Here is a 576,716-nt window from a genome sequence, read left to right on the forward strand (position 1 = left end):
ATAAGAGTGATAAACAACAGAGGTTTGGTGCAGTCCTTCATACAGTAGGGATATTCCTACCAGAGGCCCACACCATGTGCTCTGAAAATACTAAAAAAGGCAGTGTGTCTCCATAGGTAGTTTAATCCAATGTGATGGCCATCCTTTTTCTACTCTGTTACATGTTAGCTCTAAGGAATCTCATAAGCTGCCAGAACAGCTCTCAACTGGACCTTTCCAATTTTTTCCTTTAGTCAAGTATGCCACCTATTTTTAGATACTTCCCCTCTCCCCAATTCTCACTGAGGATAAGAAAATAAATGCATGAAAATGTGCCCAAATGATAGTCTGCTTCTGATGATATATGTGCATATCCTTTCTATCAGTCTGTTCAGAAAGGGTGACCTCATGAGCCAATATCCTGATGGAAGGTATAATACACCTTTGGGATATCAGAAAATTAAGATGTGGGTGCCACTATCATTTATACTGACCCTCAGTCAACTTATATTTTGCAACTATAAATATAATAATTGTTTGATGTACAGTTTATAATTAGATCACAGCCATCAGTGACATGGTTATTTGTTGTTATAGCAATATTGACAAAATTATGCCTTTGGCAGTCTAATTAGAGGAGCACGTTAGGTGACCCAGCTGGCATTTTCAATATGTTATCTAAAAGGTAAAATAAGAAGACAAATCAGAGCTGACTTAATGAAGTTTCTGATCAGAGGCTGCTCTGAAGACAGTGAGTTACTGACGAGACAAAGAGGAACTGTTGACTCATGCAGGCTTCTAGAAGACAACAAAAGGCAATGGAATACTAGATTCAACCTGATTGTAAGGGATATCAATGAAAGTTTCCTTTCTCTTCAGCAGCAGAATCCCAAAGTCATAGAAGGTTAGCTATAAAAGAAGCCTGAAGATTACCAAGTTTGGTGATATTCAAGTGGGAGTACTTGCAAGTGTTTTTTTTTTTTTTTAAATCTGGTAGACTTTTGCGAATTAATCCCTCCCCAATATTAAAGTATGCCTATGGTCAGGGGACATATCCTTACTCCATTTGAAAATCATGACTATAAGGAGCAGCAAATATAGGGGCCTAGATATTAGATAGACCTCAATTAATGAGGGCTGTGTAACTCACCAGATGTGTAAACTTGCTGAGTTTCTTAAATTCTCTGAGCCAACTTCCTTGTTTCTAAGTCATGGATAATAATAGAATATAGTGTAAAATTATGTGCTGAAGATAAAATCAGGAAAAGTACTTTGCTCAGCATCTGACACATAGTAAGTACTCAATAAGTATTTCATATAACTTGTGATGGCTGATTTTCTGTGTCAACTTGACTAGGCTAAAAGATGCACAGAGAGCTGGTAAAACATTATTTCTGCCTGTGTTTGTGAGGGTGTTTCTGGATGACATTAGCATTTGAATAGATAGGCTGAGTAAAGAAGATGCCCTACTCAATGCAGTGGGCATCATCCAATCTATTGAGGGCCTGAGTAGACCAAAAGGTGGAGGAAGGGTGAATTTGCTCTCTGCTTGAGTTGGGACATCATCCTCTCCTGCCCTTGGACATCAGCACTCCTGGTTTTGGACCTTCATTCTCAGATTGGAATTTATACCACTGGCTCCCCTGGTTCTCAAGCCTTTGGGTTTGAATGGGGACTACACTACCAACTTAAGGATGGCAGATCATGGGACTTCTCAGCCTCCATAATCACATGAGCCAATACCTTGTTGTTGTTTTTGTTTTGTTTTGTTTTAAATATGTTTCTTTATTGATTTCAGAGAGGAAGGGAGAAGGAAGAGAGAGAGAGAAACATCAATGATGAGAGAGAATCATTGATTGGCTGCCTCCTGCACACCCACTACTAGGGAACGAGCCCGCAACCCAGGCATGTGCCCTCGGCTGGAATCGAACCTGGGACCCTTCAGTCTGCAGGCTGACACTCTTCCACTGAGCCAAGCCGGCTAGGGTGAGCCAATACCTTGTGATAAATCTCTTTCTGTGTATCTGTATCTACGCTACTAGCTCTTTTTCTCTGAAGAACCCTGTCAAATACATAACTCTATTGTTATTATTATTGAATGGGCTGGGCAGTAGCTATCCAGAATGTTGAAGCCTGAGATACAGGGGTGGAAATGACTTGCCTAACATTACCCAACTTGAGTCTGGACCAGATTCCAGGGTTCAAGATGGTGGTTCTAGTGTTCTTTAGGCCACACTGAATTTTTGCATTCTGAAAGCTAAAGGATAGCCAGATGCAGAGGAAATGTACTGGTCTAGGGGTCAAAGGCACATTTAATTGTGCCTCTTAACATCTAATGTTCCATAACTATGACAATGCATTGATTAAGGATTAGAAATCTGCAATTATTGCCACCTTACCAAAGCTTCCTTTCCCAGGTCATTCAATCCATGTTCCATTCTTTTTGAAACTTTGACCTTTCTCACACCAGAATTTGTTATGTCAGTCTTCTATTATCTGAGCATTTCATTAGGGATCAGATGCTAATATTATATGATAATGTATGTGTGTGTGTGTGTGTGTGTGTGTGTGTGTGTATATATATATATATATAATTAAATATATATGTATGCATATATATTGGGTGTATGTATACTTATACAAAAGATATAAGAATAGATAAACCTTTTGGTTAATTTCTTTGCCTATGGTCAGTGATATTGTTCTTGTTATTATATATAGTTATAGCTTTAAAAAGTAATAATAATAAGAAGAACACACACATGCTTCTGATAGAACCTCAGATAGTACCTCTAAATATTAAAGTATTTTTTTAAAGTTGAAGAGCTGTAAATACTGGTTAAGTATCTTCTATGAGTTTTAAAGGACAGTGATAACTTATTGCAAAGCCTGTCATTCAAAGGAAAAACAGAATTTGAAAGAAAACATGTATGAATACATTCAAGGTAAAATCTAGTAAACCATTCTTAGCTTGTCTTCCTTCTCACCATCTTTTAAAACAGAGTATTTCTCGTTCCCTATCGCTTTTCCTGTATTTTTGATAAAATGTTTTTATTTCCACCCATATCTCCCTCCCTTTGCTTCTGTCTCTGTGTATCTCTCTTTCCTCCTTCCATCTTAATTTTTTGGGGATGGTATGGCAACCTATGAGGTCACACATACATTCACTTGCCAGATAAAGTCATGTGCACTTGTCTTTCCTCTTTTCTCCTACTCAGTTGCAGCCCAGAAACCTTAGTGTTGACCTTTTCCTATTCTTCCTGATTCCGTTTACTGGTATCTCTCCTGTATTAGATGGGATTCTCCAGAAACAGGACAAATAAACATGGCTAAGAAGTCCCATGTTCTGCCATCTATAAACTGGGGCACAGGAAAGCCAATCGTATAGATTGCAGTCTGAGTCTGAAGGTCAGAGACCCAGGACCATAGAGGACAGGAGACTGATGTACCAGCTCATCAGTCAGGAAGAGAGTAAATTCAACTCCCTCCACCTTTGGTTTCTATTCAGGCCCTCAACAGACTAGATGACACTTACCCACATTGGAGAAGGCCACCTGATTTACTCAGTTCATCTACTCAAATGCTAATCTCTTCCAGAAACGCACGCAGAAATAATATTTAACCATTTACCTGGGCAGGCTGTGGTCCAGTCATGCTGACACATAAAATTAACCATCATGCCTGAGCCCTGGTCCAACTTCCCCTCATGGTTGTTTACCACCTTATCCATTCCCCAAACTTTCCTCCCCAGGTCCCGATTTCTGTTTCCAATTCATGCCAACAACCACCCTTCACCTTCTGATTTTCTCCTTTGTCTGGCTGCTTAAATTTACATATCTTATCCTGGACTGAATATCCACTCTGATTATCTCCTTAGGGTAGCCTCCTAATACACTTTCCCAATTATTCACTACTTCCTCCATTTTTGGTCAAGCTTTTCACAACCCCCATTTTTTTCCCACCACAGAACTAATCATAATATAGAATAAAATTGTATTATAGAATTTATTTGGTATAATGAAGACAATTGATTATGCCTTAGCCCAAATTTCAAACACAGGTGAGTGGAACAAGTTATAATTTGGCTAGAGAAATAACTATAGTTGTTTTTACTCTTTATTTTCTTATAGTAAGTTGAAAAAAAACTCTCCAACCTGAGAAAATATATGAAAAAGGGTTTTAAACTAATTTTCTTCTGTTTATTTGCTGTAATATTCTGCCCCTTTTATGATTTCCAACAAATTAATTTTTTTTTTAATTTCTATGGAGAAATAGGAGGTATTTTGGTTGGCTTTTTTTTTCCAGTTCACTGAAAATTGCTTTCAGAAAAAGCATGTTTTGCAGAAACACTAATCAAAACTCTGTCATCTACAACAATAAAAAGAAAGTCAAAAATAACATGGACAAAATAATTAGACAATAATTTTTGTAAATTACTGATTCAGAGACAGGATAACTTGCATAGCTCCCCCTTCTCTCTCTCTCTCTCTCTCTCTCTCTCTCTCTCTCTCTCTCTCTCTCTCTCTCTTTCTCTCTCTCTAATTAGTTCATAGGTATTGAACTTTCACAATTGTAAAATCAATTCCAATGTATTTATAATTTTTTGAATACTATATTACTGAGCAACCTCAAGAAGACTGAAAAAACTGGAAAGATTCAATTCACTATGAGTCATCTAAAGGGGCCAAAGAATTACGCAGTCTCAGATTCATTTCTCTTTCACTTTATTAAAACAAGCTCAATCACAGACAAATGGAATCTTTAATCAGGAGTGAAATTTCCCCAGCCAAATCTTCTGCTGTCTTTGTTAACTAAATATGCAGAATGTCCTTTAAGGACAAGAAAGACATATGTGGACATGATGAGACTGGGCTACACCAGAACCCTCTCCCCAGCATGTTCTGTAATCCCATCAGTGGGTAAGAATCCGAGTTCCACAAAGCCCTGAAATGTATCTCAATCCCAAACTTCTCAATTCTATGGTTTTTTAAAAAGATCTCTTTCAAGGGCATGCACTGGAAAGGAAGAGACTGTGTCCTCCTCCCAGTCTATGAAAATTAACTATTTTAATCTGCCAAATCTCTCCAACTCCATGGAAATAAGTCCCAAATTGAGTGAGGCAACACTAGCTCTTACTACTATCATCTTGGATTTATCTCATATGGTCATAGATGATTCCTTTACTCATTAATTAAACAGACAGTGAGAGCCTACTATATACCAGGCACCATGCCAACTACTTGGTAATATGTTGGTGTGTAAAACAGGTATGATACTCTTCTGAGGCTCCAGGGAATGGGTTAGAGGCCCACAAAGCTTTTTCCCTCCTGATGATTCCTCTTCTCACTTTTGCAGATGCCAACTTGTTTTCAATCTCTTCAGAGCCATTGCTATGCAGTTTTTCCTTCTTCCTGTTTGAAAGCAAAAATAATTGCAGGAACTTCAGCATTCTGCTGTGAATGTAAGGAAAAAGATCAAGAGAATCACAAAGATGCTGGCCCTGACATTGTTTGAGCCACTGAAACAACACCAGCAACTATACCTCAGGATTTGTTATATGAGAAATACACCCATCTTGTTTGAGCCAATGTAGTTGGATTTTTTTGTAACTTGTAATCAAATGAAATTCTTATTGATATATTGCCATTGCCACTATCACAGCCAAAACTGCCTTTTGCATCTTGGGAGTTTAGAGAATCTTTCAATTCCTACACTGTCCAAGACAAGATTGAAAAACTAACTCCAAAATGTTATTTATTCCTGAGGAAGTTACCAGCACATAAGGACTCTCCTGGTTGTTTGGTTCCCATCCACTTTTACTCTGGTTGTTTGCCTGTGGATATTTATCTAAATCCCTTTGAAGGACTGGGTGTGAGAGGTGAGACCTATAGCATGTGTAGGTACTCAATCTCCAGGCCAGTGGAGTGAGAGAGATGCTAGCTCACTTCAAATAACATAATGGCAACTTACTCTAAAATTCCTTTCTAGAAGAATCAAAAAAACTCAACAGGCCAATAACTAAGGAGGAAATTGAAGCAGTAATCAAAAAACTTCCAGCAAACAAAAGCCTGGGGCCAGATGGCTTCACAGGAGAGTTTTATCAAACATTCAAAGAATAACTGAAACATATCCTTCTCAGACTATTCCAAAAAATTCAAGAGGGAGGCACACTTCCTAGCTTAGCATTACCTTAATCCCAAAACCAAATAAAGACACTATAAAGAAAGAGAATTGCAGGCCAATATCCCTGATGAACATAGATGCTAAAACCCTCAACAAAATCCTAGCAAATCGGATCCAGCATTACAGTAGAAACATCATACACCATGACCAAAAGGGATTTATTCCATGGATAAAAAGATGGTACAATATCCACAAATCAATAAACGTGATGCAACACATAAACAAATTGAGAGACAAAAATCACATAATCATAACAATTGATGCAGAAAAGACATTTAACAAAATCCAACTCTACGCAAAGTGGGAATAGAGGGATCATACCTCAACATAATAAAAGCCTTATATGACAAACCTACCACCAACATCATACTCAATGGGCAAAAACTAAAATCATTTCACCTAAGAACAGGAATGAGACAGGGATGCCCACTTTCACCACACTTGTTTGACATAGTACTAGAAGTGCTAGCCATAGTGATCAGACAAGAAGAAGAAATAAAAGGCATCCAAGTTGGAAAAGAATAGGTAAAATTGTCATTATTCACAGATGACATGAAATTGTACTTAGAAAACTCTAAAGACTCCATCAAAAAACTACTAGACTTAATAAATGAATTCGGCAATGTAGCAGGATACAAAATTAACACCCAGAAATCTATAGCTTTTTTTATACACCAATAATGAACTCACAGAAAGAGAAACTAAATAAAAACAATCCCATTGCAACACAAAAATTAAGGCACCTAGGAATAAATTTAACCAAGGAGGTAAAGGATCTGTACTCAGAAAATTACAGGACACTGAAAAAAGAGATAGAAGAAGGCGTAAACAAATGGAAGAATATACTATGTTCATGGATTGGTCGAATCAACATCATTAAAATGTCCATACTACACAAAACAATCTATAGATTCAATGCAATCCCCATTAAAATACCAAAGGCATACTTCAAGATTTGGAACAAACTCTTCAAAAATGCATCTGGAATAAAAAAAAGACCCCAAATAGCTGCAGCAATCTTGAGAAAGAAGAACAAAGTTGGAGGGTTCACAATACCAGATATCAAGCTATATTATAAAACCACTGTTCTCAAAACTGCCTGGTACTGACACAAAAACAGACATATAGACCAATGGAACAGAACAGAGAACCCAGAAATCAACCCAGTCCATTATTCTTAATTAATATTTGACAAAGGAAGCAAGAGCACACAATGAAGTCAAGACAGCCTCTTCAATAAATATATAGGGGAAATTGGACAGATACATGCAAGAAAATGAAACTAGGCCACTAAATTACACCATACACAAAAATAAACTCAAAATGGATAAAGGACTTAAACGTAAGACGAGAAATCATAAAAACCTTAGAAGAAGCAATCAGCAGCAAAATAGCAGACATTTGTTGTAGCAATGTATTTACCAATACGGCTGCTAGGGCAATGGAAACTAAGGAGAAAATAAATAAATGGGACTGTATCAAAATAAAAAGTTTCTGCACAGCAAAAGAAACCATCAACAAAACAACAAGAAAGTTCACTGCATGGGAGAACATATTTGCCAATGTTATCTCCAATAAGGGTTTAATCTCCAACATTTATAAGGAACTCATACAACTTAATGAAAGGAAGATAAACAATCCAATCAAAAAATGGGGAAAGGACCTAAAAAGACACCTTTTGAAAGAGAACATACAGAAGGCCAGGAGACATATGAAAACATACTCAAGGTCACTAATCATTCAAGAGATGCAAGTCAAAACGGCAATGCGGTATCATCTCACACCTGTCAAAACGGCTATCATCAACAAGTCAACAAACAACAAGTGGAAAGGATGCTGAGAAAAAGGAACCCTTGTGCTCTGCTTGTGGGAATACAGACTGTGGAGAACAGTATGGCATTTCCTCAAAAATTAAAAATGGAACTCCCATTTGACCCTGTAATCCCACTTCTAGGAATATATCCCAAGAAAACAGAAACACCAATCAGAAAGGATATATGCACCCCTATGTTCATAGCAGCACAACTTACAATAGCTACACAGCCTAAGTGCCCATTAGCAGATGAGTGGATTAGAAAACTATGGTACATCTACACAATGGAATACTACACTGCTATAAAAAAGAAGGAATTCTTACTGTTTGCAACATCATGGATGGAACTGGAGAGCATTATGCTAAGTGAAATAAGCCAGTCAGAGAAAGATAAATATCACATGGTCTCACTCATTTGTGGAGTATAATGAACAACATAATCTGATGAACAAAAATAGAACCAGAGTCATAGAAGCATAGAATAGATTTTCAACCTATGAGGGAAGGCAGGTGATGAGAGGGTAAGAGATCAACCAAAGGTCTTGTATGCATGCATATGAGCATAACCAATGGACACAGACGGGGCAGGTAGTGGAGTGAGGGCATGTGCTTGGGGTTTGGGGCAGCCAGGGAGGGGTCAATGGGGGAAAAAGGAGATGTATATAATACATTAAATAATAAAGAATTTAAAATAAATATATAAGTAAAATGCCTTTTCTTTTTTACTAGACCTTTTTCATTATCATTTAAACATACTATTGCCCTCCTATTTTATAAAAAAAAAATCTAAATTTTACTAGAGTACAAATCTCCAACTAAAAGTATATCTATTTTCCCATTTATAAAATATATAGCTATAGCTTCAATTTCTACTTCTTTGTACTATTGACTTCTCAGCCCACTCCAATCTGGCTTCTGTTTCTAATACCTAAACTCTAGCATTAAGTCTCCAATGACCTTCATGTTGCCAAGTCAATGAAAATGTTCATATCTATCCTATTTGAACTCTCAGTTTCCTTTGTACATAGGTTTCCACTCTTGCCTCTAGTAACAATCTCTTGCTTGCCTTCCATGTCCCTGTACTTAATTTGTTTTTCTTCTGATTTATTGTGAGGCTGCTTTGCTGACTTCTCCTTGACTCAGTATTTATGTATAGAACATCCTCAGGGCTCAGTCCTGGGCCCTTTTTAATTCTTTCCCAAAGTGATCTCATCCACTCCCTTATCTTCAAATACTATCCTTACTATTGCAGGAGATTATTTCAAAATTGTACCTTCAGCCCAGAGTTTTTCTGAGATACAGACTCATAGACCCAAATGGGACACTTGAATGAGTATAAGAATCTCAAATATGACATGCCCCCAAATAAACTTATTGTTTATAAAGACCTTGCCCCAAAACTGCTTATCCTCTAGCATTCTGAATCATTGTAAATGGTACCAACATATTCCCAGGTGCTCCAGTCAGAAAGGAACCTGTGAACCATCCTTAATACTTCCCTGTCCTTCAGTGATTCTGGCCCACTCCTACTCCCCAAAATTAATCACAAATCCAGTTGCCCTGCTGTGGAGAGTGGCTACAGCGTTTGCACAGGTTCAAGCCTCGGACTGACTTGTGGCAAAGCCACATACAAGTCCCAGCTTGGAGGGCAAAGCCCTCCCAGCACAGTTATAGCCAAAAGGCTATGGTTGTAAGCTTGACCTTACAGTCCAACCCTGCAGTCCTAGGTTGCTAAGGGATGTGGGCTGCAGGGGGTGCAGCAAGTGCTGCCTAAACAAGGTTTGATAGAGTTCAGAGAATGGCAACAACAGGAAAGAAGCAGATTTGAAATTCAAAAGAACATTGTAAACATCTTGTCCTTGTTTTGCTTTGTGTGATCTGACTATAAAATAAAACTTCGGCTGACAGGTTGTGGCACTATCTCTCCATCCGAGAACAGTGTCCCATCTAGCCTCACCTGTATTCTCTTGTCTGTCTTTAATCCTTCACAGCCCCTCCTCCCTGGCCGTGCTGGACGCAGTTTACCCAGCCTCCTACATCTAAGTGCTTTCCAATTTAAGTAACCATCATCTCTCTCCTGGACTCTTCAAATTACACTCTACTAGTTTCCTCTAACTCGCTTTTCCTTGCCCCAACCATGCCCCAAATCATTCTTCTATTGAAACCATTTGATGGTTTCTCAGTACTGAGTATTAAATCCAAAATCCTTTTTTGTATTACCTAAACAAACAGGCTCTTTTTGCCTCTAGATATTATATATGCCAGAAATGGTGTTTCTTCCAGACTGTGCACAGCCAACGCTTACTCATCTTGCAGGTATGAGCTTAATTGCTGTTTTCTTAAGGAAATATGTCCTGATTAAGTTAGAAATAGATTCCCTATTTATTTTCATAGCACCTTATGATTTCCAATTACAGGACTTGTCACCATAGTAATTAAATACTACTTGTATGATTATCTAGTTGGGAGACCTAACTAAATAATGTACACTTTATGAGAGTTCAGACGATATACATAATTTTCTCACTAATGTATTCTCGATGGCAAGCAAAAGGGAATAGTAGTTGCTCAATAAGCTTTGTGGAATGCATAAAATGAGTTTTATATAGTTCTAGTTTTAAGGCCTCTATTGGCTTACTGTTGTGTTCACAGACATATAAGATTTTAGTTATGGCTAATTACTTATGTTTTAATTATTATAACTATTTAATCATGGTATTTACTTAATTATGATATACTTATATTTCCAAAGTATTTAATTATAAAAATGAATATATTTATATGAACTAAAGGAAGTCCTGGGTTTTCTAAAAAGTTAATTATAAAGTCAGAATTTCATTGTTTTTGAAGACTACTGGCCAAGAAATTGTATTTTTTTTAAAGGGAGGGGTGGAAGTAAAAAATTGACTAATTCAATAAAATTGGTATGTTGGCCATCAACATTCAAAATATATCAGAATAACATCTCTCATTTTTTTGAAACATTTTCTAAGTTGAATGAAATTTTAATTTCAAATCTAGAGTTGTGAGATTAAGAAGTTGGAGAGTGACACTCCAAAAATTTCCTCTAGTAACATCCTATATAATAAAAGCCCAGTGACCATAATGGCAGAAAGACCAGAATGACCACTCAACCAGTCACTATGAGGTGCACTGACCACCTCTCCGTACTTTTCCCCAGCTGGCAGGATCCAATCACCAATGGCAAATGGGGACCCTGGGTGGGTAGCAGGGGATGAGGGTGGTGCCAGGCCAAGTCCCTCACCCCGCCAGTTGACCCACACACAGAGGGCCACCTGTGGCAGGGGTGGGGCCAGGGAGTGGGTGGGAACAGCCAACCTCTAGGTCCCTCCCCTAGCTGTCAGGCTCCCATCACTGGATGATGGAGAATGGGGAACTGGGGGGTGGGGGGTGGGGGTGGGGGGGGCAGGGCTGGCTGCTGGCAGCTGGGGAAGATGGCCCTGATCGCAGGCTAGGCCTAGGGTCCGTACCCGAGCACTATTTCGTGTGCCAGGCCTCTAGTTCTAATGTAAGGACTTAAAGGCCAGTCTGTGTTCCTGAAGTCCATTATAAATATGTATGGGAATAGAATGATTAACATAAAATGAGAGAATATGAGGGAAACTCCTGCCAAAGAGGAAAAATACTGATGAGGATTTAAATTCTGAGAAAGTCCAGATTCTCAAGGGTTCTGCTCTATTGACATAAGAATATTGGGCAGACAGAAGTAAGAGGAAGAAGTAATTAGAGCAGAGTTTTCAACCTTGGCACTATTGACATTTTGCGCTTGATAACTCTTTGTTGCAGGGGCTGTCCTGTGAATTGCAGGATATTCAATAGCATCTATGGTCTCTCCCCAATCAAAGCCAATATAGTTCTCCACCCTGAAATAGTTACACCCAAAAATGTCTCCAGACATTGCCAAATGTCCCCTGGGGAGGAAAAATTGCCACTGAATTAGACAAAAGTGAAAGGGATTTGTCAATTCAAAAAAGTACAAAAGGATACAGTTTTTCTATCATCCACTGGTTTATTTATATATTTACACTTTATTTTTTTTTTATCCTCACCGAGGATATGTTTATTGATTTTAGAGAGAGGGGACGGAAGAGAGAGAAACACTGATATGAGAGAAAAACATCCATCAGTTGCCTCCTATACGTGTCCCAACTGGGGATCGAACCACAACCTAGTTATGTGCCCTCAAGGACTCAAACCCGCAACGTTTTGGTCTATAGGAGGATGCTCCAACCAACTGAGCCACCTGGCCATGGCTCACTGGTTTATTGATTCATATGTTCGTTTATTAGACAAGACACAGTACTAGACATTGTGTCACAAAGATGAGTAGAAAGCCCAGTTTCTGTTAAGAACTGAAAGTCTATTGAAAAACGAAGAGGCTACTGTCTTAGAATATATCATGGATTTGCAGTTATGTGAGACATGCAGTTATGTAGGTTTTAATGCATAGAGAAAGTTACCCAAGAAAGGCCCTAACCATGCTTGAAATGCACAGTACACCTGGTAATGGGACCATAGGGTATTAGCATTTAGCATCCAATTCAGCTTCCTAAAGCATCCTCCTGACTTGCATCAGTTAGAGAACAAAAGCTACTTTGCCCCAAATCTCTTCCTGCCAGGTTTCCTGGTGCAGACCGGCTCCGTCCTTTCATCCTCTGCATGCACCTGAATCCACAAGTGAGGAAGAACCCATCTTCCTGCTGCTTGCTTCTCAGAGGCACAGTCCTTGAGACCCTGGCTTTCCCCCCAGTATTCCAGAGTGCAGCTCAACCAAGCTCTGTGGGGATCTAGAAGTAGGTGCAGTGGCAATAGTGGTAGCTTCCTGCCCCCTGAATGGAAGCTATGACACTGTGTTCTTGAACTCAATAGGTCAGCAATGGACTCCTAATTCCACCATCCTACTCTGAGAGAAGCAGCAGCGTTGCTGGCAGGCCAGGTAGCAGTATTATTCTGGAACTTATTCTGAAATTTTCAATCTGTGCCTCTAACACTCTGATGAATATGTATGGGACTGGTTCCTTGAATTATAACTCTCACACTGCTTAAAACATCTAGAGTTCTGCAAAATGAGGCCTGCAACTCTATACAAAAAAACTGTAATAGATCACTAGATCTATCACGCACTGTGATCACATACCCCAGTACGGAAACAGATCATAGATTCTTCAGCTAAGCACCAGATGAAGAATTTGGCTTCCATTTAGGGGCCATGCTGCATGAAAAATATGTTTGCTTATGTTTATGTGTTATTGAACTGCTCCTTGGAAAAATATAAGATTTCACTATAAGTACAGTGCCAGAGATAAGCATAGAGTGCAATATAGTGATGTTACATAGTCTGGGAAGATTTTCTAGAGAACTGATGTCTGACTTGGCCTTAAAGTATGAGTAGGAGTGTTCCAGAAATATTGCATTTGAACATAGGGAAAAGGCAGAGGATGTATATTAGATCTTAACAGTTAAAAAGCATAGTACATTTACAAAGCTTGGAATTGTTTAGGAAGCTGAATTGTACAATGATAGGAGTGTTGAGCGATCAGTTGGAAAGCAGGGGCAAGATCATGAAGGAGGGGGAGTGACATAACTTCCACATTTTCTTGAGTCTAAGAGGCCACTGATTATTAAGACACACTATTTACTTCATAGGATCTTTCCAGGGATAAAATGGAAACACTACACTAAATGTACTCATTTCCTTTAAAACTAAACTCTCTCTTTTCAATACCTAAATCAGAATTTGAACCTAAACCTTCTTGACAATATTTGCCTATGAGAGTCAAGAGATCCTTCTAAATCACTTTCCACATTTGGCTGTTGGTTATATTTAGCTTTTCACCAGTGCCTGTGGCCTTGACTTCTTTTTAAGATTAACAGTAAATTTCAAGCCATATCAAATTATATTAGGATTTCCTCCTCTGCATTTCTTATTTGGTTAAACTCAGTGTTTTGTTTTTTCCATTATTTTAGGTCAAATAACTTCTCCTAAAAATTAGCCAGAAACTTTTGATAGATTGATATTCCATAACTAAATAACGGCCCTATATGAAAACAAATTAACCACACAAACTCCTCCTGCTTTGAAAATCCTATGATCTGTTCCAGGAGATTTGGCAAGATAAATACCCTTTCATTCCATCACCTGGTGTACTAGTATATGACAGGCAATCTCCCATGTACAGGATTTATTTTCATTTCAGTACTGTAGCATAAAGACATTTTTTTGCAGACACTCTAAGCAAAGAATTAGGGATCCAAATGCAAGAAAGCTTAACTGAGAGACAATAGAATTAGGGATATCATGATGTGTCTCTTAGTTCACTCATGTTTAAGAAATGACAATGGTCACAACTCTACAACTCTCTCCTCTACCCAGAAACTTATAAGACATTTTGACTGTAAGAATTTTCCTGTCTTAAAAGTGGTAAAAGGGAAGGAGGAAAAAAACATATCTCAGGCAAATTAGGGCTGGAACAAGGTCCAGTGTGGGCCTCCTGCATACAACAGGAAACTTCTTTCTCCTTTAGAGCAGGAGATACAGGGTATGTGCAAATACAAGCAAGGAAGATGATTTTTGGATGAGAACTGGAAGTGGAAAAAGAGGAAAAGAAAACAGAAAGAAGTCTTTTGCTTTGGTAGTAACAATTGTTTTATTGAAAGAAAGAGAGAGGAGAGAAAAAGAGAGGAGAGGGAGAGAGAGAGAGAGAGAGAGAGAGAGAGAGAGAGAGAGAGAGAGAGAGAGAGAACCCAGAGGCAGATGACTCTCCACCATAAAGGTAGGACATTCAAATATGCAAATGATCTGTGGTTCCTTTCATCTCTAAAATATGCCCAACCTTCTTTTCAAACTACCATCCTCCTAAGTAGTAGTAGCAATTTATACTTCTTGATTATACAATTTTGATTTTTCTGGTTTATACTATCTCTATTCATTTGAAATGTTTAATCTCCCAGAATTTCATTTCCCTATCTGACTTCTTAAAAAATCTCCTTTGGATGACTCTGTTTTATGTACTTCAGATTTCTGCTCTTCCTCCTTCTCATCCCTAAAGTGATACCTAAAATATAGAATATGGGGAGGTCTGTGGCTCATGTAACCTCCAGATAGCAGGGGGAGAAAATTCCTCTGATCTTTGCTCTACTGCCTCTGTTTCTACAACAAGATCCTTTATCCAACACTTGACCACATAAAATTTACTTTTACATAAAATTATTTTGGTATTGAATGTAGTTTCTGAGACTTCCAAAGATGCCCAAGGAAGCTGCAAAATTGAACTAATGCCTGAAGAAGGCTAGTGATTTGCTCTGATAATGTAATAAATTGAGGTCCAAACAGAGCCTGAAATCCTTAACTCCTAGGCCAACTTGGTGTCTATCAAACCTATCCTCCTTGTCTATCAACCTTTGGCCTCAGAAAGACCACACTAACCTCTAACCTCAGAGTGGTCCTTATAGGACTTGTTAAGATTGAAGGTTTTATCCCAAAGGCTGTGTGGAGAGTAGCATATTTGCATTTTTTTGGAATATTGGAGAATAGAAGCACAAAGTCCTATACAGAGTTGATGGCAGTGATCCATACAAGAAAACGTGAGAATCAGAACTCTACAAATGTAGAAGAATCTGAATTAAAAGGCTAATTAGATATGAGGATGGAGGAGAAGGCCACAGGAAAAAATTGCCAGTTTTTCTAACATGAAAAACTAGGAGAATGGTGGTGACATTCTTTAAGACACAGGAGGAGAAAGTTGGGAGTGGATAAAATAATGATCTCAGTCATGATTGTTCTGAGTTTGAAACTGGCTGTGGTACATCAAAGAGGAGATATTCATTGGGCACCTTTATACCAGTAAGTGGACCTTGAGCTTAAAAAGGAGTCTAGGCTAGTGGAACAGATTTGAGAATCTTTGCAATATTAAAGGTAGTTAATATCATGAGAGTATATAAGGTCATTCTACTCCCAAATTGTGTAAAATAAAAAGAGAAGAGGAGTGAAAGGGTATTTTATGCATAGAAAAAGAAGCAATGATTGAAAAGGAACATCCAAATAAGTAAGGAGGTAGAGGGTGGGGGAAGAAGAATCAAATGCCATTTTATCAAATAAGATAGCTATTTTTATTTTTCAAAAAAAGTAAATAAGTGTATGGGCTTTACATTGTCCCCATTTGTGGAATGTTGGGCACCTTGTGCTAGTTCCATTCAGGCTTTCTATTCCATCAACATGATCTAAGTGTTCAAAGACACACTCTTCTTCTGTGAATGCTGAAAACCAGTGAAAAGAGGGAAATTTATTTATACAGTATAGTTGAACAGAGTCTAGATTTGATTCAAGGCTTGGAAAGGGATGGACAATAATGCTCCTGTTAGACAGTCACCCAATAAGGGAAATCTTCATTAGGCTCAAATGGGAAAGGCATATGGCAGAGTCCCTGGGTAACAAAGAAAACAGACTCCACTCTCAGATGTCCTTGGATGCTTGAAAATACTTCTCATAGTGTTTCTGCTCCAAGACAGCCCTCACTCCTGACTGGATTAGCCTTTTCAGGTCCAGCATCTTCTTCTCATCCTCTTACCCTCTCTGCTATTTTCTTAGCCTCTCTGCATCTTTAATACAGGTTTGGGAGATGCTTTTCCTCTGGGGAGTCTTGAGAAAGAGGTCTTGCTTTCTCTTGTGATTGTTTCCCAAAGTATCATAGGGTTTTTCAGACAAAAAAAAAAAAGAAAAACACAGGATGACACTTTTGGCTTCTCTTTCTCACTTTGTCATATTCTTCCAAGGTGATGAGCTCAAAACACCTAGCTGTTTAAACTGGAGGGTGGAAGGGTGTATTAAAGAAGAAGGAAGAGAGAGAAAATGTTCTATCAATAGGAAAAAGTTATTTACTACATAAAATATTAGGCTGACACACACAAAAAGTTGGTGCTAATGTCTGAATGTTTGTGTCTCCCCCAAAATTCATATGCTAGAATTCTGATGTACATGGTGTTAGAATGTGATTGTGTGAGAAGGTGAGGGGCCTTTAGCAGGTGCTGAGGTCATTCAGGTAGAGCTCTCGTGAATGGTATTAGTATTCTTATAAAAGAAATCCCACAGGGTTTTCTAGCCCTACCCACCATGTGAGGATACAACAATAAATCTGGGACCCATGAGATGGTCCACGCCTGATTATGCTGGCTCCCTGATCTTGGACTTCCAGCCTTAAGAACTGTGAGCAATAAATTTCAGCTGTTTATAAGCTACTCAGTCTGGTATTTTGTTATAGCAGACTGAACAGAGTAAGACAGCTGAATAGTGCTAAAAAGATGTTTTGCGACATAGTACACTAAAACCACTATTTGTCTAAAAGATAAAACAGCAATGGCCAATAGACAGAGATGTTGAAGAAGCAGTCAAGAGAAACAGACAGGGACAATGAGTATTACATTTCTGAAGAAACAGTCAAGAGAAATAGACAGGAACAATGAGTATTACATTCTTCCTGAGGGCCATTTTTCCAAGGTCTAAATCCCCCTTCTACCCTAAGAATAAATTTGCTACTTTGAGTTAAATATAGACGCTCTCTGAACTTCACACCATTTAGAATCCAGGAAATTTATAGGGTAATCAAGAGTAAGGCTGTAGATGTAAATGTTTTATCAGCCATTATTGACCAGTTTCATAACATTAGTTTCAACAAATGTGGCTGTTGGTTAGTCCATTGCACCTTTCTCCCAGCCTCAGGTTCAAGTAGAACATTAGCAAAGCCAAAGGCCCACAATTTTAAAAAGTGAAAGTAATAACTAATACCAATATTTCTAGCTCTGACATCTTCCTCACCGTACTCCAAAGTACTAGACTTCTTATGAGGAAAGATTGGAAAGTGACCCAATGTCTTACACATCACTACCTACATATATTTAAATTCTTGCCTTCCTACTTTAATCATGTGTTTTTAGCCATTGTTTCTTTTTCCTATAGTACTCCTTTATATTTCAAGAAAAAAATCAGCCCTAGCCGGTTTGGCTCAGTGGATAGAGTGTCGGCCTGCAAACTGAAAGGTCCCAGGTTCAATTCCGGTCAAGGGCACATGCCTGGGTTTGTGGGCTCCATCCCCAGTGGGGGACTTGCAGGAGGCAGCCGATCCATGATTCTCTCTCATCATGGATGCTTCTATCTCTCTCTCCCTCTTCCTTCCTCTCTAAAATCAATAAAAAAAAAATTTTTTTTAAATCAGAAATAACAATTTTTATCACAGTGAAAATATTCAAAAATACAGTAAAAGAGAGGGGAATATATCATTTCTTCTACAAGTCTCTTAATTAAAAGCAATTGTGGTGTAATGTTGTAAAGAACATTTCCTCTGGCACCGGCTGCTGGACTATCCCAGTCTCAAAATGTGTGACTTTGGGCATATCCTGTCTGTGCCTCAATTTGAGAAAAATTCAGAAATAATCCCTGACTCGTGCTATTGTTAAAATATTGAAGCTGTTAGGACACTGCCTGCCACATATTAAGTATTCAATAAATGTTATTTATTAACTACTAGAGGCCCGATGCATGAAAATTCATGCACTGGAGGGGGGATCCCTCAGCCCGGCCTGCCCCCTCTCACAGTCCGGGATCCTTCAGAGGTGGTAGGCAACCTGGCCATCAGGGGAAGGCGATGCCCCATCACACCTCTGCTGCTGCCACTGCCGGCAGTGCAAGCCTCAGTCGGCCCTGGTTACCTGACCCTCAGGCAGCGGTGGGCAACTGGGCAGCCACCATATGAGGCTTGCCTGCACCCCGGGCCAGCCCTAGGTGGCTTGGCAGCCACCATCTGAGGCTTGCCTGTGCCTCAGGCCAGCCCTGGATGGCTGGGGGGCTGAGGGAACTGGGAGTCTCCGAAGGCAGGCATGCAGAGCAGCCGGGCCCGCCCCCAGGCTGTGTGCCTGCTGCCCCAGCAGGGCTGAGGGGACTGGGCACTGCCATTGTGTGGCTGTGGGTGCCGCCATCTTTGAGGGCGTGGAAGTCAATTAGCATATTCCCTCCTTATTGGCTGTGGGCGCTGCCATCTTTGCAATGGCATAAGGGTCAATTAGCATATTACCTCTTTATTAGATAGGATTTTTTTACACTCTCCAGTTATGAGCACATTTTCTGCTTATCTTACCTTTTATCTTACCATTTTTTAATGCCCACCACTATGCCAAAGATAATAATTACAGAATGATGATAATGCAAATGTATAAAAATGAAATCACAAGGGATCAAAAGAGAGAACTCAGATTTTTGATGCAGTGTCCTAGACACCTTAGAAAAAATATTATGAGAAAATCTGACCCTGACTATGACAAGTTACTAAAGGAAAAAAATTCAATGTTTGTGAAGAAAAACACCAGCTCTTAACCAACTTGCTTTCATTGTGATCAAATGTCATTGTTTTTTCCCAAAACATTCATTTCACTGACCACAGTAAGATATAATTTGTTACAATATAGATGTATTATGTTAATGCATTTTTCTACTAAGATAGGAAATTTAACCAATGAATCCAACTAATTCAGTAACAAATTCATTACAATAACAAAAAAAGGAATTATTATTAGTCAGGTATCATCAAAGTCTTATTTTTTTTTAAGTTTTTTGACAATGTCAGCTAGGAACAAAAGTGGACTAAACAATTGAGTCCAAGGTTATAAATTATACTCAGTGTGCCACTTTAATGGAATTTTTTATTATAAATTAAAAAGAATATAGGATTTTTAACACAGAGAAATAACCACTCTGACACTTAGATCCAAAAAGGCTTAAGAGAAATATCTCTTAATATTAACCTAACATGGCGACCTCATCATGCCTTAGTCAGTGTAATCATTAGCCATTAGCTGAGATATATATTTCTGTACATAAGGGTATGGTTCTCTCTGTGGAATAAATGCCTTTAGAAACATTTCAAATCATTTATTATAAAAGCTTTCTGGTGATGCCTGGGGTAGTGGTGAGAATGTGGAGGTAGGGAAATGCTATTTTTAAAGATTCTAAAATGACTTTTTGATACTGAGTACAGTATAAAATAACCTGATTTGAACTTGGAATTTCCAGAAGAACTTTTTGTTAAAACAGTACTAACTTATTTCTTGAAGAATTTTGTATTTAAATAAAAAGATCAAGGAAGCTGTTGAGTGAAATCAAGGAACCATGATAAGCAGCAATATAGCTGTATATGTATATGTGTATGTGTCCATGTGTATGCATGTGCATGTCTATATGTATATTGTGTATGTGAAAGTATGTATAAACTAGAGGCCCAGTGCACAGATTTGTGTACTGGAGTGGGGCAGGTGGGATCCCTCAGCCTGGCTTGCACCCTCTCTCAGTCTGGGACCCCTTGGGGGATGTCCACCTGACAGCTTAGGCCTGATCCCCCAGGGCTCTCATAGTCTGGGACTCCTAGCTCCTTACCTCCCACCTGCAGTGGAGGCGAGAGAGGCTCCCACCACCACCACCACTGTGTTTGCCAGCCATGAGCCCGGCTTCTGGCTGAGTGGCGCTCCCCCTGTGAGAGTGCACTGACCACCAGGAAGCAGCTCCTGCGTTGAGCGTTTTTCCCCTGGTGGTCAGTGCACATCATAGCGACTGGTCATGCTGCCATTCAGTCGATTTGCATACTAGGGTTTTATTATATAGGATGTGTGTGCATGGGTGTGCATGGGTGTATGTACATGCTGTGGGAAGCTGTCCAGATCCACCTTTCAGGACTGAGGCATACATTTTATCAGCTCCAAGGTATGGTTGCAAACTGCTCACAGCTCTGACCTGTCTAGCAATTGCCCTCAGGGAAAGGGATATGAGTCAATCAAGTTTACACCCCCTCTCCTGTGGGCATTCCACCTCCGATGACTAATCAATGTGGTACAAAAAGGCTAGGCCTCTTTGCTTCAAATCAGAACAACTCTAAAGAATCATCCCAGCTCCAGAACTTCCTTTGATATTAACTGGAGCCCGTGCTACATCTACTTGCTTCCCTTACTCCCTCAAAGCAGTTGTTCAGGAGAGCACACCCCAGTAAATTTCCTGAGCACAAATCTTCATCTCAGTCTGTTTCCCAGGGAACCCAAATGAAAGCATTAAGCATGTATTATTTAGCATCACTTTTAGCAAAGGGTTGGCTGATTTAAAAATGTTGAAGGGAAATAAAGGTGGAATGAATTCCTGAATTTAGCCAGACTATTTGTTAATATAGAATCAGTAAGAAACTAAGATGGCGGTTTATAATTCTGCTAGCCTAATACCTTGTGTGTTTTATTGCAGTGAAGGTTCCCGGTAAATTGTCTAAATCACCCTAAAAGGCTGGGGAGAGGGATGGGGTGTGCTTTTAGTACAGTTGTGCCCAACATTCCTCCAACCACTTCCTTATTACCACCACTACCTTTCACACAACTGTTGGTGTTGTGTGACCCTTTGACATTAAAAGGGTTTAAATCAAGATCAGGCAGATAACACTGCAAGGAAGGACTGTGGAGATGACAAAACAGTGTACCATTTCAATAGAGTAATGGACAATATGTGGTACGTTAGATAAGCAGTGGCTAACAGAGAAGTCAGCAAGATGTCATCAGAGCACATCAACCACTGAGTCTTGGTTGAGAGAAGGCACAACTTAGAGATCAAAGCAGGTAGGTGACATCAAAGAGATCTAGAAGCAACAAAGTCAAGGAACTGAGGTTCAGAGCTAAGGTTCCAATATAGTTCATATGGAAGGGCCTGGGCGCATGTTTGCTGGGAGAAGAAGTATCTAAAAGAGAGGCCCCAGCCCTGCTGGTGTGGTTCAGTAGTTGAGCATCGACCTATGAACCAGAAGGTCACAGTTTGATTCCCGGTCAGGGAACATAACCGGTTGCAGGCTCAGTGTCCAGGAGGCAGCCCATTAATGATTCTCTCTCATCATTGACGTTTCTCTCTCTCTCTCTCTCTCTCTCTCTCTCTCTCTCTCTCTCTCTCTCTCTCTCCCTTCCTCTCTGAAATCAATAAAAATATTTTAAAAAAATAAAAAAGAGACACCATTTGACTCTCTCCCATATTCCTCAATATTTTGGTTTCCCACTACTTCCGCAATATATTTTCAGCATGTAATAATCACCTTTCAAAAAATGTTGACACTTCATAAATTTGGAGAGTATTCTTATGGGAAGAAACTTGCTTTCATTGCTGGTTGATCTCGGAGCATTGGGTGAGGATGAACCAATGGGCGGAGGTCAAAAAATCCCAGCTACTAGAGAGGAAGCATGTGTGGAGAGCGGCCAAGAAAATTATTGTAATAGAACAGGGATAAGACCTGGAATAGACAAGCAATTGTCAAGTATTAAGGGGAAAGTGGCTATTTGGAGAAAATCACCATTGCAGAACTTTGAAAAACATTCTGGGAAGAAAGTGTAGGTACAGAGGAAATGGTAATGTATGCATTTTATTCAAATTGCTTGTAAAAAATAACGTGGCCCACAAGCATACAGAGAAGGCATATCCTTCCTTCGTAATGTGAACTGCTGGAGGCTTCCCCTAAAGGGTTAGAGTATATACTCTTATTCTCCAGCCTGAGTGGCTCTGACTGTCCTAAATTCTTTCTCTGGTATGTTACAAATACAGCCCACAAAATTTAGAAATATTCCTAAAGATCCAGCTTGATGTTTTACAAAACCTATAAATGGACTCTAATAAGTGACTTTAGTTATGTGAGATATCTAAACTTCCCAAGTAATTCAGTTCCATATACAGACTACCAGTGGTTCTCAACCTTCTGGCCCTTAAATGCAGTTCCTCATGTTGTGACCCTCAACCATAAAATTATTTTCGTTTCTACTTCATAACTGTAATTTTGCTACTGTTATGAATCATAATGTAAATATCTGATATGCAGGATTGTCTTAGGAGAACCCTGTGAAAGAGTCGTTCAACCCCCAAAGGGGTCGCGACCCACAGGTTGAGAACCGCTGGACTAGACTATTTGTCTTCATTAAGAAGCAGGGGTACACTGGGAGTTACTTCACTGGGTCTTCTTCCCTGTGATAGAGTATTGACAATCATGAAATTGGAATCTCTTACCTTTGAAAGAGATTCCTAAATATTGCTGAAAATATGTTTAGGACACATTATGTTGTTTCAGTTTAATTGTTGCTCTTTGTTTCTTTTGATGAAAGTTTGTTCATCCTAATGAAACATTTAATAAGTCAAGGATAAAGATGTTTATTGTAAGGGAATGGTCCTGATTGCATGTTGGATTGTGTTCCTATTTACCAGGAATTAGAATTTCCTTTCAGTTTAGTAATTACTGAATATGTGAGAATGTACCACTCAAACTTATTTTTATGTCATTGTATTTTCATTTGCTTTCTTTGTCTTGATGTAAATTTGTTTTTTAATAATCAGTTATTTTCTTCTTATGACTTGCTCTTTTCCAGCTATCACCTACCATTATTTTATATTATTTTCACAGATTCTGAGATCTAATATTTTTTAATATATTCTTATTGATTTCAGAGAGGAAGGGAGAGGAAGAGATAGATAGAAACATCAATGATGAGAGAGAATCATTGATCAGCTGCACACCCTCATAGGGGATGTAGCCAGAAACAGAGGTATGTGCCCTGACTGGGAATCAAACTATAACCTCCTGGTTCATAGGTTGACACTCAACCACTGAGCCACACTGACCGGGCTAAGATATAATATTCTTAATTCTGAGGTCTTAAATATTTATAAAGAATTTTTATTAAGAATAATACATTAACCAATGTTTAAAATTGTTCTTTTATAAGTTATATATTTTTATTTACTTTAGATGAGAGTTTGCTTATGAATTGCTGCCCTTCTACTTTAATATTTGCTAGTTGGTGTTCCATAATCTAATTTTTATTTGGCTTCTATATAGCTGTCTTGTTTCTTCTATTGACTTTTTCCTATAATTTATCTAATTAATGAACAATGTCTGTAATTTAGAATAGAATAAAACTAAGTGGATGCATGATCAGAACCATAAATACTGTGCTGTGAGAAGTTAACCACATAGCCTTCTTTAGTAGAATAATTATAGTGTGAAGTAGTAGTCTGTCAACATAAAGAATAAAAATAGTTAATTTATAAGTCCAAATGATAATTTTCCTAGAACTCATATTATGAGGTCTTAAAATATAAAAACAAATCTTTTAATATCTTCCTAAAAACTAAAATTAGTATATAATTCAATCACTCATTTATAGGCACTTAAACAAATGTAAAAGCTCAAGAAATAACGAGACAGAAATAGATGGCTTTTATAGTGTCACAAAGATAGAATTATTTTACTGCTTTACAGAGTCACTACTGAAATGAATTTCTCTATTATATCATAAACTGGGCCAAGATACCATTATGCCTCATATAGGAAAGACTTGCCATCTTAAATTAATTCTTCTACAAAGAATACCTCAGAAATTTGTGGGAAATACTTGAAGAGTGAAAACATTTTATAAATATAAAACAATTTACCAGAGATTTGATCCCTCAAGCAATATAGAAGTTATGGAAATTAGTCACAGGAGATTTTTTTTTCTGACTAAAATATTTCAAGAGACTTTTTAATTAGAGAAATCATGGTATTAGCATTACTGCATTTATTTTAAAACTAGAGGCCCAGCGCATGAAATCATGCATGGGTAGGTTCTCTAGGCCTAGCCTGCAATCAGGCCCATCTTCTGCCCACTCACCAGTCCCCGGGTCCCACCCCACCTCCGCCGCCAGCCACCCGGTTCCCCTCGCCAGCCCCCCATCTCATAGCGACTGGTCGAGTGGTCGTTCCGGTTGTTACGCTTATGGTTGCTGGCCTTTTATTATATAGGATAGATATAACTGAGATATTTACTTAGAAGAAAATATCCTTTCCATACAGTTCTGGAAAATGAACTGAGAGATGTTGCTGGGCAAATGAACTTCTTACGAGTTTACATGAATCCAAAAGGCAAATAAATATTCCCAACTGTTCTGGAAATATGATTCTAAAAATGTTTTCCATCATTTCTTTTTTGTCTATGTCAGAGTCCAACAAATAGAACAAGACATGATTGGAGCCAAATTAAGCCTTTGATTAAAGTCCATGGGTATCTGAATGCAGGAAGCTGTTAAAATAAAGGATTCTGTGTACCATCCCATCTCCCCATTTGCATCCTCGGGGGTCTCATCCCATTTACTCTGGTTAGTTGGTAATTCCCCCAATGTTTGTACACATGTAACTCAACACACCCCATACTCTCTGGGTTGATCCCCTTTCAGACCTCCAAAATCTAATCCCTGATAATCAGAGTAGATGGATCTAAATTTTATTTCCTAAAGTTATTTTGACAGAACCATGGATTTGTAAGCTGCTGTGGCCTATGTATAGAATAAGCATATACATAATGTATCACCAAACCCAGTTATTTGTGAGGGAGTAAAGGGGCTCAATATAGTTACTGTATTAATTAACTATCACTGCTACAACAAATCACTACAAGTTTATTGACTTAAAACAATGCAAATATACTATATTACAGTCCCAGAGGTCTGAAGTCCAAAATCAGTCTCATTGGACTATATTCAAGGAGCTGCCAAGGCTGGCTCTTTGTAGACACTCTGAGGCCAGAATCTGTTCCCTTGCTGCTTTAGAAACTGCCTGCATTCCTTGACACAGGGTCCCTTCTCTCAATACTTCAACTACTACTAATTCAGAGGCTCCTGCCTCCTTTCCAAAAGTATGTGTGTGTGTGTGTGTGTGTGTGTGTATATATATATATATATACATATATATATATATATATATATATATATATATATATATATATATATATACACTTGATTTCAGAGTGGAAGGGAGAAGGATGGAGAGATAGAAACATCAATGATGAGAGAGTATCATCAATTGGCTGTGTCCTCCACGCCTCTACCAGGGATTGAGCCTACAACCTGGGCATGTGCCCCTGACTAGAATCAAATCCAGGACCCTTCAGTCTCCAGGCCGACGCTCTAGCCACTGAGCCAAACCAGCTAGGGCCAAAAGTACTCTTGTCATTACATTGGGCCAGTCCAGATCATCCAAAATAATCTCCCCATCTCAAGATCCTTAACCGAATCACATCTCTCCAGTCTCTTTTACCATGCAAGGTGACAAACTCAGGTTCTTGGTATTAGGACATAGACATTTTTAAGGGGCATTATTCAGCCTACCACGGTTATCATATGTCTCAAAGTATAAATTGGAACTATTCCAAGAAAATCGGGGCCCTTCCTAATAAGAGGTCAGGACTGAACATCTATTGTTATCTCTCCTCTGTGCTCTTGCCATTGCCAAGTCTTGGTCTGCTCTTCCTTTGCCCATCCACAATCCCCTATTGTTCAAGGCCCATTTTGAAAGCCAACTCTGCCATGAAAACTATCCAGCTAGGCTAATCTCTCCCTTCCCTACTCCTTTGTCAGGATAGATTTATGTCATTCATACTGCACTTGTCACCACCCACTCAATTTAATATAAATACAGTTGTGAGTGTGTCTTTTCTCTCCTACTAGAAGTAAGCACTTGATGATACAGACCATACTTTAGGCCAAAAGATAGCTGCAAGGATTCAAAATGTGCAACAGAAACATGTCCTCACCCATATGCAGGCCGAGGTTTGTTTGTGCATCCCCTCCAAGCCAAATCCCATCAGCTTATCTAGGCAGCTAACCAAGTGTATGAGTCACATGACACATAGGACAACTGAGGAGTGCTTTCTACACACCACAGAGAATATTTCACCAAAAACTTCTTTTAGACTCCGTGAAAGCCCACATTTTGATGAAACTGGGCCTACTAACCAAACCAACATGATTCTTATCAATAGGATTCTGCACCCAAATATCAGCTTATCCTGGTTTTTCATTGCAGAAACAAAGAACATGTTTGATAGTGTTTAATTACAAACTAATTGCTTTCAGATGTTCACCAACAATCAAAACTCATTAGAGCTAGTTTTTGGTGGGAGTTTTTTTAATGGCAGAAGATGATAATAATGAGATTTTTTAAAATCAAGTATCCTATCTAATAATAGAGAAGCATGGTAATTAACCATAACTTCGCCACCCTTCCCATTGGCCAATCAGCAAGATATGCAAATTAATCACCAGCCAAGATGGCGGTTAACCACCAACAAAGATGGCGGCTAATTTGCATACTGCAGGCAGGGCGGGACAGCGCCATCCCACCTGCCCCGCTGCCACCCGGGCCTGCTATTTGCAACCCGCGTGGCAGGTGGCCCGTATGGGAACAGACCCAGGGCTGGCACCAGAACCCCAGCGATCTGCCACTGGCCACACCCACAAACGGCCCTGGGGGGGATCCCTGGCGGACAGGTGCTGATGCACTGATTTGCCAAAACGCACACCCAGGCAGCCTTTGCCCTGCAGGAACTATGCAGCCGGGAGAGGGGAGTGAGGCCACTGGGAGCAGGGCGGGAACTTCCCGGGGTTGGCGTCAGGCAGCTCAGAGCAGAGTGCGAACTATCCCCACTGGTAGCTGCTTGCTCATTCACTTACTCGCTCATTCATTCACTCATTCACTCACTCATTATTCACTCACTCAGCAAACCCTCTCAGGTCCATGGCACCAGGCCAGGCACTGAAGTTGAAGCAGGATAAGACAGCGCTATGTCTTCAAGATGTTAGTAATTCAGTAGGGCGAAGCAGGCACATGAATGAGGCAGTTGTATGCACAGATGCAGTGTACTGGGTTCTGTGAGGGCTGTAACTAATGCCGACTTTGTTCTCTTAATAAATTGGGGCCTCGGGAGCCAGGCTGCCCAAGCCTGTAGGCCTGTGCCTAGGCCAGGAGTGGCCGGGGTCCCGGAACATGACAGAGGGTGCAGGTCGAGCTGATGGGTCTGGCCCCACTCCTCACCCTCACCCCCGAGTGCACAAATTTTTGTGCACCGGACTACTAGTCCTATATAATAAAAGCCTAATATGCTAAGTGCCTGGTCATCCGGTCTTCTGTTCAACCAATCAAAGCATAAAATGCTAATGATATGCTAAGGCTGCTCAACTGTTAGCTATGATGTGCATTGACCACCAGGGGGCAGATGCTCCAACTGGTAGGTTAGCTTGCTGCTGGGGTCTGGCTGATCAGGACTGAGTGAGATGGGCCAGACACACCCTGGAGCCCTCCTGCGTTCCCTTCCCAGCTGGCCAACTTCCTGCGTCCCAGCCCCGATTGTGCACCAGTGGTGTCCCTCAGCCTGGTTTGCACCTTCTCACAATCCGGGACCCCTCAGGGATGTCAGAGATCTGGTTTTGGCCCAATCCTGCAGGCCAGGCTGAGTGATGCCATTGGTGCACAAATTTGTGCACCGGGCCTCTAGTAAAGATATAAACTGCTAGAATTCCACTTAGTCATTTCTCTAGAAATTATGCATCATGGTAGAGGCAATAAGTGGAATCCACAAAAAGTTATATTATTTGGTGGACCCCAATCAAGAAAATGTATATATTTATATAACCAAAAATAGCCCTTGATACATTTGCTTCATCAGATGCCCCCACCACACAGAATCCCAATCCTTTTAGCCAGATTTTAGTGTATCAGAAAGTGGGAGGGTAATAAGCATTGCAGAATGACTTATTAGGAAAGGACTCTGGAAGTCATTCAGACCACTTTTTTCTTTTCCATTATTAGTCATTCCTAACCTCATTCACAACCAAGGGAATGAAAGGCCAAAAATAGCCACCAAACCAAGCCTATTGTGAAGCAGCTGTCTTTGGTGCGAGAAGGCAAGCAGACAGTTGGAAGTCCAGAGAGTAAACAGAGAGTAAACAGAGGCTAAATTGAAACAGCAATCATGCTAATCATCAATTTGTTAGCAAATGTACTTTGTATTTTCAAAGCCTTGTATCATCATTAATTAATTAATGAGCAACAATTACTATTGCAGTGCTACATAAAATTGCGTGCAAGAATTGAAAAGAAATTGTTTCATATAGGGTGCACTTAAAAAGTTCTTGTTTCTGTTCTTTTTTTTTAGTTTGTTTCCCACTAAACAGTCTGTGCCATGCTCTGCCACTTTTCTGTTTTAAGTTATGTTGCTCCTTGTACCAGGAGCATTCTTCCCCAGATAACTTCTGTCTATCTATTAGATACCAGCGTAAACATCCCTTTCTCCTACAGGTCATTGCCCAGTCTTGCTAAGCTACTTTAGGGATTCCTGTAGACCCCCTTCCCAGAGCCCTTCACCCTCTGTTTAATAGTTCACTTAATTGTCTGAAACCCATTCTGGATTGTGGGTTCTGTGCGGGCAGAGGCCTTGTAGGTCTTATTCACCTAGCACAGTTACCTAACACAGTGATTGGCACAGGGTAGTCACCCCTTTGTAAAAAAAAAAAAAAAAAATATATATATATATATATATATATATATATATATATATATATATATATTGTACTGATTTTTTTAAAGAGAGGAAAAGAGAGGGAGAGGGAGAGAGAGAAACATGGATTGGTTGCCCTGACTGGGAATCAAACTGGTGACCTTTTGGTGCATGGGATGACACTCATCCAATTGAGCCACCCTGGCCAGGGCCAATAACTGTTTCTTAAATGAATAAAAGAATCTCCCATGAGAGAGAGCTAAAAAGAAGCTATTATTGCAACCTGAGTTCTCCCCCTATAAGAATTAATCTGCTCAGCACGCTCGATGCTTTATCTGTTTTAAGGCTCACTATGTTACTGTGAGATAGACAGCAGGTAAGAAAGGAAAGTGACAGAGAGTAAGTCATTTGCCCATGATCACACTGCTGGTTAGTGGTGACACTGAGGTTGAATCACAGGTTCCCTGATTCCAAACCTCCATATCTACAAAAGTAGTGGAGAAGACAGCAGTTGGCCCTGAAATCTAGGCACTGGTCTGACCCTCAGGGTAGGTCTCAGTGGTACCACAGACTGGACTGAACTTAGTGGCTAGCCCAGGCTTTCCTCCTGTGGCACATTCACAGTCTCACAGAGTGGCATCAGAAACAAGGTCACAGTAGAATGAGACAAAACAGGGCCACTTCATAATTTTGTCTAACCACAGACCCAAATATGGGCCCTGGGAAAAACTCCCAAAATACCAAACAGCCCTCTCTCCTGGATTGTATGAGTTTCTACTGCTTCTTTGCCAAGTACAGCTTTATCCTCTTCCCGTCTACAGATAAGGTTCATTCAGATACCCAATCATAGAATTACCCTCACTACCTGACAGCATCCTTGCAGAGTGAATCTCTGCTTCCTTAGACTCTCCTCAGAATCACGCATGGAAGCCCAAGTCCTATAAGAAGCCTTTTTAACATCCTCTTACTGAAACGTGCCACTGTCCCATAGTGTGTGTTCTCCCTTGCTGTGATGAGTAATAAACTCCAAGTTACCTCTTGGTGGTCTCTGGCTGGAGGACACTGACAGTGAGTTATACAAGTCCATCCATTGGACTGGAGATAGAAAATGCTAGAACTTTCATTTATAAATTTTTGTTTAAAAGAAAAAGGCCAGGTCAGAGTAGCTCAGTGGTTGAGCGTTGATCTATGAACCAGGAGGCCACAGTTCGATTCCCAGTCACGGCACATGTCCAGGTTGTGAGATGGATCCCCAGTGTGGGATGTGCAGGAGGCAGCCAATCAATGATTCTCTCTCATCATTGATGTTTCTATGTCTCCCTTTCCCTTCCTCTCTGAAATCAATAAAAATATTTTTAATAAAATAATTAAAAAATAATTGTAATCAATATTTAATAGTTTATAAACAAAGCTCTCTTCCTTCACCCCTCCCTCTCTGAGATGGTCACAAGACAAGCAAGGCCCACATAACTAGTTACTAGAGGCTCACTAAAGATCAAATACTATATGGTTTTATTTAGACAAGATAACCAGAGTAGTCAAAATTATGGAAACGGAAAATAAAATGGTGATTGCCCTGTGCTGGGAGGAAGAGGGAATGAGGAGTTGTTGTTCCATGGGTATAGAGTTTTAGTTTTGCAAGATGAAAAAGTTCTAGAGATCAGTTATACAATAATGTAAATACAGTCAACTCCACTGAACTGCACACTTAAAAATGATTAAGGCAATAAATTCTATGTGCTTTGTTTTTAGCACAATTTAAAAAAAAAAACAACACACTAAAGAGAAGAGTACATGTTTACAAGTTCACCCAAACAGAAGGTTTGACATGGCAGCCATAGTCTTTCTCCTCCTGGATGCTGCAATGTACTGCTATTGACTTGTGTTCATTTAAGTGAATTTATGGATTATATTAGCTTAATTAGAATATGTAAAATATTTTGTCATACAGGGGGTATTCAAGGAAAGTTTTGTCCAAAGCATAACAATGGTTCTCCATCTTGACTGCATGTGAGAATAACCTGGGATGTTTTTGAAAAATACCACCTTCTGTGTCCCTCTGCATAGCAATTAAATCAGACTCCTCTTGGGGTGGGGCCTAGAAACCGGTGGGATGGGGGTTTTGTTTGTTCATTTGTTTCTATTTTGCTTGTTTTTTAAGGCTCCAAGTGATTTTATTATGTAGCCAGCAGTTAAGAGTCATTGAAAATAGAGGTCCTCTAGTAATCTCATGACAAAGCACTTGAGAGTTCTTAAACTGGGCATGTTACACATTGTTCTTTTGCAACTGACAAGTGCTCCTAATTTATTGACCTCTCTTGTAATGAAAAATTGCTATGAATAGCATGCTGCTCAGCAGATTTTTAAAAAATACATTAATGTTATCTTTCCTTTTGAGGAAAAAGTAACACTTCAATAATGAGTGAAATCGTCATTTAATAAAAAACAAAAAATTGTGCTACAGAGAAGGAATTTTGAAAATGTGCGTTTGGAAATGTTTCCATCATTTGGTTGCTGAAAAAGTGATGTCATCATAGCTGTCCAATCAATAGCTTGAAAACAAAGTTTCCTATCCTATTTAAAAAGAGTTTTAGTAAATTTGGGGTCTGTATGTGGACAGCATTAAAAAATTAGTGTCAAGCCCTACCTGGTTTGGCTCAGTGGATAGAGCATTGGCCTGTGGACTAAAGGGTCCCAGATTCAATTCCAGTCAAGGGCACATGATGGGCTGTGGGCTCAACCCCCAATAGGGGCATGCAGGAGGCAGCTAATCAATGATTCTCTCTCACCATTGATGTTTCTCTCTCTCCCTCTCCTCTATGAAATCAATAAAAATATATTGTAAAAAAAAAAAAGAAAATTTGGTGTTACAATTAAAATTTTTTAAGCCATTTATACATTTTTTTCATTTTAATCTGCATATCTTTGTGAGGTTTTTCCTTCCGAAAGACAGAATTAAAACAAAATACAGAACCAGAACTTTGAATTGCTAGATAAGAAAATGCTGAAAAAACATTTTCTAAAACAATAAAGAATGTTTAATAATAATGCTCTTATTAAACATATCAATATATCAGCTAAAATAAAGACTGTGAAGATCCCAATCCTTTAGTCCTGGCCCTGGTAGTCAGAACTATGGGGTGCAACTGAGTGGGCAAGATTGCAGAACCTCTCTGTGAGCCCCTCAGTTGTGCTTGAAAGACACAGATCCCTATGTTCAGAAAACAGCAGTAGTCTGTGTGGCAAAACTCCATTATATCAATGTCCAATCGTGGACCACCAGGGACTTCTGGATTCTCTGCAGGATCTCAGAGCAGATTTAAATCCAATAGTGATGGCTTCTGCTGTAGCTGTGTTACCTGAAATCAGTGAGTCTTACCCAAACAGCAACTTACTTGAACTGAACCCATAGGACATTAATAAGCTGCTGATAGCCCTGAATGAGTGCACTGAATGGGGGACAGATTTTCTTCCTGCACTGCCTGTCCAATTACAATCCGAAAGATGACAGAGAGGCTCAGAGCATCTGTGAGTGGGTAATTGCCGGCTATCTCATCCAACTCAGCAGTGGTGCTTTCAGCAGTAAAAGTCCTAATGAAATTCCTAGAGCTGTTACCCAACAACTCTGCTTATTGCCATCAGAAACACAGGAGCTGGTACAGCAGGTCTTGAGTGTGACAACACAGGTTTCTAGTCATTCTGAGCTTCGAGATATTTATTGGTGGCTTCTCTCAACGAACCCTATCAGAGCCAAAGAAGTAGTCTTATCTGAACTCTGAGGAGACAAATACTGAGCCAACTCTGCTGGGTGAGCGAATCTGCCACAGTGGTTTTTGGTTACTGGGTAATGAAGCATAATAACCTCCATCGTATATAAAAACTGGTGTTTGAAACCTTAACCCTGCTATTCTGGCTTCTGTAAATGCTTGCTTGCTTAAATAATAGGAAAATAAGACTACTCCCATTCCAGAGAGGCCATAAACTATGCCCCAGACAGAGTTGTCAGTGCTGGCACCAGGCCAGGCCTTGAGATATGGTCCCAGAACACAGGCCTCTTTCTCAGAAGGCCTGAAAGTCTCATTCCAAATTTAGGAGACCAAGAACTAGAAAAAGTATAAATAGAGAAAATTCCCTCCATGTTTTTGGTTCAGAATTTTTTTTTTATTGATTTTTTACAGAGAGGAAGGGAGAAAGATAGAGAGTTAGAAACATTGATGAGAGAGAAACACACATCTCCTATTGGGGATGTGCCCGCAACCCAGGTACATGCCCTTGACTGGAATCGAAGCCGGGACTCTTCAGTCCACAGGCCGATGCTCTATCCACTGAGCCAAACCGGTTTTGGCATTTGGTTCAGAATTTGAAAGACATCTTTTTCTCTGAGCCCACCGGTATAATAATAATAAAGTGTAACTCCATTTCTCTGGGCATTGCTTGGTCTTTCTCCAGTCTTCTGTAGCAGTACCACAAGCCTCTCAATGCTTTTGTGAAACGAAGACATGGAATCTGTCGCAAGCACTTGCCAATACATCATGGGAGCACTGATGCAGGTGCAATAGCCCTGTTGGCACCACCACTACCACCAACCTGGAACAGCCTCAGGATATCCTCTCTCAAGGTGACCTTCTGGGTGACCTTTTAAACCTTGACCTTGGTCCCTCAGTCAATGTGCCAAGGTATCCTCCATGTAGGAAGTAGCCGTGGATCTCTTGAGAGAAGAACTAGATATTCTGGTGGCACAATCCTTCATTCCATCACCAGTGCCTAAACCTTTGCTCCTTTACCTACTGCTGCTATGGTCAGCAGTGGTCTGGATGATCTATTGAACTCAACAGGCATAGGCATGCCACCTGCTGGGTATGTGGCTCCTGAGTCTGTCTGGCTGCCTGCAGTAAAGGATAAAGGCTTAGAGATTTCTGGAACATTTACTCATCACCGATGGAACATCTATATGGCCATGAATTACACCAACAAAGCTCTGCTACAGACTTCACAATCCAGTTTAACAAGAATAGCTTTGGTGTCATCCCCAGCACTCCTCTGACCATCCATACCCACTGGTGCCAGACCAGGGCATTGATGTCTCCCTGCCTCTAAACACCTGGGCCCAGTCATGAAGATGGAACCTCTGAATAACCTGCAGGTGGCTGTGAAAGACAATATCAATGCCTTCTACTTCAGTCATCTCATCCCACTCAATGTGCATTTTGTAGATGACGACAAAATGGAGAGCCAAGTCTTCCTCGCAGCATGGAAGGATATTCCCAATGAAAATGAACTTCAGTTTCAGATTAAAGCATGTCATTTAAAAGCTGATGTTATTTCCAGCAAGTTACAAAACAACAACATTTATATTATTGCCAAGGGGAATATGGAAGGGCATGCTGTACTAACGACATTTGGATCTTGGCTGAGCTATGTAACCAGCCAGGAAATCCCTGAAATGTAGAGCTCCTGAAGTCTCTCAGTACATCTATCAGGTCTAAGACAGTATTTTGAAAAGCTAATAGACTTTGGGCCACTTTGTGATTGCTCCAAGCCAAAAACTCTTAACTGGAAGAAATTGTATTACCACGTAGAATCTGAACCCAAATACACTGAGGCCACCCACCAAGGTAGTGACTACTCTAACCTGTGCTAATATTAGGGCACAGCCTACTGGGCAGTTTTGCTTCCTGTGAACATTTGTAACCACTGCTTCACCTCACTTCCCACCTCTTGCCACCTGCTGCTGCTGTCTGTCCTTACTTGTGGGCTTGTTCATACTGGGCCAATGAGTGTAGTTTAATATTTTGTAATTGAGAGCTCATTTCAAAAGCAGAAAAAGCCCTAGCTTATTTGGCTCAGTGGATAAAGTGTCAGCCTGCGGATTGAAAGGTCCCAGGTTCGATTGCGGTCAAGGGCACATGCCCAGGTTGTGGGCTCGATCCTCAGCAGCTGACCAATGATTCTCTCTCATCATTGATGTTGCTATCTCTCTCTTCCTCTCTGAAATCAATAAAAATACATTGTTTTAAAAGACAAAAAATATCAAAGCAGGAAAAAGTGTCACTAAAAAAAAAGGTTAGAGAACACAACACTAACCTATACTTCCTTCTCTCCAAAAGTTTAGTATTCTTAAACAATTATAATACTTTCATAACATTGGCTATTTATTTTTAGCAAATTGGGTTAAATATTATTTATATTGCTTAAGTTTCTAAGTGTGTTGGAAGCAGGATTATATATTATATAATTTAATTATAATTAATTATTATATATTATATATTAATTTATTTATAATTATGTATTAAATTACATATTATGTATTTTGTTATATAATAAATTTAAAGCTGGTGCTTGAGAAAAATATGAGTTGGGTATCAGTAAAGCAAATCAGTTTAAATAGCATTGCTAGTAAGATAACAACAAAAACAATAGCAAGAGATTTGAAATTTAAAAGTCTAAGCATGTAACCAATAACATTTGAAATGTATTTTGTTATTTTAATCATAGGTAAAAATCAAAAAATATCCTTCCTATTCCTGGAGTTCCCAAACAGCTTCTCCTGATCACCTCTGCTGTGCAAAACATTAGTAAATTTTCTTTGTCCTTGTGGTATACAAGATGGGGCAAAACTAGGTTTACAATTCTTTGTATGGAAAATAATATAATCCTATCTAATAAAGATGGAATATGCAAATTGACCATCATGCCATCACAAAGATGGTGGGGCCCACAGCAGAGATGGGGTTTCCATAACACAAGATGGCTGTGCCCACAGTGGAGGCTAAGTTCCCATAACAAGCCTTAAAGAGCAATCAGCAGGGACCTGTGGCTGCATGGTGCTGGGCAGAGGCAGGAGACCTGAGGCTGTGCCCCCCACCCGGCACTGGGCCAGGGGACCTAAGCCTGTGCCCTCCACCCATCAGGGCTTGACGGGGGACCTGAAGCTGTGCCCCCCGCCTGGCACCGGGCCAGGGGACCTGAGGCTGCACCCTCCACCTATCAGGGCTTGACGGGGGATCTGAGGCTGTGCCCCCCACCACGCAGGGCTTGACAGGGGCCCTGAGGCTGCACCCCCCCTCCCAGCACCAGGCCAGGGGACCTGAGGCTGTGCCACTCCCACCCGACGAGGCTTGAAGGGGGATCTCAGACCGTGCCCCCCTGCCCGGCAGGGCTTGATGAGAGATCTCAGGCCATGACCCCCACCCAGCAAGGCTTTACTGGGGACCTCATGGTGCACCCTCTGCCCAGTGGGGCTTGACAGGCCACGCCCCCCACCCTGGCACTGGGCCGGGGACCTGAGGACGCACTGGGGGACCTGAGGCTGCATTCCCTGCCCAGCGCCGGTCTAGGGGACCTGAAGATGTGCCCTGCGCCCAGCAGGGCTTGACAAGGGTGGGGCTGGCCAGGTCTGGATCTTGCCCAATGGGGGTGGGGCCAGTTGGGTCTGGGTCTTGTGCAATTTTGAGGCGCTGCAAGTGGGAGGGACTTGACTCTGGGTCCTGCAGCGCACCCCAGACTCTGACAGGAGGAAGATTTTCACATAACATTTTACTAATTTTCTTTCATCTCTGACACTTCTATTATAAAGAAAGGGCAACTAGCAATATTAAAATATTTCCTCTAATTAATCCCCTTTTAATGTGCACAAATTTCATGCACCAGGCCACTAGTCTATATATAAAAGCCTAATATGCAAATTGTCCCCACGGGCATTCAACCAGGAGACTGATTGCTTATAATGTGCACTGACCACCAGGGGGTGACGCAGAATGAAGGAAGACCCTGGCCAGCAGCCAGAAAGCCCTGATCAGCCCTGATAGCCGGCCAGGCCTAGAGACCCTACCCATGCACAAATTTTGTGCACTAGGCCTTTAGTTAATAAATAAGAATATAAAAACACATTATGTTTCATGTACTCCATGTACTCACAACTGTAAACCTACTTTTGCCCCACCCTGTATAAGTAGTTTTAAAGATAAGATATAAAATATATAGTCTATATCATTTTGTAGTATAACTGTTTTTAATGAGAATTCTTTTAGCTATTAAATAAAATGCAATCTATCTACAGTATATCTCAGAGGAAAGGAGCTATGGTTGGTGACACTTGAAAAACAAAATGTGGCTATTTAAAATATACATCACTATTTCACTCATCCCCAAGTACACTGCCTAAATTTCAATCTTTCAGCTGGTTAAAACACTGGTATCCAACTAGCCTTATAATACCACTAGCATTGCTTACATATGTCTTACCATTGACCTTGGGGAAACCCAACTGAATGTGTCTTTGTCCACTGTATCTGCAAGATTATGCAAGTAAAAATTAAAGACAATAAATTTTCCACCTCCACATGGTAAAACCTTTATTTAAAAAACACTTTTGAATATGCTTTATTAACATTAGGTTCAAAAGAGAAAAGACCTGGGACTTAAAAAAAAAAAATCTTAAAGTGGTAGGAATCTTGCATATGTAGGTTAAGAAGAATTGGTGAGTTGCAGTAGTGCTCTGAGCACTAAGGTTTGCAGGTAGAGGCCCCAGAGGACCCTCTTGAAACCAAATCAAATGGGTCTCCAGTCTCCTCCACTTGCTTTTTCATCAGATTCTTACATGCAGCTTCCAATTCAGAATTCTTTTGAAAAACACATTCTGTTGCCTTATAAAAAAGTATGAACATGACTGGATAAAGCAATTTTATGATATTATCTAATCCTGATATCAGTGGATGATAAATTGTACTGGAAAAGAAAGTCAAAGGAAAGCAAAGAACTGTTTCTTAATGAAGTGCCCACACAGGGAACAGACTGAGTAGGAAGAGCAAGGAGCAACAAAGACTGGCCCACATAGTAAAATTCCAATTTCTGATTTGTTCTAAGAGATGGAAAGAGGCTGAGAAGGTTGAGAATGTGGAGCACTGACCACAAAGAGAATAGATTAGAAAAGGAAGGAGAAGCAACTCCTTCCTTTTTCACATAAGTATAAGAGTACATGCTACCACATGATCTCACTCATTTATGGATAATAAAGAGCATTATAAACTGATGAACAAAAATAGATACAGAGGAAGAGCAGCATTAAACAGACTGTCAAACTACAGCAGGAAGGTTGGGGAGGTTTGAGGGGTAAGAGATCAACCAAAGGACTGTATGCATGCATATAAGCATAACCAATGGACACAAGACACTGGGGTGTAGGGGAGGCTGGGGGAAGGTCAAGGGGGGAAAAAAGGAGACAAATGTACTACTCTTTGTAATATTTTAAGCAATAAAAAACAAACAACAAAAAAAGTACATGCTATGTCCATAGAGTTTTCTGTTTTCCAAAGTGAAGCAATACTGTTTACTTTAAGTGTTTTTCATCGTAGCTTCTTGTCTTACCTTTATATTTTATTAACTTATTTTTTTAATTATAAAGATATTGTAGGATCATAACCAAAGAGATGGGGGTAATTTTTTTAATTAAATACTATAACTATACAGAAATATTAGCATGTTTATGTTGATAATGTTGTATTTAAATTCAGTGTAATGTTTTTGTCAAAACATTAAAAACTTATTCACAGTTATAAACATGTAAAGAAATGAAAAAACTAGCAAAACTAGTATTTACTTAGTACACAATAATTTGAAACATTTAAAAGAGCCTGATTTCCGATGGGGGCTTGCCAGGGGTGGGAATGGCTTAGGGAGGGGGTGTCAATTGGGGGGGAAAGGAGACATATGTAAAACTTTAGACCAGTGGTTCTCAACCTGTGGGTCGCAGCCCCTTTGGGGGTCCAACGACCCTTTCACAGGGGTCACCTAAGACCATTGGAAAACACATATATAATTACATATTGTTTTTGTGATTAATCACTGTGCTTTAATTATGTTCAATTTGTAACAATGAAATTGGGGATCACCACAACATGAGGAATTGTATTAAAGGGTCGAGGCATTAGGAAGGTTGAGAACCACTGCTTTAGACAAGAATAATAATAATAATGATAATAGCCTGATTTCTTTGTCAAAAAAAATTATCAAGATTAGGTTGAAGGGTGCTTTCCTTATTTTCATCACATTAACGTATTAGGTGAAGCAAACATGAACTGTAAGGCTCCTTTCTAAGTTTTTGTCAGTTTCCAACATCTTATCTCTTGCACTTTCAATGTCATGAACTATTTCCCAAAATTCCTTTAATATGAAAATTTTTGCATCATCACTTCCTCTGGGACATCGTCATCCTTTATATTACAGCCAGTGCCTCATATATGTCTATAAGATCACTTCCGGGGGGGGGAGGTTGGGGGTTAATGGGGGGGATGAGGACACATTTGTAATACCTTAACTAATAAAAAAAAAAAAAAAAAAAAAAAAAAAAAAAAAAAAAAAAAAAGATCACTTCCATTATTTTCTTCCAGCTGCACATATAGGTTTTTGAACAACAGTTGTGTCAACATTGCCATGGCCAGCTCTTTTTTCTATAAACTCCGTTTACATTGATTCAAATTTCACTTCCATTCTTACCATTTTTGTTGTTTTGCTGAATGTTCATTTTTCTTGACCAATTCCCTCTTTTGGTTATCCATTTTTGGAAAAAATGTTATGTGGCTTTATCATTGAGAGACAAGGAGGCTACACAACTACATGCTTTGCTGACTATGCACAAACTGAATAACAGATGTAAAGTGATTGATCACCAACCGTCTTGGAAAGCAGTGATGGGCCTGGTCACTGATCACGATGTGCCTCTCCTATTTAGGAAATTATTTCTAACTGAAGGGCAAACAGTAAAGTTTATATCTTATATAAATAGTCACTATAACATACCACATTAACTAAAGCTTAAATCATTTTAGGAGAACAGTATTACATAACTAAATCATGGTAACTGAAATTCCTTCAATGGACTTTGGTTTGTCTTTATTTTTCTTGCAGAATCTGGTAGTATGAACCACATTCAAGAAAAACTAATTTCCTCACTTCAACAATTTAATGGACACCAATAAGATAATTGCATACAGTCTGTAATCTGAGAACATAATGTTCAAAAAATGATGTAAAAGTTCATAGATGAGTGAACTTACCCTTGGTCAAGAGATCAAAAAGAGATAACAAAGCTAATGGAATGGAAGACAAGTATTTTCAAGGTTATTCCAATGGCTGCTTGGGTTTCCACCAAAAGTATAAACTTTTTTTTTCCTATTCCCCTAACATTAGTCATCTTGCTGTTATAAATGATTTTATGAATAGCTTTGTAATTAGAATAACTTTAAAGTGTAATAACTAGACAAAATGGTATCAAGTTTTAAGGCTGTTGGTACATATTGTTGCCTTGAAAGTACAGTATTTGTCTTCAATGCCATTGTTACCTTTGATCTCTGTTTTGATCCCTCAACCAAGGGTAATTTCAGTCACCTATGAATTTTTTTATCATTTTTGAATCTTATGTTCATCTGGTTATATTATTCTTTTCATAAAAGTGTGTAAATCATAGCTACACCATAGAGGGACCCGTTTTTCTGGAGAGCCAAAGTTGAGAACGTAGCAAGTACTGCTTACTGAATGCCAAGATGAATAGTTGTCACAGAAAACAAGAGTCTTCTCAAAAATTATTTTCTAAGCTTTCTGGGATGATAATCGATGTGGAACAATTACTATGCGGGTGAAATATTTAATAGCTTAAGAACATTCTGTAATTTGAAAGCTTTAAAAAATTCTTTGTGACACTTCAAAGAAAGAACATAAAAAATGAAATGTAGTCAACTTCTCCCATCAGGCGGAGTTCCATGCCAACATGAGTGTGCAGGGGGGAATCAGGGTACAGTCAGGGCAAGGGTACATTCTACTTATGTTTGAGATTGTAGCTACATTGACATCTTATAATGTTTTCAAAGCTATTCCTTAATAGTGAATGATTTTTTAAAAAGCCAATTAGATTGGCACAATTTATAAGTTAGGGCAGAAAGGAAAGGAACGTATAATTTCATATAAAAGCATTTACAATTCTACTGAGGTATATTTTGACACTAAATTGATGAAAAGTCTAAAGAAGAAATATTTTCAAGATAATTTTTTAAAATATTGTCAAATGAATAAAACATGCTGCTGCTATTCCACGAATTAGTTTCTATTCCTGAAGACAACTTTCAGAGGACTACATCCCTTGGGACTTTGTAATTTCAAATCACTTTGTAAGAACTCTAATACAAATATTTAAAGTATCAGACAATACTAAAAATCAGCCATTATATTTTCAGTTTAATCAAAGCAAATGATAAATTAAACTCTGAACATCAATCAAGTTAATGTTACTGGTTATTTCAAATATCAAAATAAAATTAAATAATAGTACCAGTTTCACACCCACTTTTTATATCAATATTGACTTTTGTTGATTTATGTGTACTTAATTATCCACATGTTAATTAATACTATAGATATGTACACATTCTCCTCTTAGAATTTGCCACTTAAAATGTATAAAATTCATGTTTTTATTAATATATTTGTTTCAAAATGTGTTAATGCTCTTACTTCTTTTGGCAATATGTTAATTACTGACAAAAATAAAGATGTGTTTATGTAGTCATTATACCAACCAAATACTTGGAAAATTTAGTTTGTCTTTTAAGAAAAATAACAGCATGAATTAAATAGCCACTTGTCCATTAAAGATGGTGTCTGACAATAATAAAACGCATCACTCTGATTCTTGTCTCATTATATTTGCTACTTTGCACTAAATTCTAAATTTAATATCCAGTGCCAACAAAAAATATCCCCGCAATATCTGAGTGACTAAAACTCTACCTTACTCTCCAGAGTCCTCATCCTAAGCAATCATTGGTCAGCAGGCAATTGGCAATATTTGTCCCTACAGAAATATATTTCAAGACAAGAAATAGGAAAGTCTTACTGGAGGAATTTTCGCTTCACAAGATGACATCTTCATGGATCTCTCAGAGCTCTTGGTAGTTATTCAGCTTGTCGGCAGTTTTATTCACCGAAATACTGCCACCTTCAGGAAGAAATGTGGGAATCTGCAATTGCATTCCCAAGTGGAGACCCTTAAATCCAAACTGCACTTCCCTTTCTTTAAACATAATTGTGAAGTATCCTATTAAAATAGATTTCCTGTATATCTACAGGTTAGTAACTATTTCTGCATACTTTATTTCTCTTGTTAGTTATTTTCCAAACAAGTAGACATTAAAAAGTTGCTCAGAAATAATAAGTAGAAGAGAATTCACTATTATCAATCAAATAAAAACTACTACCTCAATAAGGCCAGGGATTTCCAGGTATTGAATGATGAAAAAAAAAAAAAAAAACATGAAGAGCAAGTTCCAGGACATTTTGTGTGCTCAAATAACAAAATGTGTATAGGTAATATAGGTACATGGCTTAAAAATAATTTCAAAAACAATTTATACATTTTATAAGAAAAGTATTTCTTTAAATGTATTAAATTGAGGCTCCTAAAACAGAATATTTTTCCCCTTTACATTATAGTCCCTCCTACATTTATGGGTTAACATAAATATTAAAAGCAACTCTGTGTCAGCTTTCTGGTGTTTAAATTGAGTATTTCCATTTACATAAAAAATTTACACACTCTCTCCTTTCTGCTATTTTTTTCCTCTTTTATTTTTATAACCTGTTCTTGATCTCACTTTATTACTTTTCCTTTTGCTTATTCTTCCCCCTATCTTCTTTCCCATTATCCTCCTCTCTTCATTGATTTACTTTTCCTTTATTTTAAAAATCTATTGTAAGTTGCCATTTTTTATATCTAATAAGCAATGCATACAATGCCCTTTTTCTGCTTTCTCTTTATTCAAAATCCATTCCTTATTATCAGACACTGCCAACTAGCACTTTCAAAAAGTACATTTTAAAGTCCAATTACTATGAAATGTCATAAATATTCTATAAAACACTAATGACATAACCCAATTGGAAAAGCCACATACATAAAACCTCTTATTTTTATCCTCTAAAGTAATTTGACAATTACAAATATGTCAGTTCCCCTCAGATTAATTTACAAATTGTATAATTTAAAATCTCAATGTGAAAAGAACAGATTATGAAGCAGAAACAAACTATAGTATAGAAAAAAGTTGGCATGTGTTAAAGTTATCATTTTTAAAAGTAGGGAAGATTGCTTATTTAATTAATGATGGTAGAACAATTAGTTAACTATTTAAAAAAATAAAATTAGATCTTCTACCTGATAAATATGCCAAAATAAAACCTACATAGAATGACCATTTTTAAAAAATTTATCTTTATTGTTGAAAGTATTACAGATGTCCCCTTTGTTTTTATTCCCATTGACCCCCCTTCCACCCTGCACCCACCCCTCCCATGCCTTCACCACACTATTGTCTGTGTCCATAGAATGAACCATTTTTTTAAAAATAAAGGTCTATTTAAAATACATGTGAATATTTATTGAATTATAATGTAAATAAGAAAAAACAATAAAGAAAAAGTTTAATATGTGGGTTTACATAAAAATTAAAAGACAAATATAAATAATAGTCAAATGGTAACTTGGAAAGATAATTTTCAACATTAATGGAAAGAGAAGGTTTAATATCCTTATATCTGAAGGTACACTACAAATAATAAGAATAAAATAAATACCTATACAGCAAAAAAAAATGAGCAAAGTTTATAGGAAATTCTAAAGAAACATTCCTGTTCAATATATATTTTTATGTTTAATCTCATTAGCTATAAAATGTAAATTAAGCCTGCAAGTTTTGCCTCTAAAATCGATGAATATTTTTAAAATTATAATACCCAGTTTCAGAAAAGGTGTTGCAAAAATGATACATATATAACTTTTTTGGAGGACAATTTAACAATAGATATCTAAAGTCTTATGCTCTTAGCCGTTAGCCAAGCAATTCCTTAGAACACAGTGTTGTATGTTCAAGGGAAATAACGATGCAAAGAAATTTATATACAAGAATAATCACAGTAGGGTTGGTAAAATAAATATTAGTACTTACATATAATGAAATAATATTTGGTTATTTATTCTGTTTCAAAAATAATTACATTGGAAAATGTTCAAGGTTTTATAAAGTGATTAAGTAAGTTATTAAACTATATTATAGAGTAACTAGAGGCCTGGTGCACAAAATCTATGCATGGGTAGGGTCCCTAGGCCTAGCTGGTGACCAGGGCTAATCTGCAGGGCTACCAGAGGGGTGATGGGGGAGCCCCCGCTGACACTCGCCTTGGCTGACCTGGCACTGCCTGCTTGCTGGCCCTGCCCCTGCCACCACCGCTGGTTGCCTCCCTCTGCAGGGCAACTGGCAGGGCTATTGGGGGGACCCCGCTGCCACCCACGTTGGCTGGCCTGGGGCCTGTGGGCTGGGGGTAGCTCCTGCATTGAGCGTCTGCCCCCTGGTGGTCAGTGCGCCGCATAATGACCAGTCATTTTGCTGGTTGTTCCACCGTTCGATCATACTTTTGCATATTAGGCTTTTATTATATAGGATTATAATGTATACTTATATACACAAAGGGAAGAGAATAACAACAAATTGTTAATTGATTTTTTTCTGAATAGCAATACCATTTCTTTTTTTAAAAAATACTTTTCTGGGGAGAAACTAAGATGGCGGCATAGGTAAACACCGGGAAATTGTCGCCTCCCACAACAATTGAAAATTACCGCAAAGGACTGAGCAAACATCATCCAGAACAACAGAAAGGCTGGCTGAGTGTAAATTCTACAACTAGAAGGAAAGAAAAGCACGCTGAGAGCCAGAGGCGCTGCGGAGGTGAAGTGCAGAGGTACGGCGGGGAAAGGGGGTGGCACCTGAGGACGCGGCTGTCTTTTTGAATCACAAACTCCCGACTGCTCTGAACTCCGGTTCCGGGAAGTCTCTGGGGACCCAGGTCTCATACAGGGAGAAGCTGGTCTGTCCGGCAGCGGGCGAACTTGAAGGCGGCTTTCCCTCAGAGGTGCTTGCAGCAATTAGCGGGTCACTGAGACCCGCGACTCCGGGCGGAGAATCAGCCATAGCTCCCTGATCCGCCCTTTGATTCCCTGAGACCCCGCCCCACCCAGGCTGCGGCAGAGGCTTTTGCATGTGAATGTACCTAACTGCAGCCCAGCCAGGCAGACCCGGAACTTCCAAGAGAAGGCCCAAGGCCCCGCAGCGGCTTGCATTGCTTCACAGCTGAGCCTCTTCGTGGCTCCTGCTGTGTGGCCTCAGGCAGAGGCTGAATTAGCACCTCCTTAGATCCAGGAGCCACTGTACCCAGTGGTCAGAGGGGGACCATCCAGACTGCAACTCCTCAGATCCATAAGGGACACACTCAGGGAGCAGACTCAGTGAGCACCAAAGCCCCACTGAAGCAAGTCTTGCCCCAGAAGGGTGTCTTCAGCACAGAAGTTCTCCCACTTTAGACACAGCTGATTCTCACAGCCAATTGGCCTGGAGGTCAATTCCTCCCAGTGATTCTACAACAACCAAGGCACCAAGAGTGCACCAAGAGTGTCCACCCCAGGTAACAGGGGAGGCTGAGCTACTGGGCCCTACAGGACACCTGGCGCGCAGGGCCACTCTATCAACACAGGGAAGCTGCCAAAATGCGGAGACAAAGAAACAGGTCACAAATGGCAGAAATGGAGGAAAGCAAACAATTGGATATAGAGTTCAAGGCCACGTTTATAAGGTTTTTCAAGAATTTTATGGAAACTGCCGATAAATTTAATGAATCCCTCAATAAGTATAGTGAGACCATGGAGGACATGAAAAAGGACCAACTAGAAATTGAGCATACACTGACTGAAATAAAGAATAATTTACAGAGATCCAGCAGCAGACAAGAGGATCCCAAGAATCAAGTCAAAGATTTGAAATACAAAGAAACAAAAAATACCCAACCGAAAAAGAAAAAAGAAAAGAGATTCCAAAAATATGAAGATAGTGTAAGGAACCTCTGGGACAACTTCAAGCGTACCAACATCAGAATTATAGGGGTACCAGAAGGAGAGAGAGGGCAAGATATTGAAAACCTTTTTGAAGAAATAATGACAGAAAACTTCCCCTACCTGGTGAAAGAAATGGACTTACAAGTCCAGGAAGCGCAGAGAACCCCAAACAAAAGGAATCCAAAGAGGACCACACCAAGACACATCATAATTAAAATGCCAAGAGCAAAAGATAAAGAGAGAATCTTAAAAGCAGCAAGAGAAAGACAGTCAGTTACCTACAAGGGCGTACCCATACGACTGTCAGCTGATTTCTCAACAGAAACCATGCAGGCCAGAAGAGAGTGGCAAGAAATATTCAAAGTGATGAATAGCAAGAACCTGCAACCAAGATTACTTGATCCAGCAAAGCTATCATTCAGAATAGAAGGTCAGATAAAGAGCTTCACGGATAAGAAAAAGCTAAAGGAGTTCATCACCACCAAACCAGCATTATATGAAATGCTGAAAGGTATTCTTTAAGAAGAGGAAGAAGAAAAAGGAACTCTTACCATTTGCCACAGCATGGATGGAACTGGAGAGCGGATAAATACCACATGATCTCACTCATTTGTGGAATATAATGAACAACATAAGCTGATGAACAAGGACTGATCCAGAGACGGAGAGGCATTGATTGGACTGTCGGGCCTTGGAGGGAAGGTAGGGGAGGGTGGGGGTAAGGGGGAAAGATCAACCAAAGGACTTATATGCAAGCATATAGGCCTAATCAATGGACATGGACAATGGGGGGGTGAGGGCATGAGCTGGGGGGGGGGGGGGTAGAGGGTAACGTGGGGACAAGGACACATATGTAATATCTTAATCAATAAAAAATATATTAAAAAAAAAAAGAAACCCCCCCCCAAAAAAATACTTTTCTGTATTTTCTAATTTTCTCAATAATATGACATTTTATCAGGAAAAGAGTTGTTTTCTAATCAATAAAAATCCTATTTAAATTTATTTTTTAATCAAGTATACTAATGGAAAAGCACAGATATCATATATAACATATATTTCCAAAAACTATTCCTTTTTCAATTCCCATAGAATGTACAACACCAAGAATGGACTCTAGTGTAAAGGATGGATTTGGTAAAAAGATGTGCCAAAGTAGCTCATCGATTGTAACAAATGTCCAGGTGCAGGATGTTGATAGTGGAGGAGGTGTGCATGTGTGGGGACAAAGGACATATGGCAACTCTCTGTACTTTCTGCTCAATTTTTCCATGAATGTAAAACTTCTCTAAAAAATAAAGTGTAGCAGGGGGGAAAGATTCCCAGATTGTAAATTGGATGTAAAATAGATTGGGCACTATATAATACAGAAATTTAAAAACAATACTGATTTAGTGTAGAAGCCTTTGAAGTATCCTGATCAGCTACATAATAAGTTTTTGAATATCAAATGCTTTGAGAAAATCTATATCTCACATAATGAACATAAAATTAAGACAATATTTTTTCCATTTGCTTTTTATCCCCATAGATAGAAAATAATCTGTAAGAGCTCCACCCATAGAAATATGACATACATATGTAATTTTAAATTATCTGGGATTCACAGTAAAACAAAAAATAGAAAAAGGAAATGGGTAAAATAATATTTAATGATATATATATTTTTTTTTTTTTTTTTTTTTTTTTTTTTTTTTTTTTTTTTTTTTTTTTTTATGTGAAGCAAACTTTATTTTTTTTTTTTTAATATATTTTTATTGATTAAGATATTACATATGTGTCCTTGTCCCCACGTTACCCTCAACCCCCCACCCCCCCCACCCCCGCTCATGCCCTCACCCCCCCGTTGTCCATGTCCATTGGTTAGGCCTATATGCTTGCATATAAGTCCTTTGGTTGATCTTTCCCCCTTACCCCCACCCTGCCCTACCTTCCCTCCAAGTCCCGACAGTCCAATCAATGCCTCTCCGTCTCTGGATCAGTCCTTGTTCATCAGCTTATGTTGTTCATTATATTCCACAAATGAGTGAGATCAAGTGGTATTTATCCGCTCTCAAGTTCCATCCATGCTGTGGCAAATGGTAAGAGTTCCTTTTTCTTCTTCCTCTTCTTAAAGAATACCTTTCAGCATTTCATATAATGCTGGTTTGGTGGTGATGAACTCCTTTAGCTTTTTCTTATCCGTGAAGCTCTTTATCTGACCTTCTATTCTGAATGATAGCTTTGCTGGATAAAGTAATCTTGGTTGCAGGTTCTTGCTATTCATCACTTTGAATATTTCTTGCCACTCTCTTCTGGCCTGCATGGTTTCTGTTGAGAAATCAGCTGACAGTCGTATGGGTACTCCCTTGTAGGTAACTGACTGTCTTTCTCTTGCTGCTTTTAAGATTCTCTCTTTATCTTTTGCTCTTGGCATTTTAATTATGATGTGTCTTGGTGTGGTCCTCCTTGGATTCCTTTTGTTTGGGGTTCTCTGCGCTTCCTGGACTTGTAAGTCCATTTCTTTCACCAGGTAGGGGAAGTTTTCTGTCATTATTTCTTCAAAAAGGTTTTCAATATCTTGCCCTCTCTCTCCTTCTGGTACCCCTATAATTCTGATGTTGGTACGCTTGAAGTTGTCCCAGAGGTTCCTTACACTATCTTCATATTTTTGGAATCTCTTTTCTTTTTTCTTTTTCGGTTGGGTATTTTTTGTTTCTTTGTATTTCACATCTTTGACTTGATTCTTGGGATCCTCTTTTCTGCTGCTGGATCTCTGTAAATTATTCTTTATTTCAGTCAGTGTATGCTTAATTTCTAGTTGGTCCTTTTTCATGTCCTCCATGGTCTCCCTATACTTATTGAGGGATTCATTAAATTTATCGGCGGTTTCCATAAAATTCTTGAAAAACCTTATAACCGTGGCCTTAAACTCTATATCCAATCGTTTGCTTTCCTCCATTTCTGCCATTTGTGACCTGTTTCTTTGTCTCCGCATTTTGGTTGCTTCCCTGTGTTGATAGAGTGGCTTTGTGTGCTAGGTGTCCTGTAGGGCCCAGTAGCTCAGCCTCCCCAGTTACCTGAGGTGGACACTCTTGGTGCACCCCCTCGTGGGCTTTGTGCACAGTCTTGTTGTAGCTATGCCTTGGTTGTTGTAGGATCACTGGGAGGAATTGACCTCCAGGGCAATTGGCAGCGAGAATCAGCTGCCCTGATGATGCTCAGCTGTGTAGCAATGCAAGCCGCTGTGGGGCCTGGGCCTTCTCTTGGAAGCTCTGAGTCTATCTGGCCCGGCTGCGGTTAGGTAATTACAGGTTGCAAATGGCCGGGGCATTCATATGCAAAAGCCTCTGCCGCAGCCTGGGCGGGGAGGGGTCTCAAGGAATCAAAGGGCTGAGAAAGCAGCTATGGCGGAGCCTCAGCCCTGCCCTAAGGAGTCGCGAGTCCCAGTGTCCCGGCGACGGCTGCAAGCGCCTCTGAGGGAAAGCCGCTCTCAAGCTCGCCCGCTGCCAGACAGTCCAGTATTTCCCCGTATGAGCCCTGGGTCCCCAGAGACTTCCCGGAACCGGAGTTCAGAGCCGTCGGGAGCTTGTGTCTCCCTCCGGATTCAAAAAGACAGCCGCGTCCTCAGGTGCCAGACCCTCTCCGCGCGAGCCCCCGTACCTCTGCACGCCACCTCCGCAGCTCCTCCTGCTCGCAGTGTGCTTTTCTTTCCTTCTAGTTGTAGAATTTACACTCAGCCAGCCCTCCTGTAGTTCTGGATGGTGTCCACCTTGTGTTTTTGATGCATTTATCGATTGTTGTGGGAAGCAGAAATTTCCCGGTGTTTATCTATGCCGCCATCTTAGTTTCTCTTAATGATATATTTTATTTAAACAACATATCTAAGTATTATCATCCCAACATGTAATCAATATTGAAAAATTGAGATATTTTATCCTTTTTATTTTATTAACTCACTGAAATTTGATGTGAATTTTAAATTTGCACACAATTCAATTTAGTTGCTAAATGTTCAGTGAAAATATTTGATCGGCAGTTAGATTTCATAAGACTTATTGTTGGAAAACCAAGTTTACATATCCAAGTTTTCCCCAACATAATTAAATTTTCCTATTACTGAATTTGTTTTCAAATTTAAATTTAAGTAAAATAAAATTTAAAATCAGGTCCCTCAGTTGTACTAGCCACATTTCATGTGTGGCTAGAGGCTACCTTATTAGACTATCTTATATCTTCTCCTGGAATATATTACTTTATGGGCGATAGGCCTGAATGCACCTATACTTAACAAGTTCAAATCTAATTCTTAACCATTTTAAAAGAATGCAAATTGTGGACCCTCACCTTCTTTTTGGTTACATTTTAATATCACTAAATCACATGTAAAATGAGTTATTCTCAGCAAATTCACCTACACAGAGAAAATATACCATACTGAAAATGAGGTATCTGCTCCCAGCAATCAGTTGCCTGAACAATTTCACTTACTCTCAGTGGATTTAGGAATAATTTTGCCACTAAACAATTTCTAATAGTAAAGACTGAAGGTGTAAACAATGCAAAATAAAGGTGTTTTGCTATTTATAGTAGATGGATTTGTGACTGCCCAGGCAACAGCACTTCCTCACATATTGAAGAAGTCTTGCATGACCCAAAGGAGTGGAACTAATGAACTGTCCAAAACTCAGCTGTGCTTTTCAGTTTGTCCTTACAAATTGGACAAGCCCTTTACTGTTTGAAGCAATTCCTCTGGTGGTGCTAGTGATTGCAGTATTTTAAATGCATCACCAACTGGACTCAAATCCTTCCACAGTGGTTATGTGACATGGTGTCCTCAGTACTAGCAATAGAATAGCTAAAATAGGACATGCACATGAACATGGCTGCCAATGATGTTAACTGTTTGGAAAAATTATATCATGACAAGTCCTCCTTTCTGAGTTCTTCTGGATAAATATATTTCCCCCCAAACTATCGTTCTCACTTACTAACAAATAAAAAGCCAAACTAACTAGGATGTGGTATATAATTACAGAAGAGTGTACGTGAACCACTAATTCCAGTATGTCAGTCAACGAACTTCGTTTGTTGCCAAAGGGATGGGGGATGAAATAAAATAATTTTTAAAAATTTAAATCTGATCATGGCTTGACATTCAGCACGTTTTGGTGAGTTTACACTTTTTAGGCTTGCAATTCTAGGGTGCGAAAGTAAACAAAGCAAAACATAACAACAACAACAAAAAAAAACACAAACAAGTTTTCATTGTACTGAGTGCCAGGCTCTTCAACAGTTGTGAGGCTACAACTCCATACGTGATACAACTCCTAATCAGGGAGATTAGATATATAAAAGGCAGCAGAAGATTAACAACATACTGCAGCTTGTAGTTAAATTGCAAGTGAATGATCCAAATAACAATTGCTATAGGACTAGAGCAGTGGTTCTGCAGGTGCACTGGAGGTTCCCAGTGGTTCTCACTCTTGGAGGTCCCCAAGACTCTTTCAGGGGTTCTGTGAGGTTAAAACTATTTTTATGATAATTTTAAAACATTATTTACCTTTTTTACTGTCTCTAGGTTTTCACTGATCGTGCTTAGAACTGCATGTGGTTGCTTCCGCACAAAGCAAGCCTGGCATCCCACTGTAGTAGTAGTCACTGCATTCTTAACCACCACACACTTGCAGTAAGAAGAGGAAGAGGAAGAGGAAGAAAGTCACGTTCACTTAAGAATGCCTTTGATAAAGCAGTCAAATTTATTAATTTTATTACATTCTTATCCACCAGGGCATCTCTTTTTAATAGTTTGTGGGATGAAATGGGAAGAAGGATAGAGTGCTTGAGGAAAAGCACTGAGTTTCAAGTGGAATTAGCCACTTTTTTTCATAGAGTAGCTTTTTATTTGAAAGAACAACTGAAAAGCTATGGTTATTCAGACAAATATTTGGCAGATATTTTCTCAGAAATCAACAAAGTGAGCCTGTCACTTCAAGGAAAACAACCAACAGCATTTCTTGCCAATGATAAAATTTGAACTTTCAAGCAAAATTAGCATTTTGAAAAACTTGTATCCTACTATATAAATTTTTTCCTGAAGAAATCAATGATAAAATTAATGAATATGATATTTTTGACATTATATGACAAAATCAGTCAACATTTGAGGATCTGCGTAATTCAGTGAACTAATAGTTTCCAAGTGACCAGTGGATCACATTACAAATCATGCATGGATAAAAGTCCAAATGGGTGTTAGTGTAACAGAGTATGAAAAGTGTATTTTTGTGGATTTTAATTTCACATTGCAGCTAACTTTTAAAAAATTACCACTTGAAGAATTTTGGAATAATATCAAAGAATACTCATAATTATCTAGGAAAGCTATAAAAATACTCCTCCTTTTTCAACTACACATCTTTTTGTTGTCGGATTTTCTTAATATACTTAAAACTACACAATCTATCAAAATATAATGCAGAAGCAAATGTGAGAATACATCTGCTTCGAACCAGCTAGATATAAAATCCAGGTAGATATTAAAGAGATTTACAAATTTTTTTCTCATTTTATTTTGCTTTGAAAAAATCATTAATTTTAATAAAAAATGTTACTTATGTAATGAGTATATCATTATAAATTAAGAAACAAGTACTTTAAATATCTCTCCAATTGTAATTCCCAATACAATGCGTATCCGCAGATGCAATTCACATAAATCTACATAATGAAAGCTTTTTATGGTCCTGGGACCAAAAATATTTGAGACTTGCTAGACTAGAGAAAAAGGAGCAATCAGGAGGAGCTCAGGAAACTTCTGTGGGACCAATGATTGTATAATCTCCAAGCATACCCTTTCCCCTGCAGTCCTTCAAGGCCCCAAATGAATTGTGTTATTTAAATATTACCAATTTACACCAGTGCTTTTCACATAACACTGTATTATACTTGTGGAGATGCAATATACAATCCCTCAGATGCAGCAAAACTCCTATATAATCAGAGCTCTACTATTAAGTGGCAGAACTAATAGCTACACAGAATAGCTAACTGTATCATATGAGCTTTTATGTTGTATCAGTGGTTCCTTTTCACATCCAAAATCTCCTTTTTAACATTTATTGGCATTTACAACTCTCCATAGACCATATGTATATTGCCTAGCAAACAAAGTACTTTGATTAACAGTTAATTCATTTTCCTATTTTAGATTGATCGTACAGCTCTGTATCCATGTAATTACCAGGCAAAGCAAAAACAATGAAATTTTAGTTCATCTATCTGCAGTAATCGTGTAATTTCTGTTTAGATTTTTGAAATTTTAAAATAGGTTGTAGAATCCTCTCTGCCCCATTATTACCTCCATAAATCATTTGGGATACAGAAACTCGAGGTTAAAATCCTCTGTGCATATAGGGTGTGTGTGTGTGTGTGTGTGTGTGTGTGTGTGTGTGTTTTGTTTTAGTCTTGGGGCTTAATTTTTTTTTTAATTTGTGGATAGTTGATATACAGTATTATATTAATTTCAGTATTATCTTAGTACGATATAGTGATGTAACATCTATATACCTTACACTGTCTCAACTGTAATAAAAAATGAGTTTGTGCATTTTTGCTCAGTCACCAGACCTCTGAGAGTGCAGGGTTTGTGTTCCTTATAGGGATACACTGCAGTCTTAAGGTTTGGAGCAAGATAGTGTGTAAAAATCTGGGCTCTAGAATCAGAAACAGCTATTTCCAGTTAATACCCGTGTAAAGTTAGGCAAGTAGCTTAAGCTCTTTGAATCTCAGATTCCTTATATGTGAAATGGAGCCAATGACATCCACCTTGTACAGCTGTATGTGGCACACAAAATGATGGCCATCATTATTAAGCAAATAAGCCAAGTTGTGTCACAACACAATATATTGCTTTAAAAGTTAAAACCTACTGATAGCTCATGTTATTGACAATTTATCTTTCTATAAAAAGAAATCTTTTGTGGTTGATGCTTGGTGCCATTTTTGCCACCTTTAAACCTCGGAATAGACATATCTCTGTGCTCAGTGTGCAACTGCTGAATACACATATTTGGAGGCAAATAGCATTGGTCCCTGGCACACTTACAATTGCTCAGGCTTATCTCTAGGCACAAAGAACTGTGTTCCCAGAACTCATGGTGAGCCAGTGCCCTGGTTCAACAGCTGTGGGACTGACTAGCCACAGAAGCAGCTGGGTTTCTGGTTTCTCTTAGGATTTTGCACTCAATTTGGAAATCCCCCACCCGGATTTATTTGCTATCTTTCTCCCAGCTGCACCAAAAATCTCTCCTTGATTCCTTCTCATCCCTCTCAAGCACAAATTTAACAGTTTCCTACAGATTTTACAGTAGCTTAATTAGTATTCATCATTACTTTGGGAAGATCCTATATTCTTACATCATGATATGGACTTCCTGATCAATTAAGTTGTGCTATTAAAATTCTTTCCGGCCTTTAGTAGTTATGGCTGCATTTCTACAATCTGTTATGGTGTTGAAAAAATACGCTAAAAGTAGAAATTTAATTGTAATGCAATTAAAACATCTTAACGTCGTGTTATGATAAAATACTGTAATTCTTCCCTATATTCCGAAGGTATTTCAGGAATTAATTATAAGGGCTTTTAATTGGGTATGAGATTTGTAGCTGTTGTCAGTCTAAATTTTTACATTTTTGGATTTTTCTTTTCTCCAAAAATAATATATATTCACAAATGTATTTTTTTAATCCTCACCAGACGACATCTTCCCACTGATTTTTAGAGAGAGTGGGAGAGGAAGAGACAGAGAGAGAAACATCTATGTGAATTGGTTGCCTCCCACAGGCACCGGAACAAGGCCCTGTTTAGGAATCAAGGTGACTTGAATCAAACCCGGGACCCTTCAGTCCAACACTCTATCCACTGAGCAAAACCGGCTGGGGCCACAAATTTATTTTTTATTGAGAAAGAAAATGTGCTCAGTTCTGAGGAAATACCAGCTTTGGAGAAGCTATAGAATGCCTCTTGCGTAAATCTGAAAACCCAGGTGCTGGGGCTACCTGGTGGGGTGGGTTTTCAGCAAAATCCGGCCGCTGGCAAATCTCTAGGCGTGAACCAATGCGAGCTGCCCCCCTCCGCGGTCTGGCGCGGCGCTGCACACACACGCCCTGGCCCCACGGCCGGGTCCTCCCAGCTCCCTTTCGTGGGTGCCTGGGAATCTTTTCCACAGAATTGCTGAGGGCTCTATGGATCAGTAGTAGTTCGCAACTCCTAATGAGAAAAGCCGTTTTAAAATTCAAAATTGAACAGACCCCACCACCACCACTCAAACGGCTGTAGTACTGTACTCGTACTTTTAAATTCTCTTCTGATCGAGAAAACGTAAAAACCGATCCAAAGCGTCCATAGATTCTGTCATACTTTCAAATGCTGGCATATTTTATCAATCATAACATTTGCACACATCTGAATTGGTTTACTTAGTCGGTATGCTCGTTAAGTTTACAGGCATCGCTCGATGCACAGAGGGCTTTGCCCGCGCCTGGCAGAGGTAAGTCCGCAGGCGCCCCGGGTCCGAGCCGGATGCCGGGAGCTGCTTGCTGTCTTCTACCCCAAAGGTTGAATGAAGCCGGATTCCCAGGGACAAGACGCGCTTCCTGCCCGTCGCCGGGTCATCGCAGGGCACCTGCTGCCCCCTATCGGCGGTGAGGCGAACAATAACTGGAACTCCTTTAGAATCGACTGGAAGGGGCCTCTTGAAAAAAAAAAAGAGAGAATGTATTCCACCATACGCCGTAGCGAGTGGACTCCCTGCGAGCCCGTTTTCTGCTGACACCCGGTGCCACTGCTGCGCTTTAATACAAGTGTTTGCAAGTGAAAGGAAGTTATAGGGTTGTGAAGAGGAACGTGACGCTGGTTCCGTGAAGGCTGGGGAGAGGGGGAAGGAGGGGCCTGGTCCGGGGCACCCCAAGGGTCAGTTTCTGTTTTCCACCCTCCTGTTCACCAATCCACCTCCTCCTTAAGAAAAGCGTTTGCCCTCCGGCGGGATGGGGACAGTCATTAGAGCACAGCGCGGTGTTTTCCCGAGCCCCTGAGGCGCCTGCCCCTCCGAGTACACCTTGATCCAGTGACCTGGGCTGCAGAAGTGACAAAGAGCACCCTCCCGGCCCCGGCTGGCCCGGGCATGGCCTCCTCACGGCACGCTACTGCCTCCGACCCCTGCGGTGGGAATATGGATGTGCTTCCGAGAAGCGAGGGCAGAGAAGGCAGCTGCCGGGACCCGGGCTGCCACTGATCGCTGCGCACGTGAAATTCTCTCTTGGGGCTGAACGTGTGCAATGTGCCTCCACCTGCACAGAGCCGAGGCCACGAACAGGTTGGGGGCCTGCGTTATTGCCACAAACCGAGATATTTGCGATTGTCTTTTTGTTTTCTCCCACTGCTTCCAACACACACACACACACACACACACACACACACACACACGCGGTGCAGTACCCGAACTTGTTCACTCTTGTCCACATGTGCCCTGGCCCTTTTGGGAAGGCGGCTAGAGATAGACGGCGAAGGGGAGGGGGAGGGGGAGGCGGGGAGAGTCGCCTTCCGCGCTAGACTTCAGCGGGAAGACAGCTCGGGCCAAGGGTCTTCAGGGCGACCCCGGGGAAGTCCCTCTGAACGCCCCCACTTCCAGCACTGGCGCCCCATCAGCCGGCGGGGCAGCAGATCGGGGTCCAGGGGGTCCCTCCGAGGTCCTGTTCCCCCGCCGCCCGCGCCGGGGGTCGGGCCCTGCAGGGTCGCTGCGAGTCTGGGAGGGGAAGGCGGCTCCCCGGGCTCCGTCCCTCCTCCCAGCTCGTCATGGAGGCAGCCCCGGCCCCGCCGCGACCCATCTCCCGGCGGCCGCAGGTGCCCAGGGGCCCATCCCACGCGGGAGTGAAACGACCAACCCGCCCAGCGTCCTGTTCCGAGAGGGTCTCGGGCGCGCGGCGGCCCGGGGGGATGCGACCCGCGAGGGCGCGGGCAGGCGCTGGCGGAAGGCGCGGCGCGGCCACGGTCAGGGCTGCCGCCGGGTCTGCGGCGGAAGCGCGGGCTCCGGGGGGAGGGGCTGCCGCGCCCCGCCGAGGCCCGGGCTCCGACCCCCAGCGGCGCGAGCCGAGGCGGGAGCCGACCCGGGGCAGCCGCGCGCGGGCCGAGCGAGGGCAGCCCCGGGCCCGTTTCAGCCCCGAACGCGCGCGCGGTGGAAGAGGCCAGAGCCCACGCGCGTCCGTCCCGCTGCGCGCCTTTCGTTTGTGCCCACGGAGCCCCCCCGAGGCGCGCAGGCCCAGCTCCGAGGAGGGCCCTTCCCGCGCCTGCCACCCCCAGGACCCGGAGACGCCAACCCCAGCCTCCGGGCGAGAGCCGGGACTTCCCGGATGGGGCCATGCTTTTCTGCAGGACAATCGGGGCTCCTCCCCTCCCGGGCGCTCTTTCCAGGAGGCCACCTCCGGAGACCGCGGCGGTTTCCTCTCTGCTGGTGCTGAGCTGGGAACTCCTCTCGCTGCAAACACCGGGGAAAACCACACGCGGGAAACGGGGCGAGGGACCACCAGACCCGAGAAAACGCAGCCCAGTGTACACAGACGGTTTTGATGAATGGGCTAATGGGGGATCGAAGCTCACTATCTATTTTTGTTAACCCTGATTTTCAAGCTTTTTTAAAGTTGCACTGCCCTGTTTCTGCTCAGTCAACAAACAACGCGGAACATGGAATGTTGCTTTTCTTTGTGATTCAAAAATCAATGGCCATGATAGTGACTTTGAGAATGTCACAGCATCTTGTGAGATAAAATGGAGATGCACACCTAGGTGAGAGTCATTCCATAGTGACAGGCTGGATCCGGCCAAGGAAGTCCCTGAAACTCATTTCCTGTCACTCTCAGCCACTCCCGGGGGACTTTTTATCATTTAATTATTTTTTAAATTATCAGGAGGCTCTCACGAGTCTAAGAGTAAGCATAGGGCTAAGATTGAGCACAACACTTAAAACACTTTCCACAAGCGTTCTTTACCTTTCTGGGGAAGTAAATCCTGGGCTAACAAAGAATTTAAGATCTGAAGACAAAAGAGAAAGTTGCTGAAAGAAAACCTTAAGTTATACTAGTACTTCCCTTATTTATTCAACAGATATTTATGAAGCACTTATACCTGCATATAACATGCACATACCCACACCATATATACATACTGTGGGTTATCCAAATAATAACATAATATTTGTTGAATGCTTAGTATGAGACAATCTACTTGTTGTTTTAAAGGCATTGCGTCATTTTACCCTTCCAGGGAAAATGTGAAGTTGATACTGTTATTGTTATCCATGCTTTCTGAGAAAAATGAGATATTGCAGGCTTGAAATAACTTGTTCAAGGTCACTCAGTAAGTGGCCTGGGAGGGGGTGAAACCCAGACAGTCTAATGCAGTCCACAGACTCCCCCACCACACTGCATCCTCTAGTCACATCTGGGAGTCTGTATATTTTGCAATCACCTAAGAGGAGTCTGATGCAAAATAGAACTTGAGAAGAATTGATATAATCACACTTCCTCTTTCTCCTGGTCAGGAAATAGACCCAAAAGAAGTGATTTGTCCGAAGACACACAGTTAATTAACTGCAGGATGAGACCCAAAACACTACCTCCTGATTCCTTGCCCAATGTCCTTTCTACATCCAAACTACATCCACTCTGTCCAGGAGGAGTCGAAGAATGTAAATAATTCGACGATTAAATAACAATCTAGTCAAATCTTGATTATCCTTAGCTTCCTCTTCTAATTGCTTGCCTTCTGGATATTTGACTGTTGTACCTTCTCTCCCAGAGGAAGAGAGAAATCAAGTAAAACTCAGTTATTTAATTTCCGCTAATGTTAAATGGTAAGAACTCTAATATTAAAAATAAAGGGGGGTGAGGGGAAACCACCTTGAGAAGTTTGATGGCAAAGACTTGTACAAGTTCCTGATATAAGACCTGCAAATGGTCCCTGGAGTTTTTCCCATTGCTAGAGTCTTGACGTGAGGGAAAAAGCAAAATGGAAAAGCTACCATCTAATGCTACCATTCCTCCACTCTTCCTCTTCCTTGTACCCATGCCGACCCCTATTTGAGAAGTAGGAAAATGGAGAAGGAAATAAATGAAGGGAGTATAATGAATTATTCTGGAACATTTTCTACTTTTGTTCTGGAGAGTGGAAGAGTAATAGTGCAAAAAATAACTAGGCCACTGTTCCTCCATCCTCAGCCTCCAGCACTGAGCATGGATAGTCATACATTATCACTAAGTAAATAGATTTAGCCAGCTTAACATCCTGACTTCTACTTCTCTTTTGGTCTTTTCCTTCTTAATCTACTTTTGAATCATAGAGATATTGAGAGGCTGTGCAAGAACCGTGGGGACGGCTGCTTTTCCTCAAAAACTCTGACTAAACTATTTCCTTACTGAAAAGCATTTGCTTTTGGGGGAGGGGAGGTGGAAGGAGGTATTGGCGGGGGTTGGGGGGGTGTAAATGGTGATGGAAGGAGACTTAACTTGGGGTGGTTGAACACAATGCAATACACAGTTAGTGTATTATAGAGTTATATAACTGAAACATACATAACTTTATTTACCAATGTCACCCCCAATAAATTCAATTTTTAAAAAAAGCATTTGCTGATTCCCAGCAACTCTATGGGATAAAATTTGACTCCCAGCTAAGAAAATATTACATGATTAGCCCCTGACTGCTTCTCTCAGTCTACAGCTCTGTCTCTCACTGAAACCTCAGGCAATATTAAACTAGCTGTAATCCTCTGAACATACAATGGTGTCTCCTGCCTCTGTGATCCTGTATTACGCCCATCCTCTCCCTGGAATTTCTTCTTCCCTTGTCTTCATGGTAAATGCCTATGAATTGCCTCAAACCCTGTTCAGACAGCACCACACCTGTGAATTCTTTCCTGATCCTCTGCTACATTCCCCCAAAGCAATAATCCCTTGCTTATGTAGGAGGCCACTTCTGTTCCTTACATTATGGTTCTCAGTCTATGTAATGTTTCTTCCCCCATGTCCTCTTCTGTTAGATTGAAGCTCCTTGGGAATCTGTCTATATAAACTTTGAGAACACAAGATTAATTTACTTTAAATAGAATATTATTTACATTTTGAAATAATATGCTCAGTATGTTTAAAGCAGTAAGTCCATTTGTTCCATAGTACAGAATGTCCAAAAAATCTGGAAACAGGAAAACAGTGTGTTACAGTTTTTTTTTCAAATTACCCCATGACTTTAGATGTAGAGGAACTTAACTCAGAAAGGTTTCTGGAGATTGAAAAACATACTGAGCACATTATTTCAAAATGCAACCAAAGTACTGTTTAAATATAAGTATGTCTTGTTTACTGAATTTCAGGCTCCTTGTAGTCCCAGCACCTAACACTATGCCCAGTGCCAGACACATAGTAAGTATCTGTTGCATTGTTCTAAACTGAATAGAGCACCCGCCTGAGATAGTCATTGGCCCAGGGGCTTCCAGCTCTAGCTCAGGACAGTGCTAACCTCTGCCTCTGCTTTTGGTGAGCTCTCGCCAGCTCCAGTCACTTTGCCAGTCACATTCCTCTATTTGCTCTCAGTTAGGAGCAAGGATTTTAGCTAAATGATAATTACCTACAAGCTTTTGGCATTTATTAGGGAAGGGAGTCCCCAAACTTTTCCCTGTTGATTACAAGTTTTTGAGGGGCAGAGACAATTAATGGAGCAGTAGAGCAAATGAGGCCTCCAAATCAACAGGTGGGCCAATCATTCTTTTATTCCACAAATATTTCCCCAGCAGGTGCTACATGTCAGCCTCAGGGCCAGACAATGGCCTCCCAGACCTGTAGAGGAGCCAACATCTCCAATTGTAATTGTTGCAGAATTTCCTATTGCCAGAAGCTTCCTTAGGAGTGGGCAAGAACCTTCATAGTGGTTCTCAACCTTCCTAATGCCCCGACCCTTTAATACAGTTCCTCATGTTGTGGTGACCCCCAACCATAAAATTATTTTCGTTGCTACATCATAACTGTAATTTTGCTACTGTTATGAATCGTAATGTAAATATCTGATATGCTATATGTGTTTTCCGATGGTCGCAACCCATAGGTTGAGAACCGCTGGAACAGCCACTTAAAGTAAGGACTTTGTGTGGATAAATTTTCCATATCAGGTTAACTCAGTGAATAAGAAACTTTATGGACATTTATGCTAAATTGAGTATATTTATGCAAAATTCAAAAAACAATGGAGATATTTAATAGCACCTCTAGAGCACACACACATACATACACACACATACCTATAGTCCACATTCCTGAAACATGGCCTCACCTTAATATACTGATCTCAAGTGATAAGTGATCTGTACCTCCAAAAGATTCCTTTAGCATTTAATAAACCATGACTATCTTTTATGTTTGTCTATTTAGGTATATTAGTAATGTTCATATACTCACCTCAGATAACTAATAAGGAGAAAGCCTGGGCTATAGTAGGTACAGTTGAACTTTTAACATCATTAAAATACACCTTGTACATCACTAGGGAGGAGAATCTAGAACTTTAGATTCTTTCAGTCCTGGGGAAAGTAGTGTGAAATAGAGCAACACAATGAAGTCTATATTTCCAAAAAGTAATTTAATCTCTAACAAAAACCATTTTTGGGGAAACTCTTGACTCAATAAACATTTCTTAGATTACAGATTTAAGAAATAGGGGGCAAATGTCAGCACCCCTTAATTATAAAGGGTATTTTTAAAAATATCGTTTGTATGTTTTCTTCCTCAGTGACACTCAGGTCATATCTTAATTTGTAAAGCAACCAAAAATATCCAGTCAGTTATCTAAGTAATTTAGGCCACCAGATAAACTAGCTCTGTTTGAATTACCTCAGCGGTATCACCATTACAATCATAGTAGCTTAAAGTAGAAGAGGCAACAGACTATAGTGCAAATATTTGGAGCCAAATGATTTGGATTCACATCCTGATTCCCCCATTTGTCAGCTCTGTGAGTTCTGCCATGCTTAACTTCTTTCCACTTTTGGTTAACTCCTGGGTGACACAAGCATATCTCAACTGCCCTATCATAGAGAGGTATTGTGAAAATCAGATACGGTGCTGGAAATGAACGCTGCACTTTGAACTGCAGAGCATCTCAAATCTAAGTTTCTGATGTAGGTCACACAATTTTCAATTAAAAAAATTTATTGAAATGAATTGAAGAACTGTCCAAATTGATTCTTGGAATCACTCACAGAATAGCATAAATTCTCTAAATTAAATCCCAAGAAACCACATTCTCAAATATTTGTCCATTTTGTTTTGTTTTGTATTTGGTCAGTAAAATGAGTTCTGATACTACCTCAGCTACCAAACAGTTTCTACCCTGACTCCTAAACTAGTGAAGAAAGCACCAATGCAGCGACAAAAAGTATCACTGACTTCTCTTGTCATTTCACATAATGTATTTTACTAGAGTTCACTAGATTCATTACAAGCATCTATGCTGATAGCTTTGAACAAAACATTTATAAATTCTATACCTATTTATTTAATTTTAATTTGTGAGTTTATATGCAAGGAAAATGAAAGAAATTGAGGAACAAAAATATTCTTTTCTGTTGTAGATTCTCATATTTGATTACGAAATCATTTTTTTCCTAAGCAAAAAGATGCTACAAATTCATAATGTTAATTTAAACTAGTGCTGTTCAAACTGGAAGAAGAGACAACATATTAATAAAAATAGCTGTATAAGAATTAAGCAGCAAGCAGCATCATAAGTCAAAACAACACCTATTTTTTCCAGTTAAGTTTTCTTAAATAAGACATGTCTGCTTCATTTCCCACCCCTCCCTTTCTCTCATAGTAATTAATTATTTAATGATTATAATGTATATCATTTTCATAATAATTGTATTAACATGCCCCCCTTTCATCTTACCTCCTAACTACAGAAAATAGAGAAAACAATATTGCAAAATAAAAATAGAAAATAATGCCTAACTCAAACACTTTTTTGTTTAATTTTGAGTATGAAAAGGAAAAATGTGAGCATCACTGCCCTAAGTGAGTGGTCGGCAAACTCATTAGTCAACAGAGCCAAATATCAACAGTACAATGATTGAAATTGCTTTTGAGAGCCAAATTTTTTAAACTTAAACTATATAGGTAGGTACATTGTTATTAACTTAATTAGGGTACTCCTAAGGCTTAGGAAGAGCCACACTCAAGGGGCCAAAGAGCCGCATGTGGCTCGCAAGCCGCAGTTTGCCGACCACAGCCCTAAGTAAATTACATAAGAATTATATGTGTACTTAAATTCCTTACATCTTTTAAATCCTACGAAGTTATAACCATCCTGACTGACTTAGTGAATTGAGCTCCCTTTTAACGGGTAAAGACAGGTTTGAGATGATTCTGGATCTCTCTGCAGTGAAGAGGCAGTGATTGGCAGCTCCCATCTCTTTGCAAATAAGAAGTGATGCTCTCTGGGTGTTTTCTTGGAGACGCCGAGAAGTGAATAATGTTCTGTTACAGGTTGCAAAGGTGTCCAGGGGTTTATAGTGTAAATATCTGTATGTGTGGGCATGTAAAGAGACTCCTCAGAGGCTAATGTTCAAAAACACTGGAAAACACCCACTAAAATGATTCATAATGCCTCTTCAGATTTATGATGATATTTTCCTGATTAACTTGGTAAATTACACTGTTCTTAAGTCACCAGAATAAAAAATATGTCCATGGCTACACCAGAGTGTAAATAATAAAGGAAGGGGTTCCGTGATACTGTCCATTAGTGGATTTCATGAGGAGCATCAACGAAAGTAACACAAGAAAAGAAAATGATGAGTAGAAAAACCCTCTAAGCATCTCCACAGCTACTGTCCATTTTTAACTTTCTCCTATTCCCAATCTTCCTTGAAGAGCAGAGGGGCTGATTACTTGTTTTTCCTTCGTTCCGTTGTCAATGTTGTTTGAGTGAGATGGGTTTGCCAACAGGAATCCTACAGCCCCTATGTTACATTGAATTCAGTAGTGTGACCAGAGCCTGGAGGAGACGGGCTCGACTTGGAACACTGTGCCTCGCCTCAGTGCTTTGGACTTCTCTCTGGACCCAGATTGTAAATCTACACACTGTGTCTTTTTAAAAACCTAAATAGATATTTATTTAGCACTTACTTACAGTAGAAATGTCCTAGACGTTGGGAGTATATGCTCAGAGATGCACCAAATATATCATTCTCTTGTAACAAAGACAAAGTTTGAAATTTCCAAGGATGAACATGGAGAAGGAAGAGTGAGGCCTAATGCAGTTATGGAGGTTAGGCTCAGAATGTCTATTCCACTTTTCCTCTAGTGTGACGTCCCTTTCCTGTGGAGAGCAGAAAAATAAAACAAACATTTATCCAGTTCCTTTCGGCTGGTGATCCAAGTTTGGTTTGGGTTCCACCTCAGGTGAGATCACACGAGACTTGAAAATTGAACTGAGATAAATGAGAAATTGGGTGTGCATTTTATCAATGTAGATGATAGCAAGTGTGTCATGGTTCTGCAGCCAAACACTGTCTCTGTGGTGTGCTTAGTTAGCAGAAATAGCATCTTGATAGTCAAAAAGGCAGCATGACATGGGATCCTGAAGCCATAATGGCAGCTTCTTGATTTTTCGCATGCGGTTTTCCGATTGGAGCACAGTGATGTTGTTCTGGAACCAGTAACTGTAGCTAACTTAGCAGCTTAAACTGAGTCAGTCCTGTATTTTATGTACATAATAAGGGAGGCCTCCTGATTTGACAAGCAGCCTCCTGATCATGGCAGGAGAGTGTATCCTTTGGCAGCCTGGTTCTGCAGTATAAACCTGAGAATAGATTCTGGGATCTCATCCTACAGATCTTTATTCAACCATCTTAATAATTCTGTAAGTCATTCCAATTCTCTAGAGTGGAATCTACTGTGGCCCTCATGTTCTCTGCATCAGAATATTGACCAATACAAAACTCCAAAGAGAATAGACAGAAAGAACACATAAAAAGGTGGTTTTTAAGACTATTTTAAAAAGTAAATCAAGTAATTGAATTGAATAATAATTGACCCTGAACATCGGTGTCCCATTGTGATTTCTCTCTTTTTTATTCCCAGTTGTTTTCTGCTTTCTTCTCTCTATTCCTCATCTGTCACCTTGCCATTGAGAGGAAAGGTAAGAGTAGACAGCATCTGTGAAAAAATGTTCTTTTGAAATGCAGTGTCGTATTTCTAATTAGCATTGTTTGATTCCTCCTCAATATAGTGCAATGATCTTAATTCAAATCAAACTCATTTTCCACTTTATTCTCAAGTGTATACTTTCTTATTTTTGTTTTACCTTAAAAAAATCCTTACTGCTGAACTTCCTTCATTTTTTCCCTCATTCCCTTTCCTTTCTTTTGAAAAATTACATTTAAAAATTTTTATTCAATATACTTTAACTAAAAAAAAATCTTAACCATTTCTCGCACCCCTCTCCCATCGCCTTTTGTAACCACCAATCTGCTCTGTATATCTAAGAGCTTGTTTATTTTTGCTTGTTTGTTTAGATTCCACATGTAAGAGAGATCATATATGGCTTTTGTCTTTCTCTGTCTATCCTATTTCACTTAGCATAATGCCCTCAAATTTTATCCATGTTATGCAAATAGAAAGATTTCATTTTTTCATGACTAAATAATATCCATGTATGTATGCAATTTCTTAATTTATTCATTGATGAAATATACACATATATATATATATTAACAATTTCTTTATCCACTCATCCACCAATGGACACAAGAGGTTGTAAATCCACACAATGTACATATTGGTATATAAGCTTCCAAATAATATAAAAAATTTATATTTCACTAAATCTATATAAAAGTTCTAGAACAAGTCTATAAATAACCACCCACTCTGTTTTGGGAGACTTTCTCTATAACTTATTAGAAATCAAGTTTAATAGTGGTAAAACTTTTTGAGCAGTTAAAACATCAGTAAATATTTGACATTTTTTCTAATTATGAATTCATTTAGCAATTCCTGAGTATTCCCCCCATACTAGTTACTGTTCTAGTCTCTGCAGTTACAGCAAGTGTTATGGACTGAATTGCATTCCCCCCAAAATTCATATCTTGAAGCTCTAAACCCTAATGTGATGGTCTTTGAAGATGCAGCCTTTGAAAAGTAATTAGGGTTAGATAAGACACTAAGGGGCCCTCATGATGCGTTTAGTGCCTTTATAAGAATCGACACCAGAGAGCTTGCTCAGCTCACTCTTTCTCCCCAGGGGCACCTGTACAAAAAAGTCAGGTGAGCACACAATGAGATGACAACCACCTACAAGAGAGGAGAAGGGGCCTCAGAGTGAATCTAACTTGGGGCAACCTTGACCTCAGATTTCCAGCCTCCAGAACTATGAGAAATAAATTTGTGTTGTCTAAGCCACCCCATCTATAGTGCTTTGTTATGGCGGCCCAAGCAGACTAAGACAGCAAGGAACAAAAGTGACAAATAACATAGAAGTAAAAACTACAATGTGTTCTCAGGTGGTTATAAGTAGTGCTATGGACAAAAATAAAACAGGGAAGGGCAACGGGGTGGGTGTTATCATTTGTTAAAGGAAGACTTCACTGAGAGGGTGACCTTTAATTAACAACTTGAAGGAAGTAAAGAGCCAGCTATCTGCAACATGGGGAAAGAACAGGCCAAGTGGGGAGAGATAGCAAGTGCCAAGGCACAGAAGCAAGAGTGTGCCTGGAAAGGAGGAGCAGGCAGGTGAGTGGATGGAGGATGGAGACAAGAGTAGGAAATGGGTTCTGAGGAAAGGAGTAGGTCATATGGATCAGATGCATAGGGCCTTGAGGCCATTGTGATGGCTGGGCTTTATTCTGAGTAATCTAGGAGGGTTCTGAGCAGAGATATGCCATGAGCTGTCTTATGTTTTATAAGGGCACTCTTTCTGCAGAGTTGAAACTAACTACAAGGGACAAGGGTGCAAGCAGAGAGAGAGGAACCACTACAGTGGTCAAGGGAAGAGACGGTGGTGGAAAGTGGCAGTGGCGAAAGAGGTGAAAATGGCATATATGTTGTGAAGGTAGATCCAATGGTATTTGCTAATGGCTTGGACATGGGGTATCAAGAGAGGAGCTATTTTAGTATGCAAACCCAGGACCTAGGGCCTGAGCAACTGAACGGATATGGTTACCATCATCTGAATTGGGGGAGATTGTATGAGGGGCATGTTTGGAGGGGAAAACTGACATTTTAAATTCGAAATACCACTTATATATTCAAGTAGAGAGATTGGATAAGCAATTGGATATACAAGTCTTGGGGTTCAGGAGAAATGGTTTGAGTTGGACATACAAGTTTAGGCATTCACCTAAAGCCCTATAAATGAGAGCAAATGTGATATTAAAAATATTTAACAACCGGTATGGTAATGTTACTAACCAATCAGAAGGTGCTGGAGCAGAGTTCTAAAGGTTCAGGTGTTAACATGTTAGCAGCTAGGTAGGTGTGAGGGTCCCAGAGTGGAGCCAGAGTGGTGAGTGAGAGAAGGCACTGGAGAGTCTGAGAGCAGCTCTTTACTAACTTGAATAGAAGTGTTTCAACATTTCAGCAGGCAGTACAGTGTATTAGTGTGCAAGAGGTGGAATACAGCCCTGAAGGAGTGGAGAAAAGGAGCAGGAGGTCCGAGGATGCCCCAGGCAGTCTGCTATCTAGAGGTCAGGAAGAGGAGGAGAATAGCACAGGAGGCTGAGGAGGAAGACCAGTGCTACAGGAGAAACACAGGAAGTTGTGGTGCCTAGAGGAACAGTGACTATATAGTCCAGTTTGCCTGAGACAGTCCAAGTTAGTTGTCTGTGTCGGTGTAATTAGTAGCAGTGCCCATCTTTCACTCTCAAAATTGTCTTTATTCTGATGATCAATTATGTGATCTCCCTACCAAAAAGCCAAGTGAAGAAAGTAACTTAAGTGGGAGGAATGATCAACTATTTAAAATGCAGCAGCTAAGTGAGGTATGAGGACTGAGAACTGGTGACTGGATTTCGGGTCAAAGAGGCCATTGGGACCTTGTCAGGAAATCAGGTTTAGTGGTGCCACAGGCATGAAAACAAGATGTCAAAGGAGAATGGGAAGAGAGCAGTTGATAAGAGTAAACAGGGACAAATCTCTTGAGAAGTTTTGCTGTTAGAAAAAAAAAAAAGGCAAGAAATTGATGGAGGGGATGGTTAGAAGGGAAGGTGAGTCAAGACAGGGTTTAGGATATGTTATGGACTGAATATTTGTGCCCACCTCGCCCCCCCCAATTCATATCTTGAAGCCTAATTCTTCACTGAGATAGGTGATTCAGTCCCCAGGGTGGAGCCCTCGTGAATAAGATTAGTGCCCTTATACAAAAGACCCCAGAGAGCAAGAGTGAGAGCTCCCTTGCCCATTCCACCATGTGAGGTTATCATAAGAAGACACTGCTTATCAGACACTGAGGCTGCTGGGGTCATGATCTTGGACTTCCAGCCTCCAAAACTGTGAGGAATAAACATTTGTTGATTATAAGCCACTCATTTTATGGTATTTTTTGTCATAGCAGCCCAAAAAGACTAAGACGGGGAAGATGGAGAAAATTGCAGCATGTTTGCTAATGGGGATGACCTAAAATAAAGGGGAAACTAATGCTACAGATGACAGGTAGCAGCAGCGTTATCAGGGCTGCATTATGGCGTACATAGGGCCCTAGCAACTTGTGCCTTCATGGGCCCCTTCCATATACATATGGAACCTTTTCTTTGACCTATAAGTTCATGTTTTTTTTCTGATTTTAAAGGGAATTAAACATTTTCATAGGCCCTAAAAGAAAGGAGCGCCCTAGGCACTGTGCCTGCTGTGCATATAGATCCATGGCCCTGGGTATTGTTCTGTAGGTAAGAAAGGGACAAGGAGAACGAGGTTACTACACAGTAAAGGGCCTGAGGTGGAAGCCCTGGTTGTCCACCCACAGGAACAGAAAAGAAGGCCTAGAACAGGGGAACAGAAGTGGGTAGATACAGTGCAGGGAGTTTATGCAGAATGGGTATATTGCATTTCTTTTCCCTGATTGTTTCTTTTTCTCAATGAAATAGTAAGCACAGTCATATAGCAAGGGTAAGGATGATGTAGGAGGTATGAAGGTTTGAAAAAAAGAAAAATTGTGAAACAGCTACCAAGGAGTGTGGGAGCGTGAATGCACTAGGGAAAATGTAGTAGGATTGCAGGGCAGCACTAAAAGCTCCCCTGAGGTTAGGTGAGGAATTTAAAATGAGACCGGGCAGTATGAGTTGTGGGGTTCTTCTCCAGCCACAATCAGTTATAAGCAGGAGGAGAGTTGGATTCCAGCCGGGATGGTTTACCAAGTAATACAACAAAGTGAGAGGTGGCAGGCTGTTAAGGTGCATACAAAAGAGTGATCATAACAACAGACCATGGGATTTGAGCTGGGGAAGAACAGAAGTGGGGATAGAAGGGACGAAGGACACCGAAAAGACCGGAGGCTTGATTGTGGAAGCTGGTGGGTCAAAATAGCTGAAGTTAAATTCTGGAGGAAGTGAATTGAAAGGTGTCCAAGCCCTAGCCAGTTTGGCTCAGTGGATAGAGCATCGACCTGTGGACTAAAAGGTCCCAGGTTCAATTCCGGTCAAGGGCACATGCCCGGGTTGCAGGCTCAATCCCTAGTGGGGAATGTGGAGGAGGCATCCAATCAACGGTTCTCTCTCATCATTGATGTTTCTATCTCTCTCTTCCTCTTCCTTCCTCTCTGAAATCAATAAAAATATTAAAGAAAAAGAAAGGTGGCCAATGATGTTTTTATAACGGGATGCTTGTCATAGAGATTATGGAGGGATATACAGTTATTATTAATGAGGAGGCCTACATGTAACATACGAGTATTTGTTATGCAAAATTCAAGTAATACCCCACAACCACATACACTCTCCCAATGTAACCACTATTAAGAATTTGATGTACATAAAATGTATATCATTCATACACACACACACACACACACACACACACACACACACACAACACTGCTTTGGTGTTGGGGTTCTTTTTATAAAAATAAAAGCATGTGATATTATTGCATTCCTTATTTTTTCACCTAACAATATATTCTGGAATTTTCTTGATTGTTAGCTAAGATCTATCTCATTTTTTAATGACTTTTTTTTTTAGTTAAATGAACTTCCAATTGAACTAGCTACTGGAATATTCTAGACATGTTTCATGCTTTCAGTGGTGGAAGAATGTTAAACTAAGGAAGCCCAGGCTTGTGGGTTGCTCACTTTCATGGACCCCTAACAGAGGGTTAGCAATGTGTGCACACAGCCATAAGTTTTTGTAAAATTGGAAAGAGTAAGCTATTTCAAAGGTGATTGGTTAAGACCAATCTTTTTTCAAATTTCTTCCATGGCACTTTCCCTGTTGTTTTGGATGGTGTTGTAGAGGCTGTGAGCATTCAAATAAATATTCACTTCCAACTGGATTCACTTGTGAATAAATCTGTGTTTTCATACCTAATTTTGAATTCTTTTTCTTAAAGACAGACTTTATGGTTGAAAAAGCTTTAAGTCCTAGATGGAGCCTAGATCTGCCCCTGCCAGTTTAGCAGTTCTCCTCAACCAGCCTATTTCCTCAGTGATGTCCCCCTTCCTCGCTGCTTCCTCCTGCCCCAAACCTATGTTACTGAATCGAAAAGCAAAAGTTCTCTCCCTTCCCCACCTCCCTACTCCCCCTCACTTTCACACACCCCTTCCAGGGCCATTCTCCCCCTTTTTCTCCCTTTCTGAAACCTAATATTGAGATGGCCAGAGGACTTTCACTTTCCTGAGTCAAGTTACTGACCCTCAAACTGATCTTAGGTAATTATGAAAACATGCAAATAACTCAGATCATCGCAAATGCTCTAATTTGTGGGTATTTGTTCTGTCATTGTTGCTTTAATCTCTGTATAAAAGCTGTTAATCATTAACTGAGAATTTTAGACATACAAGATAATTTAGAAATCATCTAATCCTACCCTCTCATTTTATAGCTTTGAGAGCTAGGGCACAGGATAGAAGGACCTATGACTGTTAATAATTCTACAGTGAAGGCTAATCATTTGTTCAGTAAGGCCCAGTCCTGTGTTAAGTGTGAGGTGAGAAGATCAAGTGAGCCAGGTCCCAGCTCAGAGACAGAAAACTGTTAACCACATACCCTTGTAAAATTTAAGCACATTCTCCCTTGCTAACAGACACTAATGACCATAATAAATTAAGGAGGGTTTAGTTAGGCAATAAACAATTATAGTTGACAACAGGGTGTAAACTTGATGCCTTAATTAATGTATTGACCACTAGCTCTTTCCAGGTTAAGAACCCTGATCCTAATTTAGCCATAGTATCCATGATTTGTTTAGTTTTGTATGTACTAGGACTAAACCATATTCAATATTCAAATAATAGTTGCACAAAGCAAGGTATTAGAAAAACACAGAGACTCAAAATGAGCTGAAGTTTGGCCACACTTTCCTCTAGAGTGATGGTATTTTAACTTACCTCACAGTATTATGAAGATTAACAAGATTATGCCTACAAGTATTCTAAACTCTTTGGATTTAAAAACTGCAGTTGGCTGGCAGCAACATTTTCTTTATGTGTAGTCTGTGTGGTTCATTTGGTAATGAGATATGACTTTAAAGCTAATCTTGGACAAGCATATCCCATCAAGACTCATTCATCCAAACCTGCTTTGTCCTGCCATGTGGTAACCCTGGGAGACTCTGTACTTATTTTGATGAGGCTGCCATTGCTTGAAACGTTTTCTGGACTCCTCTTTAGGAACTATTTTGGAGCCAGCTTCTGAGACATAGGAGAAAAACAGCCTCCTTATGGTTTGGGAAATTGTGGAAATACACAAAGGTCTTTAAAACCAACAACAGCAACAGCTCATTTGGCAGGTAACTCAGTACCCTGCAAAGACAAAGTTCTATATGTTTAGCAAAGAAGCAATTGCATAAGAAGACAAATGAGTTGGTTTAAATGTCCATGGAGTTGTTAAAAGGCTCGTCAAAATAATGTTTAAGCACATGTGTGCTTGGGACATTCTCCTGAAGACAGGAAGAACTTTTTGAATATGAAAAAGTTCAGAGATCTAGTGTTCAGTGATTTGACAGGTCATATGTCGGCTAGTGATTTTAGTAAGAGTGAACATCTGTGTGGTATAATTATTTAAGCATTTTAATGCACATTGGTTCATTTTATCTTCACAACAACCTTAAGATATCAAGAAGATAGATGGCACTATCATCTTCATTTTACTTTTGTAAAAATTCAAGCTCAAAAAGTTAAGAGACGAACCCAAGTTGATACAACTAATATATGAGGTGGACCTCAGACCCACCTCTTGTAAGTTCTTACCCTGAGTTCTTTCAACATCATAACTAATGTTTTCTAAAGTGTGTTATGAAGAATTCTGGACCTTCAATATGGTCCGTAAAGTAATTTTTTAAAATTCCCACAAATTCTTTGACATTGCTCCCTTCCAAAGAAACCTGGAGCCTAAAAAATGAGTAAAACCTAACTCCTCTTCTCTTGAGTGACTCACTGTTAGAAGCGATGGTGTATGACTAGGTCATAAAATATATTAGAGCTTTCTCCTTGCTCTCTCAGAGACCATTCACTCTGGGGAAGCAGGCTGCCATGTCATTCAGCTGCCCTACGGGAAGGTCCACGTGGTGAGCGGCTGAGGCCTCCTCCAATAGCCATGTGAGCGAGCCATCTTGAAAACAGTCCTTTCAGGCCTGCCGACTCAGCCAACAGCTTTACTAAATTCCAAGGACAGACTCTGACCCAGAACCGCATAGCTAAGCCACTTCCTGATTCTCAGAAACTGTATAAGATAATAAATGCTTGTTGTTTTAAGTCCATAAATCTTGGGTAATTTGTTATTCAGCAATAGATAACTAATACAATCCTCAAACAAAGTTTCCTTTGATCAATTAAGTTTGGGAAATCCTCTTAAACCCTCTTAAAGATTCATAAAGTCTGTTAGTGTATAAAAGTTTTTAAAAAGGCCTTCAGAAAACACACACACACACTCAACACACCCTGTTTTTACATTTTTTATAATACAGTTCCAAGGCCACTTTAACAAAATATCTTTTACCCCCAGGGAACTGGTTTGGGATACTTTGAACTGCAACAGTTTAGGTTGCTAGTAACTTCAGTTAGTTATGAATTTCCCAGTGAGCATTTAGACAAATGCTACAAATAGAATATGCTACAAATCCAGTATATGTTTGGGCCCCTGTAAGAATTATATTGTGGTTATGTAAGAAGATGTCCTTTTTCATAGCTGATACATGCTGAAATTTGTAGGGCTAAAGTATAAAAATATCTGTAACTTTCAAATAATTCAGAAAAAAAAGTGGAGTGTGTATTTGTGTGTGCATGCAGGGGAACAGTGCAGAGAGGCACCGGGCGAATGTGAGGGGAAAAATAGCCAGGCCTCCATTCCTCTATCTGGAAATACAACAAACAATTGGTGTGGGATAAGATGCAAAGGCCCTCATCTTCACTGCTGAGTTTCAGAGTCTCTGCTCAGAGCCAGCCCTGAAAAACTGATGAAGGAAGTAAACCATCTGTTCTGGGCTCTTCCAATGACTGAATCCTCCTCAACCTTCCAGTTACAGCATAAATGTTTCTTTGTGATCATCTTATCTGAAAAGGTTCTTCTCAGTTATTCTCTATCAGAATGCACTCTGTAAATCCCATTATGCTTTCTCAGTTTTTTTATTTTGAATGTAGTTATTCTATACATCTTTATTGTTTATCTTGTCCTACTAAACCGTATGTTCCCTGAGGACATGAGTAATGCCTCTTCCATTTACCACTTTCCTTCCAGTGTCTCACCCCAAGCTTGGCCCATAATATGTACTAACAATATTTTTTGGAGTTAATTAATGTCCTTTTCACTCTTTACTTACTACTGCCTTGTAATCCCCAGTTACTTCTCACATTCACTAGGTGACAAGTTAGTTCCTTTATGCTACCAGGTAGAAATACACACACACACGCACGCACACACACACCAGTATCAGAGACCCATATCATATGATGATTATGCTCCACAACTAGATTTTTCCCTAGAGGTGAGCTGAATGTTTAGCCAAAATAGACAGTATGCTGCTTGAGTATTATCCCTCAGAAATTCATGTCCACCTGGACCTCAGGATGCTACCTAATATGAAAACAGGGTATTAACAGATATAATTAGTTAAGTTAATAAGGGGTCATACTGGATTACAGTGTACCCTAATCCAATGACTGATGTCCTTATAAGAATAGAAAACAGAACCAGACAGAGACATGGGAGGAAGAATGTCACATGAAGAAGGGTGTAGAGACTGGATATACAAGGCAAGGAACCCTAGGCTTCCTGATAAGCATCACAAGCAAGAAAGAGGCAAGAAAAGATTCTCCAATAGAGCTTTCAGTGAGAGTATGGCCCTGCTGGCACCCTGATTTTAGACTTCTAGCTTCCAGAACAGAGGGACAATAAAATTCTGTTATTCTAAGCCACCTGGTTTGTGGTAATTTGCTATGGAAGCATAGGAAACGAAAACAGATGCTTTGTATAGATAGTTGTAAAACTGAACCAATGTGCTCAGATATGCCCTCCCCAGGTAAGCCTCCACTCTAGGCCTGTAAAGCTATCACAGTAATGGCCCTGTGAGTCAACTGTACAGAAACTGACCACCTTGGAAAGTTTTGATAAAAAGTCCCCAGCCTACCAACTTATTAAATAAGGGTTGACAATTTATTTGACATCCCTCTCAGACTATTTGCATTTTAATAGGATACTTAGTCATTCAATATTCATGGGTCCATTTTCTCACAAGGGTTTACAGAGTGCACACTGTCAGGCATTGCTATAGGTCAGCCAGAGGTCTATTTCAGGACACAGAAGCAGCTTTCTCAGAATGTTTCAAATCACACCCTAGAGATCTTCACCTACTCATTCAATGAACTCAAAGAACTTACTGGGTATTCTGCGTGGGAAATCCAACAACATGTATATCTTCTATTAAAGAAGAATATGGCTATGGCCCTGGTCAGGTGGCTCAGTTGGTTAAAGCATTGTCCCAACTTGCCAAAGTTTTCGGGTTTGAGCTCCAGTCAGGGCACAAACAAGAAGCAGCCAATGAATATATAAATATCTGGAACAACAAATCAATCTCTCTCTTCCTCTCAAATCAATAAATAAGTTTTTTTAAAGAAGAATATGCTCTGTCTGAAAAAGTTATTCTCTGTGAGCACAGTCTTGGGAGATATAAACACAGAGTGAGGAGGAGGAAAAGTCACCAGTCACATAACCAGTCCAGCAGGGTTAGGCTAATCAGCACTGGAGGATCTCACAAGACATTCTGTCCTGGCTTTGCCCCTAGCTCTCTGGCCTCTTGTTTTCCACCTCCTTAAAGTGCTCATTTTCCTCTGTCCATTTTGTAAAGGTTTATGTTATTTACCACTTTGTCCTGGCCCCTCTTTTCATCTCATTCCACATATTCTCCCTGGATTTTTGCATCCCGTTCCATTGGTCTCAATTACCATGCAACATATACCGACGTCTTCTCCCCAATCTTTACTCTAAACCAGAACTTCTTCCTAAGTCATACACCATTAAATTCAACTGCTTACTAGATAGCTCCCCTTGGATATTCCACAAATATCTCAAACTCACCATTTCTAAAACCCAACCAATTGCTTTCACCACCAAATCTGCTCTTCTAGCACTGTGTTGCTTAAGTGAGAAACTTCCATAATGAGCTTAGTAATGTTTAGCATTGTACTTCCTTTATTTGTCCTAAATTTGGTAGTTTTGATCTTCAAAGACAACCCAAATTCTAGCTTTTTCTAATTTGGTAATACATTTTTGTCTACCCTTTCAATGATCTATCATTTCTCTTTTCAACTATCATCTTAATTTCCAGAGCCCACCTCCACTTTTCGAGGGCTTTAATAATTACCTATGTCTTCTCCAACTCTTATGCAAAAGTTTAGGAATAACCTAAATGTCTTACAGCAGAGTCTGGTTACCCAAATCCTGACACGTTAATAAGATGAAGTATTAAAAATAACGTTATAGATGAATTTTTAATACTATAATAAATGCTTATAATTTAATTTTATAAAAAGCAGGTTTTAAAACTATACAGAGCATGGAGATTAATTTTGTTTGAAAAAATGCATGACCCCAATAGTCAGATAATATTGCAGACTGAACAACATATCGCGTTACTCATTCTCGAAACTAAACTAAAATGACAATTCCATGAAGGAAATAAAGAGGATGGTAAGAGAGTGAGTATAGGTGGCAACCTAAGAAATGAGGCCAGAGAAGACCTCTTGGAGATAGCAATATGAGACCTGTTATCAAATAGGATGAGAATGGGCCCGGTGTGTGAAGAATTGGAGAGAGAGAATTATGCCAGGACTAGCAAACAAGTGCAAAGGCCCAGTCAGAGTTGAGAAAGGGCTTTTGTTTTTGAGAAATAAAAACTAGGAAAAGCCTTTGATGGATTTTATGTTGGTAAGTGGCATGATCAGATCCTTATTTTTAACTCTTGCTGCATAAGAAAATCTATTGGAGCATGGCAAGAAAGGCAGCATGTGACCCGTGAGGAAGCCATTCCCGCTGTCCAAGTGAGAGATGATTTAGTTTGCACTAGTGGGTGGCTATTGAGATGGAGAAATTGGAGACATATTTTAGTGTTATAATTTGGTGATATATGGAGATGGCTGGTGTTTATATTTAAATATATCATGGTGGTATATCCGATTTGGTCAGTAGGACTTGGATTGGGATGTCGACGTAAGAAAATCAAGCTTAAGCAATGTGGTGAAGGCTGTGCCATTTACTGGGATAATATTTGCATACTTAGGATATCTATTATGATTAAACATAAATGACATGCCCTTAGGTAGGGGCAAAGCAGTACTTAGCAATTACATCACTCACTCTTATGTCTAGATGCATAGACTACAAATTACCTGCAATTTTCTAGCTCAGAGAAGACTTGTTTGAAAGGAAATTAATTATGAAAATAAGTATCCATGATTTTAAAAGGAGGGTGTAACAATAACTTTAAAAATCTGTTTTAATACCACATGCCTTACTACTTTATAAAGATAACTTATCTTAGGAAGGTGATGGATCATTTTGCAAAAGGAGCTTAGGCCTTCTGTAGTAAAGGGCTCAACTCGCTGACTTTTGCTCCTTGGGACTAAGTAGATTTAGAAGGGTGGGCAGCGTGGTCCTGCCCAAAGTTCAGGAGCTGAAATGATCAAGGAAGCCCCTGGAATCACCTTGAGGAAAGGACAAGTGGAGGGTGGTATCCCAGGCTGCACTTGTGGAACGGTCTCCATAGCATGTGACTAAGGCTAGCCATGATGACGTAGTGAAGTGACACACAGAAGGCTTTGATGTGATGAACAATGGCAGAATAACTGAGTGCGAACTAAGAGAGCTAAAAGCTCAAAACCCACGTTCAAATCCCCATTGTGAGGCTGACAAGCATCCAGATCAGCAGGAACATCACAGTAAGTAGATAGGCACGTGCTAGACTTTGGGCACAGTGTTCACAGTGACATGAGGCACCAGCCAGAAGCAATGGCAATCCTGAGTTGCTCAGTCATTCCAGATCTCTTTATTGGCAGCACTGGGAGGAAAGGCCCTGCCCATCAACACATCTTCTAGTCTAAGTAAGTGTATCCCTGGTATTCTTGGTAAATTGGCCGGAAGAAAAGAGAGGGAAATTTGGCTTGGTGTGTGGAGAAGGCTCCCAAAGGGTTAAATTCACTTTCAATGACAATAGGCTCCCCAGATAACTCATGTCAAACTGGTTCCAAACCTAATAGACCAGAGACCAGCCTCGCTTCACCTGAGTACAAACACCTCACATTCCTGGAAGAGTCACTATGAAATCCTTACAATATGTGTTCATGTTTCACCAGATAGAAGTATTTTTTAGGATCTTAGTTATACTTTTCTGACAAGTTTTTAATTCACTTTTAATAACCATTTATATTATTAGCAAAAATCTCTTTCTTAAAAGTTTCCAAATTTCTAACCTTTTTCCTAAGAAAAATAGGCCCTTTTTAAGAAGAGCAAAAAAAATTTACTTTTCCATAATACATGACATGAGTCATGGAAAGGGCTTGAATAATTTGTAGACATGTTGCTATTGAGTCATCACAAATGATACAAAAACCACTTGAACACTGATGAAATTAAACTCTTTAAAATCTGTAAGAAATAAAAATAATACTATTTTTGTATTTCACAAAGATCAACTTCAGTTTTACCCTAGAAAAGACACTAAAGCTAAACAGCAACAATTCTCATTCATTGATTAAGAAGCTTGTTCCCTAAGAAACCAAATAAGATCTACAGCAAAGAGAGAGAATCGGCGATATAACATGGACTTAAATAAAAGTGTTATCTCTCCTTGTTCAATATATTCCTTTCCTTTACAATAGGTAAAATACTATATTTTAAAATAATCTGGCCCAAATGTGACTAAAATACTCAAGGACTTGTAATTCTAAAGGCTTTAAGTAATATGACTGATGGGTTTGATGGTACATTGGAATGCTGGTGATTTATTATATAGTTTAAGTGCCCAGCTGCACAAAAACATAGCTGATGAAAATATCAGCTGTCCAGCTGTTTTCTCTATTCAGCAGAGGTCATGAGGATTGCTTCCCTGGCTGCTATCACCACTCCAACAACCTCATGTCTGTCAGAAGGACTCTTCATCTCCATACTCTCCTGAAATAGCAAGGTCAACAACATTGGTCCTTAATTCTGAAGAAGATCCCAGCTACTTTCCAGGCTACTAGCAACTTAATGAGCCTTGACCATGGTTAAAGAAGTCATTCTCTCAAACTTTGTGTCACTGTGCCTCACTCCCCAGCTAGCTAGCCTGGGACAAAGAGGAGCTATGATCTGGCCCTTAAAAGAAAAAATGAATTATACAGTACCCAAATCTGGTTAAACAACATTACTTAGCTACTTTAGCCATTCTCCATGACTCTGAAACCATTGACAAGTTTGGTGACCTTAAGAAGTAGAACATCAAAATTAGAGATAATTTCTAGTGGACCCTGCTTTTGTTTTAACATGATTTACTTGAGCAATATGTACCTCAGCAACCCTACTTTTTATCCTTACGATTAAGATGTTTCACACTAAGTGGCAGGTGTTGAGTAGGTACTCATATTCAGTTATAAACAAGAAAGAGTTGTAGACTGGTAGTAGGACCAGATTAAGGCCTTACAAATGTATAAGGTGTTTATTTACCATGCTATAGACTCAGTGGGCATTCAAACTTTTTATTACATTTATTTATTGCCTTTAATAGTGATTTGGACACATAATGGACAATTGAAGAGCTAAGATCAGGAAGGCAGCCAATTCATAGCTACTGACCCTTTCAAATGCCTTTCATGCCCTAAGTAGCCATTCTGACCTACGTGCAAAGAGTACAACAGTATCCTCAAATCAGTATTGTGGGGAAGAAAAGAGAGAGGGGGGAGGTGTCCTGAAGGCATTAATAGATTTCCCAATCTGATCTTTGATCTCCTACTCCATCATCTCAGATGGCTGCCAAGGGCCAGGGCCCATGGTTAATTTGCCTGGTTGATGCACTCTAGTTTTGAGTTCTGATTATTTACTTTTGTGATAAGAAAAAATAACATAAAACCTACCCTCTTAGTGAATTTTTGTGCTCAATGAAGCATTATTAACTATAATCACAATGCTGTACAGCAGAGCTCTAGAACTTACTCATCTTGCAAACTGAAACTTTATACACATTGAACAGCAACTCTCCATTTTCTCCTCCCCACCCAACGCTTTCACTCTCTGTTTTTAGGAGTTTGACTCAGAGATACCTCATATAAGTGAAATCCCAAAGTATCTGTCCTCTGGGGCTGCCTTATTTCACTCATCACAATGTTTGGGTTCATCCATTTTGTCACACATGGAGGTGGATTCTGACTTTTTACCCTAAAACTGTGAATGACTTGAGGCCAGCCCCTAAATGCTATGCATACTGTAAGCATATGCATAAGGCACTTCATCAACAACAAATTAATTCCTAGTAATCATAGGAATTGTTAAGGCTAAAGGTGCTTTTAGCACAAACATACACACCTGTCATGGGGAGAGTTTACTACATTCAAGCAACAGAGGACAGCTAGATTTACTTTGGAGCATTTTACTCAAGTTTCTCTGAGTCTTTGTTAACTGCTTATTTGGGGAGAATGATACAGTTCTAGAGGCTTCTCTCTAAATTTCTCCCTGGGCCATCACAATAATAAATGAGTAATATTGAGTGGTGCTTCATAATTTGCAAAGGATTTTAACATTCATTTTATCATGCCACCTTCACTGAGAAAGCAGCTGCTGATCAGACAAAGGCTCAGAAAAGCAGTGATTTACCCAAGGTTGCTCTCCAAACCCCAGCCTCTTTCAACTATCTCCTAAAGCCTTTTATGTTCTTCCATTTTAACTTCAGGTATTTCTAATACTTGAAAAGTAAACTCCGATGTGGGCAAAAACGATTCAAAAACTTTATAAGTAATATCAATAAAATTAATTAAAATTAGGTAAGTTCAGAAATACTTATCCTTTCTCCCTTACTGAGTCTTATGCATAAAATTAGAGGCCTGGAGCATGAAAATTTGTGCACTTGAGGGTCCCTCAGCCTGGCCTGCGCCCTCTCGCAGTCCCCAACTGATGGCTTAGGCCCGCTTCTCTGCAGGAGGCAACCAGCGGGCCGATCAGGGGCCAGCACCAGCCAGCAAGCAGTCAGCCCTGCCCCCTGATTGCCCCTCCACCGCCACTGCCGCCCCTCCTCCCCCCATTGCCATCCCCTCCCTCTTCCCACTGGCATGCTCCTTGGCTGGCCTGGTGCTGCATGCTTGCCAGCGCCCCCTCCCACCTACCAGTTGTTCCACAGTTTGGTCAATTTGCATATTATGCTTTTATTATATAGGATTGTCACTCAGAGCAAAATGATTAGCATGACCATAAAACACATGTCTAACCCTAACTAAGTATCTCTTTGCTTTTTTGTTTTCAGTATGTTAAAATTTATATACTGGTACAATCCTGACATATAAGGCAGGTCAATAATGTAGAAAGATAGCTGTTATAGGCTGAATTGTGTCCTCCCCCCACCCCCAAATTCCTATGTCGAAGTACTAATCCCCATGTACCTCAGAATGTGACTTTCTTTGGGGACAAGGTCTTTAAAAAAAGAAATTAAATTAAAATGGGATCATTAGAGTGAGCCCTGATCCAATGTAACTGGTATCCTTATAAGAAGAGGAAATTTGCTCACTGACATACACAGAGGGAAGACCATGTGAAGACACAGGGAGAAGCCAAAGAGGCCTCAGAGGAAAGCACCCTGCAGACACCTTGAACTCTCCAGAACTGTGAGAAAATTATTTCATGTTGTGTAAGCCACCAGTCTGTGATACATTTTATGGCCCTAGCAAGCTAATACAGTAGCTAAGATTTAGTTGCTTACATAGATTAGTAATGTAACTGACTTTTAGTACAATATATTGATATTGAAATGCCATTGCCCTCAATTTAAAAAAAATGAGTATATATGTTAATCATGGTATATGTTTATTATGTTTTGAACAGAAGTATTATTCGTCAGGCAATCATAAATGCATAAATACTCACATCAAGTTAAAGTGACACATACAATAATAATGTTATACACTGAGTCAGCATTCAGATTTTTCAGGAGATCAGTGCTAGATGAGACTGAGAGAAGTTTTCACTGACATGGCATGATTTATGCTGAGTATTAAGAATAAGTTAGGTTTTGATGTAAGTAGCTAAGGAACAGTATAAGAAAGGGGTTATGAAAGTGAAAAATCATAGAGGACACAAAATGGGTCAATTGAGCTGGAGCAAAAGAAGTGAGGAAATTAAGTCAATTTGGCTTCTGGGGAGACAGAATTCAGAAAGATTGCGGGATACTATCATGGTGAAGGAAGGGTGTGAGGATGAGCATAAGCCTCAACTCAGAAGTTAGTCTATTACCCTATCGATAAGAACAACCTGCTGGTGACCTAGTGCTCCATCCTGAGGCTACCTTTTGCATTTATTGGATCCTTTTCCAGAAAAGGATCTGGGAGTCACAGGGAAATAGAAGCTTCTGCCTATACCAGTGACTCCCAGAATCAAATGTGGGGGCTTTATTCATTGACCCCATCCCAGATACAGTCAAACAGTACATCTAGGTCAGTGTTCTCAACCTTGGCTGCACATTATAATCACCTGGAGCTTTAAAAAAAATTCTGGTAGCCAAGCTACAGTCCAGACCAATTCAACCAGATTTACTGGTGGTGGGAGCCAGGCATCAGTACTATGTTTCTTAAGAGCCCCAGGTTAGGTCAGCTGGAGACCCGCTGCTGTAGGTAGTAGGGCCTGGGTATCTGTACTTTTAGTAGGCTTCCCAAGTGATTCTTCCTAGCCAATCAATGAAAAGCATTTGATCCTCAAAACTGAGGCATCCATCTTGTATTCCTCAATTAGCTTTCTTTAATCCCTAGAAAAAAACAAACATGTCACTTTTCATTTCCGTCTCCTTTTTATAAAGAATCTCATACTTTAGCTAAACTTACTTTCCAATTTGGCAAGATAAAAAGGGGGTGTTTTACACAGAACATACAACATAAGGATGGGGTCCCATTAGACTTGACATCAAGGGCCTTCAGTAGCTGTAGTATGTAGCAGTGAAATAGAGTATTGAAGTAGGAAATAGAGTATTAAAAAATAAGATAGATATGGACCAGATTGTGGGGGGACCAGTTTTTCAGCTACTAAGCCAATGGCCTTGAAAAAAATAAGTCAGTGGGAGATTGATAAGTTCAATACTAGATTTTAAGGAAATTATAAAGAAGAGCGCAATGAAACAAAAAAATACAAAAGACAGTGTAAAGGAGGAACAATTGAACTTTTCTGATAGATTAGGTATGTGAGAAGGTTGGGAATTGAAGATGTGATTCTGCAGTTATAAGCCCGAGTAGTAGAAAGAAATTACAGAAATGGGGAAATGAAAAGAAGAAGCTAAATTTCCTTGGGGGGAAAGTAGAGAAGGGAAGAGGGTTAAATTGGGTTTTAGATTTGTCTGAGATAATATGGCATTTAGAAAGTAAGGCTATTCTGTCTTTTTCATCTTTGTGGCCCCAGTACCTAGTATGAAACCTAACACATGGAAGACATTGATTAAATGATGGTTGAGTGAGAAAGCAGAAGTGGAACTGAAGGATTGAGGAACATGCCAGGTTGAAAAAAGTCAGAACCAATTGAAAGTTGAAGGTGGGTATAATATATGCCTCATAATTAAGCTTCTAATATTATGTCAAAATAAGGCCCATGTGCTGTCATCAATTTTATATCTGAGTTAAAAGTGTTAATCTGTTAAGTATAAACCTTTAAAATATCATAATTTGTGCAATCCTGTTTAGCATTTCTTTCTCTTTTTTTAAATGGAAGTGGCCTGAGCCTCTCCTGATACTTGAGAGTCCCCAGGAATAACCATTGTTAAGTGTATGTGTTAGGTAGTAACTTTTAAATTGTGTTGCTAAGCGATGCTTTGAGAGTTCAGTGGAACTCCCTCAGGGACCACTTTAGAAGGGATGGGAAAGAAGGATTTGAGCTGAGCCTATGAACCTGGGGACCTACAACCCCATCTTTACCCCAAGTCCAAGCTTTTATTGGTTTCACTTATTGGCACAAGTAAGGCTTTATTTGGAAAAATAAATAAAGGCAGCATTTTAACTTTTTCCCCTAGAAAGTAAATTGTGAAACCTACATGCTAAGAAATAGAGAAAATGAATAACAAGATTAACCATGAAGACTTAGCTGAAGCCGGATAGTGGAAATTGGCAGCAGGCCAGATCAGCATGGTTCTATTGGCAGGCCATGTGTAAGAGGAGATTAAGGAGAACAGGGAGTCTAGAGAGTGTGGAGGAAGGTGAATGACATACTTCGAGCGTGGAATCCAGATTTCAGTCACTAACTGGCCCTATAGCTTGGGTAGGACATTTAACCTCTTTGAGCCTCAGGTTTCTCTTTTGCAAAATAAGGTCATTGGTCAAAATGTCTCTAATGATCTCTAAAGTCTGAGGTCCTGCTCAAAGATTCTGTGATTCCAGGAAGCTAATGCAGCAGTGTGGGTGACTGACATTGATTTTCCAGGCTACACATATTATTCATTATGATCAGAGAAAGCTCATTGTTTGCAGGGTGTGAAAGCCAGAAGGGAGAGGTGAAATGTTCAGGAGTTTGATTTTGGAGTATAGAGTACTTAGCTTGAATAATGCCTGTTAAATTAATTACCCAAAGAGGCCATTATATAGAGATGGCCCTAATGCTATGGTGCCCTACATAAGTATACAAAAATCTAGGCCTGTAAATGCCTCACGGTTACACAATTGAAACCTAAGAACAGCCAATCACAAACACCCAACAAAGCTTCAAACTATAGCCAATCAATCATTTCCTTATACTTTGCTTCTGCCTTATTCTATAAAAATATCTCCCAGCTGTCCACGGAGAGCTCCTAAATCAGTGATGGCGAACCTATGACACGCGTGTCAGAGTTGACACGCGAACTCATTTTTTTTGGTTGATTTTTCTTTGTTAAATGGCATTTAAATATATAAAATAAATATCAAAAATATAAATCTTTGTTTTACTATGGTTGCAAATATCAAAAAATTCCTATATGTGACACGGCACCAGAGTTAAGTTAGGGTTTTTCAAAATGCTGACACGCCGAGCTCAAAAGGTTCGCCATCACTGTCCTAAATAATTCTGTTTTGGTGAGGCTTCATTTGAATCACTTTTTGCTCAAATAAACTCTTAAAATTATCAATATGCCTCAGTTTATCTTTTAACATAGCTAATATGGTCTGTGCATTAAATACTGATATTTGCTAAGGACTTTGCCCATCATACAGCATTTCATTCTCACACTGCCATCAGGAAAGTACAATTGTTATTCCCATTGCAAACCTGAGGAAGACAGGCACCTAGTGAGTGTTCTTTTGAAAAGATGATGTTAATGGTATTGATAATGTTAGTCCTGATTAAAGAGAATTTACCCTTGAAATGCACATTACTAAACCAAATCTAGTATTTTAACAGTTCTACCTTACTGTTCTTATTTAATTCTATAATTAAAAAGAAGCTATGAAAGAAATAGAAACATTTGAATTCTGCTCTATCAGTTAAGTGGGTGTGTAGGTGGCAGAAATGTCCAAAATACTTCACATTTTCTCTTCTTGATGGCAACTTATAAAATAGTTAGGAAAAAATATAGTGATAATATCTTATACCTATTTGTAAAATATTTAAGACTACAGAGTACCTTCCTTCATAGATATTATCTCAGTTAATCTTATGATTCCACAAATATGATTGTCCCCATTTTAGAGGGACAATTTAACTTTTATAAACCCCACTTGCTGTTTATAAAAGTTCAATTTTTGGCCCAGGGGTGATACGACTAGCAAGTGGAACCAAATTTCAGTCTTCAGACTCCAAGTCCAATGCATTTTCCATTACACTACAATCTACTTTATCAAAATTCACATTTTGTATCACAGTAAAATATAGTGGGTATTACCTGCTAGAATAGAATTGGTTAGTTTTGTCATCTAGAAGAGGAACTCGTGTCCTTTCCAAAGATTTGGTTGCAAGTGGTAACAATTACTATATTAACATTGTGATAATGATTAAAAATATGGCTAACACTTAAAAGAGGCAAATAAAAATAAACCCAAATGTAAGCTATTTTATAAGTTAGTACTGTGAGCACAGTTAGATGCACTTCTTAGATGTAGAATTGGGTCATCTTTGATATTTTAATGTTTTGGGGACTGTAAACTTACTCATTATAAGTCAGCCCAAGAGCATCGTTGGTTTATGGTTAAGCCTCTGGTAGTTATGATATATAAAGAGCTTAATTTTCTCGATCTCAGGGAGAAAGATTATATACAACATGTTCTTTAAACCCATACAGACCTGGGATTTTTCTCTAGTTCTACAGCTAAATACCTGTGTGACCTTGAGGAAATGCATTAACCTCTGATTCTAACTTTCCTCAACTATAAATGAGGTAATCATTCCTATATCACTGAATTGGCTTGAAAGTGTAAACAAAGGAGAAAGCAAAGGATTTTCACTAAAAATAAAAATTAGTTCTTTTCTTTGAGAGATTTGAAGTGTTGCTCTATTGGGCTTCATATATCATAACAAAACAAAACAACACCTTCACCTCTACTGATATCTGACATTAAAGAGAGGGCTATTTACTGATCTTTATTTCTCTCTCACATCGATGTTTCTCTCTTCTTCCCCTCTCTCTAAAATCAATGGCATATCCTCAGATGAGGATTTAAAAAAAAAAGAGAGCGAGGGCTACTTAGTACCTCTCCTATACCTGTTCATAGCCAGGAACTTGGTAGGTGCCCAATAAATGTTAGTTGAATTAAACTGAAATCAAATTACCCCTTCTCCCTGGGTCTCAAATGTTTAATTAGAAGCCTGCCATAGCCCCAATCTCATCGACTAGTATTCAGCCAATATATAAAAGGACATTGTCCTTGCAGCATCCCTCTTTCGTCTCCAGGCCCTGCTTTTTTTGTCATGGTTCATTCCAGCTGAACTAAAATTTCCCCAAACATGACTGGAGCAATGGGCCGAATCTAACAAGATTAAGTTTAATAGGGATAAATGCAAAGACTTATACTTCAGTCCAAAAAGAATCTTGTACAAGTACTATATGGGGAATATGGGGATTAGCAGCAACATGTGTGAAAAAGACTTAAGGTTTTTAGTTGATAGTAAGCTCAATTAGTCAACAGTGTGCTTTTGTTAACAGGAAAGTTGATGTGAACTGAGCCTGCATTAACTCCTGCCCAAGCCTGGTGATGACTCCACTGCTCAAGTTCTTTAGAGTTAGCAGAATCTCCAGGAGGGCTCATTACAATTCAGAGGACAGTCCCATCCTCCAGAGCTTTAGCCTTTCTAGGGTAGGCCTAGAGAATTCACATTTCTAACAAGTTCCCAGGTTGGTGCTAATGTTTGGTCCCTGCATCCCACTTTAGAACCATTGCCTTCCTCCAGTCAGGTAACACTGAGACCACTAGCAACAGTAGAACAAAGAGATTGATAAGAGGAGAGAGAAAAAAGGAAATGAATAGTTGTTAGGTGCTGTAGTAATGTCAGTAAAATTAATATTGTTAACATTTATTGAGGATTTATTATAGGCTAGAAGTTCTACCAAACATGTCACACAGAATTAATAGTAGTAATAATAACAACAGTAATCATAATAATAACCACCAAACAAATAGCACTTACTGTGCGTCAATATTTTTTCCATGGGCTTTACATATTTAACCCTTACAACAATCCTATGAGGCATATATTACTATATATATATTACCTCCTTATCTGAAGTTTCACATTTCCAGGATTTTAGTTATCTGAGGTCAGAAAATGTCAAATTAAAAAAAAGTAAATTCTCAATTTCACACTGTTCTAAGTAGCTCCTCCATCCTGCCTGGGATGTGAATCATCCCTTTTTTCCAGTGTATCCATGCTATACATGTAGTAAAATAAGATATTTTGAGAGAGAACACATTCATGTAAATTTTATTATAGTATCTATAATAATAAAAGCATAATATGCTAATTAGACCAGACAGCCAAAAGACCTTCCGATGTCCTTCTGGACGAAGCCATGGCAGCAGGGGCTGAGGCAGAGGCAGTTAGGGCAATCAGGCAGGGAGGCAGAGAGGTTAGGAGCGATCAGACAGGCAGGCAGGCAGAGTGGTTAGGGGTGATCAGGCAGGCAGGCAGAGTGGTTAGGGGCAATCAGGCAGGCAGGCGAGCCGTTAGGAGCCAGTGGTCCCAGATTGCGAGAGGGTGCAGGCTGGGCTGAGGAATACCCACCCTCCCATGCACGATTTTCATGCACCGAGCCTCTAGTATTATTATAATTTCTCTATTTTCTGATTAGTTACTGTTGTTAATCTCTTACTGTGTCTAATTTATAAATATAACTTTATCACAGGTATGTATGTATGTATGTAAGTATAGGAAAAAAACATAGTATATGTAGAGTTCGGTACTGCCTGCAGTTTGAGGCATCCACAGTGGGTGTTGGAACATATCCCCCACAGTTAGGGGGAAACTACTGTACTCATTTTTTTCAGATGAAGAAAGCTCACAAGCACCATGGCAGAATTTGGATTTCAGGATGCTGACAACAGCTCCTGTGATACCACAAGGCTCCCCTGGAGACATGATGTCAGTAAAGATTGAGTTTAGAGAAGAATTAAGAGAGAAGCATGCAATATTTGATAGTGAATAAATTTAATATGGTATATCTATACTATAGAATAATAGTCAGCAATAAAGATGAACTAAACTATTGAAAACAGCATGCAACAACGTGAATGAATCTCAACATAATTATGGTGGGAGGGAAAATGGCGGCGGTATAAACGGACGTGTCCTGTGCCTTGTCCTGGAGCAGATAAGGGTGAGCAGCTGAAACGGGTAACATACAGCCCGAATAGGCAGAGGATTTTCAGCTGAGAGACTGTCTGCAGCTAGGAAAGACAGAGAACCCCCAGGAAAAAAAGGACGGTTGGAGACTGTGGCTGAAACCTCTCATGGTGCGCCAGCTAAGCAGCGGAGACTGCGCCATCTTGGGTGGTTGTTGCTGGCATCCAGAGACCAGCTACTAACCTGGAAACAAGGGATCGCAAGCAGCGTGACTGCGTGAACTCAGATGAGCACTGCTTCTTCTCACGGAAAGCAGAGAGAGAACTACATAACCAAACACCTTGAGAAGAGAAATCATGGTAAAACAAAGAAACAACCCAAATATAAAAGAAAAACAGGCATCATCAGAAAAGGAAGTAAACGAAATGGAGGCAATGGAGGCAAGCAACCTGTCAGAGAAAGAATTCAGAGAAATGGCCATAAGTTGGATGAAAAGAATGGAAGACCAATTCAACAATATGTGTAGGAACCAAGAGGAAATGAAGAGAAACCAAGAAGAAATGAAAAATGACATCACTGCCATAAAGAACTCAATAGAAAGCATCAACAGTAGACTAGAAGAAGCAGAGGACCGCATCAGCGAGATAGAAGACAAGGTAGAAAAAAATACCCAAACAGAACAGCTTCTAGAAAAAAAAAATTAAAAAGCAGGAGGAGAGCCTAAGAGAACTCTGGGACAATGCTAAACGAAACAACATCCGAATAATAGGGGTGCCAGAAGGAGAGGAAACTGAGCAAGGAATAGAAAACCTGTTTGAAAAAATAGTAACAGAAAACTTCCCTGATATAGGGAGGAAAAAACTCACACATATCCAAGAAGCTCACAGAGTCCCAAACGAAATGAACCCGAAAAGACCGACACCAAGGCACATAATAATTAAATTGACAAACACCAACGACAAAGCAAGAATCTTAAAAGCAGCCAGAGAGAGATAGAAAGTTACCTACAAAGGCTCCCCCATCAGACTAGCGACCGATTTCTCAACAGAAACACATCAGGCAAGAAGGGAATGGAATGAAATATACAAAGTCATGCAAAGGAAGGGTCTGAATCCAAGAATACTGTACCCAGCGAGGCTATCAATCAAAATTGAGGGTCAAATCAGGAGCTTCACAGACAAAAACGGTCTACGGGAGTTTATTACAACCAAACCAGCAATGCAAGAAATGCTAAAGGGTCTGCTGTAAATAGAAAAAACATGAAACAAAGAAGGAACACAGCGGTAAAGAACAAAAATGGTGACTAACAAGTTTCTATCAATAATAACTTTAAATGTAAATGGATTGAATTCCCCAGTCAAAAGGCATAGGGTAAATGAGTGGATAAGAAAACATGACCCATATATCTGCTGTCTACAGGAAACCCACCTCAGAAAAAAAGACGCACACAGACTGATGGTGAAGGGATGGAAAAAGGTTTTTCAGGCCAATGGAAGTGAAAAAAAAGCCGGGGTAGCAATACTTATCTCTGACAAATTAGATCTCAAAGTGAAGGACATAAAAAGAGATCAAGAAGGCCACTTCATAATACTAAAGGGAGCAGTCCAACAAGAAGAAATAACTCTGGTAAATATATATGCACCCAATATAGGAGCACCCAAATACGTAAGAAATCTTCTGGAGGAGATCAAGGGAGAGATTGACAGCAATACAATCATAGTAGGGGACCTTAACACCCCATTATCTCCACTGGACAAATCCTTTAAACAGAAACTCAGCAAAGAAACATCAATCCTAAATGACTCACTAGATCAGATGGAATTAATTGACATCTTCAGAACATTTCACCCCAAAGCCACAGAATATACATTCTCCTCAGGTGCACATTTGTCATCTTCAAAGATAGACCATATATTGGGTCACAGACAAAGTCTCTTCAAATTCAAGAAAATTGAAATCATATCAAGCATCTTCTCAGACCACAAAGGCATAAAACTGGAAATCAACTACAACAAAAACAATCCAAAAAAATCAAACACATGGAGACTAAATAGCATGCTATTAAACAATGACTGGGTTACCAGTGAGATCAAAGAAGAAATAAAAAACATCATGGCAACAAATGACAATGAAAACACAACAATCCAAAACCTATGGGACACAGCAAAAGCAGTCTTGAGAGGGAAGTTCATAGCTCTACAAGCCTACTGCAAGAAACAAGAAACAATGAGAATAAATGACCTAACTCTACAACTCGAAGAGTTAGAAAGAGAGCAACAAAAAAAGCCCACTGTAAGCAGAAGGAAGGAAATAACAAAGATCAGAGTGGAGATAAACGACATAGAGACCAAAAAAACAATACAAAAGATCAACAAAACCAAGAGCTGGTTCTTTGAAAGGATAAACAAGATTGATACACCTCTAGCCAGGCTCACCAAGAAACAAAGAGAGAGGACCCAAATAAACAAAATCAGAAATGAAAGAGGAGAAATAACAACAGACCCCATAGAAATACAAAGGATTGTTAGAAAATACTATGAACAACTCTACTCCAACACACTAGACAACCTGGAGGAAATGGACATATTCCTAGAAAAATACAACCTTCCAAAACTTAACCAGGAAGAATCTAAAAATCTCAATAGGCCAATAACTATGGAGGAAATTGAAGCAGTAATCAAAAAGCTTCCAGCAAACAAAAGCCCAGGGCCAGATGGCTTCACAGGGGAGTTTTACCAAACATTCAAGGAAGACCTAAAACCTATCCTCCTCAGACTATGTCAAAAGATCCAAGAGGAAGGAACACTTCCCAGCTCATTCTATGAAGCCAACATCACCCTAATCCCAAAACCAGATAAAGACAATACAATGAAAGAGAATTATAGGCCAATATCCCTCATGAACATAGATGCCAAAATCCTCAACAAAATCGTAGCAAATCGGATCCAGCAGTACATCAAAAAGATCATACACCATGACCAAGTAGGATTTATCCCAGGGATGCAAGGATGGTACAATATCCGCAAATCAATAAACGTGATACATCACATAAAAAAAAATGAGAGGAAAAAAACCACATAGTCATATCAATTGATGTGGAAAAAGCATTTGACAAAATCCAACACCCTTTCTTGATAAAAACTCTCAGCAAGATAGGAATTGAGGGATCATACCTCAACATAATAAAAGCCATATATGACAAACCCACAGCCAACATCATAATCAATGGGCAAAAACTAAAACCATTCCCCCTAAAAACAGGAACAAGACAGGGATGCCCCCTCTCACCACTCCTGTTCAACATAGTACTGGAAGTACTAGCCGTTGCGATCAGACACGAAGAAGAAATAAAAGGCATCCAGATTGGAAAAGAAGAAGTAAAACTGTCCTTATTTGCAGATGACATGATACTGTACATACAGAACCCTAAAGACTCCATCAAAAAATTATTAGACTTAATAAATGAATTCGGCAATGTAGCAGGATACAAAATTAATGCTAAGAAATCCATGGCATTTCTTTACACCAATAGTGAACTTACAGAAAGTGAAACTACAGAAGCAATCCCATTTACCATTGCACCAAAAAAATTAAAATACCTAGGAATAAACTTAACTAAGGAGGTAAAAGACTTATATGCTGAAAACTACAGGACACTGAAAAAAGAGGTAGAGGAAGACATAAACAGATGGAAGAATATACTGTGTTCATGGATTGGTAGAATCAACATCATCAAAATGTCCATACTACCCAAAGCAATTTATAGATTCAATGCAATCCCCATTAAATTATCAACGGCATACTTCACAAATCTAGAACGAACATTCCAAAAATTCATCTGGAATAAAAAAAGACCCCGAATAGCTGCAGCAATCCTGAGAAAGAACAAAGTAGGTGGGATCTCAATACCAGATATCAAACTGTATTACAAAGCCACTGTTCTTAAAACAGCTTGGTAGTGGCACAAGAACAGACATATAGATCGATGGAATAGAATAGAGACCCCAGAAATCGACCCAAACCACTATGCCCAATTAATATTCGACAAAGGAGGCAAGAGCATACAATGGAGTCAAGACAGTCTCTTCAATAAATGGTGTTGGAAAAATTGGACAGATACATGCAAAAGGATGAAACTAGATCACCAACTCACACCATACACAAAAATAAACTCAAAATGGATAAAAGACTTAAACGTAAGACGGGAAACCATAAAAATACTAGAGGAATCCACAGGCAGCGAAATCGCAAACATATGCCGAAGAAATTTCTTCTCTGATATTGCTCCTAGCGCAATGGAAACTAAAGAGAAAATAAACAAATGGGACTACATCAAAATAAAAAGCTTTTGCACAGCAAAGGAAACCATCAACAAAACAACAAGAAGACCCACTGCATGGGAGAACATATTTGCCAATGATACCACCGATAAGGGTTTAATTTCCAACATTTACAGGGATCTCATGAAACTTAACAAAAGGAAGATCGACAATCCAATAAAAAAATGGGCAACGGACCTAGATAGACACTTTTCGAAAGAGGACATACAGAAGGCCGAAAGACATATGAAAACCTGCTCAAAGTCACTAATTATATGAGAGATGCAAATCAAAACGACAATGCGTTATCATCTCACACCTGTCAGAATGGCTATCATCAACAAATCAACAAACAACAAGTGTTGGAGAGGATGTGGAGAAAAAGGAACCCTTCTGCACTGCTGGTGGGAATGCAGACTGGTGCAGCCACTGTGGAGAACAGTATGGAGCTACCTCAGAAGACTAAAAATGGAACTCCCATTTGACCCAGTGATCCCACTACTAGGAATATATCCCAAGAAACCAGAAACGCCAATCAGAAAGGATATATGCACCCCTATGTTCATAGCAGCACAATTCACCATAGCTAAGATTTGGAAACAGCCTAAGTGCCCATCAGCAGATGAGTGGATTAGAAAACTGTGGTACATATACACAATGGAATACTATGCTGCGGTAAAAAAAAAAAGGGAACTCTTGCCTTTTCAACAGCATGGATGGAACTGGAGAGCATTATTCTAAGTGAAATAAGCCAGTCAGAGAAAGATAAATACCACATGATCTCACTCATTTGTGGATTATAGAGAACAACATAGACTGATGAAAAGGGACAGACCCAAAGACTGAGAAACAGCGATCAGGCTATCAATCCCCAGAAGGAAAGTAGGGGAGGGCGGGGGTATGGGGAAGAGATCAACCGAAGGACTTGTATACATGTATATAAGCCATACCAATGGACATGGACAACAGGGGGATGGGAGCATGAGTGTGTGTGTGTGGGGGGGAGGTTGGGGGTTAATGGGGGGGATGAGGACACATTTGTAATACCTTAACTAATAATAATAATAATAAAAAAAGATAATTATGGTGAGTCAAAGCAGCCAGACCGAAAGAACTTACAAAATGCTAATGAATCTACAGTGACAGAGAGCAGATCAGTGGTTGCCTTGGGTGGTGGGACAGGAACCTTGAGAAGATGTGGGAGAGAAGGATTAAAAATAGACGCAAGGAACTTTTGGGGAGTGATAGGTATGTTCACTCTCTAATAGTGGTGAAGCTTTCAAGGGTGGCTAAATATATTTAAATTTATCAAAATGTACATTTATATGAAGTTTCTTATATTTATTATAGTATAATAAAGCTAAAAAAAAAACAAATTTGGGTTTAAATATGTTAAGTAAAATTCACGAATCCTGTGAAGTAGACCACTATTATTATTTTACTAATAACAGATTGATAATTGTAATTGTGTTCACACCTAAAGAACAGATAATTTAGATAAACCAATACGTTCAGCATATCAAGTGTATTCGCAAATGTCTTACCAACCTCTGAGTAGAAATAGCAGTTAAACAATAACTTAGATTCTATGAAAACCTAACTCAATGGAAAAAATTATTACTAAATTCTAGTTCATTAAAAAAGAAAACAATTGATCCTTAAGAGGTCACAGATTCTAAAAACTAAAATAATACTTAAATATAATTACAACAGTAATAGTGTAGTAGTACTAATAGCTTCTTATTAAATTCTCCATTAAAAGAAAACAATCCAAAAAACTTTGGCACTTTCCTTTCGAAATTAGTAGGATAGATAGGATTATTAACAGGATAGATAGGATTATTCCATTTTATAGACATTAATATTTAAGTTGCCCCAAAATGCCTTTTTTAAACTTTTTTTTTCTTAACTGCTTTTGATAACAAGAATCACAATATGTTTGGAATTTTTTCTTTGCTCAGTGTCATAAGTTGGCTTGAAATTCAGTTAAGTGCCCTGGTTTGTCATAAGAGTTTACTAATAAGCATAACAGCTAATAATTTTTAAAGACATTAATTAAGAAAAATATAACAAAATTAATTCACGCGGCACACGTGTTTTTAGGACTTGGAAGAAATATGACAGGGAACAAAGATTTCTAATCAAATTTGGAAACACTCCTATAGAACTATTCATAATTTTTCAGGGTTACTAATACATGCTGTTCTCAAATTAACTGTGGCTTAGTAGATACACGAAACTCACTTGTCTCAGGAATATAAAACTGCATGTACACTAGAGGTGGGTCACGTACCCACTACATTTTTATATTAATTTCAAGAGAAAATGTAAGTTGTTCAATTCTCCCACTCTGTTCCCAGGGAGAATACAAGTCAAGGATAAACTCAAGGATACAGCTGAGCCTCCAAGATAAGGAGAGGAGAGGAGTGGAGTTTGAGGCAGGAGGAGTGAAGAAGACAAGTTCTCTAACTCATGAAGATCTATTCTCACCCCTCTATTGCTGAGGAAGTGAAATGGGGAAGAGGGGGAAAGTCTAGAAGAGACTACTCAGATTTGCCTGGTGGGTGGTCCCGAAATAAAAGGGGTGCACAATAAGTTCCAGTAACGGAAATCAGGGAAGGACTTGTGGAAAAAGCCATCGCAACATAACGTAGGTGCATTTGCCATTTCTCCTTTATTCCTAAGCACTGTGGGAGTAGATTGCACAAAACCTCAGGATTTCAAGACTGGGGTCTTGGCTTTTTAAAAACGGACTTCTGATATTTCTCACTGTGGTATGGATAGGTATTCTAGGTATATTAAGAAATTACAGAATCATGTTTACATAGCCCTTTCTAGGCTCAATCAGACTCTAGATTTCAAATGTGTGTCCAGGGACACTTTATTTGGTCAAGAACCACTGAGAACGAAGCCTTGTGGAGAAGGCTCTCAATAAACGGAGGGTAACCAGGACCAGCCTGGGTGCAGGACCTATGCAGCCACGCCGGACCTCCTCCCACAATGAGTTTTAAAGATCTGCTGTTGCCGTCCTGACATTCTTAGTGACTTTTGAACAAAGGGCTCTGCAGTTTCATTTTGCATCAGACCTCGGGTTATGTAGCTGCTGGTCCTGAGTGTAACAATTAATATCTGGACCGCAGATCCCTCCCTTTTGGCAAATCTCTTCTGCCTGGGCGCCCTACTCCTCCGGTTTGCAACATTTTCCAAGAGATCATCATTCAAAGCAGCTGCAACTCCCCAAAGAACTGTGCGTTCTATTGTTCTTTAACAATAATTGTTAAATCTTGCAAAGTTCAAATTTATTTCATCCCAACTTTATTTTACATGAAGAAAGAATGCCAGGGCTGTAATCCTGTGAGTACAGTTTCATTCAGAATGCTTTTTCTTTATATACATCTGCATTGTATGTCAAGTCCTTTGTACCAGGTAACTGCTTCTGAACCAGAACTACATCCACAAGCCTTCTGCCCATATCCACATGCACAGTCTACTCCATTCAAAAGTGTTTGACTTTGATCTCCATATGTAAAATCATGCAAATCGGTGGACTGTCCAGGGAACTGAAGTGCGTATTTGTCCCTTCTTGGCTGCAAATGCCACTGGCAGGGGAACCTCTAAAAGCATTTCCTAAGGGACGAGGCCCAAGTGAAATTAACAGGACTTGCTGATCATTAAAGTTGAAATACCAAATACAGAAAGAGTAGCTTTGTAAGAAAGATATGACTGGGTCCAGGCCACAAAACACTGATATTTTCCCGCTATTGTTTTGTGTTATTTTATTTCCTTTAACTAAGCTCACTTTTAAAGGGTTATGTTTACAGCAGCCTAGGGAACACACACAGCTGTGTCTGCTATGGTGAATTAGATTTTCTAGCTGCAAGAAAAGTTAAAGGATCTGTAGGCTGCCTCTTTGGAATGAACAGAGAGAGCTAAATGTGAATAAATGCTGCAATAGAAGGGATAGCAAAAGAAAAGGCTGAAGGATGAAATCTACAATATTGGGATAGTCAGAACCTGACCATTCATTTCACACACTCTTCCTACAGATTCTGATTTCAGTAATTGTGCAAGCAATTTCATAAGTATAACAAAAGCCCATTAATGTTTCAACGTAAAATCTGTATTAGCAATATGATGGAACTCTGCTGGTTTACCTTTCTATCATAGGCATAAACATGACTACTATAAAGATGATGATTGCAAAATAAACTATGTTAAAAACATTTTAAAGCACCCTTAGGGGCTTTATAACTAACTCATAGCTCTGTGAGGAAGTTACTGTCAAGCACTTGAACATTTTAACTTTTTCTTTCTTTTAAAATCTGTAATAGAGATTGTCCTCTTTATTGAAACACTTTCCCTCAATCTTCAGTTGTTGAGCTCCTACTTCACATAAGAGATTGTGCTGGGTGTTGAAAGGAACATATAGAGGAAGCTGCTGTTTCTGACTTCAAGGATTAGGATAGATTCCCAAATGAGTATTTCCCAAGGTAAATGAAGTTAAAAATCAGAGCAACTTAAGCAGCATGCAATGAGAGTATAGACACAGTGTATGGGTTTCCAGGTTCCAGCAAAAGCTGATCTAAAAACTGACCCTGAAAAAAGAATATGTGTGCTTATGGTTTATTTGGGAACATAAAAGCTAAGCAAGAAAGCAAAGTAGCCAGTAATAAGAGGTGAATTATTGAGCAGATTCCTGCTGTGAGCTCCTGGGGCTCATCCTCCTGGGGAACCCTGGGACAGATTACAGAAGATGCCTCAGGTACCCTAACTGAGGGGCGAGGACACCTGGGTTTTTATCCTCCAGTTTGCTTCATTCATTGGTTGAGAGCTACTCTGGAAAATGAGATTAACTCCTCACCAGATGTATCATTGGCAAATATGTTCTCCCATACAGTGGGTTCCCTTTTCATTTTGATGGTGGTTTCTCTTGCTGCACAGAAGCTTTTTGTTTTGATGTAGTCCCATTTATTTATCTTTTCCTTTGCTTCCCTTGCCCTAAGAGATGTATCAGCAAAAATTCTGCTACATGAAATGTCTGAGATTTTACTGCCTATGTTTCGGGAGTTTTCATTTTCCAGAGTACTCATACAACTCAACAAAAGGAAGACAAACAACCCAATTAAAAAATGAGCAGAGGACCTGAATAGACACTTCTCCAAAGAGGACAAACAAATGGCCAAGAAACATATGACAAAATGCTCGAAGTCCCTGATCACCAGAGAAATGCAAATTAAAACCACAATGAGATATCACCTCATACCTGTCAGAATGTTTATCACAAATAAATTAACAAATAAGTGCTGGCCGATTGGAAGAAAGGGAACACCAGTTCACTGCTGGTGGGAATGCACATTGGTGCAGCCACTGTGGAAAAGTGTATGGAGTTTCCTCAAAAAATTAAAAATGGAACTGCCATTTCACCTAGTGATCCCACTTCTAGGAATATATCCTAAAAACTCCGAAATACCAATCAGAAAGAATATATGCACCCCGATGTTCATAGCAGCATTATTTACAATAGCTAAGATTTGGAAACAACCCAAATGCCCACAGTAGATGAATGGATTAAACAGCTGTGGGACATTTACACAATGGAATACTATGCAGCTGTATAAAGGAGGGATCTCTTACCCTTTGTAGCAGCATGGGTGGACCTGGAGACTATTATGCTAAGTGAAGTAAGCCAATCAGAGAAAGACAAAGATCACCTGCTCTCACTTCTTTGTGGAATCTAATGAACAAAATGAATTGACCAACAAAATAAGACCCAAGGCATGGAACAGACTGACTTACCTCCATGTGAGGGTGGGGGAATGAGGAGAGAGAAACAAAAGAACTTATATATCTAAATGTATAGCCCATGGACAGAGACAATAGGGTGGTGAAGACCTGGTGGGGGGGCGGGGGTAGGGGCTTGGCAGAGGGGGGAAAAGGGGAGAAAATGGGAGACATCTGTAATACAGTCAACAATTATACATACATATATATATATATATATATATATATATATATATATACATATATACATATATATATATATTCAAAATAAAAACTCCTGCTCTTGTGACCTACCCAGCTGCTAGGTACAAGGGGCTAGTCCTCAGGCAGCACTCACAGCTGGAAGCCCATTTGGTTGTTGTGCATGAGAATGATATTCCTAGTTGGGAGAGTAGGATCCTAATGGTTAAAATATGATTCCAGATATGCTTATGAAAGAAGGCTGCTGGAAGAAATGGTACTGTAGTAAGGCCATACAAGATGTAGATAGTGAAAGAAGTGTCACCTGCAAGGAGGTTTTTGCCCCCACCCCACCCTCAAGATAGAAATCAGGAGAGGAGGCAAAACAGGTTTAAAAGAAGAGGTTTACTGAAAACAAGGTGGAGGGAAAGAACTAAGGGTGGGAGCTTGATGCACCAAGGGAGCACACAGCAGACTGGAACTGCGGCTGGGGTCTGGCTCACATGGGGCTGGGTTCTTCACGCAGGCCTAGGGGAGATATCTTTGCTTTCCAGGTTCCCCTTGTGAGCCAGAGCAGGCACAGAGGGAGGGCTTTGCTTTCTAGAAGCTCTTTCCTTTCCAGGTTCCCACATTGGCTGGTTTCCACTGGTACAGGGGCAGGGCAGAACTCTTTGGAGAGTGTCTGAAGAGAAACTTTAAATATAAGGGGGCCTTTAAAAAATAATTGAAGAGCATCCCCATCCATTTAAGAGAGGCTCAGCCTGCCTCAGAGAATGACAGCAGTAACTATAAGACTGAAAGGCACAGAGATGGAGAGGGGTATATAGCAGTCACAAAAGACAGCCCTGGGTAGAGGGGTCTGAATTCACAAGGAAGGAGGGATGGTGGGAAATATGACTAAGAAGGGAAACAGTAATCAGAATGAGGAGGTTTCTTTAAACGTCCTGTCTAGTAACTTCCAAATCTCTCCTGTAAGTCGAGAGGAAACGGAATGTATTTGATTACTAGAGTGACATATTAAGTTTTTACTTTAGTGAGATTGCCCCAGAAACTTGGTCGTGATGTTGTGAACGGTGTGGAGGAGGCGGACCAGAGGCTATTGTCATAGCCAACATGCGCCACAATCAGCCATGATCCAAGGAGGCTGACGGTGAGAACAGAGAAGGAGTTTAGGTGTGGGCACTTGGAGAGAAGCTCCCAGGGAAGGACGGAGAGGAGCAGAGGAGCATCCCACAAAGCACCCGGCTGACTCCTGGAGCTGATGTCTTTAACTGAGCTAATAAGTCGCAGCAGGAAGAGGAGGCGCTGCGGCTGGAATGGGGATTTGCTGTTTTCAGGGTGGGCTGTTAACCTGGAAGGTCCAGCAGGGAGTTGGAAATAATACAAAGTCTCAAGAGAGAGCCGGAGCCGGAGGCATACATTTAGGATTCATCCAAACAAAGTCACCACGGAAGAGGATAAAGTGAAACAACTGCAAGTTAGTCACCCCCCCTTCCAAATACTCAGAATTAGTGATGTTTTCCTATAAATATAATTTGGAACAATCATTTCAAGATACCCATTAATTAGGATATAGAATTTCCCTTTCAAATTTATGCTTTAAATATGAGAGTAAAAGGCTTATGGAGCTACAAAATAGAAAACGTTTTCTTCTCTTAATATAATTTATTTCTATGAATCAGAATATAAGAATAACAAACTGAGAATAAACGATAAGTGCACTGTTCGGGTTTTTTGTAATGATGGCTGAAAGTAGCTGAACCACTATATCCTTACAACAGTGATTGACTGATTCCAGAAATACTCCAATTGTGTCCCAGGAGGGAAGCAACTAATTTTAAAGCATAAAATAAAGCAGCCACCCAAACCACATTTGCCATGCTCCTCTAGTATTCTAAATTGGCCACTTGACTTCTTTTTCCAAAGGCTATGTAACTGCTGATCTGCACCTCCAAAGTCTGAAGAATATTTCTTGAGCACCTCTTTGCTCTTTTCCTTACAAAAGCTCAGGAGACAATGATGAAGATGTTGAAGTTTGTGGCGGTCCAGTAAATAATACTACAGCAGTGGTTCTCAACCTGTGGGTCGCAACCCTTTTGGGGGTCGAACGATCCTTTCACTGGGGTCGCCTAAGACCATCGGAAAACACATATATAATTACATATTGTTTTTGTAATTAATCACTATGCTTTAATTATGTTCAATTTGTAACAATGAAAATACATCCTGCATATCAGATATTTACATTACGATTCATAACAGTAGAAAAATTACAGTTATGAAGTAGCAACGAAAATAATTTTATGGTTGGGGGTCACCACAACATAAGGAACTGTATTAAAGGGTCGCGGCATTAGGAAGGTTGAGAACCACTGCACTTCAGCCTTCCTCACTTTGAGTTTTGAATCAAAAGACACCAGGCAAATGAAGAACAATATATAACCTTTATTATCATCGTAATCATCATCATCTTCCCCATAGATAAAGAAAGGCCAGGTTAAAAGATGTGCAAAAATAATGCTGAACCCCTGAATGATTTATTTATCCACCAGATCATATGCAAAAGTGGACAACTACAGGCTTCCCCATGTAGGAACCTATATTGCAAAACAAACTTCAGGCATGGAAAAGCTGACCAAAACTTATGCTCACAACAATTTATTCTCAAAAGTTAAAGAGAGGAAAGGAGCAGAGACATACATGCCCAGTTCCTCGTCCCATACTCACTAACAAGTTACTTATTCTCCAGTCACTTATGTACTTGGATGCCCCATATTCTGAAAACATGAAGCCATCTGAAAGAGATTCCTCTCTTCTTTTTCACCTTCTTTCCTTCTCCACCGCCCACAAATCCATAATCTAAGGAGTTAAGAAGAGTTGGAAAGTAGAACCCAGAGTAAGAAAAGTCCTCTCAGATCACTTACCCTGACCTGTCAGTGAAGAGAGGTGAAGTGACTTGCCCAAAGTCACACAGTTAATTAGTGGATGATCTTAGGCAAGTATCCATTAAGTTTGAAGAAGAGATCTTGAAAGACACACCGTTACTTAATTCCATATTTTTGTGCACCACTCAAGGTGCCTTCAAGAAGAAACATCAGCCAGATGGCGATAACTTTTTTAAAAAATCTCTAAGCCAGAGAGGGAACTTAATGAAGCAGCCGATTTTCACATGGCCCTTATTTATTCCGATCTGAACAATATTCTCCGAGTCCATCGACTCTGTTCTTTCTTCTACTCTTGAAAGACTCAGTCTTCCCTACACAGAAAATGGCAAAAGACTGATTATGCCCATTTGTTTCTGGGGAATCACCTCCCAACTAACACAGAGCCTGGCACATAGGAAGAACTCAATAAATGGCGAAGGCTGATGGAATGAATAAATGGACGAATGAATGAAAGTTTTCCTCTCATTTGAAAGCGGTACAAGATGAAAAAAATCAGTGCTGTTCCAGTTAAGGCAATAAAAAACTCAATGGAGAAATGCATCAATTTACTTTCTAAAAGTTTTTGCCTGAAATGAACCCAAATACTAAAACCTATCATTCAAATGGACTTAAGTAGAGAGAATAGAAAGGAAAACGAAGAGTAAAGAAACAGCAGGAGAAAGATCCAACTTAAAAAAATTGTTAGGTGAGCCACAATACTTATGAAGAACAGTCCTAACAACCCTATGATTGACAAGAAAACAGTGAGTACTAAACCAGCTTCACTCCTGACCCAAATGCTCCCATTTTGAACACTAGTTCTAGAGCATTTGAAGATCATATTTGTGTCAGGAACTTTAATATGGACTCTATTTCAATCTTCAACCAGTCCGTGAGGTAGGCATTATAAACTGTCACAGATTACACAAATCATGGACCTTCACAAATGTTAAATTGAAATAATCTTATGCTATATAAATCTATCTTGAAGCTTATCTGTGTTTCTCTCCTTCGGCCGAAATTTTTTCTCTTGCTCATTCACATGCCAGTCCATTAAAATTCAGTAGTGAAATTAAGAATACAATTCTATTTGAAATAGGATTACAAGGAAATCAATACTTAGGAATAAATTTAACAAAATAAATGTAAGACTTTTCAACTGGAAATTTTAAAACTTTGCAGAAGATGATCAAAATAAATGGAGAGACATTCTGTTTATGAAAAGAAAAACTCAATATTGATAAAGAGACCATTTTCTCCAAATTAATCTAGAGATTCAATGCAATTCTAATCAAAGTTCCAGCAGGGGTTTTTTGTTTGTTTGTTTGTTTGTTTGTTTGCTTGCAGAAATTGACAAGCAGATTCAGAAACTTATGTGGAAACAAAAACATCTAGTATTATCAAAACAATTTTGAAAAAGAACAAGTTGCAGGATTTTCATGTCCTAATTTAAAAACTTACCATCAATGTATAGTTATCAAGACAGTATGGTATTGGCATAAAGCTAGATACAGATCAATGGAACAGAATTAAGAGTCCAGAAATAAATATTATATTTATGGTCAATTGAATATGACAAAGTTACCAAGGCAATTCATTCAGGAAAGAATTCTGTTCAACAAATGATTCTGGGATAACTGAGTATCTCCCCCTTACACCATACACAAAAATTAACTCAAAATGGAACCATAGATGTAAATGTAAGAGCTAAGACAATAAAGTTTTTAGAAGAAAATATAAGAGAAAATCTTCTAGATCTTGAATAGGCAAAGATTTCTTAGATCTGATACCAAAAGCACAGTGCATACAAGAAAAAATAAAAGATTAAATTGGACCTCATTAAAATTTAAAACGTTTGCACTTTAAAGTACATCATTAAGAAACTGAAAAGACAAGCAACAGAATAAGAGAAAATATTTGCAAAAATCATATCAAAGTAAAGATTTGTATCCAGGATATATAAAGTACTCTTATAACTCAATTATAAAATTATTAAAATTTCAATAAAAAAGTGGGCAAAAGAGTCATTGGGGGGATAATGGGGTACATCTGTAATACTTTCAACAATAAAGATAAATTTTTTAAAAGTGGGCAAAGACATGAAAAGAGAGTTGACCAAAGAAGATATAAGAATGGCTAATAGGCACATGAAAAGATGTATAACATCATTATTCATTAGGGAAGTGCAAATTAAAACCACAATGGGATATCACCCACTAGAATGACAGACAATAATAAATGTTGGCAAGGAAGTGAAGAAATAGGATCTTATATCCATTGTTGGTGAGAATATAAATGGTATATCTACTCTGGAAAACAATTTGACAGTTTCTTGAAAGTTAAACATAAAATTCCCATACAACCGAACAATTCTACTTCTAGGCATCTACTTCCACCCAAGACAAAAATATGTCCACACAAATACTTGCACTAGAATGTTCATACCACCAAATAATGTAAACTAATTCAAATGTCCATCAAATGGTGAATGGATACACAAAATGTGGTCCATCCATGGAATATTATTCAAAAATTAAAAGGAACTATGTGATGGATGAACTTCAAAAACATTATGTGTAGTGAAATATAACAGACACAAGAGATCACATATTGTGTCCTTTTACTTACATAAAATTTCCAAAAAAGGGAAAATTTATAAAGTAGAAAAGTGGTTGCCTAGGGTTGGAGCCATGCATTGGAATTAACTGTAAATGGGCATGAGGATGAAAATTCTCAAAAACTGATTCATAGTAATGGTTGCACCACTCGATATAGTTACTAAACATCCTTGGATTGTATACTTGAAATAGGTAAACTTTTATGTAAAATACTAGAGGCCTGCTGCATGAAATTCATGCGGGGGGGGAGGGGGGGTGTCCCTCAGCCCAGCCTGCACCCTCTCCAATTTGGGACATCCCTCTCACAATCCAGGACTGCTCGCTCCCAACTGCTTGACAGCCTGCCTGCCTGATTGCCCCTAACCGCTTCTGCCTGCCAGCCTGATAACCCCCTAACCACTCCCCTGCCAGCCTGATCGATGCCTAACTGCTCCCCTGCCAGCCCAATTGCCCCTAACTGCCCTCCCATGCAGGCCTGGTCACCCCTAACTGCCCTTCCTTGTAGGCCTGGTCCCTTCCAACTGCTCTCCCCTGCTGGCCTGATTGCCCACAACTGCCCTCCCCTGCAGGCCATCTTGTGTCCACATGGGGGTGGCCATCTTGTGTGTTGGAGTGATGGTCAATTTGCATATTACCTCTTTATTATATAGTATACTTCAACAAAGTTGTTAATAAAAATAATATAATTAAGAAATAAATTAGTAAAAGCCAATGTATCATTTGAATCTAGATGCAATACACATCATTGACTCAAGTGCAAACCTTAAAAGTCATTATGGAAACATTCCTCTTCTTCATGGTCATACAGATCAGGTATCAAGGCCTTCCTAGTTCTTCCTATGATCTTTACTGCATGAAGCCATTTCTTTTTCTTTCTCAAGCCATCCTACTAATCCAGATTTTCCTTACTTCCTTACTTAATTTGGTTATAATTAAAGGTGGTTTCCCTAACTCAATTTACGTCCTGTAGGTTAAACAGTATCAATTACTAGATTAATCTTCCAGTAACATTGGTTTTTATCTGGTTGCATTTTTTTATCCCCAGACCTTTAATTGTACTCATTGCAAGCAGTATACAATGCAAACAATGGCTTTTTCCGTTTGGACCAACCCTGTATTTCCAATTTTATTTTTCACTCTTATAACAATCCCTTTACTCTATCAGATTGGTTTCCTCATTGTCCACTTTATTAGTTTTTTTAAGGCTGCTGTAACAAATAGCTACAAACGAGGTGGTTTATAAGACAAAACAGAAATTTGTTCTTTTACAGTCTGGGAGGCCGGAAGTCTGAAATCCAGGTGTCAGCAGGGCCATGTTCCCTCCTAAGAGTGCAGAGGAGAATCCTTTATTCCTTCTTCCTGTTTCTGGTGTTGCCAGCAATCCTTGGTATTCCTTGGTTTATATATATATATACCACCCCAATCTCTGCCTCTGTAGTTATATGGCTTTCTGCTCTGTGTGTGCCCCAGTTCTCTTCTCTTCTAAGGACACTTGTCATTAGGTCAACTTTAAAGCAGGCTGATTTCAAGATCCTTAACTCAATTATATCTGAAAAGATCCTTTATTCAAATAAGGTCACATCCACAGGTTCCTGGTGAGGCACCACCATTCAATCCACTACATCCCCCAAGCACCCTATGTCCTTTTTATACTTTCGCCATGTCATTAGCACATCTGAAATGTCTTTTCCAGACTCTTTTCCAGATCCTGCTCAGAATCTGAGTGTAGCTCAGAACACTCTGTATTAGTTTTTCTGAACCTTTAGAGCACTCACTGCTCCCTTCATTTCTTCGCTGCTTATGTTCATGTTTGTAGGTCTCGTTTGCCAACCTGATTTCAGTCTCTTGTAAGAAGACCTCAAAATCGCCGAAAGCGGTTTGGCTCAGTGGATGGAGTGTCGGCCTGTGGACTGAAAGGTCCCAGGTTCGATTCCGGTCAAGGGCATGTACCTGGGTTGCAGGCACATCCCCAGTAGGAGATGTGCAGGAGGCAGCTGATCGATGTTTCTCTCTCATCAATGTTTCTAACTCTCTATCTCTCTCCCTTCTCTGTAAAAAATCAATAAAATATATTTGAAAAACAAAAAGAAGACCTCAAAATCTAAACCAGTGGACCTCAGCTTTGGTTGAGTATTAGAATCATGTGGGGATCTTTAAAAAGCTGCTGTTACTTTTGTCCACCCCCAGGGGTTCTAATTTAACTGGTTGTGGAGGGGGGTGTTCCAGGTATGGGTATTTTTAAAAATCTTCCTTATTTTATTCTAATGAGCAGCAAGACTGCGAATCCACTTTTTTAAGCATGCATCCTCAGCAAGGAGGGCTAAAATTTGTGTTTGGGGTGGGTGGGGGTACAAAAATCTTTAATATTACAATGGACCAAAGTATATGAATAGATATATAGTAAATATACCTAAGGTACTGAAATTTCATGAAGAGGAGGAAATCAGGGAAAAATGTGTAAAATGACTTCTTAGAGGGGCAATAATTTAAAAAATATATATTGATAATGCTGCTCTAAAATCTATCAAAGTCACCTGTGGAACTTGACAAGCTGCATGTGACTGAGCCCCCAAAGATTCTGACTCAGGAGTTTGGGCTGTGACCCAAAACTCTGTATATTGAATACCAACAACATTTATTGTGTGCTTACAAATACCAAGTACTTTTCTGAGTGCAGTGGGCATCATTTCACTTTATGGATAAAGAAACGGAGGCAAAGAGAGCAATTTACCCAAAGCCACCCAGCTAGTTAAGTAACAAAGGAAAGATTTGAACCCAGGCATTTCTGCTCAGGTACTTAATCCCTAGTCATAAGGTCTCAAGTACCAGAGCTTGAGAACCACTGTGCTGGAGGGTAGGAGACATGCTTCGTAGTTCTCTCCCATTTCCTTCCACAAGGAGCAGAATGCTTTACATAAAGAAGAGGTCAAAGAGCACTTATTAGGTTAATGACCATGATACAAATAAAGAACCAAAGCCAGACAACAGTAGGGCTACGGGGCACCTAGATCAGGATCATCTGTAAGGACCACAAGGGGTTAGATCCCATTGGCTGACTGGGTTAGTTACCTTGAGTTAAATGGGCAAAGATGAAGAAGTCTTTGTCCTTAGTCTGAGAGGATTAGGCGGTACTTGGGAAATCTCCAGTTTATTATGACAATTAACACAGAGTTAAAACAACAAATCTCAAAATGTTCCTTGCAAATTGTTTCAAAAGTATAATGGTTTTGAGATTCCATTAGATCAGGAATTCTTAACTTTTCTTACGGTCCATGGAGTCCTTTGGCGATCACTTGTGAAGTCACATAACATATATTTAGAAAATTATTCTGAGAAAGGTAAAGCCTATGGATCTCTTCTCAGAATAATGTTCCTAATGTATAAAAAGTTATGAGATTACAAAGGAACCAAATAGTACATTAGATTACATTCATCAAAATATTTTTTAACTGTAAGATAGGGTAGTAACTGTGTTTCATTTTTAAAAAGATCTACTCACAAGTCTAAAATCAACTAATTTGAAATTATGATAAGTGTGAATATTTTAAGCTATATGTAACAACTAAATGTGACAGAAATACATATATCTGTGACTTCATTGGTGACAAAGAGTCACAGGTACTGCTAGCACTAATGTGGTTTGTTGCCAAATTCATAGTAGAAAGAAATGCTAATCTTCAGTTAATGAAAATAAAGATGTAAATGTTTTCCCACCCATGGGCCCCTTGGGGGGACCCGTGGATCCCAGGTTAAAGGCTCTGCTGGAGAACTCTAATAGTCTACCCTGATCTGCTAAATCCTGCCCAATTTGGCCTGTCTCGATTGAAGGGAAGTCCATTGCCCAGCTCCATCATTGTGAAAATCTTTTGACCAGGAAAGTTTCTCCAAAAGTTCCAGACGCAGTCTCTTGACAAAGCAGCAGCTTTGGACACAGTGACCCTGACAATGGCAAGAACTGAGCAGTGTTCTGGGGAAGGATTAGTTAGAAAAGTGTTTCTGAAAAATAGCCTTTGTCTTTACTTTGCTTAACAATCAACTGGGAAATCTAGAAAAAATTCAGACTTTTGGACACTCTCAGCTCCTTCCCCCCCAACACCCCACCTCACTATGCACATATACCTCAGAGTTTCTAATTCAGTGGGTTTGGGGTGGGGCCCAGGAATCTGCATTTACAATGATCCTTCCAGGTAATTAAGTTGCTGCTGCTCAGGTGTATTAGCCTATAGCCTCGATAACCAGAAAAATCTTCCAAGAACAATTTGTGTTTCCAAATGGCAGAGAAAGAAGCAAGCAGCCAAGACTTTCAGATCATTTCCCAACAGCTGCCCGGCCAGTCCCCCAGGTGGCTGGTTTAAGGCAGACGTGGCCTAACTCTACGATTCACCATCAGAGCAAAGCAAGTTTATGATTCTCATCATAAATAAAATATTATTACTAAATCTTCATCTTTTGAGAAAGGGAAACATCCTCCCTCCTTTTCTTTTCCACCTCCCCTATTCTTTCCCCAGGACGCTGCAAAGACTATAAGGAATTCCATGAGAGGCTTGAAATCTTAACCAAGGTGTCAAGTAAATACATTGATGTTTCAAGAACCCCATCACTTGGGAGCACACAGGGTAAGGATTTCTGGGACTCAGGAGGCTTGCTGTTCCAAAGTGTATAGGATAACTCCTTTATCGTATCTACAAAACTTTATCTGCAGTCTGGGAGATAACTCCAGATTGTGTTAAGAGAACCATGATATAAACTTCTATCATCCAACCCTCAAGCTTTTTTCTGCAAGAAACACAGGAGGAGGGGGGTGAGGCTTCCTGATCCTTTTATGTCATTAGTCTCAAGACTGTAATAGAAACTTAACTAAAGTCACCTAGCATAGGTGCCAAATTTTTCATTTAGGAATAAATGTATCTAAACTAACAGGTTGGGACTGTAGTATTTTTATGCTAACAAAGAAGCTAAATAACATACTTTCCTAACACGTTAAACGCATCTTGTATGTGTAACACAATGCTAAATTACATGTATTAGCAATTATGATGTGATTTATCTTTTTCTCCTCTTTTTGTAGGACTATTTATACCTCCTGCCAATTAATTTAATTTATCTGTATTTTACATTTTATTTTATTTATTTATTTTTATTTTTTATGTAGAAAGACTTGATTGGATAAATCAGTGGTTCTCAACCTTGGCTGCACATTAGAATCACCTGGGAATCTTTTTAAAATCCTGGTTTTTAAAAGCTTCCTATTTAATAGGTGATTGGTCAGTGACATGTATAGAATTTATGGACTTCTCTCCAGTATTCCATCCATGTCTCACAAACAACATATAGCACTTAGTACTACTTTTGTTGCCCCCACCCCCATACATCACTAGTGCTTACAACAAAGACAATATTTATTGAATAAATTCTGAGCCAGACACTGTATTTACTGCTTTACTACAGTTAATCTCATTTGTTCTAATTAATTAAATATTCTTCATCAAATTCCATGAGGCCAACTAGGATTATTATTACAACCTCATTTTATAAACGAAAAATCATGAGTGTGAAGACCACTGAATGTATTTCTAAGATTTCAGAGAATCGGTGGAAAAACCAGCACTAAAACTTGAAGTTGTTTAGGCCTAGGAGTTTGTAACTGTTTAGTCCATGACTCAGCATATTATGGCTAAAGGTGAAATCTGGTCCACTGCCTGTTTTATTGCAACACAATTTATTTATGACTGTGAAAGATGATCTTAAATAAGAAATATTACAAACTCCAAATCCTTATTTCCTACATCTCAATAAAGACTAAACATGTTGAAAATGTTTGGCATTTTATTATATTAGCAGTACTTTAATAGATAAATTGTGTGCTTATATTTGTCAGATTAATCAATCTTAAAACATATGGACATTGATTAATTTATTTTTTACTCTCTGTCCTGATGTTCACTTACCACTTGGTTATAAGAAACAGAAATACACTGGAAGCTTATACAGACACCAAATCCAAAGGAAATTGCGGAATCCAGGGTAGGACGAATCACTGAATCTCATGGGTGGATTGGGCTAAGAACTAGAAAGCCATTAGAGTCCACAGCCACTTATTTCTCCAGCTCTTGCTCTTTCCAAAACCACATGATCCCTCATCTCAGTGCTTTCTGCCTGTTGATCATATGACCCACAATGAGTGCCCCTAAATGGTGACCTTGCTATGTAGCCATTACATCTAGCTTTGGTGGCCATTAACATAGACTCTGGGTCAAATTCCTTGTTTAAGCATCTAATGCATTATTGGGGGAATATGTGATATAAAGGTAGCTCTCTCTTTCCATGCTATGGAGGGTCAAATTCTCCAAGAAGGCTGTATGGAGGAGAGTAAATGATTGTTATCACTTTACGTGCCCTATTAAAATGATTCTCAACACGATGGGGGAGGGATGTCTATCCTTCAAATTTGCACTGTAACTGACACTGTAGTGAACCACAAAGGAGGATATTGTGTCCTTTAGTTTTGCTTATCTGGATAAAAGATAGAAAATGATTCTCTAATATGATTTATAAAAATATATTATGTTAAGGAGAAAAAGCTTTGTGGAAGTATTATATTTTGAACTAATGCAAACATATGATGCATTGTTTCTTACAATATTTACCTTGGTATATACAGGTATTCTTAAACAACTAATAATTAAATGGAGAAATTGAGATGATTTGCATTACCTCAATGTATTATAAATGTCACTTTTGTTTTGGCTCCTTACTCTGATGTACAAATTTGCTTGCCTTCTCTGCATTTCTTGTAATGTTTATGCTTTGCAAAATAGGAATACCAATACAATTTCATATGCTTATAACAACAGAATGTCTAGTCTATTGGTAGGGTTTAATGGTATTACTATGTCTGTCGCATTACATGTTTTAGCAATTTTCCAGCACATTCTTGGGATCACATTTATAATGTAGCAATAATCCATTTGCAAACTCACATCCAAGGTCATAATGTTGACCTGAAAAATTAACAGTCTACTTTTGCTAGTCATCCAGCAGCTAGTATAACCTCCAATTATTTTATAATTGATATGATGAGTGGTTTCTATTGTGCATGAAAATGATAATTCTCTCCCAGCTGAACTTATACTTGTATTTTTCTCCGTTGTGAAGAAAAAGACTCACATTTAAAAATTAGTTTATCCAAATTAGAAGTGTTTTTTAGACCACAGTACAGTGTCTTCCTCTATAAAGTTCCAGTTTATTCTATGAGTGATAGTGTGGTTTTGAGATTATGAATTATCATGTGTCTTTGCATCACGTAACATTTACTTAGTGCCTAAAATATTCGAAGGATTATGCTAGAAATTTGGAGTAAAAAAAGAAGTAAGATAATCACTGTCTTCAAAGAGCTCCCATTTGTTAGGGAGCAGCCATCAAACATTCTAAACCTGATTGTGACATGCGTTATAATACTAGAAGGATGAACACATTCCATGAGAGAATGGGAAAAGACTATTAATTATTCTGGGAGTGAGACAAAAAAAAAACTGCATATGACATGACCTTTGAATTTGGCATTGAAAGAAGAAAGAAAAATTCAGGCAACAGAGAAAACAACATGAGAAAATATAGAGAGGTGAGGCAAAATAATTCAGTTAGTAAAAGGACTGTGTCTAGGATGGCTGCAAAATATTGAGGAAAGAGGTAAGAAATGAAATAAGATGGGATCATGGTATAAAAAGCCTTGCATGCCACTGTAGAGTATGCGAATGCATCATAAAGAAAACTATTGAAAATTTAAAAAAAATGTTATAAGTTTTTTAATCTGAGGATTTACAAAAGCATATTTATGTTTTAGAAAAATAATGCATGTAGCAACGAAGAGTATAATTAAATTGCAGTGGTTTCTATGAATATTAGAAACCACTTCAATATCAATCTAGTTTCCCTCATAAATAATATTTACCCATTTGTTCACTTAACAATCACATGCCAAGAATCCTATTTTGAGTTATCATGACCAAGTATATACTACCATTGATTAACTAACAGTTAATTCCTTTCAACTTCAGGAAGCCCCAATATTCTTACAGTCCCCTTTGTCCTAAATCTACAGGTGAAACTTCCAGTAGTAATCAAGCCTCATTTATAGCCAAGTTTGCTTTTTGCCATTTATAATTATGCAATAATTATGCAATAATATAATTATGCATTACTCAAGTTATTTTAAAACTTTCAAAAAAAGAAACATAAATTACCAATATCAAGAATGAAAGAGAAAACATCACTACAGATCTTATAAATTTAAAAAGATATAAGGAAAAATTATCAACAATTGCATGCCAATAATTTCAACAATTTATATGAAATCAACATATTCGTTGACAGATACAAATGACCAAAACTAACAAAAGAAAAAAATAGAAAATCAGGCGCATCCTATGTCGATTAGATAACTAAAATTCTATAATTTAAACATATTCTCAAAAGGAAAACTGCAGACCTGGCTGGTGTGGCTCAGTGGTTGAGCCTCTACCTATGAACCAGGAGGTCATGGTTTGATTCCCAGTCAGGGCACTTGTCCAGGTTGCAGGCTTGATCTCCGGTAGGGGACATGCAAGAGGCCCCTGATCAATGATTCTCTCTCATCCTTGATGTTTCTATTTCTCTCTCCTCCCTTCTCTCTAAAATCAACAAAAATATATTTTAAAAAGGAAAGAAAGAAAACTCTAGGTCCAGATGGCTTCACTGATGAATTCTACTGAATATTTAAAAAATAATAACAAATTTAACTAACCCATTAAGAAAATAAAAGGGAGAAGAGAATATTTCCCAATTCATTTTATGAGCACAGCATTACTGTCTTACCAAAACCAAACAGAAACATTACAAATCAATATCCCTACAGACTCAAAGTTCTCAACAAAATATTAGGAAGTTGAAATACAAACATAAACAAAAAGAATATTACATCATGACAAAATGGGATTTATCCTAGAAATGTGAGCTTGTTTTAATATTCAAATTATTTTAAAAGTTTAAAAGGTGAGACTTAGCATGAAAAAAGCTTCAGTGAACATACATGGGGTAAATGACTGATAGAGGGATGCTAATGATATTTTTCTTTAGCTTAATGGACTTGGAGCCAATCAGGTGCATAGAGAGAGCTATACAACCCAGGCCTAAGAGAGTTTGTGCATGACATCCCCCTGGCCACAATAATTGATGTATGGGTCCAATCAGAGTGAGGTCTAAGACTTCTGTTGGTTAGTTGAGCAAAAAGAAGTATTCTTTTACTCTGTAATCTAAGCATGCATATGCAATCTCTAGACTTTCTGCAGCCATTTGGTTATAAAAATGAAGCTGACATACTAAAGTCAGTGAGATAATCATAAGAAGAAACTATAGAGATGTAGCTCAGATAAAACCATTTGCAAAGCCCTTAATACATATGAACTATTACAGAAGTCAATTAATTCCAACCTTGGTTGTGTTGTTTTTTACTAAGTAATAAATAAACATAGGAAAAATCTGAAATTACAGATAAGCCCACTCTATTTCCACTTACTTTTGTATTTACTATAGAAATTTGGCTATAAAATTTAACTTATAAAAAGTAAAGGTAAGCAATATCTGTGTCATCCTCCTGAACAAAAGGAAGTCTCTAGAACACTAACTCTGATAATCCCTTACAATTTGTAACTGTCTATTTTAAATATATCTTTCAGCCCCTTAAATTATTTTTACAGTATTTGCTGAGATTAGCACATAGTTTTACACTTTGTTTTATCATCTCTTCTTTTTTTTACCAAATTAATTTTGAATTTTTATTATAAAATATTTCAAACTTACTGAAAATTATAGAAAAATAGTCTAATATTGGTGTTGCTGCTATATAGTTTTATCAAATCTTAAATTTTGTTCTCTAGGCTTTACATTTTCTTTTATTTTTAATTTATCTTTATTGTTGACAGTATTACAGATGACCCTCTCCATCCTGTAATACCCCACCCCCAGGCTTACCACACTATTGTCTGTGTCCATAGATTATGTATATATGCATATAAATTCTTATCATCTCTTCTTTAACCTCAGACCATTGATTTGGAACCACTTTCTACCATCTGAAGTTCATATTTTAGAATTTTCTTAGGTTAGGGATTGTTGATTGCAAACTCTTAGTTCTTCTTTGTCTGAAATGTCTCCCTTTGGCTCTTGTTTTGAAATATATTTTTTATAGGCATGCAATTCCAGGATGAGAGTTTCATCACATTAAAATTATTTGCTTTCTTTTGCCTTCCACAGTTGTTTTCAGTTTAATTATCATTTTTTTGGTAATCGGCTTTTTGTGGTTTTTCTTCTTCTTAATTTTTGCTTTTCTTCTTTTAAGAGTTTCCTTGCCACTGGTGTTCTACATTTACCTACAGAGTAGCTGGGTGTTTTATTTTTTATTTTATACGGTTTGTGCATTTTGAATAGTTGGATACCTGTTTTCATTAGCTGTGTATAGCTCTCTACCATTAACTCTTCCATGGCTTCATTCTACCTCCCATCTCTTTCTGGAATTCCAGTTTAATATATGTGAAATCTTCTGTCATTTATGTCTCAATGTCTCTTCATATTTCCTCTTATTTATATCTTTGTATTACATTCTGCGTATTTTCATTACTATCTTCCAGTTCACTAATTCTGACTTTAGCAGTCTCTAATCTGCTTTTAAACCAACCTATTAAATTTTTTCAAGTATTATACTTTTAATGTCTAGAAGTTCTATGTGGCTCACTTTCAAATTATTTTAGTCACCGTTTGTATTTTATTTATTTAAACATATTAAACATACCAATTGTATTGATAATTAAAATAGTTGAAGCTTTTTGTGGGTTTATTGATCCTGCAGGTTCTTGCTCATTGTGGCCATACTTCCTGTGTATTTTGTGATTTTTCATGGTGACCTGGGAATTCTTGGGATTTATCTGTAGAACTATTTTGATGCCTGGATTGAAGGCATGTTTCTTCTGTGAAGATTTGTGTTTACTTTTTCCAAATTCTAGAGAACACCACTAATTTAGCATTACTTTAAACTTAATATTCACCTTCAAGTGTTTCAGACCTTGTGGGTGGTGTGAATTTGGGGTTGGCTGTAATTATGAATTTTAAGGAGAGAATTTTCCTCCTTCAACCAGCACCAAAATTTGTTTGCAGGCCCCTTAGGAAATGGGAAGTAGTGTGGGTTCACTTCACTGTCACACTGAATAAATGTACAGAGTTCCCATCCCTATCTAGTTTACTTTCACACAGAATATTCTACATCCTAGTGAAATGAAAGACTCTCAAAATGAAACTCTCCAATTTGAGAGAACCTTGGAATTAATCTTTTGTCCCTTGTACTCCAAAAAGTGAAGTTCAAGTTCAAAGTAGCAATTGTCACTAAAGGACATTTTTGGTGTTCAAGCTTATGCTTTCACTTACTTTTGGCATCTATGTATTCTATACTTTCTTGCCACATTATAGATGCATTTAAACACAAGTTCCTTATTTCTTTAACCTCACATATTTAGGGGTTTTGTTTGTTTGTTTTTGTTTTGTACTGGGACTGTCAGTCCGGGTATCTTAGTCCGTCATGCTACCTGATATGAAAGTCTCTTTACGTATCTTCTCTCATGCTATTCTGTTAGCTGAAGACTCTCCTTCCACATTGTGCCCAGTTACTAATTTATCACCTAGGTTCCAGATTCACTCTTTATTGCCTGCTGTGCAAAAATGCAGCTGGACCTTTTAAATAGTTTTAGTTTGTCAGCTGACATAATGCTACACTTTGGCAATGAGGGTGATGGAGAGACATTGGACGATAAATGGATTTTCCTTCTGGTTCCTGGAGTATTTCTTCCGTAGGCTCCTGCGGCGTGGGCAGCTTCTACAGACTCCTGTGGCACTCACAACGTCCGCAGTGCCTGGCTCCTGTAGTGCACATAGCTTCCCAGCACCCACCTCCAGCAGTGTGGGCGGCTGCCGGGCACCAGGCTCCTGCCCTCGGGCGGCTCCTCCAGAGCAGGGCAGCCCGGAGCAGCCCGCAGCGTTCCTAAGCACTGCTTGGGCTGTTTCCTAGCAGAGTGCCTTTCGTAAGATACCTCCTTGTGAACAGCTTTCCCCTCGCTTCCCCGGGATCTATTGCCAGGACTCCCATCACAGCAACTTCTCTGCCATTCAAGGGATCATGAGTGGAACTTCTTCTGGATCTCAGACCTGGGGTGGAGGGGAGTTCTTCTTTGGGTATTCCATTTCAGTGCTAGGGTTGGGTTTCCGCTGGTCTGTACATCTGCTTTTTCTATGTTCTTCAAAGTTCTCTTTACTTCTTTCTAGTTAGTGCCTCCTTAATCAGATACCCAGATTCTTTATACTAAACTTTCCCTGCTCAATTTACTGCACGGTTTTTGTCTCTGATCGAATCCTGACAATGAACACACTTTCATTTGGTAATCTTCTCCCTCCTCATCAAGACTCAGCTCAAGCCATCATCACCTTTTTGGTTCAGATGTATTAGGATGAATCATATGAAAATGCCATTTTTGTAGATCAAGATAGTTAAATATTGGCAATTTCAAGTGGTTCGAATTAATATATTTTTTCTCCTTAGTTCCTACTGCATATATCTGCTAACACTTATCTAACTAATTGAAAATATCAATTTTTAAAATATAGTATCACCTACTATAAGAATGCACACTCTTGGGAATGATTTTTAATCTTTTATTCTTAATGCTTTAATGCCTAATCCAATTCACAGTAATTACTATATGCTAAAAAAAAATGCTTGTCGAACTAACTGAACACTGGCAAGTCATTTAGTCTCTCTAATCTTCAATTTCTTTCTCTTCTAACTGGGATCATTAACACCTGCTCTATTTAATTCAAAAGTTCTTAAAATGGACTAAGTGAATAGTTGTCCCTACTTCCTTAGTACAATGGAAGGCAGATCATGCTACTAAATGTGTCATTTCATGTGGGAAAATAATTGAAGAATTACACTTTTAATATTAAGATTTTATTTTAAAATGTTATAATTAGTTGTCGAGTAGTTAAAGAGCACAAAAATAAAATAAAATTGATTCAAAATTCTAGTAGCCAGAGATAAAACTGTTAGTATTGTCATGTAGTTATTTCTAGTACCTTTTTCCATGAACATTTTAAAAGTGAAATTAAGGAAAAAAATTATTATGTATAAACTTTTATATTCTGCTTTTTCCATTCAATGTAATGTTGTGAGCATTTTCCTATGTCATTAAATACTATTAAAAACATGCTTTTGTTGGTTGAGTAATATTCTATCTTATGTATAAACCACAAATAATTTATTGAGTTATTGAAACATTTATGATGCTTAAATTTTTTGCAATTAAAATAGTATTAAGATAAACATTCTTATAAATATTTATGCACATCTCTCATTGTTTCCTTAAAAGACATTAGTAGGAGGATATAGTAAATCACAGCACATATACATTTCTATGGTTTTTTGAAACTATTGCCAAATTTCTTTCCAATTTGCACTCTAACATGAAAATGCCATTTCAACGTATACTCAGCAACAAAATGGTTTGAAAACAATACCAATTTAGTTGTTGAAAATACTATTTACTTATATTTATATTTGTTTTATTTTTAGTAGGTTTTCCTGTTTAGTCCTTTTGAAATTAAGTACCTATTTATATGTACCCTATTTTTTAAAAAATTGAGAGTAATGTATTTTCATTGTTCATTTTAAAAAGTTATTTATATATTATAACTATTAACTGATTTTTCATATATTTTTATTTTTTCACTTTAGTTATGATAGGTGTGAAAAAATAAAAATGTTTTATAGTCAAGTATCTTGATTATATATTGAATATGTAATCAATTCTTTCCTTAGTATTTCTTGCATTGGTTTTATGTTTAGAGGGTTCTTCTCCACACTAATATCAGAGTCACCTCTATCCTACCCATCTTTATCCAGGCCTAGCTATTTTATTATTTCTGTTTTAGTGTATCACATGAGGTAGAGTTGACATTGCTTTCTTCTAAAAATATAATAATATATTCATTATTTGGTAAACTGAAAGTTAACCTTAATAGTATTTGCAAAATATGTAGATAATTCTAAGCATTTTTGAAGGTGGGGATTTAAAGGAACTGAGTTATATGCTTTTTAAAAAGCTAATAACTAATATGGTTTTGTTTTACTTGTTTTATGAGTATGTGATAAAGTATATAGTGTCAATAATGGCCTAGCCTTTACAAGTCTTTCATTATTTATAATTTTCATTAACAAAATCATTCTTAACATGTGAAGGAATCTTGTTTTCTGAAGTGATTTTCCCCAGCATATGAATTGAAGGCATGTTAATAATTAGTTGTCATGGGAATGCAGCCTGGTGCAGCCACTGTGGAAAACAGTATGGTTTCTTCAAAAACTTAAAAATGGAACTCCCATTTGACCCAGTAATAACACTTCTAGGAATATATTCCAAGAAATCAGAAACACATATGCACCCCTATGTTCATAGCAACACAATTTACAAGAGCTAAGGTTTGGGAACAGCTTATGTGCAGATGAGTGGATTAAAAAACAGTGGTACATCTACACAATGGAATACTATGCTGCTGTAAAAAAGAAAGAACTCTTACCATTCACAACAGCATGAATGGACATGGAGAGCATTGTGCTAAGTGAAATAAGCCAGTTGGAGAAAGATAAATATCACATGATCTCACTCATTTGTGGAATATGATGAACAACATAAACTGATGAACAAAAATAGATCTAGAGACAGAGACGCATCAAAGAGACTGTCAAACTTCAGAGGGAAGGCAGGGGAGTGGGGGGGGGGATGGGGTGGTAAGAGATCAACCAAAGGACTTGTATGCATGCATCTAAAGCATAACCAATGGACACTAGGGGGGTGAGGGCATGTGCTGGGAGGTTGTGGTGGCCGGGAGAGGTCAATGGGAGGAAAAGGAGACATATGTAATACTTTAAACAATAGAGAATTTATTTATTTTTTTTCTTTTTTTAAATATATTTTTATTGATTTTTTACAGAGAGGAAGGGAGAGAGATAGAGAGTTAGAAACATCTATGAGAGAGAAACATCTATCAGCTGCCTCCTGCACATCTCCTACTGGGGATGTGCCCACAACCCAGGTACATGCCCTTGACCGGAATCGAACCTGGGACCTTTGAGTCCGCAGGCCGATGCTCTATCCACTGAGCCAAACCGGTTTCGGCATAAACAATAGAGAATTTAAAAAATAATAAACTAAAATAAAAATTTTTTAAATCAATTGTCATTTGAAATACTGTCTTTGCAGAAGGCGTGTGGCGCGCGCGTGTGTGTGTGTGTGTGTGTGTGTGTGTGTGTGTGTGTGTGTGTGTGATGTTTGTGAAATGTCTGGCAGCAATTCCAGTGTTGCTAAAGGAAATAAGTGGTAGCTTTCAAAGTGTTCTTTCTACCACGTTATTCTGGCCTCCAATACATTCTGCCTCTTGCTTGCCACAACAGATAACCCTCTTGAAATTTTGTCCTCTCAACAGCATCCAACACCCAGAGTCCTCAGGTTGGGTTGTATGAGGACTAAGGAAGTTTCTGAGGCGTTCTACTTAGGTATAACACATAGTTTCATAGAATGTATTAGAATCCCCCAGGAGATATTTGATCCCCTCCTCCCCCCACCGCTTAGAGTTTATTCTAAAATTCCTAGGTTCCTTGGAAATGCATCAATTGAAGGTCTTATTGAAAACACAAACTGCCATTCTGACTAATTCACTCAGAAAAATAACTTTAAAAATATTCAATAGCTCATGGTATCAAGAAGCCTGGTCAACCAGGATCAGAGGCTACCCTGCCAGTCACAGTGCCCCTAACCATGCTGCAGAATTGGCATTGCAGAGTGGCTGCCACTACCCCATTACCAGGATGGATTCTGAGTAGTCCCTGTTTCCACATCCTGACTTTGACTCAGGTTTCAGAGTAGGTGAATCTGACTGGTGGACTTTATGACATAGCTGCAAGAGAAGATTAGAAAGTGAGTTGCTGGTATTTTCAGTGCCTAAGATAAGGGTTACTCATTTTATTAGGGAGTGGTTCAGATGCTGGAAAAACATAAGGAATGTCAAATATCCATTCCCCAACCCAATGCAGATAAACACCCAGTGTTTTACAAGAATCTGGGCCTGGTGTCACCAGAAATTCTCAAAAAAAAAAAAAAAGAAAAAGAAAGTTGACAGCATCCCCATATACCATCTTGAGCTTCTTATTTAACCAATGTTTACTAACTAGAGGCCCGGTGCACAAAATTCATGCACTGGTAGGGTCCCTAGGCCTGGCGGGTGATCAGGGCCAATCGAGGCCTTCCAGTTGCCAGCCGGGGCCTGCCTTCATTCTGGGCCACCCCCTGGTGGTCAGCACACGTTATAGTGAGTGTTCGAACTCACAGTCTCCTGGTCAAACTCCGGAGGGGACACTTTGCATATTAGTCTTTTATATATATAGATAGAAATGTACCACATACAAGGCATGATACAATATGTAAGAAATTCTTGCTATTCTCAGGAGACTATAATCTACTTGAGGAAGCAAGACTTACATCAATAAGATTTTAAAAGGTTGACAATTAAAACACAGGGGCAATACAAAATAGTGTATAACTGTTGTCTTAGTTTGGGTTTTTCTCAAAGCAGAACCTGGGGTAAGGACTTGGTTCAGGTAGTATATTTTGGACTTGGTCCCAGGAAGCAGGAGTGAGCGAGTAGGGAGAATGAATGAGGAAAAAAAAAGGAAAGGCCAACATAATAGTGTCATTTAGAGGTCATTGTTGTAGACAATGGGGGCTAATTTCTGCCAGGATATCTAAAAAGCATACAGAATAGAAATGTCCACCTAAAAACAGCAGGCAAAAGTATTTATCCACTGGTTCCCACAGCCCATAGCTAAAGGGTTTTCCCTAGGGACAATTTACTCTCCCACACTTCCAGCTGGGCTCACCCACAGCCCAGTTCCCTTCATATCAGAGAAAGCCCAGTGAGCAAGTAAATTTGAGGTGGGTGAGGTGGGATGTCCACCAAGTGAGGTGAGTTTGAGCTTGCATGGGCTGTAGATGCAAGCTACTAGAGCTGTAGATGGTGGGTCAAAGGGCTGTGATAAGGGCAATAGGGGTGTCTGTTTCAACTGTCCACCTATGGAAACACTTAATAGGGGTGATGCATTCAAATGAGCACAAGGTCACTGCAGGCTGGAGTGTTTGGAGAGGCTGCCTTGAGGAGGCTGGACCCCAGCTGAGCCTGAAAAGAACTGACAGAATTTCTCAAGCCAGAAATTTTGCAACACATCAGGATCTGGAGTTTTCCAAAGTCTGGCTGTACTGAAGGGAGCAGTTATATATTCCAGTGTATTGCACCTCCACGATTTAGTCAATATTCTATTTCTTTCCTTGTAATAACATAGCATTAATGGTTATGGCATTTAGGCATCTTTCAAATGCTTGCCTAGGTTTTGACACCAAAATATATTCCCTCAATTGAAGTGATTTTAGAGCACTAGAAATTCTGATAACAGTTATTAGTGGTTATTTTTTAAAGTCCTTATGTACAAAAAATGTAGCCTATAATAACTTAATGATGATTCTTATAAAATAAGCTATAACTACAGAATAAAATAGGTGGTGTAGTTTTACCTCTGAATTTTCATAGCTTTGCTAATGAGGCATCTGTAAAATAAAAATAAAGAAATTTCTTTATATTTTGGAGACAGAAATTATATTAAAGTATATATGTATATTAAAAAGTGTTTATGATCTTATTGTAAAATATGGGTCTATAAAGAGTTATGTTTTTCTTTTACCTCATCTTACTTATTGCTGTCAATAAAATCTGCCCATTGAATTGGAAGAAGTAAAACTCCATTTCTCTAAAAATGTATATGATATAGACTTTGCCTAAACCCATCTGGCGTACCCCCGACTATTTCAAAGCCAAGTGTTTTCAGACTTACCAATGACTGGTCACAGATGCCTCTGGCATGAGGCTACTTGGTTGTCTCCTTCCTTCTCTCACATGCACTCGCTCACACTGAAATGAGCTTCTTTACTCCCCACTCTTCTTTTTCTCCTTCTGTAAACAATCTCTCTATTGACAATGGCCAATATGACTACAGTTGAGGAGTCTATAGAAAGGCATAGAAATGTGCATAAAAATCCCATGTTCCCAGGCCCTATTCACCCCCCTTTTTCTCAGGTCAGTGATGACCCTTTCCTTGTAACTCCTTATATTCTTCTACCCACACCTCCCTCACTCCTTCATAACCTCAAGTGACAGCCATTCCTACCAGAGACAACCACTTGCACTTAAGACAGCCGTGGGCAAACTACGGCCAGTTTGAAATGAATAAAACTAAAAAAAAAAAAAAAGACTGTACCCTTTTATGTAATGATGTTTACTTTGAATTTATATTAGTTCACACAAACACTCCATCCATGCTTTTGTTCCGGCCCTCCGGTCCAGTTTAAGAACCCATTGTGAAAGAGGTAAAAGACCTCTACTCAGAAAACTACAGGACATTGAAAAAAGATATAGAGGAAGACATAAACAGATGGAAGAACATACAGTGTTCATGGATTGGTAGAATCAACAGCATTAAAATGTCCATACTACCCAAAGCAATCTATAAATTCAACGCACTTCCCATTAAAATACCAATGGCATACTTCATAGATCTAGAACAAACTCTCCAAAAATTCATCTGGAATAAAAAAAGACCCCGAATAGCTGCAGCAATCCTGAAAAAGAACAAAGTAGGTGGGATCTCAATACCAGATATCAAGATGTATTACAAAGCCACTGTTCTCAAAACTGCCTGGTACTGGCACAAGAATAGGCATATAGATCAATGGAATAGAATAGAGAGCCCAGAAATCAGCCCGAACCAATATGCTCAATTAATATTTGACAAAGGAGGCAAGAACATACAATGGAGCCAAGATAGTCTCTTCAATAAATGGTGTTGGGAAAATTGGACAGATATATGCAAGAAAATGAAACTAGACCATCAACTTACACCATACACAAAAATAAACTCAAAATGGATAAAGGACTTAAATGTATGACAGGAAACCATAAAAATTCTAGAAGAATCCAAAGGCAACAAAATCTCAGACATATGCCGAAGCAATTTCTTCACTGATACAGCTCCTAGGGCACTTGAAACTAAAGAGAAAATGAACAAATGGGACTACATCAAAATAAAAAGCTTCTGCACAGCAAAAGAAACCATCAACAAAACAACGAGAAAACCCACTGTGTGGGAAAACATATTTGCCAATGTCATATCTGATAAGGGCCTAATCTCCAAAATTTATAGGGAACTCATACAACTTAACAAAAGGAAGATAAACAATCCAATCAAAAAAAGGGCAAAGGACCTAAATAGACACCTTTCAAAAGAGGACATTCAGAAAGCCAAGAGACATATGAAAACATGCTCAAAGTCACTAATCATCCGAGAGATGCAAATCAAAACAACAATGAGGTACCATCTCACACCTGTCAGACTGGCTATCATCAACAAATCAACAAATGGCAAGTGCTGGAGAGGATGTGGAGAAAAAGGAACACTTGTGCACTGCTGGTGGGAATGCAGACTGGTGCAGCCACTATGGAAGACAGTATGGAGTTTCCTCAAAAAACTGAAAATGGAACTCCCATTTGACCCTGTGATCCCACTTCTAGGAATATATCCCAAGAAACCAGAAACACCAATCAGAAAGGATATATGCACCCCTATGTTCATAGCAGCACAATTCACCATAGCTAAGATCTGGAAACAGCCTAAGTGCCCATCAGTAGATGAATGGATTAGAAAACTGTGGTACACCTACACGATGGAATACTATGCTGCTCTAAAAAGGAAGGAACTCTTACCATTCGCAAGGGCATGGATGGAACTGGAGAGCATCATGCTAAGTGAAATAAGCCAGTCAATGAAGAAAAAATACCACATGATCTCACTCATTCATGGATAATAGTGACCATTATAAACTTTTGAACAATAATAGATACAGAGGCAGAGCTGCCTCAAACAGATTGTCAAACTGCAGCGGGAAGGCCGGGGAAGGTTGGGGGACAGGAGGTAGGGGGGTAAGAGATCAACCAAAGGACTTGTATGCATGCATATAAGCATAACCAATGGACATAAGACACTGGGGGATAGGGGAGGCTAGGGGACTGTCAAGGGCGGGGGGGAAAAATGGACACATATGTAATACCCTTTGTATTACTTTAAGCAATAAAAAAAAAAAAAAAAAAAAAGAACCCATTGTGGCCCTCGAGTCAAAAAGTTTGCCCACCCCTGATAGGAGGTCCTTTTTAAAATGCCCTTCTGGCCCTAGCTGGTTTGGCTCAGTGGACAGAGCGTCGGCCTGTGTTCAATCTGGTCAAGGGCACGTGCCACTGAGCTTGATAGCCCAGTGTGGGGCGTGCAAGAGGCAGCCAATCAATGATTCTCTCTCATCATTGATGTTTCTCTCTCTCTCTCTCCCCTCTCCCTTCCTCTCTGAAATAAATAAAAATGTATTTAAAAAATAAAATAAAATGCCCTTCTGCTTTCCTTGGTTTCTCTAACTTTTGACAGTTTCTTAAATAAAATCCCTACCTTTTTGACTGATGAAATAAGATGATTTTCTTAAATGCAATTTGTAAACTATAAAGCAGTGTACAAACGCAGTATATTGTCATCATTTGTGATTTCCCCAAATAACCCAAGTCAGGCCTGACAAGTAGTGCCCATAAAAAGTGTTTCAAAAAAAGAGAAAAGTGCAAAGTTTCATATATAAAATTTCCTTTCTCATTACAAAAGTACACATACTAATTGAGGAATTTAACCTTTCATGAAAATGGAAAAGAACATGTACCCTAAATTTGACTGGATTCTACTAAATTTTTCTTGTGTTTTTATCTATGCAAGTGTGGTCATATATTATTTGCAATTCTGTGGCCTGCCCTTTTCAGTTAACATTATAGTAGAAAAACTTTCAATGTTATTATATACCCCATACCATCCTATAAAAAAGAAATATTTTATTGATATTTAACATAACAAAAATGCCAGCACCATTAACCTCTTAACTTTTGAAAGTATTCAGAAGTCCCCTTTAAAACATCCATAATTTTTTCCAGCTACCCCTCTAATTAAATGTGCCTTTACTTAAATTCACTTAAATACATGCACATTAAATAGGTTAATTGTATAATATATAAATTACATCTCAATAAAGCTGTTATTTGAAAATTTACAATAAAAATATAAATCTATTTCCCCCTAAATGAGATTACATTTTAAATTATTTGATAGTGGGGTAGGATGATTTATTTAAATATTGATTTGTCTTCTCTCCTGTATATTTTTTCTCTGCTCTCAATCCCAGGCGTTAGCCTAAGATTTTGTATTTCATTTCTTCAGAGGTGTTTCTATGGTCAAGTAGAGGCTACATGAGGCAAACTCCCTTTCCAACTTGGATGAGAATCAAAACTCACTGAAGAGTTTATGTTCACTGAAGGTGTTTGCAGAGGGAAGGGAGGAAGGGAAGACCCTTGGAAAGTAGCAACAGGAAAAAGGAGGGCTGTTCTGCGGTCTGGGGAGAGGTCAGGGTAAAGGGACTCTGGGGCAGGTGGCCCTCGATTGGGTACCTGGCAGACACAGACATAACCAGACTCACTCAAACTTGCCTTGCCCCAGCAGTGTTACAGGAGCATCAGAACACCCAAGATAAAAAGGTCCTTTTAGGCAGGAATAGGTCTCAGTGGACACCAGGGCTAACCCGAGGGCAACCAGACCAGTTTCCCAAGAGCTCTAGCTTTTAGTAGAATCCAGCAACTTTGCATGAACCCTTACAGGGATGGGTAGTCCCAGAATCACAGATTGAACCTGTTGCCAGCCCGAGGCAAAAGATGCAGGCTCATGCTTAAACTGGTTCACAGAACAAAAGGAAATGCAATCATTTTCACTAGGAACATTCATATTCCTATACTAGTACTGCAACCATCTGGGTTGCAATTATTTTCTAAATATCACCTCACGTAGATGTCACTAATCAATTTTTTAAAGGAGGATTTTTTCCTCCTCCCTCATAATGGAGTAGTCACTGTTTCATTTTAAACCCCAGAGGGATCTTATGGATTTATTCCATCCCTATCATTTTATGAATTAAAAACTTGAACCTGCAGAAGGCTAGGTAAATCCCCGAGTCACAGAGTTGAACCCGAGCTAGAATCAGGTATCCTCATTCCTAACCAGTGCCCCCTCACTTCTCAGAGAAGGATCTGCCGTGGCCACATTACATTGCTCATAGATTGATGAGCTACCAAGCCTGCCGCGACTTTGCAGTTATTCACTCCATAGATACAGATGCGGCGTTGGATAATAGTCACACATTTACTTGCGATAGAGCCTAGCTTTTGTGTGATTCACTTGAGAATGGTGGGCTTTCAAGTTTGTATGGTTCACCAGAAGAACACCACTTTGCACATTTACAGTAGCCCTTCTCCCAAGGACATCAGTGAGCAATGGTCATCATCAGTATATACGGAGTGAAAAAGAACATTCTCCACTGTATAAGGAAAGCACACCTGTTTCTTTTAAGGTTCCTACAGTCTTTTCTGGAAGACATACTTTGACCTACATTTTTAGTGCTTCTATAATATAACAGTGAAGTAATTCAGAAGAATCTGAAGAAATGACAACATAAAATACAAGGGGTTAGAAGTATTCTGAAACAAAAGAAATAATACACTGTGCAAAAGTTAGTTCTATATAATGATATGTAAGAATGCAGAAGATTAAAATGAAGTAGGTACTTTCACTTGTTGTACACTGGTTAGAAAAAAATCAGTATGGAGTGGTGTACGTGTGCTTGGCTTATTGTGACACTTGCAGAACTATTCTTCTCTTCCCTGTCATCCTTTGCATGCTGGTCAAACATTTGTTATACTTTTCATCACCATTTAAGCATTTCTCCTACTCACTAACTTGGAAAGCAATTTAAGCAATTTTAAATTCCCACTCTGGGAAAATAAAGCTGCCATTAGAAGAAAACACATTTACTTTGATTTATTCCTATCAATCCATTTTAATTCAAAAATATACTCTTCTGATTACATCTTTGTTCAATAATTCCACCTACACAGTATGATTTTTGTTGAAGGAATCAAATGTAATTTTTATCTGGTAACCTTACTAAATTTTGAATCTAAGGTTTGGGCTTTATTTACGAGAGTAGTTTTCTCATTATAAAAATGTAAACATGTCAATAGTTCTCCATGGCAGATTATTTTGTGGTATTACCAGATCACCAATGCTGCAGTTGAAGTTCAGAAATAGGGATATCAGAGGCAGGTAGCCAATCAGCAGCCCTAGCAAGACCTCACAAGGTCAATGATCTTTGAGGAGTTTCTTCACGTCAATATTGGGTTTGGAGTATTGTGGAACTACAAACTTAATTTTTTTCAATGTACCCAGACTTGATCAATTCAAGCAAATATGTCATCCTATAAATAAAAGGCTAATATGCAAATAGACTGAATGGCAGAACAACCAGCCGTTATGATGTGCACTGACCACCAGGGGGCAGATGTTCAATGCAGGAGCTAGCCCCTGGTGGTCAGTGTGCTCCCACAGGGGGAGCACCGCTCAGCCAGAAGTGGGCTCATGGCTTGCGAGTGCAGCAGCAGTGGCAGGAGCCTCTCCTGCCTCCATGGCAGCCCTAAGGATGTCCGACTAACAGCTTAGGCCCGCTCCCTAAGCCATCAGTTGGACATCCTCCAAGGGCTCCCAGACTGTGAGACACCCCCCACCCCAAGTGCACGAGTTTCATGCACCAGGCCTCTAGTATTTAATAAATTCTCAAAGAGGCTCATCTATAAGCCCAGATCACTCCTTTACAAATGCAGATTTACTCCTTTATAATGGTAGGAAGAACTTGGCCTGTGAAGTCAGCAGGACTGGGGTTTGATCTAAGTTCACCAGTACTAACTGTGAGGCAAGTTACTGAATTTCTATGAGACTTGATATTTGCATCTGTAAAATGCAACTGCCATGAGAATTAAAAGAAATGTATGAAGTATTTAGTACAATGCCCAGTCCTCAGTGAATGGTGGCTATTACAATGAGCATAATGATGGTGATGACAACAAAGGGGAAAGGAAGAGAAAGGAAAGGAGGAGTAGGAGGCTGTAGCAATCACAGGTATTAGAAGACTTATGCTGGTTGATTAAAGATAGTCAAGAGTGAAATAGAAGGTACTTGTTTAGTAGAGAATCAGAGCAAAGTGAATTAGATGGAATATTACAAAAGCTTGGGTCTTCCAGCCATGAGGGTCTGGTAGATCCATCTCTACTCCAAGGATATACCTATCTGGCAGACAGGATAAATTGTTTCTATTCCAGCACCTACGTCAGTGCCTAGAAAATGGCACTTCATAAATAGTTAATGAATAAATAGGTAGAATACTCTAACCTATGCACAGTGTTACTCCCTTTATCTTTGGCTCACCTATTCCTAGACTCAATTTCTCTCTCCCATTTCTCCCAAATCCCCACAATATATGAACACAGAATTTTTCCAGTAATATAATCATTTGGTGCAAAGATTTTTCTGTTACATCAATTATGTTTAGACATTGTCTAATTAAACTCAAATAAATCACTTATCATTCACTGCAATCATATTTCCAAGTTCTGTGAGTTCTGCCTTATAATCTAACATATGCTGATGGTACAGATTGGCTGATGTTCCTGAAGCTCATGTCTTCTTTTTCCTGGATACACAGCTAGATTACATTTCTTATGACCAACTTGGTTAGGTGTGTCCATATGATTGGGTTCTCACTACTGGAATGTGTGCACATGTGAAGTACGTTTCTTCCAAGCCTGGCACATAAAATCTACCTATTTGCAACTCAGATATCTATCTTCTTTTGTCCAGATGAACAAAGAAAATAAAGGAGATGATTGAATCAATAAAAAAAAAAATCCTGAGTCCCTGAATAATCACATGGAGCAGAGTCTGCCTCCATTCTCTCCATTACATGGAAATATATCAATCCTTATTAGATTACTAGAGGCCCGGTGCACAACATTTGTGCACTGGGGATGGGGGAGAGGTGTCCTTCAGCCCGGCCTGTGCCCTCTCACAGTCCAGGAGCCCTCAGGGGATGTCCGACTGATGGCTTAGGGAGTGTGCCTAAGCCATCAGTTGGACATCCTTAGCACTGCCACAGAGGCGGGATAGGCTCTCACCACCACTGCTGCACTTGCCAGCCATGAGCCCAGCTTCTGGCTGAGCAGTGCTCCCCCTGTGGGAGCGCACTGACCACCGGGGGCTAGCTCCTGCATTGAACATCTGCCCCCTGGTGGTCAGTGCACATCATAGTGACTGGTTGTTTTGCCGTTCAGTCTATTTGCATATTAGCCTTTTATTATATAGGATGATGTGAATGAGAAATAATCTTTATTGTATTAATTCACTGAGATTTGGGGTTATTTTTATAGCAGTTAGCCTGTACTGAATAATTTAGGACTGTACATATACCACTTTATTGACTTTTAATTTAAAGATGTGTGTGTGTGTGTGTGTGTGTGTGTGTGTGTGTGTGTGTTTGCTTGAGAACTTGGAATGTTTCATTTTTGTCCTGTATTCCACATTTACATGGTTACCCAAGGACTCTTTCTTCGGTCCTCTTAGTCACCCACATCACACCAAATAAATAAATAAATAAATAAATAAATAAATAAATAAATAATTTTGCCCCTACATATCCATTTCCCTTCATCCCATTTCCTATATATTGTTTAAGAGACCTCTGACTTTCCCAGGTGGATCACTGAAATAGCCTCCTATATTTTGTCCTTGCCCTCAGTCTTTCATTCTTTCAATTCATACCCTTGCCAGAGTGGTCTTTCTACATGAAAGTCTAATTTTGTCCTTTTTTGTGTGTGCAGAATTCAGTAATTCTCCATTACCTCTTGGTTAATATCTAAATAATTCACTTTTTACAAGTAAATATAGCAATAAATTTATTTTAGCACTTTATATTGTAAAACATCATCTTATTATGATCAGAGAAAATATTTAAATTCTACAAGCATATGGAAGTAAAAAATGTCTAACATTTGCAGGTAAAATTTATCTCAGTTAATATTTTCATAAAATTATAATTGTTTAAGAATTGCTTATTAAATAAAGATGATGTTCGTGTAGAATTTAAATTAGAGGAACAATAAATTTGTAATTATAAATTCTTTTTTTTTTTAAAGTGAAGCATTGTTTGCTTCAGCCACATTTTTTTTTTAAATATATTTTATTGATTTTGTACAGAGAGGAAGGGAGAGAGATAGAGAGTTAGAAACATCGATGAGAGAGAAACATCGATCAGCTGCCTCCTGCACATCTCCTACTGGGGATATGCCCGCAACCCAGGTACATGCCCTTGACCGGAATCGAACCTGGGACCTTTCAGTCTGCAGGCCGACGCTCTATCCACTGAGCCAAACCGGTTTCGGCTGTAATTATAAATTCTTTTAAAAATATTTTTTATTGTTGATAGTATTACAGATGTCCCCCATTTTCCCTCCCTTTACCCCCCTCCATCCAGCCCACATATGCCCCCCCCCTCCCCACCGCAAGGCACTCACCAACCTATTATCTATGTCCATGGGCTATGTTTATAAGTATATAAGTTCTTTGGTTTATCTCTTCTCATCACCCCATCCCCACACAGAGTTATGTCAGTCTGTTGCATGCCTCCATTTTTGGATCTTATTTTGTTGGTCAATTCATTTTGTTCATTGGAGTCCATAAAGTGAGATCATGTGATATTTGTCTTTCTCTGATTGGTTTATTTTGCTTAGCATAATAGTCTCTAGGTCCATATATACTGTCTCAAAGGGTAAGAGAACCTTGTTTATTTATAACTGCATAGTATTCCATTGTGTAGATGTACCACAGTTTGTTTGGTGTTGTTTTTTTTTTTTTTAGTCATTCATCTACTGATGGGCACTTAGACTGTTTCCAAATCTTAGCTATTATAAATTGTGCTGCTATGAACATAGGGGTGCATATATTCTTTCTAATTGGTGTTTTGGGGGTTTTTAGGATATATTCCTAGAAGTGGGATCACTGGGTAAAATGGCAGTACCACTTTTTTAAAATATATTTTTATTGATTTCAGAGAGGAAGGGAGAGAAAGAAATGTCAATGATGAGAGAGAATCATTGCTTGTCTGCCTCCTGCACACCCCCTACTGGGGATCGAGCCTGCAGCTGCAATCTGGGCATGTGCCCTTGATGGGAATTGAACCTAGGACCCTTCAGTCTGCAGGTCGACTCTCTATCCACTGAGCCAAACCGGCTAGGGCAGCAGTACCATTTTTAATTTTTTTTGAGAAAACTCCGTATTATTTTCACAGTGGCTGCACCAATGTGCACTCCTACCAGCAGTGAACTAGGGTTCCCTTTTCTCCACATCCTTGCCAGAAATTGTTTGTTGATTTATTTATGAAAGCCATTCTGACAGATATGTGGCGATATTTCATCGTGGTTTTAATTTGCATTTCTCTGATGAGCATTTTTTCATATGTCTCTTGGAATTCACTTTCTTTTGTTTTTCTTTTTTTTAAACATATTTTTATTGATTTCAGAGAATAAGGGAGAGGGAGAGACAGAAACATCAATGATGAGAGAGAATCATTGATTGGCTGCCCCCTGCACGCCCCACACTGGAAATCGAGCCCACAATCTGGGCATGGGCTCTGACCAAAATCGAACCTTGACCTTCTGGTTCATAGATCGATGCTCAACCACAGAGCCATGCCGGGGAGCAGAATTTGCTTTCTTTTAGAGCTTCTTTGCTTGATTCTTTCCCATTATCCACTCTAAACTATTACAGCTCAATGATCCCCAAGTGTGAGTCTGAAATACTTATGTTCCTCAGCATTACTGAAAGAGTTCAGGATTCCACAAGTGGTCTAGGCATTATTTGTTGACTGAAAAAAGGATATAACATATATATATATATATATATATATATATATATATATATATATATATATTACTGCTGAATGAGTTAGCATACAAATGCATGCAATATATATATATATGATCTACTGTTATGACCATCATTTTCCAAATGTATGTATTTTTTTCCCATCATGACTAATAAAATAAATTTTTCTTTGAATGTAACTATTTGTAATACATTTCTCAATGGTTGCATACTAAAATATAACTACTGTCAGACACATCGGGGATTCAATATTTTGATGTTAAAAGGGGATCAACACTTGACTATTTGTGAACACTGCTCTAGCCATTCCAAACTATGTGCACTTCTTTGAGTGGACAGACACTGACTCTGTGCAAGTGGTGGTTTCTGTGGCTTGGCTTGCTCTACCTCCTTTCCACCTTACTTCTAGGGGGCCTTCCTGTGCTGCGGAGACTAGACAGCTAAAGGGCTTTATCAACTTCTTTTGCAGCTAGTGTTCTGAACGCACAACATATATATATTCCTCTGAGATTCAGAAATTTAAAATGGGGCTGAGGCTCATCTTCCTGCTCTCCTGGCTCTTTTTCTACTGACAAGTAATTTTGTAGTGATCCCTTTCTCTTGCAGAGTTCCCAGCGAGAGCTGCATTTGGGCTGCCTTCCTGACTCCTCAACAGTGGATGCCGCCCTAACCGGTTTGGCTCAGTGGATAGAGAGTTGGCCTGCGGACTGAAGGGTCCCAGGTTCGATTCCAGTCAAGGGCATGTATCTTGGTTTCGGGCACATCCCCAGTAGGGGGTATGCAGGAGGCAGCTGATCGATGTTTCTAACTCTCTATCCCTCTCCCTTCCTCTCTGTAAAAAATCAATAAAATATATTAAAAATAACAAACAGTGGATGCCAACGTGTTCTTGGACTGCATACTTCCAGTGTTTGCCTCAGTGGCACAGTACTCTAGTTTTTTGGAAATCATTCCTGGTGGGAAAGCCTTCCAGAATTGTCTTAAATACCTATGAATTTTTACCTAAAAGCTTTCCTTCTTATAATGACTCATTGGTTTCGTTTCCTGCACTGAACGCTGACTAATACAAGCCTTGGAAAATATTGCTGTCCAACATGGAACGCATGTCCCCTCCCCACCCTTTGTCCTCAGTTCAAGTATCTTCATTGCTCGGAAGCATTCACCAACCCCTGCAGCTGAGTCAAGTAACTTTCCTTTCTGCCCCAGTCATGGCACTTCTCAGTGCATAATAATAGTCTATATTTGTCTATGAAAGCTAACAAATAAAGCTACTTTTTTATTAGTCATTTGTTCCTAGATAGCTGCACCATAAAGTGTTATGGAGTGAATGAATGTACAAATTGATATTTCCATAAATAATAACCAACAATGAATAACTGGTCCATAAAGGACGAATGTAGTAGCATGGAAGAAAATGTGTAGTTTTTTTTTGCAAAATGGTGCCCCATGTAAGTTCATGTAAAATAAGGCAGGTCTGAAATTCCATGAGTATCTATATGTCCTCCTTAGACCTCTAACAAAGACACCCCTATGGTGCAGACCAGGGATTGGCAGTTGTTTTTTTCTGTAAAGGGACAGACAGCAAATACTTTGGTCTTTGTAAGCCAAACGATCTCTGTCACAACTATTCAACTCTGCCTTTTCGAGAGAAAGCAACCAAATATATAAGCAGATAATATAAAATGGGAGTGATTGTACTCCCATTCATCTATAAACACTGAAATGTAAAAGCAATATAATTTTCACATATCACAAAGTAGTATTCTTTTAATTTTTTTCAACCATTAAAAAGTGTAAAAGCCACATAAAAAGAGGTGAGAGAGACAATGGGGAAGAAAAGGCTTATTTGGCCTGCAGGCAGTAGTTTGCAAATGCCTGGTTTAGAAGATTAAGGAAAGGTCTGAATTCAGAGGATGAAGTGACTGAGTTGGTTTGTTTGTTTGTTTGTTTGTTTGTTTGTTTGTTTGTTTTTTTAGTGGACCTTTATGTGCATTTCAATTTCTTCCCATGTAAAATGAAAATTATAATATGTTATTTATGTGATAACATATTACTAATAGAATTAACTCTGATCCTATATAATAAAGAGGTAATATGCAAATTGATCATCACACCCTTGCACAAGATGGCTGCCCCCATGTGGTCACAAGATGGCCAGCAGGGGAGGGCAGTTGTGGGAGATCAGGGCAGCTGGGGAGGGCAGTTAGGGGCAACTAGGCCTGCAGGGGAGGGAGGGTAGTTAGGGGTGACCAGGCTGGCAGGGGTGGGAGGGCAGTTGGGGGTGACCAGGCCTGCAGGGGAGGGAGGGCAGTTGGGGGTGACCAGGCCTGCAGGGGAGGGCAGTTTGGGGCAAACAGGCTGGCAGGGGAGCAGTTAGGCGTCGATTAGGCTGGCAGGGGAGTGGTTAGGGGGTGATTGATCAGGCAGGCAGGCAGGCAGTCGAGCGGTTGGGAGCCAGCAGCCCTGGATTGTGAGAGGGATGTCTGACTGCTGGTTTCGGACATCCCCCGAGGGGTCCCAGATTGGAGAGGGTGTAGGCTGGGCTGAGGGACACCCCCTGCCCAGTGCATGAATTTCGTGCATGGGGCCTCTAGTATAAAAATAACAGTAATAGAGACCTTGAGGACAAGTCTTCAGCACTTGTAGGTCTCTTTATGTTCATGAATACTGGGATATTTTAAGTGTTTGATAGATAACATCTAATGATAAGGCATTGAAGTGCCAGGCACGCTAGTGAGCAGCATATAGTAAGAATCCAGTTTTGTCTTCATTTATAGCATGGAAGGGAAAGAGGCATAAAAAAATATTACCAACCGACTTTTATTCCTATCCAAAAATGGACAAGTCACTATAACTGAAGTTTTTAATAAAGCAGACATCAAGAAATTATATGCCCACACATTATACTTGCTTTAGTTTCTAGAAGAAATAAATTATTGGGGCTTCTCAGAGACTCACAGGATTAGAGAGGTGGAAGGGACACCTCCCCCACCTCCAGTTCACAGGTGAGAAAGTCTTGGACACAGAGCTGTCAAATGATAGTGGTAGGGCTGCAGGATCACTAGTCTCTGAATCCCAATGCAGTATTCTTCCCACTTTGGCAGGCTTTAAAAGTAATTATGCTGCTATGTTTTACTAAAAAATTCTAAGATTAAATCCAGTAATGGGTGTATAGTTGTTTATATGTTTTTCTGAGTTGCAAAGGAGTTGTTATATAAAACAGAGATATAGCATAAGAAGTTCTAATACCTCATCTTTTATTGATAACATTATCTATCACTGAAGGTCCTGAGACATGAAACCCAGGAGAGCAAGGGATAAAGATTCCATGACCTTAGAGACTAGAGGTGAGTGAAGTTAAAAAGAGAGAATGAAAAACAGTTCTTGCCCTGGCTGGTTTGGCTCAATGGATAGAGCGTCGGCCTTCGGACTGAAGGGTCCCAGATTCGATTCCAGTCAGGAGCACATGCCTGGGTTGTGGGCTTGATCTCCAGTAGGGGGCATGCAGGAGGCAACCAATCAATGATACTCTTTCATCATTGATGTTTCGATCTCTCTCTCCCTCTCCCTTCCTCTCTGAAATCAGTAAAAATAATTTAAAAAAAAAAAAAGAAAAACAGTTCTTGCCACCTGATGGGCAAGCATCACTGTACTTCTTTCTGCTGCGTTTGAGAAATTAAAGAATGGCCTCTACTTCTTTCAGGCATCCCAGGCACCCTCTCTGCCTAGTATTTCCCAGGTATAGTGTGAACTCTGCACAGCTTCGTGGAGAAAGAGGGAAGTTCCCACCCCTCTATGTTTAAACAGCTCATTGAGTTTTATCATAATCATCTCATTGAAAACTGGGACACTTCTACCTCTACACCCAGCCTCCGTTCCCTTGCTCTCTTCTCCTATAACCCTTCTCCCACTTTACATACTATGTAATTAATTCACTCTGTTATTGTCCATTACCTTTCTCCTCTAGATTAGAGTGCAAGCTCCATGACTGCAAGGATTTGAGTCTGTTTTGTTCTCTGATTTAAGTACCTAGAATATTGCCTTGTACACAGTAGGCACTCAGGAAATATTTGTTGAATTAATAAATGAAATTGAAAGAATGAAGAATGGGGAATTACCCTAACCAGTTTGGCTCAGTGGATAGAGCGTTGGCCTGCGGACTGGAGGGTCCCAGGTTCGATTCCGGTCAAGGGCATGTGCCTTGGTTGCGGGCACATCCCCAGTGGGAGGTGTGCAGGAGGTAGCTGATCGATGTTTCTCTCTCATCGGTGTTTCCAACTCTAACCCTGTCCCTTCCTCTCTGTAAAAATCAATAAAATATATTAAAAAAAAAAAAAGAATGGGGAATTAGGTGCATCTTGACAGATTACATGATTAGATTTGAAATAAACCTGAACAAGATGCAAAGGAAAGGTGGGGGTAATCCTATATAATAAAAGCATAATATGCAAATCGACCGAATGGTGGAATGACCAGTCAGTGGGGGGGAGGGGGGATGCAGCGCTAGGCCAGCCAGGGCGCGTGCCAGCGATCCGAGGGAGGGGACAGCAATGGCGGGAGGGGCTGCGATGACCAGTGGCAGGGGAGGGGTGCTGGGGGGGGCGGGGCTGGCCGCTTGCTGGCCCAGTGCCATTCCCTGATCTGCCCACCCAGTTGCCTTCCTCAGAGGGAGGCCAGACTGCAGCTTACACCCGCTCCCCCTGGGGAGCGGGCCTAAACCATCAGTCAGACACTCCTTGAGGGTCCTGGACTGTGAGAGGGCGAAGGCCGGGCTGAGGGACACTCCCCCCTTCGAGTGCACGAATTTTTGTGCACTGGACCTCTAGTAGAATCATAAGAAGAAAAAGCAAAAGGCTACTTACTGAGAGCTACTACAGGCCAAGGACAACATAAAGACCTTTAAAGCCATTACCATATGTTTCTCACCACAGCTACTATTATGCTCATGTTATAGTTCATAAAACGGAGGCTCATTAAGTTGCTCAGGCTCATACAACTGCGAGGGGTGGAGCCAGGACTCAAAAACCCACATGTGACTCTGAGCCCCTGTGCATAGCTACTGCTCTGTAACACACTAGGCAATGCCACCTCTGTGAACCAGAGTGCTGGGGCAGCCATCTCAGCATAGGGGCCTGATTTTATTCAAGTGGCTAGATGGGCAGGTTTCTTTTGTGGGACACTAGCAGAGTCATGTTGAAGAGATTTTGCTTTCCTGAGATGCAATCTCTAAACCTAACACATAAAGAATGTCTATTTTTGTTGAAGCTAGTAGGATTTCCTAAAAACATTTAAAATCAAAAGTAAATTAGCATTGTTCCATGCACCATTCACTCTGCCAAACCATAGGACTTCAAATATCAAAAATTTCTGGAGAAAATGGCTCAGCAAGCTAAGTACTCACAGAGTCAACATACTGGAAGCAGCAAGCATCAGGTCTACCTCCGTAGCTCACCTGTCTCCTAGCCTGTCACCACGTAGGCCAGGCAATAGAAAGACAGAGATTTCTTCCCTGACTTCAGAGGCATCTTTTCTTTCTTTCCCCACACTGCAATGTGTGTTGACACTTTTACACACATATATATACCTTTTCTAGGTACAAACTGGAGCATGGAAATATAAGTTTTACTGCCTTCATGGCTAACACATTTCTAGAAATGGAATCAGATAGCAATCACAGATACCTGGCTGATGTGACCAAAGTAGATCTAGAGTAGTGACCAGACAGAAGGGATGTCTAGGTTGGAGATGTCATGAGGATGTATACCAGGGATATGAGACTAGGAACAGAGGGACTGGGGCAAGAAAGGCCCACTTTAACAGCTTCAACCCTAGAGAGGTTTGCATAAACCAGAAGTTCTCTGTGGATCTCAACATACATCTATTCACTCTGCTCCATCCCCAACCCTATTCTTCAGCAACGAGGATAATGTAACAGTTTAGCAGTTACCATGGCTAGCAGGGAAAGATAATTGCTTCTGAAGACTAGACGAGAAAGTAAGTGATTATTAATCCAGTGAGTTGGAATGGTTGTTAAGGTATAAAGAACAAAGGTTTTATGTCCTGTGAGGGTTTTAGGGTGTGTCCCATAAATGTTTTAGACACGTTACCATTTAAATAATAAGCATAACCTGACTGAGCTTTGGGAGTAAAGCTTGTACGTGGAACATCATTATTTGTGTGGTTGAGTCATTCCTAAGTTCAGGTGCTGATAAAAATCAGCTGGGTTGGGATATTTGTTTAAAATCCCGAGACTTCTTCACAGGTCAAGGCCAGGAATTTGAATCTTTAACAAGTCACCCTGGTGATCCTGATGAATCACATTTTGAAAGATGCTATCATAAGACTGCAGAGTGCTAAAGATATAATGGCGACTTGGAGCTAAAAATGAGTTCTTGTTCTAGTACAGTCACATTCAGAAAACTAAACGAATCATGTCAGAAATGTATAACTACTCTGATATTCTCCAATGGTGTCAAATAATTGTGAGCCCCACTATCTTTTGTAAAGAAGGGAGAAGGAAATATTTAGTTCACTCCATCCATTGTAATTTCTGTTCCACCATATTACGTTTTATTTATTTATTTATTTATTTATTTATTTATTTATTTATTTTAAATATATTTTATTGATTTTTTACAGAGAGGAAGGGAGAGTGATAGAGAGTTAGAAACATCGATGAGAGAAACATCGATCAGCTGCCTCCTGCACATCCCCCACTGGGGAAGTGCCTGCAACCCAGGTACATGCCCTTGACCGGAATTGAACCCAGGACCCTTCAGTCCGCAGGCCGACGCTCTATCCGCTGAGCCAAACCGGCTTTGGCTACCATATTACGTTTTAGCAATCGTCAAAGGATGGGCCACCCAAATCTCTCAAACATTTTAATTATCCTCAGAAGAGAAAATTTCTATTTGTCTTCCAGGGCTCTGTGACATAGGACACAAAACATTACTGGACACACTTAAAAGGGAAGCTACTACTTATTGAGCGCTGGGGACTGTTTTTATATGCAGCATCCAGTTTAATTTTCGCAACAAGCCTTAGAGGTAGGGACCATCATAATCCCTATCTTACGTGTTAGGAAATCGAGGCCTAAGGCTGGGCAGATTTCAGAAGTCAGTCCAAGGTCACACAACTAGTAAACAGCAGGGCCCGTATCTGAATTCAGATCTTTCTGACTCCAGAAGCACTGGTTCTTAAGCTCTAAGCAATTCAGCCTCCCCCGAGAGCCTTAGTTCACACACACCCTATGAACATGCATGGATAAAGCAAATATCAATACAAATTGCATAGCTTGCTGAGGATACACAATCCCAGTAGAGTAACAGGTCTATTCTATAAAAAAAAAATGACATAAAATCAAAATGTAATTATGCCTCTCCAAAATATAAATAAAAACTAAAATCTACATCAATATTCAGTGTTTGTCATTCTGATCAGACATGTTTTATCTTTGGAAATAGTCAAACTTTTGTTTGTTCAGTGTAGCTGCCACCTGAAACCTCATAGTACTTCTTGACATGTCTTCTTATAACCACTAATACATGATTTTTTTATTTTTATTTTTTTTGCTGAATACTCCTAATACATATAGCCTTCTACTGAAATTTCTGAAGCAAACAAAATAATCTCTTCCAACCACTCACTACTACACACAAGCCCATGAGTTTAAAAAGAATAATACTGACCATAGAAATCATAAAAAGGACAAGTCCCAAAATGGCATTTTCTTTTACTTAGAATGTAACACCAACCTAAGAACCAAAAGATATCATAATCCAGCCTTATTTTCTTAGCCAACCAAGGACAATCTCTTTACTCTTTAAAACAGCTGACCCTTGGGCAGCTTCAGATCCTGCATTTACTCCCCCACTTCTAGATTCCTCCAGCATTGCAGGCTGGCTTGCTCTGCCTCCACCCCTGACCCCGAGGCACATTTTGTGCTGTGTGGTATACTGCATCCGTCTCTGCTGCCAGACCATAGCTCCATTCGCACAGGGACCGCATCTGTTTGGTGTCCCTTGCAATAATCGCAGTACCTGGCAGAGAGAAGGCACTTAATAAATGTCGTTTAATGAATTAATGAATGTGTGACCCGTGAAACTTACTGGTTGGCTCCTAGAGCTTGGTTCTTTCTTCTAACCTCACCAGAATAATAGCTTGAGCTTCGTAGGATGCCTCTTTATTCTTTACTTCGTTCAGGAGTGAAAAGTCACTGGTTTCTCGATGACCACCAAGACCAGGGACCAGCTTTTCTCCACTCATCACTCTGAGATACCCTTCCTCTTTCGAAGTGCCAGAGACAACGCCAGCCTGTAAAGGGTGGGAGAGCAGATACAGCCTCCAAATGTGGCAGGGGCCCTGGCTGGTTTTGCTCAGTGGACAGAGCGTTGGCCTGCAGACTGAAGGGTTCCCCCGGGTTCAATTCTGGTCAAGGGCACATGCCCAGGGTTTTTGGCTCCGTCCCTAGTGGGGGCAGGCAGGAGGCAGCCAATCAATGATTCTCTCTCATCATTGATGTTTCTATTTCTCTCTTTCTCTTCCTTCCTCTCTGAAATCAATAAAAATACATATTTAAAAACAAAACAAAACAAAACAAAAAAAACAAAACAAAACAAACCGTGGCAGGGAAGCCTGGAAGGAGCGGAGGAGAATGAAAACGGGAGGGCTTTCTGCGGCCTGCTTTTCTCCTCTGAACAGAAGAAATGCGATGGAGAAAAGGAACTCCGGACTTCACTCAGCAGTTAAGGTTTAACAGGAAGGACACACATTGTCTAAATTAGGACCCCAAAGGAGGCCTCCTCCTTGCTGCAGCCACTGGTTATGTCTGCAGTAGTTTGGGACCTAAAGGGCAGAGAGCCCCTTCTCCCTCTGTCTGGTGTTGGGGACGTAGGTATTGCTCACGAGGCTTTTTTTCTAATGGATAATTATCTTCTTAGGGAGAGGTTTATTTTATCTTATTTCCTCCCCTTCTCCAAGCCCTACTCAGGTCACAGCTCAATGCAAAGTCAGAGCCAAAGGTGGTGACTTCTGAAGTCCTTCCAGCATAATTTCTCTTTGAATACGTCTTCCTTCCCTTCTCTTCCTCTTTCTTTCCTTCCTATCTCTCCCTCCTATATTGTGACAAGCAAAATTACCCATTTCTTTTTCCTTCTCTTGCATAGTGCTAGCCAGAGATCAGCACTTTAACAAACTTTTAACAGTCAATCTGGTCTTTGGAAAGAGAACTTTTGTCATTCAACAGGTCAGAGTTTTATTTTTGAATGAGAAAGAAGATGGTAAGGAAAAGTGTCAAAAGACAGGAAAAGGAAAACATTCCCTTCCAAATAGCTAAATACTCCTGAGACCCGGAGTCAATTCTTCCAGCTTAATTTCAGGTAAGGTATGAAATACACTGTCACATTGCTCTTTTTTAAAGCTGTAATTTCTGACAGGCCAGCCTCGATCTCGATATATTTGCTTGTTGTTAGTAAATCATATATGGTGGGGGTGAGTCTAGAAGCGAATCCATAGGAAAACCATTATTGAAGCCCCCCCCCCCCCCCCGCCCCTCTTTAGTTTCATCTCTTTTACCTCAAACATCATTGTTTTAGTTAAGTTCTCAATTGTATGCCTCTCCGGTTTGTCCCATCCCACTTCAGGAAAAAGCAATCTTTCTGCCAGCTGTACTTCCTGCATTGCAACGGCACCTTCAGAAAATGTCCCTGGCCTATCGCCTATCTCCGATCCCTGATAATCCCACTGTATTTGGGGTTTAAATTATAGCTTTCTGTTGGTTGTTCCTTACTGTAACCTTACCTGTGTAGTGATTCTAATAAATCCTCCCTGTCTTCACCTAGTTCGAGCAGATTGCTGTAGAATGAAATAGGAAGTAAAAAAAAAAAAGTTTCTAAAAAATTTAAGGGACCACCTAGATACTCTAAATGAGTTCAGATTTCCTAGATCTATGGAATAATACCTGAGTCTTGACAAAACATGCAGGAAAGTTGGAACTGTTGAAGGCCAACTGAAATCTTTTCTAGAATGAGTGAAGGAATAGAATAAATAGGTAAACATATAATGAAATAATTTATTTCCAAACATAGGATGTCTCAAAAAATGCGCACACACACTTTGAATAATTATAAAGGCAGTGTTTATTCAAATACACTTCATTTTCAAAATTGAGCTATCAGCTGTTAAAGTGTGTATACTTTTTTTGGGACACCCTGCATATGTGGGTATGAAATCAGACCATAAACATTCTGAGTAATTCTGGCTAAATTTCTTGTGATGGGAAAAAAGGATGGATTCTGCAGATTATAGGCTGGTGAATGAGACATGGAGCCTAGATAAGATTCTAGAAAGTGCTATGTAGTAGAATACCCTTTGTAGCCTCCTATTCATGTGCTCACTTTTTGGCCTACAAACGCCAAAAAAGCAGCTCTCCATAATAGATGAATCCTTGTCCCTCACCTGGTGACACTGGCAGTGAAGGAGGCCATGTGCTTTTGTTTCCAGGCCTGGTTATCCTTACTGCCCTTGACTTCTGGGGGATACCCCTATATTTGTACAATTAACTTCCCTTTTTTCTTAAGCTTATCTGACTGGCTTTACGGTCCTTGAAACGAAATGAAATCTGACTAAGATAGGCAAGTAAAGGAAAGATCTGTATGTACTTAGAAAAAGGACAAAGTAATCCTTAGAAGCCAGCATGGGGTCAGTAAGGCCGGCCTAAACCTATTTTTCTTTTGTAACAGTGTTAATAGCTCAGCTGCACTGTGGCTGCTGGAGGTGTTTTGGACCTCTTGTGTTCACCTGTCCAGTATCTATTTTCATTCTTCTCTTAGTAGTACTACTCCAATTTTACTTTGGGAGCCTGATAACCTTTGTGTGTGTGCAATCTTCTTTTCCCAACTTTTCTTAAGGTTTATTGTTGTTTTCCAAAATTATTTGATACATGCAAAAGAATAACATTACATCTATGTAAGTTACAAAATGAGCTCCTGTGGCTCCACCAAGAACTAGAATGTTACCAATACACGGCACGCACCTAAATGTTTCTGCCCTAACTCAACGCCTGCCTCCCCCATCACCGACCCTTCCTCCCCACACCAGGAAACCCGGTGCTCTAGGTAGGGGGTTCAAGCAAAGTATCCTCTCCTCCTCTGGGCAAAGTGTAAGCATAAAACTTGGGTAAACACAATTGGAGTCTTCCATTGCACTCTCTTTAGTGGCATAAAGAAAGGAAGGAAGGAAAAGAGTTTGAGCAAATTCATCATAATGAAGATATTCTCATCTCAAGTGGTCTCAGTCCCTGGAGTTGACAGTGTCCCTGGGCTTTCTGAGATCTGGTTCTCCAGCTTTTCTTTTATTCTAAGAGCTTTCCCATATCCTTCCATAATTTCCTGTTTTTGTTTTAATTAACCAGAGTTAGTATACCCCACCCACAAAAGGACTCCTTTCTGATAACATTAATGAATGAAAATTTCACGAAGCCTTTTGACTAAGTCACACCAAGTATTTTAATGAGTGGACTGCAAAGAATATGGATAGCATGAGAGTGAAATGACAAAATAATGGTCACTTCTAGAGAGAACTAGAGAGGTATTGGACCAGGGGAGGGGACTTCAAGTGTATATGCAATGTTTAATTTCTTATAAAGAAATATGAGGCAATATAATAATACATTAAGTTGTAATAAAGCTCCTACATGATCACAATATTATATTCCATTTAAGTGATATTAGGTGGTTCTATTGCAGATGCAACAACTGTGGCCCTGGGAGTGCTGATTAACGATCAATGCTAACCCACTGGGAGGTAGGTACTCTAGGTTTTGCCTTAGTCTATGCTTTTAAAAATGACTTGAAAAAAAATGTAAGGAAGGCATCAAATGTGTGAATGAACCAAAGATGGTAAAATCAATAGAAATATGCTGAATGAAATAATCAGCATATAAAAAGATGTGACAAAATGGAATTCTGAGCTGAGCCTCATCAGCTAAAGAAAAAAAAACTTGACCATTTATTGGGTGCTATTATATGACAAGCTCTGTTTTAAATATTTTACATATATTATTTTGTTTAATTTTTAAAATAAACTTACAAGGTATATATTCCCATCCCTTTTATACATGAAGAACTGAAGCAAAGAGAGGTTACATAGTATGTCCAAGTCCACAAAGTTAGTGCTGGGGCTAAGTAACCCATCTATATATATAAAAGGTTAAGTGTCTGTCCGTCTGATCAGTAGCTATGACATACACTGACCACCAGGGGGCAGACACTCAACGCAGGAGCTGCCATGACACGCACTGGCCATTTAAAAATAAATGGCACCACGAACCTGGCACTGACAAACCAACACTTGGCTTCCCCCAAGTGGGACACAGGCCCCACCACCACCCCAGAGTGACAGCCCACCAAATCGCAGCCAATGCTGCCAAGATCCCATAGCACAAAATGTCGCCCACAGCCCAGCCAAGCCCTGAAACAGTCACTGTGGGTGCCAGGTATTGATGTCCCATAGAAACGACCAGCTTCCTCTCCCTAGCGACTAGCCTCCTTAGAGTTTCTTCAGCCTAGGAACCCGGCTTGCTTTATAGCCAGGTGCAAACATTTTACAGTTTAACCAAATGTTTGTGAACGTTTTCACATGCCTCATCTCATTTGATCCTCACAGAACTCCTGGAGTAGGTAGATAGGAGACTCGGTGGAATCTTATTTTCTTTTCATTAGCCGGAAAATGGAGATTTAGAAAGTTTTCAAACTTGACTCGACTGAAAAGAAGTAAGAAATGGTGGACCTTGAAAATGACTTCAGGTTTTCTCACTGAGCAGAATATAGTCAAACACTGTTGCAGTTAAATATTTTACCCTTTGTTCTCCCTGCATGATCTACAATAACAATCCGCTTCATGTTGATATTTACTACTGTGTTGCTGACAATTACCTGAAAGAGAAGTTGGGGTGCTTCACTGGGCTGGAAAAAGTTTAACTAAATCAGAAAGCAGGTCTAATGAAGCAAATGTTGCTTCGCACCATTTGTTGACTCGCACATGTGAGATACATATAAAGCTCTCGCTGGTGCCAATTGCACTCGTGTGTTTCGATCTGTCATTGTCGATTGTGAATTTGGTTGACACTTCTATTATAGAGAAAGGGCAAATAGCAATATTAAAATATTACTTTTAATTAATTTCCTTTCTATGTGCACAAATCCGTGCACCAGGACACTAGTGTTGTTATAACTCTAAAGCCTTGGATCTTAACCACTGTGCAATACCTGGGTCATTAAAGTGTATGCCTCAGTTTCCCAAAATAGGTTATATAGAACATCCCAAAATACATACACAAATTTTGAATAATTATAAAGGCAGTGTTTATTAAAATACATTTAATTTTCAAAATTGAGCTATCAGCTGTTAAAGTATGTATACATTTTGGGGGGATAAAATAAGTTGTTTAACAGCACACATTTAAAAACATTTTTTGGAGAATAACAATATTGGTCAGCAGAGTGTTCCATCTGGGCTGCAGTAATAGAAACTTTGTTTCAAAGACAGGGAGCCTTGGTCATGCTGTATTGCACATAGCCTCAGCCCCCACCTGCTCTGGATATGCCACTTGAAGGAGCATACAAACAAAGATAATAGGCAAAGTTTAAGAGAAGACTAAGAATAGAGAATGGTGCCCTAGGAAGAATGTTTTAAGGAATCGGGACTATTTGCCTGGAAAAGATACAACTCAAGGTAGGCGGTGGTCATGAGCGCTATCTTCACATATTTCAAGTGTCACAGGGAAAAGGGATTTAGATTGTTCTGTGTGGTAACAAGGAAATAGAAAAAGGAACGATGACTAACACAAGAGGAAAGAAATTATGTTAAATCCCAGGAAGAACTCTACTATGCAAAACCATCAGAAGACAAAACAGATTTGGGAAGAAGAGAGTTCCCAGGAGCTCAACGTGTCCTTGTTGGGGATGTTGTTGAAGCTTCTAATGAGAAAGTGGCTAGAAGGACCCTCTAATGCTAGTACTTACTGACTTTATTTTCAAATCCATTAGTGTAAAGCCATCGTCCACTCAGAGACCTATTTTTATGATATGATCCTTAAATGACTCCTTGGTTATTCCTCCTACTTCCAAAGGCAGCTAGCCTGCAGAACTAGGTAGCTAGAACTTTAGTACTAACCCAGCTTTGCTACTAGCAGTACGATATCGAGGGAATCAGTTAGCCTTTCCCTGCTTCTTTTTTTCATCTTTAAAAAGAAGGTCCCTCTATTTGTCTCTCCTACCTCATGTGGATATATTTGTGAGTATGTTAGGCTATCTTACATGTGATTTGGAAAACTGAAACAAAAGAAAGGTGTAATCTATGATGACTAATGTAAGTTATATTCCCCATACCTGGGATCCCTAACTTTCTCTGGCGCTTCTCTCTGTAGATTTTCTCTGGTCCTTCTTAGAATTTATAGTCTTTTTGATTACTTGTTTTGTTCATTTGTTTTTATAAATCTTTGTTAAGTTAACTGTTATATGTTAGGTAATGCGCAAATTATTGTGCTAGCCACTGTCGAATAACAAAATGATTAATGGAACATCATAATTTTTCTTCAAGGTGTTTGCCATCAAATAGAGATCTCTATCAATACAGATATTGTAATACAAGGCCAGGTATTTTAATGCCTTAAGAATAACACAGATAAACTGCTACAGCAGATCACAAGAGAGTGGGAATTATGAGAAGCTTTGCCTAATGTCACTCTAAGAAAGCAAGGTATGAATCCCTAACTCTGCTGGGATCCAGTAGAAGCTGGTTTTCTTTGAGATTACAAATTTTTGCATTGGTGTTGAGAACTGGTCCAATTGTCTGAGTTTCAATTTTTAGTCTCTTTGCATTGGCCTTGAGAAGAGAGGTATTTTTGTTGTTGTTGTTATTAATTTCTCTTACAGAGAAAAAAAAAAGTAAGCTCAGCAAGGTCAAGTACAAGCCAAAAACTTATGCAAGGCAGACCCTCATCAGTGCAACTATCTAGAGTTTCAATGCACAAAACAAGGCTTGTTTCAAAGAGTGATTTATTACAAGTATGCCTTTTTAGGTGTTTAATAATGGCCACCCAATAAGATGTTTGCTTTTTCCTGGGATTAGGCTTAACTCCTTTTTATGCTGAAGTTAGTTGAATGTAGGCTAAAAGGAAATTGTCAACACTGGAAGTAAATTGCAACAAGTTTCATAAACTCCATTTGATAAGAGGGTTAAGTCTTATAACTTTCTGTAAAACAGCTGTCACTGGCTTGTATGTGGGAAGACACATTAAAATAATATTTATTGAATATTTAGTATGTCCTGGCTTAAACATTTTACATAGATTATTGTATTTATGGATACTCTTATTATTCCTATTTTATAAACTAGGAAACAGTCTTAGAGTGATTAAGGAATTTTTCCAAGTTTACATTTAGGAAGTAGTGACATCAGGATTGGAATTAGTATAAAGAAGTAATATATGAATAAAGTAACACAATCTTATTTGTAGACCTACATAAACAACATATGCACTTATACATACACATTTACACATATTTAAATTTACTTTCCAAAAATTATTTCATGTGGTTTACAACAGAAAGCTCATAAATAAAATTAAGAAAATGAAAAATCGAGGCCGTGAGAAGGAAGATTATGCTAACCATCTGAACTTAACCTGTATCATCAAATGTGAAAACAAGAAAGGAAGATCGTAGACCCTTTTAAAAGCCTTTTACCTGTAATGGTTGTTTTTATCTTCATAAAGTTACATTACAAAAATTGAATAAACTTTATGAAAGCTACGATTTTTTCCTGAACATATTTTTAATTTTTGAGCATCACTGGCACTTAAAGTGTCTTGATGTTTATTCTTAAATGAGATAGTTAAAATCCAAAAATATTTTCTAAATGGTAAAGTACTATATTACATTTATTTCTAAGCCTCTTTTCCTTACTTAGTGGTGAGGCCCTGTCTATCACACATGAGACTGGCATTCTATTCTATTCCATCACTTCTAGGAGCAGGCAAATTTCCTTTTCCAGAATCTGGCATGCACAAGTGCCCAACACATAGATCTTTCCCAATAAGTGATTTGCAAACAAATATTAAATGATTGCTCGTACTGCCACATGATGCCTAACATGCCACTGATATATAATGTGTGTGTGTGTGTGTGTTTTAATGTGTCATTCTTTTAATCTAAAGGCCCCATTAGCCCACTAGTTTTCCAATAGCTTTTTCTAAGCACTTTATGCTCTCTTGCATCATCCCTGGCCAGTTATCACCTCTCACTGTCAGAAGTCTCCAAACTTGAATGCAAAACCCTGTGGCCTGTGCTAAGGCTATAGCATAGGACTCTGGGAAGAAAAGGTTTAAACTCTTAATTTCTTTTTATCTCATGCTTTTTCATTTCGTTTTTGTGAGTGTTTGCTTTGTCATAATAAAAATACATGAATACAGTGGTATATTTTACACAGATATTTAGGTGCACGCTCAAACATTTTACTGATAGCAATGAATGATCTAAAAGGTTTGAAACTGTAGCTCTAAATAATTCTGCTGAACTCAGCATAATTCAACCAAAAAAATCCTACGGCCATAAAGAAATAAAGAATGTTTTCCTATGGCTGGGTAGGGAGCAGGGGTGGGGGATGAGCTGGTCTTTTATAGTTTTCATAACATAAATATACTAGCAAATAATTCACAACATTTCACTCAGCAATTAAATATAGCAACTTGTGTTGATTTTTTTTCCCTCTTCTTCAAAAAAGAGCACAGTGAAATCCTAAGAGAGTTTTTCTTTTCTTTTCTTTTTTCTGGTTTTTACTTCATCTGCCTCTGGTCCCCAAAGTTTGTCATTTTGAAGGAACCGTCAAGTTACTCAAAACCTGTGTTGAGTATGAAGAGTCCAGTCCTGGGTTTAAGTTCCTTCTTCACTGGTATATTCTGTGAAATATTGATCAGGTTAGGTAATTTGTCTCTGTCTCATTTCTCTTATTGTCAGAAGTCTTCGAACTTGAATGCAAAACAGAGATAATAACTTAGAAGCGACCTCATAGCCATGCAGTGTGGATAAAGAACACTTTGTTCCTTCTGTCAACTAAATGCAGTGTCATTAAATATAACCTTTAATATTATCAGTTTAAAATGTTGTGTATATAAAACACTTTTACATTTTAAAAGTTATTTTCGTTAAAAAATAAACAAAACATCATGTTTCTAAATATCACTGTTTACTAAACTTCATAAACTTAAGTTTTCTCAGTATCTATTTCTCTCTCTGTCTCTCATTTGATAACTCTAGGGTTATGAGAGGAAAACTGTAAGATAGCATCAAGGAAATAAAAGAGGATTTGAAGTAAGTTCTCTTATCCAGCTTTCCTTTAAGTTTTAAAGTCATGCATTTAGGCCATACAACTGCAGTGTTTATTTAATCTTCAAAATGTTTGTGTTTAAGAGTAACTCACAGACTCTTAAATCAGAAGCACTCTTAAGAAAACATTTAGAGATTGTGATTATGCCCAGTATATAGTAGATGATGAGTAAACATTTAATGAAAAGAAACTGGGGAAAGCTTCTTATTTTAATTTTAAAAGAAAAAATGAAAATAAAACCTAAAACCAATTCTGAGCATTAAAGTAACTAAGTTAGTTGCTCAAAATTGGTTCCACTAGTTTAAGAGTTGGGTCTAAAATTTATTCCTCTTAATTTCCAGCTTTGCTCCCCCCCCCCCCCCCACCAACCTGTTGACCTGTTTACCTGTTTATATAGAACTGTCAAACATAATCTGCGGAAGACACATCATAGAAAAAAAAGTCAGAAAGAACCCCTTGGGTTCACCATCTCCAAAAGTCACCCAACATGTGATGTTCACATATGATGTGAAATATGTAAAGTCAATATCATATATGTAATATGCAAATACAAATCTTGCAATATTGACTCAAAGGTCTATTTTTTAAAGAAAGGGACCATAGACAATCTTCCGTGACTTATTCTACCTTGTAGCACTGTGTATGCCCACGCAGGTGACTTGCAGTCCTCGGACCAGCCGAAAGTAGATTGGCACTTTCAGCAACATGTTTATCTTTGTTTCTGTGTATTTCTGTATTGATTTTTCTGAATTTACCTTGGAATGAAGCATTAACAACCTCGATGTACTATACTCCTAATAAACTTATCTTGCACTATTTTGGCCTATGTGATAGCTAACCCATTGACAAAAGAAATTCAAGCTGATAAAAGCCTTTCTTAGTCACTTATCAGCCAGGCCAGGCTGTAAAATCATAACCTAATGCATGCCTCTTCCATGGGGCACCACACAGCAACGATTTAAAAAACAACAACACACAACCCCTCACTTCCATATCCAGGGGAGTTGTAGTTTATTACTATCACCCTCCCAAGTCAAATGGACACCAGTTTCAAGCCTTGCCACTGGGTGCACCCAGGGTTTTTCGCCCATTCCCCACTCTGCTGGGCCTCCCTACCTGCCCCTCTCCTACTGTCTACAGGTCCCGAACATGAGAAAATAGAAAATGTGATGATCTTTGTGTGTCTCTGTGAAATGTGTGTGTGTGCGCGTGTGTTTGGGTGTAACGGGCCTCCTGTTTGGCCGCGCGGCCTGTCCGTCAGCGCGCGGGCCAATGGCAGGCTGCCTTATATAAAGTGAGTGTTTTCGGGCTCTCCGGGTTGCATGTACTGTATGTGGAGCAGTGTACAGTGAAGCGGAGGCAGAGCGGCTCCGCGAGCTCCTCTCCACTTTCCCATAGAGAACCCCTGACTGGCCGCGGAGGGCGAGCCACACACACGCCCTCGCGGCCGGCGAGCCCGCGAGGTAAGCGCCCCGCAGCCGCAGCCCGTGGCGGGCGCTCTCCCCGCACTTTCTGTTTTCCGACTCACTTGCGAGCCGCCCGGCTGCAGCCCCAAGGACTCCGCGGCAGGAGCAGCGGCGGCGGCGGCGGCAGCCGGTAGGGTGGACTTGAGGAAGACGGAGGGAACCCCGCGCGCCGGGCGCCGCCGCCAGCCGGCCCGCTCCCCGGGCACTTTCCCCCTCCGCCAAAACTTTGGGTCGGGAGAGGTCGGGGGCGAGGGTCGCGGCGGCCGCGCCGGCGGGGGGCGGGGGGCGCGGAGGCAGTGCCCGGCGGGCGGGAGGCTGGGGGCCGGGCTGGGGAGTAGTAGGCCAGCCGGTGCCAGGCTGCGTTTGCAACCAGCACCTCTCGGCGCACAGGCAGCGCCGCCCGAGAGAGGGGCACGGGGGCCGGGGCGCGGGCAGGAGCCGCCCGAGGAAAACAACAACAGCCCTCACGCCGGCGGGCGGCTCGTGGCCGCCCGGGGAGCCCCAAACTTCATCTTGGCGAAAGTACGTGGATCGCAGCCTGGTCGCGGCTGCCGGGGAGGTGGGGCCTGGGGAGCCGGGGCAGGGGAGGAAGGTACGGGGCGCCAGCCCTCGGTGGATCCGTGGAACGTTTCGTGTGCGTCGGTGACCGGGAGCAGCAGCCCAGGGGCTCGTTCATCTGGAGAGTTGGGATTGGGGTGTTCCGGCCCCGCGGATCGCTGCCCTCGCACCCCCCCCCCCCCCCCCAAATGCGCGGCGAGTAGAGAAAGTGCTGTTTTAGTACCGGAGTGGCCAGGAGGAAGAATAGGGGGAGAGGGAAGAGGGCGAGGGAGAAGGGGAGAGAGGAGAGGGAGGGAACGCGGTGGGGGGGGGGGGTGGGAGGACGAGAGAGAGAGAGAGAGAGAGAGAGAGAGAGAGAGAGAGAGAGAGAGAGAACGGGAGGGAAGAGAGGAGGGAGGCTGTGTCAGGATTTTGCTTGAATGTGGGATTATGTTGTGTCAATAAGTTTAAGGTGGAGAGAGCAAGGCTGGGGGTGGTGGTGGCGGGGAGGAGGAAGGCCTTGGCTGTTTAAAGTCTCCTTTCGGAAGGTAAGTTGTGGCATTGCATGGTCGCGATGACAGAAAACTTGCAGATCCTTTCTCCGGGGATGGGGTCGATGCCTCTGGAAGGAGCTCCCCAGCCCTCTCGAGCCACACTCGTGTTACCCTGTTATTTGCCGCGATCCGGGTCGCTGGGAGATTACAGAAATCAGACTCGAGGTTTCTTTTCCTCCTCCACCTCGTCTCGCTCGCTCACCCTCAGAAATGTATTATTATTTTTATTTTTTGTTGGGGGGGGGTGGTATTGTATGAAACTTAACGTAAGAGACCAAACCCGAGTCCAGTCATGTACAGGGACCCCGAATCCAAGAATCTGGAACACGTTAATGTGTGAAATATCCGAGATCATTTCTGCTAAATGAGGAAGGTAAAACGAAACGATGCAAAAAAGCTAAGACACAACATGTACGACAGAGGGGGGGGGGGGGGGAGGCGAGAGGGAGAGACGGAGAGAGAAGCTATTTTTTGCTTTCCTTTCTGTAGAAAGGAAAATAAAGCGTGCATGCCCCTTCCCTCGCGGGGTGTAGGGTCTCGTCGATATTTTAACTGTCTGAGGACACATTAGTCCAGGTGGATCTTGTTGAAAAGTTTCGCGAGGTGGGGGGAGCGGCGGAGGGGAAGGTGGGTGGAGGTGGTGGGGGATGGGGACGAAACGAGCTCTGCCTCGGCTAATGATCCATTGGCCTGGGGCTTTGAAACCATTGCCTGTCCTGCTCATGACACGTCCAGTTCTCCGCGCCCGTCCGCGGCCGCCGGGCTGCCGGGGACGGCGGTACTTTCCCCGCCAGGGGAGGGACGTTCCTCGCCATCCCCTGGGGTGGCCCACTCGCGGCGTGGGGGGCTCTCGCGCGCGCCCCCCTGCGCGCCGCCACCACCTCTGCTCGCGCGACTCGTGTAGCCAGCCCGCGGCGAGGGGGTGCGGGGGTCCCTGGCGCGGACGTCCCCGCGCAGCCACCCGGCGCCCGGCCCCACGCGCACCGTGCGGTCCAAGCCCGGAATGGCAGCGCCGGGCCAGGCGGCGGTACCTCCCCGGGGGGCAGCGGAGGCAGCAGCGGTGGCGGCGGGATCTTCGCCGGGGCCCGCGGGAGGAGGAGGAGGAGGAGGAGGAGGAGAAGGAGGAGGAGGAGAGGGAGGAGGAGGAGGAGGAGGAGGAGGAGGAGGAGGAGGAGGAGGAGGAGGAGGAGGAGGAGGGAAGAAGGAGGAAGAGGAGGAGAGGGAGGCTTTTCTGCTCAGACTGCCGCCAGTTCGAGCGGCCACGGGCACGGGGACACCCCACTCGTTGCTCCTCCGTTATGAAAAGGTGTTTAGCAGACTTTTACGCCCGGAGTGTGGGATTTGCACTTCAATTTTTTTTTCTCTCCCCTCTTCCCCAAAGCAAGATGGACTCTATTCCCTTTCTCTTTCTCCCTCTGCCTCTGTCTTGTCAGCCTTTAAGATCGACATTTTGTACTAAGATGCAAACTTGATGGTGACCAGCAACAAAGCCAGGGTGGGATCTCTGGCTCCCTTCCTCCCTCTCCGTTTCCCAGCTCCCCCAACCCCGAACTGGTGGCCCTGCACTTGCCGCCCTGGGCACTGGTAATGTGTTTCCTCGCTCGGTTCCTATCTCCAATCTCGGGATTGTGACCGGAGCCCGGCGTTTGGGCGACGGCTGTGGGTGGCAGCCCTGATCTGCAGGGCCGAGGGCTGCGCTACCTGGATCCGCTGCCATCGCAGTGCTACCTCCTGCCTGCTCCTGGGCACCTGGGAGGCTCCGGCTGCCGGCTGCCGATCGATTGCTATGATTTGGTTACTTACTGGTGTATTTGTCCTGGGGGTGGCGATCACTTGTGCAAGTTGATGAATGATCGCGGTGTGGGTTTTGGATTTGCAGAATGGATCAACTTTCTGCTTTGCACATACGGGGAGTAGGGAGAGAGGGTGCTTGAAACACCTTGAAATGCCAGCTGGGCTACCCTCACCCTCTGCCCTCTGAATACAGGGAACTTTTTGGCCTTTATTGCTGCACAGTTCCAGCATGGGGGTGGAGGAAGGGGAGGGGTTGGTGGGAGATGGACTTCTAGCTTCCGGATCCTTCATAGATGTTGCAGGAGTTGGGACTCTTGTAAAGCTCTACCATACTGATGATGTGCCTTTATTTGATACTTTATAGGTCACTATCATATGACAAAGGCTTTGCTGCAGTTCATCTTCTTCCAGTGTACTTTCCATTTGCCTTCCTGGGTAAGTATGCAAACTCTTCATACAGGAGACCTGGATGGCTGTCAGTAGTGATATAAGGGTCCTTACTGTGTACAAGAGGATGCTTTATTGGGGTTGCAACACCCCGGAAAGCTTGCTCCACTGAGGTTCCCACAACAGAAGCCAATTTAGGATTCTCAGTATTTAGATTTCAGCTGCTCTTACTAATATTTTAAGATTGTTTAAATGTTCATTTCACGTTTATCTGCAAGTAAGTGTTATTTGAAAACTTATTTTCAAATAGGTATTTTAATGGATAATGTGATTTACAGAATTGGAGGCCTAGGATATTTAATGCTAGATAATCTTGTGGAAAGATTGCAGCTTATGAATGGAGACAATTATTAAAATCCCAAAGAAGCATCGTACAGATTATAGTGAGTGGCATTTGCTTACTCTTTCCTAGGTTTCTTTTGTGTTGTTTGTGACAGTTACTTTTGTGGGGAAGGGTGGACTGGGTAGTGTAGTATATCTAGCATTTAGTGTACCAACCAGCTTGATTCTAAAGGCAAATAACTGACCAAATTGATCCTAATTTTCTTCAAAATTTAAGTATTTGGAGAAATTTGGTACATTTTAACAGCCTATATATACAATAAATAGTGACTTTGAAATTCATTATTAAGTGACTTTTACAGATGAATACCTCCCGTAAGGAAAAATCTGTGAAATAATGTGTGGGATAGCAAGTGTCTAAAAAGTTTGTGAGAAATAATGAATGGTCTAGCTGAAAACTGAGAATTTATAGAGCATTTGAAGGCATCACGGTGAGCCCAAATGTAGAAAACCAACTTGTAATTTTGCCCCTCCATTATAAGGAACTCCTCAGGTACTCTTAAGTTGCTGATATGTTAAGAAAACTGGTTGTACTAAATTGTGTAAATCAGCTACGGTGCTTTGTAATACTACCATAGTGAAGATGGGGTTATATTTTGTGAATGAAAGTGGACTTGGACTCAATTTTTCATAAAAGAAAAAGGAAAAGGGAACTTATCTGTCTTGTTTCTTGGCTTCCTGGGATACTGTGTGCGTTCTTAAAGGTCCTCTTAGTATTAAGAGGAATTGAGTTTGAAGACCAGGCCTTTCTGGTAGTTTCCAGACAGTAGCAAAATATACTTTGACATTGCTGAGAACCTTCGCTGAGATATGATATAAACTATTGCTGAGACTGTTTGCTGAGACATAATTTAAAATATCTAGCATCTTTTATGGAATGTAAATATCACATTACTTCAGGTAGTTTTGAGAACTTCATAATATATCCCATGTAAAAGAGGCTGATTGGAGTGGTCAGGATGAGATGGTTCTGTAAGATGAATTTAGTGCACACCAAAATATGTGGATTTCATGTCTTTGATTTTTTTTTTTAAAAGCTTGTTCGGAAGAGAAGTTTTTTCCATTTTTGAATGTATAGCAAGAGTATTCAAAGTGTATTCCTGATTACTAAAGAACACCACAGTTGCACACTATTTTGTTCACTGGAGCAAACTTTTAATGTTAGTTTTTTCCCCATGGATCTATTCGACCAAGTCAAAATTTAGAATGGGAATCTGCAATTTCCGCAATCAAAGCTATTTCATGGTCTTTTATATTTCTTTGAGATATCAAGTAACTGCTTCATTAAAACACTATTTTCAAGAATAGTCTTGGTCTTTAAAGTCAGAGTAGTTTTTATAGTTCAAAACTTATTGTGGTAATCTAAAAGTCACCCTAATAGTGAATTGCTAGTTATTTGCATTTGAGACTTGATTATCAAAATAAGAATTTAAATAAAGATTTTGCTTCTACATTGCCAAGTTTTTCCAAACTTCACATTTCATTATTCTGCATATCTCTATTAAGTTCTGAAACTGAAGCTTTAATTCGCATTTCATTTTTTAAAAATATATTTTATTGATTTTTTTTTTTTTTTACAGAGAGGAAGGGAGAGGGATAGAGAGTTAGAAACATCGATGAGAGAGAAACATTGATCAGCTGCCTCCTGCACACTCCCTATTGGGGATGTGCCCACAACCAAGGTACATGCCCTTGACTAGAATCGAACCTGAAACCCTTGAGTCCGCAGGCTGATGCTCTATCCACTGAACCAAACCAGTCAGGGCTTGCATTTCATTTTTAATGCTCGCTGTTGAAAAGGAGAATCATCTATGCTGTTTTTCAGTGCTATGTACTTGGAGTTCCTCTGATAGTTTTAGAAAGAATTTTTCACTGGAGACTTAGATATTAACAAAAATTTGCAATTTTCACACTTTTTAAAAAATTTCTTTATTGATTAAGTTATTACATATGTGTCCAGTTTTCACATTTTTAAAAATCCATCTTGATCTTCATAACCAAATTTTAAAAAAAGTCCCAGGTTTAAAAGTTTGTGAGATAGCTCTGCTTTTAGGATACATATAGCTCTGCTAGACAGCTTTAAAAGTGTATACAACTTTGACCTGTAGACCTGATGTTTATACTTAAACCATTGAAACAAAAAATTGTTTTTAGACATTTGAGTGAAAGCTAGGGTGAACATGTAATAATTTATTGTTCATTTGTGCTGTAAGAAACTATATGATTGATAAGGTTTTTTTGTATGAAGTAAAGAAGAAAAAAACAGTCTTAACCTGGTGCAACTCATAAAACCTAACTTGGCAGTTAAAGTTAGCCATATTTTTCAGTAAAATTAAAAGCATAATATTTAATTATTAATCAACAGTTAACATACTTAAAGTTTATGTTTTCCTACATTTCATAAAGAGCATGGGTAAGGCAAGAGCCATGTTTTATGGGATCTTACCATGAATATCAATTACTTTAATATTAGAGAACTTTAATAGAAGTAATAAAGACTTCACATCTTAACCCTATTAAAAAATCTTTTTGAAAATAGACTCATTACAGGCATGCCTGTTTTTGTTGTACTAAAGGAAATCCTGAAATTATTGCTGTCTTACAAAAGTGCAAAAATGTTTAAAATTGTGATATTTAAATGTTCTAAATTAGTAAATTTAGGCAATTAACTGTGGCATATTGCATCACCACCAGGGTGACATACCTGTATTTTAAAATGGTAACTTAAGCAGATGCTTAACTTAAGAAGACGACACTGTTCTTGCACTTGTTTGAAGTCCACCTTGTTTTTTTAACATTTCATTGTGAAGGGTAACTTTTAAAATAGGTCTAAATGGTATCCTATATTTTTAGTCAGTTTTCTTCCTCTCACTGTGAAATGAAAACAATCTAAATTATAAAAGCATTGTAATTTCATGGCTTCGTTTTTTTTTTTTTTTTTTTTTTAATCATATGCCCCAGGTAAATTGGTGCAGGTGGTCCTCAGGCTACACTTTGAGAACAATGTTCTGAGGGAAGTAAAGACTAAGGCTAAAGACTGAATCAAGGTTCTTACAGTTTGAAAATTCTGTGACAGTCATTCAATCAGTAGGTTTGTACTACCTCAAGGGCAGTTATCACATACTGAGCTGAATTGCAGAGATTTCTATATTTTAAGTCATACCTGAGGAAAGCACTTTGTGAGTATAGCTTCACTCAACATTCATATGTGTGCATATTATTCCGTAGAAGGCAATGACAGTTCCTTGAAACGCCAGGACATCATTTTAAAATGATAAAGGTATATACCCAGAAAAATCCTCATGTGTTAATGAGGGTTGTTTTCACTTTTTTCTTTCAAAGAAAAAGATAAGGTGAGAATTAAAATAAGTATCAATTATACAATGGAAATGTAACATAAGGCAAGCTACTAGAGAATTCTATCTAAAAGTATATATAAATAGAGAGAAGGTGGAAGACTAAGGAAATGAGAGACTTACATGATTAAATACTAATATAGACCATGAAGCCTTGACACACCTAACAAAATATAAACTTAAGTTAAAATGTGTGAGTGGGTTCAAGGATATAGATCAGTGGTTCCCAACCTTCCTAATGCCGCAACCCTTTAATACAGTTCCTCATGTTGTGGTGACCCCCAACCATAAAATTGTTTTCGTTGCTACTTCATAACTGTAATTTTGCTACAGTTATGAATCGTAATGTAAATATCTGATATGCTATATGTGTTTTCCGATGGTCGCGACCCACAGGTTGAGGACCGCTGATCTAGATAGTGAAATGACTTCAGGTATGAGGTGGTTGTATAAGATACAGAGTAAAAATATGAATGAGTTGGATTTTATGAAGTCTTAGAAAAAATAAAAATATTGTAAAATACTGATTAAATAATTAAACCAATAGTTAAACATGGCCCTTGGGTAAAAAGATCAGGGAATAAATAAGCTCCTGGAATGGAATAACTGAGATTCTAAAAAGGACATGGAAGGATTTTATTCACGAATTATTCCATACAAGGATATAATGAAATAAAAGATCGATAATTTATTTCAAAGGAGAAATAAGAACAAGGACAAAAAATTCTTTAAAGTAACTATATTTCTTCAGTGTTTTTTAACTGAAATGTATGAAAGGAAATATCTTTTATATCCCAATCCACATATAAAAACTGAAACAAAAGTTTTCTGAAACAGTACTAAGAGCAGTGCCCTCTGATATTTTCTATTCCTATCCAACTCTACAAATCTAATCTGTTCCAAACCATTTTACGGAAAAATAAATATAGAGTGTCATCCACTGAGTTGATTTTTTATGATGTACAGTTTGAGAAACACCAACCTGGAGTGCTTGCTAAAAGTGGAGGTCCTCAGGCCCCACCCCCAGATATTCTGATTCAGTGTGTTTGGTGTAGGGCTCAGGATTCTGCATTTCAAATAGTACTGCAGGGGATACTGAAACAGGTGTGGGGTACTCTGACACACTTTGAGAAACTGGTGTAAGGGACAGATGGCTAAAGATTGAATGGGAGTCATGCACTGAGTGTGGGGTTAGAGTTTACTGACTGCTGAGGTCTCGTGCAGCTTCAAGATTCTAAGGCTATGTCTCAGTCAGCATTTTGCAATACTGAGAAGACCTCCATGGCCCTCTGTAGATAGATATTCCTGCAGTAGCAGGTATGGTGCAAGGAACAGTGCTGCCTCTATAGCTTACTAAGCTGAGCGAGTTTGAGCATGTCACTTCAGAATAAACTTTCAATATCAGATGTGCAAAAGGACATATTAGTATTTACCATGCAACAGAGTGAGAATTACAGACAGTAATGTCAGTAAATGACCTTTATCTATAGTCAGCACTCAAAATATAGTATAAGTTTTCATAGTTATATCTCACTTCACCCTAACTTCCACTAAGATTGAAATTTCTCAAAACTATACCTTTAATTTTCATTTTCCCTAAAGCAGCAAGTTATAACCGGTGTGCTGTAGCACCAGTGTGCTACAAGAATTTTTAAAACGTGGAATTCCTGACTATTTGGTCAGGGGCACTGATCTCTTTCCCTTAGATCAGGGTGGGAACCTTTTTACTGCCAAGGGCCATTTGTATATTTATAACATCACTAGAAGCCTGGTGCATGAAATACGTGCACAGGTAGGGTCCCTATTCCTGGCCAGTGATCAGGGCCGATCTGTGGGGCGACTGGTGGGGCGATTGGGGGGCCCCCACTGGCATCCGCCTTGGCTGGCCTGGCGCTGCTTGCTCACTGGCCCTGCCCCCCATCGCCACCGGTCGGGGCCTGCGGGCTGGGGGCAGCTCCTGTGTTGAGCGTCTGTCCCTGGTTGTCAGTGCACATTATAGTGACCCGTTGTTCCACTGTTCAGTCGATTTGCATATTAGGCTTTTATTATATAGGATTCTGGGCCATACAGAATTACCAACTTAAAAATTAGCCTGCTATATTTGGTCAAACATTTAATTAATTCACCCTTAATGTTGTGGCAGGGCCAGACCAAATGATTTTGAGGGCTTTATATGGTCTGTGGGCCGTTCTTTCCCCACCCCTGCCTTTGATCGTCAAGTAAAAAATTGACAACAGCCAATAAAACAATAGCCATCCAGTGTGAATGAATCAAAATTATACCTAATTTTTTTTGTCATATTGGCAATCTATACTAATAAAAGGGTAATATGTTAATTAGACTGGACATCCTTCCTGACAAAGCCATGGTGGCGGGGCCAAGGCAGAGGCAGTTAGGGGTGATCAGGCCGGCGGGGGAGAGCAGTTAGGGGGATCAGGTCAGCAGGGGAGAGTAGTTAGGGGTATCCAGCCGGCAGGCAGGTGAGTGGTTAGGAGCCTGCAGTCCCAGATTACAAGAGGGATGTCCGACTGTCAGTTTAGGCCTGATCCCACCAGCAGTTGGGCATCCCCTGAGGGGTCCCGGCTTAGAGAGGGTGCAGGGCAGGCTGAGGTACAACCGCTCCCACTCCCCCATCCTGTGCATGAATTTCGTGCACCGGGCTCTATATATTTGGTGTGCTGTAGAATTTTAGTAATCCTATATAATAAAAGCCCAGTGACCGAATGGCAGAACAGCCAGAATGACCAGTCGACCAGTTGCTATGAGGTGTACTAACCACCAGGGGGTAGACGCTCAATGCAGGAGCTGCCCCCGGCGGTCAGTGTGTTCCCACAGTGGGAGCGCAGCTCGACTGACCAGGATGAGTGGGTCCACACATCCTTCCGGATGAGCGGCGCTCCCATGGTGGGCCAATCCCCGCAGGCCATGCCCCCCACCAGTGCACAAATCTTGTGCACCAGGCCTCTAGTTAGTTTATAAGATGCAAAAGGTTGAAAATCGCTGCTTTAAAGTGATTCTCAACCTTAGTATCATGAAACACTAGTGTGTTTTTCACTAGATGTGAGGTGTTGGACAATTAATTTGTTACTGAAGGAAATATGAATAACCAGAAGAAAACAAAAGAATAGTTGAGGCACGCACAGCTAAGTACAGGCTTTTTTTCAGGTTTGGACAAGGATTTTTCCACCTCTCACAAAAGATAAAGTGCAGGACAGGAGAACAACTCTTTTCATATTTCAAAGTGATTAGCTGAGTATTCTCTCTGGTGACTTTGATACTTCTTGGAATGTTTTAGAGCATCACTTCTCCAACTTTCCTCTACCATGATACATGCAGCTGATATTTACACATGGGGCATTGCAATTTCCCTGGTTATAGACATGGATAAATTACTTGGTGGGTTTTATATGTAGTTCACAGTGTGATAAAGCCACTTCTTGCCCTACTAAGAATGTCAGAATACAAGTGAGAATCGTATTATCATAATGAAAATTTTGAATATACCCATACACCTATTTGAAACCCTTTATAAACTGTGGTACTTTAACTGTTTGTAACTAATTACTTAGGGCATTTTTCACAACCAATTAAAACTTATCCTTGTGTCAAAGCATGAAAATTGAGAAGCATTACATCCAGTGTGCGTACTTACATTGCACAAAATAGACACTTAAATAGAAAAGAGGGACAAGTGAAGAAGATGAATGGGAAATACACCAAATTCCTGAAATCTCGAATAATATGAAAACTGAAAGCTAGGGAAAATGCAACATGTGGCCAAATACAAAGAAGTGCAAATGACTGCAAGTAGTATCAGAGTTCTCTAACAATTTATTTTTAAGTAGTCTCAATATTCATTTATTTGAATAAATTAAAAAGAAGTAACTTTGCATTTCTTAACTTTTAAGATTATATTTGTCAGGAACATCTTTCTACTTTGCTAAATTTTAGTTGGGTGTACTTTTTCATCTCCAGTAAATTAATTAGCTGTATATATTTTGATATGTAGTGGTATTGAATATATAGTCACATCCTTTATCTAAAAAAAATCTCCAAAAAATGGAAAGAGTTTTCTTTTTGTTTGCTTCTCCAAAAGTTTGGTGGCAAAAGCAAAACCTGATGCAAACTATTATGGGCTTGTTTAAAATAGTTTTAAAGCTTACTTAGAAAGAATATTCACATACTTTGCTATAGAAATAGTAATATGTTTGATTGTGTGGGCTATCCTAGATTCCTAGATCTAGCTAGCAGTGATACATAATATATGCTATATGCTCCCTCTGACCTTTTAAAGAAAACTTAAATTTTTCAATTACAGTTTACATTTAATATTATTTTTTATTAGTTTTAGGTGAATAGCATAGTGGTTAGGCAATCATATACTTTACAAAGTGGTCCCCCCGATATTTTAAGTACCCACCTGACACTATTCATAGTCATTACAATATCTCTCTGACCTTTTTTCTTTAAATATATATTTTTTTATTGATTTCAGAGAGGAAGGGAGAGGGAGAGATAGAAACATCAGTGATAAGAGAGAATCATCAATTGGCTGCTTTCTACATACCCCCTACTAGGGATCGAGCCCGCAATCCCGGCACGTGCCCTGACCTGGAATTGAACCATGCCCTCTTAATTCATAGGTCGACACTTAACCACTGAGCCATGCCGGCCGGGCTCTCTCTGACCTTTTTAAAAACACAAAAATCTGAAGCATACCTGGACCCAAGGATTTTACATAAGGGATTATGATCCTAGCATATTAATTTCCTTAGTCCACACAGTGAAATTTATCTGCCATTCCTACCCACTTCACTCAATGAAAATTCTTTTGCTAATTTTGGTCGCTGATCATCTGAACATTTTGACTTCATTGCAAGCTGGTGAATCATGAAAGATATCTTAACATTATATTTTAACTCAGTAAAACTGTCTGGCCCTAACCAGGTTGGCTCAGTGGATAGAGCATCGGCCCGTGGACTGAAGGGTCCCAGGTTCAATTCCGATCAAGGGCATGTACCTTGGTTGCGGGCACGTCCCCAGTAAGGGGTGTGCAGGAGGAAGCTGATCGATGTTTCTCTTTCATCGATGTTTCTAACTTTCTATCCCTCCCCCTTCCTCTCTGTAAAAAATCAATAAAATATATTAAAAGAAAACTGTCTGTTGGAACCCTTTGGCTTCTCATATAAGGCTAGAAGGCATTAGAGATTATAAAGTCAGATAAGCAAATTGGTAGTTAATATCATTTGTACCTCCTAAGTTGAGCAGTATAAAAGGCTCCTGTCCTGGGTAAGGAAAGCTTAAACACACGAACACACTTGTTAGTTGAACCTCATATATCCATTTTGATATCGTGAATCCTTTTTTTGTTGTTATAATTGTCAGTTTAATTAAACAAACACACTGATATCTATAAAACATTTGAAATGCTTACTGTGTTGAACATTTCTTATGTATCAGTGAACAGAATTTAGGCTACTTTCATTATGGTTTACTGTAGTGAGATGTTTCATGAAGGGGTTCTATTTCCTTTATTGCTATTTGCACAGTTCTTACATTCTAGCAGAAAAGTAAAAATAGAAAGTTTTCTGCAAATTTAGTCTACTCAGGTGAGAGTATTTTTGTGTTGTATTGCTTCATAGAAGTTCTAGATGCCTTTATTTTCAATAATTAACTATGAAAATCTAAGTTAAGATCTTGCCTTTGTACTTTTAATTTTCTATAGAACCAGAGAAAAATGAAAAGTTTGATGTGAAGAAAACAGTCTGACATTCTCCAGGAATAAAGTAGTAGCTGATGTGATCTATTGTTATGGCTAGACTTAAATCCGTCTTCATTTGGTATAGACTAAAATTGTTGATGGCTTTTATTATTTATTAGAGACCCAGTGCACGAATTTGTGCGTGGGTGGGGTCCAGCTGACCTGCCCCGATGGGTCCATTGGGCTGGGCTGGTGGTGGGGAGGGGCTGCGGGCAGTTGGCCAGCCGGCCCTGCCTCCAATCAGGGTGTTGGGGGCCAATTGGGGGCAGGGCCGGTGGGAGGACTAGGGGGTGGGGGGTGGGGCAATCAGGGCCCGGATCAGGCTGGTTGGCTGCCACAGTGCGTGCATAGCCACCGGTTGTTCTAGTCGCCCCGCCATTCTAGTCGCAGGTCTTTTATATATATAGATTGCTTAACTACCGTAGGAAAGCCACAGATTGAGTAATTCGGAGGGCGTCTTATTAGCAATGCTGATTCTTTTAATATTAAAAAATGCTGAGTTTTTTTCCACTTTTGGTGTGCCTTTGAAAACTCACCCAAGTGTAGAGTTCTCTTTGACTACAAGGGAATGTGGTGGAGCATGGAACAAAATGAGAAAATAATTCTCCACACCCAGCTGACAAGCTTTGAATATCTTTTGAGTTACTGAAGTTAAAAATTTTTTGTCTTTCCCTCATTTCTTCCCCCTTCTTCCCTCTTCTTTCTTCCCCCTTCTTCTGTCCTGTCTATCTGATCACTTTTTGTCTGTCAGCCTTTTATCGTATTCACTAATGTGCATCTGTGATACTGCACAGATCACAAAAAAAAATGTTTAATTTTTTTTTTACTATTATTTGGTTTTAGAGATTTGTTTGTACTGTTTGAGGTGTTTTAGTGATTATCACTATATAATAATAAAGTTGACGATATATGAGTTTGAGCCATCACCCAATTCCCTACGTGAAATGTCAGTTAGGAAGGGATTATGAGGTGCCTGTAGTAGGGCTTTGTGAAGTAAAGTCACTTGTTGTTTTTATGAAATAAATCAAAGTGAATTTTTTATTCAATTTTTTTGTGTTTTAGGGTGATAGGCTGATTACATAGTTTTATTTATATTTAAGGGAAAGTTGAAAGCAGTTTTTAGAAGTTTCCCAAATAGTATTTTATTTTGGGAGGAAGGGATGAAGTTAATTTGTACTGAGGGCCTCTTTGTGCAGTACAAGTTTTATTTTACTACTTTATTTTTCAAAATAACTTTCTGATGAGAGGTAACTATTTATATATTTAGTTATTTATTTTTAAATATATTTTTATTGATTTCAGAGAGGAAGGGAGAGGGAGAGAGAGATAGAAACATCAATGATGAGAGAGAATCATTGTTAAGCTGCCTTCTGCACGTCCCCTACTGGGATCGAGCCCACAACCTGGATATGTGCCGTTGACCGGAATCTAACCAGGGACCCTTCAGTGCTCAGGCTAATGCTCAGTTCACACCCGCTAGGGCAAGGTCACTATTTTAATGATGAGGAAACTGAGTCTGGTTTAGTAACTTCTCTGAGGTCACACAAGAATGCTTGGCTGCAGTGCCACAGTCTTTTGGGGTTTTCTACACAATCTTTTGGGCTTTTACCTGCCTTTTGGGCCACATTTCAAGAGGTTAGAAATGAAAGGTTTGGGGCAACTTCCAGACAATAATTTCCCCAATTTTTCTTTCTCTCCAAAGAACAGTCTTCTTCATTTTGAAGTGATAGGGCTGGAATGCTACTCTCCACTTAAGGGAGATAGATGAGAAAGTCTCTGAGCTGGGGCCAGTTATCAGTGAGGTCGCAAAAAGTAACCAGTACAAATGTAGTTTATAAATTGACATTTAGTGAACTAACTTTCTAGTTGATATATCTAGTATAGAAATGTCTAATCACAGCAAGTATTATTTCTACTACTTAGTAATTCCTCTAATACATCATTAGAAATTCTTTGTTCTTTCATGAGGAGTTGGTTTTTTTCTGGCTGAATATTCTATGATGTTTTTACTCTGGTACGTTTTAATACTTAAATTATTTTACTGGAGGAATTTACCAATATAGCATGGAGAGCTTTATGAAATAGTTTTCTGACATTTGCTTTGAAAAGGAATTCCTAATTATTGGAAAAAATAATAAGCAGATTCATGGACTTCTATTTCAGATGTCTAATGATCAAACGTGAGTTAGACATAGGTCAGTCAAAAGTTGACAACTTTTGAAGTGGTATCTGGGTACTTTTGATTTATTTTACCTAAGCAATTTACTTCTGCTCTGATAAATAGAAGAGATTTTTATAAATTATACATTTCTATACAAGTAGAAAATCATTTAGAAAATACAAAATAATATGTCCTTTTTTTTTTATACCAAGAGTAAATTCAGCAAAGTCCCAGAGTAATTCAGATATGGAAGATCAAAATGTAGTCATTCTTTTTTAAATGGCTTTTCCTTCTTCCCTAATCCATAAAACATGAAAATATGGTATTTTCCTATTTTGGCAAAGTAGCTGCTATGGATGGCAGTCTTATTAAAAGTATGCTCTTGCATTATTTTAGCTCACTGATACTTTACCAAAGGTGGTGGGCTTCCATTTCTTGTGTTTCATCCCCATATAATAAACCACTTCCACATTCAAGTGTGATGGTAAACCAAATCATAAATTTATGGCCTCTGACACCTTTCTTTTTACTTGTTTTATTGGGTCATGTTCAAAGAACACTTTGCATATTAAATACTTTGGTTCAGTGTTGGTGAGATTAAAGTAGCAAAAACTATTATCAATTTAATTCAGCTTAAGTGGATTGAGTGCCTATAACATGGTGATGCTGATTCAGATTTCAAGATGAAAAAGATGAATATAGAACAGCTCTTGTCCTCAAAGTAAATGTGTTCTGCTGGCTGGAAAAAGCCACTAGATGTAAATATCTATGCTATACCTTATTCTGTGCTAATTGTTCTAACAGATATGGCATAAAATAGTACTGAGTAAATGCCACTGAAAAACTGGTTAATTCCAGCATAGGAGCTGGACACTGAAGTGGGGGTGGGGAGGAGTTTCTTGCCGTGACACTGTTTGTACTAATTGTCATTAGGGTTGTAAAACTAATTTGGCCCAGGCACTATAGTAGATTTCTAACCCTAATTTGGCTTTTACTTAAATACTAAAGGCCCAGCTTGCGATTGAAATTGTGCGAGGAGGTGCCCTGCCTCCCACCGTGCGAGGAGGCACCCCGTGGAGGGCTGGGACCTGCGCCTGATTCACACAGAGCCGGCTGCTATGGGAATCAGGCTGGACCAGTGCCGCGGGGGGCCGGACCGGCACCATGGGGGTCCGGAACCTGAGCCTGACTCATGCTCACCTGCCGCCACAGGAGTTAGGCTGGACTGGTGCTGTGAGGGGCTGGGACCCACGCCTGACTCGCGCAGTGCCAGCCGCCGCGGGAGTCAGGCTCGAGCAAGCCCCCCTGACTGTCTCCATCTCTGCTCTGGGCCTCACCTGTGTGCGCAACCTCCTCTTGTCCAGTTGTGACCCGTTACGACGTCCTGGTCCTGGCCTAATTGGCATATTGCCTCTTTTTTATATATACTAGAGGCCTGGTGCATGAAAATTCATGCACTCATGAGGGGGTCCCCTCAGCCCAGCCTGTGTCCTCTTGCAGTTCGGGACTCCTTGGGAGATGTCCACCTGCCAGCTTAAGCTAGCAGACAGACATCCCTCTGGCAGTCCAGGAGCCCTCGGGGGATGTCCGACTGATGGCTTAGGTCGGCTCTCCATGGGGAGTGAGCATAAGCCACAGTCGGACATCCTTAGTGCTGCCGCAGAGGCAGGAGAGGCTCCTGCCACTGATGCTGTGCTCACAGCCGTCAGCCTGGCTTGTGGCTGAGCTGAGCTCCCCCTGTGGGAGTGCACTGACTACCAGGAGGCAGCTCCTGCATTGAATGTCTGCCTCCTGGTGGTTAGTGCTCATTATAGCGACTGGTCGTTCTGCCATTAGGGTCAATTTGCATATTACCATTTTATTATATAGGATATATACATATATATGTGTGTGTGTGTGTGTGTGTGGCAGCCGGGGCTGCAAGGGCCAAGCCCCTTGCACGAATTTCCTGCATTGGGCTCTAGTATTCATAAGATCACAACATTGGTAATGCCCCTAATGATAACTTTAAAGCAGCAGAGAGAAACAGAGACACACAGAATAATAACATGAGAGTCTTCCATTCTCTGTCTTGGGGCTGTTTGGCATCCTGGAAGTACAGGCATTCAGATCTCATTATTTACCAGTCCACACAGTAATAATCTACTTCTTTATAAGTTTTATATATGAGCGTGTGTTCTCATCTCATTTGGTGCAATCCGTTTTTAGTAGTCCCATAGAACATCTTCAGATTTGTTGTAAGGTTCAGGGTTTTGTTGTATTTTAGTAATTTCCTGTATACAGCCTCTGCGTGAATAACACAGATTCATATAAAAGTTTTCTATAGCTTGAAAGGGCTTTAGGAAGTGGGTCAATCACATGTGTACATAGAGTTTTACATATGAAAACCTTGTCTCACACACATAGTGATATGTTTATTGCATGAGGAACTGTGATCATGAATTAATTATTAGGAAGTGGATTTCCTTTTCTTTATTTTTTAAAAATGTGACCGTATATGTAATTTCTGACATATCTCTGAAATACAGCTAAATGACCTTAAGTCTAATATATAGATCTTAAGAATTAGGGTAATTGGTACTTTTCTTCATTATAGATGTTTTCTTGAAAAGTTTTGACTTAACTCGTGTTTCAGAATTATATATTATTATTGATAATTCTAATTTCATTATGCTTCATCTGTATTTCTAAATGACCAATTAGCAATGGCTACTGATTTTATAATTTAAAAATGTACCATTCCCAGTTCCTATATTAAGTAATCAGTATAAAGTACACATAGGGGAGCTACGTAAAGGAACATAATACTCATCTTTTTATGAAGAAGAGCCATCTTTGGTAAAGCAAATGATAATCCTCTATCATGTCTGTTGGGTAAATCTGGGTTCTATATTTTGAATTGTCTTTATTTTATGCAATATATATTTATTGAGTACTCAATATACAGGCAGTCCTTGGGTTACATCAGACTCGATGTATGTCGTTCCGTGGTTATGTCGCCATCTCCCATTTACAGTATTTATAAAAATAAAAAAGTTCCATCATTTCGACATATGTACATATGTGCTTTATGTTTTTTATTACTTATTTACCACAAGTAAAGGTCAGGAATTATTATCTTTCTTTTAAAACTTTTTTACTGTTTCACTTCATTACTGCTGTGTATGTGCTCCATGTGAGTGACGTAGGTGCTTATGTAGGTGAGTTCCGACTTACAGTGAAAATCGTGTTACATCGCGCCATAGGAATGGATCTCCGATGTAACTCGAGGACCTACTGTATATAAAACTGGATTAAGGATTCTGGGGCTTGCAGAATTAAAAAAAATAGTGGTTCTAGTTTCAGCATGTTTCTAGTATAGTTATGACACACATACCACATGTGGAATAGAAAATAAAGACAAAGATTCTATAATATTTATGGGACACAGGGATGATGAGTATAGGGTGATAGCAGACAATTAGGGGTGGGGAAAATGGGACCTGATCTTTGGTTGTATTGTTTAGTATTTAGATATTGTTGCAAAATGCTTCCTTGAATTTATCAGGGAGAAAATGAATCTGGTGGAAAGCCCAAGTTAAAACTACCTGGGCCAAACAGTTCATTCCAAATGTGTCATCTAAGCAAGAGGCATCTCTGGACCTTTTAAATGTGGCCCTATCTTCTTCAGTCAAAGAGTTTGAGCATGTATCTTTGATATGTGTACATTTGTTTATAAATTACATATACTGAGGTATTAATATATAAGGTATGTAATTTCTCTCTCTATAAAAGCCTGACTGACCATTTGACTGTTTCACCAGTAGCTATGACGCACACCGACCACCAGGGGGCATACACTTAATGCACAGGCATGGAAACATGGAACAGACTGATGAATCTCAGAAGGAAGGGGGTGGGGAGAGGGCGGGAAGAGATTAACCAGAGATCTTATATGCATACTTGAGGCCTGGTGTATGTGTGTGCACTGGTGGGGTCCTCCGGCCTGGCCTGCAGGGACCGGGCCGAAACCTGCAGTCTGACATCCCCTGAGGGGCCCTGGATTGTGAGAGGGTGCAGGCCAGGCTGAGGGACCCCACTGGTGCACGAATCCGGGCACTGGGCCTCCAGTAAAATATAAATAGCTTAGAAATAAGAAAGATAAATTGAATATAAATAAAATTCTAATATTTTCTTCTACCTACATCTTACCTACTATGTCTTGTTTATGTTTTGGTGTTTGAGAACCCCACTTTGGAGACTATAGGTCAAAACTGGGCAGTGTTACACCAAGTTTAGGTAAGTTCCATTAGATCAGGGACTTTGTTTTGCTGATTTCTGTATCCTCATCCCTTGCTTAGAACATGGTAGGAGCCCAATAGATACTATTGAATAAATAGGAAGAATTAGACTAGTCAGGAGGGAGGAAGACAGACCCTTCCTCAGCATGAGGGATCTGGTAGGAATAGAGACAATTTTTGTTCATTGCTGTATCTCTGGTAAGCAGAAAATTACAGCCAGTGGTGCTCATGGTGCTGCTGGTGGTGGTGGTGGGGTGAGGGGCACAGTGTTAGTATGAATATCTCAGAGGAATGGCTTTGGCTACCTCAGATCTCAAAAAAAATGTAACCTTCTTAAGCAGTAGGATCTGGATTTTACTCATCTTTGTGCCCACAGTGCCTAGACCTGTGTCTATGATTAATTTTTGTTGGACTGCTCTGTTTTATACTATGTACCTGGATGTAAGAGGCTCTGCGTGTGCAGGAATGGATCAGTGTCAAGATCAGAGGCCTGTAAATGAATCCTGCCCTGATTGAAGCAAAGCCAGTGATTCTGGGATTACCTCATACACAGATATGTTTTTAAGCCTTGGCAGTGTTTCCTGCACAGAGATGTTCTAGTGACCACAACTGCCAAATTACAGTTGTTTATTTAAAGATCATTGTTAACATACTTTTATTGTCGTATTATCAATGAAGAAAATGGAATTCACAATAGAATTATTTCTTGTATGCTATTATACCTTCTTCTCCCACCACTAAAGCTGGGATATGTCATAGATCAGCACAATGTATACTATTACAATTAGAACTGGATTTATTTACACATAAATGAAACAAGGTACTTAGCATTTTTGTTCCTCTTTTTGGAATTTTCTTATTCAGACTTCTTTAAAAGGTACTACAAATTCTAATTTTGTGGTCATAAAATAAACCTGTCATGCATTTTATTGAGTGCTATCAGAGTTGGGGAGAGCAAACATTTCCTCCCTGAGAAGTGAAGGCATTAGCTGTCCTTTACAAGCTGGCCAGATGAAGATATCCATCCTTTTCTGCTCTGTCATAAAGGTCTAGATGGGTACCTCCTTACCCTTCTTATAGCTCAGTCTCATTTAGGACATGTTTATTTAAAGCAGTTTCACTTCTGCACAATTAATAAGTTACTATGCTCTCATTTGCATTTCTGATGCCTTATAGTAAATACAGGAAGTTTCCCTTTGCCCTTACAAAAACAGTTTATTCTGCCCAACCTTCCTAGCCTTGGAAAAAATTTCTTCAAAGAGCCCTCCTCCATCTTTAGCACAGTCTCATCATTAAATCATCAAATCATCAAATCTTTATTATAAGGTTGTCACTGTTAAAGGCACAGTAGTAACATAGCTTATTTCCACTTGTTCTTGCAGTCTAGAGTTTACATTGTGATTTTCACTGACCTTTTACTCTTTAAAATTATTCTGTGAGGTAGATAGATAGTAGGGTATCATTATTTTCATTTTGCAGGTGAGGAAATAGAAATAGGCTCAGGGTTATTGAGTGGCTTGACCCAGGTCACTGAGTTTGCAGTGGCTCTTATGAGACCAGAACCCAGTATTCTGGCCACTCATTTAGTGAGCTGCCCAATGTGCAGAGCAGAATTTATCTAATTTGAACAGATATGTTTTTTTCTTTTACTTATTTCAACCAAGTAAGTTATTGTAAATACCTGTAACAGCAGTGGCATGGACAATATGGTAATTTAATTGTTCATGACCAGTGGGATATAAAATATCAGTGAAATGGGTCTTAACTTTCTGGTGTACTTAAATCTATTTGTGTATTTAAATAAGTGTTCTCAGATCTTGTGGAACGACTGTCCATTTGACTTAACTATTTTGTAGCTTATGATGGAAAATTAAATGCATAGGGACCACACACTAACAAAGAAGTGCTTTGAAGTGTATATTAGGATTCTTACGTGAGATTTAGATTATGTAGTGGGGCCATTTTTTCCCCTCCTATGAGACATTTCTGAAATTATAATGAAAATTAATTGGAAAATATGAAATAATATAGATATTTGAGCTACACCCATTTCTGGAATACATTTATATTATAATCTGATATCAACTGGTGTTTTCAAAGAAATGAAGGCTTGTACATAGTTTTCTTTTTTTAATTTAAAAGACAATTTAACTTGGCACTTTGTAGAAAAGGAACATTTAATAGGCTAGTTAGAGAATTCAATACATCATCTCTGCCAACTATAAAAGAAGATATTTCTATCCAAAAATTACTACAGGATCAATTATTCAATTGATATTCTACATAGTAGAGAAGTTTTATTTGTTAGGATCTTATTTCAAAGTTCCCCAAGAGTAAAGAGGCTAGTAATTATCTTACTGTGAGAGAATGATAACAGATTGATTACATTAGAGCTCCAGAAACTTTTGTTTTTATTTAAAAGATTTACAGTCTGAGGCAAAAGCAATTTATTTAGAATATTTGTTTCTATAGATTCCCTTTATTTCAATTTAATGTTTATAATTTGTATTTGAATGTTACTACTTTGGACATGATATAAGTAATAATGGCCGAAGAAGAAGTTTATTGAAGAATTGCAGTTTGAAGAAAAACTGGTGCATGTTTATTGAAGAAGGCATATAAAGATGGGAGGGATTAGAAACTATAAACTTTCTTTTCTTTAGGTTGGGTTATCATTAAAGATGGGGTATGAAAATAAATGTCATGAGGATAACTTAAAATTCTGTTCTTAAGCAGTTATGCAAACTCTGAATCCAGTGGTCCCTCTCTTTGTACCTGGAAACAGCCCGTGAGGAAGGAATTGTCTCCACTTTCGATGAGGAAACTGTGTCTCAGGCTCAGCACCTCTCCCGGGGTCACCCTTCCCATAAGCGGTGGAGCTGGCATTCCATTCCAGCTCACTCTTACGGAGGCCAAGCTCCCACTCCCTCACTCTCTTATCTGCCTCTTGTGCTTCCCGCGTGGCATTTGTGTCACTCCATAGTCCCATGTACCTGTCTTGACTCCTAATGAATTGTAACACTGAGGGTTTAAAGCACAGCTTTCTCTCTCAGGATAAAAGTACGTTTTCTCTATTTGTGTTTCTACATTGTCATGCAGATTGCCGTATACACAGTTACTTTATTTCTTGAGTCTTTCTAAGTATATGGTAAAGTTCTAAAGCTAAAATTAGTATTATATAGTATCCTAAGAGATGATGATTAAAAGAAATTGTGCCACCACATGAAAAAAAAAAATAGTTTTGGAATTTGCATAACTTACATTCAAGAAAAATAATAGAATTTTAGCTCCAAAAGAGATATTACAGATGATCTTGGAGTAGCATAATCTATTATTTTAAATTTGAAGAAAGGAAGGCCTAGACTAAGAAACTGAGACCCAGGCCATGTGAATGGAAGACCTAGAACTAAGATGTAAGGCTTCTGTGGTTTGGTGTTTTGCTGTAGAAATCTGCTTAGCTCCAAAATAACATAAAAAAGTTTTAGTCAGTTGATGGCACCATTTTCACAGCAGGAATATGTGACTTTTTGTGTAGTCATTTATAAATAGTTATAAAGATAAAAGAATTAAAATGTTATGTATTATTAGAATAAAGCTGTACGTAATACATTATACATATTAACTTTGAAATCATTTTATTGTGTTACTAGTTGACTTCTAATTTACTTAGTAGTATAACATAATTTTTGTAACTAACAGATAATAAACTGAAACATGGCTTTGATGTAGTTCCCTGAATCCTGTGGAAACACAGGAAGAATTTACAAAACAATACCACATTGTTAAATGGCATCCCAGCTTATCAAATGTCATGTTTATTACAGTCTGGTTTTAGGAAAAACCATCCCAGCCTTACAGCAGTTTAACCTAATCTTAAGCAAAAGAGCCTTTCAAGTTTCCAGTGCTGTTAAATTTTGTTTTGTCCATCACAGTATAAACTGCTCATTGCTGTTGAGCAGGAGAAAGGCGTTTGTGAAACCTTAACAGCTTTATTTGTGAGAGTGATTTAACTGATTTGTGTCTGTGACGCCTCATGATGGCCTTATTAAGAGACTACTATAGTGAAACAGTGACCACATACCTTGTAACTGACTGAATCCACTCAGATGTATGTGGACTAAACATTAGTGAGTTAAGACCCTAGATGGTATTTTCAAGGTTGGTGTTTTTATGTCTCATTTGAGAGAAATTAACCTCCACTCTGTAGTTCAGGGAGGAGGTCTGGCATGTCTTATCAGAGGAGTTCACTTGGGAGTGGCCATCCCCCAAACTCCTTACTGGCAGAGGAACAGGAGCCAGGTAGCTCCAGCAGCCGGCTAGTCTGTTTTTCTCCTTTGTGTATATTAGAAAAAGGCACCCTTTCCTTGAGATACTCCAGTTCCAAATGTTGGAAAGTTGTCATAATAGATTGATTTTGTTAGAAAAAGACACTTTACTCCCCGTTGGCAGAAAATTGTCATAATAAATATATAGATCTGTGCTCTCTGATGTGAATGGTGCCCCCTAGTGTTGTGCACAGAACAGCTTGCACGGCTGTACGTGGAGACCCTGTAGGAAATTATATCCAAGGAGCTCATGTCTTTAGATATTAAAACATTACATCTAAAAAACTATAAATACAGTTTTTAAATATGAAATTTAGTTATTTATGAACTCCTTATTTTTAAATTTATAAACATAATAAAAATTAAATTGAAAGAATAGACAATGGAGACATTTCTTTACCTCTGCAGTATACGGACAAGAGGCTCTGTATTCTATTACACATCTCTTGGCCCAACCAATTTAATATATTTTCAAAGTTAGTCTTTTAGAGTTCTGATTAAAGAGGAAAAACTTTAGACCTTTTTATTTTTATTTATTTATTTATTTATTTACTTATTTTTAAATATATTTCTTTATTGACTTCAAAGAGGAAGGGAGAAAGAGAGATAGAAACATCAATGATGAGAGAGAATCATTGATTGGCTGCCTCCTGCACACCCCCTACTGGGGATTGAGCCAGCAACCCAGGCATGTGCCCTTTGCTGGAATCGAACCTGGGACCCTTCAGGCTGCAGGCTGATGCTCCATCCACTGAGCTAAGCCGGCCAGGGCAACTTTGGACCTTTTTAAAGGAGCTTTCCTAAATTAGATAGGTGCAGTAATAGAATGCAGAATGACTTTAAGCATCCACCTCTTTTATTCATCAGTAACAGTTAATTGTCACATCATATAAGTGTAATTTGATGGGATTTTTAACATACCAAAAACTGGCAATCTGTGATGAAGAAATATGCTCAGTGAGGACTTGAGTTATGAGGACAGAAGGAAAAACGAACTTTTTATAAATCTTAAGTGGCAGCTCAATGGAAATAAAAGCCTTTAATATTTGTGTGAAAATGGTGATAGCAGATCAGTACCTTGTGTTTAGTTGGAAGCAGAAGGTTTCAGAATGCAGCTTGTCTGACTTGAGAGCAGTTGTTTGGGCAGCTAGGGATTGTAGAGGTTTAGTTTCCTACACATTTGGAAGGATAATAATCTAGTCAGAATCCTTGTGCTGGTCCATAGATTTATTTTCTTAAAAGGGGCAGTAGTTACCTTTCTCCTTCCTATTTCAGGAGTGGCAGTTGATAGGCTAGTCTAGTGTTGCCCTGGCTGAGTTTGAGTCTCGCCCAATAGGTAGTGATGATGCATTAAGTAATTACAACAACAGTTGTGCTGGGCCTTTCATTCAGCTCAGTGACACGATGTAAAATACAGGGTTCAAAACAAAGATTTTGAAACGGTGATCTGCCAGTTCTCATAGTTTGGGAGAAAGGACAGTAAAATGTTGCTGGTTTGTAAAAAGGAGACTGCTTGTTTACAGTATCTCAAAGGTGCTAATTCTTTCTAGTAGGAATATTACATGTGAAGCCTTAAGGTAATCCCTAATCTTTTACTTTTACTTAGGTCCCACTGGCCAGTGACCAGTTTGCCCTCATTGTAATACCTAACCTCTCCAGAGCCTTCCTGCTGACTTCCTGGCTCATGGCAGACAGATTAGACAATGTTAAGTTTGTGTGAATCAGCACCCTTCACTGTGCCCTCTGAAGATCAGCTCTAAGACCTGGGAGCCACTGATCCTCCAAATTTTGATTTCTTTACTGTATAGGCTTTGCTGAGCTGACAGTCATTCTCTAGTTACTCCTGACCAAGTGTTTAAATTGATCACATTTGTAATTTTACTATTGTCATAATTTTTGGAAATGTTAGTATGAATAACTTAAGGACTATATTTTTAAAAGTCCTTCGTCAGAATACTGGTTATTTGCTTACTTTATTCACTAAATAAAACTCAGAATTTTTAGATATCATGATACACAAGGCCACATGATTAAATAAATCAAGTGCTTTTAGTGATATCATTTTAGGAAAGTGACAAAATCATTTATGGTACATGAGATCATTTTTGCAAGAAATTTATGTCCTCTTTTGGATTAAAAAAATTAAGTATAGTTGATATACAATCTTATATTGGCTATATTAGTTTCAGGTGACTCAACATTTTTAAATTTTACAATGTGATCACCGTGCTGCCATTTCCAGCAGTTATCTGTTACCGTGCAAACTTATCACAATACTAAAGGCCCGATGCATGAAATTCATACAAGAGTAGGCCTTCCTTCCCCCGGCTGCCGGCACCGGCTTCCCTCTGACACCTGGGACGTGGGCTTCCCTCTGGCCATCGGCAGGCACCCGGGATCCAGGCTTCCCTCTGGCCACCAGCAGGCACCCGAGACCCGGGCTTCCCTTGCAGCCCTGGCTTTGTCCGGAAGGTCATCTGGTCTAATTAGCATATTATGCTTTTATTATTATAGATTATTGACTGTATTCCCTTTCTTCTTTTCACTCATCTCCCCACCCCCTCCCTTCTGGTAACTATCTCTTTGGTCTCTGTTTCTATGAGTCTGTTTTTGTTTCATTTTGTTTGGTTTTACTTTTTAGATTCCACACATAAGTGAAACCAAACAGTAATTGTCTTTCTTTGCCTGACTTATTTCACTTAGCATAATACCTAGATGCATCCATGTTATCGAAAATGGCAAGATCTCATTCTTTTTTATTGCTGTGTATTATTCCATTGCATAATACCACATCTTCTTTATGTATTCATCTATAAAGACACCTAGGTTGCTTCCATATCTTGTCTATTGTAACAATGCCACAGTGAGTACAGGGATACATATATCTTTTCAAACTAGTGTTTTTATTTTCTTTGGCCAAATACCAAGAGGTGGAATTAATTAATTAAATTTTTTAAAGTTATGTAATGGGACTTCTGAGTTAACACAAAAACATAATTTATCTTTATAAAAATCCATAATAATCAATGTTAATGCAAGGAAAAAATTAAATATATGCTTTATGAATTTAAAATGTATGAATTAGATATTTGATCATAATATTTAGAAAACTGGTTGTGGTGCTGGGCCTATCATTATTTATTACAACTGTGATATACTTATTATATCTGAAAGTAATGTCCGGCTCCTTAATCCTTTCAACTCCTACTATATTTTCAGAAGGAAAAATAAATTATATTGATTTGCTGAGTAACTTCTTAACCCAACCAGTTTCTCTTATGGTTTGTTAATATGACTTCTCTGCTAGTATGTTTATTCTGACTTAATAGTAATGAGTATTTTAGGTAAATTTCATAATGTACAAGATAGTTTGAAATCCAATCAATACTTATTTTCGTGCTTTATAAGTGTATAAATGCTATACAAGTAACAATTACCTAAAAAAGCTGCTTTATATTATAATGAAATAGTGCTAGAGAAATATTTGCTCTGATAACATGAAATGAAACTCAAAAGTTTTAAAAAAATTTTTGTTTAAGATTTATAGCTTTAAATCTTTGTGATAGGTTAAGATGATGGCATAAATTATAGTTATCTGGCAGAACTTTAAGAAAGTTTGAAGGAACTTATGATGGTTCTAAAACAAAGCATTAGTAAATTAATGGTATTGGTGAGCATTTACTAAATATCTATTCAGTAAATGAAATTACTGAACTTGGTCTTATTTGTATAGTTGATCACTGTGCCTCATAGGCTTGATGGTACCTGCTTCAGTACCTGTCCAGCAAAGAGGCATTGGGAGTTACTTAATGGATGAGTGAAATGTAAGACTGAATTTAGAGTTTTATAGGTTCTTCTGGCATATAATTTTAAGATCTAATTTGATCTTTCCCATATTCTCATGAAGCCTATTGCAGTTGGTTTTCTTTTCTCTCTCTACATATATTTGTTCTACTCTTCATGAAATGAATAAAATAGGACATTAAATATAATCTGTATTTACTACCTATTATCAGTTACTCTTTAAATATATATGTATTTTAAATCCTCACCTGAAGATATGTTGTTACTCATTTTTAGAAGGAGGAAGAGAGAGAAAGAGAGAGAGAGAATTGGTTGCCTCCCATTTGCCCCCTGACTTGGGATTGAACTGCAACTGGAATTGAACCTGCAGCCTTTTGGGGTATGGGACAATGCTCCAACCAACTGAGCCACCTGGCCAGGGCTATATCAGGCACTCTTATATGCCTTTTCAAATATCTCACTTTAAAGATCATAACAAACCTTACTGGTTGATATAATTTATATACCCTCCCCCACTTTTATTTTTCTTCCCTCCTCCCTTTCACTCCCCGCCTAACTATTGAAATTGAGGCTCAAAGAGGATAAGTAACTTGCCTAGCATCACCAGGGAGGAACCACAGGATCTAAGTCCAAAGCCAGTGCCCTTTCCATTGTCCTCACTTACCCAGGGACTCTTATAACTAGACTCTTAATCTCTGATTGCTGGAACAGTTACTTTTTTCTCTTCCTCTCTCATTTGATTGACTTCTTTTTTATGATTAAAACTGCGTTTTTGGGCCCAGCCACACTTCCAGAAACCTAATTAAGTTGGTCTTTTAATATCTACCTGGGAGACATCATGGTTAGAAGTATCATCGTGTGTACGGCAAGCCGCATTTGAATGTCATCTATGTCACCTCTTAACTCAGTGAATTTGGGCCAGGCTTGTTAATGTCTTGGTACTCTGGTTTTCTCATCTATAAAGAAAAAATAATAATTACTATTGAAAGTTATTTTTAAAATTAAAAAATAAAATCTATCTAAAGCAGTCAAGTGCTTTGCACATGGTTACTTAGCATCTATGAATTTATACTACTTTGTATGAATTCTTCTGTCAGATATATTGAGTGTATCTGTGTTGATATGTGCTCACTTGTTTATTTGCAAATGTAACATTTATAATAATAAAAGTATAATATGCGAATCGACCCAACCACCGAACAGCAGACGTCCGGATGACCTTCCGGACGACCATGCTATGATACCCACTGGCGCCAGGCCAGCCAAGGTGTGTGTGATGCAATTGGTTGGGGGCCCCACCATCACCCCATGATTGCCCTGCAGAGGGACGCCCAGGCCACTGGCCAGCGGGGCAATCGATCAGTTGGGGGGCTCCATGATCGCCCCAAAGAGGGAGGCCCAGGCCATTGACCGGTGGGCTGTGGCGGGTGGGCGGGGCCGCCCTCTGCAGGGCGTGATTGATCACCCCAAAGAGGGAAACCCAGGTGGCTGCGATGGGTGGGCAGGGCCTCCCTCTGCCTAGGCCATCCATCATGGAGCCCTGGCCAGTTGGGCGGGGCCTACCTCTTTGGGGTGATCGATCGCGGGGCTCCCAGACTGTGAGAGGCATAGGCCGGACTGAGGGACCCCCCTACCCCCTAGTGCACAAATTTCATGCACCAGACTCTGGTGATATTATATTTATACTCATTTATATATATAAAAAGGGTTTAGAAAACAAGTGGTTTTCTTGGGGTTGGTGGAATCCTGATAATGGGTAATATTATACATTTAAAGTTTAATAATAAAATAATTGTAGCATTCATTCAACAGACATTTATTGAGCTTCTTCTATGGGCTAGGCTCTGTTCCAGTCTTTAGGGCTAGTAATAATAGGATGGTTAAAAACGCTGCCTGTATGGGAGGGTATCTCCTAGTGGGGTAAAAGAGGCTAATAAGTAAGTTCTGTATGTTAAGTGGTAATATATTACAAGAAAAATAAAGCAAAGGAAGGAGAGAGAGTGTAGGGTTTCAGTTTTAAACAGGGTGGTTTGTGATGAGAGGAGTTTTACTCTGTCAGGAATTGGGCAAGTCCAAGAGTGGTTCATACAAAGATGGAGAGTGTGGTGCTGACTTTTGGGGTGCCCTGTCCTCTTCCAACACCTGAGTGTCTTTTTCTCTACCGTTTTTAGAGTGTCTGGCACTCTTGGAGACATTCCTGTTCAGTGTGAAATGTGGTACAGAAGTTCATACCTGGTGGCAGGCTTTGGGGGAAACTACTACGTTGCTTGGAAGAGGATGCATGTAGACCTTTCAGACTGACAAGAAGAGTATGTTCAGCAAGTGTGCTGTTCTTTAATTGCCTTTTTAAAAATAGTGCTGATGCCAGGAGGGCTACATCTAAGTTTTAAAATAATCTACAAAGAATCAAGACAGGGATAGTGTTGAGCTATACTTTCTTTTCAAAAACTTTTCTCCCAAATTTATTTATAGATCTGTTAGTTCAGTCAGCATGTATTTGTTGAGCACCTACTATGCTCTAGGCACTGTGAAAGTTAGTTACCGAGAGGATAAGGGTGGGGAAAGTGGTATTCCTGCTCACAAGGAGTGTGTACAGCAGGGAGAGAAAGTACAGAAATAACCTCCTTATGAGATAGAAATGAGATAACACATGGGAAAGAAGTAGCACATGCCTGGGTACAGTAGACGCTCAACACCTCTGTGTTGATTTTTGGATAAAGTGATTAGTTACTCAGGAGAGTAATACAGTATGCTAAAATGATAGATGACAAATGACATGACAAATGAGGCAGCAGTAACATCTGGCTACATTATTAGGGAAGTCTTCATGGAAACTTGAAATGTGTCTTAAAGATTGAATGGGATTTGGGCACACCCTGTGAGCATGAGGAAATTACCTTATTTGGTTTTGTACTTTTACAGAATCAGCTGTCAGATTTTTGTTGAGTGAGAAAATAGGGGAAAGGACAATCCTGGTGAAGGGAAACGTGAGGGCCAGGGTATGCCAGAGATTGGGAAGCCTGCAGGTGAGTGCAGGGGAAATATTGCTCAAAGTAATAATGGATCAGGTTCTAAAGCAGTGGTTCTCAACCTGTGGGTCGCCACCCCTTTGGCGGTCGAACGACCCTTTCACAGGGGTCGCCTAAGACCATCCTGCATATCAGATATTTACATTACGATTCATAACAGTAGCAACATTACAGTTATGAAGTAGCAACAAAAATAATTTTATGGTTGGGTCACAACATGAGGAACTGTATTTAAAGGGCCAGAAGATTAAGAACCACTGTTCTAAAGGCTCATAATTGCAAGGCCAGGCAGTGGAGGATTTTTGAAGCAGACTTCATACCATGCACAGGTAACACTGAAGAAGCGGAGTGAGTGGCAAGAGCAGGTGATAAAGACTTGCAGCATCAGAGGCTGGAAGTAATTAGGGACTCATCTAGGGTGGCCACGAATGGACCCAAGTGGTATTTTAGAGGCTGAATTGACAGCACACTAAGTTTAGTAAACAGCTTTAACTAGCTCAGTGGAATGATTTTGAATGTTTCCTTTTACTATAGGAATTCTTTTTTGAGAAAATGAAAGCAATAAATCATATTAACTGGAACAGCTTTTCTAAGAGTTTACCACTAAGTCATGCTTGCAAGAGTCCTTATAAACACTATGCAAACAAAAGAATGTTAAGTAAAGTTATTATATCATGTTAGGTAATTTATATCAGAGTTCAATTTTTATATACTATAAATACATTTTTATAGTTCTTTTGAGCCCTTTGTATGTTTTGATTTATAAATACACACACACACACACATACACACACGAGAGAGAGAGAGAGAGAGAGGAAATATAGGAATAACTGCATATCAGTTATTCATTTGATGCTGCATCTTGAATCAGTAATGTAGCCCAATGATAGCACTTTGTTGGTTTTTATGTGAAAATTCTTAATGATCATCAGTTTTATAAAGTGTTTTCCAAGAAACTATTTCAGGGAGGGCATTTTTTAAAATTTATTTAAATAGAATAGTAATGATGTTTACGTTTTATTTAGAACAATGCATTTTTTGTTAGGAAAAGCATTCTTCAGAAAATTCTGATCAACTTTTGCCTTCACATCTAGCATAAATGTATAAGACTACTAGTATATAGAAGAGACAGTATGAAAGTGTAATCTGTATGATCCTTTCTTTCAAAATCACAGACCTTATTAATGTGTTTGTGTGTTAGGGAGTAAATTCTGAAAACAGATAAACCCAGATTCTAGCCCTGGCTTTTACACCACTGAAGTGTGTAACTTGTGCCAGACATTTTATTTCAACATGCCTCAGTTTTCTCATTTATGAAGTAGGGGCTGGCCTGGAATGATCAGGAAGGTCCTTCCCAGGGCAACTCCTTGGGACTCTGACCTGTTAGAGCCACAAGGGGAAGAATCTCCCATAAACATTGACAAATTGTAATATTTCAAAATTCAGATTATTTGGTATTCTTCATAAGTTCCTGACTTGTATCTTTTTTTTTTTTTTCATTTAGGAGGCTGAAAGGCCATGTTTACTTCTGTTACAAAACATTGCCTTTTTCTGAGCAGAGTGCAAGGCCCATGAAAGATGCCCCCAATAAATAATTGCTGGGTTTGTTCAGCTGTGAGAGACATTAGTGTGTTAAGGGATTACTCTGGGCCTTGGTCTGATCCTCTGCTAATGTTAGAAAGCAGTTGAAGCAACTCTTGTTATTTTCAGAAGTAAACTCTTGAATAGGCTATCACAGAAACCATTACATTCACTAAACCAACACTTACTGAGGTCCTGCCATTTGTCTGACAAGCATGGAATTAAGCCTCAGGAATATAGAGTTAACAAATGTAGGTACCCCAACATCAGCTTCCATAGTAATTGAGAAAACAGGCATTATGGACTTGGTATGAGTAGGTATTACTCCAATTAAAGATGAAAAACCGTGAAGTGAGTATACTCTAAATCAGTGTTAAAAGTAAAACTGTTTTTAAAATGTCCAAATCAGTAAAAGTACACACTTGAAAAAATTAAAAAATAATAAGACTCACCCCAACTTCCCCTCCTGCCACTAGTTTCTTTCTCTTGAAGTAAGATGAAGGATTCTCATCTGGGTTTCTTCATATTTCCCTTGTTTAGGTCTGAAGAACCAGGGACGTTTCAGCTAGTCTCAACAACCATGATGGGAGGCAGGGAGATCTGCAATCTCTAAGGACATTACAGCTGCAATTATTTAAGGACTTATAGATAAAAGCCAGTTTTAGTAATTTTTGCTGAGGTAGCAAAGACCTCATTTTACCCACCCTTTAAATGCTGTGCTTCGTTTGACTTCATAAGGGAAGAAATTCTTATCTCAAAAATTTTATTTTGGAGTAACAAAGTGACCTCAGGTTGGTAAGGATCTGCTGAATTTGCTGAGCTTGAACAGACCAGTCAGTAGTGAAAAGCTTGAGCTATTTGGTATTTAGACATCCCATTACATTACAATGAACAGTGAAAATCCCCACTGTGTTATATCTATGGATTTAACCATTTTTATAAATTCTTCTGTATTTATAATACTACTGTGTATTGAGCATTATGTACCAGGCATGTGATAGGTATTTTAAAGCATCTTACCTAATCTTTATAGTTGTACAATGAGGTAGATGTTGTTATTCCCCATTTTACCTACAAAGACAATGTAGCTATTTCTGTGCTTCAGGATTTGAATTGTGGTCATTCTGACTCTAGAGTCCAAGTCCAATTTTTCACTTTTCCCCATGCTCCCAAGTAATTATGACTAATGTCTATGCCTGAGCTTTTTTCTTTTTTCTTAAATTTATTGGGGTGACATTGGTTAATACAATTATATAGGTTTCAAGTGTACAATTCTGTAATACATCATCTGTGCATTGCATTGTGTGCTCACCACCCAAAGTCTGGTCTCCTTCCATCCCCATAAATTTGGTCCCCTTTATTCTTTTCATTCTCCCCCAGCCCCTTGCCTTTCTGGTAACTACCTTCTGTTGTCAGTATCTATGAGTTTTTTTGTTTATTCATTTGTTGCTTTCTGTTTTATATCCCACACATAAATGAAATAACTTAGGTTTGTGCTTTTTAATGCATGGGCTAAAGGACAGGTTAGGTAGGTGAGGGTTGTACCTGTGAGTTCAGCATGAGGGAGGGGAGACTTCAGGGCTTATACAGGAGAGGTGCATTTTAGAAGTTTGCGGTGAAGACAAGGAAACAGTAGCCAGAATTGTTCCAGATAGTAGTTTCCGGGACCCCCGTGGGTATCAAAATCCACCAATGCTCAAGTCCCGTACATAAAACAGCACAGAACAATGTGTACAGTCGGCCCTTCATATTAGTACATGCCCAGCTGTGGGTCAAAAATACTGCTTTCAGTCCCCAACTGGTTGAATCCACAGATGCAAAACCCAGGAATAAGGAGGGCGGACTGTAAATTTATTGAAATAAATCTGCATCTAAATGGCCCTGCACAGGTCAAATCTATATTTTTCAAGGGTCAACTGTAGTATAGTTGGGATACTTTTCTTATGTTTGCCTCTAGGATTAAGGTTTTAGATGTACCGAGCTCACAAATGAATTTATAGGTTTCCAAGGGCACTTTAGCAAAGAAAAAGTAATTTACAAATATCAAAGTAATCTACACAAGTTGAGTTTTTCATTAAAGACTGTGGAAAAAGCTTGGAGAAGGCTTGTTAACCTTTTCAAGAAGACATTGCTATGGTCACATCATACTGTAATAGTAAAAGTCCATTAAAAGTTATTAGAATTATCACAAAGCAAAAAGTGCACCAAAAATACTAACCCACTCAAGTTTAAGAACATGATACTTATCTTCTGGAAATACAATATTCGCATCTCCAGGTTAGAAAGGTTAGCCCGGCTGATGTTGCTCAGTGATTGATCATCAACCCATGAGCCAGGAGGTCACGGTTCAATTCCTGGTCAGGGCACATGCCTGGATTGTGGGCTCGATCCCCAGTGGGGGGCGTGCAGGAGGCAGCCAGTCAATGATTCTCTCTCATCATTGATGTTTCTATCTCTCTCTCTCTCTCTCTCTCTCTCTCTCTCTCTCTCTCTCTGTCTCTCTCTCTCTCTCTCTTCCTCTTTGAATTCAATAAAAATATATATTTTTAAAAAGGGTAAAGAAGCCCCAATAAAGGGCATTTGAAACACCACTGCGATGGAGAGCTGTTCTGAAAGACATCTCTCAGAGCTCTGGCTAAGCCTGTGAAATCATGGATAAAGCCAGCCAAGAATTATTCACACAAATTCTCGTGAATTTGAATGAGCAATAAGTTTATATAGTCTTAAAGTCTCTGTACAAATTCTCCCTCCCACTCCCAAGCATGACCATCCTATATAATAATCCTATATAATAAAAGGGTAATATGCAAATTGACCCTAACAGCAGAACAACTGGGAATAACTGGTCACTATGACACACACTGACCACCAGGGGGCAGATGCTCAATGCAGGAGCTTCCCCCAGTGGTCAGTGTGCTCCCACAGGGAGAGCTCTGCTCAGCCACAAGCCAGGCTGCCGGCTGCCAGTACAGTGGTGGTGGTGGGAGCCTCTCCCGCCTCCTCAGCAGCACTAAGGATGTCCGACTGCAGCTTAGGCCTGCTCCCCACTGGCAAGTGGACTCCCCGAGGGGTCCCAGACTGCGAGAGGGCACAGGCCGGGCTGAGGGACCCCCCGAGTGCATCAATTTTTGTGCACCGGGCCTCTAGTTTTAAATAGTAGGAAAAAAAATGTTATAAACTGTTGTCCCCAGAAGATAAAAACAAAAATTTCTTAAAAATATAACTTGCAATCAATAAAAATATATTTAAAAAAATATATAACTTGCATAAATGCATGATTAAAAAAATAATGGGGCAATATAGCAAGTAGGAGGTTTTGGAGCTTATCCATAGTCTTATAAATTTGATGTCAGGGGAAAAAGCCATGTCCTTTCACAACAGCCCTTCTCTCTACTGTTAGATCGAGTACTGGTCTGGGTGGCTGAGGTTCTGCTCAGCTCTGTTGATCACTTGTTCTGGTATCCTCTTTATTGCTATCCTGCTAAGTTTCTCCAAGATATTATGACTTTGCTTTCCATTTTAGGAAAATATCGGTTAATAGAAACCACTACCTATTCAATTCTGATTCAGTAGATATTTATTGAACATGGTTATTATTTTAAAATGGCTCATATTAGATTATAATTTTGATGTATGTATCTATATTTATTTTATTTTTTTGGATTAGATGCTGTTTTAGATGATGGCCTTGAGCCAGACCATTTTGCTGAGCAAAATGGTGAAGGAGTAATACATTTAAATGCTGGATGTTAAACAGCCGTATAGGTATCTGGTAACTTTCTGTAGCTATTCCTTCAATTAACAGAACCAGTGGGACTGTCCCCCTGGGGCTAATGTGGTTGTGGTGATTTTCTGGTATTTCTTTTGAAGAGGTTGCTTTAGGAAATGTGTTTTAAGGCACAGACCAGTCTTAAGTGATAATTCTACCAGGCCAGCCATTTAAGTGTCCAGAAAAGGCTCAATTTATATAAAATAATTAAATGAAGATGTTGGGAAACTTTAAGGAACCAAGCATTTGGCTAGATTCTGGAACTCTCCCTTAAATAAACCTGGAAGCCAGAATCAGAGGGATCTTTGGTTTTCTTAGTGTTCTGCTTCTCGAATTCTTTTGACTTTCTGAATGCCACAAGAAAGTAAACTTATATTCTTATGAAGTCAGGGGTCATTGGCCAAGTTGTACTACCAGAAGCTCATGCTTTTGAAGTTTCTAGAATGCTTTATGTTTTTTTTTTAGAATGCTTTATTTTATAAAACAGTTTGAATATTACATTCTATTCCATAATACTTTAAAAAATTAAGGTTAAAAATTAAAGACAGAGGTCTTTAATGTTTGGTGAGTGTTGACAAAAGAATACACTGGTATAATCCACATACCTACATGTTTTAGCATAGAAGTAGCATTTAAAGTCATTTTCATCAAGAAAATTGGTATTTACTTTTTAAAATTTTATTTATTTTTAAAATATATTTTTATTGATTTCAGAGAGGAAAGAGAGGGACACACAGAGAGAAACATCAATGATGAGAGAGAATCATTGATCGGCTGCCTCCTGCACGCCCCATACTGGGGATCGAGCCTGTGATGTGCCCTGACTAGGTGACCTCCTGGTTCAGAGGTCGAAGCTCAACCACTGAGCCATGCCAGCTGGGCTTGATATTTACTTTTTAAGTTTTATGGCTTGTTATATCACTCTATAGATTCCCTAGGGATGGTGACAGTGGGCATGGTGTGATTGTTCTATTTTGAGAAGTGTGGACTTAGTTGAGATAGTTGTGCAAAATGATTAGACTTCCTAATGGACTTTTGTTGTTGTTGTTGTTAGCTAAAGCTTAACATTGCTAGAGAAATCTGTTAATGCCCACTATTCATCTAAACATCAAAAAATTTCTACTTTAATTGCAAGTCATGTATCAAGTCAAGTAATAGGTCTGCTCTCAGGAAATTAAAGATTCATTCAGATTCATTGTTTTTATTGGGAATCTATTTTGTAGTAAAGCCTTATTCACGTATGTGACCTACCATTTAACATCCTGTTCAGGATAACATTTGACACTTTGCTCTGCAATAGTCATCTTCCAGGAATCCCTCTGATGACGCATTCCCAGCTTTTTCCCCCCATTTCTTGAATTCTTTTGTGAACATTGCCTGTAACTGCAAGTGTTGTATCCCTGTTTTCCTCAAGGTTTTTTTCAGAGAGCAGATATTAAAGCTTCCTTTTAGTAGAGATAAATTTTAGTTATTGTATATAGTGCAGTGGTTCTCAACCTTCTGGCCCTTTAAATACAGTTCCTCATGTTGTGACCCAACCATAAAATTATTTTTGTTGCTACTTCATAACTGTAATGTTGCTACTGTTATGAATCGTAATGTAAATATCTGATATGCAGGATGGTCTTAGGCGACCCCTGTGAAAGGGTTGTTCGACCGCCAAAGGGTCTTAGGCGACCCACAGGTTGAGAACCGCTGATCTAGTGCAATGCACAATACAGTAAGCTCACTAGATTGATTTCGATTGTAGATACTGGTGTTAGGTAATATAGAAGATACAAAACTGGGTAAGGGATAGACCCTTTGCTCATGAATGTTTAATAGTATTAGGGGAGCTGATGATGGTAATTAATACTTATTAAAAGATTTTTATGTGCTAGGTAATATTCTAAGCTTGTTGCATGTGTTATTTGATTTTGTATTCACAATAATCATTTGAGTTAATAACATGTCAGTTTTATATATTAAGAAGCTGTGTCTTGGTCAGGTTTCCTAGAAGCAGAGCCTGGGATGCAGATTCTTGTGCAAGTGATTTGTGGAGGGAGGTCTCAGGAGGAACCTGAGCAAGGGAGGGAAGCAGGATGGGGGAGGGCATGGTCCCTGGACTAGCGGTGTCAGCATAACATGTTAGAAATACATCCTCTCAGGTCTCACTCAAGTGAGTTGGGCAGCAACTTGTGGTTTAAGTAGTCTTCCAGGTGATTCTGATTGATATTAAAATTTGAGAACCACTCAGGTAGAGGAAGAATCCAGGTAAAGATGTGGGTTTTGGTAAAAATCTAGCCTTAGTGGGTTCCTTAAAGGAGTTTAGGATTTAATACTTTAATCAGTCAGACATTGGTTGGGGACAGGGGGGACTACTGGAGGGACAGTCAGTGAGGGAGGGAATCTCTGGGAAAAGTAGTTCTTGTGCAGCTGTGAGCTGTTAGCATCCAACTCCCAGCATCCACTACACTGACATACAGGGAAGGTAAGTAGCTAGTAGTGGGATTTGAACTTAGGCAGTCTGGTTCCAGCGTCCATCTTCCTAGCCATTAGTTATACTGTCCCCTGTGGCCAGAACAATAATAGCAATAATAGTGGGCATAAGTGAACAAGACAGTTTAGAGGAGAGAGCTCTTCTGATGGAGGAAAACAGGAGCCCTCATGAAAAAGACACGATTTGATTTTGCCTTGAAGTAGGATAAGATCTGCACCATGTACAAATTTATGTGAGAGGTCTTTTAGGTATTAGGGCTGGCCTGAGAAAAGGCACTATGGCATGCAAGTATGAGTTTGTGTGTAGAAAGCTAGTTATTCTGTTTGCCTGAGATTTGGCTTATTAAGGAAATCTGGGAGAAAAGTTGTTCAACATTGGTTTGAGGCCAGGTCATGGATATCATTAGATGCCAGGCAAGTTAAGATTTTTAATCTGGGAGGTGATGTAATCAGAACTTTAAATTAATATGGCAACAGATATTTAGGATGAATTTTAAGAGGAGAAACTCGGAATAACTGGAAGGGAGACAAGCCTGGAAGCAATCGGTGTACACCAGCGATTTTCAACCTTTTTCATCTCATGGAACACATAGACTAATTACTAAAATTCTGTGGCACAACAACAAAAAAATATCTTTTGCTGATCTGACAAAAAAATAGATATAATTGTGATGCATTCATACCAGATGGCTGTTGTGTTGGCTATTGTCATTTTTTTTTTTTTTTTTTTTTTTTTTTTTTTTTTTTTTTTTTTTACAATCTTAAGGAAAAGAGGTTTGTGCCCTGACTAAACAGTCCAGTATTGGATGTTTTAAAAATTCTTGCATCACACCAGTGTGCTTTTTTTTAATTTAAATTTTTAATTTATTGATTGATTTTAGAGAGAGAAACATCGGTTTGTTGTTTCACTTATTTATGCATTCATTGGTTGCTTCTTGTAGGTGCCCTGACCAGTGATTGAACCTGCAACCTTGGCATAGCAGGATGATGCTGTAACCATGAGCTACCCAGCCAGGGCAGCAGTGTGCCTCTTGGGGCACCCCAGTGTGCTGTGGCACACCGGTGAAAATTGTGGGTGTACATGATAAGTTAGGACCTGGTCTTAGCTATGCAGTTAAATTGGAAAGAAGAAACAAAGAAAAGATACTGCAGAAGAAGCGGTATAGGGAGTTGGGGAAATAAAGGATAGCAAGCCATTGAAGAAGCTGCCTGCCTAAGAGGATACTGGTCCTTTCACACAAGGATGGAGCTTCCGCAGTGGAAGGTACTTGAGGGTGTACAGAGAAAGTGCAGTTCAGGTTCAGGAGTGTGGAATTTGGGAAGGGGCATCCCATTTGTAGATGCAAGCAAGTATTTGGAATTGTTGACCTAAAACTCAAGGATGGATAAGACTTCATTGTAGAGGCAATTATTGAAAGTCACAGGTCTGGTCATAAAATTGTCAAGGATGGCAATAATAAGAGAGGATCAGTGTCAAGTTTAAAATTCTTGATCTCTGCTTGTTCAGTTTTTGAAATACATTGACTCACATGGTCTCCAAATGAATTATGAAGTTACATTTTGCATATTAAGTCAAGAGAAAGTTAAACCTCTTACTGCTCTCTGACTCAGGGTAGGGAATATAATGGGGAAAAAGAAAAAAAAAAAAAAGTCCTCAAAAGTCCTATAAGTCAAAAGCAAACATTTTTTTTCCAGCAATTCCTCTGTAGTATCTTGACCTTTATTTTTTTAAATCTCGTCTTTTTTTTTAATAATCCTCACCCGAGGATATTTTTCCATTGAATTTTAGGGAGAATAAAAGAGAGAGGGAAAACCAGAGAGAAACATTGAAGTGAGAGAAACACTGAAGCGAAACACATTGATTGGTTGCCTCCTGCATGAACCCTGACCAGGGCCCCTGGCTGGGGAGGAGCCTGCAACCAAGGTACTTGCCCTTGGCTGGAATCCACCCCAGGACCCTTTGGTCCGCAGGCTGACACTGTCCACTGAACCAAACTGGCTAGGGCAAATCTCTTGTCTCCCCCCCCCCCCCCAAAAAAAAAAAAAAGTAGATAAATAGTTGGGCTTAAAAATCTCTCTCTCTTGCTCTAGCTTAGATTTATAAATAAAATAAAAGGCAAAATTATCAGCCAAGATACTAAATAAAGTCAACTAGGAATTAAGAGTAAGATCTCTTTGTGATAAACCATGACACTCAGATTTAGTTGTATTTCCAGTTTAGATATGTAGTCAGTTGTTTCAGGAAGAGATGTTATACTCCGAATAATGGGGCTATAGGATGTTAATATGTGCTGTAGCTCATATTCTTTATTCTGAGTCCAACTGTTTGTGATTTCAGGAAAAACACTTCCACTTGGTGTCACTGCTCATTATCTAATGAATGATTTTGTAGGCCAAAATTTTTGGAATTTATACTTGGTCAAGGAGTGGAAGTGAATTTATGCCAGAAGAAACCAGGTGGACAGTCTGTTCTTCAAAAGGCAATATGGGGAAAGTGAGAAATCCCTGGCCTCCAACCACTAGATGCTGGTATTATTCCCCCTAGTAATGACAATCAGCATGTCTCTAAGGGGGCAAAAATCACCTCTGGTTGAGAACCACTATACTAACTAACCTACATGGATCAACAAAGAATCTGAAACTCTGAATAGTCTGCATTTAGGTGTCGTAAAGTGCGGGATAAATGAAAATTTTGCCATTTTAGAAACCGATTACTTGAATACTATGCTTGGGACAGATTGTCCTGGTTCTGTAGAACCCATTCCAAATCAAAGAACCGTTTGATACAGCCACTTAGGGGCAGCAATTTGTCAATATTTGGTAAAAGTTGAAAAACACAGCAATTCTATATCTAGTATACCCTAGAGCAGTGGTTGGCAAACTGCAGCTTGCGAGCCACATGCGGCCCTTTGGCCCCTTGAGTGTGGCTCTTCCACAAAATACCGACTTCTGCGCACGAAATTTCAATCACACTGTACGTGCGTGCCCACAAGTGGTATTTTGTGGAAGAGCCACCACACTCAAGGGGCCAAAGAGCCGCATGTGGCTCGCGAGCCGCAGTTTGCCGACCACTGCCCTAGAGAAACTGGCAAACATCTGCACAAGAGCCCAGGTACAAGGACATTCATGGCAGAATTTATTTGTAATGGGGAAAACTGGGAATGCACCATGGACCCACCAGTAAGGAAACATATCTTGAGGTGTATTCAATGCCATGGAAGAAATGTGAACCAGTTAAAATGAATTAAGTGAATTAGTATGGTTCAGTCTCAAAAATGATGTTGTTGAGCAAAAGCCAAATCACTGAATACTTTTTACTTTGTATGATCCATATAAGTTTTAGAAAGCACTCAAAACAATGATATACATAGTTTAGCTGCAGTTCATGTCAGTGTCCACTTCTGAGGACAAAGGGGTGAAGATGACTGGGACAAGGGAGAGAAAAATGGGAGGATGTCAATTTTATTTACGTTGTTTTGTTAATAAAAAAAAAAAAATGCTGAGGTTAGGTGTCTTCCCCCACTTTGTGTAGTTGAAAAATTGGGTTCTAATTTTTACTCTCAAAAACTTAACTAGTAATAGCCTACTGTTGACTGGAAGCCTTACTGGTAATAGTTGATTAACTCATGTTTTATATGTGACATGTATATATACTGTATTTTTACAACAAAGTAAACTAGAGAGAAATATTATTAAGAAAATCTTAAGATAGAGAAAATTCATTTATAGTATTTACTGAAAAAAAAAAAAAATCCACCTGTAAGTGGACCTGCACAGTTCAAATCCATGGTGTTCAAAGGTCAACTGTACTACAGAAATGTTAAATTTCAATTGTAGCTTCATGCATATTTTGTTATTTATCATTCTCTGCATTTTTCTTTATTTTCTTTCAAATGAAATATAAAAGAAATACTTTAATACTTGACAGTATACATTGATATGCTTCAGTGCACTTTGGGAGACACTGAATTATATTTTTTATCTACAGATTTAATTTTCAGTCATGTCTTTGAAGGAAGTGATGCTGCTGTGTGCTATTTCCTAGTCACATTACCCTGCACTAAATCATGGTTTTGTGATTCCTTCTTACACGGACGTGTAGACCTGGATTCTCACGCGTTGAACTAAACGCAGCTGTGTTTATTCCAATGAGATTACATTAAAATAAACACATATGTGATCCCTTATGAGTGTGAACCTGTAAAACACTTGTTGGTTTGGTTCTGAAATTGTGTGTTCAAATAAACACACTTGTTTTAAGGGAAGTTTCGCTTTACTCAAATGTTCATGACTTGAACATATGCTTTATAGTAGGCAGATGTGGACATAGTGTCTTAAAAGAATAATAGTTCTTTAGAGTTTGTCATTGCTTTTAGACAAATACAGGGTTTATTTAATGGTCTATTTTTTTTTAAAATATATTTTATTGATTTTTTACAGAGAGGAAGGGAGAGGGATAGAGAGTTAGAAACATCGATGAGAGAGAAACATCGATCAGCTGCCTCCTGCACGTCTCCTACTGGGGATGTGCCCACAACCAAGGTACATGCCCTTGACCGGAATCGAACCTGGGACCCTTCAGTCCACAGGCCGACGCTCTATCCACTGAGCCAAACCGGCTAGGGCTAATTTTTAAAATATGTTGGTAGTTGTCCTGTGTAATGAATTAAAAATAATCTTTGACTATTACATTTTATATAATTCACTTATTTTTGACAGGTTAACTGATTGGAATATACTTTTTAACAAACTAATATGTAAAATACATATGTATGTTTTAGGAGATATTAATGATAAATTAAAAAGTAGAGGAGCTTTTTTAATTTTGAAAACTGCTTCTTGTTTAACCAGACGTAAAGTCTGTTTTTACATTTCATATTTTAGAATGAAAACAGAGGAAAGTTCCAAACCAGCAAGAGTACTATTCACATTTATAGGTATTTCTGCTGAAAGGACTGTAGGTAACCTGAATGGATTAACATGCTTGCACCTTCTACAAAATAGTTTTATCACATAGAATATATAACTTACAAAGTACCAATATTTGAGGTTATCTCTTTTTAAAAATATATTATTATTTTATTGATTTCAGAGAGGAAGGAGAGGGAGAGAGAGAGATAGACACATCAGTGATGAGAAAGAATCATTGATTAGCTGCCTTCTGCATGCCCCCTACTGGGGATTGAGCCCACAATCAGAGACCCTTCAGTCCTAGAGCAAGGCGAGCTCTTTTTTTTTTTTTTTTTTTTTTACTAAATGAACTACCAGGGGTGGGCAAACTTTTTGACTTGAGGGCCACAATGGGTTCTTAAACTGGACCGGAGGGCCAGAACAAAAGCATGGATGGAGTGTTTGTGTGAACTAATATAAATTCAAGGTAAACATCATTACATAAAAGGGTACGGTCTTTTTTTTCAATAGTTTTATTCATTTCAAACGGGCCGGATCTGGCCCGTGGGCCGTAGTTTGCCCACGGATGTACTAGACTGTAGCAGCCAGAGCTCTTTTCTTTCCCTCCAAAATATGGGGAAATTTTTATGTGGTGGTTGTACAAATATTTAGAAAGCGAAAAACTAACATCTGTTTTTGAATCGAAAGTTATTGTATTGTCCACAGTAAGGTTTTTTGGTTTAGAAATCTTGTCAACCCCACAGCCTTGGGCTCTGCAGCACTCCCCCCTGCCGTATGGAAGGAGCAGGACAGCAGTCTGCGTTTATAGGGGTGTGTGTGGGGGTAGGAGGGAGGGGGGAAATGGCCAGTCGTTAATGGAGGGACATCTTTAGACAGTCTCCTTTGCCCAGTTAGGACCTGAGGATGGCCTCAGGGACCTTTCTCTGCCTTTTTCTCAGGGACCCTTGTCCCTTGCTTACCACTTCTGTGAAGTTCAGTGTGGTTTTGAGCTCCATCTCCGAGGAACAGACACAACGTCCTATCCTCCTAAATGTAAACTATTATATAGAAAACTAGAGGCCCGGTGCACAAAATTCATGCACTTGGGTGGGGGGTGTCCCTCACCCCAACCTGCACCCTCTCCAATCTGGTACCCCCTGGGGGCAGTCGGACACCCCTCTCACAATCCGGGACTGCTGGCTCCCAACTGCTTGCCTGCCTGACCACCCCCTAACCACTCCTCTGCCAGCCTTATTGACGCCTAACTGCTCTCCTGCTGGCCCAAATGCCCCCAACTGCCCTCCCCTGCTGGCCCAATTGCCCCCAACTGCCCTCCCCTGCCGGCCCGGTTGCCCCCAACTGCCCTCCTCTGCCGGCCCAGTCGCCCCTAACTACCCTCCCCTGCAGGCCTGGTCACCCTTAACTACCCTCCCCTGCCGTCCTGGTCGCCCTTAACTACCCTCCCCTGCCAGCCTGGTCGCCCTCCCAACTGCCCTCTCCTGCTGGCCTTGTCGCCCTAACTGCCCTCCCCTGCTGGCCATCTTATGGCTGTGGGTGCCACCATCTTTGAGGGTGTGACAGTCAATTAGCATATTCCTCCTTATTGACTGTGGGTGCCTCCATCTTTGAGGGTGTGGCAGTCAATTAGCATATTCCTTCATTGGCTGTGTGCACCACCATCTTTGAGGGCGGGGCAGACACTTAGCATATATCCTCCTTATTAGCTGTGGGTGCCACCATCTTTGAGGGTGGGGCAGTCAATTAGCATATTCCCTCCTTAATGGCTCTGGGTGCTGCAATCTTTGAGGCCGGGGCAGTCAATTAGCATATTCCCTCCTTATTGGCAATGGGCACTGCCATCTTTGTGACAGTGTGAGGGTCAATTAGCATATTCCCTCTTTATTAGATAGGATAAGCTTTTATAAAGTTTTGAAAATTAATGTTTCTATTTCACAGGTAATAAATGAATACATTATTCTTTGTCAAAGATCAACACCTTCCAGAATGTGTGTGTGTGTGTGTGTGTGTGTGTACTAGAGGCCCGGTGCACGAACTTCATGCATGGGTAGGGTCCCTAGGCCTGACCAGCAATCAGGGCCAACCAGGGCCTTCCTTCATTCTGCGCCACTCCCTGGTGGTCAGTGCATGTCATAGCGAGCAGTTGAACTCCCAGTCGGTCAAACTCCTGAGGGAACAATTTGCATATTAGCCTTTTCTTATATAGGATGGAGATATATATATATATATATATATATATATAATTCTTACTAATTTCTGAAGTTACTTTAATTTAAAATAAAAGTATTTTAATGCTCTGGTTGGGTGGCTCAGGTGGTTGGAGTGTCATCTCTAAAGGTCGCGGGTTTGATTCCAGGTCAGGGCATGTATTGGAGGCAACAGATTGATTTTTCTCTCTCACATTGATGTTTGTTTTCTTTTTTCTCTCTCCCAATCTCTCTCTCTCTCCCCCCCCCCCTTTCTCTTTATCTCTATCTCTCTCTATCTCCTTCTCTCCTTCTCCCTGTCTCTAAAATCAATAAACATACCCTTGGGTGAGGTTTTAAAAATATGAGTAAGTTTAGAATCTGCTTCTTCTCTTTCTAGAAAAGGAAGCTTCAGAGAAACAGGGCTCTGTCTGTTTTATATGTTCCATAAATACAGTGCTATAACAGTGCCTCACATGTATTAAACACTAAATAAATGCTTGTGAATGAATTATGAATGAATAAAAGACACAAAATTCCTTTTAATTTTATTCCTAATCTTAATGTTTTGCCATCCATTCCACAAACCTCTTCCAGCTAGATACTTTATCAGTTAGGTGTTTATTCTTTAGAATCCTTTCAGTGCATTTACTTAGACATATTTTTTTTTTCATTGAAAAAAGCAGAGCATAGTCACTATTTTCCACACCTTTACCAAATGTAATATCAAACATTAATTTTTTTCCAGCCTGATGTATGAAAGTAGCATTTTGCATTAATTTGAATTCTCTACAAAGTAAAACATACTTTCATCTGTTGATTTTAAAAAAAAATTACCTACTAATACAGTTATCTCTTGGAGTCAGTAGGATTGATTACAGTACTCCCGTGGATACTAAAATCAGTACATGCTCAACTCCATTTTATAAAATGGCATTTCACTTACATATAACCTATGCACATCCTTCTATATACTTTACATCATCTCTAGATTACTTACAATACCTAATCCTATGCATATGCTATATAATTAATACTATATTATTTAGGGAATAATGACAAGAAAAAGGGGAAAAAGTCTGTACATGTTCAGTACAGACAACTCTCATAAGCTAACTACACAGTATGCATCAGCAACAATGCAACTTTTATTTATTTTTTTTAATATTTTCAATCTGTGGTTGGTGGAATGTGGAACCTGAGGATATAGAGTGCTGACTATATATCCTTTGCCCATTTCACTATAAGATTTTCTTTTCTTGGTATTGTTTTTGAATGAGCTTTATATATGTAATCTATATATTATTTACTTCTCTAACATATATTAACATATATGGCAAATCTTTCTCAGTTTACTTTTTATTTTGTTTCAGTTCTCATGGGGATATTGCCAGTTTTTATGTAGTCGACGTTATCAGTCTTTTCCTTCTTGTTTTTTCTTTCTGTACCCATAATTATATACATTGATAGATAATGCATTTATTGTTGTGAGGTAGAGATGAATTTTTAAACTCTTCCCAGCTCTTCACTTCTCTACACAAAGTGGAAGCCGGTTGTTCCAGCCCATCTGTGGACTAGTATGTGCTTTTTCTAATAATTTGAAATGATTTTATCATGTACAACAACCATTTTGGGGTTGATTTTGGACTTACACAATGTGTACTATTGATGTCCTTTATCTATTTCTGTGGAAATAATAGATAGAATTATATAGCTTTACAAGAAGCCTGGTGCATAAATTCATGCACAGGTGGGGTCCAGCCGGCTTGCCCAGATGGGGGCCGATCGGGGCCGGGAGGGTTGGGGGGAGGGGATGCCAGAGGTTGGCCGGCTGGCCCTGCCCCAATTGGGGTTGGGGGAGCTGATTGGGGGAGGGGCCGGCTGGGGGGAGGGGCTGTGGGAGGTTGGGGGGTGCCAATTGGGGCTCCGATCGGGCCGCTTGGCCTCTATAGTGCACATCATAGCGAGTGGTCATTCCGGTCACTTGGCTTTTATATATATAGATAATACCTCTCACTAGTTTTGCTACTTTCTCAGTTGATTCTCTTGGGTGCTGGGGTCCAACCCCAGCAGGTCCAGGGGTCCCCAAAGGTGTGGACGGAGTCGGCGAAGAAGGAATGACATGGAGACAGCGTTCAGTTGATCAGCAGCCTAGCCAGGATCTCTAGCCAAGTTCTGGTCAGGATCTCCAGCGAAGTTCTGGTTAGGATCTCCAGCCAGGTTCTGTGTCCATGTTCTCTTGCTAGGTTCTCCAGCCAGGTTCTGTAGCCATATTCCCTCGCTAGGTTCTCCAGCCAGGTTCTGTCCAGGTTCTCCAGCCAGGTTCAGTCACCAGGTTCTAGTCAGGTTCTCTTGCCATGTTCTATCCAGGTTCTGTAGCCAGGTTCTGTCTCTAGGTTCTTCAGCCAGGTTCTCTCGCTAGATTCTGTCTCTAGGTTCTGTGGCCAGTTTCTGTCCAGGATCTTTTGCCATGTTCTCTCGCTAGGTTCTGTCTCTAGGTTCTGTGGCCAGTTTCTGTCCAGGATCTTTTGCCATGTTCTCTCCACCGAAGTTCTTCTGTCTCTAGGTTCTGTGTAGGTTCTGTGTCCTGTTGTCTTACATCTGTATTTATACCAGTTGATTCCAATCCTATCAATCTCTATTCCAAAGGTTAGGGCGTTTCTTATCTCCATTCCAGGGAGTAAAGATTATGTAGCTTAAGCATGATTGTTCGTAGTTAAAGTGATTAATTACCCGCCTGGCACTTAGTTAAGAGGTTTTATTCCCTCCCTAACTTCAGGGGAAAATCCCTACCTGGGGAAACAACCTTTCTCAGAGAGGTGACCTTGGTTAAAACACATAGTGCCAAGAAGGTGAGCAAACATATTAAGAACAGTATGCCATATGTGCCAGGTCCCTTGAAACAGCAAGGATGGACCGGCTCCCGGCACTTGGGTATTACTTTCCCCAGAAAATCAAATCACATGTAACTAATGATAGTTATGTCACCTTGTCCAATCTCTTGCTCTATTTTTCTTTTCTTTTTGGTTTTGGCTAATGCATTGACTGGTACCTCTGGTATAATGTTGATTACTTCTAGTGATAGTGTATATATTTTTACATATTTTAATAATAACATCTAATATTTATTTCACTACTATGAGTGATGTTTTCTATATGCTTCTTCTAGATCCTCTTTATCAGGTTGAGGAAATTCTCTCCTATTCTTAGCAAAGAAATTTTATCATGAATGTGTGCTAATTAGTTTGTTGACTTGATCCATGTCATTTCCTTCTTTTGCCCTATTAATGTAGTGAATTGCATTGATAAATTTAATTTTAAATTTCTGTGATAAGCTCAACTTGATGTTACTTTTTTCATGTTCTGTTTTATTATATTTTAAATTTTTACTTAAGAATTTTATATCTATGTTGAAGTATTATTGGACTAATTTTTTTCTTTGCTATTTTTATGGTGTTAAGTGAGCCTTAGCCTACATAGGTCATAGTTCCTTATACCTTTCTTTACTATGGAACAGTTGCTTGAGGTAAACATTATTTAATCTAGATATTATTAGAATTTCTATAAAACTGCCTCAGGCTAGTGCCTTTTTTGAGGATGTAATCTTTGGCAACTTCTAATTTTTTTTTTAACTTTGGATATTGTGTTGTGGGGTTTTCTGATTGTTCTTCAATAAGTTTGATCATACATATGTAATATCTTAATCAATAAAAAAATATATATATATAAAAAAAATAAAAAAAAAATAAGTTTGATCATTTATGTTTTGTTAGGAAACTGCATTTCCTGTAACCTTTAAAGCTTTTGTCATAAAGTTGTTTTTAGTCTTCTCTTCTAATACTTAATTTTTTCTCTGTCTTTAGTTTTTCTCATATGTTTATTAGATTATATTATCCTAATTCTTTATTTTTGTCTTGTATTTTTTTCTAGTGCTTGTTTTAAAATAATTCATTTATTGTTTTTTAAAATGTCATTTGTTGTGCTATTTCTTTCCTATGCTTACCATTTTGATGACATGTGATAGGTTTTCATAGTTTATTGACAGTTTGGAATATTTCAAAATTACTCTTTGATTACTCTTTAAATTTTTGTTGTTGATTTTTAGAGAGACAGGAAGGGAAAGGGAGAGAGAGAAATATCAATGTGAGGGTAAAACACTGATGGCTGCCTCCTGCATGTCCCTACTGGGGATCAAGCCTGCAAACTGGACAGGTGCCCTGACCGAGAATTGAACTGGGAACCTTTTGGTGCACAGGATGGTGCCCAACCAACTGAGCCACACCAGCCAGGGCTGATTTACTCTTACGTTGCTTAGAAATACAGTGAAACCTCATTTCTCAAACATCTCTCATCTCGAACAATTCAGTTTCATGACCAAGTTGTTCATAGAAAAATGTCTTGGTTGTCAGATCACACTTCAGTTCTCGACCCCACAACCCTTTCATGTTGATACCTGTATGATCAATCGTGGGTCTCTCAGGTAACAAACACAGGAGAGTTTGCCCAAATATGAGTCAGTTTACCGATAAACCTTGCTTTGTTAACATCTCAGGAAATTGTGCTGTGAATATTTTTGTATTTTTTGTTGCTTATTATTATTCAGTATGTACAGTAAATCACCATGGGTCCTAAGAAGGTTAGTGATTGTAGCAAAGTGAAAAGGAAAGTTGTGAGAATGATAAAGCTTAAAAAGGAAATATAGTACTGTATATGAGAAAACGGAATTGTTTGGGGGTCTGGAACAGATTAATTCAACTTATATTATCTCTAATGGGAAAAAATGATTCGGTTTCCAAACAAATTGCTTCTCAAACAGCCTTCTGGAATGAATTAAGTCTGAGAACTCAAGTTCCACTGCATGGTTTAAAATTTTCAGTTAAAATTTTTTGGCTATAATTTGTTATTGCCTTTTTTAATGTTACTGTATTTAGGTTAGTGAATGTGGCCTGTAGGAATGTGTTAATATTTCCTTTGTTATGTGCTATATAATCAATCTCTGAGTATTTCACATCTTTGAAAAGAATGTGATTTCTTTTTATGTGGAGTCCAGAGTTCTGTATATTTTATTTTTTAGGTTAATATTGTATCTAGTAGTTTACTTTGAATGTGTAATTCCTATCCTTCATAGCATTATTTATCTTTTAAATTTCTTATTTTCTGAGAGAGGTATTTTATTTTATTTTTTTTAAATATATTTTATTGATTTTTACAGAGAGGAAGGGAGAGGGATAGAGAGTTAGAAACATTGATGAGAGAGAAACATTGATCAGCTGCCTCCTGCACACTCCTTACTGGGTATGTGCCTGCAACCAAGGTACATGCCCTTGACCGGAATCGAACCTGGGACTCTTGAGTCCGCAGGCTGACACTCTATCCACTGAGCCAAACCAGTTAGGTCATGAGAGAGGTATTTTAGAGTCTACTAATATAAATGTGATTTGTCACTTTCTGTTATTTGAATTTTTTCTTTATATATTTTTAAGCTGTGTTGCTAAATATACAAGAATCAGTGGTTGCTATTCACTCTTGGAAGGTGATTCTTTTTGGAAATGTAAATATTTCTTAATCTCTTTTAATTATTTCCTCCTTGATTTCTTTTTTTGTCTCTTGCCACTGTTGCTATGCCTACTTTCTCTTTCCATTTGCCTGCTATAGTTTCACATCCCTGAATTTTAAACCTTTTTGTGTCATTTTGTTTTAGGTATATCTTTTAAGGGTATGCACAAAACTAGATTTTACTTTTTATTTTTTAATTTAGCCTGAACATATCTCTGAATAGGTGTGTTTATATTTATTGTGATTTAAATTGGCTAATTTTTAAATTACTGTCTTCATTTTAACTTTCCAGACTTTCATTGGAATGATCAAATTTTTCTTTGATTTCAGAAAGGAAGGAAGAGGGAGAGAGAGAGAGAAATGTCAATGATGAGAGAGAATCATTGATTGAGCCTGCAACCTGGCATATGCCTTGACCAGGAATTGAACCATGACCTTTTGGTTAATAGGTCAACACTCAACCACTAAGTCATGCTGGCTGGGCAAATTTGTTTTATTATTTATATGCTCTGCTGCTTTGAATAGCCTTCATTCTTGTCCTATTTTGTGGTTACTTTTATTTATTTATTTTTTTCAATTTTATTGAGATATAATTGACATACAGTGCTGTATATAAATTTAAGGAGTGTGGCATAATGACATATATATTGTGAAATGATTACCATAAGTTTAGTTAACATCCATCATTTCATATGGATACAAAAATATATTTTTCCCTTGTGGAGAGAACTTTTTAGGATTTACTCTCAACAATTTCAAATATACCATAGAGTAATGTTAACTATAGTCATCATGTTATGGTTTACAGCCCCACTATTTATCCTGTGTAATAAAAGTGTAATATGCAAATTGACTGAATGGTGGAACAGCAGAACAACCATCCGGACTACCATCAGGGACCATGGTATGCCACCCATTGGTGCCAGGTCAGCCAAGGTGGGTGCGATGCTATTGGTCGGGGGCCTGCAGAAGGAGGCCCAGGCCACCAACTGGCAGGCTGCGGTGGGTGGGTGAAGCCTCCTCTGCGAGGGAAGCCTGGGTCCTGGGTGCGGGCGGCCAGAGGGAAACCAGTGCCAGCAGCTGGAGAAAGAAAGGCCTACTCTATGAGTTTCGTGCATTGGGCCTCTAGTTTATTTTATAACTAGAAGTTTGTACCTTTTGACCAGTTTCATCCAATTTCCTCACCCCACAAAACATTTAAACATACATATTTGAACATGCTTTTCACTCTAGCTTCTCTCTAAACAGGAGAATAATATGAACATGCTCTTTTTATCCTCCACTATGTCTCTTGAGTCTCTTAGGTTGATAAAGACAGAAATTTCCCCTCACATTATTGTTGAAAGTGTAAGTTTGCTATCTCTTTTATGGATAACCACCCCTCCCTCCCTCCCTCCCTCTCTCCCTCTCTCTCTTGTTCCTTCTTCCCTTCCCTCCTGTTTTCTGTTTTAATCCTCATCCCTGGGGTGAGGAATTTTTCCCATTAACTTTTAGAGACAGTGGAAGGGAGGGGGGAGTGGGAGGAGAAATGGAGGGGGACAGGGAGGAGGAAGAGGGAGACATCAACATGAGAGAGGCACATCGATTGGTTGACTCCTGTTTGCACCCCAACTGGAGATTGAACCTGCAACCAAGGCATGTACTCTTGACTGGGAATCGAGCCCGTAATCCTTTGTTGCAGGGAAGAAATTCCATAATCGTAATAATATTAGCTAACTTATTAGACACAATATGCTGGGAACTATACTGGGTTATTTTACTCACAAAATGTTATGTCATTTAATTAAACAATTCGTTTATAACAACCCTAAGAAAATATTCTTAATAGTTTCCTGGTATGTTATTCTCCTGGAAGCAACTAATCATATTGCTCTAGTTGTTGAAATTCATTGCAGAAACAGCTCTTGATCAATGGCTCTCCTATTGGCTTCCCAAACGTAGCAAGTAAACAGTATTTCTGAGAGAGGTGTGTTTCGCCTATCTTTGACTGCTTGTTATCTGTAGTGATTTCTATTTTGGAAAATAAGGATTTTTCTGCTCAGTGTTTAGTCCCAGTTTACCTGTGCACGCATGTGCATGTGTGTGGGCTCACACACAACATTTAATACACTTGTTGGGATTCATTAGTTGAGCTAGATATCATGGGTGCAGTTTTTTTTGTCATTGACTATGCAGGGCATTTACTCTTTCTGAAAAGATCATGTACTTATTTTGTGAAGAGATTATCAAAGTAATATGAAAGGGTAAATAAAAGTTACAGGAAATTATACTAGACTAAGCTACTGAAGGTATTACCCTGAAAATACACTACTTTCTTTAAGATACTTAGGATGGTAGTTATTCCTGAACAGAACAATTGTGTGCTGATGGCTACTTCAGAAGCTCCATGTCTCCTGAACTTTTTGGAACTGCGATATTCAGGAGATCTTTTTCTTAATTCTCAAAAAAATTTCTAGGGAAAGGATTTGTGACAATCATTTATTTTAAAAAACAAGAGCCAAAAATTAAAACTCATTTAATACATTGTTTTGAGACAATTGGTGCCTAACAAAGGGCTATTTTACCGGGATTGTTCCTCTTCAGACAAGGCAAAATACCTGAAATGCATTGGAGGTTATGCATGTTAATTAAGTAAATTGCATGTTAGTTTGTCTTTATATCTAAATGTTTTATAATTACAAGTAAACTCAATGTGTTACCTCACAACCTTCTGATCATTAGTATGTTTTCAAATTCTTTTTTAAAAAGATTAAAATTACCATCAATATGGTATAATCATTTCAATGTTTAATATACAAATGTGTAAACAGGCTCATTTTAAAAGGTAACATTTTAAATCATCAACCATTCAAATGAAAGATTATTATCGTTATGGACATATGACTAGGAAAGCTAATCTTTTCAGGAAAAATACTCACTTACCTCGGCTATATAAAGAATATATAACAGCACCAAACAAGTTTCATTAGGTGGTGTTTTTAAGTGGACCGCCTTGTTTATCAATTTTGACCTCAAAGACATGGGTGCCTTTAATTTACTATCAGTGTGCTGGCATGTGCTTTCTGGCTTATTTAAACATCTTAAGTAAATTTTAAACTCCTACTAATTTTTAATGTTATCCTGTTAAGTTTAAATAGTAATAACCCAGTAAAAACAATGAAGATAGGATACTCAATTGCCCACCCTTATTATTGGGATAAGATCATATTCACAAGAATTAACATACACTAATGTAACTTTTTCAGTGTTTCACAATTATGTACATAGATTAAATCTAAATAACAACAAAAAGAATCAAATAATTTATGTTTGTTGGAGATTAAAATATTCTTGAAGATTTAATAAAATCATCTGTTATCTCTGTATAAACTCAAAATTTCTTAAGGTACAAATAAGTAAAATGTTTATGAAAATATGTAGGCTTTGAAAATGAAACTTAGATTACACATAGTTATAGTATTGTTAACTGTTTTTAGTAGATTTTAGAGGACACATATTTAAGTACATATATATTTTAAGTTATCTATTAAAGTTTAGGATGCTCTTTGGAAATTATGAAGGATAAAGGATCATTTCACATATATTTTGGTTCTTCTAACACCTAGCACAGTGTTTGCATAATAATCACTCAGTAATTATTTGTTGAAGTGAAATAAAGGAAATTCCTCTTTGGGAGGAATTTAATGAATAAAAATAGGCAAAAGCTATGTAACAACATTTAAAAATCCAACTTTCAAATCTATCATTATTAATGGGATTTACAGATGAAACCAAATGCCCAAGAATATCTCTTGATCCTGTGTTCTATGCTGTTCTTACACATTATAAAAATACAGATCTATTTTTCAGAAGAAATGAGTCAAGGCTGTAGAGGGCAGTGTAAATCAACTTAAGTGGACTTTCTGCTCTAGTAGTTGCTATTGTCCAAATGTCTAGTTATGTTTTGACACCCCAAGTATCTGACCACTGATATTAGAATGGTCTCAGACTTAAAACATAGAGAAAGATGCATGAAAGGTGTATTAGAACCAAAGAATTACCTAAATCCACAAAGGAACTGGCAATTAAATACTGTTTCTACCCTTCTAAACTCTAGGGTCAAACCCAAGACCGTTATCTGGATAATCTAGTTCTAAAAATACTTTTGTTTCAGTGAACTTGATGATAACATTTCTTGTAAAGAATTTCCCTGCCTCTTTTTTTTTTAATATATGTATTTTATTGATTTTTTTACAGAGAGGAAAGGAGAGAGATAGAGAGTTAGAAACATTGATGAGAGAGAAACACTGATCAGCTGCCTCCTGCACACTCCCTGCTGGGTATGTGCCGCGACCAAGGCACATGCCCTTGACCGGAATTGGACCTGGGACCCTTGAGTCCGCAGGCCGACGCTCTATCCACTGAGCCAAACTGGTCAGGGCTCCCCTCCTCTTTAATTGTCTATATAATTTTAATTAAAAACAGCAACCCCAGTTGTCTTTTTTCTCTCCCGTTTCTCATCACTTTATGAAGGAATAGACTACTTAGTTGTGTATCAAATTGTGAGCCACACTAAATTTAGAAAATATTTGATAATATCAATTCAGGTTTATTTGCCATTCTCTCATTGTGTTGCCAATATTCATGGACTGTTTGATTATCCAGGGCTTGCTTGATTATATTAGTTTTCTGGTGCATAAGATATTTTAGGACTATTTTGCATTAAGTGGCATAGGTTTTCATTTAGGAAAAAACAGACAAACAAAAAAATCCTACTATCTTACAACTGTTTTACTTTTAAAATTGCCACCAGTGTTGCCCATACTGACCATCTGATGGGAATGGATATCTGTAGCCGGAAGAAGTAGTATACAGGATTATGCTAGTTATAATACTAAATTTTTTCGAAACACCACATCATCTACTCATTTCTCTTAGTTTTTTTTTTGGTTTTAGCTTTAGATAAATAATAATTTCCATGGCTGAAAAATTTTTTAAAAAAAATATGTTTTCATTGATTTTTAGAGGGAGAGGAAGGGAGAAGGGGGATGGAGAGATAGAAACATCAGTTATGAGAGAGAATCTTCCATTGGCTGTCTACTGCATACTCCTTTCTTGGGATTGAGCCTGCAACCTGGGCATGTGCCCTGAGTTGGAATCAACTGTACCTCCTGGTTAATAGGTTGACAACCATTGAGCCACACCAGCCAGGCAGTGGCTGAAAATTTTATAAGAATCATAATCTTTAATAATTGTTGACTCAGTTATTGTACTAATTCCACTGGGTAATTATGTCTAATTTAAATAATCTTAATATTTAGTCCCTGAGTAACATAGTATCTCCACAAAGTTTTAATAAAAAAGAAAAGTCAAGTTCTCTAAATGTAGACACATGAAGCATGTTTTCCAGAAATTATAGGAGTGCTGACTTCAAGTCTTTCATATTTGACAGTTTACAATATGATGAGAACCAGGGAATATATAGTTCAGAAAAACCTAACTTTAGATTATTCTCATTTGATTTTCAGAACAACCTATTTATAGAGTTAGTGTTGCATTATTATCTTTGCTGATGTGGGGAAACTAAGGCTCAGGCTATCTGAGGGATATACTTAAGTTGAGGTGGCCGGTAAATCATAATGCTACAACTGGAACCCAGTCCTACCTATAGTGTTTGCTTAGAATTAAATGGCTGTTTTATGAGTTTGTTGGCACAAAGAGAGGTGATTTCTTCAACATATTAAGAATCAAAACACCACCTATATTTGTTGAATGGATAACTGACTTTTTTTTTTTTTTTAAATCAGAGAATATGTTAGCTGTAAATTTTCAGTTAACAGTTTATAATTTCAATTTATTGACCTCACCAATTCACAAACTTTGGGGTAGTTTCTATATTTAAGTTTTGCTTTAGAAGTCTATTTTGTTTGATCTAAGGTATATATAGCTAAGCTTGTTTGTATATTTGAAGGCCATAATGTAAGGTGATTTATAGAACTATGAATATAGTTCATGAACTGTGTTCAGGGGTTCATGTTAACAGGAAAAAATTGTAAGCTGAATAAATTTGTGAAAGAAATGTACTATCTGATGTTCAGTATTCTTTAGGTACAAACAACATTCCAAGGATTGACTTATCTATCTGGTTAGTTATTTTTATCTTGTGAATTTTGTTAGGGGATTAAGGTCTTGTGCTTTGGCTAAACGGACTGATCAAAAAGTTTTCTTATGACCTTTTTTTCTCTCTCAGAGCTCTTATAAACATCAAATCACAAGAACAAGTTTACTTTTTACTACGTCTCTGAAAGGCCCATACAATTTTTCCCATAAATCCCATTAGTTAAAATAAGAAAAAGGATTCCTAACAATACCTGTTCCTCTTTAAAGGATTGATGTCGACCAGTGTGTTGAAACTGTTGGTATGAATATGAAACACAGTGTGATTCACCTATCCAAGGAAGTGAATGCACATTTTGGTTTTACATTTATCAAAACAACATTTCCAAAGAAAAAAATTAGTAGGGAATAGAAGGAAGAATTGGAAGACAAAAGATGTTCTGCCTCTGTCTTCCTAGGAGAGGAATTTGAGGCTTACTTTAAGTGTGTATGACTTTGGGCAAATTAAGCATTCTCAATCTCAGTTTCCTTATCTTTAAAGTGGGGTAATAACAGTACCTCTTCACTGACTGTTGACAAGAATAAGATAAAATATGTAAGTGGCTCCTATGCTTCTTGGCTCATGGTATTCTCTAAGTAATTGATAAAAATAGCAGTAGCTCTTGGTGCTTCAATAATCTTAAATGAAAATTAATTTATGTGTAAAGTTTAGTGGTAGCAAAGGAGTGGACAGGAAAGATCAAATAACTGAAGAGTAGATAATTAGTCTCCATAAGGGCTTAGCAACTGGTATGGTGTGGCTGTTGATGTTAAGGGGGCACCAAGGTTAATGTAATGGTTCTGGTATGGGGGCCTGCCTATTAAAGAGATGGTGTTCTCCCTTACCCTAAGTAAGAGTTTTCAAGCAAAAACCAGTGAGGTAGAGTAGCGGGTAAAATAACTCAGGATAATTTTTATTTGACACACTTGTTTTAATAAATTGGTGTTCAACATTCATCATTTTAAGTGCTTTTAGGTAAAGTGTTGTTTTTTTTTTTTGGGGGGGGGGGCATGGTTTTTCTGCCTAAATAATTCAAGTTTCAATACGAATTTGTTTGGCTAATGAATGTTCTTTCTACACAATTGAATGGTAAAATTCCTTCCATTGCTTTGTTTGAAAGAATTGGCTTTTCTTTAAGATAACAGTATCTGGAAGCATGGCCAGGTACATTCACTGCACACTAAGAGGGAGGCAGGGGGAGTAGTCAGGAAGCTTGTAGGTGGGAAGGGTTTCCTGTTTCCAGGCAACAGCGAGGAGCTACCGAAGGAAAGCAACTTGAATATAAATTCATTCAGGAGAGGACATTTTACCACACTGCCTCTAGCCTGTGGGGACGCAGACTTGATTCTGGAAGAGAGGGTGGAGTTTAAACTTCATTTGTCAGTGGGTAAAGTTATTGTAAACCCATTTCTCATCAGGTTTTACGTACACAAAAAAGTCATGTCTTAGGGGCCAGGTTAGAATTTTACAATATTTTGAAAACAGTAGCACCTGCCTGTTTGCCTCCTTTATCATTTTCCAGAAGCACAGGGCTTCCTGTGGCTTCATTTTCCTGTCTGTCTGCTTAGAGAACGGAGGAGCTCTTGGCCTTAGAGCGGGCTCTTTCTCGCCTGCCTCCATCTGCAGGAAGGAGGGAGAAGCACAGCACACTGGGCTCACTGGGAGGTGCTTCCTCCCCCCGTGGAGCCAGCCCAGAGGCTCACCCTGAGCGGATGAAAGAAGAAGCCCTCCTGCTCTGTGGGCCATGGAGAGTGTGTGCCATAACCTGCGTGTGACAGCTTCCCCATCCTGTGAAATGCTGGAGGAGGTTGATTTGGAAGAGTGGAAGGGGCGTTTGCAGGAGGCAGTTAGCTGATGGGGTGGGTTTAATCTTGAGGCTTTTGAGTCACCAAGAAAGGTGGTTGTTTAAATACCCCATTCCCAAGATTTTGTAACTGATACAGTAACTCTATAGACCCTGAAGGACCCTCTCATTTTATACTCCATCCCCTGGTCAAGTTTATGGACTGGTGAGAAACCGGAGAAGGATTGAAGGATTACACATGCTAAGAGGTGTTTGTGTAGAGCGCATGGATTCTCATTTTTCACTTTCACATTGTGTTTCCTCTAGAGCTGTTGAGGTGAGCTACTTTTCTTTTAAAATCTGCTTTTCATTGTTTCATTATACTGCTTATGTGTGAGAATTTCCTTCAAAATCTAAGTGAGATGATAAGTCTTGTAAAGGGGGGAGTGAGCACTCTGATGGATCTTGCGCTGGGATTTGCTCTCTGCTCAGACAAGAAGAGAGGAGCAGGTGCTATTGTTTGAGAATTGACCTGGAAGGGTTGTGTGTTTTGATTGCTAAGTCTGTAGCCTTCTTTAGTAACTTGTCCCAGGACTGTAGTAGGTGCTGTACACCCACTAGTTAGTTACAGGGCCACAGAAAGAACTGCCCAGATGCGTAAGCACAAACAGGCAAGATCCAGGCGTTAGAGTGGATCCCCCTTGCCATGTGTCTGAGGATGAATCACTTCTTGAAGGGTCTAATCTGTCTCCTTATTGTCCTGTCAGGAAAGGGCACATTATTTAAATGTAACTCCCGAGAGCCTGGCAGGTCTTTTCAAACAAATGTTGATGGATGTTCTGCAGTCCCTCCCATCTCAACAGATTTCTTTATGCTTCTTTTTACATAGATACTTAACCTATGTTGAGGGTGCCTCTTTTATGACCAGAGAGAAGAAATTAGAGTTTAATCCTCATGGTTTATATAGTTTGTTCTTCCCCAGATTGTGCAGCCAGCTTTTAGTCAGATGTCAGCCTGTATCTCTCTCTCTTCATCTCTGTCTTTCCTTCTGTACTTATGTTCTCAGTATCCTGTGGGAACATTAAGAAAGTACCTATATGGTGGATTGAGTATATTTTACTATCATTTTTATGTAATTAATTTTTTAATATATTTTATTGATTTCTTAGAGAGAAGAAGGGAGAGGGATAGAGAGTTAGAAACATTGATGAGAGAGAAACATCGATCAGCTGCCTCCTGCACACTCCCCACTGGGGATGTGCCCACAACCAAGGTACATGCCCTTGACCGGAATCGAACCCGGGACCCTTGAGTCCGCAGGCGGATGCTCTATCCACTGTGTCAAACCGGCCAGAGCTATATAATTAATTTTTAAATCTAGTTTTGAGAACATGAGTTGGCAAGTTCTGGGGTATTTTTGTTAATAATATAATATAACTATATATTAATGGCAGTGGATTTTTCTCTCTCATGTAACTTTGGATTGTACTTGAGAAGCTCATTTAAATCAGTACAACAGATTTTTAAAAGCCAATAATCTTTTATGTAAAATTTGTATTACTTGTGGCATTTAGATAGACATTTAATTCTGTCTAGTTCATTTTAACCACTTGATATCAGTTATAGAGTTTAATTTTAGATATAGGAAATTCTGAAATATTAATGTAATAAAAATAGACTCTATACATGTATCATGCCTTCTTTAAATGAAAAAATAAAGAGTTTAGTTTACCAGTAATTTATGTTGTCTGTTTATCTTATTTTTAAAGACATTGCTTCTGTTTTGCTAGCATTTTGGATAGAGGATAAATTTGAAATCCAAAAGTTTTTCGTTGTTCATTTTTTCTTTATTATTCTCATTACTATTTTTCAATATTATCATCCTTGCTATTTCTTTGAATGTTCAATATTGTTATCTTCTACCAGCATGTTCATGTGATAATGTATATTAGCAATTTGTTTTATTTTACTGAAGATTGAAAAGATATCCATGTGAGATTGAATTAATAAAGGAACATTGTCTTTTGCTATCAGTCCCATTAAACTTTAGTTGCATTCTTAATAGGTATTTACCAAAAATGTGACTGATATATAGGTATGCTATCAGGAAAAAAAAATCATTTTTAATTGTTATCCATGAGTGAGTTCTGAATGAGTTTTGCTTAAAGAACAAACTATATTTAAGTAGGGACAAATTTAAATCGAGCTTCTAATTTTCGATAGAAGCTGCTAGGTTTGCCTTAAAGATAGCTTTAATCGTACTTTCACTTATTGAGCTTTTATAGAGTAATCATACTTAAGTCTAAAGTGTGGACTGGATAAAAGAAATGTAAGACCTTTCCCCTACATGCTAGGAAAGGAATAGTCTTTTCCCCATTTCTCTTGAAATTATTTTTAGAGATACAGTCCAATCTCTTTCAGGATTTCCAAACTCAGGAATTCCTTTTCTGTGATCCTTTATTTGTGCCTTGCTCGTACCAAGTTAGAAGTGAACGGGATCATATTTTCTCCACTCTTCTAGCATGCAGGGCCTTCCAGTGCTTTGCCCAACTAGACAGATAATACTTGTGGAATTAAGCCAGGATTTGTAAAAAGTAGCTTGGAAGATGGAATTATATGCCAAATCAGTGTTTTGCTAATTGGTGTCTGTCATGGACCTGAGCTGATGCTATTCAGTTTTTATACATTGCCTATGTCCTCAGTATTTAATATCCTTGAGTTGACTGTTTGCTTTGCAACTAGGAATTTAAGTTAAGAAAACTTAGAGAGAAGACAGTTTATCAGCAACAGGGCAGAATTGATAGAATTTAGAATTTATTAAATCTAATTTATTAAATCTAATTTTCTATCATGTACTATGCCCTCTAAGGAGTAGTTGTATGATAGTTTTTAGAAAAGATTTATGGTATATCACATTATTACTAGTACTAAAAACTTTTAAGTAGAATTTAGACTATCAATTTGTAGGCAGTATTACTCCCATCTATAGTGGCATATCTATAAAAATTTTTAAAAATAATGTTCATTTTAGTACAATATGTGTGTATATATGAACCATTTTTAAAACCCTAACTTTTAAAAGACTGTATTGCAAATATTTAGGCAGAAGTGTGATTTTTTAGCTTGTTGGACATTGGATATTTTGGTAAACTTTTTGTATAATAAAATACACTAACCTAGTAGAAATATTTTTTAGTACATTTTATAAGTAGAAAATATTTTGTAGAATTGTTTTGTGCTTTTGGAAACATTTGGCAAAAGTTTGTGTAGTTTTTACTTTGAGAATTTTTAGCACATATATAGCATATTTAGAAACTTTTTTGTACATCCTCCTCTGTCCCTTCACCCCCCCCCCCACCAAGTTTGTACCTTTTGACCACTTTCTCCCATCTGTTTTGTATCCCAGTATCTAGATAATGTTTATAAAACTAACATTTTTTTTTAGTATTGAAATTGTCTTTGTGGTTGAAAGCGCCTTAGTCTGCCAGGTAAGTAGCCATCTTTGAAAACCCAGAGCCACCCAAATGCCAAACAATTAATACTAATTTTAGGACAGCTTTCAGATGTAAATTTCAATAAAAGTCTGTTCTCAAAGTTTTTTTATTTGTTTTCTTGTTTGTTTTTAATTATAATTGGAGAACAGTTCTTTGCTTACTAGTGTCTTACTATTATTATTAGTATAAGTGCTATCAGTATTTTCTTCCTTAAAGCTATTGGCACATAACTAAGGTAATACTTCCTCTGTGAATGTTATATCTCTGAGACTATAATGTACCAGTTAAAGTATAATGCTTGTGATTTTAAGTTCTAGAACCTTAACCATTTTTTAACTTCCGAGAAATTTAAGTTTAAATTTTTTAATGATAATATATTTTTTCTGACTTGCTAAACAGAATTTAACAAACATAATTTTACTTTTTTTGATAATTCAAAATCATTACTTCGATTAGAATTAATAGAATGATGTAAGTATAGGACAGTGATGGCGAACCTATGACACGCGTGTCAGAGGTGACACGCGAACTCATTTTTTTGGTTGATTTTTCTTTGTTAAATGGCATTTAAATATATAAAATAAATATCAAAAATATAAGTCTTTGTTTTACTATGGTTGCAAATATAAAAAAAATTCTATATGTGACACGGCACCAGAGTTAAGTTAGGGTTTTTCAAAATGCTGACACGCCGAGCTCAAAAGGTTCGCCATCACTGGTATAGGACATAGAGGTATGTTATGCTCTTAGCTTCACTATAAATGCTCTCTGTTAGAGAATGACTTGTGCTCTAATCTTTTTTCTTTTCCCTTTTCTTATCCTTCTCCCCTTTGACTCTCCTCAAGGCTGTTAGCTGCTTAGTTATATGATTTGCTACTACATAATAAAGCAACTGCAACAGTGATCAAAATAAAAGCATGATCAACATGTTGTGAAGCTTAAGATTTGCCTTAAATACTAGTATATGGGACTTGTTAGGTGTTAATAAAAACAAATCTTGGCTATTCGGAAGACTTTTAAAGTTTTTTTTAGGCTTATGCATTTTTTGTATTTTGAGTAGTTAAAAGTCTCAGAAGTGGACTTTTTTGTTAACTGAGATGATACTGTGTCAGGTTCCTTAGTATAACTCTTGAATTTTTCAGTGTTGGGAAGGGGCTCGAAGGTCAGTTACACAACTGCTTGTTTTATAAATTAGGAAATCAAAGTATGAAAGATTTATACCTTGTTACCAACTGCACAGTATACTAAATTTTTGGAGTAATTAATGCTTAATTTATTATTTTCAGATTAAAAGTCACTAAGATAGTTTTAAAATATTAATTCAGGTTTAAGAGATATTTATTCTAATACATTTATGGTTTTTTTCATCATAGGGGGATTTCTTCTGAGCCTGAATCGATTAATGCTTCTGCAAAACCAGTCTTCAGTTTTGATTTCTGAAACTATTTTTTTAATAGGTCTGTTTTGTTGTTGTTGTTTTTTAAAGTGCCAGTCATTTCACTCTTCAGGATAATTGTATTTTAAATTTTACATAGTATCTCTAATATTATTTCTTCTAAACTTCAACTAATTTCACAGTTGGTTTGTTTTTTAACATCTGAATCAAATTATTCATATGATACTATTTTTTCTTTAGTTTTACACTTTAAGAATCAAAGTTAATAGTTATCCATTTAGTTTGTGAGACTCCCTCCCTCCCTCCCTCCCTCCCTCCCTCCCTCCCTCCCTCCCTCCCTCCCTCCCTTCCTTCCTTCCTTCCTTCCTTCCATGTTCATGTAAACCTATGTGCTGGGCACTAGGGATCACAGCCCCTAACCTTACATTCTAATAGGGGCAGTTGACATCAAATAACTACTTATGCAGTCATTTAATTCAAAACATCAGAACTGCTTAAAAGGCAGACAAATAGAGTAGTAAGAGAATTTTAAGTGGGGCACTGACCAAACCTGTAGGAGCAGGGCAGGCTTCTGGGAGAAAGTGATGTTTCAGTTGAAATCTTAATTTGTTGGCCTTTGGGAGACTAAAATGCAAAGTATAGGATGAAGGCCTGGAGGAAGGCAAGTGGAGTGGAATCAGTCAGTACAGGACCTGGATTCTGGCCAGAGAGGCAGGAGTATAATCAAGAGAATATCAAGTCAGTAACTCAAATGGAGGAAACAGTAAGGTGAGGTTGTAAACCCACTACTGCATTTAGCAATATTTAGGCTATTGGTTTTGAGAAACGGAGAGGGTGAGAGCCTACAGAATAGTGGTGTGAGTAGCAAGTAAGAAGGGAGAAGAAGGTGATAGTAGTTGTTGATAACTGTTTTAAATAGTTTCATATGGAAAGGGAGGAGAGAGGATAGTTCCTGGAGATGGAATTGGAAGCTGATTTATGCTGAGATAAATAGGACATATTTTTATGTCCAAGGGGAGAAGAATAGCTTAATTTCTCAAAAGATCAGTACTTAGATATATAAAAATAAAAAGTCTTTATTACATTTTTTATAATTATGGATGTTTAAGGGACCCTTTCTTTTCCAATTATGAAGCTTTTTAGCTAACTCAGTACAGCAAAATACAACCATATTTCTTTTTTTATGGTTCTTTATTTTCTTTGGAAAATGTTTTACCAAAATATATAATTTTTAGTGATGCTAAATTGGCATGAGCCACTTGAAATAATAATAAATATTTCCAGAACAAGAAACCTATTTTGTATGTATATAATTCTCTGGATAACTAAAAAGTAAACTTATTTTAATTATGTTATTGAAACACAGTAGTTGGGTGCAGAAAAACAAGATATTAGGTTATATTATATTTACTTCACAAAGAAGGTCAGGAATCCCTAAACTGAGAGGTTCCAGAATCATCTTTTAATCTGCAGTTACACTTACTGGTTAGGGTCACACTTCATAATTTTTGGACATTTTTGTAGATGAACAATAAAAAAGATCAAGTTTCATATATATTTTCTTGTGTTCTTTAATATAACTTTAATGTTAAACAAATGTTCTCATTTTAAGAAAACCCAATGCAAAATCAGAAGTTAATAACAAATAGAGGATAATTATTTATAATTCATCCACATGGTCCTTTTAAATTTGAGTAATCTGCTGAGTTTATTTATATATTATTAACTATTTGTTCATGAGAGAACTGTGGGTTATAGGCAGAGATATTTAAGATAAAAAAATTTTAAGAATCAACTAGCACTTAAATATTAATTAGGGATGAATAGTGATTAACTAATTCAGTTTGTTATACACACACACACACACACCCACACACATACTAGAAGCCCATTGCACGAAGATTCGCGCAATAGGCCTTCCTTCCCTTGGCTGCTGGCACCGGTTTTCCTCCGGCACCCGGGACCAAGGCCTTTGGTCCGGCCGGAGCGAGGCTTGGTTTCTCTGCTGCAGGTGCAGCGAGAAGCCAAGCCTCTTCAGTCTTCAATCTTCAGTCTTCAGTCTTCACTCTGCACCTGTGCATGCAAATTAACTGCCATCTTAGTTGGGTTAATTTGCATAGTCGCTCTGATTGGCTGGTGGGCGTAGCAGAGTGATACCAATTTGCATGTTTCTCTTAGTGTAGATAGAGACCCGGTGCATGAATTGGGGTCCCTCAGCCTGGCCTGTGGGATCAGGCCGAAACCTGCTCTCCGACATCCTTTGAGTGGTCCTGGATTGCTAGAGGGCTCAGGCCAGGCTGAGGGACCCCACCGGTGCAAGATTGGGGCCAGGGAGGGATGTGGAAGGTTGCCCAGCCAGGAAGGGACTATGGGAGGGTTCCAGGGCATGTCCGGCCCTCTCGCTCAGTCCTGATCAGGTACACCCCAGCAGCAAGCTAACCTACTGGTCGGAGGCATCTGCCCCCCTGGTGGTCAGTGCATGTCATAGCGAGTGGTTGAGCAGCCTTAGCATATCATTAGCATATTACTCTTTGATTGGTTGAACGGACGACCAGATACGTAACATATTAGGCTTTTATTATATAGCATGCTCATACTACAAAAATATATGAATTCATTTCTTGAGAGATACCTTTATTTTGGCTTTTAAGATCTGAATTTCTTCAACTTGAGTCAAGTAATGACATATCCTCAGAGTTTAGGTAGTTCTTAATAAGAACTTTAAATGATTTTTAAAAATTTTTTTTACTGGTAAAAAAAAATGTATTTTCTGGGTGGCCTGATTAGTTAACTTATGACAGAGCATCACTATTGGATTTTTGTCTCAAACTTTGCATTTGTGTTTATGATATTGTTGACAATTAAATGTGTACCTAAACCAAATATTTAACTATAAAGATCATGTTCCTTAGACTGGGGTCCACAGAGTTGTTTGTGGATTTATTTTTGTTGTCAAGGCTAAGTAAGTTTGAGAAATAGTGTCCTTGATTATGATCTTTGATTATTGTGTCCAATGATATAAGTAAATGATTCACATTGTTCAGGGCTTTAACACTTTATCTTGCTTTATTTAAAAATATATTCCAGCAGGGAACAGACTGAGGAATCTCAGAGGGAAGGGGACTGGGTGGTGGGGGGCCAGGAAGAGATTAGCCAAAGAATTTATATGCATGTATGCATAATAGAAACAGACAATAGTGCAGTGAAGGCATGGGGTGGGGGTGATAGAGGGATGGAGGAAGTTAGTGGGGGAACAAAAGGGGACATCTGTATAATACTTTCAACAATATATAAAGATAAATTAAAAAAAAAACACTTAAGGGGATTTAATTAAACATGATAGTTAAATGGGTTAATTGTTTAAGGAAATATTATCTGTTTAATCTAACTGAAGATTAATTAAAGTACAAGTGACAATGATGAAAAAAATATATTTCATCATTGCTTCTGAATATTTTGAAAACTTTTGAACATTTAAAAAATGAAATTAGTTTTGGTAAGATTTAGAGAATTTAGTCAAATATTGTAATGATTTGAATCTTGTAATTATAAATATTATGAGCTAGAAATTGCTATTCTCCCAATTCTTAAATAAGTAGCTAAGAATATGAAGTTTTTCTATTTTTCTTTCTACTGTTATTAAATTTTGGGACCCTGTACTAAAGGAGAACCTGTCTAGGGGCAGATGCTTGTGGGAGCCAGACAGGGAACATGAGTATGGAAACTGAGCATTGGGCAAGAAGATAGGAAATAATGGTGGTCATGCCTTAACTGGAGGTGTCTGCTGTACCTTAAATCACTGGGATTCATTTTTCACCTTTGCTGGGCAGGCCAGATCAACTTAGATTTGTAAACTCTAAGCTGTTGAGCCTCAACTTAGTTGGGGGAACAACCTAGTTGGGGGAAGCAAAATGTAGAGACGAAATGGTTTAGTCATAGTTTTAGGGCAGTTGTTTGTTTAGTTGTTCATTCTTGCATCTATCCATTTATCATTCCATCCATTCATCAATCTTCATTTATATGTATATTAATTTACTGATCACTGAGGTTCCTGTGATGTGCCAGGCTTTAGGCGTACATGGTATCCTTGCCTTTAGTAGTTCGGTTTTACAGCAAATTGTCAGAAAGCCAACCAGAAATAGTACAGAAATCACCTTATTTTCATAATACATATTACGAACAAATTATTTTTGCTCTTTTTAAAACTTGTTTATCTTCTTATGACAGTAGAGTCTTATCTGTTTTGTCCCCCTTTCTATCCCAATGCTAACAGCAGTGTCTCGTACATAGTAGGTGTTAAGTAATTTTTGAATGAATGAATGGAAGTTCTGATAGTTCAGTAAGACTTTATGGAAGGGAGGGGACATGACCCAGATATTAAAAGATGGTCAGGCTTTGAGGAGGTAGAAAACGGAGGAAGTGATTGACAGAGGGAGCTGTATGAAAAACATGTTCACAAAGTAAGAGAAGGGGCCTGGCAGATGGGGTGTAGGGTGGAAAGGTAGAGAGGAGGAGGATCAGTAAGGAAGCCAGCCTGGATTGAGTAGCCATTTTGTGTGGAAAGAAGCCAGGCACAAAAAGGGGTTGAATGACACATAGATGCAAAGGAGCAGAGGGATATGGCATAACATTGCATTCAGAGAAGCAATTTGGTTATTAGCATGGAATCACACATTTTAGGTTCAAATCTGAGTTTGCTACAAGTAAACTGGGTGGTAACCGTGTTCAAGATGCGTAACTTCTCTGCGCCTGAATTTCCCATTTCCTGTAAAAATATTTAATTTGGCTGTTAAGATTATGTTTATTAATATTTTTAATAATAGAAAGAAATGCTTGTGCTATTTTTTCTGAAACTAACATACATGAGCAAAAAAGAATGGGGTAAAAATTGAATATGGCACAGAGCACCTATTGATGTGCCAGGCTTTGGGGTCACAAAGGAAAAAAGACAAGTCAAAAATGTCAATAGTGGTGTGATTATAGGTGATAATCATTTATTTTAATTTAAAAATCACATGTATTATGTACTTATTAGCATTCATGAAGGTGAGGAATTAAATTTCCCAAATTAATTAAGAAATAACATAAGTGATGTTTACAAAGAACATCTGTATTTTCAGAGCTGGAGATGATGTGTGTTACATACGTATTTTCATTTCTACCATTTACCTCCATTTAGCCTTTTGATGTATCTCATTAGAACCATTAGACATCATTTTATGCGATTTCACCTATTTTTAATGCAAACTTGATTTTAGTGGGGAAAAATGAGGAACCATTTTATTTTATTATTTGAGCTCATTAGTTATACTCAGTGAGTTATTATCTTTGAACATCTGCTATTTGACCATTATTTCATTGTGTTCTTATGTACATAGATAAAGAAGTGTACTTGGTGCCTTGCTCTCCAAAAAGTTATGAAAGTTCCAAGAAAACAAAGCTATTAGATAGAAGAGAATAATTAGAGAACGGTTGAAGTCAAAACAGTGTAATCCTAATTCATAGCTGTTCTCCAGTTTTCCTGCCTCGTGATCCAGTGCTTCCAGAGTGCCTTCTTGACCAAGTTACTTGGTCCCCCTGATAATTATTTAAAAACTAAAATATAACCGAGAAATGACCACTGATTCATATACTCCCCCTGCTTCCAACTCATCAGCACTGGTTTAAGTGATCAAATGATTCTTAGCTCAGCTTCGAGAAATTCCACCAGAGGAAGAAGGGAAACCTAACTGTTGACGTGGTTTTGAGCAGTGCCACACAGCAGTACCATTTCAGAGTTTCAGAAGTGGAATTATGCTCATTTTCTCTGGGAAGATATCAAGAGAGGGTAGTTGAACCTGACTATTGTTCAAGTACAGAGATATCTCAGAATTTATCAATACATGTTTTGAGAATCTTGGCCTTCTTAATCTCAGAAAAGGCACACATGAATTTAGAAAATGGGCAAGTTCTAGCAAAACAAAATTTGTTTTAAAAGTGTGATTTTCACAGTTGGCTAGAAATTTTGTATCATGCTCCATGAATTTTGATTACTTCCTTTATGCCTTTGTTTTAGTGCTTTCCATCATTTTGGGGTCTAATATGATCTCTTCATCCTTTGTATAGGTCTTAATCTCCCCTCTCCCCCCAGGAATATATGGCTTCACAAGTACCATATAGAGTTTTGCAGTTTCAAATATAAAGTATTTCCTTAAAGTGCACATTTGTAAACACCTGAAAATATTTTTATAAATAACCATTCAGTGGGACCATTTTGAGATTTTTTTTATAAATCAAATAATTAGTTTTAGAATATGGTTTATAATATGGTTAAACAGAAAATTATTTGTATATGCATATATTTTTTCTTTAATTTTCTAAATCTTTACCAATCTTATTTTACTCATTCCCTCTATTAAATCAGTTTAAAATTTAAGCTTTATCCACAGCACATCCTACCTACACAGATGAATTTTTCCCTTTCGGTGGCCATTTTGGACTGCTTCCCTCTTTGTCCCACATCTGAGAGATTATTTATTTCCTAGAGGTCTGGTGCACGAATTCGTGCATGGGTGGGGTCCCTCCACCTGGCTGGAGATCGGGGCTGATCGGGGCCGGCCTGCTGGGGTAGGGACTGTGGGAGGTTTGCCGGCCATGGGAGGTTGGCTGTGGGAGTGCAGTGACCACCAGGGGGAAGTAAGCTCCTGCATTGAGCGTCTGTCCCCTGATGTTCAGTGTGTGTCATAGCGACCAGTCTACTGGTCTGGTTGACCAATTGTAATGCTTAGGCATAGATAGATAGATAGATAGATAGATAGATAGATAGATAGATAGATAGATAGATGATAGATTCACTCCATCATCAAAAGCCACACCACTTGAGTTTGAGGCAGATAGTGGGAATTAAGCTTTGGAGTGCTAGGTCAGGGGTTTCACTCACCAATAACAGCACAGGTTGTGTGTGGTCCCAACAGAAGTCACAGCTTTGCCTGCCCCAGTAATGCTAGAAAATTCGTCACACTGACCTTTCATGACCTTGCTTCCTTAACACTACACCTAATACCTCCAGTTTCCAGGCCGTATCCACTCTTGAGAAGTAGCCAGTTTCCTAAAGGTTAAATCTATTCCAGATAGATTTTATTCCCATAGTCTTAAGGATGGAATCATAGATTAAATATAGAATCACATCATTAGCTTTCAAGGTATATATCTCCTTCTCATTGTTTTTTCTAAATTCTAAAGCAAGCCTTTAATTTTTATTTTTTAAAACTATAACACCATCCTGGCCATTTAGCTCAGTTGGTTAGAGTGTCATCCCCAAGGTTCTGGGTTTGATCTCCAGTCAGGGCACATACAAAAATCAACCAATGAATGCATAACTAAGTGGAACAACAAATTGATGTTTCTCTCTAATGTCAATTTTAACAAACAAACAAACAAACAAACAAACAAACAAACAACCCTGTAACACCTATCTAAAGAAAAAAAGTGAACTTAGGTAATTTAGACCCATTAATGTTCTTCACTTTTTATAGGATAGTGAAGAAAGTTATAAAAATAATTAGAGGCTTCGTGCACCAGTGGGGTCCCTCGGCCTGGCCTGTGGGATTGGGCTGAAACCAGGTTTCCAACATCCTCCAAGGGGTCCTGGGTTGCCAGAGGGCACAGGCTAGGCCAGCCGTGGGCAAACTACGGCCCGCGGGCCGGATTGGGCCCGTTTGAAATGAATAAAACTAAAAAAGAAAAAGACCGTACCCTTTTATGTAATGATGTTTACTTTGAATTTATATTAGTTCACACAAACACTCCATCCATGCTTTTGTTCCGGCCCTCTGGTCCAGTTTAAGAACCCATTGTGGCCCTCGAGTCATAAAGTTTGCCCACCCCTGGGCTAGGCTGAGGGACCCCACTGGTGCATGATCCGGGCCGGGAGGGACTGCAGGAGGACTCCAGGGCATGTCCAACCCGTCTTGCTCAGTCCTGATCGACCAGACCCTCCAGCAAGCTAACCTACTGGTTGGAGCGTCTACCCCCTGGTGGTCAGTGCACATCATAGTGAGCGGTTGAGTGGCCTTAGCATATCATTAGCATATTACACTTTGATTGGTTGAACAGCTGACTGGTTGACAGGACACTTAGCATATGAGGCTTTTATTATATGGGATGAAAGAGTGAAATGGATGAAAACCATGGTCAGAGAATTCAGGAGAGTAGTGCAAGTCCAATGAAATAGGCTTGAAAACTTTTAAGATGCTGAAATAATCAGTCAGCTGCTCAAAGGGGGTAGGAGGAAAGGGAGGCAATTTTAGAAGCTTGAATCCCCACCAGTTTTCTACTGCATTGATGAATAAAGAGATTTTTAAACTTTTCAGTATGTGCTAAAAACACCTGATTTTAAGTAGGAAAACCCAGTTCAGATCTTGACTTTTCAGTTTAAGTAGGTGAGATGTTTTATCTCTTTCAATCTTTGTGACTTTTTCTGTAAAATATAAATTTTTGTAAGCAAAAATTTTAGTGTAGGATAGACCCATCTTAAATGTCTGTGTAACAAGAAGGGGTTTGCTAAAACATTTGCAAATTATGATTTTCAACTATGAAACGTCTCAGTCTAGAGAGAGAGTACAATAGAAATAAACCTTTTATTTGGGAAATTTATCAGATTGAAAAGAACATGCATATAAACTATATATGTAATCTGATTTGAGAGAATGAATATATTTCTTCCAAATATTACATTTATTTTGTAAGGAACTGTAAAAATCAACAAATATCACATGTGATAGTAATTGTTCACAATTAAAAGGAGCACCCCAATTACTTAATCACATTCTATTTGTTTTAAAGGGTCCTGATAGTAATAGAAATGTTTCCTTGAGGCATAGTTCTTGACTATAGGTAATTGAAATGTCTTAGTAAGATTTCATTAAAGTAAAAGAAAATTCTTTATGTGGTGAAGAGTATCTATAACTTGCTAGTAAATGTATGCCTGTTAGCCTTTATAATGGTTATGGTACAAAAAATGTTACTTTGAATTTCTTTGGCATTGTAGATACAACTTGTAGATGTGATGACCCTGGCTTTATATGAAAGAGATTAACTCCTTCAAGAAGTTAATAATCCAGTGCTAGCCATTCTGTTCAGTGTTTAGAGCGTTGGCCCGCACACTGAAGGGCCTCATGTTTCTGGTCAAGGGCATGTACCTCAGGGCGCTTGTGGGAATCAATCAATTGATGTGTCTTTCTCACATTGATGTTTCTCTCTGTCTCTTCCCCTCCCTTCCACTCTCTAAAAAAAAAAAGTCAATGGAAAAAATATCCTTGGGTGAGGAGGATTAACAAAAAAAAAAAAAAAAAAAAAAGTTAATAATCCCCCAGTTTAGTATGACAGTGACATTTGGGAAAACTTGTAAGCCTATCAGCTTGCAAAATGTAATCTACTTATTGTTGTTGTTGTTGTTGTTCTTTTTTTTCCCCTCTCTCTCTCAATGTTTTGGGTTAAAAAAGTATGTTAAGATCACCAAGTGTTCTTTATGAGATTGCTGATTTTTTAAAATATCTTAAACTGATTTTTTGTGTAATAGCAGCCTAACATTAAAGAATGTTTAATTTTAATATCTCTTAGAGTATAATAATGTAAGGAAACCTTAGGGAAATTTGAAACATTTAAAAATAGAACTTTATTTTAAAACCAGGAGTTTTAAAGTTTATTTATTTTGTGGTGTTTACCAGGACACACAGAGCTCAGGTTTTATTAACAAAGAGGCATATGCAATTTTGGGGACCTCACAGATGCTTTTTCCAATAAGTATGTTTAGATTTATTGTTATAGCAATCAGATTTGCCAAATTTCAGTAATATTGAATGTCATTATGCTCATTCTCCCTCCCTCTACACATACCTGAAGGGCCACCAATTTTTGTTAAATTATGCCATATAACTTATGGAAGAGTTGTTTGTTTGTTTTTTTAGATTAAGTTAAAAAGTTCTCATGGGAATGCCTTTTTCAAAGAATTCCATATAGAAAAAATAGAAGTATGATTTATTTTTAATAGATATTTAATCATAATTTTACATTTCTAAGAAGCAGATTATCTGATCTTAGAGGCTAACTGGTGTTTTGCTAACTTTTTAAACACCTTAGTTGCTAGTTCAAGATCTGCATTTGTCCTGTGGTGGTTCTAATAGCAGCAGTCAATTAATCAAACAATATAAAAGTGTTTATCTGATACTGACCTTGTGCTGGGCACTTCTCTGGGTATTATGGGATAAACAAAGCCCCTTGAGCTAGTCAATAAATTTTAAGTGGTCATGACCCTAAGTCATATCTTTTGTCTGAAAACTGAGTACTGGGCATATGTTCAACAAAGAGGATACTGAAACATCATCCCAAGGGTGTTTTTCTTTTATTTCCCCAACCAGTTGCCAGAGAAGTAATCACTGATCCACTAAATCCTAATCACTTTTGGTGATTGAAGATTATCACTCTCTAAAGAGATAGGCTTCTAGAGTAAGCTCAGTGGCAAAAGAAACCTCAGTCAGAAAACAGGTTTGAAAACTTTCAACTAATCTTTTTCAACATTTATTGAGTACAACACAGTGTACTATGTACTTGGGTTGTGAAGATGAACAAAACATGAATTCTCTCTGTTCTGCCTGATCTTAAACGGTAGTGGAGAAACCAGATTAATAGTCACAAATGAAAGTCCTCAGTGGCGTATGCAGAGCATTTGGGAGCACATAGCATGCAGCCTAACTCTGCCTGAAGGAAATGGACAAACTGTGGTTTCCGCCAATCTCTTTAAGTGAAGAAAACAGACTTGAGATTCAGACAAAAGCCACAGGAAAACCATGTGGATTAAAAGCCCAAAGCATAGTCATCCAAAGGAACTCAGCAATAACATTGAGCATATGATTTAAGATTTGCCAAAGGAATCGAATTTGCAGTTCAGTAGATGACAGGGACATTTTACTGTGCTCTGATACTTTTGAGTCAAATGGTTTTTATTGTGCCTGTATCAGGTCATGAATGAAAGTTGATTAAAGTGATCACATTTCCCCCCCAGAGTCAGATAGTTATTTTGTAGACAGGGAATAAACCCCAAATTATATCACAGGCCAAGTTTTGGCCATTTTTCTTTCTGGTATTTTTTTAGGCACCTGATAAAGTTTCATAAATACAGGTACAAGTTTGTTTTTCTTAGGCTAAGTTTCTTTTCCCCCCCTGTCTAGTAGCTGATTTTTTTTTCATGTTCCCACTTTCAGGCCACCATTTAGTTTTTCCATTCTGCTGCACATTAGTCTCTTCCAGGGAACAGCTTCCTTCTTGACTTCTTCCCTGAAGCCCTTACTCCTGTCAGCCTCACTTAGTCAAATTCTCAACTCTTTGTGTCTCATCACTGGGGTGCATCATAGACCTTAGGCCCTCTAGGCTGACTATCAAGAAGGTTGATGATGGAGATGATGATGATGGTGATGCGGAGAATAAGGGCAGTACTATCGTTATAATCCTTCCCAGAGAGTTAGTCTACAGCTGTTTAGACTGCTTAGGCTCCGTGGCAGCTCCTTTCACTTAGCTCTTTGACCTAGGCAGATTGTGTTTCCTGTCTTGGACAAAGTTTTTCTCATCCATAAAGCAGGAACCATAATAATAATAATATCTATTATGCCATAGGTTTGTTGGGAGAATTAGATGAATTAAGATATGTCACATAATAATAGTGAAAAATTGTTAGTTATTATTTAGTAGACTCAAATTTGTAATTGGTGCAGTGCTAAGGATATTACCTCTTAAGTCCCCACAACAACCTGGTAGGTACTATTATTACCTTTTATAGATGAGGAAATTGAGGCTTAGAAAAGTTAAATAACTTGCCCAGGGTAACATGGTCTGGATTCAAACTCAGATCTGTGTGACTCCAGAATGCCTGCTCTTTGGACTAAAACATAATGCCCTCTGGGAGTCACAGAACAGCAGGAATGCTGCCACAGCTCACTGCAGCTATACCAGCTATTTCCATGGTCCAGGCACATCACTAGGGGACTTGGCAGGACCATCCTTCTGCAGGATTGAGTTCTAGTTCTGGCTTTCACTTTCTGCCTTTTGATCTTGAGCAAGTCACTTAAATACTTTTCAGGCTCAGATTCATAATCAGTAACCTGGAAATCATAGCAGGGTTGCTTTAAAGGGTCAAGCACAACTATAATACTAGTAACTACATAATAATTCATGGGCTAGAATAAAGTACATATGGACATTTTAAATAGACACAATAGGTAATATCAGTTAACTTTTTAAAACCTTATCTTCTCTTTTAGGTTATTTGAATTTTACTTGCTACTTTGGAAAGTGAGAGGTTTATTTTGTATTTCTGGAAATGAAAGATTCTAGGGCACCAGATCTAACTAAATTGGCTTGCCAACTGAAATTTTGGACTACCTAACAGCATAAGTAAAAACATTCAGTGAGCAGATAATAAAAGTGTGTTGACTGTTGGGTCGGGATGGATTTGATACATCTGAAAATGTTAGGCCCCCTCTTTCTGTGAATCTTTTGTTACAGCAGGTTGAGCTTTTGAATAGAACATAATATAGAGTTATGTCTTTCTATACATTACTCAGCCATCCATCTAGCAATGTCAGTGATCCAGAACCCATATGGCTTCTGGAGATAAGTAAAAGACACCCGTCCCTTAAATTATTTTTATGAGAATTAAACAAACATACTGTATCTAGTTAGCTTCTTGACTGATTTCCACACCTATAGCAGTTAGAATGGCGAGGAGAGATTCATGCAGGCAATCAGTGGTGAGAAGTGATAGGAGGAGCCTGACCAAAAGGGGGGGAAAAAACTCTAAAACATAAGTTTTCTTGGTATGGAATCTGTGAGTGCTTGTTCACTTCTGTGAACTCATCTCAGTTTTGTGAGATAGTTTAAGAAGGTGAGATTAACTTCTTTTTATAGGGAAGAAAATTGGAGCTCAGGGAGTTTCATTTCCTACTCAGGGGCTGGCAGCTTGTGATTGGCAGGTCAGGAATTGAACCCACACCCCCCCACTTGCTGGAAGAAATGCATATAGCTAAACAGGAGGAACATCATAGGTCTTGGGAGCATTATATGAATGCTCAGCAGGACTAGTGTTAGTAATAATTGGGAAACACTAATAAATTTTATATTATGTTAGTATGGTGTAAGATGGTGTGAAGGAGTTCCCCATTTTAAGAAGAGTTTCATTTATAAGTTTAAAATTAGGAGACAAAACTACTATGATACTCAAAAGAATATAACCAGAGATAACTGGAAAACTTAGTTGCTCTACGTGGCTCATTTCCTGAGGTTCTAGATTGCTGTTCTTTTCTAAAACTCTATAAGTGACACTTGAAAAAGTGCTTTGGAATGTAAGAAGGGTGAACCAGTGTAGTGGTCTTTAAACATTTGTGCTCCAGTAAAAGAATTTTGAAAACTATGGATTCCCTCATTGACATTTAAACTTTTTGTCATAAGCTTATTTGTATGGTATAATTGTTGTTGATTGTAAATACTACATTTCTTAATAAACTTGCCATACCCTTCTGTAATATTTGAGTCAAACACCACTATCCATTTACAAACTACTTTTTAACAGTCAGAAGTTTTAGTGTTAATTTTTCTCCTGAATTCTTTATTATTAGACTTTTCCCACTAAATTTTATCCTTGTGTATTATTATGTTTAAGAATTTATTTTTAATCACCCTATCATACTTAGGTGATAAAATTTAATTTACTGTGACAAGACTCTGTGATTTTAAAAAAGTTATTACCGTGATTATTAGTATACAGTTGATCATAATAATATGTGTGAATTAATAAATTTTGATAAATAATATTAGAGAAAAATACAATTTTATTGGAAATATATCTCTTAATACATTATTAATGATTTTCTTCTAATTAGGTTGTATATTAGTAGATGAATATTCATTACAAAAAGAGTTCAGCATATTTTTCATTTTAAATATATACACTGTTGAATTTTGTTTACATAAATAAGTTGAAGAGGATGAGAGTGTTAAAGCTGTGTCAATTCTTTGAACTTCTGGCCTCTATTCAAAATCACAATGATCTATCATTTAAAATATTTTTAATGATTTATCAGCTGACAACCAAATTAGGTTCTCCTCTACTTTTATTCCAAGTAAAGAAATAGCAAAGATACCTAAGTTGCAAAAGAAGAGTGATTAGGGCCACTTTTTCATCACCAGTATTTCTCCTGTGTCCTGCCCAGAGGTTCTTTCCTCCCCCAAGCAGTGCCTCTGAGTGACATTTGTGATGGGTGCATTGTGTGCCTGGATTTTATAAAGTGGGAGAAGGGGAATTGGAAAAGGGAAAGTGGGAAAGTTAAACATGTTCTGTAGGGGCATTCTCAGGTAGATTGGTTTCAGGGAAGGGTATTTAGAAAAGTTGATTCTGGAAACTGATTTACTGTCTGCTTACCTGTGTGCTCTTCAGACCCTTTGGAAAGTCCCATGTACTTCTAGGAATTTGCCTACCCTCACTTGAAGACTTTGGGCTAGTAACCACTATATTACTGGGTCTTAATTTAAACTTTTTTTTTTTTTTCTATCCCTGATGCATGTGTATGTGTGTGTGTATGTGTGTCCCCTTTAAACTTAGAACACTAGTAAATAGTTGTCTAGGGCCGTGGTTGGCAAACTGCGGCTCTTTGGCCCCTTGAGTGTGGCTCTTCCTAAGCCTTAGGAGTACCCTAATTAAGTTAATAACAGTGTACCTACCTATATAGTTTAAGTTTATAAAATTTGGCTCTCAAAAGAAATTTCAATCGTTGTACTGTTGATGTTTGGCTCTGTTGACTAATGAGTTTGCAGACCACTGGCTAATGTCATAGGTCTTAATTGCTTCCAAGCAATTAATATAATGTGTCCTTTCCATCTTCACTATCCTAATTCTCTCTAAATTCTCCAGATGAGGAGTAACACTTGAACAGTCTGTGTAACTTTCCCCCTATACATCTTTTGGTAGTCTTACTCACATTTATCAATACTTTGGGAAAGCATATCTTAAATAGCTCAATATAAGGACTTATTGCTGTTTGTAGTAAACAACAAACAGTTGGCCACAGTTAGATTATTTTTTTGGCTTGTGCTTATTTCTTTTGAGTATCAGTTCATGAAAATTGAAAACAGCACAAGAAATCTCAGATATAATCAATATTAACTCTTTCTTTTTACAGAAAGTGAAACTAGAGAGATTAAGCCAGTTGTCCAAGGTCACAGAGTTGGTATTAGAGTAGTAGAGCTGGGGTCTCCTAACTCTCATTATTACACCCTTTGCTACATCACACCTCCTGTTGCCTTTTGCTAAATTGCATTCATTTACCTCAATCCTATTTAATATTAGTTCTTCTGGGGATTGACCGAGCTTTTGTTGACTCAGCATTATTTTTGAAGTAGAGAGACATTTGCTTTTTCATTGAAGACTTTTCTCAAAACAAAAAATAGTCCTTATCCCCTGGCAAATACTTTCTGTGGCACAGTAGGACACAGAAAGCTGGCCTGGGGCCCTGCGGCCCCAAGGCAGTAGCACTGGGGGAGGGGGGATGTTAACAGGTCAGAGTAGAGGTGGATTGGCAGAGCTGGGGCTGGTGGGAGGTGGGAAGCTTACATCATTTCCCTGCACTGGGCTCTGGCGAGGCTGTAAGGCCTTACTTTCCCCTGTGTAATAGTTTACCAGATTGACAGAGATTCGTAAAAGAGAGAAAAGGTACGGCAGGACGGATGCTCACCCCGTTCATAAATCTGTGCTATAAGATGAAACTGTCAATAAGTAACTAGAAGCAGCCAGGACTCTGTGCTTCGCTTCCCCCCCAGCTCAGTTCCTTTCTGCTCCGCCCCATCCCTGCTCTCTCTGCTGCTCAGATCAGCTTCCTGCTTCTCTTGAAAGCGGTTCTCCCATAAAGCTGGTCTGCTTTCACTGAGAGCATTATATTCATAAGTCTGAGTCAGGTTTTGTGGAAGTATTGTTGGTTTGGTTTTCTTTGGGGGATGCAGAGGGAGGGAAGAATTTTTAAAAAAAGAAAGGGGCAGGCTGATGAAAAAGCAAAATCATCATGAATTTTGTTGTCACATCTTGCCGGTGTTACAACCAGCTCTGTAGACTGCTGCACTGAAAACATTTCTGTGAGAGGTATGTGCTTGAAAATGGAAAGGTGACTGTTGGCTGTGGAGCAGACTGTCCGCCCTGCAGCTGCTCAGATGGCTGTAAGGTCGGAATGCTCTCTAGTGTTTTGATATCGCAAGGGCAGTCGTTAATTTGAAACGTGGTACAGTTAACCAGCTCTTGGTGAAATGTTAAATGTGTGCTTAGTCCCCACATCAGGACTCCTGAAATGCTCGTTCAGGCTGAATATGTCTTGTCAAATCCACGGTGTTATTCCAGGCTCTCTTGATGGTGCTTGTCTGTAAACAAGATGATGATCTTTAATACCTCTCTCATTATTTATGAACCACGTGACGAAGATTAATGAGAGAGACTTCCAGTAGCCTAGAAGCAGCTTCAGATTCTTTAGGAGCGTTTGCCTCGACAGATGGCGAAAGTAAAAGGAAATGGTTGATGATTTACCTTAACCTAAAGTGAAAGTTTTAAAGTTTAGAGGGTGTGTTATGGCTAAGTGGAAAAATCTGGAGGGGCCACTAAAATTTAAAATCATTACCCCACCCACTCGAGTGGATGCCTGACCTATGTTATGGCTAGAAGACTTTTGAACACAGATGGATATATCTTTTCAAAGGAAATTGGGGAATATGCATAAACGTTTCTATTCAGTGGGATTAATAATAACAATATAACCAACACCAAAGGAAATGTGGAGAACTGTACAGTGGTTATGAAGTACCCAGGCTATCCTGTTATAAAAAGTTTTAGAGAAAATATAACAGATAATTTGTCATGTACATTGAGTAAAATAGTGTGGCAGAGACTATTTGAACTACAAACTAGTTTCTGCTTGATTATAAGAATTATTTTATTATGTAAGAAACTTGAGAATTCTTGAATGTTAGCATGTTTTAAATTTGTTTTGCAAAACTTTGGAGTTAAGTTGTTTAAGTTATCAACATATAAACGTGCCAGTACTGTTGCCCTTTTCCACAAAGATGGTAGTGCTTAAATTGTTGAAAGCTCTTATTCATGAATAGAATAAACTAGTGATTGTAAGTCAGACTAAATTTTTCCCTTTACGAGACTGTGCCATTTAAACTTTATTTCAGAATTGTGCACGGAGAGCTAATCTTCATGATCATACAGGTTAATGTTAATAAGTTAAAAAAGGTAAAGATTCTAGAACAAAATCTCTGGGAAGCAAACCTAATGCAGGCTTCTGAGAAGGAATCCCTTCTCCACCACACAGACAGGTGGCCATCCTGATCCTGTTAACTTGGTCATTCTCAAGTGCACATTAGAAACCCCTGGAGAACTTTTAGTACCTTCCATTGCCCAGCCCCTGCCCCAGAGATTCTAACTTAATTGGTCGGGGGTGGAGCCTGGGCAATGAAAGACTTCAAGCCGTTCCCAGTTGTTTATAATGTGCAGCCAGGTTGGCAATAGTTGCATTTCCTGAATGAACATCCTCCATAGTGAAGCAGCCCATGCTGTTTTGGGTGCTATTATAGATCAACACCAGATCTGCTTTACTATGTGTCCTCTTAGATCTGAACTTTGTCACTTGAAGCTCCTGAGATATTTAATATCTCCCCCAAGACTTAGCTTTTCTAAACTGAATAGTCCTAGTTCCTTCAGTCTTCAGGACCTTCTTTCTACATAATTTCCCATCTGGTCTCTTCCTGTCGTGGAATTGCTTTTTTTTGACAGTATCACACTGTCCTTTTTTTTAAACCCTCACCCTAGAACCGTGGTCGGCAAACTGCGGCTCGCGAGCCACATGAGGCTCTTTGGCCTCTTGAGTGTGGCTCTTCCACAAAATACCACAAAATACCACCTGCAGGCGCGCACGTACAGTGCGATTGAAACTTCGTGGCCCATGTGCAGAAGTCGGTATTTTGTGGAAGAGCCACACTCAAGGGGCCAAAGAGCCACATGCGGCTCGCGAGCCACAGTTTGCCGACCACTGCCCTAGGACATGTTTTTAATTTATTTTTAGAGAGAGAAGAAGGGGGAGGGAGAGAGAGAAACATTGACTAGTTGCCTCCTGTATACACCCTGACCAAGGATGGACCCTGCAACCTGTGAATGTGCCCTGATGGGGAGTCGAACCCAAGACTTTTTGGTGTACGGAACGACACTTCAACCAACTGAGCCACCCTGGCCAGAGCTGGATCACTCTTAAATAGGATGCCCTGGCAACTGAGCCCATCAATCTAGATATGCAGTGCCTAGCACAGGATGCAGAGAATGCAGTAAAGCTGTAACTCTCTTGTTCTGGACACTATACTTCTGGCAAAGATTACATTTGCTTTTTGGCAGCCATGTCACACTGTTGACTCATGGTGAGTTTTATCTCAGCTTAAGCTCTTAGTTCTTTTTCACATGAACTGTGCATAAGTCAGGACTCTCCTACTCCATGCCTGTAAATTTTTTTAACTATAGTTTCAGATTTACATTTATGCTTATGAAATATGAGGAAATCTGATGAATCAGTTATCCCACACAAGGAGAGGGATGTATTTAAACTGAATGTCAAAAGGTTATAATGTACATATAGCAGCAATTTTAATGAGTGATCTAGACCTTTCATTTTCCAGTGTTCCTTCTAATTCATTACTCAGTGCTTGCTGTTCAAAGTTAAGAACCCATTTAACTATACAGCCTGTGTTAATGTTTTATTCAATACGTAGGGGAGGAAAAATAATTTTTTTTCTACCTTTCGAAGTTGCTCTGGCTGATCTAATAGTAAAATTGATAAAAGACAGATTACCAGGATAAAATAACTAAGTTTATTACATATATATACACACATATATATATGCTCCAGAAGAATATGGCATCCAAGGACAAATTGGGCAGTTGAGGCTTATAAGCCATTTGGACTAAGGAGAGGAAGGTAGTAGTCTAGGACTTTAAAGAATTGGACACAGAGGGGACCCTAACAGACTTATGACAAGGTGATAGATAGCTCCCTTTCTTTAAGCAGGTTTTTCTATCCAACCTTCTTTAGGCAGGTATGTAAAATACTATTTTTGAGTCTTTTGTTTCTTAAAAATAGTTACCTTAAAATAATCAGTATCCCCAAAAGGCAGATTTTGGGGTAGCACACTCTTCTCTCCCTCAAATACTTCGTCAAATGCTTTTCCAAAAATCAAAATACATTATATCCACGGTATTCTCCTGAACTGTTTTTATTTTAAAAGGCAATGTGTTGAGCTTGTCATGACATTCTTATTTAGTGAGGTAAGTAGAAGGAAATATTTTGCAGATGAGCAGGTGACTTGCCTAGGATCTTACTACTGTCAGAGGTAGGACCCACCACAAGCTCCGCTGGTCCCCCCCTCCAGTGCTCCCTGGATCAGACCACAAGTGCTGATGCCATTTGTTATTTAGGATAAGACTTTGAAGAAAACTGAAAGGAAATAAAGCCTCCGTGGATGCTTCATTGTCTCTTTGGGGATATTTAATACTTAATCCCTTAACATAAACCAAATCAAATTTTGATTTGTTTTTCATTTAGTGTTCTGCCCAGAGCAATAAAAGAGGAGTAAATGACTAGCCAACATTACTAAGTTAACTGGAGAGAATAGTTTTCCTAGGAGTTTGGGCATCCTAATTACGCTTGGAAAGTTATTCATGCCCGAACCACCCTCCACACAACTGATGGTAATACTGCCTTGCTTATAATGAATTATACCGTGCAAAAGTTTTATATATTAAGGGAGAGATACATATGGCCTGTTTTCCAATTTTGCAGATGAAAAAACTGAGGCCCAGGCAGGAAAGGCTTGCTGTATCCTTAGTGCTTGGCAGTGCATTTAGCACATAAACATGCTTATTAGTAAATAACTGGATATTGCACAGCTTTCTTCAGTATTGTTTCCTTCTCCACATAGGAACTGGATTTTAACTTTCTTTCCCCTAGCTTTGCTTTTGGGCACTCATTTTCTTAACAGTGCTGAAATGGAACAGCTTTTTCAAGAATACCTATTACTTTAGAAAAGCTCCAGTGAAACAGTACAAGCTCAGATAAGTAGGTTTATTTTTCCAGCGTTTAAAGGGGAGGAAAATAAGTCCCTTTCCTCCCCTTTAAAAATTGATTTAAAACCATTTAGTTTTTAAGAAAGGAAAAAGAAGAGCATCCAAAGAATGAATAGCCTAGGGCCGGTCTGTGTTAATCCAGCCCCTTGTCCACATCTTCATTATGTTCCAATGAAAACTGATGCTCACAACAAGGCTGACCCTAATGTATGATAAGACCTGCAGTCACCAGTGATTTAATTATATTCACTATGCTGTACTTACTCAAGCATCAAAGTATACCTTAATACATTTGGAAAGGTTTTCAGTAGCAGTGGTTGAAACAACAAGGCTTTATAAGTAAATTTAGTCAATCTGGCTAGGTTCCTTTTCTGGTCAATATAGTTTTGATCGCATGTCCTCTTCTACAGTTTGGATACACCTGCCTTTATTAACCAGAGGCTTGCAGAGAGTATCAGCTGTGAAACTGCACTTTTAGAGCAGCTCTTGCTTCTTTTGTAGTCCCAAGTGTCTATTTTCTATTTTGTAAGGATATTTAAATTACATCAATTAATAGTGGTTGTATTTTTACATGGTTGTTCCTCTTATCTCATGTCCTGAAATCCATTCTTGTAACCCTTTCATTATTTTTATCCTTCAAAATGATGCTTTTAACCAGATGTTTTTTAACAGAAAATGAGAATTAAATGTTCACAGAGCCGCCGAAACCGGTTTGGCTCTGTGGATGGAGCGTCGGCCTGCGGACTGAGGGGTCCCGGGTTCGATTCCGGTCAGGGGCATGTGCCTGGGTTGCGGGCATATCCCCAGTGGGGGATGTGCAGGGGGCGGCTGGTCGGTGTTTCTCTCTCATCGATGTTTCTGACTCTCTATCTCTTTCCCTTCCTCTCTGTAAAAAATCAATAAAATATATTAAAAAAAAAAATGTTCACAGAGCCATGAGCCATCTATACATTAGCCATATAAAAGAATACAGTTTAAAAAATGTAATATGACACATAGATTAAGATGTGATTACTAGTGGGTTTAGTTAATTCTTGAGTAGTACTCAGTACAACATATTGTATTTAATTTGAAATAAAAAATGGGATCTCAGAAAAAAACACATGAGTTGGGAAATACAGATTCATTGCAAATACTTCTTGTTGTAGACTATTAAAATGTAAAGACCTCAAAACCTAACCTCTCTAAATTACTATTCAGAGAGTGCTTATTGACATATCTTCTAAAACTTCAGCTAAATTACTTTATACATGGCATATCCCAGCAGTTATTTTCCTATGTATTTTTCTTTTTGTGATTGTTTTTATTATTATTAAGAAACTGGGTGGAGCTCATCAAACTTTAGAAAGAATGCTGGATAACCAAACTTTGGGGTTAATTTTGGTTTTTATTTTTAAAACATGTGTTTTTTTACACAGTGAACTTAACCTCCAGAAAAGTTTGAATATTTATGAGGTTGTCCTTAAAGCATATAAAATGATAAAGAATTGCAAGAAAATAGTGTACTAGTTGCTATAAGTATTCATAATTAATAACAGTCTGTCTCAGTCTGTTTAGGCTGCTATAACAAAATGCCACAGACTGGATGGCTTATAACAACAAACATCTATTTCTCATAGTTCTGGAGGCTGGAATTCTAGATGAGGGTGCCAGCATGGTCAGGTGAGGGTTCTCTTCTGGGTCACAGATTTCTTGTATCCTCATATGAGCAAAGGGTTAAGGGAGCTCTCTTTTATAAAAACACTTACTCCCTATGCTGTATACCTGAATCTAATACAAAATAATATGGAATGTAAACTGTAATTGAAAAATATTTTAATTTAAAAAAAAAGACTTTTAAGTGGCGGCCTTAAAAAAAATAAAAATGCTAATCCCACTCATGAGGGCTTCACCTTCATGACCTAAGTGCCTCTCAAGCGCTCCACCTAATACCATCACATTGTACATTAATATTTCAACACATGAATTTTGTGGGGAAACACAAACATTCAGACCATAATATTCTACCCTTGAGACCCCCAAATTCATGTCCTCCTTGTATGCAAAATACATTCATTCCATCCCAGCTACTCAAAAGTCTTGACTAGTTCTAGCATTGACTCCAAAGTCTAAAGTCTCATCTAAATGTTACCTACATTAGACATGGTGAGACTAATAGTATGATTCATCCTGAGACAAGTTCCTCTTCAACTTGAACCTGTGAAAACAAACAACTTATATACTTCCAAATATAATGATGGGATGAGCATATAATTAAACACATTAAAAAAGAGAGAAATAGGAAAGAAAGGGGTATGATAGACCCCAAGCAAGTAAAAGCTCAGTAGGGCAAATTACATACAATCTTAAGGTTAGAGAATAATCTTTAACTCGATGGTCTGCTCACCAAGCCCACTGGAGCAAGTCCTACCTTCTGGATACACTCAGGGCAACCCGGCCCCTATCGCTTTTCTGGGTGTAGCCCATACAGCAATTGTTCCAAGCTGGAATGGTATTCCTGTAGTTCTATTGGTTTGGGCAGCTTTAGCCTTTCTCCTTCAGCTCTATTGGGTGTTGCCCTAGTGGGGTCTCTGTGGTGGCCTCTTCTTTGCCATGTCCTCAGCTTTCCTTCTGCCCCTGTAGGCAGCTCCAACCTTTGAAATTTAAATAGACGTAGCCAGTCCCCCATTGGTTCCCATTGTTTTGGGTGGGAGGTCTTCTGGTCTGTTGAAACCCTGGGGATGCCCTAGCCCCTTTTGAAATCGAGGAGGAAGCCCTGATGATCTCTAAACAGCCTTTGGAGTCCTTTTTCCCTTGTCTTGAGGAATATCACACATTCCCAGTAGAATATCTCTATGATTCCATCCTGTAAGTTCTAAGAAGCCTGACAACCAACCTTCATTCATTCTTGTCTCCTTCCCCTTCAGTTCAGATTGGCTGCTTTTCTGCTGGGGTGGCTGAATAAATCCTGGTTCACACCCATACTAAACTTTTTATCCAAAGGTCTCTTGGTCATACCCTTAGTGTTCTCTTCTAGGACACTGTTATAATATTGATATGTTGAGAATTTTCTAATTTTTTAAATTTCTGCTTCCCTTTTGATTAAAAATTCCATCTTTAAATCATTCTTGCTTTCAGTTTTCTATAAGCATTCAAGAGGAGCCAATCTGTACCTTCAACACTTTGCTTAGAAAAAGGTTAGCCACACATCTAATTTCGTCACTCAAACTTTCCTTACTCACACATTCTATCTTCCACAAAATACTAGGACATGAACCGTTCAGCCACGTTCTTTGCTACTTTATAACATGGATGGCCTTTCCTTCAGTTTCCAGTAACATGTTCCTCATTTCCAAGAGCTCATCAGAATGGCCTCTACTTTTCATATTTCCATGAACATTCTGTTCATGACCACTTAGGTTTTCTCTAGGAAGACAGGCTTTTTCTACTTCTGTTCTCTTCTGAGCCTTCACCAGAATTGCTTTTAATTGGCTGTTCATGGTAAAATGGGCTTTTTCCACAGTGCAGTCCAAAACTCTTCCTTCTTCTACCCATTACCCAGTTCCAAAGCTGCTTCTCATTTTTAGGTATTTGTTATAGCAGCACCACACTTTCAGTACCAGATTTCTGCTTTAGTTAGTGCAGGGTGTTGTGAAAAAATATAGACTGGGTGGCTTATAAGCAGCAAACATTTATGTCTACAGCTCTGGAGGCTGGAAATCTGAGATCACAGTCATAGTTTGATTATGAATGACAAAGCCTCTTACTAGGAGAATTACTATTATTCTTCTCTGTATATAGAAAGCTCCCGAGAAAATGGATGTCAGGGGTCGTAGCAAGCAGGCCTAAGGTAAGATAAATAAAGCGCCAAGCAAATATGTATGATTTTTATATCGAGATATAATATATTGACTGTACCTTTAGATATTATCTTTGCATAAATCTTAGAATTATTTAATTATTATTATTATTATTTTAATATATTTTATTGATTTTTTACAGAGAGGAAGGGAGAGGGATAGAGAATTAGAAACATCAATGAGAGAGAAACATCGACCAGCTGCCTCCTGCACACTCCCCATTGGGGATGTGCCTGCAACCAAGGCACTTGCCCTTGACCGGAATCGAACCTGGGACCTTTCAGTCCGCAGGCAAACGCTCTATCCACTGAGCCAAACTGGTTAGGGCTTATTTAATTATTTTTATTAAAACACTTTAATTAGATTTATTTGAAGTTGTGTAGGTATTCTTATTCTTATTTAAGGGACTTATCCTAATTTGGAGGCTCAGGAAAACTCATCTTGGAGAAAGGGATGGCTAAGAAAAGATCTTACAAGTAGATTTATAAGTAGATTGGGCTGGGAGTGGTAGGAGGAAGTGCGAAGGACCTGAGGTGAGAAAGAGCAGGATACCTAAGAGAAACTAGAAGAATCTATTATTACTGGAGTTCAGAAAACAAAAAGGGTGGTATGATGTGGACTTTTGTGTGCTTTGATGAGATTATGGCAAGCCTAGCGGGTAACACTGAAAAGTGTTAAGCAAGGGAGTGTGGTGTTGGGATTTGCATTTTGTAAAGATCAGTCTGATTGTTACAGGAGGGATACTTTGGAGGGAGGCATAAATGGGGGATGCAGAAATCATTCAAGAGATTGTTATAGTGGTAGTTTAGGCCAGATGGTGGCGGTGGGGATTTAGGAACTTTAATTAATGGTGTTTTATGATTGACTGGATGTATAAGAGTAAGACAGGGGGAAACCGCACACTAGGTTTAGCATCTGGTGCATTCGATGGTATTGTGACAGCCACCCAAACAGGGAAAGCCACAAGAGAAGCAGAACTGGAGGCTGTAGGGAGATGATGTGTTTAAATGTACACATGTTGAGCTTGAAGTACCTATAAGATACCGAGATTATATTTTCATTTATGAGTAAAATATATGTGGACTTCAGAAGAGAGGAATTGGCTGAAATATAAACTTGGCAGTCTTTGGCATATGGTAATTGAAGCTTCCAGAATGAATGATATCAGCTAAGGAGGAGTGTGCAGTGAAAGTAAAAGCGGACTTGGTAACCTTAACCCAAGGCCCTGCAAAGGAGACACTTTCCACCCAAGAACTGAGAACATGAAGAAGCACACAGTGCTCACCTGCATTTTGTTTATTTGTTTTATTTGTTTGTTTTTTATGTTAAGCCTCACCTGAGGAAATTTTTTCCATTGATTTTTAAGGAGAGTCTAATGGAGAGGGAAAGAGGGAAGAAGGTAGAAACAGAGACAGAGAGAGAGACAGAGAAAAAGAGAGAGAAGTATCAATGTGAGAGAGGGACATCAATTTGTTGCCTCCTACACATGGCCCCATCAGGGCCAAGGATCAAACCTGCAACCCATGTATGTGCCCTTGACCAGGAATCCAACCTGTGACCCTTTGGTGCTTGGGCAGACACTCTAACCACTGAGCAACATCAGCCAGGGCATGTTGCCCTTAATATAGCCACAGCCACTTCCCTCTTGTCCCCACCCCCTTTATAATTCCTTGCAACCACTAATCTGTCCTCCATTTTTATAATTTTGTCATTTCAAGAGTGTTATTTTTTTTCATTCAGCATAATTCTCTAGAGATTCATGTAACTTATTGTATCAATAGTTTTTTATTCTGAATAGTATTCTATGATGTAACCACATGTTGAAATTCATCTCAGTTGTCTCCAGTTTGGGGCTATTATGAATAAAGCTGCTCTGAACATTCATGCACCTATTTTTGTGTGAATTAGTTTTCATTTCCACGGGAGGAATGCCCAGGAGTGCAATTATAGCACCATAATGATAATTGCATGTTCAATTGTTACTTTTGCATTTTGAAAGTTTTTATACATATATTCTAGATACTAATCCTTTGTCAGATAGGTATTTGACATGTACTTTCTTCCAGTCTGTAGATTATCTTTTTATCTTCTTTATAGGGTTTTTGGGCGAGCAAAAGTTTTAAATTTTGATGGATTTCACTTTATCATTCTTTTAATGGGTTGGACTTTTGGTGTCAAATCCAAGTCCAAGCATTTTAAACCTGGCCCTAGTTCTAAAGAGTTTCTTGTACATTTTCCCCCCTAAAAGTTGTATAGTTTTTGTGTTTTACGCAAAAGTTGTATAGTTTTTGTGTTTTACACCTAGTCCATTATTCATTGTGAGGTAATTTTTACATATGATGTTAGTCTTAGGTCAATTTTTATATATGATGTGAGTCTTACTTTGCATATGGATGTCCTGTTTCTTCAGCACCATTAGTTTTTTTTTTTTTGTTTGGTTTTTTTTTTTTTTTTTTTTTAGTGCATTTTTATTGATTTCAGAGAGGAAGAGAGAGGGAGAGAGAGGGAGAAACATCAATGACCCCTACTGGGGAGCAAGCCCACAACCTAGGCATATGCCCTTGACCAGAATCAAACCTGGCACCCTTCCGTCCGCAGGCCAATCAATGCTCTATCCACTGGCCCAAACTGGCTAGGGCAGCATCATTAGTTTAATATGGCTATTATTCATCCATTGACTTGCTTTTGTGCCTTGGTCAAAAATTAGATGGGCATATTTAAATTTATCTATTTCTAGGTTCTCTGTTCTCTGTTTCATTGATCTATGTGTCTGCTCCTCCACCAATATAATACATTCTTACTATAGCTATATAATAAGTCTTGAAATCAGGTATTTGAGCCATTCTAGTTCCTTTACCTTTCCATATGAAATCTAGAATAATCTTGTCTCTACCTTCTGTATCTATAAAAGTCTTGCTGGGATTTTTAAAAGAATTGTATTAAATCTGTATATCAATTTGGAAAAAATTGACAACTTTTTTGTATTTAGTCTTCTAGATCTTGAACACAGTATAGTATGTCTTTTCATTCAGTTAGAACTTAAAATATTTTTCATCAGCATTTTGTAGTTTTCAGCATTCATGTGTTGGACTCGTTTTTATTAGATTTACAATGAACTGTTTCATTTTTAAAACTATTGTAAATGATATTGTATTTTTTATTCTTATCCAAGGATATGTTTTTGTTGATTTTTAGAGAGGGGAGGAGAGAGAGAAAAACATCGATGTGAGATTGATTGCCTCCTGTACACACCCTCACTGGTGATCAAACATAACCAACTGAGCCACCTGGCCAAGGCAATGATATTGTATTTTTAATTTTGGTGTCTACATATTTAATTCTAGTATATAAAAATATTATAATTTTAGTGTCCATATGTTCATTGCTCATATATAAAAATATAGTTGATTGTTGTATTTTTTTACCGTATATACTCTCATACTCATTTTAGAAGTTTTTAAAAATACTTTTTCTTAATCCATGCTATGAGCATATGATTTTTTCTTCTCTTACCTGTTAATGTGATGGATTATATTCATTGGTTTTTGAATATTAAGCCATACTTGCATTCCAGAAATAAATCCCAGGTTATGTTGTATAATTTGCTTTACGTATTGTTGAATTCTGTTCACTAGTATTTTGTTAGGGATTCTTGCGTCTGTACTAATGAGAGATATTGGTATGTAACTTTTCTTTTTGGTATTGTCTTTGCTTTTGCTATTGCCAAAATAATTTTTTTGTGTTCAATTTCTTTGATTTCTGCTCTTTGTTATTTTCTTAATTTCTGCTTATTTGGGTTTATTTTTATCTTTTTTCCAGGTTTTTGAGTTGGGCGTTTAAATTATTGACTTGTAATGTTTTCCTCTTTCAAAGGAAAGTAGTTAGTGCTACACATTCCCTACTAAGCACTGCTTTTGCCATGTCCCAGAAATTTTGATATGCTATACTTTTATTTTCATTCAATTAATATATTTTTTAAATTTCCCTTAAGACTTCTTATCCATGGATTACTTACAAGTATACTGTGTAGTTTCCACATTAGGAAGTTTTCCTATTATCTTTCTGTTAATATTTTCAATTTGATTCCATTGTGATCAGAGGACACATTCTATAAAACTTGTTGATGAAGTAAGTTGCTTTATAGTCTAGTACAGTGATGGTGAACCTATGACACACGTGTCAGAGGTGACACGCGAACTCATTTTTTTGGTTGCTTTTTCTTTGTTAAATGGCATTTAAATATATAAAATAAATATCAAAAATATAAGTCTTTGTTTTACTATGGTTGCAAATATAAAAAAATTTCTATACGTGACACGGCACCAGAGTTAAGTTAGGGTTTTTCAAAATGCTGACACGCCGAGCTCAAAAGGTTCGCCATCACTGGCCTAGTATATAGTTTTACTTGGTATGTATTCCTGGGGCACTAATAAAAGAATGTGTATTAGATCCTGTTGTTTGATGTTGTTGAATTCTTGTATATCCTTTCAGATTTTCCCTCTAATAATTCAATCAGTTGCTGAGAGAGGGTTGTTGATGACTTCCACTCTAAGTATGGACTTGTCTATGACTCATTTCAGTTCTGTAAGTTTTTACTTTACATATTTGATAGCTCTGTGTCTGGTGAGGTTTTTTGCTCTGAAGTCTACTTTTTCTGATTAGTATAGTATTCTTGGTTTATTTTGATTAATGTTTCTATGTATACCATTTTCATTTTTAAAATTTTCAACCTATAGTATATTTGAAGTGAGTTTCTTATAGACAGCATAATTAGGTCATGTTTTTTAATCCACTGACACTCTTTTTAACTAGTGCATTTACCTCTTTACTTAATGTCTTTACTTCCTCCATTTATAATATGATTGTCTTAAATACTTTATCTACATACACGTAGAACTGCTATCAGACACTATTTCAATAATCAAGCATAATTTAGAAAATGCAAGAGAAGAAAACCTATTGTATTTACTCATATTTTTGTTTATCATGTACTTATTTTTTTATTCCTGATATTCCAAGTTCCCTTATTTTATCTCTCCCCCCTTCCCCCTTTTGTTTGTTTGTTTACTGAGCTTCTTTAGCCACTCTTTTAAGTTAGGAATGCTGGTGAAAATTCTGAGTTTACCCTAATCTTTATTTCCTCTTCTTTCTTGAAGTATATTTTCACTGGTTATAGGATTCTAGGTTAACAAGTTTTTTTCACTTTTAATTTAAAAAATGTGCCATTGCCTTCTGATCTTTATAACTTCTTTTTTTAAAAAATATGTTTTTATTGATTTTAGAGAGAGAGGAAGGGAGAGTGAGAGTGAATGCATCAGTGCTAGAGAGAAACATTGATCGGCTGCCTCCTGTGTGCACCTCAACAGCCTGGTAATCAAACCCTTTTCCTGGGCATGTGAGGGTTTTGGTCCATGGGATGACTTTCAACCAACTGAACCACACTGGTTAGACTGATCTTTATTATTTCGGATTAGAAATCTACTGACATTTGAATTGTTTTTCTCTATGTAGTAAGGTCTCTTCTTTCTTGCTGCATTCAAGATTAGAATGGTATTTGGGGTGAGATAACTTATTTTCAGGAATTTGACTGTGATGTATCTTGGTATATGTCTCTTGCCCAATTTGGGAAGTTTTTAGCCATTGTTTGTTTGAGTACTTTTTTAACCTTGCCCTCTTTTCTCCTTTCTTCCTGGATTTCAGTGACATAGATTTTAGATCTTTTGTTCTTATTCCATAGATTCCTGAGGCTCTGTTTAGATTTTTTTCCAGATTTTATTTTGTTTAGATTGGTTAATTTCTATTGCTTTATTTCCTAGTTCAATGGTTCTTTCCTCTGTCTCTTCCATTATTCTGTTGAACTTGTTTAAGTTTATTTTGGTTACTGTGTTTTTCAGTTCCGAAATTTTCTTCTATTTGGTTCTTTTTATATCTTCTATTTTTTGGCTAAGTTCCCCCCAGGTGGGGTCCATTCACACCCAAGGGAGAAAGGTGCTCCTTGTTACTTTCAGACAGAGAGTCTCCCACCACCCCCAGTGGGCCTGTGGGGACACCACCCTAGCTGGAAGTGATTGGCGTGTTTCATTATTGCTCTACATGGCCTCCACTGACACCAAGGGAGTGAGAGGGTGGCCTCATTACTGATGGGCAGTGGTCAAGTCTTGATACTTAACTCCTCCTCTGCTGACACTGCCCAAACAGGGAGAGGGAGGGAAACATTACTGCTAGGTGGGGGATGAAGTTTTATGTCTACCTTTGATGTCCACTGATTCTCTGTATTGGGTGTGGGGAGGGGGGACTTTTTACCACCTGATTAGATAAGAATCCCAGCTCCCTACTTGTCCTCTGATACTACCTCATTGAGGGGGTTGTGGGTCATCTTCACAGACTGGTGAGGGTGGTAGTTTAGGTTCTACACTTGGCCTTAGCAGGTATAGGGTCACGTATTTCTCTGTCATGTTTGGCTCCTGTAGAGCAATTGTTGTCTAAAAATTTCCTGTTTTGCTAGGCTGCCCCTTTTCTGATCTTTTGGGTAGAGAGAGCTGGCTTTTGTTGGGACTTAGTTGTTTGTGTCCTATTGGCATATCTGGATTGCTGGCTTCTTCAGTTCCAAGTATACAATATGTGGGGCAAAAAGTAAACCCAAGCCCTGTGGCTCAGTTGATTGCAGCGTCGTCCTGTGCACCAAAAAAGTTGTGGGTTTGATTCCTGGTCAGCACACATATCTAGGTTTCAGGTTCAATTCCTGGTTGGGCATATAAGAGGCAACCGATACATTGGTGTTTCTCTCACATTGTTGTTTCTCTCTCTCTTTCCCTTTCTCTCTCTAAAAATCAATTAAAAAATTTAATCCTTCGGGTAAGGATTAAAAATATTTTTTAAAAAAGGGAACCCAGGGAACTTACCACGGTATTGTTCTTCCTTACATCCTAAAGACCTTAGCTAGTCGATTTTATTTGTAATGTTCACAGTCTTATGATTGTTTTATATGTAATATTCAGTGTTGTTTTTTTATTGATTAAGGTATTACATATGTGTCCTTATCCCCCATTGCCCCCTCACCCCCCCCCCCCCGTCATACCCTCATTTCCCTGGTGTCTGTGTCCATTGGTTATGCTTATATACATGCATACAAGTCCTTTGGTTGATCTCTCCCCCTTACCCCCATCCTCCCCTACCTTCCCTCTATCCAGAGACAGAGAAGCATCGATCAGACCGTCAAATATTCAGTGTTTTTAGTTGCACAAGTATGTCTGTACCATCTTTCTGGAAGTGGAATTCCCTTATGTGTTTTTTAATGTGGTAGAGAATATAAAAATACTGCGTAGATGGTATTATGGAGAGCAGAGTTTGGAATTTCCAGGTGGAATCATTAATATTGGAATGGCTCTTCCAAAGGTAGAGATTCTTATTTCAGGAAATTTAGTTATCTTTTAGCTTGAAGACCCGATTTGCGGCTTGGTGATTGACAGTGACACGTTGTTCTTTGATTTTCTTTCCATATGCTATTTTGGTCTTGGTTTTGTATATACAGTAGAACAGGAAGCATATTGGGTAGGATTACACCTTTGTAAGTAATTTTAAGTTCTTATGCTGTTTATTTGATTCTACTGGCCTTTAGTGCATAGGGTTGAATGCCCTTTAAATCAGCAAATTGATACAAATCACCTCTTAGAAATTTTTTTCATAAATCCTACACAATTTATTTTTGTCTTTTTTTAAAAACTTGGGCTTTAAAATTTTTTTACTTTTTAGGTTAACTGGCAATAAAATTGGCTTTTGCGTATAGTTCTATGAACTTTAAAACATGAATAGGTTTTGTGTACAGTTAAAATTTAGCTCCTTCACTCCCCAAAATTTCATTATGCTGTCTATTTGTAGTTTTATCTTTTGGAGCATGTAGTATAAATGTAATCATATGGTTTGTAATCTTTTGAGACTAACTTTTTTCACTTCCTACAATGCCTGAGATTCATCCAAGTGGCTGCTTATATCAATAGTGCATTCTTTTTTTCTGCTGAGTAGTATATATCTATATCTGTCTATATCTATCTATATCTATCTATACCTATCTATATCTATATCTATATCTATATCTATATCTATATCTATCAATATCATGTCTGTGTGTCTATAACATTATATATATTATAACATATTATTACATATAGCAGATATTACAGTTGTTTATCTATTTAGCCATTGGGTTCTTTTCAATTTATGGCAATTATATATAAAGTCACTATATACAGATTTTTCTGTGAGCATTATTTTTATTTTTCCCAGGTTAATACCTATGAGTGGGATTGCATGGTTATATAGTTACGTGCATGTTAATATAAGAAATGTCTAAACCATTTTCCAGAACAGCCTTCAAGTCCTTTCTATCTTCCTTTCTTGTCTAGAGTATTTGCATTACTTGTTGGAACATTTTTATAAAACTTCTCTAAAATCTTTGTCAGATAATACTAATATCTGCATCATTTTAGATGCATTTTTTTTTCTGTGCAAGTTGATATTGTCTTCTGGTATTTTTATATGCTGATTAATTTTGGATTTTATACTGGACATTTTGATTATTTTATTCAATTAAATTCAGGATTCAGGTTTCAACCAGCCCTCTGTGATTTGTGTTTCCTGTATCAGTTCAGTTTTCAGACTTTTCAGTTGTTTGGCATTTTCCCACATCTTTGCCACCCAGTGGCCAAACTGGGAATTGAGCAGTGCTTTATAGTTCTCAGTGTCTATATCTGATGTTTAGGATTGATCTATGCATGTGTAGCTTGGTGTGAGACCATGAGTTCATAAAAACTCCTCTGCCATCTCCCACTTTTATTTTGGTTCCCTGGTTGGGAAGCTGGGGCGTTAGTTATGCTGTGTTATGTAGTTCGCATGTCTGTGAATATGCAGTGGCAAGATAAAGAGAGAATAAAAGCAAAGCAACAGGGTGTTGCCCCACCCCCTTGGAACCAGTGTTCCTCCAATCAGAAATGAAGGTTCCCTTCTTAGAGTTTTTGCTTCTGTGGGCTTCTATTTTTGCCTCCTCCCTCTGCTACCACAGAAATGCTTGAGGCCCAGCACATGAAAGAGTGGAGAAAGTGGTACTTCAAAATTTGTTGTTATTCTTCTATTTTCCTGTTTCTGAAATAGCTGCAGCATGCATTCTGCCTGGGTTTTATAGCTGCATTTAGTGGGACAGATAAGATGGAATATATTTATTCTCTCTTACCCATATGGGAGCCTATTGGGCTTGCTTTAGTGTTGAAATAATTAATGGGAAGAACAGAGGTAGATCCCTGGTTTTGTGAGTCTGAAGGTCATATAATTTGAAAGCCCTCTTAAAGGAAAAGATTACAAGTTATGAATACAAAATTAGGTACAGTGTCTTGGATGAGGCTGTGAAAGTAAAAGACCATAAAGATTAAGTTTCTGCCAGAACTGGTTTGGCTTAGTGGATAGAGCATCAGCCTGTGGACTGAAGGGTCCCAGGTTCGATTCCGGTCAAGGGCATGTACCTGGGTTGCGGGCACATCCCCAGTAGGAGATGTGCAGGAGGCGGCTGATCGATGTTTCTCTCTCATCGATGTTTCTAACTCTCTATCTCTCTCCCTTCTTCTCTGTAAAAAATCAATAAAATATATTTTAAAAAAAAGATTACGTTTCATTGGCTTTGATAAAAACCTGCCTATGGAAACAAGGTAAAATACAAATAAATAATCATGTTTGTAGAGCACTGTGCAGGGTGCTTTTCAACCAAGTTTTTATTTAATATTCATAAAAAATACAACCCCATTTTACAGTGAGAAAAACAGTTTGAGGATTGTTAAATTATGTACATATAAGGGACTTCATAGCCCAAATATTCTAATTCCAAAGCACATGGACTTTCTTTTATGAAAAAGATAAATTAGAGACTAAGAGAGCCCATATAGGCTCCTGGCTCAGAGCATAGGCTCAGAAAACAGACTGCTGGAGTTCAAACATGACTGTTATTGATTATATGTGACCTTGAGAAAGTTCCCTACTTAACCTTCCCTTACCTCTATATGTCTGTAAAATGGAGATAATACAACCTATTATTCCCATTTGTTGTGAAGATCAAATGGTTAGTCTAAAGCATTTAGAATTGCTTCTGGAATATAGTAAGTGCTTTTTATTCACCATGTACATCTGTGCATTTAGCTAAATTAAATCAAAGTTTTTATTTGCTGTGTTAGCAGCCTTCTTGGGCTACAAAGACAAGTTACAAGAAAAGAGGATTTTCACTTACTCATAAATTATATTACAGATTTGGAATACAAGTTGAGACATGGCTATTGGTAAAATAGACTACATATTATATAATCAATAATGCTTTAATTTCCTTTCAAGAATAAAAGGAAATTTCTGTTTTAAGTTTAGGGATGTTAATCTGTTTAACAAGCAAAGCTGGGGGAAAATGCTCTATAAGGTTGATTGGGTTATCTTTGGACTATTATAGGCTGAATGTTTTTTGGGAAATGGCCAGAAATACAGAGGTAAAGTTCTTCAACAACAACAAAAAAGAAAATATCTTTCTAGAGCTATTTAGTCTTAAATATTCACAGGCTCTTCTGTGAGATGGAGACAGTAATAGTACCAACATGTATTATCTATTGAAGTATAATAAATTGACATGAAACTGAAAAAAATAAACATGCATTATCTCACAGTTTCTGAGGGTCAGGATTTGGGATTGGCTTAGTAGGGTGACTCTGGCTGCAGTCAGGATGTTGGCTTGGGTTGTATTCATGTGAAGCCATGACTGGGACTGAAGGATAACTTTAAGGTGGTTCACTCACATGCCTAGCAAGATTGTGCCTGGCTGGCAGGTGGGCTCATGGGGTTTCTCTGCACATGGACCTTTCCGTAGGACCAATTGAGTGTTTTCGTGATATTGCAGCTGGCATACATCAGAGCAAGCAGTCCAAGAGAGATCAAGGTAAAGTCACAATGTATTTTATGACGTAGCCTCAGAATTCTCTGTTATTTCTACATTATCCCATTGGTTACACAGGCCACCCGTAATCTGTGTGGGAGGGGACTACCAGGAGGTGGAAATCATTGGGGGCTGTCCTGGAGACTGGCTACCACCTTACCTTATTACTCTAATAGTTAAAGGAGATTATTCCAGTGAAGCTTCTGGAAGCTGTAGGTGCCCCATGCAGTACCTATTTGATCATTGTATTTTTAATTAATGGTTCTGGTCAGTAGAAATCAGTTTATAGTTTCCCAATGGAGAGGAAGGTTTATATATCTCTAGAAAAGAGATTTAAGTATCAAGTGATAGTAGCAATTAGAGTTTGAGGCAAGAATATTTATAAGTTCTATAAGCAACAATTTTGATCCACAGTGAACTTATTTAATTTTATTACCACCTAGCACATGATCATTGAGGAAGAGTAGTGTTTCTAGTCTGATACATTTTTTGTGTTATTGAATATCATTTAGCCTCCTCTCCTTTCTCTAAGGTTAAACAGCTTCAAATATTTTCTTCCTAAGTAGACCATATTTTACTGTTGGTAATGATATTTTAATATTATTTTGAAGAGGACACTTACTAGATTATTTAAAATGATATATAAATATTTTGCCACTAGAGGGCTCCATATTTTAAAAAATTAAAGTTATAAATGGTCACTAACAATTTTTGACAGTAAAGATACAAAGGTTCGTACATAGCAGAGCAGCTCCCTTGCTGTGATCTATTGAAAGTCAGCTCTCGACACAAGGGTTTGTAAAAAAAAAGTAAAGAAAAAGAAAAGAAGGATATATAAAGGGCTCCATGTTTCTTAATAAAGCTATTGAATTAAATAGTTGCTTAGTATAAATGAAAATTTGTGTGCATGTGCAAATAAAGTGTATTTAACAGGTATTTGCTGTCTCCTTTTTCTTATATTTGAATAAAAATAAAGCATATTAGTCAATTTCTTCATAAATAAAATATCTCCCAGCTCAGATGTCAAAATATAAAACTAGTTACTGGAAGCCCCCAGTGAAAAAGGAGGTTAGAGAAATTTAATTTTTTTAAAATCTCTGTCCTATAGGTACTATTTTTATTTTTTTTAAGTATATTTTTATTGATTTCAGAGAGGAAGGGAGAGGGAGAGAGATAGAAACATCAATGCTGAGAGAGAATCATTGATCGGCTGCCTCCTGCACGCCCCCTACTGGGGATCGATCCTGCAACCCAGGTATGTGCCCTTGGCTGGACTATTATCCTTGGACTATTATAGGCTGAATGTTTTTGGGAAATGGCCCTTCAGTCTGTAGACTGATGCTCTATCCACTGAGCCAAACCAGCTAGGGCTATACTATTTTTATATAAGAACACTTCTTGTTTTAGGTTTTATTGTGTTATTTCCATTAAGTTTTAGTTGAACCAAACAAAATCTGTAGTTATTGCAGCGAATACTATGATATAATTAATAAAATTCAAAGAACATTAGGACCCATTTTGAAACTGAACCAACACCAAAAGTAGACATGGCATCAAATAGTTGACAGTCACTGATTTTAGGGTCTTTCTTTGGTCCAGATGTGTAATTTTATATTGTTTTGCTTTGAAAACTGAGCTTCAGGGTTTGTTTTTCTAGTATTTATTAGTATAAAATGGGAACTTACAAATGAGAAATTAGAAGCTTTTATGACACGCATCAGTACCTAAGAGAATAATCATTTTTGTCTAGAAAAATCCTAGATAGGAAACTACTGTGCTCCTCAAAAACAACAACATTTTTACTTCCTACTTGAAAAAATGTTTGGATTTCTTCATAATTGTGAAATGTTTACTTTGATCTGAGCTCCAGGGAAGCTTGCAATTTCTAGGGTCGTTAAGCATTTTTCCCCCTGATAAGATATGCTTTCTTTGTACTGAGTTTACAGAGCTGAGGCTGTGTGCTTTGGGTGATCTGAGTAGTTAAGTTCCCCACTTATTCAGTAGCTTTGTCCCTTAGCACCCCCTCTTCACAAAAGAAGCTGTAATGCAAATTAATTGCTAAAGAGGAGGAAACAAACCAAAACCAAAAGGAAACAAATTAAAAAACTTTTATGCCTGTTTACTTGAACAGTATTTGGATCTATGATACTTACTAGTACTTCTGAATATTAGGACCAACTATTAATATACAGACTAAGAAACCAAAACATCATGAAAGACAGTAGTCCCTAAGTTAGTACTAATTGTGCATATGATGTTGGGCAGCATTATGGAATTTTTTTTCTATTTAAGCCTTTACCAAATAAATTAGGGAAGATAACTCATTTAATAACTCATGTTAATATGTAAATATTTTGCCACTAGAGGGCTAACTTATCACCATCTATTTCATCCACCACCCACTCACACTATTTATTGGTAGTGTGTTTAAGGCAGTAGCCAATATCATTAACTTTGGGTCATGGTATATATTGCTTTTCTTTTGACAAATGCACAACTTAGTGTCTAATGTGTCCTATCTATTTAATAGTGATTGTGGCATACATCTGGTTGCAGCCTACAGGGCATATAGAGAAATTCTGCCCTTCTCTTGTAGCCACAGATGCATCCTTAATATTCGTCAGCTGTGTTGCAAAACATGTTTGTAGCTGAAAGATATGGGAGAGGACTTAGGAAAAAGCTTGACTGAATCTCCTCACTGCCACATGAATTTGAAGACAACTTTGCATTGCTTGTATTGAGAAACTTTTAATCTTTTTTACATAGATCTATTCACATGTATGGCATAAGGAAAGTTTATTGGATCTTTCTGATTTAAGATAGCTAATTACTATATCGTATTGTTTGTTCCAGGAATATCTTCGTTGTGAATAAATAACTTCAAAGGGAGCATATTGACACTTTCTAGTATTGTGGATCACTTTTGAGCAGACTCCTCTGTGTCTTCATATAGGAATAGTAGAGGCCCGGTGCACAAAATTCATGTACGGGTAGGGTCCCTAGGCCTGGCCAATGATCAGGACTGATCAGTGGGGCAACCGGTGGGGTGATTGGGGGGCCCCTGGTGGCACCTGCCTTGGCTGGCCTGGCGCCTCCTGCTCACCGGCTCTGTCCCCCGCTGCTGCTGCTGGTTGCCTCCCTCTGTGGGATGACCGGCGAGGCGATTGGAGGGGGGACCCATGCTGGCACCCACCTTGGCTGGCCTGGCACCGCCTGCTTGGCGGCCCTGCCCCCTGCCACCGCTGCTGGTCGCCTCTCTCTGCAGGGCGACCGGCAGGGTGATCGGGGGGCCCCTGATGGCACCTGCCTTGGCTGACCTGGCACCACCCGCTTGCCAGCCCTGCCCCCCCGGCTCCCACCGCTACCTCCAGTTGGGGCATGGGGCTGGGGCAGCTCTTGCGTTGAGTGTCTGCCCCTGGTGGTCAGTGCATGTCATAGCGACTAGTCGTTCTGCTGCTTGTTTTGCCGTTCGGTCGATTTGCATAGTAGGCTTTTATTACATAAGACTAGAGGCCTGGTGCACAAAATTTGAGCACAGGGAGGAGGGATGGTCTTCTCAGCCCAGCCTGCACCCTCTCCAATTCGGGACCCCTTGGGGGATGACTGGCAGTTGGACATCCCTCTCACAATCCTGGACTACTGGCTCCTAATCGCTAACCTGTCTGCCTGCCTGGTTGCCCCTCATTTCTCCCCACTGCCAGCCTGATCGCCCCTCACTGCCTTTGTGTGCCAGCCTGATTGCCCCTAACTGCCCCCCCCCCCCCCCACCAGCCTGGTCACTCCCAACTCCCTCCCGTACCGGCCTAGTCACCCCTCACTGCACCCCCTCTGACAGCCTGTTTGCCTCTAACTACCCCCCGTGCTGGCATGGTTGCCCCCAACTGCCCCCCCATTGGCCTGGTTGCCCCCAACTGACCCCCCTGCTGGCCTGGTCGTCCCCAAGTGCCCCCCTTGTAGGCCTGGTCACCCCTCATGGCCCCCCACCGTTCTGGTCGCCCCACGCAGCCTGCTGTTCAGTCGTTTGGTCATCCCTCACTAACCCCCCCTGCCAGCCTGGTTGCCCCATGCAGCCTGCTGTTCATTCGTTTGGTCGTCCCTCACTAATCCCCCTGCTGACCTGGTCATAGACAGCCATCTTGTGAGGGCATGAGGGTTAATTTTCATATTACCTCTTTACCTCTTTATTATACAGGATTTTGCAGTTAACATACTTGGAGCAAGAGTATTTCTGCTGCTAAGATATTTGCTAGAAATACTTTAGGCATACATAAAAGGACAGGAATCCTTCCTGGATAATACAATTTTTAAAAAGTAACATAATATAAATAAATTTTAATACGAGTGTTTTTTAAAAACATTACAAAAAGTTAAATTATATTTATGTTAATATTTAAGTGTATCTGTGCAACCTACCTAAAGGGAAAAAGAGAAAGACTGGTATTTTTTTTACTTCTTAGAATAGAATATTTTCCAGTTAAAATTATATAAATTGCTAATGTCTGACTTCCTTTTTTTAGCAAATGACTTTGGACTAAATTGTTTAAATAAGAGAGATTTTCTGTATATTGTAAATTTTTCCTGATGTGAAAGGAGCCAAAGGAACCCTTTCTTACCTCAGAGGACAAGGCGATCTTGAGACTCCTCCAGTGGGTTTCATTTGCAGAACCTGTCCCTGAAGGAATAGGCTAATTCCTAAAATGTGCAGGCCAGAGCTTACTTGGGCTAACCCAGGTTACCCATAGGTGAGATATCCCACAGGGCTGGATTATCCTAACCTTCTTTTCCAACTCAGTGCTTAGTGGCTTGATGGGACTAATGAATCTTCCCAAAGTACCTGGCTGTTTCTTGTCGGGTATTCTTTGATGTAGCTTCTGGCAAGCATGTTTTTATATTCTTCCTGGAAGTGAAACTCCTTCTGCCTTAAATGTGCAATTTCCCCTGACTGAGAAGGTCAAAAGCACATTTATACAGTTAACAGGAGTATAAAAGAGGCATTCAGAGCCTCCCTGCCAAGCCATCTGACTGGACTAATGCCTACTCATTTCCCACCTCTACTTATGGAAACTGCAGAAATTCGTGGTTGCACCATGGTCCCTGAAACAACTATTATGGCTAATAAGCATTATAGTAAAATATCCATATTATCAAATTATCTAATGCACCTTGAAATTAGTAAGAGTAAGAAATGGCTTCTCAGACTGTCAGAATTAAACATGTTAAAACCACCTAAAATAAGACAGTGAAACACCATTTAAAGTAGCAATTCACTTATCCAAATTTTGAGAATATTCAAGGCAAACTTCAGTGTGTTCCCAATGTACCTTTATTTTAAAAATATATATTTTTATTGATTTTTTACAGAGAGAGGAAGGGAGAGGTTATAGAGAGAAACATCGATGAGAGAGAAACATCGATTAGCTGCCTCTTGCACACCCCCTACTGGGGATGTGCCCGCAACCAAGGTACACGCCCGTGGCCGGAATAGCACCTGGGACCCTTCAGTCCACAGGCCAACGCTCTATTCACTGAGCCAGACCTGGTTGGGCCCAATGTACCTTTTTTTTTAAAAATTTTTTTATTGATTAAGGTATTGCATATGTGTCCTTATTCCTCCATTGCTTCCCCCCCCCCCCCCCCCCCCCGCCCAGAACCCCCACTCATGCCCTCATCCCCCTGGTGTCTGTGTCCATTGGTTATGCTTATATGCATGCATATAAGTCCTTTGGTTGATCTCTCCACATTACGCCCACCCTCTCCTGCCTTCCCTCTGAGGTTTGATGGTCTGATCTATGCTTCTCTGTCTCTGGATCTGTTTTTGTTCATCACTATATGTTGTTCATTATATTCCAAAAATGAGTGAGATCATGTAATATTTATCTTTCTCCAACTGACTTACTTCGCTTAGCATAATGCTCTCCAGGTCCATCCATGCTGTTGCAAATGGTAGGAGTTCCTTCCTTTCTACAGCAGCATAGCATTCCATTGTGTAGATGTACTACTGTCTTCTAATCCACTCATCTGCTGATGGGCACTTAGCCTGTTTCAAAATCTTAGCTATGGTAAATTGTGCTGCTATGAACATAGGGATGCATATATCCTTTCTGGTTGTTGTTTCTAGCTTCTTGGGACATATTCCTAGAAGTGGGATCACTGGGTCAAATGGGAGTTCCATTTTAGTTTTTTGAGGAAACTCCATACTGTTCATCATAGTGGCTGCACTAGTCTGTATTCCTACCAGCAGTGCATGAGGGTTCCTTTTTCTTCACATCCTCACCAGCACTTGTCATTTGTTGATTTGTTGATGATAGCCATTCTGACAGGTGTGAGATACTTTATTAAATGCTTTTCTGTCGCTTAGCTTTAACTCTAGTGAGAGTACTAACATTTATTAAGCATCTACTGTATACCAAGCCTTTTGTATTTAAAATACCTTCTAATAATTTGAGTCACCCTTTAGAGGTGTAGGGATTGTTATCCCAATTTTTCAGAAAATCTCAGCAGTTGCCTCACAATTGGAGGGTAGGATTAAATGGTGGATGTGGGTGTGGGCCCGAGGTCAGTATGCTTTGCTGTTAACTGTATTCTGCTATTTATGAGACCATGGAAAGAAAAAAGAAAAAAGAGAAAATTGCATTACTTTTTCATTTACCCACAATTTATGTTCCATTTTCTGATATGAACCTTGCGCTCCAACCAGATCTGCCTTTCCCCCCTTTTAGCTGCTTTCCAGTATTGAAGCTTGACTTATCCTGTCTGTGCCTGTGCCTGTAACACCATCCTCTGTCCCCTCTCTCCTCATCCCATTGCCATCAGTGCTTCAGGTTCTAGCTTTGTTCATTTCCTGCATAAACATTCCCTTGTGCATTCTAACTTTTAAAAAAATTCTTTGCTTACTATTTTGACATTATATATTTCTGTTTATTATTACCAGTAAGTAACATGTATGTATATATACAATTACCTAACTAGATCATCAGCTTCCAGAAAATAGCTACTCATATAATGCCTTTTGCATTGTTAATACATAGTGGGTCTTTAATACGTTTCTCAAACTGTGAAAGGTTATATCTGTTTGCATGGCCTTTGAGAGCCACACAAGGCCGGGTTACAGACAGGCGGTAGGTAGTTTTGAAGGCATGCTTTTTCAGTTGGTCATTATTGAGTAATGGAAGACCACGCCAAGCAGGCTTTCTGTCTGCTTGCTAGTGCTTTCTAATGCCTTACTGGAAAGCCCAAACAGATGGACAGATCTGGAATGACTTAGTAGTTGCTTTGGTGTGCTGTGGGATATCTAGGGAAGACTTAAGACTTGTTTTGCCTTTTATTTATTGCTTTGTTTAAGGTTTCTTAACGGAAAGACTCTGGGTCATGAGGAAATGCAACAGTGGGGGTGGGAAGGTAATAAAGAGGTATTTCAGATTTGCATATTCTTTAAGAGATTTTCATTCTCTCGAGCCAAGACTTGTAATTTTGGTGAAAGATTGGTGCTTGGCCAAAAATGCCTGTGAAATAGCTATGATTTAAGCTTTAACTGTAAAGATAGGCGGGGTGGGTGATTTTAACAAGTGTTGTCTTCTTTATTCATGCTTTCTATTGCCACTGTCTTATCAAATATGAATAAAAATAAATGCTTTTGTTAAAAAGCATATGTACATATGTATATTTATATAATGTCTGTGTGGATATAGGTATATACAGGGTGTCCCAAAAATTGTATACATACTTTAACAGTTGATAGCTCAATTTTGAAAATGAAATGTATTTTAATAAACACTGCCTTTATAATTATTCAAAGCGTGTGTATACATTTTTGGGGACACCCTATCTATGAGTGTGCATATGCATATATATCTCCCTGCAGTTATCCTTATCTATATGAAGGTATTTTATTTTAGAAAATGATTTGACAGGAGGCCAGACTATCTGCTTATCATTTCTAGGAAAAAAATTCCTTGCCCTGTGGTGAATCAGAATTGCATTAACAACTGGTATGCATTTTCAGTACCATATTATTGTATAATGCACCTGATGCTACAATTGAGGAGATTAAAGAAATATAGAGTATAGTGGGTGGGTGAGGACCTTCTATACACACAGGACAGGGAAGGCTTTAGTTAAATAATGAGAATTTTTTTTTCACTACAAATATATGTTAAAATTTTATTTGTAAATATATAGTATATAACAGAGTAAATTGAGAAACATAAGAATTGTGTTCATGTAAAGAAGCAGTTTTATGCTTATGAAAACCTACATTGTAAAGTGGAGATTGGAATATCTAATTGTTGGGAAAATGGAGGCAGCTAGTGAAAGATTGGATATTAAGACTGTTATTTGTGACTTGGCCTTGTTTTGGCTCTCAGAGGTCATGCTGACTCTTAGATTAGAAATGCAGCCTCTTTCAAAGCATAAACCTAAATTGAAAGTAATAATTTTACAGTTTGCTTTCTCGGTGCTCCACTTTGTTTTCTTCAGGTGGAAAGCATGCGTACTCTATTTTCAGGAGGATGAGGAAAACATTTTATTTCCCTTTCTTCTAGTAGTGTGGCCATTTTTGTTGTTGTTTCTGGTTCCATAAATGGAGAAGCGTCTTTACCGTGCCTTGTATCATGCCCAGCAATGTTTTTTTTAATTTGAATGTAATTGTTCCTTAGCAAATAATTGCGGTCTGGAATGAATTTTATTGAGTTTGATTGAATTAGGGTTATGTATGAAAATGAGTTAGTTAAAGCTTAATTTATTACCCTGAGAATTGATGAAAACATCAGAAAAGCAGTCATTCATGGGGATTAAATATTATTCCATGTAAATGGGCAACCTGGCTGCCTTGGAGTCCCTTCTGCACTGACTAGGTAGTTGTGACATCAGGGTGCAAAACATACAGTGTTAGCATAGAAGGGTATTTTGCCATGATGTGACTTTGAATGTTATATTGGACATTAGCTCTAATTGGGAATCTGCCTCATTGTAAGAAGTAGCACCTCACCTTTTTCAGTATAATTAGCTTTTCAAAACATAGCACCTTAAGGGGCACTGTATAAGCTGTGCCAGAAAGCCAGTTGCTTTTGGAATATTTCAGTGGTAGCTTAGGCCAGATCTTTAAGATAAGAGCACCTAAAAAACCTATTTGTGGTAAGAGGCAAATAATAGATATTTAAGAGGCGGCTGTCCGTTCTGCCATGATGAAGTTTTTCAGAGGGAATCCTGGGCTGTGCCAGATCAGTGTTAGCGGCCTGGGTCGGACATAAGAGGCTTTGTGAAGGAAGAGGGAACAGGTTTTTAATGAGACAGTGGGAACTAAGTCATGGGGAGTCAGGAATTCAAGGTCCTATGTGGACGGTGAGAGTACGGGTTGAGATGAAGTCAAAGTGGAACCCAGTGAACACAGAGAAGAGTGAGTTGGCTCAGGTGAAAATCTGCCCTGGCTTTGGTCAAAGGGGACATTCAAATCACTGTTTTGCAGGGTTGTGTTCACAGGTTAGGCCATTCGTATGTAAAATCTACTGGAAACAGCGTGGGTTGGGTAAACAGTGATAGCCAGGTTGATAGAGACTCAGATATGGTGCCCACCTGCCTCAGAAAAGGAGCAATGGCCTCTGCCAGCACTTCTGTCTGGGAAAAAGCTGCCCCTACAGCTCTCACCCTGATGCCAGACAACTTAGCTCTTCCAGGTATGTCCCTGGTGCCTTTCAAGCTGCTGCCCCAGCAGTGGAGCTCAGAGGGAGTGAGCCCAAGTTAGTCTCCGTGGGGGCCCTTGAAGAGGAATGCCTGGGACTCAGAGCAGCCCTTCATCTCCCTCAACCTCAATATTCAGCTGGGTTTTACAGCTAGAATGTATGGGGGACTTCACATCAAGGCTTGGAGGTGAAGAATAAAAATTCCGAGGATTTCTCAGCGGCTGAGGTCCCCCCTTAGTAGCAGGGGTCCCAGCGCCACACCAGACCCAAGCCCTGGGTTTCAGTAGCAGGAAGAGATTTCATCTTTATATCCTTAGCTGTAGGACTTATATTCAACTAGATTTCAGGTGGTTGTTCTGTAGTGTATTTGTCATTTTGACGTGGTTGTGGGAGAATGCAAGTACTGCATTCACCTACATGGCCATCTTGACCGGAAGACAATCATTACACATTTTTTACATTTAATGTATATGAGCCGGTTTTTTTTCATAGCAAAGTGACTAGGAAAAAACTTTAGCCAAGCCATAAAATGAGTTAACAGTTTTGATAAAGTTGTAAGAGGATAAGTGATGCTTGATTTCTAGTGTGTTACAGTGTACTGATCATAAAGATATTGTTATAATCTGCAGGGGGCAGTAAATTGTCTTAGTTGACTTTGAATTTAGTATAATTGAAGCACCCTAGAAACTAAGTGAGTGTCTCACATAGAAACTGAACTTAATTCTTAAAAATGATAAATTTAGGTATATTTGCAGTATAATGTAAAATGTTTAATTTGTTGGAGACCCTTTTGCTACGTCACTTGTAGGTAGAATGTAATTTTTTATTACCAGCTTTTCTCTATTTGTGTGTATCTCCCCACTCATTCATTATCTTGCCCCGCTCTTGATCTTTAAAACATATAAAAGATAAATTATAAGATATTAATATCCAAACCATAGTCTATCTGGGTTGGGCCAGTTATTTAAAATAATTTAAAAGAACTAGTCAGGATGCCAGTATAACATCATGTTTTTCCAGGGGATTTGACTGTAATTCTACACTTGATTTTAGCCAAAAAGCTGAGAGGTGATTGTCTATAATTCTTTGTCTCTGTAACTTTTATCTGAGAATTCCCCTTGAGTAATTTTAATGACTTTGTTGTTGTTGTTGTTAAAGTTGAAAAAAATACTTTAGTCTGCTTTTCCTAAATAGTCTTAACATAGAGATTTTAAATAAATTGGTTTTGATGGTTTGGCCCTTAATTTATTTTGGGGGGATTATTTTGATAAAGGACAATGCGTCTTAGCTTTGTTTGAAAGGCATTCATGGCTCACTATTTTAACAGTTTTCTATGGCTCTTTCACAGAATCCTGCTGCATCACGGAAGCTGGGAGTTCTGATGTTCTATTGACATCACAATGGAAAGTCTTGACCTGACCGGTAAGACCAACACTGCAGATGCCATTTTCCTTACTTACCTCAAGCAGCCAAGGACTACATGCCCTCAGAGCTGATCTCAACTTTGTCTTATCTGATGGATTCACTTTCCTTATTGATCAGGGAAGTGTGATAATTGTCTCTTTTTTCCTTGTCAATTTCATTATATTTTTTAAAGTGACATTTTAATCTCCATGATCAAGTAAGTTAAATTTTTCTTTAAAATCATGAATTTATATAACTTAACTGTTTCAGAGTCTTTAATTTGTTTCTCCACAGTAATGTACTGTTGGTGAAAAATCGATTTATTTAAGCCCTGAATATCTAGAGGTTACTAACATTTCTAAATACCCAATTGGTCTGTTCCCGAAAGCTATTTTTTGTATTGCCTTAGGCTGTCAGTGTCAATGTATTATGGAAGTGTTCTTTTTTTTACTTATTAAAAACAATAGAGGTGTATATAACAACATTATGAAACTGTTTTGAGGATGAAAATCACAATGAAGAAAAAGTTGAGATTACAAAATACATACATGTGACAAACTATATCAAATTCTTAAACTCACAAATACTACAACTGTCCTCTTGTAGATAAGTTATTTCAAAGTTGTTTCTTTAGGAAAAAGATTTTAATGGGATAAAATATAGCAATAACATATTAAGATTACTTTTAGTAGTGGTTACTTAATGCATTCAATCTTCTCATTTGAGAATAAACTAGATGATTACTTTACTGGTACCTAATACTTTATGGTGAATTGATGATTTACAAGACCAGGGAATTTGATGTAAATTTAAATGAACATATATAGAAAATATAGTTTAGTTCCATTTTCAGGGCATGAACTTATTTTTTAATTATCGTTAATTGAAAATAAATCTTAAATATTTTCTGTTTTTAAGTATTTTTATTTGTTAGCTTATTAAATCTGTCTAGAATATCTGTGTTAGCTTCTTGTTTTAGTAACTATATGATTGAATGTTGTATAATATGTGAGCATAAATATAAGTCCTCTGACACTTTCCTCTGAACATCATTGTATAGAATTGTATACATAGTGAAAATGTATACAATTTAGCTTGAATGTGTATTTACTGGGATTTTTAATACCCAACAAAATCTTAATGCCAATGAGACGATTGGGATTTAGTTATTTCCTCTTTTCTGTGCTATCCTTTAAGACAAAATAAGTTAGAAAAACATATTCTGGATTTAAGAATGCCAGTTAGGATACAGTTAATTATGGTTTTACTGAATCAGCAAAATATACTATAGAATATTTGAATATTGATACTTCAATTTCAAATCAGGGAGTTGAGCATAGTGAGGTTTAAAGAAAATTCAATTTTTATCAGTATTCTGATTTGCTAAACATGAATACATATATGAAAAGTAAAGCAGGACACCATCTGACCTGTTTAGAAAACTAAATTGTTATTCAGCATTAGTACAACAGACTTTACTTTTAATCTTTGATTTCTGAATGTTAATCAGATTATTTCAAGAAAAATACTTTTATTGACTAGCAGAAATTGACAGAAATTCAAGTTGCTGATAACATTTAAGAAGATCAATTATCTAATACCATATGCTTCCAGCTTCCATAGATGTTCATCTTAAATGCAGTATTAATTAAAAAATAGAAAAGATACCATTCAAAATCAGGAATAATTTAGGAAACAAATCCTGGAAAACGTTTTGTGACAAAAGGATGCCAGGGTCCAATAAATCTAGAAGACATGCTATATATCATTCAGCTTAGGCAAAGTTATGTTTCATTATCCAAAGATTTCCCAAATTTTAGTGATTCATAGCAGTGAACATTTCTCCCGTGTTTATGTTTCTGATGAGTCTCCTGCCACTCTGCTCCCTTGTCCTCTTTGTTCCTGGACCAAAGCTGAAGGAGCTGCCTCTTTGGGATATACAAATATTGTGACAGAAGGAGAAAGGGATGGTGGTAGAAATGGAGTCTCTTAAAACTGCTGCGTGTAAGTGGCACTACCTCTTATGTTTCCTTAGCCAAGGCATGTCACATGGGCAACCCTCATGTCATAGGGTAAGAATGGCCTTTTAATAGAGATGTGATAAGGGAAAGCTGATAGGGGGGCATAGTGCATATCTTTACTATAATATCTAATAATATAAATAATCTCATTTATAACTCTTCTAGAAAAAGTACACAGGTATATTTAGCTTCCAAGAAGTTCTGTAGTAAATGTGTCTGTTTAACATATAAAAATATTTGACCATGAATCCTTTTGTTATTACATGGAATACTTTGACCTGTGATACACTATCTCTGACAAGTTTTAAGGAATGAGGAATTGATACAACTCAGTGTTTCTTGATGTTTTGAACATGAGGACTTTTTCCACCCTGTAGTGAAGGTTTCTTACATTACGGTTTTTATAAGTAGTTTTAAAATGAATTAAAATTACTATAGACTGGACCATCCATAGTTTGCATCCAGGATTAGAGAAGAGAAGAATGATGATACTACTAATAATTTCTTATTTATGTTTAATAGATTATAGAACTTTGACAAATGTTGTCAAATTTGATATTACAAAAATAATGAGGAAATGATGCTTTGCTTTTCCCTGTAGAATATAATAATTTTCCTAGGTTATAGTACCCAAATACCGTCACTTAAAATCACTTTCTAGAATCATTCTAGAAAGAATGCAGACAATTGTATACTGGGAGTTTTCTCAGGTACCCCAGCTGACCTCATATTTATTGTACGTTGCTTTATTGGCTCCTAAGTCTTACAGAAAATTACTAGGCGCATAGAACTCCTGAGCCAATATTGATTTGATTAGCTCCACAGGTATTATAAAACATTGCTACCAGGCCTGTGTGGTTAAGATGGTGTAAAAACCTAGGAGTATATAAACAAAGCTTTGTTTGATAGTTTGTAGTTTCTTGCGATTAGGGGAAAGGAACATTCTTAGATATCTGTTGATTCAGAGGAACAGGCATAAATTCTAATTCTAGCACTTTTTAGTTGAAGGAATTTGGGCAATCATTTAACCTCTCTGAAATTTTGTGTTTTCCTCTCAATATGGGATAATGATCTCTACGTTGTGAGATTGTGGTGATTAAGTGAGGTAATTAGGCTAAGTGCCTGATACAGTACCTGGCACCTGGGAAGCACTTAAGAAATAGTGCTTAAAAAAGAAAAAGAAAAATGTGATCAAAATTCAGGAATCTTGAATGCACTATAAAATACCTTTAAAACATCTGGCAATGTTTGTGTATTTGTGTATAAACACACACATACATTTAAAAAGAGTTTTAAAAAATTGTCCTGAATGCATAAAAACCTATGTATTCTTCTACAGTTCTACTGAAAATTGAAAGTGGCTATATCCTGATCAATGAAAGGGTAAATCCTATAGAATATTATCCATCCTATGATTTAATAATTCACTTTTGCCACTGAGAATGTAGAAGTCCTAAGGAAAGAATGATTGCCCAATGTTGATATATGGCTTCACTTTGAATATTAATGAGGTCAGAATCAAAGAAATAAAATTTTTGTATTCTTTAAATTTGTTTTTAACTTTTATTGATTTTAGAGAGGAAGGGAAAGGGAGAGAGAGATAGAAACATCAATGATGAGAGAAAATCACTGATCAGCTGCCTCCTGCATGCCTCCTACTGGGGAACGAATCCACAACCTGGGCATGTGTCCTTGACCAGAATTGAACCTGGGACCTTTTAGTCCGCAGGCCGACGCTCTATCCACTGAGCCAGACCAGCTAGGGCAAATTTTATATTCTTGAGACAAGGTACAAGAACGGGAGATAGCACCACGAAATTTTTTTTACCATATAGAGCAAATATTGGGCTTCAAAATTCAGCATTTCTATTTCAAGGTCTTTTTGTTACTATTTTCTAATGAGGGTTAAATTATTTAGACTCCTTTGAGGACTTTTCTATAGACTTTGCCCGATCGTACTGTCAGAATCAGGCGCAGCATGGTGATATCTCTTATGGTGGAAAGCTTTATGCTGTTTCTAAAATGACAAACTCATTTGTTTAATTTCACACATATATGAAATTTTAGGGGGTGAATTATTCTTCAAGTTGGTCCAATCCCTTCTCTCTCTCTCTAAAAAATTCTTTTTTATTGATTGTTTACAGAGAGGAAGGGAGAGGGATAGAGAGTTAGAAACATCGATGAGAGAGAAACATCGATCAGCTGCCTCCTGCACACCCCCTACTGGGGATGTGCCCGCAACCAAGGTACATGCCCTTGACCGGAATCGAACTTGGGATCCTTCAGTCCACAGGCCGACGCTCTATCCACTCAGCCAAACCAGTTAGGGCCAATCCTTTCTATTTTATAAATGGACTAGAGGCCCAGTGAATGAATTTGTACATGGGTGGGGTCTGACTGGCCCTGCCCCAATTGTGGCGGATCAGGACTGGGCCTGTAGGGAGGAGGAGACGGTGGGAGGTTGGCTTGCCAGCCCACCCTGATCGGGGCCATCAGGGCCGAGACAGCTGGGTAGAGGGGCTGAGGGCGATTGGCCACGGGCTCTGCCCCTGAATGGGGTGGGGGTGCCGATTGGGGGTCAGCGGCCATGGGAGGGGCCATGGGAGGTTGGCTGGCCAGTCCCACCCCTGATTGGTGTGTGTGGGGGCAATCAGGGGCAGAGCTGGCTGGCGGGAGGGGCTGTGGGCTGATAGGGATGTTGGGGGCTGATGGGGGGTGGGGCCAGCCATGGGGAGGGGCTGTGGGCAGTGGGCCAGTTGGCCCTTCCCCCGGATGGGGTGGGCCAGGCTGATCCGGTGTGGGGCCGGCTGGGGGGAAGGGTTGCGGGGTGGGGGGGGGGTTGGCTGGCCATCCTGCCCTTGATCGGGGTGGGAGAGGCCAATCAAGGGTGGGGCTGGCTGGGGGGAGGGGACATGTGAGATTGGCCAGCCGGCCCCACTCCCTAATCTGGCTGGTTCGCTGGCCACAGTGGGCGTCATAGTGACAGGTTGTTCTGGTCGTTATGGCGTTCTGGTCGCTGGCTTTTTATATATATAGATTATCTTTGTAATGATCAGCCACTCATTTAGCTGGATTATCAGTAGAGAAAAAGTACCTCAAGAATATAACCTCGCCGAAACCGGTTTGGCTCAGTGGATAGAGCGTTGGCCTGCGGACTCAAGGGTCCCAGGTTTGATTCCGGTCAAGGGCATGTACCTTGGTTGCGGGCACATCCCCAGTGGGAGATGTGCAGGAGGCAGCAGATCGATGTTTCTCTCTCATTGATGTTTCTAACTCTCTATCTCTCTCCCTTCCTCTCTGTAAAAAATCAATAAAATATATTAAAAAAAAAAAAGAATATAACCTCATTATTAGAGCTTATATAATTTGCTTGGGCTGCCAAAAGAAAATACCACAGACTGGATGGCTTAAACAACAGATATTTTTTCACAGTTCTGAGGCTAAAAGTCCATAATCAAGGTGTGGGCAAATTCTGTTTTTGGCAAGTGTTCTCACTTGGCCTTTTCTCTCTGCATGAGAGGACATTTCCTGGTGTCTCTTTCTTTTCTTATAAGGTTACCAGTTCTGTTGTGTAATGACCCCAACCCATTGGCCATATTTAATTAACCTTTACCTACTTATCAGATCTGTCTTCAAATATAGTCGCATTGGGGTTCAGAGCTTCAACATAGAAATTTTAGGGCAACCAATTCAGTCCATAACAAAGGTCATTGTTCTTCTCTACAAGAAGTTAAGTGAAAGCTAAAAACACACACATATGCATACACACACAAACAAAATATATGAATAAAAAAACCTGGTTTATTATAGTCATCTAAGATTCTAAAAATATCTTTGGATCTTTGAGGTGGGAGACATTTGAAATTATTGAATTAACATTTATTCCACTTTGAAGTCACTGTGCATGAAAATGAGTTTCTTACAAGTGAAGGAATCAAATCTATAAACTTGAAAATCAGAGCGTTCTGTATAATGAAGGAATTACATTATTATAAAAATTAATTTCCATGTGTATTTGTTGTTATCCAGGAATAGAATGTATTTAAAAATTAGGTTAAGGAATAAGATAATTACTCTTGGGTTATGGTTATATCAGTTTCCGCTTACTTATAATCAAGCCAATTCACATTTTTTTCAAGATACTATTCTTGCCGAAACCGGTTTGGCTCAGTGGATGGAGCGTCGGCCTGCGGACTGAAGGGTCCCGGGTCCCATTCCGGTCAAGGGCATGTGCCTGGGTTGCGGGCACGTCCCCGGTGGGAGATGTGCAGGAGGCAGCTGATCGATGTTTCTCTCTCATCGATGTTTCTAACTTTCTATCTCTCTCCCTTCCTCTCTGTGAAAAATCAATAAAATATATTAAAAAAAAAAGATACTATTCTTTTATTTTGTGAATCAGTTGTGAATTCAAGCAGAGAATTGTATATACTTAAGAGTTTGGTAAACAGAAAGAAAATATTGTGTAGTTTAAAAATAATGCCAGCAGAATTCAGGGAGTCTGAAATCTGTTATATCTACCTGTTTATTGTCTTTCCTCACTTCCTTTTAAAAAAATTCATTTTCCCTGCCTATTGCCCTTCTTTCTTCTGATAGCGGCTCTCAAGTCAGGTAATGGTTATTTGAATTTCTCAGTGGTCTAAATGGAATTCATTGAATGTATAGTATTTCTTAATTACTACTTTACAGTATTATACTTTTTCCTTTGGAAAAGTCAGTTGATGGATGTTTGAGATAAGTGATGGGTAAATTTACATGTTGGATATTGATATAGGCTCAACCAAACTTAGTTTTTTTTTATCTTTGAGCATTTTTTAAAAATGTGTGTGTGTGTTCTATCTAGAATAATTTCAATTTATCATGATTTGATGCCTATCCAAAACATAAAATATAATCAAAAGGAAATAAACCTTTGTGACTTAAATGCTTGATTGGTAAAATTGATCATCTCACCTTGTGTGTTTATAGACTAAAGGATAAGCTACTAGAGTAGTGATCTAGTTTTGTGAGTGCCAGTTTAACTGGTTGAAATGTACCTTAATTTTTTCATCTACTCTTGATTTTAGTTTTCCCCAAAAAGCTATGTTCAGAATGATTCAAACTCACAGCCCTATATATATAGTACATGTTAGCAGTGTTTTTCAACAGTAAGATCAGTACAATCAATCTACTGGTTGTGGAATTTACTAGGTAAGGACAGTATAAATAAATTCAGGAATGATTTCACTTCTTGCTTTAATATTACGCTGAAAGGTAGTGAATGAATTAAGTATTTTTATATCAAAGTCTATATTTCCTCTGATCTCTATTATAGAGAAGTGTGTTTCCCCAGGAAATTAAATTAATATAATGGGAAAAAATTCTTAAAACATTTTTGTTAGAATTTCTGTGCATTTTAATATAAAATATGTACTGTGTTTACTGGATATTCTGTATATACACATGTAATGTTGTATATATGAGTGTATACACCTAGTTTTTTAAAATACCCTCTTTGGAAAGCTAAGTAAGTTAAGTTCATGCTAGATAATGTTTTCTTCATGGCTGTATCCCCAAAACCTAGAAACAGTGTCTGGCATATGGAAATTGCTTAGTAAACATTTGGTGAATTAGCACTACAAGTTTTTACATTTCATTAATCCTGTATTCCGTTGAACTTGGTGTTAATAAGCATCTCCTGCTCTACCTGGAAATAATTATTTTTTCCTGTCTGAATTCAGAGAAAGGAATGTTCTTCAAAAATAAATGTTTCTCTGTGTCTTTAAGTTTGCAGTTAGTCCTTTAATCAATAAATATTAGTGGGTTTAAGAACTTAAAATGAGCAGCAGAAATTTCTGGGTATCTGTTGGCTCATTTGTAGTGTACCCTGTAGTGTGGCTCAGCTGGTTGGGTGTCATCCCATGCCCCGAAAGGTGGCTGTTTTGTTTCCTGGTCAGGCACATACTCAGGTTGCAGGCCAAATCCCAGTAGGGGGCATGCAGGAGACAGCCGATTGTGTTTTGCGCTCTTGCATCCATGTTTCTCTTCCCCTTTATCTCTCTCTCTCTCAAGAAAAAAATACAAAACAATAAAAACCTTTTTTAAAAAACCACTAATTTAAAAAACAAAACAAAGTACCATTGATGTGGTGAACCCTGTCCTAAGTATTTTCAGTTATGCCACACTAATTACAATAAAGAATTGCCAGATTAGAGAGAAGGTGTTAGGTGTATTCACATGCAGAGTAATATATGCTCATTTATCCATCCAGATACCACTTGGATGAACATGTACATGAAACTCTGAACTCTTCCTTCAAGATAGTTTTTAATTATCTATTTTCAGCATTATTAGAGTTACCAAGTCATCAATTAGGTGTATTACCCTATATAATAAAAGTCTAATATGCAAATAGACCCAACAGCAGAATGACTGGTCTCTATGAGGCGCACTGACCACCAGGGGCCAGATGCTCAATGCAGGAGCTGCCCCTTTGTGGTCAGTGCACTCCCACAGGGGGAGCACTGCTCAGCCACAAGCAGGGCTCACAGCTGGCGAGTGCAGCAGCGATGACGGGAGCCTCTCCTGCCTCCGCGGCAGTGCTATGGATGTCCTACTTACGGCTTAGGCCAGTGATGGCGAACCTTTTGAGCTTGGCGTGTCAGCATTTTGAAAAACCCTAACTTAACTCTGATGCTATGTCACATATAGAAATTTTTTGATATTTGCAACCATAGTAAAACAAAGACTTATATATATATTTTAAATATATTTTATTGATTTTTTACAGAGAGGAAGGGAGAGGGATAGAGAGTTAGGAACATCGATGAGGGAGAAACATCGATCAGCTGCCTCCTGCACACCCCCTACTGGGGATGTGCTCGCAACCAAGGTACATGCCCTTGACTGGAATCGAACCTGGGACCCTTCAGTCCACCGGCCAATGCTCTATTCACTGAGCCAAACCGGTCAGGGCAAGACTTATATTTTTTGATATTTATTTTATATATTTAAATGCTATTTAACAAAGAAAAATCAACCAAAAAAATGAGTTCGCGTGTTACCTCTGACACGCGTGTCATAGGTTTGCCATCACTGGCTTAGGCCATCAGTCGGACATCCCCCGAGGGCTCCTGGACTGCGAGAGGGCGCTGGCCTGGCTGAGGGATCCCCCCCCCCCCCCAGTAGATGAATTTCATGCATCCGGCCTCTAGTATTATAAAAGAGACAATAGAGAAAAGTTTGAAATGAGCAACCCTTATCCCCTTTTTAAATAGAAACCTCTTTTTATAGCATTCAGTCAGTCCTGCCATTTGATGAAGCATACAGCTCATCTTTCAGTTCATTTGGTGAAGTGAAACCTTAAAGAATGATCAGATTTTCAGGTTGGAAAGTTTAGTTGTTCCTGTTAAAATGATGGGTGTTACCTTTCCTTATTATTAACTGAGTTTCACTTTTAGAGAATGTAGATAAATTTTTCTAATAAGTCTGTTATAATATGTCTTATTAATGGTCAAGATGTCCCAGTTATGTCTCTTTTAAATGAGTTTTTCTTAATCATCAAAATCATAGAATTTTTTACCAGTTATTTCTGTTGTAATAAAATATTTCATACATTCGAGTTTATAATGTGGCTGTCGGGAAGTAGTTTAGAACTTTTACTTTGGAATGCTGATAAACACCCTTATTCTTGCCTCTAAATTGTCAGCTGTGTAATGCTCACTATTGCTTCCTTGAGATTAATATGTATAGGCAGAAACTTAAAGGTTTTCTTATAGAAAATTTACGTGGATTACCTTTTTATTTATTTTATTTTTTGAGCTGTCATTTTATCTCAGAAGCATGGGCTTTGGAATCAGATGGACCCAAGATAAGACTAAATCTAACTCAGCTGTTTACTGACATGGAACTTGGGAAAATTACTTAGCTTCATTGTGCAATGGAATGAATACCAACCATGTAAGATTGTTATGAGGATTAAAAGTGCTGGAGGGTGCAATGCTAACCCAGCACATGGCAGGGCTACTAAGAAATGTGATTGTTCTCAAAAATAACTGTAGGTCAGAAGTGACATTTTTTGCTGCTTAACTATTCCTTGAAATTGACTTTTGAAGCATGTATTGTCTCTCTTTACAAGGAAAATGTTTGGCTTCAAATTGTACATCTTTATGTGGGAAGTTGAATTGAATTCAGGATGGATTTGCTTTAAATCATTAGGAAATAATAACATTTACTTTTTATATTACTAGATATCTTAAAATATTTTCTACACAACCATAAGTGTAGAAGTTTGGTTTTAATTATATTTTCCCCAGTTAATTTTGCAAGTTTACTGAAACCCAATCAAAGCTCTAGTTCATGAAAATATTAGGAGATAAGCCATTTATTATTCAGTGGATTATAGTTATTTTAGCAACATTATTGCTTAATACAATTGGTATTAACTTATCACCCCAAATAAATAAATTATCCTATATTATAAAAGGCCAGAGGCTGTAAGTGTAATGACTGGAACGACCGCTCAATCCGTCACCATGAGGTGCATTGACCACCTCTCGGTCCCTTCCACCCCTGGCCTGCAAGTGGTGGCTCGCACCGGCGGGGCGGGGTGGCTCGTGGCTCACCCACACACAATTTCGTGTGCTGGGCCTCTAGTTTAAGTATAACAGAAAATTCTTATAATCAAAGACTATCATTATTGTAACAAAGCAGGGAACTTGTATCAATGAATTTTAAAGTAGGAGAGTTATTTTCATAAATTGATGATCTCAACTTGACAGCTATAAAAATTAAAAGAATTAACAACTGACTCTAGTTTATTCATAAACTAGAAAAGTTATATTTCCCTTCATGTTAGGTCAGTGGTTTAGCATTCCACAATTAATTGATCCTAGAGAAAAATGTATTTTTGTACACCTGCAGAAAATGCTACTTCAGTGGAAGTATTTACTTTCTAAAAATGTTCATGCACTACAACTTGTTTTTTTTTCCCTAGTGTCAGTAACTCTTGTTTATCAAATTTGAATATCTCTCTATAATCAATATTTTTAAACGGTTTTAAAGATGATTTAGTATCCTCTATCTGAGTACCTTGTTTCTTTCTAAAAGTTGCGCTATAAGTTTGCATAAGTCTGTTATGTTTGTGGTTTTATAGAAATTTTGCCTTTTCCTAGTTGAATATGTGAACATTCTAACCATAACAAGTATAGATTTTATATGCTTAAGATATATTTTTAGTTATTAGCATATATTGAAACCAGAACCCCAGTGAGGAGGTTCCTCATCCTGGCCTGCGCCCTTTCGTAGTCCAGGAGCTCCCGGGGGATGTCCAACTGACATGGAGGTGGGTGAGGCTCCCGCCACCTCAGCTGTGCTCTCCAGGCGTGAGCCCTGCTTGTGGTTGAGTGGCGCTCCCCCTGTGGGAGCCCACTGACCACCAGGGGACAGCTCCTGCGCTGAGCGTCTGCCCCCTGGTGGTCAATGTGCGTCATAGTGACTGGTCATTCCATTGTTCAGTCGATTTGCCTATTAGTCTTTTATTATATAGGATTCTAAACTATTCTTGCCCACTTGTAAGAGTGTTTGCACTCTTTCTTCAGCTCTATTCTATTCCCTTTTAGAACCTGAGATTCCTGCAGTATTCTCACAGGAAAAATTTTTTGTGTAAAGATAATCTATTTTATGTTTTTCTATGTTTACCTAGTAAACTTTTACTAGAACTACTATTTGCAATGTGTTAGACACTATATCAGGGTCATGATATAAGAAAAGGCAAAATCCATGCAGAGAAGGAGAGACAAAAGTGATTAAGAGTTCTGAGGAAGATCTTAAATCCCATGTACGAGTATCAAGGAAGACTACACAGAGGAGAAATATAGAAGTCTGAGAGGGTGAATAAACCCCATTGCCGTTTGGATAGAATATATGTAAAGATAAAATGGGAAACTAGTGGAAAGCCAGGTGTAAGAGGGCCTTGAATGTCAGAGTGAGTTTATATTATTATAAAGTTAGATGAACCACTGAAAATTTCTAAGCAGACTCTATGGATGGGAGGGATGGATTGGAAAGGTAAAGAGGAAGGCATGGGGACTATTGATTTGGAGGCTTTAGGAATTCTAGGTAAGTTATGAAGGTTAAACACTATATCTCAAGATACTTGGTTTGAGGAATCCAACTCACAAAATCAAGTAAGTCTTTTCCCAACCCTCAGGGCAAAAATTATTATTTTTAATTTACCTTCATTGTTGAAAGTATTACAGATGATCCCTTTTTCCCCTATTGACCCCTTCTAGCCCGCACCTGCCCCGCCTCAAGCCTTCACCACCATATTGTTTGTGACCTTGGGTTATGCATAGCCTATCTAATAAAGAGGGAATATGCTAATTGACTCTCACACTGTTGCAAAGATGGCGGCGCCCACAGCCAATAAGGAGGAAATATGCTAATTGACTGCCCCACCCTCAAAGATGGTGGCACCCACAGCCAATAAGGAGGAAATATGATAATTGACTGCCACGCCCTCAAAGATGGCGGCATCCACAGCCACAAGATGTTGACACCCAGTCCCCTCAGCCCCACCGGGGTGGCAGGCGTGCGGCAAGGCTGGGCCCGCTCTTCCTCCCCCGGCGCGCTCAGCCTTGCCACGCGCTTGCCTCCGGAATACCCAATCCCCTCAGCACCCCAGCCGCCCAGAGCTGGCCCGAGGTGCAAGCAAGCCTCAGATGGCGGCTGCCCAGCCGCCCAGGGCCACCTGAGGCTCAGGTAACCAGGGCCGGCCGAGGCTTACGCTGTCAGGCTTACCCTGATTGCCGGGTCGCCTTCTGCCCCTGAGGGCTCCTGGACTGTGAGAGGGGGCAGGCCAGGCTGCGGGGCCTCCCTCCGCCCCTTCCAGTGCATGAATTTTCATGCACTGGGCCTCTAGTATGCATATAAGTTCTTTGGTTAATCTCTTTCCACCCAACCCCACCTTCTCTCTGAGATTTGACAGTACAGTGTGTTCCATGCTCCTGTCTCTGGATCTATTTTGTTAATCAGATTACAATATGAGTGAGATCATGTGATACTTGTCTTTTCCTGACTGGCTTATTTTACTCAGCATAATACTCTCCAAGTCCCTCCATGCTGTCTCAGAGGGTAAGAGATTCTTCTTTTTTACTGCTGCATAGTATTCCATGATGTAAATATACCACAACTTTTGTATCTACTCATCTAATGATGGGCACTTGGGCTTTTTCCAGATATTAACTATTGTGAATTGTGCTGCTATGAACATAGGGGTGCATATATTCTTTCTGATTTGTGTTTTGGGTTTTTAAGATATATTCTTAGAAGAGGGATCACTGATTTAAATGGAAGTTACATATTTAATTTTTTGAGGAAACTCTGTACTGTTTGCCACAGTAGCTGCACCAGTATGCATTCCCATCAGCAGTGTATTAATGTTCCCTTTTCTCCACATCCTTGTCTGCACTTTTCATTCGTTGATTTATTGATAGTAGTCAATCTGGTAGGTGTGAGGTGATACTTCACTGTCATTATAATTTGTATCTTTAATGATTAGTGCCTTTGAGCATTTTTTCATATGTTTCATATGGAGAAGTGTCTGTTTGGGCCCATTTTTTGTTTGGATTGTTTGTCTTCCTTCTGTTAAGTTGCATGAGTTCCTTATATATTTTGGATATTAACCCTTTATCAGATGTATCATTGCCAAATATATTCTTCCATACAGTGGGCTCCCTTTTCCTTTTGTTGGTGGTTTCTTTTGCTATACAGAAACTTTTTATTTTGATGTAGTCCAATTTGTTTTTTTTCTCCTTAGTTTCCTTTGCCCTAGGACAGTGATGGCAAACCTATGACACGCGTGTCAGAGATGACATGCGAACTCATTTTTTGGTTGATTTTTCTTTTTTGTTTAAAATATATTTTATTGATTTTTTACAGAGAGGAAGGGAGAGGAATAGAGAGTTAGAAACATCGATGAGAGAGAAACATCGATCAGCTTGCTCCTGCACACCTCCTACTGGAGATGTGCCTGCAACCAAGGTACATGCCCTTGACCGGAATCAAAGCTGGGACCTTTCAGTCCGCAGGCCGACGCTCTATCCACTGAGCCAAACCAGATAGGGCAGTTGATTTTTCTTTGTTAAATGGCATTTAAATATATAAAATAAATATCAAAAATATAAGTCTTTGTTTTACTATGGTTGCAAATATCAAAAAATTACTATATGTGACACGGCACCAGAGTTAAGTTAGGGTTTTTCAAAATGCTGACACGCCGAGCTCAAAAGATTCACCATCACTGCCCTAGGAGATGTATCTGCAAACATATTGCTATGAGAGATATCTGAGATTTTGCTGCCTATGGTTTCTTCTAGGATTTTTTATGGTTTCATGGCTTACATTTAACTTAAGTCTTATCCATTTTGAGTTTATTCTTGTGTATGGTGTAAATTGGTGGTCTAATTTCATTTTCTTTTTATTGCATGTATCTGTCCCATTTATCCAACACTATTTATTGAAGAGACTGTCTTGATTCCATTGTATGCTCTTTCTTTGTCAAATATTAATTGAGTGTAATGGTGTGGGTCGATTTCTGATGTCTTTGTTCTGTGCCATTGATCTATATGCCTATTCCTGTGCCAGCCCCAGGCTGTTTTGATTACAGTGGGTTTGTAGTATAATTTGATATCTGGTATTGTGACCCCTCCAACTTTTTTCTACTTTTTAAGATTGTTGCGGCTATTTGTGGCAATATAAATTTTTTTGTTCCATACAAATTTTTGGAGTATTTGTTCTAGATCTGTGAAATATGCAATAGGTATTTTAATAGGGATTACATTGAATCTATAGGTTGCTCTGGGTAATATGGACATTTTAATGATGTTAATTCTACCAATCCATGAACATGGTATATTCTCCCACTTGTTTATATTTGCCTTGGTCTCTTTTTTTCACTGTCCTGTAGTTTTCCGAGTACATGTCTTTTACCTCCTTGAATAAGTTTATTCCTAAGTACCTTAATTTTTTTGTTGCTTTGTCAATGGGATTGTTTTTTTAGTTTCTTTTTCTGAGAATTCATCATTGGTGTATAAAAATACCAACGATTTCTGGGTGTTAATTTTATCTCCTGCCACATTGCTGAATTCATTTATTAAATTTAGTAGTTTTGTTGTTGGAGTCTTTAGGGTTTTCTATGTACAATATCATGTCATCTCTGAATAATGGATGCCTTTTCTGTTTTTTTCTTGCCTGATGCTTGTGCCAATGACTTCCAGGACTATCTATATATATAAAAGCCTAAGTGACCATTCTACCTTTCAACTGTTCGACCAGTAGCTATGATGCACACTGACCACCAAGGGGCAGACGCTCAATGCACAGGCATGGAAACATGGAAGAGACTGATGAATCTCAGAGGGAAGGGGGAGAGTAGGAAGAGATTAACCAAAGATCTTATATGCATACTAGAGGCCCAAAGCACACATTTGTGCACCGGTGTGGTCCCTTGGCCTGGCCTGTGGGTATTGGGCCGAAACCGGCAGTCCGACATCCTGAGAGGTCCCGCGAGGGCGCAGGCCAGACCAAGGGACCCCACCAGTGCATGAATCCGTGCACTGGGCCTCTAGGGTTGAATAAAAGTGGTGAAAGTGGACATCCCTATCTTGTTCCTGTTCTTAGAGGAAATGGTTTTAGTTTTTGCCCATTGAGTATGATTTGGTTGTAGGTTTGTCATATATGGCCTTGATTATGTTGAGGTATGATCCCTCTATTCCCAGTTTTCTGAGAGTTTTTATCAAAAATGGGTGTTGGTATTTATTGAATGCTTTTTCTGCATCTATTGATATGATCATGCGATTTCTGTCTTTCAATTTATTTTTGTGATGTATAGCATTTATTGATTTGCATGTAATGTCATTTTCTCAGCCTTACATCCCCAGAATAATACTACTTGGTCATGGTGTATGATCTCTAATGTAATACTGGATCAGATTTGCTAGAATTTTTTTGAGGATTTTAGCATCTATATTCATCAGAGATATTGGCCTGTAATTCTCTTTCTTTGTAGTGTCTCTAACTAGTTTTGGACTTAGGATAATGCTGGCCTCATAAAAAGAGCTTGGAAGTGTTCCTTCCTCTTGGGTTTTTTGTAATAGTTTGAGGTCAGGTCAAAAATTATTACTCAGTTTTAAGGATTTCTTCATTGAAGATTTTCTCAAATACTTGACACCTACTAACTTACTATTTAGCCTGTGTGTGTCTGTGTCTATGAGTATTTAGTGATTATAAATCTACCTTTCACTGTTTCTCAAAGAATACAAATCCTGTCCTGTCACCTGAACCAAATTACTAATCTATAGAACTTGGCAATAGACTGAACTTATGGTAGGGCTGAAGAAGGGATCATAAGAAGAAAGAAAGCAATGAGAGATGTTGAAAAAGAAGTCAAAGATAGGATTTACATTTAAATGTATGTATTTAGATAACATTCCATCCAGAAGTAGAAAAATAGTAATACATAAAAACTGATTTGTGGGTGGGGGAGATGAAGTTTGGGATGATTGGATTTGAAAAGCAGAGAGGATCTTCATGTGATTATGTATATGATGTAGTAAATGTGATGTGAGTTTGGAAGAGATTCAGGCTATTAGTATAGGTATAGCTTGAGAGGTAGAAGTGAAATTGTTTTTTAAAGAGTAGTTTATTGTTTTTTTTTTAGAGAGAGGAAGTGAGAGGAAGAGAGAGATAGGTAGAGAGAAAGAGAGACAGAGAGAGAGAGAGAGAGAGAGAGAGAGAGATATTCATGTGAGAGTGTAACATCGATCCAATGATCCAATGCCTTCTGTACCCACTGACCAGAATTAAACCAGCAACCTTTAGGTGCACAAGACAATGCCCAACTAACTGAGTCACATTGGCTCGGGCTAAAGCTGAAATTTTGAAAATTGGTGAAAGTAGAAAATGTGGCTAAGAAAGAACTTTTGAAAATATCTACTTATTCTTTGACAATTAGACCTGTGGTGGGAAAATCATGGTTGTATAGGACCGAGGAACATGGTGACGAGTTTTCAATAAAAATGTTGAAAAACTTAGACACATCTAAATGCCTAAAGAAAGTGTTTGGGTTACATGATCTTGGGGTCTTTTGGAGAAAGCAGTTTTTGTACAGTGGTCAAGGCAGAAGCCATGTTGTATAATGATTTCAGTATTTCCCCTTTTGCTACCAAGTTGTTGTTTTATTTTTTTTCTCTTTAGCTGAAACTGTATGTTGAGCCCCTGTCTTCATACAGTAATCTGGAATGATTTACAAATTTCCCTGGGAGCATGAAATTTATCTTCTTTAAGTGTAGCTTTAATATTCTTTTCATTAAATATGTAGTTGTAGACTGTTTAAAATAAAAACTTATACAGATGCTAATATCATTTTCTCAAATGCCATCAGCAAACATACTTTCTAAATGCCTCAATTATTATGTATATTCTAATTGGCATTACAGAGGGATAATTAATGATTCCCTGTCATTGCCAGTTCTTCTTTTATACTCAGTACAGTGAAACTTTAAATAGGCCCAATGCCTTAATAAAGATCGTTTAGAAAGTTCTTTCGAGCAGTAGGGCCCCCTGCGTATGCAAATTCTAGGGTAGAATCAGATACAATCAGATATGACCCATGTGCAGAGAGTAATAGTTTTAAGAGTGAGTATACAAGACTCACCCTAAGTAGTAGTAATGATTATAACAGCGGTTCTCAACCTGTGGGTCGCGACCCCTTTGGTGGTCGAACGACCCTTTCACAGGGTCGCTTAAGACCATCCTGCATATCAGATATTTACATTACGATTCATAACAGTAACAACATTACAGTTATGAAGTAGCAACGAAAATAATTTTATGGTTTGGTCACAAGATGAGGAACTGTATTTAAAGGGCCAGAAGGTTGAGAACCACTGGATTATAATGATAGAACTTCAACTGTTATTTTTGCATTTTATGTGCTAATATCTCTGTGTCTGTGTGTTTGCATTTTTTCCTTAATCTTCACAGTGACCTTTATATGTAAGTATTATTATTCCCATTTTATACATGAAAGAACTGAGGCTAAAAACATTATAAATCATCTCAGCTTCTTGGCTAATTAAGAACAGATCCACGATTCAAATCATCTCTTTTTGACTTTCAAAGACTATGTTCTCAACATGGCCCATGCAATTTTATTATGTATTTGAAATTTGAGCTTTAATACCCTAGAAAGCAACTGTTCACTCCAGTTTGGAAGCTCGGTGCCTCATTACTTTCTTATCCTTTTCCTCCAACTAGGGAAGAATAGATTACTTTCATTTGCTTACACATGTTGCCATTTGTAATTGTTGATTGTCAGATGCTTTTCTGTATATTCGGTACTATTCTATCTAATAAAAGAGTAATGTGCAAATTAACCGTCAACTACGACACAGAGATGGCGGTGCCCATAGCCACAAGATGGAGGCACCCAGTCCTCTCAGCCCCGCTGGAGTTCTCCAGTCCCGGGGGATGGCTGCTGAGAGCAGGGCCTGTTTGGCCTTTGCCGCAGCGACCCAGGAGCACCCAAGCGGGCCTGCAGACAGCAGAGAACCACAGGGAGCGGGCCTAAGCAGTCAGTAGAACATCCCCTGAGGGCTCCAGGATTGGAGAGGGTGCAGGTTGGGCTGAGGGACACCCCCCCCCCCCAGCTCCCCACCCCCTGAGTACGAATTTTGTGCACTGGGCCTCAAATATATATATATTTCATATCAACACTATGAAAAGTTGATTATAATTTATTTTATATATATTTTATTTTATTATATTTTATTATGCAGCTTTCAAACATAGCATTACACACTTATATACTCATTACCTAGATTCAGCCATTAACATTTTGCTATATTTATTTTATTACATATCTATAATCCATCCATTGTCATTTCATTTTCTGATGCATTTGGAAGTAAATTACAGACATCACTAAACTTGCTCTAAATAGTTAGCATGTATATTATTGACTCTAGTTCAATATTTATATATTTAAGTTTTTTATGTAAAATTTACATTTAGTGTAATACACAATCTTAAACGTATATTCTCTAGAGTTTTGATAAGTGCATACACCTTTGTAACCTAAATACCTATCAAGATAATAAAACATGACTATTGGTAGATATCTCCTTTTATTCTCCTTTGTAGATGAGGAAACTGAAGCACACAGAAGTTAACTAATCTGCCTAAGGTCGCACTGTTAGCAAGTGACAGAATATGACATCAAACTCTGGCAATTTGGCTGCAGGGTTTGGTGGTCATCACTACACCATTATACTGCTGATGGATTGTCCTCTCATGTTAGGTATCCCTGTACATTCACGTACAAATTTGTAATTTTTATTTTAACACAAGTGTGTAGACACAGAAGTAATACATTAGGATTAATGAGAGTAGAAATGCTGTTCTAGACATGCATTGGTTCCTTGCAAGAGGCTTATGGCAAGATAAACTCAGAAGGAAGGAAGTTCCCTTCATTGAAATAGTAGGGTGGACCTCTGTATAATAACTCTGTCTTAACTGGCATCCTAGATTAATGTTTCCACATGTAAATTGACAGATTCCTAATGACAATACTGAGGCTCAGAAAAATCCTAAAGTGCCGTTTGAACAATTAAGGGTAGCTGATGTTCAGTAAAATTTTTTATGAAGCATATTTTAGTCTATTAATAGAAAACTGTTCATCTATGTTCGGTATATATAGTACCCTGATACCTCAGTCTCCAAAATAATAGAATTAATCAATTTGGAATTTATAGTTAAGAAATTTGTAAAGTTTTTAACAAAGAAACTAAATGGAATTCTTTGGCATAAAATATAAATAAGGATTTGAATACATTATAATAAATTTGATTTCTGGTTTGTGATACTTAGGTGAGTCTTTCCTATGAAAAGAAATTGTGTCTACACTTTCCTGAATTGTGCTCATACCATAAGCCAAATCTTAAAAGTTGGCCAGTTCTCTCTCTTCACTATTCAAATAAGGAAAAGTCAGCTATCATATATTTTAAAACCTTAAGTTTTGTTCAAAAAGCAATTACAAAAATAAATCAAAGCATTTAGTTAGGAAATCCTAGCCAATCACTAGAGGGCAGAGCAGTACCATACTTTAGGCCTTATTTGAAAATTACTGGTTTAAGAATTGCTGAACATGGGAAAATATATTCATTTACACTCGAATAGAAATTTCTTTGTATTCTTATTGTCTTGTGTGAAATCCAATAGCATGCTTACACTTATATTAAAGGAGCTTTTCTGGCAGTTACATTGATTGTTTCCATAAGGACATGATTATTTAGACAAGTGTAAGTATTCCTTAAAAGAAAATACTAATGCTTACAAAAGGTGGTGCATTAAATCATTTCTACTCTATGTACTACCCTGAAATTGAATTGCAGTATAGACTTTAGGTGAGACATTATGAAAGAACAAGTTTGAGACAAGTTTACTAGTATTTAAATGTAAGAATTTATTGAAATATTGCAGTTTTTGATCTTTCAGCTGAAATTTGTTGAATCATTAAGACTTTACAAAGTTGTAAAATCAATGAACAAACTCTAGCGTCCTTTTTAATGTTAAAATTTTGTTGCCGAAACCGGTTTGGCTCAGTGGATAGAGCGTCGGCCTGCGGACTGAAAGGTCCCAGGTTCGATTCCGGTCAAGGGCATGTACCTGGGTTGTGGGCATATCCCCAGTAGGAGATGTGCAGGAGGCAGCTGATCAATGTTTCTCTCTCATCGATGTTTCTAACTCTCTATCTCTCTCCCTTCCTCTCTGTAAAAAATCAATAAAATATATTTTAAAAAAAAAATTTTGTCAAGTGGATGTTCACCTAGTTTCAGTTCTGTTTAAAAACTTCTATCATTCTAAGATACTTTTATTCTGACTCATTTTTTTCTGATGAATTTTAAAAGTAATTGAAGCCCTGAGGTAATAAAGTAGTTAATAACCTGAGTATTTCAGTGTCCCCAAAGATAGAAAATTTTATCTTGACAGTGTAGTTTGAATTTTATTTCATGAAACAGCTTGGATTATATATGATTCATTCCCAGTAAAGACAACATAGGATACCAGAACAAAGCACTGGGTTTTGGAATCAGATTTGGGGCCCCAGTTGTTACGTGCTTACTTGTGACCTTGGGCAAGTCACACTACCTCTCTGAAGTAAGAGTTGGGAAAATTCTTTCTTACAGCTGGGTTGTTTTGAGGATTGTGTTTGTGCCTGGGTGTATGCATCTGCGAAGACAAAGTCTTTTAATAAAGGTGACTTTTAATAAAGATACAAGCTCAGGAAAACCTTAGAAATAATTGAGAAATGGTTGATGATATCATAAATTTTAGAAACACGAGGGCACCTGTTACATGAGTAAATATACCAAAAATGTGGTTTCCAAACCCAAACCCCTGTTCAGATTGCTGACTTTCTCCTTGTCTCTGAATGTCTTTGGCTGCCTAATCTCTCTGTAACCCCCACTTTTTTGCCTCTTATTCTTTATTTTACCCTCTGTTTATTTCCATGTTCCCTCTCTCTGTGTTTCTCCTGACTGTCTTTGGTCTCTCTCTGTGTTTTTCTTGACCCAGGCACCCTCAGGAAGACCCCAAGCCTCTAGCGGTACCTGGTATCATCTCCAGCATGTTTATAGATGTGGAGGATTCACTGGGATATTGACAAATACCAGAGGCGAACTGTACCACTGTAGTAAGTCAATAAGCCTTTATTAAGTGACTACTGTTGGTGGTGCTTTGGGAAAAAAGAAGTTAGGGTATAGCTCAGAAGAAATAAACTTGTAAACTCTTCTCAGTGATTCTTGCCAGATGGTCACACATACAAATGAAAACAACAGAATAAAAAGCTGACAAATAAGAGAGATGAGGAAAGAGAAGGTGGGAGTGAGTAATTTCTTTGGGACTTCCAAAGCCTGCTCACTTGCCTGAGTGAATTCCTGAATGGGGGGAGGGTAGTGAAATGAGAGTGCTAAATTTCAGCCTGCCAACAGCTAACTTCTTAACCTTTCAGGCTTAGAGAAAGTCAAGTTATGAAAAGTATAGCCAAGTTGAGACTTTCCATAAACATAATTAGTATCCTTTGCCAGCATTAAAATTTATAGAGTTTAAGGGTAAATTGTGATTGTGAAGTAGTAAAGAGGTATAGTATGAAATAAAATTAATACAAACTAATAATATAATCTATGGATACATTTTACATGCCAAGATGAATTAAAATAGTGAATTGTAGTATAACAAGTTAGTTTTGTTTTTGTGATGGAAATTTATTTTTGCTGTTGTATTTTAGACAGTCCTACCTACAGCTGTACCATGGTTTTCAGAGTTGGATATGGTTTGACTCTCACCTCTGCTAGCTGTGTAGGGTTGGGTATTCTACGTAACAACACAATCTTGGTTTCCTCATGTGAAAATATTTATCTTAGAGTTGTTGTGTGATTTAAAGAGATAATTTTATAAAGTCCTGAGTGCATGCTGGGTACTTGTTACTTGCAGATAATTAAAAAGTACCTTTTAAAATAGTTTGTTAAATGCAGGTGTTATTTCTGAGAGCTTTTAAAAAATAGAAGTGAGCCTCATAGTATTTAAAAAATGCTATGTGTATACAGGGCATAGTAATAACATGTGAATAAGATACAAAGAATAGCATTAACATGAATAACTGAATATTTACCACTAACTGCCTGGCCCAGATTTCATCACCTTCCTTAAGTTAACTCATCCCCAACCCTGAAGGATGAGGTAACGCTTTCCTTCTTTATCCTTATATTTTTTTTACATATTTACATTAAATTTTGCTTGTTTTTGAATTTTACATAAATTATAAATACTATATGTTTTCTCTGTCACACCTATTTTTGCTGCTTAACATCATTATTTTTTTAAATTTTATTTTTACTTATGCTTGACATACAATATATTAATTTTGTGTATACCACATAGTATGTCAGTACTTATATGCCTTACAAAGTGATCACCACAATAAGTCTAGTAACCATCTGTCACCATATAAAGTTTTTATAATATTGTTACCTGTATTCCTTATGGTGTACATTACCTACCCCTGACTTCTTTTTTAACTAGAAGTTTGTACTTCTTAATCCCCTTCCTTTTTTACTACCCATCCCCTTATCCTTCTCTCCTGTGGCAAATATCAGTTTGTTCTCAGTATCTGTGAGTTTCTTTTTGTTTATTTTTGTTCATTTGTTTTGTTTTTAGATTCTACATATAAATGAAATACCATGATATTTGTCTTCCTCTTTCCTACATATTTTAGTTAACGTAAACTCTCTAGATACATTTATGTTGTTGCAAATGGCAAGAGGCGATTATCTCTGTGGTTTTGATTTGCATTTCCCTGCTGATTAGTGATGTTAGCATGTTTTTGTATGTCTGTGGGCCATCTGTATGCCTTCTTTGGTAAAATACCTATTCAGGTCCTCTGCCCATTTTTTAATTGGATTTTTTAAAATGTTGAGTTGTAGGAGTTTGTCATATAGTTTGAATATTAACCCATTATTGGATATATCTTTTGCAAATATCTCCTTCCATTCAGAAGGTTGCTTTTTTGTCTTGCCAATGATTTCCTTCACTGTGCAAAAGCTTTTTGGTGTGACGTAGTCCCATTTGTTTATTTTTCCTTTTGTTGCCTTTGCTGAAGAGATACATTTTTTAAAATATTGCTAAGAGTGATGTCAAAGAGATTACTGCCTATGGTTTATTCTAGAAGTTCAGTGGTTTTAGCTCTTACATTTAAGTCTTTCATTCATTTTGATGTAAGAAAGTGGTATACTTTAATTCTTTTGCACATATCTGCCCAGTTTTCCCAGCACCACTTATTGAAGAGGAGACTGTCTTTTCTCCATTGTATGTTTTGACTAGAGGCCTGGTGCAAGGTGGGGTCTGGCTGGCTCGCCCTGGTGGGGGCCCATTGGGCTGGGCTGGCAGGGGTAGGGGCCGTGGGTGGTTGCCTGACCCTGATTGAAGTGGGGGGGGGGGCAATCAGGGATGGGGCAGGCCAGGAGAGGGGCCATGGGCAATTGGCCAGCTGGCCCCAACCCTGATCGGGGTGTTGCAAGCCGGCTGGCCAGGGTCAGGGGGTCCGATTGGGGCCCGGATTAGGCTGGTTAGCTCTTGCAGTGCATGTCATAGCCAGCGGTTGTTCTGGTCATTCCATCATTCCAGTCACTTGGCTTTTATATATATAGACTAGAGGCCCGGTGCACAAAGATTTGTGCACTCGGGTGGGGGGGGAGGGGCGTCCCTCAGCCCGGCCTGTGCCCTCTCGCAGTCTGGGACCCCTCGGGAGATAACGACCTGCTGGTTTAGGCCTGCTCCCGGGTGGCAGAGGGCAGGCCCAATGCCTAGGTGCAGCCCTGGTCTGGCTCAGAGCAGGGCCGATTGGGGAGTTGGGGCGCCACACCCTGTCATGCTCAGAGTAGGGCGGATTGGGAGGTTGCAATGCCACCCTCACTCACGCTCAGGGTAGGGCCGATTGGGGGGTTGGGGCACCGCCCCCTGTCACACTCAAGGCAGGGTCGATGGGGAGGTTGCGGCGCCACCCCGTCATGCACAGAGCAGGGCCCATCAGGGGGTTGGGGAGCTCCCCCATGTCACGCACAGAGTAGGGCCGATAGGGGAGTTGGGGCACCGCCCCCTGTCACCCACAGAGCAGGGCCGATCAGGGGGTTGGGGTGCCGCCACTGTCACACTCAGGGCAGGGCCGATGGGGAGGTTATGGCTCTACCCTGTCACACACAGAGCAGGGCCCGTGGGGGTGGGGTTGGGGCGCCTCCCTCTATCACCCACAGAGCAGGGCCGATCAGGGGGTTGGGGCGCCGCACCCTGTCACACACAGAGCCGCAGGGCGATCAGGGGGTTGGGGAGCTCCCCCCTATCAGGCACAGAGCAGGGCTGATCAGGGGGTTGGGGTGCCTTCCTCTGTCACGAACATAGCAGGGCGGATAGGGAGGTTGTGGCCCCGCCCCCTGTCACACACAGATCCGCAGGGCGATCAGGGGGTTTGGGCGCTGCCCCCTGTCACACTGATCCCCGTGCTGGGAGGCATATTACCCTTTTACTATATAGGATAGAGGCCTGGTGCACGGGTGGGGGCCGGCTGGTTTGCCCTGAAGGGTGTCCTGGATCAGGGTGGGGGTCCCCACTGGGGTGCCTGGCCAGCCTGGATGAGGGGATGATGGCTGTTTGTAGCTGGTCACACACCCTTCAGGGTAGGGGTCCTCACTGGGTTGCCTGGCCAGTCTGTGTGAGGGGCTGAGGGCTATTTTCAGGCTGGCGGGTGACTGAAGCTCCCAACTGCTCCTTTTTTTCTTTTTTATTCTGCGCCAGCTTTACCTCTGGCTCCAGCTCTGAGGCCTCTGCTGCTGAAAGCAGGTATCTGGTTTGTTTGGGTTCTATAATCGAAACACTGTATCAACTCCAGCTCTGAGATCCCGGCTGGCTGAAAGCAGGTTTCTGGGGTTTTGTTTAGCTTCTATATTTGTTACAATGTTTCTTAAACTGCAAGCTCAGAGGCCGGCAAGGCAGGAGGGAAACGTTGGTATCCTCTGTCACTGAAGCAAGCAAGCCTCGTGTTAGCTTCAAGCTGCCTGGCTGCCGGCCGCCATCTTGGCTGGCAGTTAATTTGCATATCGCTCTGATTAGCCAATGGGAAGGGTAGCGGACGTACGCTAATTACCATGTTTCTCTTTTATTAGATAAGACTAGAGGCCCAGTGCATTCATGTACTGGGGAAGGGTGGGGTTTCCCTCAGCCCAGCCTGCTCCCTCTCCAATCTGAGACTCCTTGAGGGATAGGGCAGTTGGACATCCCTCTCACAATCCAGGACTGCTGGCTCCCAACCACTCGCCTGCCTGCCTATCTTATTGCCCCTAACTGCTTCTGCCTGCCAGCGTGATCACCCCCTAACAACTCCCCTGCCAGCCGGATCGCCCCCAACTGCCATCTCCTGCTGGCCCAATAACCCCCAACTGCTGGCCCCGTCGCCCCAAACTGCCCTCCCCTGCCGGCCTGGTTGCCCCCAACTGCCCTCCCCTGCAGGCCCAGTCGCCCCCAACTGCCCTCCCCTGCAGGCCCAGTCGCCCCCAATTGCTCTCCCCTGCTGGCCTGGTCGCCCCCAACAGCCCTCCCCTGTCGGCCCGGTTGCCCTCAACTGCTCTCCCCTGCCGGCCTGGTCGCCCCCAACGGCCCTCCCCTGCTCTCCTGGTCGCGCCCAACTGCCCTCCGCTCCAGCCTGGTCCCCCCCAACTGCTCTCCCCTGCAAGCCATCTTGTGGTGGCCATGTTGTGGTCACATGGGGGCAGCCATCTTGTTTGTTGGAGTGATGGTCAATTTGCATACTGGTCATGAATAATTAGCATATATGAGCTAATTACTATATCCCTCCCATTATATAGGATTCATTTTTTTTAAAACATTTTATTGATTTTTTACAGAGAGGAAGGGAGAGAGATAGTTAGAAACATCGATGAGAGAGAAACATCGATCAGCTGCCTCCTGTATATCTCCCGCTGGGGAAGTACCCGCAATCAAGGTACATGCTCTTGGCTGGAATCGAACCCAGGACCTTTCAGTCCGCAGGCCGACGCTCTATCCACTGAGCCAAATCGGATTTCGGCATATCGGATTGTTTTATCATAGATTAATTTACCTTATAAGAATGGGTTTATTTCTAGGCTCTCTATTCTGTTACATTATCTATGTATCTATTTTGTGCCAGTACCATATAGTTTTGATTACTATAGCTATGTATTGTTGTTTGAAATCAAAGACCAGATACCTCCAACTTTGTTCTTATCAAGATTGCCTTGCTATTCATGGTCTTTTGTGGTTTCATATACATTTCAAGATTATTATTTCTAGTTCTGTGAAAAATGCCATTGATATTTTGATAGGGATTGCATTGAATCTGTAGATTGCTTTGAACAGTATGGACATTTTAATAATTCTTTAAATCCATGAGCATGGTATATCTTTTCATTTATTTATGCCTTGTTCACTTTCTTTCTTCAAGGTCTTATAGTTTTCTGAGTACTGGTCTTTTATCTCCTTGAAAAAATTTAGTTCTGGGTATTTTATTATTTATTTGATGCAATTATAAATTGAATTGTTTTCTTAATTTCTTGCTCTGATAGTTTCTTGTTATTGTATAGAACCATAACAGATTTCTGAATATTACTTTTTATCTTGGAACTTTACTAAATTTATATATTAGTTCTAGTAGTTTTTGTGGAATCTTTTGATTTTTCTCTATGTAGTATCATGTCATCTGCAAATCATTGCAATTTTACTTTTCTTTTTAGTTTGGATATCTTTTATTTCTTTTTCTGATTGCTGTGGCTAGGACTTATAATACTATGTTGAATAAGAGCGGTGAGAATGAGCATCTTGTTTCTGATCTTAGAGGAAAAGCTTTCAGCTTTTCACTAAAGAGTATGATGCTAGCTGTGGGTTTATCATAAATGTTGAGGCATTTTTCTTCTATACCCACTTTTTGAGAGGTTTATCATAAATGGATTTTGAATTTTTGTCAAATGCTTTTTGTTGTGATCATGATTTTCATTATTTTGTTTATGTGGTGTATCAAGTGGAATATATCCCACTTGATAATGGAAAACTCTTTAATACTAAATGTTAACTTTGTTGGATAGAGTTCTTGACAGGTTTTTTCCTTTCATCTACTTGAATGTATTCTGCTATTTCCTATGGCCTTCACATTTTCTGCTGTGATACATTTACTGATGGTCTGGGGAGGGAGATCTCTTGCATGTAACTAGCTGGTTCTCTCTTTGCTTTTAAAATTATCTCCTTATGTTTAACTTTTGGCATTTTAATTATGTGGCTTGTTGTGGATCTCTTTGGATTCATCTTGTTTGGATTGTCTGTGCTTTCTGGACTTGGATATCTGTTTCCTTCAACAGCTTAGGAAATTTTTTAGCTGCTATTCATTCAAATATATTTTCGGTCCTTTTCTCTCTGTCTTCTTCTGGGATACCTATGATTCAGGTATTGATATGTGAGTTTGTCCTGGAGATCCCTTAAACTATGTTCATTTAAAAAAAAAAAAATCTGCCAAAACCGGTTTGGCTCAGTGGATAGAGCGTCGGCCTGCGGACTGAAGGGTCCCAGGTTCGATTCCGGTCAAGGGCGTGTACCTGGGTTGCGGGCATATCCCCAGTGGGAGATGTGCAGGAGGCAGCTGATCGATGTTTCTCTCTCATTGATGTTTCTAACTCTCTATCTCTCTCCCTTCCTCTCTGTAAAAAATCAATAAAATATATTTAAAAAAAAAAAAATCTTGTTTCTTTTTTCTGTTCTGAGTGATTTCCACTACCTTGTGTTCTAGCTCCCTGAGGTGTATTTATACATCAGCTAATATGCTTTTGCTTTCCTCTAGTGCAGTGGTCGGCAAACTCATTAGTCAACAGAGCCAAATATCAACAGTACAACAATTGAAATTTCTTTTGAGAGCCAAATTTTTTAAACTTAAATTGTATAGGTAGGTACATTGTTATTAACTTAATTTGGGTACTCCTAAGGCTTAGGAAGAGCCACACTCAAGGAGCCAAAGAGCCACACGTGGCTCGCGAGTCGCAGTTTGCCGACCACGGCTCTAGTGTATTTTTCATTTCAGTTTTTGTGTACCTCAGTTCTGATTGGTTTTGTTTTTCCTGTCTCTTTGTAGAAGTTTTCACTGAGTTTACCTATTCTTCTCTGGAGTTTATTGGGCATCTTTATAATCATTGTCTTGAAGTTTTTATATGGTATATTGTCTGTTTCATTTAGTTCTTTTTTAAACGGGGTTTGAGTTTTTTTCTTGTTCTTTCATTTGGAACATATTTCTCTTTTCTCATTTTGACTGTCTCTGTGTTTGTTTCTGTGAATTAGGTGAAACAGAAACCTCTCCCAGTCTTAAAGGGGTGGCCTGGTGTAGCCTTTTTTTTTTTTTTTTTTTTTTTTTTTACTGTGTATAAGGGGCATCTTTGTATCTTTGTCAGGTCAGCTGAAGGTGAAGCTAGAGTGAGGTTGGGCTGCAGAAAGATCTGGAGCAAGCTGCACTGGAGCCACCTTGGCAGGCCAGTTGAGGCTGAACCTGGAGCAGGTGCAGGCTGTGGGAAGCCCAGGGGCAAGCTGCCCCGGGGCACCTGGACAGGCTAGTTGAAGGTGTAATTGGAGTAGGATGGGACCACAGGGAGTCTGGGGAACCAGCCGTCAAGCTGGAGCTGTGGCCCAAGTGGGTGTTGTCTGTGGGAAGACTTAGGAACAGGTTGAATGGGGGCGGGGACTATCGGGATTCCAAGGGACAAGCTCCCCATGCCTGACGCTCTGGCTGGAGAGGGCACAGGCCACGGGAACTCCCATTGGCAACCTGTGCACCTGGTATGGGCCTGGGTTCTGGGGTGCAGCAGGGTGCCCATGGACAATGGTTGTCTAGAGTGTTTGGATCCTGTGCTCAAGGTGGAGGGTGAGCATAACAAATAATGCTCTCCTGTTTCTCCAACACCGGAATGAGTTCTGCAGTTCTCCTTTTTGGAAGATGCTCTAGGGTTTGAAAATGAGTTTCCTGATGTATATTCTAGATAACTTTTTAAGCCACTTCCCCCCCCCCCCTTCCTCCCACCATGCCCCTGGGCAACGAGTCTGTGCACACAGGCCCTTCAGTGATCCCTCCCTACCACAAGTCCCTGCGTTGGGGGTGGGGGTCCCAAGGTAAGTGTCTCTCTCCTACCGTCTTACCCATTTCTTTGTGATCTCTCTGGTTTGGCTTTGTTTTGCAGAAACTGTTTAGTCAGCCCTCATTTCTTCTTGAGGGGAATTGTTTTGTTTCTAAGTTTAGATTCAAAGTGATCCTGGAAGGAGGTAAATTCTTCCTACACCACCATCTTGGACCTAGGAAATCTCAACCTAGGTAATCACGCTTCATTTGTGATCACATTTGTATTTCACTAAATGAAAATACCACATTATTTACCTACTTTTTTGTGGTGGCTTTTTAGGTTGTTTCCAATTTTTGTGTTATGAGAAATAAAGCTGCAGAGGGAAAATTCTTGAGATTCCTGTACATGCCTCTTACGTTATTTCTCTAAGATAAATGTATTTAAGTCCAGAGATCCGGAAATGGTTAAGTATATTTGCTAGCTAAGTTTTTTCTCTGGAGAAAATCACATTATAATGTAATGTTCTTTTTTCTTAAAATATATTTTTATTGATTTCAGAGAGGAAGAGAGAGATGAGAGAGATAGAAACATCAATGATGAGAGGGAATCATTGATTGGCTGCCTCATGCATGTTGGACTGAATCTGCAACCCAGGCATGTGCCCTTGACCAGAATTGAACCTGGGACCCTTCGGTCCACAGGCTGACGCTCTATCCACTGAGCCAAACCAACCAGGCTATAATGTAATGTTCTTATGTTAAATGATATTGTCAACTGTTCCTGACTTCTAAGACAGTTTTGGCAGGAAAATGTGCATCTTTTACTGATTTCTTTTTTTCTTAAGTCAAGCTGAGGAAGATTGACTCCCGGGCAACTGTTTGCGAGCTACAGTGACTTCGCCTGTGTTTTGTTCTGCATTGCAAAAGTTCCAGGACCTCGAGTAAATCATTCAGCTTGTATTTGCAACCCACTCTTTTCCCACTTCTGTTCTTTACCCATTCTGTTTTTATCAGACAGTTATTCTTTTGGTATCTGATTATACTTGTATGCCATTCCAATTTTCATACCACAGTTGTTCTTCCTAACTTCATAATCTATACTTGGTGGTTTATAATTTTAGTTGGTTGAACTTACTATTTTGCCTATTGTCAAACTTGTTACCACTATCTGCTCCATTTATTTTCTGAGGCTTTCCAGGAAACTATACTCGGATCTAGCTTAGTACTTCGTACTTACTATTCAGTAGATGTTTATTTAATGAAGAAGGGAAGATGAAAATGCAATAAGCACTGAAATCTCAGCAATAGTGATTTCCCTAAAAGCAATGGGTAAAAGTCATCAGTACTGTAAACAATTGTGCCAGTGAGTAGCTTTGTAAACCATACACGGGTCATTTCTTCTTGAATTTCACTCTGATTTTTGGAAAAATGAGAATGGTAGGCCAGTGATCTGTAAGATTCCTTTTGACTCCAACAGTTTGTATTCTATTTTAAATTTTAATGACAAGTGGTTTCTCACTGGTGTGTGGGCAACACTTAAAGCCTGAATCTACCTTCCTGGGCTTTTGGCCCATAACTTACGAGGCTTTTGGTCCACAGTGACCTGCCAGTTATTTTCTCTCATAACCCCAGCAACTGGGACATACATCAAACTTTCCTTCCTCTCTGTTGTTTAGGGTTGATTATTTTTCCCTAGAGAAAGAATATACTGATCTTTTCTTTGAGAAAGTATAATGAATACCGTTGGTTTCCCAATTTCATTCACCAGGCAATCCAGACATTGCTCTGTAAAACCTTGAGCTTTTGCCCTCTTGCTCCTCTTCCTGTTCCTCCAGCCTCAAGGCTGTGATCATGGCAGTTAGCCCCACCCTTTGTTAGTTTTGTCCAAATTAACCCCATGTCTTTTCTCACCATAGTTGAGTCAGTGTTGGTTTTTACTGTTGGGCTTTCCTTGGGTTCAGTGGGTCTGTTTTCACCTGGTGCTTGAGGCAAGTTGTTCATTCCTTTTTTCTGTATTTTCTCTGCTGGGGAATTCTCAACCCTGAGGCCCGAGTTCCTTCCTTTGCTACTCTCACTCAGTTTTCCCATAAGCAGATTCCATCTTAAGAGGATTAGTGCTACAATCACTTTTGAGGAATAATATGACTCTGGATTCACACATGACTGATATTTTCTAATCGTGTTTTTTGTTCAGAATTTGTTTTGTGAGTGCCTCTGAATTTGTGGATCAAAGGCAAAAGCCACCAGAGAACAGGCCACACAGAGCAATGGATACAAATGCTGTCTTACTCTCTGTAAATTGTAAACACTGCCTAATCACTCCTTAGACTCCTGGCCAAAGAGCTGGCTAATCTATACTTGGTGGCTTATAGTTTTACTTGGTTGAACCAAGATTAAGTAGGTTCTTTCTGACTTTGAATGGGTGGAGGGGACACAAAATAATCTAATCTCATGACCTTATGGACCCATTTTGTGAATATCCCATGTAAGTCTGGCAGATTTTAGGCTAAGAAGAGTATAAGCAAGAGAAGAATTTTGTAACCAAAATAAAAGGGATGTGGGGGGAGGGGGGGAAGGAGCAGTTAATAGTATCATCCTATCTCTAGCAGAACAGATAACTTTTTCTTCCTCAGGAGTGCAGGGAGAGAACTATCCTTTTATACATATAAGGGAAAAATGGGAGAAATTACCTGACATGAAAACTTTACTCATAGGAGAAAACTCTAAACACTCTTACATTCTCTTTGATTAATGCAAAAAGCTTGACCCGTTAAATATTCACATTAATATTTGAAATTATCAGTGACAAAGTCTCCTTTGTAATACTAATTCACTTAGTATTTTATTAATTTAGACAGGCTTGAAAGTGCTTCAGAAAATTTAGAGCACTCATTTAGTATTCTTATTTTACTTAATGTCTTTTGAAAGAAAACCATTTATTCCCAAATGACTATGTTGTAGAAAATTTTTCCAAAAACTATTGTATAAACAAGTTGGATCATCTTTACATATAGTTAGGAAACTTATAACATATATAAATTTAATGTATATAAAGTATATAAACATATGATACAGAATTTTCCTTCAGAGGGAACTAGGAAATGCATTTATTACAGATCCTGTATTTAATGAGCTTAACTTGGAAGAGGAATTTTTAAAAAATGTAAGAATAAATTTTGAACTATGTATGTAATTTTTACTCATGTTTTAAGTTTGTTATACAGCAAAGCTGGTGATATATGTAAAAGTAACCTCTGAGTTGAGCTTTATGCAGTTACGTAATTATACAAAATACAGCTTAATCTAGATTATTAAAGTAGTTCTGAATAATTTTAAAATTTGAATTTAGGTACTGCTGGAATAATGATATTCATTTTGTCTGGAAATTTATATCTGCTTAAGAAAACAGAGAAATGTTCAATTGGGTCTGTAATTTTGAGAAAAAAGTAGTGAGCTTCCTGAAGTTAATTTTCTACTATATTGCCATTTATTATCTGGCTGGAAAATCCACATTTCTAAAAGTCTGACCAGGTTTTATTGTATCTGAAAAAATAAATCACAAAATCTTTTTAATGAAAACAACAGAACAGAAAGTATAGCAGCAGCTGTGCTTTAATATTGATAGTTGTTTTGAGGAATTGGGACTCTAGGAAGCTTACCTAGACATCATAATGTTATTAAAGATCACTAAATATGGTTTTCTTTTGTATATATGCCAGTTTGTTTTCTGCCACCAAATCCTTCTCAGAATTGGTATGTTTCTCTTACACGTAGCTAGTGGACACTTTACTCCCTTTTCCTGTGCTAGCCAAGCACTGTTTCATTTAAATGATGGCATCGTTCCCCTTAGATTAAAGTCTGTTTTGAGTTTGAGGAATCTTGGCTTCAGCTTTTTATCTGTTTATAGTTATTTGCTGTTACTTAATCCTTACACTAGGTAGATGACACTGTTACTTTCTGTGAGTCTCAAGCTGCCCTGTAAACTCAGGGTTTGTGTGTTTGTCAGTTAGTAACCTGCCAACTGCTAAGAACCAGTCTGGACCTAGAAGGGTTGCCTCTGGAACTCTCTGAGTCAGAAGTTCTAGATATCAGCGCCAGGGTAACAGTGCATCTGATTTTTACTGAATGAAGTTAGTTATCCATTCAGTGGTTCTCTCTGGATTAAAGCTCATCAAGACAGCCTTTCTTCCGCTTTTACTGGAGCTTACTCAAGGACTGATTTGAGTATGTTTTACTTTCCTTCAAATTTAAAAACAAAATGTGCTAGAGGTTTTTGTTGATTTGTTTGAAGGTATTTATATTTAAATGATTTAAAAGACCATTTTCATTGAGAATGGCTTTTACTCTTTCTGCTTCGTAAGGATGATGATGAACTCGTGGGATTGTGTTCTATTTCATCCTTTACCTTTTCCTTGGGACTTGAAAGACCACTAAAGGATACCAACCCTGCTTCCATTCTTACCATTCTATGAAGGTAGGCACTACTCATGTACTTTTATACATGAGTAGAGGTCCTTAAATTAGACAACTAGTAGTGGCAAATAGCCTGGTCTATCTGCCAAAACCAGTCCTTTCTGTTCCCTTGCTCTGACTCATAGAGTTGAAATAGAGAACAGATAGACTTCTTATTATTTACTTGTTGTATACTCCCTTATGAATTATTAAGTGGATCCAAAATAGAACTATATTTATGCATATTTTTATATACATAATTGCATGTATGTCAGCTGTGTTTGATACATATGTATTATATATTAGCCTTACATATTTCTCAATCACAGCATTTGAGAAGAATGCTCTTTTCTGATAGTTTAGAGAAAAACATCAGTTGACAAAATTTGGGTCATTAATATATTTCATATCAAATTAGAACAAATAGGAAGAGAGTTTTATTATCCTATATAATAAAAGCCTAATATGCTAAGTGTCCCATTGCCCGTTTAACCAATCAAAGTGTAATCCTATATAATAAAAGGGTAATATGCAAATTGACCCTAACGGCAGAACAACCAGGAACGACCAGTCGCTATGACGCACACTGACCACCAGGAGGCAGACGCTCAACACAGGAGCTTCCCCTGGTGGTCAATGCACTCCCACATGGGGGAGCTCTGCTCAGCCACAAGCCAGGCTGACAGCTGTGAGCACAGCAGCGGTGTTGGGAGCCTCTCCTGCCTCCATGGCAGCACTAAGGTGTCTGACTGCAGTTTAGGCCTGCTCCCCAGGGGACATCCCCTGAGGGCTCCTGGGCTGCCAGGAGGATGTCTGACTTCCAGCTTTGGCCTGATCCCCTGGGAAGAAGGTACAGACTGGGATGAGGGGACCCCCCCCCCCCCCCGAGTGCACGAATTTTCATTCACCGGGCCTCTAGTATGCTAATGATATGCTAAGGCAAGTCAACTGCTCGCTATGATGTGCACTGACTGCTAGGGGACAGTCAACCAGTTGCTATGATGTGCACTGACCACCACAGGGGGCAGATGCTCCGACTGTTTGGGTAGCTTGCTGCTGGGGTCAGGCCAATTGGGACTGAGTGAGATGGCTAGACATGCCCTGGAGCCCTCCCAGGGTCCCTCCCCACCTGGACACAATTTCCTGTGTCCCTCCCTGGCCCCGATTGTGCACCGGTGGGGCCCCTCAGCCTGGCCTGTTCCCTCTCGCCATCCAGGACCCCTCAGGTCATGTTGGAGATCTAGTTTCGGCCCAGTCCAGGCTGAGGGACCCCACTGGTACACGAATTCGTGCACTGGGTCTCTAGTATAAGAAATAAAATAAATGTCCCAATTTTCTAGAATAAAAATTATAAGATAAACTGTAGTGTTTAGAAGAGAAGAATTTTGGTTAACTTAATTTTCTTATTCATTGAAAGTTAGCTAGAAAATTTTTTTCTTTTTTGGTTAGTCCTCACCTAAGGATATTTTTTCATTGATTTTTAGAGAGAATGGAGGAGAGAGGGAGAGACTCAGAGAGAAAAATATCCATGTGAGAGGGTGGAATCGTATCCAGGACCCTTCAGTCCGTGGGCCGATTATCCACTGAGGCAAACTGGCTAGGGCCTAGAAAACTTTTAACTTTAATGTTTATAAACCATGGCAAAAATGTTAGTACAAAACTCAATTTCTTAATAGCAGAGTGTAGCCTGCTTTTAATGGAGGATGATCTTGGTCATCACTATAAGGGTTAATATCTATTTGACAGTTTTAAAAATTATACTACATAGAAGAGGTTGGAGATTTGAAGAAATAGGTACTAACATTCAGTGAGTTGCCTGCTATCCACACCAATAACTTCTCCACCTTTTACTGAAGACATTCTGGGAGTTTTTGTTGTTTTTAAATTGATGTTTGTTTATTTTTCTAATTTGTCACTTTTTCTTAAAAGATGTTTCCCCCATAAATGAGGAATGTCTATATTTCAATATTGCTGTTTCATCTTCAAATTGTGCTAAGTGGAGGTCTTTTTTTGTGGGACTATTTTTTTTTAGTTCTAACTTTTATTTCTCTCTGTATAACCTGCATTTCCTTCAGAAAAAATAGTTTTAGGTTCACCAATAAGAAGCAGCTGTCTGAAATATGTTCATTGACTCAGCTGAGTGTCTGCAATTACCCAACAAAAGTTTTTTGATTTGGGAAGTGTAAAGAAATAAAAATAAGCATTCAGATTTGATTTTGGCTGATTAAATAAGAACTTCTGTCTGTAACTTGAAGTCTTGAAATCCACATGTAGTGTAGTTGGAATTTTGAGAGATTTGAGCCTAAACACATTGAGACTCTTAATAAGAGAGTTTAAGTGATAGTATGCTTACCATTTCTTCTGAATTATTTCTTTGATCCTCAAAGGAAAACATTGAATCTTTATCCCAAGATTGACCTGACAAGGGATACATTTCAATATTATTCATAAGATGAAAAAAAAATTATAATTTTATGTGTGTGTGTGTGTGTGTGTGTGAGAGAGAGAAAGAGAGAGAGAGAGAGAGAGAGAGAGAGAGAGAGAGAGAGAGAGAGAGATTTGGTAAAAACAAAGAATATCAGAACAAAGAATGAAATGGACAAAGTTAGAAACATTGAGATGGATGTTTTAGGAACTGCTAAATTGAGTGTAGTGTTATAAAATTATTCACACATTTTTGCCCTAACTGGTTTGGCTCAGTGGATAGAGCGTTGGCCTGCGGACTGAAGGGTCCCAGGTTTGATTCTGGTCAAGGGCATGTACCTTGGTTGCGGGCACATCCCCAGTAAGAGGTGTGCAGGAGGCAGCTGATCGATGTTTCTCATTAATGTTTCTAACTCTCTATCCCTCTCCCTTCCTCTCTGTAAAAAAAATCAATAAACTATATTTTAAAAAATCAATAAAATATTTTTTTAAAAATTATTCACACATTTTGTTAGATCCATGTAGTACTGCAAACCATCTCCTTGAGAGACTGTTGCTATAAATGTTTAGGGTGAAAAAAGAATGTTGATAAGTCTCTGGAATAACTAAATATTCACAATGGAAGAATACATTAAAATAATAAATTTTATTGCACTTAATCAAGTTAATTTTATGATTCTGTTTTCTGAAATCATTTCTTGCAGATCACATATCTTCAAAGTTTCTACTTGTGACTCTTCTTTCTTGGTAGGCACAAGAAGATTAACATGGTTGGGAAAAGTTCTAAACATCAAATTATGACCATTGATGAAACTTGTTAAAACTTTGGCAAATTGGAAATGCTACTTCCTGTTTAATGACTTTCAAGTGAAATGTTTGTAATCTTACATCTGAAATATTGAATTAAGAATGAGCCCTGGCTGGTTTTCTAAGGGGTTAGAGCATAGGCCCTCAGACCGAGGGTCTCAGGTTTGATACCTGGTTAAGGACACATACCTGGGTTGAGGGTTCATCCATGGCCTATGTCCAGGCACCTGTGAGAGGCAACCAATGGGTGTGTGTCTCTCACGTTAATGTTTTTTTCTCTTTCTCTCCCCTCCTCTTCCTTGCTTCCACTCTCTTAAAAAAAAAAAAAGAAGAAGAAGGGAAAACATGCCCTCAGGTGAGGATTTAAAAAAAGCAGATGTCTTAGAGTCACTTGTGTGAGATTTTAGGGATCTGTGCACCTTAGCTCCCCAAGTGTAACATAAGTGTATTCTTTTATTTATTCTTATATAACTCTTACACAGGTTATTTGTGAAATATTACTGTTATTCTGAAATCACAGTTTGAAAAGTAAATGTTGGAGGATTAATAGAATCTTGTTAGTAGAAAGTTCCTAGCTATTTTATAGACATGATGCAAAGTGGTTTTTTAAGTAAAAAGGGGATTTAGGTTAATACATGACTACACTTTTTAAGCAGTTGAATGTAGCTTTTCTTGGAAAGAACCTAAGTTGAAAATGTTTTGTAGTCTAGGTAGAAACTTCATGGAAGGTTTACAATGCTTCTTGAAACTGTCGAGTGATGTATTGTCACTGGTTCTTCAAAATAGCATCACCTAAGTACAGTATAATATGTGAATTATTCAGAGGCTGAAGTTGAGGGTGTCATATAAAAGCAACTGGAAGAGGAAAAATGTACTATGGTGTTTTTTTTTTTTTTTATTAAGTGCTGTAGACTGTTGGAATAGAGTATGGCATATTAATTAAACTATCCGGGAAAATATTATGAACTTATGATCAATTTTTTCATAGGTCTGAATGCATTCTTAGTTCTCATATATTGTTTTGCCTTTTTTTTCAAGGTGCCTGGCAAGGCAGTAAATGCTCAGTATATTTATTTTGAATGTTGAATGACTATTGATCATTTAATAAAATGAATTTAATGAAGTCAATTTTAATGAAACAATATTTATATTTTGTGAGAAGTGTCAATGATTTGCTTTCTTGTTTTTAAAAAATATTAACTGAAGTAACTTCAGTTGCCTTAAGGAATGATACCTTTTAGACAAGTGGTTCTCAACCTTTTGGCCCTTTAAATACAGTTCCTCATGTTGTGACCCAACCATAAAATTATTTCCGTTGCTACTTCATAACTGTAATGTAGCTACTGTTATGAATCGTAATGCAAATATCTGATATGCAGGATGGTCTTAGGCGACCCCTGTGAAAGGGTCGTTCGACCGCCAAAGGGGTTGCGACCCACAGGTTGAGAACCGCTGTTTTAGACTTTTTTCAATGATGAATGAAAATGAAAAATTAACCCCGTTGATGACTTTGCACTAGTCCCAGCTTTGAACAAGTTCTGAGACCTTGAGCAAATTTATTAATTTGGAACTGAATTTGTTTTTCTTTCAATGAGAAAGTTAAATTGGATAATCTTCAAAGTTTGTTTTTAACTCTATAAAATCTGTGTTTTTAGAATGAAGAACAAAGTAGGAATTCAAAATGTTTGAGTGTTCCTGTATCAAGTTAGATGAGGTTAATAAGAGGAGTTCCACATTCAGTAAGCTTTTAGCAGAATTTTGATGAGAATAAAAGAACCTTTTGGTAGGAAAACAATCCTTATAAACATGCGAATCCAGTAGAAATGGTACGGAGAAGCTCTACAGTAGCTAAACCTTGTTTGGGACATAATAACAATGAGATTTGTTTGATTAGAATAGTTTTCTTGGGATAAGATAGTGAGTTTTCATATTCTGTGTCTAAAAGCTCAATTTCTGGTAAAATGGCTATTTGAAATCTGTTTTTAATAAAAGTTTATTCTACTTTTTTTTAAAAAACCTCAGCATTTTTGCTTTAGTACCTACTTACTCTGGGCCCCTCTAAACCACAGGAATTACATTATTCATTTCCTCCTTAACTGAGTTGTATAGTTTTCTCACAAAATTAAGAGCACAGCCCAAGTTAAAAAACTGTCAGGTTGTTGGAGAATGAGAATAATACTGATAAAGGTCAAAGTGTGTCTTCTTTATAATAAGATTTTCCTTTTTTACAAATTGCTCTTGGTAAGTGAACAGGTTATTAGTAAGACCACTTAACATTTTTTTTTCCTAGAAATATCTCTTATTCAGGATAACATTTGTGTATAATAAGTTCTCTCCAAAATTAGTGTAACATATTACATATAGAATTATTTTAAAAAATTAAGAAGCCTATTTGTCAGAAGTATATTTTGTCATCTCTAAATATGTATTTTTCTTCACTTGGTAGCTTCTTTTTAGCTAAAAGACTCATAAACAGTTGGTACAAAAAAGGAACTGTCTTCAGTGACAGTCTTCAAGTATTTATTTATCTTGGAGGATAGACATGAACTGCTTTTCACAGAGTGGTATGTCCATAAATGTAAAGTTAATTACTCTCTCTTAAAAGAAAAAAAAAAAGAGCATCCAAATTTACGTATTTGAAATTTGACCAAAACCATTAATAATATGATGATACATTTTTCAAGGGAAAAGAGCCTATAAGTGAATCATCTGTTGTAATGCCTTAAAAGTTGGAAATAAGTGTTAGAACCTGAAAAATGGGGCATTCTCATGTAAATATATTTGGAAATTTTCATACTGTGTAAGTAATATTTAAAACTGCGCTTATTGATTCCACTTGATGCTTTTAATAAGTGCCACTTACACCTTTGCTCCAGGAAGGTGTGTGTGTGTGTGTGTGTGTGTGGTGTGTGTGTGAATGTTCTTTCACATACACACACTGTGTAATTCCTAAGCCATTGCCTCACTACTTTTTATAAATTTTTCACAAATTATTCCTAGTGTATAATAACAACATAAAAAGATATCCTTTGTAATGACTTTAAATTTATATATCTTTGCAAAGTTTTAGGCTGGAAACCTTTGCACTAGTAATAACTTTGGGATTCTTGACATTTAGCTGGATGACTGATCCCAGTGTCTACAGCTGCCAAGTAAACGGAAGACATTGAGGCGTGTGATGCATAGAATTGCTTTGACTCAGTCTGTCCCCTGGCAGTGCTTGCAGCCTGGTGGCAGCAGTACCAAATCTATGCACTTACAAGTTTGAAAGCTGCTTTTCTTGGGCTCCCACAGCAGTTTGTATAGATGAGGAGCCAAAATGAGTTGTCTATAGAGACTTTCTCAAAAGCAATTCACTTAGAACCTACAAAGAACCCCTTTTAGATTTGGTACCATCTCTGCACTCCTCAGACTTCTGGTAAAGCCTTTGCTGAACAAGGAATGTTAGGGACAGGCCTGGTAAGTTTTGTTGTGCTCAACTCTGTTACAGAGTCTTCAAGAAATACAGCCTGAGAATAATGTAGAATGAGAGGCCTCTCCAGGGCCAGATGGAGGGAACCGGAGAGTCTCAGAGGTTAAGGTGATTTAGCCAAGTCGGTGTTTGAATCCAAGTTTTTCAGACTTTCACTTGTGTGTCAGAAACATGGTCCCAAGAGTAATAATAAATAGCAAAATTAAAAGTTCAGTAGAAGTGCCTGAAATCTCACAGGAAGAAATAGATAGATAAAAAGTCAGACCTTGGAATTTGGAACTGATTCAGAGCTGAAAGAATGTATGGTTTGTATATACTTAATAGGTGCGATGATGAGAGGTAAAAGATGATGGATTTGCAGAAAACAAAAGGTTTTCTTCTCAAATGCTAAAGATTAGTCTGTGCACTTCTGTTTATCAGCGGTCACATTTCAAGCCCCGTTGAGGAAGCGGTGCCTTCTCAGCTAACACAAACTCATTGCAGAAATGGCTTCTTTTGCGTCTCTCAGTCAATGACAAATGGTTCTCACTTTTGTAACTGGTGGGTCTGTTCCCTGGTCTCTTGGTTCCCTGGTCAAAATCACTGATGTAACTTGCTCCATAGAAGCTGCTTTGCCCCATCTTGCTATTTTTTTCTTGGAGGACTATGAAGAAACTCCCAGTTTTGACACCTTTTCGTGCACACCTGGACAGTGTTACCACATGTACCTTTTAGATTAAAAATGCAACAGTAGGACTGTAAGAAGAATTCAATGGAAATATTCCATTTCTTTTTGGAGGAAGAATAAAAAGGCAGTGAGATATAGTGGAAAGAGTTCTAATTTTGTGGTCAAGAAACCTGGATCTTAACTTCTCTTATTAGTTTAGTTACTGTAAGCTAACCTTGGACCCCTAAGAATCCTGTTATTTGGAGGACACAGTGACCTCCAGGGGCTGGATTTGCAATCCCTAACAATTCTATAAAATGAGCATTTCATTTTTCCACGGAAGCCAATTACAACAGGTTACACACAACTCTTTTCAAAGTCAAAATGTCATTCCATCTGTGAGTTAGGATGCTCTCCAAATAAATGGATCATTTCAGTTTAGCATTGTGGGAATCCAAATATATCTAGATAATTAGAAGCTTTAAAAAAATGTGTGGACTGCTTCTGAAGGCAAATTATTGAATCTATAATAGGAAAATCTAGGTAGATGTGGATTTTGTCTGATTAAGTCTAGCCCTAAACTTTCATCTCAATTATCACAGACTAAAACTATAAATATCAGGTTGTACATCTCAGCCTTTTACTTTGCCTTGATTTTATATTTACTCCACATTAATTGTTTATTAATTTCAATTTAATTGCTCATAACTTGTGTGACTACCACCTTTCATGGTAAAAAAAAAAAAAAAAAAAGAAGAAAAGGTCTTTGCAGCTTACTGCTTTAAAGGCTTTGCTGGTAACCCTATTGATTTTCTAAATATCAGATGTTGCTTACTTAGACCAGAGAAATTTATTTTCATATAACATAGAGCAATGATTAACAGTAATTACTGTCCTAATCTTTTATTATTATGAACTGAATGGATGATAACAGCACATTTGTCAAATTGGGATCTTCTTTCTAACTTGTGCATGCTGTCATTATAAATCTTGGGCCCTTTAGCAGATAATTAGGCTCTTCCCTATTCTCTGTGGTGATGCCAGAGGCTCAACTCAAGATTTAAAATCAATATTATTAGTCAGAGGTGTGTTTTTAAAAAATGATATGTTGCCCACCAGCTCAGTTGGTAATTGGTAAGGAAATGCCAAAAGGGACAGCTATTTCCTCAGAGTAGCTATTTATTTTCATTGAGATACATGGACACATAACTTTATGTTACTTTCAGGTTTACAACATAATGGTTTGATATATGTATAATTGCAAAATCTTCACAATAAGTCTAATTCACATCATCACCGCACAGAGAGATTTTTTTCTTGTAATGAGAACTTTTGAAATCTACTCTTAACTTTCAAATACTTAGAACAGTAGTATTAACTATAGTCACCATGCTGTGTATTATATCCCCAGAATGTATTTATTTATTTTGTAACTGAAAGTTTGTACCTTTTGATTACCCAGAGCAGCTTTTCTAAAGATTGTTTATCATTTAAGTGTAAGCAGAGAAACTTTATAAAAATATCCACTAGATGGCACTTTATAATTGTGTTTAAAATCAGCCCTGAAGCATTCTTGACTAGAGGGTATAACAGAAAAAGAAAACGTCTTTCTCTGAAGGTTGATTGGTTGTTCATGAGCATCTGGACTCATAGAAACTTGAAAATCATTTTAAAAAGTGAAAAGTTTCTATCAACATTTTGTTGTATAACCTGTTCATTGTTTCTACAACATTCCTGACATGTTCTCAAACACAATATGACATTGGTAATCTATATTAGTAATATTGGGAGGGAGTCTGCTTTTCTAACCATTTTAAATTCTTAATTTTATAAGAATATGGCAAGTATGGAATAATGGTCATCTATTAGACTACCCACCAGTAGGAAAATAATATATGTTTTCTGGCAAGTGTAGGACATTGCGCTTGTAACAGATAGAGATTATATATTCAGTGTGGTTCCAAAGTTCTTTTTAAGTTAAGGTTCTAAGAATCACTGTCCTGATCCTATGGAAGATTTTTACTATTTGATTTCTTTTTCCAAATAGTTAATTTTATTCTTAACAATGTCTTCAAGTTTATGAATGATTTGATTAATCTCTGATCAGCCAATTAGTATTTTTAAAAGTTTATTGTTTCTGAAAGCTTACCCTAATGTTTTCTTACATTTTTATTTTTGAATTATTTGTGTTTTAAGTTAAAGTTAAAAATAAAGTTAGGGAAAATGCATTCTTAATCCTGTCATACAAAGAAATGTTTTGAACAATTTAGCTTTCATTTTCCCAGGCTTTTTTCTTTGTCTATGCATATTTATCATTTCTTTTTTATAAAAAATAAATCATAATGCCTGTTTTTTTTTTCACTTAATAGCTTATCTCAAACATATATTCATGTCAAGAAAAGTATTTTTATAGAATTCTTATTACTATGAATTTTCTCTTTTCAGTCTCCCACTGTTTATATTTAGGTTTCTGCATTTTTTTTTTCTACTCATAGAATTTCAAAGTGCAGAGGTATTTCTTTACTTATAACATTTGTAATGACAGTACTGTATTAAAGTAGCATGAATCAAACTGGCACAGCATCAGTTTATAGTCAGTTCTCAGTAATGTTGAATGAATTTGTTACTTTTTGGTTCTGTGAGGTAAATGATTAGTAGTTGTTAATTGTAGTTTATTTCAAGTTGATTTGAACGCTTATATTCTGTGATTAATTATAACAATGATAATAGTGAATCCTCATATACATTTACTTTATAAAAGGTACATATATGCAAGGCAGTACTATAAGTAGTTTGTGTATATATAGAGAAATTGGTTTAATCCTCACAATGTGATAGGTACTATTGTTGCCCCTTTTTAAAAAAAAATGTATTTTATTGTTGACAGTAATACAAATGTCTCCCATTTTGTGCCGTTTTGCCCCCCTCCATTCAACCCTCGCCCCACCCCAGGCCTTCCCAATGCTATTGTCTGTCTCCATGGGTTATGCATATATGCACATATATTCTTTGGTTAATTTCTTCCTCTGTCCCCCCCACCCCCCCCAAAGTTTATTATTCTGTTCCATGCATCCATACTTCCGGGCCTATTTTATTCATCAGTTTATTGTGTTTTTTAGATTCCACTTATAAGTCAGATCATGTGGTATTTGTCTTTCTCTAACTGGCTTATTTTGCTTAGCATAAGTCTCCAGGTCCATCCATGCTGTTGCAAAGGCTAAGAGATCCTTCTTTTTAACTGCTGCACAGTATTCCCTTGTGTAAATGTACCACAGCTTTTTTTATCCACTCATCTGCTGCTGGGCACTTGGGCTGTTTCCAAATCTTAGCTATTGTAAATAATGCTGCTATGAACATAGGGGTGCATATATTCTTTCTGATAGGTGTTTTGGATTTCTTAGGTTATATTCCCAGAGGTGGGATCACTAGGTCAAATGGCAGATCCATTTTTAATTTTTTGAGGGATCTCCATACTGATTTCTACAGTGGTTGCACCAGTCTGCATTCCCACCAGCAGTGTATTAGAGTTTCCTTTTCTCCACATCTTCACCAGTACTTGTAATTTGTTGATTTGTTGATAGTAGCCATTCTGGCAGGTGTGAGGTGTACCTCATTGTAGTTTAAAAATTTGCATCCCCTTTGATTAATGGCTGAGCATTTTTTCATGTGTCTATTGGCCATCTGTTATGTCCTCTTTGGAGAAATGTCTTTAAATCCTTTGCTATTTTTTAACTGGCGAATATGTTTCCCCATACAGTAGGTTACCTATTCATTTTGTTGATGGTTTTTTTTTGCTGTGCGGAAGATTTTCAGTTTGATGTAATGGCCCATCTGTTTATTTTTCTCGTTGTTACTCTTGCCCTAGGCATTGTATCAGTGAAAATTTTGCTATGTGAGATAGCAAAATTGTACTGTCTATGTTTTCTTCAAGCATTTTTATGGTTTTATGATTTATTTTTAACTCTTTTATCCATTATTGTCCCCCTTTTTATAGATAAGGTTGCTAAGGCACAGAGCGGTTAGATTATTTGCTCCAGGTCACACAGTTAATCTGTTCTTCTAGGTTTGTGAATCCAGGCAAAAATAGAGTTCACACTGTTAACCTTTATGCTCAACTACATGAAGCACTAGATATAGGCAAAGTGGAGTTAAGCAGATGGTGTGGGATTTCTTTCAAAACTGTATTTAAGGGCTTCATTGAAAAGACTAGAGATTTATGTGGTTCCTTTTAAAATGGTTATTAATGTCATCAGATCTCCTTATTGAATGAGGTACTGCAAGTTGTAAAGTTCTTTTTTTAAAAAAAAAATATATATTTTTATTGATTTCAGAGAGGAAGGGAGAAGGAGAGAGAGATAGAAACATCAATGATGAGAGAATATCATTGATTGACTGCCTCCTGCACGCCCCCTACTGGGGATTGAGCCCGCAACCTGGTCATGTGCCCTTGACCGGAATCGAACCTGGGACCCTTCAGTCCACAGGCTGATGCTCTATCCACTGAGCCAAACCAGCTAGGGTAGTTGTAAAGTTCTATACAAATTACAGTTATGCTATATACCAAATGCTTTCTTTTGTGAAGATGACACAAAGTTATATAATTTTTAACTCGTATAAAATTTTTAGTTCATGTTAATCTATACTAATAAAAGAGTAATATGCAAATTGGTCACGACACCCTCACAGTCACAACCGGCTATGCTAACTAGTCACGACCAGTATGCAAATTGACCATCATTCCAACACAATAAGAGGGATATGCTAATTAGTCCTAATATGCAAACTAGCCACGACCAGTATGCAAATTAACCATCATTCCAACACACAAGATGGCTGTCCCCATGTGGTCAAAGTTGGCTGCCCCCATGTGGCCACAACATGGCCTCCACAAGATGGCCTGCAGGGGAGGACAGTTGGGGGCGATCAGGCCATCAGGGGAGGGCAGTTGGGGGTGACTGGGTCTGCAGGGGAGGACAGTTGGGAACGACCGGGCCGGCAGGGGAGGGCAGTTGGGGGCGACCAGGCTGGCAGGGGAGGGCAGTTGGGGGTGACCGGGCCAGCAAGGGAGGTCAGTTGGGGGCGACCGGGATGGCAGGGGAGGGCAGTTAGGGGTGACTGGGTCTGCAGGGGAGGACAGTTGGGAACGACTGGGCCGGCAGGGGAGAGCCGTTGGGGGTGACCAGGCTTGCAGGGGAGGGCAGTTGGGGGTGACCGGGCCAGCAAGGGAGGTCAGTTGGGGGCGACCGGGATGCAGGGGAGGGCAGTTGGGTGCGATCGGGCCGGCAGGTGAGAGCAATTGGGGGTGTTTGGGCTGGCAGGGGAACAGTTAGGCATCGATCAGGCTGGCAGGGGAGTGGTTAGGGGGTGATCAGGCTGGCAGGCAGAAATGCTTAGGAGCAATCAGGTAGGCAGGCAGGTGAGTGGTTGGGATATCCCTCAAGGAGTCTCAGATTGGAGAGGGTGCAGGCTGTGCTGAGGAATTTTGTGCACCGGGCCTCTAGTTCAATGTATAGTACCCATAATTTAGGCTCATGGAGTTTTCTGGGCTTTGATTCAGAGCAGGCTACATCCAAGTCAGGCTGCTCTGTAAGTGAAAGCTGCGTGGCTCTCTGGCTGCAGATGCATTTTTTAAATGAACATTTATTAAGTACCTGATACATGCCAAGTATAGTAATGGTACTAAGCATAAAGATAAATAAAATATAGCATGTTGGGTAGCCATCAGCATAAAAAGATTGCAAAAGCAGCAGACTTCTGTGATAGTGCTTGGTCACTTGCTTTTAGGCTTGTCTCTTTATAAAATGGAAAAAATGAGCGCAAACAAGGAGATCTTAGTTCAGTCCAGGCTTTGTCTTCCCTCTGAGTCTGAAAAAGCTCCTCTCACCTTGATGATACATGCCTAAAGTTTCTCCATGAAGAGTTAGTCATTAAAAATTACTTTTTGCCAAAACCATTTTTAAAATGAGTGTTAATTTATCATTTTACTTAATGCCCCTTGTCTCATTGGAACAGCCCAGTCTGTGACAGCCTGGGAGGAATCGGAACTGGCATTTTAAAACAGAAAGTCTGGTAGCAATTAATTGCTCCAGTAAGAAAGTCAAGTCTGAGTCCTAGGGATCAAGGAAGGCCGGAGGAACAAGTGTATAGCACATAATTCAACCTGACAACTGAGTCTTATTTTTGGATGATGGAGGACCGAAGTGGCCAAACCTTGCTTGCTCGTTGGCCACATGGGGCTTGTTTGGCTCCTGGAAGGTCTGGAAAAGTTGTTCGGAGAGTAGAGTTGAGAGGTGGCATAAGTGAACACATCTGGCTTCCCAGTTTTAACTCATTTACTATATCAAGGAGTATTTCTTCCCACGGTAAAATATGCTGAAATCTGAACAGAATTTCAGAAGCCCAAGATTCCTGAAAAGAGGCCCAGGAGTTTATGTGGCAGTAGACATGTAAAAAGCAAGGGTGAAGTGGTTTCCAACAAAGTGAGAAGTTACCACTCCCCAGGGAATGTTTGAAAATTTGTGGGACATTATCTCAGTGATTGGGGGATGCTGCCACCTGCAATTGAGGGTGGGGGTAAGAGGATGCTGAAGGAGCTGAGATGTATTTTGACTCGGCATTGAGTGAAACAGTATTGCCTAGTAAAGAATTGTCCCACCCCAAGTGCCAAAAACATCCTCACTAAGAAATGCTGACTTACAGTACAGGATTAAATTAAGCTATAAATTAAGCTGAACTAGATCAGTAATTGAAAGTTTGTAGTCTTAGGACTCTGAGGATAAATGCTATATGTATATGTAAAGAATAAGGAAGATGGTGCTATGATCTTGTAGAAATATTTTATTGACGTTAATTATCTTGTGGATAGTTTTGCTCAATTTTTGCTCAGTTGCTTACAGAGGGTAAATTTTATTTTCTAATCTCAGAGTAAACCTAGGAACAGGGGGCTGTAGATATAAATTCCCAGAATCAAACTCCTGCTGGCTAGAAAAATTGGTTTACATAATGGAGTACACTGTACCTATAGCTACACCTAAAGCATGTTCTCGGCAGCCGCCGATAATGTAATCAAAGACAAAATGATACACATATTGTCTTTGTAGTTAGGAAAAATTGGGTTTTGTAAATGTACTACAGATAAAAGTAATTTTGTTCCTTTTTTAAAATCAGATGGTGAATAAATTCATGAAGGAACATGGTTGGGAGTGAGTGGGGTTGAAGGAAGAATAAAAGACAACGTTGTTGGAAACCTTTCTTAAGAAACATTTAACTAGTTTCCTTTCAATGTTATATGTTACTGAGATTACAGATGATTCACTGTGATTTCTTGAACCATCTCCCACATTTATCTCCAAGTTTAGTTATTTCTAGGACAGTTCACTTATTTATTTATTTTTTAATATCTTTTTATTGACTTTAGAGAGATGAAGGGAGAGAAACATTGATGTGAGAGAGAAATCATTGATTGGCTGCCTCTACACACCCCCCACTGGGGATCAAGCCTGCAACCCAGGCATGTGCCCTGACCAAGAATCAAACTGACGACCAGTTGGTGCATGGGATGATGCTCAACCAAGTAAGCCACATGGGCCAGGGCATTTTCAGCATTTATTGAATGCATTCTTTGTAATATGTGTGCTTCTGTCAAGTGTGAAAGACACACCTGCAAATATGAAAAGATCTACTCAAGGTAATGTCACCCTGGCCATGATATTAAAATACTATGGGGCCTAGGGAACACTCTAGCTAATAACTCTGGCCTTTGATCACAGTATGAAAATCATTAAAGTTCCCTGGAAATGAGACAGCATAGTGTTTCTACTCTCCCACTAGCTCCAGAGCATTGACTAATAAGCTGGATGACTGTGGTATAAACAGACAACTGAATTTTTAAATTCACTTGTAATTAGCATATGATACGTAGAGAATCTGCTTTATTTTTATGTATGTAGTCAAGTGTATACATCATTTTTTTTAATGCATCATTTCTTAATACTCAAACTATAAAATCTTCCACAGTAATTGAACTACAGACTAAGAGTCCATTTGCTGTAGTTCCTGTCATTGTGTGGTGAAGCAGTTAATTTTGAGCAGGTGTAAAAAGATGCCACATGGTCACAGGCAAGACCAGACAGAGAAAATGACTTTCCACTGCAGCATATTGATTTGGTACCTCAGCAGCCTGCTACTTTGTTCTTTATTAAATTATACTTAAAATATTTGATTTTAAAATAACGTACTGGCTTTCTCTTTAGCTTATAAAATAATACATGTCAAAAACACTGAAAAGCATGAATACAAAAATGGAAATTGCCCTTAACACATATTCTATTCCATATTCATTGTGTGCTTTTTGGTGTTTATCCTTCCAGTGTTTTTTCTAGGCATAGATACACTTATACAGTTTGTTTTCTTCTAGATCAGCATCATGGAGTATAAATGTTACTGTAAGTGCATTTAAGGAACAATTTTTTTCATTTATTAATGTTATAACCTAATTCCTATGCTCTTGTTAGAGTTTTCTTCCTATTTTAGTATTTTATTCACAAGGATGGAACAATTCAGGGTTTGGTATGCAGACAGAGTGGTTAGGGGCAATCAGGCAGACAGGGAGTTGAGCAGTTAGGAGCCAGTGGTCCCGGATTGCGAGAGGGATGTCTGATTGCCGGCAGTGGGATCGGGCCTAAACCAGCAGTTGGACATCCCCCGAAGGGTCCCAGATTGGAGAGGATGCAAGCCGGGCTGAGGGACATCCCCCCCCTCCCCTGTGCACGAATTTCTTGCACTGGGCCACTAGTCCTATATAATAAAAGGCTAATATGCAAATTGTCCCCTTGACCTGGAGTTCCACTGGGAGTTCCACCAGGGGTTGGGTCCAGCCGGCTCCCCCCACCCCCAGCCGGCCCCGCCCCTGATTGGCCCGCTGGCCCTCCCTGCCCGATCAGCCCCGATCGGGGTGGGCTGGCCAGACCCCACCAGTGCATGAATTTGGTTCACTTTGCCTCTAGTCGAAGATAAGAGCTTTCCCCATAATTGTACCATGTCAGTTAACTCTTGTTTTTATCTTGATTACAAGATCCACAACAATAGCTATTGAAGAAAGTATTTTTGAATAAATGATATGATAATGTATTTATCTTCCCTAATTGTTTAAAATGGACTATGGAGACACTGGGGATATTTTTATTGTTTTAAATTAGGCTTATTTCATTATTGAAGCTATATATTATCATTAGACTTTTTTTGATGTATTATAAAATGTGAAAGCTTGAGAATAGATTTTGTTTTCAAATATGAAACTTAAACTCTGTTTAGGTTTAAGGTGTTCAAAATTTTTCTCATAGTTGCAGTATGTTTTGCTGAGCTAATAGTCCCCACCTGGGGAGATGCTGAATGTTTCCCTGGGACTGTCTGACACCACACAGAAGGAATTGAAACGTCTGCCAGGTGGTCACATGGATGCTGTTATAGGACAAGTTCTCATATTGTCATAGCAGGCAGAAATATCCCAGGCAGCAGCAGTGCGGAGCATAAGCAGCCACTTCTAGGCTGACAACTAAAAGCTAATAACTCACATGATTGAATTTCAGGGAACATTTTTCCCATAGTTGGGAGTGGGTGCCTAACTGAACCATTGATGTCAGCTATGAACAGTGAGAAAAATGCTCTTCTAAGATCAAAGACACATAACTGTATTTGGAATTTGTTCAAGAATAGTAACTTTGCGATTACAAACATACTTTTAACTGTGGTATTTTGTTATCTGTCTTCAAAGGAGAACTTCTTGTTGATAGTTAGACCGCTTCCTGCCTTTCATCTTTTTTTCTGACTGTGGACAAAGGCGAAAAGTAAGGCAGCACCATAGTAGTGATGGTCTTTTTAAAAAAATTTGTATTTTATTTTATTTTTTCCATCACCATTTATCCCCTCTATGCCCTCTTCCACCTCCACCCACCCTCTCCGCAATCACCACACTGTTGTCCATGTCCATGAGTTCTCTTTTGTTTTTTCATTTTTGCTTAGCCAGACCCCCTCCCCACACACACGCGGACACACACACACACACGCACACACACACGTACACTAGATCTGTCTGCCTCCTCTCTATCTATGAGTCTGTCTCCATTTTGCTTGATAGTTCAATTTGTTCATTAAATTCCACATATGAGTGAAATCATATGGTACTTTTCTTCTCTGACTGACTTATTTCACTTAGCATAATACTCTCCAGGTCCATCCATGCTGTCACAAAGGGTAAAGTTGTTTTAAAATATGGGCAAATGAATTAGGCATTTTAGAAAGTAAATTTGGCTCTCGTAGAAATGCAGTTGTAACTTTTGAATGGCTTTCAGATTATTTCCTGCCAGATCAGTAGCAGAGGTTAGTGGTATAATCTGCAGAGAACCTGGAGGATGGAAAATAAGAATGTATAAGCTTTAGGAGCCAGGACCTTATCGCGACCAACAGGAGGCTGCCAGCATGGAAAAGCAAGTTTTAAGAAATAGAAAACCCTTCTGACAGGAGACAGCATTTGACAGAGTAAAGACACTGATTTGTCAGGTTGGTAAGGTTCTTGTTCTTGGAATCAGCCTAAAGCTGCCTTGATCTGCTTAACCAGATGGTATTTAATCAGGTGCTTCCCTAAAGGAATGTTGGAAGGTAGTAATTTGGGGCCATATTAGGCTAGTTGCAAAGTTATACTTGAACAACTTAAACAAGATGATATTTTCTAAATGAAATTGAAGGAAGAAAAGGGAGCAAAACTCATCCAAGATTGAACTCATCAGAATTTGCTGAAAATTACATGTGAAGGATACGCCATTTGCTTTCTTTCTCAGCCTTCATTTTTCTTCATAAGCTCTTGCCAGTGATGTATCTGTACGAGGGTAATGCAGGTTATCCTGCATGAGTAATGGACCCAGATTTCCACTTCTCTGACTCTGTGGTAAGGAATGTCTTACATGAATTCTCCCTGTGTCCTAGAGCATTTTGACTAACCCCGTGTTTGGGGCAAAAGTCCCAATTACCACAGACTCTTGCATTCCACTTTTCTGATTTTTGTCTTTATTGATTTTCACTTAAAACAATGCAGGTTTTTGCTCTCCTACATTTTGTGGCCATAAGGTTTTTTTTGTTGGTATGTACATTTTTTTTTTGAGATATTTTATTCTTTCATATAGCAAGAAACCTGGAAAATTATAAATTGCCGTAAAAATAGATAATTTGTTGTCTACTCTATCCTGCAGTGAATTTTCTCATTAGAATAAAAGAAAATTACCATTTAACAACTTTTCCTATATTGATCCAGTTCATTTCAGAACCTGAAAGTGGCAAAGAAACCAAGAGTTCATTCTGTTATCTTACTGTAAATAAATTTGGAAAATTTTAATTTTAAAAATACCAGTTTACCCATTTGTCTTAATGATAATACAACTTCAAAGCAATGTCAGGTTTATAATTTAGTTAAAAAACAAACCATCTAATAACAACAAAAACAACAATAATAATTAGCTCAAAAGGGACCCAAACTTTTTTTTAACAAACTCAGAGGAAAAGATTATTTAGTTTTAAACTTAACTTCTAGTGGGCTTAGTTTTTTATATCTTTAAATTGATGGTGTTGTACTCTGATTTGTAAGGTCCCTTTCAATTCTAACATTGGAGTTTTCTGGTGAACCAAAATTTGTATCTCATAAAGTCCAATATCTAGAAATAAGCACAAGAAATTGATTGTTTTCCTTTCTCCATTTTAGCAGTGGTAGAGTCCAATTTTAATATAAGAATAACTTTTCATACTTTTCCCCCCTTTTTAATATGTTCAGAAGAATTCCATCTTTTTTTGGTGTTAGGCCAGTAATTTCTGACTGCAATGTGTTTTGGGAGCATCCTAACAAGGCCTTGGGAACAATAACTACAGAATTACAAAAGCTAGCTCTAGTGGTAGTGGTGTAGATCCTGTTATATGTATGAATGAAGTAGTTATAGCTCTTGCACCTCCTCCTTCTGCCCAACACACTTGCTTTACCCTACCCAGTGTGTGTGAGATTTGCAGTAATAAAGAAGACATTAGGATTTAGGGTTCCATATAGTTGTTTGGTAGCAGTGATACCTTTTAGATTAATCTCAGATTTTTTAAAAAAATACATTTTTATTGATTTCAGAGAGGAAGGGGGAGGGGGAAAGAGAGAAAGAGGGAAACATCGATTGGTCACCTCCTGCACACCCCTACTGAGGATCGAGCCCACAACCTGGGCATGTGCCCTGACTGGGAATCAAATCATGACCGCCTGGTTCATGGGCCGATGCTCACCCACTTAGCCACACTGCCTGGGTGAATCTCAGAATTTTTGAAAGTTATTATAACATAGACTCCAGGATGTTTGAGGGATATTAAATAAAGCAGGTCCTACTTATGAAATCATTAATCAATCAAAGGGGGAGGATTACCCAAGAAAATATTAATCTGGATTCTGTCTAATGTTTACTTGTTACATAGAAACCATTAAATGGCTCTACTGTTTATGTATTGGGCCAGTTTGGCTCAGTGGAGCGTCGGCCCATGGACTGAAGGACCCTGGGTTCGATTCCGGTCAAAGGCACGTACCTCGGTTGCAAGCTTGATCCCCGGCCCTGGTCCAGGCATGTACGGAGGCAACCAATTGGTGTTTCTCTCTCACATCAATGTTTCTCTCTCTGTGTCTCTCCCCCTCCCTTCCACTCTCTCTACAAATCAATGGGAAAATATCCTTGGGTGAGGGTTAACAACAACAACAAAGAAACCACTCTTTTAAAAAACCATTAAATAAACTCAAGGATGTTTAATAACATGGCCCTTATAAACTACCAGAGTAAGGAAATCATTTCATTGTACTTCAAGCTCATAATGCTAATTAAAGTGAAGTTAGACTATATGAATCACTTTAGCAGTACAGGTACATGTCACTTGAACAAGAAAATCACAGGTTAAAGCTGACAAAAGTAATCATGTATTTTAACTCTGAGACCCTTAATCATCAGCAGACTTAATAGGACCCTTTTCAGTTTAATCCAATTTTTTTCAGTGTTGCAATTGCAGAATTTACTGTTTCCTCAAATGCTTCTAGAACCACCTGCACGTGGTCAAAGAAGTATTGAACAGCAATGGAGCATGGCGACTGGACCACTTGAGTCCAGATCTTGGTGTCCAATGGGCTAGTGTCCTAGCTGTGTTACCCTGGGCAGGTTCCTCTCTGTGCCTCAGTTTCCTTTTCTGTAAAAGGTGGGTGATTATAATTCCTTCTTCACAGAGTTGTTTTAAGGATTAAGCGAATTGATGATGATAGTTATAATAGTGCCCTTGGAGAATGATTAAGTCCAGAAAGAAAAAGATAAAAGTTATACTATTCTGTTTTCACTATTCTCTGTGCTTTGTTATCCATGAAATTCTATTTTTGGTTTTCAGTTTAAAACTACAAACCTTCCCTTATTTACAATAAAATGTAGCTTCCTAAGTGGAAAGTAAGTATTTGAAAAGAAAGTGTTTATTATTATTTTCATTACATAGCATCCTTTTTTACTTTATAAATCCTCAATATTAGGTATAACATACTCAAATGGATATGTTATGACTGGAATTCTAATACATTAAAAAAGTTTTTAAACTGTCTGGAGATAGGTGTTGAAAGAGTAGTGACAGCAATTGCCTGGACTGACAGCAATTGCCTGGACTTGACACAATTAATAATTTAGCATGTTTCAGTTGTCAAGGACAGACCCCTTTTTCTACTTTTCATGTATCCGGGTACTTGGAATTCCCCATTAATTTTTCATTATGAAGCTCTTCCCCTGTTCCAGCTGGTTCCCCTCTTGGCACATGAATGGTTTGAATTGATGTGAAGGGCCCCAGGATTTAAAGGCCTAGATTTTGCCACCTTTATTACTTGTCGGAGTTACAAATTTCCCAGTGTCATAGGCAGTTTGCTCCAGATGTAACTTATATGATTTTTAATGTAAAAGTATAGCTAAGGTGGTTCAGTCCTAACCAACCTGTTAGTGATCTGAATCTCCTAGTCTCTGAAAATTTAACATCTCCATAATAAATCACACATTGAATTATTTATAAAGTAAAAAATTACTAGGGGCCTCCATGGCCTTGATTTGAAGCTATTAGGAATTGACTTTTTTTTTTAAGGCAAAAAAAATGTTTTCCTATATACTCCCTGTAAAGACGTTGGGAAGTCTTCTTTAAATATTGGGAAAGTTATGTAATCTTACTATTGAATTCCAAGAAACTACATGGAACATGTTTAAAATGTTAGTAATTAAAAAACAACTTAATGAAGTTATACAAAATTCAAAATGTACCCAATTTTAGAATCCAGTGTTAGTTAATAGAAGAGGGTTTGCATAAACTCTGAGAAAAAAAGTGTGGGTAAAACAAAATAAAACAGCTGTTAGAATTTTTTAAAGACTCACCCATATAGGTAAGAAATTATAGTCAGTGTAACGGTTGTATGAGGGGCTGTGAAAACTGACTTTTATCTTTATCTTCCTTGTAAGAAGTGAGAGAGGAGAATGAAGGCCAACATACAGGAGAGGGGGTGCTCTACAGCACAGCCTGGTCCCAGCTGGAGATACTGAAATAAAATCAAAGTGGAGAATGGTAATAATGGGCCTTCAAGGTCATCTGGACCAACCTTCTGATACTTGAAGACCTTCCACATTTTTCCTGCTTCATAAATTGCTAATTTTGTCCTTGAACAGGCCTGGTTTTGAATTTTTCTCTTTTTCTGAGATGAAAATCAGGACTAGGTGCGGGGCATCCTTACTCTCAATCTGGCACTAGTATTGGTTCCATCGTTCCCTGCTTCTCTCCATGCAAAAACTCTACAAGCAAGAGGAAAACGAGTGTGAGAAGCATAAAAATGTTATTAGACTTCATACCTGTCTCAGATCATCTTTGACCAGTTTTTTTGTGAATGCCAACAAAATTCCAGTTCTCCTTAAGGGTTACTGTCCCATAAAGTCCCAGCTAATTCTTCTTAAGTCAAGCCTGAGATTTCAGGACAGGCCAGCCACCTAACTTTTTTCCAGCTACCTCATCCTGTGGAGAGTTGCAGACCCTACCCCAGTCTTAAGTCACAACATAGCAAAGATCTGGGTACTTCTTTTCAGGATCTTTTCAAAAATTTATTTTTGCTGATGCCGGAATAAGAGAAGCCAGGTCACAGTTGGCAAAGTCGTAGTTATGGCAAAGTTGGCAGTGACAGGAAATTCCTGGAACCTGGAGTTCATTCCTGGCTGTGTCCTCAGTGATATGTTTAGGTTTAGCCATTAGTTAAAGGGTTGATGGGACAAATTGGGGCCATTAAAGTGAATAAAGAGAATTATCTGAATTTTCCAGTGGTTTTGTAATTGCCAAGTATCCTGGTGCCAAGAATGCCGTCTTATTATATACTGTCTACTCCCTAATGGTTTGGAGCACAGTTGCTGCACTCTATTACATGCTGTCAAGTTCCCAAATTGTTTTACTATTATATAGATCTTATTTCACCAACAGGTCCTTTATTGGTACATCTCATCTTTTATATGTGTCATCTGTCTTCATGCTAGTCCATTAATCAGTCTTCAAAAGGCAGATTTGGGATCAGGAGGCCTTTGTAGAGGAGCTATATAAGAGCTGTAGGAGGAATTTGCCCACCACTCAATTACAGATTTGGTAGTTATCAAAGCCAGACAGCTGAGAGAGCTCAGCAAGACTCAATGAGCCTTACCTTCCAGTCTGAGAAATGCCATAATGAGATATAAATAATGTGTCTGACATTTGTTATTAAAATTGTGACTTGTGTCTCTAAAATCAGGCTGATCAAGCATACTTTATTCACACCAGTTGGTTCTTTTCAAATTCTCACCCAAACTTACTTTGATTCTGTGTGTTATTACATATTTTTAAACCCAGTAAATACTTGTGCATATGGAAGGACCTCTTTTTGTCTAAAATATGTTCAGAGTATTGCTTAAAATTAAAAAAAATATTTGCAATAAACACAGGAAAGAAATTGTGTGTTACTCTGGGGTTATATGGCAGATTTGTCAGTGCGCTTTCCTTACATGTTGTGTTGCATATGGAAGTGACAAGCTTTCGTGATATCTGTTAAATTGTAACCTGCCTATTGTGTTCAATGCAGAATGCTGAGTTTAGTAGAGAAATCATGCTTGTCCTACCCTGCCTCTCAGAATAATTAGATGGAGATGCTTGTGCTTTCCTTAAATAAAGCATGTTTGTTTTGAAAGACGTAGCACTCGTGGGCTGTCAGTCACAAGAGCTTCTGAGAGCACTTCAGGAGCTGTGATGGCAACATTTACAGAGTGCAAAGGGAAGAAAAGTACACTGAGTCACAGATACATATGCTTGCTTGTTCCACGACTACCTCCCTTTCCCAATGTATTTAGTATGGCTAAAACCATAGAAGGGCTGTTTTGAAATATAAATGGAAATTTGGAATCCTCTGGCTAAGTAAATGCTGAGAGACTAATTAAATGAAGAAAGGCTTGGAGACTAATTAAATGCTAAAAAGGATTGTAAAATGGAATTACTTTCCCTTCCAAAATAAATATATTGACTGTAAACTAAAGTCAGTGATAGTTAGATGGAAGAAAAGTTTTTTGAGATTAATGTCCAAAGCCTTTAGTCTGTGTCCCTGGTTTGCCTCTTAAAGGCTTTGGAAAGATTAAGTGAATGTCTCTGAGACTTCCCTCCTTCAGCTGTAAAATGGACATACTTATATCCACTTCAAGGGTTGTGTAATATTAAGTAAATCAATGTCTGCAATAAAGGCTTTATAAGTTATAAAATGGTACATAATTGGGAAGTAGCAGTTAAGGAACTCCAGGGAGTTTTAATAGCACTACTGATTTTTTCTTATTAGAAAATATGTTTAGAACTTACTAACGAAGTGTATATTATAAAGTGCTTTATTATAAAAAGTAAAACAATTTCTTAGATATGTCATCAAAATAACTTCCATTGTGAAAAAGAACACCTAAGAATAAATACATAGTGTGGGCATATAGATGGCACTGTAGCTCCTGATAGTGATTATGTATTTTGCCCACTAACCCTTGTGGCTGTGACAAATCACTGTGTGTGTGAGAGTACTCCCTTCCCCATGCCTCCTTTATGAAATGCCATGGTGTAGGTATGGAATGACTGGCTATAGATGCTCATTGCAAAATACTGTGGAGATTCCAGGTAGAAAGGAACTGAATTAATGAGAAATGGCCTTAGTAGAGTTAAGAATCCTACTCAGGGGGCATCAGGAGGTCACTGGTTTGATTCCTACTCATAGCACATGTCTAGGTTGCAGGCTGGATCAGCAGTGGAAGGTGTGCAGGAGACAGCTGATCAATGTTTCTCTCTCATTGATGTTTCTCTCTGTCTTTTCTTTACTCTCTCTAAAATCAATAAACACTTAAAACTAAAAAAGAATCTTTCTTAGGGGGAAAATAATACCAAATTTGAAAATTCCTGGATTGAACTCAGTACACTGCACTTGGATGATTCTTTCTCCCTAAAATCAGTGAACACCGTGCTTTTATGATACAGAAGAGCTTCTTAAGTGATTTTCCAGGCGAGGTTTATATAGTTTATAATTCTTTATAGAGGGGCTTTTGTTTTCTTTATATTATACAGCATTACCTTAACCTTTTTATTTAAATAGGATGCTAGAAGATAGAGGGAGCATATTTATGTAAATCAGGCTGTAAAAGAACACTCCCAGATGCCTCAGTAAACATGTATCTAGTGGGTAATGTCTATTTTCATACTGTGCATGGAGAAGAAGTAGGATTGAATTAGGGTCATACTAAAGCATTTAACTACTTATGTTCTCTCTTTGGTAGTTTTTTATAAAGGAAAAAGGGCAAGCAAATACATAAATAGGAACTTTTTTTGTTTTGTTAGTTTAATGACATGAGGAATTTTTTAAAACAAATGCCATAAATTTAATACATTTAGTAAATAAAACAAGCTGTCAGTGCTTGGCACTGTGGCTAAAGCACATTCAGCCCAAACACCTAAAAGGAAAACACAAGGAAGGGTTAAGGATCTGAACAGGGCACTGTTCTGACTCTGGATCTGCAAATAACCACTTTGGTACCATGTGTGTTAAATCAGAAAATGGGAATATATTTAAGAAAAAATGTCACCGAGTATGAAGCAAGTATGAAACAAATGACTTTTTGCTTATCTCTAGTTAGAAAATATAAATGTATCATAGCTTGCTAGGCATTCTAATTAATTTCCTTGGCAAAGGTGCAGTTTGATATATAAAATCATTAATTTCATGTGTTTTCAAGTACTATTTATTAAAATACATAGTATATTCAAGGCAGCATTCTAAGCATTTGGGACTATAAAGATAACACCCTACTTTCATATACTATGTAATATAGAAATTATGAGTTAACTCATTTCAAGTATACCACATTGTAAAGCATTAGGCATTAAAGAAGCTAGGATAAGTTACTTCAATAAATACTATAACTACTAAAATGAGAAATATTGATTCTTTGGGGAAAAATAAAGATTTTTGTTTTTCAACCAATAAGACTTAGAGATTTTGTTTTAAGTGAACTAAATTTAACTGTAACTTAAATTAGTTCCTTTTTTTAAATTAAAGAATAGTAGCATAGGAAAAAAGAGATTCCAAAAGGAGATATAGATTGATGGTTCTTAAATAACATAATATAAGCTTAAATCATAGAAATGAAAATATGATTCTTTTAAACTTGGACTATTTTAGATGAAGCTTAATAGATTTACTTAAAAAAAAAAAATGTGTGCGGCCCTAGCCAGTTTGGCTCAGTGGCTAGAGCATCAGCCTGTGGATTGAAGGGTCCTGGGTTCGATTCCAGTCAAGGGCATATGACTGTGTTGCAGGCTCAATCCCTGGTGGGGGGCATGCAGGAGGCAGCTGATCAATGATTCTCTCTCATCATTGATGTTTCTGTCTCCCTCTCTCTTTCTCTCTGAAATCAATAAAAATATATTAAAAAATGCGTGTGATCTCCCCTAAAATTTAAAGGGCTTTGTGTAAACTGGTATATAGAAAATGAAATAATCAGTGTTCAGTGATGGGTGCAGGAGAAAAGGGGATGGATAATTATTTCTCTTGTGAGGTCAAAATTATTTTTTAGGAGTCATTTTAACATCTGCTACATAGAAACTATTTCTAAGAAGTAAAGGTGCCAGATGTTTGGTTTGGTAGTTTGAGTTAGCTATTTAGTGGGTGCTAGGAATTGCTGAGATGGAGGGTCATAGGAGCAGGAGAGAACTGAAGAGCAGGGCACAGGTGGGGTGGAATAGAAAAGAAGCAGTGGTAAATGTGGAGAAGGAATAAAGGTAATAGGAATAAACATCAGGGAAGAGACATGGAGCTCATCTATTGAGCAGGTGTTTGCCCACAACATGCCTGGCTCTATGTCTGGCCCAGGAGATACGATGGTGAAATTCCACAGCCCTTGTTCTCTGTCATAGCCAAGTGGGATAGAAAGAAGGAAATGGGACGTTTCATTGTAGGCTATTAAATATAGGGTGCTGTGGGGACACAGGAAGCACCTTTCTCAGACTAGAAAGGCCCAACAGATGCTTGAGCCTGAGATGAGTTTTAACCTAAGCCCTGAAACAGGGGTGAGAGTTCACTGTGAGGAGCCAGTAGTGCAGATGCTATGAGGCAAGTTCCAGGGGATGGTATGTGGCTCAGTGTGGGCAGAGCTTCAAGAATGAGAACAGAGCCTAGAAACTGGAGCTGTAAAAATAAACAGGAACCAGCCCTAGCTAGTTTGGCTCAGTGGATAATGTCAGCCTGCGGACCAAAGGATCCCGGGTTTGATTCTGGTCAAGGGCACATACCTTGGTTGCAGCTCCTCCATGGCCTGGGCCCTTGTTAGGGATCATGCAGGAGGCTACCAATCGATGTGTTTCTCTCTCATTGATGTTTCTCTCTGTCTTTCCCTCTCTCTTCCACTCTCCCTAAAAATCAATGGGAAAAATATCCTTGGGCGAGGATTAACAAAAAAATAAACAAGGACCAAGTCAGGAAGAGTCTTGTGTGTTACATGAAGGAAGAACTTTGGATTTTTTTTCCTGAGCCCATTGTAGGACTATTAAGGAAGTCATGCAGAACAAGGTCATGAACCGATATTGTAGTGTGGAGAATTGAAGTCAACACAGCTGTAGGGAAGAAGATCAGACAGCTGTGCCATGTGAATAGGAGTGGACCATATGTAAGAGGTAGAAGGGACAGAACTTGGTGATGGTAGATATCAGGGCAAGAAACTAGTTGCAATGATTTGAATTTACAGTGAGAAAGTAGAAGAGATATATGTATGCTTTCCAGATGTTTATGTGAAGGCAATGCTACCAGTCCAAAGTCCGTGTGCCCAACGCTTTGAGATGTCAGAGTTTGGAGTAAAGAAAGGTTTATTGATAAAGAAGTTGCCAACTGAGAAGATGAGAGACCTAATCTTCAAATTCATCTTAAGAAAGTACAGAGTTGAGATTCTTTTTTGTCAAGGGAAGGAAAATGGAAGGGTCAGTTGACAACCACAGACATCTTGGTGCCAAGGAAGATAGTGCTAGTTGATGTGAGTCCTGTCACAGATTCCTGCAAGCCTTTGATAAACAATACATACTTCCCTTATCTCCTTAAGGGAGGCACTTTCTTGTAAGGGATTGTTTTTGTAAAAACTCTAGAGGCAAACAGAATTCCTCTAATGATTGGCATGTCTGTATGCAAGACTAGGCAGAGCTATTAGCCTGAAGGCCATGGGAACAAAGCAGGCTTGAACAAGAGTCTGAGGGGCCTGCCCAGCATTTCTCTCTGTTCCAGGAAGGAATATCCATTTCCTGACATTCTCCCCAGGAATATGGTGGAGGCAGAGGCCAGATCCAGACAAGGTATTTTCCCTGAGAGGCTAGAAGTCAAAGATGTAAGCATGACTCATAGTGAGGTAAGAAGCCAGAGCCTGTGGCGTTGTTGGGATGAGTTATGAGTGCTTTCTAGAAAATTAATCCTGAGTTTTGGAACCAAGAAGTTTAGGGACCAAGTGAGTAGACGAGGTACAAGGGGGAGCCTATGAACCATGAACCATGTTAGTACCGGGCAGGCCAGCCTTTGGCTGTTAGCTGTGTGGTTTGAAGTTAGGCAGTCTCCTGGCTTGAAGGGTGGGGCCAGTTTATGCAAAACAAAACAAAAAGAGGATCACCTGAAGGATGAGGAGAATTCAGAGAAGGCTTTAGATTTGAGATCCTGTGTAGACCGCAAGAGAAGGTATTAGCTAGAAGGAACTGTTGACAGTTTAGCAATAGTCTATCAAAGAAAGCAACGGAAGGACTAAGCCCAGAGTAGCAAGAAATGAGATAGAAAGCACGGATTGGGAGTGAAAGGACTTGACTTTGAATCTTTGCTTCTGAGAGAAGATGGAAGAAGAAACAAGTTTTGAAATTGGTAGGCAAGATGGGGCTTTGGGAATGTCCCCTAATAGGGGTTTTTTGAAGACTCCTATTAATCAGGAGGCAGAGGCATTTGCCAAAGTAACTGGGATTTTGGTGGGAAGGACAGTGTGGGGAAGTCATTGGAAGCTCGAGCTCTAGGAACAGAAGACCTAGGTTTGAACCCTGGCTCCTCCACATGTTGGCAGAGTGGCCTTGGGCATGTTGCTAAAGCTTTGTCATTCTCAGTTGCTTCACTTTAAAATGTGACATGGTAGTGCTTTTCTCTAAGAGTTGTATGAAGGATTAAATTAATTAATGTAAAGTATTTAGCATGTAGCAGACTTTCTTTAAGAAAAAGAAATCTTTATTGTTGAAAGTATTATAGATGTCTGCCCCTTCCCCCATTCCCTCCACCCTACTCTCGCCCCTTCCCCAGGCCTTCACTGCACTATTGTCTGTGTCCATGGATTATGCATATGTGCATATAAATAATATGATTAATCTCTTCCTCTTCCCTCCCCCTTCCCTCCCAGCTTCCCTCTGAGATTTGTCAGTCTGTTGCTTGTTTCCATGTCTCTGGACCTATTTTGTCCATCAGTTTATTTTGTTCATTAGATTCCACATATGACTGAGATCATGTGATACTTATCTTTCTCTGACTGGATTATTTCACTTAGCATAATACTCTCCAGATCCTCCCAAACTGTCTCAAAGGGTAAGAGACCAATACAATTTATTATTAGCAGGCAACATTTTTTAATGGCCCAGAACCATACTCTGAAGTCAGATCTCTTGAATTCAAATACTGGCTCCACCAGTTCTGTGCTAGCAGTGTGACCTTGGACATTATGCAATTTACAAACATAATGCATAGTCACCAGGTGATCAGTGAATATAGTTTCAACTGCAATGACTTTAAGGGAGGAGACTCCATGAGCTTGTCTTCCTTTTTATGCTTTGATTTTTTTCCAATGTGATAATTATGTCAAACTACCTTTGCAACAACTGCATATAATAAAAACTTGGTTAATTTATAAAATAAAAGAGGCGAAGTATATGTTATCTGTGCCTCAGTGTTCTCATCTGTAAAAAGGAGATAACAATACTATCTTACATCTTAGTCTTATGAATTGAGAGAATTAAGGAATATAAAGCTCTTAGCTTCTGGCACATAGGAAACAATATATATTATATGTTATATATGTTTTTTTAAAAATATATTTTATTGATTTTTTATAGAGAGGAAGGTAGAGGTATAGTTAGAAACATCGATGAGAGCGAAACATTGATCAGCTACCTCCTGCACACCCCCTCCTGGGGATGTGCCTGCAACCAAGGCACATTCCCTTGACCGGAATTTAACCTGGGACCCTTCAGTCCGCAGGCTGACGCTCTATCCACTGAGCCAAACCAGTTAGGCGGGCAATATGTTATATATGTTTATCCACATTATACATAGAGGCATTTTATATGTATCTGAAATTTACATAAAATTATTTATTATACTAGAGGCTCGGTGCATGGCTTTGTGCACTGATGGGGGGGTCCCTTGGCATGGCCTGCGGGGACCAGGCCGAAACCAGCAGTGCAACATCCCCCGAGGGATGTAGTAGTGCACGAAGCAGCAGGTGGCTGGGGAGGAGCCTGAGCCCGGGTCGGGCGCTGTGCCACTCCTGCTCATCTCGCCCTGCTGCGCCTGCTGTCACTGCCACTCGGTAGGCTCACTGCCACTCTGCAGCGGTCTCTGTGCACCCGTCCTAGGGCGATAGTGGCATGCCCATGACGGAGAAGCAGCCACAGGCTCATGCCTAGTCAGTCCCGATGCCAATCCTGATTCTGGTCCGGATGGAGGAGGGGCGCGCAGGGGGGTGTCCACAGGGAGGCTCGTGCCGCCACAAATGCGCTCACCGGCCATGAGCCTGGTGTCTGGTACCCCTTGGTCAGCTGAGCATCGCTCCTGCTGTGGGAGTGCACTGACCACCAGGGGGCAGCTCCTGCATTAAGCATTTGCCCCCCCTGGTCAGTGTGTGTCATAGCGACCAGTCAAAAGGTTGAATGGTCGCTTAGGCTTTTATACACATAAATATATTTGTTTTAATAAAAATTACTATTATCCTCACTCATCATCGTCAGTAGGTGTTGAGAAGAAATTGAGAATTTATCATAGGCACTGTGGGACTGTGTGTCTCTGGACCTATTTTGTTCATCAGTTTATTTCCAACTAGCACTGAAGCCAACCTGAGATTGGAAACTTTGTAGTGCTGGAGATAGACCTAGAAAAGAAAAATGATTGGTTGAGTTCAGAGTTGGGGTTTGTTAGCAGACCAATTACGAAAGGAAAAGAGAGCTAGGGAGCTGAAGGTGGTGCTGTGATATCCTATTTGGAGAGAATAATGATATTTATTGACAGATAACCCAAAAAAGGAATAAAGCTACTGGAACATCTTTTTAGACTAGTACTGACAGCTGTTGTGTGGAGGTGACTTAGATTTCATTATATTTATTCCATCGCCTTGTCATTTTGTCTGTTTCTGTTCTCTCTCCTCTCCCCTTCTGAACAGTCCTTCCTAGGTTCTTACTTTTCTTTCTCTGCATGTTTTCTCTTCAAGCCTTATATTTGGTCTGCCTTCTAGCAAAACAACATAAAAATATATAATAAGAAATCAAACTATTGTTCCTATATTCGCTTCCTCACATATGTGACCAGCACCTAGCACAGTGATGTGCTCTGACAGATCCAGAAAAAAGCACCTGGCACATTCACTACCCTTAAGAGTCTCTGCAGGAGGAATTCACGTGAAATTATTATGCATATATTGTACTTAAAAATGATAATTGTCATACAATCCAATAATCAAAAACTGTGGCACAGCTATTAATGTGGGTGGTCAGAAAAGGTGCGCAGGAGGGAAAGACACAGAGCTGGGGCAAATAAAGACAGATTTTTAGAAATGGGAGTTCAGAGAGGCTTGCCTAGAAAATGAGACCCACAGTGTGCAGGTCTGAGAGAGCAGAGGAAAGACAGTGCGGCAGCACAGAGCAGGTGTGGCTAACAGCAGAAAGCAGCCTGACAGGAGAGCAGCGGCGGGAGGTGAGTTGAATGGGAGGTAGGCTGGACATTTAACACCCACAGTGCATCGCTTACCAGGTCACCAATAAGTATATGTTCCACTGCGGTGAGAGAAAGTGAGAAAGCGACTCCCATGGCCTTGTATCCTTGTGCTTCAGATTCTTGTCATTGTGATCATTATATCCTCACCGTGTAATAAGTGCATCAAAACCCTTCTTAATTTAGAAACTAAAAGAGGGGGAAACGTGTAACGCTAGCCCTATTGAAAAATAGGAATGTGGTGACTTTCTGATTAAGAATGTAAAGATCACCATAAAATTACAGGAAAACAGAAACTTGGCCTTTTGCAGGGTGGAGTAGGGAGTTGTGGTCTGGTCTGGTGGGAAACATGTCCAGCCTGTTACTGAATTCTCTTTGTAAATAGCTTTTTCCTTCCTAAGCCACCTCTTTTGGTGCCATATCTCTTTCAAAGTGGCTGTTGTCTCTATCTGTAGTCTCAGACTGCAGGCATTTTTGAGAACCAAGTTAAGCTCCCCCAAAACTAAATATCAGGGAGTGTAAGTATTGGAGATCATAAAATATATGTTCCTTCATGAGGTAAGGGCACAGGGACCGGAACTGCCAGCACAGCTAAGCCCTTCTTTGAATAGCGGGTGCCTTATTAGTATTCATGAAGAGCATATAGATAACATCTTGACAGAGTTAAAGTTGCAACTTGAAGAGCCTCTGCTTTTCAATAAAGAGCCCATTTAAAGACACTCGGTTCATGAATAGAGTGGCTGAATTGCTTCTAAAACGAGAGTATTACTTTATTGAATTAGATATTTTTCATTTAATCTTTCTACAATTTAGAATTTTCATTAGAATTACAATAAATAATGATTAGCACTTGTAGGGCTTTTACCTTCAAAGAGTTTAGAGTTAATCTAGTTTGTCACTTGAAGTCATCAGAGATGTGCACTTGCTTTTCTCCTGTGCCCTGAAAGTGTCCACTTTCCAGCCCCCACCGTGCTCTCTGGAGGTATTTCCATTGCCCATGAGCTCTGGTCCATGGGAGATGCCTGGAGAGTCAACAGATGGGAGGCTTTCCATTAGAGCTCCTTGTCCTTGGCAAGCATTTGGCCTCTTGAGTTAGGCTCCTGGGTTCTGGCTTCTACTCTGCTGTTGTGTGGCTATAGGCAGGTTACCCTCAGCTTCTTCATCTGGGACTCATAGTAGTACCTGCCTCAGAGTGCTGTTGTGAGAATAAATGAGATAATGCATATTAAATATGTAGCCGCTAGTTTTTGATAAATACTAACTGTGTATTAGTAGTGTTTTTAAATTATTATTAGAAACACGTCACTCTGGGACGTTGTTAAGTGTAGTAAAGTGTTAGGTGAGGAAATTAAAAGCCAATAAGTTCCTTTTTCAGGGACTGCTATGCACCTGAGTCAGTGCTAACTAAGCACTGGGACAGAAAGGGAAGAAACCACGGCACCTGCCCTCTAGAAGTTTGTCTGTTGGGGGACAGAGGGATACATAAAACTAAAACACTATGGTGAGTGCTAACCATGTCAAGTACAATCAAAGTTCGAGAAATTTTGACTTAAGATTTTCACAGAAAGCTTTAGAGAGGAAGGGATATGGGATCCGAGCCTTGGAGGATGAGAAGAACTTGGACAGAGAACGGGAGAATTTTAGGGTGAGCAGGACTTCAGAGTTGGGGTATTTGCCAGCCTCTGTGTCAGCAGGACACGCCGAAAGATTGAAAGCAAGGAGTGTCTTGAAAGCAGCAGGACTCTTGGAAGATTTTAAGTAGGTCGGTCTAATTTACATGGAAGTTCTAGGGCTACCACTTTGTCACTGTTTCTTTGTACTGTTTTTTTGTTTTGTTTTGTTTCGTTTTTCCTCTTTGTAGACCTGAGAAAGCTGTGAAGCTTTGTAGTCTTAGTTGGACCCAGAAGAGGCCTTACTTGTGGTTAGAATGTGTGGTTCTACCTTAACCTGTCTCATTGCATCTGAATTTTCATTCATATGATTTGAATGGAATTTTATTGGCCATTTAGGAAACAGTTTAAACTCTAAAATACTCCGGTGACACAGTTAAATTCACACAATGTTTTAAAGACTGAGTGTACTGATTGCCTAAGTTGTAAGACAAGATGATAGAAAGACTAAGAGGATCTTATTCACAAAATATATGACTGTGCCAAAGCATTGTTTCTGACTAAAATCACTTAGAGAGAAGGAAACTTTCCATCTTTCTTTTTCAGTTTTTGAGACTAGAGGCCGCTGTTACATGGGAGACATCTATGATCTCCTGAACAGCATTTTGGGCTGAGCTCAGGGATCAGATGCTGCCAGTTAAACCCATACTCCCTCTACAAAATTGTGGGTAAAGGGAGGATTTACTAACCTTGAGTGTCTGTACTTGGTATTATATAAAAAGTGTTCTCATGGTAGAGTGGCTATTCAGTTTTAATATATGAGGAAGGATCAGCAAGATTAATAACTCTACAACAAGTAGTTAATGGCAGAAGCAGAATTCTAAATGAGGCCTGCCAGACTCCAGTGTCCATTTTTTTATTTTGTTAAATGAGGTGCTTGCTTTGTATTGTTTCTTCTCTGATATTTCTTCTTGAAATTTCTCATGAAGATTGAGTCAGTAGAGGTCTTCATGAATGCGCTTGCTGTATTTTTTCTAATTTATCACTGAGTTGACTTAAATTTAATTCAGTACAGTGAGTACCTAATTGCTCATCCTGGCACAGAGAGGGAGCACACATGGGTTGGTTTGTTTTTATAAGATAAATGAATATTCAATATTTTGGATAGGGGCCTTCAGCCTCCATCATTTGACAGTTTTAGCAACATAATTTGATACGGAGTTTTTCAAGTAGAGTCCACTGATAGTTAAATAACCTGACTTTAGTTATTCTAGAATTGCAGCACAGAATGGACCAATGACCCCTTTTGAATAAAATCTGTCAATTGCTTCATTTATTGCATATATATTGTTTGCTTAATATGCTCTTGTTCACGAATAAGAAGCCAAACTTTACAATCTGTGGGGTTTTAATGTCAAATAATTCCAGGGTAGTTCTCTGTTACTATAAAAAATTAACAATTTTCCTCTTCCTCATTGTTGAAAGAAGATGAGTGCTAAGGTTAAGTCTCAATATTCTGCCTTCTTTGCTCTTGTCTTTCCCACCTTTTCTTAGTCTTTTCATGCATTCTTCTCTCATTACATCTGAATGATAATCAGAAACATCATTTTCCCCATTCTTTTGCTTTCTTTTAACACTTTGAAGATAGATCCATAGGGAATTAAAATGTAATTAGATAACTAAATTATTAAAGTTTACTGTTAGTAGTTTGAAATATTTCATTGTCATTTGATCAGTTATACTTTCCTTGACTATTTTGTCTGAGGTATACTCTCTTCAAATAACTTATTTATTCATCTTCCATTCAGGCTAGAAATACTTATTCCATGCTTATTGTGTTCTAGGCCCCGTACTAGGTTTATCAACCTTATTCTTCCAAAGTCCATGTGATTCTCACACACCACGTGCCACCTTGGCCTGCATATTAGTGATATGCAATTTTCAGCCTCTTCCAACCCTCTTTTCCCCATTCAGGGAATAATATCTGAATTCAGGAGAATGAGAGAGATGGGGATTAATTTTGAAACCATTCTAGTGTATAAGAATAGCGAATTATTGTGAACATTCAACATGGGAGTTCATAGTTGCTTAGGACAACCCTTATGACTAACTGATCTTGATGTTCTGGTGAGCCAGGATGCTTCTGAACTCATGAAGATAAATAAAGTCTTGGATCATCAAGAAAAAGGCCTTGTGCTGGAGGTAGGGACTATCCAAATAATTTTGTTATTTAAGGTAAAATGTGGTGTCATTAGCAATACAAAATCTTTCTAACGTATTTCTGGGAAAGGACAGTTTAATTTGGGGAGTATTAAAAGAGATATATAGTATCTATAGTGGCCTGTCAGCTGCATGCTAAGAAGTAGAACAGTAGGGGTAAGGGTGGGAGTGGTTAATGTAATTATTTTAAACCCAAAAACCACATCTACTATCCATTAATTTGATTCTTGATATCTATTTTCTGTTTGCATATTGAAATTATCCATACAGACACAAAGACACATATACTTAAACATGTTCACACATAAATGAAATAGCATAATCAAAATCCTTAAGGCTAAATGATATATTTTTCTCTAGGCATTATCAATCACTTTGACCGCGCTAGTTGGTAACAACTTATGGATTCCCATTGATTTAAAATGTGTGATGTTGGCTTGAATGTCCTCCCAATACACCAAGATTGCGGGTTCAGTCCTCGGTTAGGGCTTAAACAGGAACTAACCAGTAAATGCATAAAAAGTAGAGCAACAAATTGATGTTTCTCTCGCCCTTTCGCTCTGTCTAAAACCAACAAGTTTTTAAAAAGTAAATTTTACTTAAAAAAAAAATTTTCTCTCATAAAATATTGGGCCTTCAAGTATGGGTTTAATTATCACTCAAGCAGTTCATTCTGAAGTGATTAATACGCCACAAAAATAACCATTTCCTTTTCTCTATATATAACATTGGTATTTTTGGAAATTGGGTTGCCTGTGCCAAGTTTTATTTGTAGATAAAATGGGAATTGTTAAATGGTCTATCATCAGTTCACAAGAAATCTTTGTTCCTTTATTAAGAGCAAACTAGATAAGTGTTTCCATTTAGAGTTTTCAGTAAATTCTTGTACTCTTGAGGCAGCCACACAAATCTTGTAATTGCTGCAGATATTCAACAGAAATTTCTTGCTTAAAAAACCACAGGAACATAGTTTTCTCTTCCCCCTTTTCTTGACTAGACATGGCTTTTAATAAATTGCAACACAAGAAATAATTTGAATGTTCACCAATAATGGAATATTTGGATAAATTGTGATACATTCTTATTTTTGAATATTACATAGTTATTCCCAAATGAGAATGATCAAGATATACTGAGTTAGAGAAAAGAGTATGATATAGGAAATTTAAAAATATTAATGGCTTTGTTTATTTGTTATATTTGTATATTAAAAAGGGACAGAATGATGTAGTCCTTAAAGATATTAAAATTGGATAGGATAGGCAAGACAGGTAAGAGGGGGTGGTGGTGTTGATAATACAGAAGAGAATTCAGAAGTGAACTCATACACCTCTGGCAATTTAGGATAGGATAAAAGTGGCATTTCACAGGAATGGGAGAAACCTGAATTATTTAATAAATGGTGTTGAAACAGTTATTATTTAGAAAAAAAGAAGCTATTTCTCTTCCTCCTTTTGCCAGAATGAATTCCAGGTCAAATATTTACATTTTTTAAATGATGAAATCATACAAGTTCTAGAATGAACATTATTATTATTATTATTACTACTATTTTTAATTTAAAGACCTAAGCATGACCCCCAAATACAGAGATAATTAAGGAAGGATAAATTTGCCTATGCCATATTGTTTTGAAGGGTAAATTTGCCTATGCCATATTGTTTTGAAGGCACGAGAACTGGATTAATCTTGAAACTGTATGTGGACCCCATTTTTAGCAACATGGCCTTAAAAGTTTATTGACATTACTTTTCAAGCATTTGGACCAAGACAAACTTACACTGACCAAAAAAGGTCACTATCCTTGTGTTTTCAGCAACTGCATTTGTGTTTGTGGTTGTCAGCGTGAACCATATAAATTGATGGCCTTTAACTTTATATTTGAATGTTTTCATGAGTATGTTTAAAACATAATTTGTATATTGTTACTTCAAATGAATGAATGAAAAATGAAACATCAAACATTGTGATAAAGTATGTAAGAAATTCAACATGTATAGCTTACCTCTGTCTGGACTTGGGGCTGGACATGATGATGTAGGTAAATCTCATTTTATGCTATTTTCACCTTTACAATATAGGTGTTGTTTTTATTGGGTTAATAAAAAAAAGTTTTTATTAAACTTTTTTTAGTCATTGAAAAGTAATGTCGAATTTTGGGCCCCTAAAAGATTTGTCACATCCATGGCCTGACTGTTGCCTAGCTGTTTCAGCGAATCACCCATTAAAGGGGGAAAAACAAGGGAGTAAAACTTTGTCACTGATTGCAGCATGTATGTAATGCAGAGACACAAAGGGATTTGCAATTTGTGTGTCGCAGTGGGTACTGAGGCTACTCACCCCACTGACTGAACTACAGTATTCCTGCCCTGTGTCCTTAGAGGCTGCACATAACTAGCTTTTGACAAATGTGTGTCAGTCCTGGCCGGTATTGCTCAGTGGTTGGAGCATTGGCCTGCACGCCAAAAAAGTTGCTGGTCCCATTCTCCGTCAAGGGCATGTACCTGGTTGCAAGTTCAACCTTAAGACCAGATCATGGCACGTGTGAGAGGCAATCAGTGTCTCTCTCTCACATCAGTGCTTCTCTCTCTCTCTCTCTTTCTCCTCCCTCTCTTCGAAAATTAATAGAAAAAAATATCCTCTGGTGAGGATTAACAACAACAACAACAACAAAAGGTGTCATTTTATGAAAGTTTTATTTTAAATCCAAAACATTTTATTCTTACAAAGTATTCATCTTATTTAATAATAATTTCAATCTCTGATTTATCATAGTGTAAAATACAAAATTTATGTAAATTATCATAATAGGAGCCATAGAGAAGGTATAGAGGACCTTTTGTGAGCACCTTTGCTCCCCTGGGAACATTTTTCACATTTCTCTGATGGGAAACTTTGAGAAACACTGCCCTGAATAAATATGAATGGGTGACAGCAATTTGTAATCATCCTAACACTTTATTTGGGTTTTGAGTTCTGAAGGTACAAAGTACAAGAAAGTAGATTTCATAAAAGGCAAATTTTATTAGCTCAGTTTGGCACAATAAAATGATTTATGTACTTAGAATTCTTACTGAATTCAGTAAATGCCTAAGCTGGTGGGCACTTTAGTCATTAAAACTATAATCCAACACAGAACAAAATAAATAAATAAATAGATAGATAGATAGATAGATAGATAGATAGATAGATAGAACTACAATCCAATTAAAGCTAAGGAAGCTAAATAAACTAATTGTAATCAAATTTACTTTGACTTCTGTTTCTCTCCCTTCTTCCCTTTCCACAGGTCACAGTAATGAAAGGCAGTAATAGAAATAAAGATCATTCAGCAGAAGGAGAAGGGGCTGGAAAACGACCAAAACGGAAGTGTCTTCAGTGGCATCCACTGCTGGCCAAGAAACTTCTTGACTTTTCAGAAGAGGAGGAGGAGGAAGACGAAGAGGAGGATATTGATAAGGCAATTCCTCTATTTACTATAGAAGTTTTAAGTTTATTTAAGCATTTACCCTAGAAACTTCAGTGAATGCCTATGGTGTGAAAGATGCATTTCTAAAAGTCTGTGTAACGTGAATCCTATTTAATTACTTGATCTACATTTTTATTGGTGATTCTCAGAGTGTCTGTACTTCCTAATATTGTAGACTAAACAGATCCTTCTTCAATAGTATTTCCATGAATTAACTAATGATTTGAAAGTAATATGAAGATGCAGTAGAGATGGGGATAATTCAGAAAATTTGGTGTGCTCACCTGGCACCCACCTGTTGCCCCTCTGGCCTCTTTCTTTGCTTCCAGCCTGGCCCTGCCACCATCGCAGTCTCAGAGCTGTTCAGGTCCTCATCTCTGTGGCATCTGGCTGCTCTTACCCCACCAAGCCTCGGTGGCAGTCAGTCCTTCAAGTCCCCTTCTCTGGAGTCACACTTGAGCTTCCCACTCTTGTTTAGAAAGACACATAGCCATGCAGGTGGCCTTAGAAAGGCACATATTCTTCCAGAACTTGGCATAACTCCTCATTAAGGACTATATCCCCAACAGTTGGGATCTCGTCATTTCATTCCTTCCCACCCATCTCATTCCAGATCTAAGGATTTCCTGCATAGCACTTCTGACTATTTGCTTTGTGTTTAATTGTCCTTGTTCACACCTGTTTTGCTAAACTGGACTATAAGCTCAATAAGACCTTGCCCCTCTTGTGTTCCTCTCCTTCCTTAGAACTTAGAATGGTGCCTGGCACATAGTAGGTATTGAATAGATATATGCTCAGTGGAAGAATAAATGAGTACAGATTTTGTGTCACTATAAATTTTATAAACACATTTTTTAAATTTTTGTTTTATTGCTTAAAATATTACAAAGAGTAGTCCATATGTCTCCTTTCTTTCCCCCCCCACTTGATCTTCAGGCCTTTGACATCCATTCATCCTTTTGCTCTTGGTTTGTGTCAGCTCCCTCTTCCACCATCTCAGCTGGGATTGTAAACATTATTTTGTTTCTCAGACATCTTTTCTGGATACCCTTTATGGTTTTTCTCCCGACCTTTTTCTCTTTTCATAGAGAGAATAGAGGCCACCACAAATGACTTCTTCAGTTTCCTCTCCACTCACCTGTGCATATTTCTCACTCCTTACCCATCTTTTCCTCCTTCCTTTCTTGTTCAGAGAAATAGGTTTTACTCCTTATTTTTGAGGAAATTGCCAATTTATACCTAATTTGATCTTTCTGCCACATTTGCACCTGTTAATCCCTTGGTCCTTGAAGCTGTCTATTTCCATGACATCACTCACTCCTATTTCTATTCCCACTTTCCCAAATGTATTTTCCTAGTTTCTTTCAGTTCATGCCCCTTCATTATTCTACTCTCAAATGTTGATTTCTTCTGGGCCTCTTATTTTAATATCTGTCTTTATCCCGGAGCTTTCTTCTAAATTCTGGACTTGAATTTATATGTGATCAGAATCTCAGTTTCAATGTGTTCAAAATGAAGCCATGATCTTTCTTTCTCTCTTTCAAACCCCATTCTCCTGCATCTTCTCTTTCCCGGTAAGTGGCAACTCCAACGTTCAAGTCAGTGCAACCTGAAACCTTATCTATTTTCTTTTGTATAAGTTTCACATTTGTACACCATCAGCAAATTATCAGCTATACCTTCAAAATATGTTCTCAGTTTGACCCCTTCCTGGCAACTTCACTATTACCAACTTGATCCAAGCCACCACCATTTCTAGGGCAGATTGTTTCTCTCTCTCTCTCTCTCTCTCTCTCTCTCTCTCTCTCTCTCTCTCTCTCTCTCTCTCTCTCTGCCTGTGCTCTTGCCCTTCTACAGTCTGTTTTCAACAAAGCAGCCACAGGGATCCTTTCTAAGTGGAAGGCTGGTCTTGCTGCTCTTCTGCATCATGAGGGCAGGGAATTTGTATGCTGACTGCTCTGTGTGCATCACCTGCAATGGTGCCTACTAGCCCGTATTAAGTGCCCAGTAAACAGTTACTGAGGGAAAGAAGGAAGTCATTGAATCCTCTTCTCTTCAGTCCACATCCGGTGATCTCATCCACACTCCTAGTCGTAGTACCTTGATAATTGATACCTCAGTTCATTATCCCAGCTGGAACTTTGCTGAGAGCCACTTCAAATTCTGCCTGCTCATTACTCATCTTTCTGCTCCCACTAGATCTGATTGCTTTGAGAAAGCATGTTCTTTTTGTGTATGAAGGAGTCTTGCCACAGAAGCTATAAACAGTCTTCCTTTTGCAACCTTTAAATCCAATTATATACCACTCTTGGCTCTACCTCATAAATTAATATTGTCTCTGTTCACACTTACCCATCCTCATGGTTACTGCCCTGACTCAGCCCTGTTCCCTTTCTCTTCTGGACAGCTGGAATAAACTTTTATCTGTTCTCTTAGTTTTGTTTCTCAGACATCTTTTCTGGATACCCTTTATGGTTTTTCTTCTGACCTTTTTCTTTCTTTCATAGAGAGAATAGAGGCCACCACAAATGACTTCTTCAGTTTCCTCTCTACTCACCTGTGCATATTTCTCACTCCTTACCCATCTTTTCCTCCTCCTTTCCTTGTTCAGGGAAATAGGTTTTACTCCTGACAAGATTCATCTTAAAATACAAGGTCTGTGGTCTTAAGCAGGGTTTTCATATCCTGGCCTAGTACTAGTATTTATTTGTTGCAAAGTATTACAATACTCGGCTTTGGTTGAAAGAAAAATAGATTCAGGTAGTTTTTCATTTTAATTTAATGTATTTATTCAGCTATTTACCTGTTGATTCATTTTTTGGTTAGTTACCATTATTATTTAGTAGTTAAAAACATATTTTTTATGTCCTTACTTGGCAAAATAAGAAGTTGGCTATCTGTGTTGGTCCCTCCCAAGGTTTTTTATTGGCCCATACATTCTGAAACCACTTGTTTACATGATTGAATGCATGTGTTTTTAGGTGACAGAACACACACTTCATGAACTTGATCCTACCTTCTATAATCTCATGTCCCAGATCCCTGTTCTAATCTGCTATTGAACTGTGTATCCATGTTTTAATAAACCACTGAGCCTTAATCCCTGTTAGTTCCCCCATTCACCACCTGACAGATTCTAATTCACCTTTCAGAATTTAGCCCAGACAACACCTTTCCTAGGGAGACTGTGTACTTCTACCCATCTACTGGTGCTTTCATTATCGCACTGGCTCCTTATTGTAGTCAGCATACTGCTTTTAATTTATTCACATATGTCTATTTTCCCCTCCCCAACCAGTAAGCTCCTTGAGCCAGGGTCTTGTTGTTCATCTCTTTTCATAAAACTCTTAGCCTGAGTTTTATGATTTAGTAACTGTATCAAAAGTTATTCTTTTCTGAAGGGAAATGTAATTACTTCCTCAACCTATATAATACATTTAAAAAATATGTTTTATTTATCTTAGAGAGGTATAGAGAGAATCATCATTGAGAGGGAAACATCGATCAGCTACCTCCTGAACTGGGGATTGAGCCTGCAACCTGAGTATGTGCTTTGACTGGAAATCGAACCCATGACCTCTTGGTCCATGGGTCAGTTGATGCTCAACCACTGAGCAACACGGGCCAGGCCATAGTACATTAAAAAAAATTTATTGTTGAAAGTATTTACATTTATTTCCCTTTTCCCCCATTGACCTCTTCTAACCTTTTCCCCATGCCAGGCCTTCTCCACACCACTGTCTGTGTCCATGGGTTATGCATTTATGCATACAAGTTCTTAGTTTGATCTTTACCCAACCACCTCTGCATTCCTTCAGAGATTCAGTAGTCTGCTCCATGCTTCTATGAATATGGATCTATTTTATTCATCAGTTTATTTTGTTCCATGGATCCTTCCTTTTTACTGATGCATAGTATTCCATGGTGTAATTGTACCACAGCTTTTTTATCTACTCATCTTCTGATGGACACTTGGGCTGTTTCCAGATCTTAGCTATTGTAAATTGTGCTTCTATGAACATAGGAGTGCATACATTCTTTTTTATTGGTGTTTCAGGTTTCTTAGGATATATTTTTATAAGTGGGATCACTGAGTCAAATGGCAGTCCCATTTTAATTTTTTGAGGAAACTCCATACTGTTTTCCATAATGGCTGCACCAGTCTGCATTCCCAACAGCAAAGTACTACGGTTACCTTTTCTACACATCCTACCCAGCACTTGTCATTTGTTGTGTTGATGGTAGCTATCCTGATAGGTGTGAAGAGATGCCTCATTGTCATTTTAATTTGCAAGTCTGTGATGATCAGTGACTTTGAGCATTTTTTCATAAGTCTCTTAGCCATCTGTATGTCCACTTTGGAGAAGTGTCTATTTAGGTCCTTCGCCCATTTTTCAATTGGATTGTTTCTCTTCCTTTAGTTAAGTTATATGAGTTCCATATGTATTTTGGGAATTAACCCCTTATCAGATATAACATTGGCAAATATGTTCTCCCTGCAGTGGGCTCTCTTTTCATTTTGTTGATGGTTTCTTTTGCTGTGCAGAAGCTTTTTTATTTTGATGTAGTTCCATTTATTTATTTTCTCCTAAGTTTCCTTTGCCCTAGACGATGTGGCTCACCCCTAACCACATCTTGCGAGCTGTTGTGGAGGTGCTGACCAAACAGAACAAAATGCAACACAACAAAACATGAAACAGGAGAAACAAAACAGAAATGTACACAGTACCAATACAGCACCAACAAAAGCAACCACCAGAGAAGAGAGCGTTAGGAAAGAGAAAAAAGAGCAAGAAAAAATATGAGGGGAAAACAAAACAAAAAAAGGCACAAACAAAATTAGACAAGGAGGGGCTAAATATGTAGATGAAATGCTGAAATAAAGAAAATACATATAAACAATTAGAGAAGTAAGGAAAGGAAAAGGATTTAAAAGGAAGGAGAAAAGAAAGAAAATTGGAAAAGGAAAATAGAGGAGGTAGTGGATAGACCTAAAATAAACAAGATGAGAAAGCAGGAGAAAAAGAAAAGGGGGGGGAGGGGGGCGGAATGAGTAGTGAAAAAAGACCAATGAAAAAAATTTGATTCAGAAAAGGGAAGAGGAAAATTAGATAGATGAACAAAACAACAGAGACTAGAATAATAGCAAATCAATAAAGCAGATAGATAAAGAAGATAGATTTAAAAAGGTGACAAAAGAAAAGAAAGAGAAAAATAAGAAAAGATAAGAAAAACGGGAGGAAAAAAAAGTTTAAAACAAATAAGTGGCCTTCTTTTCAGTGGAGTTCAGTACCCCATGGGAGCTCGTTTTGGATCCCACTCTTCTGTCTGCTAATTCTGGGCTTCCCATCAGGAACTTAGGTGCTAACCACTGTCAGTGATTGTCTTTTGGCTTTCAGCAACCTGCTTGGAGCTCCAAGCTATCTACTGTTGTACTGTTTGTGTCTGTCTCCACAGGCCTTGGTTGCAAGCATGAGGAGCCAATCTGCCCTCTAAAGTAGGTTTGTTAGCACCATGGGGCCAGGGCTGGGTCAGCAAACTTCCCCTGGTTCCCAAGTCTGGCTTCTGCCTGCCTTTGCCTGCTAGCCAGCTGTCAACCTCAATCACTCAAAAGTCTGTTTCTGAAGGGGCTGTAGGCGGGAGAGGTGCTGTTTAGCTTTTAGGGAATGTGGTGGGTGTGTTTCCCTGTCCAAGAGCTATTCCTCTGTGAGTGGCCCAAAATGTTACTCTGTCTTTGGCTTGACAGAGATCCTTGTATGTAGACTAAAGTGGTAGGCTGGAAACCTGGAGTTTTTTTTATCAGTTCTCCTGTGTGGGGAAAGTATCAGTATAGGTCCTAGGGTAGCGAGGTGGATGGCCCCTCCTTCAGTCCAGTTACTGAGGGCTCCTTGAGACTATTCAAACCTGTAAACTTGGCCTCTGATTTTGGTTCCTCTGAAAAGGTCAAAATGCAGGGTATGGCATGCAGGACTCCTGAGGGTGAGGCAAGCTGTATCACCTAGGGCGGGTTTTTTGTTTTTTTTCTGTTCCTTCCCTGCCACTTCTGGGAGCAGCTAGCTCCTCTCAGGAAAAATGGCCGTTTCGGTTTTGGGGGCCTATGACCAAATGTTCCTGGGTGCTGTTTTTCCAAGTCTCCCTGCAATGCTTCCCACCCCAGACTCTACTTAGGCACCTCAAGTCTGGGTCCCCCGCCCTGCTCCAAAGCCTTGGGTGAGTAGCTGCAAATGAAAATTCCTGTGCTGTAGGGGTGGAGGGCACAAAGAAAGAAAACCAAAACGAAACTGTGGCTTTCTCTCCTATCGGCCCTGTTCCATGGCTCCAGGCTCTGCTGCGGCCAGCAGGTCTGTCGCCTTTCATGGTGGACATTAAGTGGGTTGCTGGTATGGGCTCTGGCGCTCTAGGCTATAGAGCCCAGCCTGTGTTCTGGGCCTCTGTCTTCTGGGTCAGCTCCTCAGGACCTTGCCCTTTCTACCAGTCTCCAGGCGTTTTCTGTCCTTCCTTGATATGTCTCCTCCTCAGCTGGTAATTCCAGCTGAATGTTCTCCAGTATAGTAGTATTTCCAGTTTGGCCCTGGGATGAGGTGCACAACAGGCCAGCCTATTCAGCCACCATTTTTCTCCCCATAATACATTTGTTAATGCCTGGTTTTTCTTTAGCTTCTTACTCAGTTTCAGAATGCGAAATAAATATTCCTTGAATATTCAAATTATTATTAATGATTGTATACGTAATAAGAAAAATCTGTAGCCTTCAACCCAATAATAATCTATAATGGATTTCCAAATCAGATTGCTGTGATTTAAAGTTTATTCTGTACTATTTGTGTTTGAAAATAATTGATGGTTAATTAAATGCATTTGCAATACTTACTTGAAACTTAAAAGACTTTTTAAAAAAATACTACATTAGATTAAGCTAGTGATTTGTCCTAGAGTATCTTTATCTGTATATAAAAGAACACAGTTACCTTATGTAGTGGTTCTCAAAGTGTGATTTTCAGACCGGCAGCATCAGCATCAGGTGGGAACTTGTTAGAAATACAAATTATTAAGGCCAACTCCAGATCTACAGAGTCAGAAGCTCTGGGAATAGGACCTAACAATCTGTTTTAACAAGACCTTTGAGGATTTCAGTGCTCATCCAAGTTTAAGAACTACTGCCCTAATGTATAATGCAGACTGACAACAACTTCAATCTTCTTGATTTTAACTATGAAACAATAAATTAAAGAAATGCTTTTAGTAAGCATTCTGGACTTCTGTTCATGGTTGCAATATTTCTAAGATATATTCTAAAATCATAATTTAGAATTAGATGATTGACAATGCTAATATTTTGTGAGATTCAGTGATCAGAGATGTGCTTTAAGAAATTTAATCTTCAGCCAGATGCAGGAAGTCTTTATAAGAGGTTAAAAGCAGAAAGACTAGGCCATTGACTAGAGTGGTAGTAGTAAAGTAGCAATGAGAATTACACAGATGCAGTGGACAGGATCAGAGCTTTGCAGAGTCCTTGAAGACCTTGAATGAAATGAAATGCTTAGAAAAAGGGGGGATTTAGAACTGATTTTGAAGGTTTAGGTCTGGATGAGTTTATTCCTATCACCATAGTATTTCACTAGACTGGAAAATATTTATAAGTTTGAAAATGTACAACGTAGTTATTCCTTCAAATAATATTACATGTCTATTTTGATTTTCACAGTAGGAAGCTCTACTTATGATTTGCACATAAACATTGAGTATTATATTTAGGTTTTTATGGTCTATTTTCATGGTAACATTTTCATGTTTTTGGCCATAGGAAAGCACTTTATAAAGAGGAGAAAGACAACTCTTAATATTTGTGTACTTTATGTGAATATTTTTGTTAATCTTGAGACCCATATACCACAGAATGGGTTTATTCATTCAACAGTTAAGTACTAATGTTATACCAGACATTGAGCTAGGTGCTGTGTAAGCAAATACAACACAATATAATACATTCTGTAATAGACATGCTCAGGTTACTGTAGAAACTAAGCAGAAGAATACATTATACGTTGTTTACCAGCCACTACTGGTTAATAATTTTTTTCTCAATTTATAAGTTTTTTAAATGGTGCTAAAAAAATGCAATTTGAAAACCAAGACTAAATGTTAAAGCAGAATTATCCAGGGTGTGTTAAACATTTGACTTTTGTTTGTTTGGTAATAGGTTCAACTTCTTGGGGCTGATGGCCTAGAGCAAGATGTTGCTGAGACTGAAGATGATGAATCACCAGAGCAGCGAGCCCGGAGACCAATGAATGCATTTCTCTTATTTTGCAAACGCCATCGCTCCCTTGTCCGTCAGAAACACCCCAGGCTTGATAACCGAGGTGCTACCAAGATACTGGCTGATTGGTGGGCTGTTCTTGATCCAAAGGAAAAGCAGAAATACACAGACATGGCCAAGGAGGTAGGTTCCAGGAACAAGGTTTAAGGTGTGGTTGTGAACAATCAATCCCATATTCCTCTGTCAGCAAATATGAAGGCCTACCAGCAGGAAGGTGAATCCTGAATTAGGTGTTAAGAGAAAACATAAGAGGTTTATTCCTATTTCTTTTTTTTTTAAATACATTTTTATTGATTTCAGAGAGGAAGGAAGCAGGAGAGAGAGAGAGAGAGAGAGAGAGAGAGAGAGAGAGAGAGAGAGAGAGAGAAGAGAGAGAAACATCCATGATGAGAGAGAAAATCATGGATCGGCTGCCTCCTGCACGCCCCCTACTGGGGATCAAGCCCACAACCCGGGCATGTGCCCTTGACAGGAATCAATCGAACCTGGGACCTTTCAGTTCGAAGGCCGATGCTCTGTCCACTGAGCCAAACCGGCCAGGGCTTATTCCTATTTCTGAGTTCTGAGTTCACCTTTCAAACACTAGTGGAGTGCCAAGAGCAGTCTATTACCAAGAGATTTTTTTCTCATTGTATGTACTCTACTGATTGATTTTTTATGAATGGTGATTTATTACGAATGGGTTTTTTAAAATAGTTTTTCTAGGAATTCAGCTCCTGCTGTCAGAAAGTGCCTGTGGTAAAGATGACAATCTTAGGTTACTTTGGTTGTGTCATGGGAAAGAGTTGATCAAGTTCTGATGCTATATAGCTTTGTGACAGTATCTAAGTCAATCTCTGGGTCTCAGCTTTCTTCTTTTTATGTTAGAATGAGGAAGTTGGACAAAAATTTGTATCCCTTCCAGCTCTAACATTTTTTGATTTTGTAATATATAGAGCTTTCAAGAGATATGCTTTGATTTGTTTCTGTTTTGTAGGTAGTGCAGCATGAATATTTAAAACTAGTAAATGATAAATGGCAGTGGAATAGGATGTACAGTGGCATGTGCATGCATGTTAACAATGTATAGGCAGTAGTTGGTGAGAAGCATTTCCATGCAGGAAGGCTATTCAGAAAAATTGGACATTAATTCTATAATGATAGCAGTGACTAAACTTCTTCAAAAATTATACTCTGGTCTGTTACTTAGTTAATCTGAAATTAATGAGAGTTCACTGTACATTTAAAATATAATGTGTAATGGATTTATCAAGTAATGGGAAAAAGGAAAGCAATATCATTGTGATTAAACCTGAAAAGACTAATTCTAACTTTATTTCTTCAGTGTTGCCACTTGCAAATAATCTTGATTCATGAATTATGAAAACCCTGCCACCCAAGCATTTGGTTAAATCTATGAAAAGATGAACCAGCAGGTGGCAAAATACAGTGTTTCAAGCGACACATGTTATTAGACATCTCAGTGTGTGGAAAATAATTATTTTAATTGCTGTGGTTTTATTGAGTTGTTTAACAAGCTAACATGGAACATAAAAATTTATTAGGCAATGTTCAGGGAAATTTGAATCCAGAGTAAATGATGAGTCTGCCTATATGCTATGTAATTAATGCTCACTTAAGGCTTTTGGAATTGACTACTGTTAGAAACAGGATTTTAACTATGTAGAACATCTAGAGCAGTGGTCGGCAAACTCATTAGTCAACAGAGCCAAATATCAACAGTACGATTGAAATTTATTTTGAGAGCCAAATTTTTTAACTTAAACTATATAGGTAGGTACATTGTTATTAACTTAATTAGGGTACTCCTAAAGCTTAGGAAGAGCCACACTCAAGGGACCAAAGAGCCACATGTGGCTCGCGAGCTGCAGTTTGCCGACCACGGATCTAGAGTGTTTAAAATCAATTCCAGTAGCCTACATGGTTTTAAATGTTTCAGTAGATTCCCACTAGCTTAACAATACATAGTAAAACTTTCTCATTAAATAGCTTTAGATCTTTTCATAGTCATTTATGCTTATATGGTAAATAAACAATTATCTGAAACCTCATAGGAACCTGCATTAGCCTCCTATAATTAAACAGTTGAGTTTGTTTTTGGACTGCTGTATTTGGATAACAAGCAGCCTGTACCAAGTATATTATTTATCCCAACTACTGCTAATTTACCAACTCAACAGGTGACCACTTTTAAAAAGAGGAAGTATTATTTTTATATAGGAAATCCCTTACTAATTACTTAGGGTTATAATATTTGCCATAGTGGTGCTGTAATGAAATTGTTAAGGTGGTCCCCTGCAATCTATTATAAGTGATGATCATAACTGATTCTTTATCTTGCTTCTTACCTAGTTTATCTATGTTCTTATTAAATGTTGTCTTGTTTCCAGTGCACAGTGTGGATAATTCAGCTACTTCCAAAATCGTTATAGGATTGGTTGCTATTCATAAGTGACACTTCCTTGTTTCAGTTTATTTACAAAATGGTTTTGAAATTACATTAAAGTGCAGGTAATTGTGATGTTGCTTTTGTGTGTGAATATTGCAGTCTGAATTGGAATATCTGTTTAATAAACAAAAACTTACTGCTTCAGTGTACCAGGTTTTGTGGTGGTTGCTAGTGATAAATATGTTCTCAGTTCCTCAAGGTCCCCCTCAGCCTATCATTTTTATAATTGCTTTCTATGTGTAATCTTTCAATTTTAAACACCAATTTAAAGTGTGTTCCCTATTAGGACAAGACATATTCTTTCAGCATAGTTGACTGTGAATGTGAATGCTGTCATTATCAATGAGTAAGAAATACTTAATTTTTTTCCTTTTTGTTTTTAAAAGAAACATATTCTAAAACCATCAGTGAATAATAATTAATATAACTTTAGAGAATTTTTTTTTTTTTTTTTTACCTGCTAGAACTTTCTCTGACCCTTTCCTTGCATGATGGTGCAAGTGTCGTGGCTGTTCACAGGTTCTGATTTCTGACTGTGGCTGCCTGTTAGGACACGCAGAAATAATATTACTTTTCCTTTTAATATCTTTATGTATGCACTCTTACAAATATAGGAATACAATTCTTTCTTATTGCCTAGGATATTGCTGGAACCATCCACTATTCACTTAAACTAATAGTTATAATTAATTCAGTCAGTTTAGAGGATCACGTATCTTGACCTTCACATTGAGTGGGATCAGTGCAAAGATGAGGGAGAATCCAGGAAGTCAAGGCAATTTTGAATGACCTTTATATTACACTCTTTATTCTTTTGTGTAGAATCAGAGACATGAGGCTGAATGCATGCATTTGTTGATTGATTGATTCATCGTTTTACATAAGTATAAGCATGTAAAGTCAGTTGTGATTGTCCAGATTCTTTTTTTTTAATTTTTTATTTATTTTTACTATTGTTGAGAATATTACAGATGACTCCCTTTTCCCCCACATTGCCCCCTTTATCCAGTTCCCACCCCGCCACAAGCCTTCACTATCCTATTGTCTGTGTCCATAGGTAATGCCTTATGTACATATAAGTTCTTTGGTTAATCTCTTCCTGCCTCTCATCCCCACTTCCCTCTGAGATCCCTCAGTCTGGTCCATGTTTCTATGCCTCTGGTTCTATTTTATTCATCAGTTTATTTTGGTCATTAGATTCCTCGTTCATTTATTTTGATTTTTAGATTCAGTTGTTGATATGCATTTGTTGCCATTTTATTGTTCATATTTTCTTCTTCTTTGTACTAACTGCGTTTCTCTTGCTGCTTCTAAGATTCTCCTTCGTCTCTAACCTTTGGCATTTTAATTATGATGCTTCTCAGTGTGGGCTTCTTTGGGTTCCTCTTTTTGGGACTCTCTGTGCTTCCTAGACTTGTAAGTCTATTTCTTTCACCAGGTAGGGGAAGTTTTCTGCCATTATTTCTTCCAATAGGTTTTCAATATCTTGCTTGCTTTCTTTTCCTTCTGGCACCCTCATAATGCGAATGTTGGTATGCTTGAAGTTTTCCCAGAGGCTCCTTACACTATCTTCATATTTTTGGATTCTTCTTTCTTTCTGCTCTTCTGATTGGGTGTTTTTTGCTTCCTCATATTCCAAATCCTTGATATTTTGAACCCTTGTAAATTATTCTTTACTTCAGTTAGTGTATGCTTAATTTCTGACTGGTCCATTTTGAAATTCAAACTAAGACCCTTACTGTGATGCCAGACAATCCAGTTCTTCACCTTTTGTCTCTAGGTCTCCCTGAGCCCTTACCCCAGAGCTGAAGCTCAGAGGGAGGAAGTCTGTGTACGTTCATGCAACAGCCCTTTAATAGTAACTGTCTGGGTCTCCAGCAGACTCAGTATCACTCAGCCATATCCCCCTGGTTTTTACAACCTGAAGTTATGGGGACTTCTCTTCCCAGCTCTGGAACCCTGGGATGGGGGTCTGGTGTGGAGCTTGGATCCCTTACTCCTCATAGGAAGCCTCTGCTGCCGAGATATTCCTCCCGATTGAAAAAAATGCCACACATGGGTCTCAGACCAGCCCATTCTACGCCTCTGCTCCTCCTACGTCTCAATGTGCTTTCTTCTTCTCTAGTTGTAGGATTTCCATTCAGCTAGCTTTCAGGTGGTTTTGAATGATGGTTGTTCTGTATTTTAGCTTTAATTTTTATGTGATTGTGGGAGACAGTGAATACCATGTTCACCTGCTCCTCCATCTTGGTTCTCCTGTCCCCATTCTTCAGAACAGGAATCTCCAGCTCTTTGGAGTTAGTATCTTGACCATTTATACATTTGTGGAGCTAGGATACTCCTGCCTATTTGATTTTAGCTCCCTTTTACTATATGGCAACTTGCTTTAGATGCCTGAGAGATAAGTAGATTTGAATAAGTATGACAAAAATGGTAACAATAAAATGGGACTTAGGGGAAGCCTCTACCTGTGCTGGGATGGGGGTATTTCAGAAAAGGCTTTATGAACTTGATAAAAGCTGGTCTAGGCAGGTAAGGATAAGAGCAGATGTGGGAGAGTAAGAACAAGTTCAAAAACAAGAAAATTTTGTTTTGTTTTACCCTAAGCCTAGCATATGTGTAGGAGAGTGATAAGAAATGATGATGTGAAGGAAAAATTATGAGACCAGGCTGAAAAGTTTGGAGGCTTAGTTGTATACCAATAAAACAGCTATGAAATTAAATGCAATAAAATGTAACTTGAACATAAATTATAATAGCCTTTTGTGAATGTTGGTATCTGTTGTTGTCAGTACTCTAGCAAATACTGCCATTACCATAAAACTCCATGAAGTTTTTGGTGATTCGTTCTTCCTCCATATTTCAAGATAAAATTAACCTGTTTTGGTTATTCATTTGCACCTGGGTTACTTTCTGTAAAGGCCATTCATTCCCTTAGTTTGGTTTCATCAGAAATAGATTCTTCTCCCAAAAAGATAAATTCTCATTTTCTCATGTATTGTAACTGGCAAATTTTTGTTAACTGCCATGTATCGTGTTTAACAGAACTTGTATTACACGCTTGATGTGGCTGTGGCACCTTGCATACTACTGACTGAGAGTAGCACCTCATTTATCCAGCATCCTTTAGAAATTGATGTTACACATTGTTGCTCCTTTAAACACTTTTTATTTCATATATTTCTCCTGGAGATTTTGTTTAAAATTTTGTTTACATACTTTCTTTTTTTTAATATATTTTTTATTGATTAAGATATTACATATGTGTCCTTATCCCCACGTTACCCCCTCCCCCCCCTCATGCCCTCAACCCCCGGTGTCCGTGTCCATTGGTTAGGCCTATATGCTTGCATATAAGTCCTTTGGTTGATCTTTCCCCCTTAACCCCACCCTCCCCTACCTTCCCTCCAAGGCCCGACAGTCCAATCAATGCCTCTCCGTCTCTGGATCAGTCCTTGTTCATCAGTTTATGTTGTTCATTATATTCCACAAATGAATGAGATCATGTGGTATTTATCCTTCTCTGACTGGCTTATTTCACTTAGCATAATGCTCTCCAGTTCCATCCATGCTGTGGCAAATGGTAAGAGTTCCTTTTTCTTCTTCCTCTTCTTGAAGAATACCTTTCAGCATTTCATATAATGCTGGTTTGGTGGTGATGAACTCCTTTAGCTTTTTCTTATCTGTGAAGCTCTTTATCTGACCTTCAATTCTGAATGATAGCTTTGCCGGATAAAGTAATCTTGGTTGTAGGTTCTTGGTATTCATCACTTTGAATATTTCTTGCCACTCTCTTCTGGCCTGCATGGTTTCTGTTGAGAAATCAGCTGACAGTCGTATGGGTACTCCCTTGTAGGTAACTGACTGTCTTTCTCTTGCTGCTTTTAAGATTCTCTGTTTGTCTTTTGCTCTTGGCATTTTAATTATGATGTGTCTTGGTGTGGTCCTCTTTGGATTCCTTTTGTTTGGGGTTCTCTGCGCTTCCTGGACTTGTTAGTCTATTTCTTTCACCAGGTAGGGGAAGTTTTCTGTCATTATTTCTTCAAATAGGTTTTTAATATCTTGCCCTCTCTCTTCTTCTGGTACCCCTATAATTCTGATGTTGGTACGCTTGAAGTTGTCCCAGAGGCTACTTAAACTATCTTCATATTTTTGGATTCTTTTTTCTTTTTTCTTTTTCAGTTGGGTATTTTTTGTTTCTTTGTATTTCAAATCTTTGACTTGATTCTTGGGATCCTCTTGTCTGCTGTTGGATCTCTGTATATTATTCTTTATTTCAGTCAGTGTATGCTTAATTTCTAGTAGGTCTTTTTTCATATCCTCCAGGGTCTCACTAAATTTATCGGCGATTTCCATAAAATTCTTGAAAAACCTTATAAACATGGTTTTGAACTCTATATCCAGTTGTTTGCTTTCCTCCATTTCTGTCATTTGTGACCTGTTTCTTTGTCTCCACATTTTTTATGCTTCCCTGTGTTGGTAGAGTGGTTTTGTGTGCTAGGTGCCCTGTAGGGCCCAGTGGCTCAGCCTCCCCAGTTACCTGAGGTGGACACTCTTAGTGCACCCCCTTGTGGGCTTTGTGCACAGTCTTATTGTAGTTATGCCTTGATTGTTGTAGGATCACTGGGAGGAATTGACTTCCAGACCAATTGGCAGTGAGAATCAGCTGTGTCTGCAGTGGGAGAACTTCTGTGCTGAAGACACCCCTCTGGGGCAAGACTTGCTTCAGGGGGGCTTTGGTGCTCACTGAGTCTGCCCCCTGAGTGTGTCCCTTATGGATCTGAGGAGTTGTAATCTGGATGGTCCCACTCTGACCACTGGGTACACTGGCTCTTGGATCGAAGAAGGTACTAATTTAGCCTCTTCCTGAGGTTACCCAGCAGGAGCTACGAAGAGAACTGCAGATTCCCCTTCCTTTTTTGGAGTTTGGAGGTGCCCTGATGAGGCCCAGCTGTGAAGCAATGCAAGCTGCTGTGGGGCCTTGGCCTTCTCTTGGGAGTTCTGGGTCTGTCTGGCCCAGCTGCAATTTGTTAGGTAATTTTCAGGTTGCAAAGGGCCAGGGTATTCATATGCAGAAGCCTCTGCCGCAGCCTGGGTGGGGCGGGGTCTCAGGGAATCAAAAGGCGGAGCAAGCAGCTATGGCTGATCCTCAGCCCTGCCCTAAGGGGCCCCGCGTCTCAGTGTCCTGGTAATTGCTGCAAGCACCTCTGAGGGAAAGCTGCCCTCAAGTTCCGAGTTCTGCCTGCTGCCAGACAGTCCAGTTTCTCCCCGTATGAGTCCTGGGTCCCCAGAGACTTCCTAGAACCGGAGTTCAGAGCAGTCGGGAGCTTGTGACCCCCTCCCAATTCAGAAAGACAGCTGCGTCCTCAGGTGCCAGCCCCTTTCCACGTGCGCTCGAGCCTCGGTACCTCTGCACTTTACTTCCGCAGCTCTTCTGGGTCTCAGTGTGCTTTTCTCTTTCCTTCTAGTTGTAGAATTTCCACTCAGCCAGCCTTCCTGTAGTTCTGGATGATGTCCGTTTTGTCTTTTCATTGTATTTTTGAAGTTGTTGTGGGAGGCAGCAATTTCCGGTGTTTACCTATGCCGCCATCTTGGTTTCTTTCTACATACTTTCTTAATTAAAGTATTCAGATTGCCTTTTGAATTATTTGAAAATTTCAACTCATTATTTACAAACAAGAATTTTTTTATAATCTGTAATTTGGTGAGACCTTTGTGAACAGTTGCATTTTATCCACATTTCTGTCTGTGTATCAGATGAGACTATTTTGTTCTTTTGAATTCCCTCTTTGCTTTCCCATGTGTCTTTCTTTTGGATCTACCCTCCACTATATTGACATTTTTCTCCTTTCAGTTCTTTTGGCTACCTCTAATGAAATGGTTTACTATCTATGGGTTTTCTGAATGTGGCTTAATTAGACACCCCCCACCCCAAATTTTTCAGCTCTGTTGTTTCACAATATTCCTTGTTTCTGAGACCTTTCCCATTTTTGTGTTTCAGATACAGTGCTTTCTTACTGTATTTTAAAAAATATACCAGCATTTGTCTTTGAAATGGTAATAATCAATTTCTGAATATTGCTCTGTTTTGTTCAGGTTTCTTTTATAAACATTTAACTCATTTGCTCTTCAGATTAATCCCATGATATAGATATTATTTTTGAAAAGGTAAAGATGAGGACACTGAGGCCCAGAAAAATTAAGTGACTTGTCCAAGGAAGCAAGTTAGTAATAGCATAGCTGTGGTTTTCATACTTGGCCCTCTCTATTCTCAGACTTTTCTGCGTTTCCACATCTGGAAAATGGCAGTAAAGATGCCTACCTTCCCAGGGTCAAGATGAGATACAAAAGAAGTGATATAGGTATAAACATTCTATAAAGTTTAAAATGCTGTATAAATGTTAGTTTTATTTTTATTCCTGACAAGCAAACTTGTTTGTTTGTATTTAATACTTCTCTACCTAGTTATTGCTTGCTTTTTTCATTAGGAACTGTGAACACAGTGAAGGGCTATAGAAATGCAAAATTTGTCTTTGAAAAAGAATCAACAAAACTAAATGTATCATTTGCCCAACTTGGCAGATACTGTCCTATGTGATTAATAGCCCCCAAGAAAATAGATGTTCATTTAGGTGAATTAGTGACTTGATTTCAAAATATCAATTTGCTAATTGTTAGTAAACACTATAATTTAAATATTTCAATAAAATAAAAGTATAAAGGACTTTATAATGACCCCATAAACAGTGATAGACATCATAATGAGTGATAAATTAAAAATTTGAACTGGATCCCTTAAAACTCATTTTGATGTTGGTTTCAGATGTTAATATTTAGATGACTGAGGGGCCTAATTCTGAAACATCATGTAAGATGTTTGCTAGTTTCATAAGAAAGTTCTAGTTAAGAAAGATGCTGTCACTAACACTCAGATTTCTTCTCTTTCTGAGGCACCCCCATCCTCCCCTCCAAGGTTGACCTGCTAGTAAATTCTTTCCCAGGAAGATAACATATCCTCTGCTACGAATCATTTAATAATATGTGTTGGTGAAAATCAATACATGTAATGAAAATGATAATACTATTGTCCTCATGAAGGAATTATTACCAGCACCAACTATTTTTAAAGCACTGGTGATAATAAAGGCCAGCTTAAATGAACTTCTGATGTAGAGCTGTGCTGAAGACAACATAAAGCAGGAACAGTCACTGACCATAATCATTTCTCTTTCTTTTCCTCTTCCTCTTCCTCTTCCTCTTCCTCTTCCTCTTCCTCTTCCTCTTTCTCTTTTTCATATTCCACCTACCCACCTCTTTCTCAGTACTTTGTGAGTATCAACTAGGCACTGGGGATTAAAAGAGCATGGATCAGAGTCTCTGCCTTCATATTGTTTATAGCCATTAGCCACACAAACATACAGGGTGAGGAAAAAAGTAGGTTGACATGTGTTCATATGGAAAATAATATAATAATAATAATATAAGAATAAACTGTGTTTTCCTGTACTTATAACTGTAAGCCTACTTTTGCCCTACCCTGTATTATTTCTTTTTATACATGGTCCATAGGCCTTTCCTTGGCTCAGGCATGAAAAAATGGTTTTTCAAAGGGTCGGTAAAAGGGGAAGCTACCTATGGGTTGAAGAACAAAGGATAAGCAAAAGCCCTGGAGTGTGTGGCTTTTATGGAAAACAGTAAAGAGAAATCACTATGAAGGTCAATACACTGTCACTATCACAATATTAATCTTCCAAAATCTTAAATTCAATGTAAATGAGCAGTACCAAGACAGTATTCATTAGTCCAATCATGTACATATTGAGCAAAGGAGTTAAAAATGTGGACGATAGGGAAGAGAATAGGAATTTAATGATTAGGTAGAGAAGCTGTAAATTCATGCAAAGACACACAGGTCAATGCAAGCAGTGTATGAACAAGTGTGGTCAGAAGCAGAAAGAGCCTCAGCCTGTGAGGATGTCTCTCTGTCCCTGAAACTAGGCACCTCATCAATCACTTGCTCTGATTCAACTGTAAGAGACAACAGAAAAGCTTAATCATTCTTTGTGATGAGGTTATTAAGGAAAGGAATTACAGAGAAGTCTGTGTAAGAAAGAAATGAAGGAAGAGTCTATTAGTCTGAAGCAAATAGCTGAGTGAAACTATTAGCATGCTGGTTAACCATGTGGGCAAAAATCCATCATCACAGGATTAAAAGGGCCGAAGAGATCGGCTCCCCTCATCTGGATCCTTGCTGAGGGTAGGAGAGAAAACTCAGTTATCTTCTAAGAGCATCCATGTTGGGCTACTGGTACTACCTTAAAAGTAATTTACAAATATAATTTTCAAAAATCCCCTAGTAAAAAGTCACCTCATGATTTCCATTCCCCCCCCCCCACACACACACAAATTTCCAACTCATTAGATAACCTAAAGTGATTCTACTTTACAGACACAGCCCCTGACTTACAAGGTGCTCAGTAAATGCGGGCTCCCTTCTGTCTAATCCCAACCACTACCACATTTCATTAGCAATAATACTAAATCACTGTTCTTTAGTGATGGTAGTAAATGCATCCATTTTATGACAGCATTTTGCCTACTTCATATGTGACAATGGCATTGTTATATACCAAAGACAAGACCTTATATTTATCTTTTGAAAATATTTTTAATTGATTTTAGAGAGAAAGGGAGAGGAATAGAGAGAAAAATTGATGAGAGAGAAACATTCATTGGCTGCCTCCTGCACCTCCTGCACACACCCTCCCCCCGCCCCCCACCACCACCCAATCTGAGATTGAGCCCACAACTCGCGCATGTGCCCTGACCTGGGATTGAACCAGTGACCTCTTGGTTCATGGCTCAAAGCTCAGCTACTGAGCCACACTGACTGGGCACCTTATGTTAATGTTTTAAAAATTGGGTCTCAACATTAATTTTCCAGATCATTGATGAGATTGGCAATTTGATTTTAAATTTATTAACTATTCTCCAACAGTTTGTTTTTAATGCGGGGAAGGGGGGGCTACCTAAAAGTCCAGTAGTATTTCTAGTTATTAATACAGTCTAGAGCTCAACAGAGTGAAAGAGAATGGCAACCCTGGTGAAGACCATAAGTAATAAGGGATCCTGGGAATGCCTATACAAAAAAAGATAGCTGATTCTGGTGCAAATATGTGAAATATCTCCATAAAATAAAATCTACCGGAATTTTGGAGGAGAGATTGCACAGGAAATTATCTGATATTTTAAAAAGAGATATAACACTTTTTTATTTTATAACTGCAGGGGGCTAAGTGAACCCCTAACGTACATTTTGAAACAGCTATAGTTCTCTGTGGCAAGCAAAATCACATTATACATGGGTGAAAGAGGAAAGGAAGACTTAAAAAAATGGCACTAATCTCTACTTCCTTAGTTCTAGAACCTTTCCCTCACAAAAATTTTAAAAATTATCATTTATTAGATATTAAGACACAATAGTATTATCTGATCTGAATTATTGTTGCTTAGTTATCTTTACTAGAAAGAAAATTAGACTGTTTGATGTGATAGAACATTGAATTAAGTTTATGGTTTTGACAGAGCAAAAATATTTTAAGTTATACATTAACCTGTAAAACTTGCATGATAAAACCACTCCAATAAATGTCACACACTTCAAAAACTGACTTAAGTGGCTATGGAATGGCTTGGTTATTCTATTATGGAAAAGTCATAAAGGAAAAACAGAACATAAGACTTAACTATTGATTCTGTTACCTAAATTGGCTGTAAGGATTACTGTGGCAATTTTCATATATAAAAACATTTTAAAGAATAATTTTACCCCCTAATTTGGGTAGTTAGGAGAAAAGTCAGTTTAGTAAGTCTGTATTAATAAAACACCAAAATGTCAGAATTTCTTTTTAATCTAATTTTGTTACTTTTTAGAAAGTGAATATGGATCTGGGTGAGTAATATTATCTACTTTCTGAAAGGGTAAAATAGATAAATTCATGTTAACTCATTTGAATTGTAAAATGCTTGTTTTGGTGTTTTTTTTTAATGTGTTCACTGAGGTTTAGTAATTTCCTTAAACAGTATAAACTTTCTTCTCACAAAATAGTTTATGGCATGAATTATTCAAACGGTGCAAAAGTTAACTTTCATCTATACCCCTTTGAAAGATCACAAATTCCAAAGTTATCAGGACTTACTGTAGTAATTGAAACTTTCATAACTGGAACTTTCTTCTTATAAAACTGCCAAATTCTTGAAAATTTCTCATGACAAATATGTTAATTCATTTGTTTGAAAGTCCTTTGTCACTTTATAGAGTGGTGACCTTTGTCCAAATGACTGTTCATCTGACAAACCTAGCCTGTGTGTCTTCCACTGGAACACAATAATGATGCATGTGTCTGCTACTTCCATTTTCACCTCTCCCTGCCATTTGTTATTTCCACCTCCGGACAGCAGGCCAAGCTATTTGTCTGCCCAGTTTAATATGTAAATGCCCCCGTGCACATGTAGGATAGGGTATTTCTTCTAACACATTTGGTATCTCCCAATACTTTCTGCTATGTCGTGGTAAATTCTAGTTTTTTCTGGTTTTGTGTCCCATTTTAATTATTTTTGTAAGAAAAGTATAACTGTATCTTACAGTTTTTCATGGTTACCTTCCTCCTATATGTTCCTATATATCAGTAGTCAGATATACAGTTTTTATTTTAAAAAAAGGAAAAATTTGAATTAAGATAATTCTAAATAATTCTAAACCATTGACTAGATACAGTACAATTTTCTATATGATTTTAAGTGAAGTGCTGAAAAAAGTTTGTTGTTTGGATTACATATACTTTATAGCAAGGGTAAAGGAAACTTTATTTCCCATTTGGCTAAATGAAAAGCTTTGGAGCTTATAGTGATAGTTCATTTTACACACAAAGAGACCATTTTAAAAGGCAAATTTATGGGATTAAAAGAATTGCATTAATTTAATAGAGTATCCAGCGGTAATAACATATAATAGTGGAAGAACACATGGAAAATCCATTTTATTGGATGACAGTTTTTGGCAATTGTATATAATAAAAGGCAAATCAACCAAACAGCCCAAGGACTGGTCACTATGATATGCGATATGCACTGACCACCAGGGGGCAGATGCTCAACGCAGGAGTTGCCCCCTGGTGGCCAGTGCTCTCCCACAGGGGGAGCGGTGGCGGGCTCCCACCTCCACAGCAGTGCTAAGGATGTCCAACTGACAGACATCCCCTGAGGGCTCCCAGACTGCAAGAGGGTGCAGGCCAGGCTGAGGGAGACCCTCCCCTCAGCCCCCTACGAGTGCACGAATTTTGTGCACTGGGCCTCTAGTGTATAATAAATAGCAGTAAATAGTTTTTATATAATTTAATCAGGAAAGGGGAAAGAAGTGGCAGATGTGGGAGAAAGAGCTACAGGAGAAAGCCACAGGAAGATAACGGAGAAAGGACACTGTCAGTGAAGGTTGAAGCCTCTCAGTAAAAACAAAGTTTGTGATGGATTAATTGCAACATCACACATTACAGCTCTAAGCCCATTCACATGAGTGAATACGTGTGCTCATTACAAAGCCCTGGGATGTTGGCAGGTGCAGTTACACTTTACAGATGGGGGAATTGAAGCTGAGAAAGGTTAAACAACTTGCTTAATGTCCACAGATGGCTGATAGCATAGATGGATTTTGAACTCAGGTCCCCAGAATCACCCAGTACTCTTTCTTCTATGTGGCCTTGCATCCTCAAATGACTGAAAGTTATATATTATGTGGCCCTACCTTGTTCCCCTTATTCTGTTCTCAATCTTGGTTCATTTATCCCATAGCTGATTACTTTGCTCTGTTAGGCTTGCCTACATCAAAGCACAGGTTTAATTCTCACTGTACTTACCAAAATATACAGTGAGCAAAACCTGCTCACTGGCCTGTTCACACTTTGTAATGTGTATCAGATACCATGCTATGCACCTCTGTTTACAGCAACCCTAGGCATGTGGTGTTATTTCCCGTCTGTGGAGACCACGGCTGAAGCCCAGATGTGTTACATTCTCCAATTCTGGTCTCCATCCTTGGCCACCACAGTCCGAGTGGAAATGTTACGGTTTGAATTCTGGGTTTTCTGTCTTCAAAGCCTTTTGCTATTTCCAGGACAAATAACTCCCTCTCTCCACCAAAGTCAGACAGCTTTTTGTATACTAATAAAATATTGAGGGATAAAAGATAAAAAATTGCCTGCTTCTGTACCCTCATCCCACAAATGAACTTTTTAGTAGATGAATTCATGTTCTGAATTGTCATCCCTACTACAAGGAAAGCCATTGAAATTACTGAAAGTGGGTTTGGGTTTTTTTTCAATCATTATCTATATAGCGTAATGATGTGAAGTCTGCTAGAACATTTTCAATCTACGTGTTCATTAAAACCTGTTACTTATTCTTTATAGTATAAAGATGCATTTATGAAGGCAAATCCTGGCTACAAATGGTGTCCTACCACAAACAAGCCTGTGAAGTCCCCAACACCCACTGTCAATTCACGAAAGAAACTATGGGCCTTCCCATCTAACTCTTCAAGAGACTTGCCAAGCCCCAAGAAAGCAAAGACTGAAGAAATGCCTCAACTTAACTTTGGAATGGCCGGTGAGTTTAGATACTATTTCTACCAGTTCTTTATTTAGGCAGTACCTTCCCAAAATAATACAGAGAGAGAGATAGAATAAAATAGGGAAAGAAGCAAAATATATGATCAGTAGGAAATAGTGGCAATATTGCATATCTTAAAGCTTTGGAGCGTACATAGAATGCATATGTATAATTAAAGGAGGTGTGAATTCCTGACATTGTCATTATGGAAAAGCAGACAGCAATGTGGAGATGGTCAGGAGCTCAGGGAGTTTTATAATGTAACAACATAGTTTACAGACATACACTGTAAGCCATCTGAGGAAGCACCTTAGTTAGTATGGGTACTTAAAGAGCCACAATTATGTAGATCATCTGAGGATGTATCATCTAGGTCAAGAATATGAACAACTTCGTCACAAGTCTGAGATGGACCTGACAGATGTTTCTTAGAGGGAATGTCCCATCCTGCCCCCAATCCTGTATGAGCCGGGCAAATTTGAAAGTCCAGATGGCTCCATTTGTTATGGAACCTTTAATACTCTTTGGGTGGTAAGGAATGCTAAAGCATTTATAACTGTGAAATAAAGTATTTATACTCACCCTGTAAATGGCTCTGTCTTTCCTGGAAATTGCCATGGTAGTACTCAAAAGAGGAATTTTCCAGGATGAAATTGAGAGATGGGCAGGGGGAAGCAGTGAAGTTGAGGTTGAGCTATAGGATTCCTGTGTCCTTCTTACAAGCAATTTTCTTCTGAATGAGAGCACTTAACCATTTGTAATATAGGGAGCTTGGGAATGAGGTTGAACAATATGGTGATGACACTTTTTTTTGTTTTTTTTTATGGCCAGTAGGCCTAATGTAATTTAATCATAATATGACAAAGTATGTGGTGGTGTCATTTATAAGCCTAAGGAATGCATTCTAATATAATGGTGGCATTCTGGGAGAACAAGTCTTCAGGTGATTGTTATGTAGGTGTCCGTAGTATAATTCTAGGCGAGCTTCCAAAATGATACTTCTACATATCCCAGAAGAATCAAAATGGAGATCTTTCTTCATTTTAGCTGTCACTTTGTACTATTTTAGCTTCAAACCACTTGCTAGTAGTCTTGGTGAGCATTCTGGACTTCCCACACCATTGGAGTGTTTTATAAAACATCTTATTATCAGAACCAAAAAAGAATATATGGACAATGGGCTTCTAACTGAATTCCTTCAATTATTATTTATCTTCCATTGCTTTTTCTTTCAATTTTAAATCTAGGTCAGTCTGTGTAGTGTTTTTGTTTGTTTGTTTGTTTTTATTTTTTAACACAATGGCTCTTTACAAACCAAACATAATTGTAGGTAAATTACAGAAAGCTATGAATGGTATAGTACCATTCTGTTTATAGTACCATTTCTGACAGTTTATAAATCTAACTTACATACCTACAAATTAAAAGTAGGACCCAGACTTTCAACCAAGATATGTACTAGTCAGCTTTTAAGAACTGTGCTCTTTAGAGCAAAATATAGGAAAGAAAAAAACATCTTTTTTGCATTTATCTCATGTAAAGGCTTGTGATGGATGTTGGAAATCTAGGATCAGAGCCCTTGTTAAGTATACACTAACTTAACAAGGTAACATTGGCTGATACTTCCAGTTATTCCCTTTTCAATACAATGAAAGCACATTAATTTGCCTTTAATTAAAACATGGTCCTTAGCTGTTTGAATATAAGGGTTACTGTAGGACTCTTGGGGGCCAGTTTAAATTTTTCCTCAACATGGAATCTCATTTTTTGTTTTTTGTTTTCCCAGTAGTTTTTGTCACACAGCATTTTGCTATTTTGAATAACCTCAAAGCAGTCAGTTGTATGATTTCCAAGAAAGGAAAGCTATGTAGAATTTAACTTAGAACAAGCACTCTCGGTTAAGGAAAAGCATATTCTTTATATAAATATATTTTTGATATTTGTAATTAACATTATATAAATATAAATATAAATTAATATAAGGTATGTTGGTAATTTCTTTGTCTGTGTTTTCGTGTCATTACATCAAACTTCTTGCACAGTCACATTGGTGTATAACTTAAAATCATCATATGTATGTTCTTATTTTACTTTATCGTTTGAAGTAACACATTTTTATCTTTATTAGAAAGCCATCATCCAATCCTCTTGATCTCTAAAATGATAGCTGCAAAATTATTTAACTGCGCAGAGAACCAAATTAAACTTTGCCATTTTGCTAAACTCATTTCCCCCTCCTGATTTTTATTTTTAAATAGATTTAAGTATCTATTTTAACAGCCACAATAGTTCTTGACTGTAAAAAGCCTTATTTCATCAAATCAGCATGCTCTTGTGTATTCTATCTGTGTGTCTTCCTGTGGCCACCTTTCAACATTAAGCTTGACCTCCTGATCATATGGTGACATATTTTCCCCTCTAATTATCTTTTCCTTTTTTTTTTTTTTTTTTTTAACTACCTCAGATTTTTTTTTTTTTTCCAATTTTTAAAGTGTGGTCAGAGTTGCTTCATAAGTTCTGGAGACAGATTGTATACAAAGATATACTCAAGGGCATGCATTTAAACAAGAATTCCACAAAGAAAAAGAAAAGAAACTCCTGAATGTCTTCAGGCAACAGTATGCCTGATCCTCCTTTTTAATTGTAGAGAGATTCCCAAAATTAAAACCTAACTTACTTATTTACTTTTTTAAATGTGTTTCTGTTGATTTTAGAGAGAGAGGAAGGGAGAAGGAGAAAGAGAGAGAAACATTGATTGGTTGACTCCTGTATGCAACTCCAAACAGGTCTTGAACCTGCAACCTGGGTGCATGCCCTGACCGGGAATTGCCACGTAGTCACACTGGCCAGGGCTAAAAACTCATTGATTAAAGACCTACATGTACTATGATAGGCACTGAGTTAGGCATTTTCACATGTTATTTCATTGCAGTTCTGATATTTAAAACAACCTTAAAGGATATAGGTATCTAATTGTCTGTAATACTTACTTTGTTTAGATATAACCCCAGGTCAGAGATCTGTCAATTTGCTGTTTTTATTTTGTCTTTTTGTTTCTGTTGATTATTGAAGAAATGAAAACAAAGAACTTCAGTAATATAAAAAGGATTCATTTTAAATCTTAAAGCTATTTTCAAGGAAGGGCCCAACTATATCCCTAAGACTTAATATGTCAAAAAGACACCATTTTTAATTTTAAGTTTTAGAGAAAGATTGTTTGAACAAAGCCTACTAGATTTTGCAGGCCTATTTGTAAAATTTGTCTCTGTTTTCTAGTTCCTCTTATAGCCTCGTTCTTTATTTCAGCCCTGATTTTATATGGCATAAATAACAATTTGAGAATAACAATCTCAAACTTCTTAGAAGATAAGCATAGCATTCTTTTGTTTAAAAAAAATCCACCTAAACCCTCCAGGCAGTAAGGAAAGAAGCATCAGATTAAGGAGATAATTCATGTTATAAACAGCTATGGCATTGAAGAATGTATTATGTTGAATGGTGGGACCACAGTGCTATTTAAAAGGCTGACAAAAGTATGAGTACTAAGTACATATATGCCAGGCATAAGTTTTCTATAAAAAGTTATATGTGGTTCTGTTGCATTTTGATTGCTACTCTTTGTGAGTTTCCTTTTTTGACTCTGTGGATTATATGTACTTAATGGTTGTAAATTGATGATTTATTTGTTTTTGGCTTAGATCCTACTCAAATGGGAGGACTGAGTATGCTGCTTTTAGCTGGAGAACATGCGCTTGGCACATCAGAGGTAAGCCAGTTCCTCATTCTGTTCATGCTGGGGGTTGAGAATACAGACATTTGTATTCTGTTCACACTGTGAGTTCTGCACTTCCACTGTTTACAGCTCCTGAACAGACTTTACTTTTGTTTTCATTGAGCTCTGTATGTGCATTGTACTGTGCCTTGAGGGTAACAGAAGTGGTGTGAATGATCACAAGAGCACACAAACACAAGGCAGATGCAGATTTTGAAGTTCTGTGAGCCTAGGGATAAGAAACACGATGTACAGATAACTTGCATTCGCCATAACTATGTCCTGCGTCAGTACAGTGGGTCCTATGATTCATTTAACTCTATTCGTAACATTCCCTACTTTTATCACATTCTCATTTAGGATTGCTAGTGAAAAGATGAGATTTAAAAAAGAGAAAACTGTCTGTTTCTCTGGTTCCTGAATAAATCCACATTTCTGTTTTATAAAATGAGGAGACATGGCATTCCAAGGTTGTTTCATTTTTTAAAATGGAAAATGAAAAGGACCCAGGCCCTATGACCTTGGTCTTTTATTCCTTTGGTCTGCTTTTGCTAAACATTTTTAGGTATGGTTTTGATGGGCAGGTAGTAGCAGTTTACCATGCATAGTTTGCATGTGTGGAATTCTTCTATTTTCCCGAGACCAAATGTATTAACCTATAGGTCATGTATTTTATCACATTCAGGTACTTGATATGGACATTTTTCAATCCCCAACCAAAGTTGCTATGTTGGGCAAAATAGCAGTCAGCTCAATTTTATTGCAAATATGTACTTTTTTTTTTTTACTTTGTAAAAAAAATCATGAGTGTGCCAATTAGATTATAATTGAAGCTTGTTCAAATAGTGATTTTAGAAGATACTATATAAGATCTTTATATCACAAAAGCCTTTTATTATAAATAGTTTACATTTGGGATCCATAATAGTTGACCAAATGTTCAATTTAACTTATTTTTATTTCATTGAGTCCATTAGAGCAAAAAGTGTGTAAATTGGTGGACTGTTAGTTATTTACATTGTATTAATCTTTAGCTGAGAAAAGTAAACACGGCACTGTGCACCTTTGCATACTCATTATTCAACATGTTTGTAATTCCTAGCAGAATAGCTTCTTGAGCATCATTTCACTTTCTAATACATGGCTGCTACCTAATAGCAATCAGACTAACTCTCACCTGGGTATAGACTGTTCCAAGCATTTCCGAAAGGTGGTTGTGAATGTTGGAATAATAATACACACTCGAGGTTTCAACACAGTCTGACTCATGACTTCCAACAATGCATTGTATTGTGAAAGTCAGCATCATCTTTTCTAACAGGTTAGATTATAATGATTACTTCCCAACAACTGTTAGCATTCTTTCTAACTTTCAGGAACAAAGGTAAACTGATAAATATCTGTAGAACTCACAGGTAGATGAAAATGCTAGTCAAACAAAAGAAATGCATTTTCCCTTTGCTTAAAAAGTTAGACTCCTGGCTCTTTTTAGTGAGCTTTTCTCCTCCCCACTTTCAAGAACAGCAGAGCTCTGACAAAGCAGGGTTCAACCTTTGATTTCTGATGAAGGGGGAAAACCATTTGGAGAATTCTCAGGCTAAAGAAACAAAGCTAAATGGTTGTAAGAAGTGAGTCAGAAGTGAATCAGATAGAAGAGAAGAGGCTCAGGAAGAAGTTGCCAGCAGTTATGTCTTTAGGGACCACTTCTAAGAACACAACTTTTATACACACTTGCTCTTACAAATGATTTATTTCTTGTTGCTTTAGGAAAGGAAGTATTTAACAAAGTGACAAGATAATATGCATTCAGTGCAATCATGATGGGGGAAGTGAGGAATGGAAAAACAACAAACTAAGGTTGTTAGGCATAAATAGAAAAAAATTTTTTTGAACAACTGCTGCTTTTATTTAGGAAAAACTCAACAGCCATTTACATCACTTTATTTTTTACTATTTTGGGTGGGGTGTTTGAAATGTTTAACAAAATGAAGTTAGCTTTTGACAATTTAAGTATACTTTGGCAATCTAAAATAAAACCAGATTCACTTTGAAAAAAAGAGTACAGCTTTTTTTTTGTCATCATTCTCTTATTTTTAAAATCTTTATTGTTGAAAGTGTTACATATGTCCCCCCTTTTTTTCCCATTGACCTCATTATGGCACCCCCCACCCCTACCCCCGCCCCTCCTCCCCAGGCCTCCACCACCCTATTGTCTGTGCCCATGGGTTATGAATATATGCATAAGAGTTCCTTGGTTGATCTCTTCTCCCCCACCCACTCCCACCTTCCCTCAGAGATTCCACAGTCTGTTTCATGCTTCTATGTCTCTGGATCTATTTTATTCAACAGTTTATTTTGTTCATTAGATTGCACATATGAGTGAGATCATGTGATACTTGTCTTTCTCTGACTGGCTTATTTCCATTAGCATAATACTCTCCATGTTCCTCTGTGCTGTCTCAAAGGGTAAGAGATCCTTCTTTTTTTCTGCTGCATAGTACTCCATAGTATAAATGTACCACAGATTTTTTATCCACTCATCTTCTGATGGACCCTTGGGCTTTTTCGAGATCTTAGCTATTGTAAATTGTGCTGCTATGAAGAAAGGTATGCATACATTCTTTCTGATTGTTGTTTTGGGTTTCTTAGGATATATTCCTAGAAATGGGATTACTGGGTCAAATGGCAGTTCCATATTTAATTTTTAGAGGAAACCCCATACTGTTTTCCACAGTGGCTGCACCAGTGTGCATTCCCACCAACAGTGTACTAGGGTTCCTTTTCTCCACATCCTCCCCAGCACTTGCCATTTGTTGTGTTGATGGTAGCCATTCTGATAGGTGTGAGGTTATGCCTCATTGTCATTTTAATTTGCAGCTCTCTGATGATCAGTGACTTTGAGCATTTTTTCATATGTCTCTTGGCCATCTGTATGTCCACTTTGGAGAAGTGTTTATTTAGGTCCTTCACCCATTTTTTAATTGGATTGTTTCTCTTCCTTTTTTTAAGTTGTATGAGTTCCTTATATATTTTGGATATTAACCCTTTATCAGATGTATCATTGCCAAGTATGTTCTCCCATGCAGGAGGCACTCTTGTTATATTTCCTTGATGCTTTTTTTGCTGTGCAGAAGCTTTTTATTTTGATGTTATCTCATTTATTTTTGCTTTAGTTTCCTTTGCCCTAAGAGATATATCCACACACATATTGCTACGAGTTGCCTGAGATTTTGCTGCTTATGGTTTCTTCTAGAGTTTTTATGGCTTCACATCTTACATGTAAGACTTTTATCCATTTCGAGTTTATTCTTGTGTATGGTGTGAGTTGGTGATCTAATTTTATTTTATTTTTTGGATATATCTGTCCAATTTTCTCAGCACCATTTATTGAAGAGAATCTCTGCTCCAATATATGCTCTTTCTTCCTTTGCCAAATATCAATTGAGTCTAGTGCAGTGATGGCGAACCTATGAGGTGACACGCGAACTCATTTTTTTGGTTGATTTTTCTTTGTTAAATGGCATTTAAATATATAAAATAAATATCAAAAATATAAATCTTTGTTTTACTATGGTTGCAAATATCAAAAAATTCCTATATGTGACACGGCACCAGAGTTAAGTTAGGGTTTTTCAAAATGCTGACACGCCGAGCTCAAAAGGTTCGCCATCACTGGTCTAGTGGCTTGGATCAATTACTGGGGTCTCTGTTCTGTTCCATTTCTCTATATGTCTGTTCTTGTGCCAGTACTAGGCTGTTTTGAGTACAGTGGTTTTGTGGTATAACTTGATATCTGGTATAGCGATTCCTCCAACTTTGTTCTTCTTTCTCAAGATTGCTGCAACCATTTGGGGTCTTTTTTGGTTCCATATAAATTTTTGGAGTGTTTGTTCTAGATCTGTGAGATATGCCATTGGTATTTTAATAATGATTGTATTGAATCTATAGATTGCTTTGGGATGAATGGGCATTTTAATTATGTTAATTCTACAAATCATGAACACAATATATTCTTCCACTTGTATATATCTTCCTCTATCTCTTTTTTTCAATGTCCTATAGTTTTCCAAATACAAGTCTTTTTCTTTATTGGTTAAATTTATTCCTTTTTATCTTAATATTTTGTAGCTATGGTAAATGGAATTGATTTTTTACTCTCTCTTTTTGAGAATTCATAAGATGGTATATAAAAATGCCATCAATTTCTGGGTGTTAATTTTCTATCCTGTTACATTGCCAACCTATTTTATTAAATCTCATAGTTTTTTTTGTGGAGTCTTTAGGGTTTTCTTTGTATAATATCATGTCATCTGCGAATAATGAGAGTTTTACTTCCTCCTTTCTAATTTGTATGCCTTTTATGTTTTCTTCTTGTCTGATCGCTATGGCTAGCACTTCCAGTACTAAGTTGAATAAGAGTGGTGAAAGAGATATATTTCTAGAAGTGGGATCATTGAGGTAAATGGGAGTTCCATCTTTAGTTTATTGAGGAAACTCCATACTGTTTTCCATAGTGGCTGCACCAGTCTGCATTCCCACCAGCAGTGCACGAGGGTTCCTTTTTCTCTGCATCCTCGGAAGCACTTGTCATTTGTTGATTTGTTGATGATAGCCATTCTGACAGGTGTGAGCTGATACCTCATTGTTGTTTTGATTTGCATCTCTGGGATGATTAGTGACTTTGAGCATGTTTTCATATGTCTCTTGGTCTTCTGTATGTCCTTTTTCGAAAAGTATCTATTTAGGTCCATTGCCCATTTTTTTATTGGATTGTTTATATCCCTTTTGTTAAGTTGTATGAGTTCCCTGTAAATGTTGGAGATTAAACCCTTATCAGAGATAAAATTGGCAAATACGTTCTCCCATGCAGTGGGCTTTCTTATTGTTTTGTTGATGGTTTCTTTTGCTGTGCAGAAGCTTTTTATTTTGATGTAGTCCCATTTGTTTATTTTCTCTTTAGTTTCCATTGCTCTAGTATCCCAAGGAACTAGAAACACCTATCAGAAAGGATATATGCACCCTCATGTTCATAGCAGCACAATTTACAATAGCTAAGATTTGGAAACAGCCTAAGTGTGCCCATCAGCAGATGAGTGGATTGGAAAACTGTGGTACATCGACACAATGGAATACTGTGCTGCTGTAAAAGGAAGGAACTCCTACCATTTGCAACAGCATGGAGAGACATGGAGAGCATTATGCTAAGTGAAATAAGTCAGTCAGAGAAAGATAAATATCACATGATTTCACTCATTTGTGGAAGATAATGCACAACATAAACTGATGAACAAAAACAGATCCAGAGACAAAGAAGCATCGATCAGATTGTCAAACCTCAAAGAGAAGACAGGGGAGGGTGGAGGGAGGGCAGAAAGATCAACCAAAAGACTTGTATGCATGCATATAAGCATAACCAATGGACACAGACACTAGGGGGGTGAGGGCAGGAGCGGGGGTTGGGTGGGGGCAATGGGGGAATAAGGACACATATGTAAAACCTTAATCAATAAAGAAAAAAAAAAGAGTGGTGAAAACAGACAACCCTGTCTTGTTCCTGCTCTTAGGGAAATGGTTTTAGTTTTTGTCCCTTGAGTATGATGTTGGCTGTAGGTTTGTTTTATATGGACTTTATTATATTGAGAGAGGATCCCTCTATTCCCAGTTTGCTGAGAGTTTTTATCCAAAGAGTGTTGTATTTTGTCGAATGCTTTTTGTACATCTATTGATATGATCATGTGATTTTTGTCTTTCAATTTGTTTATGTGATGTATTACTTTTAAGAATACAGCTTTTTAAAGCTTTATTCTTTTAAAGCTTTTTCTTCATAATGCCCATTTCTCATCTCAGAAATATAGGTCATTATTGAAAATAATCTTGAGATACTGAAACAATAAAGCAGTGAAAGTTCTATAGAATAATGCTGTCTCTAAATATAGTTTGAGAATTCATGTCATATAGTCATTAGCAGACTTTATTTAGCACCTGATTTTCTGTTCAATATCTTATTCCCAATATGGAGAAATGGTCATATAACTTTAGGGGCTTATATATATCTGGGCAGATGATGAAACTAAAACAAATATAGTAAATAGGTATTTGAATATTCTGAGAGAAAATTAGCAGAATAATGATTTAAGAAGAGAGATACAGAAAATTTAGACTTCTGACACTTGAAATGGATAATTATTGTAAAATTTGTGTTTGCTGTTAGGTAGGACCAGTCTAATAAAATGACATTTAAAAAATTCTGCCACAGAGAAAGAGCCTGTGGCCCGAGCCCTAAATACATAGAAAACGTCTTCAAAGGTCTATTTTTTAAAATATGTAATTTTAATATAGACAATAGTTTTTCTTTTTTAATTCTAAAAGATAGAGTCTAGCTGTAACTGAAATAATAAAATTCCAGATTAAAAGTTTCTTTGGCCTATTCTGTTTCCTAGATCTACCTGAAGTATTCTTAGAGTTTTTAGACAGAAATAATAGGTTTTTGATCCATCAGTGGATATATAATAACAAACAAAACATTTGCATTTTCTCTTTTTCCTCAGTCTTCTGATTAACTCTGGAGGTGCCATATCTGTTGCATTATTAAGTCAACATTTTTATATGCTACTATTAATGAATCAGGCTTGCTTCTGTAGTTTCTATTGTGGTAGCAGTGTTTTTTGAAGAATAAAAGGGATGAAATTTGCATTTAAGTTTATTTTGGATTGTTTTTTTTTTGAAGTAATTTTTAGAGAGAGAGATTTGTTGTTCCATGTATTTATGCATTCACTGGTTGATTCTTTTGTGCGCCCTGATTGGGGATCAAACCCTCAACCTTGATGTATCAGAAGGACTCTCTAACCAACTGAGTTACCTTGTCAGGGCAGATCTTTTATTTCTTACATAAATGAGTAGCCCTATAATTTCCTTTATATCCAGAGTACATCGAAATGCATTAATTATTTGGGATAAATTTTAAAAAGCAATGTTTGTCACTAATGAATTATGGGTTAAAGAAGCAAAATAAAGTCATTGAGCAAGGCTGGCACAAAGGAGTGACCCCTGTCTCAAAATGGCAGAGTAAGCCTGTGTCCCGAGAGCTGGGGAGATGCAGTGTAAGCATAGACGTCTCATCAGTAAGTAACCTCGGATAATGAAGGAGATGGAAAGGGGTGTTTCCAATGAATAGCAGATTTTAGCAAACCTATTTAAATCAGAAATCAAATGGAAGTTGTTCAATCAGTGAGATATGATGTAAGTGCCAGCAGAAAATAGGCTAGCCGAGGGCCACAGAGAGCCTTTCTGAATGCCCAGAGATTTAAGTGAACATACACGCTTTTTTTTTTTTTTTTTTTTTTTTTAATTTAAAGGAACAAGAAAGAAAAAGTTGAACAATGTTCACATCAAACTCTGGGAAGAGCTAAAGGGAAGGCTGTTGCATTAAGAGAATTTAGCCCTTACATTTCATATCACGTAGTTACTAGTATTTACAGATGAAAATGCAATAAATAAAGTATAAGTATTTGCCCTAGAGTTTCTAGAGGTAATCTGTAGGACTAAAAGTCTTCTATACTGTTATATTTATTGCTTACTTTAATAAAATGTAAAGCTAAGATAAAATTTAAAAATAAAGTCAGGGAGTATGTAATTGAGAGAGTATGGGGAGACTATTCAGTGCATAATGTATTGAATAGGTTGGGTTAATATTGGAAAGGACAACATCCAGTACTGAACCTAAGAAAGGATGTTTTGGGGAATTGTGGAAAATAAGAAAAAATAGGCAGAATAATCATAACTTAGTTGAATGACTGAAGGCAAACTTTCAAATGTATAAGAAGTGCATTAGACTGTGGGTCTGTGATATTAGAATGCCTAGTCCTTTTGTTGGAATCAAGAGATATGACAATAAAGTTATGATCAACTTTTTTTCTTTGCTTTCATGCTGTAAAATAGAGCTAGCAATAATACTCTCTTGCCTGTAACTCCCAAGACATCTATGAAGATTAATTAATTAAAACCTGTAAGGCATTTTTAACTCTCTTGGCAAGCATTCTTGGAGGTATCTAGTTCTGTTACCATAAGTTATTCTTGGCATTTCCTATTTAACTTGAAAGCATAAGTTATATCAGGCTTACTCCTGCAGGCTACAGTCAGCTTTACTAGCAGTGCATGTGCGTGCACACACACACAGTTTCTGTTTATTGAAAACTTGTAGGAAAGTGCAGTTGTAATTTACTCTGTTTATCACCTGGTGCTCAAGGAGGAGACAACTTTTTATTACCTGGAAGAAGCCAATATAGGAAGTACAACTGTGGTAGAGTGTCTGAGTTAGGATCAAAGTTAGTGGAGAAAATGCTAGCTGATAATGGCACACCTCCATTAAGGAACTTTAAAGGTCTGTATAAGAACTGAACAGTGTAGGACCACTCTGTGCCATCTTTTTACACATTCATTCATACGACAGGTATTCATAGAATACTTTCTGTGTTCCAGGCACCTCAGGAAAAAAAACAGAAAGATGTCTCTATGGTGTCATAAGATCAGGTGTTTAGAGTTAGAAACTCTTCACATGATACTTCTGGCTTCAGAGGGAATCACTTTGGCTTTCATTTGTTGATCACCATCTGCGTATTTAAAACCAAAACATTTCTATATGACAGAAATTTGAAAATAATAAATTCTGTTTTATGTTTATGTTTGTAATATTAATCTCTTATCTCCTCCAGGAAACCCTTCCTGCTTGTTTTGAGCCAAATTTGATTTCTCCTCTAACTAATACCTCATAGCTGTTACTGTCAGCATTATAGTATACATTATAGCACTTGATTATATAGGGTAGGCAAAAGTAGTTTTACAGTTGTGAGTATGTGCGTTTATTCTTATATTATTACTTATTAATTATTTTATTATTGTAACCCCATTTTTTCCCACTCCTATAATTAATTGTGTCCTTTATTATAAACTCTATAAGGAAAGTATTACAATGTTCTCATTGTATACTGTGTGTAAGTCTTCACTCAGCTGGAAGACTTAAAGCAACTTGAGATAAGAAATGATAGGATTGAAGCTGCTGGGCTCCCCACTTGCTTGCAGTGTGGTTAGTTATGACAACTAACATTTATTGAGCACTTCCTTCATTCCAGGCATTGCTCTTAAGTGCATTACATGAGAGTAACTCTTGATTTCCATAAAACTTTATGAGTTAAGTCTTATTTTCCTTATAAGTAAACTAGAGGCCTGGTGCACAAATTTGTGCACTCAGGTGGGGAGGAGGGTGGTCCTTCTGCCCGGCCTGTACCCTCTCACAGTCCTGGAGCTGTGAGCCCGGCTTCTGGTGCACTGACCACCAGGGAGCAGCTCCTGCATTGAGCGTCTGCCCCCATGGTGGTCAGTGCACATTATAGCAACCAGTTCCCCGTTCGGTCAGTTTGCATATTAGCCTTTTATTATATAGGATATTAAACTATTAGGTGCAAAAGAGGAGGCAGATAAGGGTTAAATAACCTGCTCAAGAGTATACAGCTATGAAATGACAGAACCAGGATTTGAACCCAGGAGCAGGAGGACTAGCATCAGTCTTTGAGTAGCACACAGGTCCTTTGTGATTCAGCCCACCTGACCTCAGTTCAGGCCAGTTCTCTCGTGGAGTCCTGTTTCTGGGCCCCGGCCCTGTGCTAATAAGCATTTACATGGATAATCTCATTTCAGCCTCCCATAAGTCCTGTGAGGTTGGTTTATTATTATTATTCTCATGTCATAAAGCAAGAAAGTCATAATACTAAAACTTAAACCCATATGTTTTCCACTAAATGGTGAGGTAGGTGAAATCTGAAATAAAGAAAAGGTAGTTATACCAGTATTTGTTAAATTACATCCATATTTTAAATACTTTGTTAAATTTAAAACAAATATGTATTAAATAAAATTGAAAGTGTTCATCTTTATTATAATTTCTGACATCAGTGAAGTAGGGAAGATAATTTTCCTACCTGTTGTTAGATTTGAGCTAGTTTAATATGTGTCTTTCTTAGGCTGCTTTTAGGATGCTAAAATCCATTGAATTCCGCGCCCCCCCCTCCCCAACTCTTATCCCACACAATCAAAGCTATTATTCCTTTCTCATAGTTTTATAGCTTCTGAACATATTTTCTGAGGAAATATGCCATATTTAAAGTTTACATTACATAGCAAATGGGCTCTTTGAATTCTCTCTTTCCTCAGGTAGAGACCTTCATGTTTTACATCACTGTTCACTGGCTGTTTTAGCTGGAGCTGCCCATCCAGCCCAGCCTCTTCCATCTGTCAGCACTGAGGCTCAAAGCCCAGAGAATCAGGTCATCTTATCCAACTTGGATTTGACAAGCATCTATTCTCAATGAGTTCCCAGGGTGTAGTGCTCAAAACAGCGATGAATTTGTATGAGCTCCTCAGTCTCCCAGAGGTGGTGGAAAGGGCAGTAGCTTGTTTGTGGAAGTCGCTTGGAGCCTATCCCGGAATTCCATACTAGTGCTCTGCCACACAGCGTATAATAATAGGAGAACTCTACTCATGGTATGAAGGTGAAACCAGGGACCTACTCTTCCTCTCCCCCAGGTGTTTGGCGAGTGCTCTGGTTGGGGAGTGCTCAGTCTCTGCAGTGTTACTTGGTTATGCTCTCCAGGAGAGCCCAGTGCTCTTCTCTGCTGCAGCTCAGGCCTGGGTCGGCCAGCCAAGTACAGTGCTTTAGGACTCTGTAACCTGATTTAGGTTTAATCAAGAGTGTCTTCATCTTAGTCTTTAAAAACATTTTGAAGACTAACTTGGGTGTAATATGCTTACATTTAATTCACCTGTGTTAAAGATCAAGTCTATTTGAGAACTTCATTTAACATCTCATTAAATGCAAATGAAAGATCACTCAGGTACTGTCACAGCAGGGTACCTGGCAAAAGCCACTGTTGTATGAAAGGCTAGATCAGTCTGAACGAGGGTGAGAATCAGATCACTGGATGGTGGAGTCACACAGGATTACACTTGAACTTTGAAATGGAACCCTCTACCCCCAAAACCTTCTCCTACTACAGTAGACAACCACACACCCCAGCCCTGCTTAATCTTTCTTCCTTCTCTCAGTTCCCTGGTTCAGTGAAAGGTTTTAACCTACCTTAGAAATACTGGCATGATCTGACCTCTCTTCCTCAGCCCTGACATCCTTCCAGACAATTACTGAGGCTTCGAAAATACCATCTCTGATTTAATTGGGGCCCCACATCTCAGCTGGTTTATTTCCTTAGCCTTCTAATTGGTCTCCTGCCTTCAGTCACTCCCCGGCCAAGGTCATCTTGCACTCCACTGACAGAATTATCAAGCTGCACGTCTCATTATGCAGCTCCTCTGACTGGAAACCTTGGCTGGCTCCCCATTACCTTCAGCTTACTTTTCAAACTTAACATAGAATTCAAATTCCCCTCAGCCTCATTCATCTCCCATTACATTTCCAACATCTTAACCTTCGGCCACATGGGGAAAGTCACTGGTTTTCACACATACAGGGCACTTGCCTCCATACTCTTCCTCCTGCTGTTGCCACATCTTTTCCGCAATTCTGGTGTTCCTTCTAGATATATCTCAGATGTTAACTTACTTTCTTCCACCATCCCTAGAAAGAATGGAGACTGCCTCTTTGTCTTCCCACAAGCCTTGTAATATTCCACCATTATGCACTTACATTCTTACTGGTATGTGTGTAGCTTTCCCCTGTATTTGAATAGTGATCATTTTAAGGACCAAACACATTCCCTTAGTCTTAATTTTATTCCTCAGCATAAAAAACATATATGTAGAATGTAAGTTTCTTGAATTCAGCAGTCTTAATAGGTGTTTATTGGACATATAATAGGTGTTTATTGAACATTTGTTGAATGAGTGGGTACTCAATAAATATTTGAATTAACCAAGGGCAGGAATGTGTAGTTCAGATAAAAGTGCACTTACCCTTTTGTTGCTTGTGTGTTCATCACAGTCTAGCTGAGGGTAGCTGTAGTCTTGTACCGTGTGAAGTAGGAGCAGATCTTGCTAATACCTCACTTTCCAAAGCACTTACAGTACATCTGACTGGTGTGATCTTGTTTTATATCAGGGGCCTGGGTCATGTTCCTATGTCTACAGTTTTCAAGATCTAAACTGCACCTATGGGGGGAAAAATACTATTTCATCATAACCATCCCTCTTTCTTGGTTATTGTGAATTATAGCTAAATCAAAGGAAAGATTGGATGTAAAGGAAGTTGAATATGTGGTTAACTTTGCTTTTGAAATCACTTTAGCTGTTTTCTTTCTTGGGTGCATAGCTACACCTAGTGGCCTTATGGATTATTTCAGAGACTATTTCTAGAAACAGCCCTTTGGTGTGTTTTTTCTTCCTTTATTTAACCTCCACTTATTCAGTGTCTTTTCTTTCCTCTTAATTAACAAATATTTTAGACTCTTTATATTCAGTTATATTTGGAGAGTAAGCTGATGCAAGCATAGGAATGGATATTGAGGAATTGATGTTTATCCATAACAAGTAATTTAGAGCACTGTAAATACAAAGCACAAGGCAACAAGTCAGAGAACCTGGGATTCTCTGACTAATGACATTGTTAAATAGGAGTCCTTTGTGGGCAATACCTTCTTCATTCGATGTGGATCGTAATCTCAGATTTTTTTTTCTAAATGTGTGTGTATATATCCTGCATGCACAGATATTCACACTTGTATTAGATGCCTTACTTATCAACCACTCAAGAATGAATTCTACATATATACATCTCCCATGCCATTGAACCATTTTTACATTTTGAGATTTTAGATGGAAATATGTCTAGTATGTGTCACATGCATTTCTGCCTTTTAATAAGGGATATATTTTATAATTATTCTTATCCTGACAACTTAGAATCATAGTTATAAATATTAATTATTGCAGTGAACTCATGCCTTCAGGAGAAACTTCGGGGCCATTTGCTCTACTTTAATTTCTTTTAGATAGACCACAATGCTTTGTAAGCATTTGTGTCTGTTGTTTTTGGCTTTTCTCTCTTCTCCCTGTGTCTGCTTGCTGCTGGCACTGTGTTTTGTATTTTTCCCCTCCTTCTTCCCTTTTCTTATCCTCACTCTTCTGATTTTTGGCCCAGCTGATTTTTTTGCTTCTATTCTGCTATGGACTAGACCAGGGGTGGGCAAACTTTTTGACTTGAGGGCCACAATGGGTTCTTAAACTGGACCAGAGGGCCGGAACAAAAGCATGGATGGAGTGTTTGTGTGAACTAATATAAATTCAAAGTAAACATCATTACATAAAAGGGTACGGTCTTTTTTTTTTTTTTAGTTTTATTCATTTCAAACGGGCCGGATCTGGCCTGCGGGCTGTAGTTTGCCCATGGCTGGAGAGAGTCAGATAATCACATAGCTTAGTGGCAACCCAATTCTGCCGGCTCCTAATTTTGTTCTCTTTGTTAAATCAACACTGCTTTAAGGTAACAGTAAATAGGTTTTTATAGACTCTAAAATGCATAGCCTTAGTGATTCTTTTACTGTTGTTTTAACTGTTGGGCAACGCTTGTGTGATTTTTGTTTAGATCATTGAGATTCTTCATATTCACATATACATAGAGAATTAAGTCAGTCAACAGATATTCATTGTGTGTCTGCTATGTTTATGGTAAGCACAGCCCACATGCATAGACTTCTTTGATTGCATAGTACAGTTGATATAACATGCAAGATTATGGTACCTTAATAATTACTTAAATTTGGCCTGGCCATTGTTGCTCAGTGGTTGAGCATCCACCTATGAACCAGGAGGTGACGGTTAGATTCCTGGTCAGGGCACATGCCTGGATTGTGGGCTCAATTCCTAGTGTGGGGTGTGCAGGAGGCAACCAAGTGATGATTCTCCCTCATCATTGATGTTTCTATCTATCTTTCCCTCTCCCTTCCCCTCTGAAATCAACAAAAAAAATATTTTTTAAAAATAATACTTACATTTGATTTCTCATTTAAAAAGGATGTTTTATTTAAGAGCATCAGAATGATTTGCAGAGAGCCTCATTTAACTTTAAATTTGGAGAGCAAATAAAACACTGTTGGGCCATTTGGCACACAACTTGTCAAATAGTGATGTGCCAGTGAGAGAGTCAGGTTTTGGCAGCCAGACCCACAGGTGGCAGATTAAAGCTTTGCATGTTTTCTATGGAGCTTATCTGAGAGAAGGTAGCCATTACTCTTTCAAATCCAGAAGAGACAATTAACATTTTGAATGCTTGCACCTGCCCAACGGTCCATGATGCTTTTTGAGAATCACATCTTCAGTGTGTGACCAAGAGGTTCAGTGAGAAACTGTTTTCAGGGAAGTAGCCTAGGTGACTGCCAGCTCTTTCCATTGGATTTAACCATCTGATATAACCCTTGCAACTATTAAAATTACATTGGAAAAGGCTTATTAGCACAGAAGAATTAATGTATTTTTTTTAAAAGAATAGTCTAACTACTAGAGGCCCGGTGCACGAAATTTGTGCATGGGTAGTGTCCCTAGGCCTGGCTGTGATCAGGGCCGATCGGAGCCATCCAGCTGCTGGCTAGGGTCTGCCTTCCAGTTGCTGGCTGGGGCCTTCCTTCCTCTGGCTGCCGGCTGCTGGCCAGGGCCTTCCTTTGTTCCGTGCCACCCCCTGGTGGTTAGCACACATCATAGCAAGCGATCAAATTCCGGGTCTCTCCTGGTTGAACTCCCAAGGGGACACTTTGCATATTAGCAAGGAGACACTTTGCATATTAGCCTTTTATATAGATAGATAGTATAATATTCCATTTTTGTTGAAAATATTATCTACATAAACAGCTGGAAGAATATGCATGGAATATTAACAGTGATTATCTTGAGGAGATAACATTGTAGATAATTTATCTGCTGTTTTTTTGTTTTTTAGGTTTTCACAGTGGACTTGGATATTTTCTTGTTAGAAATGTTACTTAAAAATATTTTTAACATCTTTATATTTTTTTCTTTAAAGTGAAAGATAACTTTTTTCCTAACACTTATTGTCATGCAGGAAAGAGGGAAGAGAATACACTAATTTGTGATTTAGAAGACTTATGGTTAACTTTAATTTAGTTTATTCAGCAAATACTTGTTGAGTATCTACATTGTACCCAGACAGCGTCTTCCGCTAAACAAAGCCCCTGCGAGGAGACAGACAATAAACAGATATTTGTGTCTTGTGGTGATCAGTGCTCAGTGCCATGTAGCTAAAGAATAAGATCATTGAATGTAGGAGAGAGAGGTATTATTCACCACTCTGGTGCTAAGTTTCTTCAGCTGTAAAAAGGGTTAGATGAGAGGATGATGAAATCCTTCTCTCTCTAACATTGTGATTCCTATGACTTTTGAAATGAAGTTGTGTACCTAAGCGATTATGTCACCCAGATGCAGAAATGAGTCAGTTTTACGCATTGAGATAAAAGAAATGTGTTTCCTGAAATGAGTACTTGATTAATAGCAAGAATTTTGAAAAATAAATCTGTGATGTTTCAGTAACTGTTGTTAATAATGAAAATCACAAATGAAGATAACAGAGCCTTCATGTTTATCAAAAATGATAAGTAGTACAAAAGAAAATATGGCCTGGCCTGTGTGACTCAGTGGTTGAGTGTCAACTTATGAACCAGCTGATCAATGACACTCGATGTTTCCATCTCTCTTTCTCCTTTTCTCTCTGAAATAAATAAATAATATATTTTAAAAAAGAAAATATGTAGCATAAAATAAATTTCTAAGCAAATGCTAACCTTTCTAAGGTTGGGGCTTGTGTGTAAACGCATGAAAACCCTGGAAAACACGAATGTGATTTTAGTTTTGTTTGTATTTTCAAATCTCTTATATGTTCATGTAGTTTGGTGATGTGAAATATTGGAGAAACACAGAACATGAAAGACATAGATATTCTTTGGATTTGGTCGCAGAACTCCAAGAGATCAAATGGGCATCATTGTAGAAATGGTGAATATTAACTTTTTAAAATGCATTGTCTTGCTCATCTGCTATTTATGGCATTATTTACAGTTGAATGGCATCTTGTATAAAATTTGCAGAATATAAGTACTTTTTTGTCACAGTATTGCCTCAAATTGGGGCAATCAAAACCATTCTTTCCTCAAATAGGAACATTTTAGGTGGCATTTATCTTCTGTCGTATTCCAGAAATGATTCCTGTGATGCTTCATACCATCTTTCCTTGTTTCAGATGTCCTCTGGCTCCTGCAGGCCTGATGTTTCAGAATCCCCTGAATTGCGTCAGAAGTCACCATTATTTCAGTTTGCTGAGGTAATACATTGAAATTTATGCTTAATAAGGAAATTGTAAAATGAGCTTAAATCTGAGCTGATGACAATAACTTAAAACAATGATGAACTCTGCTTAGCTCAGTTGACTATAAATGGAAAAATTTAATTTTTGAAAGATAGTTGAAAGTCCAGAATCTCTCAATTAAAGAATAACTATATGTGTATAAAAAATTATTATTAAGTCCTGATTATTATTACACGTAAGCCTTATCAATAATTTTTATTCATGGATAGTAAAATTAAGAATTTTGAGCCCTGGCCAGTGTGGGTCAATTGGTTGGAGCATCATCCCCTGTACTGAATGGTCTCGGGTTCAATTCCCAATCCCAGCACATTCCCAGGTTGTGAGTTTGATCCCTGGTTGGGATGTGTGCGGAAGGTAGCCAATTGGTGTTTCTCTCTATTTCTAGCTCTCTTCTGCTCCCTTTCCCTCTCTCTCTAAAATCAATTTTTAAAAATAGCATAATTGAATTATTATTAGTCACCTATCAGATATTAAATGTGAAGACAGAAACAACTCCTGGTTGTTCATTGACTATGCATTCCTTTTTTTAAGTTCTATTTTCTTTTAATTGAAATATCTGAAGTCTTACTGTGTTTTGTCAAACCTGTTAGGCTCAATACATCTTTAACATTGGTTGAAAGAGATGAAGTACAAAAGCACATTATCCTTGATATCAAGTTTAAAGGTCAAGACTGCTTCCCAAAATATCTTCATTTACCCCAGAACTCAATATGGAGCTTTGATTAATTAGTTTTTTCCTGAACTTTAAAGCATGTCATCTCCCTTTGATCACTGGAATTGTCTTTCATTCAACCTTTCTAACATTTGCCTGTTGCATAACCGTTTTATGCAAGGAGAGCATATTTAAGTTTCAGATTTTTTTTCCTCTCTAATGTTGTCCTTTCCTGGTGGTTCTCAACATTTTCATTGGCAAACTGCTTTTTACAGTGGTATATTAGGCTATTCCTTTTAAGACGTTGTTTATAATATGACTAAATGCCCTGTAGATAGCACAGGAATATTATAAATTTGCTGACATGATACTCATCTATCACTTTCCTTTCTGCCTTTTTGTGGATGCACCATGAATTCCAGTTGTTTTGTACATTGTTTCCTAATGTATTAATGTAACAGGGGATTCACCCTGTTCTCCAGTAGTTATATTCATGTGAAATAGTGTTGGCCCCAACTTTGAAAGCAGAGATGCTTAACCATTGATCTCTAAGCCCGTAGGGATCTAATGAAATCTCTAAAATGTTATATGAAATTTGGTTTTGTGGACATATGTACATGTTTGTGTGTTCTACAGCACATGGAAGATTCCAAAGAGATTTCCTGTTCTTTTTGATATAAAGAGTCCCTGATGTAATATTTCTTCAGGAGCCCCCTACTCATGTCATTAACGGAATATCTGTTTTATCCCAATATTAATGTGCAAAATGACCTTTTGTTGAGAGAGAAACCTGTGAAATGCTTTTCAAAAATCTAGATGGTTTATACTGGTTCTGTTTTGTCCACTGTCTGATTTAAGCCTTGAAGAAAGACATTTGTCTTTACATAAACTATTTGTCTTCTCAAACTTTTATAGAGGGATGGTAGGAATGAAAAGTGATGTCTGAAGTAAGACCTACCTGGTGTATAATTCCCAGGACTTCAGGAAAATCCTTGTGGATTCCTATTTGCAGTCTGTCATGACTTGCACTGACAGATTTCATGGTTAGACCAAGAGGAGGTCTACGATTTTATCCTCAATGTGTTCAGTGTTGTCAGAGCACTTGGTTAAAACTACCCATTTATGATAGTTTGTTTATATCTAGTTTGTTAAATAGGACTTGTTTTTACTTATATTTATTCTAAAAATGTTTAGATGTCTGAATTAGGACTTAGAGTAGAATTAAAATTTTCCTAATGGCTTCAGCAATGAATAAAGTCAATGATTCCATTACTTTCTCTACTCTTTCTTATCCTTAAATAGAGCTTTGATACTGTGTCACCAAAACTGGTTTCATTATTTTTCTAGCCAACATAATTTAATTGAGATTAGAATTGATTTTTGTGGTTGAAGAGTTATGATTAAGGTACATTTTTTGCTTTGTAAGTACTCTTTGATGGAGTTGATGAGCACAATTAATTGATGAAAAATATTTTTATTGGCCTGGGAATGGGCTGACTTTATATTGTCCAGGCTTTCTGCTTTTGTGACTCACTTTCACCCTATATTGTAGCTGGACAGAGTTTGTTCACTTTGGAACCAAAATTAATAATTGACCTTGCTCTCAAAAAATCCTTGGAAAGTTTTCCACATGGCCCTCAGTGCAAACTAATGAGGCTACCATAATTAGGGCCAAGTAGAAACAAAAGGTCTCTTAGTTAAACTAAATGTGGTGTGGCAGAACCCTCTGTCCACTGTCAGGCAGCTGTAGTGTGTGTGAGTGTGTGTGTGTGTGTGTGTGTGAGGGGGAGGGGGGGAGCGCATCTATACTAATAAAAGAGTAATATGTTAATTAGACCAGAAGACTTTCAGACAAAGCTGGGGGCTTGGCCGGCCTGCAAACTGCCCTCAAAGGGTCCTCAGCCCCTCGCCCAAGCTGGCCACACCCCCCAGCGGGGACCCTTACCCAATGGGGGTGTGGCCAGCCTGAAAACAGTCATCAGCCCCTTACCCAGGCCACCACGCCCCCCAATAGGGGGTCCCTCACCCCATTGGGGGCATGGCCAGCCTGCAAATGGCCATCAGCACCTTGCCCAAGCTGGCCCCACCCTCCAAGGGAACCCCCACCCTGATCCAGGACCCCCTTCAGGATAGACCAGCTGGCCCCTACCCATGCACCAGGCCTCTATCTATACTATTAAAAGGGTAATATGTTAATTAGACTGGGAGACCATCCGGACATCCTTCCGGACAAAGCCATGGTGGCAGGGCCAAGGCAGAGGCTGTTATGGGCAATAAGGTCAGGAGGGGAAGGCAGTTGGGGGCGAGCAGGCTGGCAGGGGGACAGTTGGGGACAATCAGGCCGATGGGGGGCAGTTGGGGTGAGAAGGCTGGCGGGGGGGGCAGTTGGGGTCGAGCAGGCCAGCAGGCAGAGTGGTTAGGGGCAATCAGGCAGGCAGGCAGGCAGGTGAGCACTTAGGAGCCAGCAGTCCTGTTTTGCAAGAGGGATGTCCAACTGCCAGTTTAGGCCCGATCCACAGGGATCGGTCCTAAACCGGCAGTCGAGAAGGGAATCGGGCCTAAACCGTCAGTCGGACATCCCCCAAGGGGTCCCAGATTGGAGAGGGTATAAGCCGGGCTGAAGGACAACCCCCCGCCCCCCTGCATGAATTTCGTGCACCGGGCCACTAGTGGTATTATGAACAATTTGTTGAGTTCTATTGCTCTATTATGGCTTATTTTCTTGCCATATCCTATAAAATGGAGACTGACATTATCGATTTACAGTTGGGGAAAATCGCAGAAAGATTAGCTGAACAGTGCAAGGTCATGTAGCTAGTGAGGAACAGATCTAAGATACCAGATACCCTGTCCCACATCCATATGCTTTTCCAATATTGTTTTACAACTGCGCCTAAGCCGAAAACAGCTTGGGGGGTAGTGGTGTAGGGAAGAGAGAAGGTGACTGTCTTTACTTGCAGCTTCCAACTTTTAATAATATTTTAAGAAATCCATTGAAATAAGGAAATTCATCTCAATGCTATTTGACATGTAGCTAATACCCTTACAAGAGACATGGCAAATGAGCTAAACTCAGTCTTTGTTCTTTAAATCACCTGTTTTTAGAAACATGGCCTTTGTCTTCCTTTATAATTTGCACTGTTCTTCTAAAAGGGATTGAGTGTGATTCTTCATCAGTGTCTACAGTGGGAATATATGGCAAAATCTATTACTCTGATATGGGAAAGTGTTTTTGTGCATTAAAAACTACTTGTTTCCTTTCAGATATCTTCAAGTACATCCCACCCCGATGCTCCTTCAAAACAGTGTCAAGCATCAGCCTTGTTTCAGTTTGCAGAGGTATGGCCTTCTTCCTCTTCTTCTTTTAAAATACTTATAGGGCTCAGAAAACTTACTGAACTCGGGGAAATACTGGAGTGAAGTTTTAATAATGTATAGTGAACTTTAGGTGTGCTTCTTCCCTTCCTGACATAATACTCATAACTGAGTACTTACTGTTCTTTTGCTGTCTTTCTTGTAATCATAGTCAGATCAGCTCCATATAGTATACCCATTTTGTAACCATTCATTAAAGAGTTCATTCAAAATAAGCACTTTCTAGTAATTCTTTATTTCATTTTTGCCTTGTTTTTAATTTATTTTTTTAAAAATAAATCTTTATTGTTCAGATTATTACAGTTGTTCCTCTTTTTTCCCCCATAGCTCCCCTCCACCCGGTTCCCACCCCACCCTCTGCCCTTACCCCCCTCCCCCACTGTCCTCATCCATAGGTGTACGATTTTTGTTCATTCTCTTCCCCCACCACCCACACCCCTTCCTCCCCGCCAAGAGTAGTCAGTCCACTCCCTTTCTATGCCCCTGACTCTATTATATTCACCAGTTTATTCTGTTCATGAGATTATTTATTCACTTGATTTTTAGATTCACTTGTTGATAGATGTGTATTTGTTGTTCATAATTTGTATCTTTACCTTTTTCTTCTTCTTCCTCTTCTTAAAGGATACCTTTCAGCATTTCATATAATATTGGTTTGGTGGTGATGAACTCCTTTAGCTTTTCCTTATCTGTGAATCTCTTTATCTGACCTTCAATTCTGAATGATAGCTTTGCTGGATAAAGTAATCTTGGTTGTAGGTTCTTGGTATTCATCACTTTGAATATTTCTTGCCACTCCCTTCTGGCCTGCAAAGTTTCTGTTGAGAAATCAGCTGACAGTCATATGGGTATTCCCTTGTAGGTAACTGAGTTTCTTTCTCTTGCTGCTTTTAAGATTCTCTGTTTGTCTTTTGCTCTTGGCATTTTAATTATGATGTGTCTTGGTGTGGTCCTCTTTGGATTCCTTTTGTTTGGGGTTCTCTGCGCTTCCTGGACTTGTAAGTCTATTTCTTTCACCAGGTAGGGGAAGTTTTCTGTCATTACTTCTTCAAATAGGTTTTCAATATCTTGCTCTTTCTCTTCTCCTGGCACCCCCATAATTCGGATGTTGGTACGCTTAAAGTTGTCCCAGAGGCTCCTTACACTATCTTCATATTTTCGGATTCTTTTTTCTTTTTGCTTTTCCGGTTGGGTGTTTTTTGCTTCTTCGTATTTCAAATCTTTGACTTGATTTTTGCGATCCTCTAGTCTGCTGTTGGAACTTTGTATAATATTCTTTATTTCAGTCAGTGTATGCTTAATTTCTAGTTGGTCCTTTTTCATAACCTCGAGGGTCTCATTAGATTTCTTGAGGGTCTCACTAAATTTATCGGCAGTTTCACTAGACTTATTGAGGGTCTTACTAAATTTATCGGCGGTTTCTAGAAAATTCTTGAAAAACCTTATAAGTGTGGTTTTGAACTCTATACCCAGTAATTTGTTTTCCTCCATTTCTGTCATTTGTGACTTGTTTCTTTGTCTCCGCATTTTTTATGCTTCCCTGTGTTGATACAGTGGCTTTCTGTGCTAGGTGTCCTATAGGGCTCAGTGGCTCAGCCTCCTCAATTACCTGAGGTGGACACTCTTGGTGCACCCCTTTGTGGCTGTGTGCACAGTCTTGTTGTAGTTAAGCCTTGATTGTTGTAGGTATCACTGGGAGGAATTGACCTCCAGGCCAATTGGCAGTGAGAATCAGCTGTGTCTGCAGTGGGAGACCTTCTGTGCTGGAGACACCCTTCTGGGGCAAGACTTGCTTCAGTGGGGCTTTGGTGCTCACTAAGTCTGCACCCTGAGTGTGTCCGATATGGATCTGAGGAGTTGTAATTTGGATGGTCCCACTCTGACCACTGGGTACACTGGCTCTTGGATCTCTAAGGAGGTGCTAATTTTAGCCTCTGCCTGAGGCTACCCAGCAGGAGCTATGGAGAGATCTGCAGATTCCTCTTCTTTGTTTGGGGTTTGGAGGTGCCCAGATGAGGCCCAGCTGTGAAGCAATGCAAGCTGCTGTGGGACCTTGGGCCTTCTTTTGGAAGTTCTGGGTCTCTCTGACCCAGCTGCAGTTTGTTAGGTAATTTTCAGATTGCAAAGGGCCAGGCCTTTCATATGCAAAAGCCTCTGCGCACAGCTTGGGTGTGGTGGGGTTTCAGGGGATCAACAGGGCGGAGCAAGCAGCTATGGCTGCTCCTTAGTCCTACCCTAAGAGTCCCCCCCGTCTCAGTGTCCCGGTAATCACTGCAAGCACCTCTGAGAGAAAGCCGCCCTCGAGTTCTGACTGATGCCAGACATTCCAGTTTCTCCCCATATGAGTCTGTGTCCCCAAAGACTCGCCCTGAACTGGAGTTCAGAGATGTCGGGAGCTTGTGTCTCCCTCCCGATTGAAAAAGACAGCCACATTCTCAGTTGGCAGCCCTTTCCACGTGTGCCTCCGTACCTCTGCACTTTACTTCTGCACCTCCTCTGAGTCTCAGTGTGCTTTTCTCTTTCCTTCTAGTTGTAGAATTTCCACTCGGCCAGCCTTCCTGTGGTTCAGGATGATGTCCATCTTGCCTTTTAGTTGTAATTTTGAATTTGTTGTGAGAGGCAGCAATTTCCAGTGTTTACCTATGCCGCCATCTTGGTTTCTCTTTAATTTATTTTTAAAGCTTGGAAAAACTGCTGTCAACATGAATGCCATAGGATTCCAATTTATTAAATTTTCCTAATAGTGAAATTATATGCTGTAATTCATGAATAACTCTCACAGCAATGCAGTAGTGAATCTGACCTGTGAAATCATCTGTGATTAGCTTTCATGTGGTATAGCTTCAGCCAGTATTTTCATTAATCCCAGGCTTGGGTCCAGTCAGCTCTTGCAGGATCTCGGATTTCTTTTATTTGTCAGCCAGAGACAAAGCACACACTAGAGAGCATTTTTTTTGGTAGATGTGATTAGGAGGCAAATACAATAGGCTTGATATGGCCACAAGGCACTGGCTTCCTCCATAGGCTCGTTTCCAATGAGCACTATATGACGAAACATAAAATGTATATATAGTTCTTGAAAATAAGATGCTGTCTGCTTTAGTTCTTTCCCCCTTTTCCTTTATATTAATTCCAGTAAAAAGCATATCATAAACTGATCAGTCCCATATGGGGTTGAGAGAAAATGACAAGCAGGACTTTTCTGTTTAGTTTTGGTGTTTTGAATCACTTTGATTCGTTGAATAGAATGCTGCATAAGTGAAATATAAAATGATATCCTTTTGGCAGAAGAAAACCTGGCATCTTATTTTGAAAATGATAAAAATTACTTTCAGCCCTTAAGTCAAAAGCTGCTTCCTCTTGGGACAGTTGTGTCAACCCCTGTGACTTTTTAGCACAGTGGCCTGCTCATCTTTTCGGCCTCACTTATTAGCTGTTGAGGGTGATGCAATGAAAATGGCAAAAACAGTATCAAATGCTATCATTTCATTAAGAACAATTTGCTTGATGAATTTGAATAAATTAAGATATTATTATAATTTTTCATTAGGATAGTCTGTTTTCTAAATTTATCTTTAATCTTGATACCTGAGTGAATCCCATCCAGCTTTTTAGAAACACTTCCTCCAAAACAGAATGTATTTGCCACAAATTGTGTTTGATTAAATTCTGCACTCCAGCATGAATTTTAGAAAGGCAGTAGCTCATCTTGGACACACTTGATATTTACACCTTACCTACCAAGAGTATTCAACTTAACATGTAAGTATGGGATACGTCAGCAGGTGCTGGTGCATATCTAACAGCCATCACCACAGAGAATGTGATCGTTATTTGAGCAATACCATCATTAGATTTATTAAGAGCTTCTGGAGCCCTGGGCAGCTCTGAAAGAGCAGTTTGATGCTGTAACAGCCTGTGTCCTGTGACTCTGGGGGACCAGATTTTGTGCCTCTCTATAGCAAGTCAGTTTGTCCTTACTGCTCAGTGTATGCATTCCTCCAAGCACGAGGAGGTCCTCCCCACCCAGGGGAAAAAAGAACCTCTTCTGACTTGGACGTTGTGCAAGGAGATGTTTCCTTGCACAGATGTCTTCTCAGTAGCATTTGTCTCCTGAGGTCTTCATTATTTTGGCTGTGGGATATATAGAAGATTTGAGGAAGCTTAACAAAATCGTTTTGGAAATTTATTAGTTGTAGTTTCAAGACATCGTAATGGAGGAAGGCATGCATGATGGGAAAACAAAATGTTTCCCCTAAGATCAAAAGCAATATCCCCTCCCAACTCAGTATATTATTTTGCCTAGTTTGATAATGTGAGCCTTTTAATTCCTAAGCAAATTAAACAAGTTATAACAGACCTCGTTATTGAGTAAACATTATATGTGATTATGTGAGAGAAGTACTTGATTCTCTCCAATATGTAACTTCTCTATAATTTTCCTCCACTGACCCAAGAAAACCCTAAGTAAGGTTCAATCTCTTAGCACCTTATGAGTTGACCTTTTTGTCAGCCTAATACTTTGCTGGTTTATTTAAAACTAAACACGACTTAACTAGGTGAACTATGAGCATGTATATTGCAGAAATAGAATAGGCTGTAATTACTGTGATCATATCCCTAAAGCTCTTATAATTACTTCATAAAACACCCATCACCTTTGAGAAAACACAGAGACTCTAGTAATTCGTGTTTTAATTAGTCTGAGTAGAGGTTCTAAAACTTTAAATAACACCAGAGTCACCTTCAAGTCATTTTCATCACAGATTGCTGAGCCCCACCCCCAAAGTTTCTGACTTACTGAGTCTGGAGTAAGGCCTGAGAATTTGCATTTCCAAAACATTTACTATCAGGAAATAAGAGTTTGGGACCATTGCTCTATAATTTAAAATTTTTACTAAAAGCTGTCTATTCGTCATTATTAAGGCACTTCCTAGTATTTCTGGGACCTCTTAGGGAAAGGATGAAGTAAGGAAGGGATGGACGTGTAATAGAAAATTTCCCAGTGCGCCACTTTATGCCTCCATCCCTTTTCATAGGGATTCTCACTCCTATTACATATACTTCTATTTAAAAAAATTTTTTTATATAATTTAGAAATCAATTTACTGTTTTAAAGTGTTCAGCTATAATTTCATTTTAAGATCAGGCTTATAAAATTCTTAGAGACCATTCCTGTTAATTTAATTTGCCGTTGTCAGTAACTCCAGGAAGAGATTAGCTAGATCTACTCTTTGCAATGAGTCATTTATTGTGCAACATCATTATCCTAGAAACACACCCTTTAAAAAAACTATAAGCCTTGGGCATTTCTTTAAATTGAAAATGTTTTTCTTTCATAAATGAATCCTAAGTCTCTGCCTTGCAAGCTGAGAAGGATATTTTTTCTTATTAACCAAACCTGATAAGTTTTAATACTGAGGTTAACCTATACCAGTGATGGCAAACCTATGACGCGTGTCAGAGGTGACACGCGAACTCATTTTTTTGGTTGATTTTTCTTTGTTAAATGGCATTTAAATATTTAAAATAAATATCAAAAATATAAATCTTTGTTTTACTATGTTTGCAAATATCAAAAAATTTCTTTATGTGACACGGCACCAGAGTTAAGTTAGGGTTTTTCAAAATGCTGACACGCCGAGCTCAAAAGTTTCGCCATCACTGGCCTATACGGAGCCATGAAACTGAGTGAAGAACATTTTTCTTGTAGGTTTAAATGAATGCTCACATTTAAAAGGAGAAAATATGTCTGCTCTGTAAGATCTAGAAAGAAATAATAGAGTACAGAACCTGCTTTCCCCCATGTCAGCCTGTCTCCCATTCCTTATTGACACTCAAATTCGCCTACATTTAACCCAGCCCATGTGAAGAGCCATCACACTTTCCAGGCCCCTATCATTAAGTTGGTTAGAATGAGTTTCCTAGCTGCATCTTTCATTGTATACAGGTAAAGTAAAACATCTGTCACTTTTTAGATCTCATTCACTGAAGACTAATGAGCAAATGTAAAGCCTGAAGGGAGCTCTTGTATTCCATTATTTAACAAATCTGAAAGCCATGACCATATTCTCTGCTCTATGGCTGACTCTTACACCTACAGCATATCTTTGCATTGAAAAATTACATATTTATTTGGAAGACAAAGAGCTAACCTGGATGATTTAGACAGATTTGAATATTAAACTTAAAAGTTTAATATAAATACACCAAGTTTAAGTCATTATCAGAAGTGAATATATGCAATAGGTGCACATTTCAGGCATTTGTTTTCATGATGAAATGCCCAGTGTGTTACAGAATATTGCATTTGAAAAAAACTCCATATACTCACACTGCAGCTATTCAGTATGAGAAAATTACATGTTTTATTGGAAGCATTAATATTTCTTTAGGGTATGGTAGACCAGTCATCTCACTTTGTTCATTTTTTCTTTGATTCAGTTATTTATTCAGTTATTGGTCATTTTGTCACAGGGTACAATGTTTATGGTACTCCTTGTAATTGCAGAAGACTTTCCACCATTATCTAATTGGCAATTTTTATCTTTACCACCTGTACTCCTATACCTCAGGCCAGCTAAAAAATTAGTAGATTAACATCCAGGGTGAGAATTTTTCCTAGCACTTATGCTGTGCCTCATGTACTATTACACCTAACCTTTTTATAAAAAAAATCAAAGCATTACATAATAACCGGAGGAGAGACTACAGTGGAGTTAACAGATTGTCAAGCACCATTAGTTCAAGGAAAATGAAAAGCAAAGCCAGGAACATACTATGCAGTATGGCCCCCTAGTGTCCTCTACCCAGGAGTGTGGCAACATGCACTTCTACCACTAGCTGACCAACATGAAAAACATATATTAACTATATTGTTCTTACTTGAAAGGATATGTGTGTCTTAAATAGGAAAAAAAAAACAAAAATAAAAAATGGGGGGGAATGGGGAAGGAAGTGGTATAACATGTAACAAATGGTCATTGTACAAGCTATGCCTATAATTGAAACCCTCAGAGTAGATGAGATTATGAAGAGAATCATGTGTAAGTAAAAAGAGAGGCAACTTTAAGACAAAACCCTGAGGGGTCACTATAGCGGGGAGAGCCAGCAAAGGAGAACAACTGGTGGCCTGAGAGTAGACAGGGGTGGGCAAACTTTTTGACTGGAGGGCCACAATGGGTTCTTAAACTGGACCGGAGGGCCGGAACAAAAGCATGGATGGAGTGTTTGTGTGAACTAATATAAATTCAAAGTAAACATCATTACATAAAAGGGTACGGTCTTTTTTTTTTTTTTTTAGTTTTATTCTTTTCAATAATAGCCGTAGTTTGCCCATGGCTGGAGTAGAAGAACAAGCACCCTGCACTGATAGAAGCCCAGGGAGGAGTTCTCCAGAAAGGACCAGCCATGTGAATGCTGTAGAGAAACAGAGAGAAGGCTCCAGCCATGGACATTAACATATATTTGCTTTTTCAGTCCCTACTCCAATTAATAAGCCAAAGATATTTTTAGAAAGCATATCTTGTCACTAAGACGCTCCATGAAAAATCTCTTTAAAAATATATTTTTATTGATTTCAGAGAGGAATGGAGAGGGAGAGAGAGATAGAAACGTCATTGATGAGAGAGAATCATTGATCGGCTGCCTCCTGCATGCCCCATACTGAGGATCAAGCCCGCAACCCGGGTATGTGCCCTGCCTGGGAATCGAACCGCAACCTCCTGGTTCATAGTTCAATGCTCAACCACTAAGCCACGCCAGCCGGGCTAAAAATTTTACTGTTCCATAAATGTTGGACTAAAACATATTGATCCTTTCCACACATGCCCCTTTGGAAATCAGCTTTCCAGCAACTTGAAGCATTTAAAATACTTCCCTATACCTACACAATTTTCCTCTCGGGCAATGAGGAAAATTGTTCTTGCTAAACTCAGGTGATTCCTTTTGAAAGGTAAGGAACCGTTCTCAAGGCCTGACTCAGACAGCTGAGCATAAACTCAGATGGCCGATAATATATCCATGCCCTCACTAGTTCTTCACTGAGCCTTGGTTGTGCCATGCACTGCTTTAGGCACAAGATATATGGTAGTGAACAAACACCTGTAGAATCAGGGAGCATAAATCTACAAAAGTGACAGCAGAGGGAGCCAGTGGAAGAACTAAAACTGTGTCATGGGCTATCCCTGCTGCTCTACCCAGCTTGTTATCCTTCAGCAGTTCTTGAGGGTGTCATATGGGTATGTGACAGATGTAATATTCTGCACTTTATTAAGTTTAACAATAATCCTGTGACATTGCAATTTTTAATTCTTTTCCAATTTCAGTGTATAACTAATTTTTGCAATTGTACTAAAAGAGTTTATGTTTATTAGTGTTAATGATAGATCCTTATTACTAATATATGCACTACTTATTAAAAACATAATATGGGCTTAGCACTGTGCCAAACCCTTCACCAACATAAAATTTAACCTTCACAACAGTAATATGAGGCAGGTATTATTTTTTCTATTTTGAAGATGAGGTAAATGAGGCTCAAAGTCTTAATTATTTGCTTAACTCCACACAGCAAAAAGTTAATGAAGGCACATCTGTCTGACAAAAAAGCCATGTTCTTTCTATTATACAACCTTGGTTTAAGGGATGCATTCATGTTCAGTTCTTCCTTCAAGTTAGTGCAAATTGGTGATTATATTAATGTGTTTGCTTCTATTAGTCTGGTGATAAGGTGAGTAATTAAATTCAACTTGTCTAGAAAAAGTAGAAGTGGCATATATCAGAAAGTCCAGCTAAAGGAAATTTTTCCAAACTTCAGAAAGATTGAGCCTCATAAATTGATCTTCTAAAGAAAAAGTAAGTGATTATGATGAATAGGAAAGGACTCTGTGAAAAATGATAGTACCTAGGAAGAAAAAGTCCTTAAAACTTCTCAAACTAGGCCCTTGTAAATAGCCCAGGTAGCTTATTAAATATTTGTCTCTACAAAGGCCTCTTATGCTGCAGGTCTTTTAGGGAGAATTCCCGCTAGCAGTAAAGCACCCAGACCATCGGTTCTCAAACTGTGGGTCGCTACCTCTTTGGGGGTCGAATGACCCTTTCACAGGGGTCACCGAAGACCATCGGAAAACACATATATAATTACATATTGCTTTTGTGATTAATCACTATGCTTTATTATGTTCAATTTGTAACAATGAAAATACATTCCTGCCTATCAGATATTTACATTACGATTCATAACAGTAGCAAAATTACAGTTAAGAAGTAGCCACGAAAATAATTTTATGGTTGGGGGTCACCACAACATAAGAAACTGTATTTAAGGGTCGCGGCAATAGGAACGTTGAGAACCAGTGACCTAGACTCTCCTGGAGCTGACAGCTCCATAGACTCCCCTGAGGGCGGGGCTGGGGTCACCTATGGCAGGATTGCCTCCTATAGGGAACTGAGCAATGTCGCTGTCTTAAACGGAGAAAGAATTCGGAATCACAAAGAATACAAAAAGCCAGCTAGCTGCTCTAATGATGACAGAACTTCTCCAGGGAAAGCACACTTTGTGAAGATGCTTACCATATGTCCTTCTGAGTTCTCTACTGAGTTAGGGTAGAAATGGAAAATGAAATTTTCATAGAAAAGTGACAAAGGACAGTGCTGTTCATTGTTATCAGTGCCTGGCTACTGTTTAGCCAAACTGGAAGGAGAGTATGCAGTCAGTGTAATATTGTATGTATATGTGTGTGCTACAACATAGGTCCTTAATTGTACAACTTATTTAGATTTGTGGTTTTAATTGCCAATCCTTGTGTGTACTTAGAACATAGTCTCAAAGGCAGAGCCAATGTTTTATATAAAATTCTTAGCTCCCCAGCTCCTGCCATACTGCTTAGGACATTTATATTGGACTGTCAAAAAAATACTTGACTTGGTATTCTTTCCTCAGAGCTCCCAAACATATTCCTTTGCACAATTAACTAGTCACTTTGGTAATTACAAATTGGCTCTAAATAGCTCTTTTATATATGACCATTTGATGAGTTGATACTTATCTAGAAATGTGTGTCTTCTTGTAAGGTTAGAATTAAATTTAAAGCCTGGAATATAAAAGATAATACTCTTGTCATTAAATAGCCACCATAGTCATGCCTGTTTTTTTGTTGCTGTTTTGGAGATTATTTACTAAAATTGGTTTGAAAATTATAATCCCAAGCATGCCACATTTAAAGTTACAGTGGGGCCTTGACTTACAAGTCTAATTCATTCCATGATGGAGCTCGTAACTCAAATTACTTGTATGTCAAATCAACAGTGAATGAGTGAGACACGTGATGCTGGGCTGATGTTGTGGCGTTCACTGTGACGTTCGCTGCGCCAACTAGCGGTGGGGTATCTGAAGCTGGCTCATAACCCGAATTTTAGCTCGCAACTCAAAGCAAAAAATTGGCCGAGAGACGGCTCGTATCTCGAAAAACTCGTTAGTCGGGACACTCGTAAGTCAAGGCCCGACTGTATTTGGTACTTGGGAACAATGTTGTTCTCATAAACTAAGGAAAGCTCCTGAATGTATGAATGGGAAGCAAGAATTCTGATATCACAATTAATATTCTTTATATGAATTGTTTTCAATATAGATTTCTTCAAACACTTCGCAGTTGGGTGGTGCCGAACCTATAAGACGCTGTGGAAAGTCTGCACTCTTTCAACTAGCAGAGGCAAGTTTCTAAGAATATACCGAGATGAGCTATGCAGAGGTGGAAATTACAGAAATTAATCATATTCCTTTAACTGTGCCCTTTCACCTTTGCCCATAAAGTGTATTGTATCTAATTTTCAACAATGAGAGGGCTAACCTTAAATTTAGAAAAAGGAAAAAAAAAGGCGTCTTGTTACTAAAAGTCATTAAGCATTGAAAAAGGTTACTCAGGGAAATTGCAAAATCCTTTTCACAGGCAGTAATATTTTAAAGTAAGGTCAGGTTCGTCTCACTCATCAGTTAAATAAGTCCAGCTTGAACCCAGAAGAATGGACCAGGCCCTTTTCCTCTTTGCGGATTCTCTTATAACATCGGTAAATCCCTAGAATAGAATGCACTACTTTTAAACCAGGTGGTTGATGTTTTAATTTTTGTTGTTTTTAGAGAAGAACTCAAATGACATGTTCTAAGTCAGGTTTTATAACATCTGTCAGTTGTACATCTGATCTGACATGGATTTAAAATTCCTTTGGCAAAGTAAAAAATGTGTTTTTATAAACCCTATGAGGTGGGTGATGGGTTGGGAGGGACGATGCCAGGAGTTTTTAGGGTGGGCAGGAGAGGTGACTTTGCCAAGCTGTGACTGCTCTGCCTTAAGGAAACTCATGGAAAAAATGTTTTTAGGACACCATAATAATAGTTCTTTCTTCTGGTGAGACAAATTAGGAGGTAAAAAAAAATGGGTAACCAAAATCTCTTATAAACTTTTTTTCCCTCTCATGTTTCTGACTTCCTTCCTATGATTTCCTTCTGAGGTGTTTTGTTGTTGTTGTTTTTAGTGATATAGTTCTTTTACAAATCTTAAGTAGTTTGTTAATTTAATGGGATGGCCTGTCATTTTCCAAATTTTATGGCAGCTTATATCATAAAAATTTAGGAGTTTTAAATGTCTTAACATTAAGCTTTTAAAGTTTAGCCAGATCCAAATTAGAAATATAAAAATATAGAGGTCTGAAACAATAAAGAAGTGTATAAACAGCAGAATAAACTAATCTATTGTTGTCTGACATTAAGCTGACCAGCTTCTGTGTGAGATAAACTCAGACCCAAATAGAGATCTGCAAATGACTAGAAAACTTAATGAAGACCACAGGGAATCCTTCCTTTCTATCTAATAATAGACAAACATGGCAATTGACCGTATGTTAGCTATGCCTCCCATTGGCTAATAAGTGCAATATGCAAATTAACCACCAACGAAGATGGCGCTTAATTTGTATACGTAGGCTCCAAGCAGCGGAGGGAAGACTGAAGGCGAGCCAGAGCCGCAAAGACGGAATACTAAAGGCGGCTCCGGCCGGAGCGAAGGCCTGGGTCCCAGGTGCCGGAGGAAAACCTGTGCCGGCAGCCAGGAGAAGGGAAGGCCTATTGCACGAATCTCTTCGTGCATTGGGCCTCCAGTACTATATAATAAAAGGGTAATATGCAAATCAACCTAATGGCGGAGTGCGGCGAGAGCCTCTTCTCCCTCCGCGAGCCTCTTCTGCTTCCACGGCAGTGCTAAGGATGTCCAGCTGCTCCCCTCGGTCCTAAGCAGGCAGTCAGACATCCCCTGAGGGCTCCTGGACTGTGAAAGGGCACAGGCCAGACTGAGGGACACCCCTCCTGAGTGCATGAATGTTGTACATCAGGCCTCTAGTAGTTTTAATAAAATAGAAGGATCTCTTACCCTTTGAGACAGCATGGAGAGACCTGGAGAGTGTTATGCTAAGCGAAATAAACCAGTTAAAGAAAGACAAGTTATCACATGATCTCACTCATATGTGGAATCTAATGAACAAAATAAACTGATGAATGGAGTGGATCCAGAGACATGGAAGCATGGAACAGAGTGCGGAATCTCAGGGAAGGCGGGGAGGATGGGTGGGTGGGAATAGATCAACCAAAGAACTTGTAAGCAAATATGTATAACCCATGGACACAGACAATAGGATGGTGTAGGCCTGGGGCGGGGGGTGGAGATGGATTAGAAGAGGTCAGTGGGGGAGAGAGGGGACATATTTAATACTTTCAACAATAAAGATTTAAAAAAAAAAGCAAAAGAAGTGGGTGAGTCAGTAGCAAGGTACTACTGCAGGTAGAACTTCAATAGTAAGGATCTTGCGTATAGTGTGCCTTTGGAGTTAGAGTTGTAAATAGGACTTTGTAAACAGAGAGACCATGTATTTGTCTAGTGTCTTTCAGACTATAGATTGTTCAGACAATTTATTTGAAAGAAGTGATTATCACCCTGCTGGTGTTGCTCAGTGTTGAGCTTCGATCCTTGAACCAGGAGGTCACAGTTCATTTCCCAGTCAGGGCACGTGCCAGGTTGTGGACTCCATCTCGAGTAGGGGGCTTGTAGGAGGCAGCTAATCAATGATTCTCTCTCATTAATGTTTCTATCTCTCTTCCTTCCTATCTCTGAAATAAAAACAAACAAATAAATAACAAAACCTGCTAAAAGAAGTGATTATCTTGCTTGAATATTAGGAATGTGTAGCCCTCTCTTCAGTTCCTAGTTGTGTGTGTTACACATATATACAAACACATATGCATGGTTTTTATTTCTGCTTTTTAAATTTAAGTATAGAAAAAAACCAAAAATATTAATTTGAAAAGATATATGCACCCCTAAGTTCATTGCAGAACTATTTACAATAGCCAAGAATTGGAGGCAGCCTCAATGTCTATCCATAGATGAATGGATCTATATGGTTTTTAAAATATTAAACACTAAATTGTAAAACACCTAACTTTTATATTAATATGTCTTTATTAAACAGTTTTGTGTTAGAAAAGTGTGGACCTTTGAGGCACTTTGCTGTGGAGCTGGGTGTACTAGAAAGATGAATTTTCTTTCTTTGGCATAAATCATTTAAAAAAAAGGATTCCCTATTAAATCAGAGCTCATTAAAAAAGAACACTCTCCTAATTTGTAGGGATGCATCCCAAATATGAAACAGATGCTATGGTCTAACAGATGTTTGAATGCTGGGATCATAATTTAAAGGGGTAAAACGACTGCAATAAGCCTATTCCAATTATAGCAAATCAACTTATCCTCAGACTTAGTTTCTTATAACATCTGAGTAAAACTACATGCTTTTTATGAAACAGGGTCGCTAAAAAATAATTTACCAAGAAAATCTTCTCACATTATTTCTCCCACATGAATGTGATGCCATAATGCCAATAGACTGTGTTTTAGAATAACATCCTGAAGCTTCCCAGTTTCTAATTAAACATAAATATGTGCACAATGGATTAATCAGCATCTCCAAATAATCACCAATAGAAATAGGCTTCCTCAATTTATTTTATTCCATGTGTACTTGGTGCTCATTTTTCTTGAACCAAACATAATATTTCATTATGTTGGGTGCCTCTTCAAATAAGTATAACAGGATATTGAGAAGGATTTTTTCTTTTGGCCAGAATTAGTGGTATTGTCTGAAATCTGAAGGAACAGCTTTCAGTTATCCCATCCCATAGCGAAAGCCTACAAGAGGCCACCTCCAATATAGGCCAGACCCTTCTCTTGGGATTTATAAGGAGATACTAATTCTATCTCATATACTTACTGTGCAGAGGTTTTTCCTCTCATCCCCTCCCTTAACCCAAGTCATCAGTGAGTGGGGAGATATCATAGGCTATCTAATCATCTAGAATACTTTGGCTTTTCTCCCTGACCATCAAACTGAAGGCAGCTCTAAGAGTACCCCTATTAAAGGTTGGGGGTGGTACCTACAAGAAGTGTCAAGAAGCAAGAAATGTTTTAGACATAGATTTACTGCTGTATCCTTCACCCATCTGAGCAGGCAAAAAAGAACTGGAGGAAGTTGGCAGCAGGGAGAGACTTGGAATGCCTGCTGCACTCGCTTTTGGCATTGTAGAGATGTGTGAGTTCCCTGGGGTCTAGTGGACACATAGGAGGTAGTCCAGCTTGATCAGACAAGTGGCCATGGGACAGTCATGGGGAGGGGTTGTCAGAGAGCCAACCTGGCACAGTAGGGCAGGCTCCTGCACTAGGAAAAACTCAGCAGAGACGGCTTTACTCAGGACACTCTGATGAGCTCCCATAAGCAGGAGTGATCTTCAGCAGTTTCTATCAGTACCGCTGTCCTGGTACTAAATACTTGCTATTGTTAGTGCCAAGACTGTGACCTACATCCCCTGAGTACCTTGCAGCAATGCTGCCAGCATCCCTGATCCAGCAACTAGAGGGAACACGGGCCTGCAGGACTCTGCCCCAGCCCTGAGACCACATCTCTTCTGACCAGTCAGCACCCCACCTATTAAATATTTTGCATATCATCTCTGTGCTTGGCATCTCCTGACAAGGTCATTCAGTCTTATGTAGAGTTAGCAGGAACAGACAATAAAGAAAGACATACCGCCGAAACCGGTTTGGCTCAGTGGATAGAGCGTTGGCCTGCGGACTGAAAGGTCCCAGGTTCGATTCCGGTCAAGGGCATGTACCTGGGTTGCGGGCACATTCCCAGTAGGAGATGTGCAGGAGGCGGCTGATCGATGTTTCTCTCCCATCGATGTTTCTAACTATCTCTCTCCCTTCCTCTCTGTAAAAAATCAATAAAATATATTTAATAAAAAAAAAGAAAGAAAGAAAGACATACCCGTGGGCAGTTAGTTTTACCTCTACTATTTCTTCTTCTGTCCACTAAACCAGAATGTTTAGGCCTTATGAAGGAAGGTCTAGGAACCAGCCAGCCCAAGAACTAACCACTCACCCTTCCCCAATTCCATTCCTGTGGGCTGTCATGGGAGGAGGAGTGAATGAGGAGAACTCCCTAATATAGGGAGAAATGCTTACAAGACATGTCTTCTCTTTAGTGAGAAGCAAGAAATATTATAGGCACATATTTATTGCTGGGCCCTATAGGCCCTCAAGCAGGCAGAAAGAAAATTGAAAAAGTTGACAGCAGACACAAAGAGACTTGGATCGGCCTACACTCTTAGTGTTGGCATTGTAAGCACCCCTGTCTATTTCCCTGGACCCTGGACCAAAAGATACGCTGGGGAAGGCCCTTCTTTGAGCATTTGATTGGCATATTAAACTGGGTGAACTGATAATAGCTGAAAGTGACCATAAAATTCTGGGATCTGTTCCAAGTGTTTTTTAGGATCTATTCCAACTGGGAAGAGAGATTTGGCATAGTGCTGCTGAGGTTAGGAAATTGAGAAAAATAGAATGCTTTTATGTTTGAACCTCCATGAGGATCATACTGTTCAGTTAATCAGTTACTTAATTGGTGCAGGTCCTATAATGTATTGTGTTTCCTTTCATTTTGAAATTAATTAGGTCGGGTCATATAAAGATCTGCAAAGCAACACAGCACCTCCCCCTCCCCCCTGCCCTGATATCACTGTGAATCATAGTTGCTATAGTCGGAGGACACTTAGAGACATCTTTACCTGTACATTTTAGCAAAGAACATTTCTACACTTGGAAGATCTCTGGTACCAAATTGCCTAGTATATTAAGTGGGACAGTTTATTCATTCATTCTAAGGACTAATAATTATTGAAGGTCTGCTCCATGCCAATACAGTGAGGCTGCTGAAGCTTCCTACATGTGGATATACAAGTATTGTTATTATGATGAGACAACTGTGAGCCTTCTTCTAAGTGGTGCAGGGATGCTTTGCCTCTAGGTACAGTTTTGATGTTTTGGTGTGCCACTAGGGGCTGGAGCATAAGCCTAAAATTATTACTGTTTGTTTTACTTCTAATTTTTCTGAAATAATTTTATGTGTTATTTTAAATAGGTTATAAATTTTTTTCATACAGGTTTGCTTTTATTAGACTATAAATTTTAATAGCTGATTTTATGTGCAAGTTTTATTATCTAACCTAAGATAATAACTGACATTTATTATCTACTGTGTGCGAGACGCTTTTCTAAGTACTTTATATGTACTCATTGAATTTTCACACCCATTCTCTGGGGGTAGGTACTGTTATCGTTCCTTTTCTACACATTAGGAAACAAAAGGGCAGAGAGGTTTTGGTCTGGCCTAAGGTCACGGGGATAGAAGGTGTTAGGGCCTCTGTAGAAACCTAGGCAGTCTGTTCCCCACTGCCTGGGCTCTTCAGCACTGGGCTATGCTGTCACCTTGTTTTAGATGAGTATAAAGGCTATGCAAGCTGCTTGTTAGAGGATTTTGCATATTATAGACGGCTCCACGGAAGACAGCTTACTCCTACACATGTGTGTACTGCCGAATAAGACGACAGATTGTTCAAGACTGCTGTCAAAAAATGGAGCTGATATTTCCTTTTTAAAAAGTGTCTGTACTCTTAAAACTGCCAAGATACCGCTTATACACTTAAATAAGTAAGTGCATATTGGTGAATTTGGAAGACACTGTGAGGGCTATAGGAAATTATGGTGTAGGAATCCTGCCCTCCAAGAACGTATTCTTCACTTGCAAAGAAATAAAATATAAAAGGTGAAATAGTGCAAGTGGTTTCATAGGGAACGATGCAATGAAAAGACAAAGCTCCATTTGAGTGAAGAGTGGTACACAGATGAATGAGTAAAACCAGGACAGGGAGAAATTAATATGAGCAGGAATGTTCTGGGGACCCAGCACAGGGAGAGAGCATGACGAAGGGTCTTGATGAAGGAGTTGTTGAGGAAGAGAGGTTGAAACTAGCAGCCAACTTGCTTTGTTTGGCTTATAACTTGTTGACCTTTATTATCATTTGTATTTGAGTTAGTGGCTAATATTTTAAAAATATAGGTTTTAAGTAAATGCAAATTTCTGATTTCTCATGAGAATTGAGAGATCTGGAAACAGTGGGCTAAATAACCTTCCTACATTGGATCAGGTGTTCAGAACTAATAAGCTGCCTCCTTGCAGAGGTGTTTGCTGTGCAAATGTGACCATCCTCTCCTTTCCCTACTGAGCCCTGACCCTGGGGCTAAATTCATTGGTAGCATCCACTTTTACTTGTTCACCTTCCTCTTTTGTAACTGACCAGCTGTGCCCAGTAGAGATTGTGACTTGTGCATAATTAAATGGAGAGATGGGGAGAGATAGCAAAGAGATAAAGGCAGGAAAGTGTGAGATCAGTGGGTGGAAAGTAAATCAGACTGGCAGGAGTGGAGGAGATTTGGGCAGGGGAAGGCAGAGTGCAGCTGCAAGTCAGAATTGAGTGGGTGTTTAGTGTGAAGCAAAGACATTTCTATGTGAACATAATGAGAAGCCATTGAAGATTTGGGGCAAAGGTATGCAGTGATATAAGTACCACTTGGAGAGATACTTGGCAGAGCGTGTAGAATGGAGTAGATAGCCTCTGGGAAATCCAGGTGTGAAGAAGACAGGAAGCTGGAGAGGGGGAGCTGGCAGTGGGAACAGGAGGCAGAAACAGACATCAGGGGAGTTGCACGGGACTCAGTTGGATGACTGCATTGATGTGAGAGGCAAAGCAAAAGGAGTGCTGAAGGTGACTGCACTTCACAGCCTCAGTGTGGAGGAAAAGAATGGCTTCCCGAAGTTTGACCCTGACCTGTTGGGGGAGCCTGGGTGTTTGTGGATGAACAGTCCAATAGTACAAAAGAAGAGAGGAAAGATGCTGAGGTGGAGAGGGATAGCTGAAAAAATCCATTACTAAAAACATCAACAAGAGAGGGATTGCCAGCAGGGTAAGTGGCTGAGTTTGGAAAGCAGAGACAAATGTTCCCCTGAGCACAGGAGAAAGGTAAAAGTGGCCACCACAGCACTGCTGTGGCTGGCCCGGGGTACCCACTGTGTTGTACTTTCTTCTTTACCCCAATTTATGAAACTAGTTACGTGTTGAGGTGGAGTTGGAGAAGGAGGATGCTGGATCTCTCCAGATACACTCCTTGTGTATAAAAAAGAAAGATTATAGACCTGCTGGGAAGAAGGGAATTGGAAAAGTTGTCCTTCATCCTGTTTAATAAAAAGGGTGGAGACATTTTCAGAGGCCTCAACTCCTTGGTTTTACTTATATTCTAACTTGCAGAAGCCAGTTATAATTCAAAACAAATTACATACAGGTTTATTCTAGTATCCGTAAAAATTAAATCTTATGGAAAATTATGGCTTACTTTAAGAAAAGCTGAATTATGATAAAATTACAGAAATTATATACTGTACTGATAAAACTAGGAAATCCCATCCCTCCAGTCACAGTAGCATTCCCCACTATTACCAATTATAGGTGGTGTTAGACTGAGGGGTGACTTCAAGTTTTGTGTTGTGTCCTCGTATATTATGGATGTGCATTATCCCTCCGATCCTGTTGTAACTCCTGAAGCTCAGAACCTCAATATGTGGCTTCCTGTCTCAGCTTCACCTACCCTGTCATCACACAGCTGAATTCTAATACTTATTTGAGGGGGCTTTTTATCTAAAGTGATGTGTTTTCCCCCCCATGTTTTTATGCAGAGATGTGAGTCATTTTTAGAAAACTCCTAAAACTGTGCATTTCATACCCAGGTTGCACCAGCTTATTTTTGGAGGAACTAGAATACAGGAATGCACCTAATGACTTCTGTTAGTAGATGCATTTAAAGTTTTCAGGAATGGTATTGTTTCTGAAGAAATAGTGGGTAAAGAGAAACATTTAAACCACCATTTCTCCTGACCCAATTATTTTAGCAAACTAAATAATAAACTATTTCACATGCCCAGATTTTAGAGTTGGAAGACACTTAGACCACTAGTCTGTGACCAGTTACCTTTTATAATAAAGAAAATTATTTTTTTTTTTAGCAGCAGTGCTATTCTTTATTCCTTGAGACCATCAGCTCATGTATTTTTATGGCAAAGACATTCTGGTTTCATTTAATTATAGGAGAAATGCACATCTTGGAAAACACTGCTAAAAGCTATCCTTGGGTTATGTCTACATGTTTGGCAGGTAATAAGCTAGTGCGAAATGATTGTAAACATACCTTGGCTGCAACACATTTGTTTTGAAATTGAAACTCCCTGATTAGTGTCAGTGAGTCTGTTTACACTGTCTTTTTTTTTTTTTTTTTTTTTTTAAGTCTAGCTGGTTCCTGTATAATAGACAAAGAAGGACAAAATATAATTAAGAGCGAGATAAAATGGGATGGTACCCATTTCTTTATACCAGTTAAAGGGTTTCTATTTCTGTAGCATTACTTGTCTAATACACATGATTATTTTTTACTGGTCATTTCTCTAAGTCTTTTAAAGGTACATTAAATAAATGAATTGATAGTTCTGAAGAAAGGTATACACTTTAAAATGTCTTTGATTCCATGAGATAAAGACTTGATGTACTCAGATTTATTATGTCTTTAAAGCAAGTCCCCAGTAACAAATCCTGAACCTAAGATGTGGTCTTACCTGAACTGAACATGACAGCCTCCTTGAACTGCAGAACATAAAGCATAATCCCTCCATTTTATCTGACCCGTTCAATATTCCTGTTGCATTTTTTTCTTTGCAGTCATTTTTAAGAGCGTAGTCTTATATATCCATTCAACGTGTGCATCGTTAAGACCTCGGTTTCAACATACTAGTTTTGTTTTTCTTTAGGGAGTGAGTTACATTTTTTTTATTTACATTTCTTCTAGCACATCACTGATGTGCCATTCTGATTACACAAAACAGTGAGAAACCACTTTTTCAGAGTTAAAATTAAAGTATTGTCAAGGTGAAAATTAAAATTTCCATGTTTAATTTTCACTGATGCTCTTGTGAAGCATAGCCAAGGACAGTGTGATTGCTAGTCCAGGCCAAACAGTAGCACTGTTTGTTTGTTTTTTATAGACTCAGAAAGTAACTCTTTCTTGGTATGAATCAGAAAGAATTTAGACTCATCCGTTATTTTGGAACTAATGAATCATGCAGTTTAACACAGTTATCTGTTGAACGCATTTGTTTTGAAGACAGGTACTAGGGTATTGTTGGTGAATAATGCAAAGGTGAACAGGATACATTTTGTACCCACTGAGTAACCCTTATAAAAATAGAGTGTAGTACCTGAGGAAATACACAATAGATACCAAGTATTGGTGCCCAGCATTTGATTTAAGACATTAACGTTTTAACTTCTCTGAATACAGCCATGGGAATCTACCCAGAAGGTGCCCTGCAGATGATTTTACATTCTCACTTTAAAAGAAGGTGATTGTTCAATTTAAAATAATAATAGAAGAATAAATTGTCATTTACTAAGGCATGTTCTGTTTCGGGGCCTGATTAACAACCTTCTGTTAAGGTCAGCCTGACTAATTAATAACAGACATTAATTTTGCACTTCCCACAGTGCAGTTTTATTCATTTGAGTTCACATTGATTTATGGTTTTTTGTGCCCACTATGTGCTTACCCGTGCACATGTCCTTGCATCTTTCTGTAATGTAGTGTGTACGCACTTTAAGTCCCACTGAAGTGTTGATATATGCACCCAAAAGTAGATGTAAGTAGAGATGCTTGTACCCAAAAGTAGAACTGAGCTTAATGTGTGTTTAATAAGAGTTGCTTCTTGAAAGGTAACTGATTTAAGTCTTCCTGAGTCTAATTTTGTTGTATATGTTTCTTTTTTCAACTTTAGACTCATTCAATCCTGTAAGAACAATTAGAGCAAAGCAGTTAGTCTGCCAGAGCCATGATGCGCTATTAATGCTACCAATATGAATATTACTAGTAATAATAATTGCCAACATTTTCTCTATATGCCATAAGGCCCCAGAGAGATGATTGTCAGAATATATTATTTTTGTTTTATACAAGGCACTAATTTAAGTACTGTACATGTGCAACTCCTTGAACTTCACCATATTCCTAAACCAAATACTACTAACAGTCTTGTTTTATAGTTTGGGAAACAGAGGCACAGAAAGATTTAGATAAAATGAGTTAATCAGTCTGCAATCTTACGCAATCTGGCTCTAGAAACCCTGCCTTTTGTTTTGTTTTGTTAATCCTCATCCAAGGATATTTTTCCATTGATTTTTAGAGAGAGAATGGAAGGGAGGGGGAAAGAGAAAGAGAGAAACATAGATGTGAGAGAGATACATTGATTGGTTGCCTCCCACATGTGCCCAGACCAGGGCTGGGGATTGAGCCTGCAGCCAAGGTATGTGCCCTTGACCAGAATGGAAACCGAGACCCTTCAGTCCACAGGCTGTTGCTCAATCCACTGAGCCAAACTCGCTAGGGCTAGAATCTATTCCTTTTGAGACTGCCTTTCAATAGAGAATTTGCTCATATCTAAGAGTGATGGCATCCATAACTATTCCCAGGTTCTGTTTATGTCATATAGACTTATAGACTATTAATTCCTAAAGACTTTTGAAAATTATCCTATATAATAAAGAGGGAATATGTAAATTGACCATCACGCTGTCACAAAGATGGCTGCACCCACACCGGAGGCAGGGTTTCTGTAACACAAGATGGCTGCACCCATAGCAGAGGCTAAGTTCCCATAACAAGCCTTAACGAGCAATCAGCAGGGATCTGAGGCTGCCTCCCCCCCACCCTCCGTGGGGCTTGACAGGGGACCTCAGGCTGCTTCCCCCGCCCTGGGCCAGGGGACCTCAGGTCGTGCCTCCCACCCCAGTGCTGGGGAACCTGAGGCTGTGCCCCCTGCCCAGCAGGGCTTGATGGGGGACCTGAGGTGGCCTCCCTCCTGGCGGGGTTTGTCAGGGGACCTGAGGCCACACGCCCCTTCTCCCCCCCCCCCCCCCAGCACCAGGCCGGGGGACCTCAGGCCGCACCAACCACCCTGATGCTGGGCCAGGGGACCTCAGGCTGCTCCCCCCACCCCGGGCCGAGGGACCTCAGGCCGCACTCCCCACCCCAGTGCCAGGAGACCTGAGGCTGCGCCCCTTGCCCAGTGGGGCTTGACTAGGGTGCAGCTGGCCGGGTATGGATCTAGCCCAATGGGGGTGGGGCCAGCCGGGTCTGGGTCTCACGTGATTTCTAGGCACACGTGGGTGGGTGGGGACTAAACTCTGGGTCCCATGGTGCACCCCAGACACTGACAGGAGGAAGATTTTCATATACATTTTACTAATTTTCTTTCATCTCTGACACTTATATAGGGAAAGGACAAATAGCAATATTAAAATATTTCCTCTAATTAATCCCCTTTTAATGTGCATGAATTTCGTACACCAGGCCACTAGTTTCTTATAATGTTTGAACTCATAGAAAAGGAGATAAAAATGGGAAGTTATCGAAGTCTCCCTGAATTATTTCATTGTCAAATGTGCTAGCCCAGAGTCTGTTTGCCCTGTGCACTGGCTTATATCCCAGTTGGCTGCCGACTGCCTTTCCTGGACTCCTGTGTCCCCTGTTTCCTAGCTGGGTTCAGCTTGTGAGAGACACTGGAGGGAGATTGGGGAAGGGGAGGTAAAGAGAGGTCGCACTATGAAAAGAAGGAATGAGGAGGGCTGGTGGTACAGCAAAGGCAGCCTCTCTTTTATGCATCCAGCTCTCTCCAGACAGCCCCACTACAGTTCCATCTTCTACTGGAACCCGCCCCTGGGCTTCAGTAGCATTTCTTTCCTCCTTTGGACCCACTGTGCTTTCTGCTGTAGCTACTCCCTGGGTTGCCTCACACTACTTATTTGGGTGTCTCAGTTCTTCATAACCTGTGTAACCACCTTATTCCCTGCATTAAATTCCCTTGGCTAGATACACTTAAATTGTTTCTCTTTTCCTATTTAGACTCTGACTGGTGCACATTTTCATTTTCTGTTTGGTATGATTATAAAATAGGCTAAGAGAATGCTGTTGGCATATTATATCCAGATTTCAGGAAGACTTTTGATAGATAATCTTATGTCCTTGTGAACAAAATAGGGGGGATTTAGACTGGACAATAAATTCTTGGATTGCTAGCATTTATTAATGTCAAGGCAACTGATGAAAGGGCTCTAGAGGTTTGCCAGAGGCTCTGTCCTTGGCCATGCCCTACTCAATATTGTTGCCAAAGATCTGGAGGAAGATACAAAGCAGCTTATATCAAATGTGTCCGTAACACACAGCTGATAGCCAATTTAATTCAAGTTGTAAAAGGATAAACTTTTTAAGGAAAATAGAATACCTTGCATCTAGGTACAAAAAAATATAAAGAAGTAGTATAGGAGAGGCCAAGTTTCCCAGCATATTATGTTGGTAAAGAAATCCAGTATTTTAATTGACCACAAGCCAGAAGTGTGACCTGTGTTTAAAAGAGGGGTTGGGGGAACTTGTCTTTGGGCCCCACTAGAAGATCATTGTCCCTGTCAACTGATAAATAGTTCTACTTCTCTTCAAAAAGCATTACAGGAAGGGTAGAAACTTACTCTAAGAAAGATATTGCTAAATTGAAGCATCAATGTTCCCCAAAGCTTTATGTAATTTACAAATTGTATGTGCACACATCTATTCACCTTTGCCTCACAACAGTCAGTGTAGGACGTACTCTTACCCCATTTCTCACCCTTTATTTCCTCATATGGGTTCAAGTCTAAGATACATAGCTCACTGTTTGGCCTTAGGCAAGCAAGGTCTGGTGCTTGGTCACAAACCCAGTTAATTGCAGTAAAGCCCATTCTCACTTCAGGACACCATCCTGCATCTAGCTTCCCTTTGAAAGGTCAGAAGGCTTTTACCTGTGATGAACAGTAAAGGGAACCTGGGACATTTACAGCCGTGGGCAAACTAGGGCCCGCGGGCCTGATCCAGCCCGTTTGAAATGAATAAAACTATTGAAAAAAAGACCGTACCCTTTTATGTAATGATGTTTACTTTGAATTTATATTAGTTCACACAAACACTCCATCCATGTTTTTGTTCCTGCCCTCCGGTCCAGTTTAAGAACCCATTGTGGCCCTCGAGTCAAAAAGTTTGCCCACCCCTGTGCTAGAACAACAGACTTGTGGGAAATAAAGTCTGTCTTCCAAGATTTGAAACTCTTATGAGAGAAGGAGTGGATTAAATTAAGTGGCTTCAGGGAACGACAAGGCATGAGAGGGTTTTTGCTCGAAATTTTAAAAATTTCAAACAGACCATCTCCTATAGCCATTGCTTTTGTGCAAAATCTGGGTAACTAACTCTAGGAATATAATAGTGAAATGAATTCCTACATTGGGAAGCATGTTAAATTAAATAACTTCTAGAGTGGCACCCAACTCTATCCAATTTGTTTGGGGTTTTTTGGTTAGTGAGATTTGTGGTTTGTAGTTTTGACTAGGAGTTGTTTTATTTTTGTAGTTACACTTCCAGGAACATAATTGTTTTTCTTATAATTTAGGATTAACATACTCTATGTGTGTGTGTGAGAGAGGGAGGGGCGGGGGCTTTCAAGAGCCTGAAACAAGGAAGTAAAGCGTGACTAGCGCTCAGTGTAATTAACTTCACAAGAAATACTACATTATTACCCAGAATATGCCCCCAGAGTGAATGTCTGCATTTGTTCAATTTCATCCCTATCAGGGGTGATGAGGAGAATCATTTTGAAATATATTGAAGCAGAGAATAGTGTTTGCAAAGTATTATTAGGTTTGATAGGATGAACTTTGTGCAAATGCAAACTGTTGGCATATCACTGTAAAAACCTATATGCTGAAAGGTCCCTGAGATGACTTATTAGAGGCCATCAGCATGAAAGTAATTGAAAACCATAAAATTTACCTTGAGGATGCCTTTCTAATCTTTTTTCAAGAACTAGTACAGTCTTTCTCCCCACACTGGGATAGTTATATTCTTGAAGATCCAGGATAATTGAGGAAGGAAAATAAAAATTGTTTCAAAATTTATGCAGAAAAAAAACAAAAAAAAATAGCAAAGCTCTCATGAGAGTAAAACATGCAGGGAAGATTAAATGTATTGGTGTTTCAGAATTCACTTAAGATAACATTTTGCTTTGACCTTATTTCTGGTTAGTTTAATAAAGGGAAGTTCTTAGTCTTCATAACTACTTGCTGAGGTCTAAAAGTTAGCTGACTTGATTTCCTGAAAAAGCTTCATTGTGAACCCATGATAGTTCAGATCTTCCCTGTGAATGATCCAGGGCTGAGTACTCTTGTCATGTTCACTTTTTTAAAAAACTTGCACTGTCTGCCCCAACCTCCACCCCTTCTCCAATTTCTCCCCAGACTTATTAATCATAACATAATTCTCATGGAAGAATTTGAAGGACATTGAAAGTACTAAGGGGAAAAAAAATGAAGTTAAAGAGCATCTGATATTTAATTCAGAGTAGTATCCATTTAAAAATTCGAATTTGAAAAATGAACTTTATAGATGTTAACATTCTCTGACAACTTGCCATTTAATAAAATGGTGATATTTCCTTTAAAATGGATCAGTTTCCCACTCATAGGCTTAATTTGGGGCCTCAACAAGCCACAATATTCTTTTTCCTTTATGTTACTAATGCAAAGTAGATAAAAAAGAGTAATGTTCAATAATTCCTGTGTTGCCCTTGCTCTAATCAGCATGGTTTTTCCTTTAATGTTATATATGTAAAATTTTGGGAGTTTAAAAACTTAACCAAATTGCTGCCCAATTTCTTGGCATTCCAAATTTTTCAGATTTTAGGAAAATGGTGATATAGTGTATGTATTTTACATTTTTCAGTTAATTCCCCCAGTGCATATTCAAATGCATGAAGATTCTGATACCAGAAGCATATGAATAGTCACGTTAAGTGAAATAAATTAAGATGTTAAGCAGTTTTACATTAGTTCTGGTCAGAATTTGCAGGCAAATAAATTTGGATGAGATCAAGTTTGCCACCAAATAAGTTTAAAAAACAAAACAAAAAACCACCATCACTTAGTTTTCAGGGCTTTGGTAATCTTCAAGTTATCAGCATTATCTTATTTTTAATTGCAAATGGATAGGTAGAAATTGTCGCTATTTTTCTCATTTCCCCAAGAAAGAAGAAAAGGCAAACATTGGGACAGAGTTTGGGGATTTGTTAAGTGTTGCCATAAGTACAATTCTTATTATCATCTCCGTTAGACCTCACAGAATCCTCTGAAACAAACTTTTTATTTTACAAAGGCAACAGAGGAGTAAGGAGTGAAATGACTCGTTCCAGCTACAAAGGTAGCAAGTAGCAGAACTAAGACTCAAACTCAGGTCTTTCAACTCTGGATCCCATTCTCCTTTTACCAAATCTTGTTTTCTTAAGAAAAGCTTCCAGGAAGCTGGAAAATGAGAATTCAGGTATATGCTTATCTAGAGTTTAATGAATGCATCACAATGCCTAAAATATTTTATTAATTTGAATCATTTAAGTTAGTTTGGCAGAAATAGACTGATTATTGTCAAATTTGAAGTTTGTTTTGAGTATTTTTTAAAGGGGACAATAATTTAAAAGTTCAAGCTAATTTCAAGTATGGAATAATAAGGATTTTTTGTGCCTTGTTCTCCCAATTTTGTTTTAACTGTTCAGATGTGCCTGGCATCAGAGGGGGTGAAAATAGAAGAATCCAAGCTAATAAAAACAAAAGAATCAGATGGCGGAAGAATTAAAGAATTGGAGAAGGGGAAGGAAGAAAGAGAGATAAAAATGGAGAAAACAGATGAAGCCAGATTACAGAAGGAAGCAGAATTCGAAAAATCTTTTAAGGAAAATGTAAAAGATTCTAGGGAATTAAGAAATTTTGAGGAGCTGCAAATGGATGATATAATGGCTATAAAAATGGAAGATCCCAAAGAAATTAAAAAGGAAGAATTAGACAAAGATCAAAAGTATAGTCATTTCTCTGATTTTTCTTACTCTGCCAGTAGCAAGATAATAATAAGTGATGTTCCCAGTAGAAAGGATCATATGTGCCATCCTCATGGGATTATGATCATTGAGGATCCCACAGCATTAAACAAGCCAGAGAAGCTAAAAAAGAAAAAGAAGAAAAGCAAAATGGATCGACATGGAAATGATAAATCCACACCCAAGAAGACTTGCAAAAAGAGGCAGTCCTCAGAGTCTGACATCGAGAGTGTCATATACACCATTGAAGCTGTCGCAAAGGGAGACTGGGGCATTGAGAAACTTGGAGAAACCCCTCGCAAGAAGGCACGTACATCCTCAAGTGGCAAGGGAAACGTTTTGGATGCCAAGCCACCAAAGAAAAAAGTGAAATCAAGAGAGAAGAAAATGTCAAAGGAGAAATCCTCAGACATCACCAAAGAGTCAAGACCTCCAGATTTCATAAGTATTTCTGCCAGCAAGAACATTTCTGGTGAGGTGCCAGAGGGTATAAAAGCAGAACCATTGACCCCCACAGAGGACGTATTACCACCCAGCTTATCAGGACAGGCCAAGCCTGAGGACAGTGGGTGTCACAGAAAAATAGAGACTTGTGGCTCCCGGAAATCCGAGAGGTCTTGCAAAGGTGCTCTTTATAAAACCCTGGTGTCTGAGGGCATGCTCACCTCTCTGAGAGCTAATGTTGACAGAGGTAAGTGACTTCTACAAATCTGAAAAGATTATGAAAGCCTAGCAGAATTTCTTCTTTAGACCTATTGAAAAGAACCACCAGAAAGAACAATATGGTATCAAAATGATTTTTACATTTGTACAGTTCTTAATGGTTTATAGATGGCATACATTTGTCATTTTACATGTTTCCCAGCCCATTGAGAAGAGTGTCTTCAGGATATTAAGTGTTTAGAGTAATTCAACCCTTCCTTTCTTTTTTACTGGGATAGGCTCAGTGTTTGGTTTGAAGGATCAGTATTGCATGTCAGGAGCTCTTTGTCTGTTTTCTGACACTGATGGAAAGAATTTCCTGAGTCAAGCGATAGTTTGGCAGAATCTTGACCTGAAGGATCCAGGAGCAAATGACTTAACTAGTCCTCTCCATTAGTTAAAATTATAATTGAAGTGAAGTTTCTTTAAAACATAACAGCATCCAGAAGCCAGTTAATGTATCTACCTTTATTCCATAGTGTTTCATATAAATTCATCTGTTTTAAAATATGGTGTCTGGCTAGGGGATTACCTTTGGCCAAGCTAGATTTCAACTAGAAATGTGTGAATACGAGGTCTAGCAAGCCCTGAATGAAGATCCTTGGGAGTACATAGTTCTCCAGGGATGCCATTCCAATAAATCTTGGTGAATGAGAATTAGTAGTGCCCACCAGCAAAGGACTCCCATACTCTCAGGTGATTCTCTAATGGAAAAGTTAGCAGTTGGTGTTCTGCTCTGGAGTCACACAATAGCTGTTGAGTTACGACAAGAGAACTTACTTCAGAGGTTGTAAGTCACTCTTGTGTATGTTCTTTTGTTGAGGGTAGTCCATCATGAATCACTTTGAGTCTCTGAATATTTACTAATACCATCAGGCCCATGATACCAGAGGTCAAGAGGTCACTTTTGAATCAACTAAGTTGATTTCCCTCCCATCCCAATATACCGAGCACATCCTTTCTCTTGAATATCGTTAGGGAAACGAAGCTCAGGAAAAGGAAACTCCTCCGATCATGAAGGGTGTTGGAATGAAGAAAGCTGGACCTTTAGCCCAAGTGGGACCAGTGGGAGCAAGAAGTTCAAGAAGACAAAGCCAAAGGAAGACTCTCTCCTTGGGTGAGTGTCTGTGAGCATAGTCTGCTACACTACACAGCCCCAAGTGTGGTAGGATTTCCAAGGCAAGCATAAATCTCTAACTGCTTATTCCTGGAGTATTCATTCAGCGCTTCGTAAACACACAAGGGACACGGATCATGTGTATCCCCTGATTCCTGCTGTTAACACGGTTGTAAGTGACAGTGTCATTCACACTTAAAGTCTCAGACGAGGCCTGAGTGTGAATTGGGGTCCACCATGTATTAGTAGTGTGACATTGTAAGTCCTTTAATATCACCAGGACACGTTTTCCCATCTGAGGTTTACAGTGGATAGTATATAAGTATGTCTACATTTTACATACTGTATGTGCTTTACTTAGTATTTCTAGGCATGTCCATATGTTTGCAAAAATAAAAATGACAGCTGAAAATATAAGGTAAATAAAATTAAGTTTCTACTTCTAATCTTATTTTGTTGAAACCATATTTCTACTGCTGTAAATAAAAATAATAGATTGAATATTCTCTCTTGTACAGAGAATATTCAGTAATTAATTATATATTGAAGTGCTGTGTCAAGCAATAGCATACATCAAGATAAAATGATTAAGAATTATTTCATCTTTATGTTATACCAAAGACTCTAATACCAATCTTAATATAAAGCATTTTGCAAGTTAAGTTATGGTATCCAATACTTTATATTGGCGAGGAAAGCATCTGAATATTCAGTTGTACTGTCTTGAAAAAGCCTTTGAGATTTCTCTTAGTCCAATTTGAAAAGAATACACTGAGCAGAAATAAATACATTTTTATATTTTCCATATTTGTTCATAAATGTGTTTAAAGGTATGCAAATTTTATGCATTGGGAGTATTGAATTTGGTTTATTCATAAATATTTGCATTTCTGTTTGTGGAACAACATATTTTTTTCTTGGATGTTTCAGTGCTTCAAAGCCTGGTTAATTCTAAGGCTCTAGGTCATCACAGAGAGTGAGAGTGGAAATTATTTCTCATGACGATGATTCCTTAAGATTATTTATATTGACACAATATATGTATAATTTTATATATTTCCTTTCTAATATTTTTTAAAGTCCAGAATAGTTCAAATTAGTTTTGCTTACATTATGCTTCAACAATGACATGAAATCTTCATGTTTGTCATTGTCAAATAATATTTTTCAAATGAAGTATTTCCTAAAGTGACACTGAGCATCAGGGCCAGTGCTTTGTAACTCCTGGAATTACCAGTGCTCTGTGTATCTACCCAGCATGAGAGGAGCGCTCTCATTGCAAACAGTGAAGTCCTAGGGGACACAGTAGGTTTGCAGGTTCCCCAGCGGAAGGTTCTCTGATGCTCCCGTTAGGTACTGCTGAGGCTCTGAGAGAGAGGTTCTCGCCAGTCCTCTTTGAGGAATAAGAAAGGTGCAACAATCTTTTGAAAATCTATCCCTACAAAGAGATTGCTGTGTGGGTTGGGTTTTTTGTTTTGTTTGTTTAAGTCATTTCTAAGGAAGCCACATATAGATTACTGGGAGTGTGGTTTTCTACAGTCTTCAATCAATGGTAAACTTCTGATCTTTCCTCCCCTCTCTCTCTCCTTTAAATAATGGCCTGTCAGAATCAGACTATCTGGGTTTCCCTTGTTAAGAACACACCAACACAGTGCATGAGCAGTGAGAAATGCCACTTCCTGTCAGTCTTACCTGAGATTTCTAAATGAGCATTTTAAACCTTTTTATCTCAGAAAATGTGCTACCTGCTTAGTTAACTGTAGCCAAGAAAAATTCACTCCGTATTGGCAGTTCTAATTTTATAGACTTATCCAAGAAAAACAGAGGTGATTATTCTAGTTGAAAAAAGAAAAAAGAGTCCCAAGAGACCTTAGGGATTATATCTCACGTTTCATATTTTTGTCTTGCTTATTCAGAGTATCTGAAAAATTCACATCTTACAGATAGCTTTCGGATACATCTAATTAGTAACCAGACAGTATCTGATTTTCCATTAGAATAAACATTTTTTTTTTAACTGAGCATGAAAAGATGATTTTAGTAAGAGAGAAACGTCACCCCCACCCACCACCCTTTGCAGCTTTGATTAGAACTTGGGAGTGCCTTTTTCTGTTGACAGTTCTGACTGTCTTATCTCTGCGCCCCAGTTCTTGTACATTCCTCCAAAGCTGAGAACAGTTTTAGGTGGACACAGCTCACGTACATCTCATAGGTAGTAGCCTTCTGGTAAGTTGGCTACTCCAAGCTGCTCTCTCCCGAGAACGCCTTCCACTTCCCATCCACCGAGCACAGAGATTCTCCTGCAGCTTCTCCTGTCTGGGCTGTGACTTAGTTATTAAGTCTCACTGTCAGTGAAAGACAGCAGCCAGGCTAGGACCCAGCAGGCATGCTGCCATTGCTGGGGTCGGGGAGGCCTTGCAGACAGTCAGAAGCAGCCCAAGGATTTCCCAGCTTGGCTGGTGGCCTTTCTGCAGTCATCACGATGTTAGAGCGGTGCTGCCTTTCCGCCAGTGTGTCCATTGAAAACTGGCTTCGCTTTTCTCACTGCACGTGTTATCCTCATGCTGGTCAGCTCTCCAGAATGATTTCCTAATGTTCAAATTATGTGCTTGTGTTTTCTTTGTGTGTATATGGTTTAAAGTACTTGTCAGTAAATATCCTATATAATAAGAGAGGAATATGCTAATTAGCCATTACACTCTGAGGCATCACGACCAGATCACAGATCAGCAGGAGGGTGGGCCATCGAGGTACAAGTGGGCTGCGGAGAGCTATAGGAGGGGGCAGGGTAGCAAGCTATGGAGGGGGAGCGGGGAGGGGGGAGCTACAGGAGCACAGCATCGACTTACTGGCTACAAGCAGGTGGCAGAGAGCTACAGGATGGGGCAGGGCAGCAAGCAAGTGAGAGGTGGAGAGCTACAGGAGAGGGCAAGGCAACAAGCTATGGAGGGGGGTTGGGGGGAGCTACAGGAGGGCAGCAGGTGGAGAGTTACAGGAGGGCGGCACATAGATTCATGCGCAGGGCTACTAGTTTTAAATAAAAGTCTTACAAAATTATCCAATATACCATATTACCAAAAAGCTTCCTAATATAGGCATATATATATATATATATATATATATATATATATCTCTTTAGAATGAGATACTTGTCTGGATGGAATATGCTTTGTATTGAACTTAATGAAAACTCCCCATGCCAATGGAGAGAATGGCAAATTCTCCACTTCAAAAATATTCGATATTTTAAATAATGTTTCAGCTTTTCCAAGATAATATGATAACCTGTCCTGTGAGTTTACCAAGAAAACTGTGTTGCTAAATCTTTTCAAGCTTTTCTGAAAACGTGTTTTTTTTCCTTGCATAGAATTTATTACCAATTCTCAGGCACCCTGTTTTCAAAAGAAATACCTTAAAATACATATTGTACTGTTTTCTGTTTAAATATTTATATCATGTGCCAAGTCATTATATTTCTTCTCTTTTATTAGCTCAGCAAAGCTGGATGAAGAATTTGAAAAAAAATTCAACAGCCTCCCTCAATATAGTCCTGTTACATTTGACCGGAAATGTGTACCTGTCCCAAGAAAAAAGAAGAAGACTGGAAGCATGTCCTCAGAACCGACTAAAACCAGCAAAGGTTAGATGTGTGCTCTGCCTTCCTGCAGTGTAGTCAGAATCTCCCTGAACCCTCTTCTGAGCTGCTGCAGGTCCCCTTAGATGTAACTGCACCTTGGTTGAGGCGGTAGCGATTATCTTGGTTCCTACCTCCCTTCTTTCTCCCTTCTTCCCTTCCTACTTCTCCTCAGCCTCTGTTCTTTGGCCTCTCTGCCTATAGATTGGCCCTTACAGGTGTGTAGGTTTTTGAAAGTGTTCCATGTGGTCTCTGACTTTCTACTCTCCAGCGTTTGGAAAGGCAGAACTTTCCTTGAGCAAAAAGCTGCTGAGTCTAAGTCTTCTATTCCCTGTGTTTGCATCAAGTTGGACTGTGAGACTATGAAATCATTCCATTTGCTTAATAAGCAGACTTCATTCTTTACTGGCAGCATGAACCAATGTAAATAAAATTCCCTGTAATACTCTGGTGATATTTTTTATTTGTTTTGTTAAATTTAGAAAAATGCTTTGTTCAGCATATTTATTTTCAAGACCATCTGATTCTCCCCTATGTATATCAGGGAAGCTTTAAAAATTATCACAATGCAGGTGGATGTCAGCATTCATCAAAGGTGACATTGTAGTTCAAAAGGGGCCTTTGAAGCGTTCTCAGTGGTCTCAACACCTAGGACCACTGTTATATTTGGGCAGGGGCTCAGGTTCTAAACATCCTAACCTGCCAGGTCTATTCAAGCACAAAGAAGGATTGTCCTACCCAAAATGACAGTGTTGCTCAGCTTGAGAAACATGTCTTCTAACATTACTTTAGATCTAAAGATTGGTGGGGAAACGTACCTCTGTTTTTCCACACGGATGTGAGACTTCATTCAGTTAGCTCTCCTGTAAGGCCGTGAATGGAGGGATGAAGACCTGGCGTGGCTGGGCCGTGTTGCTTTCAGGATCAGATTCCGAGCAGGGTTTGATGGAAGAGTTCCGTAATCACCCTGCAGAAGTGGCTGCCTGTTGCCTGCTTTATGTCAAATTCGGTTAATTCCCTTCTTTTGTGGATTTCAGATGGATAGATGGTTATGATACGATATATATCTTTATGTAAATCTTACTAAATTTTTGCAATCATGATAATGATCAAAGATAAATTAAGGCGGCAGTACAATTTCATGGTTTTTGAAAGGATATATAAGGTGTATGTCTAGAGAAGATTATGGTTTCTTCTCTGAAGAAATCTGAACCTCTATTCCTCGGTACCTAAAACCCCTTTGTGTACTGGTATTAATATAACTGAGGAGGATCTCTTTGAGATCTGTATCTTAAAATGGCTCTGAAAGGCTGAAGAAAATTCTCCCTTCATGATTAAAGGCACAGAGGAACATAAAAGAGAGTTTAGCTTAGTTTTCCTCTGTGGTTTATAAAAACAAAGTCTAGTGGATAAAGAACTCAAAAAGAAATGTTGCATCACCAAGTTTGCTCTTCTGGGAAAATAAAATAGGGATGTATCACGATATTCCAAGATAGGTAGGAAAGAAACCAAGTAGCCTTGTTGACAGGTAAGCAACTGAGCACTGTAATGATAGATTGTCAATGCAACGACAGTGTTTGTGCTCTAGAGATTTAGGAATAGGCACAGTAGTCCATGAGTCCAAAGATGCCAGGTATCTTGAGCTCCCATAATTCTTGGATCTAAAGTCGCTGATAAATAAATATCTTACAAGCGGATAAAGTGGAACTTAATTGATTGATGTGCAGGATGAACTCTCTTCCTCTGCTTGTTGTGGTTTGAGACATTAATTTTAGAACTCTGAAGATGGCCGATTACCTATCAGGAAATGTAACAATAGATTTATTTTTCCCTGAAGTTAAGATCTGTTTTCTTGCATCCTTCTCTTACTTGTCTGTTGTATGTTTTTTCTCTCCCAACTAAGATTAACAGTATTTCTTTTTATGTGAAATAGCTTTTTAGAGGTTTGGATTATACTTCATACAGCATCATTTTTTAACTCTTCTGTTAAACCACAGTCACTGGTCTTACACAGAATATTAGTAATTATGTAGCTGGGATGTCTTTTAAGATTTTGCTCTGCATAACAACTCATGGAGAAAAAAATGCAATTATAATAAAGCAGAAATTAAATAATTGATTCTCTATTTTATTATGGTATTTGTGACTGATTAAAATTTGGCATTAGCAGCACCAATGTACTATCTACAACTTATTAATGAAATTAACATGCCAGCTGTGCTGTAATTGCCTGATCTTTAGAGGAGAGAAGAGATTGTTTTCTTAAACTCTAGATCCTTTGCACCTTTTCTTAATGAATCCCCAAAGCAGAAACTTGGGTATGAAGTCATTAGTGCAGGAGTAAGAGCATGTCTTCATAGGAAATCTCATTCTTCCAACAATTCACCATTTGTCTATATTTTATTTTCCCTACATTTGTTATCACTTAACATTCATTATATTTTTCTTTCTGCCTCATAGTAGGTACTTATTTAGCTACTCTAGGTTATAGGAATTGTGTAGAATTTTTCTGAAACGTAATTTCTAGAGGAAATGATTGTGGGTACATTTATACAGTTATACAACTCAGAATCACAGTACCTGCTTGGGTCTGCACTTCTGTTTTCCCAGGGTCTCCTTGTTTATATCTGTATTTCCAAGTAGTCTCTTCCCTTTTCTCACCGTCCCCTCCACTCTCTCTGCGCTGTCACTTATGTCTGTATAATAGGTCTTATCAGAAACTCTAAAACAAAAAAAGAATGAAAATAGCAAAATGTCACCTTCTCCAGCAGGGCTCAGGGTATGTTATACTAAGCAGAGCACAGTGACTTAGGAATAGAATTTCGTTTTGCTTCTAAGAGCAAATTATAGTCTGCCTGGCTTGGTGCAGTTCAGCTGAAGCAGCCCATTCCTGCATGTTTTCTGGTTTCTGTCTCATAGTCACGTGTATATATTCTAATGAAAGCTTTAAATTATAAGTCTAAATTTAATTGTAACCTCTCAAAGGGTTTCTTTTGACACATTATTTTAAGTATACTGTTAATGTATGAAGCACTTTTTACAGAAGTGTCAGAAGTCAAGAGTGCTCTGCAAAATAAGTAATTTTCAAATGACATAGGGTCATGGAGAAAAAGTTAATTGAGTTCAATTTAGAGTGTTTAAATCATGGCCCAGTGTGACCCTTGACTTCACTTTCCTTCTTTTATCTCTTCTGTCTTCTCACATACTGTTTCTTAGCTCATCAGACATACATACTGTTGGTCTTTCTCATGTTTTTCCAATTCACACTTGTGGATTGGAATTTCAAATGGCTAAGCATTTGAGATTTTAATATAAGGAGCAGATTTATAAAATTTAAAGGTTGAGGATAGAATCCCCTGTTTGGAAAGGAGCCAACCTGAGGATACTGTCAGGGTTAAAGAACTCAGACCTGTTTTAGCCAGGCCAGCCTTTCCTACCAACAAGTTACAGCTTCCAGGTTGGGCAGAACTCTGTATTTTGTCCTATCACTGTTTCAGAGTCTTCATTGCCACCAAATATTTTCAGGAACATGGTGACAGCACATTTGCAGGTATCGACGATATACCTAATATAATCCTGAGTTTCTTAACAGGGCAGGGCTTGTCTAGCCCAATGAGGTGGTTCAGTACCACTCGATGAATTGTAACTCGATTATGGCTGCTTTACTCAAACTTATTCAAGTCTACAGATCCATGTGACCAGTAGCTGAGGGCACTTTGCTATAAATTATCACAAATTACTGTTTCATAGGTTATTCATTGCTTAAGTGTTCATTACAAAAATGACAGCCTAGTTTTAGAATTAAAAATCTGCTCTTTTTATAGCTTGAAAACATGAAACTAGAACCTGGGCAGAAGTCACCACCCTTTGAGTTTGGCCTAAAATTTGTTTCCTGTGACAGAGAGTAAGGTTCACTTAATTCACGTCACCTGCTGACCTTGAAGAATGATCACACAAGGCTAGTTCTGAGCTGGCTCCTGTGTCACTACAGTGTCTCACCCCCAAAATGTCTCTTTTTCAGCAAACCATGAACAACATTAATGTCTGGGAAGGTTATTATTGTCAATGTCTCTATGGCACCCTCTTAACCTCTCAGATCCTTTGTGTCTGCTATTTTCTACCCAGCTGTGAAGTTGGCATGCAAAGGAGAGATTGATACCTTCAAATACAGGCCATCCCGCCCGAAAGTTTGAATAGAGTCCTAAGCTAGTTTACATGCCAGCAAAAAGTGACTTTGTCATTAGGATGTGAAAGCTGATGCAAAAACTCTCTTAAGAAATGTGGTAGGAAGAGGAGGGACAGAGATGGGAGGGAAACTTGAGGGGGTGATTTAGTGAATGACAGTTGCTGATTCTTTGTTTTCTGAATAATTCCTTCAAAAGTCTTTTCTCCGCTTTTCATTTCCTACCCTCATTTTCCTGCACGGAGTCTCAACGTTAATAATTAAAGGAGATAGTGGTAAATTTCTGTATATTTGCTATTTGTTACAAAGTTTGACTTTATCTTCTTGAGGCAAAATATCAAACATATGTACCATACTGGTGGGCAGAAATCAAGTTGTTCATTTCTTGACTCTAACATTGCTGCTTTCGAATTACTTATTCAAGTTTGTGACTTTCTTTTTTTAACTGAAGTTGTCCTTTACTTAGGTTTGTTTTATAGCTATGGTCTGGGGTGGCTGAGAGCAAGGAAGTTTAAAAATAAAAGTTTACAGTGGCTCATCTGTGTGCCGCACCACTCCGGTTGTAGTTTTTCCATGATAAAATTGACAAGCTCCATCTTTAGCTCTGTCCTTAAATTGTACTTTTTAGATTTCTCTGAGTAAGGCTGGATCTGAAAATATGTATCCTTTTCTTCTTTATCGTAACCCATTCCATAGGTCACATCAGTTTCTTTTGTGAATTACTGTCTTATCCCATTATCCTCACACAAATGCACACTGATGAATATAGAAATCATTCTCCCTGTGAGCCAATTCCTTATCATTGTTAAATTATCTTCCTGCAGGTAAATCACTAGGATCCTTATAGTCCTAAGAAGTCTCAGAATGGTTTTTCTTCTTTTTTTCTACTTCTGTTTGCTATGATTACCCATGTATCTATTATTCAGGTACACTAACCTAAAGTCTCTTGGTTGTATAAAATACATATGAGGCAATGATTGTAAATGAACTATCGAGAATATCTGTACTATTAGTGCAGTGTGTACACATGATATATTTTCTTTGTACTTGTTAAATTTATTTATTTTTCATTGTTACTTACTAATCCTGGGAAACAAAAACCAATAAGAGGAAAATTTTTGTTTCTATTTTAAAACACCATCAGCCAATTCAGAAGTATTTGCTAATTGGTTATTTAGAAGGATGGCTTAGAAGGATGGTTTGGTGTAGTCATCAAAAAACACCTGCACAACTTTATGTTATTAGTAATAATAGTAACAACTGTCATGTCTTCAATTCTTACTTTGTGCCAAGCAGTGACTTAAGAGCTTTATTTATTCATTGATGTAACAAATATTATTGAGAATGAGTTGTGTGCTAAGCGCCATTCTAGCATATATCTGTAGAATATATTTGTGATAGAAAACAAAGGACCCTCCTGCCATGGATGTTACATTATGGTGGAGTTACCAGGTGATAAATGAGCCTAAACAATAAGCAAAGTATATTACATATTAGAAGGTTAGAAGTGCTATGAAAAAAAGAATAGGTTTGATAGAACAACTAGGCAAATGATCAACAAGGAGGGAAAATAATTCTATATACCAGTTCTCTCTGTGTATATAGAACACTTCACCCAACAATAGTAGAATATACATTCTTCTCAATGGAACTGCCTCTAGAATGCAGCATATACTGGGCCATAAAACAAACACATTTTTATTAAAAGGATTAAAATAATTCAAATCATGCCTCTGACCATAGTGGAATGGAATTAAAATTCAACAGCAAGGAAAAATGTGGAAACTCACAAATATGTGGAAATTAAACAACTCTAAATAACCAATAAGGTAATTACCAAAGAAGAAACTAAGAAATTAATAGGGAAATCAGAAACTTTGACATGAATAAAAAGGAAAACAACATACCAAAACTTATGGGATACTGTTAAGCAGCAGTTCTCAACTTGTAGGTCGCGACCCCTTTGGGTGTCAAATGACCCTTTCACAGGGGTCGCCTAAGACAGTCGGAAAACGCATATATAATTACATATTGTTTTTGTGATTAATCACTATGCTTTAATTATGTTCAATTTGTAACAATGAAAATACATTCTGCATATCAGATATTTACATTATGATTCATAACAGTAGCAAAATTATAGTTATGAAGTAGCAATGAAAATAATTTTATGGTGGGGGTCACCACAACATGAGGAACTGTATTAAAGTGTCGTGGCATTAGGAAGGTTGAGAACCACTGCTGTTAGCGTAATGCTTAGAGATAAGTTTATAGCTATAAATGCATATATTAAGAAAGATTTCAAATCAATAGCCTAATCTACCTTGAGACAATATAAAAAGAAGAGCAAACTAAACCTGAAAGAAGAAGATGAATGGAAATAATAAAGATAAGAGAGGAAATTAATGAGTGAAGTTAATTAAAGAAAAGAACCAATGGAACCAATAGCTGGTTCTTTAGAAAGAACAGTGAATTTGAGAATCATTTAGCTAGACTGACCAAGAAAAAAAGAGAAAACTCAAAGGAATACTGTGAACAATTATATGCCAATAAATTAGATAATTTACATGAAATGGATAATTTCTAGGGAGACACGAACTACTGAAACTGACTTAAGAAAAAAAAGGCAATATGAATAAACCTATAACTAATAAAGAGATTGAATTTAGTAATTAAAAAACTATCCAGAAAAAAAAAAAGCCCAGGCCAGGATGGTTTTACCAGTGAACTCCAGCAAACATTTAAAGAAGAACCAATACCAATTTTTCACAAACTTGTTCAAAAATTAGAAGAGGAGGGAACACTTCTCAACCCATTCTGTGATGCCAATATTACCCTACTGTCAAAAGTAAACATCACAAGAAATAACTGCACACTGGTATCTCTAACAGATATGGACACAAAAATCTTTAACAAAAAAACTAGCACACCAAAAACTAGCATATATTAAGAAGAATTATAACCATGGCTAACTGGGATTTTACCCCAGCAATGCAGGGTTGGTTTAACATTCTGAATTCAATAACACCACATCCATAGAACAACATCAAATATTTTTTAAAAGCACATGATCATCTCAGTAGATGTAAAAAAAATATTTGACAAAATCCAATACCTTTTCACAACAACGTTCATCAGACTCAGTGTAACGAGCTTTGTCAGCCTGATAAAGGGCATTCTACAAAACCCCACAGCTAACATCAAGCCTGTCCATTCTCACTACTTCTATTCAACATTGTAATAAAAGTTCTAACCAAGACAACTAGGCAAGAAAAAGAATAAAAGGCATCTAGATTATGGAAAGGAAGAAATAAAACTATCTGTTTGCAGATGACATAAACTTTTATATAGAAAACTTAAGGACTCCACTCAAAAACTTAAGGATTCCACTAATAAATGAGTTCAGCAGGGTTATGGGATACAAGATCATTATACAAAAACCAGGTGTATGCTTAATCACTTGCAATGAACAAATCCCAAAATGAACTTAGGGAAAACAATTCCATTTACAAAAATATAAAAAAGAATAAAGCACTTAGACATGCAACATATTGAAAGCTACAAAACATTGTGTAAAGAAAGATGATCAAATGGAAGAACATCCCAGGTTCATGGATCAGAAGACTTAATATTGTTAAGATGGAAACATTCTCTCAAATTGACCTACAGATTTAGCCCAGTCCCTCTTAGAATCCTAGTTTACTTATTTTGTAGATACTGACAAGTGATCCTAAAGTTAATTTGGAATTTCGAGGGATTCGGAATAGCCAGGAAAATCTTCTCAATTTCACAACTGGCTATAAAAAAGGAAGTAAGACAGTATGGTAGATAGACATATAGGTCAATGGACTAGAATTGAGGGTCTAGAAATAAACATATATATCATTGGTCAACAGATCTTCCACTAGGATGCCATGACTGTTCAATGGAAAAAGAGTAGTCTTTTCAAAAAATAGTGCTGGGGCAACTAGATATCCACATTCCAAAGAATGAAATTGGGCCCTTATTCACTTCATACAATATATAAAAACTAATTCAAAATGGATCTAAGACCTAAACATATGATCTAAATCTATAAATCTTTTCAAAGGAAACATAGGGGTCAATCTTAGTGATCTCAGATTTGTCAATGGATCCTTTGCTATGATACCAAAAACTCAAGCAACAAAAGACAAAAATAGATAATTTGATTGTATCACAATTTAGAATTTGTGCCTCAAAGGACACTAGTAAGAAAGTGAGAAAACATTCCACAGAGCATATGAAAAACGCACACAACTCAAGAAGACAGTTAATTTAAAAATGGGCAAGCTTCAGTGGATAGAGCGTCAGACGGGACTGAGGGGTCCCGGGTTTGATTCCGGTCAAGGGCATGTACCTTGGTTGCGGACACGTCCCCAGTGGGGAGTGTGCAGGAGGCAGCTGGTCGATGTTTCTCTCTCATCGATGTTTCTAACTCTCTATCCCTCTCCCTTCCTCTCTGTAAAAAAAATCAATAAAATATATTAAAAAAAAAAAATGGGCAAGCTATTTGAATAGCTGTTTCCCTACAGAAGGTATACACATGCCAGCAAGCACATGAAAAATGCTTAACGTCAATTGGTTGTCAGGAAAATGCGAATCAAACCACAGTGAGCGAGATACCACTTCACATCCTTGAGATGGATTTAATAATGAAAAAGACAAGTGTTAGTGGAGTGTAATAAGTGTAAATGAGGCTGTGAGACAGTCTAACAGTTCCTCAAAAGGTTAAACATACAGTTACACTATAACCTAGCAGCTCCACTCCTAGGTTTATGTCCAAAAGAAATGAACACAAAAGCTTGTATATGAATGTTCCTATATTTAGAGAGAAAGTAGATTAGTGATTGCTTAGGGATAGAGGGAATGCAGTTATAGGGAGGGGTGATAGCTAAGGGATATGGGATTTATTTTTGAGATGATAAAAATATTCCAAAATGATGATGGTTGCAAATATCTGTGAGTATATAAACCACTGAATTGTACATTTAAGACAGGAGCCTAGTTTGCCTCTGTAAGGCAAAGCATGTGGTTGCAGATGCTGTTAGGTGGATAGGTGTCGCAGGGGCAGTTTACAGAGCTTCCAAACTTTTTTAATCCTCACATCAAGCCTGTGAATGAGACACTATTATTATTACCATTTGAACACGAGGAAGCAGGCTTATTTAAACGATGAAGTCAGTTTCACAGTAGGAATATTACAGTACAGAAATAACCTACTTTGGGCAGGTCAGTGCTCTTGTCGGCATTTCTGAATGGTGATTTAAAAATGGCCTTCTATTTTTTCTATCTGAGAAAACTAAGTTACAATCTGAGGCTTCTCTCTGCACCAGAAAAAAGATTTTTTGGCAAATAAATCTTTCTGTTTTCAAATCACTTTTTTTCTTCCTACAATATCCTCAGAAGAGGCTAAAAAGTTATGTAATGCTATCAGGCCAACCGTTGTTTTGAAAGTGTTGTCCTTGTGAAAATCGGTTTCTTAGGAGAGATGAATGCCCATGCAGTCCTTTTCTTCGCGGTATTTGGGAAGTAAAATCTTTTCTTTGTTACAGATGGCAGCTACTCTGCTGTTATTAGTTGTGGCCTGTCTCTAGTCATGAAATCTCTTTATTTCTGCTGAGAGTGTCTTAGCCCTAATGGAGGCTTCTGCCCAATACATGTGAAGGAAAACCTCACTGGGTTTTGTAGTGCTCAGCCTCCTAAAAAAGGAAGCTGAGCACGAGTTAGATGAGTAACAACTCAAGGTGACATTTCTTATGACTCAATTTGCTTATTTCACACGTGGGAGGAGGGTGTAATTATTTAGAAACACACAGCATTGTTTTATGGAACATTGTGAATTTAAAATATATTTATATTAATATTGTCTATAGGTTCTTTCCAGTCTCAGAAAAAGAACTTATTCCACAAAATTGTCAGCAAATATAAGCACAAAAAGGAGAAGCCTAATGTTCCAGAAAAAGGTATTGGTGCCTTCCATCCTCCATTAAGGTGTCTTGGCCACCTCCATTGCGAATTCATCTTTGAGCAATGCTTCGCGCACTGGCTTTGCCTTGGCCTCCCTGTGGCTTGCTTCACTGTCATCAGCTCCTGATGCAGGCATATTCATTATCTCTAGATTCTGCAGCTAATTTCAAAGAGAGCTCCTTCACTTGGATTTCTACTCAAATCCCGTATTTGTCTCTAGTTTCAGAGTTCCATATGAAACCTAAAATTGCTTTTTCTCATCTATATTTTGGTGCATTTTGTAATTTAGTTTTCTTGAACCCTTATCCACTTTTTTTTTTTTTTGACTACTCTCTTGTTTCTCATGTTCAGCAGCCTTCATACCAGGACCGCATTTTCCTCCTGAAACCGTACTAGTTTCATGTGAAAGTCCCATGATTTCTTTATTTTCTCTGACACTTAAGGATTCTTGTCGAGGAGGATTTCACTCCTAAGTCATAACCTCCTTCCCCCACCCCCCCAACTATGTACTTCATCATTTGCCCAACTCTTCTTTCTACCTCCTTCAGTTCCGTAACAAAATTTTATTTCCAGAGGGCACTAGAGATGTATTGCACTCTCCCCTCCTTTACTCTGAACCTCTGTGTCAGTGTTGCAATCTTGATGGGCCTTTGAGCCTCGTCAGGGCTCATCTGAAGGTTTTTTGGGGTTTTTTTTCTTCTCACAGTTCAGGACTCCCACTCTTCTTTCACAGGAAAGATAAATCTCTCCATTTCGTTCAATACAGCCGTGTGTCCTGAGAGTCAGGCTCTCTTTAGCATCTTCCCCGCATGCTAGTGTCGTGACTACCATGGGCATTCTCATCCGGTGCCCATTTGCATCGCCTTGCATGGCCAGATGGGAAGCCTTTCCTGTTGCTGGGGGAGGCTTCAGATGCAGCTGTCTTCCATGTGCAGACACATGTGCCTGTGTGCTCCTGTATGTAACCTTTTACTTAATTTGGGTTTTATTTTCACCTCCACTTCAGTCGTGTAGTTTTGTTTTGTATATGTTATTTTTCTCTGCTTCCAGTGGAGAAACATCACTCTTTAGGTAAATGTGAGCTTGCATCATTCCCTCTTAACTGGTCTTCAGATTTTCTTGATTAAAATCATAGAATTTACCAACAATGTATTTCATAAAAGGTAAATTTGTTTATTTTTATTTAATCCATTTCCTGTATAGCCTAATTATTTTAGTTGAGAATTAAATAGTTGAAATGAAATTCTGCTTTATTTGTGTGATAATGCTTTTTATTTAAGTTATTTTGTATATTGTCTTATTTTTGTAGTGTATATATCTATACTGGGAGTAGAGTTTCACTTTCCTTTTTGTCATTGTTTTTAGGAAGTGGGGATAAATGGTCAAACAAGCAATTCTTCTTGGATGCCATTCACCCTACAGAAGGTAAAAAAATAAAAAGCAATATTCATTGTATCATTTCAGATCATCTGTGCTGGTAAAGGCACAATTTTAATATGTTTAAAAAGTGTAATTTATATGGGCTCCACCAACAGCATTAGACCTGAGTGTTCATAATTGGGTTATTTTAAATTTTCAAATCAAAACTGGTATTTTTTGACCCCGCTCAGGGTCAGGCAATCTGTCATACGGAGTTTAATTTGTCAAAAGGAGATTTATAACCTTTGAGCCACATTAATGAGATTTTTCATAAATAAAAACACTTAGCTTTGCAGTCATGTTGCAGGCAGATGTTCATGGGAGTAAGAACAGGGCTAGCATGGGGCTGTCCTAGTGGCTGGGCATGGACAGGCATGCAGAAATGGTTCCTGGCCTGGCCTTTTTTTCTAGTCAACCTCCCAGTATCTGTAAATATGTTTAAACTGGAGGCCCGGTGCATGAAATTCATTCACAGGTGGGATCCTAGGCCTGGCCAGCAATCAGAACCTATCAGGACCGTCTCGCCCAGTCCTGATTGGGGCTGGGCCGGCCGGTGCCTGCCAGCTGCTGGATGGGGCCTTCCGAAGGGGTCTGCCGGATGGGGGTGGGAGGCCGAGGGAGATTTGCCGGCCTGGGGGAAGGACCAGGGGAGGTTGGCTGGCTGTGGGAGGTTGGCTAGAGCGCACTGACCACCAGGGGGCAGTTTCTGCATTGAGCGTCTGCCCTCTGGTGGTCAGTGTGCATCATAACAACTGGTTGTTCCAGTGGTAATGGTCACTTAGGCTTTTATATCTATAGATGGATTGCCTCTGAGGCCTATGTATAGCCCAAAAAAGGCTCCGTAATAAGACCGTATAATGTTACAGGTCTAAGTATAGATTTTTATGTCAGAATTTCTCACAATTATATTTACTTGTGATATTATCTAATTTCTATTAAGTATAGACCCTCAGGTGAATGCTCATTTCTGTGATGGTTAAGGAGCCACCCTCCCCTTCTTCCCATTGATTCTCTTTTTTTCACTGTAGATAATTTTAAAGAGCTGACCATTTTCATAGTTCTTAATTAGTTGATTCATTTGAAAACTAGAAGGGATTTTAGAGGTCATCCCGTTCAACCTGTTTGATTTATTTATGGCTGGAAGAGGGAACTTAATGATGAGTAGCCCACGTCTCTGGACTCCCAAATACACTCTAATTTCCTTACTAAAAAGGAGAAAAAAATTAAAATGCTCATTTAGCCTAAATCATTTATTAAAAATACCTATGTTTTAAAGATATTTATAAAAAATATACAAATTTGAGTTTATTGTAAACATGGAATTTTTTTTGTTTGGTAGGTACTGGTTACATGGGCCACATGGCTGCTTTTATACCGTTTACTTTTACAGAAAATGCCAGCAGCGTGTCTGTTTTCTGACCTGTCACTTCACATCACAACCTCTGGGCAGTATCATTTCTGTACCTAAGCTGGCAAAACAAAATATGAATTGTTGTGCTGCTCTCAGAATTAAATCTTGACATCCCAAAATTGATACATATTAGCTCTTGTGTATTAAAAATAGATTCTACACAGATTTGATAAATAATGTAAGGCACTGATAAGGAATCTAAAAGAAGTATTTAAAAAAGACCACAATACATTTTTTTAGTGATACTGCTCTAAATATTTTGTGTTTTTAAACAATGAAAACCCTACCTCATATAAAATGGGTTATCATAACATGTGCCGTGTGGTAGAAAGCATGAATTAGGTAGGAATTAGGAGACCTGGGTGCTGGTCTCAGATTCACCACTAGAGAGCTCGTTTCAGTAGAACAGATTGTTTAGCCTCACTAGGATTCACTGTCTGTGTTGGTGCTAAGTGTGAATGTGACTCATGTATTAGGGGTGGGTAAATGGTGAGGTGTGCTAATACATAAATTCTATTTCCCTCCTAACACTTGATGATTTTATTATGTGATTTCCTGAAAGTAGGTTAATTTGGAAGCCCTAATTTTCTGCCATTTCAGAAACAGAAAAGTAAATCAATTTTGAGTCTTCTAGGCAGACCCAAGGGTTTAGTTGGAAATAGAGTTATTATCGGTGATATTTAATTATCCTTGTTATTAATGTATATGAAACAAAACTTTAGAGAACATGCACTAAAAATTGCATGCCCTGCAGTGTAGAGTGAAAATTATTTTACGTGGCCAGAAAAAAAGAATAGGTTTGAGCTTTGGAAATTACCAGTAATTTAAAGTGACCTTTTCTTGTTACTTATTTTCATACCATCCCCTACATTTACTTGTTTGGGTGGTAAACAATGTACTTTGTGAATTATCTCAGCTCTTCATTCTCTCTCTTACCTGTGGCCATATCACTGCTTATTAAAACTTTACTTTTGAGAGTGTAAAAATATAAGAAAATGAAACTGTAATCAGGATAATTGTAGGGTGTATAAACTACCCTAGGCAAAGGTTAGACAGGAATTGTTTGTAATTGATCTCTGTATAGAAATGTTGACTCAACTGAGGCCACAACTGTTAACTGTCCCTGATTTCTGTTAAAGTGGACGACTTCAAGGTCATTATGTTTTCTTTATATCATCCCAAGTACAATTGGATTACCATTTCAATTTTTTTTTTTTTTCAAAATATCAGAAATTGCCTGGCAATCGTAGCTCAGTGGTTGAGTTTTGATCTATGAACCAGGAGGTCATGGTTCGATTGCCTGTCAGAGCACATGCCCAGATTGCCAGCTCGATCCCCAGTAGGAGGTGTGCAGGAGGCAGCTGATCAATGATTCTCTGTCATCATTGATGTTTGTATCTCTCCCTTTCCCTTTATGAAATTAACATTTTTTTAAAATCAGAAATCTTTAGGTGATTAGTCATCATATCTGAGGCTTAAGTGCTAAGCTTATAATCTGGTTTAAACATTTCCACCCAAGCTTTTCAAAATCACTAAATCATTTCTTGAAACTTTTGTAGATCATCAAAAAATATATATATATTGCTAATAGCCTAGAATTAAAGTCAGATTTTTCATATAAACCAAGACAACCTACCTCTGTCACTTTATCTTTCCACCAAGTTATGGTGTCATGCTCATTCTGAAGCTACGTAATACTTAATATTACATTATAGTTTCCACAGGACTTTTACATAATTTTTTTTTGCGAAAACTAATCTTCACATCAGCCTTGATGAAGTAAGAAGTGCTTTTTAGCTCCAAATACATGAAGCCTGGCCAACAGAAGCAGGAAGGGAAGGAAGAAACCAATAGTTTTTCCACATGGGCTGCTTTTCAGGCATATCTGTAGATGGTCCTCATTTGGCTCAGATGTTGAAGTTACAAATGATATCCTATAAGAAAAGAAAACCAAAAACCTCAGACTAGGAATCTCTGTAAGACTAGTTTCTTTTGCAATACATCTAATTACGGGGGAGAAAATTTGTTTTATAGTTAGATTTTCAATCAGGAGCCATAGCACTCAGGCTAACTTGATCTCCTCAGTTCAAAATAATTGCTACTTCACTTCAGCAGGGTCTCCCAGGATTAAGTTCATTCATTTGGTTATTTTTCCTGTGTTTCACTCAGTGTCCCACTGCATTTTCAGTTCACAGGAGACCAACCAAAGGCAATGAGATTCCAGATTTGGCTATAATAATTTCAGTGCAAGTTGGATTCCCCTAGTTGGAATGTGAATTCATGACTCTAGAGCACTCTAGTGGTCTCCTGGGGTACAGTGCAAAAAATGATCTCCACATTTTGGGAGTAGAGTGTGGAAAACAAGAGTCTGTTACTGCCACATTCCTAACGCTGCTCCAGGAGTGAGTTCACATTATCACTCTCAGATGATCCGCGCCAAGTGTGTTACGATGATTGTGGAGTGAAAAACTAGCCCTGAGGACGTGTTTTGCAGTGCTTGGGTAGGTTTGTGTGCCCAATTACAAGCCGAAAGAGAAATGACTTAATTTGGTTTTAGACGACAAGCCTTTCTTTTCTCACATTTCCACTGGTTTGTCAGGGAGAAAGAAAAGGGAGCTGGCATGCTGTCTTGATGCTCAACTGCAGGCTTTTTTCCTCCCTGAGCTTTTTCTATTTCCAGTCCCTTTGTGTGCTAATGTTGCTGGACTCAGGCGTACTGTCCTGTCCCAGACAACTACTTCTTTGACTTAGTCTTACCTGCCTTTCCCAATTCTTCTGTCCTGCGGAGGGTTCTCCCTGAGTGCTGACCCTGAAGGCTGTCATCTGTCTAGGCCACCACACAAGATGTTCTGGAGTTGGTTACCTCCTGGGTCAATCAATGCATGGAGTAGGACTCACTCTTAACTCTTCTTCCAAATGCTAGCAGCATCACGTTACACACCCTTTTTATTCTACTTTTATTTTATTATTTTATCTTTTCGTTAATCCTCACATGAGGATATTTTTCCATTGATTTTTAGGAGAAAGTAGAAGAGAGGGGAAAGACAGAGAGAGACATCAATGTGAGAGAAACACATTGGTTGGTTGCTTCCCACCAAGGAGGAGCCTGAAACCAAGGTACATGCTTTTATCCGGAGTCGAACCTGGGACCCTTTGGTCTGCAGGCCAACACTCTATCGACTGAGCCACCTGGGTAAGGCTACACATCTGTCTGCAGGACCCACAGTTACTTCTGGATTTGACAGGGGGTTTAGAGAAGACATCTGGAGAGGTGGAATTGCCTCTATTCAGGGATTTATGAAAACTTGCAATAAATTCTCTTTTTTGCCTGAGTCTACAACCTGATGCACTCCTTTACCATCTCCCAGCACACAATTTCTGGGACTTGACCATTGTTGGTCTCTGTTAGCCAGCTGGCCTTTGACCCCTGGCTCCTTGAATGCTGGTTTCTGAGCTCCCCATAGTCCCGATGTACTTTCAGGCCTGAACTATACCTCCCATTTGCAGTCCCTTTGCAGCCATCCCTTGGCTTTTTATTGTGTTTTTACCAATTCATCTGGAACACACAGCAAAAGGAATAAACATTGAATAGAAATGAAACCATTTGAAGGCTCACTTAAGAAGAAAAATCTAACAATCCTAGTCAAGGTATTCTTCTTCTTATTATTATTACTAGTGGTCCGGTGCTCAAAATTCATGCACATTAAAAGGGAATTAATTAGAGGAAATATTTTAATATTGCTATTTGCCCTTTCTCTATAATAGAAGTGTCAGAGATGAAAGAAAATTAGTAAAATGTATATGAAAATCTCCCTCCAGTCAGAGTCTGGGGCGCGCCGCAGGACCCAGAGTCAAGTCCCCGCCCACATGCATGTGCCTCAAAAATCGCGTGAGGCCCAGACCTGGCTGGCCCAACCCACGTCCTCAGGTCCCCAGCCTGGCACCACAGCCTCAGGTCTCCCATCAAGCCCCTCCACACGAGAGGCGTGGCCTCAATCCCCCCCACCCCACCCCCGGCTCAGCACCAGGACAGGGGTCTCGGCCTCAGGGCCCCTGACCCCCGCGCGAGGGCACAAAGACGTGACGACAATTTGCATAGTAGCTCTTTATTATATAGGATTATTTATTTTTTCAATTACAATTTGCATTCATTAATATTTTATATTAGTTTCGGGTGTACAGCATAGTGGTTAGAAAGCCATACACTTTATCAAGGGGGAGCTCTTTCCTAGTCCTGAGCCTCTGGAGCAAACTGCACACCTGGTTTTCCCTGATCAGGACCCCGATTCTAGGCTGTGTAGCAAAATGAAAAGAATTTGGGGGACTGGGTGGCTCCTTTAGAGCTAATTGAGTCCAGTCTCCATCTTTACAGTTAATGAATTTGAAAGTCATGAGTAGAATCCAGCTTTCTCTGTACTGTGTTATCTCCATCACCCCACCATCTTTCCGTAGAAACCAGGTCATCTTTCCTAACGCACTTGGCCCTTTTTTGGGTATCCATGCCTTCTCTTTGGCTTCCTTGGTGTTCTCTCTCTTCCTTCTCTTCCTCCCTCCCTCCCTCCCTCCCTTCCTTCCTTCATTTCTTATAATGAGCAATCTTTTAATATAATGCACCCTTCCTCTTTGGAACTTGCTATAACCTTATTTCCACAAGTTCTGAATTTTTATGGGAATAGGAAGAGAAAAAGGAAGAGATAAATGATTTTTCTGGAAGATGCATCTATAATCCTCCAGTAGTGATCATACTGGAGAAGTGAGTAAGATCCACCCTGTAATCAGGGGGGACAACTGATGGGTCTGGATACAAAACCATAAATTTTGTTGCTTGTGAATATCCAGTAGAGGTTATTTAATCCTCACTTTGAACTTAGATTTGGGCTACTTTAACCTAGGGGAGGCTTTGAATTTCAGGGCTAATGCAGAGTCATTAAACATCATTGGAGTGTTTCTAACCAAATTATCTTTTATTTGCTTTTATGTAGCTTTTATCGAAATTCAAACTGAAAAAAAATATATATATACCACAATTGGCCTGTGTTAGGCTAAATGTCAAAGTATAAATATGCTATGACTGTTTGACCTGGGGATAGATCTACACTTAAAAAGATTCTTTTTTTTCAATTTTTTTCATTATTTGCTTGAAAAGGTATTTGGGAACATTGCCAAATAGTGCAGTTTATTTTTTTAAATAACGATTATCTTAAGCCTGTCGCCAAACAGCCATCTATTATGTAATATTGAGGTAAGGTCAAGCCTAAATTATGATTTATGCTTTACATCCTTTCTTTTGATATAATTGAAATTATTTCTCACTTGTGGAATGGGAACCCTGGAATCACCATCTTAAGGTCAAAGATCTTACGAATTCATAGCTCTCCTTTCTCAAAGATGTGTCTAACTAAATCCATTAGAGAGCGAGATTGAAATTGTTGAATGAAGGCTCTGCAAGTATTTATATGAACAGTGCATTATTTTATATCCTTATTTTCGCTCTGTTCTTTTCCTATTTCAACTGTTTTCTTCTTCCTGCATTACATATATTGTTTTATTTCCAAAGTCTACCTTCACACCCTCCTCTGATAAGCACCTTCATTTATACTTCAGGTTTAGTTTGCACAATCTCTCATGTCTCACCTTGATTTCCTGAGCCACCCTCCCCTTTTCTTTGTCAAAAACCACTTCTATGCCTGTCTTAAGAGGTTGGATCATTAGAAAAGGAAAAGATGCATCTCTTCCCTGCCTGAGAGACCTTAAACCACTGGAATAAAAAAAGTCCTAGTCATGAAACGTGATTACATATATATGCTCCTAAATGCTCACTATACTCGTATCTGCATATTTGTCTTATTTTGAAATTGAGGGGAGAGGGAGATGGATGAGCTCCTAAGGAAACGAGTATTTAAGAAAAGACACAGCATTCCCAAACTCTTTGAATCGAGAGCAAGTCTTTGGTGGCAAATTTGTTCCTTGCTCTTGACTGTGCTATTTGGGGCACAAGCATGTGCTATTAAACAATTTACTGATAATCCAGTCAGAATTAGGGACCTAGAACTAAACTTTCCAAGGAGCCCTGCTGAGATACTTCATGAAATTGTCTCACTAAGCACAGTCACCTGATCCTGGAATTTAGCCAATAGGAGAGTCTCGGTCCGTGCTGGCTTCAGCAGTGTTTGGGGGTCCTAACCAAGCCATCAACAAAAGGGTCAGGCCTCCCTCACAGCGTCTTTTTCTGATTAGTCCAACGTGGTGATTGAAAGTGAATATCCCAGGGATAAGTATAACTTTAAGAAGCACATATTTAGCTCAGTATCCTCAGGAGAAGAGAAATGTATCATCCTCTTCAGACCAGCTGGCCAAAAGGATCTCAGATAGGGACCCTGACACCTGCACAACTTGTGGTCAGTTGGGACACAATGGCCTCTTGGTGTTCAGTATTCTATTGAGGGGGGGGTGCATCTTAATCCTCTGTATTTAATCTACTAACGCAGATAGATATAAATATAAGTGTTTAAACTTACTGGCATTTTTCCCCCATCAATACTTCGAAAATTCTAAATGTAAGTTCTCCATTCAGAAGGGTCAGACACTGAGAATGTTTCCTTCCAAGAGCGATGTCGGTGCCTTGTGTTTTTGTGTGTAACTATATATGGTTTGTCCTATTTCAGCCATATTTACAGAAGACAAAAACACCACAGAGCCTGCTCATAAGGTTAAAAATGCCCCATCCATTCCCAACACTCCAGAGCCAACAGCAACGCAAGAACCCCTGGTGGGCAGCCAAAAGAGAAAAGCAAGGAAAACCAAGATCACACACCTGGTCAGGACAGCAGATGGCCGGGTGTCACCAGCAGGAGGTACTTTGGGTAAGAAGAGGGAGCTTTAGACAGAGATAACCAAATCAAGCAGCTGACCCTCATGGCCACTTGGGCCAGCAAATGACTATATGTCAACTGCGGGTTTGGTCACAGTGACATTTTCTCTTTCTGGGTCTCCTTGGTAACTAGTTTTCTACAGACTCCCAAACGTGCATGTTCTCGTCTGTGCTTTAAAATCATCGATCTTTTTCCAAGAGCATATCTTGATTTCCTAGAAAGGAAAGGTAATTTTTAGGGCTGTCAGCTTCTCCTTCCCTTTCTCAGCATGCACAGAAACAGTGTTGGTTAAGGAAATTCCCAAAGGTCCCAGGCTTTTAAAAATCCTGGATGAATCGGTGTTTCTCCATGGCTCGCTGCTCAAGTCAGTGAGAGAAGGCACTTTAGGAAGCATCCAGCACTTCTGCAAAGCTGACTAAGCCCACCCAGGGAGCTCGAGCATGCTTCTGGATTACTCTCGTTCTCTGGGCTAATCTTTAACCAACTCTTAACTTACCGTGAATTTCTCCATTTTCGGTTGTGGTCTGGGGTCTGTTTGTTGTTCCTGGTGGTCTCCATGGCAGTAGAATTGCCTGATGGGATCAGAGCTTGATACTGAGCATCCTCCCTCAGATCTTGGGGTGCGACGCCACCTCAGCATTAGTGCTCTGACCTGTTGCCATGTTGCCTTTTAGCACCTCTCATCTCTTTCTGTCAGTCCTGAAGGAAGGATCCCTCCCCGCCACCCTAATTCAGGAGCCAGAAAAAGGTCGAAGGTCCATAATGAATTCAATAAATAGGAGAAAAAAATGTTTAAATGAGTGTTTTTTGAGAGCAAGATTTATAAATATCTGATTTAAATTAATCTACTTGTTAATAGAGATTCATTATTTGCTGAGATAGAATTAGAGGACAGTTAGTGAATTTTGTGCATGTCTCTTGTTTTGCATATGTAGAGTGATAGAACAAGAAAGCATATTAAGGATCCCTGAGTTTTCCCTGTCACATAAGAGTTGAGGCTCAAAGGGGCACACTTTCGTTTTGAATGGTTTGAACTACTAAGCAGAAGTATGGTGAAGCCTAGAACCCAGGTTTCCTCATATTTAGTCCAGCAGGCCCCTCCCTTATTTCCTTTCCACTGTGGGTTCTGCTCTGTGATTTTCATTTTGTAAATGGTTATAGCCTCATTTTTACTTGGAGGAAGAGTGAAAGATTTTAGAAAATTCTTTCTTTCATGTAGGAAAGCACATAGCACTTTTAGTTTCACTTACTATATGGCAACTTACTGCCTTTATCAATTATTTTATGTGGTTGAAATGTTTTTAAAGTCATGATAACACCTGCCCTCTATCTTGGCTACACAGTAAGGGTACTCACTTCCAACAGGCATATTGGCTTTATCTTTCTTTCAGTAGGTCTTTGAACAAAAGTGACAGCGTGGGGTCCTGTTGGGATTGAAATTTCATGGGGGTTAGTGTTGCCACCCTAAGTGTTATCATAGCACACCGAGTGTCAGGGTTGCCCTGGTAGGTAGGGCAGCTGCAGCTTCATCAGAAACGTTGGGTCAGTCAGTTTTTAAGGGCCCTTTACTGCATCCACCAGCCCCTCTGCAGAAGTCTTTTGGGCTCTATATTGACTAAGCCCATTTTTCTATCTCCAACACTGACCTATTTGACCTTGAATAATACGCAGCTTCTCTGCTCAGCATCAGGACACAGTGCTGCCCATTGCTGCAGTTGAGCTTAATAAGAGTTTTGTGACCATGAGAGAGATTCTATAAAAGCCTTACTATTCAGTGGATGACAAAAGTGAGCCGTGAAGAATGTTACCTCATTTCACATTGCCTAGCACGGAGTTTTCTCTGCAGAAAACAGAGGGGGCCTCTCCTGATGGATTTCTCTTGCGTTGCAGATGACAAACCAAAGGAACTGCAGAGGAGTCTCCCTAAAGTCACTGAGACAGGCTGCCATGACGCGTGCGCACACAGCAGCGAGGCCGCGGAGACACGGAGCAGCACTCCCGAGATGCCTGCCGTGTCTGCGTTCTTCAGTCTGGCTGCGCTGGCTGAAGTGGCCGCCATGGAAAACGTGCACAGGTTAGCGGTGGGAGCCTTATTCCGCCAGGGGACCTACCTGTTCACTGTCACCCCTTGCACAGAGCGTAGGTGGAGAAAGCAGCGAAGGAGACAAAATCAGCCTTTCTGACGTCATCTGTGATATTTTCACAATGTATTGGGGTTCACAAGACTTGGTTCAAGAGCACTTCTGTTTATGTGAGGTTACGAAAGTGTGTGTGCTGATTAATTATCAGTGAGAATGTAGCCAGCCAAGTATTTTATTTTGAATGCGTTATTCTGTGGCTAAACTTTTATTTCTCTAAAAAGCCTGAGAGAGCAAAGAAGCAGCATTCTCAAATCATTAAGCATGAGATTTGGAGTCAGGCCTCAGACCTGGGTTTGAGTCCGAGCTCTGTCACCTGCAAATTGCAAGGTCTTGAGTAAGGTCATTCACCTCTGTACCTTGTTGTTTCTCCTTATAAAATGGGTGTAGCTGGTACTCATTCCATAGACATGTTATGCAGAATAAATCTAATGTCCCAGTGTCAGCAGGCCGTGCACACCCTCACTGAGGAGGGTCCGTGGCCGTGACCAACAGAAGAAAACAGAGTTGGTTCAGAAAAAAGACATTTGACTCACAGCAGACAGAAGGCCTGGATTTATCTTCCACTCTGTGTTTGCTACAAAGTAATTTCATTCTCGGGCCTCAGTTTTCTCATCCTGCTTTGAAAACAACACTGTCCCCAAAGAATCACCTGGTTGTAAGGATCAGCCAAGATCACAGATGGGGAAGCCCACGGAAAGCATATCAACTTCTAAGTGCAAAATGGAGTGTTTGCTACTTCCTGGACCTTTTGGGAAGGCAGAAAAGACTTTTGTAGATTCAGGGATCTCATATTTTTATTCAGTGTGGATTACCCACAGATAAGCTACCTTCTTAGCCTTTCAGTCTTCAGTACAAAGATCTTGGAATCACGGACGACTTGTATACCCACCTGGCAGGCTCCATTCTCCTTAATCACATCAGGCTTAAGCAGGCCCAGACGGAAGCTTTGTTTGCTGCTTTCTCTTTATCTGTCATGTTGCAGTTCCAGTCCTGGCTCACAAATAGCCTCTAGATATTTACAACAGGTCAAATTTCTTTTCATGTGTGCACTGCAAGTGCCTAACAGCACGTGAATGCTGACAGACATTGTTAAAATCCGCTCAGGTCTCTGCGGGCCTGAGGAGAGAAATGCACAGACACTTCTCCACTCGTGGAGTTTCGCAGTCGAGCACAGAGGACAAACTCATACACTTACACAAAGAATTAAATCTGTGCCCCATAAACTGTGGAAATAAGAGATGATGTAAGAATCGGGGGGGGGGGGTCATATTTCAGGGCTCAGAAACGGCTACCACACAGTCCCCCTTGCTGTTGACAGTGTTCTTTTCTGAACAGGACTGTGGTCACACCATGGCTGTCAACCAGCCTTCCACAACTCCCGGTTTCCAGCAGTGAGCACCTCAGCAAACCATTCCTTCTTACCCCCCACCCCCAAAGTCAGGGGACACTGCTTGCAGTCCACATGGGCCGAGTCCTTTCTTGCCTTTGCTCCTCCTTCCTGGCCTCATTCTTTGTCCTCTTCTCTCACTGCTCCTGCAGTCTGCACTCTCCCCATGTACCTCTCATAGACCCGCCACCATGTTGGTTCATAACTGTTTGCCCACACTTATGTCCCCTTCCAGTGTATTTTGGGGGGGGGGGGGGGCGGAAGGCACTGGTTTTATTCCCCATATCCACAGCTTCCTTAGCTCCTGTCACGTCAATGGATGGATGGATGAGCGAGGAGTTTTTTGTTGTTTTTTTTACCTCCCACTAGAACAGTGGTTCTCAACCTTCTGGCCCTTTAAATGCAGTTCCTCATGTTGTGACCCAACCATAAAATTATTTTCGTTGCTACTTCATAACTGTAATGTTGCTACTATTATGAATCGTAATGTAAATATCTGATATGCAAGATGGTCTTAGGCGACCCCTGTGAAAGGATCGTTTGACCGCCAAAGGGGTCGCGACCCACAGGTTGAGAACCGCTGCACTGGAAGAACGATATTGCTTACTAAAATGTTACTGTCAACTTAGCAAATGGTTAGTGTTCTGACTATCTAGAAAGACAGATTCTCCCAGGAATCTTAGTTGTAACTTTAGCCCCTACATGTTAAAGCAGAGCTACCATCCACCCTCTACCTACAGACCTAATGTAATTGTACCTGGTTGCACATCAATTAATTATTGCATTTAGAGAGTGGTCAATAGAGTTAGGGGTAGAAATACGTTACCGGCTGTTACCTGCATTCTTGCCACAAGAAATCTTAACATTAGGTTTAAAAATCCAGGGTAGAAATGCAGTTCTACAAAATGCAGGACACAGGAAGTTTCAGAAACCTTTGTTGAGAGCCTGTTTATTTACGAGGAATTTTATAAGAAGGAAAGTTCATTAAAGTTAACCCTAAAATCGGCCCTGCTAGGTGGGTCTTTTTAGTCCCATTTTAATGTTGGCCCAAATGCTGAATTAACTTGCCAGGAGCACGCAGCCAAACTGAGTTAAGATATCGACCCAGGTCCTTGAATCCAGTGTCCTTGGCGTGGCTCCACGGCGCTGTGTTAGCATCTCTCATGTCCTGGCAGGTCAAGAAGACTCTCCCGACCCTTCCTTCCCCGGGAACGAGGGCCATCATCATTCTCGCCCATCACACGCCGGCCTTCCTTTCCCATTGATTAAGTTGGACTTCCACCCCCATTTCTCCCCCTCTTGCTCTCTCTCTCTTTTTTTTACATTATCCTTTTCTTGTTTTACTTTTTTTTTTTGTTTCCTTTTCTCATACTTATTAAAATTTTTTTGGTTTTATAATGTTATTACATATTCAATCTTAAAGGTAAAAAGCAGCATTTTAATTTCATCTTTCTGGAGCAGAGTTGAACATATTGAACAGTTGGTGCTTACAGCATCCCTATATGAATAAACAGATTAATCCAAAAGTGTTATTGTAATACACGTTTTGTTTTTCTGAAAGCCTAATATCTTAGGCTAAGTGATCATTGGATTCTCACATCCCCAAATGTTGTCATTTATCTACATTGCTTTTTTTTTTTTTCTGTGCACCAAGAGACAGGAATTGGATATAGTTGTGGAGCAAATATAATTTGAATTTTAAAATAGCACCCTTTGTTCCACATAATCTGAAGAAGATACTATATTGGAACCTTAAAACCAGTGAAGACATTGTTGCTACATCGCATTCCTCGGCACAGTGCCATGTGCCCTGCAGACCACTATGGGCCAGAGCAGTGGGATGCAGCATGCAGGCGACCTAGGCCTGTTGGAAAATGTCAAGGAGGTGCCCAAGTCTATCTTTTCAGACTAAAAAGCTCTGTATAAATCACCAAGAATTTAGAAAAGTTTTGTTATAACTGTGAAATAAAACATATTTTGTCCTACTTGTTAAGCTGAAGCTGAGTGGAAAAAAAAAATCAGCTATGTTCGATGTAGTTCCAATCCAAGTAATGGGATTTTCCATGAATGTTCTAGCTTTGCCTAGAATTCTCTCTCTATGTGTGTTGAGTTTGGCCCAAATTAACTGGGTTTTCTCACACTCTAAAATGTAATCGGTATTTGCCTTTTCCCCTCTGCGCTCTTTCTCCATATGCCTGTGAAACTTTTTTTAAGTTAGGAGGGTGTCATCGTTTCCACATAGTTTTTGTGCCCTGGTACACCTCTTCCTCTCCAGGGACCACTGCTGTTACTGGCCTTAGGCTTTCACCGGGTGTATTATTACACCACTTAAGAAAGGAGCCTGGAGGCCACCGATTAGTGCAGCAGAGTGTTCCCCTCAGGCAAGTCAAGCAAAGGGTCCTGTCCTTGTTTAATTTCAGTGGATCCGGGAGAGATTATTGTCCCGCACCTCAGCCCTTGGCTTAAAGTTTCCCAATTCTGAGGGCATTTCCCAAATCTGTTGTTGCTTCAGATTCTACAAAATGGAGGTGGTCAGTTGGATACAGAATATTGTATTGAGTTGTGTGAGAAATCCTTTAAAGAAACAACAACAATATATGGAAAGAAAGAAACTCTAAGGACAAAGTTGGCTTTCATTAAACAGCATAAGTAAAAAGTCAGAAACTATTAAACACATTATTGGGAAGCGCTGTGTTATTCATCATCCTCTCCTATTTCTGACAACATACTCTGAATAAGTGATTTTTTCTCTCTCTCTTGCTTCACAGAGGTCAGAGGTCAACTCCGCTCACCCACGATGGACAGCCAAAAGAAATGCCACAGGCTCCTGTACTTATTTCCTGCGCTGACCAGTGAAGCGCCCTTCAATTGTAAAACATTGTGCTTTACCTACTACCCTAGCCTTGTCTTTACCGAGGGATGCTAGTGAGTTCATGTGGTGGGAAATACAGACTGCAAACAAGTGTTTGTTGCCCTCCATGGCCCAGATTCACTTGAAGCAGAAGTTAGCCTCCTGGGCCCATTTGTTCGTTCAGAACCCAGAGTCTCTGTGGGTGATGTTCTCTGATAATGAGCAGAAATGGAATGATCCTGGAGCTTTGCTTTCTATTGAAGGCTGTTGACGGTAATAGGTGGTAACTTGGTAAAAGACTGCCTTTACTGTAGCTCATCCAGCATCTCTTTTACCAACCAGAGAGTGTGAAACTAGTTTCATATATTACCTAGTTATTCTTTCAAAACAAAAAGAAAAAAAACAAAAACAAAAACTGACGCACTGCACTAGTTATTATTAGATATTCTTAGTCTTTTTGTACATGGAGATTTAAGTTCTAAGATGGTTTATATAATAGGTTATACCTACATTTATATTGTAGAATAATATTAAAAAGCCTGTTCCGAGACTCCCACGCAGCATGGGCAGGCAGATGTACCATTGTTAGCGGTGTATGCTCGGCCTCGTGGTCCATATATTCTGCACTTTTGTATTTGCCACCAGAGCGGTAGTTTGCTGGCAAAAAAAGAGAGAGAGAGAGAGAGAGAGAGAGAGAGAGAGAAATTACAATTCTTAACAAGCTGAATTTTTTTCTTAGCCTTGAGTGACCAAGAATAATTTGCTTGGGGCAAATTGTGGCAAATATTTACCTGGACAGGGGAAGAGTCCTACAGATTACAGATTACTGATGTTTTCATGCCTTGAGGATTCTTTTATTTTTACACAGGGGTCTAAGTGGGTCTAAGTGACCAATGGATCGTTCATACAAACAAACAAAAAAAAGAGAAAAATATTATTCAGAAGTGACCTTAGTATTACTTCACTATTCTGAACACATTGAAGACACTCACTTCATGTGGACCTGGAGCCACAGACCTTTCCATCCATCCCAGACAGACTGGACGGGTAGCAATTGCTATGCACAGCCTCGCTGGCGCTGCAGGTGTTTAGAGCCATTTCGAGTTTGTGTTGTTAAGGAGGTATTGAGTCACTGATACTGGAGGTATGCCTGACCAGAGTGGGACTCAGTCACAGGCCCACCTGCAAGTTTCTGTTTCCTTTCTGTGTTTTGTTGCTTTTGAACATAAAACCCACCATACATATGCCAGTGCCAAGTGGGTTAACTGGCTTTGAACATTCAACATATTGACCTAACCACCTGATGTTCACAGTGTCTTGTTTCCTAGCAACAGATGCAAAGTGATAAATCCAAATTAGTCAGAGGCTACAGATTTTACAGGGTATTTCTTCCACAGCACAAAGTATCTCCCCACTCTTGCATCGCAGCACAAACTACCAAATTTCAATGATTGGATTCCAGCAATAATTTTTATTGGTTTTCAAACTGGCGGGATTTTGATAGTGTTAGTTCAGGTTTGAAGCTTTTGAATTAGATCTCTAAATGGTGACAGTTTACAGGTTTTATCTAGCTTTCTTATTTATACTTGACTGAATTGTAATGATGATTTTTTTCTAATCGTAATTTGACCTAATAGCCATATAAAAAGTGACTCTATTAATACTGACTAGGTTTAGCTTTCCATGGTTGTAGATATTACTTCAGTTTCGGTGCTGGAAAATATGTACAACATACTAACAGAATGGAAGACTCTAGAGGGGTTTTTTTCAAAGCAGGTAACGAGGGCAGTAGAGCATTGGTGTGACATTCTCAAAGGTGCACACTCATTGTGCATCTATGGAGGAAGAAGGAATTAGTAAGCAAGGTTAATCAGCTTTTATAGCTTAACCCCAGACACATAGAAATAAATCAGGTGAGCAGCCCCAAATTTCAGCCTAGCCTTTTTACTACGATGCTGTTTTATTAATGTTTTCTAAATCTCAAAACACAAATTGAATGTTTGGAAATTGCTGGGTCCCAGTGTTGGTGGCTGTTAGGAGTTTTTGGACCACTTGCTAGCAGTGATTTTAAAATTATTATTAGCTAAAATCCAAAAGAATAAACCCAAACAAACCAACAACAAAAATTGTGTGGTGCAGAACATGCATCTTGACAATGGTACTAACTTGTTATTCTATAGAACATGTTAGAATAGGTCTATTTTTGCCAGAGCACCCTCCTTCAGTCCTCCGATTACATTTCACTAGAGTTCCTCAAGAGATGGCTGTATATTCATGGGACCTTTTTTTAAAAGGAAGCAAAACAAAAGATTGCTTTTTTCTATGTGATTACTATCTTACTTGATCTGCTTTTCCTAAACCTCAGTGGCTTTCCCTTAGGCAGGGTGGGAGTGGGAGGGCAACCTACTGGATATGACTGTTTTCAGATACTTAAAAAAAAACAACAAAAAAAAACACCCACCTTTTTTGTAGAAATGCTTAATTTTTAAGCAGTTAGGCACTGAGAGTAGCAGAAATCCTGCAAAGCTTTATAGTTCTTTAGACACTCGCCTTGTTGTTTCTCTGAGTGCAAGTCTTGATTTCAATACTAGTGCTTTTCTCATGCCCTGAACCCGCTGGAGAGGGGTGTTGGTATATTCAGGTAACAACATTTGTTAGCACAAATATTTCAGACCAACATGTAGTCCCCACCGCCACTTATCATTTTCATTTCATTTCTCTCATTCTTCTTTATTTTGGAAAATCAATCGTATTGCTATAATGTGTACTTTAATCTGCCAGCAAACACCATCTACACTAACCTTTGTCCCATAAGCATCCTCAAGAGAAGAAGTTGTTGCACCTTATGTATATCTCAAGCAAACCAAAATACGATGCTCTTCTGCTCTGTTGTATTCTAAATTGTTGTATCATATCTTTCTGAAACCATTCTGAATTTAGTTGAAATTATCAGTATTTATACTTTTAACCTTAATTTCTGGATTCAAACCTGTATATAAATATTTTGAAAAAAATTGTCCTAGCCCTTCTCTGTGATGCTGGAAGTGGATAGTTTAGTCTCTGATGGAGACAGTACTGTTCCAGTTTCCTTTTGCCTTTTATTTATTTAGTTACTCTGGGTATTTCCTATGTAATTTTGAAGTGTGTAGAGTATATTATAGTAACTGAAGCTACAGCTCTAAGAAGCTGAGTGAAAGAAAAAAATACTGTAAGACACCCTTTTAAGTTTGCATTTGTTTGGATACTGTAATGAGATCAGGAAAAGGAAGTGTCCCACCACCAGGTTGAAGATACAGGTTCTTATCCCCAAATTAGGTTAGCTCCCAGATTTTTAGATCCAAGTGTTAATTCACTAAAACCCCTTTAAAGGCTAAATCATACTGTTGTAATCCTGACAGACTTCTATCAGAAATATATTTATTTAACTCTATCAGATGAGCTTTCTACCAATGCCATCTCAAAGCCGAAATGCTGACATTCCCACGCTGTCACTGATACTCTAGTTCCTGCCATTAAAACTGCTGGAGAGAAACAGTGATGGCACACTATGGTCGAGGAGCATCGGAACTGGCCTGGATGCTGGGACCCAGGATGCCTCATCCGTCATGTTCTTATTAAGGCAGGTGCCACCCTGTCTAAGTCATCCACAGGCACTCCGCAGTATTTGGCTCTTCATAGGACAGTATTTGCACCTATGTAAAAGCTAAAGCAAATTTTTAAATTGATACAGAACCAGGAGGAAGCTGACACTGAATGACATCTTTTGTTTCTACAGTATGTGTGTGGGGGGTGGGAGGGGCAATACCCAATAGCTCTGTTCCAAGTTTGGCATTTGGCATTAATGTGAAGCAGTGGGACCATGCTGCCCGCTAAACTACTGTATGAACCCTAAGTGTTCTGGAGACCAGCAGCTGGAGGCTGGAGGCCGGCGCCCACACACCGGGGGAAGCACCCTCTTCACTGGGAGAGAGGGAGGAGGACACACGAGGCCGGAGTCCTCATTTGTAAGGGGAACGTGGGGGTGTATGTGATACTGGGGAGGAGATTCTCCTTTGACTGCACTGCTCCACGGAGCCCTCAGATAAGGCCAATTCTATTGGGCTACCTCGGCTTTACAAGTTAATTTCAGTTAAGTCCTGTTTCGAAGGTTTGTCTTGTTTTGCTTCTACCTTCAGTGCCACTATTTTCCACTGCAGTGTTTTGACTTCACAAACAGCCTTCTCCAGAGAGAACAGTGTATTGCCGAGAAAGTGGGCAGTAGGAGCAAATGCTGTTATATTTGACCTATAAAGTATTCAGTGACTGCTAGGTGGAAATTGAATGTTAGCTTTCCCCACATAGGACCTTGTCTTGCACCTTACGAAGAGTGTACTAATTGTTAATTAGATGTTGCTTTTATTTATACAAGCATTCCCAAAGAATTAGACTTGGAGTTTGTTTTTGAGTTTCAGGATTCTTAAAAATTATTTTACTTAGATTCACTAACATTATACTTAAAATAAAAAAGAAACAGTTTGTTCAGTTCCTCTTACCAGATACTTCTGGTGAAGGGTTCAGGGTTGGATGGACTGCTTTGCTTTAGTTTGGAAGTGATAGCTGAGTTTATTATGCTCCATAATAAATGACCTTGTCCTTTTCACTGGGGACATTATCTTCCTTACATTTCAGAACAAAGAAGCAACAGAACAGTAAATCAAGACAAATAGATTTGATTCTGTCATACACCTCCATTTGTTTGTGCTATGCTTTTCTTTAAAAATTATAAATACACATATTCTTTAAAAAAACAAAACAAAACACAGTTTCCTCTCTTGGCCAAATTTTATGTGTGGTGGTATGATTTGTACTAATAAATTAGAAGAGGAAACCTTGTACTTATAAGTTCTGTGGCCACTGTTTTCTTGTTGCAGTCAGTGGTCAGAATTGATCCTGCCCTCAAATTGATTTTTATGCACAGTTAGTTGTTGTGACCGTAACTACTACTTCCAAAGATTTCGTAATATCTTAGGTCAGACTGGTTACTGAGTAACAAGAACCTAATTCAATGCCTCCAAACCCTCCCACCCACACCACAAATCTTACCTCACAAGCTCTAAATCACAAAGGCGCGCTTGCTTCACAGACTAACACAGCTCTCGCAGCCCCCCCCCCCCCCCCCGAGGGGCTGGATCGGGTCCCCAACACCTCGTGCCAGTGCCTCGCTGCGCAGGACGGGGGTGGGGAAGGTTCATGATCTGGAGCTCAGCACGTGCTCAGCAATGTTTCTCATTTCATTAGCACGAAACACATCTCTTGCTCTCAGGAATTTATCAAAAAGAGAATAAAAACCACCTGAGATTCCACACACCAGATTATGAACGTTTCTCGTAGGTTTGAATTGCTTACTTGTCATAAATTAACCACGGCTTCGTTTGACCACCAGGTCTTAAGTCTGTTGACAGTTTCAGCATGACCGAATCGCTCATTTTCTTTATTTTTTATTTTTTATTTTTTTTGCTTTCTGAAATTGGCTCGGTTCTCTTTAGAGTTGGTGTAAACATGCCATGTAATAAATGATTTCTACTTAATGGTACAACAGAATTATTGCTTTCTTTAGATGTATGTGTAGTAAAAGTCAATATACACATTTATATAATTTCTTCAAAATCTTATACTTTATTTGATATTTCTAAAAATTGCACATGTAAGTCATGTGTATAACATGCTAAAGTACTTTAACTGTGATCTTAAAACTGAATAAAAATATTTAATAAAAATTTGAAGTATTTTAAAGATATTCAAATATATTTCTTTATGTTCACACTACTGGCCGTAGAGTATGTGCCTTCAATATACCATGCCCACTAAAACAGTACCGTACTTTCATAAAAATGAGCTAGTTGGGAATGTCCAAGGATAGCCTCCTCTAAACTATTGGTCTCAGCAGCCTCAGTTGCTTTTCCCTAAAATGCAGCAGAGATCAGCCGATGGAAGAAAGAAGATAATGCTTAGTCTGCTTCTCAGCACAGGACTCTTGGAGGCGCCTCCCTGGGAACAATCTCACCTGAAATACCATCTTTCCCTTGAGCTAGAACAACTCATGCAAATGGTATACTAAGACTGGAAACTAATTCAAACCTCAGACTTGCTGAATACGGTGTTTGTGAGCCATCCGACCTTAGATATGGTTTTCTATCCTTTGGAACAACACAGTATATATACATATTTAGTATAATTACATCAAACAGGTTTTACATTCAGACAGGTGTGGCTTCAAACACTAGCCCCACCAGCTCACCACTGAGGACCCCTGGACCACACTTCACTCATCTGAATGATGGTGTTAATACCCACACCATTGCTGAGATGAAAAGAGTAGACACGAAAATGTTGGCATAGGGCCTGTAATAGAGATTCTCATTAAATGGTAATCATTGATTACATTTTTATTTCAACTTTAAGGCAGATATGTTTGAGTATATAGGAAAGATGCTAAGTATACTTTATTTGAAATAAACTTGTAAAGGATGATGCATAAGGGGTAAGTTGTTTCAGGAGATAAGATGTGGGAAAACAGTTAAATTCACATAGCTCACTCTATGTAGCACTATAAGATTTTTCTAGAAAATTAGTCTGCCTGATGAATTACACTTTTGTAATGCTCCAGTGCACTTCCTTTCTTTGAATTACTGTCAAGTGTAGGGGTGGGGGTGAGGGGGCTCCATCCCAAAAAATATAAATGGTGTAAGGAAAAAAAGACTATACATATATGTGGTTTTATGCTCCTACATGTATTTAGACAGTTACATCTTTTTGGGTAGGACATGAAATCTCAAGGAAAAATAAAATGGTCTTAAGCAAGCTAAAACTAATACTCCATTGCATGCATGCTGAAAGTACATAAAATTGTTCATTATAATTTATCAGAAACCTTTTCACCTTTTAAAGTTATGGAAAAATATATGCAAAAGTAGGTTAACATATTAAACTCCATGTCCCCACCCCTTAGCTTAAACAAATAACATTTTCTCAATTTCTGTTTCATCTATATTTTGCCCATTTTCCTCCATTTCCTCCCCCAACCTCAGATATGTTTATTTCAGGAGTGTGATTTCATGTATACATACTTCCAATGCTGCCTTTTTAAAAATCTTTTAATATGGACAATTTTTATTTTTTATGTATCACCTCCTCACAATTCCAAAAATATGTTTAGTTCCTGTCTAAAGCCAAAGGAATCCTTGAGCCACAAGAGCAGTAGTGCTGGAGAAGATTACTTGGAACTAGGAAACACTTTAAATTGGATGTTGCTATATTTACCTTTTTGATCCACAGTTTTCCAAAGAGATTTAACTTGATTAAACAATGCCTCCTTTTAGCATGTAATTCTTTCTATGGTCTTTTCTCTTTTCCAGACTTAATGTCAAAAAGGCCCAAGTGCTAAAACTTATAAACTTGTATGTCCTTTCTCCTTCCCTCCAACCTTGTTCCCACTGTTTTCTGCCTCCCCAGACTTGCACAAGTGAAGTATATTGTAGGGGAGAGGCAGAGACAAAATGTAGACGACCTCTGGAAGGTTGGTGCCCGTGATTTTTAAAATCTGAAATTCTGGGTTAACAGGCCAGAAATGAAAGCACAAATTGAAATCCCTTGCCGGAAGAGATCAAATGATAATCCTTGCTTTTTAGAGATCCCATACCCTAGGGAATTTCACAAAAGGTCATTCTGTCTCAGGGTTGTGTATTTCAGAGTCAGGAGGAAAATGTGAGGATTGAAAGTGTCTTGAGGGATGGAGGGCTGAAGGGAGAAAGGGAATGTTCGTATGAATAAGCCTTTGAAGTTCAATGTCAAAAGTCAAAATGGATTTAAAGCATGAAAATATTTTCAAGAAATATATTCAAGTGGAACGATTATTTTTTCCTAACCTTTTCTACTGTTAGGCATCATATCTGTGGTGCTTCTGAGAGGCAATTTAGATAAAGTTTATATCTTCGAGAAACCAATATGTAACACTAAAAAATATATATACAAACAATAGAAATAGAATACTAGTTAGATACAAAAAAATAGGTAATGTGTTACCATCTAATTTGAAACATTAAATATAACATTAAATATAATAGGAAGGCAGTATTGAGTGTAGTTTTAACATTTTTCCTCCAAGATAATATAATCCTTGAGATAAATACTGGAAAAGTTTAGACATTTTATAAAATAATTTTAAATTTTCACTTCTCCCATATTAAATATTCACTTGAGTGTGTATAGCAGTGTATTAAAATTATAAGAACAATATTCTGCACATGAGTCCTTGAAAATCTAAGCCCCTTTTGTGAATAGTAGTATTTAGCACACGGATGCATGAAACCTACATTGTATATCAATCAAAATCAAACCGTATTGTTAGAATAAATTTGTTTAAAAACAGTGTGCCTCTTTCCACTTCTCTATTTCAAAGTGCATGAAAATATTTTCCCTCCCTTGCTTTGTTTGGCTCCAGAGAAGTCCTGGTACCCATAAAATTGCTTAAGTCTTGCTCCTCTAAGAATCCACTCATTCAGTAAGTCTGCCTTGGATGCCTACAAAGTACCAGCAAGACAACCTGAGAGGGGGGAGAGGGGGAGAGAGGAGAGAGTCTCCATTGAAATGCATTGTGGATGAGACTGGGCAAGGAAATCAAAGGCTGTCAGGAAGGAGTTACTTATAAACTCATGTGGAAGACTTTAAGGAAAGGGATAGTATGTGTTACTGTTGTATTTTAAATGAGTTTTACTTTAAAATTCTCATACAAGAGATCTTGGCACAAGAAAAGCAGGTGCTGCTAAGGCAAAGCCACAGATGCCCAAGACTGACAACATGTGATGAAAGTCTTTGGGGAAGATCCATGATGCGGATCAGTGTACACATTCCTCCATGTATGTCCTGGGGGATGGAACGTCCCGCTAACTTGATTCCAGGACTGAGTTGTGTATGGCCCAAGAATAGCCAAAATCGCAAGGTCAAGCAGTTTGAGATTTGAGTATTTGGCCTTAATTAGAGAGGTAATTCTGGTAACCAGATATGTGGTATCCTGAGTTTATTTTCCTTCCTTCCTTCCTTTACTGTGTCCTCCTTCACCTTAGCCCCCAACTCTTGCATGCTGATGAAATTTAATTTTTTCAATCTTGGCATTTTTCTTCAACAATGGCACACCCCCTTCCAGATTACCCAAAAGCTGTTTTAGATTTCTCTTTATGCTTTTCTTTTTTCCTCCACCCAGATTGACTGAAGTTTTTATGGCAGGGTAAATTATTCAACAACTCCTTTGCCCCCAGTAGGGTTCCTGGACTAAAACATACCTGCTGTGAAGGTTCTCATTTTTGGTGTGTGCTGCTCCCATTTCAATGTGGGGCGAAATTGGACACCGGAGTCTTCCTTTGCTAATCTTCCACTTCTACCATGGACTTCACTACCGGAAATGCCTGTTCTCATCGCTGAGGGAGCTTACCCCTGGGGAGTATTGAGGGCTGGGTATCTACTTTTTTAAACTCAACATCTCAGTATGGCCAAATCAAAAGCCCCTCCCTAGGGATCAAGAGTTGAAGACATTCGTTTAACATCCTCGGCCTTAAGAAGCAAGATGAGCTCTCTCAGGTGGGCAAACTACTGAAACCCGGAAGAAGTCAGAAAATGTTAGAAGATTACACAGTTGAAGTTCATCAAGCATCTGTCTGTGGCCCCCAAAGACTGTCAATGAGATGTGTGTTGCCAAAAGACTTCATTGGTCTCCCCCCACCCTTCCCAAAGATAGGACTTTAGATGAGTGGGTCACACGTGGACAATTCCCAAGGACTAGCATGTGCCAAGAGGGCTGTGGCTGGAGCAGCAAAGAAGGTCACAGCCCACCCCACCCCCCCACCCCCCCAGCCCCTCACCCGGACTGAAAGCGGGCAGGAGTGCACAGGGGGTCTGGTGAGCGCCCAGCTCCTCCCAGGACACCGTGCAAGCTGGATCAGACAGGGATGTTCCTATATGTGAGCGTTTATCCATGTAAATTACTTTTTTTGGACTCCTTTCACTCCTACCCACACATCCAATATTCCATATGCCTTCTTTTAAAAGAAACAAACGGTTTTCTGGTCCGGGTGTGCACTTTCCCTTCCGAGTTGCCCTTGTGTGACATTCTAGCCTGCCACCCACACCACCTGCTCCTCAGCCAAAGATCCACTGGAGATAGGATCTGTCCCAGCCGCTGTGCCGACTGCTGGGAGCAGCGCCAGTCGGCGGGGGCACTGAGTGGAGTCATAACTGAGCAGATGAATAATATTCCCTGGGGAAGAGCCGGCCTCACTAGCAGCCAAAGAGGAGACAGAACCAACCCCGGGCGAGGCTGTGCAGCAGGTGGGGCTGGAAGACACCTCGTCACGGAGCGCGAACCCCTTCTCCCCGTGGGTCACCTGCTGCCCGGGAGCTCGCTGCCTCCACGACACGGACTGCAGAGGTTTCTGAGATTAACCGGCTGCAGAGGAACAATGCAACTTACACTTCTTGGTCTCTTTTATCTTCTTCCCGTCAATTTTATATATTACGGTTAAAACTTCTTAACTGGAATGTTAACCTCGGATGAGCGTAAATCAGTTACCTTCAAAACGCCCCATATGCACAAACAGCTCGGTCTGAAATAGGCAGACGGCTGATCTGATTTCATGTCAACAGCGACTGACCTTCCTGTGTCTCCAGGACACACAACACCAGCTAAGAAAGGGCACTCTCCTCCCACCCTCTGCGCCGCTGTTTTCAGGAAAGAAAGCCAGTATTCTGGAACCCTGGGACTTGGAACCCGAGACGCTGACATAGAACTGTATGTGCTGCAGCCCACTCTGCAGCCCGCTCCACCTTTTCCCGTTTTACAAGCGATGATGTTGTTGTTCCCAGTTGCCCACGAGCTAGCTGCCAGCGTCACCCAGCAGTCTGCGCTCTGAGGTTGTATAACCCTAATTATGTTCATTCCTACAGAGCCTCCTAAGATGAGCATGGCTCCGTTTATAAGTCTCTTGAAGACAGGCTCCTCTCTGCCTCCTCGCATGTCTTACCCCTGAGTGGGGCTGAGTCGGAGGCCGAGTGTCTGGCTCCTTCCCAGATCAGTGGGCCCAGCCCTGCCCCGCGCCAAGCCCTCGGGGAGCAGAGAGAGAGAGGAGCTTGCAGACAGCCACTTCCTTTGTGATTCGCTCAGCCGTGACTCTCAGCCGGAGACTCCCGCGGTGGCTGAGGCCGGGTCTTTTGCAAATGACTTCAGAAGGACAGCGCTGTCAGCGCATGCGGAGCGAGTCGCCCGCTGTACCCAGGAGAGGAGCGGCCTTCCTTGATGTGACAGTGACGCTGAACTCTAAAATGAAAAGCAATTTAAATGTATTACCGGCCCCAAACCATCAGCCCCAGGAGCATAAATAACCTTCCCGAGGGCGGGCACTGTGCCCAGGTCACCCTCCCTCACTGGGGTGCAAAGGTTCTCTTATGGGAAGGCCTCTGAGTGTCACTAACGGGTTTTTGCAAGTGAAACATGTCATCAAAGAGCCCGATCTTCCTCCTTCTGTAAACAACTCCGTTGAATTTCTGTGAGATTGTGACAACTGGTACAACCAGGAGCAAGCGGTTTTGCCTCCTGAAAGAAAGGCTCCTGATTATTTCCCTCTGATTACCCACATAGATGCTGCCAAATCCCATTGACTTCTCCTCAGCAGTAACCACTCTGATCAATTATGTGTGTTGTCAATGCTGCCTTTATTTAGTTTGATTCAGCAAGAAAAAAGGGACTTTACATCGCTAGGCCCCGGAAAGATGTGAAGCTCAGACACCTGGCCCTGGCCCCCCAGGTTGGTAGAAGTTGGCGTGTGGTCCCCTGTGCTGGGTGTCCTTGGCATTATCCACAGCACAGAGCTGGCATCGCCGCCCCTTTGCCAGGCTCCAGATGCACTGAGCGGTTACTCAGCTCCTGCCGATGAGCCTGCGGTGCGGTGCCCTCCTCCCAGAGGCTGAGACTGCAGAATGAGAGAGTGATCAACAGCTCCTAGCAAAGGTGTTCACAGCTGAGCCAAAGTGCAGTGTCAGCTCACAAAACGACAGGCTTTCAGCTTTGTGTTTAGGTATTGTTTGTTTTGTTTCTTGTTTTTGTTTCTGTCGAAGCAGGAGAGGGAGTGTTCAGGACAATCACCTTGAAAACCACTTTGACATCCCTTGTCTCAAAGTAGCTGCTCCCCAGAGGGACCTGGACCACAGACACCCACGTGGAGGCTGAGGAGAGTGGAGAGGATTCCTCCGTGTGAGGGGTGTGAGGTGAGGACTGCTAGATGTGGGCCTCTGCAAGCCAGCACCCTCTTTAATATAAACGTTCAGCCCTTTGCAAGCAGAGAAGAGGCACCCAGGTGTGAGGGCCCCGCCGGGAGAGGGGGAGCCACTGTGTCCTGTAGCACCTGCCGCCCGGTCAGCACAACAGGCAACCAAACATCCCCTTCATTGACCAGAGCAGACCTCTTCTTCCATCCACCCTGTGTGACCGGAGTCAAGTCATCTCACCTCTTTGCTTCCATATCGCTAGTGTGGGCACCATAACATCTACTTCCAGAGGTCGCTTTGTGAAGGCAATGAGATATTACATTGGAACAAATTAGTAAACTCAAAAATGCTATATACAAATATAATGGTTAAAAAACTAGTAAGCTTTAAGAGAATAAAATGACAAGCCATTGACTGGGAGAAAATATTTGCAAACGCATACCTGATGAAGGACTTGTATTATCCAAACTAAATAAAGAACTCTTAAAACTCAACAAGAAAACAGCCCAATTAAGAAGTAGGCAAAAGATCTGAACAGATATCTCACAAAAGAGGATATAGAGATGGCAAATAAGCATATGAAATGATATACTCACATCATGTGTCATTAGTGACTTGCAAATTAACACAACAATGAGCTACAGCCATATCCCCATTAGAATGGCTAAATCCAAAATACCGACATACCAAATGCTGATGAGAATGTGGAGCAAAGGGAACTCTCATTCATTGGTAGTGGGATGAAAATGGCACAGCCACTTTGGAAAGATTTGGCAGTTTCTTACAAACTAACCTAGGCTTACCGTATGATCCAATAATCAGGGGTGGGAAGAAGGAGGAGGTTTGGGGGAACTCTCTGTACTTTCTCCTTAATTTTTCTGTGAACCTAAAACCAATATAAACAATAAAGTCTATTAATTAAACTGAAAATTACAAAGTCCCCTCCATCTATCTAGTTATCAAATATCTTCCAAAAATAAACAATTTACTGGCTAAAAAAGCCATGTTAAACTTTTTATGACATTCTTCTGTTTAAAAAACTGAAAAAATATAATTTTCTTTCTTCAGGATTCAAAGGAAGAAAAGATAAAACTTTTTTTTTTGGGGGGGGGGTGTGGAAAAAAAAGTTATTGGTAAAGTTTTCCTTTCCCTGAATTGGCCCATTTACAAAAACAAGATTAGTAACTACTGCATCTAAATGAAAATAAAAAGGAAGTTCTCTGGGGGGGACAGCTGCCCACTTTCACAGGTGCTGTTGCTTGGTTCCTGATATAAAAGAATATTTTCCAAAGTATAATCATCAGAAAGGGCCAGGGGTTGTGCCTTGTCCTGTTGACTAAACCACTTGAGTATTTGGGGGGAAATGACTTACAAACTTTACCACCATGCTGACACCCATTTCGAAGTAACAACATTTATTAGGACCTGGAAAAAATCCAAGAAGCTTGAATCTAAAGAAGTGACAGAACTTCACTTTCTCACAGATTAATTTATTCATTCATTCTCAGCAAATACTGAGAGCGGAGGCTTGAACTCTCTGTGGGAGATAAGGGGAGGAAAGGCCTCATTTCTGCCTCCATGGAGCCATCTGAACTCTGTGACCCGGGGAATCAGAAGGTGTATTGCAGATCCACACAGCCTTCTCTCTGGAGAGGAGACTAGCCTCTGTTCCATTTCTGTAGGGAACAGAAAGACCATGGCATAGAGAGAGAGAAAGGCCTGGATGGGATTCCAAGGGACAACGAACTTTACCAAATTTGATAATTTAATCCTATTTCTGTACAATGTTTCATCTGACAATGCTGAAATCCCAATCATTTTTATTTAATGAGATCTTCCTAATATAATTATTGGATATCTTTTTAAAAATTTTTATTATATATTTTTATTGACTTCAAAGAGGGAGAGGGAGAGAGAGATAGAAACATCAATGATGAGAGAGAATCATTGATCAGCTGCCTCCTGCATGCCCCCTACTGGGGATTGAGCCTGCAATCCAGGCATGTGCCCTTAAACCGTATCAAACCTTGGGGGACCCTTTGTCTGCAGGCTGATGCTCTATCCACTGAACCACACCAGCTAGGGCTTCAGTAATATTAAATTAGAAATCTTAATCATTCTGAATTTTTGTAACAAAAATAATTGATTCTTTTGCCTTTGAATGTTGGCCTCCTGTTCTTTCTTCTATATTGGTTGCCATGGTGGTCTGCACTTGAGTACATCTGCCCTCCTGTGTGATATATGGTAGATACTCTTGCCTGGGAGATTCAAGACCTGCTGGCATTACAGCCTGGCCCACACTAGAGGCACTGGATTACTCTAGAAAAAACTTCAGGATTTTTTAAATCATCAACAAATCTGGGCACCCAAAAATACTTAAAAATTTTTTTGAAATACTAGTGTGTTATTGTATTAGTTAGGTCCCAGCAAGAAATGGATGACATATTCAAATTGGGCAAATTTGTGTGTAATAAGGGAAATATTTACAAAGATGTAGGGAAAACACAAAAGACAGTGTGCAAACCTAGTAACAATGGGCCTTGTAACCCACCTCCATCCCCGGCTAGAAAGGTCTAGGAGCTGGAAAGATAACATGAACCTGGACACGCATGGAGCTGAGTGGAGACAGTTGACGGCAGCCACAGCAAGCCCACAGCAACACTGACTTCACTCTCCTGCCTCCCTCTTATCTCCTGCCCCGTTCCCACCAGCCACACCCAACTGGAAGCCAGGCACTGAAGACCTCATGGGAACAGCTGGCTCTTTAGCCACCAGCACACAGAGCAGGATACAGGGAGGCAGAGAGTGGGCAGGACAGCAAATGGAAGATGCATTTACTGATGGCACCAAAATAGTCTTGACTTATTTTACATCAGAGTATATTATTTTGAAACTAGAGGCCTGGTGCATGAAAATTCATGCACTGAAGTGGGGGAGGGGGATGGTCTTCAGCCCAGCCTGCCCCCTCTCACAGTCTGGGAACCCTCAGGGGTGGGAGGCAACCTGGCTATCAGGGGAATGTAATGCCCCCATACACCTCTGCTGCTGCCACTGCCAGCGGTGCAAGCCTCGGCTGGCCCTGGTTACCTGCACTTCGGGCCAACCCTGGGTGGCTGGGCAGCTGCCATCCGAGACTTGCCTGCATCTTGGGCTGGCCCTGGGTGGCTGGGCAGCTGCCATCAGCAGCAGAGCAGCCAGCCCTGCCCCCGCTATGAGTGCCGTCATCTTGTGAGGGTGTGATGGTCAATTTGCATATTATCTTTTTATTATAGGGTATACTAGAGTCCTGGTGCACAAAATTCATGCACAGTGGGGGGTGGGGGTCCCTCAGCCCAGACTGCACCCTCTCCAATTGGGGACATCCTTCTCACAATCTGGGACTGCTGGCCCCTAACCACTCACCTGCCTGCCTACCTGATTTCCCCAACCCCTCTGCCTGCCTGCCTAATCACCCCTAACCTCTCTGCCCGTCTGCCTGATCACCCCTAACTGCCTCTGCCTGCCTGCCTGATCGCCCCTAACTGCCCTCCCCTGCCAGCCTGATCTCGCCTCCAACTGCTCTCTCTGCCTCGGCCCCCACCACCATGGCTTTGTCTGGAAAGAAGTTGGACATCCAGAAGATGGCTGGTCGACCTGGTCTAATTAGCATATTACCCTTTTATTAGTATAGATAGATTATATAGGATAGGATTTCTTAAATGGGGGGAGCCTTTTTCAGCAGGAGGAGATGCTCTTGGCAGACAAAAATACATAATCTCTATATCTGGACTGATAGCCAGCCATATGCACTATACTGCCAAGCCAGTCATTAAAAAATTGAACCACTTTCTTACACCTTACACCAAAATAGCTGTTGCTCTTAAAACCCCTCCTCAGCCTCCACCTTAGGTTCTACCTTTGCAGTTCACCCAGATTAGGTTCTGATTGATCAGTTTCTATGCCAGTCAGTGTCTCTGGTCCTATCTCTAGGCCTGATTGAAGAGGCAGTGCAGCAGCCCCTGTGGAGGCCCAGAGAGAAGCAGAGGCATGGCTGCTGGCAAAGTCCGGAGAGAAAGAGAGAGGCAACGGCTGATCCACAGCTGCCATGGAGGCTGTGGATCAGACCCTGCCTCTCTCTTCAGGCCTCTCTCTGGGCCTGATCTGCAGCCTCCTCAGCAGTCAGTGCTGGGTCACCATGCCCGCAGCAGCGGCAGTCAGTGCTGGACTGCAGGACTGATTTCCGGTCGATTGAGCCTTCAGTCATTATGGACCCTGGGTTTTTATATATTAGAATGGTAGGGGAGAAACCGTATTTTTTTTTTTTTTCATGCTCTAAGCCTCTCCATTTTGAGTGTCTGACCCAAAGAGTGAGTGTTATAATTTGGTGTTTTTCAGCCAGTTCCAACCCAGAATGTCAAAGGCTCCTGAGGAGGCACCGTATGTTTTGCTTAGCTGAACACACTGGGCTCTGACCCTGAGAGGAGCAAGGCTGTCAGCCTAAGAGACAGACAGAGCTGTGACCTGCTGGTCAGACCACACACACGCCTGCCATTGGCCCCGGTCTTCCTAGTGCCAGCAGCACTCTTCAAGCCTGTCAGGAGGCCAGCTGTCCCACGGAGGGGGACGGAGTAAAACACCCAGCCAATTTAGAAAACACACTGGAGTCAGTGCATGGCACTCTGATAGATTTTTCCTGGGGAAAATGTTAGTGTTAACTTCATTATGTTGCTATCTCTCACCAGCTCTCAGAAGGTACGAGCAGCAGAGTGCTTTGGTACAGAGCGTTTGTATTTAAATATTTTGGTTAAACATATCTTGTGTTTGTAGAGCATTAATGCTGTTGACATTGTTCCATAGCTTCCCTCTTTAGGGAGTTGGAATCTGTCTTCTATGTTAGTTAACAAACCTTAGAAAACGTGAATAGGAATCAGGACTGTGTGAACTACTCAAAGGGGCCCTTGAATTGGAGAACTGAGACTGGGGGTTGGGCAATGGGGATGGCAAGGAAGGCTGGGATCTTAGGGACATACTACTGGCTGCTCTTCCTGCTCCTGCTGATTCCACGTTAGAGGGCATGCATTTGACCCCATTACCGAGGCCCCAACCTGGAGAGAGACATGGCTCTTCTCCAGGGTGAAGCACACCCTTTTCCTTCCAGCTGAGCATCTACCTTGAATTCCTAGAAAACTCATCTCTAGCCTATTGACACTGGTCTCATACACTTGACTCCACATCCCCCTGCTTAGCCTGACCCCCAAATTCAGAGCCGATGCTCCCGTGTTGGGAGGGCAGGTAATTCAGCAGCAGGGAGCTGAGCCCTTGAGTAGGTGCAGACACATCTGTGTGGATGCCATCCGTGTATCTGTAGCGTCCCAATTTCACTCCCTCTTGTTTGTACCACAGGGACCCTCTATGCCAGCTGAGCTTCAAGGGTGAGAGGCCTCCAGTGCCCAGAACCAAGGAAGGAGCCAGGGCAAACTCCCTGCCATCTTTCTTACTCTGACCACACCTCTCTCTGGGCCGGCTCTGTATCAAGAGCCTGGGTGTCAGAGTGCTTCATTTAATGGGCCGCCTGCAGGCTAAGGAGGAAATTAGAGTACCCACTGAGAGCTGGACACTTTCATCAGTGTCTTGGGCCTGACCTGAGGTAGCTGGTTTAAAGGAGGGGACTAGCAAGACATGGTGTTATCCAGAAACGTGGGGGTGACACAGCAGGATGGAAAGGGTGTGTGATGGCACAGACCGAGAGACAAGAGGAGGTTGGAAATATTGGATGACCCCATCTGCCTTCTCCTGCTCTCCCCCAGTCATCTCTCCTTCTCCCTCCCTTCTCCTCCCCCACCCAAGCCTCTTCCAGGATTAGGGCAGGGGGAGGCAGAGGGACCTTGTTCTCCCTATCCACACCATTCTGTGCAAAGGAAAGAGAGGAGAAGGGTAATCTACCTGTCATTGCAATTTGAGACCTGGGACCCATGGGGAGGTCAGCGTGTCCCTTGAAGAATATGAGCATGGCCCACACCAAATGAGGCCAATGCCATTGAGATGCCAGGACTTGGATATATCACTGTCGCTCACAAGGGCCCAGAGCTGTGATGTCAGCCGTCACTGTCTCACTCTACTCCCCAGCACCCTTCTATAAACCTGACACTCAGTTTCCCAGCCTTGGAAGCCCCCATTGATTTCCAAGTAGTGGACTCTCATGTGCCCTGAACTATTTCTGCTGGAAGAGCCTCACTTCCACACACTTTGCTGCTATTCCCAATGCCATGGATAACCTGGACCCCGAAGCTGGTGGTTCTTGACCCTCATCAGCGTTCCATTGGTTGGCCCTCTGCCCTCACAGCCTTCTCTCGTTCAGCATTCCCGACCTGCCTGGCTAAGCCCACTGTCACCTTCACTGCTTCCACTAGGTTATTGAGGCCTTTTGGTCACGAGCTCCTACCACCAAATTGGTGCCTGAGGCTGCTGCATAGCAATCTCCTTCCCTGATTAGAGCATTTTAATTATGTTCTAGGATTTGCTTAAACAGATTAATCATTCGTGAGGACAAATTTAGAAGCCGTGCTTGCTGAGGGATCTGCTCTGAATATCCCCTGGGAAATTCTGATTACACCTGCCTGCTGAGCCTTGGCCAGGGCCCTGGGTACATCAGGGACTCGACCCTGGCTGAAAGCCCCAAGCTGCCCCAGCTTCTCTTCTCTCCTCTGGGCCAGCAAGGAAGCTCTAAAATGGAGTTAACACCTGGTTGTGAATGTGGCTGGAGACTGAGAGTGGGTCCTAGTGCTCTCCCTTCTTGTGTACTGTCTGCACTCCAAGGAGTGGCCTCCTTCTCAATGAAGTTAAAGTCATAGTCCATTTACTTGTAGCAGCATGGGCCCACAGAGGTTCTTATTAGAAACCTAGCTTTTAAAAACTATGACATTGGCATATCCCCTCAGACCCACTTAATCAGAATCTCTACTTGGAACAGTAACTGAAAGAGCCCACCAGGTGGTTGCAAATAGAGCCGGGTGGAGAAACACAGCAAAATCTGAGCACTTTCAGGTGGTTTACTTCTGAGCACAGAAATGTGGCGAGTCAGCCCAGAGTCCTTCAGTCCTGAGGACAGATCTGATACTAAGGGAATATAATGTGTGATCCCATCTACCCAGAGTGGGTGTTCACAGACTCCTGTGGATTTAAGTGCCATTCTACGTGTCCAAGCTCTGTGACCTTGGGTAAGCTACTTAACCTGTCTTATCTTCAGTCTTCTCATTAAAAATTGTAGCAAGTGCACAAGAATGTAGAAGGATGTGGAAAAATTATTTAAGAGCTTAGAACAGTGCCTAGCATATAGTGAACTCTCAGTAAAAGTTAGCCATCATAATTTTCCTCATTATTCTCCTTAACATAACCATTTAACTCAAGGCTAGGTCAGAATGCTCATAAGAAGCCAGGTCAGTGGACTTTTCCTAGTGTTTTAATCAGGGTTCTCCAGAGAAACATAACCAATAGGGTATGATCTATGTTTCTACTATATATACTATGCTTCTACTACTCATTTATATATATGGTTCTTTATATGAATTAGCTTATCTATCTATACTAATAAAAGGGTAATATGCTAATTAGATCAAACATCTTCCAGATGTCCTTCTGGACAAAGCCACAGTGGCAGGGACCAAGGCAGAGGTGGTTAGGTGCGATCAGGCCAGCAGGGGAGGGCAGTTAGGGAGACCAGGCTGGCAAGGGAGGGAAGTTAGGGGTGACTGGACCAGCAGGGGAGGGGAGTTGGGGGCAACCGGGCTGGTAGGGGAAGGCAGTTGGGGGTGGTCAGGCTGGCAGGGGAACAATTAGGCATCAATCAGGCTGGCAGGGGAGTGGTTAGGGGGTGATCAGGCTGGCAGGCAGAAGCAGTTAGGGGCAATCAAGCAGGCAGGCAGGCAGGTAGGCAGGCAAGCGGTTGGGAGCCAACGGTCCCGGATTGTGAGAGGGATGTCCGACTGCCCCTTTAGGCCCGATCTCACCAGAATTGAGCCTAAACAGGCAGTTGGACATCCCTCGAGGGGTCCCAGATTGGAGAGGGCGCAGGCTGGGCTGAGGGACATCCCCCCCAGTGCACGAATTTTGTGAACCAGGCCTCTAGTATATAAATAAAAGCCTAATATGAAAATTGTCCCCTCATGCTGGAGTTCAACCAACCAGGAGCTCGACCACTTGCTATGATGTGCACTGACCACCAGTGGGCAGTGCGGAACAAAGGAAGGCCCCAGCTGGCAGCCGGCAGCCACTAGGGACCCTACTGGTGCATGAATTTCATGCACTGGGCCTCTAGTATGATTATGGAAGCCACAGTCTGCCTTCTGTAATCTGGAGAACCAAGAAGGTTGGTGGTATGATTCAGTCTGAGTTTGAAGGCCTGGGGACCAGGAGCACCATGTCCCAGTGCAGCAGAAGATCGATGTCCCAGCTTAAGCAAAGGGAGAAAATTTGCTCTTTCTCTACCTTTTAGTTCTGTTCAGTACATTGGTGAGAGCGATCTTTACTCAGCCTACTGACTCAAATACTAATCTCTTCACAGACACATCCAAAAACAATCCATTACCAGCTATCTGGGCATCCCTGTTCCTAAATTGACACATCGATTGTTTATCTCCCATACACACCCTAACCTGGATCAAACCCACAACCTGGGTTTGTGCCTTTATTGGGAATTGAAGCTGTAACCTTCCTGGTGTATGGGATGACTCTCCAACCAACTTACCCACCTGGCCCAGGTGACTTACCCTTCACCTTTGAAGGGGTATTTTAATATGCTCCACACAAGGAATCCTTGGAAATTTCACTGAGATAGAAGGCCCCTGAATTTTAGTCAGGTTTACTTCCCATCTTCTGACATGCAAATGGCTTACCAATAAATCTAAAACAGTTGCCATTTCTCATTTACTAGGTCCAATCAGCATAATGTCATCAGCGTAATGGACCCCTGTGCTATCTTATGGAAGGGAAAGGCGATCAAAATCCCTGAGATCTAAATTATGACATAGGGCTAGAGAGTTGATATACTTCTCAGGTAAGACAGTGAAGTTGTATTGCTGGCCTTGTTAGCTGAAAGAAAGCTGCTCTGGTGAGTGTTATGGACAGGGATGGAGAAAAAAATAGATTAACAGTTGCATACCAGGCACCAGGGGATGTGTTCATTTGCTTAAGCAATGAAACCACAGCTGGTACAGCAGCTGCAATCAGAGTTGCCACCTGGTTAAGCTTACGATAATCCACTGTCATTCTTTGAGATCCATCTGTCTTCTACACAGGACAAACAGGAGAGTTGAATGGGATGTGCAGAGATTCACTACTCCTGTATCTTTCATGTCCTTGATGTTGGCACTAATCTCTGAAACCCCTCTAGGAATGTGGGTTACTTTTATTTTCTTGGGTAGAGACAGTTCTAATGGATTCCCCTGGGCCTTCCTCATCATAGTAGCCCTCACTCTACAGGATGTGAGAATTCTGTCTGGTTTATTCTAATTATGCATTCTGGAACTGGTGGGATAACCATAAGACGGGTTCAGGGACCCACTGTGAGATGAACCTGAGCTTAAATTCTTTGGTCACCTGACCCTCATAAACCTCTCCTCTGAAGAGTCACAGTGACATTTTGAGTCTCTTGGAATCAGTGCCAATTCAGAGCCAGTGTCTAATTGTCCCTGGAAGGCCTGATTATTTCCTCTTCCCCAGTGTACAGTCACTCTCCTAGAAGGCCTCAGGTCCCTTTGGGGAAGGCTGGGAGAAGGATAAACAGGATACATTTTTGGTAGTGAGCTGAGAGCCTTCCTCAAGAGGACCTGGCTTTCCCTTCATCCAAGGAGCTCTAGGTCTATAAACTGGCTCAAGTCTGGAAGTAAATTGAGGGGCTGTGACTTTCTGTTAGAAACAAACTGTTAGAGCCCTTTCTAACTTCCCAAGTTCAATGTTAAATGCAAAAATCTCTGCTTAGATAGCCCATATCAATCAATTCAGCCTGACCCAACTTTATGTTATTGTCACCATTATCCCATGTGTCAGTATTCATTCCCATGGCTAGTCCCTGGATTTCTGTCTGCATAAAGGAGAAAACTCAAGTAGTTCTCTTGGGATGCAACACACTTCCTCACTGGTCACATTTTGTACCTTCCCTTTAGGGGCCTGCTGGGATGTGAGTCTACTAGATCTAGAAGCAAAAAGGGAGATGGGATGGGTCCTGAGGAGAATCAGCATTGTTCTTGCATGGCAACTGACTCAGGAGGGGTCATTACCATTGCATGCTGGATTGATCTTTTCAGACTGAAATGAAGAGACTGTTTCTCCTGGGGTGGGGAGGCCAATTCCGAGTGGGTGGGAGACCTCTCCTACTGGCTAAGAAGAACCATCATGATTTAGGGGCTCAATATTCCCAGCTTCCTTAGGATCTTCTCACACATCCCAGCCCAACTTACAGGATCTCATTCTTTTCCAATCAATGCCCTCAATTTAACAGCAGACACTCTGCCAGGCTGAGAGTTCAACCAGTGTTGTAATTTAGCCGATCTCAGCATGATGTTCTGCAATTTTCCACAATTTTGGCCCTGTGGCTGCAGGAGAGGAGACTCTTCCTCAGGGCCCAATGGCAGCTCTCCGGTCATTGATGCTGCACTTTGGCTGGGAATGTGAATCTTGAGCGCATCCTTTTCTTTCACCACTTTGTCCAGTAACATTAGGAGCAACTAATTAATGTCACTGTATTCCTTCCTTTTCTGAAATATTTGAAAATATCATATACAGAGTCACTTAGCTCGTTGCTTCTTATAAACAGTTAATTGGGAGCATCCAGTGCAAATTTTGCATATTTCTATAGACAGCTTACACCATGGACTACCAGTGCTCTCCTTACTACTGGAAATATTGACATTAGGATCTTTAAATCTGATCATATTAGAGAGATATTCCAAAAACTCCAGAACCAATTCAAGAAATTCATCCTTAAAATTTTGTTCCTCTATAACCACTCCAAGTACCAAAATCTGCATTCGCCAGGGTTCTCCAAAGAAATCAATATGTTCCAATAGAATCAATATGCTTCTATTTATATGAATTATATATATATATATATATATATATATATATATATATATATATATATATACTAGTAGCTCAGTGCACAAAAATTTGTGCACTCGGGGGTGGAGTCACTCAGTTATTAAACATTTATCGGCACAACACTGACCATATTGGTGGTGGTGGTGGTCTTGTCAGAATGTGTTATATTATGCAGATGAAAATCTATTTAAACAGATTTGATGTATATATTTTCAAAGATGGAAGAATTGTCCCTGTCAACTATTTTAGTTGATTCATATTTTCACTAATTGTCATCATTGCAAAGTTTTCAGTCCCCATATGGATTGCTGGATATAATAGGTCATGCACTGTCCCTGTCCTTTGTAGCCTTTGTTACCTTAAGGACTCTACTTTTCCATTTATATGTTTAAGTACCAACCTTACCAGCTTAAAAATGTAAGCTTTTAACACTGCTCTCTGTGTTCCATATCCTTCCGATGAAAAGTGGAGTTGGGTTGCAGCACAGGAGAGAAATTCAGAAGGGGAATATTGAAGTAATGACTGCAGTAGGAGAAGAGGGAACCTATTTCCCTGGCCACAGGCGCTGGCGCCCTGGACCACAGGGCTGGCAGCTCCTCCGGGTGGCTGGAGCTTGGGACCTCGGGCGGGTGGCTTGTCCCTCTCCTGGGCTGCAGCCAGCCGCAGGCGCTGGCACCTGGACCAAAGGTGGGCAGCTTCTTCTTCTGGCGGCTTCTTCTTCTTCTGTGCTTCCAGGGAGGGCAGTCAGTTATGTGTATATGTGTGTGCATGCAAACATAGGCGTGTACACGTAAGTATGTGGAAATCTGCTGGGCAAGTCAAAACCATAGAAGAGTTGCCCCCTATCTCTTGAATCTTCCAGAGATATCCCCACTTTTTTATTCTATCACTAATGGAGAGTCAGTATTTGCAGCCAGCCAGCCAGTGACTCTCTCAGTGTCTATTTCTGACTTCTTCTTTCCCTGTCTGTCTTCCAACCCCTAATCATATTTCCACCTGGATGCATCATTTTTACTCCCAATATGCTGTATAGAGAAGGAATCAGGATGCTGTCTTCCCATGAATAGTACTCACTAACAAACCAATTGCATTTTAGTTGGGCAATGCCCCTACCCACCCTTCAAATCCCTTCCACCATGCATTTCTGTTTCCTTTTTTGTTTGCTGGATTGTTCTGCTGCTCCTTCTCCTCACCCCACCACCCTTGGATCGTAATGGAAAATTCTTTTACCATGTCAAGAAATTATTAAAAATACAGGTACTTTGAAAAAAAAAATACAGGTACTTCTCCAAACACCAGCCGGGGGCGGGGGGGAGGGGGGGAGAGGGAAGAGGCGGCCGCCAGCAGCCGCCTCTTCCCTGCCCCACCCGGCTTCTCTGATCACCAGCAGGGGGGCGGGCAAAGGCGACCCCAGTTCTCCGATCACGGCCCTGCCACCTGGCTTTTGCCTGCCGCCTGGGTTTCTGATCACCGTCAGCGGTAGGCAGCTTCTTCCGTCCTTCCCCTTTTGCCTCCCAGCATTGCGCCTATGTATGCAAATTAACCACCATCTTTGTTGGCAGTTATTTTGCATATTTTCCTGATTAGCTGATGGGAAGCATAGCAAAGGTACGGTCAATTACCATGTTTGTCTATTATTAGATTAGATACTAATTATTATAAAACACACACTGAGTGGTCAGATTATTATAACCGGCCAGATTATTATGACCACCCCATCAGTACTTCGTTGGGCCACCTTTTGCCTTCAATACTGCAGCGATTCTTCTTGGTGTTGACTCCACGAGATGTTGAAAGGTTATGCGAGGAATCTGACACCATGTCTGATGAATAGCACTGTCCAGTTCTGTGAGATTTGATGATTGTGGAACCAGCTGCCTGATGGCTCTTTTAACTTCATCCCACAAATGCTCAATTGGATTGAGATCTGGTGATTGTGGGGGCCACCTAACAAGCTAAAGCCTCCCTCATGTTCTTGAAACCACTCCTGCACAATACAAGCACCATGGCATGGCGCATTGTCTTGTTGGAAGAAGCCATCTCCATTGGGATACGCCATCAACATGATAGGATGAACCTGATCAGCAACGATGCTTAGGTATGTTGTGCTATTCAGACGTTTGTAATGATCTGGCCCTCTAGCAACTTCAGTGCAAAATTATGGCTAATTTGCCTACAAACATCAGGTGGTCATAATAATCTGGCCACTCAAATATATATATATATATATATATATATATATATATATATATATATATATAGAGAGAGAGAGAGAGAGAGAGAGAGAGAGAGAGAGAGAGATTTTCATTACAGGGATTGGCTCACATAATTATGGAGGTCACGCAGTCCCAGGATCTATCCTCAGCAAAATGGAGACCCAGGGAAGTCAGTGTCGTAATTCAGGGGAGCCCATGATAAGTCTGAATCCAACTCCCCAAGAATTAAGGCACCTATAGTGTAAGTCTCAGTCAAAGTCCAAATATCTGAGAACCAGAAGCACAGGTGTCTGAGAGCAGGAGAAGATGGCTGTCCCAGCTCAAGCAAAGAGAGTGAATTCATCCTCCTTTCACCTTTTTGTTCTTTTCAAGCCCTCAGTGCACTGGGGAGAGTGATTTTCTTTGACTCAGTCTATTAATTCAAATGTTAAACTCTTCCAGAAACACCCTCCTATGTATTCCCAGAAATGTTTTACCAACTATTTGGGCATTCCTTACCCCAGTTAAGTTAACACATAAAATTAACCATCACATCCAGCCAACACAGCTCAACTTGAAACACAACAAAAGATCCTTTGCCGCTACTCTCTCTATGTAAAGGATAACCAGGAATTATTTCAGGTGTTCTTTTCAGGATTTATGGTCATATTAGAACCAGATTAGTCTATCGTTTGTAGGTTGTCTTTTGGAAAATTTAAAAATAGTTTGGAAGAGAAGCAAAAATAAACAAAGCTAATCAACTCAAAAGAGTGATTTCCAAAATCAAATATAAATCATGGCCTTGAATACAACACATATGTTCTTCATGTCATTACTGTCAGAATGAACCATGTTTTATCCTTACATCTTACTATGTAAGGAATTGCTAGCATTCCAGAGTTTAATAGGGCAGTGGAGAGAATATGGGAAGCAGAGAGCAGGAGAACTCAGCAGGGACTTGGAGCGGGACATGCATTCTGTTGGCTGGGTGTGTGTGCTGCCTGCCTGGGGAGCAGAGTGTGATAAATGAGCAGGATCATGCATTCCTGAACCATGACAACGAGTATGCAATTGACTCTGAAGGTCAGGAGACTCTTTTTATTATGTAGGAAGAGTAGTGTAGAAAAAAATTTATAGACAGATCTGGAGGAAAGAAAGGTTGGAAGCGAAGATACTGATATGGAAATCAAAGAAGTGGAAAAACATGAAGTATTTAGCCATTTGTTAGTGCTGTACTTAAAGCATTTGTATCTTTAGGAGAAAAATACATGTAATCCAAATTTTTAACTAAGACATATCTTTGGTCCTAGCAACTATGTATAATGTAAGACCACGTTAGAAAAACAATTTATATTTCTAGATTGAGATAATTTTATTTTTCCTGATGCTGCTTCTGTAGACAGTAAATTGTCAAAATAAAGATATTTGACTTTTCATTTCACATCAATAAATAGTTCTTGCACATCTCAATGTGGGCGACGGCATGGGAAATATTAGACTACATTAAAGACATGATTTCCACCATTGGGGGGAAAATCACATTCCAATAAGAAAGGCAAAGGAAGCAGGCAAACAGTTCACCATGCAGAGAGTGCTGGGCTGGGAAGACAGTAAACTGGGTAGCAATAAGAAACGCTAAAGGATTGTAATGACAGAATAGAGGTGGCATCATGTACAGGTGGAAAGAGAGCAGAACTTTGAATGACATGGTCTGGGCTCAGGCCACAGTCTCACCAGCACTGACCTGGCCTTGTGAGCTCAGGGCTCCTTTGTGGTTTTCAGCCTCAACTTCCTCTTCTGTAAATTGCAGCTAAAACATGTGGGCCACTGACTCATGATGTTCTGATCTTGTGCTTATGCAGCTTATTTTTTAGGTCCTAGTAGAATACTTTACAGTGATCTCAGTAAATTTTTATCTTGGTTATAATTTTCAAATATGTGAAGGGTTAGTGTATTTGTGGAGGGATTGGCCATAGTCCATGGAACAAGGGGCCAGAAGCCAGGCAGAGACAGACACTAGAAAAAGTGATAAATGGTCAGTATGAATAAGTTATTTTCTAACCTTCAAAACAGAAAAAGATGCATCCTCTGTGTCAGGAGGAGGTGGGTTCCATGTCACTAGAAGTGTTTAGAGAGGGACAGAGTAGAGATGACTCAAGCATTAGATGGCATATTTTTCAGACAGAAAGTAGAATTAAAAATGGCACTAAATAAAATCTCATCAACATGCAATGGGAGTACAAAGCAGGAGGAGGCCTTCTGACTGAAGACGAATGAGGTTTCAGTATAGGAGGCTTTTACCTCAGAGAGCTGACTTTAAATCTAATATGTTTTTTCTTACTCTTTTGAGGTAATTCTATTTTAAATAATTCTTAAAATATATTTATTGGTGTAAATATAAGGCTTTCTTTCTTTCTGAAGGAAGTGATTTCAATAAAATTGTTTAACCCTAAAGTACCTGCCAAAGATAAGCTTAAAAATAGTAAATAATGTAAAAAGACAATTTTGGTGACATCTAGGAATTTATATATATATAATAAAAGCATAGTATGCTAATTAGACCAGACAGCCAAATGACCTTCCTGATGTCATTCCGGACATCATTTTGGACAAAGCCACCGCAGCAGGGGGGCCAAGGCAGAGGTGGTTAGGGGTGATCAGGCAGGCAGGCAGGCGAGCAGTTAGGGGCAATCAGGCAGTCAGGCAGAGCAGTTAGGGGCAATCAGGCAGGCACGTGAGTGGTTAGGGGCATCAGGCAGGCAGGCAGAGTGGCTAGGGGTGATCAGGAAGGCAGGCTAGTGGTTAGAGACAATCAGGCAGGCAGAGGGGTTAGGGGCGATCAGGCAGGCAGGCAGGGGAGCAGTTAGGAGCCAGCAGTCCAGGATTGCAAGAAGGATGTCCGACTGGTGGTTTAGGCCCAATCCCTCAGAGATCCCTGTGGGATCAGACCTAAACTGGCAGTTGGACATCCCCTGAGGGGTCCCAGATTGCAAGATGGTGCAGGTCAGGCCAAGGGACCCACCCCCCATGCACAAATTTCATGCACTGGGCTTCTAATATATATATATATATATATATATATATATATATATATATATATATATATACACACACTAGAGGCCTGGTGCACAAAAATTTGTGCACTCAGGGGTGGCGGGGGGAGGGGGGTCCTCTCAGCCCGGCCTGTGCCCTCTCGCAGTCTGGGATCCCTCGGGGGATGACCACCTGCTCGCTTAGGCCCACTCTCTGGGGGATTGGGCCTAAGCTGGCAATCAGACATCCCTCTGGCAGCCTGGGAGTCCTTGGGGGATGTCCACTTGCCAGCGGGAGCAGGCCTAAGCTTCAGTCTGACATCCTTAGTGCTGCTGAGGAGGTGGGAGAGGCTCCCACCACCACCGCTGTACTGGCAGCCGTCAGCCTGGCTTGTGGCTGAGCAGAGCTCCCCCTGTGGGAGCGCACTGACCACCAGGGGGCAGCTCCTGCATTGAGCATCTGCCCCCTGGTGGTCAGTGTGCGTCATAGAGGCCAGTCATTCCCAGTCTTTCTGCTGTTAGGATCAGTTTGCATATTACCCTTTTACTATATAGGATAGAGGCCTGGTGCATGGGTGGAGGCTGGCTGGTTTGCCCTGAAGGGTGTCCCGGATCAGGGTGGGGGTCCTTCTGGGGTGCCTTGCCAGCCTGGGTGAGGGGCTGATGGGTATTTGCAGGCTGGTCACACCCCCTTCCAGGTGGGGGTCCTGCTGGGGTGCCTGGCCAGCCTGGGTGAGGGGCTGATGGCTGTTTGGACCCTCGCCCCATGGAGGTTTGGCCAGCCTGGGTGAGGGGCTCATGGATGTTTTCAGGCTGGCCACACCCCCTTTAGGGTAGAGGGTCCCCAATGGGGTGCCTGGCCAGTCTGGGTGAGGGGCTGAGGGCTGTTTTCAGGCTGGCCAAGCCCCTCCTGGTGACAGAAGCTCCCAGCTCTCATTTTTTTCTTTTTATTCTGAGATTTATTTACCTTCTATAATTGAAACTTTGTTGCCTTCAATGGAGCTCAGAGCCAGCCACGGCAGGCGGGAAGCTTGGCTTCCTCCATCACTGGACCGAGCAAGCCTCCTGCTTGCTCCAGCTCTGTGGCTGCTGGCCGCCATCTTGGTTGGGTTAACTTGCATATAGTCGCTCTGATTGGCTGGTGGGTGTGGCTTGAGGCATAGCAAAGGTACAGTCAATTTGCATGTTTGTCTTAGATTAGATAAACTATTTGAAAATAGAAACATTTTTAAATAAATAAAAATTATTTTCATAACATTTTATTTTAATATATATATTTTAATATAAACCTCATTTTACTTACACCCAAATTCACCAATAATACATTTTGGCACATTCCTCTCTCTCTCTCTCATATATATGTTTTAGAGGCCCGGTGCATACATTTGTGCACAGGTGGGGTCCCTCGGCCTGGCCAGCGATCAGGGTCGATCAGGGCTGTGGGAGGTTGGCCGGCAGGAGGAGGGGCCACAGGAGGTTGGCTGGACTGTGGGAGGTTGGCCGACTAGAGGAGGTTGGCTGTGGGAATACACTGACCACCAGGGGGCATCTCCTGCATTGAGCAACTGCCCCCTGGTGTTCACTGCACGTCATAGTGACTTGTCAACCCGTTGTTTGTTTGGTCATTGGGTCACTTAGGCATATATATATACATATATATATTGAACTATAGGGAAGATTATATAGGTCTTTTGTTTTAATACATTTAATTACCAAGAATTTAGTAAGGGACTTAATTATAGACAACTTAAACTATACAATTGACTCAAATCAGTATTTTTCCACATGTCTATTAACAGCCTCTTAAAGAGCCACTCTTAAGGAGAGTTTCGAAATAATCCTTCAAAATGATTTATTGTATTCACTCTAAGTGCTTGATGAAGTGGAAGCATTTATTGATTTGTCATAATTATGCATTTATCTGGATGTTCTTAGAGACAATCACTTGGAATATTTATTTCAATGAAGCTTATTAGGTAAAAGTTCATATATATTGGAAAGTTCATATGTACTGGAAATCCCAACTTCAACCTCATGGTCTAAAATACTCTCTCTCCAGGCAGGGCTCTCATATCTCAGATCCTGCAGTTGAGTCTGAGTCCCCTGGCCCGTCATTCCTCCTGCCATCACCTGCATCCTGACTGGGAAGAGCAGGTCTAAGGAGCGGGGCCATGGGTAATGTTCCATCCAGGGAGGTGGCCACATCTACTGCAGTCAGCAAGCATGACCTCAGCCAGCTACACTTAGACTGATTTTCTTCACAGAGGTGCCTTTGTGGTATAGCAAGCAGCTCCCCTATAACTAGAAGTTTTATGTGTTTTTCTATTCCAGCAATTTTTTTGAAATATATTTTTTATTGATTTTTTACAGAGAGGAAGGGAGAGGGATAGAAAGCTAGAAACACCGATGAGAGAGAAACATCGACCAGCTGCCTCTTGCACACCCCCCACTGGGGATGTGCCCGCAACCAAGGCACATGCCCTTGACCAGAATCGAACCTGGGACCCTTCAGTCCGCAGGCTGATGCTCTATCCACTGAGCCAAACCGGTTTTGGCAATTCCAGCAATTTTTTCATGCCTCTGATGTCATGTTGCACTACTATCCCTGGATGCATATTTAAATCTCTGTAAGGTTTTTTTTTTTTTTTTTAAGAAACAGAACATGGCTTTTATATATTTTATTGATTTTTTTTTTTTTACAGAGAGAAAGGGAGAGGGATAGAGAGCCAGAAACATTGATGAGAGAGAAACATCAATTCAGCTGCCTCCTGCACACTCCCCACTGGGGATGTGCCCACAACCAAGGCACATGCCCTTGACCGGAATCGAACCCGGGACCCTTCAGTCCGCAGGCCGATGCTCTATCCACCGAGCCAAACCAGCCAGGGCTCTGGAAGCTTTTTTAAAAAAATACAAATGTTGGTACTTGAAGCAGTGGTTCTTGAGCTTCAGCATTAGAATCCCACAGATGGCTGTGCCCCAAGCTCACCCTCACCCCCAGTGTCATGGTTCAGTAGGTAGGTCTGGGCTGGGCCTGGGAATTAATTCTGACAAGGTTCTAGACAATGCTGAAGATCCTGATTCAGGGACTACACCTTGAAAATCGTGATCTAGAGATTCAGAACTGGTCATAGATGGAGCCTGGGCATTTATAGTTTTAAAAGCTTCCCAGTTGATTCTAATGTGCAATTAGTGTTGAGAATTACTATTAAATCTGGTGGGCTTCTTTCTTAGAAACATGTACTTCAAAATTTTTGTATCAGTGTTAAGTGTGACATGGAAAATCTTATGTTAAATACAAAGGTAGCATAACACCAACTGCTGAATGCTGAGTGGACCTAATTTTAAATGCACTCATTGACTTAACTACTATGCTGACAATAGCTCTAGCTGTTAACACATATAGTACTTGTAAAGCTATGAATATCTTCTTAAAAGAATTCTTACTGCATGCTTACAAAAACAATAGGCTCGCTTCATTGCACTCCCAAACATCTTCCCATTTGTTCTACTCAGACCTCACCAAGGTCCTTATTAGGAGCTAACAAAGTGTTGAACAAACATGGAGAAGCTGAACAAACAACTGTGTTATTGACTATAACATGGACTCAATATAACACATTTTAGTTGAAATAGGCTCATTTCAAATTAATGCCACCACTAAAGAGCCTATAAAACCTTGATTTAGAATTAAATCTTATGTTGCGATCATGTATCACATTGGATCAATACAGATAAAATAAGCAAAAGCAATTTGGGAAAACTTTTATGGTTAAATCATTGAAACAGAGTATTGGGTAAATATGTTTAAAGACCCACGGGTATGTTTCTCTACATACATGTCCTGGGAACCTTATGTCAGAGCCTGCTTCGGGTCTAACTAAAATCTCTGGTAGAAATTAACCTAAGGAGGTCTTACCAGAAGGCTGAACCATTTTGTTGGGCATATAGCTTTGTCTGTCAGGGATCATTGCGGGTCCTGGGTAACTAATTTATAATTTCATACAATAGGCATGTACTATGAATGGAATTCTTTAAGATCAATGTAATTGAAAAGATGGGTAGTGATAAGGGGAATTTTCAAATATTAAATGGTGATTTAATTTTAAGAATGTTTTTGAAAAACCTAAAGGAAATAGATATGTCCCTGCCCTGGCTGGTGTGGCTCAGTTAGTTGAAGCATCGTCTTTGTAAACCAAAAGGTGGTGAGTTCAATTCCCAGTGAGGGCACATACCCAGGCTGCAGGTTTGATCCCTGGTCGGGGGGTATGCAGGCCATGTTTTTCTCTTTCTCTCTCCCGCTCCCTTCCTCTCTCTCTAAAACCAATAAAAACATATTTTTAACAAAATTGTTTAAAAAAGAAATAGATATGTCGCTTGTGAAAGCTTTATTTCTGTTTGCCATTACAGAAGGGTTCCTTCAGATTGAACATAATAGCTAACCTTAGGACAGCACTTCACAATATCAAAGCACTTGTACTAGTGTGTGTGTGTGTGTGTGTGTGTGTGTGTGTGTGTGTATGTATATATGTGTTACTCATAAGATCCAAGCTTAATAAATATATTATTTTTTAGCAAAACTATGCAGAGAAAGGAGAGTAGAAAATAATTGCCTGCTTTTGTCCAATGATGCTTAGCCATGACCCATGTGTGTTTGGTACCAGCTGAAACTGAGGTTGGGGAAAGCCACAAAGTACCATGGAGGGGAGGGGTAAGGGATGGAGGTGTTTGGAGGCTGTCAAGTGAACTCAAAAGGAGTTGGGAGGCTTTTCAAGAAATAAATGATAAAGATTTTTTTCAAGGCCTTAGAGTTTTCAAACTGGAAATGCAGCTCAGCCCAAATCTGGAAGTGTTTCAAAGAAGAAGTAAAAAATAAAAGATCTTACAGTAAAAGATACATTCTTGGGAATTATCAGTTCTGTATTCTTGGCCATAGGATTGGTCCAGGATGGTTATCGGTCAGATAACAGATAGCAGGATGCCAGATGCCAGGTGGTCTGGGAGATGGGCGCCAGGAGGTCTGGTCCAGTCCAGTGGTTTGGGTAATAGAGGCCAGGTGTGTGTGTAAGTGAGTCCTTGAGGGGGCAACCAGAGGGTTATCTGGAGGTGCAGATGTGTATCTAGGCTTTGATGCAGGACTGGAAAGTCCAAAAAAAGTTTAAGTTCCCAGGCTAGTTAGAACAAGAATGTAGTTTTTCCTTATGCCTCAACCTTCATAATGTTCATAATTTTAGCATCTTGGTGAAAGTGACTCCATTGTATATACTCACCATCTTCACTCTTCCCTGAGGCTAAGGCAGGGGTGGGCAAACTTTTTGACTCAAGGGCCACAATGGGTTCTTAAACTGGACCGGAGGGCTGGAACAAAAGCATGGATGGAGTGTTTGTGTGAACTAATATAAATTCAAAGTAGACATCATTACATAAAAGGGTACGGTCTTTTTTTTTTTTTTTAGTTTTATTCATTTCAAAAGGGCCGAATCCAGCCCGTGGGCCGTAGTTTGCCCACGGCTGGGCTAAGGACTGGTGGAAGTCCACTGCCCTGGCAGGGGGTGTGTGTGTGTGTTTGTGTGTGTGTGTGTGTGTGTGGTGTGGCCCGTGGGTGCTGAACTTCGGAGACCAATGGATGTGGAGGCTGCAGAGGATCTGGCCAAGTGAATGCAGAATCAGGGCCGAAGCCCAAGACTCTCATCTGCCAGAAAGGGGTATAAAGCTAGAAGGATGAAAGTGGACACTTGAAAGAGTTTCAAGATCAAGGACAACATAACCAGAAGTGGGTCAAGATAAATAAAAGAAAACAAAGCAAAATAAAACAGGAGGATTAGGAGAAGGAGAGAATATAGAGTAAGAGTAAGGACATGGAGGGCATGTGGGCACTAAAGAAACCTCCCCAAGACCGCCCCCCTGCCCCAACACACACCGCCAGGCCAGTGACCCTGCAATTCTGCTCCCACTGCTCTGGAATCAATGCCATAGTTGCAAGTTTGAATTCTCCATGGGCTCTGATTTCATTTTATGAGTGAAACCATGCCTTGGCTGACAGCTTCTTCTCAGTAGGAATCTACTGCATGCTTTCATTTTTTTTTTTTTTTTGTATCAGAATAGGTCATTGTCTCATATTATGTGAATGTGCTTAAGTTGTATCGACTCCTAAAATTAAGACATCTTTTTTTTCATAGTTTTTATGTGGTGGGAAGACTAATTTGCATATTAGAACAGAATAGTCTAATATGCAAATAGTCTGAATGAAGGAACAACAGAACAACTGAACAACCAGTTGCTATGATGTTCGCTGACCACCAGGGGGCACATGCGGAACATGGCAGGCTTTGGCAGCAGGTGACAGAGTATGGAACATGGGCATCGGGCTCTGGTGGGATGGTGGAGTAGGTGAGCAGGGGTGCCAGACCAAGGTGGGGCACTGGTTGCTATCACTGGGGCAAGCCTCTGATGGTTACTGAAAATTCTTTGCTCTGGCGCACCATGGTCCTGCCCAGTGCTTGCACTTGCTGCCAGTGCCTGGCATGGGCCCAGATCATTCAGCACCATCATCGGATGCGAGCAGCGGCTGCCAGCCCCTATCAACCCTGAGGGCTTCTCCACCTCCCCCTGCTCCTGAGGGGCAATCGGGGCAGCAGCTGCTGCTTGTACCCACTGCTGGCACCAGCCCCAATTGCTCCATGCCATCAGCAGGTGTGAGTGGGGCCAGTGCCGTCAGCATGTGGGAGCAGCAGTGGCAGAGTGGGATTGCTGGCAGACCAGGGGCCGCGGTGGGAGGGGCCGGGCAGGAGCACGGAGGATGGGCCGAGACCTGCCCCTGTGCCCACCGCAGCCTCGTGGCCCACAGTTTCTTTCAAGGTGAAGTTTCTTTCATGCACTGGGCCCCTAGTAGAAAATAAAAAAAGAGCCCACACAGTTCTGAAAGCGCATTTTAATCCCCTTCATTACTAAGCCAGATCAATTTCCTCTCCCTGCACATGCAATAATGAGTCCCGGCCAGGAACCCTATCTCCTCATTCCTGTGCACTAAAGAGGCTTACCCAGGCCTTCAAGAAAGGCCTCCACGTGACTCAGCTCCAAGTTCCATCCCCAGAAAAAAAAAACACGTGATGCTGCTTCCTATTTGTAAGATCTGTTCCCTTCCCGTTCTCACTCACATTTGTTATCTCTCTTGTCACAGATGCTGATTCAACAAACACAAATTCAGTTATACCTTTCCCTTCATCTGGTGCAGTAGCAGCAGCAGAGACAGGAAGAGCAGGGCGTTTAAACCTGGGCTCTTAAATGCCTTTGCATGCGGTTTAAAGAACCACCAAGTACTTCTATCCCAGCATCCTCGTGACAGCTACATCCTGGTAATTGAGTGGTCCGTGCTGCTGAGTCTGACAGGCTGCCTCTCCTCACAGCCACGCTCTCATTGTGGGCCATCCTCCGAGCATTCTCCTTAAGTGATGCTTAGAGGAATATGCCCAGAGGTTCTGAACCCAAGGCCAAATAGCAACATTAATTTTGTACTTTGATCTAATCCTGTTACTGGGAGCAAGACCCAGCAGGTAAGAATGGAGCATGGATACTCAGAGGAGCCAATGGGAGTGAGGAAGGCTCACCAGGATCTCATGGCAGAACAGGGGCTGGGAGCGGGCCTGGTTGCCAGCTGACGAGCTTGGGGGCTGGGTGGGAGAGGGCAGTGGGGGTGCAGGCTCGGGGTTCAGGGGATAAGCAAGCCCTAGCCATACGGAGGCAAACAGGAAGTGCTTTGGCTGCAATAAAGCAGAACGGCAACCTGACAGGTGAACGGAGCCTTCTAGTGGGAACCCGGAAGTCATCCGAAGGTATGGCAGGGCAACGTCATGGGCTGGCAGCTGTGCAGGTGTGCAGAGCCCTGGATGTGGTTTAATGCTCTACTTTCCTGGTCTCCAAACTCTTAATCATTTTTTAACAGTTCGTTTTGCACTGGGCCAGTCCTGAGTTGTGGTTGGGGCCTGGGCAAAGGAGGGTCGGGTGACATTTCTTCTCAGGTGACATGGCCCCAAACTTCCATTTAGGGCTTGAAGCAAAACTCCAACCCCTGTTACAGTCTCCATCACTCTCTATCCCTTTACCCTGCTTGATGTTTCTTCAGAGCAGTCTTCACTTCCTGAAGTTAAGAGTGTTTATTTTTCACTTGTTTATTGCCCATTTCTCTTTCTCCCATGAGATGCAGGGACTTGGTCCATCTTGGTCATTGCACTATCCCCAATTCCTACAACAGTGCCTGACACATAAAAATTAGTGCTGTATGGGTGGTTACCTCCAAGCCTGAGGAATGCTGAGGTTCCCAGGACCCCAGAGGCATTGCTGGCCTCCGTGGGGATCCAGTCTTACCATATACGGGAGGCTGGGCAGTCTGGCCCAGAAGATGGGCGGCTCTGACTCAGGGACCAAGGAGGACCGGGCGTCCAGGGAGAGATTTGTGGTAAGGGTAAGATCCGTGTTTATACTACTTGGCTGCATTCTGCCTCAGCCCTCTGGGAATGGGGAGACTGGACAGAATAACATGTGTAGGAAGGAGCATCACTAAGTGAAGCTGAGATAGATAGGAAAAGGCAGAAATGAGTTGGGGGTTGCTGACCTCCATATTCTTTTGACTGCCCAAGAGTTATGTCCAAATTGGCAGGTGAGACTATTGTGTTCTAAAAACAAAACGGTTGTGCTGAATTGTTCTCACTCCCAAGGACTTGGTGGCAGCTTCCAAAGTTTCACAAAAGCAGCTACTGATTGCACTTGCCTATGGGACTTGATTGAAGACCTTACCCATGATGTCATCCTTCAGGGTTTTAGGATTGTCATAAAACTAGCTTTTGTCATTGCACTTCTCCTTCTGCAAATGTTCTGTGCTCATGAGGCCCTGTTTCCATGGCCACAAGTGCTCACAGTGGCCTCCTGACCCTGGAGTGTGCCTTGGACCAGAGAAATGCTCCAAAACGGAACAGCCTCTCCCCTTCTGCTTTGTCTCCAAGGCATTTCCTCATCTCTGATTCCCCCCATCCTACCTTCCCTCGACTTGCACGATGGACCAACTGAGGTGCTGTGACTGTAATTTCAGTAAACGAAGAGCTTGTATCCCTACAAGCAAACCATGATACATGTGGAGGCATGGGGCATAGAGTAATTTTGTTGATTTCTGATTAATCTAAATGACATGTTTGGGAAACAAGTTAAACCAAGAAAAGCCTTCCATACTGGCAAATCAGCTTCCGTGGCTGATATTGTCACTTCTCCTGGTCTCAGGTGAGTTCAATGCAACTTTCTCCTCATCAGTCTCACCCCCAAGCAGAGGATATGAGGATTGGCCAAAGGACAAGCAACCACTGGGTTTATCACTTAGGCAGGATGGAAGTTTTACTTAATAAACAGGAAGTTATTTTAAGTGTTTTAAGTGTTTGATCCTTGCATTCCCTATAGCATAGTGGTTAAGTATAAGGTCTCTGAAAGCAACTTGCCTAGGTTCAAATCCTGTTTCTGACATTTGTTAGTTCTGTAATCGTTGGTAAAATATTTAAGTTCTCTGTGCCTCAGTTTCCTTCTCTGAAAAATTAACTGAGAAGCTTAAGTATCATTTGCCTCTCACAGTTCTGAAGACTGGGAAGCCCAAGATGAAGGCATCATCAGATTCCTGTCTGGTAATAGCCCACTTCCTGTTCATAGACAACTGTTATCCTTGAAGTGTCACCTGGCAGAAGGGGCAAGGGAGCTCTTTCCGCCTCTTTTTACAGGCATTCATCCCACTCACCTCCCAAAGGCCCCAGCACTTAAAACTGTCACATCGGGAATTAAGTTTCAGTGAATGAATTTTACGGGACACAAACATTCAGCCCAAAGCAGTGCTACATATAAAATGCTTAGAAAGGGCTTGGTGCGCTTTAAGAATTCAGTGTATGCTGACTGTTAATGTCACTTTGTTATTCTTAGCACCACCTTTATCAGCCCATCTCTTCTGATGGGAAATCAATTCCTATTTTCATTTATCCTCTTCCTGTTTGGACTTAACTGTGCCGGAGGCGAGGGGTGTGGGCTGAATGGGATGGCATTTCTCAATTATTAATCCACTATTTAATCAATTAGTAAAGATCTCACAGTTGACACACAAAGGCATAGCGTACACATTTTTTTGTGCAGGGAGTGTACTGAGCAGTGACTGACCTCCGGAGGCCTGGCCTGATGACTATGTCATGGCTCAGTTTTCTGCCTGTTGGGCACAGGCTGTTCAATAGGATGACCAGATATATCGTGTGACAAGCAAAGACAGATGGACTAGCACTACAGAGTGTATTGTTTATAATGTTCATTTAGGGTTCCCTAGAGTCACATCAAGGCTAAGGCTCACTGGAAACAATGGGAACCAAACCAAAGCCATTATCAGAGTGGAGCATCTTTTTCTAAGGCACCTTATAACCAGGCGTTCCTCCAAGTCATATAATCTGCAAACCAGAGATAATTACACCTGCCTGCTCTGTGTCACACAGAGGCAGTGTGCGGATTAATTAAAATCATGACTGCCAAGCACACCGAGCTCCTTTGAGATAAATGCTCAACAAATGCAATCTTAAATTATTATTTAGAACTCCATTCTGTAAATGTCAGGACAGACCTTCAGCTTATGAGACCAGCCCACATCTGCTGGGCTGAAATACCCCTGGGGATAGAAAGCCTGTCTGAAAAATGCCGACCACCACACTAACACATTACTGGAGAACCTCTGCTTTATACGGTCACACACAACCTGACAGATGCTTTTGTAACTGCTCTGAGTCTCACACCAGGTGCCTGCCTTTGGAATTATAGCTTCAGTAGCAACATTGCTCCCTTCCAGAAGGAAATCTCCTCTATAGTTATGGCCTCATTCAGCTGATTTCCTTCATGTAACTTTATCCTCATCACTGCAGAGTGACCAGTTGTCCCAGTTTGTCCAGAATGCGGGACATTCAATGCTAAAATCAAGATAGACTATGGAGCCAGCTGCTCACCCCAACTTGTTACTAAATAGTAATGATGCCAAAGTGCATTGTGACTGCCAAATTTACCTCTGAGTCTTGGTGATCTGGTTTGTAAAATATTAGGTTTGGAACTGACAAGAAGAATTACTTTGTACAAGGTACAGTTGTAAATGCTTTAAGCTTAATACTATAACTCCTGAAGGAAGGCATTATCGCATCCATTTAACAGACCAGGCACATGGAGATAAAGGAATTTGCTTAAGGTTACACAGCTGGTAACTCGGAAGGACTGGGGTTCCAACCCAGGTGACAAGGTACCAGGCCCGCGCTCTTAAGCACCATACAACACTGGCTCTAAGACAATTTCCAAAATGCGGAGTTGATGATTTTCCTACAAAAAGAAGACATTTTTTTCTGCCTTTATATCTGACTATTATAAGAACCCAAGTGAAGGGTACAAATACAGGTACATATCTTCTCTATTTCTCCAATTAAAAAATGCAAACCAGTCCAGCCAGTGTGGCTCAGTTGTTGAGCGACGATCTATGATCCAGAAGGTCACTATTTGATTCCCAGTCAGGGCTCATGCCCGGGTTGCAGGCTCAATCCCCAGTAAGGGGCATGTAGGAGGCAACCAACCACTGATTCTCTCTCATCATTGATGTTTCTATCTCTCTCTCCCTTCCTCTCTGAAATCAATAATATATATATATATATATATATATATATATATATATATTGTATATATATTGTATATATATTGTATATATATTGTATATATATATATATATATATATACACAAACCAGCTTAGGACTCCCTATGCCAGACAGTCAGCAAACCATTCTCTCCCTTTTGAGTTCTCCCCTCCCTCTGAATTGTCCTAGGCTGCAGGCTACACAGGACACACAATATGGTTGTGGACAGCTTGGGAAGCCCTCTGGCACCATTACTGCCTCTCCTTTGCACTACTGCTTGTAGGCTTTGCTGGCCCATAGGCTGACCCATCACAGCAGGTTGGACCATCATTGGCCTTGACTCCGCTTTCTGAGATGGACCAGACAGCCTCTCAGTTCCAGGGATGGCTGGAGATGACACTCCTTGGTTGACTTTCTGGAGTCACAGCTCTCTATGCCCTGGGTGAGAACAGTGCCAAGCATCTGCCCACTTATGAATGCAGACTTTCTCCCTTCTCCTCCCCAAAGACACATGTATCTTGGGGTCAGATTGCTTTTCCTTTTCAAACCTCAAAAAAATGCTGGTTACAAATATCATTTTACTGCAATTAAGTGATCTGCTCATGGTCCTAAGGAGAGCAATCTTAGCTCTGCTGCTGTAACAAGTGCCATAGGCTGGGTGGCTTAAGCAACATAGATTTATTTACTCACTAGAGGCCCAGTGCACGAATTTGTGCATGGGTGGGTCTGGCTGGCTGGGGGAGGGGCTGCAGGCAGTTGGCTGGCTGACCCCGCCCCTGGTCGAACTCCAGGTTGAACTCCTGGTTGAGGGGACAATTTGCACATTAGCCTTTTATTATATAGGATGGTTTTTGAGCTTTGAGATCAGGGTGCCAACAGCTTTGGATTCTGGTGAGGGCTTTCTTTCTGGCTTTCAGAAAGCCACCTTCTTTCACGTGGTGGAGAGAGAGCTCTGGCATCTCTTCCTCTTCTTATAAGGGCACTAATGCCATCACAAGGGTGCCCCTCTCCTGATTTCACCAAATCTAATTACTTCCTAAAGACTCCATCTCCAAATACTAACATACAAGAGATGAGGGCTTCAACATATGATTTGAGGGGGCAGGGGGCAATTCAGCCATAGCAGCTGCTGATTACCTTCTAGGGGCCCTCCCTCCCATGCCCCGCCCAAAGGTTAGATCCAGCTCTGGTAACTTGATGGTGATTTACTCCCTTAGTGTGCCCAAGTCAAAATGACTTTCTGAACCCCTCCCTGTTTTTGCAGAAAAAGAACAAGAAATTACTTAATTCTCCAAGACAGTGCCTCATTCTACCTGTTCAAAATATCATCAAAATTATGACCTAACTTACCTGGGCAGCAGTGACTACAGAATTGGATTATAGTTCCAAGTGACCTTGGCATATACTCACATTCCAACCTTTGATTTTAAATTCAGAATTAAGGTTAAAATAGCTCAATCAAAACCAAAGTATTATTTTTCCCATTCTATAATTAGCCATCACCATTAGCTAGATGTCAATTCCTGTTCACACCTCGTTTAGTGTTGCAGCATATGTAGAAGTGCTCCCAGAATCACGGAGCCCAAAACAGACACCCGTGACGCAGAGGGGGTGTGATTGGGTTATTGAGCTAGGATGATCGGGCCATCTGGACAAGTGGTCTCTGATTACCTGACAGCTGACTGACTGGGGATGTGCCATACGCCATAACATTTCACTCAGGCTTCTGACATCTGCCTTATGTTTTTGTTTGTTTTTATTGTCATGCCTACCCACCCCACTACTCAAGCTTTGGTTTCATGAAAAAGCAATATATTTAAAAGCTTAAAGTGTTTCTCTGGTACCATGCCACCTCCCTGGAAACACCATTAATAGTTTGTTTCCTTAGGAAGGTAAAAACACAGGTCAGTTATGGGATCCTGAGCCAGGTGTCCTGGTGCTCATCCCATGCCCTCTGCTTTTGGCTGTGTGTCTTTGTCTGATGAGTGTTGCAAGAGTTAAATAATATAATGTACATAAAACAGCATGGTGTCCTGTGCAATGAATGTTGGTTGATTTTATTATTTTTTATTCTCAAGAAGGACAAAAATCATTATTTTTCCTTTGTGAGACATACTAACAGGCAGATGAATGAATATTTGTTGAATGAGGATTATTTAGACCAGTGGTTCACAGAATTTTGAATTTCAAAGCCCATTAAAACTTTGAAAAAAAGAAATTGGAATTGATATAGACTGTTTTCTTCTTCTTTTTCTTCTTTTTAATTGAATTTATTGGGGTGATATTGGTTCACCAAACCATACTGGTTTCAAGTGCACAATTCAATAAAACATCATCTGCACACTGCATCGTGCGCCCATAGCCCTGGGCAAAGTCTCTTTCCATCCTCATTTTACTTCTTATTTTTCTAAGCTAAGGCATGGGAAAATTAATTTCCAGCTACAAGTAACAATATAGTGCTACAAACAAAGAAAGCTGTATTACAGATATGACCTATAATTAAAATGGAATATATTTAACTGTGGAAAAACATGATGTAGCTCTCGTATTTCTCTCATTTGCTGAGAAATGGTGTTCGCATGGTGGTCTGGCCTGGGACAGGGGCCAGCAATCAGGAATCATGAATCCAGTCCGAACCTTTGCCTTCAGAAACCATCTGAGCCAAATGGTTGTTGCTCCTAATTTTAGGGATAAAGATTTCACAGTCCTCCTGGCAGCTCGTTCTAAAGTTTAATCGCACTTAAGCTATATCTGAGCCGCCAGAGGATTGAGTCAAACCAGTGAAGGAAAAACCAGCTGACCTGCCACCTTCTGGGTGGGCTGTGCCTGCTGGGTGTTGACGTTTATGATCAAATCTCCTCCTGCTCATTCAGACTTGAAGACAAGCCCCACACAGAGCAACTTCTCCCCACGGTAGAAAATGAAGGCTTTGTGACCATGCCCTTCCACTTCTCTCTAGGATATACAGTCATGTGCCTCATAGTGGTGTTTGGGGTCAGTGATGAACTGCATACAGGATGATGGTCCCATAAGATTATAATGGAGCTGAAAAATTCTCATTGCCTTGTAGCCATTGTAAAGTCATATAGCAGGGCAATGCTCACGTGTGTGTGGTGACGCTGGGGTAAACAGAGCAACTGCCTTCCCGGGCATATAAAAGTTCAGCACCTACAATTACATAGAGTGCACAATACTTGAAGATGATAATGAATGACTATGCTACTGGTTTATGTATTTACTATACTCCATAGTTTTGTTGTTAATCCTCACCTGAGGATATTTTTTCCATTGCTTTTCAGAGAGAGTGGAAGGAAGGGAGGGAAAAGGAGAGAGAGAAGGAGAGAGAAACATGGATGTGAGAGAGGTTACCTCCTGCATGTGCCCCGACTTGGGCTGAGGATTGAACCCATAACCCAGGTACGTGCCCTTGACTGGGACTTGAGCCTGAGACACTTCAGTGCATGGGCTGACATTCTAATTACAGAGCGGCACTGGCCAGGGCTATACTATACTTTTGTTATTTTGCTTGCTATTTATTTAAAAAATAAGTGGAAATTTTCTACTTATTAAAAAAAACTTGCTGTAAACAGTGTGCTATATCACCCGGGCAGCAGCCTTACACATCTCCTGTTTACTGTGTCTCTTGATTGCATATTTTTCTCTGGTGCTTCTTTTAATCTTGTGTTGCTTTGTACAGTGACTTGCTTTACAGGTTTGTAGTCCAGGCGCAGTGGGGCTATGCCATATAGCCTAGGTGTGTTGTAGGTTGTACCATCTAGGTTTGTGTAAATATATTCTGTGATGTTCCCACAATGACACAAAATCACCTAATGGTGCATGTATTCTGGAAGTATTGGAATCAATAGAATTCATCCCTCTTTTAAGCCATGAGATCTTCAGTCAGAGTAAACATGAAATGAAAGCCAGCTCATGGCCATGGCTTGGTGCATCTCTCTATGAGATCCAAGCAGCCATCTGAGCTACTGGATATGTTCTTATGTTCGTCCACATTTCTGGGCCTCATAAAAAGTCTTTTCATAGTTATAGTAGTTATAGTAAAATGACGTCAGAATCTCTCTACTTGACATTTGTAACTGTTAGTGCAAGAATCTGAAGGCTATTGCTATTCTGAAATGTTCAGTCACCTTGCATGGTCTATATTCTGTTTGGAGAAGATTGATTTTATTTCTCAAGAAGGTTAATTCATGCTACAAATAAGATCCACAATGGGGATGGCTTTTCTTCATCCTTTTGAAATAAAAATCACAGCTCTGGCCAGGTTGGTTCAGTGATTAGAGGCATATAAAAGTACAGCACCTACAATTACATAGAGTACACAATACTTGAAGATGATAATGAATGACCATGTGATTAGAGGGTCAGCCTGCAGACCCAAAGGTCACCGGTTTGGTTCCCAGTCAAGAGCACGTATCTGGATTGCAGATTCCCTAGCCCTGGTAGGGATGTGTGCAGGAGGCAACCAACCCATGTGTCTCTCTCACATCAATGTTTCTCTCCCTCTTTCTCCCCCTCTTCCCTTCCTTCCGCTCTCTCTAGATATCAATGGAAAAAATATCCTTGAGTGAGGATTAAAAACATAATAAAATAAATAAAAAATTACAGTACTAATGATCTACCACTTTTTGTTTCTTTTCAGTTGGGTCTCCACAAAACAGTTCATTACTGATTTGCTTCATTATTTACATCCCCTTGGTGTCTACATTTAGCTGCAGAATGGTTAGAAGATTAAGCAGAACACAAATTTAATTTTAAATAAATTTAGGAGCCAATCCAAAATTTATTTTCTTCAAAACTCTTCCTAGTGTAATGAATACATATTTTGAAGTGAAGGTTGGGATAATACATTCTGTGTATTTTTATCATGTTTTACAATTATCCTGTCTTCAGTCTCTTTACCCGAGGTGACATCTTTTCTATACCCTCACATCAAGATAAATGATCTAACAGCAGAACAGAATATTTAAAATGTTGATTACCCTAGAAAACTTCAAGGTACAAGGCCTCTGAATATGAGCAGAAAATAAATTCGTAAAATATCAAGCTGCAAGCTCAATGATCAGGATACTAATTTATATATTTCTGTTTTTATAAACCCAACTTAAGATGAATCAAATAAGTTTTTGTACACAGAGGCAGACTCATACATTTTTTCCATGAGCCAGAGAATTGCTCAAAACACACTCCCCTTAGTTACTAAATGTTACTACTACATTAAACATTTTTCTAGTTCTGAATCAATAAAGAAAGGTTTATGTTAAAAAACAAAAGTGCTTCCAAGAATCAGGCAGACAGCTGAAAACAGGAAATATGTCAGCTTTATTCAACACACACCATTAAAAATGAGAGCATCGTTCCTCAGAGGGAGAGTATGCTTTGGGGAAGACAGAAACACATTGTTCTGCAGGGGAATTCTCTTTACCCAGGTGACCTTGTGCCATAAATTCTGAAATCAAAATTACACAGTACAAGCAGATTCCTCCTATGAGATGTCGGTATTTTGAATAAAGGCCTAATTGCACCCTTTGCCTGTCTCCCTCAAAAGATAAAAAGATTTTTTTTTAAAAGCAAAGAAGGATCCAATGCCACAAGAATTTATTCTGTAGGGCTCTTCCCTAAAGGAAGATCTATCATTGTTACAATAGAAATAGAATTGGCTCTAGTGGCTGTTACAATCCAGTGCCCCTGCTTTTAGCAAATGTAAGAAACCAGGACATTACTAGGTCCATATACTATCAAGTGAATATCTTTTGAATACAAAACACAGTCTAGACTGCATGAAGGACATTGGAGAAGGCCACGGAGACACTGAGCAGGGGGAATGTTTAAACGCAGCCTTTATGGGAGCGATTGAAAAGAGAGGCCCGGTGGGGATGACACTGTCTGGGAAATGCTTAAATTATAACCCTCCAAGGTACAACTATCCATGTGTGTATGGACCACGTCTCCATAATGCTGCCAGTCATAGCTGATATATTACAGCATCGATGCTATCCATAATCAACAGATTTACTAACGCAGTAATCGTATAAGTTTGGTGATAGTAATTATGACAGAATAAATAGCAGTCGGAATGCCTTGCTGCAGTTATTGATGTTGATGGCAAACACAGCCAAGGAAGTTTTTTGTTGTTGTTTTGTTTTTTAGGGAAGCCATCCAACAGGGCAGAACCTGCTCATGTTTGCCAAGAGAAAGATTTTATATAACATCAAAAATAGACTTCCTGAAGAACTGGGATTTCAAAATGCATGGGACCTAGCTGGGTTGGCTTAGTGGACAGACCCTTCAGACTGAAGGGTCCCGGGTTTGATTACAGTCAAACGCACTTATCTTGGTTGCAGGCTTGGTCACGTGCACGAAGCAATCAATCGATATGTCCCTTTCACATAGATGGTTCTCTCTCTCTGTCTTCCCCTCCCCTCCCTTCCACTCTCTCTAAAAATCAATGGAAAAAATATCCTCGGGTGAGAATTAACAACAACAACAACAACAATGCAGGTGGGGTAAAAAGATGAGGGGAGTATAAATTAAATTGGGTATGCTATGCACTACTTGCCTCAAAAGTCAAATAAAAGGTTCCTCTGTCCAACAATTTAAAAAATAGACTTTCTGAAAGATGTCTGAAAGGTACATTGCCTCTTTAAACGATTTAGAAATAGTTCATTTATTTTTAAAGATAATCACATATGTGTTGATATAAATTGTACATGCAAGCATATGTTCGCCAGTCCCTCTCATGGAAAGGCTGTGGCTTATCCAAATTTGGCGCTGACACTGTCTGTCCATGTGCCCTGTCTAGTGAGAGCTTGCTGCTGTCCCACCCAGCGCTGCCTGTGCAGTTACTTCTACTTTCTTACCACTGATGCTGCTGAAAATAAAACCCAGAGACTTTACTGCTGGTAATTAAGAGTTCCACTGCTGCTATGATAGAAAGATTGAGCTGTTTGAGCAGCAGACGTTTTATCTGGGGGTTGGTTTTATTTCCTTGTGGCTTAAATTATGAATAAAAGTTTTCCTTACTTCACTTTTCCCATAAGTAGTCTTTTCAGCAGCAAAATGACTACTCGTTTTTTAATAACTGCCAAGCAATAAAGTGAGATGTCTATTTGGACGACAGTGGATCTGCATTGTAATGATTTCATTCATCATGCGTTTAGGAGAGCAACAGGAAGAGGCTTCCGGAGCCTCTGGAGAGGGCGACTCACAGGCTGTGGGAAGCTGGTATCAGCTTCCTTCATGACCGCTCTGGGACTGAACAGCACAGGCAAATAAAATGCAGTCAATGCTCTTACAGCGAGGAACTCTGCTAAACAGAGCAGAGCCTGAGCTTGTTTTTAGAAGTCTCTGCCGTTTGACTCAGCAATGTACAATTCTAGGAATTGATCCTGAGGAAATAAGTAGATCGATGGCAGAGATATACATTCAAGGACGTCCTGTGCACCATTGTCATAGTCCTCACCTTGGCTCAGAGCCTGGGAGCAGGACTTGCCCGGATACACGTGGGTTTATGTCCAAGATGGTCCTGAGAAGCTGGAGGGAGAGAGTAGGGGAGGGAGAAGGAATCACATATAATGAGGTGGATGCTTTGGGATACTGGGACTCAACTCCACTGCACCCAAGGACAGGAGGCTGCCGCGTTTATTCCCCAGTTCTGTCCCCCAAGGCTTGAGGGTTGCCCGGAGCAGGGGAGCCAACTCTCTCTCATTTACTCTCAGGCTCCTTCAGCATCAGAAAAAGCTCCATGCTGGCTTGAGCTGGAGCTGTCAGCACAGGTGAGTCTGGGCTCCCATGACATGTCACCATGGCAGGTGTGGCTGCGACCAGAGGGAGGCCAAGGAACAGGGCCCTGGGGCCCAGCGGCGTCACTGTAGCCCAAAGCTCAAACACCCAAAATGTCCCCGATAGGGGACTTTGAATAAATCGGTACAGATTCATACAATGGCATACTTTTGTGATCACCAAGGATTATAATGTCTGTATGTTTTTATTGACATAAAGAAGCACTTGCCAACAACAAAAAGCAAGTTACAAAGTGGCATATATACTCAGCAATTATTTTTGTTTTTGAAAAAACTATAAGTATACAGATATTCTCTAGGTTATGGGACACAGAAAGAGCACAAAACTGTTCCATGCAAATTGTTCCATACAGTTCATAATTTAATTTGAGAGGGACATGGACATTTCGCAGGGTGTGCATGGGTAGCCCAGTGCAGAGGCACGTGGTGGAAAATGCATGCCAGGGCCCCGGCGGCTTCCCCGTCCCCTCACTCTGATTCCATGTGCCTGCCACGCTCACGTGTGTGGTCTGTGTCACTCACCTTCACTGCATTCTAACCGCGACTGCAGAGCGGTGATAAGCAGAGGCCAGCCGTCTATTTGAAGGCATGAAAGGCGAAATACAGCATCCCTTGTACAAAGTTTGTGGCTCGTCACGGATGATTCAATAGTTTTAAAGATCTTGCCTTTTTTTTTAAAAAAAAAAATCATTTTAAAAGGGAATAGTAATACTGCTGGTGCTGCTGCAAAGGCAACAGAAGCAAGTCTAAAGCGCTTCAATGTGCATAAAATGTGATTTGCTCGGGACCTGTGAAAACGGATGCCTGCATAAATTGGAAGAGGTCTATATTCCCTAGGAAAAGTGGCTTCCTCAGCATGGTGGGATTTCAAACTATATTCCTTTGTTGGCTTTTTTTTTTTTTTTCCTAATCTAACTCCCAAAATTGTGTTAGTTGAGTAACAAAGTGTGATGGTGAAGAGGACAGGGAAGAAAGACAGAGCATTTTCTTAATCACTTGCAGTTATCATGGGAAACTGCCAGTGGTAAACACACAGAAAGGCTGTTCCAGAACCTCTGTGTAGGAGTCTGTTGGGTGTTTTGTAGCATTGGAGATAAGATAGAGACAAGATCAATTCCAATTGTCTACGTGTCAGAAATGAAGGAGAGCGACTTATGGAAATAGCCACCAAAGTTCCCCTCCCCCACTCTCACCAATCCTTGACATCTCCTCCAGCTCCCTTCGAAGGTGACCCTCCAAGTGACAAGAGTCTGGGTTGGGCTTCACTTCTTTCCAAGCACAAACCAGCTTTTTTTTTTATATATATATATTTTATTGATTTTTTACAGGGAGGAAGGGAGAGTGATAGAGAGTTAGAAACATCGATGAGAGAGAAACATCAATCAGCTGCCTCCTGCACATCTCCCACTGGAGATGTGCCCGCAACCCAGGTACATGCCCTTGACCGGAATCGAACCTGGGACCCTTCAGTCGCAGTCTGACGCTCTATCCACTGAGCCAAACCGGTTTTGGCAGACCAGCTTCTTGACCTCATGGAAGAGCAAGGCCAGCTGGCTGGACTGTGGCGAGGAGCAGACTTCCCAAAGAGCCTCCTCTGTCCACGGGGAAAATGTGGTCAGGTAAACGAGCCCAGCGGTTTTAAAGTGCCATATATTTTAAAATGTGTATGTTCCCTGACTGAATGAAACTATAATAAATTCTGTAAATTGAAGTTAATAAATATTTAAACGTTTCCGTGCATTAAAAAAACGAAGGCTGACAGGCCCTGAGAAGAACGGGGACATTTATTTAAATTTCATGCATTTTAATGGAAGAAATGGTTCAGTTGTCCTTCCTTCCTTCAAAGCAATGATTTTCACACTTGGATTCTCCATACCCCATGGTATTGCCAGTGATCCTAAGGGATGCACAGAATTGCCATTGCCTTGGGTTTAGTTCATCACATACATTGATTTAATAGGTCCACCTGGACATTTTTCAAAGACTGTAATTGCAAATGCAGCCCGACAGGCTAGCAGGAGCTGGGGAACTGGAGTGGGCAGGGGGCAGTGGAGGTGGGTGATTTCTTTCTCATCAGCCACTCCAGCAAGGCACACCGAATGCTGGTGCCAAAAATGCTGACCCAAGGGGCACAGGGAGGGCCTCAGAGAAAGGCTTAGACCCCGGGGAGAGGCAAGAGAATCATGTGACAAAACTATGCTGCTTGCCTTCAATCTAATAAGTTCAAAAGCAACCATGTGCTATTTTCTCATTTTCTGAAATCTCTCTCTTCTTTTCGGGGAAGGGGTTTTGCTGGGTAAACTATCTCAAACTCAACTAATCCAGACTTATTTGCATACATCCACTTCTATTGTTGGTAGCAGTTGTGAGATATTAACTTTTATACACTAGTTTACATTTTATAAAATGTTAGCTAATGTTTCCACCTCTGTGTCAGTGCATCCTACCAGTGTCTCTGTCCCTCCAGGCAGCCAGGCAATTCTGCCTCATTATCTCAGGGGAGGAGGCGACTCTGTAGAGAGCTGGGCGGAGAGTGCGAACAAGTTAAATCCAAGCCTCAGGGAATGATGAGGGCTTTGAGGAAAAATGAAATCTTTGGGAACAAAAATACTGTAAAAGATTGATTATAAAGGAAGAAGGCTCCTCTGGAGACTGGGAGGGATTTCCCCAGAACCAGTAGAGACCAGAAAGCAGAAGACAGATGTTTCCTTCCTGGTGGTAACTCGGAGCTGAGAGGCGATCTTAGAACCAGGTGACAGATGAGAAGAGCTGATGGACCCCAGGGATAGGAAGACCCCAGAGGTCTTTGGAGGGAATCTAGGGTCCTTACATAGCTCACAGAGAAGTGTCCACACCTCCAAGGAAGTGCAGACCTGGGCCTAAAGGTGCTGGTTGGACAGAAAGAAGGAATATATCACTGACAACCTGTGAGGGTCAACGACTGAGGACAAGTGGGTGCCCCAGCAGACACCTGTGTGTAGAATATGGAAACCAGGTGCCCCTTACTCCTACCATATCCACAAGTTGGTATTTTGTGACCCGTTTCAAACTTACATTCAATTCTGTAAGAAGGAAGCACAAGTGTGACCGAGATTGTGTTGCTAGACTTGAAACAGACATTAAGTTTGCTGGTAGAAAATAAACAATGTTTTGTACATCTAAATTATGAACAAAGTTCATCTCACCTATAGCATTATTTATCCTTACTTTATTTTGTAGATGCTAGGATAACTAAACTGTGATTGTAGATTTTACCATTTCAAAGCATTTCCATGAACTTATTAAAATGTGATTTTCCCTCAAAGTGGTGCAGCAGGCAATAAGGGTTTTATGCTGTTAGCATAGATGAGGATGCTGGGAAACAGGGTGAGAGATACTAAGGAGATTGGTCAACATCACACAGCTGAGGCCCATGTCCAGTCTCACCAGACCAGTGCTTATCAACCCTTTCAAGGCATCCCACCACCACCTGCCACTTCCTGTGCCCCTTCTCTGTGAGAACCATAAAAGGTTTCACGTCTTCTTTAGCATGGTTTTTAAAATAATCTTTTAGAAAAAATAGTGCATTTAAACAAAAATAAAGCAATGGGAAAGAGAATTGCTTTGCTTTTAAAGTTCACACCACCTACTTATAGTGTTCCTAAATAATATTGAACTGGTAAGTTTTTTTAGGGTGAAAACCACTTCTTATGCTTCCCTTACTATGTTTGCATAAAGTCAAGTCAGGGAGTTATCTCCTTATTGGTTCACTCATTGTAGAATTATTAGGGCACCTTCAGCTGAAAATATTCAGAAAGAGGCTGGGAAGAGGTTGGAGACTAGCTGGTCAACGACCTGCACACATCGTGAGAAGCGTTGTGATTGGACAAGGTCACAGCCAGATAGGGACAAGTTGAGAAGTAAAACCTGGGCTCCTTATTCCCTAAACACTGTATTGCCAGTTAGCTTGAGTAAAAATAAAGTCAAACTTTGATGAATTTAAACAATGTCCTCCAAACCCTATTTATAAAAAATAACCCTTACACACACACACACACACACACACGCAAGGTTTTTAGCACATAATGTTCTCCTTCCTTGGAAACATTTTCTACATAGAAAAATGAGTCACAATAAATTTCTCATATTGAAAATGTCAAGTTCTAGTTTGTTAAATGATGATGTCAGTGGCTACAAAATGGGAATTTCTGGTTGAGGATATAAACTCTACAAAAGACTTGGATTCCAATATCTGTAGAGATGCGAGTGATAACGAGGAAGTTGCTCTGTGTGAGTTGTTTTGAAATAGTTGTGATGACTGTCATTGTTTGTAGCAAGGCTGTGCATGTGCTTCTCTGAGAGATCACACTTACTGATATTTGTACTTATATTTGTCACTGTCACTCAACTCCAAAGCGGATATTGCCAAACAGCCTCATTCTCGTGTAAGAGATGGGAATGACAAGGTACTGATATCTAATATGTCTAGGGATCATGCTAGGAGGACGTGGTGGGTGCTTCCACTTCTGTGGGAAACTGGATGACCTGCAGTGGCTTGAACATCCTATGACTAACTCACATGTCATTACTGATACATCCATTCACCAAATAGTCTACAATACATGCACTTGGCTTCTCGGTAGCGTTCTAGGTGCTACGGATATAGCAGTTTACATTCCAGAGGGGAAAGAAAGAAACAATAAGCCCTAGCTGGTTTAGCTCAGGGGATAGAACATCGGCCTGTGGACCAAAGGGTCCCAGGTTCGATTCTGGTCAAGGGCATGTACCTTGGTTGCAGGTTCCTCCCCGGCCCAGCCCCTGGTCTGGGCACTTGCAGGAGGCAACCAATCGATGTGTCTCTTTCACATCAATGTTTCTCTTTGTCTTTCCCTCTCGATTCTACTCTCTCTAAAAAGCAATGGAAAAATATCCTTGGGTGAAGATTAAAACAAACAAAACAAAAAACAAAGAAAAAAAATAAAAAGTAAGAAAATAAATGAACAAGTTAATCACTCTTTTTCTATACTGTGCTAAGCACTTAATTGTACCATAGCATTTAATTATCAGAACATGTGAGTACTATTATTCATTTAGTGTTACAAATGAATAAGATGAAGGATAGACAGGGTCAATAGCTCTTTCCAAGATCTCAAAGCCATGAGTGGCAGATGAATTACTAATCCAAGAAATCTTATTCCAGGGCTCATACTGTTATCTGTTACACTATAAAATTTTATGAAAACCACCTATTAAATGATAGGTTGGTGTGGGAGACAGAATATGTTGATCTAGTGTGATGGGTGGCATCCTATATAATAAAAGCCTAATATGCTAAGCGTCTGGTCATCTGTTCAACCAATCAAAGCGTAATATGCTAATGATATGCTAAGGCTGATCAACTGCTCATTATTATGTGCACTAACCCCAAGGGGGAGACTCTCTGACTCGTAGGTTAGCTTGCTGCTGGGGTTCGGCTGATTGGAACTGAGTGAGACAGGCCAGACATACCCTGGAACCCTCCTGTGGTCCCCCCCTAGCTGGCCAAACTCCCGTGTCCCTCCTCGGCCCCGATCATGCACCAGTGGAATCCCTCGGCCTGGCCTGTGTCCTCTTGCAATCTGGGACCCCTTGGGGGATGTTGGAGAGCTGGTTTCAGCTTGATCCCACACGCCAGGCCAAGGGACCCCAACGAACTCGTGCACCAGACATCTATTTTTAATATTTACACACAGTGCCAAGCAAGAGTCTTTGAGTTCAGGTAGCTGTAGTAACCAACGAGTTGATTTTGTTATCTTCTAGATCCGCGGTTCTCAACTTGTGGGTTGCGACCCCTTTGGGGGTTGAATGACCCTTTCACAGGGGTCGCCTAAGACCATCGAAAAACACATATATAATTATATATTGTTTTTGTGATTAATCACTATGCTTTAATTATGTTCAATTTGTAACAATGAAAATGCATCCTACATATCAGATATTTACATTATGATTCATAACAGTAGCAAAATTACAGTTATGAAGTAGCAACGAAAATAATTTTATGGTTGGGGGTCACCACAACATGAGGAACTGTATTAAAGGGTTGTGGCATTAGGAAGGTTGAGAACCACTGCTCTAGATTGAGGTTCCCTGTGGCCGGCCTTAAGAAAAAAAGGATGAAAGATGTATTTCTGGCTTTGTGGAACTTATGGTCTGGTGAGGAAAAAGTGCCTGTAAAGGGAGGATCTTATATAATAAAAGGCTAATATGCAAATCAACTGAACAACAGAATGACCGGTCACTATGATGTGCACTGACCACCAGGGGCAGACGCTCAATGCAGGAGTTTCCCCCTGGTGGTCAGTGTGCTCCCACAGGGGGAGCATCGCTCAGCCAAAAGCCCTGAGCCAGGCTCATGGCTGGTGAGCGCAGCGGCAGTGGTGGGAGCCTCTCTTGCCTCCATGGCAGCACTAAGGATGTCCAACTGGGAGCAGGCCTAAGCCATCATTTGGACATCCCCTGAGGGCTCCTGGACTGTGAGAAGGCTCAGGCCAGGCTGAGGGACACCGCCCCCCGCCCCGCCCCACCGAGTGCATGAATTTCGTGCACCGGGCCTCTAGTAATTAGTAAGCAGTTTCATCAGGTGTACATGGGAAGGGCAATACACCCAGACTATAGGTGTCTGAAAAGGTTTTCTGGAGAACATGAGTCCTGATGTGGTTCTTCTAATATAAATGGGAATTAACAAGGGAAAAGGAATGAAAGAGGATTGCAATCCAAGACAGCAGCCTTACCTTTATGCTTGGACTGTGGAGTGTGAGGAGCCTGAGACAGGAGGCCTAGAAGAAGTGAAGGGCTGCATTTGAGGGGGCTTGGGTTCTGCCATTAGTAGTTTGGTCTTTTCATCTACAAGTGATGGAAGCCACTGACTTAATTCAAGAAAGAGAATGGTATGATCCTATTTGCATTTTAAATTGTTCCTGTTTGGGCTCCTTGGTCACTAGGAGTCTGGTAAGAGATGAGTCCCTTTCTCTCCCACTCCCTAACCCAGCCATCAGGAGCAACCTGGGTCACTGTCGCTCCCCAGATATCCCACCACCAGTAAAATGTGCTAATGCTGATATAAAGAAAAAGATTTGAAATTGAGATGCAAGTTGATTAAAAGATATCATGATTAGAAAATACTCTGGATCATGGATATTTTCTTCTTCTTCTTCTGCCTTTATCATACCTAATGCAAACCTTGAAACCAACAAGCTAAACATTTAACCAATTTAATTTGATCCTGTCAGCACTCCTCAGCTCATCATCAATCATAGAGCCCCCAGGACTTAGCATGGTTGGGACAGGGAGCCTGGCTGGGTAAAAATATGGATCAAGATCAAGACGCCTTTTCAGGCCTCTTCCTAGTTAAGAAAACAGTTTTTAAGTGTGGAGAACCCTTGAATTTGAAGACTGATAGAACTGAATTCAAATTCCTACAATAAAGGCACAAACTTCATGGTAGCATACTGAACTTATTTTTTTCTTTTTTCTTTTTTCTATAAACAATGGAATAAGACTATATATTTACCATTTGCTCTTTATGCATAAACTAGAGGCCCGATGCATAAAATTCGTGCAAGAGTAGGCCTTCGCAGCCGTGGCTGCCTCGATCCCTCCCTTGCAGCCATGGGGGCTGCAGCCCTGGCTTTTTCCTGGAAGGACGTCTGGTCTAATTAGCATATTATGCTTTTATTATTATAGATAGACTCTGGAAAGACACACAGTAACTGCCAGTGAGTGGTATGAGGCTGGGAGAATGAGAACGGAGTAGGGGAAAAAATTTTTTTTTTACATTTTTATTGATTTCAGAGAGGAAGGGGGAGGGAGGGAGAGAGAGACAGACAGAGACAGAGAGAGAGAGAGAGAGATCAATGATGAGAGAGAAGCATTGATCAGCTGCCTCCTGCACACCCCCTATTTGGTATTGAGCCCACAACCTGGGCACTGGTATTGAACCCAGAACCCTTCAGTCTGCAGGCCAATGCTCTATCTACTGAGCCAAACCAGCTAGGGCAGGGGAGGGAATTTTTTTTTTAATCTTATGTAGACACATTTTTTAAATCTTTGAATCAAGGAACTAAATTCAGAAGATATCTCACCTCTAAAGGGGATATAAATATGACTACTGGTCAGATTGTGGTGAGGACTGAGATAAAACGTGAAATAATAGGACCCTGAAACCCAAGAGTGAAAGAGATATATTCCTTACCCTTAAGGAGGAGCATGTACTTCAGTGTGTTGGGGTTTCATCTTGATGGCAAACCAAGGAATGTACTTCTTCTTGGTCACAGTACAGAAGAGAATAGATGGTATCAGAAGCAGGTTACTGATTGACCAGGAACCTGCCATGAAATATAACAGAAAAATGAGAATTTTCTCTTTCAAAATGTTCACTCAGCAGCCACTCACTTTATTTTTTATGGATTTGTGAGCTGGCGAAGTATCTCACTGTTTCCAAACGAGAAAAAGTGAGAAATTTTCATTAAAAAAATCTACTGCTCAGTTGGCCTAGAAGTACACGTATACTTTCCTTCCAAGTACAGACATTTTGGTTTGGCTAAAAGTCTTTTGGAGAAATATGTGGTGAATGGCAAGTACAAAAGTCAGGAAAATGGCATCTCAGTAACTTAAAGCAATAGTCATGACATTACTTGAATTCTTCGTAAAGATTAATAGCCAGTGATTTATGGGTTTAAGCTTGACTTAACATTTGCTTTTAGTTTCATTTGAGCAAATATTTATGGAGGGCTGTCTATGTGCTGAACACTATTTTATATGCTGACTGGGCTTTTAAAAAAATACTGCAATATAATTCAGCCCCTGTCCTCAACAGTTTTTTTTTTTTCCTTTTGGCAAAAATATATCAAGTAGCATGTAAGTGATTCTTTGCTTATATGTAATAAAACACCAGGCAGTGAGAAAGCCCTGTTGGAGGGGGTTGTCTTGGAGAGGGGGAGCCTGAGATGAACTTGGAAGAATTAGGCAAGCAGGACGGGAGAAGAAACCAAAGTGAAGTATTTTCAGTAATAACTGTAATCTCCACTTCTTCATGGCTAAACAGACTCAAATGTTAATTGTACTTTGCACCAGAAAAATAAAGCAATGGATATCAAGGTGTGCAGACTGGAGATCAACTGAATCTTCCTGCTTAACCATTTTTCTCTAAGTCACCTTTTGTAATGAACTGTTATGAGAAAACTGGGGCAGGAGCTGGCTTCTGAAAACAGGAAAAGGAACTGTGAGGTGTGAAAATGACGTCTGCTCTTTTTAGCCCTGGAACTGTGGGGGGCCTACCCACAACAGGAATGCGCCCCCAGGTGGCCGCAGAGCTTATCGCCAGCACCCCTGGGAGAACTTGGAAAATTGTTAAAAAGTGTTTGTGTGGCCCTGACCGGTTTGGCTCAGTGGATAGAGCGTGGGCCTGCGGACTGAAAGGTCCCAGATTCGATTTCGGTCAAGGGCGTGTACCTTGGTTTCGGGCACATCCCCAGTGGGAGGTGTGCAGGAGGCAGCTGATCGATGTTTCTGGCTCTCTATCCCTCTCCCTTCCTCTCTGTAAAAAATCAATAAAACATATATATATTTTTTTTTAAAAAAAGTGTTTGTGGGAAGTTATTTTGCATATTTGTCATCATGTAGATTATAAATTTGGTAAAGGCACTTAAACAATTGTGACCTTCTCTCAAGGAACTGACAGGATTAGTTTCCTTTAATAATGTCTTTTGACTAAAACATATCTATGGCCCCGCCCGCATGACTCAGTGGTTGAGTGTCGGCCTATGAACCAGGAGGTCACGGTTGGATTCCCAGTCAGGGCACATGCCCAGGTTGTGGGCTGGATCCCCAGTGTGGGGCATACAGAAGGCAGACGATCAATGAGTCTCTCTCATCATTGATATTTATATCTCTGGCTCCCTCTTTCTTCCTCTCTGAAATCAATAAAACAACTTTTTAAAAAATTAAAAAAATTATATACATAAATATATAAACACACATACATACACATATATGTATACTCATTATTTCACAATTTAAAAAACAACAGACCCCTCATAAAGCTGTCACCCGATATCCTGAAGCCACAAATCGCAGCACCTGTGGCCCCTCCCTCTTCTCGGGTGGTGGACGCTGCCTTGCTGCCGGTTCAGTGCTGCCTCCTCGGGCCTGACCACTGCAGGAAATGAGAAATGCAAAGCAGACAGCAGTGCGGGGCGGCAGATGGTCATGTCTTTTTAAAGGGCATCTCCCCTCCATACTACAAGGGCTTATCTTTAAGTCTAGAAGCCAAACTCGATTCCTTCGAATTAGGCCAGTGGTCACCAACGGGGATCCAATAAAATTAATTAAAGGACTAATTAGATGCAGAATATTATGCTGTTGTTACAGTCCACTAATGAGTAAAAACATGATAGTCTCTGCTTAGGAAGCTTATGGCCTGAAGGAAATACAAACTGACCTCAATTTCCTTTTTTCTCACTTGAGTGGATATATCTTATACCTTACTGTCAAGTCAGACAGGCTCTGTCAGGGAGAATAAGCTCCTTGTAATATGTGCTCAGAAAGAAACCTGCAAGTTAGAATAGTGAGCCAACAGAGTGGCCTGTTTCAAAGGCTTGGTTAGGGCCCCTTCCAAGAAGATCTTCGAAATAGAGATTAACCAGTCCTCCCATCTCTGGTCTCGGACCAAAAACACACGTGCAATCCGCCTAAAGCCTGAAGAAAGAAAATTAACGGTTGCAAACCCTCTAAAATGACACAGTAATTTATTTTTCTTTCCTAAATTACTATTATTTTCATTGAGAAATCATGGTGTTTCACATTTGCTGACTTAACGCTGTAATGCTTGTGTACCTGCAGAAAGCGGCTCCAGGTACGGAAGAGACGCATCTAATGGATAGAAATACAAACTGCAATGCTTTGCTCAGAGGGAAACCCTCTAATTTCAGTAAAAATTGAGCGACATGATGTTTTTATGTGAATAACCCAGGGTGAAGGTGTGCCAATTATAAGTGAAAGAATTAAAACATTCCTGAGAATAAACACTGGCGATATCTCTAAGAGTGGCTTCCCCTACATTGTGTTTGAGTGACAACTTGGAGGCATTTGTTTTAGAATTGTGTTCAGTTGCTTTCTGTGGGTCCCTGCCTTTCCCCTCCTGTCTAATGGAATGACTCCCAGGCTTTTCTGTGTCCTCACACTCACAACACTTCTGACCCTGGATGTGTGGGTTTTCCCCCCACACCGACCGATTTGCTGACACAGCTGAGTGTCCTATAATTCAACTCGGTTCTGATGCAATCTACCTGGAGGGAGAGTGGGATCCACAGGTGAAGAGCTCACTAACCAGACGGCCCCGCTTCAGACACCGATCGCCAAGTCTCAGCTGTCAACGTCTCACCTGTCCTTTTGACCAACAAGCTATGAATTGCGGTTCCCACAACCCCCTCTTTTTCTGGAAGGGTTTGCAGAACTCAGAGAAACACATTGACCAGTTTATAACAAAAGATAAATAAAGGATACAGGTAAGGAGCCAAATAAAGGGCTACACACACAGTACAGAGGGCACCCAGTTGATGGAGCTTTTGTGCTCATGGGAGTGGGGGGTGCACCACTCTTCTATCACGTGGATAATTTAGCAATTCAGAGCTATCAAAAGCCATTCTTCAGGGGTTCCAGTGGAGGCTTCATCCTACAGGCATGACCAGTCATGAGCCCCTCTCCCTTTCCTGGAGAATAGGGAGTGGGTTGAAAGTGCCAAGCTTCCAAGCACGACTTTGTCTTTCTGATGGCCAGCCCCCATCCAGGGATCCACCAAGAGTCGCCTCCTTGGAAAAAAAGATGCTCCTATCATCCAGAAAATTCCAAATTCAGGAGCTCTGTGTCAGGACCTGGGGTCAAAGTCCAAATATTAGCAGGAACGTGGGTCAGAAACCAGTACAGATGTATTTCTTATTATTTCACACCTAACCATGTCCGTTTCCTGAAGTTAAAGGCGAATGGCATAAGGCCCATTTTGACATTGGCCCTAAATTTGTGTGCATAACAGAACAGACTTATCAGGGAAAGGCAAATCCTCCTGTCAACTGGTTTAAGATTAGGTAAGGCCAGGTGACCATCTGAGTGGTTCCATAGAAAATTTCCCAGAAATCAAAGGTACTCTCAGACCAACAAATACTCAGAATCAATTTCCAGACTGTTCATGGTTTTCCAGGCCCTTTTGAAGTCCCCTCCCACCAGGGGCATGATTTCCAGTTGTCTTAATTGGTCCTTGGTTTTTAGCTTCTGCTTTGATCCCTGAACCACCTCCCCCACAGCCCTGTGCATCTTTCTTTTTTCCCAAAGTCCGTTGATTGTATGAGGTCAATCCTATTGTCTGCTTTTGTGTCTCAGCCACATACTTTGCTCCTCCTCAATTTTGTACTCTTAAACCTTCGATTCCACACTCTGAAAGCTGTCAATTTTGTAACTCCGCAGAAAAATGCAATATCGCTGGGCTGGAGAGCCTGTGGTAGCCTCGTTAGCTCCTTCCAGACACATGCCATAGGGGCTGAAAAGGTTGGGCTGTTGTCTTTGGGCTCCTGGCAGCGATATTTTTCATGAAACTGGGTACTCCAGTTGGTGTTAACTTTTTGGATTCCAGTATAAAAAGAAAGAAAATAGAATGAAATGTGTATCTGGGAAGCACTTTGAAAAAATACTTGCAAACATCTGAGTTCTTTGCCAAAGTATGTTATACAAATTGTTCGATTATCAAGAGTGCAAGTGACACAAAATTACATGGGACTAACATCTGGCTATTCACATGTTAGGGAATTAATGAGATTTAAAAGTCCTTTTGGTAAAAAAAATTTCTTAGTGATATTTCACAGTGTCTGAAAGTTCATATTTTCATGTTTAGAAGGCCTCTGTTCAAATGTAACCATTTTTTTTCTGGGAGGTACACATACACATTAATCACCATCTACATATTAGAAGCAGTAAGTGATACTGAGTCATAGCTGAACAGGCTCTGAAAAGAGTCAAACATGGAAAAGTCATGTTTTAAAGACAGGACATGTTGAGGATGTTTTAGAACTGTATTGTCCAATCTGAGAGACACTAGCCATGGGTAGCAGCTACTTACACTTAAATTAATTAAAATAAATAATTTAATTGCTCAGTCACATTTTAAGTGCTGAATAGCCACATGTGTCTAGTAATTTACATATTGGATAGTGCAGATACGAAACTTTTTTTATGGCTAAAAGTTTTATCAGACAGCTCTAGTCTGGAGTAGAGGAGAGTTAATGGAGAGGGCATGTCTAAATGGACTGTTTCTGTTAATGGAGGCGAGAAGGTTTTGTCTCTCCCAGTTGCTGGTGGGGTGGAATTCTTGGGGCACCAGAGGCTCCCATCAGAGGATGAGATAGAGTAAAAAACTTTATTTCTATGAAATGACACTCCTGGGTTTCCAAAGCCCCATTTTCCTTAGACCAGTCATAGAAGAACTGTAGCTGGAGCTTCAGTACAGCCAGTGTCAGGACTTTCAGCTCCATAGTGGAGCCAGGGCCAGTACAGCATCAGGCCACTGAATGTGGAGGTTGGCATGGCTGTGGGCCACATGGGCAAATGCAAGAGACTCAAGATTCACAAGAGTCATGAGCGACGCATGTCAAGAGAGAACTCCTCTGATCAGGAGATTATGTATTCCCAAAGTTTCTGCACTTGCAGTGGCCACTAATCTCTGTTCTGGCCAATGATCTCTGTTCCCAGGTGTGATTGACAGACAAGTACCTTCCCTATGTCAGCCCAACTTTACTGGGCATGCATCTTTCTTTCTTTCTTCCTTCCTTCCTTTCTTTCTTTCTTTCTTTCTTTCTTTCTTTCTTTCTTTCTTTCTTTCTTTCTTTCTTCTTTCTTTTTTTGGATTTCTTCTCCCAGTGTTTTGCAGGAAATAGCTGGAGGTTCCCAGAGGAGTGCAAAGTTGCAGCTTCCTGGTGGAGCTGCCCAATAACATGCCTATAATGTCGGGCTCCACTCTTAGCTCCTTTCCTATTATTAACAAATCACTAATTACCATGGTATTATTTCTAGGTTGTACTGTTTCTATGTTTCACAGAACAACAAAGAAAATACTGAAAGAGATGTGGGAGATGGGAAGGACTCCAATAGGGAAATGAGGTCACATAAAGTGCAGGTGCCAGGGAAAGGAAAAGCCAGCATTGCCTACTTCACCAATTTGCCTAGAGCCTCTTGATTACATAATCTGTTAGGGAAAGGCTAACTTTTCCAGCATGTTACCTTTGGGTTCAAACTCTAGCTCTGCAAAATACAAGCTTTGTGGCTGTATTTTTTCTCATCAATAAAGCAGAGATTATATTTTCTACCCTACACCATTGTCATGAAGATTAAAGATAATATACATTATTCTTGTACACTGTAGGTGCTCAACAAATTAAAGTTATCATATCATAAAGCCCGTTAGCCTGCCTTGGAATACTGACCGTGACTCATACTTCTTTGTGTCTGTATCAGTGTCCAGCACATAGTAGGCATTCCATAAATAGTTGATTAATTTAATTGAACTGGTGTACTCATTGTGGACAAAAAGATGCCACATACTAAACCTGATAAGCTCAGGGGAGGCCTGGGTGGTGGCTTTACAAACTCAGACCTAAAGTAACCACATAAGATGGTCTGAAATTAAAACTTTTTAACTAAAAGCAGTTTATGCCTGGAAGTCATGTAGAATCTTCCTTAACAAAAGTATATCTTATCTTAATTAAGCTTGTTTATATATAGGTGCATATGTCTATCATTTTACTTTTTATGAAATCCTGAGGTTTCCCCACCCCCACTTTGCTTTCTCCCACCTGCGAAGTTATCACCAATGGATTTCATGTAACCCACTTACATCTCCTCTTTTGATTGTAAAGTATAAAATAAGGTGAAAAAATGCCATTTTCTGGAGCATTTTCTCAATCTGTTGAGATTTTGCTTCCTGGAAATTGTCATCAGTTTGGCTCAAATAAACTCATAAAAATTCTCTGTAAGTTTGAACATTTTGTATGTTGACATCCCTCTGTCTCTTTTTTACACTCTCGCTTTTACTATGAACAAGGATCCTGTGAAAGAAAGATGCTGCGCAATCTCTGATGTTATTGATACAGCAAGAGTAATTAATATGAAATAGGATCAGAAGACAACAATACCTTGGAAACTAATCCTTTTAAATGAATGGAATTGAAAGATTATAATTCATGAAATAGCACTTAAATGGTACTGCTTGGACAGTTAGTGCTTGTTATTTATATTTGTTGAATTTTTAAAATTGCACCCTTCACAGAATTGCTTCAGGGCACAAGTACAAAGAATTAATAAATACATCAATTATCATAAATGAATCATGAAGTGGCAACAGTAATTAACGACTTAAGCTAATATATTAAAAAAAATTCAACAGTAGTCTTAGTGCTCCTCTGCTGGAAAAAAGTTGGTTAAAAGAGCTGATTGGTAGAATAGCAGATGTGAAAATGGAATCAAGGGTTCATCTGGCACATTCTGTTATTGGTGGGGTGCTCGCCATGTCCCCACCTGTTGCTGGTGGGTGTGGGATTTTTGTAGTGCCTCAGGAATAATAATTTCCTGAACTCCCACAGGAGGCTGAGGTATTGTGGAAAGCTTTATTTCTGTGGAATTAAACCCCTGAGTTTCCAAGGTCCCATCTCCCTCTGCCCCTCCATGGAAAAAGTCCCATTTTGAATTCAGCAGAGCTAGAATCAAAGCCACTGCCCAGCGCTTCTGTGCCACACTGAAGCACAGTCCAGTCCAGCTAGCTTAGTTTGTGTTCCCAGCTGCAGTCCATTGCATGTGGGATCCTCATGGCCACGGGTCCTAGGGCCACATGGCTATAGAGAGCCCACAGGCGAATGCAAGGAAGCAGGGGAGAGGCAAGAGGAACAAGAAAGAGAATTCCTTTGTCTGGGAATTACTAGTATGTATGTCTAAATTTTCACAGGCTTGCATTGGGGTCCAACCTCCTGGCCAATGATCTTCGTTCCAAGGTTAGATGGAGAGGCAAGTACCTTTCCTATGTCATCAACTTCATTGTACATGCACCCATTTTTCTGTTTATTGAACCCCTCCCCCCAGTGATCTGCAGGGAATGGACTGTTGGTTCCCTGGGGAGTATACAGTTGCAGCTTCCTGGTGAAGCTGCCCAGACGACCATGCTTATGTCTGGCCTCTCCTTTGCCCCTTCCTATTATTCATATTAACTAGCTAATTACAGTAATAACAATTCCACTGCCTTAGTATTTAAACCAATGTGGATGGTTACCCTCCATTGTAAAGCTTTTTATAAGGCATTTTATAATCTTTTTAGGTCTGCACTCGTGATATTTTTTTCTTATAGATATCTACAATGACTATTAATGTATACCTAAAAATGTATTTGATGTTTGAATCTGTTAAATGAAACATTTGAAACTTTCAGATGAGGAGTTTTTATACTTGGCTCCAAGGAGTCCAGAACCATTTGGGGTCTTGGAGGACAGAAAGGAGGATAGCATGTGTGAACAGGCACCGATCTGGACACCCTCTTCCCAACCCCTACACTGCCCTCCCAACCTGGGTTAAGCCAGTGCAGCCAAAATTTTATATACTTAAATTGTTTGCTTTAGTTGGATTTGTAAAAAGTTTCCAAATATTTAGAAATAGTTTGAAAATCAGTGCATTAGTTAATTCTAAATTTTCTGCTCCTTTAAGTCCTCATAAGTCCACTTAAGTCATTCACAAACCTTAATGCCCGGTTTCATTCCCACATATTCTGATTCAGTGCATTTGCTGGGGACCCTGACATTTAAAAATATCCCCCAGAGGATTTTAACTTGCAGCCAGAGCTGAGAACTACTTTTTAGTCCAATTGCATTGATCTCTTTTTAAGTGGAAATGAGGATGGGCTCATTTATTTTTCTCATTTTTCTTCTACCAAAGAATAGAGTTTTGCAAAAGAGAATTAATGTTTATGGAGATTATTTTATTCTTTTTTTTCTCATATTTCTACATAAATCAATATTCCCACCTTGCCATCTACCAGAGTAACTGCTATGACTCGCAAACATTTCAGGTCACCATTGAACTCTACTGATTTGTAACTGGTATCAAGAAGAGATATAGTCATTCAATAGATGGAGGCTTTTGTTAAATCTGTAAGTGCCCACATATAAATGTTAGCATTGAGATTGCTAAAACAGTGTGAGAGTGCATTTTGCCTTACATGTGTTATTTTATGTGCCAAAATTGAACCCATTATTGTGCTTTGCACATAGTAGGTTCACACTAAATGATGAATAGCTCACCATAGGAACCCATGCATTATTCTACATATCTGTTGTAGCATGTGTAAATGCTCAGCTGCTTTTACATACCATGTAGTCTGAGCTGGGGTTTGCCATCACCCAAAGGACCAACACTGAGTTAACAAGGTCAGCATTCCTGGGCCTTAAAAATTTTTAAATAAAAAAATCTTTTTATTTATTTTTATTTTTTTAACCAGTTTTATGTTTCAGTTATGTGGCTACAAATTTGGTAAACAGGCACCAGGCGGGTAAGGAACACCCTACCCTTGCTCTCAGGAGTTCCATTAACCAGGAAAGATTGAATTTTATCACAGGAGAGGTGACTAGAATTCCACACTCAGACAAACTTTGTCACAAACTTTCACATCTCCCATCTGTTTTTCTAAGGGCCCATTTATTTTTCCTAAAAACCAACTACTCTCCTCTACGAGGCCTTTCCCTATTAAGAGGGTACTTCAGCCTGAATTCTAGGCTACCCTTTTGAGTTACCCATTTTCCTTTGGGTGTCTCCCATGTATACATGAGGCATACATGCTAATAAAGTTTTGTTTCTTTTTCTCTTGTTAATCTGTCTTTTATTATAGGAATATCAGTTAAGAACACAGAAGGGTGGGGAGAAAATTATTTTCCTCCCCTTCATACCCCAGCCCCTGGAAACAGGGAACGTTCCATTTCCACAGCTGCCACAGCTTCAACTTAAGCACTTAATACTCTGCCATTTAGTTTACTCTTTGTGTTTGGCCTCTGGAAATTCCTTTACTTTCTAGTATTCCCAGATGAAAATTTAAGGACACTCATTTTTGTTCACCTAGCATCCTTAGGAATTTGGTAGATGAAAAATTTTCAGTTTATTCAGTCTATAATATTGCTGAAACTAGCATCTAAATAACTGGTGGGTTGGTGGGACCCTAGGACTCCTGAGACCTCATTGGCTCAGGTCAAGCCTGACTATGAGACACTACTGGCTGCTCTTCCCTTGAGGACCATGCCATGATGACCATGCAAGCCTCTCCGCACCAGTCGAGGCACAGGCTCAGTGGGAAGACTGAGTATAGTATTTCCAATGGATTACCTGAGCTCTTTGGGTATTGCATATGATCCTTATATACTTTTGTTATTGAGAGCCATAATTATTCACTTCTGGATTTTTTTTTTTTTTTGAGTTTGTCTCTATTGCACCTGTCTTATGGTCAGCCCCATCCTAGCACTACTGGGTAAATTTTGGCTCCTGACTCAGATTTGCTTTTCCCATCTCCCACTCCTTCTTCTGCCTGATCCCAAGGTTTCAGTTTATGATCTTTCCTTTGGAGAAAGAATCTTCCCAATCCTGTCTCCTTTTTGATGATATAGTTTGTTCCTTTCAGTACATGGCTCTAACCCAGAAAAATATTGCAGTTAAATTTGTACAACTATAGGGTGGGGCAAAAGTAGGTTTACAGTTGTTTGTATGAAAAATAATATAATAATCAATAAATAATAATACATGAATAACCTCTGTGTTTTGCATACTCACAACTGTAAACCTACTTTTACCCCATGTTATACTTTGAAGAACAATGGGATACCCAAATGGTAAATCCCTGGGACTTAATTTGCCTTGGTGCCCAAGGTCTTATGGTGGAGGGAGGTGCACATGAAGAAGAATTTATAGATTATGTCAAATAGTCTAGTTTCTTGAGCTTAGTCACTGAAAGAATGAATTGGGGGCCATGCCTCTGCAACGTGTAAAGGGACACATTTTGGAGTACCGAAACCTAGTATCTGAGCATTTTTAAAGAACACTTTATTTTCAAGACTTCTCTCTTTTTTTGAGATAAGAATGTTAAAACCTTAATTTCTTGGCTTAAGGTTAAACTTCCTTAACATGCACAATAGGGGGTAGGGATGGGGTGAGGTGGTAAGTTTCTGGTCCCTCATAAGGAGCTGCTCATCAAACAGTCTTCTGAGACTGAACCAGCAGGTAGAGGCTCAAGAGAACAAGCCAGGGTCACCCGTACAAGAGGTTGCTTAATTCAAGTATAAATCAAACAGCAGGGAGACAGCAATTTGCTGCAAGTGCCTGAGATGCCCATAATGAAGAATGCCTTTTTCTTTAGAAGTGCTTCAGCTGGTTGATTTTAAAGAAATGCTACAAACTCCAAGTCCTTAGGCGCATATTTCTGTGTAAACATGGCCGACTGGTTAGTGAAAAGAAGAAAGGCAATCTCTTAGTCTTGTTAAAAAAATATTTTCCATGAACAGTTTACTGATCTGGTAGGCTTGCATTCAGTGATACATGAATCAGGCGGTATCTAATCTAAAAGACAGAGAGGAGCTCTGAAGAGCTATTAAAAGCAAGATATTTTTGTAGACTAACTTGAGCAGGAACAAGGAAGTAATAGCGGGCATTTGCTCATTGGTTAAAGCAGGGTTACTTTCCTTATATGGAGCAAAGGGAAGTCTTGGAGCCAGGTCAGGCAACTTGTGCTAAGTAGGCCCTGATTGGTTGACCGAGGCCTTCCGTTTCTGGGAGAGCCAAGCATAGAAACTTAGTTGAGCTCTGGCTTGCGGCTGTGGGTTTCAGCATGATCACTCCATTTATGAGGGTGTCTCCTTCTCTGTACCAGGACAGGCTGATGACTGCAACTCATAAGAAACTTCTATCAATGGAGAAGGCACAGACTTAAATATGCATAACAAATTGTGCCCTGGTTCACTGTGGCTTTTCCTGGTAAATTCCCATGATTGGCCTTTGCCCCACCACCCAACATTTCTCCTTTGTCTTTAGTTGAAGATGTTATTTAAGGTAGTGTATTGAGCCATCTCAGATAATTATTCATTTTGGGGGGGTATGTCCCATGTACACATAAGGTATACATATTAATAAACTTCTGTGGTTTTTTTTTTGTCTTGTCTTTTTAGTGTGTCTTAGAGCTGATATTCATTATTAGAATAATCTCAGCTAAGAACTCAGGAGGATAGAGGGAAAATTATTTTTTCTCCCTTATAAGCTTCACTTTCAGTGTCAGCCTTTCAAACCGACTAGACTCTCAAGAGATTAACACTCCTTTCAACCTTTGAAAATAGGAGGCTCACAGTCCTTCCTTCCAGTGTCTATTGCAAAAAAAGAATCTCCTTGTTTGTGCCTCTCACCTCATTATACCTTTCAAAGTAGATTGAGTGGAAACCGAGTGCTCAAGACTACAGGGAGACCGTATTTTGTGACCAGTGATTGTCTTATGTTCTTGGGCAAAAGAATTTCCTGGAACAAGTAGGTACATCATGTTGATATATGTGGTCTCAATTCTCAGACAGAAGCTTCTGACTTTTCTTCCTCTATTAACTGAGAGGAGTCAGAGACCTTGCAAGGGCTTGTTGCCCTCTTTTGAGACCAAATAGGTTCCTTTGTGTGCTTGCTTTTCAGTGGGGTCCTGGGGGCTTTGCCTGCTTTTCTTTCTCTGAATTGCTAACCCATTTTCTTTATTCACTGGCTGATTCCTAGTTATAATTTTTAGCATCAGATGGACTTCTTCTTCCTCAGGAAGCTCTCCTATTGCCCACTTGAAGGCCCCTGCCATGAAGTTTCCATCGCTTTCTCAGTCATTCAGTATTGTTTAAAATCATCTCCTTGAATGTCTATCTCCCCTTCAAGCCTGTGAGCCACTAAAGGGCAAAACTGTCTTTGTATAATATTCTTTTCTGTTACTCTGTACCTGACACGCAACACAATAAAAAATTTTAGTAAAAATTTTTGTTAAGCATTGCACAATGCAGAAAATTTCCAGAATCATACATCTATAGTTCAGTTAATTTTATGATACTGAACCCAACCATGTAACCAGCCCCCAGATCAAAGCATAGAACATTTCCAGGCCCCAGAAGCCCCCCTTGTACTCTCCTCCAACTGCTACCACTTCCCCCAATGCCAATTGCTATCCTGACTTCTAACACTATATATTAGTTGTTTCTATTTTTAAACTTTATGTAAATGTACTAATATAGTTTGCATTCTTTTGTGTTTGCTTCTTTCATAACACACTATGTTTGGAAGATTCACTCAGGTATTTGTGTGTGTTTGACTGTAAACAGTTTGTTCCCCTGGCTTGTTAGTATTCTAGTGTGTAAATCAACTGTTTTCAACCTGTGGGTTGTGACCCCTTTGATGGTCGAACGACCCTATCACAGCCTGTTTTCAGAGAATTGCCTAAGACCATCCTGCATATCAGATATTTACATTATGATTCATAACAGTAGCAACATTATAGTTATGAAATAGCAACGAAAATAATTTTATGGTTGAGTCACAACATGAGGAACTATATTTAAAGGGCCAGAAGGCTGAGAACCACTGGTGTAAATACTAGTATACCATAATTTATTTATCCAGTCCACTGTTGTTGGGTATTTAGGTCTCCAGTTTGGGCCTATTATGAATAGTGCTGCTATAAACATTCTTATACATGTGTTTTGGTGCACACGTTTGCATTTGTAAGAGAAAAATTGATGGGGCATAGGTTTTTGTATATTTCTACCTTTCATAGAAATCACCAGTTTTCCAAAGGGGTTGTAACCAGTTTTCACTCCCAGCAACAATACATGAGTTCAACAAATGTGTTTTAAATAATTTAATAAATGAGTAAAAAAAGCTAAGAGCATTTGCTCCCTAAGTTTGACTCCAAATAGGGACACAGCCTCTCTAGTTGCTCTGAAAAAAAACAAACAAAAAACAAACGGTCATCTGTTCTTCCCTTTTTAATTTTGTTCTTATATTTGTTAATGAGTGACTTTAACCAGGGAGAAATGGGAATGTTTTAAATGTCACCTGTGAGAAAATTCCTAAGTCATTGAAATAGAGCCATCATGTTGATGTTTTCTTTCCTGTCTTTATGTTGTAATTGCTGATTACCATTCTGGGAACAACTAGCTTAGCTGGAATATCAGGCTGTGAATAATTCTGAGAGTATATTTAATTTTTCAGACCTGTGTGAATAATATATATCTTCCTTTGTGGGACAATTAGATTTCCCTCTTGCTATAAACATACCCAAATAAAAAGTAATTGTGAAGTTAAACGATGGAGACCAATTAAAGTGCAGTTACCATTTGCTGTATGAGTTCACAGTGGATTTGCCCTCCACGATGGCGCTCTGCTTCTGGAATCTAGGCATCCTATTATCTGGCCTGAGTGTCCCTGAATCTCAGCAGGTGAGAAGAATTGAGTGAAGAGGAAGAAAGTAAGTGTTGCTAAGAGATAAAGTAATTTATTTAAGACTCAGCACTGTTTTCAGAGAATTGCTACTTAACAGGCATTCTGCCTGCTAGTGAATGTCATTTACTGGAGGGCAGCTCATTACATTTTAACATACAATCAACAGAGAATGGGCTCTGTCCATTTAGTGAATTTTCACTTGCTCGTAGGATCTTCTTTGTGGTGTCTATCAGGGGAACTCTTGTGAGCAGCCTCCTCTGCAGGCGTGTATTGGGATTTATCAAGCAGTTGTTTCCACTGCCCTACTAACTGTTATCTTAGACCCAGGAAACCTGGATCATCCCTGGCTCAGGTCACCATGTGCCTGCAGCTCAGATCCACAACCTTGTGTGAAAATATGGTAAGAGTGGAACTGACAGAAGTTCAGTGCTTTAGTTTCAAAGATTGAAAAAGAAATAGTGATGATTGTTAGGGTCCCTGAAGGAGGAACACACAGGGCCAAAAGTGGTAAAGAATTATAAATTTATTAGGTCATCTGGAAACCAGATGGGCTGAGCCCCCAAATGGAGCCAGCATCCAGAGATGGGGAGTCAGGACTTTAGACAGGCTTTTTTTGGCAGGGAACTCTCTGGGTGGGTAGGGAGGGGAAAGTTACTGGTCTTAGCAAATGGAATGTGGTCTAAGGGCGTGGTCGACAAACTGCGGCTCCTGAACCACATGCGGCTCTTTGGCCCCTTGAGTGTGGCTCTTCCACAAAATACCACAAAATACCATGTGCGGGCACGCACGTACAGTGCGACTGAAACTTCGTGGCCCATGGAAGAGCCAGTATTTTGTGGATGAGCCACACTCAAGGGGCCAAAGAGCCGCATGTGGCTAGTGAGCCGCAGTTTGCCGAGCCGCAGTTTGCCGACCACTGGAGGGAAAGGGAATGTCAGTTGCAAAATGATCGAAAGGTCAATTTCATGGGGGGAGGGGGTATTGATTCTATTATTTGATTAGATCTAACAAAAATATGCGAAGATTTTAAATCTGTGGTCTTTCACCTGGATGGTGTGGCTCAGTAATTGAGCATCAACTTATGAACACAATTTGATTCCAGGTCAGGGCACATGCCCAGGTTGTGGGCTTGATCCCCAGTGTGGGGCATACAGGAAGCAGCTGATCAATGATTCTCTTTGATCATTGATGTTTCTATCTCTCTCTCTCTCCCTTCCTCTCTGAAATCAATTAAAATATATTTTTAAAAAAGTAAATGTGTGGTCTTTCTGCCATGCTTCAAAGGTAGGCCTGAAAATGGGAAACTGGGGGAAAATGAGGTGCTTTTGCCTATTGACATCAATATGGTAAAGTGCTTCATTTCTGAATTGTGTTCTCTAGTACAAATAGTTCCTGAAAATGGTAAGAGGCAGAATAAATTAAGCAGGCCAGGGAGTTTCACTGTCTTTTTAAATTAGTTCTTTGTGGATTAATGGGATTTAATTCAACTTTATTAAAAAGGTAAAAGATACTGTGGAAGAGACAAATACAACATTTCTGCCTCCAGCAGACTTTTAATCTGATACCATATTGACATAACAGAGGTTTTCATGATCTCTATTGGGTCTATACCTGTCTTCTCTGGGAATTAAGGCATGGGAGGACCAATCAAGAGGACTTTAGGACCCATAGGTGTGGACCGATGGATTAAGACTTCCATATTGGTGAGGTTCAGGACATGCTACCCCAAAAAAGGGCTCCTTGGCATATGGAACATCTTAAACTGAAGGAGTTTGAGAAAATAGCAGATGCAGGGAGGTCACTCTGACCCACCCTTGCCCACCCTTCCGTTACCAGAATAAAGTGGTCCATTTTTCTGTGTGCATCAAAGACTAATCAAACAGAGACAGGAGTTTGCAGCCAAGAAAGTAAGGATTTATTATTTGAGGAAATGACACCAAGCCCAGAGTCACAGGTAAGCTAGTGCTCAAAGACCTGGTTCCCTGGTGGCTTCCAGAGGATGGGTTAAATAGGGGGAAAATCATTAATCATGGTGATTAAAGGAGTTGGGGTTATGGGCTCTACTAATTGATTGGGACCAGGGTAAGGAGTAGCTGATCTTTGTGTCAGGTCCTGATGTCAGCCATGGCATTGTTCTGTCTGGTTTCATGAGGGTGTGGTCCACAAGGTCCTCTGCTTTCATGGGTCTGAGGCTGAAACACAACTGATGTCAAGATGTTATCTTGAGCTAGACCAAGAGGTCAACAGACCTGAGGCTTTGTTCTTAGGACAGTTTCATGCTGACCTGAATCTGATGTCCTACGTGCTTGATGATTAATGAAGGGAGTGGCCGGACACAAAGGAGAAAGCGTAGGTCATGTGAAAGAAATGGGGTTTCTGTGGGATTACACTGCTTCTCTGAAAGCAAAAGAGAAATCTCCCAGATTGAAGGGACATATTTCTATACTAATCCTTATCTTCCTACTTATTTACCACTTTCTACCTCTAGTCTAAACCCTTTTATCTTGTCAGTTCTTTGTTTTTACTTGCTTTATTGTTTATCTAAAAAGTATAAAAGCTTCCAGCTCAGGTCACTTCCCCGGGTCTTCATTCTCTTGTGAAGACTCCCATGTACATGTGTTTCAATAAACTATGTATGCTTTGTTCCTGTTAATCTGTCTTCTATCAATTTAATTCTTAAGCCTAAAGAGGATAGAGAATATTTCCTCCCCACAACTCACTTAAAACAACAACAAAAACCAAAAACCTCAATGGCCTAACCAGCATGGCTCAGTGGTTTGCCGGGAGCTGGTCCATCCTTGCTGTTTCAAAGGACCTGGCATATATGGCATACTGTTCTTAATATGTTTGCTCACCTTCTTGGCACTATGTGTTTTAACCAAGGTCTCTGAGAAAGGTTGTTTCCCCAGGTAGGGATTTTCCCCTGAAGTTAGGGAGGGAATAAAACCCCTCAACTAAGTGCCAGGCGGGTAATTAATCACTTTAACTACGAACAATCATGCTTAAACTACATAATCTTTACTCCCTGGAATGGAGATAAGAAATGCCCTAACCTTTGTAATAGAGATTGATAGGATTGGAATCAACTGGTATAAATACAGATGTAAGAAGACAGAACTTAGAATACAGAACCAGGAGAGACGGAACCTAGGCACAGAACCTACACAGAACATTCTCTAGAGACAGAAGAACTTCGCTGGAGAGAACATGGCAAAAGTTCCTGGACAGAAACTGGCCTCAGAACCTAGAGACAGAACCTAGCGAGAGAACATGGCAAAAGATCCTGGACTGAACCTGACTACAGAAATTGGCAAGAGAACCTGACTAGAACCTGGTGACTGAACCTGGCTGGAGAACCTGGACAGAACCTGGCTGGAGAACCTAGCAAGAGAACATGGACACAGAACCTGGCTGGAGATCCTAACCAGAACTTCGCTGGAGATCCAGACCAGAACTTGGCTGGAGATCCTGGCTAGAGATCCTGGCTAGGCTGCTGATCAACTGAACACTGTCTCCGTGCTCTTCCTTCTTCGCCGACTCCGTCCTCACCTATGGGGAACCCCTGGACCTGCTGGGGCTGGACCCCGGCAGTGGTTGAGCGTCAACCTATGAACCAGGAGGTCGCTGTTCAATTCCTGGTCAGGGCACATGCCGGCTTGACCCCATTGTGGGATGTGTAGGAGGCAGCCGATCAATGATTCTCTATCATCATTGATGTTTCTATCTCTCTCTCCCTCTCCCTTCTTCTCTGAAATAAATAAAAGTACATTAAAAAACAACAACTCAATGAATTATAACCCTCTCTGTGACCAAAACCAATATAACACTAAATGTATTAACAAGAAAAAGAGAATTAAAAAGTTATATACTAAATGGGTGTATTTAAATATATTTTGTATTGTTTTCACATTGATAAGGTGTTGTTTTTTGTTTGTTAATCCTCACCAGCAGATATTTTTCCATTGATTTTTTTTTTAGAGACAGTGGGAGAGGGAGAGACCGAGAGAGAAACATCAATATGAGAGAAACACATCAATTGGTTGCCTCCTGCATGCACCCCAACCAGGGCTGGGGACTGAGCCTGCAACTGAGGTATGTGCCCTTGACTGGATTCAAACCCAGGACCCTTCAGTCCACAGGCCAATGTTCTATCCACTGAGACAAACTGGCTAGGGCTCACATTGGTAGGTTTTTAATTCTTAAATTCATATAGATAGTAGATTTCTGGGGCTGAGACAGATTATTATTATTTCCTCATGGTAAGCCTCTCATTGACTCCCCTCCGTCTCAGTTCTTCCCTTTGGAGAGATGTGATGAGAGAAGAAAGCTGTGTGAGAGGAAGAGACTTTACTCTACCTTCAAAGTTCTTTCAGCGCGTCTAATAGTTAACTCTGCATGAGACAGGTTAACAAGAGAAAATAACCAAATGCAATTAACATGCGCACATATGGGAACCCCACATGCCTAAGAGGTTCAGGGACAAAGTTAAAATAAGGCATATATGTCATTCTGAGCTAAGGATGAGGTAAGGCACCTTGGAGCTTCAGCGGGGAGGACAGGGCGAAGAGAAAAGCAGATGTGCAGTAATTAGTAGTTGCCCCGCAGTATAGGTTATCTCTGATAATCTCTTATTACAGGCAAGGTCCCTATTTAAGATTCTTCTAGGTAGTTAAGGGGGACAGTAGTTTCTCTTGAGCCCACAGAAGTCTCAGTTGCCTTTAGCTCAAAATAATTTGAATACCTCAGAGACACATTTTGGGGTGACTTATTCTGAACATTGGCCTGTGGACTGAAGGGTCCTGGGTTTGAATCCAGTCAAGGGCACATACCTCGGTTGCAGGCTCAGTCCTCAGCCCTGGTTGGGGTGCATGCAGGAGGCAACCAATTGATGTGTTTCTCTCATATTGATGTTTCTCTCTCGGTCTCTCCCTCTCCCACTGTCTCTAAAAAAAAATCAATGGAAAAATATCTGCTGGTGAGGATTAACAAAAAACAAACAAAACCCACAACACCTTATCAATGTGAAAACAATACAAAATATATTTAAATACACCCATTTAGGTATATAACTTTTTAATTCTCTTTTTCTTGTTAATACATTTAGTGTTATACTGGTTTTGGTCACAGAGAGGGTTATAGTTCATTGAGTTGTTATTCATCCCTACACATTCTGTACTATAGGGAGGACCTCCCTCCCTCCAAAATATGCATCTGGGAGCTGGTATAAAATTTCCCCTCTTGAGGGTGGAAAACAAACTTAATCACCCTAATGAAAGCAAAATCCCCTTAGGAAAAGAAGGGAAAAGCTCCTGGGTTTCTATCCTTTGAAAAGTAAATACAAGTCTGCAGGGGAAAGAAAAGATAATCATCTCTGAGTTTAAGCCTCTGGAATGTCTCCAAGGCTTTTGGTGTCATTTCCCATTACTCCTCGTCCCTGCCCCCCCCCCCCCCCCCCCCACACACACACATGAAATGTAAACACATACCTCCTGGGAGGAAAATCTTTTCCTATTTATCCAGTAGTCATTTAACTGCCAAGGCTTATTTTTTTAACCAGTTCCCAGTATAATTTGCCAAGACGGCCCTAACCATGAAGAAAAATAAGGATATTAACTTCCTGACACACAGACCTTTCCCACCTGCATGCCTCAGAGGCCCGGGGCCCACAGACCCTTCCCACCTGTGTGCCTCGGCCACCTGGGGCCCACAGATCTCTGCCACTACCATGACCCAGAGGCCCAGAGCCCACAGACCCTTCCCACCCGCATGCCTTGGCTGCCAAGGGCCCACTGTTTGGTAGTCTCTCCTGGATGTGATGGCCCTAGGCTATTATTAGTATAGATATGTTAAAGAACATGAATCAACAGCCAGGTGGAAGAGAAGCATAGGGCAATGGCAAGGGGCTTCCTTGCCCTCTCCAGGCATGTCACTCTCCCCAAATCTTGAGGTGTTCAACAATCAGGAAGCTCTCTAAAGCTCACTCTTTTTTTTTTAAAATATATTTTTTATTGATTAAGATATTACATATGTGTCCTTATCCCCAAGTTACCCCCTACACCCCCCCTCATGCCCTCACCCCCCCGTTGTCCATGTCCATTGGTTAGGCCTGTATGCTTACATATAAGTCCTTTGGTTGATCTTTCCCCCTTACCCCCACCCTCCCCTACCTTCCCTCCAAGGCCTGACAGTCCAATCAATGCCTCTCCATCTCTGGATCAGTCCTTGTTCATCAGTTTATGTTGTTCATTATATTCCACAAATGAGTGAGATCATGTGGTATTTATCTGCTCTCCAGTTCCATCCATGCTGTGGCAAATGGTAAGAGTTCCTTTTTCTTCTTCCTCTTCTTAAAGAATACCTTTCAGCATTTCATATAATGCTGGTTTGGTGGTGATGAACTCCTTTAGCTTTTTCTTATCTGTGAAGCTTTTTATCTGACCTTCTATTCTGAATGATAGCTTTGCTGGATAAAGTAATCTTGGTTGTAGGTTCTTGCTATTCATCACTTTGAATATTTCTTGCCACTCTCTTCTGGCCTGCATGGTTTCTGTTGAGAAATCAGCTGACAGTCGTATGGGTACTCCCTTGTAGGTAACTGGCTGTCTTTCTCTTGCTGCTTTTAAGATTTTCTCTTTATCTTTTGCTCTTGGCATTTTAATTATGATGTGTCTTGGTGTGGTCCTCTTTGGATTCCTTTTGTTTGGGGTTCTCTGCGCTTCCTGGACTTGTAAGTCCATTTCTTTCACCAGGTAGGGGAAGTTTTCTGTCATTATTTCTTCAAAAAGGTTTTCAATATCTTGCCCTCTCTCTCCTTCTGGTACCCCTATAATTCTGATGTTGGTACGCTTGAAGTTGTCCCAGAGGCTCCTTACACTATCTTCATATTTTTGGAATCTTTTTTCTTTTTCGGTTGGGTATTTGTTGTTTCTTTGTATTTCAAATCTTTGACTTGATTCTTGGGATCCTCTTGTCTGCTGTTGGATCTCTGTATATTATTCTTTATTTCAGTCAGTGTATGCTTAATTTCTAGTCTTTTTCATATCCTCCAGGGTCTCACTAAATTTATCAGCGGTTTCCATAAAATTCTTGAAAAACCTTATAAACATGGTTTTGAACTTTATATCCAGTCATTTGCTTTCCTCCATTTCTGTCATTTGTGTCCTGTTTCTTTGTCTCCGCATTTTTTATGCTTCCCTGTGTTGGTAGAGTGGTTTTGTGTGCTAGGTGTCCTGTAGGGCCCAGTGGCTCAGCTTCCCCAGTTACCTGAGGTGGACACTCTTGGTGCACCCCCTTGTGGGTTTTGTGCACAGTCTTGTTGTAGTTATGCCTTGATTGTTGTAGGATCACTGGGAGGAATTGACCTCCAGGCCAATTGGCAGTGAGAATCAGCTGTGTCTGCAGTGGGAGAACTTCTGTGCTGAAGACACCCCTCTGGGGCAAGACTTGCTTCAGTGGGGCTTTGGTGCTCACTGAGTCTGCACCCTGAGTGTGTCCCTTATGGATCTGAGGAGTTGTAATCCAAATGGTCCCCCTCTGACAACTGGGTACACTGGCTCTTGGATCGAAGGAGGTGCTAATTTAGCCTCTTCCTGAGGTTACCCAGCAGGAGCTACGAAGAGAACTGCAGATTCCCCTTCCTTTTTTGGAGTTTGGAGGTGCCCTGATGAGGCCCAGCTGTGAAGCAATGCAAGCTGCTATGGGGCCTTGGGCCTTCTCTTGGAAGTTCTGGGTCTGTCTGGCCCAGCTGCAATTTGTTAGGTAATTTTCAGGTTGCAAAGGGCCAGGGCATTCATATGCAAAAGCCTCTGCCGCAGCCTGGGTGGGGCGGGGTCTCAGGGAATCAAGGGGTGGAGCAAGCAGCTATGGCGGATCCTCAGCCCTGCCCTAAGGGGCCGCGTGTCTCAGTGTCCTGGTAATTTAATTGCTGCAAGCACCTCTGAGGGAAAGCCGCCCTCAAGTTCAGAGTTCTGCCTGCTGCCAGACAGTCCAGTTTCTCCCCATATGAGTCCTGGGTCCCCAGAGACTTCCCAGAACTGGAGTTCAGACCAGTCAGGAGTTTGTGACTCCCTCCCGATTCAAAAAGACAGCCATGTCTTCAGCTGCCAGCCCCTTCCCACCCGCGCGCGCTCGCGCGAGCCTCCGAACCTCTACACTTTACTTCCGCACCTCCTCTGGCTCTCAGTGTGCTTTTCTCTTTTCTTCTAGTTGTAGAATTTCCACTCAGCCAGCCTCCCTGTAGTTCTGGATGATGTCCGTTTTGTCTTTTCATTGTATTTTTGAAGTTGTTGTGGGAGGCAGCAATTTCCCGGTGTTTACCTATACCACCATCTTAGTTTCTCCTAAAGCTCAATCTTTTGTGGAGGCTTCATTACATAGGCATGATTGATTATGTCATTGGCCATTGGTGATTGAACTTAATCTCTAGTCCTCTTCCTCATTGAACATAGGTGTGTGTGTGTGTGTGTGTGTGTGTGTGTGTTGAGGGGGAGGAGGAGATGAAAGTTTCAACCCTCTAATCAAATGGTTGTCTTGGCTGGAAACCAGCTTCCATCCTTAGGCGCTTTCCAAAAGTTGCCTCATTGGCTTAACAAAACAACCCTTTATTGCTCTCATTACAGAAAACGTACGTATAGATAATTATTATCTAATCTAATAAAAGACAAACATGCAAATTGACCATACCTTTGCTACACCATAAGCCACGCCCACCAGCCAATCAGAGTGACCATATGCAAATTAACCCAACCAAGATGGCGGCCGGCGGCCACATAGCTGGAGCGGAGCAGGAGGCTTGGTTGCTCCAGTGATGGAGGAAGCCAAGCTTCCTGGCCGGCTCTGAGCTCCACTGAAGGCAACAAAGTTTCAATTATAGAAGAAAAATGAACCCCAGATACCTGCTTCCAGCCGGCGGTAGCCACGGAGCTGGAGCAAGCAGGAAGCCAAGCTTCCCACCTGCCACGGGGCTCTGAGCTCCACTGAAGGCAACAGAGCGTCAATTATAGAAGGTAAATAAATCCCAGAATAAAAAAAGAAAAAGAAAAAAAAAGAGAGGCTGTGAGCTTCCATTGCCGGCGGGCTTGGCCAGCCTGAAAATAGCCCTCAGCCCCTCATCCAGACTGGTCAGGCACCCCAGTGGGGACCCCCCACCCTAAAGGGGGTGTGGCCAGCCTGAAAACAGCCATCAGCCCCTCACCCAGGCTGGCCAAACCTCCATGGGGTGAGGGTCCCCACTGGAGGGCGGCTTGACCAGCCTGCAAACAGCCATCAGCCCCTCACCCAGGCTGGCCAGGCACCCCAGTGGGGACCCCCACCCTGAAGGGGGTGTGACCAGCCTGAAAACAGTCATCAGCCCCTCACCCAGGCTGGCCAGGCACCCCAGCGGGACCCCCGCCCTGATCCAGGACACCCTTCAGGGCAAACCAGCTGGCCTCCACCGTGCACCAGGCCTCTATTCTATATAATAAAAGGGTGATATGCAAATTGACCCTAACAGCAGAACAACTGGGAATGACTGGTCACTATGACACACACTGACCACCAGGGGGCAGACACTCAATGCAGGAGCTAACCCCCTGGTGGTCAGTGCGCTCCCACAGGGGGAGTTCTGCTTAGCCACAAGCCAGGCTGATGGCTGCCAGTACAGCGGTGGTGGTGGGAGCCCCTCCCACCTCCTCAGCAGCACTACAGATGTCAGACTGCAGCTTAGGCCTGCTCCCCACTGGCAAGTGGACATCCCCCAAGGGGTCCCAGGCTGCCAGAGGGACGTCTGATTGCTAGCTTAGGCTCAATCCCCCAGAGAGTGGGACTAAGCCAGCAGGGGGTCATCCCCCAAGGGGTCCCAGACTGCGAGAGGGCACAGGCCGGGCTGAGGGACACCCTACCCCCCTGAGTGCACAAATTTTTGTGCACCGGGCCTCTAGTCCTATATAATAAAAGGCTAATATGCAAATTGACTGAATGGTGGAATGACTGGTTGCTATGATACTCACTGACCACCAGGGGGCAGACACTCAATGCAGGAGCTGCCCCCTGGTGGTCAGCGGGCTCCCACAGGGGTAGCGCTGCTCAGCCAGAAGCCGGGCTCACAGCTGGCAAATGTAGCGACGGTGGCTAGAGCCTCTCCTGCCTCCGCAGCAGTCAGACATCCCCCAAGGGCTCCTGGACTGTGAGAGGGCACAGGCCAGGCTGAGGGACCCCCCTGCAGTGCATGAATTTTGTGCACTGGGACTCTAGTAAATAATATATGTTATTATATATACTAGTATCACATATATTCTTATTATAGAATATTAAGGTTAATATTTGTATATATTCTATAATATAATATATTTCTTGTTATAAATCACAATGTCATAGTAATAAATGGCAATGCAGCTTCTGCCTGGCTCTCTCTCACTTAAGACATGAACTTCTGAGGCACCTACTGGTATAAGGTGTCTGATGTCCCTGATGCTGCTATGCTGAAGACACCACCTAGAGAGAAACATGCCTTGGGGCCTCTAGACATTCCAACTTCTAACTGTCTGAGTTTTCCCAGCCTATGTGCCAGGTATGTGAGGAGCAAGCATTCAGATTATTTCAGCACCAGCCATGATTTGATGCAACTGCACAAGTCACCCTAAGTGTAAGCCTCCTAACTGAGCCCATTCAACCTCTAAAGCAGGAGAGGTTGCTGTTGTTTTACACCACTAAGCTCTAGTTTGTTATGGGGCAATATATAATCAAAACATTCTCTGATTGTTAAACTTAGGAACGTAATGGGGTTAACTAGCTGCAGAAGTCACATGAGATAAAAGCTCTCAGTATAGATGGAGGTGACTTGGGGACACCAAGTTCAATAAAGACATAATCTCAGGAAAGAAGGTGTGACTGTAATTATTAAGGAGAAAATCATAGGCCCCAAATGGCATAACTCATGCTGAAAGCTCATGATATAAAACCTAAATTTAATACCTGATCTAATTGAAGTTCCAACCTCTTCCAGTATCATAACCTTAATCAAATGGTCTGGAGATTTTTGGTCAACACCAGTGAAGTAATTTGTCACGTGGGCTCTCTCCATCTTCTATAGAAACAAGCAATGTTCTCTCCCCACCCGCAAAAGAGTATATCCTAGCCTCCAAATAATTCTTTATTTATTTTCTTTTGTTAATAACTCCCTTGGCCCACCCTTCTTATAACATTTTTCTTTTTGTTCATCCCCTAAGAGAGTTCTTCTAGTTGCTAGACGGGATGCTGTCTGATTCATGAATCACTTCATAAAGCCAATTAGATTTTCAAATTTTGTTGGTTGAAAAATTTTAAACATAACCAAGTAACTACTTCTGTCAAGGGTAATGTGCCAGATCTGAAGAAAGACAGAAGCATGTGGAGCGTGGGGTCTACACAAGAGTGTTGCCAACAAGATCTTATTGGTTTTTCTCCTGCACTTTGTTCAATAAACAAAGACATTTCTGGTGAATTATGAAAACAGGAATGATTGACAGGGATTTTACTATGACTGGTATTATGTGTCCTTCAGGGATAACTGCTCCTGTGTGTGCTGACACCCTTGCTGTCCAGGAAGCTGATTCATATCAGGCTTCTCTGTGGACCTGCCCATGGGGAGCTGTGATGAGCACACTGGAGTCAGGACTGTCCCAACCAAGTGGCAATTATAATTCTGCTGGTGAGTGATGCCACCTTTACTAGGTGTACCAGTTAATAATGCGGATTTTTTTTCAATAGTTGGCGTTACACATACGTTGATATATATGCGATGTGATATATATGCTATTGTGTTGTATTGCTCCTTCAGATTATTACTTGTTCTGATCACTGGCACATGAGTTTTCTGAGTAGCACTTCAAAATTTATGAAGAAGTGGTTCTCTGAATGGTCTGCCTCAAAACAAGAAAAGTTCTATTGGGATAGTATCCACAAATTACCTGAAAGATGGGGGAAATGTGTAACTAGCAATGGACATTACTTTGAATAAAGCACTTTTAATGTTTCTCTTGAAATTATCAGCATGAAATTACAAAATCTGCATTATTAAGGTTAATAATGCAGATTAATTATTAACCGGTTAATAGTGCAGATTAAGTATTAACTGGTTAATAATGTGGATTAATTATTAACCCGTTAATAGTGTGGATTAAGTATTAACCGGTTAATAATACAGATTTTGTAATCCAAAGAAAACATGATAATTTCAAGAGAAACACCAAAAGTGCTTTATTTTCCACTTCTTCATATATTTTGAAGTGCTGCTCAGAAAGTGCATGTGCCATCGATCAGAACAACTGGTAATCTGAAGGAGCAAGGTCTGGGTATGATGGTGCAGTATCATGAAGCAAAATTACTTTGCCATGTCTTCTGGCCCATTTGTTGTCAGTAGCGATCAGTATTAATGGTTTCACCTGGTTTTAGAAGCTCATAATACACCACACCTTCCAGATCCCACCAAATGCAGAGCATTGTCTTCTTTCCGAAGCAATTTGGCCTTGCAGTCGATGTTGATGCTGAGCTGGATCAACTCATGATTCTGTGTGTTTGGGATTCTCAAAATAAATCCACTTTTGATTGCCAGTCACAATTTGATGCAAAAAAGACTTTCTTTCATGCCTTTGAAGCAACATTTTACTGATGACTTTTTGGTTTTCCATTTGTCTTTTCAGTTGATGTGGCACCCATTTTCCTTCCTTTAAAATCTTTCCCATTGCTTGTAAAAGATCGGAAATTGTTTGCTGAGCAACGTTTAATCTTTCTACAAGTTGTTTTTGAGTTTGACAAGCATCTTCATCCAATAATGTTTGTAATTGTTGGTCTTCAAACGGTTTGGTTGACCTGGACTTTCTTTGTCTTTCACATTGAAATCATCACTTTAAAAACGTTTAAACCAGCATTCACAAGTATCTTGAGATGGAGCATGGTCACCATAAGCTTCCTGAAGTATAAGATAACTTTCAGCAGCACTTTTCTTCAAAATAAAGTAATGAATTAAAACTTCCTACAAATGCTCTTTTTTGGCACAAATTCGACATTTTTAAGCATAAAAATATCTATGATGTTAACATCTTCAGAAAATGTGACATATGAAGTTTTGGACCTTGTTGTCAATACAACAAAATAGCATACATATCAAATCGCATATATATCAACATATGTGTAACTCCATCTATTGAAAAAAATCCGCATTATTAACCGGTACAACTAGTACACATAAGTGACTTCGGAGATTAGCTCATGTAAATCAGCTCCTATAACCTTGTCACTTCAAAGTGAACAGATAAAAATTGAGTTCCTAGTTGCAGTAAAAATTAATAAACAGAAACCTCATTTAAAATGAAGGCGAGAGGCCAGGAGGGGGATCTCCCATGCCCTCAGTTGATGGTGGAACCAACAGAAAGAGCTCTGTTTGTAACAGCTCCCAGTGTCCTTTTCTCCACATGAGTTTCCTCTCCTTTGTTTCTCAGGACATGCGCATGGCTCACCATTAGGCCCCAGGTCCCGAATTGCAGTTCTTGACTGTTCACAAATAAACCCATCGGCTGCAGAACTACGTGGCTGTCTATTTGTTTAAGGTCAACAATGTGCAAGTCTGAGAAGTGGAAAGGACCCTGATGATTCCTAAGAGGCTTGGTCACTCTGGCCTCACCCAGAGGTGGTATTACACACAGCACTTTGGGTGTCCAACTCCTACCTGACCAACAAAACTGCTCTTTGTAATGATCATTGCTGTTTAGCAACATTCTAGCTAAAAGATTTTACTTTAACGAGTTAAAATATTGAATCTATAGAAACAGAAAAAATATCTACTCTTAAGTAGATTAAATCCTAGCCTCTGTTTTACAATAAATAGAAGCCCTTTATTTGTTTTTCCATGCTGCTGTCAACTTAATAATAATAATAATAATCATAATAATCATCCTATATAATAAAGAGCTCATATGCAAATGGTCATCATGCCCTCATGCCATCATGCCACAACAGCTCAGACACTCAACACTGGGGAGAGAGAAATGGGGACCAGCCAGGCTGCGGCCCAGGAGAGGGACAAGCCGCCAGCCCCACAGTCCTGGGAACCAGTGCTGGGGCTGCGGCCCAGGAGAGGACAAGCCACATGCCATGCCCCATAGTCCCTGCGGTCCCGGGTGCCAGAGGCTGCACCTGTAGCCCAGAGGAGGGACGAGCCACCCGCCCCATGGTCCCGGGTGCCAGCGGCTATGCCTGCACCTGCAGCTAGCCCGGGCAAATCTGGCCAGGGTCCTGGGTGCCTGCGGCCAGCCAGAGGGAGGGAAGCCCGGTCCCGGGTGCCTGCAACCGGCTGAAAGAGGGAATCCTGGGTCCCGGGTGTGGGGTGAGGCAGAGGTGGTTAGGGGCAATCAGGCCAGCAGGGGAACAGTTAGGGAAGATCAGGCCAGTAGGGGAGCAGTTAGGAGTGATCAGGCAGGCAAGGCAGAGGTGGTTAGGGGCAATCAGGCAGGCAAGCGGTTAGGAGCCAGCGGTCCTGAATTTCGAGAAGCTGTCTGACATCCCCTGAGGGGTCCCAGATTGGAGAGGGTGCAGGCTGGGCTGAGGGACTTGCCCCCAGGGCACAAATTTCATGCACCAGGCCTCTAGTAATAATGATGATGATGATAATAATAATAATAATAAATAACAATAAAACTAACATTAAGTGCTAACTTAGTGCTAGGCATGCCATTCAAGAGGGTTTTTATTAAAAAAATTTTAATAAACATTTAATGGTATCATTAGTGAGTTTTTTTGGTCATGTAATTGAGATTGTAATTTACATATAGTAAAATTCACCCTTTTAAGAATACAGTTCTATGAGTTTTACCAGTGGTTCTCAACCCTCCTAATGCCGTGACCCTTTAGTACAGTTCCTCATGTTGTGGTGACCCCCAACCATAAAATTATTTTCGTTGCTACTTCATAACTGTAATTTTGCTACTGTTATGAATCATAATGTAAATATCTGATATGCAGGATGTATTTAAGCGATCCCTGTGAAAGGGTTGTTCAACCCCCAAAAGGGTCACGACCCACAAGTTGAGAACCGCTGGTTTTGACAAACCGCTGGTTTTACAATTGTGCTACTACTACCCAATCCAAATATAAAATATTTTCATCATGTCAAAAAGTTCACATATGCCTTTTTGTTGTCAGTCTTCAACCCCCACCCCTAGACACTGACAACCACTGAATTGTTTTGGTTATTCTAGCTTTGCCTTTTCCAGAATGGCATATAAGTGGAATCATACAGAATTATTTTTTGAACTTCCTTCCTTCCTTCCTTCCTTCCTTCCTTCCTTCCTTCCTTCCTTCCTTCCTTCCTTCCTTCCTTTCTCTTTCTTTCTTTCTTTCTTTCTTTCTTTCTTTCTTTCTTTCTTTCTTTCTTTCTATTTATTTATTTTTAATTAAATCTTTATTGTTCAGATTATTACATTTGTTCCTCTTCCCCACCCCACAACTCCCCTCCACCCAGTTCCCACCCCACCCTCCGCCCTTACTCCCCACCCACTGTCCAGTCTCTTCCCACATCCCCCACACCCCTTTCCCCCCCCAAGAATAGTCAGTCCATTCCCTTTCTATGCCCCTGATTCTATTATAATCACCAGTTCATTCTGTTCATCAGATTATGTATTCCCTTGATTTTTAGATTCACTTGTTGATAGATGTGTATTTGTTGTTCATAATTTGTATCTTTACCTTTTTCTTCTTCTTCCTCTTCTTAAAGGATACCTTTCAGCATTTCATATAATGCTGGTTTGGTGATGATGAGCTCCTTTAGCTTTTTCTTATCTGTGAAGCTCTTTATCTGACCTTCTATTCTGAATGATAGCTTTGCTGGATAAAGTAATCTTGGTTGTAGGTTCTTGGCATTCATCACTTTGAATATTTCTTGCCACTCCCTTCTGGCCTGCAAAGTTTCTGTTGAGACATCAGCTGACAGTCGTATGGGTACTCCCTTGTAGATAACTGACTGTCTTTCTCTTGCTGCTTTTAAGAGTCTCTGTTTGTCTTTTGCTCTTGGCATTTTAATTATGATGTGTCTTGGTGTGGTCCTCTTTGGATTCCTTTTGTTTGGGGTTCTCTGTGCTTCCTGGACTTGTAAGTCTATTTCTTTCACCAGGTAGGGGAAGTTTTCTGTCATTATTTCTTCAAATAGGTTTTCAATATCTTGCTCTCTCTCTTCTTCTGGCACCCCTATAATTCTGATGTTGGTACTCTTGAAGTTGTCCCAGAGGCTCCTTACACTATCTTCATATTTTTGGATTCTTTTTTCATTTTGCTTTTCCAGTTGGGTGTTTTTTGCTTCTTTGTATTTCAAATCTTTGACTTGATTCTTGCAATCCTCTAGTTTGCTGTTGGGAGTCTGTAAAATATTCTTTATTTCAGTCAGTGTATGCTTAATTTCTAGTTGGTCCTTTATCACAACATCGAGGGTATCACTAGATTTCTTGAGGATCTCACTACATTTATCAGCGGTTTCACCAGTCTTTTCGAGGGCCTTACTAAATTTATCGGTGGCTTCTAGACAGTTCTTGAAACACCTTAAAAGTGTGGCTTTGAACTCTGTATCCAGTAGTTTGCTTTCCTCTATTTCTGTCATTTGTGTCCTGTTTCTTTGTCTCCGCATTTTTAATGCTTTCTTAGTGCACCCCCTTGTGGTCTTTGTGCACAGTCTTGTTCAACCTGCCTTCTTTCACTTAGCATAATGCTTTTGAGGTTTACTCATGCTATTTCATGCACCAGTTGTTCATTTCTTTATACTGCTGACTAGAATTTCATAGTATAGATGTGCCATATTTTATTCAGCCATTCAATAGTTGATAGAGATTTTGGGTCACTTCCAGTTTTTGTCAATGTGAAGAAAGCTGCTTAAAGAACCCATTTGTGTATAGGTTTTGGGATGGCATATGTCTTTGTTTCTCTTGGGCAAATAACATATGGTATAACAATGAGATTTAAATATAGTATGTCAGCTAATCCTCACCATCGGTCATTTGTGCAAAGTATTATTGTAAGTTCCTCTTTAGAGATGAAAGCTAACACTCAAAAGGTTATGTAGTTGCCTAAAATTACCTGGCCAGCGGGAGAAACCCAGGCTCATTTGACTGCAGAGACGAGGTCTTCACTATTACTTCTTCTGTAGCTACTGCTCACTTATTCCCCACTAATGTCTCACCACTTTGGAAATTAAAGTTAAAAAGGGTGATCTCATCCCTGTGCTCGAATGTGATCAAGCCTTGATTTCACATGAAGAAATGAAAGGATTCAAGAGTATAACATGAGAAGTCTTTATAGAATTGACTTTGGGGGAAATAGAATGGATCACAAAGTGGCAAATATAGCACGAATAACATCATTTGTTATAATGTTGATGAGAAAAAAAGCAGCTGTTCCCAGGGGAGCGAGGGCGGGGTGGGGAGGGAGGCACTGTCCGAGTGGAGCTTGCATGTTCTTCCTATGTCTGTGTGGGTTTACTCCAGGAATTCTAGTTTCTTCCCACATCCCCAAAATGTGCAGGGTAGGTGAGCTGGTGTGTGTGAATTGACCCAGTCTGAGTGTGTGGTGTGTGTGAGTGACCCTGCGATGGAGGGCTGTCCTGTCCAAGGTGGGTTTGTGCCTTGTGCCCTGAGGTGCTAGGAGAGGCTCTGGCCACCTGTGACCCTGACCTGGAATAAGCAGGTTGGAAGAGAATTCTCTTACTTGTCGTTATTAATCTTTCTTAAATGTATGTATAGTTCATGTTTATTGCAAGGTTTAATATTAGAAGTGTTTGGGGTCTTTATTTAGAAGTTTGGTGATGCTTTTGTGCCCAGAAATATGCCATAGGAACTTAACTCAATTAGCCTAGGGTAAAATTGGTTCGCTTAAAGTCACAGTTTCCAAGAACCTATCAATGACATTAAGTGAGGACTGGCTGAATATGAAAATGATAATGGAGGTCAATTCAAAACTCAATTCAAAGCTGAGTCATGATCTTTACCTTTTTTGTCCAGTTAAAATAGCATTAAAACAGAGCTCTGATCAGTATTTTCTCATCAGGCTCCTCTGCTGTTAACAACGACTACATATCATGTTGGCACTAATGTAAGCATAAACAGTACACTCCTTCAAATGCATACTTACATTTGTGAATTTCTAATGTTCTTCTGTCATAATAATAATAGTAATACATTTTATATATGAATAATTAACATCTTTAACAGTTGCATTTTATATTCAAATATTTATTACTTGGATTCCAAAATGGTATTCATAATATGAATAAGAGAGAAATTGCAGTAAAGATTAACTTCTAAAAATGTACTGTGGAGACTTGGGAGCTCTTCTGGAAGTAATGGAAAATTGACAGTGAAATGTAGAAGTAAATCATGAATAGTTAATACTCAATTTTTCTATGATGAAGAATTAAAATAACAAGGCAGTAGTCACCACAGTGACAATTTAAGACTAATTTGTCCTCCTTTATTGCCTAGTACAAGGCCTTGCATTTATTAGGAGCTGAATAAACATTTGCTGAGTTGAATTGAATCTTTCCGAGATGAATGTTCATAGGAATGGTGAGATAACAGTGGCAAGTGCTCTATACAAAGTCTATGGGTTTAGTATTAGTCAAGGCAATATATTTCTGTCTTAGTAACAAAAACGAAAGAGATTACAAATGTTGTTATTAATACAGAAGCCAGCTTTCCCCCAAAAGTCCAAACTGAATGGGACTGTTGACAGCTCTGACACTTGCCTTGCTAAGACATCTGAGCACGAGTGTATTCTTCACAGAATTTAGATACTAAAGAAAACTCATAAAGTCCTTCTGAGGATCACACACAGGATACTCTAGCAGAACAAAGAATCCAGCATCTGGAATCTTCCATGGTGTGAAGGCAGAGCTCACTTCCCATTCTAAAAGCTGAAATTGGCAGCAGCTCTCTGCCCACCGCTTCCCTCGCAGCCAGGGCTCAGGATGCAGGCTCTGCTAATCAGATGCACTGGACCCTGGCTTCATGGGAACCAATGACTTAAAGAAGGAAGAACCCTACTGAATCTACTCTGGCAAGTCTGGGGCAGAGGTGACAGGACATCCAGCTTCCAGAGGCTGCAGGGCCCACACTTCCAGTGGCAGCTTTTGGCTTCTACTGCCTGCATTGTCAGCAGTTTATGCTCTGGTGTCTATGCCCATTGCTGGCAGGAGCAGTGTCTTCATGGGGCTAATTCTCTGATGTGATATAGATAGTGTTCAAGGATGCTTACCCTTTTAATTTGGAACGAAGAACCTAGCTAATATGTGACCATTTTTATAAAGTAGTTGCAAATAGCCAAAATGCATAAAATATTCCTGAGGATTAAAGTAAACTAGGGTATACTGTTTACTTCAGAGGAAAACTTCTGAGGCTCAAAATTAGTTAGGAAAAGACAGAAAAAGTTTGTTAACTGTGCAAAAGCATCCCAGTAATTGCAAAATAAGGGTCCTGCACAGGTGGTGTTCATAGGAGCAAGTATCTTGTGCAGCTAGCCTTGATTGTTGTCTCACACCAGGCCAGTTGCAATGACAAGTTAACCACAGGAAGGGTTGATTTCAAAACTTTACTCTTCTGGGCCTCATAGCTTGTTTCATCTTCTTAAGAGAAACTACATACTACACAGGGAAATGTAGTGATTGCATCCCCAGGGTTCATTCTCTCCATTTCCTTTTAATGGAACCCAGGGCTTCCTAGCCTTGCAGACTGGTTAGCAGCTCCAAGGATGGGCTCTAGTCCTGATGGTGGGGCTAGAATAGGATTATGACTCAAACTGACTCAAAAGGGCAGAAAGGGGATGTTTGAGGAGAAGCATTTGGAGAAGAAAATTATTGTCTCACTCATGAATGATACAAAAAGATGCCTTCTTCTTTCACTGACTGTGAATGAGGAAGCAGTTAGCTCCAGGTGATGCTTGTGGCCATGATGCTACCATGAAGAGTGACAGCCTCGGGGTGACTCTGCCACTGGGGAAGGCAGAGCAGAGAGACAGAAAGACAGTGGGCTGCATGGCATCATTAAACTGCATGAACCTTGCCGAAGTGTCCGTTCAGGCTCTCCAGTAAGCAGACACAGAGATGGAGCTGCCAGTGTCCAAGATATACTGGGGTACTGCTGGTGAAAGATAAAGGTGGAGGAAGGAGCACATTGGGCAGTGAAAGCCTTTAATCCTTGATGCAAGTCTAACATCGGTGAAAGCAAAAGTGTGTGTGTTTTGGGGGGAAACAGGGTTGGGCAGCGGGAGCCTAGTGGATGCAGATTTATAGTCTTAGCTAACCCATCAGGGAGCTTTAGAGCAAAGACTGCTTGTTGGAGTGAGCAGAAATGCCCAGGGCCTGGGATTCTTGCTGTGCTTACTGACTCGGCTGTTCAGAAAGAGTGTGCTCCCAGCTTCAGGGACCACAAGCAGAGGACCCTGAGTGCCCAGTAGCCGGTGGCTGCCAGTTACCTGCGCTCCTCACAGCGGACAGTTTGTCCTCTTCGGAAGATTCAAATGCTGTACTTCCTCTATCTCTTGATTTCTTAAATTACTTGATCACTACATCCCTTTCTTCTTATTGTGTTGTTGCTGTTATTATTAAAACAATTTGACTTCAATTTTCTGTTACTTGTGACCAAAGAAATTCAAACTAGTATGTGGAATAATATTCCTAAATTTAAAAAGATGATTAGCTTAGCTCAACACACACTTAAGGAGCAAGGTACTTTATTTATATTATCTTTTATTATCAAAGACAAACAAATAGATGAACAGACTTATCATATATCACAGAACTGACATGTAGTTGGTACAGTACAAGGAGTAGCTATTATGGTGATCTCCATTACGTTATATTGCTCTTCAGTGTTTAATGGTGGTAATTGAGGTTTTAGTGACTAAGAGGTGCACTGAAGATAATATTTATAGTTCCTTATGTTTGTGTTAATATTTAATTTATAAAAGGTACACATTTTATAACCTAGTTTTATAAGCCTTTACTTTGAACTCACAAATTCTGTCACTATATTTGCAAAGGATCTTGTTATAATTTTAAACATTTATTTGTAATTTAATTAATGCTCAATTAACCTATAAATGTAGTGGATTAAACCCTTAAATGTTAACACTATTTAGAGATTTTATTAACTAGGTTTTTTTTAGACAATTCAAATTATCACTGCCAATTTGATAAAGTGATTAAAATATTTCAAACACTTAATAAAGCAAACTTACAAATGTAACATGCAAGATATTTATGTGCATTTTTATAAAACTCTTGTAAATTTAACACATCAGATTTATAAGTTTAATAAAGCAGATTATCTTATCTATAACACCTTAAACTGATAAAGAATATACAAAGTAACACAATAATTAGGAAACACTCATACAAAAAGAGCAACTCTATTGAATTTTTACCTTTCTGGAGTTGCATATTCAGTTACCCAACTAAGGGGAGCAGATTATCAGCAAGGGCCTGTTATATGTGACAGAAAGACAAATACTGTATGATTGCACTATATGTAGAATCTAAAACAACAAAAAGTTCAATTCATAGAAAGAGAATACAAGGGTGGTTGCCAGGAGCTAGGGGGGTGGATAAAACAGGGAGAATGTTGGTCAAATGGTACAAACCCTTATAAGAGGCAGAAGTTCTGGGGAACTGATGCCTAGCAGGGTGACTATAGTTAATAATACTGCATTGTATATTTGAAATTTGGTAAGAGAGTAGATCTTCAGTGCTCTCAACACACACACTTAACTATGTGAGGTGATGGATGTGTTAATTAACCCAACTGTGGTAATCATTTCACAAACTATACACATACCATATTGTCATGTTGTAGCCTTTATTTGCCAATTATACAGTTGAGAACAAGAGAGAGAGGCTGCTGTGCTTGTTTGGTTAAACATCCAGGACCATGATACAGATACTTGTCCAGGTCAGGGTAAGGAATGTGGCTTGGGAACAGGACCTAGGTACTTCTTCAAGGATGAGACTACCTGGGCCACTCTGATAATGTGGTTTTAGCTGCTTTATTCCCGGCAGACTCCAAGCTTGCAATTTTCGGCTGGGAAAAAGTTTAGTTTCACAGTCCAATGTATCATGTGTGTCTTTCAAGTTTTATCCTTATCCAAATTTTCAACTTTTTATTATTTGATTTCCATAGACAGAATTCTGAATCCCTTACCTAAATTGCAACTTCTTTCTTTGCCGCCTGATTAGACATAACAAATTCAGCACCCTTTTTATATAGTGGACCCTTGAACAACACCTATCAACTGCATGATCCGTTTACATGCAGATTTTTTTTTAAGTAAATAGCTGAACTATTTTTGATCCATGGTTGGGAGTCCTCAGATGTGGAGGCTAACTATCTGTATGGATCTATGCTAATTTATATAGAGATCTTGAGCATCCATTGTCTGTGGAGGTCCTGGGAGAATCCCCCATGGAAACTGAGGGAAAACTTAAGTTTTTTTGGGGAGTCAAACTGATAGGGGGATCTATAATCTGATAGATAGAGGACCTGAATTAATCTGAAAAATAATATTATTTTAAATCTTAGAACACATATACTTATGTAAATAGAGGGTTAAGGTTCTTATATGTGAATAGGAGGTTGTTTTTCTTAAGTTTCCTTTTCAAGGCCTGTGTGAAGCAATTAGGGAGGTGACTCAGCTGTGAATCCAACAAGCAGAACAGATAAGCACGGTCAGACCGACACACCAAGAGTCATCTCATCAACATCATCTCTTTGCCTGACAATAGCTAATATAATAAAAGTGTAATATGTTAAGTTTGGTCAACCACTCGACCAGTCGCTATGACTCTCACTGACCGCCAGGGGGCAGATGCTGCGACCTCTGGTAGGTTAGCAGGGCCAGACACATCCTGGAGCCCTCCCGTGGCCTCTCCCCTGCTGGCCAGCCAATCTTCCGTGGTCCCTTTCCAGCTGGTGGGCCCCCATTGGTCCTGATCAGGACTGGGTGACGGCACTGATTGGCCCCAATTGCTGGCCAGGCTGAGGGACCCCACTTGGGCCTCTACTGGCTAATATCTTCAGACCTCCAGAACTGCATGTAGCTGCATTCCATTCCCAGCCTCACCCTACCTTTCACTTTATAATTCTGTACCCTGCACCTTGCTATAAGACAGGATTTGAATGCTTGCAAGGGCCCTGTCTTCTTGGTTGGCTAACCTTCTCAAAAATGCCTTAAATTACTCAAACCCAAAGACTAGGTTTATTAAACTTTTAATAAATATACAGTTGGCCCTTGAACAATGTTGGGGTTATAAGTGCCGACTCCCTCACTGTGGAGAATCTGTGTATAACTTTTAATTTCCAAAAAAATGTAACTACATTTGTCCCTCAGTATCTGTGGAGGATTGGTTCCAGGACTTCCTGCAAATACCAAGATCTTTGATGCTCAAATCCCTTATATAAAATGGCATAAAACAATGCATACCGTTGGACTTTGACATCCACAGATTCCCAACTGGGGATCAAAAGTACTGTTTTCCATCTGTGGTTGGTTGAATTTAAGGATGCAAAACCTGGGGATTCAAAGAGTCATCTGTATATTTATTAAAAAATGTCCACGTACAAGGTGACCTACCCAGTTCAAACCTGTGTTGTTCAAGGGCCAACTTGAATAACAAAAAATAGATATTTTTATGTATGAACACGTTTTTAAGGTAAGGAGACCTCAGGATTTAAGACCTGGTGTTTTATGTTTTTTTTTTCTGGTGGAACTAGGAGTGAGACTGGCAGGCTAACTCTTGGTTGAGTGACGGAGGGCTTCGAAATATGACTAAAAAGGTTTAAATGGAGATATTTCAAACGTCTGCAGAGGTTTCCTTTCTTGGCCTTGCCAGAAATGTCTATATGTCATTTTGTTTTTGGCATAAGACATTAAAATGAGGTGTCTTCAGCCCAGCTGGTGTGGCTTAGTGGTTGAGCATCAACCCATGAACCAGTAGGTTACAGTTTGATTCTTGGTCAGGGCACATGCCTGGTTGCAGCCTTGATCCCAGTAGGAGCATACAGGAGGCAGCCGATCAGATTCTCATCATTGATGTATCTCTCTCTCCCTCTCCCTTCCTCTCTGAAATTAATGAATATATTTTTAAAAAATGAGGTGTCTTCTAGGTTGGATAACACATTTTGTCATTTATCAGTGAGAAATATTTAGCTCATATTATTTATCTATTTAGCCAGTTACCTAGTAAGACTTTAGAGAGTAGAGTTGAGGGCAGGTAGATGCTGGTGGGGAAGGACAGGGAGAGAGAGTGTCTGGGCATAAGGGTGCTGTCTGGGAGGCAGGTTCAGGTGGGGTCCACAGCCTTGGAACGTTGCAGAGAGAATGGGCAACACAGCAAAGGGGGGAAGACATTCAGGACACATGATGAAGGAAGATGAGCATTGTGACCACACTGGCATTTTGTCCAGAGTTTGCCTGCCCTGAGAGAAGCATGAAAGAAACCCTGTCTGCCTTTTATTTGCCCCATGAAAGCCCAAGTACAAAGAAATGGAACGAAAGTTATAAAACAACCACTTTTATGTTGTGTATTCTTTCTGCCCCTCATCCTCTCTGGGAAGTGGTAATGACCTGACCCACAATGTCTTAACTCAGAGAGCACTTCAACTTTTTCAAAGCACAGGCTCTATGAAGATCTTTCATTTCCTGACTGGACACGAGGATGAAGTTTATAGTCTTTTTATTGCTAGTATTTTGACATTTTTATATACTTTTCCCCACATAGCATAGAACATGTTACCCCCTATAATTGCTTTTATACACTACTTGACTTAAAGATTGCTTCAAACCTGCTTGCTCCTAAATCATTTTTATTTTTAAGCAGTCAGAACAAGGGCTAGGTGGTTTTTTAAAAAAGTACCAGCGTGTTCAAGTAGAAGGTTTATTTTTTTACTCCTTTCTTATGACCATCTACCTAAAATAATACCAAATATTTTTTAAGAAATAAGATAAAAGATATTTTTAGTTTTTATCTTATTTAAGCCCAATATAAATAAATGTTATATGTGTATAAATGCCACATATATATAATATGTATGTTATATGTATTGTGTGTATAAATGTTATATATAAAGTATTTGTAAATTACTATAAATCTAGACGCCTTCTAGATTAGCTTAGCAAATAATACAATTGTGAGGTACCTTGTTTTCACATTAGCTATTTTTTTTTTTACTAGGATTTAGATTGAACATTGTGTCTAACAATCTTACCACTGGTATTTTTAGGTAATAATAACAATTAACATCTGTGAAGTATCCTTAGTACACCAAGGTTTTATAGAATTTATAACATGGCAAATTTCTACTCACAATCTTATTCAAGAACATAATTCTATACCCTATCATTTTTTAATGGTGAAAAAATAACTCAATTTTACAAAATATTTTATTCCCAACTTTTTACCTTAGTCATCTACTAAAGTTTTATTTCACAATTTAAAAAAGTAAAGGTCCCATCAATCTTTATGTTATAAAAACCTTAACTCAGAGTAGTGGTTATAAACTTATACTTCCCACAACAGGAGTTTAAGTCTCTCATCAAGCACCCCTTCACCCACAAACTCACACACTCAAGGTGTTGGTGCCTCAGTGTAAAGACATGATTTCTCAGATCTATGGGCCCTAGACTCAAGAGCTCGAATTTTAAAATGGAGGGAGGAAGGTAAACTAGTAAACTTTTGACTATATATTCATTATATTGTCAGCGATTATGTGCACACTTTTAGAATATCCAAATGCCTATATTGAAAGACAGTAATAAAAAGTTTCATAAATGAAAAAAGCCAAGTTCTCTAAGAATGTGGAGAAAAAGGATTTAGGTGAGGGGAGAGCAGACTCATTGCCGCAGACAGATTATGGGGCTTATCCTGTTTCTGATCCTTATTAAAGAGACCTTAAGCCTATTATAAGTTAACATTTCTGAACTTCAGTTTCCTTATTTGCAATAATAACTACAATAATAATTTTATTACTTACAGAGAAATTTAGAATTGAAGTTATTGATATATACAAGTGATTCACAATTATTTTTATTTTTTTCTTAATTTATTGTCTGTAATGTCTCTAAAATAAAAATTAACACTAAACTTACACACAAAAAGATTTATAGGCCAAACAGGTGTGTTAGTCTGCAGAGGCTGCCATAATAAGATGCCTAGACTGGAAGGCTTAAACAACAGTAATTTACTTTCTCATAGTTCTGGAGGCTGAAAATCCAAGATCAGTGTTCCAGCCAGGCTGGTTTCTGGTGAAGTTTCTCTCCCTGCCTTCTTGCTTCGTCCTCACATGGCAGAGAAAGAGAGCATAAACTCTCTGGTGTCTTTTCTTATAGGGGCACTAATCCCATAGGATCAAGGCCCCACCCTGACGACCTCATCTAGCTCTGATTACCTTCCAAAAGCCTTATCTCTAAATATATAGCATGACTCTGAGGTTTAGGGCTTTAGCATGTACATTTAGGGAGGAAACAAACATTCAGTCCCTAAACTATGTTTTGATTCACATATCAAGTAAGGTGACAACATGAATGGAGAGAATGGAACATGTGCTTAGAAAAACTTTTGCAAAGGAAATTTTAAAAAATATTATTGATTGATTTTTAGAGAGAGAGGAAGAGAGACAGAGAGAGAGGGAGGGAGAGAGACATCGATGTGAACAGAACATCAATCGGCTGCCTTCTGCATGCTCGATACTGGGGATCCAGCCAACAACCCAGGCATATTTCTTACCTGGGATGGAACAGGCCACCTTTTGATGCATGGGACAGTGCCCAACCCACTGAGCAACATGGGCCAGGGCTTCTTCTTCCTCTTTTTTTTTTAAGATCAAAAGGAAATTTTGATATGACTTATTGATTTGCCATGGTATATTGGTATTTTCTAAACCAAGAATTAAAGGAAAATTTCTGACCTATGATATATATTTCAATTAGGGATAACTTGGGTTACAAATAATAGATAACTCATCTGATCAATAAAGACATCTCATTTTTTACGTATCAACGAGTTCGAGGTAGGCATTTCCAGGTTTGACCCAGTGACTGGGGGACACCACCAGAGACTCAAGTTCTCTCCATTTTTTCACTTCACCATCCTCAGCCCAATCAATTCATCCTGAATTTGCCCATCAAGGTCACATGATTTTCCCCACAGTCAGGGCATAATGTCCCAACATCAGCATTTAAACAAGAATGAATGGGAAGAAGCAAAAGGCTTTTGCATCTTTTATATCACTGAAAATAAAATCTTTTCCAGAAGCCTCTATTTGGTTCATTAGCTAGATCTGGATCATAGGCTTACTTACCTCTAGCCGAAAAGGAATCTGGGAAAGTAGGTAATCTCACTTTTTAAAAAAACATAGATTTTTATTGCTTTTTTAGAGAGAGGAAGGGAGAGAACGAAACATCAATCAATTGCAGCCTGTATGCACCCCAGCCGGGGATTGATCCTGCAACCTGGGCATGTGCCTTTTGGTGCATGGGACAATACTCATCCAGTTGCGCCACACTGTACAGGGCAATCTCACTTTTTCAACCTCTATCCTGGAAGGTGGGGATGGAAAATGAAGGCTAAGAATAACTGTTGGGTTAATCAAAAATAATGTTACACATGATGTGAGAATAGGACAGAAATTGAGATGCTTTGGGAAACTCTTGGACATCTGATCTACCGCTATAGACTTGGGGCTTAAGTAGAGGATGTATTGACATGCCTAAACTTGTGGGCATTAGGATGGCAGCACTTACAGAAATCATAGTGTTGCTGTGAGAATTGATCCAGGAGTTTTAAATACTGTTTTGTCTTCTAGGCCTGTTCTAGGAATAGTGAGATGATGCTTTTGATGTGGTTGAGAACCTTTTTTAGGACCAGGGCTAGAGAGACCACACCTGAGAGCTTAGCATTCCTTCTAGTCCTCTTCCACTTCCTCACATTACACAGCCACTCAACAGATACTCCTACATGTTCATAATAATTGCCACTACAATAAATTCTGGAATCTTCTCTTGGAAAAATAACCCAATGAAAGACACGATGATGATTATGGATTATATTACATGGCATCCAAAAGATCTCAGAATCACATTTTTATTCATTGTCTTACTACTGCTGTATAAGAAACATGACTGTAGAAATCTTTGCTACTAAACATTAGAAGAAAAGGAAATCTCACCTTTGGAGCTACAACACTGGATAGTTATGATTAAAGAAATTATAGGTCAGCTTCCTGGGACTAATGGCACCTGTGGAGTGGAGTAAATGTGTCAAGGAGAACAATGAGATATTTGATTTGTGGGTTTTGCATGCCCTGACATTTTTGCTTCCTGTTGTTTGTAATAATACTACACATGCTGTCATTAAGCTCTTTATATGTGTAAGCCCAGAAGCACTGTACTAACATTAGCTTAATAGCTTTGAGAGTATTGAATTGAGAGGCTATTTTATTTAAGTGGAAACCATGGGTCCTCCTTTTAATAGGGAAGGAAACTCACATTTTCTAAGTAAAGTTTGAATGGCAGAAAAGAAGAGTGCCATAGGATCTCGGTCTACTACCTGTCTCTGCCCCAAATCCATGACATCTGGAAGTGGTTGTTCGTTGTTGGACAAAATTTTCCTTTATGTGGGTCTTGATGAACTTTCACAGCCACAGCACAATGACCTGATATCGACACGCAGCAGCACTGCCTCTAGGAAAGCGTTACTGCATGAGATGTCATGCATCTTTAGCAAGGCTAAGGTTAACTGATTTGGGCCTCACAGACACCACGGCAGTGATCAGCCTGACACGGAGGGGGGGGTCTTCTTGGATTTTCACCATGGCTCCTGAAGCAACTTAGAGAAGACAAGAAGCCATATATTCTCATCCAAAAGTGATGAAATAATAAAGTAACTACTTTATTACCTTTGGGAACAACTGAGTAGGTTCTCCTCTACCATTCCTAGTATTCTATAAGTAATAGAGAATAAATATTATAGAATACTAGAGGCCCGGTGCACGGATTCATGCACTGGTGGGGTTCCTTGGCCTGGCCTGTGGGGATCGGGCCAAAACCAGCTCTCCGACAGCCCCTGAGGGGTCCTGGATTTCAAGAGGGTAGTTCTCAAGTGACACACCCTGGAATTGGGCTCCCTCCTCTCTGGTTCCAGGTGTGTCACCTGAGAACCGCAGCTGCCAAGTCACCGCAGCTTGGCAGCCCTGCGTTAAGTGTCTGCTCCCTGGTGGTCAATGCACATCATAGCCGCCAGCTGGCAGGTCACTTAGGCATATATATATATATATATATATATATGAGATTGTATAGAAAATACATAATATGGAATGATAGAATAAATGTTATTCTATAAATAGCCACAGAACAGGATCATGACTCATATCTCTGAAGCACTGGCTCTCACACTTTAACATACCTGAGAAGACTGGGAGGCTGTTAACCAGACTGCTGGACCTGTTTCCGGAGTTTCACTTCAGGAGGGCTAGGGTGGGGCCAGGGAATTTTCCTCTCACACGGTCCAGGTGCTGCCAGTGCTGCCAGTCCAGGGACCACACTGACAACCACTGTCCTCAAGATGTGGTGTGAAAGTCTGGTTCTACCCATATCACACTTTTCGGGTTGAGTCTCATTTGCTGGAATATAACATGGTGTGGACTGCCTTTTCAGAGACAGTGGGTCTGAATTATTCGAGCACTTTTACTGCGGGTCAGCACTGGAGGAGAGCACCGGCACTGGCACCGCGGTGCTGAGATGTAAGGGTGCCCTTGGTGCCCTTCAGGAAACCCAGCCCCGCCCACTCCCAGAGAGGATGCGGGTACGCACCGCCTGCGTTCCTTGTTAGGCGATGGCAGGCGTGTGGCATAAATGCTCTCCTTGGCTCTACATAAGAAAGCACATTTCCCGCTCAGGGGCAGGGTTTTTCACACTCTTTGTTTGGGGTTTGCAGGGAAGTGGCAGGCTCCTGGGGAGGTGTTGCTGTCTCGGAGCTCTCGGGGGTGCGGCAAATGATACCTTTCCACAGTGATGTGGAGCTGGCTGGAGGGGCTGCTTTTCCACAGAAGCGCTGCGTCTTCCTGGGGCCCAGAGACGGCTCCGCCCACCTACCGCTGTTCTTTTGTAAGAGATTTCCCTGCGGGTGTATGTGTGCATGTGTGTTTAGGAAAAACCTCCAGCACCTTAATTGCAGGTTTCTTAATGGCGCTGTATGAAAACACTCCTAGCTTACAAGCATTTATATAATCCGAGTCCTTAGAGTATCTCTTACGCAGCTCTTTGATCTTCGAGGTTTTTTCCTCCTCATTTACTCTGCTTAACTTAGATGAAATTCATTTTCCATCTCTGCCACAAGTATCCTGTTAAAGTGTCTAAAAATCTCTGGCTGGGAGAAGCATGATGAGACTAGGTTTTGACTGCTCTGGTGTTCTGTGATACACGCCTTTGCGTTTCATGTCTGCAGCGCTTAGTCCTGAAAGTGAAAAGAACTTTATTTGATGCTACAGAGATAAAAATGATAGGGTTATCATTTAGAAGTCAGTGAGTGATCAACTCAAAAACCTTCATACGAGGCGTAATTAATCCTCTCCTGGCTCAGAACTGCATGCCCGCCCTCCCAGTTCCTCTCCCAGAGGGGAGGGCATGGATGTCTGCCACTGCATCAAACCCAGATGGCTGCGGGTGCTTCCTCCAGGAATAAGTCATTTTTTCTTAATAACCTAGTAGGATTCTACCACCCTTGGGCACAATGACTGACACTGAATAGGTGCTTTTAAGTGACTCATGAATGAATTAATAAATGAATATCACCCATAAATGCAGCTAAGCCCTTCTCAAACCTAAGAACACATTCAATCTATTATATACCGCAGGGGTTAATGAATTCCATAAATTTACTTTCTGCCTTGAAAAATATTATTCCCCCCTCTCCCCTTTTTTTAAACCTTGAAGTTATCTTTTTTAGAGGATTGCAGAGAGGAAGGAGAGCCTATTTCTAATATTTGGGGAGCTGTTCAGAACAAAGAAAGCCAATGCATATATTAGTTATCTTTAGAGGTCTAACAAGTTATCCCTGGGTTTAGCAGTATAAAACAACACAGGTTTATTATCTCAAAGGGTTTCTGAGGGTTAGGAATTTAGATTCCTAAACCAAGCTTCTTAGTAGGCTGGTTTGGCTCAGGGCCTCTCACCAAGTTGCAGTCAAGATAGTACAGGGCCGCCCTAACCGGTTTGGCTCAGTGGATAGAGCATCGGCCTGCAGACTCAAGGGTCCCAGGTTCGATTCCGGTTAAGGGCATGAACCTTGGTTGCGGGCACATCTTCACTGGGGAGTGTGCAGGAGGCAGCTGATCGATGTTTCTCTCTCATCGATGTTTCTAACTCTCTATCCCTCTCCCTTCCTCTCTGTAAAAAAATCAATAAAATATATTAAAAAAAAAAAAAGATAGTCCAGGGCCACTGTCATCTGAAGGCTCAGCTGGGGCTGGAAGATCTGCTTCCAAGATGGCTCAGCACATGGCTGTTGGCAGGATTCCCCAGTTCCGAGCCACATGGGCTTTATCTGTAGGGAGCATGGAGTCCTTACATAGCAGCTAGCTTCCCCCTGAACAAATAAATGAAGAGAGCACAAGCAACTGAGGAGGAAGCCACACGTCTTTTATGACCTAAAATTCTAGACTCCTAAGTCTCACACCACCACCTCCACTTGATTTTACTTCTTACAAGTGAGTCAAAGTTTAGCCCATATCCAAGGAGAGGGGAATTGGGCTCTATCTTTCAAAGGAAAGAATAGCAAAGGATTTGTGTACATTTTAAAACCACTACAATGAGCAATAGAATTAGGAGATAGAAGTAATTTTAGCATATTTTGTGTCTGGAAAAATTAAATAGCAGACTTATAGGACCTCAATTCTTTCTGCAGACACTGAAGGTGTCCTACTGGGGGGTGACATGACATTTTGAAGTTAAAAGGGGCTTGTTGTTCATGTGTGTTAAAGTGTATCTACACTACATATCTGGTCACTATATGAATTCCTCCTACCAGCCTCTGCTTGGACACAGGGAAAGGGAACCTTCTGCTTCCTGAGGCAACCCAGTATATTTGAAGAGAACTTTAACTTTACATAGTCATTCATACTATTTATTCATCCACTTATTCAACTTCACAAGGCACCTACAATGTATCAAATAATCCCAAGACTTTGGTATACAAAGATGAATAACCAAGGAGGAGAGAATATCAAGAAGAAATGGTTGGAGGAAAACCAAGATGGCGGCATAGGTTAACGCCGGAGATTGCTGCCTGGAACAACCACTTCAGAGATATAACTAAAGGACAGAACGGACATCATCCAGAACCACAGGAAGGCTGGCTGAGTGGAAATTCTACAACTAGGAGGAAAGAGAATATCATACCCAGACTCAGAGGAGGTGCAGTGCTGAAGTGAAATACTCAGGTGCGGAGTGTGCACGCGGAGCGGGCTGGCAGCGAGGGCGCGGTTGTTGTTTTCAATCGGGAGGGAGTTGCAGACTCTGAGCTCCAGATCCCGGGGAGTCTCTGGGGACCCAGACTCAAACGGGAGAAGCGGGACTGTCTGGTTTCGGTCGGAACTCGAAGGCAAGCTTTCTCTCAGAGGTTTGCAGTGGTTGCTGGGACTCTGAGAGGCAGAGCCCCTAGGGACGGAACTGAGAGCAGCCATAACTCCTTGCTCCGCCCACCTTGTAGATCCCCAGGGACCCGCCCCGCCAAAGCCCTGCGCAGAGCCATTTGCCAGATAGCCTCAGGCAAAGGCTAGATTAGCACCGCCCTAGAGATCCAGCACAGAAGCTCTCCCACTGCAGACACAGCTGACTCTCATAGCCAGTTAGCCTGGAGGTCAAATCACCCCTGGTATTGCAGACAATCAAGGCTTAACTACAACAAGACTGAGCACAAAGACCACTAGGGGGTGTATCAAGAAAACATAAAAAAATGCGGAGACAAAGAAACAGGACGCAAATGTCAGAAATGGAAGATATAGAGCTCAAAACCACACTTTTAAGGTCTCTCAAGAACTGTCTAGAAACTGCCGATAAACTTAGTAAGGCCCTCGAAAAGACTGGTGAGACCGCCGATAAATGTAGTGAGATCCTCAAGAAATCTAATGAGACCCTCGATGTTGTGATAAAGAACCAACTAGAAATTAAGCATACACTGACTGAAATAAAGAATATTATACAGACACCCAACAGCAGACCAGAGGAGCGCAAGAATCAAGTCAAAGATTCGAAACGCGAAGAAGCAAAAAACACCCAACTGGAAAAGCAAAATGAAAAAAGAATCCGAAAATACGAAGATAGTGTAAGGAGCCTCTGGGACAGCTTCAAACGTACCAACATCAGAATTATAGGGGTGCCAGAAGATGAGAGAGAGCAAGATATTGAAAACCTATTTGAAGAAATAATGACAGAAAACTTCCCCCACCTGGTGAAAGAAATAGACGTACAAGTCCAGAAAGCGCAGAGAACCCCAAACAAAAGGAATCCAAAGAGGACCACACCAAGACACATCATAATTAAAATGCCAAGAGCAAAAGACAAACAGAGAATCCTAAAAGCAGCAAGAGAAAGAAACCCAGTTACCTACAAGGGAATACCCATACGACTGTCAGCTGATTTCTCAACAGAAACTTTGCAGGCCAGAAGGGAGTGGCAAGAAATATTCAAAGTGATGAATACCAAGAACCTACAACCAAGATTACTTTATCCAGCAAAGCTATCATTCAGAACTGAAGGTCAGATAAAGAGCTTCACAGATAAGGAAAAGCTAAAGGAGTTCATCACCACCAAACCAGTATTATATGAAATGCTGAAAGGTATCCTTTAAGAAGAGGAAGAAGAAGAAAAAGGTAAAGATACAAATTATGAACAACAAATATGCATCTATCAACAAGTGAATCTAAGAATCAAGTGAATAAATAATCTGGTGATCATAATAGAATCAGGGACATAGAAAGGGAATGGACTGACTATTCTTGGGGGGGAAAGGGGTGTGGGAGATGCGGGAAGAGACTGGACAAAAATTGTGCACCTATGGATGAGGACAGTGGGTGGGGAGTGAGGGTGGAGAGTGGGGCGGGAACTGGGAGGAGGGGAGTTATGGGGGGAAAAAAGAGGAACAAATGTAATAATCTGAACAATAAAGATTTAATTAAAAAAAAAAGAAGAAATGGTCAAGGGGGAAAGATCAAGTAAATGAGAAAAAGTTATATATTGGATCTGGAATTAGAAAATTGTCATTTCCTTTAGAAAGAGTTATTTCTCTGGAGCAAGAAATACAGATCTATGGTTAAATGATTGAAGATAAAATGGAAGTGAGAAAATCACAATTGGAAATGCAAGATATATACATTGTTACGAAGTTTGCTCAAGAAAGGGACGCTAGACATGAATCCCACAATCCATTGACATGAATCCTTGTCAATATCCCTGGGAATTTTTTTGAATGAGTATCCATTTCCTCTTAGCTCATGTTCCAGGTGTGTCTGTCTTTCCTTGGGTGTGAATCAGGCCTTCTGTCCTCCTAGTAGATATTTCTCTACTCAGTTGCTTCACAGCGTTTCTTAATGTCCCAAATTAGCAGTTTTCCAAAAGTGCATGCAACATGATTTTAATGCAAAGACTGGAGAATATTTTTCATTTTTTCTAATTCCTATTCTAATAGTCAATAGCTCTTTTCCTTTTTGACTTCAGCAACACATCAGTCCCACATCTTTGGAATACTTTAAAATGCCACTTCTCCCCCTTCAGAATAAAAGATGCTAAATATTCATTATCTGGACAGATCGTGTCACAGTCTATAATCTTAAGTAATTATTGTTCTCTTTTTTCTTAAAGGTATTTCCTCTTGACTTACTCATCCTGAAGCTCAAATGTCACATTATGTCCCATATAGAGTCAATCATTTCCTTTAGTACACCATTAAACTACCTAAAAATGTTTAATAACTTTATATCCCTGAAGTATTCTTTTTTTGTACCCCCTCTTCCTAAACATTTATATTAAATGACGCATTTTCCTGAAGATTGTTTCTTCAGCCAGATAAACACTTATCTGCTCCTAAACTTTGACTTGTCTCAAAATCTTTTTCTTTCTTTTTTTTTTTAAATATATATTTATTGATTTCAGAGAGGAATGGAGAGACGGAGAGAGAGGGATAAAAACATCAATGATGAGAGAGAATAATTGACTGGCTGCCTCTTGCACACCCCACACTGGGAATCAAGCCCACAACCTGGGCATGTGCCTTGACCAGGAATCAAACCTTGGCCTCCTGGTTCATAGGTCAACACTCAACCACTGAGTCATGCTGGCCAGGCTCAAAATCTTTATTTTTTAACAAAACATTATCCTTAGTGGGTCTCCACCCTAACTTGGGTTGCTATTTTAAATTATCTTAGAAATAAAATCTCACTGAAAGTTTTTAAAAAAAGAAATGAAACAAGTTCCCTGTTAGCTTGTATTTTCATGCCTAATGCCTCAGAACCGTCTGGTGGCTCCATCAGGAATAATTTCCTCTGATGGAAGCAGTATTGCTTTACTTGTGGTATGTGCTGAAATGTTTAGTGATCCTGCAGTGTATGCTATTATAATTGTGCTCAGTTTTCCGAGGTCTGTCCACCAGGGCCCTCATCAACAATGGCAGGATGCCTGTTTTGATCAATATGTACACATTCCAGCTATAAATTCCCTCAAAATCCTTGGGCGGATGCCCATGATTTATTTATTTCCGTTTGCAATTAGGTCTGGATAGTTATGCTAACAGACTCACTGGAAAAAGACGGAAAGAAACCTTGCAGGAAAAAAGCTGAACCAGAAAAGAAAAACATTTCTGGTCTCTAAATTTAGAATAAATCCATCACTAGTATTTTTCTTTTAGCTCAATGAACTTTGTCTTTCTGAATTCATCAAGTCTCCAAAGACATCTCACAGCCTGGAGAATTCCTCCCTTGGCCTGGGCTTTAAAAGTCCTTGTGCGAAGTACAGTCCACGTGACCGGGGAATCTGAGCATATCGGTCGTTCATTATTATGATGGCACTCGTGGGTGTCGGGAACGATAATGTCTGTATTTAATGGTATTTGTGGCTTGCCCCTGGCTTGCAATTACCTACAAAGTGTAGTGGCTGGATTGAGAGCGTGATTGCTGCAGCCTATTTTAAGAGGTATCCAACTGGCTTCTTGATGATAATTTGACCTAAGCGTGTGTGTGTGTGTGTGTGTGTGTGTGTGTGTGTGTGTGTGTGTGTCACTGCTGTTTCTTCATTCCTCCTGATCAGCAAGAGGAAACTTCCCAGAGAATTGAACAATGCAGATAATACATTTCCGCAGCATTGAACTTGCTCAGCCAGGTGAATATTCCTGATCAAACCAGCAACTGGCTGTCTGGGACCCACCCCTTAGGCCAGAGAAGACCAGTGTGTGGAAACGTGCGGAATTTGCATGTGGCCAGGACAGTGTGAGGCTCTGGTCTCTGGAGATCTTTAGTGTCCACAGGGCTTAGAGTCTGTCAGGGGCTGCTGAGGAGGAAACCATTTTGTATGCATTTGTCCATGGTGAGTGAGGCAGCCGCTGTCACCTTTTATACTCTTAAAAAACAACAACAGTGCACAGCTTGAACAACGAAGCAGGATTGCCCCCGCACTGACAGTTGAAATGCTGACATTGCATGTACATAGGGTTGGCTGTGAACAAGAGAGTGTGCAATGCAGGACTTCAGGTGCTTGCTGCTGTGCAAAGGGCAAGACAGAGAGAACAGCAGCCCAAACTTGCACACATATGTAAAGCTCAGTCCTAAGAACCTTTATTTTTTTGAATGGTGCAGTAGGAAGTTTATGGCCATTGTGTCTGTTTGATGTATCACTTTAACAGTTTTAATTATTTTATGTCCAGTTAGAACAGGAACTAATTAAAATGCCCATTATTAACAGTTCATATGTTACAAAGAACTTTGGTGGGTTATACATTTTAATATGTAATCACTGTAGATCAATTAGAAATCAGGAATAAGCAAAATAAAATGATATAAATATCTAATAATTATGTTGGCCTTATTACTTGCTAAGCAGTATTATAAATGATTTCTTACATTAGCTCACTCAATTCTCAAAGCAACCATCTGAGGTAGATTTTTCCCTACCCCCATTCTACAGATAAGGAAACTGAGGCACAGAGAGGTTGAACACCTTTCCCCAAGTCCCAAAACAGTTTGGCTCCAAAGTCTGTGCTCCTCTCCACACTGTTGTATTTCTCTCTATAACTCTTCCCAATACCCCTCCCTGGTGAATAACTTACAGTCAACCTTAGTGGATAACATTCCAGACCTTTTCTACTAATTTAAAAAAAAAATGAATATGCAGGCTAGGCAACACCAGGTTTACAGTTGTTTGTATGGAAAAGGCATGCAGGTTGTTATTATTATAGTAACTTTATTAACTCAAAAGAATGTCACAGTGCAACCGTAAGCCTACTTTTGCCCAGCCCTTGTATACAGACATAACTGTACTTTTTACATATATCATATTTATTTTCTACTAGGACTCAAAATAGGCATTTTTATATTTAAATAAAGAAACAAGCTTGAAGAGGCTGAGTAACTTCTCCAAAACCTCACAGCTTTGGTGGGAGAGAAACTTTTGTCCAGGTGTGCTCCCTCCATCCAAGGGCTCCCTTCCTCTGCCCTAAGCTGCCTCACTGCCTTTCAGTTGGGTTTTGTTGAAAGCATATTATTCGTTGACGTAGGATATACCCCTGGGTGGAAGGTGATTCGGTGATGGAGTGGATGCTCCCGGTGCCCACCCAGCTCTGCCCTACCAGCTGGCATGCCTCTCCGCCAGCTGCTGCAGTGCTGGCTAATGGCCGCTTCCTCTTCTCTAGAGAGTTGCCTCTGGTCACATCACCCATCCCCAGGTCGGCATCTAGGGAACCTTGCCTGGGACAGGTAGAAAGCTCCGGTGTTGACAACATGAACGCCCTCCATACAACAAAAATCAGAACCCACACTGAGGCCAGAGCTGCTGCCTTTTAGAGCTCTGCAACCATTTTCATAGTTTTTAACCATGCAGTTTGCCTTGAATCAATAGTGACATTTTCTTCCAAAAAAAATCAAATGACTACCTTTTTCTAAGAGTTTTATTAAAATATTTCATTAAGGCAACTTATAGGGACCAAGAAAGCCCTAAAAGACATTTTAAACACATTTAATTCAGGGTCATTTCTCATGTTTCCATATTTCCAAGCTTTAATGCTTTTCTATTTCAAATTGATTACTTTCTACTCATTTTTAAAGCACATGTATTTTAGAATTATAACAGAAGAATAGCTATGAATAACTACCCTGCCTTCTTCTTCAATTTCACAGTGCCCCCATCTGCCTCCATCTCCTTTGCTGAAAATTTTCTTTTCTCCATCACCATAATTTCACAGTTAGCTCTCTCTTAGCAACTTGTACGCCCAGCTGTGAAAGCACTCTCTATTGTAGTCATCTCACTGGGTCCTCTCTCCTGATGCAATACTTTCACTTCTGCCTCCACCGTCCTCCTTTGAAGCCCTATGTAGGTTTAAAATCCAAAATTGTTGAAATGATTCTTGAATGTGGTTATCATCGTCATTTTATGACCAGAAAATGATTGAGAAATACTGTAATTCTTCAGGAACAGAGATTAATTTAATGGTGTTAGAATTTTCCTGTATTTCTGTCTCCATCCCCATGCCAGCTGCTTCATCACTTTTTGTTTATATTATTGCAAGAGCCTCTGAGCTGAGCTGTCTCCCTCCCTTCCCACCCCCATCAATCCATTCTCTTTAGGGCTGCCAAAGCAAACTTCCTAAACCTCCTTTTCCTCCTGGCATGTCCATGCCCAGCAGCTCTCCCCTGGCTCCTACTGTTTGTGGACGACCATCCTGAAAACTCATCAGACCAATCCGGCACAGGACCGGAATGTGAGTACAGACAAGGCCTCTGGCTCACCCCTCTTCTCTTCTCACAGAAAAAAGACACTCAGGCAGCAGAATCCCCTCCCAGCCCTGAGTTGTCTTGTCAGTACCATTGCTGGTAGTCTTCACCCCACCACAAGGAGCCAAGGGGCCATGTGTGAGAGCACCCAGCCTACAGTCAAGTTCTGCCCATAATCCTCCAGCTTCTACCCTCAAACAATCACTCCCTGACCACTCTTGGGTACAGGGTGTCCACCAACGTTCCTTGATTACATTAAAACAATAGTATACAATGTGATTGGCTGGATGTTTTATAAGTTGCTTTTTGTTGTTTGCAAAGACATTGGAGTTTTCGTCAGGTAGGGTTTCTCACAGTCTGGACTTCGCTGAGTGGACCCCCATGATGTCACGGAAGATGTTGGTTTGTCCCTTGTATTTCCTCATTGCTGAGTATGGAAACTTGTCCAGAGTTGGGTTTGATATTTTTGACAAAACTACTTCACTAGCGAACTCCCCAAATATCAGTGGCTCAGTGAGACTAACACTATTACTTGCTCACAGAGTTTGCAGGTTAGCTCTTCTTTGCTCCAAACTGTGGGTTGTGTTCAGGTCTTCTCTCTCTGTCTTCACATTCCAGAACTCCAGGTGAGAAAGCAGAAGTTACATAGTACTTGCCATTTCCTTGGTTGGGGACAGAGCTCAGAGAGGGCAGAGCCAACCCACACATTTGATTGGAGGTGGCCTAGTTTGCTCATATTCCAGTGTTCACAGGCAGTCTCATGGGGAGGTTTCAAGCCAGTGGGGAAGGCCAGGAATCATAAGTGTGGAGAGGAAATAAATAATTATGAACAATGGATGTTACATGGTTTGTTTTGTTTTATTTTTATTTGTCTTTAATGATGTTAGCATCATTAACTTATAAGGCTACAAAATGGTACTGTTTTAATTCTATCATCTTTCACCCTTAATGAGCTGAAATCTATATGTATAAAAGCCTAAGTGACCAAACGACTGAACAACTGGTTGACTAGTGGCTATGATGTGCATTGACCATCAGGGGGCAGACACTCAATGCAGGAGCTGTCCCCTGGTGGTCAGTGCGCGCACACAGTGGGAGTGCCGCTCAGCTGACAGACCCATCCAGGCAGCCCACCAGCCCAGCAGCAGCCACTCCCTCCCTCAGTAGTCCTATAAGTCCAATCTCTGGAGAATGGGCCAGGCATTGATGGACTGGCATCACCAGCATGATCTTGATGGGGCTGCTGGCCTCCTGGAAGTCAGCCTCTGGCACCATGACCACTTTCCCTCCCTAGATGCTCCACAAGAAAGAAACTATATAAAAGGGGCTGCCAGGTGGCTCCTGAAAACTCTGTGAACATCAGCAGGACGGATCCAGATCCCAGGCCGGCAAGAACATCCCACCACCCTCCTGGAGGGCTGATCTCATCCTGGCCCCCCCACCACCCTCAGAATGGGTGGCAGATGCAGGGCTCATAGCTGGCAAGCACTGTTGCAGCAGCGTGAGCCTCTCCTGATCAGGAATGACTGGGTGCAAGCCTACAGCAGGTGCAGCAGGGCTGGGATGAGCAGGAGCGGCAGGCAGGAGCAGCAGGCAGCGTTGGACTGCCAGTTTCGGCCCAATCCCCGCAGGCCACTCTGAGGGACCCCACCCATGCATGAATTCAAGCACCGGGCCCCTAGTCTAATCTAATAAAAGAGAATCATGCAAATTGACCATAACTTTGCTATGCCCCAAGTCATGCCCACCAGCCAATCAGAGCGACTATATGCAAATTAACCCAACCAAGATGGCGGCCGGCAGTCACGGAGCTGGAGCAAGCAGGAGGCTTGGTTGCCCCGGCAATGGAAGAAGCCAAGCTTCCTGCCTGCCCTGGACGGCTGTGGCCTCCGCTAAAGGCAAAAAAGTTTCAATTATAGAAGATAAATAAATCCCAGATACCTGCTTCCAGCCAGCCTCCACTGGGACCTTGGGTGACTGGGGGCCATGGCCAGCCTGCAAACAGTCATCAGCCTCTCACCCAGGCTGGCCAGGCACCCCAGGTGGGACCCCCACCCTGAAGGGAGTGTGGCCAGTCTAAAAACAGCCCTCAACTCCTCACCCAGGCTGGCCAGGCACCCCAGCGGGACCCCCACCCTGATCCGGGACACCCTTCAGGGCAAACCAGCCAGCCCCCACCCATGCACCAGGCATATAATAAAAGGGTAATATGCAAATTGACCCTAACAGCAGAATGACTGGGAATGACTGGTTACTACGACACACACTGACCACCAGGGGGTAGACGCTCAATGCAGGAGCTGCCCTCTAGTGGTCAGTGCACTCCCACAGGGGGAGCTCTGCTCAGCCACAAGCCAGGCTGATGGCTGCCAGCACAGCAGTGATGGCGGGAGCCTCTCCCGCCTCAGCAGCGCTAAGGATGTCCGACTGCAGCTTAGGCCTGGTCCCCGCTGGCAAGTGGACATCCCCCGAGGGCTCCTGGGTTGCCAGAGGGATGTCTGATTGCCAGCTTAGGCCCAATCCCCCGGGGAGCGGGCCTAAGCCAGCAGGTGGACATCCCCCGAGGGGTCCCAGATTGGGAGAGGGCACAGGCCGGGCTGAGGGACCCCCCGGAGTGCATAAATTTTTGTGCACCGGGCCTCTAGTATTATATAAACAGTAAATTTTCCTTTTTATTTATGTTAAAGTACAGTTTGTAAAGAATGGCAATGCTTTCTCTTTAATTGCTTATTATAAAAATAAAATTTGTTTCCAATTATCTTTTTAAATTTATCTTTACTACTGAAAGTATTACAGATGTCCCATATTCCCCCTACCCACTGACCTCCTTACCCCATAAAGTGATCCATGAGTACTTTGATGTAGAGGAGTAATCAATTGTGAACTCATAGATTTGCACATATTTAACCCATTTAAATCTATCACAGTTATCTTTATCAATGTTATCGTTATTAAATTATCACATGGTTGAACATTGGGAACCTATTCAAATTCCTGAGTCCTTTGGACATAACCCTCATGGTCTCACACACTCCCTTTGCGTTCTGGTATAAGGTGTTTTAGATTCATCTTGTTCATTTTCTGCCCAAGACCTGGAATCTGACATTTCTCTAAGACACTCTAGTTCTTTTTTAGTGGAAAATGGTATTTTATAAATAAAATTGTATTTTATTACACTCTAGTGTCAAGAGTCTATAATCTTGGCACTAGAGTGTAATTGCTACTGGGTTAGTCACCATTCCTAGGCCTTTTTGGTGTACAGAGTTAAAAAAATCTATTTTGGCCGAACCGGTTTGGCTCAGTGGATAGAGCTTCGGCCTGCGGACTCAAGGGTCCCAGGTTCGATTCCGGTCAAGGGCATGTACCTTGATTGTGGGCACATCCCCAGTGGGGGGTGTGCAGGAGGCAGCTGATCGATCTCTCTCATCGATGTTTCTAACTCTCTGTCCCTCTCCCTTCTTCTCTGTAAAAATCAATAAAATATATTAAAAAAATATATTTTGATTTTAGATGAAATACATTGTGAGTTCATATTATGCTTCCAGTTGAGAATAGAGTTCAGAGAGGGCAGAGCCAACATAGGGTTTGCACCTAATTTCATACATACCCAAATCTGATTCTGCTTCAAACACTTTATATATAATATGACTACCAGCCATATTATAAGTAAAAAATGAAAGCAATTTGATGATATCAAGAAATTATTACTAATTTTTAGGTGTGAGAATGTTATTATAAACATATTTCTAAAATAATTTCATTTATTCTAGAGATACAGGCATACTGAAATACTTATAGTGGAAATTCCATGGTATGTGGGATTTGATTCAAGAGAATCCAAGGGTTGGGGGGAAGAAGTGAATGGTGCATAAATGAAACAGGCAATAAGCTGATAATTGTTGAATATGAGTGATGGGCATGGGATTCATTATTCTATTGTCTACATTTTTATATGTGTGAAGTTTTTAATTGTACATTTTTAAAAGGATGTTCTAGGAGAATATTTAATGAAACAGCACAATGTTCACATATAATTAAGTGAAAAAGTAGGTATGCTACTTTATAAAATAAGCCCAAATTTGTAAAGAAAAAAAAAATATATATATATACATATTTACATTTAAAAAGGACTTACCCTAAATGATGAATGGTCCTCTTTGTGTTACAGATTTTCCTTTTAGTCTTTGTGTTTTTGTGTATATTCCAATTTTTTAATATGAACATATACTACTTTCATAATCAGATAAGAAGACAAGTGTTATTGACTAAGTGACTTTAAGGCAATGACTACATCTCCACTTCCTTGTTTGTATGCTTTTATGATAATGGATCCCCCATTTTCAAGCGATTCCAACTGCTGCTATAGTGTGACTGCCTGACAGCCGTGCTCCCTCCTCTTCCTGTCGTTTTCTTCCAGCCACATTGGCCCTGCCGTGGGCGGGCCTCATCTTTCTTCCTCTGCTGGATGCCCAGAGTCATGAAAGTCAGGCCCTTAACTAAGACAGGGAGAGAATTCAACTTGCTCCTCTCTGCTCAGCGTTCCTTCTCTCTTCTTTGTCTGCTTTAAATTTTTTAAAGACTTTATTATTTTTTCAGAATAGTGTTAGTTTCACAGCAAAATCGAGAGGCAGGTATAGAGGTTTCCCATGTACCCCTTGTCCCACACAAGCACGGCCTCCCCATTATTCACATCCCTCACCCACCAGAGAGGCACATTTGTTAAAATGGATAAACTCACACTGACACATCATTATCATCCATAGTGCATAGTTTATTTTAGGGTTTACTCTTGGTCTTGTGCATTCTATGAGCTTGGACAAAAGTATAATGACATGTATCCATCATTCTAGTTCCATGTGGAGCATTGTCACTGTCCTGAAAATCCCCTGTGCTTTGCCTCTTCAGCTCCCCACCCCAGCCCCTGGCAACCACTGATCTTTTTCTGTCTCCACAGTTCTGCCTTTTCTAGAATGCCATATAATTAGAATCATACAGAATAGCGCCTTTTTATGTTGGCTTCTTTCACTTAGTAATTTGCATTTATGTCTCCTCCGTGTCTTTTCATGGTTTGATAAACTCATTTCCCTTAAGCCCTGAATAATATTCCATTGTCTGGTTTACTTTTGTTCATCTCTAGTTTTATTCCTTATATCCGATCATTTTTATTAATAGTATTAATAGGAACACATGATATATCTCTTTTGCTAAATGCCAGGCAGTTTATTATTTGACATACATTAACTTATCTAGTTTTCAAAACAACCTTAGGATTTAAGAAGGATTTCTAATCCTTACAACATAGAGATCTCTACTCATGCTGAATGGACATGGTTCAGAGAGAGTTTATGAAACTTGCCCTGCCACACTCCAAGCAAGACAAACTCATGTATGTCTGGATCCAGAGTTCATGGTTTCCCCACTCTGCACTGCTGCCTTCTTTAAAAAAAAAAAAGAAAAGAAGGGCGGACCCTCTCAAATTGCCCTAAAGAAGAGATCTGCTAAGCACTATAGAAGGTTTGAAAAGGGATTGTGTTGTATTTGTTTACTTATTCTGTGCCCTGTGTGTATTGCACACTAGCCCTATAAACTTGCTCTTTTGTCACTGGATTCATTCTAATAACAGTAGAATTCAAAATGCATAATAATAAAATTTCAGGTTAAACAGTCTTAGTAGGAAGTATGCAGAGAACTAATATCTAGGGGTGCCTTGTGCAGATGGGAGAAGACCCCCAGGGCCACTGAGAGCATCAGTAGAGAGGAAAAGAACCAGAAAGGGAAAGAATGACACCCCAGGAAGAGAGGAGGCTGCAGCCTGAAGCAGTGCCATAGCAGGGCTGCTAAAAGTGAGCAAAGGAACTGAAGTGCAGCCTTTTCAAGGAAATGTCTGCACACAACAGTAACAGCCTGAGTAACGCCACTTTCGGCATAGTGTTACTTAAGAACATGTGCTCTTCCAAGTTGTAATGAAATAGAAAGTTTCTAAAACACAAATCATGTCATTTAGAAATTAAAACCAAAAACAGTATTTTTCATGGCAGGCCTTCTGCCAACAAATTGGGTATATCTTTGGTGTTCCCCAATTCACCCCTTGGAAGCGTCCACCCTACTCACCCGGCCCCTCTGATGACCGAGTCCTGCCATAGTCCAGGACTGCATGACCATCCACACTCAGCCCCTCTGCAGCCCACTCCCTTAGAGGGGTGGAGCCTGCTGGGCAAAGAATTTTTCTTGGTATATCCTACCTCTTCTTCCTTCACAGACTAGTGCCCTTGGGACTCTATAGCCACACTGTATCCAGTAGGAATCTGACAAACCATGAGAATGTGGCTGAGTTCCCTTTTCTAAGGAGATATTTTCATTTTTACAGAGGTCTTGGGGAGAACATGCCTTAAACCAGAGGAAATGGTTTAATCATGGAAATATCAGACGTTGGGAGAAGCTAAAACAGGTGGTATTTGGGGTAGCCATAACCTCATGTACCCATCACATCACACTAGATATGAAACACTGACAAGAAGACTCAAACTCTTTAAATATTGACAGTTTGGGACGCTGGTATCTGGGACATTTTTATTACATTGAAAGACCTGAGAGACGGAGAGGGCAGTGGGATAAAGTAGGGAAAGGAGAGAAAGAGGGTATTGACTAAAACAGTACAATATGGGAAGTACATCGAGTGAATGACTTCTAAGTGGTGGGGGAGTTTTTAGACTGAATGCATCCTGGAAGGATTTTTCTTTCCACCCAAAGCTGGGAGAGCCCACGAACCTATCCCACCACAAGCAGAGAAAGTGGGAAAAGACATTTTGCAGAACTTGTCCTCCTGAAGACACTAACTTTGCTTAAATCTCTGCAGTGCCCCATAGAAGCAGAAGTAGCTGGACATAGGGAAACACACTTAAACTTCTGAACTGTGAACAAAGGCAGGCACATCCTGTGAAATTGGACTCAACTCGTTGTAAAGACCTACTCACTCTGCGTGAATTGAGGAGGAACACCGGAGAACACAGACCAGCACGACACTCAGAAAAGGAGCAGGAGGCAATGCAAAATTGGACCTCAAACCACACCCAAGACCTAATCTGACCTTGAAGGCAGTTTTGGCCAATTACTTTTTAAATAGCAAATACTTACTGAGTCTTTAGTAGGTATGTTCCCAGCACTATTCTGTTTTATACAGATTAATTCCATTTTACAACAACATTTTGAAGTAGATACTATTTTTTAATATATATTTTTATTGATTTCATGGAGGAAGGAAGAGAAAGAGAGAGACAAACATCAATGATGAGAGAATCATTGATTGAATGCCTCCTGCAGGCCCCCATTGGGGTTCAAGCCCGCAACCCAGGCATATGCCCTTGACCGGAATCGAACCTGGGACCCTTCAGTCCACAGGCCCAAGCTCTATCCACTGAGCAAAACTGGCTAAGGCAAAGTAGATACTATTTTTATCTCTGTTTGATAGACAAGTTCTTTGCGATTAAGAAACAGGTAAGATAATTAAATTTGATCAGAGTTATGTAACTAGTTAGTGCAGAGCTAGAGTTCAAACCCAGCGACTCTGGATTTGGATCCAGGGTTGGTGCTATTCTTCTGACTGTGGAAATCCCACCACATGGGCCAGCTTGGAGGCAAGGGCAGTCTAAAGTTTCATAATTTCACTCATATTCCATTTTTCAATTTTATCAACTGTGGAAGGCAGAGCCATATTCCAGCATTCTAAACCCAAAATATAAAAGTATAAGGCTCATTATATGCTCCTTCCCCTCCTTCCTGGCCATTTCCTTCCCTGACAGACACAGAATCTTGTTCCTAATCCAATCCCTTGTGTGAGTGCCCCTGAGTTTGCCTTTCCTTGTTAAATTCCCTTTGTCTATTTACATGGAACTTCAACATTACCATTCCTCCTGGGAATGCAAAATCTAGTTAGTTCTTTCATTACCTCTTCCTGGGACATCTTCCTTTCTCTACTTTGCTCAAGATCAATGATGCATTTCTTGAATACATTCCTATATAGTTCTCCTCTACAAAAGAGCCTCCGGCCTCCCAGAAACTAAATTCTTAAGCAATATTGAAAAGATGCTGAAGATATGGGACCTAGGGCCTCCTTCAAATATTTGCAAGGCCAGGACCTTTCTAACAGGAAACATCAGAGGCACACCAAGGATATTATTCTCTGTTATTTATAGCTTGCTGTGCATTTAGTGAATTATGGATAACTCATTTCATTGTTCTGGTTCAATAACTCTCAGTTTTCCCTTTTATTGTTTTCATTAGTTCCAGGGAATGGAGCATCTTCAGATATTACAAAGGAGGGGTATTTGAGTTGGTTTGGTCACCCTTTCCCCTTTGCTCTCCTCATCAATGTTGTTTGCAGTAAAAATTCTGGTGCCCAGAGCATGCAGGGAGCCCAAGGTAGAGCAATCTCACCCCTGGAGAGGTGCCTGAACAAGACTTGTTCCTAGTTACTGCCCCTGCATTAATCACTTACTCTGCCTATGGGCCCAGCAAGTGTGGCTCAGTGGTGGAGCTTCTGCCAGGATGACTAGCATTATTAATCATTTTCTTATCAAGTAGAACAAATTTTCCCCAATTACTCTCCTTTTAAAATATGTTTGTTATTTTTGTTAGTTCATTGCTTCATGTAAAGTTTAGAAATATTTTATTATGATCCATCCATCTATGAACCAGGAGCTCATGGTTGGATTCCTGGTCAGGGCACATGCCCGGGTTGGGGACTCTATCCCCAGTAGGGGGTGTGCAGGAAGCAAGTGATCAATGATTCCCTCATCATTGATGTTTCTATCTTCCTCTCCCTCTCCCTTCCTTTCTGAAATGAATGAATGAATGAATGAATGAATGAGTAAGTAGATAAAAGATAGAGCAGGACAGACCCTATTACTCATTCTGAACCACTTTCACATTCCCAATCAGCAAGAAGTAGTCAGGGTTTGCTCAGGTGATGGCATTTGGACTGAAGGGACTCATTTGTCCCCTGTGAGGCTTGGAGGAACAAAGAACATAGGCCCTGGCCTGTAGGTTCCAGGGCCCCAACTTGCTGTCTCATTAAGAAACTATCCAAATGTACAGATAATTTTATGAGTTTTTGGGGGCCAAACTGATGATAATTGCCATGGGCAAAATTCTCAATAGACTGAGAAAATGCCCCTGAGAAAGATAATTTTATACATTAGACTATTTTACACATTAGACTAAAAGGAGGAGACAGAAGGTGGGTTACATGAAATCCATCGGTGCTAGATGACTAAGAGGGTGGAAGAAAGCAAAGCAGGGAAATCTGTAGGATTGGATATAAAGTGAAATGGAGAGACACATGCTTCTTTTACACTGGAGGGTACAGGACAGTTAACAGTGAACATTTAGAGCACATAGAGATGGTATTTGAGCAACAAGATAACAATGAGGGGTCTGGGGTCTCATGCGCTGGTGGAGAGGTTATATCCTGAGGGGCCTGGGAAAGGGTGATTACATTGACATTTCAAAGGTATGCTATCTTAGATAAAACAAAAAAACAAACAAACAAACAAACAAACAAACAAAAACCCAGCAACAACAGACAGGCTCAGTTAAGGTAAAGATTGACCTTTGTCAAGGAAGCTTAGGCCTAGTACGTGATTATGGATCATGACTCGCTTTGAGGTAGGAATTCTTATGTTCAGACCATCCTATGGTTACTTTTGGTCTCTGAGTTTGTAAGACCGCCATGCAGGCCTTCCCTGAGCTTGTCAGGTTGAGTATGTGGCCCCTTTTTTGCCCACATTGCCAAGTGTCATAGGGTTGGAGGCAATAGTGCAGCCTGATTTGAAATTGCACAGTTGAATGACATTTCTCTCAGCTCCCACATACAAAGCTACTGTCCAGGCCAATTGTTAGCAAAACAGAGTAGAGAGAAGTTTTTTTTTTTCTTCCTAGATCCAAGCATCCTTCTTCAAATCCATTTTTTTCTTTACCCCCCCCTAAGTTCCTCAAGCCTTCTCTTTTCCCTTTACTTTATCCCCATCTTAAACTGCAAAAGAATCTGAAAGCTCTTCACCATATAGTGAACGTGGCTCATAATAGAGCAAACCTCCTTTTTCGGAGGTTTCTGGGGCAGATTCTGGGACTGCATACCTTTTGACACACCCCCACCTCTAACCCCACCCCCTACACACACACACACACACACACACACACACACACACACACCAGGGAGTCCACATTGTGAACAAAAGGCCTCTGGGGATTGCTATGCTGGGTGTTGTATTTGGGAAAAACTGGCTGAAGGTTAAAGGGTCTTATGTAGGGAAGGGTAAGGTGGGAGGGACTTGAAGGATTTGTTCTTCTGAGCCCCCTCATTCCCGCCTCCACCATATATTATGGGTTCAATTTTGTTCATCCAAAAGGTAAGTTGAAGACCTAACCCCACCGGAACCTGTGCATGTGAAATTAGGTCCTTGGAGGAGTCATCGAGTTAAGATGAGGTCACAGTGCAGTAGGGTGAACTCTGATGCAGTGTGACTTGTCCGTATAAGAAGAGATGCACAGACACACATAGAGGGAAGACGATGTGAAGACACACGGGGAGAGCGCCATGTGACAACAATTCAGGGACTCCAAGAATTGCTGATGAATGCCAGAAGCTTGAAAAAGCAAGGAAGGAGTCTCCTCTATAGGCTGCAGAGGGAGAAGAACTCTGACAACAAATCTAGACTCCAAAACTGTGAGACAATGAATGCCTGTTGTTTTAAGCCACCCAGTTTGTGGTACTTTATGGCAGCCCTAGCAAACTAACATCCCCCACCCACAAGCAAGTTTAGCCTCCTGCCTCCCCAGTCACAAAGTGTGGGCAGGCAGTCACCTCTTGCATGCCTACCTAATGCCAACCTTGCCTGGGACTTGGCACTGCAGCTTATCTTCATCGCTGCCTCATACCAGGTCTGACCCCTGGAGCATGGTGGCCACAACCTTGGGTTGTAGGAAGATCTTTCAGAAAAAGATGAACAGAATGTGAACTTACTTGGGCACTGTCAGGATTAAACCAAAGGCCCATCAGCTGGAAAGGGAAACAGAAGAGAAACCAAGTTAAGCTCTGACTTCAACCCTGAATTGTTTCTCTGGAGCTAGAGAAATGGGCTTTTGATCAGAGGCAGGGCCCCGCCAGGGTGTCGCATGTCTGAGAGTTGCCCTGTGGTCTGAGTCCTTATTATGTTGGAGTCTGCATTTCCTCCAAGGACGCCTGCAATTTGTCACAGAGGTCGCTGACTTTCCGTCAGAGGGAGAAAAGGATGAGAGCGGAATGGAGACGACAGTAGGCCTCTTTTAACCTTCTCCAGGTCCAAGCGAACTGTAAACTTGAAAGGGGATTCTTGAAGGTGAAATGATCACCATGATCTTTCCAGAATGCCTGTGGTCTGTCTCATCGCACTCCACTCTCTGACACTCTCACTTTCGGAGTGTGTAGCTGTACAGTGTCCTGGAAATAATAACAGTCATAAAAACTATCATTTATCAAGTGCCATACACTGTACATCTATTATTTTATATCCTCAGAGTAACTGCACAGCACACACAATCCCCACATTATAGGCAGGCTTGGAGAGACTACAGAATTTGCTCATGTTCACAGAGCTGTGGGTGGCTGAACCAGCAACCAAGGCCAGACAAGACTGTTTTCCCACTAGTTGGCCCAACTGTCAAAAGACAAACACACCTTGGGCTAGACTTGGACAACAGAATTCTCTGCTAGTCACTTTGTCCTTGAGTTAGGATAGCTACCTGCAGGCTTAGCCCCTTCTTTGTAGCTCTCCTGACCATTCTCAGAGGCCTCCGAATTTCCTTTTGAAATATGTACATGGAAAAAATAAAGTAAGCATATTAAAACTCTCCCAGGTCAAGCAGAGAGAACAGAAGGTACCCTGATTGCTTTATGGTGTTGCGATAGATAGTTGCACTTCATTAAAACCTAATTTGCATTTTATTTTGAAAACCTTTGTTACATCTGTTACACATATTGCCTGAAGCATTTCTGCAGACCAGATGTCCCAACTTTAGGGGAGCAGAAAAGTGGGAATGACCCAAGCCCCATTAGGTACCTAGGTGCACCCCACTCTTTTAATTTTAAGGGCCTCGGGTTAAGGAGAAAGTTTGCCTTTGGCAAATGTAGTCCTAACCTGTGAACCTGTTTAGCAATTAGCATAATTGTAAACTTTGTTTTCAGATAAGAGAGAGGAGGCCAAACCAAAAGGATTAGGTAAACAGTATTATTTAATCCTACAAGTGGGTGTTTAAGACTTCTTATATGAAGGTTACTTGATGGGTGGCCTCTGTCTCCTCAAGGCTGTAACTGTGGATAGCATGCACCTTTGCTATGATGTGATGAGGATTACACTTTCACTCTGTGGTCTTTTTCCAAAAGACTCACACTCCCAGTCTAAACATGTGAAAGATACTGGATAAACTCCAATTGAGGGACATTCTATAAAATAGCTAATCAGTGTTCCCCAAACTGTCAAGATCATCAAAGGCCTGAGAAATTGAGAAAGTCTAGAGAATCTTAAAGAAACATGAGTATATTTAATGTAGTGTCTAATGTAGATGGGATCCTGGGTGTGGGATAGAAAGGTGTTAGGTGAAAGTAAGGAAGTTAGAATACAGTATGAAATTTATTTAATAATAATGTATCAACATTGGCTTATTAGTTTTAACAAATGCACCATACTAATGTAAGATGTTAACAGTAGAGAAAACTGGGTGTGTGACATATAGGAACTCTTTTGTACTATCTTTGCAACTTTTGTGTAAGTCAAAAAACTATTATGAAATATAAAGTTTAATTATTAAAGATGGGCATTAGATTTGAACAGATATTTAGCCAAAGAAGACATACAAGAGACTAATAAGCATATGAAAAGATCCTCAACATCTTTAGTCAGTAGGAAATGCAAATTAAAACCACAATGGGATGCCACTATACATCCACTAGAAAGGCTAAAATTATAACGATTGACCAAAAAAAGTGTTGGCAAGGATGTGGAAAAACTGGAATTTTAATACACTTCCCTTGAAAATGAAAAAATGGTACAACTACTTTGGAAAACAGTTTGGCAATTTCATTTTATATATATCCTATCTAATAATAGACAAAGATTGAAATTGACCATACCTTCGCTACGCCTCCCATTGGCTAATCACCAAGATACGCAAATTAACCACCAACAAAGATGGTGGTTAATTTGCATACATAGGCACGAAGCGGCGGAGCGAAGACTGAAGGCGGCTCCGGCTGGAGCAGCGAGGGCTGTGAAGGTGGCCCTGGCCGGAGCGGCACCAGTTTTCCTCCGGCACCCAGGACTCAGGCCTATTGCACGAATCTTTTAGTGCAACAGGCCTCTAGTGTGTGTGTGTGTGTGTGTGTGTATATATATATATATATATATATATATATATATATATATTTACTATTATATGACACAATCATTCTATTCCTAGGCATTTACCCATCAGAAATTAGAACATATATTCACATAAAGACTTGCATGTTTTGTATGGATGCTTACAAATGCTTTATTTGTAATAACCCCAAACTGGAAACAACCCAAATATCTGTCAATAGTGAATGAACAAACTGCGATATTTCCATATACTAGTAGTGAAATGTTACTTACCAATGAAAAGAAACAAACTATAGCAACACTATGGACAAATCTCAGAAACATTAAGCTTGGCTAGACCCAAGAGAGTACATTCTGTATTATAATACTTACAAGAAATTCTAACAAATCTCAAGGAATAGAAAGCAGATCGGCAGTTGCCCAGGACACAGAAACAGGCATTGACTGCAAAGGGGCAGCAGGGGACTTTTTGGACAAATGAAATGTTCTACATCTTGATTATGGTAATTAAATGGGGGCATGCATTTGTTAATACTTAGCAAACTACATTTACAATGGAGCATTTTATCTTACATAAATATACTTTAAAATAATTTTTAATAGAGGGAGTGGTAGCAGGGATATTGAGGATGGTCCTCTGAGATGCTTCAAGGATGAGAAGGTGTCTTCTCTGGCTCTGTGACCCTTCCACCATCCCATCTCATCCCTACCATGCCCACCACCACCCCAGGGAATGAGGGAACTGTTGAACATTTGACCTTTTGAGATTGAGGGTTCCTGCTTGTCAGGTGATTTAAAAAGGCAGAAAGATCAATGGGCTAATCAATGCTAATAGGACTCAAAGAGATCTTATAGCATTCCTGAAGAAAGAGGAGGAAGGGATATGCCTTTCTCAGTTCTTCATGACTCTCAGAAGACCCCAATATCTAATGAGAGCACAGAGATTAACCAAGGCTACACGCTTCCAAACGGGAGCTGTAGAACCTCCTGGTGGGGGCCAGAAGGGCTCACAGCTGTCCCTCTGTGGTAAGGAAGCACTCTGGGAGGGGACTAGCATGAAACAAACATGATCTCAGGAAACCACACACCCACCTTACATCGAGACTCCATAGCAGCAGATGCTGTGGGAATCAAACTGCATGGGATCTGGACGGGGTCTTCCTCCCACGGCTGATACTCCCAGGCAGGCACACAAAGAGGATTTCGCTCCTCCCTGCTATGCTTGGAGTTTATAGGTGGGGTAGACAGTATTAGTTCAGAGAGAGAGAGAGCTTGGCAATCTGAACAGTGAGCAGCTAATAATGTTGAATTTTGACAGAATGTTCAAGAGAAAGAGTCTAAGCCTTTAATAACCAGATTGGATTACAAAAATCTGCAGACCAGACTAAGATTTAAACAACAATAGGCCTCAAAGTATGTATGTTCTGGGTAGATTGAAAAATTTAAAAGAAGTTTTGAGAACATAGCCAGATTAATTAAAAAAAAATACTTGCATAGGTATACCTCAATCCAACTGTTATATTTATATCTGAATAATATTTTATAATATACTGCTTTGTACCCTCCCATTTTCACTGGGCTGTATATCAGGAACATTTGTTCTTGTCACTAGATAGTCTTCTCCAACATAATTTTTAATGTCTATGCAGCATTCCATCATATAAATGTATATATTTTACTGAACTAGCAGCTTATTGGTGGACATTAAGATTCTTTCAGTTTTTCAGTGTTATAAATAAATTTGATGAAGATTCTTACACATATATCTTTTCACACATCTCTGATTATTTCCATAAGCTAAATTCACAGTTAAGGGATTGCTGGGACATAGGATATTCACATTTTAAGGTTTTTAACACCCTTCAAAAGGTTTGTCTCAATTTACACTTCTACTGGAAATCAACAGGTTTTTAAAGGCTAATTTTCTATCTCCCTATGCCTCTATTATGGCTCAACAGTGCTCTGAACTGGATAAAAGGATGGTCATGAATCCATCTCACTTCCACTGTTATGTCAAAGTTAGAGCGAATTTGGTGCTGATAAATTTAGCAGTGTTGGAGTTTATGCTCAGTTTAGCCACAAAAATGGCTGTGTCCATGTTATAGTAATGGAGTCACTAGTAATAGTAATGGATTTGACCTTCATTGAAAGATTATTATATGGCAGGCAGCCTACATAGTGCTTTACAGGTATTAACAGTCCTATGAGTTATATACTGTTGATATCATTGTAATTAGCTAATTCCTTTTTTTAAAATATATTTTATTGATTTTTTACAGAGAGGAAGGGAGAGGGATAGAAAGTTCGAAACATCGATGAGAGAGAAACATCGATCAGCTGCCTCCTGCACACTCCCCACTGGTATGTGCCCACAACTAAGGTACATGCCCTTGACCGGAATCAAATCTGGGACCTTTCAGTCCCCAGGCCGACACTCTATCCACTGAGCCAAACTGGCCAGGGCAGTAATTAGCTAATTCTTAATAATAGCAAAGGAACAAAGGGAAGGCTAAACATTATAGGCACATTCCCTGGAAATCACCGGGGGAAGAGGACTGGACAAAGCGAAGATAGACGCATGCCCAGTAAAGTTGAGATGACCAGGGAAGGTGCTTTCTCTCAATCACACCTGGGAATAGAGGCCATTGGCCAGAATGGATGTGGCCACTGCAAGTGTGGATATATAATCTTCTAAACAAAGGAGATCGCTCTCTTGGTTGCTCTTGGCTCTCTCGGGACTCGTGTGACTCTGGGTTTCTGAGGGCTCTTTGCTCCTGTTTCGCTGCATTTGTTCACATAGCCCATGGCCATGTGGGCCCTACACACAATAGACTAACAGACGGTAACTAGCCTGATGTTGAACTGGACCCAACTCCAACATGGAAAGGAAACTCTGGACACTGGCTCTGCTTTTAGATCTGAAACCCCAGCTACACTTCTTCTATGACTGGACTAAGGGAAATGGGACTTTGGAAACCCAGGGCTGTAACTCCATGGAAATAAAACTTTCCACCACATCTCATTCACTCATGGGGGCTTCCAGAAATGCTTATTCCAGTGGTACCCCAAGGACTCCACTTCCAACGATAACACTATTATTCTCCCCGTTTTGAGGAAGAGGAAACTGTCATTAAAGTTTAGTGCCTTGATCAAGGTGGTTTCTCCATGTTAACACGTACCATCATAACCTTCACAGATTTAGTATTTCTGCACCTGGTATTTCTTTTCACTTTCATTGGACCTTAAAGAGTCAATTCTCTCTTGCAGATTACACACTGACTCATAGAGAAACCTTTGCTCTAAATGTGACATATGGTGCTTGGTGAGTCTTGGGGTTCTCTATGGGAAAATCTTATAGACTCTTCCCCTCACTTCATCTTGAAAATGGGAACACATTACCAGGTCCCAAGCACAATGTTGTGACATATCGTCCCAGTTAGTTGTAGCATTTGCCACAGGTTCTTTGTTACAACTAAAAAAGTTCTTAAGTTTGTAAATGAGGTACTTTTCATGGAAAGTGGAGTGACTGTAAGATCATCCTGTGCTAAGGTCACTCCCACGCCCACGCTTTCTCCTACATGCTTTCAGAGAGAGACAGAGAGGAGAGGAGGAGGAGCAGCCTGCAGTCTATTCAGTCTCTGCTCCCCCCCCACCCCCTCTTCACCCTGCTCTGTCACTGGGTGGCACATATCTATACAGGTTTTGTCAGGAAAAGCATTGGAGTCCCAGTTCCAAACTGAATGAATAAAAAGAGGCCAACAATTAGATTGATTGAAGAGTGGGAAAGGCATTTTTGTCTGAAAACAACAGAAAAATAATTTAAACATTTTTGTTCTTTCTTCTTTTCTTAATTAGCATCAAGAAGCCAAATTCAATTCCCTGCCAAAAACAAAAACAAAAGACAAGATATGTGTGTACAGCAAGGATAGACATGGAAAGCACCATGTTCAGGCTTGTTTATGCTTGAGCATGTCAAAGGCTATCAAGATGGCCATGAGAAGAACGGGACTTCAAAAAACTTTGTTGTTAAATTGTTGTTAAAGGAATATTTTCTCACCAATGAACAGCTTGCCTAGGTCAGATAAGAAGCATGAAAAGCATCTACAAAATCCTTCTGTTTGTTTATTCAGAGAGTTGTTCTTAATTCATTAGCCTATAACTTCCAGAAGGAGATGGCCTTCTCTGGCCCATTGGCTGGTTGGGAAAAGTCTGCTTAGTGTTGAGTTGACTATCCCTTTGTTAATTTTTGCAGCTAGGCTATCGACGCTCTTGCTTGCCAATGAGCACTTAGGGTCTCTGTCTGCTAATGAGGTCAAAGCAGGGGACTATAAATCTAAGTAGGACAGGTAACTCATTGTAGTTCATAGTTACATCTGGATGCCTAATCCCAGATGACATCCTTGAATTTAATGCCTATGTTCAGGGCCAGCACAAGCCTAGCCTCTACTGGAGAAACACTCAAAGCTGTGCCATTTCAGTGTACATGTTGGTGTATGAATCAGAAATCACTGTTATTATTCAAAGGATAAACATTTCCCTATTGATGAGCAGCCTGATCAATAATATTCCCAGCTCTCAAGCTCTATTGTCTACATGCCAGTCCTCTCTGCTTTTCCAGGCATCTTAGCTCAAATGACTTTTGTTGGAGATTAATGTCAAAGGAGCATCCTCTCATTATGCAGCAATCTCTGATTTTGAGGTGTCTTTCAGATGGGATGAGTTTTCTTCTGTGTGTTTTTTTTTTTTGCTTTTTTTCCTCTTAATAAAAATTATATATACACATTAGTCAACGTGGGAAGAATTCTGTAAAGGAACTATGACTGAATGATAAAGCAGCTTTTAGCCTTAAATTATGGGCAGTCCTCTGATTAAATTCTATACTGTAGGATTATAACTATCTCCTAATGCTATTGTTTTTACCTGGTTGTTTATTTTAAAAACACTTTGGCTGTTTTCCTTGCATAAATGTAAATTTCTGTTGATGAATGTCCTCAGATGCTTTTCTACAAATCATAGTTCAGAATACATTCTTCTTTAGAGAATTGCTGCTATTAAATATTACTGTCCTTGCAATAGAAAAAAAGAGACTGTAGCAGTTCTGGAAATTAAATATTTCAAAAAATGTTGTTGTAAGTAGCAATATTTACCAATTAAAGTCATTATGCTGTTCACCTTAAACTTATACAGTGCTGTGTGTCAATTATATCTCAATAAAACTGGAAAAAAGATTTACACACACAGAGATATTTATCACCTGATGAGATGAAAATAAATTAATGAATTTGAGCAGATAGAACAGTTTATACTAACACCCAAGATCCATAATTATTAAATACCCTCTAATAATCATAGTTGTAAAAAACTTTATTTCAAAATTCCGTGATAGGTAAGTGGATTTAAACTATTTTCACCTTTCTTGTTTTGTCTTGTTAGTAGCAAATTTTAACTATATTTATACTCTTAATAAGTCAAAGTGGTTGGACAATGCGTTACATCTCACATTTCTAGTTAATACATTAGGAAAAAGTAACAGACAATTCCATGACTCTAAAACAGAGAAGAATAATTTTCAGTTCCAGTCCAATTATAAATTTCCTAAGATAGGAAGCCAAGAAAATAGAATGGGGAGAACAGAAAGGAGCAGCTAGCATTTACTTCATTAACCTAGAAGAGCTCAGTGGGGAAAGCGTCTGTGCAAAGAAGGTGATCAACTCCTCCTTTATAATTGTGAGCCTCCCACAAGGTCAATCGTGTGTCTCACTGGCCCTGAGGAGAAGAATGAATCCATCCACGCTTTCTGGCGTGGGAAAAAGTGATCAGTTGCGAGGAGCTGGTACCTCGGGCAGCACTGCCTGGCCAAATGCCAAACTATGCTAAAGAAGTTAAGGTTCTTGATCTGGAAAATTATAGAATGCTGGGAAAACCAGAGCCTTGCATTTCTCACAAAGTGTGGATGAAAATGTGTTACCAGTGTAAAAACAGTCCAGCAACTTCTAATGAAGAAGGCTTGTGTGCCTTAACTTCTGGGAGGAAGAGTAGCACAGGAAAGAAACAGAAGACCTGTGTTTTCCTCCTGTTCACTTGCAGATTTGCTGTGTGATCTCGGACAAATCACTACCTCTCTCTGGGCCTTTAGTTTCCTCTGATGCTGCAAGATTCTCCTCGTTTATGGGACTATAAACCACAGTGTTGCTGACCAGCCCTGCAAAGCTGTACATGCTGACAGTTGTTGGTTGGTTTCTTCAGGTTCCTTTGGAGCCCACATACTCCAAGTTTTATAACAGGAACAAATGCATATGCTACTGCTTCATTGTTTTCTTAATCCATTTTACTCACAACAGTGCTAATACTTATCTTTTTTACTGTGGAAGCAACAATAATTATGACTTTCATTGTTCACTTACTTACAACTCCCTCTCTCATGAGGTTTCATGAGGGTGGGACCATGTCTGTTTTCTTCATCACAGTATCCCAGTGCCCTCCACTGTGGCCAGTCTACCATGAGCAAATATTTGTTGAATGATTGACAAAATGAGTGCTCTGCAGTGAAAGTTTTCTTCTTCTGGTCATTTTATTTCCATCTTAGAAGCTGTTGTCAGGAACAACGCTGCAGATGATGATGATGATGATTTTTTTGTACATTTTCACCTTTTCAAGAGCTCTAAAGAGCCTTTGGTTTTGGCCTAGGCAGGTCTGACTTGAAAGTTGCCATCCTCTCTTCCCATTCAACCTCCTTTGCTTAGGGATACAGAAAGTTTAAGACTTTGTCAAGAGTAGGCTTGTCTTCAAGGCAAAACATGGTGATTAGGAGCAGGGCTCTGGGTCATTCACTCCTGAGGCCTGAATTAGGCTCTGCCCTTTTCAGCTACCTGACTTTGGGTAAGTAATTTAGCCTCAACTTCTTCAACTCTAAACTGGGGATAATAATAGAACTTGACTGATAGGTCATCTTGAGGACAATGTGAAATGGTTAGTACAATGCCTGACACATAGCAAGTGCTTATAAACATTAGATTGTATTTAGTAAGATATTTCATTCAACCCCAGAAGGAAAGTCCAAATGCTGAGTTCTGGGGCTGGGAAATGTCTTACAAGGCATTTTTCTTTGTCTTCTGTCTGGCTTCCCATCACACATACTCTACCCTAGACAGTACTTTGTGGTCCCAAAAGGTGGCAAGCAAACGGTGAGAGGCTTTAATTACTGACCCCATTCATTTGAAGCCACAAGCAGATCTGAAATTTACAAGCCAACAGTACAAAATTGCTGATGACACTATTTAAACCTTGGTGAGATGAATCATATTTAGGAATAACTGATATTTTAAAGTCAAGTCACTGTTGCCCAGACAGTGTTGGTGCACTGGCATTTGGTGACAGCTCAAGAGAGAGAGAGAGAGCCCTTGTAGGCAGAGAGTAGGGGTAGTAACCTTCTAAACAGAAGCGGCAGCACACCCAGCGCCAGGGTACCCAGAAGAATTTAACATTCCACTCCCACCGCGCTCCCCCACTTCCCAGCTTCAGCAATGTGATTTTAAATAAGTACATCCCAAGCGCTCTGTGTAGGTGGTGGAGTGGGAGGAGGAGAAATGTAAGCTTTGTTTTCCAGACTGCCTGCCTTTCAATCCCCGCTTCCCTCTGACTTTCATGAGTGATGAGGTCATCCCGGCGCAGGAAAATCAAACTCTTATTTTTCAAACCCTATAAAGGCGAGCATTGTCTGTCTGCTTAAACAGAGGCCAGACGGGTTGGGGAGCAGGAACACGAGTGGCGCGCCCCCTGGCGGTCGCCCGAGGCAGTCGTGCCCCGCTGAACCACAGGCAGGCGGAGAGAGTACGTGCTGTAATGGAAGTTAAAATTAGATCAATAGTCAGCTTGGCTCTCTCAATCAGTGCTTCTCAGGGAGAGCAAACAACCATCTATTTATAAGCTAAACCCGGCATTATCTTTCTGTTTTAAGACTCAAAGACCCATTACTGCGCGCGGCAGGAGAGAGGATGCTGCCAGGAGCTGGTGCCTGCCACATCGCAGCCTCGCTGGCTCCCAGGGACAACATGCAGCCTCCGGGGCGCGGGGACAGAGTGGGGCGCACTGCTCTCTGTAGGACTCTCTCCTCGGGCGTACCCCCCATAGGACTCACTCCCGCCCCCATTCCTTACCTCGAAGGAATCCTTAGTCTTTAAACAGAGAAACCATCATTAGGGGCCCTCCTGTAGATGCGGAGCGCACACTGGCTGCTTCTAACCACACAGGGCTTGACTGCCCCTGACAGGTTTCCAGCCTGGCTTCCCCAGGGACTGCATTGCTCAGTGCTTACTTAGACAATTGTTGCTGTAAATAGCTACAGCCCCTCGCAGGACCTGTCACAACAAGCCTGCAAATGGATTTACTGCAATCTGCGTGCCTTCTATTGAAGGCCTTGGTGAGATGGGCCCGCCTCCATCCAGCCCCTGACATACTGGCACCTCTGCGCACTCCGAGGCCCATTTGGCCCATGAGTAGAAGTCACTTCCCACATATGAGGGAAGGCCACACCTAGCATTCGTGTTAGAGTTGTGAAATTGTTTTCAGTTTTTGAACGATGCAGCAGACAAAGGGGAAAATCTGATACAACACAATGTCCTTGAAATGTGTCCTATCAAATCACATTTCTGGGGGAAAATAGGAATTCCAGTCATATATGCACATGTGCGGTATGTTTTATATTATACACTATATATTTTCTTAATTTTTACCTTTCTCTATTTTACAGCTTTCTTTAATAAGCATGTACTACTATATTTACCATAGAAAAACTTGGAGCCAAAGAATTTTAATTAGCTTTAACATACTTTAGATATATTTATAGAACTGATTTATTTTCATTTGACATAAAAGGATTTTGAACTAAAGATAGAAACCAAAGTATTCTTCATTTGGAAACAACTTTTTTCCTCCTCTTCAAAATCTTGCTGGCTTACCTCCAAAATATCTCCTGCATCTGTCCCTTTCTCCCCACCTAGAAGGTTCCTAGCTTAGTTACAAGTCCCTATTCAGTATCCTTCACCTGTTTTTACAAAAATAGCAGTGTCGTGTCTGGTCTTCCTGGATCCACTTTCTCTCACTGCAGTCTATCGTGCTCCACATAGCAACCAGGTTGTTCTTTTAAAATGTAAATCAGATCAGCTCTCTTGTCTTTCTAAAACCTTCCTTGGCTTCCATTGCACCTCAATTAGGCCCCAGCCCTTACCATAACCCAAATATAGTGTGTGACCTGGCTGGCCACCTTGCTCACCTCTTCTCAATTTCTCACTTTTGTCCTAGCATGCTTCCACACATCACCTTTCTGAGTCTCAAACCCACAAATTCTTAGCACTCTGGGAACTCTTTCAGATCTTCTCAAAGCAGCCTTGTTTTTATCATTCCAGATTTCTGAGACCTCCTGCCCCTCCAGAATGCATTATCACATTGCTCTATTTTATTTTTGACTTAGCAGTTAAGTGAAATTGGTTTATGAGTTTATTCTTCCTTTTCATGCATTAGAATGTAAGTTGGTTAGAGCGTCATCCAAATAGGCCAAGACTGTAGATTGGATCTCTGGTCAGGGCACATACAAGAGTCAACCAATGAATGCATAAATAAGTAGAACAACAAATCGATGTTTCTCTCTCAAATCAATACATAAAATATTTACAAAAAGGATGTAAGCCCCATGAACACAGGCTCCTTATCTTCCTTGTTTACTACCATTTTTTTGGATTCTGGAACAGTGCCTGGTCCATAGTTGGTATTCAATATATATTTATTGTACAAATGATTAGGTGAGATTTCCTAGTATCTCTAGCATTATGCATATTCTGCCTTACATTTTATAGTTATTTTTATACTTATGTGCTTTCTACTTTCAACTGTAAAGTCCCTCAGGCAGGATCATATGTACTTCATTTTGTTCTCTATGGTCTTATTGAGTCTGGCACATCACAAGTGTTTAGTATATTTATTGGATTATATTGAGTAAGTGATTGCATAATAAGTTAATACAATATGACTTTACCCCAGATCTAGCTTTTACCAGGAAAAATGCAAAAGTATTATGATATCCAAAGGGGGATAGACTGTTACTTTGATTCTTATAACAACACACACACACACACACACACACACACACACACACACACATTTATTTTCAATATTTTCAGAGAACATGATTTTATTTGATCTTAATACCAGCTCTGTGAGATGGGCTTTATGATCTACACTTAACAAATCTAAGATCTGAAGCTTAAGGGCATTAATTGACCTGCTCATGCTTGCACAGCTAATATGAAGCAGAGAAAGGATGAGGGCTGGCTAATTTCAAACATTCATAAATGTGCACACATAAAACCATGCAGACATATGCCCACATTCAACAACATCCTCCCTTCTCAGCCACATTTGTGGTTTGGGTCAAATGGGATCATTAATGCAAAGTAACTTGGAGTCTGGTACATGACAGGTTCCCAATAAATGATCATTCCTTCCTCTTGCCTACACTACAGTTGCCATAACCTCCCCATCTCGATAAAGAAGAATGTGTCTATCTTCACTTTGTTCCTTTTCTTATTAAACTGATCTCCAGGATCCTCCTTATTGTGAAATTTTAATACATAATGTAATTAGATACCTTCACAGATCTGAGCAACAGTAAATGGATTTTTGCTAACTGGCAACCTATTGCTCTTTCATCTATTACTCTGAATACAAAGCAATGAGAGATATTGGTGAATACCTACCAGAGCACAGCTTAGCTTAAGTTATACTGTTCAGTGTCAGTGAGAAAATGGCACATAAAATGCCCTAGTATATCTATCCTAAACAAACACTAAACATAGCACATCCAGAGGGGTCCAGTAATGTGCAAAATTAGTTTTACAATAGGCAAAATAAATCAAGAAGCCATCTGTTCATTCATATATTCATTATTTATTTGGGTGTATTTTATGTGCCAAGCACTGTACTAAGTATTGGGAATACAGATGCAAACAAAAATTGATTAGGTCTCTATCCGTATGGGTGTAGTAGAAAAGAGATTTAAGCCAAAGGGTCACACAACAAAGATCAGAGCTGTGAGAGGACAGAGCAGAAGGAAGTGACATAGAGGATTCAGGGGAGAATTTCTTAAGGAAGTGATGACTAAGCTGAGCTATGTCTTGAGCTCAGGTATGGCATGATACTTCCAATGATTACTAAAGAAGGAAGAGGAGGAAGAAATAATCAAATAAATAATAATAATGGTGACTAACTTTTAAATTCCTTCATATAATAAATATTCCTTGAGTACCCACTATGTGCCAGGTAGCTGTATAGGTGCTGGGGATTACAGCACTACTGGTCAAAGACAAATTGCCTCCCCTAGGGGCTTCCATTGTAATGAGGGGAGGCATACAATAAACTAATAAAAATTCTAATAAAAAGGAATGTTAGGTGGTGATTTCTATTAAGGAGGAAAATAAATCAAGAAAGTAAAATAAGGGAGTGGATTGGGGTGGGGCAGAGAGGTATGATTTTACAAAGGGTGGTCTTATGATGCTGTCACTGAATAATACATTTGAGCAAGACCCAACAGTGATAAAGGAGCAAGGGGTGCTGATCTGAGAGGTGAGGTGGCGATTGCAGAGGGAAGAACTTTCCAGATCTTTATGATTACAACTAGAGGCCTGGTGCACGGATTCATGCACCAGTGGGGTCCCTGGGCCTGGCCTGTGGGGATTGGGCCAAAACTGCCTCTCCGACATCCCCTGAGGGGTCCCGGATTGCGAGAGGGGGTTCTCAGGTGACGCACTCTAGAATTGGGCTCCCTCCTCTCTGTTTCCTGGTGTGTCACCCAAGAACTGCAGGTTGGCAGCTCCTGCACTGAGCATCTGCCTCCTGGTGGTCATTTCATCATAGCTACCAGTTGGATGGTCCAAAGGTCGGATGGTAGTTTAGGCTTTTATATATATAGATGAGCCCGAGACAACAGTATAACTGACTTATTTGAGGAAGTACAAGGAGACTAATGTGTCTAAAATAAGTGAAGTTAGCAAGGAGGTAAGTAGTAAGTGAGTTCAGAAACCTAATGGA

At 39.7% G+C, this 576,716-nt stretch overlaps 1 protein-coding gene and 1 pseudogene across 21 annotated transcripts; both read left to right on the plus strand.

The window, feature by feature from the left end:
• Positions 1–3,996: 3,996 nt before the first annotated feature.
• On the plus strand, positions 3,997–34,857 carry LOC118675709 (annotated as a pseudogene).
• Positions 34,858–151,553: 116,696 nt separating this feature from the next.
• Positions 151,554–447,391, plus strand: BBX (BBX high mobility group box domain containing). Of its 21 annotated transcripts, XM_036351126.1 has the most exons (19): positions 151,555–151,697; positions 154,950–155,020; positions 261,372–261,445; positions 283,060–283,177; positions 334,658–334,828; positions 343,038–343,280; positions 358,071–358,266; positions 361,968–362,035; positions 378,288–378,368; positions 382,330–382,404; positions 393,072–393,152; positions 409,597–410,605; positions 411,595–411,733; positions 415,225–415,373; positions 425,445–425,534; positions 426,904–426,963; positions 435,034–435,231; positions 437,131–437,314; positions 441,537–447,391. In XM_036351126.1, the coding sequence occupies exons 5-19, from the start codon at positions 334,667–334,669 to the stop codon at positions 441,622–441,624; spliced, it is 2,823 nt and encodes a 940-aa protein (XP_036207019.1). In that variant the 5' UTR covers positions 151,555–151,697; positions 154,950–155,020; positions 261,372–261,445; positions 283,060–283,177; positions 334,658–334,666; the 3' UTR covers positions 441,625–447,391. The 21 variants fall into 21 exon arrangements, with proteins under 21 accessions (XP_036207005.1, XP_036207010.1, XP_036207024.1 ...); XM_036351123.1 differs by lacking the exon at positions 283,060–283,177 and having other exon boundaries at positions 261,372–261,644; XM_036351118.1 differs by lacking the exon at positions 283,060–283,177.
• The last annotated feature ends 129,325 nt before the right edge of the window (positions 447,392–576,716 follow it).

Source organism: Myotis myotis, unplaced genomic scaffold (genome assembly GCF_014108235.1).
Source record: "Myotis myotis isolate mMyoMyo1 unplaced genomic scaffold, mMyoMyo1.p scaffold_m19_p_2, whole genome shotgun sequence".
Taxonomy (NCBI): Eukaryota; Metazoa; Chordata; class Mammalia; order Chiroptera; family Vespertilionidae; genus Myotis; species Myotis myotis.

Excerpts from the sequence above, each read along its gene's own strand:
- BBX (XM_036351112.1), top strand. The coding sequence starts at position 154,961 with ATGACAAAGGCTTTGCTGCAGTTCATCTTCTTCCAGTGTACTTTCCAT. Across the intron at positions 393,153-409,596 it reads CACTCTTTCAACTAGCAGAG|ATGTGCCTGGCATCAGAGGG; the intron begins GCAAGTTTCTAA and ends TTAACTGTTCAG. Across the intron at positions 437,315-441,536 it reads GCCATGGAAAACGTGCACAG|AGGTCAGAGGTCAACTCCGC; the intron begins GTTAGCGGTGGG and ends CTTGCTTCACAG.